We start from the raw sequence: 576716 nt of genomic DNA on the forward strand, positions 1-576716 counted from the left end.
ACAATGGAAATATTTTTTTTCTCATAATTCTGGAGGCTAGAAGTCCAAAATTGTCCAAAAGTGTCAGCAGGGCTGGTCCCGTCTGGGCCTGCAAGGGAAGGGTCTGGTCCAGGCCTCTCTCCTTGGCTTGTAGACGGCCATCTTCTCCCTGTCTTCACTTCGTCTTCCCTCTATGTATGTCTGTTTCTGTGTGTAAATTTCCCCTATTTATAAAGATACCAGTCTCATTGGATTAGAGCCTACTTTAATAACCTCATTTTAACTTGATTATCTCTACAAAGACCCTTTCTTCAAATAAGGTCATGTTCAAGTACTGGAGGTTAGGACTTCAACACATGCATTGGGGGAGGGAGACACAATTCAACCCGTAACAGGTGTAGACGCCCCTTGAGGAAACCAATAGGGGATAGTGCAGTACCCTGGTGCTAATCACAGCAGAGAACTCTTTCCACTCTAGCATGGAAGATAAATTTTAAACAATACAGAGCTTAAACCATAGGAGAAGATGATACAAAGGTCTTGCATTTTGGGATGGTAGCCAAACATTCAGGGGTTATGTATGAGGCATTGAGGAATTAACTACCTTCAGAGTTCTAAATGGAGGTCAGATGAAAGTTATTTTTAAACCCCAGATCTCCCAGCCACACTAGCAATCAACAGTCTTTGGTTAGGGCTCCGTGCAGAATGCGTGTAAAAATCTTTTATGAAGCCTCCCAAAACACCCTTTCCCATGGAGTGCCAGAACACTCAGTCTCCTTTGACGGGACCTGAACAGGGCCGAGATCATTTCTTTGGGGTCTGCCATTGTGAGATTTCCTATGTAACTTCTGCAATGTCATAGTAGGATCTCTTTCTATATTGCCTAACAGATGTAAAGTTTTAACTTCAATATAAAGGTTACCGCATAAATTCCATATACTTTTGTAAGCTCTATGACATGGTAAATAAAGTAAAAAAACAGCATCTACACATATGCTATAAAGGTCTCCTATCAGTTTTCATCAGCAGACGAAGAGTTACATACCAAGCATGTGCAAACATGTAATAGTAGAGCTTTCCAACTCAAAAAAATACTAAGCTTTTTCTCAAACTAACAATGATTATATTCCTCAGAGGGCTATGAATATGGAGAGTTTGAAGGTTTTATGTCCAACTATTCTTAAAGTTATTTGAGGGCAGAAAAAGGTCACCAGGATTTTTTTTTTTAATCATTTTATAGAAAAACAGCTGAACTGATTTACTCTAACATCCTCCAGCTATGAAATGGGAAGAAATCTGTTCCACAAAAACCTGAGCAGCATGCTATCCCTTCAGAAAGAGAGCAAGATTTTCGTGTTGGAATGCTTTCTCAGAGGTGCTCATCGGCTGTTATTTGCCAAAGCTGCTTGTCACTCTTTTAAGAATATGACTTCTCATGACAAATGAGATTGATTAAGAAACTAATTTTTTTCTGAAATTTGGGTTCTACCAGTTAAGAGAGAAAACATAAACTCAAAACACCATGACAGGCTGGGCACAGTGGCTCACACTTGTAATCAAAGAGCTTCATGCAATTGCATTATTTATTCGAGCCAATACCAGAACTCCTTCAATGTATGTGAACGTTTTTCTCATATATTTCTGGTATTTTCCACCTTGAATTTTTTTTTAATTTTGGTAAAATACACATAACATTTTCCATTTTAACCATTTGAAACTGTTCCCCCTTGAATTTTATTGGCAAATAATTCAAGGACATCATTCCAATTTTGCCCCTGAAACGTACAAAATATTCAATAACATATTGAGTATTTATCTATATCAATATGTAGATTTCCCCTACAGCCAATGGAAATCTGCATATTGTCCAAGAAGTTCATCACTTAGAATAAACAAATATACCATATTTCAGAACCGTCTCATTTGTGAGGATACTGTAGCAATACACAACCAAACTTACAAAGGCTTATGCACTTTAGAAGGCAGCCACTACTCAAAGCCAAGGTAAATATTTTGGTGAAAAGTGAAAGACTCATTTAAAAATGTGTGAGAATGGTTTGAACTTTAATTGGATATTGAAACAGTCTTTCAGTTTCTTTATTTAAATTTTACTTCTAGTTTATGTATACAGGTAGGCTGGTAGAAATAGTAAATGTAATAATTAGGTCTTTTTTTTTTTTTTTTTGGAGACAGGGCCATACTTTGTCACCTTGGCTAGAGTGTCATGGGGCCATCAGAGCTTACTGCAACTTCAAACTCCTGGGCTAAAGTGATCCTCCTGCCTCAGCCTCCCAAGTAGCTGGGACTACAGGCACACACCAATACACTCAGCTAATTTTTATATTTTTTTGTAGAAATGGGGTCCTGCAATGTTGCCCAGGCTGGTCTCAAACTCCTGGCCTCAAAGGATCCTCCCACCTCAGCCTCCCAAAGTGCTGAGATTACAGGCATGGGCCACCTCACCTGGCTGATACCATATATTTAAATTTAGATGACTCAAATACCATCTCATGTATGGTAGGACACCTGGAATCCCCCTCCAAGATCTCTGTTAATTCTAGAGAAAAATGTCTTTCTCCTCATTTTCTTGTTCCAATGTCCTGCTTCTGCTGAATTCCCAATCCCTCTCACATGTCATCCCGGGTGGCTTTTTCTGTCTCTAAAATCTTCTTTTCAAAGCATCACATCCTCTGACCCTTCCCTCTTATTCTTACTTTTCAAGCTTACTAACTCTAGTTCCCCTACTCTGGCTATTTTGACCCCAGGAGGATCATTAATCCATTGGCCTGACCTTTGTCACTTTCCATTACTCTACTCAGTTCTCACTTTCCTCCTTATCCCTCTTAAATTCTATGATCCAGCCCTACTCCCCAGCAAACACTCTTAAGCCCTTGGCCCCTCTCTTTCTTCTTTTAAACCCCAACCCTGGTCAGACACCTGCGTACATATCCCATGACTGCACAGGAGCACCTTCCACGATCACAGAAAGTCACACAACCATGCTGATTGTTGTCACATCAAATTGATGACCACATATCCCAAACAGGGACTCATCACTGTCAGATAACCCTACTATCCAATCATCTAATCTCCCAAAACCACTTAAGTATTCCTTTTTTTTTTTTCTTTTTTTTTTTTTTTTTTTTTTTTGAGACAGAGTCTCACTTTCTTGCCCGGGCTACAGTGAGTGCCGTGGCATCAGCCTAGCTCACAGCAACCTCAGACTCCTGGGCTTAAGCGATCCTACTGCCTCAGCCTCCCGAGTAGCTGGGACTACAGGCATGAGCCACCATGCCCGGCTAATTTTTTTTTTTTTTTGTATATATATTTTTAGTTGGCCAGATAATTTCTTTCTATTTTTAGTAGAGACGGGGTCTCACTCTTGCTCAGGCTGGTCTCGAACTCCTGACCTCGAGCGATCCACCCGCCTCGGCCTCCCAGAGCTAGGATTACAGGCGTGAGCCACCGCGCCCGGCCTTTTTTTTTTTTTTTTTTTTTTTTTTTTTTTCTTAATAGAGACAGGGTCTTGCTCTGTTGTCCAGGCTGGATTGCGCTGCAGTGTCAAATCCTGGGACTACAGGTGTGCACCATCACACCCAGCTAATTTTTGTTGTTGTTGTTGTTGTTGTTGTTTTGAGACAGAGTCTCGCTGTGTTGCCCGGGCTAGAGTGAGTGCCGTGGCATCAGCCTAGCTCACAGCAACCTCAAACTCCTGGGCTTAAGCTGATCCTACTGCCTCAGCCTCCCAAGTAGCTGGGACTACAGGCATGTGCCACCATGCCCGGCTAATTTTTTTTTATATATATATTTTTAGTTGGCCAGATAATTTCTTTCTATTTTTAGTAGAGATGGGGTCTCACTCTTGCTCAGGCTGGTCTCGAACTCCTGACCTCAAGCGATCCACCCGCCTCGGCCTCCCAGAGTGCTAGGATTACAGGTGTGAGCCACCGCACCTGGCCCAGCTAATTTTTTTGTAGAGACAGGGTCTCGCTATGTTGCCCAGGCTGGTCTCCAACTCCTGGCTTCAAGCAATCCTTCCACCTTGGCCTCCCAAAGTGCTGAGATTCCAGACATGAGCCACCACACCCAGCCGATTTCAACTTAAATAACATATTGTAGCAGATTAAAACCAGAAGCCAATATGAGAATCCAGTGTCTTCTATTAGGCCAGGAACTAAAGAAATTTGCAAAAATGTAAAACAATACCATTCTTCTCTTTTGTTTTGGAAAATATAGTTATTTTCATAAAATATATGTTATTTGTGTTAACATGTACAGAGTTTGTTATTGTTATTTTAAAATAAATTAATGAATATATATTTTTAAAAGTTTTGCTATTTTAATTTCTAATTTAGTAAATATAGAGAAATACAACCCAGAAAATAAAAGCTCAATAATCTTTAATAGTAAAAAAGGATCCAGAGATTTAAAAATTTGAGAACTGTCAGTTTCACTGAACAGAGAAAGTCACTGTAGAATGTATCTGCTTCTTTTGGCTGGGTGCAGGGGGTCACTCCTATAATCCTAGCACTCCGGGAGGCTGAGGCAGGAGGATCACTTAGCTGAAGACCAGCCTGAGCAAAAGCAAGACCCTGTCTACTAAAAATAGAAACATTAGCAGGACATGGTGGTGTGTGCCTGTAGTCCCGACTACTTGAGAGGCAGGAGGATCGCTTGAGCCCAGAAGTTTGAGGCTGCAGTCAGCTATGATGACGCCATGGCACTGGGCAACAGAGCAAGACTCTGTCTCAAAAAAAAAAAAAAAAAAAACGAATGTAGAATATATCTGTTGTTTTGTTCAGGAAAAATCAATGAGTGCCCTTTCTTAGTTATGCAAATATATGATGAACAGGCACCTACTGCTCTGGGAGAAAGGGCAAGAGAACCTTCTGTGACCTTACAAAGTCTGTCCCTCAAAGCTTGGCATACAGAGGTGGTCACCGGGAGCAAATCTGCCTGGGGACCAAGAAGCATCCTGGGAAGAAAGCAATGAAACCCTGGCCCCTTCTTTTTGAGATTCAATGTCCTTGCAACCACTCTGAAGGCTTAAGAACTGTTGGGAACAAAGGACATCAAAAGGCTTCAAAGGGGAGCACTCACCAGGAGACAGAGAAGAATTCTGCACAGGTGACCCAGGGCCTAGAAGGCCAAAGAGGAGGAATAGCTCCGACAGAGTGTGAAATTGAGGATGGCAAACTTCTCTGGATCCAGCTACTTTGTCCCAGCGGTTCAGTCTTGGGAACAATGAATGAACATGAATGTGAACTACAAGAGCTGTTCTTTGGGAGCCCGCGCGTGGGTGTCTGCAGAGATCTGGACTAGCAGGAAGATCATTGCAGGCCTGGGCTACAGCGCTCTTCAGCAGTGACAACCACAGGGCTATGACCTAAGCAGCAGCAGCCCTAACCCAGAGCCCACTGAGGAACCGATTCAATTCTCCAGCTTTTTCTCTGCCTGGCGTTTGCAAGCAGAACTTATCCCTTTGGATTGAAGAAGCCCTTGCTATTCTGGGAAAACCAAGGGGAGATGGACAGCTTGAAAAGAGAGATTCTGGACTTCACGCAAATGTGAGGCCTTAATTAATTAATAGAAAGGATTATGGCTCACGGCTGTAATCTCAGCACTTTGAGAGGCCAAGGTGGGAGGATGGCTTGAGGCCAGAAGTTCGAGACCAGCCTGGGCAGCATAGCAAAACTCCCATCTACAAAAAATAAAAATAAAAAAATTAGCTGGGTGAGAGGCAGGAGGATCTCTTGAACCGAGGTGTTCAAGGTCACAGTGAGCTATGATTACACCACAGCACTCTCGCCTGGATGGTAGAACCAAATCCTGTCTCTAAAAAAAAAAAAGAAGAAGAAGAAGAAGAAGAAGAAGAAGAAAGGATCAAAGAATGTCTGTATAGCAAGCTGGCAAACCAGTGACAGTAGGGTGGGATGCTGTGTTAGGCAATAGTGAACAAGATACAGTCGTGACCTCAAAGAACTTACAGCTGCCAGAAAGAAAAAAAAAATAGGCATTCATGTTATCTAGCGATCAATTCTATATTAGGAATAAGTACAGAGGGCCATGGGAACAGATAGAGAGGTATCCAACTAAGTCTAAGGGGATATAGGAGCAGATTCCCAAACTACATTAATCAGGATATTTATTACTAGCTGGTAAAACAACCCTAAATATCAATGATTTAACCCAATAAATATTTATATTTTTGTTCAGCTCCAGCAGATTTCCTGCTCCTCTTCTCCAAAGATGTCTCGGAGAACCAGGCTGCTTCCACCTTTCGCACACACCAGCCTACAGCTTCAAAGCGACCTTAGGAGGAAAAAAAAAAGGGAGCAAGGGAGGGATTAGAAAAAACTTTAAAACTACCGTACTATCATCCAACTGGCATATGATATGGAGTGGGATGGGGGGACAGGGAAGGGGATGGTGGGAAAGTCGCATCAGATACTTAAGAACTTGGGCCTGGAAGTCACATACACAACTTTCATTTACATTCTGTTGCCAGACTAGCCACCTGGCCCCAGTGAGATGCAAGAGAGTTGGGTAATGTAGGTGTTCTGGGTCCCAGGAAGAAAATGAAATGGTTTAATGAACACACATAGCATTTTCTCTGTCACACAGAAGCAGCAATTTCTAAGTTAAAGGATGAGGGAGTGAGTGGAGAAGGGGAGGGTGAAACATCAGAGCATTTTGAATAGAGAGCTCTGCACGGGAAAAGCCCCAGAGGGAGGCAGCCATGGTGTTTTGCACCTGTAGACCCAGCTCCTTGGGAGGCTGAGGTAGGAGGATAGCTTGAGCCCAGGAGTTTGAGGTTGCAGTGAGCTATGATGACACCACTGCACTCTAGCCTGGGTGACAGAGTGAGACTCTGTCTCAAAAAAAAAAAAAAAAGTATTTTATAAAGAATGGTTTTAAGGAGAAATATGATACACTTGTGGAACAGCCAAGTGAAGCCAGAAGGTACTGAAAACACTGAGCTTAAAGAAAGATTATAACTGGAGATGAAAGATGTGTTAGTAGTCAATATGGGGACGATGCTTGAGACTGTAGCTGTGGGTCACCCAGGGAGGGCGTGAGGGGCAAGAACAGAAGCAGCGATGTGCTGTTAAGTGTTTAACAATCAGCTCTCCAGCAAAAGGTGGCCAGATAGATCTGTAGCATCTGCTGATGTCTGTGGTGTAAATACTCCCACCGTGGTCAATTTCAAGCTACCAACCTGTCATCAGTGAGCACAGAGTTGTGAAGACATGCACCCAATTCGTTCTTGTGAGCTGCTGCGAGCTGGCTCTGGCACACCACGGACTAGAAAAGAGCCCTGCATACAATTCTAACATAAATATTTACAGGATGGACAGAACCAAAGAAATCCCAAAGAAGAAACCATCCCAGAAACTTCGGAAAGAAAGGATGTAAAGGAGGAAATGGTCAAACTCACCCCCGCACCAAATAAATCAAATAAGATAAAAACCAAATCCTGTCCATCGGATTTAGCATCCAAAAAGTCATTAGTATCCTCAATAAGATCAAATTTAACAGAATGGCAGGAATACAACACAGATGACAAGGGGCCTAAAAGTTAGTGGGAAATCAGATGTTGGAAACCACAAGAGCAAATAATTCTCAGACACCCAGAGTAGTCAGGCTGAAATATATTTTCCATCAGAAAATAGACTTGGCTCAATCATTTAAAACCATACTAGCACCATCCTGCCCTCATCTCCATCCCACTTCCCACACACACATAAATGCCTGGATTTTGGTACTTCTCTCCCTCTCACAATGGACCTCAAACAACAGTGGTACCATTTCCCCAGGAGGCGTGGGAAAATACATGGGGTGTGTGCTGGACTGTGCAATTGTCCACTCGGTTAATAAACTACAATTCCCAGGATCCCTTTCCTTGTCTGTTCCAAGTTAGAATTGACCATGGCCAGGCCTGGTGGCTCACGCCTGTAATCCTAACACTCTGGGAGGCCGAGACGGGCGGATCGTTTGAGCTCAGGAGTTCGAAACCAGCCTGAGCAAGAGCGAGACCCCATCTCTACTAAAAATGGAAAGAAATTATATGGACAGCTAAAAGTATATATAGAAAAATTAGCCGGGCATGGTGGCACATGCCTGTAGTCCCAGCTACTCGGGAGGCTGAGGCAGGAGGATTGCTTGAGCCCAGGAGTTTGAGGTTGCTGTGAGCTAGGCTGATGCCATGGCACTCTAGCCCGGGGAACAGAGTGAGACTCTGTCTCAAAAAAAAAAAAAAAAAAAAAGTTAGAATTGACCAAAAGAGGAACCTCAATGAAATGGGGAAGGCAGAAGTGAAGCAGCAGCCCTTACCCACAGGGGATCACCAGTCAGATAAGGTGGGGACTCAGGCACTTGGCAGGCCCCAACCATGCAGCTGCTGGTCAGTCTCTCACATGCTGCGCTCAGCCTATCTTCCCAGCCTTTGGCCCCACGACCAGCCGCAGCCCTGGGCAAATCGCCGCTGTGTGGATGCAGACCCACAGAGGTGACAGGTTCCCAGACACCTGTCGGGAAGTTCTCCTGCTGGGTGGCACTGCAGGGCCTGAAGGGGGATCTGGTCTCTCCGATTTCTCTGCAGCTCCACCTGCTATTTCAGAGTGGATGATGACTCTTCTTTGGATCCTTCGACTTCCCTCCCAGACCCGCACTTCTCACGTCTCTACAATGCTCTGCTCTCCTGACTGGTGCAATTATTGGTATACCGGGAGTGAAGAGTAGACAGAACAAAACCTAAAATATGTGGCTTTGGTTTGGGGAGTGGGTAATGGGTAGAGGCTGAACAAAGAAGCATGGAGATTGTTAGCAAAGGCTGGAAATATAGTTAACAAAGTATTAGCAGAGGTTGGAAAAGTGGGGAAAAGGGGCTACCAAACTGGAAATGGTGATTTGTGTTATACAGCAGTGAAACAATTGGTAAAACTGTCACCTGGGGTAACTTGGAAGCTAGAAAATGTACCTAATAGACCAGATGCAGTGGCTCACACCTGTAATCCTAGCACTTTGGGAGGCTGAGGCTGGAGGATTGCTTGAGGCCAGGAGTTTGAGACCAGCCTGAGCAAGAGTGAGACCCCGTCTCTACTAAAAATAGGAAAAATTAGCTGGGCATGGTGGTACGTGTTTGTAGTCCCAGCTACTTGGGAGGCTGAGGCAAGAGAATCGCTTAAGCCTGGGAGGTCAAAGTTGCAGGGAGCTATGATCATGCCATTGCACTCCAGTCTGGGCAACAAAGCAAGATCCTGTCTCTAATAAATAAATAAAATGGTTTAAAAAAAAAAAAGAAAGAAAGAAAGAAAGAATTTTGATTTCTAAAGCATGAAGACAAGCAATATTCAAATAAACAAAGCTATTCTCAAATTACGAGATTGCTATAAAAATCTACAAATGTTTATTCTTTCCCCTACACATACACACATGAGGGATCATTGCTCCCTCACCACCGGCTATTCAATGTCTAGTCTTTTTTAACAGAAACTTTCTTTCCTCATTCTAGTTAGCTTGGGCAGTATGTTCTTCAGCATCGTAGCTTGGCAATTACTTAAGTTTCCTACTTGCTTTGGCCACTTGCCACCTAGAATATTAAGTCCCCTGGGACATGCTGTCAAAGGCAACACTCCTGAAACTGCCTATTGCATTTTTTTTTTTTTTCCACGCTTGTTGGGAAGAGCAAGACTCCCACAGGGCAAAGCAATCTCCTTTGAATCAAGCAGGGGAAAAAAACTGGTAAGAGCTGGACTCTGACATGCAGCTTCTGGTAAAGTCTACAGAACTACTTTTAAGTGGCCGGGTGGGCATTAACTTTTAATGGGGCTTTTTGATGTTGTTGTTACTCAGTGATTTTTGGAGCCAACATATTTTGTAAGAGCTAAAAAAATACCGAAATTTATTCTGAGGAATATTTCTCAATTTTTTGTTTAATCAGCAAAAGAAATGCAAACTGCCTCTTTCATCTACTTTTAACCATTTGTAAAAGAATTTGAACAGGCTAAGTTCAAGTTCCAAATAACAAAAATTGTTGAAGATAGCATTTATTTTTACATGTCTTGAAAATATCAGTCTCTGGGTTTTGTTCCCCTGTATATGTGATAAATAAAAAACAGAAAACAAAAAGAAAAAAAAGAAAATATGGGTATCTGCCATTGTAGGACAAAAGAAGTTAAAAATCTGGTGGCAACAAGATGAATACAGGATAAGAAAAGAATTAACTAAAGTAAGCTAGCTTTCTGAGTTATCCATAAGTACTTCTACATTTGAATCACTATCCATGCCAAAACATTACCTCTGAGATTTTATCATTACTGTATTTGGTACTATTAGCTAATAACAGTTGTTCACAAGGAAATAAAAGAAAACACAGAGAAGGAAAAATTGATGCCAAAATAGTAAATTGATAAATTTCCTGCTCAAAAAGAAAAGAGAAAATACATTTCTATGATAAATTAAGGAGAATTTAAGTTTATTTTAATTTTTCTATTGTCTAATATTCTACTTCTCATTAGTAATTTTTAAATTCCTAAAATGTGCAGTCAACCATTTCATGAAAACTGTTAAGTATTTTCAAATTAGGAACATGCCAGGGTTTCCATCAATTTATTTTATTTAATATATCAAAGATCATTATGTTTATGTACATAAAGCTACATGTGTATTATGAATCCAATTTATCTGAAACATCCTATATTTAATAAATGATGAACTTTTGGATGACATGTATATTTTTCCCATTCCTCTTAATATATTGGACATAACTGCTCATCCAAGTAAAGTTTATTTTCCTTTTTTGTGGTTGTTGTTTAGATTTTTATTTCTATAGTTAAACACGACTTTTACTCTTTTAAATAGCATAACTGTCTGATAGTATCATTTCTTCCAGGGGTTTCCCCCAGAGCACTATAAATCTGCAATGAGAAAGAAGGATAGGCAAGAGAGTGAGAAAAATGTTCAGGAAAGAATCCTGGCTAAGATTGCACACAATTGAATATTTCACATTTTAAATTATTCTTATCATGTTATCTCATTAGGTTTTCACTCGCTCTGATGACCTTAATTAGACTTGTTCCAGATTTACGAGAACTGTAAAATTATGAAACTTTCATTAAAAAAAAAAAATTAAAACCCCCTGGATGGGTTTTCCAAAGCACGTCCAGCACTACTTAAGACTTTATTATTTCAGCTAGTTGGACATATCATATCTACAGCTCTAGCCAGGGCTGTAAGAGTTCTGTGCCTGATGCCTAATGGAACCAATTTTCACTCTGGCAGAACAAATTCAAGTTCTAATACTAACTTGAATTCCAGTTTCCTTTGGATGCCAGGAATCAGACCCTTTTAGAGGAAATTGTATCAGCGCCTCTGCCTATTAAAGGATATTCTATTTATTTCATCTAAATAACTAGCATAAACAATTGGCGAAAGTCAAATCTGAAACAGAAAACAAACATTTTTTAATTACTGACTATGCTTTATTCTCTTTTTTAGCCTTCTTTCCCTCCTCTTCGGGGCCTCAATTTCCTACAAACTTCACCTATCACAACTGTGGACCGCTGACCTCCTTTAAACAGGAACAAATGCTTCGGTGCATTAACTCACCTACACTAACAATCATATTACAGTCACGGGCCATTAACTGTCACTCACATTTTTATTACCCTGCATCTGATGAACATTGATGCACTTGAGTGTCCTCCTCTACCCTGGAAAAAATAATAATAATTTAGATAGAATTCTAAAAGTTAGCAGGTTTTGTCAATAGCTTCATTGTTCCTTGTGTCCATTCATCACATCTTGCCTGCTATTGAAATCCTTCCTTGCTTTCTAACATTATTAAAGTCAGTCATTATTAAAGTCATCTCAAAAAGAGATACTTCTGCAACTTCTAGGATATTGTCAACCAAGAATCATATTTTCAATACTTCAAATTCTATCGTATTTTCAAGCTTCTGAAACAAATATAATATTCTCACATATTTTCTAAGATGGAATTTCATGTAGACAGCGATGTGCTAGGAAAGATGATGCTTACCTAATGATTTTGGCATTGCCCTTTGATAACGATGACACTCTTAGAAAACCAGCATTGGTTTTCCTATTATCAGAACAAATAAGAGTGCGTGTTCTGAAGTCCTAGATGTCTTACATTTGAGAGAGAAAAATTACCGGAAAGAAAAACTTAATAGTTATATTTGTAGTCACCTAGTTTCACTAATATATCTTTGGGGAAGACATTTTTTATAGCAATCACACATTATTTTATAAGACCATTTAAGGGGTTCTTGTTTTAGTTTTTACTTTTCACAAAAAAAAATCAGATTTAATTAAAGCTTCATGAAAAGGTCAAAAACACACAAATAATTCCACATTTCCTAATTTTCCAATCCATCCTTCAGCAGGCATTACTTAAGTAATTTGAACCAGATAGTTTAAGTTGGTGGTACAGCTAAGTGAATAAGCCTCTCTCTGTGAAATGTATGGACTGTTTCATCATTTTTCAATTAATATGAAATAGTTTTGCCAAAATATGATTGCAAGTGGGAAGCCACCATCCAGAACATTTGGAACAGCAGTGGCTCATTTTTCATTATTTTGTTGATGTTTTGATATTTAAAAAATACTGTTTACATAGTTGATTAATATCATTTTCCATTTCATCACAAAGAAGTAAATTCAGAGCAAAGATGATCATTTTATTAGTCTATCAAAGATCCTTGATAGAGTGCACACACAATAAAGAACAAAAGTAGGTCCTCAACAGTGTTTGCAACTTCAATGAAAACCTAAAACGTGGGCCTGGATTTACAGATCAGGCATTATAGGCTGATTAAGAAAAAAATCCGTGTGTGATGTTTATGCTGTGTGTGTTCACATGTGGAAAGGAAAGAAACCCAGAAAGAAAGGGAGCTGGGGCACAACTGCATAAAGAAAGTTATCTGTCTTAGGAGATTTATTACTGAGAAGTGGAGAGAGAACTCAAGTCTCTTCTCTCTGGTGACAATACTAGAATAAAAAAATTAGTCATCATGTGTAATTTACTATAGAATCTCTTGTCTTAGAAATAGACCAGAGAGAATACAAACCCTGCTGCATGTGTATATACACATCCAGATGTATACACACATTTTCTCTTGTGAAATTTATATCTCAAATCTCTTTAAATCAAAGTGAGTTGAGCTTGAAACAGGGGCTGGGTAAGAAAGAACCTCAAAACTCTGCTCAACCCAGCAAATGCTTTAGAAGTGAAAAATTAGTAGAATCTCTCAATTGCATAAACACACTGCCTCTCTACATTTTGATTTTGAAAGAAAGTGCTCAGGCTTTCAAAGAACCAAAAAGGAAAGCCTTCTCCATCTTTCTTTCCCTCCTTTCCTCTGCATGCATAGTTTCATCACTCAAATTTTTTCTAGGTTTTCTTTTTTAAATAAATGTTTTTCTCCTTCTTTTGCCTGCCTTCCTCCCTTCTACTTCCACGACCACAAGTTTGACTAAAAATGATTTTACACTTAAGACCTTTAATATATCACCATAGGAAGGAGACACCCGGTACTCAGTCCACCTGACTCGAGCGTTCCCCGTCCCCACTTCTCCGGGCTCCCTGGTTCCCCCAAGGGCCTGAGCACCCTTAGCAGGGCGCGCGGTTAAGTTGAGAGTTGGCCTGCAATTTCTGCTTTTCCCTGGGGAAAACTGTGAGCTTAGAAATGCGTCTGCAAGTGTTTCTTCTGGTGGGCCTGGAGGTCCCTCGACCCCCCAGACTAGCGACCCAAACTCTTACCCTTCCCGCCCTGTGTTCTGGGAGAATCTGGATCTGCCAACAACTCCGCGCGCCCCGACACTCAAGCGCCCACATCTACCCTTCAGCCCGAGCGAGAAAGCGCCGGATGGGGGTTGCATGGGGCACGTGGCCTCGGCGTGACCCGTGGAGAGGAGGGACGCCAGTGGAGAGCGACGCACGGAGAAACTGAGGCAAGAGCGTGACGAGAAGGACACAGTCCAAGCTGCCCCAGAACCCCATCCTTCCCCAGCGAGCGGTCGTGAGCGCGGATTGGTCTTTCTGTACCAGCAAGCGGGCTTTTCATTGAGAAGGAGGAACCTAGGGAAAGAAAGTCTGCTCGCGCGTTTGTTTTGGTTTTTCGTCTGTTTGCTTGCCAATTTAAAAGTGGCCGCCTAGGCGACAGGCCTGCGGTTTTCACAGTGTAAAACGGATTAGTGGAAAAGCTCCTGCCCCTCTCGACTTTCGCTTGCGGTTTGCAACCCCCGGGGCGGGTATGACCCCGAGGCACCTGCCCGAGCGAGCTTCCCTCGCTGCGGCCCGAGCGGCGGACTCGGGTTCCCCGAGGCGGGGCCCACCCGGTGGACCACTCAGCCCCGGGCCTGGCAGGGTGGGGCTAGGTCGCGCGCCCGCGGGGATGGAGGTTCCCACGGTGCCGGGATGCCGCGCGCCCCGGCCCGCAGCCCGCTTGCCTTCCCCGCGCCCACGCCCCTGGGTCCCGCGTGTGCGGGACCTCTGGGCCACCCGGGGTCCCCCCTCTCCTGGACGCGGAGAAGAAAAGAGCAAAGGAAGGGAATGTACTGCCGATGGCACCGCAGCCTGAGTTGGCTTGTTCGTGTCCTGCTCAGTGATCGTAGGTTTTCCCCATGAAGCTGGAGTTCGCTGAGGACACTTAGTTCCAAGAGACAATCAGTTCACACGCACATACCATTTACTTAAGAAAAATGTTAGAAAGAAAAAAACTGCTCTTGGATCCTCTCCATGTTCTTGGTTTCACTAAATACACAAAGCGTCCGGGCGAGAGTGGGTTGAGGCCCGGGCGCTCGAGGTTCCCCCGCGGGTCCGCCGCCCCTCCCCGGCCTGCAGCACCGCATCTGCCCCGAGTCTGCGGGCTGTGAGCGCTGAAGGAGATTCCCGGGCCCGCCAGTCTCACCTCGAACCCTTGCATCCGAAAGACACATGAATTTCGACCCTAAGCAACCCTTTCCTGCTGGCCTTCTGGTTTTTATAAACCAAAATAAAAGCTTGTTTTCGGGTTAAAGAAACGCCCTCCGGTCTTTCCGCCCGGACGCGGGACTTATGCATCGTCTGATACCCGCAGGGAATTATCAGTCTTGATTGTCGAAGTCGCTAGCGGGGCATCCGCAGACGACGTCTTGCAGGTGGTGGGGCCGAGGGGTCCAGGAAATAGCCGCAGGGATCAGCGGACTCTGGCCGCTCGGGGCAGCAGCCCGGCCGCTTCGGGAGGGAGACTCGCGGCGCCGGGAGCGAGGGCTGCGGGCCGCGGACATGGACTCCGCGGGCCGCGCGCGGGTTGGGGACCCGGCGGGTTCCACCTTAAGAGTCGGGTCTGCCCGGCGGCTGCGGAGGCGCCCGGCACCTGCAGGGGGCGCTGCTGCCCCGCGGTTCCGCCCGCGCCGCCGAGCGCCGCGGCCCTGCCAGCTCCCGGGGCTCGGTCCCCGGAGGGGGTGGGGACGCTGGGGGAGGAAGGGAACGGAGTGCAGCCGTTAGGTAAGGAACCCGAGCCCTCCCGGATTTGGAAGCGGCCTCAGTGAGGCGTTTGCAGGAGGGAGCTTTCCATCATTCGGCCGCGGGAGGAAATGCGGGGAGGCGCCCTCCCTACCCCGACCGCCTGCCTTCCTGCCTCCCTCCACGTCCGCTCCCCGACCCCGGCCGCGCTTCCCAGACCCTTTGTTCTCGAGGTTGGCAGCTACTGGGTGGGGGTTCCCCGGGGAAGAGGTCCCCCGCGCCACTTGGAGGGGAAGGAACTCTCGTCTCGCCCCCTCCCGCCCTCCCCACGGCGTCCCCTGCCCCACAGCCCCTGCACAGCGTCCTCGAGCTTCCTTTCCCAGTCGTTGTCCCGAGCTCCGCTCCCGAGCCGGCACGGTCTGCACGCCGCCTCCTTCCTCGTCTCGCCATCTCTGAGGCCTCCGGGAAGAGGGCGGGAGAGGCAGGCGTGAGCGGGAGGAGAGACCGCGTCGCCTTCCCAGCACGGAGTATCCCCAGGGACCCTTTTAGGCCCCGACCCCCGGGACCCGCTGCAGAGGAAGGGCTTTCCCGGCGCCGCCGCGAGTCGCTACGGGCCGCCCCAGCGGGGAGGCCGCCGGACGCGCGTCCTCCCCGGGCCCTCGGGCGCACGGCCCGGCCAGCGAGGCGAGGCGCGGCCTCTCGCCGTCGGGACCCGAGACCCCCAGTTGGAGAGAAGAGGGCACCGGAGTTCGCGCCCTGGGGAGGCTAATTGCAAACGAACGCCCCCTTCTTCCCCCACCGTACCCTCTGCGGCGCCACCCGCGTCGCCTCTCCGCCGCGAGTGACCCCGATGGCTCCCGCGATTGTGTCTTCTTGAGTACAGTTTCAATGGTGTTCAGCTTAGTTTCTTACTCGGGTGAAGGCGTCGCGGAGTAAAGCGAGTGGACGAAGATGCGGGGGGAGGAGGGAGACGGCGCAGGGAGATGGGAGACGTGGCCCAGGCGGTTGCACCGCGAGGGGCCGCCCGGAGTCCGGAGCCGGAGCCGGAGGTCGCCACGCAGGTCCCGCTCTGGCCCCAGCCGCGGCGGTCCCCCGGCTGAGCCCTCCGCGTCCTCAGGACTGTGGACGCGCCCCCGCACAGTGCCCCTCACACACCCCGCACCCTTGCAAGCTAGCGCCCGTGGAGGGGGCTCCGCACGAGCCGGGTCACAAACTAGGCGCCCCCCCCCCGGGAGAAGCGGACGCTCCAGGCTGGCGGGAGCCCCCTCCGGCCTCTCGGCGTGACCCCGGTCGTCACTGGCTCGGCTAGAGCTGCGCTCGCAGTTCTCCCGGCAGCGGGTTCCCCAGGACACACCCCGTCCCCACCCCCGAGAGCTGGCGGCCAGCTCGGGATGCCAGGCGGCCGGGCGGGCGCCCTGCCAAATTCCGCGTTCCTCTCCAGGAGACCGGGAGTTGCGTCCCAGGCTCGGGAAAGCCCGTAGTTCGGGCTTGGGACTCGCTTGCAAAGCCCCCCGAGGCGCCAGGGACGCCTCTGCAGGTTGAATTCCTGCTCCGTATCACTTCAATTTTAATTAATCTTTTAAAACACCGCTGTCACGTCGCTTGCAGAAAATTAATCAAACTTGAATCCTTGTTGCATAGCAAGAATTTCGATCCGAGTCTTTTAAAAAGGACTTGACTTTGCAAAGTCACGTCTTTTACAGTTCCCTCATTCCCCCTTTAGCAAGGGAAATATTGCGAAAGTCAAGACATGTTTGTTTGGTTCTTACCGTCTTCAGAATGAAACTTTGCTTATTTTTGATCTTTATTTTCCTGTCTTTGAACAAAAAAATAACGAGATAAATTGCCTATCTCTGTTAATTCAAAATATAATTACTTTGAATGATCTTTGTTTAAGAGCACAGATAAACTAAGATAATCTTAATTTTAATGTGACACGGCCCCTGTTTTACCTTGTGAATAATTAGAATAAAGCAGTCATTAATTAATACCAACATATCTCCATAGAAGATGGTATCTGGTCGCGCTGAGACACTGAAACATCAGTTGTATTAGTAATTGATAGTGTATAATTGAACATGAAGATAGTCGTCTATTTTTAACCTCAAAGCTCAGAGTTTATTTGGTGATTACTGAGCTCCTAATAATTAATTTTTGTTCCCTCTTCCTGCATAAATAATTCTTATGACTCCAAGTTCTCCATGCAACACAGAGGCTACTGATTAAAATCTACCCCTCAAAATATAAGATTATGAAGCTATATTGTGCAGCAACTTTCTTTTCCATTATTTGTAACATGTTTGGTGTATTTTTATATCTTCCTGTTACATTTCCTTTGCTGTAATTTGCCTACAAAAAATATGAGAATATAACTATAATATCTTTTACCACAGCTTTGTCTTTCTGTGATCTATTGGTTCCATTTAACATAGAATGCTTAAGACTCCCAGTTTTTCAAGTTTCTAAAATTTGAGGATGAGTTCCACCGAAGAATCAAAAATTTGTGTATAGTGAAGTTGCCATAGATCATATTCCCAACCTAACAGCCCACATTATCTCACACTTTTCTGTTGTTAAAAATAGATTTTTCTCAAACACATTCCCTGTTTCCAACATGAGTTGAAGATCAGCTCTCACAATTTCCTGGGTTAAATTTCCATGCTAACACAACTTTTGACATTAAAAAGCAAATTCCCTTCCCCAGTAATAGGGAAGTCTTCCAAATAGTAATGAAAATTTAGACTCTAGCTTTAAGGTATCTAATTATTTCTTAGCATGAATTATTTTTTGGCATCAAAGGGATCTTCACTTTTTAACCAGTGGAGGGGGGTTATGATATTTTTCTCATACATACAACTAAAAAAAAAAAAAAAAAGCTCCCTACTTGTTCCTCCAGTAAGGTGTCTCCGCAAATCACTATGAAATGTTTTATACCACACAAATATTTTTGGTACTTACCCTACCAAACCCATGCATTTTACTTGTCAGTGCTATTGCTGAAGTGTTGAAAAGTATACTGGCTTTCCACTTCTGTTTCCCTCTTAGTACAATTAAAACTTTAGGTCAATATATAATGGAGTAATTCTCTTCTCTTGGATTTTATATTTTCCCACTATAATTTAGACTGAAATGGGATTAAAACAGGATCTAGAGTTCTAATCTTGGTTGATGTTTTGGTGTATTCACCGTAATGAGTCCTATTCCCTGGGGTCATGAAGCTCCCAAATGTCAATCAAGCAAACTGATTCAGAAATGCCATTGTTCGAGTCCCACGTCACTCGCCTTCCTCTCATTTTATTTAACAATACCGGAGTTCTCTGATCAGTCATTCGGAATATGAGGCATTATCTGGGGAAAATTCACAAAGTGTCTTGATCTTTCTTTGGGAGATACTGTTAAGGGGTTTCCAAAAAGCAAGAAAGTGCTTGTTTATATTTCTGTCTTTGGACCGCACTATGGACCGAAAGAACCAATGAATACCGCTTGAAAGAAAATCATACCGTAAATCCGTCAAAAATTAATTCGTCCAGTTGAATGTTACATTTCTATTTTCGTGTTGGAAGCAACCTGATTTGTCACCGGAGAAGTATGACTGGGTCTGGATCCAGTTGACATGCCCCCACTTTCAACCCCGTCTATTTTAACCATTTAATAATACTGATGTGTTTAGTCTACACTAGTTAACTAAGAATTTATCTGGGAGCTAGGAAGAGCCAACCTTTGCCCCGGGAGCTCTACCCAGCCGGCTCAGATACGTCCGGGACCCTCTGCAACTCGAGTTTCCCAGTCACAACCCTGGGTCAGCCATGCCTCTGTCCCAGCTCCCAGACAATTCCCAAAGCCGAAGGCGTCAAGCGTGTTACTCGCTCTGAACAGCCCAAATTAATAATCAACTTCACTCATGGAGGCTTTGAGCCTTCATCCTCCGTCCCCTGTAGCCTCCCAGTGCAGAGCCCGGCTCCTGCGAGGACTTCCTTGGAGGGAGGCAGGCGCGCAGGGACGGATTTCATGGGGAAATATGTTGCTGGCGTCTTTCACCTGGAGGGCTGTGAGCAAGGACGCACGACCCAGCCCTCCTGTTCTGGGTTCTCCCATCCGGATGCATCCCAGATCGCGATAGCGGCTCAGGCTCTGGATGCTCGGGTTTGCAGCACACAGCTCCAAACGCACGACCCCGCGCGCCTCCGCGCACACTTAGAGCCGAAGTGACAAGGGAAGGCGGCGGAGGTGGGGACAGGGGGTGGAGCCGCTCTCTGGTGGGGCATGATCAATCATTTTAAAGTAAAGGGTTCAAAAGTTCCAAGTTCCCCTTCGGAGGGGAGAAGCAGAGCTTCCCGCGGCCTGCTTTTCTCTGCTATCCGCGGGTTCCCAACAGCCGCGCCACCACCGGGGATCTCGGCTGCCGATGGCAGGAGCCACTCCCTGGCAACACGCTCTCCGGCCCGCGCAGGCAGGCGCGGTTTACGCAGCTTCCAGGGGGCAGTTTGGCTTCCCGAGGAGAACCGGACTCCCTTGGCACAAACGTGCTCCCAGCCCGCACCGCCCAGGGCGCGCGCTTTTCCCTTTCTCAGCAAGCGGGAAAGGCCTGGCAGCCGGGCAGGCGGCGCGGGGCCTCGGCGGAAATCCGAGCTCCCTACGACCTGTTCTGCAAGCAGGGGCGGGGGGGAGCCCCAGTGAGCTGCCCGGAGGCGGACCATGCAAATTCCTGAGAAAAACCCCTCTGGAGAACGCCAAACCCTTCCAAAAGACGTGGCTCTGCCCCTCCCCCGTCTGTGGCCTTCCTCCTGTCCCCTCCGCCTCACCCAGCACAGCCCTTACCTGGGACCTGGCCAAGGGCCTAACCCTCCCTCTGCTTCCACAGCCCCGGCTTTTAAGCTGCATCTCCTCCTCCCTGACCTTTCTGAGGCCTGGGCTAGGGTAGCCAGGGTGCTGCAGAGGAAATGAAATTGTTCTGGAGATTACAGTGAGGCTTTTGGCCAAAAGAGTACCCCCCCCCCCTTTTCTCATGCTTCCATGTAAAGTGCAAACTTGTATCTCCCTCCACAAGAATAGACAAATTTTCTCGCTTATTTGCAGTTTTGCAAAGTTCTACACACAGATTAGTGAACCTTAAGCGCCCTTGCCCAGACCCAACATTGTAGAGCTTTGTCAGGGTCCCTGGGCAGTGAGCGTAATGACAGGTGAATCCAGCAGCCCCAGGGGGAGACCGACCTAACCCCAAGACTTAAAATAGGCCAGGGGCCCAAAGGCGCCCCACACAGCTTCCAGCAACAGGTACCCTACACCAGGGCAGGCCTTCAGGATCCCAGAGCTTAGGCCCTGGTGGCAGAAACTGTCCTTCAGTGACCTGGGACAGAGAGGCCCTACCCACATGTCTTCCCCCCAGGAGATTCCTTCTCTCCAAATGACCCCACAGTCACACAAGAACAGGAATCTCTGCAGTCTGTACCACCTGCCCAGACACAGCCAGGCCTTGTTCCAGCTCCAGCAGGCCCTCCCAGTGCAAGTCCAGTGGTGCTTTCAATCTACTTGTTCTTCTGACATGATTTAAAATAAGGAGGAGAAGGAGGAAGAAAAAGAGAAGAAGAGAAGAGGAGGAGGAGGAGGAAGAAGAAAGCAAGGAGATATGGAACAAAAGACGGTCAAAGGTGATCAGAGCAAGATGGAACAATTCCTTTCTTACCCAAATTGCCCCTAACTCCATCTTTCCCACACTCAAGAAGAGAGAACCAATAACTAGCTTCTCAGAGTAACTTTTTCAAGTAATATTTTACTCCTGCACTTGACTGGACCCAACCCACCTCTCTCCCCAACCTGAAGAGAGGAAGGAGCTATGTAGCTCTGGGGAGATAAACCGCTTTATAGGGCATAATAGCTTCTCTGTAGCCAATCAGCACTCCACAGAAAGCCTGGGAGATTCAAGCTACAGGAATCTAAGTGCTCTGTTGCAAAACCAATCTCAGCCTTAACCTAGCCCAAATTAGATTCAGAAGAAATGGGGAGGCTCAGAGTTCCTTCTCTTGCCTGGACCGTTCCCTAGTAAGGAGACCCTCATGGAGAAATATGGCTAATCCTTAGGACCATACTTGGAGTGAAAGCCAGCCATCACTGTGATGAGACTACAAGACCTAGAAGATGACAGTAGAGAGGAGAGGAGAGGAGATATATATTTAAAGAGATAGAGATACATGTGTGTTTCCTTTTGCCCAACTCTACAATTGTAGCCTGACTCAGACCTTCTGAGTCCGCCCTCACTCACCCACCTGGGTAAAATAGAAATCAGCCTCTGGGTTATCAGAGACAGTCGTGGGGGGTGTAGGGGGCAGTTCTCCAACCTCAGGCTAGCGTGTAACGGAGGATACAATGGGTAAGAAAATATCTAGTAGAGGGGAAGAGGGCCCTGAGCAGCAGCCACAGGCCACAGTCACTCTGAGGAACTCATCCTCATTAAAGAAATCCTTTGTATGATGCTGCATTTCGTTCCCAGATTTGTAGCAGCCACGCTGAAGGAGGAGGCAGCTGCACCAGCTGCTGCTGCTGCTGCTGCTGCTGCATGCAGCCATCCAGCAGTGTGTCCCTAGCAGCAGACTTGGTGTCCCCAGTGTGAAGAGCCCAGGCTTTGCCCATTAGGCTGTGACTGAAAACAATCCCCCCCCCCCATTCCAAGAAGCCTCCACAGCGACTACCCCAAATCCCTAAACAGATTCCTGGACTGAGAGAACACAGTTCATAGCATGGATGTCTAAGAGCTGGAGGTGATAGAAAAACAGAATAGAAAAATCCTACCCAATTCTGAACTCACTAATAAAATCATGTGTGGTAGTGGGTATTTGTGCCAGTATGGATGACAGTTTCATACTTTTGTCCCCAGAATGACATTTCAAAAATATGTCTCCCCTGCATGGCACCAAAGGCTTTTTTTTATGTCCTGCTATTGTGACTCAACCTTCTGTAAACCATATTGTGCATTTTCCCCTGGATTTCAATGAAAGAAGAATTGTGCAAAAGCAACTTCTTTGTCCCAGAGCTGAAACAAAGACTAATACACAGGAAAGGAGCAGCCTCTCCAAAATGTACTCTTCTCTGATTTGGAAGGAAAGCTCCTGGAGTGACCAGCCCATAATTGTGGTTGATATTTAATCCCCCTTGGTACAAAGGCTCATCTTTTCACTAAGCAGAAGCACCATTGAGATATGACTAACCTTTAGGGCTATATCCCAAACTGGGAGTCCGGGGCTTACACTTGGATTGCCCAGGCCTCTTCTAACCTGAACAAAAAGGATCTGAAGAAAATCACATTTTTTCCTCTCGCAACAAAGCATTCCTAATCACTTCAGCTTGTTGGTGAATTTTTATTCCCGTGTCCACTTGGGGTATTGAAATCGATCGCTGCAATATTTAATATATTACACTCCTAGGGTCATTGCTCTCCTAAGACCAAATTCTCTCCCTCATGCCCTCAACTCAGCCTGGCTTGTACACTCCCACTCCCATCTGTCTGGGCCCTCTGTTTATCTGTCCACATAACGCCTTTAATTCTCAGCCCAGCCGGGGCAACTTCACCGTTTATTCTGTTTTCTTCTAGTATGGAAAGTACTGAAAGCTCTAGGCAGCAGTGCACTTAAAAGCGAAAATGAGGAGCTCAGTAGATTGGAGAAAATTAACCAGCCACAAACAACCTCATTAAAGAACTGCCTACCAAGAGTTAAGAATTAATAGCAAAATGGATGGGAAAAAAAACCCTTCAGTGAAGAGACCTTAAACCTCTTTCCCTGGAAGGTACATAATTTACAAGCCCAACCTAACATTCAGTTTTATTTCCCTTTCCTAGTGACCTGTCCCATAACCTTGTAATCCACTGTGGGACATTTTCTCCTTGGTCCCTTTCTTCTTGTTACACATCCATAGGTTTGCAAGTCCGAATACTTTCTGATATTTTTGGTTCAAAAATGCACTTAAATTGTTTGGAGCCTTTTAATTTAGAAAGACACTTTAAGAGACTCCTGGAATACCCTTTGGGAATTGTTAGATGATTTGAAGAGTGCCCTTAAAAGAATCGTGTTTGGATAGGAGGGGGGTTGGGAAAATCATGCAGAAAGAAGCATGAAAAAACAGGGTGAGGACATTTTGTAGATTGAGGGTTCTGATGGCGCTGTGGTTTATCTTGCACATGAAGTTCAAATTTAAGTAAAGCCCATGTATATGGGCTGTAAGTTGCTTTTCTCATGTTTTATTGGGCAGTGTATTCTATATTGGCATTTTATATGCATAATCTCATTTCAATGCAGAGCTGCATACTAAATCCTGGAGCAAGCAGATGAGAATGCTGTATGGATATTACACTCAATTTCATTGGCTTCAATGAGACTTTGCACATTGCGATTTCCATTGTAATGGCTTATCTTTGGCTAGAATTTTACACATTGACGTGCTATTCCTTTGGCCAGGATCCTGAATGAAGAAACCTTGTCAATGGAACAGCCATAATGATCCCATTCACATTATAGCAGGTAACTGGGATCAATGATCCCAACAGTATTTACAAAAGATTTCCTGCTTTTCTTTCTCTTGATAACAATTTTCTGCACTTTTTTTTCTTGAAGGAGACCACATTTAAAATCAATCTTGGAGTATATTCTAAGTATTGGTTCAAAACAGGAAGAGATAGGGAATTCACCATCAGGATCTTTCCAATTCATCTAGAAATCCTTCTGTTTTGTCAGGATATTATATGTAGCCCTCATGTGTGGTAGGATCCGATCCTATTCAGATAAACAGCTAGAGATTGACAGAAAGGACAAGATTTTAGAAACTCTGTTAACTCTCTAAGTCTACAAAATAAGTTATATTTCTCTTCCATTTAAGTTCTACAAAATAAGTTGTTTTCCTCCTATTTAATAGTAATCTTAAATTACAAACATAGACTAAATTGTATAAGATACTATGAAATGTTGACATGTTAGGGAAAGCAGATGTTTCAGAGGTAGTTTCTCTGAAGATGGCAGGAGTGTATAACTAATTTCCCTAATTTATTTTTAAATTTATAGTACATAAAAATGGAAAAGGATAAAAACACAAGGATTAAAATATTTTTTATTATTTTCTTAAAGTCATATGAGCAGCAAAACAATTGAACAATTCGAGTGTTAACCAAGGTCTTCCACTTTAAAATCTTCCTTATTTAGGGGGGAAAAAATTACTACCTCTGTTCTTAAAATCAGATAAGAAACATTCTGGTAGTAGCGATGTATACTCTTTTAATTCTCAATCATATATGTTTAAGGTTTAAAAAGTCTTTATTATTAACAGAAAAAATAAAAATCAGCTTTCTGAAGACCAATTTGCCATATGATGTATAACACTTGGAACAAAATTAAAAGCATCTCTTTACATTTGCATCTGGCAATGTACTCCATGTTAGAACCATAGCCATGTGTTTATGGAGTGGAGCTCTCCTGGTCTTGAAATACATGCTGTTTTTTATAGCCTAACCAGAATAGCTCAGCACATGCAGAACAAGAGGCTGGAAAGCCCTGGCCCCTCACCCAGCAAGGAAGCTCAAGAGCACTGAGTTGCGGCTCCCAGACTGCCTCTCTCAGCATTGGTTTAAGTCCGGATCTTACCCCCTCTCCACCACTGGAGAAAATATTACTGAATATTGGTACTTCCCCATGTAGCCTTCACCTGGGTGTAAGGGTTGGGTAGGGGGAAAGGAAGAACGGGAAAGGCTGAGAAAGTGAGGAAGAGAAAAAAAGAAGATACGGAAAAGGGAAGAAAGGCAAATAAACCTGTTCACGGCAATTCCCACTATATATCATGCTGGTTTTATTTTGAATGCATATAATAACTAAGTATCTGAAAGCTTAACCATCCACTGGTCTGCATATTTGGACCCAATGCAGAGGAAGAAAACCAATCTCGGAAATTTGCACCACTGACAATCACGGTATTCATTTGAAGGGAGGGAAAAAGAGAAACAGAGAGAGAGAGATATGAGAGAGTGACTACAAAATGTACCTTTATTCCTTAGTGATCCAAGAATCTAGGCCCTTTCAGAGACTGACACCCCTGCCTACTGACCAAGTTGTAGCCTTAAGATCTCTCATATATATGTGTCATATATAACTTTCACAGGAGGAGAGGAAGGACTGCTGCCTTAGCTTAGTGCACTGGGTTTCCTTTCTACTGCTCATCACTTATCATAAGTATTGTGTTTTTCCTAGAGCTAACTTAAGCCGATCCTAAAAAGGGCAAGCACTAACAATGGAAATTATATTTCAACCTCCTGGTGCCCTACATGTGATTTTCCAATAGCCCAGTCTCCAGGAAAATTCTGAGTTTGTTTGTTTGTTTGTGTGTTTTTGTTTTGTTTTGGTTTTTGGTGGCTTGGAGAGGAGGGCAAGCAGCCACTCAGATGCTTCCCCTTCTGTTTCCCTCCCTTCCTTCCATGCATGTGGGCTGGAGAGGGCCTTTGCAGACCTATAAGCAGTTGCTCTCTGCAAGACTGGCCATAGTTCAGGATCTAAGTCTACTCACTACTAAGCCTTTTCCATCCAGAAAGAGTCAAACATAAACATATTGATGGCACTGATAAGATGAATAACTGGATCTTACTGATTCCAGCTACAATCTAGGCTGGATGCTACTCTCTCTCCACCTTTTTCTGTCTTGTTCCAGTTATCTAACCTGCAGGAAGATACAGGCAGCAGGAGCTAAGGAACTGGGGATACCCTAGCATCCAAGATACTTGGGTTCTTTCCCCTATATTCTTTTCAGATTACACACACACATCTGCAGGCAGCAGGCTCTCCTAATTCTCTTTCAGAACACCCCCCCCACCACCACCACACACACCTCTTTGGCCTTAAACGTCCCTTGCAACTAGGGGACAACCACTGCCCTTCCCCCCAGTTAGGCACCAGTCACCCTGCAGCCATGGCCAGCCACAAAAGAATAGAGAGCTCGCTGTGCTGCAACCCAAGCAGCTCAGCTCTGGGCGGAGAAGTCGTGGGAGCCAAGTAGTGGCACGGGAGAGGGCTGCCTCCTGACCAGTAAAGCATTTATTGAGTTGGGCAAACGTTTTCAGAGCACCCAGTGTGGCACTACGAGGTGCTGCTGCTAGGTTCGAGGAAAATAAAGTAGAATGGCAGTCAGTAATGCAAATGTGAGAGAAGACCCTCACGGAAGCCACTGATAAGGGTTTAGCACCACACGTTTTGGGGTCGTGTTTTTCCAAGCAAACCAAGAGTGAACTTTAGGGAAAGCCAAATACACAGGATGAAAACATCCTGTTTTGAGAGGCAGGAACAGTAGAAGCATGGCTATCTGAGAGTGCGTTCATCAGTCAGGAAAGGGGCTGGGGAGCCCAAGGCTTGAATTTGGTGAATTCATGCAATTTGGAGCATTTCGACTTAGTATTGATCCCTAAACTCAATTTTGAAAACAGCCTCCATCGCAGAAAGTGTGGGTTGTGTTATCCCAGTATTTGCACGCATCGATTGGGCTAAAATAAAATGCATCATACTCTCCGCAAAGAAGGAAGAGGCAGGGACAGTCACAAGAGGAATAGCAGAAAGTGCATAGTTAATATGGGTTGTACGCGAATCCGCGAAACAAGTGCTTTAAACCCAGGGGAATTTCACGTAATAGCTAATTTGGTGAGAGCGAGAGTGCGCAGAGGGCCATCTTGGAAGGGAAGGAAGATAGCTGAATATAGGTTTTTCCGACTGGAATTAACATTTCCATGTGATTTGCATTAGCTAATGTCCAAACCCTCACATGCCGCCCACCTAACCCAGGTTTTCTTCCGCCAGTGAAGGCTCAAGAAGGAATTCTCTTCCCCCCAGCTGCTCTGCCAGAGCTCAGAGACGGCTGCTGCTTTTCCCCCTACCCACGGGGTCCTAAGGCCCGGAAAAGGCCGCGGGGCCGAGCCGGGGAGGCGCTCTCCGCCCGCCCTCGCCCGGCCTGCGGGACCCCACCGGGTCCTCTCCTCAAAGTTAATCCAGGGAACCCAGCGCTGCCTGGCTTTGCCCATACCCTTCCCGGGTCTCAACTGGCTGGAAACGCAAGTGGAGGAGATGGGAAAAGGAGATAGGAATATCTTATCTTAGACTAAAGAAGAAATTCTTTTCCTTGTTAAACAAACAAAACCCAAAACCCTTCCTCTTCTTTCTCCTGTCTTCTGAGTCCATTTCAGGTTTCTAATGGAGAGCGACATAGTGTGTGTGTGTGTGTGTGTGTGTGTGTGTGTGTGTGTGTGTGTGTGTGTGCAGGAGAGAGGGAGAGAAAGAGGGAGAGGAAGGGGGGTGGAGGAGAGAGAGAAGAGAGAAGAAAGGAGAGAGAGGGAGAGAAGGAGAGAGGGAGAGGGGGAGAGAGAAAGATCGCTTTAAACAAAAGGCAAGAGGCCCAGGCAGGGGCCTGGAGCTCTCCCCGAAGCCTGCTCCGCCTGCAGCTCCTCCAGTCCCCCGGACCGCCAGGCACTTTCGGGGGTTCCGCAGGCCTGGCCGGACCGGCCCGAGCCCGCGCTCCCAGCCCCTGGAGACAAAGCCCCCGATCCAACCCCACCGCAGCGCGGTTCGAGCCGGCGCCCGGGGCCTGCGGTCGAGGCGCGACCCCCTGAGGCCTGTGACCGGAGAGGGGAGCCCGGGCCCGCTCCGCCTTCCCGCGGCCCTCTCCGCCGGGTTCCCCCAGCGCTCTCAACCAGCTGCTCTGGGGGGCCTACGAGTTCAAAACACGCCTTCTCATTAATTAAACCCTGGAAGGCCCGGCTACTTTCCTCCCGAGCCGGGCGGCATCGCTAGAGGGTCCTCGCGGCGTCCGGGCCAGCGTCGCTTCCGCGCGGGGCCCAGAGGCCGAGCGGCCATTTACTGCCCTGTGATTGCGCCGAGGACCAGGTTAGCTCATAAAGCCTTTCACACTCAACAATGGGGATTTTCTCAACAATTAACAAGAAACAACATAATAAAGCCATTTACAAAGACCTTGCTATTTACTATAAATTAGGCACTCTTTAAGAGACCAGTGCGTAATTTCACACACTTTACAACTGGGGCTGCATTTTAAACACCCGGGAAAACAAGCTTGTTGCACTTTCCTGTGACCTGGCTGCGGCGCACCTCTGTTTCCCCTCTTCCCCAGTAGCAGCTTTGTTTGCCTTGCTGCACTCCAGCCTCCCAACCGAGGGTGGTTTTCCAGGTCACTGTCTCACGTTTCCCGTTTCCAGGCCATCATTCCACTTGCAGCTGCACTGAGAGGTTCCAAGGGACGGGGATCACGGCGCCAAAGCAAGTAAGCCGTGCGCCATCACGTCCTGCCACTTTGGGAGTCCCCCTGGGCCTGCCTGTGTCCCCGCGCCCTCCCCACAGCCCTGGTCTCTGGTCTTGGACCCCTTCCCGGGGGGCGATCGCGGCTTCGCTGGCCCAGTTGCGAAGCCCCATCCCGTTGCCACTCGCGTCCCGCACGCGCGTTTTGGAGGCCTCGGCCGGCCCTCCGCCCCGTGCAAAGAGCTGGGCCCCATTTGCCAGGGGAGGAGAAGTGAGGCCTGGGCGAGAAGGTGAGAAACGGCGAGGCGGCGTGTGCGTGTGCCAGGGTGGGCGATGACTTCTGGACGCACAAAAGGAGCGCCCAGTGCGGGGAGGCGTTCCAGTCCCCGAAGGCCGCCCCTGAGATGGGGCCGAGGCGGGCCACGCGCCCCGCCGCCCTCTGCGCCCCGCAGGCCAGGCTGCCGGGCCAGAGGAGCCGGGGTGCGGGGTCCCTCCGCCCGGGGGAGCGAGACCGTCACCCATTCAGAGCAGAGCAAGATCTGAGCGGGAAAACAAAAGTCACAAAGAAATTTGTTTGCCACCATGCAAAATGGCGGCACTTAGACATCTTTCTGGTGGTGGTGGTGGACCTGGCCAGAGAGCCCCGAGCTGCCCCGGGCCAGCGCGGTCCCCAGAGCTCGGTGGCCGGGGGCAAGCGGGGGGAAGGGGACCCCGAAACTCCCTCGGCCCCCCGGCCAGCCCTTCGCCCGCAGTCCTGCGCCCGTTCAGCCGGGCCCGGCCATCCCTCCCAGTCCGCCAGGCCCGAAGCCCGCGCCAGCAGCCCCCGGCCACTGACCCCTGTTTACAAACACAGCCCGGGGGCGGGGTGGGGCCGGCCGGAGCGCGGGCTGGCGGGGCGGGGGCTGGCCGCGCGCTCTGGAGGACGCCACCAGCAGAGAGGAGCGAGGAGTTGGTGCGAGAGAGCGGGCCCGGCAGCTGGAAAGGACTGAACGCCTTGTTTTTGAAACTGTCAATTCCCTCAACGCCTATTGTGAGGGCTTCATGCAAAACATCTCAGGCCTTTTAAAGTAGGAGCTTGTGAGGCCGCCACAGTTTGAAAAGGAGCGAGAGAGGAGCGGGGGCCTAGGGCATGGGCAAAGAATGATAGCTGGGCCCCCCTTCCTTTTTTTTTAAGCAAAAGAGGGCCTGCCAAACAGGTAAAATGCAGCCCTCCCCCACCTTCTAGATCTGCCCTAAAGATCTGCCCTATGTCCCCACCCCCCAGGCTGGTCTGCAAAATGCCCTTTGGCCTGGGGAGCAAACCAAAACCAAAGCTAGCATTAAAAATAGTTCTTCCTTCTAGGGAAGGGGGAAATCCTAGGGATGACTGGGGTGACCGGATAGACTCTCCAAGGTGGATGCCCTGTTCCTCCTTGCCAATTTCCTGAGGTTAGTTGATGGGGAGCCTCCCCCCCACCCCTGTTTGGCTCTGCGAACTCTTTTTTCACATCCTTCTCAGCAGGAAGTTATTTTCAAGGTGAAGCAAAACTCACTACATTTTCTTTCTTTTGTAGATGCTAATACTTTATTTTTTTAAAATTATTATTATTTTTTTACCATGAAGGATTTTTGTTTTTTGTTTTCTTTGAAAGAAAGAATGCTTTTGAGGCATTAGTTTCTACCTCTCTTCCTGCATGCAAACAAAACTATCACTCTCATATCAGCAGAAACTCCCAGTTCTTGATGATTAGAACTTTGAGGAATTTCTAGTCCATTGAAAGTCACCCAGACACGGATAAGATAAAAATCCACACACCAGCCCATCTAGTTTGTGTTATTGCTGTTTAGTGGTGGCTCCTTGTTGTTGATTTTCAAATAAACAACCATTATTGAGATTACTCCACTGTAATCAAATAAGCCGGTAGAAAAGAACACCCACTTTAAAAAGTAAATAGTTGAGAAAGAGCAAGCTGCATTTTCCATAAAGGCAGATAACCTGACTGTGGAAGACAGAGCACACACATCTCTTAAAAAAATAATTAAATCTTCATTTCACTGTCTTATCAGGAAATAACTTTTATAGGAGACCAGAAATAAGTTTGTCTTCCAAAAAAGTTAGAGAAAGAGACTTTTCCTGTATTTTTCTCATGTCTGTGAATGTTGAGCTTTAAATAAAATACAGCAATCAGTGACCCTGGAGCCATATAGTGCTTTTTTTTTTTTTTTTTTTTTAAATTCTATTCCCTGAAAACATTTAAATGTAAAAATGCAATCTATCAATGGAGGTAACTTTTGTTTTTCTCTCAATAAGGCTTAATTTTTTGAACAAACGGGACATTTATAGCAGCTTTAAGAATCTAGATATTGTCATTAATCATAAAACAACCAAAATAAAATAAGCTGTACTGAGAATAATTCCCACAGCAGAATGGGAAAACCACTAAGGGGCTACCAGAAATTGAAAGAATACCTTGTATTTGCAAGTTACTGCATACTATTTGGTACACTTTCCTGACAGAAGCCCCAACTCAGGTTTTGCTGTGGTTGGCTTGTAGTAGTACTGTGGGGTGAAATTTGTGTTGACTATTTAATTTCTTTCCTTTTGATAGTATCACTCTGGAATGCCTCGGCCTCCATGCTGCTCATTCTCCAGCTCCTATAAACTGAAACTATTGATTCTCTGAAGGCTGCAGACCAAGTGTCAAAGCTGGAGGCCATTATTTTATGTCAGAAATTCCATAGGGTATACTTGTTTTAAATTGTGCTTATTCCATCTTATGGTCCTCCCACATCCAAGATCTGTAGACTTCAAATATATTCTCAATTTATATTTTAGGAACAATGAGTCCATAGCCAACAAGAAAAGAACTAGTGTAAATGCAGTAGTCACCGTACTTTGAACTTTCTTAACTTAGCAGTAATTAGAGAGTAGAAACTACAGACTTTCAGTGTGTGTGTCACACTTTTTACAGACTGATTTTTCAGGACAACTTACTGCACCTAAATTCTGTATTGTCTTCCAAAGAGGAAAGAACTCAGACTATGAAGCCAATTGTACAAACTTTAACTGTAACATTGACTGGCCTTTGGAATTATATACAAACAAGAATTCAAGGATAACACCCCCAAAATTTTTGCTCTGACCATATCTACCATTCCAATAAAAAAGGATCCAATGAACCTACATCTGGCAACATTCAAGAAGGAAAGGAAGGGAGGCAGTTCAAAGCATCTGTTTACTCCATCCAAATGTATTTGGATGCAGGTATTTTCAGCCTCTGTCCTTTACAATAAGAGGAAAACCACAGAGCATATTCAGCAATTAGGGGCTGAAACCATCCAGATCTATCAGAAACATTTATAGACAAAAGGAAAATTTCAAAGGGAGTAGGAATTAAAAGGTTAAAAAAAAAAAAAGACTGAATTTCCATGAGAAATAGTGACTTAAATTCACACAGTAAACATTTCATTGGTGTTTTGTTTTGCTTTGTGATTTATGATCTATAGATTCAACTTCTGAGATTTAGGATAGCAAGGACCTGAGATATATAATTTGTCAGACTAAGGGAGGTGGACCAAAAATTATTAGATTCAATGTTCATTAAAATAACAACTGATCTCTGCTTCATTTTCTTAAGTCTGAAACTTCTTGTACTTGATTTGTAACAAATTTGTAAAGTTTTGTTGTTATTTAGGAAGAAATCCACCAGTGTTTAGCACAGAACCTGACTGGCCTCATCACATAGTGTTACAACAAAACACTACACCCAATAAATGCAGTTCTTTCAAGCAAAAACATTACAAGTGAAAATGTCAACAAAACCATTCAATTCTGTTAACCGTTCTTCAATCTGGAATAAGTAGAAATGTATGGAACCAGGAATTTTTAACAGTGTTTTTAATTGAAAATAAAGCTAAAGCATGCTTTTCAACAGTGCAAATTTCCATAATTTTGATTTACTGCTTCCATCATCACAACACAGTACACCAGCATGGCCCTTACCAAGGGCTAGACCCTAGCATTTGCATGTTGAACTATTTTGATTTTAAGTGCAAATATAGATAGTCACCTCTGATTGTCACTTGCAGTAGAAACTCTCCTGCTCTATACACAGGATGGTCTGAAAACAGAAGTTTAGAGAGATGCAGAAAAAGTATAAGGTAATAAAAATCCAAGTGCCTGAGTTCTGGTACCAAAAAGCCCTGAAATAACTGTTATTTTTCATCGAGGGTATTTTAACTCTGACCCCTCATTTTCTTTTTCTTGGTTGTAATTACTGCTTTGTCACTATGAAGAGTTAGACCATAAAATATCCTGCTCTTAAGAGAGATATTTTAATTGTTTTGTGAGTTTGAAGAGTCATGTTCAGACCACAAGATAAGCAGGACAATAATAAGAGTCGCCTTCTTTAAAACCTTTGGGTGAGAACACAAAAAGGACTTTTCCAATTGCAAGCAGTGGCTTTAAAAGTAAAATCACACCCTTTACAAAAAAAAAAAATACAATTCCATATTTATTTTACTCAGTATATATGAGGCAGCTTTTACCAGCATTCAATCAGGACTCACACCTCAATCTTTCTGCTCAAAAAATAAAAATAAAAAAGTTAAGTGCAACTACTCTTGAAAAGAAAACGAGGGGAGTCAAAAGAAAAAGATACCCCACAAACAGGAGCTCCAGAAAATAACATTTTGGGCTCAAGGAAACTTCTTGCTACCTCACTGTGTAACTATGTAACCTAACAAACTTTCACTGAATTAACAGTTACACTTTCAGGTCTGAAATCTAGTGCATAAACTTAATGGCTCATTGTAATATTTATTATTCAACCTTTTGACATTTATTTGTAGCAGTTGAATTGAGGTACCGGGTGCATTATTAGCATTGAAAACAGTAAAGTGTTCCAGCTCTACCGTAATAACTGAGTTTTACTTGAGTCTTTAGCCTGAAGTAGTCTGTGGAATGTAAACCAACCCTTCTCCCACCCCGCCCCCACCCTACTCCAAAAAAAAAAAAAAAAACCCGCAATGAAAAAAAAGTAATCCGATTTCTGTCTTCAAAATGCGATAAACCAGGACTCCAAAGGGGGTGTAACACATTAATGGACTTGTACAAACCATCCTGTGCAGTTTACAACAAAAGGAAGGTAATATGGTTCAAAAAATATCTTCCAAAACATTTTTATGAATTAAATTTCCTGAATTTGTGACTAGGTGGAAGAGGTATTGCAGAACCGCCCAGCTGCCATTTCCATATAGGATGGGCCTTGTGAGGAGGTTGGAAATCCTTAGTGGTGTTTAAGGAATACGCCGGCCACAAATCCCCATCTTTCCCAATAATGAGTGATGGTGGACAAGGAAAATTTGCCATGAAATTAAATGGCCTTTTCACTGCTGATGCTACATTGCTGGCTACCTTTTTGCGTCTGTTTATAACTGTAAAATCATCCAGTGTTCCTTCATGTGTCTCAGTTTTACCTGTAGGACGAGGGCTTCTAGCTGATTTCAAATTTGGTTTGACTGGAGGTGTCTGAAGGACAGGTCGCTTTCCCAGTACTAGTGTCCGGTAATTTTTTCTCACCCTGGCACCAAATTTATATTCCCCATCCTCAGGTTTTGGAGAACCTAAAGTGCATGAAAGGCCCTGACTCTGAGCCAGTGGATTTAAGGAAGGAGCTTCTTTTTCAGGGCATGCAAAACCTTCCTTGGCTGTGGTTAACAAGGCGTCCTCCTCTTTACTTTCAGTCACACTGTAAAACTCACCCTTTGTATCATTGCACTCGCACTTTAGCTTATTTGTAATAAGGTCAGGTTCATATTCTTCATTAGCACTACTGTCTTCTACTTTGATTTTAATATTGTGCAGAAATGACAACGTCTTATCGCCCGCGTCTGTGCAGGGATTCTCGGCTTTAGTTGCTGGTGCTGCTGCATCCACTTCAGGATCAGTTTGTGAAGAGGGCAAATCCGTAGCAAATTCAGGACAATGAAGGATTTTGGACTCTTTTTCTGGATTTGCTGCAGCTCCTGAAGAATCATTATTTAAGAACCTAGCAGCTATTGTGTTGTTATCTGCACAGTGTGCAGTAGGAGTTGCTTGTAGGCATTTCCTAGCCTCTCGGAGTATTCTTTGTTGTGGAAAGGCATTGTTTGTCTTTGGGCTAGGTGAAGAGGCCCCCTCTGCCAGGCAGTTAATTGTCAGGTCAGTTCTCTTTAGAGTACTGGAAATTTCAGAGTGTGGGAATGTAATCTCCGATACCCTATCGTTCCTTATCTCAGTGAAACAACTCCCCAGGCTGGCCGGGCAGTACACCGGAGACGCTTTGGGGGCCCAGCTCTGCAGATTCCACTCCTCCGGCGACTCCGCTTTGACACTGCTCTTGAGGTCGGGAAGTCTGCCGGCATCCTCGAAAGCAGCGGGTTTGGTTGCAGCGGCGGCGGAGGCCAGATGGTACAAGAAGTTGGCCTGCGCCTGCACGCTGGGAGGCTTGCAGAAGCTGGTGCGCCTGAAACGGATGCTCTGCACTGACACTTGGCTGGAGCCGGAGCTGGAGTCCGACTCCGTGGACGAGTCCTCCTCCTCCGAGCTGACTTCACTGGAATCCGAGGCCCCGCTGCCCCCCTCCTCCTCCTCCTCCTCTTCCTCCTCCTCCTCCTCCTCTCCCTCCTCCTCCTCTTCCTCCGAGGACACGGAGTTGCTGGAGCTGGACAAACTGGAGCCAAAATCCGAGTCGTTGGCGGCATGGTCCGAGTAGGAGCTGGACTCGGAGTCGCTGCTGCAACTCTCGGGAAAGCTGCCCAGATGGGGCTGCGGCCGGTGGTGGTGAGGGGGGTGGTGACTCGGCGGCGGCTGCTGGGCCCGGTGGTGGTGGTGGTGGTGGTGGTGGTGGTGGTGGTGATGGTGGGGAGGCGGGCAGAAGCCGTTGACCAGATGAAACCTCTCCAGGCAAGTGGCTCCGGCGGCCGCCGCCGCCGCCGCCGCTGCCGCCGCCGCCGCCGCCGCCTTGGCTTTGTAGGACCTGGGCAGCAGCAGCAGGCGGCGGGCGCCGGCGTGGGGCGCGAGCAGGCAGTCCTTGGCGGGCCCGCGCTTGCGCTTGCAGCGGTAGCTCAGGCTCACCGGGCCTCCGGCGCCCGCCGCCGCCTTGGGCTGGGGCCCGGCCGCCGACGCTTGGTAGTAGGCGGCGGCTGCGGCGGCGGCGGCGGCGGCGGCAGCGGCGGCGGCGGCGGCGGCGGCGGCCGGGTGCTTGCTGCACAGCAGGCTCCGAAAATAAGCGGGGTCCGAGTGGAAAGCGACGTAGTTTCCCTGGAGCGGGGCAGTTTCATAGTTTAGAGGGGGTTTGCAAGGCGAGCGCACGATTTCCGGGTAGTGCGAGCCCGGGTATTTGCTAAAAATCTGAGGTAGATGGGCGGCGGGGCGCGCGGCGGCAGCGCCCGGGCGCGGGGACTGCGCGCTGATTGGCAGGGGCCGCGCGGCTCCGCTCAGGCCCCGCCAAAGTTGGTGCTTGTCCTTCCAAAATCCCGGGCGGGGGCTGGCGGCGGCGGCGCGCTCTGGCGGCGGCGCCTTTGTGGCCAGGGCCCGGCCGACCCTCCTGCGCTTGGTCTTGAGGACGCGCTCGGTCTTGCAGGAGGTGTAGAGCGCTTCCACGTCTTCCCGAGAGATGAGCGTGCATTTGGCGGCGTGGAAGGCGATGCTGTTGATTGCCTTGAGTTTCCGCAACTCCTCCAGATCGCAGTGGTGCTTTTTCACTTTCAGATGATCCATGCGCTTGTGCACGGTGGTCCTCGGGATGTTTTTCAGCAGATCCGTGAAGACTTGGGAGAGGGCAAACATTTGCTTTCCTTTAATGATGAGGTAGCCGAGCCTCACGCCATCCACCTCTTCAAAACCTGACTTCAGGTCTCCCATCTCGGGCACTAAATGATCCCCACCATTTGCAGTAAATATATACGTGACGCATACATACACATGTATGTATGTTAATCCTCCGCCAGATGCTGCGTGTGTCTCAAGGCATCCTGCTAATAAAATAACAAAGACTGTTATTCCCGGCGAAGGGAGTGCCAAACTCTAGGCGAAATTATTGGGGGGGGAAAAACCCCATGAAATTACACTGACTTGATTCTTGCTTTTTTTTTGGTTTTCGTTTTTTTAAAAAAGAGGGAAAAAACCATCCGGTTTCTGATCTGCCAGTGTGGTGGTCTGAGTCCCCGATGCAGATCAGTACCTGGGCCCCTCTATTCCTTCCTTCTCCATTGGAGCACTATGATAATGGAATGTGAAGGCAGAAAGAGGAAAGAAATGCAGCTGCTATTCCCGCCGCTGCTTTAGCTACAAATAAAATGACAGAGTGAAGTGAGCTCGTCCGGAGACACCTTCATCAATTAATTCCCCTAAAGCCCGCGCTGATTGGACACTCCTGACAGGTGATGCAATAAAAATTGATATTCCACCCCTTCCCCCCAAAATCTCCCACTAATTAGCATACCCTTATACTGCCACCTCCCCTCCCAAAGTAAATAATACAGTCGGTATATAAATCTTTCCATTAAACTATCGGAGCTCAGAAACAGCCTGACTCACAGACTTCATCAGAAGCAGTGCGTGTACGCTTCAAAAAAAAAAAAAAAAAAAACCGCACCATATATTCGCCTTTAAAGAAATATTGCCTATTTTTTCTTTATTTGCATTTTACCGATACAGCTATTATAATTTCAAAGAAAAGCATTTAAAAAACATTATCAAGCCAAAATAGATACACCCCACCCCCTTTCCTTTTGAAAATGGAGCTTAAGCGAAAATGTGGAGAATAGCCTGGTATTTCCCTTATAGGAGTGGGGAAGGAGACCGGCTGGGAGCTCCAAAGTTAAACCCGCGCGGTGAACCACCCCAGTACAGACTTACGTTTGGAATTTCTCTGGATTTTCCTTTTTTCCTTTTCTTTTATTTTCTTTTTTCCTGAAATGCCTTTTTACAACCAGAAACAAAGTTATTTGACCAAGGAAGCAGTTCAAGGCTCCAGCTCCGACACACTGTAACAATTCAACTGGATTTCGGTTCTTTGCTGGGGGGTGGGCTGGGGAGGAGGTAGTTTCACGTCAGAGTCATAACAAAGCATAGATAAGCCAGAAATGTGTACACTTTTCACAATTAACCGGGCTGGATTGGAGGCGGGATCGTCCTAGAGTCCCCAGCACAGCCTTTGCCAGGGTCCTGTTCACGACAGGTCAGAATTCCAGGGAGCAGATTGCTTCCTTCTGCAGCAAAGAAAAGAAAATGTCAAACGCCCAAGGTGCTTCCAGAGGTTTTACGTAATAAGGATGAAAAGAAAGTACTGATGTACAATGCAGGCCATTTCAGTGGTCTATGATGCTTTGGTTGGTAGTTTAGGTGAATCTTCTACAACTCCCAGTTTTTCCATGAAAGCCAAGCATCTGCTATAACAAAATCACTTTGGATGAATAGCAGTGTGGTTTAACCTCTTCTTAGTCAAATTAAGGCATATTTTGGTGTCGTTTTCAAGAATATCCAAAATATTGCCAAATGAGAGCAAGGGTCTTCCCAGTTGCATTACCACGATCCCAAGGCGGTTTGTTGGCTGCGTTGCAAAATTCGGCAAAATCTTCTTAACTGCTCTATGTTTGCAACTACAACATAAATGCAACCCAGGCATTTATATGTTTCCTTGTTCCTCCAAAAATAGACACATCCGCATGATTAAAAGAATAAACGGATATTTCTGAGCCTGCAAAAAAATTGTACAATAATTTCTTTCTTCACATTCAAAAGTTCCAGCTTCCTCTGCTCTGGTCTGGCTAGCACGAGCAGGTATGGCTCAAAATAGAAAAAAAAAAAAAAGAGATAAAAACAGAGGAATCAGACACACAAAAAGGTAGTTTGCTTGACAAGATGAAATCTCGGTCACGGTTCCCCACCCCCACCCTCATCTCCTTTGTAATTTCCCAGGAATTTTGAAGAGAATTGGGAATTTCAAGAAGTGCATCCGGAAATTAAGGAAGTCTATTTAAGAGAGTCTGTAACTCAGGAGGTTGGGATTTGAAAAGTCAGCCCTGGACTACTGTTGCACTCAGCACAGATGTAATCACCGCTCTTCAACTTAATCAATGTGTGTACAAACCGCGATGTCTAGTTCTTGCCTTTGAAATCTAAGGCTAGCATTTCCATCCAAGAAATCAGAGCTACAGCAAATTACATTTTTGTCCCTTGAATGAGGGAAGGATCATTGAATGGATCTCGTGATATTTCAGGCTTTAAACGTAACCGAGAAGCAGCAATGAACAATGCCTCGTCACAGCTAATACCATCCACCGAGTTGGCTTTCTTTTGCATCTGGATCTATCACACCGCGTTTTTCTCTTTCACTTTCACAGGAGGCAAAATGCACAAGGTTTAAGCAGAAAGCGAAGTTTCCAGGAAAAGCAGATGCTGATGTTTGTTTTTTAAAGTAGAATGACCAGAGTCTTTCTATTGCCAGCGACAATAATGTCGTTTTAAAATTCCTCCTGATGCACTTATATAGTACTGCCAGACTTTTCCCTCCCACCCCACCCCCGCCCATTCCCCTCCCCCAGCTTTAAGATTTAGACCGAAGAGTCAGCCAAGAAATAGTAAACTCAGAAAAAGCCTTTGAGAAGACAGTACAAAAGGTTGGCTAGAGCGTCCTTTTTTTTTTCTCCAGGTAGTTTTAGATGTTCTCCATTCCTGTTAAGATTTACACACACACACACACACACACACACACACACACACACACACACACACTCCTAGTCCTCCTGAACATAGCAACATGATTTAGTAAGCATTTCAAAATTTACCTTCTTTTCCTCTCTCTTCCTTTCTTTCCACCTTTAAAATACAGGCATGATGGGTGGTTTTGAAAACTAGTAGCATAGTAAGTATTTTTTAAAACTAAAAGTATAATCTGTTGGGTCAAACAGAAAGATAAAGGCCAGGGGATTTGGGAAATGTGTCTGTATGTACTATTTATGCGAGTATCTCTCTATGTGGACTCAGACACCTTTACACTTATACATTTTTAATACTCTCATTACACATCTTTCTTCTTGTCTAATACCTTCTTTTGTTCCTTTAACTTCCCCATCGTTGTGTGTGTGTGTTAAAGCTCAAGAACTCTCGCTCTAGTGTGCACACGAGCGCACACACACACACACACAGAATGTGACAGACAGCTTTCTTACGGCCATCAGCACACATTGCATATCCGGGGTCTTCTCCAGGCACATTGGGGGTCGATCCCGATAAAAAGATCTAGGAGAGGCCCCTGAGCGCTCACACATGAAAGGCAGGGGACTTTAAGATGGATTTGCATGCACACCGGGGATTTCGATCAATAGCTACCAACATTTATGGCTTAGATTATTAATGCGAAAGCCGGCCAAAAGAATGGGGATGAAAAATTAAAGGTGTCTGTTATCAATTATGCTTAAAGTTATGCAATAATTTACTTACTTTGCCTGGATGTGCAGATCCAGATGTATAAAGTACTATTCTTCAAAAGCCAGGGAGTTTCTTTGATAAATTTGTTGACCATGTCAGCTGCCTCTATAAAGATGAACCCAATTCAGATGATGGACTGTATTCAAATTCTTTTTTAAGAAAAGATATATCAACTTCTATGTTTCTCAAATGCATGTACAAATGTGGATGGATACACCCAAATTAACATTTATGTATATATCCTTCTGTCTCAGTCCAGGGAATTATTGTGAATTTAGGCATATATATGATATGCATTGAGTTTGTTAATTAAATGTGATTATTTACTCAGTGAGGGATGCATAATCTATACACTATCCTAGAAAGTATTTTAGCTTTGAAAACCAAGCTGTTTGCTAAAGGAAAATCCTCAGTAACAAATACAGATTGAAATATATTCTTAATGTCCACTTACTTCTGCATTTATTGTAAAAAATCAGCACTTTCAGTTTTTAAAGTAATGGGCTATGAAGATATGAACATATTTGTCTTTACTTATTCCATATGAATGTGCTAGATTTACCTTCAGATGCTCTATTTTGATTTATTTTCACTGTATTTTATGTTTAAATACCATTGCAATTCAGTCTGACCTCTTTCCTCTGGAGCGAAGTAATGCACAAGGCATTTACAGTCTTTTAAATGGTTAGCTGGGAAATGCAATAGCAATTTGCAGGAGTAGTTTATTAATGGGGAAAGTTCTTTTGAAAACCTGGAGGAAAACCTAAGAGTACTTTTGCATTTCTACACTACAACTGTCATATAATTAAAGTATTGAAGAGCGTTAAAATAATCCTTTTCCTTCCAAGCTCTCACCCATACATACATAATTTAAATGAGGATCACCCTGCCTCCTCCCCCCCCAACTCTTCACCATATACATTTGTTTTAGTGATTGCTGGGCACATTTTGTTCAAAGTGAATTCAGACAGAAAAGAGTAAGGAACATCACAAAGACCTCAACAATGTAAGTTACTGGTTAAAAGAATAAAAGAATCCCCTTGCACTGTTAACTAAAAGTAACTATAATACTTATAACATAAAGTCTAAAATAATAATAAAATCTCATAAGGCTGAATTAGTTGATGATAGGGAACAATAAAATCTCAATATTTCTTTAGCTAAGTTTATCTGATATCACACCTCCTGTATTTTTGGGGAGGGGAAAATGGGAATAGAGGAGGCGAAAATGGCTAAATTGAGAAACAACTTAAATTATAACTTAGTATATTTTCCTTAATTTTTTTCTTTTTGTCTCATCCAAACAAATCAGAGCAAATCTCCAAAAGAGTCCATCCTTCTGTTCTTAGGCATTTAAAAATCCTGTCTTTTAACAGAAATTTGGGACACAGAGTATATGCCATGTTGTCTACTGACCCATAATCAAAATGCAGTGACCTTCTACCCTTTTTTTGCCCCCTGACCCATCTTGAATTCAATGCTGCCTTTATAAATTTGCAAATCCTTGGAGGTAAAGGGGGTTTTGTGAGGCTTTGTTCTGAAAAAGCCCTAAGAGTATGCTTTCTAAATTAGACAAAAGTAAAGCAACAAACCCTAGTGGATGAGATTTTATACAGGTGAGCAGTAGGCAACTCTCCGGATAACACATATTGCAAGCTAAAAAGCAGTTCTAAACATAGGAGACAAGGAGGTTATGGATTGCATCAAATTAGAGTGTGGTACAAATCACTTTCATGATGTAAGAAATGGTTAGGCCACAATCTTCCTGCTCTTCTCATCTCAAGGGCTGTGGGGGACCCTAGTGACCAAAGAAGGAATGGGGGAGAGGGAGGGAGGGAAAGAAAGAAAGGAGTGAGACTTGATCTGGATCTGCAGGCACATTCCCTTATCTTTCCTGCTATCAGCCAGTTTAAAGGACACCATAATTATGACGGTGATAAAACAATGCCTGCTTATGTGTGCTGAATAAATAAAGAATGTTTACAGCTCAAGAATCTTTTAATTCCAATTAAATGCTATCAAAGAAAAGCCACTTTTCCTACTGCAACCGCCTTTCCCCCCAATTATCTTGTTTTGTTGCAATATTTTCCTATGAGACACAAGGGCCTTTCACAATTGACCCTGAATGTAGAAGAAAAAAAAATCAGAGAAAGTAGAGTTCAACCTCCATGTATTAAGTAATATACAAATATCAAGAACCACAATTTATTTGGGTTGCCCAAGTTTTTGTTTATTTTACACGGGGGCCAAATGTGTAGAAACTGAAGTGATGACACTAAGTGCTGCGGCCTACCTATGGGTTACTGCAGCCATACTGAAATCCTGAGCATCCACGAGGGGAGAGAGGAAAGACATTACACACGAGGAGCCTGATGGTCTCTGGAAAGGGAATCCTCTGGTTCTGTTCCCCTGGCTTCAGCCCAAATCCTTCTAGGAGCACTGGAGCCAATCACTGTCTTCTACTGCTGCAGCTACTGGGAACACACAAAAAAGCGGGAGATCAAAAAAAAAAATCACAAGTTCGAATTTATGGATACACAAGTATCATTTCATATTCATGACATCAGCAAATCACATCATAATCACATTTAAACAAGGTCTGGGCACTAATGCCCATTGGGCTGGGCACCAAACACTGACAGTATCACACACTAACCAGAAAATTCGCTTTTTTAATTTTGGAATCATGGAGCGAAAATTAAGTCTTTTAACTTTGAAAAGCTTACTTTTCACTTCTGAGGCCAATTTTTACACTAATAAATTTCAAGGAAACGCCTCTTTCTAAGTCGTTCCACAACATTTTAATTCAAACGTCTATTTCCTTCCTTTCTCAGTTGTACTAGTGTTTTGTTTGTGTTTTTAAAAACACATGGCACTACAAACGTTATGGAAAACGCACTCATTCCGTTAAATGCCGATGCAAACCTGCCTTTTACTCCATCTGTCTAAGCAGCGCATTGCTAAGTATAAACGTAAAAAAAAAAATACTTTCCTCGAAGAAATACCTAATATTTCTTGGCAAATACTATTTGGCGATGTGGTGCAAAAATACAATGGTAAAAAATTTCAAGGTATTTGTAAGTTTTCTGGAGAGTTGCAGGCCCCTTTCCTTTTGAAAGTTTAGAGCTCCAATACCCTCAATTCTACTGGCAGAATTAGGGTGGACTTAGAGGGTCCTAAACGTGACCGATTCACTAAGGCGGGGGGCTACAGCTTGCAGCAACGTGCTCGGCAACTTAATCCTACGCTAAAAGAGGGCAGAGAGCGAAAAAGAATGGAATACAAACTCTCCCGACATTCGTAGTTACTTTCAAGGTGGATTGTGTATTTTAAGGCTGATGGGAACGTCTCGTTTTTGGAGCAAAAAGAAGAGAAGGTAAGTGTTTGTCCTTGTATCCACCAGTTCGTAGAGAAACAATGAAAGAACAAAGGGAACCACTTCTTCTGAACATTTTCTGTATCTCCCTCTGTTTCAAGCCAAAAAGCTTGCCAGGGGATTCGCTTTACTCTACCTTAAGTAGTGGTTGCTAGGCTTGTTGAACTAAGGAATGAGAAAAAAGTTGAGAGGCAGTGTAAATATAGACTAAATAATAATAAGAGAGGCTTGCTGTGGCGAATCTCCACCGCGCCAGTGGAAGCAACTTGCAGCAGAAGTTGTGCTAAATGCATAGAGGCAAAGCCCAGGAAATAACCTTTGCATGCCAGATTTCGAACTCAGTCACGTAAATTTCCTTTCTTGCTGTTTGAAGGAGTTTTTGCACCCAAAATGTGTAGGTAGTGTCTGTGGGAAGAGAGCAGTGTACTTCTTAGGTAGAAAAAATGATCCCTATTGCTATCTGGAAGATAATTTTTAAAAAGGAAAGGAGATTGAAGTGTTGATGCTACTGTTTGCTAATAGAAGAAATGGCAGCGGTGGCCGGGAGAGGACAGGGATTCGTATTTGAATGTATTTGCTTTGGGGTACGCTGGTTAGGGGCAAGTCTGCCTTTGTGGGTCTGTGTGGCTGAATCAGTGACCGAGTGCCGTCGGCATTATATAAATGGATCGGTGTGTGGGGGAGCCCCCAAAATCGTCGAGCACGTGAAACGCGGTTTTTTACTGCCCTCCAAGCGGCGACCGAGCCCCCCCTCCACCCCACCCCACCTCAAAATCCGTATATTACCTGCCCTGTTACAGTGACACATGTTTATGTTTATAGTCCTGGTTTGTAGTAGTGTCAAGAGCCGCAGCGAGAGAGAGAGGGGGAGGAGAGAGGAGAGGGAGGAGTAAATGCAACCACCCCCACTTGTTGTTAAAGTAAATTTACTGCGTTATTGCTGGCCCTGTACGGGGGGCTGGGATGCGAGTTGAGAGAAAGGCTTGAGTTGGGATGTGTGGTGATGGTGAAAGGGGGGTGGGGTTAGGAGATCGGCGATGGAGCTGCTCTCCCCAGCAGCCCGGGAAAAGCAGCTCGGTCAATAGCGGAGCATGCTGGCGCGGTCGAAAACAAAAAGGTTCCTCCTGCTCGCTGCGTTCACGTGGGGGGCTCTGCGCGCGGGGCTCCAGGGCCCTGACCTCTGACCCCGGCTCCTCTCCGCGCTCTCCCGGTGCCGCGCGGCCACTTTTTACCCAGGATCCTCTGCGCGGGCCGCGCTCGTGCCGAGCTCGAGTCCTTCCTAATCCTCCATTCCCCGCTTTCCATCCCCTCCCCCCCCCGCCGCCAGCCCCGGGGGAGGATTCTCCGGCGGGGAACCCCCGCCCCGCCCCCACCCCGAGAGCCCGGGCGGAGGCGGCCGCGGCCCGGCCGGGCGGGGCGCCGAGTGCAGAGCCGGGCCTCCCCTGCCGCGCCGGGCCTGCGGGGGAAGGGAGCGCGGGGGAGCAGAGGGGAGGGGACCCGGCCTCCTTGCGGCCTGGCCCGGCCGCCCGGCCGCGGCCCGGACCTGTTGACTGCTATTGGTCCGCCTTGTCCCGCGCCCTCTCTCTGCCCGCGGCAGCCCCAGCCCTTCCGCGCAATCGTGGGGAGGAAATGGGGATGGCCAGTCTCCTCCCCGCCTCCCTCCAACTTTCTTTTTTTCCTTGGGGGGGGGGGGGATGAGAAAGCCCAGTCAACTCCACCGCTGCCTCTTCCTTCCTCCGAAAGTATCGTCATGCGCCGACCCACCGCCTTCCCAGCCCCCACTACTTAAACCTCTTCCCCTCCTCGGACCGGCTCCCCGGCTCGGAGCCCGCGGGCCCTGGGCGCCCCCACCGCGCGTCCCCCGCCCGGCCCGGCGGCGTCCCCAGCGAATTGTGTTGCTTTTCTGCCCTGGAAGCTCCCTCGTCCACGGTCCACTTTTTTCCCCGTCCCAGGAGGCGTAAGATAAAACCTCTGATTTGCTGCGTGCTGCCGGACACATTCTCTGCCCTCCCGTCAGAAGGCATTCGATGGAGAGTTTAAAATAACAGTATTTAAAGGAGAAAATAAAAAGAGAGGGGATAGTTGTTTTGTCGGTTTTAGACGACATACTTGTGTTAAAAAATTTTTTTTAAATGTGCGATTGTCTTTAGGGTTAAAGGTGTTCTTGGATTTGCTGTATTTCTTTCTAGATTTGGGGTTTCCTGAGGAATCTTTTCTAGAGGGAAACAGCAAATCAACGTTACGATGGAATCGAGACTTCTCGGCCACTTTGGAAAAGAAAAGGGGAAACTGAAAATACGTTCAGAAAATAGTAGGAAGGCGGCCTCAGCGAAAGCAGGAGTGGCGCGAGGAAGCGCTGGGGGTCGGAGTCGGGCAAGGAAGGCCGGCCGGACCCGGGAGGGCAGCAGGCGCGCGGGCGGCGGGGAGAGCGCGGGCCGGGCCCGGGAGGAAGGCGCGGCGGCCGGGCGAGAGCGACGACGCGGCCGGGGAGGGCCCGGGGGGCGGGGGCTGGGCGCGCGGCCGGCGCGGCGGAGAAAGCGGGACCCGGCGCCTCGCGCCCGGCCGCCCCCATTGTTCGGCCCGGGCGCTGCAGCTCCGCGAGCGCGTTGTGGTTGAGGGAGGGGTCCTGCGGCCCGACCGACCCCAGCCGGTGCCACCTCAGACTCCGGAGTTCGGGCCGGGTCGGGTCGGCGCTGCAAGTTTTATGATCTGACTGGGCCAGCAAGGGGTTCCCAACTAAAGACCTCGTAGGAAGCAGTCTTTACAACGTGCCGCGAAATTGAAGGAAGCTGGGCGAGCCTGCAGCTCACACATTAAAGGAAATGGGAAAGCAGTATATATATGTCTATAAAGTGATCGCTAGACAAGAGACAAACGTGGGCAATTTTTATTCTGCATCTGGAAAGTTAGAGCAGATTATATGACCTTTGCAATCTCTCTAAACGTATGGATTCGAAAATGAAGGTCAGAATTCAAGAGTTCGGAAAAGCACGTTTCGCTGTCCCTATTTGTTATTACTCAGCTCTTCTTTGTACACAAGAAGTCTAGTTTCCAAAGGAAGGGCTGAGCTAGCCCTAACACAAACGGGCTTGCTCTCTTACCGTGAAATGCATTTCAGAATAACTGAATTTCAAAAGGGAAAAACGTTTCGTTTGCTTTTAAACCACGTCTTGGAAACAAATAATTGCAGCCCACCGCCGAAACTCTGCCTGTTTTCCTTTGTGAGGCATGTGGGAAAAAAATATTTCTGGCAAACGTCACAGTTTTAAAAAATGAAGATTTCCAACAAGTGCTTTCGAGTCTTGTAGACAAGACCAAAGTCATCGTGCGTGAAAGCTCATGAAGAAATAATTTCAATCCTGTGCTCCAAACCTTAGTAGGGCAAGAGAGTAATTTCAACTTAGATTTATAATAGACTTTGCGGAAATTCCTTCTAAAATACTCATTACTAGACTGTGTATTATTCAGCACTGTTTCCCTAGGTGGATTTTAAAAAACCAATTAGAATTGATCTCTAATGGAATATTATATTTACACGTCATCATGAAAACATCATTTGACAAGAGTTTTGAATTACAAGAAAGAAGTTAACAGATGATGTTCATAAATAGCATCTGTTTGAAAAGACCCCTTAAGAGTCAGTTAAAGGTAGTGATGGTTGTTATTTTGCATTTGAAATGCTATAGATGTTTGCATTTTAACGCTTTCATTTTGCCGGTCTTCTTTCTGAACTTGCATTTCCTCATGGAAATCATTCAGTCATTTGGAGGTATAGGGAGAAATTCTTATGTAAGAAATCATTTGAGGCATAACTATGGAAAGGTTGGAACAGAAAAAAAAAATCGGTGTTGAAAATTAAGTATTTTCAATCTATTCATTCGTTCCACACTCATCCTCCCACAGTTCCCACCCATCAATTTACATTTTTTATTTATAAATCTTTGGATATTTAGAATAGCGTTACAAGTTCATCTCTTGGTAGTTGACAGTAAGTAGAAGGTGAATCTTTTTACATCTCTTACTATTTCGAGTATCTTTTGTTTCATTTAAACTAAAAAATCTGTTAGAAGTCATGATATACTTGTGAGAAAAACAACAAATGGGCGGAAAAAAGGGCATGAATGGGGGTGGGGATGGAGAGGGATGTGTAGCATTCCTGGTTAGTCTTTGTGATACCTTTCTTGAATTTTATGTGATATTTTCCACTTCTGCTTGCACCAGCGATCATTGCTTTTTTAATTGGGGTGAAGTGCCACCAAATAAAAATTACCTACATTCTGGCTCTCAAGCTCCACAGTAAAGTAAGACTGACAAAAAAGTGATCTGAGGTTTGTGTGTTTAATTCGCCAGGAATGTTAAGCTTCATAAGATTCACCCTATGGGGTCATGTTGGTCCTTGGCACCGTTACTGTACAATTGCAAGAGGTAAATATACACATTATACATTTGAAGAATCTACGATATGTTAGTTTATTAATTGAAGGAATAAAAAAATGAATTTGTCAACCTCATTCTTTCTGGGACACAATGCACTTAATTAACATATTCTTGGGCTTGTTCTGGATTTGGTAAGCAGTGGCCCCTTTTGGAGAGGAAAACATTTAAATCTTTAAAAGTGACCACCTTCCATCCTAATAGTATTTAGCAATTCAGTCTAATTTCTTCTTCATTTTTTTTCAGTTCAAGATATGTTGCATTTCTTTCAAGCTTCTCTTCCATTTCAAAAACTGATTTTCCTCTTTTCCATGTCCAGAATCTTTTCACTTAGAAAGTCTTATTGTATCTTATAAACAGACCCCTAAATATGTCACCTTAATTACACTTTAATTATAACAGACATGCAAATTTTCAGTGTCAGTGAAAAATGGGAACATGGACCTTACACTACTACTCCTACACTATATTGATGATATCCAAAAAGGGAAAGTATGACACCTTTAGGTATTGTTGCATGATGGAAAAAAACTGTCGAACTCTGAAATGTTATGAGGTTTATGTAACACCTGGAAGATATAAAGGCATCTTAGAGGTAGTATTTTTCTATTGGTAATTACATGGTGTTTTAGCCCCAAAATGTAAATACAGCCAATTAATATCTCAGTTTTATAGCAAAAGGAATAGCTATGAAGCAAAACACAAGATTCACCAAACCAAACCCTTTAAATATTAGACCTTGATTCTTAAAAAGATTTTTAATTTAATTTAGTATATACTCAATTTAAATATCAGAATTACCTAACTCAACTTTCAAAAAATTAAGTATATCTAAGAATATTAATTATGATTGATTCTTAGAGCTTGTTTTGTAATAAAATGATGACTTTTGCATGAAAAGGTGGTTAACATTTGAGGGCTATTCAAATATAGACAATTCTAAACTGCCTGATAAATAAAAACTCTTCACCTATATTAATTTCAACAATTAAAAATCTTTAAAGAAACCAATATATCTGAAAATTCTCTTAATCATTGGTTAGAAATTTTAGTCCAAGTATACTTAAAAAATAAAGTCTTGCTTTACTCTGAAGAATAAAGTTCTGACTGCAATTAGCTTTTATACACCAACATAGTACATTAAACAAACATTTACTGTGGACCTACTACGTGTAAGACACTTGCTAGGTGCTATGGTGAGTAAAACAAATCACCTAGTAAGATTAACATGTTTTATTAAATGGAATTTTGCAAAAGTCATTAACAGAATCTCAATTTAAAACATAATTGAAAAGAATACCTTTATATGAAATTTTGAATAGTACTCCATGATAGAGCTGCCATGTGTGGGTTTGCATCTACAAAGACATAATACTCACTTATGGTGAGATAAATAACAAAACTAGTTTCAGAAATATCTCAGTATCTTAATCATACTAGCATAAATATATGGCCCATAATAAACTTTTCACATAAAAGGTTAAATCTAGGGTACCAAATGAGCAAAACAAAATTTTATTGTGAGATTCCTTTATTTAACAGAGGGTATATCTGAAAGTCTGTTCAGATCATAAGAAATTGCCTTTTTGAGTTTTCCAACTAATTTATTTAGAAAGAAGATTATAGTTTCCAATGAAGTTTAATAGATGTATGAATTCTAATTGCTTGTGTAAAAAACTTAGTATTAGAGCCAATATAGAATTTTAAACACTTAAAGCAAGTCAGGAATCTGAGTTAAGGAAAGAGTATCTAGTTTTAGCACTATAGAAATATACCTCATATATATATATAAATTGGTCTCAATTTCTATAACTCATTATAGAAATGTACCTCAACATTGTCGAGGGTATAACAGACTAAATATAATATGCACAAATGGAAGGCAAATAAAACTTTAATTTAAAAAGGAGATAAATATGAGCAGTACTAACCTATGAACCAAATGTGGTTTTAAATATTTCTTTCATAGTATCTACTTATGTAAATGATTACGGAAAAGCAAATACAACAATTTGGTGCCTAGCTTAAGGAATAAAGAAAATTATAAAAAGATTTATTACTCATAGAGCAAAAATACATTTTCCCATTATTGTAGGGTTAGAGGTTACATCAGAAAATACTTTACTTGAGTTTTTTGTGGTTTGCCTCAGATGATTAGTTTAGAGAGATGAGACAGTACTGAGTTAGCTGCTGTTATGTGAAGAATATTAGAGACAACAGGCTTTGTTTTATTCTACAGATACTAGACATACTTTTTCAAAGGATACTTTGAGAATATGGAATCAGATTCAAAGGATAGCATTAAGATTGAAATTGTCCTTTTCTATGAAGTTATTCTGTAAATCCTTTGGTAATTTTTTTTTTTTACATTACCGTGTATTGTTAAAAACTTACTTGAACTTTAACAATTCTGGTAATTTAATTGTAAGTTTTATCCATTCCTAGGTATGAGAATTAGCATATTCAGCCAATTGTCATATGTATAACTCTATATGTATGTCACAAAGGACAAATACAACTTTCTCACTCGTATATTCCCTATAACCAAAATAGTCTGGGGCACACAGTAAATATTCAATAAATATTTACTAAACGAATTATTAACATATGTTTGAATTCTTTTATGCTGTCTGCTATTCTTCCTTTTCACTTAATATTTTATAGAAATATACTAAATATACTTAAGATGTATATGAAAAAGTTTGGTATCTGGTACATGAGTTAGAATGAAAATGAGCTATTTATACCCATTATGTTTTTTTCCTATAATTTTTCATACTCAACATATATGTTAAAAATCAGTTTTAGATAATCTGAATTATATTTTATCAACATTTATGCCTACATCTTTAACAAAATTTCTGCTTCAGATACTATTACTTATTTATAGGCCTGTTATGAAGTAATGTATTTTCCCTAATTTTTTAAATTTCAAAAACTTCTTAGAAATGATAAATTGTTTTTTGTTTTTTGGAAATAGCTAGGTCAAGTGTTTACTTATATTTCTTTTAAGTATTACAGAATAGGGTAAGCTACCTATCCTTTACATATAAATTAATTCCATCACAAGAACTAAGCTCTAATGCATTAAAAATAAAACAAATGTATTTTTAAATACTTTAGTGCATTATGGCTTGGCTGCAGTGTTTGGGAAGTTTCACATTGATTTTAACTCAAAATTGCCTTACAGTAGGACTATAAGTAGAAATTAGATATTGAACTGGTATCTTTTGTATAAGGGTAAAGTTAAAATATATAGTTAAGGTACACAAAACAGTATAATTTTGTTTGAAGGCCATTTTAGTTTGACAAATTTCAAAGACATTTTAAGAACATAATTTGTCCAGAAATTTATTGTTGCCATATCCCAAAAAAGAATTTATATTTCATAAGTTTATAATCTGATAGTTACCTTTTCTAAATGCCCTATGAGAATTCTCATTTTTGTGTTTTTAGTGTACATTTTCTCCCTATTTTATGCTTTAGCAGATTTCCATTACTGCATATATCTCAATTAGCTTTTAAAACATTTGAATATATTTGCTATATATGCTTGCATTATATCTATTATCATTCTTAGATTGCTAGCAATTACTTTGAATAGAAAAATCAGCCATGCTACCATTTTTTTTCTTTATGAAAACATCTGGAAAGCTTTTAAAGCTTAAACTACTATATTATCTTTCAGTGACTGACTAGAAGACCTTGGGTTCCTTCATCCTTCAGCATTGTAAAAGTGCATTTTCCACATCATCACATCATATTGCTAATTCCTGGTAAACAACCATTTTGTACCTGCAAGGTATTAACCAACAGCCATGAATTCGCCTTGTAACAGTGCTTGTCATTTAAACCACCTATGCATAATTCCCATTTCAAGCAAAATTTATAATTGGACATTTTTTGCTTAAAATTAATATCGGGTTTACATGCATGCATAAGGGTTAGGGCGACAGTGGAAGATTTTACAGCTCAAAACTGCTCAGCATCCAGCTAATTAATCTATTCAGTTAGGCCTAATCCGTTTTCTATTTGTATGTGAGGTGGGAGCTCTCATCTTTCTGCCACTTTTAAATGACCTCACATTTCCAAGAGTAAATTTGGAGAAAAGAGCCAGTTCAGAGAACTGAAACTGGACTCCCGTCTCATGATGTTAATTATCTTTTGGTGATTACAAGAGCTGGGGTTCCTTCATCCCTTTAATGTAGTACCACTGCATCTTTCAGATCATCACATTATATTGCTAATTCCTGATAAACAACCATTTGTACTCCTACACAGCAAGCAGAGGGTAGACTTGTTCCCTCTATAACCCTAACGCAGGCTTTTGACCTTCAGTCTGGGATGCATTTTCGTTAGTCACTGGGGCCAATGTAGTGCACAAATGGGCGGCAGATCTGGTAGCACTTCCATCGGTGAACTTTGGGAAGAGTCCAGGATGTGAATTTAATGGGTAGAGAGGCTGCGGCAGCACTAGGAAGTTAGCGCGGCCAACTGCAGGAAGCCATGCTTCATTACACCCTTCATGGGAGCTGGCACACTCGCCCAGCCCTTGTTACCCACGGGCGGGCTCTAGAGGACAAGGCCTCCAGGTAGGATCCTGGGGCAGGGCGATGCCCCTAGGGAGTCTCCTCCCGCCACTACGACAAATCCCCCTCCTGGCAGTAGGTGCCCGCCTCCCCCACCACTGAGGCCTCTTTCCGAGGCGCCGACGCAGCCCGCGCGGCCAGCGCCGCAGAGGACGGCCCCAACGTCCCCGCCCCCGCGTGCGCGCCCCCGCGTCCTCCCGTTGGCTCGTTCCGGCCTCGGCGCGCTCCCCTGGCCCCCACCCCGGCACACCTCGGCGGCGGCGAGCGGCACGGGGGCGGGGAAAGGGCCCGGGAGGTAGGCTGGGGAGGCCGGCCGGACGCGGCGGCGCGCACGCAGGCCTCGCCTCTCCGGGGCCTCCTCCCTCACGCCGGCCGCAGGGCGCGCACGCCGAGTGACGCTCGGAGGAGGAAGCGCAGCCCCAGTCCCCTCCCTCGCTGCCCCCAGCCCAGCGGGAGCCCCCCCCCCAGTGCGCCTGTGCGGAGGCCTACTTGATTATGTGTGCCCTCTCCGGCCGCCCGCGTTAGCGGCCGGGTGGAGGTGGGGAGGGAAGACGACGAGGAGGCGGAGGCGGAGGCGGAGGCGGAGGCGGCGGTGGAGGGGAGGTGGGGGGAGTCAGCAAGGACATGGCTCCTGACTCCTGTGCGGAACGTGAGTGACTGAGCGGCAAAGCCCGAGTGAGCGAGCGGCGGGCGGGGCGGGGTACGGGGCGCCGGGCGGGAGCTGGGCGCTGGGGCTGTGCGGGGGGAGCACTAATTGGCTTGCATGTGTTTTTTAATGGTCCCCCCAACTCCCTCTTAGATGGTCTCTAGCGACCGGCCCGTGTCACTGGAGGACGAGGTCTCCCATAGTATGAAGGAGATGATTGGAGGCTGTTGCGTTTGCTCAGACGAGAGAGGCTGGGCCGAGAACCCGCTGGTTTATTGCGACGGGCACGGCTGCAGCGTCGCGGTGCATCAAGGTAAACACCCAACCGCCCGCCGGGCCGAACCGGCCTGCGCCCAACCGTCACCGCTTCCCCCACCTTGGCAGCAACTGCCAGCCCCCGCCCCTCCCCCGCCCCACCCCCGCCCCGTGCCGCGGCCGCGGGAGGGACTCGGAGGGTCCGCCGCGGGGCGAAGGGGGTGTGGGCCGTGCATGTGGGAGAAAGTGCGTGTGGCCCGGCTTGTCATGTGATTCTTCTCTCCCTCTCTCAAGTGTCATTTGGCCGTCGCCTGCGCCCGGGGCCGGGGTCTGGAGGCTACCCGAGGCGGCGCGGTGCGGGGCCGCGGTCTGCGCTCCAGGGTCGGGTAGGGGTGGCCGAGCGCGCGCCCCTCTTGGGGTCCCGGTGGGTGTGGGTGTGGGAGCGTGAGGACCCCTCCCCCTCCTCTGCCTGCTCCTGTCTGCCGCAGTGTGTCTGGAGACTTCCTGTGGCATGGAGACAGGCTCTGGAACGCGACTCTGCGCTGGGGAGGGGCGCGGAGGCAAGCGGGGGCCGCCTGGCCTCTTTAGGCTAGGGAGGGAAGGCGGGCTCTGCTGCACCCCGAGCTTTCTGGCGGAGACCCTGCTGCCGCCGCCGCCGTTGGGGAGCTTCCTGCGGAGAAGACAGCGGAGGTCAGTCGTGCTGATGCTGGAGTGTCTGGGCTGAGCTGCCCCAGGCTGGTGGAGAAGGCTGTTGCTTGCTGCGTCAGGCCACCTCCCCAGCCTAGGCGACCGAAGAGAAGAGGAGGTGGTGGTACCCCCAAGTGACTTGGGGATCCTCTTAGTTTATTTGTGGGTATTTCCACTGGGTGAGTGTTTTGGCTGTACAGAAGGGCCGAGGACGCTAGTGAGATACTTTTATGGCCATTGAAGTTTCTGACTTTTTCCATTTCATGTGGTAAGGCGTTGAGGCCGAAACTATCGAGATCATTTTTGGTGGCTCCCTGTTTATTTGCCATCCCGTGTCCCTTCCCATTTTTGAATCTGGCATTGAGTGATGCAGATGTTGTTTAGTAGTGTGTTGGAAGGGACGCTACCAAAGGACAGAGAGGAAAATCTCAACATAAGGTGCCAAAGTACATTATTAGAAGAATGCACTGTCAGAACGGGGAAGGGAGACCTGGATGCAGTGGTGGTGGTTCTGAGATAGGGAATTAACCTCAGAATGGGGTTATTCCCAGAGTCTTTTAAAGAAGGGCAAAGTTGCATACTTTCCTTTTTTAAGGAGTGAAAACAGTGGTGTGTCAAAGTTAGATACTAGGTCATGGAACTAATATATTTCTATTACAGTGTTCCTTGACATTTTTGGGAGTGTTTCTTAGGAATTGAATGATAAATTGTCAGATTTTGATAGGTAATCTCCCAGTATAGAAAATGTTCATTTAAATCTTTAATTTTGGCTGGGTGTGGTGGCTCATGCCTGTGTTCCCAACACTTTGGCAGGTTGGGAGGCTGAGGTGAAAGGATTGCTTGAGGCCAGGAGTTTGAGACCAGCCTGGGCAATGTAGTCAGACCCCATCTCTACAAAAAATAAGAAAAATTAGCTGGGTGTGATGGCACACACCTGTAGTCCCAGTTACTTCTGAGGTTGAGGCAGGAGGATTGCTTGAGTCCAGGATTTTGAGATTGCAGATGATTGAGCCACTGCGTGCCTAGGCAGTTGCCTTTCTAGAAGTAAATCTGAATAAAATATAAGTTTTTGGTAGATAGAACAGTTTTACTCAGATGTATTTACAAGTGTTTAAAAGGGATTAGAAGTTCAGCTTTTGGAGTTTTAAAAAAGTTTTGCTGATTTTATGTTAAGTGCGTCCCAATATTTAGGATATTTCAAGTTTCCACTGAGCTTGCAAGAATTTAAATTTGGATATTAGTGGTTTTACATTTTTAGGAAATTTTCAATTTTGAGCTAATTAAATATTAATATTAAAACCAAATTTTAGAAGCCAGGTGAAGTGGTTCACACCTGTAATCCCAGCTACTCAGAAAGCTGAGGTAGGAGGATTGCTTTAGGCCAGGAATTTGAAACCAGCCTGGGCAACGTAGCAAGACCCTGTCTGTTAAAAGAAAAGGAAAAAAATTAGCTGGGCATGGTGGTGTGTGCCTGTAGTCCCAGCTACTTGGGAGGTTGAGGCAGGAGGATCAGTTGCATCCAGGAGTTCGAGGTTGCAGTGAGCTATGATGATACCACTGCACTCTATCCTGGGTGACGGAGCAAGACCCCTTCAATCAATCAATCAGTAAACACACAAACCAATTTTTAAACAACTAGGCTGTGTATATATGTGTTATATACTCAGATCAATTGTTGGAAGCATTGGTATTATATATTCAGGAATGTGGATTTTTCGGTTTTTACAACAGCTTTGTTGAGATATAATTCACATACCATGCAAGTCATCCATTTAAAGGGTACAATTCAATGATTTTTAGTATGTTTACAGAGTTGTGCAACCATTACCACAATCAATTTTTAGATCCTTTTCATCACCCCAGCAAGAACCATTAGCAGTCACTCCCCATTTCTTCCCAACTCTCCCAGCCCTAGACAATCACTAATCTACTTTCTGTCTCTGTGGATTTGCATATTCTGGACATTTTATATAAATGGAAGCATTTCACTTTTAACATTATGTTTTGTTTTCTGTTGCACGGTATGTATCTGTTGCTCCTTTTGAAGGATGATTTGGAAATATTTTTATTAAACTTACCTAAAATGTTTGCTACTTAAATTGTGGGGTATGGGAGTGAATGAATGAATTTCTGAGTTATTCTGTGAAAAAAATCTTTATATGTTAAATTTTACATAATATTCTTCCTGTCATAAGAGGAAAAAATAATTAAAATTTCTAACATGAAATTTATCTAGCTGAAATAGCACAGAAGAGTTGCATTTCAAATTTTTACTTTGTAATTAAATAGGCTATATATGTGGTAAATGGGATATTAAATATTTAATTGTCTGTAAGGCAGATAATTTACTTGAATAGTTTGAGAGACAGTTTAATAGGGCTCTGTGAAGGGTATTTGATTTTCCATAATTCTTCTAATCTTAACATTTTAAAACATTTTATTTCCCAACAGCTTGCTATGGCATTGTTCAAGTACCCACTGGACCATGGTTTTGCAGGAAATGTGAATCTCAGGAGAGAGCAGCCAGAGTGGTAAGGACTGTTTATTGAAAACATTAAACTACTTTAGTGAGTAGCTTAGGATGCTGCACTCACGTTGCATTTGGAAAGGTTGTCAGTCTTTTGTTGAAATACTGTAACTTAAGGAATTTGGGCCAAATACTAACTTGGAGTTTTAAACAGATTTTGTAAAATCTGAAAAACAAATTGAGTCAAGTAACTATATGTTGATGGATACTTTGAACACATAAAGACATAAAGTCATATTTGGGCTTTATTAACTGTAGTTACAAAATCAAGAAAGCCTGAAGTGGTTTAAGGTTACATTGGCTCATTATAGTTAAAATATGGCAGTAGACACATAAGGCAGTTATGTTGATGATTCTGCTAGGTTTTGTTCAATGGAAAAAAAACAAGAATTTAAGCAACTGTCATATTCTTTTTACTACACATACATGTGTATAGTTTAACTTTGAATACTGACTATTTTCAGACAGTCCCTTTGGCAAACAACAGAAAATTCTTCCTTTTTTACTTGGTTGGCTACCTTCTTTCTGAACTTTTGTAAATCTCCTGTAAGAATGAGGGAGGTGTGTTTATTCTTTGCAGCCAAAAGCATTTTTTCCAGTTGAACTTCTGGATACTCATCAGAGAGGCATAGGTTTAATCTTCATTAGTTATACTACAGTATTAGTATTTGCTTTCTTTTGGTGTTGATTATGGAATTTGACAGAAGGCAGAAAACAAACATTTCAACTATTTTACTTGGGCATATAGCTAAAGCAGAACCTTTTGATCAGTAAAATTATGACCGAGTAGCCTATATGTATCATGAGTCTCAGAGCAATATTTTTATAGTTCTGTCAATATGTTTTGATTGTGAGAATGTACTGTAGCAGAATTACAGCTCTTCTAGCATTAGCATAATGGGATATAGCAAATGGAGGATGGAATCAGTCATAAAAATTTTAGGATTTGATGAAATATGTATAGATCTACTCTTTGACTTCTTTCTCCTTGTGGCTTGTTATGGTTTGGGGTGCATAGGTCACCAAGCAAAGGAATCTGTGGTGTAATTTATTAGTAATAATCATTGACAATGAGATGAGGCTGTTCTAGGGGGTGTTACAGTAGATTGAAGGCCAAAAAACATAAGAAAATAGGAATGTGGGTATCAAGACAGAGAAGATAAAGAGATGAATGGAGAGTGGTGGAATGCCAGCATCATTTACCTAAAATGCCACTTGCTGGCTGTTTTTATTCCTTTATTTTCTCAAAGGATACGGTCAAGGTGTCAAGGTGAATAAGGTAGTTATCTTAAAAGGTATATTAGGGGGCATGTTTTATTTCAACTTCATTTGGTGGGATGTGGGCACCAATAAAGGTTTTAAAGCAGAGGCAGACCAGGTTAGGTGGCTCATACCTATAATCCCAGTGCTTTGGGAGACCTAGGCGGGAGGATTGCTTGAGGCCATGAGTTTGGGACCAGCCTGGATAACATAGTGAGACCCTGTCTCTACCAAAAAAAAAAGAAGCTGGTCATGGTGACATGAGCCTGTAGTCCCAGCCACTCAGGAGACTGAGGCAGGAGGATCACTTGAACCCAGGAGTTTGAGCTGCAGTGAGCTATGATTGTGCCACTGCACTCCAGCCAGTGGCAGAGCAAGACTTGTCTCTAAAAGGAAAAGAAAAGGGGGAAAAAAGAGACACAACCTTATCTAAATTCCTATAGTGTATAATTATAAAAGGTAGGGACCTTTGTAAGAAACAAATCTCATTCTAAGCTTATATAAGCAAAGAAAGAATGTTTTATTATAAGGATACAAGAGCCAAGAACTTTAACATTGAAATGTATCTCTGACCCAGAAAAGGAATTGAATTAGTCTTATTTCTGCTTTTGACTGCATGCCTGCTTTATTTCTTTCTGCAGATTTTGTCTGCTACTTATGCCAACAATCAATAGCCAACTTTTTGAGTGTTTACTATGTGCCAGATACTGTGCTAAATGTTTTATATCAGTTTTCTTATTTAATTATCCTATCAAATGTGCGAGGTAGATACCCTGTTATTCTCATTTTATAGATTGGGACACCACAGTTTTTTTTCTTTTCTTTTTTTCTTCTTTTTATACTTTCTCTTTTTTCCTTTTCTTTTTTTAAGTTTCTTTTTGTATTCTTATTCTTCCCATAGTGATTCTACTGCAAGGGACACCATAGTTTTAAGGGAACTACATAACTAGTTGGCATCTGGGCTGGGATTAAGCTTTCAACCATCATGTTATATATTGCCTCCTCTGGTGAAAGATGATCATACTTCAGCTCCTGCTATTTTCTTTCTTTCTTCTTTTTCTTATTTTTTTGTTTTGGAGACAAAGTCTTGCTCTGTCACCCAGGCTGGAGTACAGTGGCTTGATCATAACTCACTGCAGCTTTGAACTGCTGGGCTCAAGCCATCTTCCTGTCTTAGCCTCCTAAGTAGCTAGAACTACAGGCATGTTGGCTGATTTTTAATTTTTTTATAGAGACAGAGTCTCACTAGGTTGCCCAAGCTGGTCTCGCACTCCTGACCTGAAGTGACCCTCCCACCTCAGCCCTCCCAAAGTGCTGGGATTATAGGTGTGAGCTGCTGCTCCTGACCAGCTCCTGGTATTTTCTATTTTCTGTCTCAAGAGTCTAAATCTCAGATTGAATATTACCTTTTCTGGGAAAAAAATCTCTGATTTGGCTTAGATGAGGTACCTAGCTCTGGACCATTTTGCCGTGGTGAGACAATAGGGTCATGTTGCTCAGACACAATCAGGAATATCTCTGTGGATTGGGGATAGCTCACTTCTTCTCAGGGAAGGGGGATTGTGAGCTGGCAGTACCTTGACAGATACTGAACAGTAAAGATCCAGAAGAATGAGGAGCATTTTCAGAAAAGTAGATTGATAGTATATGGAAGGCAGGGCGCGGTGGCTCAAACCCTAGCACTCTGGGAGGTTGAGGCAGGAGGATCGCTTGAGGTTAGGAGTTCAAGAACAGCCTAAGCAAAAATGAGACCCTGTCTCTACTCATAATAGAAATATTAGCCGGGCGTCTTGGTGTGCGTGTGTAGTCTCAGCTACTTAGGAGGCTGAGGCAGGAGGATCGCTTGAGCCCAGGAGTTTGAGGTTGCTGTGAGCTAGGCTGATGGCATGGTACTCTAGCCAGGGCAACAGAGCTCTGTCTCAAAAAAAAAAAAAAAAATTTACATTGTTAAGATACTGCTGTTTTAGGTCTAAGTGAAGGACTATTCCTTTCCTTCAGGAGATGAGCTGTGTCTTTTTCCTACTGCTCAGCCTCTTTTTAATGCAGTTCTTCCTGGCTTCTTACATCGTCAGGGAGAAACTGCTGGGTGGAATTTAAACCAAAGGTTTAGGAATTGATCTAAGGTTGCATTATATTTTAATTTTTGCTTAATGAAGATGTGTGTATAAATAAATGAGTATATATCTGTAAAACCATATAAATTATATACATGTATATTTATATATAATTCTACTGATCAGCATATTAATATACATTCAATTATCATAAATGGTTCTGAACAGTATAAGACATATAATAAATATCTGTGCATTTCTACCCAGAATGAACAAATGTCAGTTCTTGATATTTGCTTCAAATCTCACCCCCCCTCCCTTTTTTTTTGGAGACAGAGTCTGGCTCTGTTGCCCGGGCTAGAGTACGGTGGCGTCAGCCTAGCTCACAGCAACCTCAAACTCGTGGGCTCAAGCAATCCTGCTGCCTTAGCCTCCCAGGTAGCTGGGACTACAGGCATGTGCCACCATGCCTGGCTAATTTTTTGTATATATTTTTAGTTGTCCGGCTAATTTCTTTCTATTTTTTAGTAGAGACAGGGTCTTGCTCTTTTCAGGCTGGTCTGGAACTCCTGACCTCGAGTGATCCTCCCGCCTCGGCCTGCCAGAGTGCTAGGATTACAGGCTTCCTTTTTGCTTAAAAGGAATAATAAATTAAAAAAAATTAAGTTGTAGTACTTCTTATCCTCTCCCCAGTCTTTTAGTCTTTTATTGTCTGTTGGGCCCATCTGTGTTTTAATACTTACACCATGTCCATAAACTTACACATATCCATAAACACCATATATTATTATATTGTTTTATAGGAATGGTGTCATACCATATGTTATTCTACAACTTGTGATATGGGTATATCAATGCATTGTTTTTATCTGAGTTTTAGTGTTCTTTCACAGAATGTATGACAGTTTACTTAATTCCCATATTGATTGTCATTTAAGTTTCTAATTTTTCACAATCTCAAATAGTGCTGTAAGGAACATTCTTGTAAATATAGTGAGGCTTTTTAAAAAAAAGTTCGTCTTAGAATCTGTGTTAATAGGCATATTTAATTTGATTATAGTAATGACAGATACATTTGGGCCTACTAATAAAATCTTTTTTTTTTTTTTTTTGAGACAGAGTCTCACTTTGTTGCCCGGGCTAGAGTGAGTGCCGTAGCATCAGCCTAGCTCACAGCAACCTCAAACTCCTGGGCTTAATCGATCCTACTGCCTCAGCCTCCCGGGTAGCTGGGACTACAGGCATGCGCCACCATGCCTGGCTAGTGTTTTCTATATATATTTTAGTTGGCCAGATAATTTCTTTCTATTTTTAGTAGAGACGGGGTCTCGCTCTTGCTCAGGCTGGTCTCGAACTCCTGACCTTGAGCGATCCACCCGCCTCGGCCTCCCAGAGTGCTAGGATTACAGGCATGAACCACCGCGCCCGGCCAATAAAATCTTATTTTCTGTTAATCTGTTTACCTTTCTTATTTTCCTTCTCTTTTTTTCCTTTGGTTGGAGTGATTGAGTTTTCTTTATTTCTTTAATCCTCTGCTGATTTAGAGGTTATATGCTCTATTTCTTTTAGTGAGTGAATGCCTTTAAAATTTTAATGTGCATTCTTTATGTTTTTCTATGTGTCTAAAATTAATATCTATACTCCTTCTGAACAAAGCCAAGGCTTAGCCTTGCTTCATTTTGTACTCTTTCCCTTGCAAAATCTATGTTATTGTTATCTTTATTAATTCTACTTATTTTTAATCTCCTAAATTAATTATTGTGGTTCTTTTTTTAAATAGTCATTTATTAGTTAGACTTAACATTACTAATGTTTTTGCTCCACCCAGCTTTTTGTTTCCTTTATTGCCTTATAGGTTTATTTTCCTTCTTTTTGAAGGTTTTTTTTTAAATTCATGGTCTATAGTTAGTCAATAAGTAAGAAAGCTAGTCTTTTTATGCCTAAGAATTTCATTAGTTTGCTCTCTTATATACTAGTCTGAATTCTAGGATAATAGCTATTTTCGTGTAACTAAAGATTTTGTTCTAGTTTGTCTTCTGGTATTTATTGGTGGTAATAGGCAATCTGTTGGCATTTTGTTTAATCTGTTTGAAACTTGGTCTGCCTTTTTATTCTGAGGACTCATTGTCCTTCTAATTTGGAATTTTTTTTTGCTGTATCTCCTCAAATACTGTGAACTTCTCATTAAATTTTGTTTTCCTAGAACTGTTACTTAAGTGTAGGATTTTCATTCTGTTTTCATGTCTTCTAATTTGTCTTTAATATTTTCTATCTTATCTCTGTATTATGGATAATCTCTTCAGATTTATGCTTATTGTTAATTCAGTGAATTTTTCAGAGTAAACCGTATCTAGAATTTCTTTCTTTTTTCCTTCCTTCCTCTCTTCCTCTCTCCCTTCCTCTCTTTCTCCCTCCCTTCCCTTCCTCCTTTTCCTTTCCCTTTCCTTCTTTTTATTTTTTTTAGAGATAGGGTCTTGCTTTGTCACCCTGGCTGGAGTGCAGTGGTGCGATCATAGCTCGCTTAAGCCTCGAACTCCTAGGCTCAAGCGATCCTGCCTCACTCAGCCTCCTGAGTAGCTAGGAGGGCAGGCACACGCTACCATGCCTGGCTAATTTTAATTTTTTTTTTTCCCTGGTAGAGATGAGGTCTCACTGTGTTGCCCAGGCTGCTCTTAAACTCCTGGCCTTAAGTGATCCTCTTGCCTCTGCCTCCCAAAGTGCTGGGGTTATAGGCATGAGCCACTGTGCCCAGCTGGTTTTTATTTTTTTATTTGCCTCTTCTTTTTTCATGGTGTCTTGCTATTATTGTCCTAAGGATTATATTCCTTCCTTTATTTGAAGATTTAAAATATTTTAAAGGGCCTCAGATTTTGGAATTCTTTCATTTTTGTTTGATAAATCTGGAGGTAGATATTTTCATCTGCTTTGTAATTTTTGACTGCAAAGTAATCTTTAGGAGTTGTCTTCCTTGAGATTTCTTTTCCTGTACCATGAGTTGTGAAGATGTCACTGGGGGCAGTTTTTGGATTTGCTCTCTGTCAGTTAAGAATTATGTTTGGCTGCCAGTAACAAACACCAGATTATGTTGGTTTCTACAAATTAGGAGGTTATTCTTTCACTTAAAATGAGTTCAGAAAGGCATTTTAAAGCTTTTTGACAGCTGTGTGATATCATTAGGAAGTATGCTTTTTCTGTCTTCCTACTATACAATCCGTAGCACATGGTTTTTATTTTTAGGGTTATCCCATGATCACAGCATAGCAGCTGGAACTTCAGTCCTTGTGACTGCAGAAAGAAGTTCCAGGCAGGAAGAAGGGGGGAAATGTGCTTCTCCTCCCAGCTGAGTTGTACTCTTAATTTCTGCTGGAAGCCCCCCTCAGCAATTTATGCTTTATTTCACTGGCTCCTAACTGTTAGGGAGGCTGCAAAATGTGATCTTAAAGTTGGGCCCATTGATAAACTAAATCAAATCAGAGTTCTGTTAGTAGGGTACAAGGAGAAAATGGATTTGGGATTGGTAACCAGCAGAGTCTGTCATAGTTTGTCATTGCTCCAGACCACTTTTTAAGTTTGTTTCTTGGCTTGGATACCTGTACCTTTTGGATAATGAATTTTGGGCCCCAGACCTCCTCTCAGCATAGGTTTGAATTTCCTAGGATGACTACTCATATCCAGAGCAGGCATCTCACTTTTGTGTAGCTTCTCTAGTCTTTGTGGTCCAGGCCATGCTTTTCTAGATTCCTCTTCCATGATGGAATTAATAGCTCTTGTCCTTATGCAGGGAACTCAATTAGAACTGTTCTGCACATCTTTTTTTTTTTGTTTTTTTTTTGAGACAGAGTCTTGCTCTGTTGCCCAGGCTAAAGTGCTATGGCTTCAGCCTAGCTCACAGCAACCTTAAACTCCTGGACTCAAGTGATCCTCCTGCTTCAGTCTGCTGAGTAGCTGGGACTATAGGCAAGCACCACCACACCCGGCTAATTTTTTCTATTTTTAGTTGTCTGGCTAAGTTCTTTTTATTTTCAGTAGAGATGGGGTCTCACTGTTGCTCAGGGTGGTCTTGAACTCCTGGCCTCGAGCAATCCTCCTGCCTCGGCCTCCCAGAGTGCCAGGATTACAGGCGTGCCAAAACATCCAGACTTTTTCTGCACGTCTTGAGTCTATGTTGCTGTCATTGTCAGCTCTACTCTGTAAGGCTGCAGTCCGCAAGCCTCGGGCCCCGGCCTGGTGTTGGTCTGTGGCCTGTTAGGAAATGGGCTGAACATCACCACCTGAGCTCTGCAAACCCCTGCCCAAGCCTTGGAAAAATTGTCGGTGAAAACCAGACACTGCTTTAAGGCATATGTTGAATCTGATAGCTTCATTGGCTGCCTCAGCTTCAACTAATGTTAATTCTTTTAGCTTTAAGCTTTAAAGTTCTTTTTTATTTCTATGCCCTGGAGATTTACCTTTAGTCACATAATTAAAAATTCTTTTCAGATTTATTTGATTTCTAATTGCAAGAAACCAAGGTGTGGTGTCTCAGTTTGCACTTTTTAAAAAAATAGTGCATGTAACCTTTTTTAATTTCTGTACAAGCCTTTTAGCCTGTATACTTTAAACAGAATGCCTTCAAAGTTAAACATGTGCTAACTTTTTTTTCCCTTACTGCTGATTGATGTCATCTTTTTTTTATAAATTTTTTTTTTTTTTTTTTTTTTTTGAGACAGTCTCACTCTGTCACCTGGGCTAGAGTGCCATGGTGTCAGCCTAGCTAGCAGCAAAGTTAAACTCCTGGGCTCAAGCCATCCTCCTGCCTCAGCCTCCCCAGTAGCTGGGACTACAGGCAAGTGCCACCACACCTGGCTAATTTTTTCTATTTTTGGTATAGATGGAGTCTCGCTCTTGCTCAAGCTGGTCTCTAACTCCTGACCTGCAGGGATCCTCCTGCGTTGGCCTCCCGAAGTGCTAGGATTATAGGCATGAGCCACCACACCCATCCTGTTCGTATAACTTTGAAAGAGGTGATTTTCAAAAGTTAACAGATTTGGTACTTGCCACCATAGACAAATTACAAATAGCCAGTTTTCTTTGCTTTCCTCTTGAATTCCTTTTCCTTTGAATATGAGAGAAGCCTAGGAAAAGGGCACACATGAAGTGCTTAATACTTTGTATTCTTTTCTAACTTGCCTACATAACTAGTAAGAGAAATGAAAACAGAGGTACATTGATACATTGCCCACCATATGGTATCTGTTTATTCCATTTTTTAAAAAATTAAAAGAAATTTTAATTATTAATTTTTAAAGACAGGATTTCACTCTGCCACCCAGGCTGGAGTGCCACTAGAGGCATGATCATAGCTCACTATAACCTCGAACTCTTGGGCTCAAGTGACCTTCCTGTCTCAGCTTCCCAATAACTGGGACTACAGGCTTATTTTTAAATTTTTTGTTGAGAGAGAGTGTTGCTGTGTTGCCTAGGGTGGTCTCAGATTCCTGGCCTCAAGTGATACTCCTGCCTTGGCTGGGGTCTGAAGTCTTAAGACAGTGATTGATTTATTCTTTTTTAATTAAAAAAATTTTCTTTTTTTACAGATAGGGTCTTGCTCTGTCACTCCAATGCAGTGGTGTGATCATAGCTCACTACAGCCTCGAACTCCTGGACTCTAGTAATCCTTCCGTCTCAGCCTCCAGAGTAGCTGGGACTATAGGCATGAACCACTACATGCAGCTTGTTTATTCCATTTTGTGTTTAGATTTAATTTTTATGTTTATCAAAAGGATAATCTCACAGAAAGTCAAGTAGTACCAAAAGCTAATCTTACAACCCCCCCCCCCAGCAGTACTTTGCCGCATGACTCCTGGATGCTCATCCTATCCCCCACAGGCAACCCATGGGCTTATTCCTTCTGATATTTACTTCTGTATTTTGAAAAGGAACGTCTTAGCAGCTGTCCTTGATATGAGTTTTAGATATTGGCTTCCAGTATATCACCCGTTTTGGTTAAATCAGTAGTGTTAAAGAGTAACATTTATATTATTATGACTATTTAAATATTCTTCTTTTTTTTTTTAACCTCCACCCCACCTCAATATTGTTATTTTCTGAGTCAAGAGTATACAGTTCTGTGATGGCTTGTGTTAATTTTTCTTTTTTTTCTTTTCCCCCTGGGATTAATAATTGTTTTGTATTTTCATTTTCCTTGTCTTTTTAATCTAAGGCTAAATCTTTATATACCCTCTCATTGCTTTCTCGTCTAAGCTTCCTTGTGGTTAACTTACCAGGTAGTTTTATAGATTCAGTTTTCCTTTCTTTCTGTCTTCTCCTTTCCTTTTTCTTTTCCTCTTTCCTTTCTCTCCTCTTTTCCCCTTTTCTTGGTCCTTTTCCACTCCTACTCTTTCTTTCTTCCTCCTTCCTTCCCTTTTTCTCCCTCCTCTTTCTCTCCTACCTCCTCCCCTTCTCTCTTCCTCTTCTTCTTTCTTCTCTTTTCTTTTTTCCCTCCTCTTCCAGCTTTCCCTCATCTTCTCCTCCTCTCCTTTTTAAAGGGGGACCTTCTTCTGGGTACATCTACGTGCTCCCACCTGGGCTTTTACTCTTTAGGCTTTGGGTACCAACCTGGGACTCTTCCCTTCACCATCATCTTGGAATTCTCTTATTTGGAGTCCCTGTTTTCCTAACCTCCTACTCCCCGATTTCTTCATATTATTGGTTCATTTTCTTGTTTTAGTGGGCACATCTTCTAGCAACTTCATAGGAAAAGGTGCATGAGAAATAAAATTTATTTATTTATTTTTTGAGACAGAGTCTCACTCTGTTGCCCAGGCTAGAATGGCATGGCGTCAGCCCAGCTCACAGCAACCTCAAACTTTTGGGCTCAAGCAATCCTCCTGCCTCAGCCTCCCGAGTAGCTGGGACTACAGGCATGTGCCACCATGCCTGGCTAATTTTTTCTATATATTTTTAGCTGTCCAGATCATTTCTTTCTATTTTTTAGTAGAGACAGGATCTGGCTCTTGCTCAGGCTGGTCTCAAACTCCTGACCTCGAGTGATCCTCCCGCCTCAGCAGCCCAGAGTGCTAGGATTACAGGTATGAGCCACTGCGCCTGGCCAGAGAAATAAATTTTTTAAGGTTTTGCATGTTTGATGGAATTTATAGCTTTACTATATTTATTGATAGTTTGCATAAATATATTAATAGAGTTTTTGGTTGGAAATCATTTTCCTTCATAATTTTGAAGATAGTTCTCTGCTACCTTTTAGCTTTCAATGTTATTATTAGGAAGTCCAGTACAGTTCTAATTTTTAATCTTTTGTATGTGATGATTTCCTCTGGATTTAGTATTTTTTTTCACTATCCAGATTATTTCTGATACTTTTCACGATGGTATGCTTTCTCTCAGTCATACTGGCACACAGTGGCCCTTTTACTTCGGTAACTCTTGTTAGGGAACATGAGTTCAGGTCAGGGAAAATGTTTTTGAATTATTTCTGATAATTTCTTCAGTTCTGTTTTCATTGTTTGCTTTTTCTATATTTTTTTTATTTGGATTTTGGAGCTTCTGAACTGATCCTCTGATTTTTTTTTTATGTTTCATGTTTAAGTTATATATCTCCTTTTGTTCTACTTCCTCACTTTATCTTCCAACCATTCTCTTAAATTTTTAAATTCTATTATACTTTTTAATTTCTGAGGGCTTTTTTATGCTCTCTGGATGTTCTTTATTTTTTATCTTCTGTTCTTGTTTCTTGAATGTAGTATCTTCTCTTATCTCTCTGAGAATATTAATTGGAGGTGTTTATTTTGTTTCAGTTTTCTGAAGTTTTCGTCTGCTCCTGGGGCTCTTCCTTTGTACTGTTTGTTTTGGCCTCTCTTTCTTGTTACAGATTTTTCTTAAAAATCTGGTGACTCTTAGCCATTGATCAAATTTAAGACAGTTTCCTGATGAGTTGATTGGAAGCTCTGTGTGTGGGCAGACTGTTGGCTGATTGACTTCGTTACAGGTGATCTGGCTGTGTTCTCATTGTATTCATAGAGAAATCCTCCAGTCGTCTGTTTGGGGTTGATAGACCTGGCTACCAATATTCTTTGAGCCAGATGTGTGCTAGAATTTCAGTATTTAAGGCCGGGCGCAGTGGCTCACGCCTGTAATCCTAGCACTGTGCAAGGCCGAGGCTGGAGGATCACTTGAGGTCAGGAGTTCAAAAATAGCCTGAGCAAGAGGGAGACCCTGTCTCTACTGAAAATAGAAAAATCAGCTGGGCATTGTGGCATGCACCTGTAATCCCAGCTACTTGGAAGGCTTGAGGCAGGAGAATTGCTTTAGCCCAGGAGTTTGAGGTTGCTGTGAACTAGGCTGATGCCATGGCACTCTAGCCCAGGTGCCAGAGCAAGACTCTATCTCAAAAAAAAAAAAAAAAAAAAAAAAAGGAATTTATATAGAATTATACTTTCACTTAATTTTTTTTTTAGAATGCTGCCTCTTTCCTGAGCTCTTCCTGTTGTCCCGAGATGTAGATTTCCTCTCATTTACCCTTTCTAGAAAATTAACCTTTCCAGTTTTCCAGGGTTAGGGGAAAGACAGTTATGTGGTAGTATGTAGTGGAGAAGGAGATTGTTCTGATAGCTTTTCAGATCATATCCAATCCCTACTGGTTTTCACCTCACCTGAAAACACCCCTCCCACATACATAGGCCATCACTGTCCATGTGCATTCACCACTCCTCAGTGCCTGGTACGTAATGTTTCTCCAATTCCTGGTGCTGTGTGGTGTAAGATGCATTGCTTTTGGGCTTGTCTTACTGCAGCAACTTCTGGTCTATTTAGTCTTTTACCATTTGTTTTATGTCTTCTACCTTCCAAATTTTATAGCTGTTGTTTTCCTTTATGTTCTTTTTTGTATTTGTGGCTTTATGCCATTTTATCTCACTGTTTTCATTTGGTGTTTCAGGAAGGAGGAGAGGAAGTAGTTTTTAAGTGGAATTAGCAACCTTTGTTTCTGATGTGGTCTTTTCCCATTTATTTCCTCCAGGATCTTGTTTTATCAAGTACCAGTGACATCTTCTATCTTCCATCTGTCCTTTTTACTTGATTTTTCCCTCTTAGCTCACAAACATTTTTGATGCTTCCCATGGATTCTAGTTAAAATTTACATTTTCGTCCTTTTGTATTTCGCCTTTTATTGGCAAATTTCCTGGAAGAATAAAACCATAGGTGGTATCTCTCCACTTCTTCAACTACCTACTGTATTCTAATTTCTTAGTTGTGATTAATGATTGAGAAGTAACTTAGTTGTCATTATAAGTAATAACATATGAAATCTGTATTTGCTATAACATTCTCATCATGGACACTGTCCGTTTTGTCTTTCAGTGACCCTTGCATAAAGAGCCATGTAATAGAAGTTTTTTTAATAATACAGCGTCAGGAAAATTATCTCCCTTGAGGATCTGGTATATTTCGTCCTTTTTGATATATCTGTGAAATACATTCCGTTTATTTTTTTTCCTGGCTCCTGCAGCCCAGAACCAAACCTCGTCTTTAGTTACATCAGCTAAATTAATCTGGTTATTAGTATATTTGTTTCCTCCTCCTCCTTCCATGGGGTTTAGGACTTCACTTCTTATCTCTGTTTCTCTGCGTGTTGATTTCATTCTCTTACACTACAGACTCTCTACTTCATGAGGCTGGAACCATGACTGCTGGCAGCTCTTGTTTCCAGCCCCTTCTACCAGAAGAAGGGGCTCTCTTGAAGAATCCTGGGAAGGACTCTGATTGGCCTGTCTTGGATCATGTACCCAACATCTCTGTGGCTGGAGTGGGGAGGGTACTATGAATGGCAACCCTCACTAGAACTACATAGTTGGAGTCAGGGGTAAGAGCAGTTTCCCTAATGTGGGGGGGTGGGTGCTGTTTGCAAAAGAAGTGGGGATGCTTATGAAACACAAATAAGAGATAACCTGTCATACTGGCTTTTAATGTTCATTTTTCTATTTTTTCCTGTTATCATACAAGTTCTTCATTGTAGGCTTCCTCAAATCCTTTTGTGAACATTGTAGGTATAAGAACATAAAATATAAACTGCTATTCATTCACCCGTCAAACTAATACATTTGCTCTTTACAGGCGTGAGCCACAGCACCCAGCCTACATTTGGCTCTTAAGTCCACTACTCTGTTAATTTTGCTGTTAATGTCAAAGGCCCAAATTTATATGTATATATGTATATATATATTTTTTTGTTAACGTTTTGATCCTACTAGATACTGATCATGCCATCTCTCTTGCAACTCTCTTCTCATGGCTTCTGGCAATGTGCTTTCTTTCATGTCTTTCAGTACTGCCTTTTGGATTCCATTTTTGTATTACTTTCTTAATTTTTTAACATTTAAGTTACATGATTGCTTTTCTTGCCTGTGTTTATCTGGTTACCTCACCCTGGGGGAAATTATGCATGCTTATGATGCCTCTGGGCATCAGTATCACCTGAACAATTTTTTCCAGCCTTCAGATCCATATTTCCAATTGCCTTCTGGATATCTCTACTTAGGTATCCTAGGCGTCTTAGATTTAATTTCTTTTTTTTGAGACAGAGTCTCACTTTGTTGCCCAAGCTAGAGTGAGTGCCGTGGCGTCAGCCCAGCTCACAGCAACCTCAAACTCCTGGGCTTAAGCGATCCTACTGCCTCAGCCTCCCGAGTAGCTGGGACTACAGGCATGCGCCACCATTCCCGGCTGATTTTTTTCTGTATATCTTTTTAGTTGTCCAGATAATTTTTATTTCTATTTTTAGTAGAGACGGGGTGTCGCTCAGGCTGGTCTCGAACTCCTGACCTGGAGCTATCCACCCGCCTCGGCCTCCCAGAGGGCTAGGATTACAGGCGTGAGCCACTGTGCCTGACCTAGATTTAGTTTCTTTACCTCTGTAGTCACTGTCATAATCTAAGCCCTCATTTTTTGTCTAGATTATAGCAATAGCTTCAATTATATATTTAAATTTTTATAATGTGATGTATTGGCGTGGTTCAAAAAATATAAAAAGATATGCGGTGAAAATTCTCCCTAAACATTCCTCTTATTTGCCCAGTTTTGCTTTCCAACTCCCAGTTGTTATTAATTAGTTTATTTCTCTAGTTTCTTTATGTATGTATAAGCATATACAAAGTCTTGTTTTTCTTTTCTACAAAAAGGTAGCATATTACACATACTTACCTCCTTTTCTTTTTACTACTGTCCTTTTCAGTATAGCCTCCCTCTTCTTCAAGTCTCCTGCAAAGCAAATATGATTGCCATTTCTGTCCTTAAAATAGCAATTGTTTCATAGAGTGTGTAACTGATGGTACAGGGAAAGTTTTTTTCTGCTCCACATTATGTTCACTCAGAGTATTTTGTTTTTCAGACTTACACATTTAATTTCTGCACAGAGTATGGCTGGGTAAAAAACACAACAATAACAACAACAAACCTAGTTCTATAGTTTTACAGTCAGGTCAACAATTTATCGCTCTAGAACCAAGTAGAAATTACAGCTGCCCTATCCTGATGTAAACTGTTCTTTTTCTATCTTGTCCTTACCCCTTCTATGCTCCCTTTCCCTATTTCATCCTCTGTATTAGCTACCACCTGACAGATAACCCCATAAGATTACTTTCTTGGGGTGGGGCATGGGGATGGGGGAAGATTACTTTGTTAATGCTGTTCTCAAAACTTTCAGTGGTTTTCTGTTCTCTAACTTCAGTCCCAAAGCCTCAGGTTAGTATTTGTTGTCCCTTGTTTTAAAAAAATTTTTTTTGCTCTGATTTCAGTAGTAGTGCAAGCATATTCATTTTTGGATAATTGGGGAAAGGAAGATAAATAGAAAGAAAAAATAAATCCATAATCCATGATCTTACCCAGAGACATCCAGGCACTACAGCAGTAATGTTACGATCATGGGCTTTGGAGTCAGATGAACTAGATATATGACTGGGCAAATTTCTATCTAAGCCTCAGTTTTTTCATCTGTAAAATAGCATAGAGCTCTTACTGTGTGCCCAGGTACTGTTAGGTGCTTACGTAGAGGAATATATTATTTCTCCCTCTTGACAGGACAATAAGATATAGACTATTCTTATCTATTTTTTTTTTTTAAATGATGAGGAAATGTGAGGCATAGAGAGATCTAGTAGTTTGCCTAGGGTCATGAAAAAAGTGGATGAGCCAGATTTTGAACCATGGACACTCCAGAGTTGGTGGTGTTATCTGCTATGCTGTAGTTCAGATTATAGTTTAAGCAAATAACCAGAAGTATTAATAATATGTATGTGTGAATATCTTCATCTTGTTACTTTAGAATAGGAGAAAAATAACATCAGTGTGATGAGATTAAGAAGTTATATCATCAGGCTGGGCGCGGTGGCTCAAGCCTGTAATCTTAGCACTTGGGAGGCCAAGGTGGGAGGATTGTTTGAGCTCAGGAGTTTGAGACCCAGCCTGAGCAAGAGTGAGACCCCGTCTCTACTAAAAATAGAAAGAAACTATATGGATAGCTAAAAATATATATATAGAAAAAATTAGCTGGGCATGGTGGCACATGCCTGCAGTCCCAGCTACTTGGGAGGCTGAGGCAGGAGGATCGCTTAAGCCCAGGAGTTTGAGGTTGCTGTGAGCTAGGCTGACACCACAGCACTCACTCTAGGCCGGGCAACAGAGTGAGACTCTGTCTCAAAAAAAAAAAAAAAAAAAAAAAAGTTATATCATCAGTTATAAGGGCACTATTCCTTCATGGTTGGATCTTCTCTGAGGGTTAGTTTATTAGTTTCTGCCATTGTATGTATGTATACATGTTTAAACCCCCTAGTTCCTGCTTTATTCCCTTTACTTTTTTTTTTTGAGACAGAGTCTTGCTTTATTGCCCAGGCTAGAGTGAGTGCCGTGGCATCAGCCTAGCTCACAGCAACCTCAAACTCCTGGGCTTAAGCGATCCTACTGCCTCAGCCTCCCAAGTAGCTGGGACTACAGGCATGTGCCACCATGCCCAGCTAATTTTTTCTATATATATTTTTAGTTGGCCAGATAATTTCTTTGTATTTTTGGTAGAGATGGGGTCTCGCTCTTGCTCAGGCTGGTCTTGAACTCCTGACCTGGAGGGATCCACCCGCCTCGGCCTCCCAGAGTGCTAGGATTACAGGCGTGAGCCACCACGCCCAGCCTATTCCCTTTACTTTTAAAGTTAGGATGAAGAAATTTAGATGGGCTATGTCTTTGTTCATGAAAGTTTTCTTTACTTTAGACTTTCCAGAGGTTTTTGTTTGTTTGTTTGTTTGTTTTTTTGAGACAGAGTCTGGGTCTGTTGCCCAGGCTAGAGTGCTGTGGCTTCAGCCTAGCTCACAGCAACCTCAAACTCCTGGGCTCAAGCAATCCTTCTGCCTCAGCCTGCCGAGTAGCTGGAACTACAGGCATGTGCCACCATGCCTGGCTAATTTTTTCTATATATTTTTAGTTGTCCAGCTAATTTCTTTGTATTTTTAGTAGAGACGGGGTCTCACTCTTGCTCAGGCTGATCTCGAACTCCTGAGCTCAAATAATCTGCCTGCCTGTGCCTCCCAGAGTGCTAGGATTACAGGTGTGAGGCACCGCGCCCGGCCTGTGCTGTGTGTTAATTTAGCTATTTATATATGTGTGGATTTGTTTCTGGACTTTGTGTTCTTTTGGTTTATTTGTATTATTGTGTGAGAACCACAGTTTTAAAATTACTCTAGCTTTATAACAACTCTGGATATCACATATCAGATAGAATTGGTCTTTCCATCTTGTGTTTGTTCTTTAAGTATCTTTCCTATTAGCTCTTTGCACTTTATAAATATTTAGAATCATACCATTCCACAAAAAAATCTTGTTTGTGTTTTGTTTGGCTTTGTATTGATTCTGTAAATCAATTTGGGAAGAATGGACATCTTTATAGTTTTGCATGTTCCAATCCATGAACATAGTAATCTAAGTTGTCTTTATTCATTGTGATAAAATATACATAATATATAATTTACCATCTTATCCATTTTTAGGTATACAATTCAGTGGCATTAAGTACATTCCACAGTGTTGTATAACTATCACCAGTATCTATTTCCAGAACTTTTTTCATCCCAAACAGAAACTCTGTACTCATTAAGCACCACTCCCCATTACACCCTCTCCCTCGCCCCTGGTAACTTCTATTTTCTTTGAAGTTGCCTATTTTAGATACCTCATATAAGTGGAATCTTACAGTATTATAGGTCTTTTTGTATCTAGCTTATTTCATTTGCGTAATATTTTCAAGTTTCATCCATGTTGTAGCATGTATCAGAATTTCTTCATCATAGCTGAATGATAATCCATTGTACATGTATACCACATTTTGTTTATCCATTCATCTGTTTTTGGAAATTTGAGTTGTTTCCATCTTTTGGCTGTTGTGAATAATACTGCTATGAAAATTGGTATAGTAGCATCTGTTTGAGTCTCTGTTTTCAGTTTTTCTTTGGATACATACAAGGAGTGAAATTGCTGGATCGTATGGTAATTCTGTGTTCACATTTTTGAGGAAATGCCAGAATGTTTTCCACAGAGACTACCATTTTACTTTTTTTCCCCACATCTTCACCAACTCTCATTTTTTTTTTTAATTTTAAAAATTATAGCCGTGGTGATGGTATAAAGTGGTATTTCATCGTTTTGATTGCATTTCCTTAATGATTAGTGATAACTGAGCATCTTTTTGTTTACTTGTTGGCCATTTGTGTGTTTTCTTTGGAGAATGCGTATTCAAGACCTTTGCCCGTTTTGTAATTGGTTTTTTGGTTTCTGAACTAAGGGAGTTCTTTATTTGGTTCTGGATACTAGACCTGATATTGTTCTGGATACTAGACTCTTTTAAGATATATGATTTGTAAGTATTTTCTCCCATTCTGTGGGTTGTCTTTTCACTCTGTTGGAATACAAAAGTTTTTAATTCTCATGAAGTCCAATTTATTTTTGTTTTTTATTGCCTGTGCTTTTGGTGTCATATCAAAGAAATCATTGCCAAATTCAATGCAGTGAAGATTTTCTCCTTTGGGTTATTTTGTTTGTTTTGTTTTTTGAGACAGGGTCTCACTCTGTGGCCTGAACAATGGTGTCATCAGAGCACACTGCAGCCTCATACTCCTGGGCTGGGCTCAAGTGATCTCCTGCTTTAGCCTCCCAAGTAGCTGGGACTACAGGTGGGAGCTACCATGCCCAGCTGATTTTTCCATTTTTTGTAGAGACAGGGGGGTCTCACTTTGTTGCTCAGGCTGGTTTGGAACTCCTGGCCTCAAGTGATCCTGCCACCTGAGCCTCCCAAAGTGCTGGGATTACAGGCCTGAGCCACCACACCCAGCCTCCCCTATGTTCTCTTGTAAGTGTTTTAAAGTTTTAGCTCTTGTGTTTAGGCCTTTGATCCATTTTGAGTTACTTTTTGTGTATGGTATAAAGTTAAGTGTCCAACTTTGTTCTTTTGCATGTGGATATCCAGTTTTTCAGCATCGTTTGTTGAAAAAGACGGTCCTTTCCCGTCAAATGGTCTTGGCAACTTTGTCGAAAAATCATTTCACCGTATAAGCAAGGGTTTATTTCTGGGTGCTTTATTCTCTTCCATTGCTGCCTTTATGCCAGTACCACACTATTTTGACTACTGTAGCTTTGTAGTATAGTAAATTTAGAAATCAGGAAGTGTGAGTTCTCCAGATTTATTCTTTTTCAAGATATTTGTAGTCCCTTGAGATTCCAAATGAATTTTAGATTGTATTTTTTATATTTCTGCAAAAATCATTCCTGGGAGTTTGTAAGGGATTTCATTGAATCTGTAGATCTCTTTGGGTAGTACTGACATCTGTCTAACAACAATAAGTTGTTAAAAACAATCCAAGAAAATGAACTCTCTTTCCATTTTTTTTTATGTCTTTAATATCTTTCACCATGTTTTGTAGTTTTCAGTGTACAGATCTTGCACTTCTTTGGTTAAATTTATTGCTTAGTGCTTCATTCTTTATGATATTGTAAATGGAATTGTTTTCCATTTTCCTTTTGGGGCTTTTCATTATAGGTGTAGAGAAATACAACTGATTTTTTCGTATTGCTTTTATGTCCTGCAGCTTTGCTGAATTCATTTATTAGCTATAAGAATTTTTTTGTGGATTCTTTTAGAGTTTTCTAGGTATAATATATCTCTGTTCACCTGAGAGCAGAGATAATTTTACTTCTTTCTTTCCAATTTGGATGCATTATTTTTCTTTTGCTTGCCTAATTGGTCTGGCTAGAACTTCTTGTCTTGTTCCTAATCTTTGTGGAAAAGATTTTAGTCTGTCACTATGAAGTATGTTTGCAGCAGGTTTTTCCACATACAGTCTTTATCACGTCTGAGAAGGTCTTTGTTTCTCTGTGACTTTTGAAGAGTAATTTCACTGGATACATGATTGTAGGTTGAAGAGTAATTTCACTGGATACATGATTGTAGGTTGGTGGCTTTTTTCTTTCAGCATTTTATACGTATTCACTCTGCTTCCTATTTGCATTGTTTTTGATGAGAAATCCAGTGTAATTCTTAATTCTTGTTCTTCTCTATAGGTTAGGCGTTTTTCTCTGACTTCTTTCAAGATTTTGTCTGTCTTTCGTTTTTTGCAGTTTAAATATGACATGCCTATGTGTAAATTTTTTTGATTTTTATCGTTGGTGTTCTTTGAGCTTTCTGGATCTGTGGTTTGCTGTTTGTTATGAATTTTGGTAAATTCTCAGCCATTATTACTTCAAAAATTCTTTCTTTGTTCTCCTTTAGTTCTTGGATATTCCACAGTTCTTAGATATTCTGTTCCTCTTTTTTTCATTTGTTTTCCCTCTTTGCATTTCAGTTTTGGAAGTTTTGACATATCTTCAGAGGCACTGGTTTTTGCTCAGCTGTGTCCAGTCTCCTGCGCATCGAAGGCATTCTTCATTTCTGTTATAGTTTTTGATTTCTAGCATCTCCTTTTAATTCTTTCTTAGAGTTTCCATCTCTGTATTTATATTAGCTATGTTCTTGCATGATGTCTAATATTTCCATTAGAGTCCTTAAATGTTAACCATAGTTATTTTAATCTCCTAATGAATCCAGATCTGTATCATATCTTACTTTGGTGCTGATCCTTGCTATGTCTTTTCAGACTATGCTGGTTTTATTTTATTATTTTTTGCCTTAGAGCATACTTTGTAATTTTTTGTTGAAAGTTGGACGTGATGTATGTGGTAATAGGGCCAGAGGTAATCAGGCTTTTAATGTGGGGTTTTATGTTAATTTGCCTAGCAACTACTTATACTATTTGCTGTAGCTGTAGTTATAAGAAGCTTCCGTTTTCTGTAGTTTCCTTACTTTTCTTTCTGTTGTCTTTGGGTTTCCCTAAGAACTCTTTAGAGTCTGTGTGTTAGTTCTCTAAACTGTAATCGATACTGAAGTACCGTTGATGGGACGGTAAGGTGTTGGGAAGGGGAAGTGTTTTCAATCTTATGATTAAGTCTCAGTTCTTTTAGTGGGTGTAAATTCCTTAGCTATGACCTTCAGAAGTATTTCTTAGCTTCCCCCCTCTTCCTTTTATTTCCCTTGAGGGCAGGACTTTGTTATGGAGAACATTCTGGACTTATTTCAGAATGTTACTTTTACCACTGCACTTATTTAAAAATGTCCCCCTCATCCCCCAAGTGAAGGGGGTATTTGATAATCTGATAGGGTGCTCCTGGAAGTTAAAACCAATGAAAATTTGGAGAATCTCTAAGATTGGGTTCCCAGGAGTTTTTAATTCTTAAATTAATCCACATTTAACCTCTAGCAGTTCATTTTTTTTGCGCGTCAGTATCCAGTTTCCCAGCATCATTTATTGAATGGTCTTGGTATCTTTGTCAGATCATTTGACCGTATAAGCAATTATTTATTTCTGGGCGTTCTGTTCTCTTCATTGCTCTGTGTCTGTCATTATGCCAGTACCATACTGTTTTTTGTGGGTTTTTTTGTTTTGTTTTTGGCAGACAGGGTGTTGCTATGTTGCTCAGTCTGGCCTTGAACTCCTAGCCTCATGGGATCCTCCCACCTCAACCTCTCTAGTAGCTGGATGCATGCCATTGTGTCTGGCTTACTGTAACTTGGTTGTATGTTTTAAAATCAGGAAGTATGAGTTCTCCAAATTTATTTGGTTATTTGGGGTCCCTTGAGATTCCAAATGAGTTTTAGAATGGATTTTTCTGTTTCTCCATAAATTTTGTTGTGATTTTGATAGAGATTACATTGATTCTGTAGATTGCTTTGGGGTAGTATTGACGTCTTAACAACATTGTCTTCCAATTCATGAACACCGGATGTCTTTACATTTATTAATTCCCTCTTTAATTTCTTTAAGCAGGGCTTTATAGTTTTTAATGTACTAATCTTTTGGCTCTTTGGAATGGTTTATTGCTAAGTATTTTTTTATGCTATTGTAAATGGAATTATTTTCTCAATTTCCTTTTTGGGTTCATTTACCATCTTTAATTAATCCTTTTATTTTGAATCAACTGTAGAGTCACATGCACATTTAAGAAATAACATACACTTTGGGAGGGCAAGGCTGGAGGATCTCTTGGGGCCAGGAGTTCCAGAGGAGAACCTGTCTTCAAAAAAAAAAAAAAAAAAAATTAGCCAGCAGGTACCAGTGAGGCTAAGGTGGAAGGATTGCTTGAGACCAGGAGTTTGAGGCTGTAGTGAGCTATGATCTGCCACTGCAGTCCAGCCTGGGCAGCAGAGCAAGAACTTGTCTCTTTTGAAAAAAACAAAACAAAGAGAAATAATATAGAGTGATCTTTCGTACCCTTTACCCAGTTTCCCCTAATAGTAATGTCTTAAAGAACTATAGCACAGTATCACAACCAGGATATTGATACTGATGCAGTTAACATACAGAATAATTTCATCACCATGGTGATTATGTTGTTGTTTTTTCTTTTTTGGCTTTACATAATAGTGGTTTATTTCTTTTGTTTTTTCCTGTGAAGTCCAAACAAGTGTACCTATTTAAATGTGAGAAAAGAAAATAGCGAAAAAAAAATAGTGTTTTAATGAAAAAATTGACCTAGGAAAGAGAAGACCTACAGGTTGTAACCCATGCTTTGTCACTTAGCTTTCTGACCTTGAATAAATCCTCATCTGGGTGTCATTTTCTGTGTCAGTAAAACAAGGGGATTAAACTACGTGGTTCCTTCACTCTCCGAACATCCAAATGTATGTATGTGATTTCTGTTAGAAAAAAAATTCTTAGGGGGAAATTCTCATATTATGTGGTATATCGTGAGTGTGGTAGTTTCATATGCTGCCTCCTTTACATGCAGAACACATTTATCCTTCTCTGGGCCAGAGAATTCTCTCACGCAAATTCACTGCCTTTTTATTGAGATCTTATTTCTTCATACAGGTCCCAGTTCCTTGTCTAGAATCTTTTCATTTCATTCTGTAATACTCCCTTGAGCATTTCTTGTAGGGCAAGTCTAGTAGTAACAAACTACCTCAGCTTTTATCTGGGAATGTCTTAATTTCTTTCTCACTATTGAATTATAGTGTGCTGAATTCTTGTTTGCAGTTTTTTCCTTTTGCATTTCAAATATATTGGTCCATTGCCTTGTGGCCTTCAAAGTTTCTGATGAGAAGTTTGATGGAAATCTTATTGAGGGTCCCTTGTATGTGATGAGTTGCTTCTCTCTTGCTGCTTTCCAATATTCATTCTCTCTTTGTTGTTTGAAAGTTTGATGTGTGAAAGTTTGATGTGTAAAAGTTTGATGTCTCTTGGTGTGTGTATGCCTTGAGTTCATCCTACTTGGAGTTTGTTTAGCTTCTTGGATGTTTATATTAATGTCTTTCACCAAATTAGGGAAGTTTTCAGCGATTATATCTTCAAATATCCTCTCTGTCCCTTTATCTCTTCTCCTTAAAGGACTCCCACCATACACATGTTGGTCCATTTGATTGTGTTCCACAGGTGCTTTAGGCATTGTTCACTTTTCTTCAGTCTTTTTTGTTTTCCTCAGACTCAGCGATTTCTGATAATTTCTGTTGTCTTATCTCCAGATTTGCTGATTCTTCTGCTTGCTGAAGTCTGCCTTCTGATGCCTTCAGTGAATTTTCCATTTCAGTTCTTATACTTACCAGCTGTAAGATTTTTTTGTTTTGTGTTTTGGTTTTCTGTCTCTTACTGATGATGTTTCCATATTGTTCATACATTGTTTTCTTGACTTCATCTACATCTTCCTTAAGTTCTTTGAACATCTTTAAGACAGTTGTTTGAAAATCTTTGTTTAGTACATCTGCTGTCAGGTCTTTTTCAGGGACAGTTTCTGCTGATTTTTTCTCTTTAATGGGCCACCCTTGGAGTTCAGTCCCTCCCCCACTTCCCCCTTGCTGTCTAAAAAAAAAAAAAATGGACCATCCTTTCCTGGTGTTTTGTTTACTTTAAGATTTAAAAAAATTTATGTTTTTCATTGATATATTGTGGTTTGCTTTGTGATTTTTTTGATGAAAACTGGAGATTTGAATCTAATGAGGTATATCTTTGGAAATCAGATTCTTCCCCTTCTCTAGGATTTGCTGTTCTTTTGTTATTGATTATTTTAGGTTGTCTCTGTGGCAAGGATCAGTCTAAAATATAACCTTAAGGTCTTCTGAGGTCTTTTCTGAGCCTGTGCCTTTCCCTGGGCATGTGCAGTCACTTTCTAATTTTCCCTGTATGTGCAGTTGTGTTTGAATGTCCTAGTATTTAATATCAGGCTCCCAAAAGTGGAAAAAATAAAGGACTCCCTTTATTTTCCTCTTTTTTCCCTTGAAAAAGGGGTTGCAAGTTCTTTAAATCATTTGAAAGTCCCGTCTGCAGGAGGGGGAGGGGCTTGCAGCAATGGTAGAAGGTATAACATCAGTGGCTGCCTGCCTCATTGTTTGCACCTCTGTGATCAGAAGTAGCAGTCAGAGCATAGATCATTGATATTTGGAGGACAGAGTTCTTTTTGACCGCCCCTGGTCCTGGCAAGCTGTGTGCAGGTTGCTAAAGGAGCATGTGCATAGTGACCTGCCCTGGGGGCCTGGTGGCAGGGTATGGGTATCTGCTGCTGGCCTAAGGAGCTGAAATGGATGGAAAGTTACTGTCCAGTTATTCCTCTGGAAATTGCAAACATTCAGTAGACTTTGGAGTTCCAAGAGTTACAACCCGATTCTGCCAGTGCAATTGTTGTCTAGGTGGGGAGACTGATTCCTGGTGCTTGTTACTCTGACATCTTCCCAGAATCCTCCCCTCAGGTGGAGAGGCCTTTTGTAGCCATAACTACTTCCCTCCTGGCCCCAGGCATAATCATAACCGCTAATGTATTCTTCATTTGAGTAATTTTGTTCTTTCAAAGATATTATATAAATGGGTCATAGATCATGTAGCTTTCTGGGATTGAGTTTTTTATACTCAGCATAATTCTCTGGAGATTCATCCAGGTTGTTGATTAATATTCTTTGGTATGGTTATACTGCAGTTTGTTTAATCATTTATCTGCTGAAAGTTGTCTCAGTTATTTCCAACTATAGGATATTACGAGTAAAGCTGTTAGAAACATTAATTTATACACGTTTTTGTGTGAATATAAGTCTACATTTCTCTGGAATAAATGTCCACTTGTTTAATTCCTGAATTGTATGGTGGCTTTATATTTAGTTTAAGAAATTTCCAGAGTAATTGTACCATTTAGATTTCTAACAGTAATCTGTGAGTAATCCAGTTTTTCTGCATCCTTGCCAGCATGTGTTGTCAGTATTTTTTTCATGTAGTAATTTTGATAGGTGTGTAGTGATGATAGCTCATTGTGGTTTTTATTTTTGTATTTACTTAATAGCTAGTGATGTTGACCACCTTTTCAGGTGCTTATTTTGTATCTTTATACGCTCTTGTAGAGTTTGACAGTTCTTTATGTATTGTGAGTATTTGTTCAGATATGTGATTTGTTCTTATTTTCTTCGAGGCCAAAGCTTGTGCTTTTATCTCCTTTTTTTTTGGGACAGGGTCTTGCTCTGTCACCCAGGCTAGAGTGCAGTGGTGTCATCTCAGCTCACTGCAACCTCAAACTCCTGGGCTCAAGTGATCCTGCTGCCTCAGCCTCTTGAGTACCTGGGACTACAGGCATGCGCCACTATGCCCAGCTAATTTTTCTATTTTTTGTAGAGACGTGGTCTCGCTATGTTGCTCAGGCTAGTCTTGCATTCTAGGCCTCAAGTGATCCTCCCACTTCGGCCTCCTAAAGTGCTAGGATTACAAGGAGACACCCACTGTGCCTGGCCCATTTTTTATCATGGGCTTGTTTTGCAAGACAAAATTTATTAATTTTGAGGAAGTCAAGTTTATAAATGTTTCCTTTTATGAATCATGCTTCTGGTGTCAAGTCTAATAACTTTTCACCTAACCCTAGATCCTGAAGATTTTTCTCTTAGAGTTTTTGTTTTTTTAATTTTTAAAATTAAAAAAAAATTGTTGAAGCACTGATTATACAGAGCAATCTTTTAGAGTTCTCATAGTTTTCTGCTTTATATTTAAATCTGCAGTACATTTTGAGTTAATTTTTGTATAAGGTATGAGACTGAGGTCAGGGTTCATTTTTTTGTTTTTTGTTTTTGTTTTTTGCCTGTGGATACCCACATGCTGCAGTACCATTATTTGAAGTCTCATCTTTCCTCCATTGAATTACTGTTGAACCTTACAAAAAATTATTTATTTATTCATTTATTTTATTTCGGACATGGGGTCTCCCTATGTTGCTGAGGCTGGTCTCAAACTCTTGCCTTCAAGGGATCTTCCTGCCTTGGCCTTCTAAAGTGCTGGAATTACAGGTGTGAGCCACTGTGCCCACCTTACTCTTGTACCTTTGTCCAAAATCAGCAAGGTATATTTTTTTGGGTTTATTTTTGGGTTTTCTGTTCTGTTCCATTGATCTGTATATCTATTCCTCTGGCAATACCACACTGTTCTGATTATTGTAGCTTATATAATAACTCTTGACATCAAATAGACTGATTTCATCCCACTTTACTCTTTTTCAAAATTGTTTTAGCTATTGAGTGAGTCCCTTTGATTTTTTTTAAAAAAGAAAATACATACACATATATTAGAATAACCTCATGTATATATCCAGAAATCTTGCGGGGACGTCGATAGGAGCACCATTAAACCTGAATATCAGTTTGGGGAGAATTGACATCTTTTCCATGTTGAGTCTTCTAATCTTATGGATATGCTGTGCCTTTCCATTTGTATAGATATTCTTTGAATTTTTTTGGTCATTGTTTTGTAGTTTTCAGAATATAAGTCCAACACATGTTTCTTTTAGATTCATATCTGTAGTATTTAGTTTTTAAGATATAAAGTATTTAATTTCTGGGGCACAGTCATGCATAATATTATATTTAATTTTGGTGTTCACGTGTTCACTGGTAGTATATGGAAATACAGCTGATTTTTGTATTTGTCTTGCATCTGTAATCTTGCTGAATTTACTTACTAGTCTCAACAGTTTTGTTGTAGATTTCTTGGGATTTTCTATGTAGATAAGTGTCCATCTATAAATAGGGTTATTTTTATTCCTTCCTTCCCAAGCTGTTTGCCTTTTATTCTTGTCTAATTGTTCTGGTGAGAAATTCCAGCTCTGTGTTGATGAAAAGTGGTGAGAGAAGACATACTTATCTTGTTTCTGGCCTTAGTGGGGGAAAAGTATTCATTCAGTAATGTTAACTACTAAGTATGTTGTTAGTTGTAGTTTTTTGGTAGATGCTCTATAGATAGATGCTCTGTATTAAGTTGAGCAAGTTTTACTTCTATTCCTAATTTCTTAGCCTTTTAATCATGAATGGGTGTTGAATTTTAAGTGTTTTTTCTGCACCCTCTGAATATGATAGATTACGTTCATTTTATTTTGTATATTTAACCAGCCTTGGAGTAATCTTCATGTGATCATGGCATATAATTCTTTTTATATGTTATGGGATTCTGTTTATTTATATTTTGTTAAGGATCTTTTTTTTTTTTTTGAGACAGTCTCTCGCTCTGTTGCCCGGGTTAGAGTGAGTGCCATGGCGTCAGCCTAGCTCACAGTAACCTCAAACTCCTGGGCTTAAGTGATCCTTCTGCCTCAGCCTCCCGAGTAGCTGGGACTACAAGCATGCGCCACCATGCCTGGCTAATTTTTTTCTATATATATATATATATTTTTTAGTTGGCCAGATAATTTCTTTCTATTTTTAGTAGAGACGGGGGTCTCACTCTTGCTCAGGCTGGTCTTGAACTCCTGACCTCGAGCGATCCACCCACCTCGGCCTCCCAGAGTGCTAGGATTACAGGCATGAGCCACCACACCCAGCCTGTTAAGGATCTTTATGTCTCTATTCATGAGGGATATTAGTGTCTAGTTTTCTTTTTTCATACTCTGGTGATAGTATTAGGGTAATACTAGCTTCTTAAAATGAGTTAAAAAATGCTCCTTTCTTTTCTATATTCCAGAAGAGATTACCTAGAATTGGTGTTAATTCTTTAAACATTTGGTATACTTTTTCAGTGACACCATCTGGGCCTTTGGTGTTTTTTTTTTTTTGAAGGTTTAAAATTACATATTTAAACTTTAAAATAGTTATAGACCTATTCAAATGATCATTTTCATAATCAGTGAGTTGGACTAGTTTGTATTTGAGGAGGGGGATTCTTTTTGTCTAAACTGAAATTTATGTGTGGAGAGTTGCTTGTACTGTTATGTTACTATCCTTTTAATGTCTGCACTGGTATCTCTTCATTTCTGATTACTGACAGTATGTCTTCCATCTTTTTTCTTTGTCAGTGTTACTAGAGGTTTATCAATTTTTATTGATCTTTTCAAAGAACCAGCTTTTTTGTTTATTTTTCTCTACTTTTTATTATTTTAGTTTCATTCATTTCTACTCTTATTTTTTTTTCTTCTTTGTGCTTGCTTTCGATTTGTTTTACTCTTTATACAGTTTTCTGGTTACACTGATTTGAGGTATTTCCACTTTTCTATGCATTTACTGTTATTAATTTCCCTCTGAGTATTGCGTTAGCTATGTTCCACAAATATTGGTGGGCTGTATTTTTATTTTCATTCAGCTTAATATGAGACTTCTTTGATTCATGGATTATATATATATATATATATGTATGTTGTTTAGTAGCCATATATTCAGGGATTTTTCTCTTAACTTTCTGCTGTTGATTTCTAGCTTGATTCCATTTTCATGAGAAAACCCGTTATGTATGGTATCAACTCTTAAATTTGTTGAGGTTTGTTTTGTAGCCCCACATGTGGTCTGGCTTTGTATGTGTTTTGTGGGCATTTGAAAAGAATATGTGTTCTGCTTTTGGTGAATGGAGTATCCATAGATTCAGTTGGTTCATGATGTTGAATTCTATATTCTTGCTGATTATTTGTGTAGTTTTTGTAATTATTGAGAGAGGAATGTTGACATCTCTGCGTGTAACAGTGGATTTATGCATTTCTCCATTCAGTTGTACCAGTTTTTATTCTACATATTTTTTTAGCTTTGTTTTTTGGTGTATATATGTTTAGAATTATTATGTGTCCTTGAAAGATTGACCTTTTGTTGTTAAATAATATCCTTCTCAGTCTCTAGTAGTTATCTGTACTACACCCGTGAATTCCTGGGCTCAAGCAATCTTCCCTTGAGTACTCCTCCTGAGTAGCTGGGATTACAGGTGCATACCACCATGCCTGGCTATTAAAAAAAAAAAAAAGTCTTTTTTTTTTTTTTTTGGTAGAGACATGGTCTTGCTACATTGCCTGGGCTGGTCTCCACAGGGTTTTAGGCTAGTCTTAAACTACTGGCCTCAAGTGATCCTTCTTCCTTGAGTTGGCCAAAGTGCTGAAATTACAGGTATGAGCCACAGTCCCCTGCCTGTCTGTCTTTTTTTCATTTGGATTAAGATCATCCCAATTCTTGATACCACAATTTTCTTTTTTTAGGAGACAGGGTCTTGCTCTGTTGCCCAGGTTAGAGTGCTGTGGTGTGATCATAGCTCACTATAACCTTGAACTCCTGCGCTAAAGCGATCTTCCCACCTCAGCCTCCCGAGTAGCTGGGACTACAGGCACACACCACCACACCCAGCTAATTTTTTTTTAATTTTTTTGTAGAGACAGTCTTGTTATGTTGCCGAGGCTAGTCTTGAACTCCTGGGCTCAAGCAGTCCTCCTGCCTTGGCCTCCCAAGGTGCTGGGATTATAGGCTTGAGCCAGCATGTCCAACCAAAATTGATTTTTGATTGAAACCTGGACAGTTTTGTATTGTTCTGGGACTCTGCATCTTTATTTAAACCTGTTATAGCCAGTGTGCTGTCATACTTGTGTGACATGGGAAGGGTGAGGGTGGCACTTCGTCAAGCCAGGTAGGGGATGAAATTCAGATTCCCTACTCTGCATCTGTTGACATTTGAGCAGCTCCCTGTTACTTCTGAGCAGAATTGGGAGTTATGGCTCCCCACCTGATTTCCACCGTGGATGTGGCCTCATTTACTGCTGTGTGTAGGTGAAAATTGTGACTCTCTCCTAGGTCTTCTCTGCCATCACTCTGGTGGGGACAGCGAGATAGTGGTCGAAGTCTTGGCTTCCCCTGTTTCCTCCAGACACAGTGGGATGGGTCCTTATTACCAGCCAGTGGGGATGAAAGTTCTGGTTCCCTGCTTAACCTCCTCTGACACTGCCCTGGTGGGATTCCTGTGATGTCTCATGAAGGTGGATGTCTAAGTTCCCCACTTGGTTGTTGGAGGAATGGTGGTGAGTGGGGCTAGTATTTCTATGGTATTATGCTGGAGTAGACCAGTTACTGTCTTAAAGTTTTCTTTCTAGCTAATATGCCCCTTTACTAGTCCTTTGACTACAGAGAGAAGGCTTTTGTTAGGGCTTTTTTTTCTGGTCTGTGCCCATTGGTACCTCTTGGGTTGCTGACTTTTTCCATTCTAAGAGTAGGATATATTACGTATTAAGAATACTCAGGGAACTCCCTGCCGTATTGTTACTTTTTCCTATGGTCCCTAGCATATTTACCTTCTCTCCACCTTTCAGAGTGTCTGTTTCATTTATAATGTTCATGGTTTTTCATTGCACTTAGTAGGAGGATTGGCCCAGAAGTGTTAAGTCCAGCCTTTGGTTTTATTGAGTTTGCCCTATTGTTTTTCTGTTTTCTATTGCATTGATTTCTGCTCTGATCTTTATTATTTGTTTCCTTTGTTCTTCTAGTTTCTTAAGGTGTAAGGTTAAGTTACTGATTTGAGTTTCTTTTTTAATATAGACATTTAGCTCTATAAATTTCCCTGTCAATTATTGCTTTAACTGCCTTAAAAATACTTGCCATTTTTTTTGTCATTTTTGACCAATTGGTTACTTAAAAGTGTGTTTAGATTCCAAATATTGGGATTTCCCATTATTTTCTTTTTTTTCTGTCACTGATTTCTTTTTTTTTTTTTTTTTTTTATGTTTTTTGAGACAGAGTCTCACTCTGTTGCCCGGGCTAGAGTGCCATGGTGTCAGCCTAGCTCACAGCAACCTCAAACTCCTGAGCTCAAGTGATCCTACTGCCTCAGCCTCCCGAGTAGCTGGGATTACAGGCATGTGCCACCATGCCCGGCTAATTTTATATGTATATATTTTTAGTTGTCCATATGATTTCTTTCTATTTTTAGTGGTGTAGGGGTCTCAGACACTCTTGCTCAGGCTGGTCTCGAACTCCTGAGCTCAAACGATCTGCCTGCCTCAGCCTTCTGGAGTGCTAGGATTACAGGTGTGAGCCACCACACCCGGCCACTGTCACTAATTTCTAAATGATTATTTATTTATTTATTATTTTGAGGCAAAGTCTCATTCTGTCGCCCTGGGTAGAGTGCAGTGGCATCATTATAGCTCATGCAATCTCAAATTCCTGGGCTCAAGTGATCCTCCTGCCTTAGCCTCTCGAGTAGCTGGGACTACAGGCATGCACCACCATGCCCACCTAATTTTTCTATTTTTTTTGTAGAGATGGGGTCTCGCTCTTGCTCAGGCTGGTCTTGAACACCTGAGCTCAAGTGATCCTCCTGCCTCGGCCTCCTGGAGTGCTAGGATTACAGGTGTGAGCCAGCGCGCCGGCCTGATTTCTAAATTAATTTCACTGTGGTTGGAAAAAATTCTTTGTAGGACTTGAAATCTTTTAAATTTACCAAGAGTTGTTTTATGGCCTGAATATGATCTATCTTGGTGAATGTTCCATGGGCACTTGAACAGGTAGAATGTGTGTTCTGCTAGTTTGTGTAGAGTGTTCTATAAATGTCACTTAGGCCAATTTGGTTGATGGCATTGTTCAAGGCATCTGTATCTTTACTGATTTTCTGTCTGCTGGTTCAGTCATTACTGAGAGAGGTTTGCTTGAAACTTTGAAATAAAATTGTAGATTTTTTCATTTCTTCTTGTAATTCTGTCCTTTTTGCTTTATTTTGAAGCTCCGTTATTAGGAAAATAAATGTTTAGGATTTTTGTATCTTCATAATGCATTAAACCCTTTATCTGTGTAAAGTGATCTTTTTTCCTGATAATATTTTAGTTTTTGTCTACTTTATATAAGAGTAATATAACTATTTCAACTTTCTTTTTATTTTGTAGTATTTCTTTGGTTACTTTAAAGATTTTTTTTTATTTCTGGTTTTAGTTTGATCCTAATTTCTTCTAGTTTGGTTTACACATTTCTAGTGGTTGATGTTTATTAAAGGAGTGCCTTATATATGCTTATAATTTTTATCAAATGTAAGAAATTGTTGACCATTATTTCTTCACATTTTTCCTTCTGTATTATCTTCTCCTTTAAGTTGCCTCAGAGCTAATGCTTTTTTATAAAGCTTATGCTTTGTTCACATTTTGAAAGTTTTTTTCCTATTTCATTTAAGTTAGTGATTTTTACATGGTGTCATGTGCTGTAAATCTCATGCAGTGTATTTTCCATCCTTTTTTTCTTAAAAAAAAAAAAAAAAAAAAGAGACAGGGTCTTGCTTTATTGCCCAGGCTGGAGTGCAATGGCATGATCATAGCTTACTGAGTTTACTGTAACCTATAATGCCTGGTATCAAGTCATCCTCCTGCCTTAGTCTCCTGAGTAGCTAGGACTTAGAGGTGCATGCCACCATCCCTGGCTAATTTTTTAGTTTTTCTGCAGAGACAAAGTCTCTGCAAAAAAAGAGAGAGAGTGGTTTGCATCTGAAACCAACCAGCTTTGTTTGCCAAGGCTGGTCTAGAACTCCTGGTTTCAAGTGATTCTCCTGCCTTAGTGTCCCACAGTGCAAGGATTAGAGGCTTGAGCCGCTGTGGCTGGTCTGTTTTTCATAGACCTTGTAATTGTCATCTCCAGAAGTTTAAATTTTAAAAATATATTTTATATTTTTACTTAACACATTTGTTTCTTCTAGCTTTCTGAGGAAATGAAATGTAGTCATTTAAGGCACTTGTCTACTAATTCTATTATCGGTGTCATTTAGGATTGATTTGATTGGTTTTTATTTCATTATTGAGTATAATTTCCTGTTTTTGTGTAAGTCTTGCAAATTTTGATTGTCTTTTAGTCCATGTGAATTTTACCTTATTCTCTATTTTTGTATGCTTAAAAATATTTGTGGATTTTGTTCTGTGACATGGTTAAGTTGCCGAGAAACAGTTTGTTCTTTTTGAGTCTTGCTTTTTTTTTTTGTTTGTTTTGGATGGACCAGAGTTGTGTTTTGTCTGGGGTTTTTTTTTTTTCTTCTGAAGCATTTCTTTTCTTAGTACTCTGATGTGATATGAATTATTAGGTTTTCCTTTCTGGCTTTTGGGAATAGGTACTATTCACATCTTTGTGTATGTTCTGGACACTGTTACCTCTAATTCTTTTGGTGGTAACCAAGGCTCTCTAGCCTTTGGGTAGGTCCCTTACATGTAAGTGCTGATTTGTTATTCAACTGAAAATTCTAGGGTGAGCCTTTGTAGATCTCTTCATTTCTCTCTCTCTCTCCAGCTCTCTACTCAGTGTTGGTCTCCTTTGTGAGCTCTAGCCACCTTGGCTTCCTTGGACTCCCAGCTCCGTTTCCTCAACTTGGGGAGACCACAGGCTCTGCCTGAGTTCTTCCTCCTGTTCCACGGCCTGGAAACTCTCTCAAGGCAGTAAGCTGGGCACATGAATGGCTCATGTCATTTGTTGCTTGTCTCCCAGGGATCACTGTGTTTTGTTAATTGTTGTCCAATATCTTCAGTGCTCTTGTTTCATTCATTTTGTTAGGTTTTTATTATTTCATGCAAGAAGAAGGAAGTGATGTCATTGTGCTTTTAATTTGCATTTTTATGATGACTGGTGATACTGAGCATGTTTTAATTTATGTGTTGACCATTCATGTGTTTTCGCTTTTGAAGAGTTTGTTCATACATTTAGCACTTTACCTTCTTTCTCTCTTTTTTGTTTGTTTTTGTTTGTCTATAATAATTTTGAGTTGCAGGAGATTTTATATGTCCTAGATACTGGTCGTTTGTTAGATAAATGTTTTGTAAATACTTCCCCCAAATCTATACAATTTACCTATGTTTTTCTTTACTGTAGCTTTTGTTGAGCCGAACTATTTAAATCTGATGAAGTCTAATTTATCAGTGTTTTCTTTTATAGTTATTGCTTACTCTGAGCTAAGACACTTTTGCCTAACCCTGAAGTCATGAAGGTAATTTCCTTTATTTCCTCTAAAAGTTTTTAGTTTTGCTAATTTAAATTTAGGTCTGTGATGCATCTGAAATTATTTATTGTAGGTTTTATTTTTTGCATATGGATATCCAACTGTTTTTGCATCATTTGTTGAAAAGACTCTCCTTTCCTCACACTGGATTGCTTTGGTGGAACTTCATAGGGCTGCATAAGTGGGCTCTCTTTCAGAAATTTTATTCAGTTCCAATGATATATTTGCCTACTCCTGTATCATTGTCACACTATTTTTATTATTTGTAACTTTGTAATAAGTCTTGAAATCAGAATTGCAAGTCCTATATCCTTTTTCTTCTTTTTCAAGATTCCTTTGCATATTCTAAGTCCTCCTCATTTCCATATAAATTTTAATATTGGCATTTCCATTTTTTCCAAAAAGGCTGATAGGATTATGATTACAATTTCTTTGAATCTATAGATCAATTTGAGGAGAACTGACATCTTAACAGTGTTGAATCTTTCGAACCATTAGCATAGTATATCTCTTCATTTATTTGGGTCATTTTTGTTTTGTCTGAGCAGTATTTTGTAGTTTTCATTCTTTGGTTTTTACATGTCTTCTGTTTTAAAAATTAGTTTTTAAAAATTCCATTTTTGATGTTATTTATTTTGAAATATTTTGGTTTTGAGCTCTTTGGTATAAAAATTCAATTTCTGGTCTCGTGCGGTGGCTCTCGCCTGTAACCTCAACACTTTGGGAGGCTGAGGTGGGAAGATCTCTTGAGGCCAGGAGTTCAAGACCAGACTGGGCAACATAAGAGATCCCAACTCTACAGAAAAAAAAAAAATTTAACCAGGTATGGTGGCACACACGATTGGGGTGGCTGAGACAAGACAGGAGGATTTCTTTAGTCCAGGAATTTGAGGCTTGTTGTGAACTATGATTATGCCAGTGCACCCCAGCCTGGGAAGCAGAGTGAGATCCTGTCTCTATAAATTAAAAAAAATAAATAAAAATCAATTTCTAATTATTTGCTCTTAGTATATGGAAATAGAATTGATTTTTGTATATTGACCTGTTTCTTACAACCTTACTTTAGTTACATTAATTCTACTAGTTTTTTGGGTAGGTTACTTAGATTTGTCTATTAAGTGATTAAGTCATAAAACAGTTTTACCTCTTCTTTTCCAAGTGTGTTCATTTTCATTTCTTTTTTTTTTTTTTTTTCTAAGACTAATGCGGTAGTGAGGAGGGGGGAAGTAGTAGAACAAGGAGTTCAATCAGTAACTGACCTTGAACAATCGAGTGAGATAACTCACTACCTTCCGACCAGCCCGTTTTCTTTTCTTACGGAATGGACTTAATCTTGTTCCTGTTTTTTGTGGAGAGCATTCAGCATTTTACCATTAATTATAAGTCAGTTGTAGTGTAGGCTTTTTATTAACCTTTATCAGGCTGTTTTCACATATAGGTTTTATTATTATTTAGGTATGGCAAGGCCAACTGGTCAGAGCACAACTGCCATTGAAAAGAAAGTTTGTTATATTCATAGATTTCCAAGAAAATGGGGGCATGCTGTGCCACAGGGGACCACATGGGGAAGGACTGTGGTGAGTTAGGAGGGTGAGTGAGTGAAGGGAAACTGTGGCCAAGAGCTTTTACTGTGATTTCTGAGAAGGAATGGGTGAGGACGGTAAAGGCATATTAGGATGGTCTAGTTTGAATAATTTCAAGGGCTCTGGGGCCTAGGTACTATCTTTAGTTGTTTGGTACTTGGCCCTGGAGTGATTAAGGCAGGGAAATTTAGTGGCCCAGCTTGTAAGATAGATAAAGGAGATTGTTTGGGGGTGTGGGCTCTGGGATTCTCCTTGGTTTGCACATGAAAGGTAAGCCAAGCAGGCTAGTTGTTGGCTGTCTCTGGGAATTAGCTAGTCATGGGAGGGGGCAGTCTATCTATCCTGGGTCAGCAAGGCCCCCAAGATGTCAAAGCATCAGAAATACAGAAAAAACCCCTCTGATTAATACAGTTTGAGTAATATCTAGTCCTAGTTTTCTGTGAATTTATACCATGAATGCATATTGAGGCTTGTCAAATGCTTTTTCTGTATTTGTTGAGATAATGATATATTTAAAAGAATTAATATGGTAAATTTCATTGTTTTATTTTCAAATGTTACGCTTATCTTATATTCATGGGATAAACCCCACTTGGTTCATGGTATGTTATCCTTTTTATGTATTACTGGATTTGAATTTCTAATATTATATAGTTTTGCATCTGTCTACATTAGGGATGTTATACTTCTTTTTGTTGCTTTTTGTCAGGTGCTGATATTATTGGTATATTCATTGGTATTATTCATGCTGAACTTAGAAAATGACTAGGGAAGTATTGTCTACTATTTTCTGGAAATGTTGGTATGAGATTGATGCTGTTTCTTTCTTAGTGTTTGAAGGAATTTACCAGCAAAGAAACACAGAATCTAGAGTTTTCTTTCTGGGGATGATTTTGATAATGAATTCAACGCTTCAGATTTTCTGTTTCGTTTTGTCCATTTTGATAAACTTTATTTTTTAAAGGAATTTTTTCATTTCATCTAAGCTTTTGAATTGGTTACCATGAAATTAATAATAATCTGTGCCCTCCTAATATCTTTGGGTTTTGCAGTGATGATTCCTCTTTTATTCCTGATGTTGGTAATTTGTTTTCTTCCTCCTTTTAAAAAAAATCAATTTTCCTTGCAGTTTATCAGTTTTATCTTTTCAAAGAACCAGCTTTGAGTTAACAATTTTCTGTTTTCTATTTTATTTTTTTCTGCTCTTAAAAATTTTTTTTTAATGTGTGTCATCCATGTGCAGGGGCCATGGTAATCTCCGTATCATTTCAATTTTAGGTGTGTATTGCTGAGTGCAGCACTTGCTCTTATCTTTACTATTTCGTTTTTTCTACTTTGGTTTATTTTACTCTTTTATGGGTTCTTTAGGTGGAACCCTAGGTCATTAATTCTATATCTTTCTTATTTTGTAACGTGGTCAGGGAATATACTCTGTGTGATTTCCATTGCTTTAAATTTGTTGTGTCCTGTTTTGTGGCCCAGTATGTGGTCTTTCATGGTGAATGTACTAAGTTCATCTGAAAAAAATGTGTATAGTGGTTTTAGTATTGCTCAGATTATCTGTGTTCTTTATTGATTTTACTTTTGGGTCTAGTTTTGTCAATTACAGAGATAGGGATGTTAAAATATCTTACTCTGGTACATCGTTTATCCCAATCCTTGTGACAATTTTTGCTTCGTGTATTTTGAAACTTTGTTATTAGGTGATAGAGTTATGATTACTATAACTTCATTATTTGATTTATCATCATGAAATACCACTCTATCTTCACTGTATAACCACTCAACATTTCATGCTTCTGTTTTTATCCATTTACTCCCATTTGTGTCTTATGGACATAATATAGTGGGGTTTTACTTATAAATCTGTGCTGACACACTTTTTTAGTATGTCTCTTAACATTTAATATAATTATGTGGTTAAGTTGTGGTGTACCATTTTATCAAATTTTGTCTCTTTTTCATCTTTTTTTTCTTTTTAATATATTTTAGAATTACTTTAATATAGATTCACATACTGTATTGTTCAGTGATTTAAAATGTACAGTTCAGTAGTTTTTAGTAAAATACTCAGAGAATTATGCAACCTCCACAGTCAGTTTTAGAACATTTTTATCAACTCAGAAAGCAGCTCTGGCCATTAACAATCACTCCTTATTACCTTACTTCCCCAGCCCTTGGCAGACACTAATTTGTTTTCTGTCTCTATAGATTTGCCTATTTTAGATGTTTCATATAATTGGAATCATACAACATGTGGTATTTTGTGACTGGCTTTTTTTCTTTAGCATAATGTTTTTAAACATTTATTGTTGTAGCAGTTATTAGAAATTCATTTCTTTTTATTGTCAAGTAACAGTCCATTGTATGGATATACCACATTTTATTTCATACATTAGTTGATGGACATTTAGACTGTATCTACTTTTGGGCTGTTATGAAGAATATTGTTATAAACATTCATGTACAAATTCATAGACAGTTGTTTTCAGTTCTCTTGGTTATGGGATTTTTGAGTCATGTGGTAATTGTTTAACCTTTTGAATAACTGCTAAAGAGGCTGTACCATTTTTTTATTATCACCAGCAGTATATGCAGATTTTAATTTCTCCGCATCTTTTGTTATTGTTTGGCTTTTGATTTTAACCATCTTACTATGCATGAAGTGGTATTTTACAGTGGTGTTGATTTGTGATGTTAAACAAACGACTTTAATGACTAATGATATCAGTCACCTTTTTTGTACTTACTGGTCATTTGTAGAAATGTCTATTCAATTATATCTTTATTTATATATATATAATAATATAATTATGTAATATATATTATATATGGTTGAGCTCTTTATATATTCTGGATACAAGTCCCTTATCAGATACGTGACTTGTAAATATTTCTTCCATTCTGTGAATTACCTTTTTACTTTTGTGATGATAGTTTGCAGCAAAAAAGTTGTTAAGTTTGATAAATTACAATTTGTCTGTTTTTTTTCTTTTGTTGCCTCTGCTTTTGGTGTGGTGCCTAAGAAACACCATTGTTCTACCAAGTTGTGAAGATTTACTCCTATTTTTTTTCCTAAAAGTTTTATAATTTTAGCTCTTACATTTAGATCTATGACCCATTTTGAGTTAATTATTTTGTATGTTATCAGGAAGGGGTCCAGCTTAATTCTGGTGCACATTCCTCTAGCAATTTAAATATATTTCCTTACCCATTTCAGTCTGTTTATATAGTATACCACTTACGGTTAATGTTGCACCACTACCTGTAATGTGTACAAAGCTTGAAATCACTGAGGTTCTTTTATATCACCTCTATTTGCTGTCAGTTATATTATTGTCATTTATTAATATTTATATATATTCTGAACCCTAGAAGACAATATTATTATTTTGGCTTTCCATAATTATGTGTAATATTAAGAACTTTAGTGCTAAAGGTCTTTTAAAAATTTACCCAGATATTTACCATTTGTGGCACTCTGCTTTCTGACAGTTTGAGTTTTCTAGTATCATTTCCCTTAATTCTGAAGAATTTCTTTAGTTTTTCTTGCAATATATTGTCTGCTGGCAATGAATTGTGTTTATTTTCTTTTATCTGAAAAATACCTATTTCACCTTCATATTTAGAGGAAATTTTAGTTGGATATAGAATTCTGTGTTGACAGTGCTTTGAAAATGACATAGCACATACAGGGGAACAGTGACTAGATAAATGGCAGATTTCTCATCATAAAATATGGAAGCCAAATGAAAGTGGATACTGTTCTACTTTCATTTGGCTTCCATATTTTATGATGAGAAATCTTCCATTTATCTAGTCACTGTTCCCCTGTATGTGCTGTGTCATTTTCTTTTGGCTGCTTCAGGGCTTAACTCTATGTTTGCTTTTTTGTAAGCCTTTTTTTGCTGCTTGGGGTTTGCTGAGCTGCTTGAATTAGTAAATTTATCTTTCTTCAAATTGAGAAAAATTTCAGCCATTATTTCTTTAAAATTTTCTTTTCTGTGTCATCCTCTCTTTCCTCTTTTCTAGGCCTTCAGTTTTTCATATGAGACACTTTGGTCTTTGTTATTGTAGGTCCCTGAAGCTCTGTTCATTTTTTCCACTCTGTTTTCTCTCTCTCTCTGTTTTTTTTTTTCCCCCAGATTAGGTATTATCTATTGATGTAGCCTCAAGTTTATTGATTCTTTTGTTATCTCTATTCCGTTGTTAAGGCTGTCCAGTGAATTTTTCACTTCACTTATTGTATTTTTCAGTTTTTAGAATTTTCATTTATTAATAGTTCTTTTTTATAGTTTCTTTACTTATGTTGAGATTTCCTATTTCATTTATTATAGGGACATTTTCTGTGACTTCATACAACTTATTAAATCTGTTTCAAAACCCTTTTCTGCTAATTCCAATATCTGGGTCATCTTGGAGTTGAACTTCATTGTCTTTTATCTTGAGAATGATTAACATTTTTCTGGCTTTGCATAGGTCACATAACTTAGATTGTCTCCTAGACATTATGAATATTATTTGTGGAAAGCCTGGATCCTGTTATATTCCTTTGAAGAAACTGGAGTTTTTTTTAAATCAAGAAGTTGATTTGGTTGGATTAAAACTTCCTATAATGTGTTTTGAGCAACTGTTTAAGTCTTGACTTTTTCCCTTGGCTGGGCTGCTAGCCTGGCCTGTGCATGTGTGTTCCAAATCAGTGAAAGATGTGGGCCGATTTTGTACATAAAAATTTTGAAAAATTTGGAGCTTTCCCCTCTTGTTCTCTCTTCAGGATTCAGATCTTACTTTCAAGAGGCTAAGGTTGCTCTGAACTTTATCTTCTGATTCTTCAGGTATTAAAACTGCAGGAGCCACTATGGGCTGACTGGCTTGTTATCAAGCCAAAAGTCCTAAAAAATGGGAAACTCTTCCTATGCGAGTCCTTTCCAAGTTCTGACTTTGCACCAGAATCTGGGTGCTTTTGGTCACTTTCCATTGGCTTCAAGTAGCTGTTATTTGTATTTTGTGCAGAATTTATAATTGTTATCTGTATTAAGGGTTTGTCTCATAAGCTTACTGTTTTGGAAGTGAAAGTTCATTTTATCATGGATTTAGAAATATTATATTGCAGTTATTTTTATTAACCTTAAATGATTTCATCTTTGGCTAGTAGGAGCCTTTCTAGATTGGCCCATAAGGCCTTCTAACATGACTCTAGTAGTCTTTCATAACTTCCTTGCTATCTGTGTTTCAGACCTGAGCTAGACCTAAAATCACTCACTTTTTAGAAGTCTCATTCCTTTAGGAAATGCTATTTGGAGACCACAGCCTGACACTAGGGGTGTTCATTTCTTTCTTTCTTTCTTTTTGTTTTTTGAGACAGAGTCTCGCTCTGTTGCCCGGGCTAGAGTGCCATGGTGTCAGCCTAGCTCACAGCAACCTGAAACTCCTGGGCTCAAGCAATCCTTCTACCTCAGCCTCCTGAGTAGCTGGGACTATAGGCATCTGCCACCATGCCCGGCTAATTTTTTCTATATATTTTTCATTGTCCAGGTAATTTCTTTCTATTTTTAGTAGAGACGGGGTCTCACTCTTGCTCAGGCTAGTCTTAAACTCCTGACCTCAAGCAATCCTCCCGCCTCAGCCTCCCAGAGTGTTTGGATTACAGGCGTGAGCTACCACGCCTGACCAAGGGTGTTCATTTCTACTGTGGTAGTCGTGAGTCTTTCTAAAACAAGAAAAAAATAGGTTACTTTAAGTTTATTTTTATCTTTTGCTTAAAAAAGGAAGAAATGATAATGGTAAATGTTTTATCATACTGGGAAAGACACTTTCTTTACACATTCAGACAGAATATTTCTCCCACCATATGTGTGGGTTTTTTCTCACTCTGACCAATTTTTGGATACCAGCTGTGTGTCTTACAATTCATTTCAGTTCTGACATGATCTACCTGGAATTTGCATCAGATCTCACAAGTTAAAGGGCTCTGTTCCACAAGACTATGTCTGCTTCAGATGTCAATCGCAAGTCCAGACTTCCTGTTACTTCAGGCCTACTGACTGTAAGCTAGAGATTTCCACGACCCCTTTTGGGTCTGATAATTTGCTGGAATGGCTCACAGAACTCAGGGGAACACTTTACTTATGTTTACCAGTTCATTATAAAGGAAATTATAAAAGATAAGAATGGAGAGCCCTCTCAAGAGGTACATAGGGAAAGGTCGGAAAGGGTCTTGAGCATAGGAGCTTCTGTGTGTGCAGAGTTGGGGGTCCTCTGGCTATATGGATGCATTCACCAGCTCAAGCTCATCAAGGTTGGGCGTGGTGGCTCAGGCCTGTAATCCTAGCACTCTGGGAGGCCGAGGCCAGAGGATTGCTGGAGCTCAGGAGTTGAAGACCAGCCTGAGCAAAAGCGCAACCCCGTCTCTACTAAAAATAGAAAAAATTAGCCAGGTGTGGTGGCACATGCCTGTAGTCCTAGCTACTGGGGAGGCTGAGGCAGGAGGATCGCCTGAACCCAGGAGTTTGAGGTTGCAGTGAGCTACGATGACGCCACTGCACTCTAGCCCTGGTGACAGAGTGTGACTCTGTCTTAAAAAAAAAAAAAAAAAACTCATCAAATCTCATTGTCTTTCTCTTCCCCAATTGCTAAACAAGTACTCTTATACCTAATCATCACAAAGATTAATCTGTCTTTGATTGTAGTCTTAATATTAGATTTAGTTATATAGGCGGTCCCCAATTTACAGTTTTTCGACTTAAAGATGGTGTGGAAGTGGTAAGCATTCGGTAGAAATCGTACTTAGAGTACCCATACAACCATCCTGTTTTTCACTTTCCATACCATTTTCAGTACAATAGCTTTGTGTTACATGGTTTTGCCCAACTATAGGCTAATGTAAATGTTCTTAGCATGTTTAAGGTAGGCTGGGCTAAGCTACAGTGTTTGGTAGATTAGGTGTATTAACTCATTTTTGGCTCAGGATATTTTCAACTTTTGATAGCTTTACTGGGCCATGTTCCCATTTGTAAATGGAGGAGCATCTATACACATGTCCACAATTGTTTCTTTCCCACAGGTGAAATCATGTAACTAATAGTGTTTCCCTCTGTGAGGGAGGTTGCCTTGTAATTTAGAACCAAATCATTGTCTGTGTTTCATCAAGTGTGCTTGTGTTTTTGTTCCTTTGGCATCCCTCCATTATGTATTTTTTGAGTTACCATGTCTGGAGACTATTGTAGATGTTAGAGAGCTACAACCATGAAATGGAGCTTATAATATAGCAGAGGAAATAAACTTAAATGCATAAGTAATTACTTGTAATTGTGACATATGCCAAGGAGGAAAGTGTAGATAATTCATAACATGGAACCTAATCTAATCTGGAGATTCAGAGACACCACCTCTGACTTTAAGTAAGGACATGAGGGATAAGTAGAAGTTATCCAACTGTGAAAGAGGGTCCTGTGAGGGATAATACTCCATTTAGAATGAAAACAACACATTTAAAGGCTCTGAAGCAGGAATGAGCTTTGGAGCATTTGCAGAACTGAAAGAAGAAAAGGCAGTGTTGCCCAGAGAGTGAAATGATGAGGGAGGAGGGAAGCTTGTGGAGGTAAATAGGGAGTAGATCATGTAGGAAAACCAGTGAAGGGTTTTAAGAGGTCAGTGGTATATTTGAATTTGCATTTTTGAAGTTAACTATGTTGTGAAAGGTTCACTGTACAGATTGGTCAAAAGTGAATATTGGGAGACTACAGTAGTCTCTCCCCAACCCCTATCTGAAGTTTTGCTTTCCTCAGTTTCTGTTAACCCATAGTCAACCTCGGTCTGAGAATAGGCGAGTACAGTACGATGAGATATAGTCATGCATTGCTTAATGATGGGATTACATTCTGAGAATGCATTGTTAGGCAATTTCATCATTGTGTGAACATCATAGAGTGTACTTAGACAAACGTAGATGGTGTCACCTTGTACACACTTGGGCTATGTGTAATAGCCTATTGCTCCTAGGCTACAAGCATGTACAGCATGTTACTGTACTGAATACTGTAGGCAATTGGAACATAATACTAAGTATTTGTTTTTCTAAACATATCTAAACATAGAAAAGTTACAGTAAAAATATGGTATGAAAGATAAAAAATACATTTTTTATTATGAAAGATAAAACCTGTATAGGGCACTTACAATAAATGAAACTTGCAGGACTACAAATTGCTCTGGGTGAGTCAGTGAGTGAGTTGTGAGTGAATGTTGGGCCTAGGACATTCCTGTGTGCTTCTGTAAACTTTACAAATATTGTACACTTAGGTTATACCAAATTTATAAAAAAATAAAATAATTCCACCACAACTTTAAATGGCTACACTATCACTAGGTGATAGGAATTTTTCAGCTCCATTATAATCTTTTTTTCTCCTTCCTTCCTTCCTTCCTTCCCTCCCTCCCTCCCTCCCTCCCTCCCTCTTCTTTTTTTTTTTTTTTTTTAGACAGAGTCTTACTCTGTTGCCCGGGCTAGAGTGCTGTGGCGTCAGCCTAGCTCACAACAACCTCAAACTCCTGGGCTCAAGTGATCCTCCTGTCTCAGCCTCCCGAGTAGCTGGGACTACAGGCATGTGCCACGATGCCCGGCTAATATTTTCTATATATTTTTAGTTGTCCGGCTAATTTCTTTCTATTTTTAGTAGAGATGGGATCTCACTCTTGCTCAGGCTGGCCTTGAACTCCTGACCTTGAGAGATCCTCCTGCCTCAGCACTCCCAGAGTGCTAGGATTACAGGCGTGAGCCACCACCCCTGGCTTCCATTATAATCTTACGGAGCACTGTTGTATACATGATTTGACATTATACGGTTCATGAATATATTTTGAGAGCGAGCGAGCAAGAGAGAGAAAGAGACAGACAGAGACCACATGCACATAACTTTTGTGTATGTATGAATGAACAGATGAATGACACGATTTCACTCTGGTGCCCAGGCTCGACTGGAGTGGTGTAATCATAGCTCATGGTAGCCTCGAACTCCTGGGTTCAAGCAGTCCTTCTGCCTCAACCTTCCTAAGTAGCTAGGACTACAGGTGTGTGCCATCATTCCTGACTAATTAAAATTTTTTTCATAGAGAAAAAACTTTTTTTTTTGCTTGGTTGCCTAGGCTGGTCTCAAACTCCTGGCCTCAAATGATCCTCCCACCTCAGCCTCCCAAAGTGTTCAGATTACAGGCATGAGCCACTGCGCCCGGCCCTTCTCATAACTTTTCTTACAGTAAATTGTTACAGTTGTTCTATTTTGTTAGTTGTTGTTAATCTTTTATTGTGCCTAATTTAGAAATTAAACTTTATTATAGGTATTTATGTATAGGAAAAAACAGTATGAAGGGTTTGGTACTCTCGGAGGTATCTACTGGGGGTGTTGGAATTTACTCCTGTAGATAAAGAATGTACCCCTACTGTATTTAGGAAGCCACTGAAGTGGTCCTGATGAAAGAAATGATACAGGCTTGCAGTAGGGTAATAGAAGTAGAGGTGGAGAGAGGTAGGTCAGAGCCCACCAGTCTTTAGGAGGAGAAAGGGAAAAAATGGTTATTGATAAAATGTGACATTAGGGAGTAGAATGTGAAGTGATCAGAGATTATGTATGTTAGGCATCTTGCATGAACAATGTGTGGTTGAAAATGTCATTACAAAGATAGGGAAAACTGCACTAAATTTATAAAAAAAAAAGCAATTCCACTATAATGTTAAGATGGCTACTTATGAGCAGGTTTTGTCATAAATCGTTGATAAAGTGTCTGTGTAGCTTAGGAAGTTTTATATCTGGATCTGAGGACAGATCTGAATAGGAGATAAAGTTTGAGAGTCACTGGCATATTTTTGTAATTTTGTTGGTAGTGGAAGTTTTAGATAGTGAATGAAATGGCCTAGAGTTTCACACAAAATAAGAAGGCATCTTAGGCTGCAGCCCTGAGGAACCGTAATATTTAAAGGTTGCATAAGGTGATCTAAAGGTGCTGCTGCCAAAGAGGTATGAGGAGAATCAGGAAAGTGAAGTACTGGAAGACAAGAAACATAGGCTCTTATGGCTTATGTTTTCTATGTAATATTTCATCTTAATTTCCTATACTACATTTTCCTTTGTAATTCATATTACTATATTGTTTGCTGTAAAACCTTTTGGGATTAAGGTAGGGTATAAATACTGAATATTCAAGTGTGACCTTCAGGAACATGTTCTTCATAGTAAGATGCAGTTGAAACTTAACTCTGTTTAAAAAGAAATGGTAGTACTGGCTCTGCATCTATTTTTGGTTTTTATTCTAGGAGTGGAAAGGATAGGGAGCCACAATAACTTTTGAATACCATTGTGTGTGAATGATAGGGATAGCTAGAATAATTAGACTAGTTCCTTCCTTTCATAAGGGAAGTCAGCACATGTGAGAATCATGCCTTGCCACTTAAATGAAAATTCTAGAGTTTGGCTCTAATTAGGAAAAACCAGATTTACTTGCCTGCAATAATCCTAGCTGATCTTAGACTGAAAAAGTAAAGAGATAACAGGCAAATGTTAAAAGCCTTGACCCAGTCCTGTGCTGAGGGGACCTTTTTGTTTTTGTTAATGTTAAGACTTAAAAAAAATTGTGGCAGAAGTTTAAAAATTAAAATATATTTCAAGAAAAGTTGTTTATCTCGTGTTGAGGAAGATCACTTGTCATTGAGAACAATTATTTTGTGAGGGATGTTCTGAAATATTCTTAGGGGCAACCAGTACAAATGCTGCTCCCACATTTTCAATAGTTTTGAAGTTTCAAGGAAGATGTTGTTTTTGGTAATCTGATGAAAAATCTCTTTATTTCCTTTTTCTTTTTTTTTTTTATAGAGATGTGAACTTTGTCCCCATAAGGATGGAGCTTTAAAAAGAACAGATAATGGGGGTAAGTGCAGAGATTTTTGAAAAAATTTTTATTGAAAACTGGGTGGTGGAATATTTTAAAATATTTTATATTTACACAAAATTTTATACAGGATGATCTACATAATTTATAAATCTTGATTTTTAAATGGAGATAATTTCTTAGAAACTATTTTTGAAAAATAAGCCATTTTTTGTTGTTAGAGATAAAATTTGTTTTAGGCTTTTTTTTCCCCCTCCTTTGTATATTTCTAGACAGAAATGTTTCTGGTGAATGTTAATTTTAACACCGCAAGGATCTTTGTTACTTCAATATAAAGAAATACTGATTTCTGTCCTAAACTTTGGTATGTTTTCCTAAGGACCCTTATGTATTGCTCATTTTCATCCTCACTTTTGGTTATCTTCTTCAGAGAAATCACATTTATTTACAGCCCAGTACTGTTCTTGAATATGTAGACATGAATTTATTACAGTGTGTCATACTGTGAAAATTAAGTAACTGATGAGGAAACTCAGAAAAGTAGAAGTATAGAATAGAGTTATGGCATGAGTAAATAAAAGGGAAAAATACAAGGCCCGGGCACAGTGGCTCACGCCTGTAATCGTAGCACTCTGGGAAGCCAAGACAGGAGGATTGCTTGAGCTCAGGAGTTCGAGACCAGCCTGACCAAGAGCAAGACCCCATCTATACTAAAAATAGAAATACTAGCCAGGTGTCGTGGTACATGCCTGTAGTCCCAGCTATGTGGGAGGCTGAGGCAGGAGGATTGCTTGAGCCCAAGAGTCTGAATTTGCAGTGAGCTGTGTTGACACCACTGCGCTCTACCCGGGGTTCTACCAATGTCTCAAAAAAAAGGAGAGGGGGGGAATACAGTGTATTTTTGAACAGCTATATATTTTTAAAAATTTAATGTTTAGACTATGTTATACAGTCACATTTTCCAAATTTAAAAAGAACTTTAAAAACCTTGGCCTGTTACTTCTGTTTCCCATCTGCCCAGTTTCTCAACAAGTTTCCTACCACCAGTGTAACTGCTGTTATTACTTTCTTGCATATCCTTCCAGATTTCTTTTGCATATACTGATATGAACAAATCTTTACTCTTCCCATTTTTATACAAATCGGTTAATATTATATGTACTCTTCTGCATCTTAATGTTTCTCACTGAAGAATGTATCTTTTCATTATCAGTATAGAGGTTTTTTTCCCATATATCATGTAAACAATCACTTTTTTTTTTTTAACAATCACTTGTTGGTAGACTTTCTAATCTACTTTTGTGACTAATGCTTATATGCAGGTATGTCTGTAGGATTATTAATTCTCAGAAGTAGAAATGTTGGGTCAAAGGGATTTTGCAATTAATTCTGATAGATGTTCGCAGATTATTCTCCCTGAAGTTGTATATGTTCCCAGCAGCAATGAATGAGAAAGCTATTTTTCATACCTTTTGTAATCTAATAGGTGAAAGTTGGTATCTTAGCAATAATTTTGCATTTCTCTTATTAGTGAAGTTGAGCCTCTGTTTATATTTTCAAGAGCAGTTTTTTCCCCTCTTCTTTTTTTTTTTTTTTTTTTTTGAGACAGAGTCTCGCTGTGTTGCCCCAGCTAGAGTGAGTGCCATGGCGTCAGCCTAGCTCACAGCAACCTCAAACTCCTGGGCTTAAGTGATCCTGCTGCCTCAGCCTCCCCAGTAGCTGGGACTACAGGCATGCACCACCATGCCCGGCTAATTTTTTCTATATATATATTTTAGTTGACCAGATAATTTCTTTCTATTTTTAGTAGAGACGGGGGTCTCGCTCTTGCTCAGGCTGGTCTCAAACTCCTGACCTCAAGCGATCCACCCTCCTCGGCCTCCCAGAGTGCTAGGATTATAGGCGTGAGCCACCGCGCCCGGCCTTCCCCTTTCTTCTTTGGTCTGTTGGTCTGTACATACGCTTTTTTGATTTGGTTGATCTTTTTCTTTTTCATTTGTTGGCGCTTTCATAGGAGACTTTTATATATTATACTTTTTTGATATGAGCTGGACTATTTTTTTGCCCATCTTTCCTTATGGGGCTTTTTACAGTGAGAGAGTTTTTGATTTTTATTAATCTTATCTTTCATGACCTCTGTATTTTCAATCACTAATTAGAAAGACTTTCCCAATTCCAAAGTTATAACAGAATTCTTACGTTTTCCTCTAGTATTGTAGAGGAGTTGGTAGCTGATTGAATTAAAAAATATTTATTGATTGTCTGTTAAGTGCTAGATATTGCTCCAGGTACTTGGGACACATCACTTTCCTCTGGAGCTCACAGTCTAGCATTTTTTTTTTTTTTTTTTTTTTTTTACCACTTAATCTGCAATTCTGTCTGTGATCCTGGGCAAGTTACCACACTTCCTTGCACCTCTGTCCTCAGCTGCCCAATGGGGGAATAAGCAGGCACAGTTTAGATGTGGATAACATGCCAAGTATATTGTAGATGCCATACAGGACATCCACCCCCAACCCTCTACCCAGACAGTGGATAGGGCTGGAAGTTGATTTTGAATAATAAAGTGCAATGGGGAGAGGGCAGAGGGATTGGAGGCACGTTGTCTAGGGTGTTGTAGTGGTAGTGAGGAGGGTGCTGGGGAGCTGCACCAGGGCCTGGACTGGCTATGCAAACTTATTGCTGCTGCTTCTTGGTGATTGCTTTGTTGGCAGGGTCATTGGCCTTTTCTGTAGCAGTCAGTGCCATCTTGTTTGCCACCTTCTCCTTGGCTTCATTGGCTGTCTCAGATAAGTGTTTTTGAAAGGGCCTCACCTTGCAGCTTGGTCAACATGTAAACAAAACCTGTCATAGTCTTGGTCACGCTGCTTTTGAACTGAGTGAGACCAAATCCCTGGACAGCTCTGGAGATGCCAAATTATCTAGAGGAGACCCTGACATTCCAGTGGATTTTGGTCAAGCTGTAGCTATTATCATCTGAGTTCACACATTGTTCCTTCACTACCATTGGCAGGGTGGTGATGTTCCAGGTGAAGGTGGTCATGATCTGATTCTGTGGGTCCACAGTAGAGTCCTCTGGGATATACACTGAGTGAGCAGCATTGGCGAGAAACAGTCATTCAGCCCAGCATGGCATCATGTTGGTCTTGGTAAGGAGTCACCAGGAGAGTGGCTTCTCTTCAGGGTTTACCTCCTGGTGTACTATGTCTTCCTTCAAGACATGTTTGCTGTAGGGATTTGGGTACCGCTGCACGAAGGCAGGAACCCATGGTTCTAGGAACTCCAAAGCATGCTCTGGCCCAGGAAATACTTCATCATCTCTGCAAGGGCAGACTCAGTGCCTATACAGTATTAGGGGTGTGGATTCTGGGCAGCAGACAGGTACCTCAGTTACCACCTCCTCCTCTGCAGTTTAGCCTTTGATGCATTTGGAATGTATCCATGGAAGATAGTGGGGAGGTATGGATCCAACTTTTATTTTTCCTAGATGCTCATATGCTGCTGTTTGTCCCACCACCATTTATTGAACAGTTCATCTATTGTCACTGATTTGAAATGCCATCTTTGTTATAGCCTAAATCTGATGTGTATTTAAAAAAAATTCAGACTAGATTGTGCTCCAAAATTGATTTTTAAGTTATTTTGGAACCTAAAATGCAATTTCCTATAAAAAGGTTAATTATAGTTCCAGGTTAATTCACAAAACCCCACAATGTACCTGAGGTACGGTATTCATGATACCATTCTTTAATATCTAATACTCATTTATCATGCTTGAAAATATATTCCAAGTTTTAGGCTATTTTTCTTTTCCTGGCAATCAGGATTAGGAGTTTCTCAATTCAAGTATTATTTTTTTTCAATCTTATCTGCTATATAGGTCTCAGTCATTAAAGGTAAGTAAGTGTTTTAACATATCATGGTTTGTGAAAAGTAGGATATTATTGGTAAAGGGAGAAGTAAATAATAAAGATACAGGTATATTGGGACATTAAAATGGTACAAAATTGAACTGTGAGATGTGAGTGGTGAGCCTTCTGAGAGGTGAGGCTGATACTATTGGCAAGTTTTTCTTCTGTCTGCCTTTCTTTCCCCCCTTTTCTCTCCTTTTTCTTTTTTCCTTTTCTTTCCTTTTTTGTTTCCTTCTTTTTTTTCCTCGTACTCATTGTGGTGAGTCATTGAACTCTGGGAATAACGTGAAATTTCCATTTTAGAAAAATCACTCTGACAGCGTAGTGGTGACTAGATTGGAAGAGTGTGAGACCAGATCAACTATAAAAAAGACAGGTGGAGCTGGATCTTTAGTGCATTTTACTTAGAAATGCACTGTTTAACGATGGGGATACATCCTTAGAAATGCGTCTTTGAGCAGTTGCATCATCATATGAACATCATGGAGTGTGCTTGCGTAAACCTAGATGGTATGGCCTACTACACACCTAGGCTGTATGGTACAGCCTATTGCTCCTAGGGTGCAAACCTGTATGGCAGGTTACTATACTGAATACTGTAGGCAACTGTAGCACAATGTTATTTGTGTTTCTAAACATACCCAAACATAGAAAAGGTACAATAAAAATACGGTGTTATAATCTTGTGGGACCACTGTTGTATATGCAGTTTGTTGTTGACTGAAATGTAGTTATGCATTGCATGACTGTACTTGACATCAGCTATGTGGCCTGGGGGATGCGAAGAGTTGTAGAGAAAGAAATAATTTTTAAATTATAGAAACAATTCAATCTGTCATTTTACTCACTGAACATATGCTCTAGGCAAACCTATATAGAAATTCCTTGTGCATGATTTTAAGATTTATCTGATTGTTACTGATAAAAATATATATTATTGAGGGGGCCAGGCAAGATGTGATTATGGTTTACTTACAGTTACATTCAATAAGAAATTCAAAAATGAATTGGAAGCCATTCATAGACACTATCTGACAGAAAACTAAGAATCTTAAAACCCAACAGGGTTGTATATTGTATGCAAAACCATGTACGGTATAATGTACTTTCTCTGTTGGAATTTAAGAAATTTTTCAGTGATACTTGTGATTATGCTCATTTTTCGCTTTTTACTCTGACTTTAACTTAATCCCCTCAAAGGTAAGAAGACTGTTTTATTGCAGTAAGTCTGGGGTAGAGATGATGAAGGACTGGTTGAAGACAGAGGTAGGAGGGATAAAAATAAATTAGGGAATGAACATCAGAGATAATAAGATGGTAAAATTTTACAGGTGTATTTTTAAAACTTGTTTTTATTATGGAATAATTTTAAGCATATGTAAAAATAGAATGACCTGATAAATATATGCCATCACCTATTGTTAACAATATTAAAGTCATGGCCTGTCATTTTCCATACTATACCCTTTCCTACCCAATTCTGATTATTTTGAAACAAATCACAGAAATCATACTGTTTCATTTGGAAATATTTCTGTATCTCTAACATTTTTAGAATTCACAATTATCTAAAAAAATGGCAAGAATTGAAAAAAAAAATCATCAGTCCTTGTTCAAATTTCCCTGATTGTCCCCCGCATACTTTCTTTTATAATTGAGTGATTCAGGAACCAAATAAGGTCCTTAAGTTGGATCCAAATAAGGTGCATATGTTGCAATTGCTTGATGTATCTCTTGACCTCTTTTAAATATATTGGTTCTTTTCCTTTTCTTTTTTTCCCCCTTGGTCAATTTACTTGTTGAAAATTTGCGTCATTTGCCCTGAAGAGTTTCCCACAGTCTGAATTTTGTTGCTTGCCTCTTAGATGTATTTTATTTTACATGTTTCTTTGTTACGTGTATTTTTTGTATGTTGGTTGTTATCCATATCTAGAAGCTTGATCAGGTTCAGTTTTTTGGAGAGGTGGGCAAGAGTATTTCACAGATAGTGTTGTGTGCTTCCTTCAGCAGGCATATGGTGGTCGGTTAATTATTTTTGTATGTGTGATGTTAGCAGCTGTTGATAATTAGTATCTAAAGCTATTATTTTACTAAATAGAGGTAGAACAAATGGTGATATTTTATCATTACTTCATGTATTAGTTGGGTAAAGAAAATCTTTTCCTTATCAACTATTTTGTTACTCTGAAGTGCAGTTTGTGAAGAAAGGACAGGATAAATATTCTTATAAATGGAAGTGATAGTCATATAACATCAACTAAATGTTAAAGTATACAGTTCAGTAGCACTTATTGCTTTCACAGTGTTGTATAGCTACTACCCCTGTGTCAAGTACCAAAGTGTCTTCATCGTCCTCAAAGAAAACCCCTTATCTTTTAAGCAGTCACTCTGTTTCATTCTGTCCCCATAGGTCCTGGAAACCACCAGTCTGTTGTTCATCTCTATGAACTACCTATATTCTAGATTCTTCATATAAATGTAATCATACAGTATGTAACCTTTTGAGTCTGGCTTCTTTCACTTAATGTACTGTTTTTGAGGCTCATTCATTCATGTTGTGGTTCATATCAGTTCTTCAGCCCTTTTATGGCTGGATAATATTCTATTGTATGTGGTTAATCCTTTGATTCTTTGAAGGACATTTGTGTTGTTTCTACTGTTTGGCTGTTGTGAATCGTGTTTCTGTGAATATTTAGGTTTTTATTTGAATACCTGTTTTAAATTTTTCTGGGTATACAGTTTGAGTACCCCTTATCCGAAATGCTTGGGACCAAAAGTGCTGATTTTAGATTTGTTTTTTGGATTTTGGAATATTTGCATCATACTTAATAGTTGAATATCCCTAATCAGAAAATCTGAAACCTGAAGTGCTTCAGTGAGCATTTCCTTTGAGCATCCTGTTGATACTCAAAAAGTTATAGAATTTGGAACACTTAAGATTTGAATTTTTGGATTAGGGATTACTTAGCCTGTATACCTAACTTTGGTGTTACTGGGCCATGTGGTGATTCTGTGTTTTAACTTTTTGAGAAACCACCAAATTGTTTTCTATAGGAGCTGAACCATTTTACATTCCCAACAGTAATGTGTGAGGGTTCCAATTTTTTCTCATCCTTGTCAGCACTTTTTATTTTCTGAATTTTTATTTCCTGTGGACCTCGTGTAACTGGATGTTTTACTTTTTCATTTAAAAATTTTTTTTGCACTCTGGGAGGCCGAGGCGGATGGATTGTTTGAGCTGAGGAGTTTGAGACCAGCCTGAGCAAGAGCGAGACCCCGTCTCTACTAAAAATAGAAAGAAATTATATGGACAGCTAAAGATGTATATAGAAAGATTAGCTGGGCATGGTGGCGCATGCCTGTAGTCCTAGCTACTCGGGAGGCTGAGGCAGTTGGATCACCTGAGCCCAGGAGTTTGAGGTTGCTGTGAGCTAGGCTGACGCAATGGCACTCAATCTAGCCCGGGCAACAGAGTGAGACTCTGTCTAAAAAAAAAAAAAACAAACCCTGTTTTTTAAAAAAGAGATTGAGTATTGCTATGTTGCCCAGGCCTCGCCTTGAACTCATGGGCTCAAGGGACCAACCCTCCTGCCTCAGCCTCCTCCCTAGTAGCTGGGACTGTTTTCTGATTATTCTTATTGTGGCCATCCTAATGGATAGGAAGTGGTACCTCATTGTGTTTTTTGTTAAATTTATTTAAATACTCCTTCTCTGTCTCTGTCTTTTTTAGAGATGGAGTTTTGCTATGTTGCCCAGGCTGGAGTGTGGTGGCTATTCACAGGCATGATCATAGCGCCTTGCAGCCTCGAATTCCTGGCCTCAATTGAGCCTCCTGCCTCAGTCTCCCAAGTAGCTGGGATTACGGGCATGTGCCACTGCACCTGGCTTTCTTTGTGGTTTTGATTTGCATTTCCCTAATAATGAATGATATTGAACATCTTTTCATGTGCTTTTTGGCTATTTGTGTATATAATTTGGAAAAATGTCCATTCAAATCCTTTGTCCATTTTGGATTGGGTTGCTTTTGTTGAACTGTAAAAGTTCTTTATGAGAGTTTTTTATGTATTCTGGATACTAGAGCCCATCAGGTAGGATTTGCAAATATTTTCTCCCATTCTGTAGGCTGTCCTTTAATTTTCTGGATAATGTTCTTTGACTCAGTAGTTTTAATCAGTTGCATTTCTATACACTACCAGTGAACAATTCAAAAAGGAAATTAAGAAAACAGTTCTATTTACAGTAGCATCAAAAAAAAAAAGCAAAATACTTATAAGTAAACCTAATCTAGGGAGGTAAGACTTGTAGATTGAAAACTAAAATATTGCTGAAATAAATGGGCTGGGCACGGTGGCTCACGCCTGTAATTCTAGCCCTCTGGGAGGCCGAGGTGGGTGGATCGCTGGAGGTCAGGAGTTCGAGACCAGCCTGAGCGAGACCCCGTCTCTACTAAAAATAGAAATAAAAATTATCTGGACAACTAAAAATATATATATAGAAAAAATTAGCCGGGCATGGTGGCGCATACCTGTAGTCCCAGCTACTCAGAAGGCTGAGGCAGTAGGATCGCTTATGCCCAGGAGTCTGAGGTTGCTGTGAGCTAGGCTGACACCACGGCACTCACTCTAGCCCCGGCAACAAAGTGAGACTCTGTCTCAAAAAAAAAAAAAAAAAAAAAGACATAAATAAATGAAAAAATTTGCTGTGTTTATGGGTTGGAAGACTAAATATTGTTGAGATGTTTATACTACTCAAAGTAGTCTACAGATTGAATGCAATCCCTATCAAAATCCCTATGTCCTTTTTTTGAGAAATAGGAAAATTCATCCTAAAATTCATGTGAAATCTCAGGGGACCCCAAGTAGCCAAAACAATTTTTTTTTTTTTTTTTTGAGACAAGAGTCTCACTCTTGCCTGGACTAGCGTGCCGTGGCATCTGCCTAGCTCACAGCAACCTCAAACTCCTGGGCTCAAGCAATCCTTCTGCCTCAGCCTCCCAGAGTGCTAGGATTACAGGTGTGAACCACTGCATCTGGCCTCCTGTTAGTTTTACTCTTTCTTTATTCTCATATTTTAGATTTGTCTCTTGTTAATAGCACATAGTTGCCTTTATGGAAGTATTTAGTCCATTTGTATTTATTGTTTGTATATGAGAGAGTATATATGTGTGAATTTGGATTTAAACTTTCCTCTTCTATGTTTTTCATTCATTCCATTCTACTCCCTCTATTAGCTTAATAAAACTTAATGTGTGTTTTTACCTTCTTTCTGAACCCTATGAAACTCTTCAGGACGTTGTGAATTCATTTATCCACCTACTGACATAAATTTTATGGTTGTCATGTACTTTCATTCTCTGTTTCTTTTAAAAATTGTGATGGTTTTGTGAAGTGTTTGTGTCAGGGCTGGCCATTAAAATGGAGAAGGTTATGTAAAATTGATGATTATTTTAACATATATTTGTTAGAATTTATCAGTGAAACTTTCTGGTGTTAGGCAGAAGCTTTTCTGGTAAGATTTCTGATACAAGAAATTTATTTTTTGAAATATTATAGGGATATTTCTATTATCTCAATTTTGGTGAGCTCTATTTTACTTAAGAAATTTGACTACTGTGTGTAAGTTTTGAAATAATGTTGTTACAGCATTTTATTATCCTCTTAATGTTGGTAGGATTGGTAGTAGTAACCCCACTGTTATTCCTGATGGTGGTGATTTTTGTTGTGTTTTTATTTTTTTCCCTCTTGACCAGTTCTAACTAGAATTTGTTAGTTTTGTTGACCTTTTCAAAGAAACAGCTTTTTTTGGACTTTGGTGTTTTTTTTGGAGACAGAATCTAGCTGTGTTGCACCAGGTAGAGTGTAGTGGTGTCATCATAGCTCACTGCAACCTCAAACTCCTAGGCTCCAACAATCCTCTTGCCTTAGCCTCTCAAGTAGCTGGGACTACAGGTGTGCACCACTGTACCTGGCTAATTTTTCTATTTTTAGTAGAGATGGGTTCTTGCTCTTGTTCAGCCTGGTTGTGAACTCCTGACCTCAAACATTTCTAAGGCCACCTTGGCCTCCCAGAGTGCTAAGGTTAGAGATGTGAGCCACTGCACCTGGCCAGGGTTTTGTTAATATTTTATGTTATCTGCCTGTTTTCTGTTTTGTTGATTTCTGCCCTTTATTATTTACTTCCTTCTTCTATACTTTGTATATGTTTTCCTCTTCTTTTCTAATTTCAGAAGTTAGAGTTTTAGGTCTTTTATTTTAGATTATATTTTTTAATAAAAATTTTAAAGGTTTAAGTTTCTAAGTACTGCTTTTTACTGCATCCCACAAGTTTTGATATGTTGTGTGTTTTGTTATTCAGTTCAGAATATTTTCTAATTTCCTTTGTGACTTTCTCTTTGACAGATAAATTATTTAGGAGCATATTATTTATTTTCTAAATATTTGAGGTTTTCCTCGATACCTAAGTTTTTTGACTACTAATTTAATTTCATTGTGGTCAGTGAATAAATATACTCTAGATGATTTTGGTTTTTAAAATTCACTGAGACTTATTTTTGGGCCTAGCACAGGGGTGGGGAACCTGCAGCCTTAAGGCCACATGTGGTTTTCCAGGTTTTGACTGAATCCACATTTTACAGAACAACTCCTTTGATTCTTATTAGTACATTTCTGTTCCTCTTTTATATTCTTGTTTGATTTAAAAAATGAATATATTTAAAATACCAAAGAATAAAATAAATTTCAACGAAATAATTCTCCCAGATTGACTGGCACAATTAGAACACTAGTAAGCTGTAAGGGCTAAATTGACATCTGCTACGCTCATGATTTAGTTCTAACTTCCCCCGCCTGACTGGCACCACTACCGCATGAGGCTGGTTGGCGAGAGGTTGTGAGGGTCAAGTACTCCAGTCTGTTATCAACTTTTGACAATGGGTTTTATGTTTGAAGTGGAATTTGCAAATAGTTGCACAGCTCGACAGTATTTTTTAATTCTGTCTGCTTCACATCCCATGATGTCAAAGAAGACCAAGAGAACACTGAAGGAAGAAAACAGATTTTTTAATGACAGTTGGGAATTTCAATATTGTCTCTGGTAAAGATAAGATGATTTGCTTGCTTTGTGATACTGCAATATCAACATTAAAGAAATTCAATGCTTATCTGCATTATAATACCCAGAACCACATATATTTTAAATTGGAGGGAGAGGCACGAGGTTTTATTGCAGAAATTAAAAGATGAAAAGCAGAAGCAAAGACAATTCTTTCAAGCACCAATAAGACCTGGAAATATGCCACTGGAGCAACTTACAAAGTATCTTATATACTTGGGGGGGGGGAAGGGAAGCCATTCAGTGATGTAAATCTCTGTAAGCCATACAGTGATGTAGAGATTGTGAAAGAATGCATTGCCGAAATTGTAGGCTGCTTAGACCCTGATGATGTTTCAAAGTACAAACAACTGCCTCTTTGAAGGAGAACCATAACTGATCAGCAGCATGAATTAGCTTTCAACTTAAAAGAAAAAGTTTACCAAATACTTCTAAAGGAAAATACATATGTTTCAATAGCTTTGGTTGAATCAACTGATAGTACTGACTCAGCGCAGGTTTTATACTTCATTCAGGTCATAGCAGATTTTCTTTGCTACGAAGAGTTACTCCCTTTGGTCACTCTTGGGATTGGAACACAGGGAATAGATATCTTGGACAGCTTTCAAGATAAATGTTGCGAAGTTGGACTGAATTTCGTAAATTTAGTGAGTGCATGTACAGACGGCGCACCTTCCATGACAGGAAAACATGAAGGGTTTATTGCAGAGATGAAACCTTATTAACAGATCCAGATGCTCTCATTTCTTGTCATTGTATCTTGCGTCAGGAAGTCTCTGTGCTAAAGTACTATTTTAAGTGACATTTTGCATCAAGTTATAAGTATTATTAACATATATTTGTGCAAATGCAACACAGCATCCTCAGTTTTGAACAATGAGGTGTTCATTAAGATTCTATAGGAATACAGCATTTTCTGTGTGATATGTTAAATCAGCACGACTTGAATATTTCTTTGCAAGGTAAAACTAAGTCTATATATGACGTGGCAAAAATAAGCATTTTGAAAAAAGCTGTGGTTTTTCAAAGCACTTCTTCAAAAGGAAATTTTGGACATTTTCCCCAATTAGGAAAGGTCATTGATGAGCAGGTTGACATATGCAAATCATGTATAGATTATGGAGCTGTTAATTGGAGAATGCAACAAAAGCTTCACTGACTTTGAGAATCATGGCATCACACTCAAATTAGCATTTCTGCCACACCAAGTTGATATCACTGAGGAACCTAAAGAACTACAGATGGAATTGATTGACCTCTTAGTAGATGACATTTTAAAATCATTGATGCTAAGAAAGATCCAGTTTTACTATGGAAAAATGCAGTAGGATACCCACACCTTTGGCAACATGCCTGAAAAATGTTTTCTTGTTTTTCAACCACTTACTGCTGCAAATCTACATTCTCCTACCTAACCTAGATCAAGATGCCAGTAAGGTCACAAATGACTGATACCCAACTGAAACTGCGGATCTCCATTCTGCAACCAAATATTCAAATGCTTTCCAACAAAAAGCAGACACAACAATGTCATTAAAGGTTAGTTAACTTTAAAATGAACAAATATTTTTCATTTTTTGAAATTATTAAGTACATAATACTTAGACTTTTACAAAATAATGTACATTTTAAGTGTATCTAATTGAAGTTTCTTGAATGTGGCCTTATTTGATTACAGTTAAATCAGTGCGGCCTTCCATCATGAAAAGGTTCCTCACCCTTGGCCTAGCACATTGTCTTGGTGAATGTACCATGTGCACTTGAAAAGGAATGTGATTCTGCAGTTGGATATAGTGTTCTCAAGTGTCATTTAGATTAGAATGGTTGATATCATTGAGCTCTTTTATGTGTTTACTAATTTTTTGTCTAGTTTATCTATCAGTTGCTTACAGTTGTGTTTTAAAAACCTGTTATGATTGGAGCATTATTGTTTTTCCCCTTAATTCTATCAAGTTTTGCTCCATGTGTTTCATTCTTTAATAATTAGGTACAGACACTTTTCTAGTAGTGTTTTTACTGAACTTTCTCTTTATGAAATGTCCTTTTTTCATCCATGGGAGTATTCTGCCTTGTAGTGTATATCAGATATTAAAATAGTTACTCAAACCTTCATATTCTTAAAGTTAGCGTGGTATATTTTTTTCTATCCATTTGCTTTATTTGCTTTAACTATATCAGAGTCTTTGTATGTGTTTAACGTATGTATCTTATAGGCAGCATATATATTAAGGTCGTTTTAGCTCTGTCCTTTAATTGTTGTATATAAATCATTAACGTTCATACTTAAAGGTTGGATTGAGATCTATTTTAAAGTTTTTTGTTCTTTTCTTCAAAGAAAATTAAAATGGAATTATTAAAATTGACATACAATAAACTGCATACTTTTAAAGTGTACATTGCGATAAGGTTCTGACTAAATAAAATATGTCCCATGAAATCATCATCCTCACAGCCAAGATAATAAACATGTATCCATCACTCTGAAAACTTTTCTTAGAGCCTTTGTCCTCTGCACCACCCCCTTTCCCCCATCTTCTCCCAGGTAACCACTTTCTATCATTATAGATTAGTTTACATTTTCTAGTGTTTTATATAAATGTAATTCATGTGTGTATGTATGTGTGCATACACTCATTTATAATACACGTACACTATTTTTGCCTGGCTTATTTTAATCACTGCAAATATTTTGAGATTAATTCTTGTATGAATCGATAGTTCATTTCTTTTCATTGCTCAGTATTACATTTTGTGTAGATATAACAGTGCATCCATTTTTATATTTATAATTAGATTATTTTTAGGTTTTTGACTGTTAAATCTACTATTAACATTTGAGTGCATGCCTTTTATGATCATAGTCGTTCATTTGTCTTGGGTAAATACCCAGTAGTGGAATGGCTAATGTATTAAATGTAAGGATAAATGCACGTTTAATTACTTAACCAAACTATTTTCTAAAGTGGTTGTAACATTTTTACATTTCCCCAGTAGCATGTGAGAGTTTCAGTTATTCAACATCCTCTCTACACTTAATATGGTCAGTCTCTTTAGTTTTAACCATTCTAATAGGTGTGTGGTGGTATCTATTTGTGGTTTTAATTTGCATTTTCTTAATGGTTAATACTTTTGAACACCTTTTATTGTATGTATTTGCTATCCATATATCTTCTTTGATTATTTATTTATTTAAATCTTTTGCCCATTTAAGAAATTGAGGTGCTTGTTTTCTTGTGGGTTTTTTTTGGTTTTTTGTTTGTTTTTGAGATACAGCCTTGCTCTGTCTTCTGGGCTAGAGAGCAGTGGCATCATCATCATAGCTCACTGCAACCTCAAACTCCTGGGCTGAAGTGATCCTCCTGTCTCAGCCTTCCAAGTAGCTGGGATTACAGGCATGCACCACCACGCCCCGGCTAATTTTTCTATTTTTAGTAGAGACAGGATCTTATTCTTGGTCAGGCTGCTCTTGAACTCCTTGCCTGAAATGGTCCTCTTGCCTCTGTCTGCCTCCCAAATTGCTAGGATTACAGGTGTGAGCCATCACTGTTTTCTTGTTTTTTAAAAAACATAACAGCTTTATTCATACCTCTTACAATTGACCCGTTCAAAGCATACAATTTAATGGCTTTTAGTAAATTCTGAGAGTTGTGCCACCATTATAACAATCAATTTTAGAACATTTCTGTCATGCAGAAGATTCTCTGTAACCATTAGCAGTCAGTTCGTTTTCCCCTCAACGCCCCTGCTTTAGGCAACCATCTACTTTATATCTTTGTGGATTTGCCTATTGTGAATATGTCATATAAGTGGAATCATATATGGACTTGTGGGACTGGTTTCTTTCACTTAGCGTACTATTCTCCAGATTTATCCATGTTCTTTCTTTTAATTGCCAAATAATAAATCCAGTATATGGATATACCACATTTAAATTTGTCCATTCTACAGTTGATTGAGTTGTTTCAGGTTTTGGGTTACTATAAATAAAAGTGCTGTGAACATTTTTGTACAAGTTTTTGTGTGGAAATATTTTCATTTCTCTTGATTTTATTACTAGGAGTATAATTCCTGGGTCATGTGGTTACTCTCTCTTAATCTGTTGAGTAACTGTCAGTCTGTACCATTGTACATTCCCACCAGTAGTATATTAGGTTCCCAATTTTTCTGTATCCCTGTCAGCACTTTGTATTGTTTGCCTTTTGCTTTGCATTTGGGTTGTTGTGAAATGGTATTTCATTTTCTTTTTGATATGCATTTCCTTAATGACTGATGATGCTGAGCATCTTTTCGTGTGCTCATTAACCATTTAAATATCTTCATGCTGACAGTCTGTGCCTTTTAATTGGTGTGTTTAGATCATTTATATTTATTGTGATTAATGATAAAGTTAGTTTTAAATCTACAATCTAGCTATTTTTTATTTGTCCTATTTGTTTTTTGTTTTCTTTTTTCTTTTTTGTGATTTTTATGATTCTGTTTTCTTATCTATGTTGTGTTATTAGCTGTATGTTTTGTTGTGTTAGGGTAGTCATTTCTTTAAGGTCTAAAGTATATATCTTTTCCTTATTAGAGTGGTAGATCACTTTATGCGTAGTATAAGATCTTTAATATACTTCCATTTCTCTTTTTTTGGCCTTTATGCAATTGTTGTCATGCACTTATCTATTAATATATTATAAATTCCACAATGAATTTTCATTATTTTTGTTTAAGTAATTGTTTACTGTTTAATGTGGATCCTTTTTATATCTTCCTTAACTTTTTGAACATAAGGAATTAAGTTACAATAACTGCTTTAATGTCTTTTTTAATTTTTTTGACCAATTCTAGCGTTTATACCAGTTGTGCATTAATTTGATTATTCTGATAGGTTTAATTGGTTTATAGTGTTGTTCAAGTTTTCTGTTTCCTTATTTATATATCTGAATGTTCTAACTATAATTTAAAGTGGGGTGTTAAAATCTCTAGTTATTATTATAGAACTATCTATTTCTTCCTTTAGTTCTGTCAGTCGTATATTTTGGGGTCTGTTGTTTGGTCTGTATGTGTTTATAATTTTTCCATCTCCTTGAATAAATGACTTGTCAATATATATTGTCCTTTGTTTCTTGTTACAATTTTGACTTTTTGACTTAAGGTCTATTTAGTGTGATATTTGTATAGATATCATAGCTCTCTTTTCGTTACTTTTTGTATGGAATATCTTTTTCCATCCTTTCACTTTCAACTTATTTGTGCTTATGAATATAAAATAAATCTTTCGTAGGCAGCATAGTTGGAATAGTTTTTTTAATCCATTCAGTTAAACTCTATCTGTTGATTGGATACTTTAATCCATTTCCATTTAAAGTTCTTTGTGATAAAGAACAGTTTATGTCATTTTACTAACTTTTTCCTATGTGTCTTTTGCCCTTTTTGTTCTGGAATTTCTCTATTACTGCCTTCTTTTTCTTTGTTTTATTTTTGTATTGTGCCCTTTTATTCCTTGCTGTCTTTTGTGTGTATCTTTCAGATTTTTTTTTGTTGCTGTTTTCATGGGTATACAGCCAACATCCTTAATTTGGTAATAAGGTTGTTTGATACCAGTTTATCTTTAATAGCTGACAAAAATCTTTCCTTCTATACAGCTATACCCCTTAAGGGTTTTTGCTCAAAATTTGTGTTTTTATACATCCCTATATATTGTGTGCCCATTAACATAGATCTATAGTAATTGTTTTTGTCTTTTAAATCATGTAGGAAATAAAAAGGAGAAGTATAAATTAGAAATGTCATAATACTGGCTTTTATTTTTACCTATATAGTTATCTTTGCTGGAGTTATTTTTTTGTATGACTTTGAGTTATTGTCTAGTGTCATTCTTATTACTACTTCTTGTGGGGAAGGTCTACCTGCAACAAACTCCCTCAGATTGTGTTTATATGGGAATGTCTTACTTTCTCTGTATTTGAAGGATAGTCTTGTTGGATATAGAGTTCTTGGATAATAGGTTTCTTTTGTTCAGAACTTTAAAAATTCCATCTCATTGCCTAATGATCTGCATGTATTTTGATGAGAAATATGTTGTTACTCTTTTTTTCTCTGTATGATTCCATTTATTTACATTTCTAGAAAATACAAAGTATTCCACAGTGACAGAGAGTAGGTCAGTGGTTGTCTGGAGCAGAGTGGGAGGGAGGAGAATAAGGGAGTGTTTACAAAGGGGCACTAGCATATACATATGTCAAAATTGACCAAGTTGGTAAATTTTATGTATATTTAAATACAATAAAACAAGAAAATTATTATATTGCACACTTTAAATATATGCAGTTTCTTTTATGCCAATTATACCTTAATAAAGCCATTTTAAAAGTGTTTTTAAATAAAATAATGCTATGTTGTTACTCTTATTGAGTATTCCTTATATGTGACAAATAGCCTCTCTTTTAATGTTTTCAAGATTTTCTCTTTTCCCTTAGCTTTTAACATTGGTGATTATGTCAGTGTAGATCCTTTTGTATTACTTTCTTGGTGTTGGTTGAGCCTCTTTTTTTAGTGACTGCCTAGCAGCTTTTTGTAAAGTGCGTGTTTGTCATATGTCTGAATTCTCTGTATCTCTTGTTTTGTCTTCAGTTTGTGTTTTGACAAAGATTTCCTTGGACACCAGGTGCCAAATAGTGATTGAAAATGAGAATTAAAAAGGAAAAAAACCCTCTCCCAGTGTTTGCAGATATTCTGTGTGCTGGGCATTCCTTCAGTGGTCAACCAGTTAGTTTATAACTCTGCCTTAGCTTTTTCTTCCCTGCTTACACTGTACATAGAGACCAACCATAGATTAAAGTTTAGGGTCTGTAGCGTCAGTTCTTTTCTGAAGACGTGTCCTGCAATGCACATGCCGGTGGCTCTCTACATCTCCCAGCACACTCAGGTCCTTTTAAATGTGCCAAATTCTCCCCAGTTTTTTCCGCCAGACTGTTGCCATTCTGTTATGTGTCTTAACCAGTAATCTTTTGCTCCAGGTGTTTGTGGGTTGTTTGTCTGGGCTTACAGTGATTTTGAGGGGACTTTTCTATCCTGAGTTCTTCACAAGAAGGAAGAAAGACAAGCACATAGATAGCATCAGTCCTTCAGTAGCCACTTTGGAACAGAGAAACACAATTCTTTGCAAACTCTGCTCTCCTCCTTCTAAAATCAGGAACCAGGGCTCCACACTGGAACCTAGGGCAGGCATGGGTCAAAGGAAAGTAAAAATGCCCAAAGATTTTGCACCATTTTTAGGTTGTCTTTTCCTTGACTCAGTCTTTGCTTGGTTGCAGTAACCTTTTTTCTTTTTATTTCAAAATTTTATGGGGTACAAATATTTAGTTTACATGTATTGCCTTTGCACTGCCCAAGTTGGAGCTACAAGTGTGCCCATCCCCCAGACAGTGCGCACTGCACCCACTGGATGTGTATTTACCCATCACCTCCCCCCCACTGCCCACCTGCCTGACACTGGGTGAATGTTACTACCACATGTGCACATAAGTGTTGATCAGTTAGTACCAGTTTGATAGTGAGTACATGTGGTGCTTGTTTCTCCATTCTTGTGATAATTCACTTAGAAGAATGGGCTCTAGCACCAGCCAAGATAATATAAGAGGTGTTAGTTCACCATTTTCTTTTGTGGTATACATATACCACATTTTATTAATCCACTCATCAATTCATGGGCACTTGAGTTGTTTCCACATCTTTGCTATTGTGAGTTGTGCTTCTGTAAACATTCAGGTACAAATGTCTTTGTTATAGAGTGAATTTTTTTCCTTTGGGTAGATGCCCAGTAGTGGGGTTGCTGGATAAAATGGTGGGTGTACTTTTAGTTCTTCGAGGTATCTCTGTATTACTTTCCATAGAGGTTGTACTAGTTTGCAGTCCCACTAGCAGTGTATGAATGCTCCTATCTCTCCACATCCATGCCAATATTTGTTGTTTTGGAACTTTTTGATAAAAACCATTCTCACTGGGGTTAAGTGATATCTCACTGTGGTTTTAATTTGCATTTCTCTGATGATTAGAGATGTTAAACATGTGTTCATGTTTCCCAAAGTTCTGATAAAATTGACAATCCTGCTCGATTTTTTTTTTTTTTTTATGTTTCTGTGATGGGATCTGCCCCTGTAAACTGCCTGCTCCACCATTTTTGCTGTTGTAAATCTAGATATTTTTGCATTCCCATAAATCTTCTTGAATTTTGTTCTGAAAAACAGTTAAGTTCTTTGGAAACAGTTTGATCCTTTCAAGTCCTGCTCTTATGACTTGTCAGGTGGGTCTGGAACAGTGTGTGTTCTAGGGGTAATTATTCCCCATTACCAAGGCAGGACCTTCCCGAGTATTTTACCCCGTGAATTATGGGTTTTTCCAGTCTGGCTTGTGGAAACAGGCACTGTTTTTGGCTCTTTGGCTGCTGGTCACTGTTCCTTTTGAGTGGATCTTTCCCCAGTCTCACTTTATTTTCTTATACATGCACTGATCAATACTCTGCTGAATACACAAATGGTACCTTCTGCATATCTCTAGGATTCTCTTTCTGTGAAGAGCTTTTATTTTCAATACTCTTCTCCTGCCAATTTTTGCTGCCTTGGTTTCACCAGAGTCTTAGCTCCAACTCCCAGATTCTGGGAGTTTTCCTGTGCTGTTGCCAGAAAAAATCTCAAGACAATAAGCTGGGGCAAACCTAGGGCTCACCTCATTTATTTCTTGTCTTTTTAGGCTTGTCGTCCTTTGTTACCTGACATCCAGTGTCTTGTAAATCATTGTCTCAAGTATTTTGTTCATGGAATGTATGAATTGTTCCATGCAGAAGACTAAATAAATTTGGTCCTTGTTATTCCGCTTTGGACAGAAGTGGAAGTCTCCTACTATTCCTTCTTAACCTTGATTTTTCCCCTTGTTGTTCCTCTGTTCCCTCTTCCTCCTTTGGATCGAGTATTTTTTATTACTGCATTTTAATCATTTCAGTAACGTAACTTAGTATTGAATTTAAATTTAATTATTTGCATTAAATTGTCTTTTGGGGCTATATCTCTTTTTGTATTTACAAATGTTTATATTTATGTATGTAGTGGTTCTAGGGATTATAATTTTCATACCAGTAAGTTCAGTCACACAAAATGTATAAAAAGATCATAAAGGTATCTTCTGTTCTTTCCCCAATCTTTATTATAAATGTGTTAGAGCTACATACATCACAAACTCTACCAGACAATGTTTTGATTTTTAATGTAAGCAGTCATATGTATTTTAAATGATAGAGGGCATTATTGTTGTTTTATATGTTCAATATCCACTACAAGTACCTGCATGTTTACCAGTCTGTATTTTTTTCTTCAATTTAGAACTTCCTTCTTGGATCATTTTTGCTAATTATCTGAAGAAAATAGTTTGGTGTTCCCTTTAAACTTTTAAAAAATCTTCAAAAGATACTTTCTGGCTTTATTTATTTATCCAGTTGTTTGTTTGATGAACTTGCCTTTTGATTTTTTTTAAGATTTTATTTTTTTCCTTTAGTTTTCCATAGTTTTACTAATGTGCCTTGGTGTTTATTTTTATTAACCCCTTTGATTTATAGTTGTTCTTTAGTCAATGGCTTGCTGTCTTTCTTTTCTTCTGGAAAGTTTTTAGGTATTATTTCAAATACTGCTTTTGTGCTATTTCTCTCTCATATTTCTCTAAGACTTTGATATATGTTAGTCCTGCCTATTGTATTTTTCATATCTCCTGCTCCCTTTTTTGTATTTTATATTTTTGTGTCATGTGCTAACGTTCTGGATATTTTCTTCTGACTTAGTTTGTTACCCACTAATTCTCTTTTTTTTTTTTTTTTTTTGAGACAGAGTCTCACTTTGTTGCCCTGGCTAGAGTGAGTGCCGTGGCATCAGCCTAGCTCACAGCAACCTCAGACTCCTGGGCTTAAGCGATCCTACTGCCTCAGCCTCCCGAGTAGCTGGGACTACAGGCATGAGCCACCATGCCCGGCTAATTTTTTTGTATATATATTTTTAGTTGGCCAGATAATTTCTTTCTATTTTTAGTAGAGACGGGGTCTCACTCTTGCTCAGGCTGGTCTCGAACTCCTGACCTCGAGCGATCCACCCGCCTCGGCCTCCCAGAGCTAGGATTACAGGCGTGAGCCACCGCGCCCGGCTCACTAATTCTCTTTTTATCCATGTCTAAACCATTGTTAATCTCACCCATCAATTTCTTAATTTGTATGTTTTTACGCCTGGCATTTTTATTTATTATTACAGTTTCCAGTTCTTTGCAGCAATTTAAAATTTTTCCTTATGTGTATTATATTTGATCATAATAAGCGTACTTATTTTACAGGCTGTATTTGATAACTCCAAAATACTGATGTTTTGATTTTCTTGTTTCTGCTGGTTTTAATTTACGTTGTCTGGTCTCTCATGTGTTTGATACTTTTATTGTGCTGGATATTATAGTTAACAAATTGTATAAATTATTTGTAGCCAGGATGATATTGTTTTCCTCCAGAGAGGATGTATATTTGCATCTGTTTGGTGCCTTGAGGTGCTTGTAATTTAGGACTACCGTAGTTAAATTTTAGAGTTTGAGATGATGAAAGCCCAGGTATGATCTCTTTGAGGGCCTACATACATTCAGTTAATTCTTACTCCCGGCTTGTAGCCCTTCATCATCGCAACTTAAAAAGAGTGAGTGAGGGGTTTACTAACTTTCCTTCTCCCTTGGTTGATTGTGGATGTACATCGCTGTACTATTAGCCTCTTGAGTTTGACAGAAGGCACCTTTCATCCTTACAGCTGTCTTCTCTGAAATAGGCAAATGTTCCTTGACCTGAAAGTGGCCAAAAGCTAAACCCAGGACTTCCATCTTTTTCCAGTTTTAGCTCAGTAATTCTTCACGATCACATCAGCTATTTAATACCTTTAGTCCCATTTTAAAAATTAAAGGAAACATTAGTATTTAATATCAATTGTTAAAATATTTAAAATTAAAATAGTAAGATAATGAATTTTAATATTCATATTCAAAATACTAATTTTTTGATACAAAATTAAAACTTCAGTATTGACATTTACAATCTTAAGTATTAAACATTTTGTAACTATTTTTATAGTGGTTCTCAGAAGTAGGGTTGATCTGAATATTTAGTCTGCCCTTATAAGAAATGTCAGTTCCAGCATCCAAATTTATAAATGTTTCCCTTTATTTATATTACTGTGATTAATAACTGGAGAAATGATTAAGAATGCTTTGTCAGTAGTGGTTTGACTATTCTCATGCAATGGAAGTAAGTAATGAGAATTTGTTAATGTCTTTGTTGTACATTTACTTAAATAGGAATTTAAGGGATCTCTTTAGGGAGCTAATGACTTTATTTTTGATAAAAATGACATTATTTTTATTTATTTATTTTTAGGCTGGGCTCATGTGGTTTGTGCCCTATATATTCCAGAGGTACAGTTTGCCAATGTTTCTACAATGGAACCAATTGTTTTACAGTCTGTCCCACATGATCGTTATAATAAGGTACAGTGGAAATTATTTTATTACTGTTTGACTATAATTTTTTCTGTTTTAAAATTGAGAGATGGCTGGTTGCAGTGGCTAAAGTCTGCGATCCCAGCACTTTGGGAGGCAGAGGTGGGAGGATTGCTTGAGGCCAGGAATTCAAGACCAGCCTGGGTAATGGTGAGACCCCATTTCTATAAAAAATTAGATAAATCAGCCTGGTGTAGTGGTATGTGCCTTTAGTCCCAGCTACATGGGAGGCTGAAGCAGGAGGATTGCTTGAATCCAGGAGTTTGGGGCTGCTGTGAAGCTACAATGATGCCACTGCACTCCATCCAGCCTTGAGTGACAGAGTGAGACTCTGTCTCAAAAAAAAACCTGGGAGGTGGAAAGAATTTTTTTCTATTTTAAAACTAAGTGTCCATTAGAAAATTTAAATTATATATCTCCATCAAATTTTAGAGAGATTTGGAAAAAATAGGATTACTATGTTAGACTGTAGTTATTAAAATATATGCTACTAAGGTTATAGGAGTACAAAACAAACAAAATTTTGTTACTTTTTATACGTTTGTTACCTTTTATAAATCTAGGTATTTAGTATTTTAACATTTACAGACTGTTTTAATCCTTATAGATTTATCTTTTAAGAACTATGACCTTGGCCAGGCCCTGTGGCTCACACCTGTAATCCTAGCACTCTGGGAGGCCGAGGCAGGAGTATCGCTTGAGCTCAGGAGTTCGAGACCAGCCTGAGCAAGAGCGAGACCCTGTCTCCACTGAAAAGATAGAAAGAAATTAGCCAAACAACTAAAAATAGCAAAAATTAGCTGGGCACAGTGGTGTGTACCTGTAGTCCCAGCTACCCGGGAGGCTGAGGCAGGAGGATTGCTTGAGCCCAGGAGTTTGAGGTTGCTGTGAGCTAGGCTGACACCATGGCACTCTAGCCAGGGCAAGAGAGTGAGACTCTGTCTTAAAAAAACAAACCAAAACAAAACTATGACCTTTATTACTCTTTCAAGTATCAAGGGTCTGTTAATTTGAATTAATCATTATTTTGTGTAGCATTCATTATAATATATGTTCTTTCTTTAAAAAAATCTTATATCAGAGTATTACTTATCTCTCCCCAAAATTATTTATACCCCAAAATATGACTTTTATTGTTAGCCTTTAAAAAAACCTTTAATGTTTGCTCCTTTTTTCTGTATTTCTTTTGCTTTAGTATATGTATATTATTTTTTCATTCTCTTCTGCATTTTAGAAGGTTTTTCCATTAACCAGTATGCCTTTAAGTATATTTTGCCTTTTAATTGAAGGTACATGTTCCCTCTGTGTAAGAAATTATAGTTTTGAGATTTTAAATATTTTTGTATTAAAAAAACTTTATTATGTAATTTTTTTTAAAGGTTTGAAAATACAGAGAGATGTAAATAGAAAGATACCAGACAAAAATCATCCTAGTCTTTCTGCAGAAGAATGGGGGGAAAAATCATCCTCAATCTTCCCATTCATTGTCTTGTAGATTTTTTCTCTGCATTTTTGCTTATAATATGTTCTTACAAAAATTTGGATCATTTTGCCTATATCTTTGTCTGTTTTTGAAACTTATTAACCCTAAACATCTTTTTGTGTCAATAAACTATATTTGTGCTATATTTTTAGTGGATACTTAGTCTGGTATACAGATTATTGTGGGATTCAATAAACTGCAAATTTAATTAAGCAGCTGCTTATTATTGAAGGGCCTCGTTTGGTGTGGGGCATGTATTATACACAAATAGAATATCCGTCTAAAAGGGTGTGAACATTTTGGAATCTTCAATAAATATGTTGTTTGAAATTGTCCTCTAGAATGCAGTTGCCGATTTATAGTACATTAACAATATGTGAGGTTGCTTATAACCTTCTATCATGTTAAGTGCACTGTGTGTTACCATTAAAAACATCTTTGCTATTGTTTTTAGTGGAAAATATTAATACTGTTTGAGTTTCTTTTGAGTACTGGTAAGGTTAAATATTTGAAATTTTTTTTTTTTGGAAGATTATGTTTGTTAGTGGACTTTGCATGTCTGTTCATTTTAATATTGTAATTTTTTTACAAAGTGTTTTATATTAGAAGATGGTATTCTTTTGTCTTATATATATGCAATGTATGTTTTTGCCCATAATTTAACATTTGTTTTTAATTTTTATTATATCTTTGGTTTTTGTTTTTGGAATTGTAGCAGGTAAATGTTTTCTAATAGAGAAGTTTAAAATTTTTATGTAATTTACACAACTACCTTTTATTGTTTCTGCCTTTGATGCCATGCAAAGAAAATCTTTCTCAATTGACCTCATAGAGATAGAGAATAGAATGATAGATACCAGAGGCTGTGAAGAGAGTATGGGTGGGAGAGGGAAGTAAAGAGAGAGGTTGGTAAGTGGGTACAAATATATAGTTACATAAAATAAATAAGCCCTAACATTCTCTAGCAGAGTTGGGTGACTATAGTTAGCAACAATGTATTGCATATAGGACTTGAAATGTTACCAGCACATAGAAATGATAAATACTCAAGGTGTCCTATACCTCAGATACACTGACTTCATCATTACACATCTGTGCAAGTAAGAAATAACACATGTACCCCATAAATATGTAAGATACTTTATGTTAATGAAAAAACATGTATAAAAGAAAATCTTTCCCTACATTAACGTATACATTTTTTTTAGTACTTTGAAAGTTCATTTTTTAAAAAACTTATTTTTGCTTTTAATTTCAAAAGAATTTCAAACTTAATAACAGGTTATAGGAATAGTACAAAGAGCTCTTTCTGCCCCTAAACCATTTGACAGCAGTTTACCAATATAATACCCTGTCACCCCTGAATACTTTAGTATTTGCTATAAGGAAAGACATTCTCCTATATATCTATAATGTGCCATCACAATCAGGAAATTAATAGCGATGCATTATTACTGTCTGATCCATTGACCTCATTTGTATTTTCTCAGGTTTCCTAAAAATGTTTTTTTAATTTTAATTTTAATTTTTATTTTTTTTTGAGACAGAGTCTTACTCTGTTGCCCGGGGTAGAGTGCTGTGGCGTCAGCCTAGCTCACAGCAACCTCAAACTCCTAGGCTTAAGCGATCCTCTTGCCTCAGCCTCCCGAGTAGCTGGGACTACAGGCATGTGCCACCGTGCCTGGCTCATTTTTTCTATATATATTTTTAGCTGTCCATATAATTTCTTTCTATTTTTAGTAGAGATGGGGTCTCGCTCTTGCCCAGTCTGGTCTCGAACTCCTGAGTTTGAACAATCAGCCTGCCTCAGCCTCCCAGAGTGCTAGGATTACAGGCATGAGCCACCGCTCCCGGCCTAAAGATGTTCTTTATAGCAAAAAGATCCCAAATTGCATTTTATCTCTTTGCTTTTTTAAAATCTCAAATAGCAACTCAGTCTTTCCCTGACTTTCATAACTTTGATACTTATGAACATTACAGGCCAGTTATTTTGTACAGAGAATGGCCTCTCATTTGGATTTGTCTGATGTTGCCTCATGACTAAATGCTGATTATGTATTTTTGGCACAAATAGCTCAGAAGTGATCCTGTATTCTTCTCATTGCACCCTATCTGGTGGTACATTGTTTCAGTTTTTCCCATTACTGGTGATGTTACCTTGATTACTTGGTTAAGGTGGTGTCTGTCAGGTGTCTCCACTGTGAGGCTAATCTTTTTTCTCTTTATAATCAATAAGCATTTTATGGCGAAATACTTTGTATGTAAATAGCTTGTTCCTTGGCCTTTTACTCACTAATTTAGATGTTTCTTGGCTAAATTTATTACTATGATTGATAGCAAATGGTGGTTTTCTAAATTCCATCATTTTTTTAGTTGACATTCTGCTGCAAGGAAAAGCTTTCTCCACTCTATTTATATTAGTATGGGCTTATGCATGACTATTTTATTTTATGGGTCATACTCCATTACTGGTAGTTATTTTGATGTTTGATTGTCTCAGGTTTGGCTGGTGGCACCTCTTCAAGTTGGCTTCTGTGTCTTTTGACATATTTCTGTCATTCTGTGAGCATTTCCTTACTTTTTACACAACAGTATATTCCAGGCTCATCTTGTATCATTCCTGCTCTAGCTCTGTAATCAAAATTTCTCCAAGGATGTCTGATTCCATTTAGGTGAGAATATTTAGAAACCAAAGTGGGTACTAGGCATGCTCATTGTTATTGAGATGTTGCTAGCATACTTACGAAAAAAAGTATGAATATACATACAGAGATATGTATTTACACACATTCACATCTGTAACGTTTCTTTATTTATCTTATATGTAGGAAACTGTTTTGTCACAGTGATACTTTTTTTGAGAAGGAGTCTCACTCTGTTGCCCGGGCTAGAGCGCCATGGCATCAGCCTAGCTCATAGCAACCTCAAACTCCTGAGCTCAAGCAATCCTCCTGTCTCAGCCTCCCGAGTAGCTGGGACTACAGGCATGCACCACCACGCCCAGCCCACTTTTGATTCATTATATGGATATACATGCACATACACACATCTATATATGTATTACTGTATCCATCTATATATATCAAAGTCCATAAACTCAGAGTGACTTCTCAAAATCTAATCCAAAAAGTTCATTTTAACTTTTTATTTCCGTATTTTTGATTCTCATCTGACTCCCGTTATCTTCAGTAATTTACTTATATTTGATCAGTCAGTTGTATTGACAGTCAATTGTATTGTATTGACAAATCTTCTGTTGCTGCCACCACCTAATGCAGATGCCATCCTAACCTGGTTTAGACTCCACACCCCACTCTGGGTTGCGCCTGCTTCCCTACATGGCAGTCCTTTTCACCCTTGTTGGGATTTGATACCCAACTTCAGTTCACCCCTGTATATTCTTCTCTACATCATCTTGAGCTGATATCCCCTCCCCCTACCTCTGCTCCCACCCCCTTATGGCAGCCAGCCCTATTCAGCCTCTGAGACATGTTTGAACTGCCCCCTTCTCCCTCCCATAGATACTTAGATTGCTTGATCCCACCTCATGACTTTAAGTAGTCAAGGAGGAAGGGACAAAATGTGGAAGGAAGAATGAATTATTTAGATATACATATTTTATCCATGTAGTATTAATTTTAGAATATGGCAAGGTGTTTGTGTTTTTCCCTCCAACCTGTTTGGTCAGCTTTTTAACACGATTGCTGAATATCTAGATTTTCCACAGTGATTTGAAATACTGTTTGAATCATTACTAAAAATTCTTGGCTATACTTGAGTATGTTTCTGGGCTGTTTTTCCATTCCATTGATATGTTTGTCTCTTTTTATCCTAGTACAACACTATTTTAAATTATGTCTTTATATACATTTTGGTACATGGCAGAACAAATAGTGTCGTGTATTTATTTTTTCCAGATGAACATTAGGACTAACAATGCAGTTACAGTGAAATACTGTTTTAGGGAGAGAAATATCTTTTTATAATATTCTAGAAACATGATGTATTTCTCTAATCATGAAATTTATTTTTTCTTTCATTCTTGCTATTACTTTCCTTTTTATAGTTTTTCTTTTTTCTTTTCTTTCTTTCTTTCTTCCTTTCTTCCTTCCCTTCCCTTCCCTTCCCTTCCCTTCCCTTCCCTTCCCTTCCCTTCCCTTCCCTTCCCTTCCCTTCCCTTCCCTTCCCTTCCCTTCCCTTCCCCCTTTCCCCTTTCCTTTCCTTTCCTTTCCTTTCCTTTCCTTTCCTTTCCTTTCCTTTCCTTTCCTTTCCTTTCCCCTTTCCCCTTTCCCCTTTCCCCTTTCCCCTTTCCCCTTTCCCCTTTCCCCTTTCCCCTTTCCCCCTCCCCTCCCCTCCCCTCCCCTCCCCTCCCCTTCCCTTCCCTTCCCTTCCCTTCCCTTCCCTTCCCTTTCCTTTCCCCTTTCCTTTCCTTTCCCCTTCCCTTTCCCCTTCCCTTTCCCTTTCCTTTCCCTTCCCTTTCCCTTTCTTTTTTTTTTTTTTTTGAGACGGTGTCTTGCTCTATTACCCGGGCTAGAGTGCCGTGGCATCAGCCTTGCTCACAGCAACCTTAAACTCCTGGGCCCAAGCAATCCTCCTGCCTCAGCCTCCTGAATAGCTGGGACTGTAGGCACATGCCACCATGCTCAGCTAATTTTTTCCCCCCTAATTTTAGTCGTCCCACTAATTTTTTTCTATTTTTAGTAGAGACGGGGGTCTTGCTTTTGCTCGGTCTGGTCTCGAACTCCTGACCTCAAGGGATTCTCCTGCCTCAGCCTCCCAGAGTGCTAGGATTACAGGCGTGAGCCACCATGCCAGGCCTATAGTTTTTTTAAATACACGATGGTTATATATGTTTTTTGGATTTTTCTTGGTGATTTGTTATGGTTAATGTTAGAATATATCACTTTAAAAAGTTAATAGTATTATTCTGTTCCTATATATTCAACATGTCTAATAAGGTGCATGTAATCCTGAAATGACAGAAATGATTGGAAAATGGATTGTTGAGTTTCAGAAGATATCGATCTTTAAAGGGTAAATTTAGAGGTGTTTATTTACTGGGCCCTTACCATGGACCTCTTTTGTATCAAACATTGTGTTATACACCAGGAATTCAAGGATTTATAAAGTAGAGGGTTTTTCCTCCACATGGGACTCTCAGTTAGAAAGACAAGTAAATAAATAATTATTATGTCCAGAAATAATATATAATAATAATAAGTCTGAATGGAGTGTTATAGGGTGTTATGCGAACATAATGAAAGGAGGGATTATTCTTGTGTAAGAAGTTGATGAAGGCATACAAAGAGCTTCTACAGCTTTGTAGAATAACTAGGAATTTGACTGGTGGAGAAAAGGATCAAATAATAATTCCAGACAAAAAAATAATGTTAAGTACGAATAGGAGGTGCTAAGGGGAGGTGGTAGGCATGGTCAGAGAATAGGAAGTAATCCTGTGTGGCTAGAACATTGTGGGATTTAGAAAAAAATACAAGGATAGGAAAGGAAATTTAGTATCTGTATAGTGTATCTAAATTGCAGAGAATTTGCTGTATCAACCTACATGTTGTTAAAAATACGATGGCCACTTTTTGTACCATTTATCTTCAGATTCTTGTTTTTATTTTTTGACTGTTCATATTTTCCTGTTACATGTATTAATTCTTTGTTTTACTGACATACATTTTGTTAATGAACATAACGTGTGGCATGTTACCTTTAAATTACCTTTTAATAACTTTTTGGAAATGTGAAGATTGGGGGGCAAAGAAGAGATTTGTGAACTTTCTTGGGATAGAAGCTTATGTTCTTCAGAGTGAAGGAAACATTCATTTTAGAAAGCTGTAATTATGTATTATTATATATATAATTTATATATATAAAGTCTTTATTAGATGGCCCTGAGGGAAAGAGTTATTTATAAGTATAGGAAGGATGATGTGGACGAGACAAAGAAAGTAACCAAAAACATGATGTCATTGAATTATAAAAGCTTATGCTAGTGGAAATCTTTGGAAGTCTTTGTTCAATCTCCCCTCGTGTTTTTCACAAAAGAGTGGTGGATAGCTATTAAATTTTTATCAATATATTTAGAATATTTAGTTTGAAAGAACTAAATATTCTCTCTGGGTTTTAGGATTCCTTTTAGTATCATTTTAAAAATCAGGTTTCAGGTATACTGGAGTTAAACATTTCACCTGTCCACCCATTCACCCATCATTTATGGCATACTCTAGTGTATATGGTAGGATAGATATGCATAAATCAATGACTGTTAAACAGTGTAGTAGTGCAGGGATTCTAGAAGTACAGAGAAATTTCACTTAACCTAGTCTAACAGGACTGAAGAAAGAGGGAAAGGGTGTTTTAGAAAAGATTGCAGCTTTTCTGAATTTTAAAACAGTAAGAGGCCTCCGGTTGCTGGCTGTAAGGGGAGGAGAAAGGAAGGAGCACATGAGTGGCTGTTAATTTTACAGACTGAAGGAGCAAAAGCTTTGAAGTGGGAAATAGCAAGGGAGGGTGGGAATTGGGGGATGGAGGTAGGGAGAAGGGAAATATTGCTAGGACCTTGAATGTGATATTTGGAATGCTGAGAGAGGCCTCCTGTATTCTCTTGCCCCAGCCTCCTGAGTAGCTGGGACTATAGTGCATCCCACCATGCCTGGCTAATTTTTCTATTTTTTTGTAGAAACAGGGTCTCACTCTTGCTCAGGCTGGTATTGAATTCCTAGCATCAAACAATCCTCCCTGTTTGGCCTCCCAAATGGCTAGGATTACAGGTGTGAGCCGCTGCGCCTGGCCTAGATTGGTTTTGTTTTAATTTGGGATTTTACTCTTTACAGGTATAAAATGGTTTTTTTAATACTATTCATTGTGAATGTTTGTTTTTCAACAGAGGAATTAAAATCATTTATTCAGCTAGATACTAGTTTTTTTCCAGAATGTGTCCTTGTAAGTGTTGTATGGTGTTATTTGGTGCTCCAGTACAGAGTGAATGGAACCATGTGATTCTATTGAAGTTGGCGAGGTTATACCTCATTACTGTTTAGAAATGGGTTTCTTTTTTGACGTGTATCACCTGATTACATGTAGTTAGACATTGCTTTCTGTATACTCGACTTCCAGTCAGCTAATTTTATTCATTATGCTCTTAACACTCATAGATTACTGTTTATGTAATTCATCCTTTCATCACATGACCAGCTGGTGATTTGTACCTGTGAAAAGTTGGTACTGTTAGTTATTTTTACATGTTAAGTGAAAGAAGTTAACCAGAGTTTTTGCGGGTGTCCATTGGCTTTATATACCTCTTTGGGCATTTCTCACCTACTTGAAGTATCTTCCTCCTCAGCCCAAAGATGTCAGGTTGGTGGGGCTGAATGTTGGTGGGGCTAAATGACAGCCCACAAGTGATTCCACATGGATAGCTGTAATAACCTAAACCTTGTTTACTCACATAGGACTGCCCTTTGTCTCTTATGTCCCAACTCCCTGTATCAAACCCTCTTAGATATAATTATTTCCAGAAGAGAGGAAAGATAAACCTTTTTTACACCCTTGCCACAGGAATTGGTTGAAATTGATTAGATTTGAAGAAAAAGATGTGGACCCTGTCTTCTGTGCCTGGGAAGAGTCTTCCTGTCTTGTAGGGTTTTGAGATAATGCCTTTGTGAATTTTTCACTAGGACTATTAGCATGTTGTTGTTTGTGTTTTCCTGTTTGTATTGTTTGCAGAAATTAGGCTATTGTAAAAAAACCAGAATTTTTATTTATAAGTAAAGTATGTTACACAGCAAATCTGATTTTTTCTTTCCTCTCCTCTCCTCTCCTCTCCTCTCCTCTCCTCTCCTCTCCTCTCCTCTCCTCTCCTCTCCTCTCCTCTCCTCTCCTCTCCTCTCCCCTCCCCTCCCCTCCCCTCCCCTCCCCTCCCCTCCCCTCCCCTCCCCTCCCCTCCTCTCCCCTCTCCTCTCTTTTCGAGACAGTCTCACTCTGTTGCCCCGGGCTAGAGTGCCATGGCGTCAGCCTAACTCATACCAACCTCAAACTCCTGGGCTCAAGTGATCCTTCTGCTTCAGCCTCCTGAGTAGCTGGGACTACAGGCATGTGCCACCATGCCTGGCTAATTTTTTTCTATATATATTTTTAGCTGTCCAGCTCATTTCTTTCTGTTTTTAGTAGAGACGGGGTCTCACTCTTGCTCGGGCTGGTCTCGAACTCCTGATCTCGAGCGATCCTCCTGCCGTGGCCTCCCGGAGTGCTAGGATTACAGGCGTGAGCCACCGCACCTGGCCTGATCTTCATTTCTGAACGTAATTAATGAAGTTCAGATTCATGTTAAGCACTTGTATTATTTTTGTTTCTGTTTTTCTACCCTAAGACTTGCTACATTTGTGATGAACAAGGAAGAGAAAGCAAAGCAGCCACTGGTGCATGCATGACATGTAATAAACATGGATGTCGACAGGCTTTCCATGTAACATGGTAAGTATGTTTCCACTGTTGTATAGAACTGAAATTGGTGAATACCTTGCATAACAATTATAGTTAAAGACTTAGGTATTCAAACATTAATTATAGTAAATTTTGTTGGGCTAGTTTTTATATGCACATTTACTTATTGGTAGTAAAGATAATTCTAATAACTGAGTGTATTTACTAGAGTGAATTTGCAATAAGTGGATCGTGGTTCTAGTGTGTTACTCTGAGGAGTTCAGTTTCATCTTACTTAAAATATTGTCATTGATTACTTACCTTTGATTTGTTATTAGGATTAAATGAACTCATATAGGTAAACTATTAGTGCCATGTCTGAAATATTAGTAAGGATTCAATGAATGATAGTGCTTCTTTACTTTCTGTGTCTCAAGGGAAAAATATATAATGCAACCACCGTCAATCTCAATGTTACAGTGACTACTCAAAAATGTACTTAAGATATTTTTTCAGTGTAAAATTTTGAGGGCAAACATTATTCAGAACAAGATATTCTGCATAATAGATAACAGTTACAAATAAAAGTTTGGGAACAATCCACAGTTATTAATTTTAAGAATCAGTCTACTCAGGCCTGTAATCCTAGCACTGTGAGGGGCCGAAGCAGGAGGATCATCGCTTGAGGCCAGGAGTTTGAGGTTGAATTGAGGTATGCTTACACCACTGCACTTATCTTGTGCGACAGACCAAGACCCTGTCTCAAAAACAAAGAAACAAAGAAACAAAGAAACAAACAAAACCAGGAAAGGAAAAAGAATTTGTCTGTGCTTAGCTGCCATTGTAGGCACATGCTCATTTCCTGAGCTTTTAGTGTCTGAATATATAAAGTCCATTTTATGCTCTCTTGGGGAATGGAAAAAGATTTTTGACTTTCATAAATTCTCTTAATTACTGTACCTAATTTTCCAAAGATGAAAGTGCCTTTTTGGGTATGAGATCTATAGACTCATACCATGATTTTGGAATCTATGAAAGGTCAAATGCACAAGATGATGATTATAAACTTTAGTATTTTGTATTTTTAACACACTGACTGCCACACTAGAAAAAAAACTTTTTTCCTTGGGACCACTGTGTTTTATTACAAAAATAGAATAAAAGCTTCAAAAACAAGACAATCCTTTCTAATTTAATGAAAAACTTGTTATTTTTTTTTATTGTTTTCTATGTGTGTGTTATATGCAACTTGAAAAATAGTTCACACAGCTCCTAAGGTACAGATGCGTGAGTTATACTCCAGACTCAAAACTATCCTGAGTTAATAAATACAACTCATGTGGAAGATAATGTGTTAAAAAATGTAAATATGATAACTTTAGGCTTCAATTCCATTTCTTTCATTGTTTTTGACTGAAAAGCACAACTTACGTTTATCTTGACTATTGTGCTATGATTTTAAAGCATTTAGAGTTGCAAAATTTGTCCTAGGTGAATGAATTTTTCCTTGTTAAGATTATGTAATCTGCATCCATAAGCTCAATACCATCACATGTCATTTCAGCCCTTTAGAGTCATGGCCTTTCCATTTGTACCTGTGACACAGATCAAAAAAGTAAAGTAAAACAAAGTGTTAGTAATGGGCAGGAAAGAATTTCTCTTGAAGGAGCTTAATGTCTATTTGGTGACATAAATAATGCACCTATCTTCATCTTCAGTAGAGATATGTGAAGAATTTATTTTAAGCCGTAAATATGACTTTAAAAAATGATCAGTTGTAGGTTAGGGTGAAATGTACTTGGTCACAGCTAGAGCAGAGCTTTTTATTTTCCTGTTTTTTCTTAGGAAATATATTTTCTTACAAGCTGTTCATACTGGGAAGTAAATTTTGTTTAGATATGCAGGTACTGTGGTTTGAGTTTTTATTGTTATACTTGGCTTTTATTTTCAGTGCTCAGTTAGCTGGACTACTTTGTGAAGAAGAAGGTAATGGCGCAGATAACGTCCAATACTGTGGCTACTGTAAATACCATTTTAGTAAGCTGGTAAGAATTTGTCTTTACAACTAAAATGAAGATTAGCTTTGACAATACAGTGACACTGTTATATAAAAAAGGGCACATAAGAATTCCTTTCCCCTAGGTTTTTGCTTGAGATGAAGTTTTCGAGCTTGTTTTTTATTGGGATTGAAAAGGACTTAGTAAATTTTGCCTTGCAGGGGTTCAATTGTAAAGGTGAATATTCTAAAATATTCTTATTTAGAATATATGTTAATAGTTGATAGTAAACGTTGGTATATGTTTAGTGGGAAAAGTTAATTTGTAAAGAACTGTTTATATTTTAACATTATTTTCACTTAATTCTGTTTTTGGCACATGATTATATACTTTGTGATTCTTTATCACTTGTTACTCATCTTTCTGCTTCATAACTATTGTACCTTTTATTTGTTTCTTTTCTTTTCTTTTCTTTTCTTTTCTTTTCTTTTCTTTTCTTTTCTTTTCTTTTCTTTTCTTCTCTCTCTCTCTTTTTTTTTTAATGGGAAGTAGTAAAGCTCTTAAATAAGGCTATTTTATAACTAAAAGACCTTCAGAAAAATATATTTAGGTACAGCTTGGGGAATTTTTTAGATTTTGTCAATCTTTGCTGTCACACAGTAGCATGGATTATTGAGTTAGTAACATTTGATCGACTTACATGTTTGTGCCCATGTTCTTTTAAAGAATCAATATTTCTTTAATGTCCCACGTGCCTATTTCTCGTACACATTCATAACACTGAAGGTTTAAGGCTTCTTTGTCTTTTATTGTCTAATTTTTTAATTAGTACCTTTCCCTTGTGAATGGGGCTATTTCTTTCTTTATTTTTAAAATAAATAGTATTATGAGGGGCCCCTGTCTTATGAAATGAGATGCTCATACCTCCAGTATTCTGGTTTATGCATATGAAATACTTAAGAGTATATATCTACCTCATTTGATGCTTATAGCTTTGATTTATTTTAATGGCTAACACAGAATATCAAACTGTTTAGAAGAAATTTTGAGATTGTAAAATTGAACATTTTCTTCCTAGATGTAAAAAGTATACTGGAATCTTCATTTTCTAAGCTAAAGATGATATAGATAAAATATAAAGATAATGAAATGGATTTTTGAAGTTTGTGCAAGTAGAAATTTCTTATTGTTAATTATTGACATTATGTTATCCCATTTACCAGTTGGAGAGACAAAGCCTATTTAATAATGTATTAAGATTGTATAAACTCTACATTTGCATGGAATTTGAACATCTTTTATAGTCGTTTTATCTAGTTTAAACCAATTAGTTATAATACCACCAACTTTTAAACACCCTGAATAACTATCACCTTCATACTTAATTATGCAATGGTGTAAGTATTTTTAAACAGAAGCGTGTAATGTTTTTAGTAGTGCTTTGAAAAAATGCATGGGTCTAACACTGACATTTTCTTTAATTTTTTTCTTAATGAACTGCTGCAGAGATAAATTTTTAGAAAACTGTATGCCTTAATATAATCTTAAATTATAAGATTAAAAGACCTCTTGCTTTCCCTAGTGGCTAAAAGTAACTCTTCAAATATTTGCTTTTCTTTTCTTCTAGTCTTGGCATCCTTCTTTTATTAATATGGCATTTCTCTTTTGGTTGAAACTTTTTTTTTTAAAGCAGACATTGAAAGTATATAGTAGCTTATTTGAAAATAGATAATCTTTTCACACATTTTAATATACAAAAATATGGCATTAATGTTAAATTTAGGGTTAGATTTCCCTTCATAATGCAAAGGATAACATACGATGGTGTCTAAACTGGATTATATAGAGTGAAATAGTGAGACTTCTAAAAATTTCAGTAGACATTTAAAAATACTTCACTTGAATTGGTTTAAGCCTAACAAAAAGATTCTTTTAAAAAATTTTATATACATATACATGTATGTATATATATTTTCTTTTTTAGAAAAAGAGCAAACGGGGATCTAATAGGTCATATGATCAAAGTTTAAGTGATTCTTCTTCTCACTCTCAGGATAAACATCATGAGAAAGAGAAAAAAGTAAGTGGATTTGTTGTTGCTAAATTTGTAGCACATCTACTTAATAGATTTTTTTTTTTGCCTTTTTAGATAAAATTAAGTTCTTGATAGCTAAATGGAGACATTGAAATACAGAAAACTTCTGACTAATTAAGAGTATTAAGTCAAAGAGTAGATTTAAAATAATGCCATATTTGTGAATATGGTTTTACCCATTGCAAGTGAAAATTTAAAATATAACTTGATTGCAAGCATGAGAGATATTTCTTGCATGTATTATTGTGGTCATCTTGTGAAATCTTCAGGTGATTTCAGAAATAATAGTTTGTTGCTATATATCATTAACTGATAACTTCACTAGTAATTATCTCATCAGCTTTTCTCCTTTATAATAGAACAATTTTGGAGTTCTATATATACATATTAATACTTGGCTGGTTTTTCTTTTTCAGTGGTGCTAATGGTTTATTATTTTTTTGTAATGGCCAAATGTCATACCATTTGTTTGAGAACTTCTTGTCTTTTAATTAAAACACTAAAAGCTTGCCTAAATGCTAATCTGTCTTCCTCTGACTTGCCTGTTTTCTGCTTACATTTTGACTTACTTTAAAAGAAGTAATTAATTTTTAGTAACCTAAAAAGTCAATCTGTAGACTCATTCACCCTTAACTTGTAATTCTTTTTTTTTTTTTTTTTTTTTTGAGACAGAGTCTCACTTTGTTGCCCGGGCTAGAGTGAGTGCCGTGGCGTCAGCCTAGCTCATAGCAGCCTCAAACTCGTGGGCTTAAGCGATCCTACTGCCTCAGCCTCCCCAGTAGCTGGGACTACAGGCATGCGCCACCATGCCCGGCTAATTTTTTTTCTATATATATTTTTAGTTGTCCAGATAATTTTTATTTCTATGTTTAGTAGAGACGGGGTCTCGCTCAGGCTGGTCTCGAACTCCTGACTTTGAGCGATCCACCTGCCTCGGCCTCCCAGAGGGCTAGGATTACAGGTGTGAGCCACCGCGCCCGGCCTTAACTTGTAATTCTTAACGAACATACTGCCAGTGTAGTAAAAGGGACTACTATCAATTCTTTTTGAGGAAATGAGGATACAAAGGACGTCTTTAAATAGAAATGAATATTATGCTTATACAGTTGTTATAAACTATTTTGAAAATATTTTTGCAAATTGTATTTAAAAATTAGATTGCATGACATTTTCACATCTGTAAATATGATTTGGGAAATGATAATGTATAGTTATTAGAAAATATTTTGCTTTGAATTTGTGCCTTTATTTAAGGTAAACATTTTAAAAACTTAAGTATTTAGTTTTGAGCTTAAATTTCCTATTGTGAGTGAAATAATAACTATAACTTTACACTCAACTTTAGGGCAGTTAGGTTTATATATATATTTTTAGGTTTTAGGCAGCAAGTGTACATATCAATCTTGATTTCTTTATGAGATGGTTTTGTGATAAGGGATAATAATAGGGGTCTATCTTTTATTGTTTAGATTGCTGATTTAAAAAACAGCAGGGATGGTTTAATTAGCAACCCTTCTTATTTTAATAAGAAGCACCATAAAATTTTATTTAAGCTTCTTAAACATGAATTAAGGATTCTTGGTTTGGCTTACTATAAATTGTGAAGAGGGAAGTCTCCCCATCAGTGGTCTTCTGTTCTGCCATTTCATTAACATTATCTTGTTTAAAGAAGTATTCACTATGTAATTATATTTATTTTAATAATATAATAGCTTAAAATATATAGTGCTTGACAAAAAGATAATTGCCTGATTCCATTGTTCTTTCTCAATGGGAAGGGAGGAGTCTACAGAGAAAATCAAGGAAAGTAGGTTGAGTAATAGAAGGATAAATGTACGTACTTTACATTTAGTGCTAAGAAAGTTGTTGAGGAGGAGGAGTTTCAATGTAGTGGTGGGGACAGAAGCCAATTCTAGTTGGTAGATAAATAAAGTGGGTATAAGGAAGTATAGATAGTGAGAGTAGTTAACGCTTAAGAATTTCAGATATGAAGAGAATACTATGTCTTCCTTTGTTTTGGTGGTGAAGGAAGAAAAGAAGCATGTAGGTGAATAACTAGGTCACCTGGATAATGGAGCAAAGAAAGTAGGCATGGGTAGAATCCTTTGGGAGATATTTCTAGGCAGATTGGGTAGAAGAATAAGGAGGCAAGTAGGTTATTGGCAAAAGTGTTTTAAAATAATGGATCTTGAGATTGAGGTTGGCTAATTCTCCAGGGGACACTGGTTTCTTTTGGTAGGGATAGCATTTCTACTTGAGTGGATTACTGTCCTAGAATGGACCCCTGGACGGTTAGTTTGAGAGGTTGTATCAGTCTTTACTGTGGTCTCCTTGCACTTACTTGGTGTTGACAGTGCAGAACTCATCCTGGTTTCTGGTGCTGTTCTTAATTGGGCTCTCAGTGCTTTCCCGTAGTTACTGTTGACTATTTGGGGTTTTCTTGTTACTTATTCTTCACAAATGCTGTTACCATGAAGGTTTTGTAGCTCTTTGTTCTGCACCTGCTTGTATTTTGGGGTGCATGGCAGTACTTTAACATTTGGTTATATTGTGCTATTCCACAGGTTTTTGGTTTTGCTATCTAGTTGCTTTGTTTTTATGTGATTCAGAAAGATTGAGAAAAATGTTGCTGCCACCATATTCTGTCTTGGGGTTTTCTCTTCTGTTGTATCTTTTTTATTGTCTGTGTATATAAACACTATTCCTTTTTATATGTTAATTTTACATCTTACTACCTTACTTTATTGAGGCAGTTTTATCACTGATTCATTTTATCATTGATTCCTTAAAGTTTTAAAGCAGGAATTTAACCTCAAATAGTAATTTCAGACAGAAGTTAAAAGCAGTTTTAAAAGACTTTACTGTTTTACTGAATCTTTTGTGTCATCATAGCTTTAAAGCAAATGATCTTTTGTGTTTCATTTTAAAAATAGTAAATAGCAGAAACAAACTAATTTCAAACTTGTAGTTGTGGTTTTTCAATTAAATGAAGGAGTGGATGAAGAAAAGGCATATAATGTACAGGTAGAATAAAAACATACCTCATATTATTGCATTTAGTGTCACTGTGCTTCCCAGATACTGGTTTTTTTTTTTTTTTTTTTTTTTTTTACAAATTGAAAGTTTATAGCAACCCCATGTTGAGCAAGTCTGTCTATAGCTTTTTTCCAACAGCATGTTATGATTTTGTGTCACATTTTAGTAATTTTCCCAATATTTCAAACTTTTTCATTAGTATCTGTTATGGTGATCTGTGATCAGTGATCTTTGATGTTACTATTGTACTTTGGAGCACCATGAGCCATACTCCTCATGTAAGATGGTGAACTTAATTGGTAAATATTGTGTGTGTTCTGACTGCTCCAGTGCCAGTTATTTTACTGTCTCTTTCTCTCACTCTCTTTTTTTACATTGCTCTGCTTGCTTCGCTTATTCTTCATCAAATAATGGCTCTCTTTAGTCTTCATTTTACTCTTTTCTTACTTCCTTCTAAACCCAAATCCATCACTTACCTACTTTTGCCTTTCTCAGGAAGCTAGACTTCTTTTTGACTTGGATGACTCACACTGTATGTCTGGCTTTGGATATCTTTTACGTGGTTTTCTTCTATTTCAGTTAACTTTTATACTATTAGTTGTCTTTACATATGTACCTATCTTACTGACAGGCTTATATTGTGTCTTGAAGCTGATCCCTATATTTTTATGCTTTACTTTTTTTCCATAATGCCCAGTATGGTTTGTTGAACATAGTCAAACCATGTGAAATGCTTAATTTTTTTTAAACCCTGAGTTTCAAGTGTGGGGTAATAGAATAAAAGTAGTATTGTTGACAACTTTTGAGTAATTTTTGTTGCATTGATTATAATGTGGTAGTTGTATATACCTTTATAGGCAATAGGAATATGAAACTGCAGCAGTAGATATTAATATGGAGTAAGAGGTATTGCTGAAGTGATGAAAAGTGATCATTTCTGATGAGATATTGAGAAGGGGGAGGGTAAGGACTTTTATCCATGAAAGAGGAAAAAGCTTTGTTATTAAATTTTGAACTGGCTGGGCATGGTGGCTCACAAGGCCTGTAATCCCTGCACTTTGGGAGGCTGAGACAGGAGGATTATTTGAGGCCAGGAGTTTGAGACCAGCCTGGGCAACACAGCAAGACTCTGCCTCTACAAGTAAAAATCAAAGCTAGCTGGGCATGGTGGTGTGAACCTGTAGTCCTAGCTACTCAGGAGGCTGAGGTGAGAGGATCGTTTGAGGTTACAGTGAGCTATGATGGTGTCACTGCACTCCAGCCTGGATGACAGAGTGTCTCTAAAAATGAATGAATGAATGTTTAACTGGATATACTTGTTATCAGGCAGAAAGAAGTTACAGTGAATGTTACATCTATTATTAGCTCTTTTGTGCATTTCTGTACTTTGTTTCCTTGCCTTTTCAGTCTCTAGAGGCCACCCATATTTCTTGCTTTGTGGTCCCCTTCTTCCTTCTATTCAAGCTAGAAATGCTGCATCTCTCTGACCATTCCATAGTCATATCTCCCTGACTCTCTTCTTCTGCCTCCCTCTTTCACTTTTAAGGACCCTTGTCAATTTGGGATAATCTCCTCATCTCAAGGTCCTTAATTATATTTGCAGAGTTCCTTTTGCCATGCGAAGTAACATATTTACAAATTCTGGGGATTAAGATGTGGACATCTTTGGATGCCATTATTCTGCCTACCACGGAAGCGTTGTTTGGTGATGTGAGAACATCTTGAGTTCTACATACTGGCGCAATGGAGATGTGTAGTTTTGCATTAGCAGAGCAGGTGCTGAGGTTGAATAGCTCCTTCAATCCAGTGGCACCATCAGGTTTCAGCTCGGTTGTACCATCAGTGAGCCAGATCTAGCATTTAGGGGAAATTCTGTGAATTGAGGTCTACATCGAGCCAACAGCTTTGCATCAGATGGTGGAGCAGCAGTAGCTACCATCTGTTAATGTGAAGCTGAGATGCTGTGGGGGCCAGACCAGTTGTGTTTTTGAACATGCCACTTCCATTTGACAAGTCAAGTCTGACTTAACATTAGGTATCTTAGGCTGGGGAGTCACAGGCCTCCATGGGTGTGGCATTCCGTTTCAACTAGAGCCCAGTAGCAAGCTAATAGCTGCTTTTCAAAAAGGAGAGGACTTTCTTTTGCCAGAAACTTGTGGCTTATAAGCATAATGAGGACCGCGGGGCCCTAAAGTAGACAGTGTTTTACAGCTTGCTGCACAGCTTTCCACACAACCTGTTGGTTTGGGCTCCTCTCAAAGGATGTGTATTTACAGGATAGCCAGTTTAAAGGACTACTAAGTACAATGTCAAGGTCAACCACATAGAGCCCCTAACACCTAAAGAGTTCAGTAAGGTGATCAGCTTCCTTTTTTAGATGGTGGGAGTCTGAGGAGACTGCAGTTTTTACTTGACTGCCAGAGGAATATGGCCTTGTGAATCTGTTCCTGTACTTCCCAGAAACTTGTTGAACAGGTCTTCAAATTTTATTGGAGTTCTTTAACTCTGCTAGCAGAAGTGATAACGTCACTTTAGAATATTGAGACAGAGGCTTCTAGTTTACCAACCAATTGGTGAAAGCTTTAGAAGTCGGGATAGAGGGACTTGCACTAAATCCTGGCATACCTAATTTGTGGCAAGTGGCAAGGGGGAGTTTAGGTCCTTCTGGGGAAGTACTTCAAACATATTTTGGAGGATGGCTGGGCATGGTGGCTCATTCCTGTAATCCCAGGACTTTGGGACGCCAAGGCTGTAGGATAGTTTGAGGCCAGGAGTTCGAGACTAAACTGGGCAACATAGTGAGACCCCCATCTCCACCAAAAAATTTAAAAATTAACCAGGCATGGTGGTGCAAGAAGATTGCTTGAGCCCAGGAGTTCAAGGTTGCAGTGAGCTATGATCTTGTCACTGTACTCCAGCCTGTGCAACAGACCCTGTCTCAACCCCCAAAACAACCCGCACATATGTTGAAGGCCTTACCACACGTATGCAAACTGATCTTGATGCTTGGGTGTGAGTGGGATGGCAAAGAGGCATTAGAAATGTTGAAGACAACCTACTGAGTACCAACAGTCTGTGTAATGGATTCAGTCTGTAACAGCGGAGGCTGCCTGTAAGAGCAGTAACTAAATGCAGTCACATAAGCCTGCAGCTCCTGTAAGCCTTTTTTCACTGGCTTTGCAGAGCTTTTGTGTTGAGTTCTCTTCCTACCCATGCTACCTTTCAGTCCTTTATCAAAGCTGTAGCTTTCCTTTGTCCTCCTGGAATTCTATACTGTTTCTGTTGGACTACCTGAAGAGAGACGTGGTTAGGGTAATGATTATATGTCCCACTAGTACTTCTGTACATGCTACTCTTCTTGGTTGGGAGAATACCATTTTGTACTTACGGGGTGGGTAAAGATGAGCATATAACACAGGGGATGGCAGACTTTTTCTGTAAAGGACCAAACAGTAAATATTTAGGGCCCACACCTATATTTTGCAGATCACATAACAGTCTCTGTCACACATTCTTCTTCCCTTTTTTGAGCAAAGAATACTTTAAAAAATGTACAAATTATTCTTAGCTTGGGTGCCATAGTTTGCTGACTCCTGATATATCAGTTCCTGTTATATCTTCAGATGTACAAGCAATAATGAAAGTGCAGTGAATTCCCCAAGGCCTTTTACCTACAAAGTCAGGTCCCTCCATCCCTGTCTGTCCCCCTCTCCTCCCTGTGAATCCTACCCATTGAATCCTGGTGCTTTTTTCTTGCATAGGTCCAGGTAGGGTAGCAGTCTGTGTGCTTGTATCCAACAGAGCCATTAAAATTTGTGTCTTCTCCTCTCTTCAAATTCCTTAGCATACTTGAATGGATTCATGTGGCCGTTGTCATCTGCATCTCTATCATTTATCTTTTTGAAGCAACTGAGGTCACCTAGAGAAAAAGTTAAATAGGCAGGAAAACAAAAAGATAAGATTGTTTCTCTTCAGATTTGGGAGTTTTGGTTATATTCTCACAATTTTAAGAAATTAGAGGCAGGTCTAAGAAACAGCCTAGGGCAGCTTCTACTCTTTTCTACAATCTTCTGTTTTACTCCTTGCTTGCCAGTTTTTGTTTAATGCAAAATATTAGCTGTAACTCTCATTTTGGTTGCTGTTTGGTTCATTTGGTTTATTGTTTTCACTGATTTTTGTTTATTTTTTACATTAGTAAAATTTGTGATATAATTTCAATTCACCTTTTTAAGCATTTGTAAGATCTGTATTTTACTTGAAATTGGTTTGGTTTATATTTGTAATGATATTTCATGTTATTTGAATAATAAGCACTCTTACCAGAAATTCACTCAATTCCAACATCAAGAATTGAGTCATCTTGGCTGGGCGCGATGGTTCACGCCTGTAATCCTAGCACTCTGGGAGGCCGAGTCAGGTGGATTGTTTGAGGTCAGGAGTTCGAGACCAGCCTGAGCAAGAGCGAGACCCCATCTCTACTAAAAATAGAAAGAAATTAGCTGGACAAAAATATATAGAAAAAATTAGCCGGGCATGGTGGCACATGCCTGTAGTCCGAGCTACTCGGGAGGCTGAGGCAGTAGGATCGCTTGAGCCCAGGAGTTTGAGATTGCTGTGAGCTAGGCTGATGCCACGGCACTCTAGCCAGGGCAACAGAGTGAGACTCTGCCTCAAAAAAAAAAAAACAAAAAAACAGAATTGAGTCATCTTAATGTACCTCATATATTCTTTTTCTTTCTTATATTAGGGCTAATTATTAATTTCTAATATTGGGCTTCCTGGTGAACTCTTCTTGGCAATTGGTGACAATGAAATCCTTTCCTGTATGTTAGCAAACCTTTGTTAATAATTTACTTGAGAGTTTTTATGAGAGGTAACCCCAAGCTCAATATTGCATTCTTTCTACAGTGCCTTTTTTAGTTTGCCCCAAACATTTCTGTCAGTGGTTCACTGATTACGTATGTACTCTTCAGAACTCTGAATTACTCTGGGCCTGAAGAAGGACTACAGGTTTGCGCCAGCATGCCTGACTACCTGTTCTATTTTGAATCCTGAAAACATTGGACCTCTCCCTTGGTGGTTTGTCTTGCTCTAAAGTTAGGTTGAAAACTCTTGTATAATTCTCCTTAGCTTCTTTACATGGAAAATACTTGGCTTACTCTGGAATCTGGAAGTAAGCCTGCTTTAAAATTTAGGTTCATTACAGAGATGTACTTCAGTTAAGGCCCCATATGGCCTTATTCTCCACTTAGCCTCTCTGTCAGGAGAGTGTGGAATGATTTTTCACATGGTGGCTGGGATCCAGGGTGATAGATAGAGATGGAGGCCGTGAAGACTTCTTAAAGCTCTCAGTTCCTGAACTTGTACACCATCACTTCTGCCACATCCTGTTGATTACATAAAGCAAGTCACAAGGCTAACCCAGGTTCAAGGAAGTAGAGAAGAAGAGATCTTATGATGGGAGGAATAGTGATATCCCCTGGCAAAGAACGGAGGCATGTTTCCTTGGGAGTCATTATAATATTGCCCACTTTAAAATAATTTTAGGATAGAAAAGTTTCCTGAAAAGTATTACTGTGTTAATTTACATATTATGTTGCTAAAGTATTAACATTGCAGTCAGAAAATATGTACTTAGGACTTAAATGTAAAAAGTGGCAATATTTGGGGCATTTTAGTAAAACATGTTTTCTTAATTTTTATGTATTTTATTCTGCTAGTGTGTTATCTCTTTTAGAGCAGGGACAGTGATATTAGTCTTTCATGCCTTGAAGAGATTAAGTTCTCTGAATGGTTAAATTTAAGCACTAGGAGAAAGAAAGAAAAATTCAACTAATTCATTAAATAGTAGTAAATTTCACACTCAATACTGTTTCTTAACCCACTTATTCAAACAATTGAGAACATTTTGGTTAAAATTCTTTGACATTAAATAAAGTTGGGCTCCCAAAATGTAGTTAATTTTTTATTTACTCAAATTCCTTTTAATATTCAGCTTGTCAGTTTTAGCACTTCACAGACAGAACACTCCAACTTTATCTAAATTTTTTTTTTAGGGGGATAACTAATTCATACACTTTCTGAGCAAACCTAGAAAAGAGTTTTTTGCCTGGGTTTCTGGGCCATAGAATTCAGTGCATGGTAGTGGAAAAATCTGACACTGTTTAGATGTAAAGTGCTATGTAAACTTTAAAATGCTACTTATATGAGCAGAGCCTGTGCTGGGGGGAAAACGTGCTACTTATAAAATGTCCACAAAAGAATTTGGTGTTTTCAACAAGAAAATGTGTGTATTTTGCTAATTATTAATATAGTAAATAATTATAGACTTCAGTTTATTGTTGTGATTTTAGATTGATGAAGGATAAGGGAGCTGAAGCCATTTAAAGTAACACTATCATCAGAGGAAGTAATTTTTAAAGTTTCTTTTTCTCAGAAATATTTGTTAATTTTTTTAATTACTAAATAGTTATAAGAGAATATTATGTACATATGGGCTATAATTTAAATTTGTATTTGATTTTACTTCTATTCATTTTTAGAAATATAAAGAAAAGGACAAACACAAACAAAAACACAAGAAACAACCAGAACCATCACCTACATTGGTTCCATCGTTGACTGTTACTACAGAAAAAGTAAGTTTTAAGTATCATGTTTTGTTTTATGTAAAACTAGTTATGTGCTGAATTTTACCTGTAAGAAGTATTTTCATTCTTAGGGTCCTGATTTTCTCTAACTTTTCCCACCTCTCCAACCATACATCAAGCACTCAGGATTCCCACTTCTTAGTTCTTTTTCCTACCATCCGTTTATTCTGTGCTTGTCTCCAAAGACAGTTAAGTATCAGTAACATCATTGGCATCATTGAGATTAAGAATTTGGGCTGTGGGTTGGACTTTATTCACCAGTGATTTTGAATTCTGGATTCACCCCTTACTGATTGAGCTTTTAGGTTAATTAACCTCCTTGAAACTCAATTTCATCGTTTGTAAAGTCGGGGGAAAATTAGTGAAATTGAATGAGATAATGCATGTAAAGCAATTAGAATGCCATCTGGTTCATAGTATTACTTAGTAAATGTTAAGTATTATTAGGATTGTTGTCTTGTGGTTGATATGAAAACAAATGGAAGCAAAGGGTGGGTGCTGGGACAGAGTAAGCAAGTGGGGAGCACAGCAGGAGTGCGGCCAGGGGGAGGCCAGCCACACAAGGTTGTGTACGCCAGTCTGAGGACTTTGTCTTTTAGTTTGAGTGAAAAGTGAACTTTTGGAGGGTTTTGAACTGAAACGTAACATAGTTTGACTTAAGTTTTAAAAGGACCTCTGGCTGCTTTGTTGTGAATAGATTGTAGCCTGTCAGAATGGAAGCAGGGAGACCATTAGGAAGTTGCTGCAGTAGTACAGAGAAAGATGGTGGTAGCAGTGGAGGTGATAAAAGGTGATGAGATTATGAATACATGTAAAAGTAGAGCTTATGTGACTTTTTTTTTTTTTTAAATATGGGGACTTTAGTTTTGTGCACACTGATCTGAACTCAAGCAAGCCTCCCTAGTAGCTGGGACTACAGGCCTGTACCACCGTGACAGGCCCATGTGACTTTTTAAACATAAGTTAGATGATCTAACTTGTACATAAGAAAGAGAGGATCTGAAGATTCCGAAGGTTTGGGTTCAGATAACTTAAAGGAATGGAGTTGCTATTAACAAAAATAGGAAAGACTCTGAACATAGTAGGTCGAGGGAAAAGTGAGGAATTCAATTTTGAGTATGGTGTTTGTTTTCTGTTGCTTCAGAAACAAATTACCACAAATTTAGCGGGTTTTTTTTTTTTTTTTAGACAAAGTCTCACTTTGTTGCCCCGGCTAGAGTGCCGTGGTGTCAGCCTAGCTCACAGCAACCTCAAACTCCTGGGCTCAAGCGATCCTTCTGTCTCAGCCTCCCGAGTAGCTGGGACTACAGGCATGCACCACCATGCCCAGCTAATTTTTTCTATATATATTTTTAGCTGTCCATATAATTTCTATTCTTAGTAGAGACGGGGTCTCGCTCTTGCTCAGGCTGGAAATTTAGCAGGTTGAAACAATATAAACTTATCAGTCACTGTTCCACAGGCCAGAAGTGTGAGTGGACTCAGCTGTTTCTTCTACTCTGGGTCTCTCAAGGCCAAAATCAAGGTGTTGGATGGCCTGGGTTCTTACCTGAAACAATCTGCTTCTAAGCTCATTCAGGTTATTAGCAGAGTTTGGGTCTTGTGGATGTAGGACTGAGGTGCCCATTTCCTTGCTGCCTGTCAGCTAGGGGCTTGCCCTTAGCTCCTAGAGCCTTTCTCAGGTCCTTATGCTCTCTATCACGTGATCCCCTCCCTCTCAAAGCTAGCAGTGGCATATTAAATTCTTCTCACACTGGAAATTTCATTGTTGCATCTGTTTTGCTTTTAATCAGAGAAAGTAGCTTTCGTTTAACGTTTCTTGTGATTAGATTGGGTCTGCCTCCCCCCCAAAAAATCTGTGATAATTTCATTTTAATTACATCTACAGAGTCCCTTTTACTGTGTAATATAACATATTCACAGGTTTCAGAGACTGTGGACATCTTTGGTGGGAAGGTGCTAGTCTGTCTACCACAGATACGTTAGGGTTGAGATATCTATTAGATATCCAAGTAGAAATGTTGATTAGCTGGTTGAATTGAATACATAGTCTGATAATTCAGGAAAGTGGTCCAGACTTTGGATATAAATTTGGGAGTTGTATGCATATGGAGTTATTTAAAGCCATGAGACTATAGAGATCGCCTAAGGAGGAGTGAATACAGGTAGAAAAGGGAAGAAAAGTCTGGAAGAAGAGGTGCAACCAGCAAAGGAGACTGAAAAGAAGAGGCCAGATTGTAGAAGAAAACCAACAGAATGTGGTGCGCTGGAAGCCAAGTTAAAGAAGAAGTAAGTGAAATGTGTCATAATGTAAGGACTAGCCTTGGATTTAGTCATTAGTGACCTTGATGAACAGTTTTAATGTCCTGGTTGAAGCAAAAGGCTGATTGAAGTGGTTTTAAGAGAAAATGGGAGGAGAAAAGTCAGACAGTATAAATGATTGTTTTGAGGAAGTTTGTTATAAAGAGGAGCAGAGAAATGGGTGATAACTGGTCAGGGAAGTGGAGATGATAAAGGATATTTTTTAAATGGGAGAAATAATAGCATGTTATTGTGCCTAGTAGGAATGACCCACTAGAGAGGGGAAAATAATAATATAGAAGACAGGAAAATTACTAGAGTGATATCTAGAGTGATTACTAGAGGGATGGGACCTATTGCTACATAGAAAAGTTAGCTTTAGTAATAGGAGAGAAGGCAAAAAAAAGAGGGGGGGAAGTATACAGGTATACACAAAGCATATATAAATGTGGGGGGATTTTGGGGAAAATCTCTTGTGATAAATTTAGATTTTTTCAGTGAAGTAAGAAATAATGCTATTAGTTGTGATGATGAGAGCAGTGTTAGAGATTTGAGCAAAAAAAGGAGATATGAAGTAGTTAACTATAATATTGGGAAAGAAAATTTACTAAGGAAATTGGTATGACTGCTGAGGAGCCACAAGTTTCCACTTGAGGTTCATGGTCAAGAATTTAAAGTGAGACAAGTTTGTATAGCTTTTTATTTTTCTCCATTCTTGTCCATCTGTATAAGTGTGAGCATAGAGTAGGATTTGATCAAGTTATTATTTTACCATATAAGTACATTGACTGTGTTGAGGGTTGAATGCAAGGGGAGTTATTACAATGATGGATCATGATATTTAAGCTCAGTAGATAGGGAAGTGAGGACAATAAGAGGATGAAGGATAGTAAATAATGGTTAATGGTTCCTGCTGAAATTAAAGGATTGTTGGAGTAGTAGAGAGTGAATTGGAAATATGAGGTGGTGGTCAGAGAGTAGGGTGTATGAGATGGAGATTATTGAGGGGTTGGAATTATTTATTACAGTAATATCAGAATTTGGGATATGATCGGGGTGTGAGGGGTTAATATAGGGTAGAAGACAAGATTATTGGAAGAGAGGGTGTCAAGGAAGTGTAAGATGGGAGGTTTTAAAGATTGTCTAGATGTATATTGCAGCCTCTTCAGAAGTAAGATGGGGATAGTATTAGAGAGAGGGACAGTAGTATTAGGTCCTAAGGCAGTGGTTGGCAAACATTTTCTGCCTAGGGCTGGATACTAAGTATTTTAGGTTTTGTGGGCCTTACTGACTCTAATATTCAGCTCTGTGCTCTTGTAGCACGGAACAGACATAGACAATTTGTAAACAAACAGATGTAGCTGTGTTCCAGCAGAACTTTATTTATGGACTCTGAACTTTAAATTTTATATAATTTTCACATATGATGAAATAGTCTTCTTTGGTTTTTTCCAACCATTTGAAAATATAGGCCAGGTGCAGTGGTTTATGTGTGTAATCCCTGCACTTTGGGAGGCCAAGGTGGGAGGAGTTTGAAAGCAGCCTGGGCAACATTATGAGACCCCTATCTCTACAAGAAATAAAAGAAAAAATTAGCTGAGTTTGGTTGGGTTCACCTATAATATTAAATACTCAGGAGGCTGAGGTGGGAGGATCGCTTGAGCCCAGGAATTCGAGGCTGTAGTGAGCTATGATCACATCCCTGCACTCCAGCCTGGGTGACAGAGTGAGACCCTGTTTCAAAAAATATATATATAAAAATCGGCTGGGCGTGGTGGCTCACGCCTGTAATCCCAGCACTCTGGGAGGCAGAGGCGGGAGGATCACTCTAGATCAGGAGTTCAAGACCAGCCTGAGCAAGAGTGAGACCCTGTCTCTGCTAAAAATAGAAAGAAATTAGCTGGACAACTAAAAATATATAGAAAAAATTAGCCAGCCATGCTGGTGCATGCCTGTAGTCCCAGCTACTCGGGAGCTTGAGGCAAAAGGATTGCCTGAGCCCAGGAGTTTGAGGTTGCTATGAGCTAGGCTGACACCATGGCACTCTAGCCCAGGCAACAGAGCTAGGCTCTGTCTCAAAAAAAATTTTGAAGGAAATACACACACATAGATGATAATTTTATAACAACAAAGGTATTCAGTAGTCTACTGTATCATGAATGTATGGAACCTTTTGTTAAGCTTTATTGAGGTATAATTGATAATAAATTGCATATATTTAAAGTAGAAAAATTGATAAATTTTGACATACGTACCCACTAGTGAAACTGTCACCACAATTACAGGCAAGAGTTTCCTTGTGACTCCTTTTAATCTTCATTCTCTCTGTCTTCCTGTCCCCACCACTGTCGAGGCAGCTACTGTGTGCTTTCTGTCACTTTAAATTAGTTTGTATTTTCCAGAATGTTAAATAGTGGTAACCATACAGTATGTACTTTTTTTGGTCTGCTTTCTTTCACTTAACATAATTATTTTGAGATTTATCTATGTTGTGTGTTTCAATAGTTCATTCATTTTTATTGCTGACTAGTCTGTGCATGGATTTACTATAATTTGTTTATCCGTTCTCCAGTTGATGGACATTCAGGTTGTTTCTTGTTGGATATATGCTTTCATTTCTTTTGCATAAATACCAAGGTGCAGAATAGCTGAGCCACATGGTAGGTATGACTCACCATGGTAGATGTATGCTTAATTTTTAAAAACACCGCTAAACTACTTTGCAAAGCAGTTGTGCCATTTTAACATTTCCACCATCAGTGCAGAAGAGTTCCTATTCGTCAGCATTGTCTGCAAGACTTGGTATGCTCAGTCTTTTTAATTTTAGCCATTCTAGTGGATATGTTAGTGGTATCTTCATTGTGGTTTTAATTAGCTTTGCCTTAATGGCTAATTATATTGGACATCTTTCTATGTACATATTTGCCATTTGTTTATTTTTGGTGAAATTTCTATTCAGATTTTCCCACCACCTGACCTCTTTTCATTGGCTTGGTTGTTTCCTTGTTAGGGACTTTTGTGAGACTTTATATATTGTGGATGCAAGTCCTTTATCAGATTATTTGTAGTTATTCTTCCACTGTGTAGCTTGTCTTTTCATTCTTTGATACACATTTTTTTTTTTTTTTGAAGAAGCAGATGTTCTTCATTTTATGAAATTCATTTTATCAGGCCAGGAGTGGTGGCTCAAGCCTTTTCCTCATCTTAGTGAGAAAGCTTTGAGTTTCTCACCATTAAGTATGATATTAGCTATATGCTTTTTATAGATGTCCTTGTCAAATTGAAGAAGTTCCCCTCTGTTCCTAGTTTGCTAAAAATTTTTATCATGAATGGGTGTTGATTTTTGTCAGATGCTTTTTTTTTTTTGCATCTATTGCTATAATCATATGATTTTTCTTCTTTAGCCTGTTGGTATGATGGACATTAATTGATTTTTGAATGTTGAACCAGCCTTGCATACATACCTGTGATAAATTTCACTCGGTCATACTATATGATTCTTTTAATATGTTATTGGATTTGATTTGCTAATATTTTGTTGAGGATTTTTACATCTATATTCATGAGAGAGATTGGCCTGTTTTCTTTAATATTTTTGTCTGATTTTGGTATTAGGGTAATGGCTGACTTCATAGAATGAGTTAGGGAGATTCTATTTTCTGGAAAGATTGTAGAGAATTGATGTAATTTTTGAAATGTTTGATAGAATTCACCAATCATTTCATTTTGGGCCGGGTACTTTTTGTGTTAGAAGGTTACTAATAATTTGTACAATTTGTTTAATAGACACAGGCCTTTTCGATTGTTTCTTTTTGTGTGAATTTTGGCAGGTTGTTTCTTTCAAGGAATTGGTCCATTTCATCTAGGTTATCAAATTTGGGGCATAGAGTTGTTGATAGTATTTCTTTATTATCCTTTTAATGTCTTTGACATCTGTAGTGATGTTTCCTCTTTCATTTCTGATATTAGTAATTTAAATATTCTCTCTTCTTTTTCTTAGCCTGGCTAGAGAGTTACCTATTTTATTGATCTTTTCAAAGAACCAGCTTTTGATTTTGTTAATTTTTCTCTGTAGATTTCCTGTTCTCAGTTTCAATGATTTCTGCCCTAATTTTTATTTCTTTTCTTCTGCTTATTTTGGGTTTAATTGACTCTTCTTTTTCTACTTTTCTAAAGATTATTGAACTTAGATCTTTCATCTTTCCTAATTTACACATACATAAATTTCTCTTTAAGCACTGCTTTTCCTGAATCCCACAAATTTTTATGAGTTGTGCTTTTATTTTCATTTAGTTGAAAATATTTTAAAATTTCTCTTTAGATTTTTTCTTTAATGTGTTATTTAGAAGTGTGTTGTTTAATCTCCACATATTTTGGGATTTTTCTGGCTATCTTTCTGTTACTGATTTCTAGTTTAATTGCATTGTCATCTGAGAAAGCAAGGCATTGTATGATTTCTGTTCTTTTAAATTTGTTAAGGTATGTTTTATGGCCCAGAACATGGTCTATCTTGATGAATGGTTCATGTGAGCTTGAGAAGAATGTATAATCTGCTGTTGTTGGATGTAGTAGTCTGTAGATGTCAGTTATATCTAGTTGATTGATGATGCTGTTCAACTATGTCCGTAACTGATTTTCTGTATGCTGGATCTGTTCCTTTCTGATAGAGCAGTATAAAGGCTCCCGCTATCACAGTGGATTCATTGGTTTCTCCTTGCAATTCTGTCAGTTTTTGCCTTACATATTTTGATGCTCTGTTGTTAGTTGCATTCATATTAAAGATTATTACATTTTTTTGAAGTACTGACACCTTTATCATTATGTAATGTCCCTCTTTATCCTTGATAAATTTATTTGTTCTCAAGTCTTTTCTGTTCATAATTGATATAACAACCTCTGCATTTTTTTTTTTTTGGATTCGTGTTAGTGTGGTATATTTTCTTTCTCCATCCATTTCCTTTATATGTGTCTTCAAAGTAGGTTTCTTATAGACAACATAGAGTTGGTGCTTGGTTTTTGATCCACTCTCACAGTCTTTGTCTTTTAATTGGTGTATTTAGACCATTGACATTTAAGATCATTAGTGATATAACTGGGTTAATATCTACCATATTTGTTACTGTTTTTTATTAGTTGCTCTTCTTTTTGTTCTTGTTTTTATCATCCAAACTTTACAAGTAATCCAAATCCTCTTTCAAATAACACTACACTGGTTCATGGGTAGTGCAGTCCTTGTTAATAACAGATGCTCCTAATTCTTCCCTTCTATGAGTTGTATCATTGCTGTCATTCATTTCACCCATATATAAGCATATATGCGGACTTTGTTACTATCATTAGTTTGAACAAACTATGTTACCTGTTAGAACAATTAAGAATAAAAAACATAAAAGTTTTAATTTTACCTTCACTTATTTGCTGATGTTCTTCTTTCCTTTATGTAGGTCCAAATTTCTGACATACTTTCCTTCTCTCTGAAGAACTTTTTAAAACCATGTTGCAAGGCAGGTCTGTTGTCAGTAGATTTTTCCTCAATTCTTATTCATCTGAGAAAATCTCTATTTCTTCTTGACATTTGAAAGATAATTTAGTAGGGTACAGAATTCTAGGTTGTTTTCTTTTTTCTTTTAAGGCAATTTAATGTTTCTTTTTTCTTTTAAGGCAATTTAATGTTTCATTTCATTCTCTTGATTGCATGATTTCTGAAGAGAAGTTGGTATAATTCTCATCCCCCTTTTTACAGGTGTTTTTCCTTCAAGATTTTTTTCTCTTTGATTTTCTTCAGCTTGAATATATTGAATATGACATGCCTGGGTATGGAAGTGTAGCTTTCTTTTTTTTCCTTGGCATTTATCCTGCTTGGCATCCTCTGAGCTTCCTTAATATCTAGTTTAGTTTCTGCCATTAATTTGGGGAAATTGTTAGTCATTGCTTCAGAGATTGTTTCTTTTCCTTTCTCTCCTTCTTGTATTTCCATCACAACTGTGTTAACGCTTTTTGTAATTGTCCAGTGTTCATGAATATTTTATTCCTTTTAATTTTTAGTCTTTTTTTCTCTTTGCTTTTCAATTTTGGAAATTTCTGATGTCATATCCTCCAGCTCAGAGATTTTTTCCTCAGCTGTGTCCAGTGTAATGATCCCATGAAAGACATTCTTCATTTCTATTTTAATGTTTTTGATCGCTAGTATTTCTTTTTGATTTGCTTTCATTATACATCTGTTCTTGTATCCATCTGTCCACTTTTCCCATTAGGTCACTTATCATATTAATCACAGTTGAAAAAATTCTTGGTCTGATAATTCCAACATTTCTTCCATATCTGACTCTAGTTCTGATGAATTTTCAGTTTTTTCAAACTATATTTTTTACCCTTTAGTATGCCTTTTAATTTTTTGTTGAGAGTTGGGCATTGTGTCCTGCTGACAGGAACTCTGGTAGTGATGTAGTAGTGATGCGTGGGGGAACAGGAAGCATTCTATACTTCTGTAAGTAGCTCTCAGTCCTGAGATGAGCCTGTTCCCCTGGACTGTGCACTTTACAAGTGCTTCTTAATTTTTTCCTCCCTTAAGTGGGATCAGATGGCTAGAGTGGCTTGAAGTTGTACATGTCCCTTTCCCAGGTCAGTCTGGTTCCGATAAAACTTCAGCAGATTGGTTAAATAGTTTCTCCTGAGGGCAGGCCTTGTTAAGAAAAACAAAAATCTCTGGCTATTTCAAAAGGGTTCCTTTCTCCTCCTATTGTGGGAAGTACTGTGGGAGATCTTTCTCAGAATTCCCTGTGAGCATCTGCTAGAGCTCCTGGAGGTAAAACTCACAAAGGGATGAGTCCTTCAGCCCCAGCCCCCTCGCTACTGGATCACTTGGAGTTTTTCTCTCTCAGGCTTGTTCACACTGAGATGCCAGCAATCCATCAGTTATAGTTCAGGTTCTCTTTCTCCGATTCTGGTTTCTGTAGGGGTTTCTCATGAATTGTTGCTCAGGTATGTTGTGATTCTATCCACCTGTTTATCTTACCAATTTTGGGGATACCAGTTTGCCCTATGACCTAACTTCTCTGACTGATCTAAGAAGAGTTGGTGATTTTTCAGTTTGTTTAGCTTTTTTCTTGTTTTAGGACAGAGGAAAGACATCTGAGCTCCTTATGTGTCCAACTAGAAACCAGAGTCCTAATATAGGCATTTAATGGTATAAACTTCCCTCTAAGTACTGCTTTACAAATTTTGATATGTTGCGTTTTCATTTTATTTAGTTTAAAAATGCATTATGGTTTTCCTTTTGATTTCTTCTTTGATGCCTGGGTTACTTAAAAGTGTGTTATTTAGTTTTGAAATATTTGGGGATTTTTCATGTATCATCTTGTTATTAATTTTTAATTTAATGTTTTCATATATATCATTCCTTTTCAACTTATTGGTACGTTTTATGATACAAAACATGGATTATCTTGTTAAATGTTCTGTGTGCTTTTCAAAAGAATGTGTATTCATTTGTGATTGTGTGGAGTTTTCCTGTAAATGTCAGTTAGGCCAAGTTGTTTATATTAAGTTTTCTGTATCCTTACTTATTTATTGTCTGTTCAGTCAGTTACTGTGAGGGATGGATGTGTATCTCTTTCTCCCCTCATTCTATCAATTTTTTTTTCCATGTGTTTGGAAGGTCTATTGGGTACAAAACCATTTAGGATTTTGGTATCTTTTTGATGAACAAACCACTTTATTCTGTTAATATTCTTTGTTTTGAAATCTACTATCTGATATTAATATAGTGAAGTCAGCTTTCTTTTGATTCATTTTAGCTTGATATTTCTTTTCCCATACTTGTAGTCTCTTTGTGTCTTTATATTTAAAATGGATTTCTTTAAGGCAGCATATAGTTGGGTCTTGAGTTTATTAATTCATTGTTGCAGTCTTTGCGTTTTAGTATTATACCACTTCACATATACTATAAGAACTTTACAGCTAGATATGTCCATTGCTACCTTTTTGGTTTTTTGGTGCTATTTTTGTCACTTTAAAAATATATATGTTCTGAATGTCACAATTCATTGTGATGACTTTTGCAGTAAATCATCAACTATGAATAATGAAAAATTCTTTCTTACATATTGTTTTGCTGTATTTATACAGTAGTGTCCCTCTTATCTGAGTTTTAACTTTCTGTGGTTTCAGTTACGTATAGTCAACTAAGGTCTGAGAATATTAAATGAAAAATTCTAGAAAAAAACAATTCGTAAGTATTAAATTGCACACCATTCTGAGTGGCAGGATGAAGTCTTGCACCATCCTGCTTCTTCCCTTGCTGGATGCACATCATCCCTTTGTCTGGCGTATCCACACCACATACACTACCCGCCCCCTTACCGTATAGGAAAAACATAGTGTGTACAGCATCCATTACTATCCATGGTTTCAGGCATCCACTGGGAGTCTTGGAATTTACCCTTTGTGGATAAGAGGGGAATTACTGTACTATATTTACCACTAGTAATGAACATTCTAGTGCTCTCTATCCCTTTTTTTGGTCTACATTTCATTTGTTGTTTTCCTTCTGCCTAAAAGACATCTTTTAGCATTTATTGTAGTGTTGGTCTATAGGTTGTTAGTTCTTTTAGCATTTACATCCAAAAAAGTATGTATTTTGCATTTGTTTTGGAAAGAAATTTTGGCTATGGAATTCCAGATTGACAGTTTTGTTTCTTTTAGTACTCTTCTGTTTTCTAGATTGCATTGTGTCCAGGGAAAAATTTGTTTTCATCTTTATCTTTCTTTTTTTTTAAGCATATAAGACATCCTTTTAAAAAAATCTGGTTTCTTTTAATATTTTATCTTTATCATTGATTTTTTAGTGATAAGCAATTTGATAATGAACTATGTTCATGTAGTTTTCTTCATAGTTCTTGTGCTTGAGGTTACTTCAGCTTCTTAGATCTGTAGGTTTATTGCTTTCATCAGTTTTATAATTTTTCCTAATATTCAATTTTATGATTTATTTTTTGTCCTCCTGTTTTCCTTTAGGTATTCTAATTACATGTAACTTAGGCTGCTTAAAGTTGTTCTACAGCTCACTGATCTTTTTGTTTGACCGGCACTTTTTCTGTGATTCATGTTGGGTATTTTCTATGCTGTATTCCAGGATTGGCCTAATGCAAAATTTGTGGCTTTTATGAGACACTTGAATAGTACATAATTTTATTTTAAAATTTTAGCAAACATGCTATGTTTACTTGTGATTGAAGGCATAGCTCTTGGTTGTTCCTCTTCTTTCTGCCTCCTCACCAATGTAGGTAAAAGAATCTTATAGCGTAGTCTGAGGCAAGCATACCTTTTCCAAAAAAATTATAATTGCTTTTTTTGGGTTACTTATTATAGAGTCATTATTTAATTCCAAATTTAGTTTAAAATTTTTGTTTTAAGTAGGAAATGATTTTTGTTCCCAATTAATGCTGTTGAGTAGGTATGTTGGTGTTGTATCTTATCTGAGGATTAATAGTTGTAGTTGGCTAGGAAACAAAAATCACACATATTCTAAATTACCTTTTTAAAAAATTCATTACGTTGCCTGTAAATCACAATATAGAGCACAGTATTTATGTACTACTTTAGAGACTTTCAATACAGCCAAATACCCAGTTTTATCTCTAGTGGAAAAGAACAAAAAGACCATATATTCTTCAGTTGAGTACTAAATGAAGTAGTTTGCATTTTATGGTCCAATTTGCATGAAAAATAAGTATTTTTAAACACTAAAATTACACTTAGAGCAGTGAGATGCTTATACTGTGAGAGGCATTTAGGATGTAAAACTAACTGAGGAAACAGCGGATTTTGTGAATTTAGTGCTTGGCTTACTCATGTGCCTCTTCTCAGCCTTCTGCCAGCTCCTCTGCTCTCCTGTTTCCTCCCTCTCCTCCTTGGTTTTGAGTGATAGCATGTTTATAATGGAACTGCCCAGTGCCATATTGTCTCAACAGCACATTACGGAACAAATCCCCTCCCCAGAACAAGTACTTTTAAATTCACTTTCAAACTCAGTGTTAAGGTAGAGATCCATCTGTCCTTGAATGAGCCCGCATAGCCTTTTGGGGGTGGCCATTATATATAATTTTTTAAAACTGTTACCTTCAGCTAAAATTTATTTTTTTATATTGAGAAATCTGATATCTTTTTAAACTTAAGTGTGGAAATTTTAAAAATACTCAGTTATGGTTTTCTTAGTATGATTTTTGTCAATGAAATTTGATCGTTTCATTCATTGCTTTCTTTGTAATACTGTTTCTTCCAAATGTCATGTTTTCATTGGTTTTATAGGCAGATTTATACTTTAGGGGGGGTGAGCAAGGACATTCCATTAAGTAAATGGGAAAATTGACCATCCCTAATCATGTGAAAGCAAATAGCATATTTCCATTTGTAGCACTCCACCCAGTTTTCTCTCCATCCTTTATTTGATACATGAACAAAATACATGAGTGAAGAACACCACTGTGTTTTCTTAGATGACTTTTAAACTTCACTAGGTCATACAAGGATCAGATGTGAGAGGAATGGAGAACCTCAGGATCAACTCAAGTAATTGGAAAAAAATATTTGAGAAATGAGGTGGGGTGGTTTCCAAATTGACCTGCCCAGCATGGAAAAGGTTCATGTTTCTAAAGTAAGCCATGAAGTTTCATCAGCTTAAATGTGATTGGTTTGTTAAATGGGTTTTATTTTTTCTTTTAAACTTACTTTGAAACTTTTGTTCTTGTTTGTGGATTGTAGTTTGTTAGAATAGTGATGATTTTGTTTTTATGAAATAACGTTTCTTGTATTTGATGAAAATCTGTTGTTGGCAATGAGATGACAGGGCTGGGGGTGGCATCTGGGGACACGTAGCAGAAAAGTAGTGTTTGGTTTTCAAAACATTTTGTCGTCTTCTCTTATTCCCTTTGGAACATTGGTTTTGCTGAAACCACCAGCCATTTTGGAGCTTGATTTTATTGTCACTTTCTCATTTTTTAAATTTATCTGATTGTATTGAGTGGTGGCTATATGTGGAAAATTTCACTTCTGCATATTTTCAGATTTTTTTCATTTTTACATCAGATTTTAGATAGATGCATTACAAAATTATTCACTTATTTATTCAACAAAAATGTAGTGCCAGTTATGTTCCAGGTACTTAGTCAGCTTTATGCTGTAGGTGCCTCAGATACTTTAGTGAATTTAACAGCAACATCAAAAATCTCTGCCCCTGTGGACCTTATAAACCTTTAATAATGTACATCTAGTATAATAGACTTTTATAGTCATTTAATTTGCCATTATTTGGGTATAGCTTGTATAAAAAATGATTACTAAAAACCAGAAACTATTTAAACAAATCTGAATTTTATTCTTTTTCCTAACATAATCTAGATCAAAGGAGTGATTGAGAATCTATTTTAGAGAGAGTAATAAAAATCTTAACTTTACAATATTATATAACTTTTGCCTCCATGTAATACTTGGCAAAAATGCTTTCTTTTTCAAAGGCTTTAATCTTTCTGTTTTTTGAAAAGGAGCCTTCACTTGAATTCTTTAAAAGTTCTTGCTATGTCCTATGCTAGAGTCTTATAATCTCAGCAATAGTCAGTCCTCTGTCATGGTTTTGTAGCATCATCCTTCTCTGTAATTGTTGCCTTCCTGTGTTGAACACTAAAGCTTATTTTAATTTCATGTGTAGGACGTAGTATGTTCTTGGTGAAAATGATGTTGCTGGAGAAATAAATACCTTCACTATTACTGTGTGTCACTTAATAAATATGACTAATACATACTTTCACTAATTGCTGTGATTTGATCACAAAACAGCCATCTTATAAAGCTGGAGTCCCCAAGCCCTGGGCTGCAGACCTTTACCATGGCCTGTTAGCAACCTGACCACCCCCAACAGCAGGAGGCACAGCAGGAGGCGAGCCAGCGAAGCTTCCAAGCTTCCTCTGTATTCACAGCCACTCCCCATCGCTTGTGTCACCATATGAGCTCCGCTTCCTATCAGATCATGTTAGATCAGCAGCTGCACTAAATTCTCATAGGAGTGCAAACCCTACTGTAAACTGCATATGCCAGGTATCTAGGTTGCATCCTCCTTGTGAGAATCTAATGCCTGATGATCTGAGGTGGAGCTGAGGCGGTGATGCTAGTGCTGGGGAGCAGCTGCAAATACAGATTATCATTACCAGAGAGGTTTGACTGCACAATAAATGTAATGCCTTGAGTCATCCTGAAACCATCCCCTCCCTCCCTGTCCATGGAAAAATTGTCTTCCATGAAACCAGTCCCTGGTGCCAAATAGGTTAGGGACTGCTGCTATAAAGTATCTGTACTTATTTTTTTTTTTTTTTTTTAAAGAAAAGTAGTTATAATAGACTTTGTTTTTATATGATTTTCTTAGGTGGACTAATATTTTTAGAGCTCAGACTTTCATATGTTTATTTTACAAATCCATTTATTGTTATTACTGCCATGTTTTCTGTAGCCAAAATGTAATCAGTTTTTTTTTCCTTTTACTTTTTTGAATCAAAATGTTAGACTTATACAAGCACTAGCAACAACTCTATATCTGGATCATTGAAGCGTTTGGAAGATACTACAGCACGATTTACAAATGCAAATTTCCAGGAAGTCTCTGCACACACCTCTAGTGGAAAAGATGTTTCAGAGACTAGAGGGTCAGAGGGCAAAGGGAAGAAATCTTCAGCTCACAGCTCAGGTCAAAGGGGAAGAAAGCCTGGTGGTGGAAGAAATCCAGGAACGACCGTGTCAGCAGCTAGCCCCTTTCCACAAGGTATCAGTTATGACGTTTTAGTTAAAATTCTTGTTCATATGATGGTAAGTAGTAGTTACGCTTTGTAAAAGAATTTATTTTTTACTTATAAGTAATAGATTTTTCTAGATTATTATATGATTAATGCTGTAGTAAGATTACTTCAAAGACTAGTGTTTCCTGTTAAAATGTTTCTGGGACTTTTGCTTTCCTTTTATGTTATGATTTGTGCTTCCAAAGTTGAACTGTATTTTTTTTTTAAATAGATATGGAATAAAGCGTAAGATTGGGGAGAAAAACAATAAAAGCTGGAGTTTTTCTTTCCATTCCATAGAATAGTCATTCTTTTCTATAAATTTTTTTTATTTACTTTTCCTAGTTAAATATTTAAAACAGTTAAGGTTTACAGTTTTAGTAGGTAAACAAATTCTGAGCAATTTTTAGGGGATCTAAATAGGTCTTAGTTAATAATAGTTGTTGATTAATAATGCATTTATTATAAAGCTTGAAGTTTAAAGTAGAATTTTGGCTGTTATATTTATGTGATGCCCACTTAAATTTGAGTTTCAAATAAACAACAAAGAATATTTTGGTATAAGTATGTCTCCTATATTATGTGAGATATACTGAAAAATAATTTAACTGAAATTCAAAATTAATTGGGCATGCTATGTTTTATACGGCAGCTCTATTTTATGGAGAACAAAATAACTCAGCTAAACTTTAGACTACATTAACCTTGTGTTCTAGGTTTGTACTTTGTGTAATTTTTAAAATGAACGTAAATATTTTGAGAAATAGAAATGTTAATTAAAGCTTTTGGAGGAAAATATATTAGTAAAATATATAATAAATGCCCCCCGCAACTCTTAAACCTAGAAGTAAATGAGAAAAGAAAATTCTCCTTTACCCCCCCTTTCAAGCTTCTGCTAATAATGAAACTTATATCCAAAATTTAGCAAGATAAAATTTGAATATGTAGAGAGATTGCTTAGTCTGCTGACCTTTCATGAAAAAGTATATTTATATATTTTATACAAGTAGTTATTTTGGGCTTGAAGATTTTCAAGTCCCAGGAGTGTGTGTGTGTGTGTGTGTGTGCATGTGTGCGCGCGCCTCATATAGCAAAAGCTTAGACGAGTAGAAAAGATTAAAATGCCAGATTTACTGCTTTACTTTACTAAAATTTATATTTGTTGTTATTTTTATACTACTTTGGAAAACAAAGTAAGTAGTAAAACCTTAATTAACCTTTAATGTAACCTCATTCACATTTTGAATGTGATATTAGCAGAATTCAGTCAACACTTCTATAAATAAGACCTGATTTTCCACTATTAAAATTACATTTTTGAGTTTTTAATCTATTGGTGAATTACTAATCAATTTAGAAAGAAAATATCCTATTTTCTTGAACTTTATACCATTGAAGACTTTTTTATCCTCCATTAATACATGTTAGAGAATGCGTTATTTTTTCATGTTTGAGGTAATCTACAAAAAGTTTTAAAAATTGAAGTTTAAAGATAGGGTATTTAAGATAATTGGTTGTATTTTTTCATAGCAAGAAGTATGTGAATTTTAGAAAATTTACATTTAAAGTATTGCATATATCAAATATTTAAAAGAATTTGCTTGCTGTAGTGAGCTTTTAATATCAGCTGTAAAAACAAAAAAGTGTAAAAGAAAGCAGATGGTGACAGATCAGAATGGATAATAAAGAACTTCTAATAGCTGCTAATTATGTGGCAAATTGTAATTATCTTTAAATGATTGATACAATGTAAATGACTTCTTAATATGTATGTCTTTCTGAATAGACATAGCCTGAAAATGCCTACATAGATAGAAAGAATTTTGTAAAATTAATAGAACAGAGGCACTCTTGAAAGACTTAAGTTTTAGAACAATTGATGTGGTTTTTTTTTAATAAGCTGTTTCAGAAGAGGTTAAAATTCAAAAATCAAAACCTTGAGACTTTAGTTAAAAAGAAATTGTTTCTTGTGTGTGAGGAAAAAAGTCTTTGTAATATCTAGGTGGATTTATGTGTAGTTAACTTGTGAATATGCAATAAAATTTAATGCTTAGCCTGAAATTTCCTTTCCACTCCAATAAAACAGTATATTTTGAGTTTTTGTTTCCAGAAACTTAAGTTAAAATATGATGTAGTTTAGTTTTATGAGCACAAGTGAGTCTAAAGGCTTGCTACTTCACTTGGCACATGTGAAGAGGTTTGAAAAAATGGGATAGTGGGCCAAACTGTGTTTTCATCCCAGGCCATATTAATTTTCTACAAGGCAACTAAGAACTTTGAGGTTCTTATACCTCTTTAGGATAAGGTGGGCTACCAATGTTCTTCAAAGAGCAGGGAGAGAATAGCCATTGTGGCTAGTTTTTTTTCTTCATGCAGCTCCATGGAAAGCGGACTGCGAGAATGTAAGGTATAGATTAGATTCAGTCTGACCATTCTGTGATCAAATCTGTGTTTTGTTGGGGGTGGATTCAGCTGAACAACAGCTAAATAATAGCAATCACTGATATGTCTTAGAGTTAAAACTTAGAACTCAGAACCTAAAAAAACATCTTTTGGTTCTTCCTGTATATTGGGAACATTTATAATCATATCTTTAATGTTTAAAAAAGAATTAGTTCCCCAGACATTCAGAGTTGAATTGTAGTCTTGTTAGGTCTCCTTCAGAGACTGTCAAAAGGAGGTTGCTGGTCTTTAGTTCTGCCTCAAGCATACAGGAGGTGTTTGGGGGAGAACTGAGAAATGCTGCTATGGTAAAAGGTAGGTTAAATAAAGCATATCTTGTATCTTAGTAATAGCTTGCAATTCAAGAGTAAATGTTTGATACTACTTATAAAATGACAAGTGGTTTTAAAGATAATTTTAGAGGTAAACTTGATTTCAGTAATAACCCTTTTCAAGTCTAGCTTTGTTATATAGTGATGTCCTAAGTTTTGTAGTTAATTTTTTTTTTTTTACCCTTTCTTCTCTTTGATGATTGTATCACTTCTACTGCTTATGGGAACTTTTGCATCCACTTTTTTCTTTTCCTACCCCATTTTTTTACTACAGGCAGTTTTTCAGGAACTCCAGGCAGTGTAAAATCATCTTCTGGAAGTTCAGTGCAGTCTCCCCAGGATTTCTTGAGCTTTACAGACTCAGATCTGCGTAATGACAGTTACACTCACTCCCAACAGTCATCATCAACCAAAGATGTACATAAAGGAGAGTCTGGAAGCCAGGAAGGGGGGGTAAATAGTTTTAGTTCCTTAATTGGTCTCCCTTCGACCTCAGCTGTTATTTCACAGCCTAAAAGCTTTGAAAATTCACCTGGAGATTTGGGTAATTCCAGCCTTCCTGCAGCAGGATATAAGCGGGCTCAAACTTCTGGCATAGAAGAAGAAACTGTAAAGGAAAAGAAAAGGAAAGGAAATAAACAAAGTAAGCATGGGCCTGGTAGACCCAAAGGAAACAAAAGTCAAGAGAATGTTTCTCATCTCTCAGTTTCTTCTGCTTCACCAACATCATCTGTAGCATCAGCTGCAGGAAGTGTAACAAGCTCTAGTCTTCAGAAATCTCCTACCTTGCTCAGGAATGGAAGTTTACAAAGTCTTAGTGTTGGCTCATCTCCAGTTGGTTCAGGTAGGGATTTGCCTATTGTTTTTCTCCCTTACTCCTACCACCACCCTTCTTCCTCTAACCCCCTAAGCTTTAAACTATTGTTACGATAATATTTTGCGTTACTAAGTGACAATTAAAGTGACATTTCTCAACTTTTTCATTTCATAATGAAAAAAATAAAAATGTCTTATAATTTAAGAAAGACAATTTGGTGTTTGGGAAAGATGTTTGGCACTAATCTTTAACTGAATGTAAGCTCAGAAGTCTTATTGGTCATGGATTACTTATAAAACAACTAGAATTCATTTCCTATTTTTGTTTTTTTTGTTTCACATGTATAGTATTTTTTAAACCAACCCACTCATATTTAAGATGTGCGAACTTTTGCACAATGATTTTGGTTGGTGTAGGTTTTGTTTTGTTTTGTTTTTTGAGCTCCTTTCTCTAAACTTCGTTTTTAGTCTTCCTTTTCTAAACAATTCCTCATACAAGAATATTATTTGAATTACTCTATCTGGAATATTTCTCAACTAGTGATAAATGATTTAAATTTATGGAATTTAGGAATCATGTTTTATTTCAAGAGATACCTGAAATGATTTAATTTTGTTCTCAAGTATGTTTAATGATTTTACCATTACTTTGTGTGTGTGTGTGTGTGTGTGTGTGTGTGTTTTTCTTTTGGAAATAAGGTCTCATTATATTAGCCAGGCTAGAGTACAGTGGTGTCATCATAGCTCACTGCAGCCTCCCAACTCCTGGGCTCGAGCAATCCTCCTGCACCAGCCTCCCGATTAGCTGAACCTACGGGTGTGTACCCCACTCCTGGCTAATTTTTTAACTTTTTGTTGAGCTGGGGTCTCGCTGTTGCCCAGGCTGGTCTTGAACTCCTAGATTCAAGCGATCCCCTCCCACTTTGGCCTTCCAAGGTGCTAGGATTATAGGTGTGAACCACCCTGCCTGGCCATCATTACTTTTATTGTAGTACACATAAATTGATAATATGTTGTTATTTATACCATTGGAGTGCTTGTGTAACCTGCAATTTGTATTATGAATATTATTTTCAATTTTTAAAAAGTTCTTGGAAACGCATGTTTTTAGACAGACTTTTAAGTTTTGATATTAACTTAAATGTCAGCATTTATCTCTTAAAATTGCATTTTGAATTTTAGAGAAATAGTTTTTCAATAAATGTTGATTGTAAACCTCACCTCTCTTTGGGTTTTAGATTTTTGATGTTTGAAATAATGAGATTTTAGCTAAGACAAACTATTGTGGATTGATTGATTGATTGATTGTATCAGTTCTAATAGTTACTGGGAAGGGTAGGTAGGAAATGGTATGGAAAAATAGTAAATACAATTTAATGAATACTGTTCATGTATATTTTATAAATATAGAATTTTGGATTTTTTTGTAGTTGTGCATATACAGTATTAATTTTAGTAAACAAACATAAGGCTATTCCAAGAGAGAAGAGAGCATATATAAGAGTCAGAGGTGAGATATGGTAACTATAACTACCTTTTGTTATGTGCTAGGTTCTGTTAAGTGCTTCATGTTTATTATCTCATTTAACAACAGATATATATATATATATATATATATATATATATATATATATATGAAGTAATGCCACCATTTTACAGCTGATAAAAACTGAGGCTTTGAAAGGCAAAACAAGTTGCCCAAGATCACATAGCCAGGAATTCTCTTTTGTATTTCTGTTAGCTAGCTTAAGTGCCTGTGATGGACCTATTTACTAGACTTTTTTGAGAAATGAGTGGAATCTAGAAGGATTAGATCATTCTAGAGGATTTATCTTAGCATTATTGACATTTTGGATGGGATGATTCTTTGTGTACAGTGCTGCCCTGTGTTGTAGGATGTTTACCAGAATCCCTAGCCCCTGCCCACCAGATGCCAACAGCACCTCATCATCACTCACTAGCCCTCACACAGTGATAATCATAAACGTTTCCAGACGTTGTTAAAATTGTTAAATGTGTCCAGGGGGCCAAAATTGCCTTTGGTTGAGAACTACTCTTTTAGAATGGGAAAAAATATATAAATTGCAATGAGAAAGAAGTTCATTAAAAAGATTTAAATAGGCCGGGTGCAGTGGCTCACGCCTGTAATCCTAGCACTCTGGGAGGCCGAGGTGGGAGGATCGCTCAAGGTCAGGAGTTCGAGACCAACCTGAGCAAAAGTGAGACAGCCCCCCCCCCCCCCCCCCCCGTCTCTACTAAAAATAGAAAGAAATGACCTGGACAGCTACAAATATATATAGAAAAAAATTAGCTGGGCATGGTGGCACATGCCTGTAGTCCCAGCTACTTGGGAGGCTGAGGCAGGAGGATTGCTTGAGCCCAGGAGTTTGAGGTTGCTGTGAGCTGGGGTGACGCCACAGCACTCCAGCCTGGGCAGCAGAGCAAGACTGTCTCAAAAAAGAAAAAAAAAAGATTTGAATGTATTTTACATTTGAATATATGTTTTTATTTATATGTTTCCTTTGAGATCAGAAGGGCATTGCAGTTAGCTTTAATCCCTTGTTACTCAGAAAAAATTGAGTTCCTAATCATTTTTAGCAAGAGGCATAGTAATCAGATGAGTACCTTACTGAGAAGATTAAGCCTAAGTTTGGTTTTGTGGAGAGAGATCTTGACTGATTTCCTATAGTTTTGAAGCACAGTCTGAGGATTTCTGGATTTCAGAAATGACATTTGAATATATTGATTTGAAAATATTTTGAAAATATTGATTTCCTTTAATGGCAGGTTGATAATGTAGTAATGGAGAAGGTGAGCTTTATAAGTACCTGCTGGTCATGATGCTTCACATCTTTGAATTAATGAAATTAAAATATTGATTTACTGCCCTGCATGGTGGCTCATGCCTGTAATCCCAGCACTCTGGGAGGCCAAGGTGGGAGAATCGCTTGAGCTCAGGAGTTTGAGACCAGTCTGAGCAAGAGTGAGACCCCATCTCTATTTCTTTTAAAAAAAAAATTAATTAAATAAAATATTGGTTCACATTCTTGAAAAAAATTTCTTACCTGTTACAGTTTAGGGGAGATTTTAAGTATAGGAAATAGTGTTCCTTGCAGGATGCCTAATTCCAGAGCGTGGTGTTTATGGTACGTTTATGGTGGAAAAAATTGGATTTTTATCTCTTTTTACCTTGCCATTAGATAAACATAGTAATTTAGGGGGAAATTACCATAAATATTATTTCACAAAAATAAATGACTTAACAAATTTAACTTGCCAAGAATTTTTTTAAATTATGTTAAAAATCACTCTGAAGATTATATGTGTCTTGTTAAAGCTGTAATTATGGAATAACATTCCTCAAAAGTTTTGAGATAATCTTTAATTTTATACATCTTAATAAGTTTTATGACTAGGTCAGAGCATTTTCTAATTGATAAACTTAATAGTAAAAAGTTCATCCTTATCTAGAAGAGTCTTGGCTAAATGCCCTGAATATTTAGAATTAGGCCTTCTTAGCCATAGAAAGTTAAGAATTGCTGACTGTTGATGAACACTAAGTATGTGCCATACATACATGGTGTTAAGTACTTTTTCGCATTAAGTGTTATCACTCATTATATGAAACCAGAAACAGAGAATTCTCAAACCTCCTCTTAGCTGATGGAGGTATATGTTTTGCTTGGAGCTCAAAGCTATTCAGTTATAAAATGCAACAGTTGTTTGCTGATGAGGGTGTAAAGCATACACTAGGATAATGTTAGTCATACTTTAAGCAAAGGGATCCATGAGCAACTTTGAATTAGTAACTTTCAACAATAGCATTTCCTACTGGTATGAAAAAGTTAATTTTTCCTCTGGACTAATTTTAAATTGAGAAATCATTTAGTAATTGTAAAAGCAAGAAACTTGCCCCTATAGAAGTAAGTAAGAAGGAGAAAATGTATGCAGTTGTTCCTTGATATCCATGGGGGTTGGTTCCAGGACCTCCCTTAAAAGTCTGGGATGCTCAAGTCCCTGATATAAAATGGCATAGTATTTGCATATAACCTGTGCTCATCTTCCATATACTTTAAATCATCTCTAAATTACTTATGATATCTAACACAATGTAAATGCTATGTAAATAGTTGCTTTTCATGTGGTATTACATGCCACTGTAGGATAAGTATTATTAAGTTAGAAAAGACCATGGAGAGATTAGGTTGTACTTTAAAATAGGCAGAAAAAGAGGGCCAATAATATTACGAGAAAAGAAAGTGAAGGTGTATTTGGGGTATAAGCCTAATAGCAACAAGAAGCTTGTGTTTGTGGCATAGGGCAAGTAATGTTGACCGAGTGGGATGGGTTCATGGAGAGTTGGATGCCAGGCTAAAGAAATCAGACTAATAGGCTAATAGTCTTTCTCTTAGAATAACCATTCTGACTTAATTCTATCAATTTACCATTATTAAAGAATTAATTGGTGTAATGGCTCACATCTGTAATCCTAGCACTTTGGGAGGCTGAGGAGAGAGGATCACACGAGGTCAGGAGTTCAAGACCAGCCACAAAAAAATTTAAAAATTAGCCAGGCATGGTGGGGTATGTTTGTAGTCCCAGCTACTTGGAGGGCTGAGGCAGGAGGATTGCTTGAGCCCAGGAGTTTGAGGTTGCAGTAAGCTATGGTGACAACCATGAATGGAAAAGAAAAAAAAAAAATACTGCCTCATTTAGTTGACAGTAATGGCAATATTTTATATTTGAGTATACTTAACAGTGTCTAAAGTTTTTGTTTACTATCTCATTTGATCCTTGAGACAGCCTTGTGAAATAGGAAGACAGCTGCCATTGTTAGTATTTCTCCTATTTTACCACAACTAGGACAGAGCAGCAGTAAAATCAGGTTCTAATGATGTGATTCTCTCTTGAAATTGTTAGTGAAAAGCATCAGTTTTAAGAATAATCAAAATGTTCTTATGACATGTTAAAATTGTAGCATAGTGTATTTATTCCAGGAGCCCTAGATGAAATCACGCTAGAAACCCAGAAAACACCTGTAACCTGCTTGTCTGATCAAGCATTTGGATTGTAAAATTTTTATGAAGTACATCCTGATAAATGACTTATTGTTTTACATTGACTTACACAAAATGGAAAATTAATGTATTGTTTTAAGTGATTGCTAAGGTTTGTTAGTTTGGGGCTTATAGATTATGTTATGCTTTTGATTGAATTCTTTTCTGTGTATATTCTTTTGGGATCTGAATTTAGGTACTAGGCCTTTTAAGAAATATCGAAAATTCATGGTGTTTGGAAGAGTTGACATGCCATGCCTGTCCTTTCCTCTTTACTATTATTTTCACCACATTATAAGAACTTACTATTATTAAAGTGAAAGTTGATGGTGTATATATGTGTATATGTATATTTTTTACAAAAATCAACATTATTTTCTCTGAGAAAAATCAGGTATTTGTTAAAAGACAAGGGGTTGGTGCTATAGCCTTAACTTCCTTTCTAGAGGCATACTATGTCACTTCAAAGTACAGGTAGAGTGTCCTTTATTTGAAATGGTTGGGATCAGAAGTGTTTTGGATTTGACGTTTTTTTGGATTTTGGAATATTTGCATTATATATATTTATCTGTTAAGTACCCCTATTTCAAAAATCCAAAATATCCCAATGAGCATTTCCTTTGAGCATCATGTGAGCTCTCACAAAGTTTTGAATTTTGGAGCATTTTGGATTTCAGATTTTCAGATTCGGGCTACTCAACCTGTACATAATTCATCATTAAAAAAAAAAATCTGGCTGGGCATGGTGGCTCACGCCTGTAATCCTAGCACTCTGGGAGGCTGAGGCGGGAGGATCGCTCCAGGTCAGGAGTTCGAGACCAGCCTGAGCAAGAGCGAGACCCCGTCTCTACTAAAAATAGAAAAAAATGATTTGGACAGCTAAAAATATATAGAAAAAATTAGCCGGTCATGGTGGCACATGCCTGTAGTCCCAGCTACTTGGAAGGCTGAGGCAGAAGGATTGCTTGAGCCCAGGAGTTTGAGGTTGCTGTGAGCGAGGCTGACGCCATGGCACTCTAGCCTGGGCAACTGAGCGAGACTCTGTCTCAAAAAAAAAAAAAAAAATCTTAGTCTCTAGTTTTTTAATACAATGCTTCCATATCTTCCTGAGAAGTTACTTGAAATCCATTTTCGTGCTGTGATTCTTTATTGGTGGTGATAAAAGCTACAAGAGGATATTTTGGAAAGGCACTCCTTTGGGTGAGATAGCTTTCATAGAGATAGGTTATTAATATGAATAGATCACTTCAAGAGAAGATTTTGGCCTCTACTGAAATACGAAGGTTATGAAATTTTAGGTTGAGCCCCTGTAACTATCAAAGAGTTCTTAGTAGACATATCCTTATTTATATCTTATCTGTGAAAGCTGGTAAAATGAAACTGAGAAATCTTTTCCTGATAAACTATTTTCATTAGGAATAGACAGTGATTCTGTAAACAAATAAGGGAATCATAAAGATGTGAATAACTAGTCCATTAAACTCTAAGCAGTGCAGTTACTAATAAGGTATTGTAAACCATGCAGTTAGTGAGCATAATTCAAATTTATCTTAATGACTCAGGATCGTGATTTTATATATATTGATTATATTGGTCATAAATGAAAATTGTATAGAATATTATATACTGCAGTGACGAGGATATACTTTGTAATTAGCCTTCTTGGAAAATACCCTGACTTTTGTTTTGGTCTTTGATGATTGAAGTATTTGCTGCCCGTGTCAGTGTCATGGCAGTCTTTGTGCAAAAGTGCTAGATCAAAGGCCAGAATAGCCATATTCCAGTTTTTTCCCCACTGAAAAAAATCCTTGTGCTTTTATGAGTATCCTTGATTATTTTCAGCACCATTCCAAGCAACTACCATTTCTCTGTAATATGCTATGTTAGTCTCTTCAGTGGCCTCCACCTCCCCTTTCAAATCTTACTTGTATTAGATTTGTAATGAGGCATTAAGGTGGAAAATCCCCGGTATGTCTCATTTTCAAGTGTTATCTGACTTACACCAAAGACTACATTGTATCTAGATGATTCTTCTGAAGTGGACTAAATGTTTGGATTTTTTTGAACAGCATCAAATGTAAAGTGTTTTATTTTGTTTTGTTTTTTAACATTAACAGCGCTTGCAAGTGAGTGCTGGCTTGCTCTACCTTGCTTTTGTCTTTTTTCTTAGCTCAGGTTACTCAAGGTAGGGCCATGATTGGACTAGACTTTTGAGGTACATACATGGGTGGATGTATGAGTGGGTGATGGTTTCCTGGGATGCCCTGTTGTGCATGTGGTTGTTGGTGGCCATGTTTTTGGTTAAATAATATTCAGAGAATTCCAGGTATCCTTCTTCTTAAAAACTTTGTTTCCAGGATTAGTGAACCAAGTCCTCTGAGTCATACATAGCTTGGTCCTGGTTTTATCAATTATTTTTCCCTTAGAATGTCATATAGAAATTTATTTCTCATATTCTGATGAGCTTTTGCTTTTAGCAATGTTTTATTGCCTTAGGTCACCCTCTGCTTGTTCTCCTCATTTGGGTGGAATAAAAGAGTAAGAGTGATGTCTCATTCATTATTCTTCTTAAAAATGTAAGGTACAAGAAAGTGACCTGAGTGTAGTTTAATCAGTTTTATACTGTTATATAAGTCATAGTAGATTTATGCTCATAGATAAACTAAATAATTATCATGCTTAAATTGTAATTTCTAATTGACCACAATATTCAAGTGGTTTTGATAAACTCTTCTCATCTAATGAATTATCTAAAGCACATTAGTGTATCACATAGCTAACCACACTACCTTTTATTAATGGAGCCATTTATTCTCAGACACTTGTTATGCAGATTCATTTGTGAGCCGTTACGTCTTTTCCTGATACTTTGTGCACACACACATACATTTCACACTGTCCCGTTAAGATTTGTGAGAATTCCATTATGTTTGATCCTCCTACCCCTCACATCCCAATTGTAAGCTTATAATTTTTATTCCTGCAGTTCTGGTTGGCCTACTGAACTAGATTCCTAGGTGAATTTTCCCATTTTTTTGGCCCATTTCTTTTATAACCCTTGAGTCACTGGCAACTTCTTTGCTGATTTTCTTTTTCTTCCCTCCCAACAGAAATTTCCATGCAGTATCGGCATGATGGAGCTTGTCCAACAACTAGTAAGTTGTCAAACTAGGTTGGTAACCCAAGCTTTGTGACTTCTACTCTAGTATATTATGCTGCCTCTGAACCTCTACATTTTAATTTTCCAAAATACAAATTCTTAACTGAATGGATTTCTTTCTTCTACAAAGGTATCTTAACATACTGCTTTGTCTTGTGTTCAGCATCTGTATTATAGTCAAATTTGGGCAAATTTTAATTATTTTTGGCCTTTTATTATGGTTCTTCTATTGCAGAATTGTGACTCCTGCTCCTTGATGAAATAATATTTTTGGTATTTTGTTTTCCAGTAGTGTTAATATAAATTTTCAATATTTGTGTATTCGCATTAGATAGCTTTCTTGCTTAGACCTCTACATACACTGAGACTTTCTTATACTGAAGTCTAGGAAATGAGAATGTTTGATAGAGTTAAATGATGAGGTTTTTTTCTTTATAATAAATATTGTTGAATATGCCCTAAGGTAAATTTACCTATATAGAATTGCATTCTATGGAGACTCACTTTTAGCAAGATATTATTACATGGTTAGACTGCTAAATGTCTTTTGAAAAGTGAGATATATATATATATATATATATGTATATATATATATATGTTTATTACTAAGGAAATTATTGTCATTATGACAGTATATCTAACATACTATCTAAATTTAGTAGGTAATATGTTGACAAATGGTATACAATATTTAGAAATTTATACCATGTAAAAACTGAACCAAGCTTGCGGTTTTAATGATTCAAACAATGGTACACAGTAGACTTAGTGAAATTTTATTATGCTAATTCAGTCTATGCCAATGTATTTCTTTTGTGTGTTTGAGAATGATCTTAACCTGAAGTCCTTTTTTCCTTACTTAAAAGCGTTCTCAGAGTTGCTGAATGCAATACACAATGGTAAGTTTTATTAGAATCTTCTCTAGTGGTTCATTTATCACAGAGGTTGCCTTTTATAGAGAATTCTGAGTGAAAGCTAGTATTCTATTGATTAGATAAGATAAAATCAAGCACTGCAGTGAGTGATCCTTCAGCATTTTAGTGAAAAATTTTTGTAGATTGCCTGCGGGAGGATAATAGGTCAATATAGTTCATCAGTTTGGCTTTTATTGTCTCTTTGTGAGGCAAAATGATAATGGTAGTGTTTTAAGTTTCTGAAAGTTTTTATTTTTGCAAATAGTTTTTTTAGCTCTTTTGAGCTCTCTCTTGCCTGTGCTGTTAGTAATTGGTACCTACACCAGGAATTTAGTGCTTCTAACAACTTGGAATGTGAATTTTATTTTTTTATGATTTTGGTTTATTAATGTATAGAATACTTTTATTGTCTTAACCTCTGTATTGCATATAGTGAATAAATGGAAGATAGCCTTTTTAATTATATCTAGTTTGTTGGGTTGGATTCTGAAATCAGCATATAAGGCAAATGCTGTCATTTTTCACATTTACAGTGTAGCTATAATGAAGATCATTCTTGCAAAAATATTAAAGGGTTTCTTTAATTTCCTCAAGAACCTTCCTTCATGCTTTGATGTACAGAAACTCCTTTTTAGTCTAGTGTTATCTTTGTTGATTTTCTTTTTCAGGTGTTAACTGATCGAGTTCATTTGTTTGTGACTATTTATATAGGATTCTGAGTTTTCCAATATATTTTTCATTAACTTTATGAAATCTTATATATTTTGCTAATGTAATTTAATTTGTAGTCAGTTTGCATTGTATTTGGATTTTATTGTCAAATGTATACAATATTGACAGCCAGCAAGAGACTGATGGCATAATGAGCAGGCATGGACACTCCTGTTGCTTTGAGGGTGGGGATGGTCAGGGTGGGAAGCTCATTTTATAAGTAATCATTTTATTAATGAGTATATTTATAACTCTTGCTTCCCTGTGGAAGCTGTATCTGCAGGGGCTAGATAATGAATAGTCTTCATAACAAGGAATTCTTGAACATTAGGTATCTAGAGCAGGGATTTATTCTTTAGAATAAACCTAAGATGTTACCATTCTTTGGAAGAGAAGTATAAAAGCTGAAGAAGTTTAACATCCCTTTTAGTTTACAGAGGTAAATTTAGAATTACTCTTCAATTCTTGGAATATTAGAATTTGGAGGCATCCTGTTCATTTAGAAAAGTGTACTTGGGGTAAAAAGAAAGTAGACATCATGGGGAGCAATTGTGAATGAACTGCTGTGTAAATCCTTTGAAGCCATCATTAATAAAGTACTGTTGTATTAATTGGATAGGACAGTTGTCATATGTTACTCATAAATATGCGTTTTCTTTGAAATTTTTTGTTTTACAGTATTGTGTTTGAGAGAGAATTCTATATTAGTATAATCAGATGCTTTTTGTTTTCTCAGTCACATAGAGAAGAGAAATTAAGTAATGGAATTATATTTTTAATTGCAAAGAGACAAATGTAGGATTGACATCTAGTGAATGATTTTTGTTCTTTGGGCAATTAAGGGAGAGTTTCTTGGACTTAGTTGGAAAAATCTATATTATGGTGTTTTGGTTTTTTTTTCCCCAAGTGTTAGCTTTTTAAAAAAATTTGGTAAAATACACATAACATGTACTCTTTAAGTAATATTCAGTATATTCACATTGCTGTACAGCCAGTCTCCAGAATTTTTTCATGGTGCAAAATCGAAACTTTGTAGCCATTAAACAACTCCCCATTTCCCCCTCCTGCCACCTCTAATACAGTGTTGATTGGAATTGATGAGAGCACACATCCTTGTCTTTTTTATCCTATGGAGGAAGCTTTTGATTTTTCACTATTAAGTATAATGTTAGCTGTGCGTTTTTCATAGATGGCATTTATCAGGTTGAGGACATTTAATTTTGTACTCAATCTCTTGTTTTAGGTCTATTCAGACTTTCTGTTTTTTCTTGGGTCAGTTTGGTAGTTATGTTTATCCGAATTTACCCATTTTATCTGTACTATCTGGTTAGTTGGCATACAATTGTTCATAGTATTATCTTTTTTATTTTGATGAGGTTGTTAGTAATGGCCCCCTTTCATTCATGATTTTAGTAATGTGTGTCATCTTTCCTCTTTTCTTCATCATTCTAGCTGCTGTTTTGTCATTTTTGTTGATTTTTCGAAGAACCAACTTTTGATTTGTTCATTTTCTACATTTTCCTGTTCTCTATTTATCTCTAATGTTTATTATTTCCTTCATTCTACTTGCTTTGGGTTTAGTTTGCTCTTCCCTTTTCTAGTTTCTTAAAGTAGAAAGGTTACTGGTTAGAGATTTTTTTTTCTTGAAAGTAGGCCTTTGTAGCTATTCATTTCTTTGTGAGATTATGTCAGTACCTTTTTTGATTTCTTTGACTAGTCCTTAATTGTCTCTCCTCCTCATCCTGTATTTTCTCTTCATCTGACACATACTCCCTTGGAAAATATCTTATACATGCCTGTAGCTTCAACTATTACCTATATTCATTAGCTTCCCAAATCTGTGCCTCCAATTAAGACTTTTCTCCCGAGTTCTAGACTCACATTTCCAAAACCTAATAAACTTCAGTTCTTATATTCCACTCTGAGCCTGCTTTTCCTCTTCTGTTCCTTTTCTCTGTATGGTGCTCAGCCACCTAAACCAGAGTTATGCTAGCAACTTAACTTAAACTGTCCTCTCTCATTTTCTTGGTCATTGTTTTTTTTTTAAGGTTTTCCCTCTTATTCATTAGTTTAACTTTTCCTTTCCACTGTCTCTGCTTGGTTAAGTCCTACATTGTCATCTTTGTTCTGTTATCCAATCCATTCTCTAGGTGCTCCCAGAATTGATGCTCTGTCTAAAATGCAAATCAGACCATGCCACACTGTCTTACTTAAAGAATTTTCTGATACTTAAGGGATAAAAGTCATACTCCCTGGCCTAGTATATGGGGTTTTTCATTATCTGGTCCTTAACACTCTCTAGTCTCAGCTCTTCTTTTCCCCAACTTTATGTTGTTTCAGTATAAGCTGCTTGTAAGTTTCCTGATGCATACTACATTATTCTCTCCAAAATCTGTGATTTAGACCTTGTTTGTATCTCTTGGTGTGGACTTCCAACTTTATCTAGTAAAAGTAGTTGTTAAAACTAAACACAGTTTTATTTCCTGCAGTTTTTTTTTTTTTGGCTCTTTGATAAGACTTATTAACTCATTCTCTTTTTTAAAAAATACTTTTACATTCTCATACATGGTGTTCTAATACTTTCTCCAATCTGTCTCTACTGTTCCTCTAGATAATTGGTTTTATTTCTCTGATCTGTATCTTAGTCATTTATCTCACATTGGTGAAACTTAAAAATCTCTTCCCTTAGTTGAAACTCTGGATTGTCTTCGTTTACTTTCTAGCATCTGATATATTTCAAAATGTTTTATATAGAATTTTATAAAATTAAAAATTATTTATTCCCTGAAACTTGTTCTGAAAAAATTAATAAAAGTATAAGGACCAGGGAAATTTTATATATTAATAGTCATAGACATTGAGTTTTAAGCATATGTCTTGATTTGTTGTTTCTTGGAGAGGATCTTAGGACTTAATGGTGGTTGTTTTTTGGGGTGTGTTTGAAATATTCTGTAAACTTTTGAAACTGGTGTTTTTAGGTAAGGAATTAAGAATAACTTTGATGCAAAGAAAAGTATGTTTAGGAAAATACCTCACCAATCTCAAAAAACAAATTAGGCCCAGTAGGATAAATTTTATATGGTCAGAGAAATTCAAGAAACTTAACAAGTGAAGAAATAATATTAAAATTATTGTCCCAATAAAGGAAAAAGAAAACAAAAGTTAGGAGAGATATATAATATAAATTTTAGAAACTTTTAAGGCAGTTTGGAAAGGCAAAGTAGTCATTTAAGTATCTTAAAGGACGATATGTGGACGATTAACTTTAAATAGATGCCCATGAACTGAAGTGCTTTTTATTTCATAATACTTGGTTATGTGGTGGTACATTGGAACTAGGCAGCTTGACTAAGAATTTAGATTTCATGATCTTAATAAACTGTAAGTTTAACTTCTCTGTTTCACTTAGTAGATATGTTTTAAATACAATAATGATGAAACAAGTAATATGTATGGAAAGATTATAGTTTAGTTTTATAGTTCAGTTGAAAACTAGCATATCATTCTGGTTTTCATCTTTATGCTTCAGTGATGATTTTGCTGTAGTGCTTTCTAGGTTATTTATAGGATTTTCTTTCTCACTAAACTATAAACTCATTTAAGGCAGAAGTTGGGTTTGTTCATCTTTATTTTGTCAGTATTTAGGTCATTATCTAATAGGCTTTCCATAAATGTTAAATGAATGAGTTGCTGTCATTTACTACATAATCCTTGAGTACGTTTCATATATTTTTGGTAGTATGTTCATTTTTGGGGGGGGAGTTAAAATGTGCATCAGTCTTATTTATTTCAGTGTATTAACTTGGTTCTTTGCTCCAGTAATAGAATTATTTCATTTATTTGTCTTGGCCTTTCTTTTAATATAAATTTAAAATAGTGGATTAAAGTAGCTAAAGAGCTTAGATCTATTTTCACAGCATTGTATTGCTAATTGATTTCTGTGTCCCATTTATTCTGCTTTTAAATTCCCTTTAATTATGACACGGTTTGTCATGACTATGCTCACTAAACAAATCTTATTTGATGGAGGAGGTAAAGTCATGTTAACCAATTATTTTTATATATCTGCTATGGGACGAGGATAAGTGTGAATGCTAGTTGATATTAGAGGTGATCCTATTCTCCCTCAAGAATAGGATCCTACTCAGGTTTTTCAGACTAGTTTGTAGGAAACTGGATCTTTGTTCTTCACGTGTCCCTTTTTCATTCCAGAGAAGCATTAGTGGGTAGGAATCCAAGAAGAGAGATGAATAATCCTTAGGCATATGTAACTGTTCCACAGTCTATATCACTCAAGATTCACTGTGTGTAATAAGCTATTACTGATGGGAGGACTTGTCACTGTCAACAGTGTGCAGATTGAGAATCATTGATCTAGATCATTTTAGATCTAATTTCTTTTTATTTATTTATTTTTTGTAATTTCTTTTTAATCACAACAGACTTTAAAAAAAAAACTTGGTTAGTTGCTATATTCTTTATGTTTATACGGTAAATTGATACATCCCAGGATATAACAAATGCTATTGGGTTTGTTCTAATATACACAAACTGTAAATCACTTGATAAGAGATAATTAGGGGAAAAAGGGGAACTAGGCCTTAGACATAGTAATAAAAGGTTGCAGAGCACATTAGTATAGGGTTGGAATGACACTCTAAAGAAAGGCACTTGAAGGAAAGTAAACCCAGACCTCAGAATTGCCATCTTGAATCAGAAAAATGTTAAGGATCTAAGATGAGTTTGAGGGAGATAGAACACATGATGAAATGGCATGAAGTTATGGGCAGGGTTATGATTAAACCTGTATAGGAAAGAATTTAATACTACACAGCCTTGATAATAAGTAGTATAAGACATTTACTACAGGTAAAACAATAAGTCTTTTTCCATTTCCAAACATCCAAGCTACTTTGTTGTTATTGGTTCCTGGAAGATAGACTTCAAAGACTTAAGAAATAAACACAGTAAAACATCACCATTTGGTTAGTAAGTCAGGCACCGGGGAGAAAAAGTAATTTTCAGTATTTATGTTAAATGCTATAAAGCAAAATGAATTTATGAATGTCTCATTGAAACTGCAGGAGAGGCGAACTTAAAAAAAGTTCCTACTAAGTGAGGAAAGTAGTATAAATGGGAATGAATTGTATAAGAATTACTTTTAAATTAATTAAGCAGTAATACCATTAATAATCTCTTTAGAGTGCTGTTAATGACTTTATAAATTTACATAGATTTTTTAGAGGGGGATTGTAACCCTATTCCCCCCCCCCCCCCGTAATGTCTTAAGTTTCTCAACTAGTCTATCTTTTAAGAACTGGTGATTAAAAATCCAAAATTAAAACATATCTTTTCTTTAGACAGAGATGACTGTTCTGCACTAACAAAGCAGGAACTTAAATTCATAGGTATGTACCAAATTCAGGCATGGTTCTAAATGTGATAGTGTTAAATTAATCCTGATGTAGCTTGGAAACCTTCCCATATAAAGCAACATTAGGGATCCGTAGTCACAAAAAATGATGCCTGTAAGGAATTATCCATAATCTTGGATGTTAGGTGGTACAAACTTTTATCATGTTCTTATTGTTGTACTTGTTTGGATTTGTCATATCGCTTAAGACATAGTAGATGGATTTTAGAATTCCCAATACTGTTTACTTATAAGGGTCTAGCTGCCTAGGTCTTTGATTTTTAAGACCACTTGCTATAGCTGTATTCCTTCTCTCTCACTAAGAGAAGGAAGAATTTGATACCGTATTTCATGATTTATAATAATTCTCTAATTCTTTATATTTCTAAAATACTCGGGGTCAGTTGAGAGTGAGCGCGTGTATTCCGAACTAGAAAATGGAATCCATTACTCTTACCCAGTTAATGTATACATCTATATCCTTTTCCTTCCCCTAAAACCTTAGTTTTCACATAGTGATAAAATTAATCTTACACACTATGAGTACCTTCAATATGGAACTTTCCTTCTCAAGACTATCTTAGCTTTTTATCGTTTGACAAGTATATATTAAGGTCTTCTATATGTAAGATTCTGGTTAGTTGTTTTGGGGAAATAAGTATATACTACAAGTGGACCCTGCCTTTGAGAACACACAATCTAAAAGAAAGAAGTATGTATATAAATAACAGTTTCAAGGGATATACTTATAACTTCTTTAATGGCGAATATGAGTTCAAGATCAAAATTACTTTCAAATGAAGGAATGAGATGTCCAGAAAATGTAACATTTAACCTGATACTGAAATAACATGTAACATTTAGTTATTTGGAGATGGGATCAGAGTTAGACTCCCAATCTCAGTTTTAAAATTAGCACAAGCACTGGCACTGATGTGAGAATACACAGGCTGTATAAAGAGATAGTAATATTGATATTTGATATGAAAAATGACAGTGTTAGCTATTAGGCCAAGGAGTCAAAAGTAGTTGGTATTTGAGTTGGGAAAAAGGTGATAAAACCTGTTTTTTATGAAGGTTCATCTGGTAGCATATAAGAAGACTGAAAACAGCTAATGTTGGAACAGAGAAACTAAATAGGTTTTTGTTACAGTCTAGCCAAATATATTGAGGGCTTGAGTGAGGATCTTGTAAGTCAGACTAATGAGGCATATATTATCCAAGAAGAACTGGTAGTAAATGAATTGAATGACAGCAGCTGAGGAGGCAGGGTATTCATTTATCAACCAGGTATTTAGATAGAGATGTTCGGCATGTAAAGAAATAGAGCTTGGGTATGAAAGAGAATTGGAACCAGTCCATATAGGCTAATAACCAAAATTCGGAGACTGGTCATGGCTGAGAAGCGTTGATAGAGAAGACAGAGAAAGAGGTTGGATCAGGGAAGTCTTAATAGGTGGAAAGAAAGACTCGAGATTAAGGATTAAGATTCAAGAGGAAGGATATTTCATGGACCAAGAATCTGGAGCAGATGGGAAGAGATCAAGTGAACAAGTAGAAAAATTCAACTTGAAGGAAGGGAATAGCTGTGGAAACATTGTGTTTAAAAACAACAATAACAACAACAAAAAAACAACTAAAAACAAATTTGGTAGGCACGGTGGCTCACACCTGTAATCCTAGTATTTTGGGAGGCCGAGGTGGGAGCATTGCTTGAGGCCAGGAGTTTGAGACCAGCCTGGGCAATACAGCAAGACCCCATCTCTACAAAAAAATAAAAAAAAATTTAAAAATTAGCTGGGTGTGGTGGCCTGGGAGGCTGAGGTGGGATAATGTCGTGAGCCCCCCCAGAGTTTGAGGTTACAGTGAGCTAGGATTGGGCCACTAAATGTCAGCCTGCACAACAGAGTGAGACCCTGTCTCTTTAAAACCAAACCAAACCAAAAAAAACTTAGTTTATAAAAACTTCATAATTTTTACTTAATGAATGTTTAAATTAGTAGAAATTTTAAAAACTGATTTCCCCCCAAAAAGAACTGATTGTTTCCTTCAGGTATGTGTAGCAACTTGAATGTGTTTACAAAGGCATTGTCCTTTTAGTAAACACCATTGTATTTATCCTTCAGAAAAGTGCCTTAATGATTAAATAAGTAATAATGGTAGTTAAATATGTAAAGATTATGCTTCTAAGCTACACTTACATTCTTTTGCAATTCTCAGTGTCTCCAGGAAGTTCTCTCTCTTCTCTCCTCTCCTCTTGTACTCTGTAAAACCTGTATTCCTGAGTTAGAGTGTTTGTGCCTGTCTCTTACCCTAGTCTCTCCCTACTCCTTACTAAATCAACCACCAAGTGCTACCTTCTAAATATTTTTTTTGTAATTAATTCAGTTGAAGCTGTCTAGACATACTTTTATATCTAATTTCTTGTTTTCAAAATCTACCCTTTCTTCCTTGTGGCTACTGTGTTGGTTCAGATCCTTATCATCTTTTTCACAGATAATAGCCTCCTTTTGTTTTGTCAGTATATCTATACCTAGAGTTGATCAAGAGGGCTGATGCAAGCCAATGTCTGAGAAACGAAGGTCAGGGAGAATGTCATTTAATCACTTGTGGTAAAAACATATCTGTCAAGAATGCCAAATGTTGCTTGTCTTATTCTTCCTTACATTGATCTTCTTGGGAAAACAAATTAAAATTGAAAAGTGCTTGCCTAGGGAATCTGATGTCAGAATAAAGACAGATCATGTTTACCACATTAAGTGCTATGTGAGTTGTATTTAACTCATCCTAGTTTTGAGCCCAGGGCCTCATGAAACATACATAACTCACAAGTCTCTTCACCTTGGGAGCTGCAAGAACTATTTTTCAAGTTGCATATAACTCATGCACAGAAAACAATAAAAAATAAATTTTTAATTAAATAGAAAGGATCGTTTTGTTTTTGAAGTTTTTATGCTATTTTAGTAATAAAACACCATGACCCCAAGGGAAAAAAAGTTTTTTATCTAGTGTGGCAGGCAATGTGTTAAAGATTGTCACCATCTTGATGACATTCTTTTTCTTTGTATAATGCAGTGATTGTTTTGCAGCTTCTTTTCATATTAACTTTTAGTCCTGCATTTGCATAAACAATGTCCCAATCATCTTGATTAAACCTGGAGTCATAGACCATGTCCTGTGGTAGGCTGTTTCCATAGATAGCTGATATTACTTGTTCGATACTCATAGGGTCATTTTATTTCAGGATCTCTGAAAGTAAATATTTATGTATGTTCCCATTTCTAACAAAATAGTATATTTATGTAATAACAGCTAGATATTTGGAATTATGCTTCTGATACTTTTTTCCATCATGCATGTAATATTAGGAGCAACTAACATTTTCATTTTAAAGGTATATTAGAAACCTCATGTTAATAGTTATTTCCGACTTAGGAAACCAAAAAACTTTAATTCATGTTGGCACTCATAGAAAATCTGATTTCCACCCAGATCAGTCCTGAAGGAGCTATAGAGAGAAAACAAATCAGTGTAATAAACAAAATAGAAGACCTGAAGGAAGTTAATAGTGATTTGAAACAAAATATTAAAAAGAAACAAGTAGAAATTTTAGATATGGAAAACTATAGTAGTCAAAGAATATAATAAATGTAATACATAACACAGGGGTTACAGCCAAGGAACAAAATAATTAATTGGTAAATCAGATAAAATCCCCTAGAAATAAGGAATGGACCAGATATGTCTGTGTGTGTGTGTGTATGTGTATATACATAAAAGAAGTAATGCAGAGAATAAATCTAGGTAACAGGAGCCCTAGAAAGGGAAATAAATAAAAATGGAGACGAAGAAATAATTCAAAGAAATCATAGAAGTAAAGTTTCTTTAAAAATATGGCCCATAGTGTGGCAAAGAAAAAAAAGATTGAGGAAAAATCCTCATTAGACACTATGTAGGGAAATTTAAAAATATTAAAGATAAGGAGAGAATTCTACAACTTGGACTTTTAGAATATTAATATCTCTGTTGAGGAGAGAGATCTAAAAATACTTAATAGAAGAAATGACTTCTGTCCTAAGGAACTGTACAAAGTAGACTTACAGAGATATTTATCATAACAAAAAAGTACTGGGAATTAAAAATTATACTCATATTTCTTGTAGCATCTCCTAGATTTGATTAAGTGATGTGTAGGAAGTTTTTCTAGTTCCTTATTTAGGAACTTAGGAGTGTATCTGTGTTGTAGTTCCCAGACACCAAACTCAGAACACCAAATTATAAGTACATTATGAATGCAATTATTAACATGCACGTGGCAAAGGACTGTAAACTTTTCTTTTCTTTTCTTTTCTTTTTTTTTTGAGACAGAGTTCTCTGTTGCCCCGCTAGAGTGCTGTGGACTGTAAACTTCTTATTGCATGGTTCCTGCTTTCCTTTTGCTCAGGTTCTAGTTCAAAGAGTCAGAAATAATTAGGAATAATTATGGAATAAAGTGTTAGACAAAATTATCATAGTAGTTACTAAAATTAATGGTTCAAGAGTAGTGTTTTTTCTTTTCTCCATTTTCTAACATTGAATGTGATCATTACTTTTTATTTAAAACAGAAAAATATTTACAAAAATGGCAAATTATTTTAACAGCTGCTATATCTAGTAAGGTTATGTTCTTCATTTTACTTGGCACATTTTTTCCTCTACTAAATCTCTCTTTTAATTAAACTAAAGAAACAGAAGAAAAAATTATGGTGTAACATGTACATTTCATGATGCTTCTTATTTAGGCTTATGATTGATAATTAATTTAAATGTGTCTTATCTCTTATTAGTTGAAGTACTCGCCTTCATTAACTTGACAGTTCATATTTTATACTTCATTTGATCTAAGTTTTTCTAGAAGAAAAAACCACACCAAATACATATTCATATCATTATAGATTCATGATAACAATTGTAGTTGATACTTAAATTGCTTTGCAATGCTAATACACCTCTCTAGGAAACTTTTACTTTTTGCCATAACTGTTTGTTTGTTTGTTTGTTTGTTTATTTATTTATTTATTTATGAGATAGCATCTCTCTCTGTCACCCCAGCTAGAGTGCTATGGCGTCATCTTAGCTCACAGCAACCTCAAACTCATGGGCTCCAGGGATCCTCCTGCCTCAGCCTCCTGAGTAGCTGGGACTGCAGGCACGCACTGCCACACCTGGCTAATTTTTCTAGGATATATATTTTTGACCTCCCGTTGCCCACACCCAAGATATCAGATGTCTTTCCCAGAAAAAAACACTTACTCATCTTCTTAGAACCCTGTTCGGCAAACCTCCTTGATTTGTATCCAGCCCCCTTCCTTCCATTCAGTCTTGCTTGCTGCCAAAGGCTAGTCCTTACATGTGCTCTTGATTTCATCCTTTTCTACCTTTTTAGAGACTTTGTCATTGTAGTTTCCTCCCCCTCTCTTTTCACTGTCTCTCTTTTCTTTTTCTTGTTTACCTAATCATGCTCTAATTGAAGATAGCCAAAACCCCTCAAACTTTCTTTTAATCCTGCATTTCTATTTGTTTGTCTACCCCTCAGATTGTTCTACTACCACTCACTCATGTAAGATCTTTTCTTTGTTTTTGTTATGTATCTGTGTGTAACTTAATTCTTCTTGAGACTTGTGTTTCCTGGTTGAGAGAATTCATGCCTTTCATCAATTCTGGACACAGACTTAGCCATTATATTTCAAATATTGCTTCTTCCCATTCTTTCCATTCCGTCTTCTAGGATTTTTATTAGACATATTTAGACTTCAGTTCTGCTTTTTCTGTCCTTTTCCTTTATCATTTCCATTTCTTTCTCTCTCTGTTCTATATCTGAGTAATTCATTTAGATGTTTTTTCTTCATTAATTATCTCTTTAGGTCTGTTTATTGTTTCACCTGACTATTAAATAAAAAATTTCAATGAACTTTTTTTAATTTTAGAAATTCTTTGTGGTTCCTTTTCAAATGCACTTAGTTTGGTTTTCTTTTTCATTTTTTTTTTCCTAAAAACATATGTAGTTCTTTCCCCACATCTAAAACTATTTTTTTTAAACGTCTCAAACTCATGGAAAAATTGCAAGTGCAGTAGAGAGAACTTCATATTTTTCTAATCCATTTGAGAGTGAGTTGCAGATGTATATCTCATGAGCGCTGAATACTTAAGTATTTCCTACAAACAAGGATATGCTCCCACAAAATCACAATACAGCTACTGAGAACCAGAAATTAATGTTGCTATACTACTACTATCTGGTCTTCAAATGCTATTCAAGTTTTGAGAATTGTCTCAATAGTTTTGGAGATCCCAGGCTAGTTATTTTGGATTTTATTTATTTTTGCATTAGATTCATTAGGTTATTTTTAGGCTAGTTTTTTCATCAGGTTATGTTTTTTTGGGCAGGAATATCATAGAAATGATCTTTCCATTGCATGTTATCAGTGGCCCATAATCAGGCTTTTCCAATATAAAGGTTTTCTTTTTCCCTTTATAATTAGTAGTTATTTTGTGGAATAAATAGATTGTATAAATATCCTATTCCTCATCAATCTTTCAGTTTATATCAGTTTAATTTTATGAATTCATAGGGCTAATAATCTATTACTCATGATTGACTGTGGTGCTCAAATTGTTGACAGTTTATTCAGTGGGAGCCCCTTTGAGCTGGCTCCCTGTTCTTTTGACCTGTCCCTGTTATTCTTTGAATGCTTCTTCCTTCCTGGCACTGCAAATGTGTTCATTTTCTATTGCTGCCATAACAAATTACCACAGATTTAGCACCTTAAAACCACACAGGTTCATTAGCTTTCATTTATCATATTTATTAATAGGTTAGAAGTCTAGGTTGGGTTGGCTGGCTGTTTTGCTTAGAATCTCACAAGGCTGAAATCCAGGTGTTGGCCAGCTGGGCTCTTATCAGGAGGCTCTGGGAAGAAACCACTTGCAAGCTCCTGCAGGTTGTTAGCAGAATCCTATTCCTTCCTTGCACTTGTAGGACTGAGGTCGCCATTACTAGCTGTCCTCTAGGGTGAGAGGTGCCCGTAGTTCCTAGGGGCTTTTTTTTAGGACCTTGCAAATAGCCTTACATCTCAGAGCCAGCAAAGGTGAGAATCCTTCTGGCCCTTATAGCCTCTCTGTCTTCCCCACCTCTCTCTTCCTGTCTTCTGCCACATAATCTCCTGACTCATCCGCCTTCCTCTTCTGTCTTGAAAAGCTCATCTGATTGCATTAGGCCCACCTGGATAACCTGGGGTAGTCTACCTATTTCAAAGCCAGCTGACCAGTAACCTGAATTTAGTCTGCAAAGTCTCTTCACAGCAGTACCTACATTAGTGTTTCATTCACTAACCAAGGGATAGGGCAGGGAGGGGAGTGTCTTAAGAATTCTGCCTACAACAGCAAGATATTCCAGCTTCCTCTTTTTTATATAGAATCTTGTTCCTTTCTCATATTTTTTAATTCCTCCTCTTGGTTCTTAATCATTTAAAATATTTATCTCAGTCTTTATTTGTCATTTCTGTTTTCTACAGTTCTAAATATTTGTGCCTGCTAATTTGTCATCTTGAGGATTGTTTGCTTAAATGGTTTCGAATTTTGGATTGTGAACTCATGTTTTAGCCTGGGTTGATGATATATCCTTTCAGAGAGGTTTTGTGTTTGCTTCACTACCTGACCCTTTTTTAATGCTTGGGATTTACCAGACCAGGCATATAGTGTAAATTCAAACCCAGAACCTATTTGAAGGCAAGGCTGTGGCTATTAAATTCTTAGAGCAGACTTTTTTACTCCGTGTTCAGAGCATGGACCAAATTGGATCAGCTTCCTTGTTTTCTCCCTATGCTGTGGTTTTGTGTGTGGGATTGGTGTTTTTTATTTTTTTATTTTTGGATGGTCTGCTCTTCCACTGAAGGAGGATGGTTTGCTCTTCCATTATAAGTCTCAGCTACATAAATAAGGTCCCATCAGTTTCAGCCTTTCATCCCTTAAGAGGCCCAAGGTCTCATCTTTTTTCCTTTTAGGCATTAAAACCAAAGTTTTGAGACAGGCTGACTTCTCTAAGGTAGCCTGTTCAAGCTTCAAGTTTTTAAGTTTCCTCTTCCTTTTTGACCTGTAGAGATTTCCCTCACTTTCTTGTGGTCTCAGGTGTTCATTTTTTAGTAATTAGGAGGGTTTTAAGGGCGTCTAGTCTGCCTCATTGCCAGAAACAGAAATTCTCCCATTCGTTGATTTTTAAGATAGCTTCTTACTGGCTTCCGCAACTACCGCTCCACTCAGGTCAGGAATGGCTTTCACATTGCCAAGTCAATGGGTGTTTTCCAGTTTTCATCTTAGATGATCTCTTAGATTTATTTTTATTGAGGAATTCCTGTTGGAAACACCTTCTTTTTTAATATTTCTAAAATTTTTATTTTATAATATTATGCTTAGCTTTTGTTTTATAGTCGTCCTACTCTTTTGACCTATTTCTTTTTAGTCTTCATGTGGCTTCTTCTTATCCTAATTTAGTGTTGAAACTCCTTAAGCCTCTATTTTTCTCTATCATTCTCACCAGATTTTAGCTACTTAAAATCTTTTGTATGAAATGTTGCAATAGCTGTTTAAGTGATCTCCCCGATTCCTCTCTTCTTTTGTCTTTCAGGGCATTGTCCACACTGCAGCCAAAGTGGTCTTATAAAAACATAATTCTGATCATGACACTCTCCCGGTTACAACTCTTTATTATGGCTTTCCATTAGGGTGGAATTATATAGTACTTGATGGCCTGTAAGGCTCCACATGAGCTGGCTTCTAGCTTCATCTTTGAGCATCTTATTTCTTTGCTTATTCTGCAATACTGGCTTTATCAGTGTCAGGGTTCATTTTGTATAAGTCACAGAAGTGAATTCTGTCCACTTTAAGCAAAAGAATTTATTGGATGTGTATAGTTATTTTAAAGAATTAAAGGGGCCGGGCGCGGTGGCTCACGCCTGTAATCCTAGCACTCTGGGAGGCCGAGGCGGGTGGATCGCTCGAGGTCAGGAGTTCGAGACCAGCCTGAGCAAGAGTGAGACCCTGTCTCTACTAAAAAAAAAAATAGAAAGTAATTATCTGGCCAACTAAAATATATACAGAAAAAATTAGCCGGGCATGGTGGCGCATGCTTGTAGTCCCAGCTACTCGGGAGGCTAAGGCAGTAGGATCGCTTAAGCCCAGGAGTTTGAGGTTGCTGTGAGCTAGGCTGATGCCATGGCACTCACTCTAGCCAGGGCAACAAAGTGACACTCTGTCTCAAAAAAAAAAAAAAAAAAAGAATTAAAGGGAAAACCCCGTTTCTTACCTCTGGAAGGACAGCAATAGGTATAGTTTTAAGAGTTAGGTAAACAAGAATTGATCAGTAGGCTCCTAATATTATTGCCATTAGACTAACTTAGACCATTTTCTTCCCTTTTGAGTATGCGTTTTAAGATTTAAGTTCCCATGAAAGACAGTTTGTTTGTCTGTCTTGACTTGGGTCACATGTGCCCCCTAGGCCAAGAGTGTGTGAAATGTGGGAGGCATGCTTCCCTGATAGAAAATAGGATGCTATTGGAAAAGAACTTGGAAGGAATTTTGGGTAAATAAAAACAGAAATAGTCCCTAAGGACTTCCTTTTAGCTGATATGTCACTTCTTCAAAGAGGCCAGCCCTGGACTGTTAACCTCAGTGAAGTTGTCCCTTATATTCTGTCATAGCACATTCTGTTAATACTTTTTCATCATAGCACTCATGTTTGCATTATTATTTATTTAATGGCTGTCTCCTTCACCTTACTTTAAGCATCACGAATACATGTCATCTGTTTTATTTTTTGTAGTATTTTCAGCATCTCTTATATTTTGTCTGGGCATAAAAAGCACGTACATTTTGTAGAATATTGTAAAATGAAGTTAACTTTGCAATATGCAATTGATTTAATAAAAATGATATTAAGACATCTAAAAAGGTTTGATAATGAAATAGGAAAATATATAAAATATAAAAAGATTAAATTCTATAATTAGTATATTAGTATATAGGCAGCTGTGTAGAACAAAACAAAACCATAAACTAAAAAGTTTGAAAACTAACCAAGATATCACCAGCGTGTTTTTTTTCCCCTACTTTTCCATGTATTTCAAATTTTTAATAGTGAGTATGGGCCAAGTGTGGTGGTTCACTCTCGTAAGCCTAGCACACTGGGAGCCTTAGGCAGGAGGATTGCTTGAGGCCAGGAGTTCAAGACCAGCCTGAGCAAGAGCAAGACCCTGTCTCTACAAAAAATAGAAAAACTAGACAAGCACAGTAGTGTGCCTGTAGTCTCAGCTACTTGGGAGGCTGAGGCAGGAGGATTGCTTGAACCCAGGAGTTTGAAGTTGCAGAGTGCAATGATGATGCCACTGCACACTATCCTGGGCAACACAGTGAGACCCTGTCTCAAAAAAAAAAAAAAGTATAATTTTTATAGGTAATGTCCAAAGAAGCAATACATAATGAGTAAAATTGTTTGTCTTTATGTAAAAATAGAGCAACCTAAGAAATAGCTAATGCTGGCCTAAAGAGATTTAGGAACACCTATATTCTATCAAGATGGCCAAGAGTCTCAGAAGAGAGAGTTCTAACTTAAAAAATTTTATTTTACCCTCTCTGAGTAATGAATGAATTAATAAAGACATATTCCACAGTCTAGAAAGGGAAAACCAAAGATAAAGAATTTGTCAGTGTTCATTAGTTGCCAAAGGGAAAGGGCATTAAGGCAAATTGACTGTGGAAGCTTTTTCTGTTATTGTATACATCATCCCATTTAATTCTTCTAACTCTTAATAGATATTTTACATTTAAGAATATGGCTACTGTTTATCAAATGTTTACTGTGTGGTAGACAGTATGCTGATGTTAGTATATGGTTTCCATACGTCAGCCCTGTGAAACCATCAGTACCATCCTCACTTTATAGATGAAGGTACATGAGGTTCAGTAAAGTTATTTGCACAAGGGGGCAGGATTTGGACTTTTAACTCCTTTGATACCATATTAACCTCTAGAAAAGAACATTCACTCTCTTGGGATGTGGGTTAGGGATACCTTATTAAGGCTTAATTATTTACTTGGTTAAATATTCCTCAAGACGATCCTATTCATTTACTCTGGTTCTTTTGCTGAATAAGCAACTGGATGGGTGCTGATCTGACCTCATAGGCAGTTGGAAAGTGGGAAGTAGGAACTCAAGTTGGTGAACACTGATATTTCTGTCACTGGACCAGCATACTTCTGTGTTATATCAATTTTGTGTGATTGCATAGGTCACACTAATAAAATCTTAAGTCTAAACAATGTTCCCCTGGCTTCTTCCCATACCATACTATTCTTCCTGAGATGACCAGCCGTCTCCATGTTTTCAAATCCAATGGGCATTTTCAGTCTGTATCTTAACTAGACTTCTCAGCTGCATTGGATGCCATTTCTTTCTTCTGCCTCTCTTTTCTTGGCTTCAGTGACACTGTAGTCATGGTTTTCTTGTAACCACTGGTGTCAATTTTCTGTAGGAATTCTTCCGCAAACTATCCTTGAGATGTTGGAGGGCCTCAAGACTTAGTCCTAGGATAGCTTTTAATAAAACTTTCATTCTTCTTGTTCCAGTTTTTACCACCTCATTAAATGACACTTTTAATCACTAGTCGGAAACCCGTGACTCATTCATAATACTTTTCTCTACCCTACCTACTAAATCTAATTTATCATCAAGTATAGGTGATTCTAACTTCTAGGTGTACTTCAGATACATCTTTCTCTATGTTCAGTACCACTACCACCTTAGTCCATAGGTACAGGATTTTTCTTCTAAATTGTGGAACAGACTCTTAAAAGATCTGTTTCCACTCATCCCCCTTTAAATCCATTTGTTATATAGCTGTTGAAGAGGTAATCTTTTAAAAAAGTTAAGTCATGCTGTTTGCCTTTGGTGTCTTCCTATTGATTTTAGCATAAATTCTGAACACCTCTACATGGCTTACAAGGTCTTGCTACTTTTCCTCTCTCCACCCTGTCCTACCACTCTCTCCACTGTGCTTTGACTGCACTATCTACATTTTCTCCCTTGAGTATTCCAAGGTCTTTTGAACAAGCTTTTCTGCCTTACTCCTTGACCAGTTAACACCTATCTAACATTTAGACGTTGGCTTAAATATTCCTCCAGGCAGGTTTTTCTTGCTTCCTAATTTTTACTTTTAGGGTACCTTCTTCTCTTCCATCATAATATATGTTGGCATTTATATTCATGTATTTGTTTTAATGTTTGCCCTCCTAATTAAATTTGAAATTCCTGGAGAACAGAGACCTTGTCTGTCTTGTTCCTTTCTTTAATCCCTGCTCCTAGTGCAGTAGCTACTGAATATTTGCTTGATAGATGAATGAATAAAGGAATGAATCAGTATGTCACTACCAACCCTCATGTCATTCTACATCTTTGTTTCTAGTCTCTATCCTGAACAGATGAATTTCAGGATATTTTTGTAGTATTTGTGCATTACAGGATTGAGGGGTTTTGTTGTCTTCGTCGTTGTTGTTGTTTTGAGACAGGGTTTTGCCCTGTTGCCTGAACTAGAATACCATGGTGTCATCATCGCTCACTGTGGCCTCAAACTCCTGGGCTCAAGTGAACCTCTTGAATAGCTGATACCATAGGCATGCACCACCACAATCAGCTAATTAAAAAAAAAATTTTTTTTTAAAGATGAGGTCTTGCTATGTTGTCTAGCCTGGTCTCAAACTTCTGGCCTCAAGCACTCCTCCCACCTTGGCCTCCCAAAGTGTTAGGATTATACGCGTGAGCCACCACATCCAGCCAGTTCTATTTAATTCAAGGAATGTCACCTTGATTTGGGTTAAAATAGCATATGACTTGTGAAAGATGGAAATAGAGTGACATTAAATAGAAAGCAGGTACAGAACAATTTCAGGAGGATGCTGTACCAGTCATACCTGAGATGTAAAGGAATGGAAGGAAATCAGTCATTCTCATTTTCAGTGAAAGCTTTAGAATTTTAAGCTTCTTGCGTTTATAGAAAAGGAAATTTTTGATTTGTTGTATTTTCTAGCAGTAACTGAGTTTCAAAATGTGATCACTGAATTGCATGTTTAGCTATGTAATTTCCCATAGTTTCAAGATTGAAGGTCCTCAATCACGATAGTTTTACTTCTCAATGTGATACTTTCATGATATATTACTGCATACGGTGATGGCAGTTGTGGCTTTCATTCCAAAATAGTTAGAGCTACCATTTATTGAAACTTAGTGTATGGTTGCCATTGCTAGAACCTTTATATGGATATTCTCAAATTCTCACAAAAAGCCTTTAAAGTAGTTATTATCTTTGTTTTATAAAAAAGGACAATATGGAGGCTCAGAGGGTTAAGTAATTTGGTTAAGATCATATAGTTGGGAGAGCCAGGATTTGAACCCAATATTGTCTTTAGTCAAAAGCTTATGCTTTTTCAATTTCAGTATGCTGCCTCCAGCTAACTCTTGTCTTTTAGTTTTAGAAGTTGGAGATTCCATGTATAGTATGCTTTTCACCACCAAAATAACTAGGTAACCAGCATTTTATCTAACATACTTTGAAGAAACTGAGTTCAAGTACTTTTCTGTAGCTTCTCCACCTGAATCTTCCTCTAAACCTAAATGGTGCTTTATTTCATGTGTATTTCTTATGGTACCTATCATTTCTTTCCTGTATCGTAGTAGCTTATGAATATTTATTACCTCTGCTATAACTTCTAAGTTCTTTGAAGGCAGAATTCTTTTCTATTTTTCGCTGTCTTCAGTACCTTTTTTATAGTTGAGACTCAGTAAGTATTTGTTGAATTATCTATGGAGTAAACAACTTTTAAAAGTATATGTATTTTTTTCTGCTATGTTTCTGTTATTTGTAATAAAAGGTTTATAAATATTCATTTCATTAACATGCTGTCTCTTTTCTGTCCTTCTCAGCTAAACTATCTTGTCAAGATTTATTGCTACATGTAGTGACTCCTTTTTCTGGTCTTATCCTAAATAACCAATAGAATCATTTGGCCTTTTCCTTTGAAATTCAGTGGTTTCTAAGATTATCGCTCTCAGTTTTCTGAGTTTGTCCTTTGTGGTCTCTTTTTATTTGTCTACCCTTGAATAGTAATGTTCCCTAGGGTTCTGACTTTGGTCCTCTTCTCTTGATCATGCTGAGAACTTTCCCTGGGTAATCTCATTTTTGTTCCTTGGCTTTGACCAGTATTCATAACAAGAGTTGTAAATCAGATACTTCTAGGGGCTGAGTGGAGAGGTGAGTGGACTCTGGTGGATCAAAGTCCCTGTGCCCCCTACAAAGCTCTAGCCAGAATTTTGCTATTTCCTATTTCAGAATATAGTGTCCAGTGTTGATAGATCTTTAGTTTTTTCAAGAGAAATTAGACATCTAGACTTTTTTTTTTTTTTTTTAAGAGATGTTATCCAGGCCAGGGGTATGGTGATGTTATCATGGTTCACCGTGGCCTCCAGCTCCTGGGCTCAAGCGACCCTCCTGCCCCAGCCTCCCAAGTAGCTGGGACTACAGGCGCGCACCACCATGCCCAGCTATTTTTTTGGGAAACTTTTGGTGTGGAGATAGGGTCTTGCTATGTTGCCTGGGCTGGTCTCAAACTCCTGACCTCAAGCCATCCTTCTGCCTTGGCCTCTCAAAGTGTTGGGATGAGCCACTGGCCTGGCCTGAAATCTAGACTTTTTAATGTGAAATTTTCACATTTCTAAATATGAGTAACTAGTTAAATTTTTCAACCATGGTGTAGGCCAACAGAAAGTCTTTCTAGTTTGCAAGTTTACTTAAATTCACTGTGCTTCTGGCTCCTAATCTGTGTCTCCAGACCCGATTTTCAGCTGAGTTGGTGAAAATCCCATTGTGTTCCAGACTGCATGGGCACTCTGTGTCCCACAAGCTTCTCGAAGATGGTGGTTGTTACCCTGAACCTCTAATCTGGATTAGGAAGTGGTTTCAGGTAGAGAATTAGATGGCTGTGACTTTGAATCCTGATTCCACCACCTCCTAGGTCACCTCACAAATTATTTTATTTCTTTAAGCTTCTGTTTACTTATGTAAAAAGGAAGTGATGTTTACCTTTTGGAAGTTTTTGTGTTGGCCATTTCTGGCCCTCAGTCTCTGCTCCTGTTTTGGTGAATGGTGTCACCACTTCCACTTCCTGGTGCTTAAGAGGTGGTTGGTCACGACTCTCCTCATTTTTATTTTTCAGGGCTAATTAGTTACCAAGTCCTGTGAACTTTGCCTGTGTTGTTACCTTAGTTTAATCCTAGTTTTTGCTCACCACTATTATTGCAGCAGCTCTTAATGACTTTCAGCCTACTGTCAGTGATTTGTGTTTTGCTTAAATACCAATGAGATCATCCCAAGCTTCTGTTTAAAAATTTGCAGTGGTTCTTCGTTGTCTAAACTTCTAACTTTTAATGTTCTTGATCTGGTCCCTGCTTGCTTTTTGCCTCATTTCTTGCTTAAACTATATAGATGGTACTTATAAATCCTGAGAATTTACTTCCCATTATGTTTGTTCTGCAAACTGTTGCCACCTCTGCAGTGCCTTTAAAAATTAGCTTTAAAGGTACCGTCTTCTCTAGTAAGTTTTTAAACTCCCACCCTTCCTCACTCTGGGCCTGATACCTCTTCTTCTGCACTCATAGCCCCCTGAAGATGTCTCTATCATAGCACCCCCCACACAGCCTTTTGGAATGTCTTTTTTGCACTGAGCTTCTTGAAGGCGGAGACCACATATCTTGAATGGCTTTGTATCTCCAGGGCTTAGAATAATATCAGGCAAACAGTGAGTTTTTAGATGTTTGCAGAATGAATGCATTTGCTGAATGAGTAAATCTTTTTTTCTGGAGAAATTATAGATATAAAAAGAATCTAGGAGCCTTAATTATAGTTGTAAGTCCTTTTAATATGTCCCAATTGTTTTATTTCCCTTGTTTGAATAAGATTGTAGGTGCTTTTATTTATTATGAATCAATAATATTTATGTTCTTTAGAACAAAGTAAATTGTATAATGATTTAAATTACTAATAATTGTTGCTTTCTAGGGCTATAGTTTCTATTTTTACTGTAGCCCTTTTAGGTTTATTCTTTCCTGCCTTCCTCCTGTTACAGTGCCTAGTTCTCAGGATCTGATTCCCTCCCACCCTGCCAAGAGCCCTGGTTTATAGCAAGGTTTCTCAGCCTCCACACTGTTGACACGATAGGCCAGATGTTTCTTGGTTGTGCAGGACTGTCCTGTGCACTGTACATGTTGAGCAGCATCCCTGGCCTCTACCCACTGGGTGCCAGTGGCACACCCCAGGTTTGACAACTAAAAATGTCTCCAGAGGCTGATTTTTCCCTGTGGGGCAAAATCACCCTTAGTTGAGAACTACTAGTTTGATCCTGATCCCCTCCTTCTCTGTGAGCTCTTTATTATCATGAGCATGATTTCCCATTTTTAAAAAGCAATCAAAACACTTAAAAAAATTAACTCCTTGTTTCCTGTTAGGCTCATTTTCTCTCCCTTTCCTGTTCCATCTTCTTTTCTAGAATGACTAGCTTCACTTCCTCATTTCCCCCTTTTCTTTCTGGCTTTTATCCCCGTGGTGAAACCGAAACTGTTTTCATCAAGTCTCTGGCCACTGTCTTTTACTTCCTGTGTTCCCTGGAGTGCCACCACCTTGTAGTCCTGAGTCGCGTCTTAATCCTCCCACCACCCCTGCACAGTCAGTCCGAAAGGCTTGTTTGTTCTAGTTCCTGAATCTCTCTAGAATCCACCTACATTATTTATTCCTACAGCTGTGTCATCAGCTTTATTGGTCTCAGAATTTCAAGTCTAGTCGTGTTTCACTGTACTTTCTACACTGTAGCCTCTCTAGGACAAATTTGGTTCCCATTTCACACCTAAATTATGATTTCTGGGGCCTTAGCATTTGCATTTTGGAAGGCCTACCAGGAGACTTTTATGCAACTCCAATTGCTTCATTCTCCTATTTAAGAAATGTTTCATTGCTCTTAGGAACTCCTAAACCACTTTGTCTATTTTTTTTGGTGAAGCTCTTTTTTGGTGAAGCTATGGTCCCTGCCTATTAACAAAGGCATTTTTGATTTAGGTTCTTTTAGACAGTATTTTATGAAAAGTCAGTCTTTATTCATTTAGTTTACTACTCCATTTTTTAAAAACACCAACAGTAAAATTTATAATTGGGGGAGGGAACAGGAGGAAATTTGAGTATTCTAACTTGTCAATTAATATTGTGTCTGTGACAAATTTGCTAAGTTACAAATATTTAAATAAAATTTCTTTTCTTGCAGGTATTTATAACAGCAATGATGTAGCAGTGTCATTTCCAAATGTAGTGTCTGGCTCAGGATCTAGCACTCCTGTCTCCAGTTCCCATGTACCTCAGCAGTCTTCTGGGCATTTGCAGCAAGTGGGAGCTCTGTCCCCCTCAGCCACAGCATCTGCAGCCCCTGCTGTTGCCACAACTCAGGTAACACAGTGTGCTGTGCCCTGACATGGAGTAGACGGGTTTCTCTCTCTCTCTCTCTCTCTCTTTTTTTTTAAGTGAGTTTGGTCAGAGGAAAAATACAGGAAATAGGCCTTCCTATAGGAATTTATGAAATAACCTCAATTTGTATTCACATGTTAGTGGAAATATTAATACTAGACATTTTTATGTAATATTCATCAGAGGGGACAGATGAGTATGTGGGCACCAACTGATTCTTTTCAATTTCTGGGTTTCTAGTTTTATCCTAATAATGTAAAATAGTAATTTCAAGGGGAGTTTTTATTCTTCCTTTAAGAAACTAGGACTCACAAAGTATGAACTGGTTTTGGACTCTTGTGATTTTTATAATTCCTTTATAAGTTTTTAAATCACACAAATAATACATGAAAATCTGCTGTCTAAAATTTTTAAAAACCAGTTTAGGAGAATGTAGGATAAACAGTGGAAGATCCCTTCATGTATACTATGTGATTGTCATCCTGGTGGGAGAGAACAAATATTCATAAATATTATAAATAGTGGTGAATATGTAGGTTAACCCCTTTTGCCTCACTTTAGATCTGTAGTTTGATGGGTGACCTAGTCTATAGAATGTTTTAAAAGCAAGAGTCAAATAAGAAAAGTCATAATCTTGAGTTTCATAAACAGGACAGTACATGGGTAAAGTTTGTACACACACACACACACATTCCCTTCCACCACACCCCTTCCCCAGTGGTAATAATTTCCAAAGCATATATTTCTTATTTATTTGGAATTCTTTATAGTTTTTTTTTTTTTTTTTTTTGAGACAGAGTCTCACTCTGTTGCCCGGGCTAGAGTGAGTGCCGTGGCATCAGCCTAGCTCACAGCAACCTCAAACTCCTGGGCTTAAGCGATCCTACTGCCTCAGCCTCCTGAGTAGCTGGGACTACAGGCATGCGCCACCATGCCCGGCTAATTTTTTCTATATATAGTTTTAGTTGTCCAGATAATTTTTTTTTTTATTTCTATTTTTAGTAGAGACAGGATCTCGCTCAGGCTGGTCTCGAACTCCCGACCTCGAGCGATCCACCCGCCTCGGCCTCCCAGAGGGCTAGGATTACAGGTGTGAGCCACCGGACTCAGCCAGTTTTATTTTCATTTGTCCAAAGTTCTTGTAGTCTTTTAATGTTTGAGAAAATTGTGACAGTGACAAATGTCTAATTACAAATAAGGACTTAAGTAGTTACTTGTAAGTTGCTGTAAACTTGAGCTTTATGAATGTGTATAATTTCTATTATATGGGCCTTCAGAATATATATATGGTTTTTCAGTATTTTCTGTAATCTGTACATCAGAACACAGTATCGTGTTGTTTTTGATGTGTATGTGTGAATGGTGCAGTGCAAGGCAGTCATTGTTATAATTATTAGAATGAACAACAGACAGTTCACAGAAAAATCAATGGTATGATTAGTAGCGTGGTCTCTGAAGATGAAAGTTAACTAGTGAACCTCTCAATCTGCGTAAAGAGAGTTTGACTACTTTGGGATTGTCATTTCACTAGAAAAGTAAGGTAGCCCATGAAAACAGGAGTTTGGTGTTGGAGAGGGTGAAAGATTAAATGAAAGAATGGCTCTTATAAATAGTTTTATCTCTTTTAATTAAGTGTAGCCATATGCTGTTGATAACTATATCCTTGGACAAAGTCTCACATGAAAACGTGCATTTTTCTTTTCTGTCTTTATAAAAGTCTGTTTTAATTACTCTCTGGTTAATTCCTTGCTGAATTAAGCAAAAATCTCATTTCTTCTCCTTCATTATATTTGAGGGTTAGGGAGTTGGCATTAGGCAGGTGGATGGGGGAAGTGGTGGTGAAGAGAAATTTATAGCTAGAGGGAAAATTCCACTTAACATGTGACTCAACTGAAGAACAAAGAAATCATAGTTGTAAGTAATCCAGGATTCAGTCCAATTAAAATCTTTACTGTGTATCCCCTCTCCACGTTTCAGTAAGACGGGTCTCTTCCAAATGCAGTCATCCCGTTAGAGTCCGGCACTGCGTGCTGCGACACCTGCATCTGTGTTTCTGTCCAGCAGTCAGTGCTTTCTGCCTTCGAGCTGAAGCGCATATAGCTGGCTTATCTGGGGCTGCGGTAGCAACCATCAGTCTCCAGGCAACTGAGGCACGTTGACCTCTCAGTTGAACTGAGTGCAGAACTACTTCAATTTAGCTGCCTGAGACAATAGTAATGGTATCGAGTGTGAAGAATATGAAATTTTCTAGGCAATGTGCAAAGGAAGGATATAAAAATATTTAGATGGAATTGATAGGACTCTTAAAATTGGGATGTACTTGGCGATTGAATCTTTGTTTCAAAATGGCAAAGTTTTTTTCGGTTTAACTCTCATATAGGCCCTGTCTGTTTTCAAACTATACAATTCATTGTGTTTAGTCTCACATCTTAGCCTTTCATTTAGGGTTGCTCTTTAAGGAGTTGATTTAAAATGAAGAGAGTGATGCAATAAGTGGATAAATGAAAATCACCAATATTTAAAATGTAATTCTAGAAGTCTTAATTATTTAAAAAAAACCTATCACACTAGCAAGCAAACACTTTAAAAATACTGATAGAGAATAGAAATATTTAACTTGAATAATGTTTTCTCCTTCCTCTCACCCCTCCTCCCCTCAATTTAATGAAGGTAGTAATTTTTAGTGACTGGATGGATTGGTGCCAACAGGATAAAAATCCAGAGGTCACTTTTGTTCTTTTTCACCTTGATTTTAAGTAAGATAAACAGACCTCTACTTTGGTTTATTTGCTGTCTTAAGAATTGTCCCTGGAAAGTGGTCAGGGAGGAAAGATAAGAAGAGTTAACAGTAATTAAAAACTGAGAATAACTTGATTTTTGCTTTTAATGGGGGGAAAAGGAGACACTTATAAAAATTATGAGGAAGTGGGGAAATCTGAGGCTTAGCACAAATTTGGGGAGAAAAACCCTTTACAAAACTGTTTGTTAAACCAATTTTATATTTTTAATTGTTAAATCTTTTTGTTTTATTTGATATAGTTGTTTTTAGAGTAATTGTTCTTTCACAACTTTTTGATAGAAAACCTACTTTACTGCATACTAGTATAGCAGTAATAAAGTTACTGCATACTAGTAAAGCAATAATATAGTTACAACTGTAGTTCCTTAACATTACTGGAAGATTGAACTCCTGTCCTTGTGATTGTTAATGATGTGCTCTGCCCTTGTTGGATCAGGAATAGAGGTATAAATTAGTTTCTGTAGGAGTGCCATTAATTTTTCATTTTGCCTTTCAAATCTCACTGTTTTCCACTTCTACATTCATTCTCTTCTGTCTTTGGGAGAATGCTAGTGCTTTTGTTTGAAGGATGATTTTCTTTAATAGAAGAATTTAAGACTGAATATCATGAACAGTAGTTGCATTCTGTTATATCCTGCATTCTGAGTTTTGCTTTTAGATACAGTCTTCATGTAGATAATTGTGGTTCCTTGTCCAATTACCCCATGTTACTGTTATAAGAAATGGTACAGGCTTAAACATCATTTAAGGTTAAATAAACTTCCAAGGTTTATCTACATGATATTTAGTAAATGCAGATATTTCAGTATTTTTAAGGTACAATTTAGTGATTAGAGTTGTGCAGATTTCTGTGGCACTTTTACTTCAATCAGCTTTGAATATTTTGTTTAGCAGTATTATAACATGTGCGTGTTACGGGGGTGGAGTGGGGTGGGGGCTGTCTTAGACATAGTCTGGTTTCTTTTCACATGATTTCTAATAAGGACATTTTAATTCTATTTGAGAAAATGGTTCAGTTTCCCAGGCCCATTGAACTGACTTTGGGGGGGATTTATACTTGATTAGTCAAAATGGAAGTTTGTGTTTTTTAGGAATTATTTTATATAGACAAATCTTTTCTTCTTTTTTGTCTTTTGAAGTATCACAAGACAGAATGAAAGTTTTATCACTTATAGATAATTTCATGATGACTTATAATTTTAAAGAAGTTACCTTTCTGAACAAAATAAGTTTTTATAACTTTTATAATATCTCTTGCTATTGGATGATGAAAAGGTTAAGTCACAGCACAGGGTCCCATGTGGTAAGCAGTAGAACTAACTTAGGAATCAAGATAGCCTGACTCCTTAGCCTGCTCCTTAATTAGTAATTATTACTATAAAAACGAATTTCTAATTATAATTTCGTACCTCTTATGCTAAGAGGTAGCTCTTTGGAAAACATTTTTAGGAATTTTACTGTGTCTGTTTGTGTGATGCAGTGCAAAACAGCAGAAATTTGAGTCAAAAGTCCTGAGTTCTAGGAGCTCTGCTACTCACTAGGGTGATCTTGGACAGGTCTTTTTTTTTTTTTTTTTTTTTTTTTTGAGACAGAGTCTCGCTCTGTTGCCCGGGCTAGAGTGAGTGCCGTGGCGTCAGCCTAGCTCACAGCAACCTCAAACTCCTGGGCTCAAGCGATCCTACTGCCTCAGCCTCCCGAGTACCTGGGACTACAGGACTACAGGCATGTGCCACCATGCCAGGCTAATTTTTTTGTATATATATATTTTTAGTTGTCCATATAATTTCTTTCTATTTTTAGTAGAGACGGGTCTCACTCTTGCTCAGGCTGGTCTCGAACTCCTGACCTCGAGCGATCCACCCGCCTCGGCCTCCCAGAGTGCTAGGATTACAGGCGTGAGCCACCGTGCCCGGCCTTGGACAGGTCTTTTAATTTTTATGAGCCTCAGTTTTTTCATATGTAACATGGGAATATTTTAAGTACCTATTTTACCTGCTATATAGGTATGTTACAAAGTTCAGATGCAGACCATAAAGTACTTTAGAATTAATGGTTATTAATTTCAACTGTTACAGAAACAACTTGATTACTAGTGAGAAAGGAAATTGTACAGAAATACTTTCTTTATTAAAAATAGTATTAACATTTTCTGTTAAAACTCTTAATTCCTTGCTAAAGCAGATATAGGAATTTTAGCCATATCTGGTTCAGCTACGGTCTTTTCCAGTTCTAAAATTATTTCAATTATTTCTAGTTCTAAAATTATTTCAATCTCCACCTTTGTCCTAGAGACTTTATTTTCCCCCCAAAAGTAAAAGGTGTATTGATTAGATATTAATCAATGGAAAAACCTGCTTAGAATTCATTGGTTAATCTGTATAGTCCTGTTGTCCAATCATGAGTGTTCAGTGATGGTTTAACTACACTTTAATCCCTCCTACTACTTTATGGAAACTCAATTGTGGGGCATTTCAGCATTAACCTAAACAGTGGTTTTGAATACGTTAAGCTCCTAACAATTAGGGAGCGGTTTGGGGCATTGAATAATGTGGAATGATGCAATTGAACCTGACAGCTTCAACAGTCAGCCTGCTCATGGGACCTGAAAGTTGTTCACACTTGGTTTCATCTCTTATCACACGCTGAGTATTAAAGTCTTACTGGGTGTAGCTGACACAGAAATGGGGTCTGCAATCGGAATATGTTTCATAGTAAACATAAAGTTTGAATTGAGCTGGAGAATATATGAAACTTTGCATTGTTCTGCAATCCCCATCTAATGTTCATTCATATTTTTCCTGGAAACTTCTCTGGTCAAACATACTGTGTTTGCATATTCAAAAATATATAAATTATATCTGAAAACATCTAAATGCTTACATTTGCATTATTGCTATGCTATTATAAAATATATAGATTACATAGATTAAAATGTCACTGCATATTGAGGCATTTATACCATCTAATTTTTCTTAGAGAAACATTTTATTTTTTGAAATATAGCCACATTATTCAGAATATAATTGGTAAATTATATTTTCTCATGAAGTTAATGGAAAAATAGAAAATACAATAGCTTATGAGAATGAATTTTAAAATTACAAAGCTAAAATGTGAGTGCTTACCGTGTGCTGAGTGTTCTTTTAACCCCTTTACATATATTAACTCAATTAATTCTCAACAATATTCTCATGAGGTAGATGCTGTTATTGTCCCCATTTATAGATGGAAATTGTGAACAGAGAGGTTTAGTGACTTGCCCTAAGGTGAGACAGCTTGGCTTGTGGTAGATACGGTGACAATAAGAGGTTTTTTTCTCCTAAAAATACATATGAATCAAGAATTTTAAAGAATAAATACTCAATTTAATGAGTCTGACAAGATTTTGGAAGAATGCATTTTTAAATCGTGTCAGGGCTAGAAAGCTTAAAGAAGAAACTACTACATTTTAGAGCTTGTTTGAATCATTTAACTTTAAGGTTTATTGACAGGTTAATTGTGCATTTAAAAAAAATGCTTGCTATAACCTGTTCTTGTACGATTGAAGTATGAAGCTTCAATCCACCTCTAGATGATACGTTGCTATGATACTTCGAAAGGTGTTTTCATAGGTGCTATTTTTCAAACCTAAGTTTTCTTCATTTTTCTGCCTTTTTCAACATTTAAGGAGGAAAACAATCTACCAAAACAAAACCCACTTTCAAGTCTTATGTCAATATTGAGTAAACTTAGCCTGACTTTTTTCCCTATGCAGCTAACTCCTTTAGAATAAACCAAGTGCCTAGAAATTTGATAGAGTTACTACTTTACAACTAAGCTCTTTTTAAAAACATCTCTGTGGTCATAAGCAGACATTTGAAATGTAAGCGGTGAACTGCTAATAACAGGAGATATTTTAAGCTGAAGTATAATTTTAATCTTGTTAATATTTTAATATAGTATGTCAGTCTAGTTAGGAAATACTAAGTTTCTTTAATTTGTTTTGATTTTGAATACTGCCTTGGTAGAGACTTGCATTGTTTGGGTAGATGTTTAATATATTAACTTATTCTAAATTTGTTAAGGATATTCTTTAACTTGGACACCTAAACATATTTTGTTTAAAAGTGACTTAGATTTACCTTGTTAATTATTCAATGTATTCTCAATCTTCTGGTCTTTGGGTTCATCTTGTAAAATAGTGATACGTCTCTTAATGAGGTTTTACTAGAGTATTGGAATAAATGTTATATAGTATCTTGAGTGGAAATGGTTCCTATTATTAATCTTGGGTGAGAGAAGAAACCCTTTTTAAGATAGCATATATTGCAAATTAAAGGAGAAGTTTATTATGGCAATAGTAACTTCTTATTTTGAAATAATTTTAAATGTGTAGAAAAGATGTAAGAGCGGTACAGAAAGTTACATATTTGTGAATATCCTTCACTCAGCCTCCCCTGGTGTTGACAACTCATATTCTTATAGCGCCAGTAGATCCAAGGGGAATGTCTGTCCACAGTAGTCATTTTCCTTACCTGGGCAGGTTAAGATTGAAATGTCAAAAGATAGGAACTTCCCTCCAAAAAGGATTTCTAGTCTTTTATACCAGATCTGCCAACTTGTGGTACATTAGTAATTTGCTTTCAATGTGCTTTTGAAAGTCTGTGTCCAAAGTGTGCTGTAGAAAAGTATATGTATGTTAATGCTTCCTTTAGTCCTGCTCCAGATTACTTTTATATAAAAGCTTTCAGGGTCCTTATGCTTCGGCTAACATGGACTTCCTTCCATCCCCCTGCATCTTAGTGCTTTCACTTGTTAATGGCAACAAAGGTTTTTGAGTCTATGAAATGCCAGACACTGTGTGCTCTCTTTCAGTGTCATTTTTCTTTTTCTAGCTCTCCTACTTCTCCATCTTTTCTACTAAGGTGTGGCATCTTTTCACTAAAAATGGAGTTTCTTGGCCTGGAAGCACCAACAGAAAGGTTCATCAGGTGTTCCCAGCGTTATTTCAGAGTATTGGCTGAGCAGTGACAGTCACTCATGGAGTCTTCAGTACTTTAAAATGATGTTCATGATTTGAGTTTTCCAGCAGAAATTAATGTAGACTGGTTTAGATGCTTTAACATATCAAAATAACTCTATCTGGCAAAATTAATAACTTTATTTTTCTTTTGAAAGTCTCTGGTTTAGAAAAATGTAATAATTTTTTTTTTAACAAAGAAAAGCAACTGTCAGGTATTTTTTAGCCATCCAGTTTAGGAAATTGGTCATTTAGGATAGTATTCCCATTTTAGGTTAAAATATATACTTTTATGACTATGGTTGTTAGCAGATCAATCATTACATTATATTGCTTTCTATTATATTTTGGTCTTAATATGTACATAGTGGTTCTAATGGATTATAGGAAAACTAAGATAATTTGGAGACTGGACCACTCTGAAATTTGAAGCTAGTAAGGATAAATGTAAAGCCTTTGGCAGAAGGGACCCTTCCCAAAAAGGAGTATATTCTGGTAAGAGTTGGATCTTTTGATTCTTATCAAGAGACTAAGGCAATTCATGAGACGGATAATTAGAACGAAGAAGGTATTCCAACTGATATAATATGATGATTTAGTCAACATATAGCACAGATGACTGCATGAACAAGGAGTCAAAAGGTGAAGAATGTTTCCCCGCTTTGCACATGCTAAGGCATTTAGTGGTACCTATTCTTTGAGGACCAGCATTCTGTCCTGTGCTCTCTCTCCTAATCATATTTGTCTCTCCCTTTCTTGCTGTCAGCTGTTACTTTTTTGCTGCCAGCAAACTGTTTCAAGATACTACTTTTTCTTCCTCCTTCTAATTAATTTTCCACTTCTAATCTGTTACAAGCTTGGTGTATCTTTCTAAAATAGTGTCTAGAGTAAGTAAATTGGCTCTAAGAAAGGACTTTATAGTACAAACTTATAGACTTCATATGCATATTTTTAATGAAAGGAAAAATGAAACCCAGAAATTGACAGATTTAATTTACACATTAAAGCGTGAACTATAAAATATACCCTTTAAAACAACTCAAAGCAAGGACAGGATTCTACATCATGGAGACTGTTTCTGTGAATTGTAAAAGTACATTTTTCATGCTTAATAAATTGGCTAAAGGCCAAGATAATAGTGTCAAGATATGAGTCCATCCAGAAACAGTTTATTCTCGGCAATATTTTGCCTATTACTACTGTGGCGTTGTAGTCTCTTGTGTGCAGTTATACATGTCAGAATGTCCCCCATCTTTTGTTTGGCTGTTACTCAGCTTCTTTATGTTAGAAGTGCTTCAATTCTTTGGAGGTATTTTTAAGAGTTTTTTTCTGAAATAACTATGCAGTGATTTCATTTTATAAAAGCTTCAGTTTGATTTCATTCATGAAAAAGAATAAATCTACTTAAAAATTTGTGGTTCTGTTAAATCTGAAAATTATTTCAGGCTAGTAATAGCCCTCTGTACAGGAGTAACAGTATTTTGGGTACATGAGATTTGCTTCCAAAATGCCACATTTTAAGGTTATAATATTCTTGGAAAGTGGGAGAGAATATGCACATCAAAGAAGGCATTTTTATTACATTGGATTACGCAATACTTTGGCCAGCCTCCTTAGCTTCATCTGTTTAAGGGTTCATTTTCGCTTGTTTGGCACAGGTCCCAGTAGAGGCCTTCAGAATTGTGGTTAGCAACATGAATGAATTACAAACTTTGGGCGAGCTCTTCAGTTAGTAGATCTGGCTTGCTGCCAAAAAGACAGTGCCTTATATGGGGTCAGGGCAAAGCTGTGATTCGTTGAGCCCTGCATTGTATAGAAAACATACTTGTGATGCCTGTTTGCTTTCTTTTAAAATAAAAACAAAACAAAACAGAAAAAGCAGCAGGCTTCCAAGTCTATCAAAATAGGAAGTAACAAAATAGTGTGCAGGTTTTACTAATGACAGAGTTAAGCAGTGGAAATATGGCTCTGCGTAGTTAAAATACTAGAAATAGAAGTTGGACCTTTTGACCTCCTTAGCCAGCTTGTGATGTAAGGGACTGAAGCATTTGTTAAACATCTGTTGTCTACCTGCCTTTACTTTATTAAATGGTTTAATAAGATTAAATAATTAGTTGTATGTCCACATGGTTACCATGCCAATGGGTTTGGGTGTCGACTAGATACTTTGAAAATTAAAAGCAGGAATAGTTAACTTTGAATGTGCCGATCTTTTTTTTTAATTTGTAGTTATGTGACTTGCAAAACTTTATGTATTAGAATAGTAAAACAAGAATGAAAATTGCTTTTCATAAAGGCAGGGATTTTTGCTTATATACTTAGACTGGAGAATACACTTACTAGGTCTATTAGGAAGGAAAACATGAAGATATTTCCAAATATAATATTGATTTATCATTGTAATTTCTTTCATTTAGGCAAATACCCTATCTGGATCTTCTCTTAGTCAGGCACCATCTCATATGTATGGCAATAGATTAAATCCAAATTCATCAGTGGCAGCTCTTATAGCTCAGTCTGAAAGCAATCAAACAGGTAAGTTTTCAAGAATTATTAAACTGTAAAATTCTGCTCTGCCCCAATATAGTTTTCCCCCCTTTGGCTTATTTCATTTGAAAAAGTCTTATGAGTGTAGTTAAAATAGTTTTTGCTTTTTTTTTTTTTAACCAAAAGAATCTCACTTGGAAAATGTTAAGTATTTGAGGTGATGGACACGTTAACTAGCTTGATTTTAATCATTTCGCATTATATTCATAAATCATAACATGAATTTGTACCCCATAAATTTATATAATTATAAATTGTCAATTTACAAGAAAAGAAGATTCACAGTTGGAAGTAAATAGGATGCTGTGCTGCAAAATAGTGATGTGCTTTTTTTACTGTCTGAAATGTAAATGTTTAAGCAGAGCCATCAGCAGGCAGGAATGCGACAATGTCTCCTGTGACTTTTGTGATTGATGTGTTCAGTTCTCAGTTCTATGCAATGAAAGTAACATAACACTGGGCTTTTCTGTGAATAGCCTAAACCTTTATTTGCATAATTCATGAAATTGCATTACACAAACTTGGTTAAAAAAAATCCTGTTAGAGAATTTCTACAGTGTTTAGTAATCCTGTGAATTTTTACCAGTTGACATTTTGTAGCATTTGCCTCTTGTACTGTTTTAATGAGCCACTGGATTTGCTTTGTTTCATTCCATCCTTAAGGATTTGTTGACATGTCCAAGTAGTCATGCCTGTTTGGGGGAAGGGAATGGGTTTAGCAGTTCACCAAGAATGGATCAGTCTGTCTTTACCCTTCAAGGGTCAGAGGTTACCTGACTCAGAATAAGGGGAGGACAACCTTGAAAGAGGCCAGATAGGGTGATTTTATAAGGAACTAACTGCAGGGGAAATACAAGTTACTTTTCAAGCTGGAATTTACCTAAGGAATATTTACCTAAGGAATACTTTGTAGATTTAAATTTTTTCTTTTCAAATACAGAATTCTGTATTCCTACTTGTTTTTGTCAATTTGGAAAATCAGTGTTACATGTAGTTTTATTCTTGATGTGAGGCTCCATCTAACAATATAATTTTAGTCTTGGTGTGTGGCTCTATATAAATGTATTTTATGACTTGTCTTGGGATGCAAAGTGTTAAAAAATACAAAGCATAAGGATTTGCTGTGATAAGCATACAGATTAGCTGTCCACAGCTGTGATTCATTACTTTAACCGTAGAAATTAAAAGTGGCTGAGGGGAGGGTACTGCAAATGCAAACCATGCTTCTGTGCTGTAAAATTGAAAGGAATGAAAGAATAGAACATAATCCAGGGCCGTCTACACCCACAAAAAACATGTAGGGACAACGCCTTACATGCCACAGTTCAGCAATTCTAAACTAGCGACATGCTAGATCTTCTACTTTCATAGTAACAGCAAAGATAGTGGTAAAGGTTTAATGTATGTTTTAGGAAAAATCAGAACAAGAGTTTAAAACCTCTTATCTAGTGAGAGTCACTTTATCAGCTCTGAAATATTTACACTGCAGATCAAGATCTTGGAGACAATAGCCGTAGCCTAGTTGGCAGAGGAAGCTCACCCCGAGGAAGTCTCTCACCACGGTAAGCACTATTTACACTGCAAAGTATAGGCAAAGGAAACATTTTGAGATTTGGAAACTTTATTATCTCCTATCAGTAGAGTATACATTTGTGAAGCTATGAAAGCATTCTATAGATAAGAAGCCTGTATAGACAATCAAGAAAAATGATTCTAAATCTGAATATTAATTTAAACACATGATTAGATTTCTAAGCTAAAATGAATACCTTTTCATAGGTTTGCAATCACTTTGAACTCTCTTATTTTTGTAATTTGTATATTTAGCTGCTGGTACTACTAATGTGTTAATTTGAGCAATTATTTTTTTTATCATAAAATAGTCTTACGGTCCCTTAAAGCTGCAGACCCAAGACTTTCAACTTTGGGTTTCAATTGTAGGCAACGCACTTACTCTCTAGTTCCTAATTCAGTAACGAACCCCTCGGAGTCAGATCTTGAAATCCCGCTAGATCTTAAATTGTTTGAATCAGAGTATAATAAATGTATTACATGCTTGGTGAAATTATCTTAAATATGGTACCTGATAGCATTCAGGTACCATTTATTGAAATTAATTTATTAACAAATTTGGGGTTATGAAACTGTATTCCTTCTGTTCTAAATGGGGAGAATGATGGTATGAAATATGGTATCAGTTTATAGAAGAGAATGTAACTTTAGTGATGACTATCTTTTCATTAATTTTATTTTACCTTTTCAACTTCTGTACCTTACTGTAGTTTGTTTTCTCTGTGCTCTCTAATTTTGTAAACTTTGCCTCAAGCATGGAGTTAGGCTGAAATGCAGAGCAGGAGGAAAAGCCCATTTTGCGGTCTTTTTTTCAAGTATGGGAGAAATGCTGTTAAAAATTAAAATTTTTATGTGACAGCAAATCATGAATATCAGCATCAGCTGTGTTGCTGATACATTTGGGGAATGTCTGTTAAGGAACATCTTCTTTATTATTATGGAGATTGGAAAACAGAAAAACTGGAGGTTACTGGACTAATAGGGTACATTTAGTAGTTCCTTTTTCCTATGTAATTCCTGTGTGTACTAAAAGTACTGTATTGTTTTTCATTATTGAATCCTGCAGAAAATTAAATATTCCTTCTTTTGAGACCAGGAATTGAAGTATATACAATGATAAAATTATCTGACTAGTCTGTGATTTTATGTTGTGATTACTTCTATAATGTTTTCTTTTTCTTTTCTAAGAAGAAAGTTAATGGATTTTTCCTTACATGTTTAGTAGAGGAAGGATTTCTTTGTCTCCCTTTTAAATTTAAAATATCACACAGGGTACCCAGAAATTATTCAAAATTCCTTAGTGCTATTTTGCTTAGTATTGGTTTTTTGTTTTTTTTATTAGGTCTTAACACAATAAATGGTACTAAATTATTTTTAGCATGTATTTCCAACTTTATATTACCCTTTAAAAATCAGCCTGAAACGTAATAGCCTAAATTATCCTGGCATAACGTACTATTTGCAAAAGGATGGCCAAGTGTATGTAGCACATGATGTCTACATGTGGATTAAAAAACTCCATTTGTATAGCTTCTTATGTAAAGAAATTTTTGTTCAGAAAATTGCAGCAGTGGCAAGAATACCAGTGGGTCATTAGAAGACCTGAGTTGCAGCCCTGGCCCTGTCATTCACCTGAAGTGTGTTTTTGGACACATCACTAAAGGCCATCTTGTTTCCTCATTTGGAAATGGAGCCAATAAATCAGCTTTGATTTCTTACGAGGTTGTTGTGAAGATCATGAGATAATTATGTACAAACACTTTGAAAACTCCAAAGTCCTTTACTAATGTATTATGTTAACGTGAAGGATGCAGACCGGAAATGGCCACATTTACTAATTTAAAACAAAAAGTTGGATGAGAGAACATGATGTGTTCTTCACACAAATACTATTTGTTTTGGAAAGGTTAATTGAGTGATTATTATTTGAGGTACAGATGTAAGACATTTTAGAAATATATAAGGAGGTTGAGTAAAATTTGCTTTGATCTTAGTGTTCTTTAATACTAAAAATACTTGAAAATAAGTAATTTTGAATTTATAACAAACTGCTTCAAAATTGTTAAAAAATTTCTTTTTACTGATATTTGAGATTTTGTTGGCTGTAAAGTCAAATGCCTTTCATAGTATTGTAAACTGGACAGTGTTCTGATGTCGTATATGTTAAGGCAGAATGGTGGGACTCTTTTCTAATTATTTTAAAGTCTTTCTAACTTGTCTATCTCCCTTTTGTCTTATAAAGACATACTAAGTTCTTTTATAGCCTATTTCAGAGATTATTGGTGGTGTGTTTATATTTTCTAGTGGTTTTTAATTATCTATTATAGCAAGCTATTCCCTTGATTCTATAATTTGAGGAGGAAGGATGATAATTACTCAATTTTAGGGTAGATTATGGTTTTGTAAACCCAGGAACCTGATACCTCTGGCCTAGGCAGCCTGGTGTTAGAAAACTTGTGCAGGAAAAAGAGGTCAGTGTAAACTAAGAAACTTTAATTCATTCTCCTTAAAAGCATTCCCCTTCTTTTTAACTTGAGTATTAATGATTTCAACAGATCCCCTGTAAGCAGCTTACAGATTCGTTATGATCAACCAGGCAACAGCAGTTTGGAAAATCTGCCTCCAGTAGCAGCCAGCATAGAACAGCTTTTGGAGAGGCAGTGGAGTGAAGGACAGCAGTTTTTACTAGAACAGGGTACTCCTAGTGACAGTAAGTATCCATTTCCTTATCTTTAAATAATGGTGGATGGATGGATGGGGATAGGTGGGTGGATGGATGAACAGGTAGGCAGCTGGATGGAGAAGTCACTTTTCATCCAGAATAGTGATGACATTTTGGTATACGTTTTATATAATATGGTGAGAAAGTGTAATGTAGGGGTTTCATAGATTTTATAGTGTAGTGTTAACTGCTTGGACCTAAATCCCGTCTTTGCCTGTTACTGACAGTGTGATCTTGGGCAAGTTTCTTAAAGTTCTTTAGTCTCCCATTAGAATGGGGAGTAATAACGTACCTGTATCATAGGATTGTTGCAACGATTAAATGAAAAGTAAAGAACAGTGCCTGTCTCTCATAAAGTGCAGCTAGTAGGTGGTTATTGTTTACAATTATTATAATATGGGCACTTTGTTTCTCCATTGTACTTTGTTCTTATCAATTTACTGAAATACATGAGCTTTACCTTCCCTTAGCTTAATTGTTTGAAGAAAACTTGCTTACCTCAAAAGATTTAAAAAAATGCATATAGTCAAGCATGGCCAGCTAGCTTCTTAATTCTACCATTTGGAGGAGGAATAATAATTACTAAGTTATATATGTTTATCCTATTTATTAAATTATATGGTATATATTATGTGTGCATATATGTTTAGTATCTTTAGATTTTAAGTATTAGGGCCATGGGTGAAAATTCCCAAAAAAGTGGAGTTACAACAGGTGGTAGTTACCTGGAAAAGTGGCCTTAAGGAGATACGTTTTTAGGGGAATATAAGTCGTTTTCATCATTTTGGGATATAAACTTTTCCTACTGTATTTCATTAAAACATTTTGCCTATTGTTAGTGAGCCATGTGCCGTAAATTGGTATTTTTATGAATGGTGCCCTGACAAAAAATGCTAATTGTGAGGAAATTTATGCCGGGATAATCCTTTAGACATGATAGCTGGAGGACAGGTTTAGCTTAGTCTTATTGGGCACACTAAGATTTCTTTGTTGGATCTTGGAAAGGAGGGATAAAAGTTAAATGCTTGGGAAATGACCATGTGTGTCTGTGCCAGTAGAGTTGTGTCTTTTGAAGGGCCTGAGGTCATGTTAAACAAATACAACTTTTTAGTACGTAGAATTTTCACAGTGTCCGTCACTGTGGCCTAACAGCAGCCCTGTGTTGTCAGTTGGGAGGCACGAGTCTCGGAAGGAATTGAAGCGGTAAAGTCGGCCTGTTCGCAGACCGCCGTAGAGAGGCTGGGTGCACACACAGCGCCCCCTGCTGGGGGCCTGCAGAGCAGCACGGTGAGCAGCTGGACCTGGAGGCTTCCTGCCAGCTGTCTGGTGGCCATGCTTAGTGTAAACCGGGCAACAGATAAGAACGTGTGCTGCTTGGTGTGGTAAAGGCTGTTTGTGCAACCCTTTCCCATTGTGAATATGGCTTTAACGAGAGATCATAGCAGGCGCTTGAATTTCTAATTAGGCTTTTGTTTTGATGAACATAAAATGTCATTTTTTTTTGAGAATGGAAATTACCTGAACCTGGTGTATGTTTTTTTGGATGTATCAACAAAGTTTCCAGAAGGCACATCTAGGAACAATCTCTCTTATGCTTATAAAAGTACAAATATAAAGAAGACATTAATATCTGTATATAAATTTAGGAATAAAACCTAATTATTGAGAAATATTTTATAGAATTTCTACTTTTCTATTTTAACTTATTTCTAAGGTTACTGACACTGTGTCTGTAAAATACTTAGTCCTGTGTGTGGAATTGTCTTTATTAAAAACCATCCAAATGTTTGCTAGTTTTAGGAATGCTGAAGTCATTACACCAACTTCAAGTTGAAAACCGAAGATTAGAGGAACAAATTAAAAACTTGACTGCTAAAAAGGAACGTCTTCAGTTATTGAATGCACAGCTTTCAGTGCCTTTTCCAACAATAACAACAAATCCCAGTCCGTCTCATCAAATACATGCATTTTCTGCACAGACTGGTAAGTACGAAAATATTTATGTTGTATCGGATAGATTGTCATTGTCATTTGCATAGTGAGTAATAATTGGTCACCGGTTATATGAAGATGTAGAAAAGGAATGACAGCTTAGTTTTGAAGGGCATAAAGAATCCTGTTAAGTGATGAACATGAATTTGTTCTAACTTCTTTAGTATGTAACTTAATGGTAAAATTTATTTAAGTGAGTAATGCTCTTGTTATTGATTTAAAGCTATGGTATTTACTAGAGATATAGATTTTTTTCTATTTAAACTGGTCTTAGGAATAGCAAGACTTAAGTGGTTTTGATACAGCTTCAGCATATGCTTTTAAATAAACTTTTAATTACACATAATGTAATTAACAAGGTAAATAGGTTTCTGTCTGTCTTTCATACCTCTAGCTCCTACCACTGATTCCTTGAATAGCAGTAAGAGCCCTCATATAGGAAACAGCTTTTTACCTGATAATTCTCTTCCTGTATTAAATCAGGTAATTTTTGTGTATTTTCATTTGTGTTTTGGTGAATAATATATTACCTTAAATGATTTAAAAATTATTGTCAAAAATTTTTTGCTGTGTTCTTTACAACTTAAGTGTCTATTCCTTCTTACGTTAGGACTTAACCTCCAGTGGACAAAGCACCAGCAGTTCCTCGGCTCTTTCTACTCCACCTCCCTCTGGGCAGAGTCCGGCTCAACAGGGCTCAGGAGTTGGTGGAGTTCAGCAGGTCAACGGTGTGACCGTGGGGGCACTGGCTAGTGGAATGCAGACAGTAACATCCACCATTCCTGCCGTGTCTGCAGTGAGTGGAATAATTGGAGCTTTGCCAGGTAACCAACTGGCAATTAATGGCATTGTGGGAGCTTTAAATGGGGTTATGCAGACCCCTGTCACAATATCCCAGAACCCTACCCCTCTCACGCACACGCCTGTGCCACCTAACGCGACACATCCAATGCCAGCTACACTGACTAACAGGTAAGAAACTTACTTAAATGTATTTTAGGTTTTTTTAGTGCAACATAGTACCAGTGTTGTCTGTGCTTTAGGTAGAGTACATTTACAAGGAACACATTAAAAACCCCTAAGAAAAAATCTACCCCAAATTTTAAAGTAAGTACATTATACCCAGACTATATTTTTGAAACTTAATTCAGAGTAAAACAAAAGTAAGTTGCTTTTAGTAAGAGAACATTAAGTACATTCTGTGCTAAAGATTTCAGTCTTGATCTGTGATGTCTATTTTTAAATGTTGATTTCTCTTATTTCCTTGTATATTTGCATTCATCTATCATAAATTCTGAAGAAAGGTAATAGTGTAGTGGGGGTCACATATGAGTATTGGTTTCTATTAGCCGGGCGTGATGGTGCATGCCTGTAGTCCCAGCTACTTGGGAGGCTGAGGCAGGAGGATCACTTGAACCCAGGAGTTTGCAGTGAGCTGTCTGTCTATCACTACTGCACTCTAGCCCGGGTGACAGAGTGAGACCCCTGTCTCCCCAGGGGAAAAAAAAGTTGGCTTCCTAAAATTCAACTATGTAATTTTTAAACTTTCTAATCAAAGATTTTGATATAGGATAAAGGTCAAATATTTATCTTAATTTCTAGGAAGTGGGACTCACTGGCTTCATTGTACTGGAATTTTGTTTCAATGTTCAAAAATTAAAGCACTAAAGCCATGTTGTTATTAAACATATGGTTGGGGAATAAATAATTTTCAGTGGTTTTGCAGTGGGTCCTATTTCCTCTGGCTCTCTTTTCATTGGTTCTTAATTTTACCTTTGGGACCATTAAAAAAGGTTAGGTCAAATCAATTAGCATGTTTGAATTCATTCTTTGTTTTAAATATGTGTTTACTTAGTGTCAGTTAAATTATCCTTGAATAATTAAAAATAAATTATTAACTGTGCTGTTAGAAACACATGCAGATTTCCATTCCATAAAATAAGTTAGTGCCTGTTTAATAATAAAAAGGAACACATTTCTTGACAATGTGAATTCTTGCTTAGCTGTATACATGAATATATAAAGAGAAATAATTTGTACATAATTATTTTCAACAAGTGTTAGGATTAAAATCTTGACTTGTTAATTTATTAAACATCAAAATGAAAAGTTGTCTTTCATTTTATATATTTTTTAAAAAAACATATGTAGTAGAAAGTAAGACTTTTAAATCATTTTTCAGTGCCTCAGGACTAGGATTACTTTCTGACCAACAAAGACAAATACTTATTCATCAACAACAATTTCAGCAGTTGTTAAATTCTCAACAGCTCACACCAGTAAGTTCTTCCTTTTGATAATATTTAATTTTTATTAGGAGCAAGTGTTCTATAGTAGATATTCAACATGAGTATAGATTATTCCTTTGTGAACTAACAGTATTGAATGCATAATCCAGAGTTTTCCTTGCCATGTGGTATGGTCTGTGATACCTGCAGTGACATCACACTGATCCATTAACTTACACGTTAGAACATGTGTCACGACACTGGTGTAGGCTCTGGTGATAGTGTGGTAAGTCACAGTCTCTGTTTTCACTGAGCTTCATTGTGAATGGGGAGATACGAGACATAACACGTGCATTTTGGTAGTGATGAATGCGCAGAAGAAAGAGAACAGGGTAGCGGGTAGGGCCGGGGACATCAGGGCCATTTTATTAAGGTTATTAAGTTTGAAATGTTCAGTTTCTTTAAGTACTAAGTTTGACAGTTGGTATCTCTTACATTTCACTTTGACACTTTTTACCTTTATTGTGAAGGTACATTCTCAGTCTTTCAGACACACCTTTTGGCTTGTGATTATCTTTCAAATTTTTTTTAGAGCAGTTCTTGTGAAATCGTGGATCAGTCAAAAATTCATGTTATTTTCGAGTATGAGTTCCATCGTGGAACCAGTGCAGCACAGGTAGCTCGAAATATTAACTAATGTTTGGGAAGGACGCAGCTAATGAACGCATAGTACCTGGAGGGTTTGAGAAGTTCCATTCTGGTGATTTTAATCTTGAAAATGAGTCATGTGGGTGACCTGCGACCGTGGTGGATAATCATGAGCTGAAAGCTGTAGTGGAAGCGAATCCATCTCAACCCACACATGAATTAGCAAGATTTGACATTATGATTCCAACAAATTTAGACCATTTGAAACAAATAGGCAAGGTAAAGAAGCTGGATAGATGGGGTCTGCGTAAATTAAATGAGCATCAGAAGAGACATCATCTCAAAGCTTGCCTTTCTTTGCTGTCACAACATAAAGGTGAACCATTTCTCCACCGTATTGTTGCACGTGATGAAAAATGGATTCTTTTTGACAATCGCAAGTGTTCAGCACAATGGTTGAATAAAGATGAAATATCAAAACACATTCCAAAACCGACTATTCATCCAAAAAAAGCAAATAATGTCTTTTTGGTGTCCAGCACTGGTATTACCTACTACAGCTTCATGAACCTGGTGAATCGATGACAGTGGATGTCTGCTGCCACCAGTTGGACAAAATGATGCCTATGCTTGCGATTGAGCAGCCAAGACTGGTCAGTAGAGATAGGCCCATCTTCTTACAAGACAATGCTCAACCCCATGTCACACAAACGATGCTGCTCAAACTGCAGAAGCTGGACTTGGAAACTCTGTCATCCACCATATTCACCAAACCTTGCACCAACTGACTACCACTTCTTACCAGTTCTCCAGTTCTCCGCAAGCTGTGGGAAACACCTTTGGAGATTTCATCGCCGCTGCTGCATAAACAAGCTACCCTTAAGATGGCAAAACTGTTGATAGTTTAGGCGCATAGTTTAGGCGCATATTTTGCTTCATTGTACTGCTTCTTGTTTGAGATATAATAAATTACACTTTCAATTTGAAATCAGACATTTCATATTTAATGACCTTAATGCATAGGATTGTCCTACCTCTTTGAGGGGTGACTTTGGGGCACAGACAGGAGTGAAAGTTGAAGGAGTGTGCCACCACGCCCTGCCAGTTTTTCCATTTTAGTAGAGACGGTGGGTGGGGAGGTGTCTTGCTTGGGCTGATCTCACACTCCTGGCCTCAAGCAGTCCTTCCACAGTGCTAGGATTACAGGTGTGAGCCCCTGAGCCCGGACTCATTGGTGACTTTAAAAAAAAAAAAAAATCCTTTCTACTAGGGAAATTTTCAAGTGTACCGATCATTCTATCACGTGGTGATAATAATTATCCAAATTTGTTTATCTTGTGTTTTCTTCTCCCCACTTTTTTTCAGGATTGTTTTAAGAATTGGAGGGTTTTGAACAGCATAGTAATGTAACTATTTACATTGTAAAGGATTAGTTTAGCTGCTGCAAGGAGAACAGTCTGTGTGTTGGGAGGGAGGTGGGAGCAAAGGTAGAGACCACGAGGAGTGGTCTGTATGAGAAACCCTGCCTGAAATCGTGGTGTATTTTGAAGATACAACCAACAAAATTCGTTTGTGCGATGTATAAGAAAAGAATCCTGAACAATTGGATGTTGACTTTTACTGAGATTTGGAAGAACTGGGTAAAACCAGCTTTGAGAGAAAATAGGAGTTCAATTATGGGCATACTCAACTGGAATCATTGGTTGAGATGTCACAGTGGAAGGCAGCCTGGGCCATCAGGTACCAGCACTCTGCAGTCCCAGGAAAGGACAGCTAGAGACCAAAGCCTGGGGTCAGCGCGGCGCAGGGGATGCTGAGAGTCAGGAGATGTGCTGTGATCTCCTAGGGAGTGAGGACTGAGCCCTGGCTGCCCTGAGAAGGGAGAGTGAGCCAGTCCAGGACATGGAGGAAAAGTTGCCAGTGAGTTAAGAGGAGCAGGGAGACAGTGGTGTCTTGGGCCAGGTGAAGAAAATGTTTCCAGAAAGGGAGGAGTCAACTGTAAAATGCTCCTGGTAGGATAAGCAGGGATTGAGGGTGGGAGTTGGTTATCTGGAGCCTTTTGTCAAGGCAGTTTTGGTGCCCTAGAAAGTAACCACTTCATTAAATGGTTGAAAAGAAAATGGGATGAGGAGACATAAAGATGGACTCCAGGCAGCTCAAGATAGTGTATGGCAAAAAGCAGAGAAATGGGGGTGGGGCACAGTGGCTCACAACTGTACTCCTAGCACTCTGGGAAGCCAAGGCAGGAGGATCGCTGGAGCTCAGGAGTTCGAGACCAGCCAGATCAAGAGTGAGACCCCGTCTCTACTAAAAATAGAAAAATTAGCCGGGCATGGTGGCGCATGCCTGTAGTCCCAGCTACTCGGGAGGCTGAGGCAGGAGGATCGCTTAAGCCCAGGAGTTTGAGGTTGCTGTGAGCTAGGCTGACGCCACGGCACTCACTCTAGCCCGGGCAACAGAGCGAGACTGTCTCAAAAAAAAAAAAAAAAAAAAGCAGCAAAAGACAGACATGGCACGAGGGGGTAGTTTCTATTCATCTTGAATCTGACAGCATGTGTGCAGGAGGGAAGACAGTTTGCAGCAGAGGAGAAAGAGGACAGCCGCATCTCACTGCAGCAGCGGGGCTAGAGCAGCTGCGTGGAGAGGGCAGGAGGGGGTGTGGGTCGAGTGAGGAGGTGTGAAGTGTAGATACCTCCGAGAAGGGGAGCGTGGACCATGCAGATGTGGCAGTGTGGGGCTCTGGTGCATGGTGGCCCTGTCCCTTTGCTCCAGGCCCACTCCCTTGCACACTCGATTTAGTTGGGCCACTTGAACACATTAACACAGGGGTCAGTCTTTGTAATTTTTTTCTAAGACATATTTATGTGCTTTCTTTAGTAAAAAAATATATTGAAAATATTTATTTTGAATCTGGGTCATTTTCATTATCACTGTTCTTACAGTGGCATACAGATACATTATATATAAATTCTTAATGCTTACACTAAAATGTGATCTTTTTTATCTCTTGCTTCATCTTAACATGAAGTACTGAAACTCAGTCGAGGTGTCTTCTTGTTAATCAGGATTTTACTCTAATAATAATAGTATGTGGAGATATCACATTTCTAGAACATGGTTGATATTAAGGAATTTTTAGCCCAAATTATTGCTCAGAAACCATGAGAACGCGAGAGGCCGCAGCTCTTTTTCCTTTGTCAGCCATGGTTGGGGAAGGCAGTTTGTTCACTCACGGGCACTGAACTCTGGAGGCAGGAATTTTATCACAAGGCAAAGGTGCAGCTTCCACCTTAACTCTCTTGCTGGACTCTCCTTTCCCCCTCGTCACTCTCCTTATTCTTAGCTTGCTGTCGCCTCCTGGGTGGCCTTCGTATTGCTAAATCAAGTGGTCAGTTCTCTGCCTTACCTGACCCGGCAGCAGCATGCGACAGAGCTAATCCCATCTCCTCCTCCTCCTCGGACCACCTTGTCCCCTCGGCTTCCAGGACACCACATGATCTGGGTTTTCTTCTTACCTGACTGGTCATTTCTCGGTAGCTGCCTTTCCGGGGCCCCCTCTTCTTGGCCTCTCAACTCAGAAGGCCCCAGAACGTGGTGATCTCACTCGCTTATCTGTTAACGTCACCGGTGTGCTGAGATACAGTCTTCAGCCCAGGCCTTGCTCTGGAACTTCAGACTCCTGTATCCACCCGCTCACTGAGTATCTTCACGCGCATATCTTAAAAGACATTTCAGACATAACGTGTCCAAAGGGGAACTGATGTGCCTCAAACCGGCCGCACCCCCAGCTTCCTCACCTCAGCTGCCAGCAACTCCATCCTTCCAGCTGCTCAAGCCAAAAACCTTGCACAGCCCTTTCTCTGACACCCACATTGACAACATCAAGAAGCCCTCAGGTTCGGGAGCCCTGCATGCCTCTCCTGCCTCCCCTTGCTACTCCGTGCCTGCCGCCGCCGGCCCCCCCCCCCCCCCCCCCCCCGCCTTGCTGGTCCTGGATCATGTGTACCTGCTCCCGTGGAGGCCCCTGGCACTGGCTGTTCCGTCTGCCTGGAAATCCTTCATCTCCAGGTCTTTGTCCAGGTGCTAACTCCTCAATGAGACCTGCCCTGACCACTGTCTTTAAAATTACAACCTTACCCCGCTCCCCCCATTTCCCTTTGCTCTTAGCAATAATCACATCCTAACATTTTTATTTTTCTTCCCCTGCCCTGATATGTCTCATGCATCTAAAACAGTGCCTGGTACATAGTAAACACTCAGGAAGTATATAAACATGTTGAATGGAATACGTTTCCTGTGAAGAGTAGTCCATAACTACATCAAGAAAGCACCCTTACTCTTAGGCATGAGTGAGAACATTAAAGTTGTTTTAAGTCTGGACAGGATTATGGGGAGGGTTTGACCCACACAAAGCAGTGAAAACGAGATAACTTGTGGCTTATTGAAGTTGCCGTGCCCCTTGGTCACAGCGGGTAACCTGTTGTGCACAGAGGTCTCTTACAGTTTTGTGTCCTGTTTTGAAAATAAGCTGTTCACTGATAGACATTTTATAGTAGATGGTCATTATCTAGTGCCGCATATTTTTCTAGGTGACACACTTGTTTTCTCTCTAGTAACATGCATGCGACTTACATTGCAATATCTAACACTAAAGGAAAGAAACCAGATGAGGCAGGCGTTCCTGACGGCTGCTCCGACCCGGGAACTCACTGTTCCCTGTGTTTCGCCCCAGGAGCAGCACCAGGCCTTCCTGTACCAGCTGATGCAGCAGCACCACCAGCAGCACCACCAGCCCGAGCTGCAGCAGCTGCAGCTGCCCGGCCCAGCGCAGATCCCCATCAACAACCTGCTTGCAGGCACCGCGCCACCGCTCCACACGGCCCCCAACCCCTTCCTCCCCATCCACGCCGACGGCGCCACTCAGAAGGTAACAGTAAGTGGGTTTGCTTTACTGTGTCTCCTGACGTCAGTCAGAGATCCTGCTCCAGCCTTTTTTAAAATTTACTATTCCCCTGATCATTTCTTCTTAAAACGTGTTGTTTCATCAGCAGCTGGATATTATAGAAACCCAGGACCTAAGCCAGTATATCTATCTCCCCTGAGTACGTCAGGTTGCATTTGCACATAAGGTTTTGAAGGTTGTTTTATAATTCAGCAGTTGTCAAAATGAAAATGTTTCAGTTAGCAAGTCAACCAGGACAGTCCAATCCAAAGACTAACGGGTGTTTTCTGAGAAGCTTTAATTAATTTGTTTAGGTATAGAACCAATCTATATAATTTAGGAATATTTCTACTATTTTGCTCCAACGGGCTTTTAAAAGTGATTATATTTATAATAACGTTAATATATACATTTTAGCACAAGCAATCCAATTATTCTACCAGTTAACTGTTTTAAAGAAATCACAATCACATTAGTAATGAAATTCAAATTTTAAATTCTTTAATTTCATGTAAATGATAGCATTTATCCTTTCAATGTACAAAGATAAATTAAACAGATTATACTACGCATATAACAGCACACATTTTAAGGCTGTTTCTATTAATTCTCCCCTTTAATTAGGTCTGCTTTACTGGAATATAAATGTTTTCCCTAATTTGCAGTGCAGGGCAGAGCCCTCTGAGAGGGAGGCTGTGGGGCTGTAGAGTGGAGCCCGGACGCCAGGAGCAGGAAGGAGGGAGAGACGAGGGGGGACTCGGTCAGCCACAGTGTTCAGAGTCACAGTGTTTCTGATTTCCCATTACTGTGAGAGCTTTGTTTGTCATGCTGTTTGTCTTCAGAAACTTTAGTTTGTATTTAGTTATGAGAATTCAAATGGTAGGATTGTTTTTCATGAACTCGTCAATGCTTTTGGTTTGCAATCTTGCTTTGCTGACTTCCTGATTGTAAATATCGTCTTTATCACAAGCCTCGCCAGTGTTTTGCTGAGATGGGAAATTTCAGTGATTCTGTATTCATTTAGAAATTTTTCCTACTGGTTTTTCCCCCCTTTCTTTTACAAGTTTTTTTCTTGTGTTATAGGTTGGTGCAAAAGTAAATGCGGTTTTAGCATGGTTGAAATTTGCTGTTGATACTGGAATACATTCTTACAAATGTGGTCATGTTATACATCATTTTAATGCTCATTTCTCGCTTTATGTGTTTTTGCTAATGACTTATTACTTGCTGTTTATTTTATATTTATTTTAGACTATGGAAATGATGTTAGACAAAAAGCAAATTCGAGCAATTTTCTTATTCGAGTTCAAAATGGGTCACAAAGCAGCGGAGACAACTCGCAACATCAACAATGCATTTGGCCCAGGAACTGCTAAGGAACGTACAGTGCAGTGGTGGTTCAAGAAGTTTTGCAAAGGAGACGAGAGCCTTGAAGATGAGGAGCGCAGCAGCCGGCCATCGGAAGTTGACAACGACCAATTGAGATCTGTCATGGAAGCTGATCCTCTTACAACTACACAAGAAGGTGCCGAAGAACTCAAAGTCGGCCATTCCACGGTCATTCAGCATTTGAAGCACATTGGAAAGGTGAAAAAGCTCGATAAGTGGGTGCCTCACGAGCTGACCGAAAATCAAAGAAATCGTCGTTTTGAAGTGTCCTCTTCTCTTCTTGTACGAAACAACAACGAACCATTTCTTGACCGGATTGTGACGTGCGACGAGAAGTGGATTTTGTATCACAACCGGCAACAAGCAGCTCAGTGGTTGGACCGAGAAGCAGCTCCAAAGCACTTCCCAAAGCCAGACTTAAACCAGGAAAAGGTCATGGTCACTGTTTGGTGGTCTGCAGCTGGACTGATCCACTACAGCTTTCTGAATCCCAGTGAAAGCATTGCATCTGAGAAGTATGCCCAGCAAATCGATGAGATGCACCAAAAACTGCAGCGTCTGCAGCCGGCGTTGCTCAGCAGAAAGGGCCCAATTCTTCTCCACGACAACACCCGACCGCAGGTCACACAACCAACGCTTCAGAAGTTGAACGAATTGGGCTATGAAGTTTTGCCTCATCCGCCACATTCACCTGACCTCTCGCCAACCTGCTACCACTTCTTCAAGCATCTCGACAACTTTTTGCAGGGAAAACGCTTCCACAACCAGCAGGATGCAGAAAATGCTTTCCAAGAGTTCATCGAATCCCGAAGCACAGACTTTTACGCTATAGGAATAAACAAACTTATTTCTTGTTGGCAAAAATGTGTTGATTGTAATGGTTCCTATTTTGATTAATAAAGATATGTTTGAGCCTAGTTATAATGATTTAAAATTCATGGTCCGAAGCCGCGATTACTTTTGCACCAACCTAATAAAAAGTAAATTAATTAATTCTGAGTTACATAATACAGAATGTATTTAATGGAAAAACCACAATAAATATAGAGTGCTAATTAGCTAGTAGAAGAAAACAGGGCTGGGAGGTAGTATTTGCCCAAGTACCCTGCCGTGTGCCAAGGCCACCTTGTTAAAACAGTGGCATACTTGATTTCAGTCTTTAACACAGTAAGTGGTAACCTCATTTTTAATAGATTGGTAAAAGGAAACAAAGATGTTTAAACTTAAAGGACAAATAGCAAATGTGGGAGCAAGAACTCACAACTTTCTTAGTCCATAAAAAATTCATTTTCTACAATACCATGTTACTGCTTCTATGGCAAAATTGATTTTCGAGGATTAATTACACTTTCATTCCTGAGGCGTTTCTGTCCTGGAGATGAGCCCCCTGCTACTCTTGTTTTTGGATACTGCAGAATTTAATGTTTTAAAAGTGTTTACTAGTAAATTCATGTCTATATAATGCTGGAAAGTACCCTTGCCAATTTTCAGAAAAAAAAAATAACCGTATATAACACATTTCATCTCAGTTACAATTTCAATTAAGAGGATATTACCTCAAGTGTTGGTCATAACGCAATTTACCTAATGCATCTGATTTGTTTGTTTTAACTGCAGAGACTTAGTGATAAAACTGGGCCTGTAGCTCAAGAGAAAAGTTGACACTTGAGAAACATCTAGAAATTGCCTATCCTGCTGTTCTAGCACTTCGTCTGGCTGCTGTCGCAGTCCTTTCACTACAACTATGAAGAAATGCAACAAGAAACTCACTGCACAACAAAGGATTAATTGCCACAAGGACATTCTTGTAAGGCTTTAATTTTCTTGTTGCTTTGTTGCACTGAAATGGAATTCCCGTATCCCCCACCCTTCACCCTAAATTTTTCTTTTTTGAACTTGGAAAGAAAATTTAGTAACTAACTCTTGTCAATGGAATAATTTACATGCAATGAGTTTATCAGCCCAAGAAAAATTCAATATAGTTGGTACACAACTAGTTTTGTCATAAATTGGAGATAGGAATAGCAAAACTAAAAACTTGTTCCATTCATAAGCTACTTGATTTTATTGTACAAGTTGGAAGATGAAATACGATCTTTTGGTTACAGTATGCTTGCTCTGTGAGTCATATCTTAAAACCAAACTTCAAGGAACTGTCCAATTTCTTTTGGAGTTTTATTGATTCAATATTGCAAATATATAGGTCAGCAACTGGGACTTGGCAATCTCTGTTAAAAAAATTTGCTTTCTAATGGGATGTGGCCAATTTTGGTAATCAAGTTAGGATGGTAATATCTGCTTCTGCTAAAGGTAATTTTCTTTTGATAATTGCTTTTTCTTCAGTGTTAAGACTTCCTATTTTAAAGAAACCTTGAGTTAAGTGAGTTCTAAGGCTGCTGGGGGAACCAGATCAATTCAAAGCGAAAGAGGGGCCACTCTGGAAACTGCGGGTAGGGTTTGGCCTTGTTCAAGTGCCTGTTCGTACCTCCATTGTGTCGAGACGGCTCTAGACAGCAGAGCTCGCACAGTCAGTCCTTTGTGAGCAGCAGGAATCGTCCCACGCGCTGGCAGCCTTCCCCATGCTTCCGCCTTTATTCAAAACTTTCTGTGCCACTGTAGATAGCTCAGGCAAAACTGTTACCTGGGTATTTGTCCACTAATGAGTCACAAGAAAAGGAGTGGATTTGGCGAGAAAATACATTTGTTTCATTTAAACAGCTTCTCATTACTGACCATTAAGACAAAACAAAAAACCTACCACTACAGTTCCTGGAGCAGGTGAGACCCTGTCACAGCCCTTCCACTTTGGGGAGCCACACTCTTGATGTGACAACATGGCAGAGAATATATTAAACGATTGGGGGATGTGATCATTGAACTGTTTTAAATGTGTGAATTATTAGTGGAAAAGACCCAGCTGTAATTAGACCTCCACTGTGTACTTAGCTGGAAGAACATGTTAATCCTGCAATATGTCTCTTGGTTAAACATTGCACAGTTCTTACCTCATTTCTGTAAATAAGGTTTTGTGAATCTGTTTTGTATTGTGAAAAATTCATAAGATAACATTGATATTTTGATTTGTAATATTTCTAATTGGTAGATTTAATTGAAAAGTAAAATTAATTTATTTTTATATGTTCAGGGGAATTTTAAAGAAAGTCAAATCTTTTGTAGATAATTTAAAAAACGTCAGTGTGGTTTATTTTACCTATTTAACCCACTGGTGGCTATTCTGTAACAATTTGTATAAATGGTAAATTTTGAATGTGTTGTTATTTTACCTAGATGTAAAATTCCACATGTATTAAAATGTACAAAGTTTTTGTTAATAAAATTTAATAATGTTTATAACTCTGTGCCCTTCTTGTTTGGAGAGGCTGAAGGTCCTGAAGACCACGGGGACCACCCCTGGGCAGTTCGTTCCGGAGTCTCAGGATGCGCGTTGTGTTTGGAACCTTCGAAGTTAGGCAGCTTTTCTCACAAGTCAACTCTGTGTCGTGTCCGAGCAAGCCGGCCTTGTGCTCGGAGACCTCAGGCACCGGCACCAGTAGGTGAGCGAAGGCAAGTCCCGCGAGCGCTGCTGTGGTGGCCACAGGGAAACAGCCTCGGTGGAGACGAAAGGAAGGTGGATTCCAGTTGGGATCATCACAGCTCCTCGATAAACAGAATTCCTCCCCGGTGAAGACACAGTTCCTCTCGTTTATGGGTTCGCGCTAACGAGAGGGATTGCAGGGTGGAGAAATCCAAATCCATTTGGTGTTTCTTGAGTCTTGGGAAGCTTTGGAATGGCCCGTGGTGCTTTTCAAAAACCTAAACACTCGGGCTTTACCTCAGACTTAATTGAATCAGGACATGCTGATCTGTGTAATTTGCTTCAAGTAATTAAGAGTTGAGTGGACAAGAAAAACTGGTTCTAGGCTCTTAGCTTTATTAAGGAGTGAAGTTTAGGTTCCTGGAGAGACATTTTTATACACAAGTGAAAAATAATTATCTGACTCTAGAAAATCTCGTCTCTCCCAAAGCTAAGGATTATCATTCCTCTAACATGACAGGTGACTCCTCCATTAACTCCTGCCTCAAATTTTAAACTCTCCAAGTGATTTCTTAACAGGGTATCCTTTATCTTGGCTGCTTGGGCAGCGTCCTGGTGCCTGTGGGCCGGGTGCCTTCTGCCCTGGGGGCATCCTGTGGAGCAGCTGCCTGGGGACCGGCCCTGGCCCCGGATGGAGGCAGCAGGGCTGGGTGCTGTCTGGACAGCCACCCTCGAGTCCTGGGGTGTGTGATCGTGTTGTGGGCCAAGAAAAAACCGCCACCAAGTCAGAAGAGGAGAGGGCTGATCCCTGGGACCCCGGGGACAGTTCCCCTCCCACAATGAGCAGGAGAGTTAGGTACCTTATGGCAAAATGTAATGTTGCTTTTATACATGGGTGGTGTACTTTTGACTAGAAATTTCAGTGATACCATTCATCTTCGTTTTACTTTTGAAAATGAAACATGGACAACACCATCTTTTTGTAGAAATTAAAGTAGGCTTTTCAAGATGTAATAGCTGTGAACATCTATAAACATCTGGAAATCATTTAAAAAAATTTTACTCTTAAAAGTTCATGTCAACCGTTAACGTCCTCACCCAGTTACTTGCAACAAAAGAAATGTCTCCTTCAAACTAATAGCTGAATTAGTATTATGCCCCACAAATACAAAACAATAACCACTGAACGCATACAATTCTATGAACACAGCAAGTACCATGGAATCAGAGTCTCCTTGGACCGCAGCTCTTCCTTACGGGGCACCTCCCCCATCGTGAATCCGTGAGGGTCGTGTGTCCCTTCCAGCTGTCCCCACACTCCCCATTGCCGCCTCTCGAATCTTGCTAGCTGCACCCGGGGCTGGGGTTGCACAGTCACAGGCCTCGGGACAGACACTGCATCTGCATCGGCTTCCCGGGCGTGGACATCCGGTCCCACCTCAGGGTCCTTTTAACACTGTCAGGTGTGAGTAGTAACCTGGTTTTTACATCACAAAAGTCACTGTGAGCACTTTTCCAAAAATTTGAAGGTAGAAAGAGGAAGCTTCCCATCATTCTCATCACCCTGCCGGCAGTTTTTGTTAGAATAAATGCATATATAACTCGTAAATATTTTCTCTTACGCACTTTTCCTGTCTAGTTGAATAGATAGTATACACATAAATGTGGCCTGCGTTTGTCACTTCAGTAAAAAGTGACATGAAAGACTTTAGAAATTAAATTTTATGTTTGCTATAAATTACTGATTTTCCTGGTTTCTCACCAGCGGACACGGCAGGAGCACTGTAAGCGTTGTTCCCTTTCCTTTTAGGGGAGGGGTCTCTGGGGGCTCGGGGAGAGGAGGCAGCGTGGAAAGGGGCAGGGTTGGGGAGGACGAGCGCTTGCGGGGTCAACACAGGCTGAGAAAAGGAGGCCGGAAAAGTGCTGCAGGTTTGACGGAAGAGGTTGCTGGTGCCGCAGGGAGTGCGGGTGTTGCCGCGGGTCGCAGAGCATCAGGGCAGCGCGATGCTGGGGAGAGGGGGGCAGGGGGAGGAGGAGGAGGTCAGAAGACAGACGCATCAGTTTCTAGATCCGGGCTCCATAGACAGGAGCCCACATAACCCACACGAGTGTATTGTCTCTGCACTGGCGGCAACTTTGCTAGATAAACTCTCAAAAATCCACAAGCAACTTCAAGGAGCCCGAGTTCAATATCAAGTTTTGTTCTCAACTCTTGACACTGATTTCGTCCAGGTGGAACCAGTTCTGAGCCTTTGGTTGGTTTGCGAGAATTGCAGCCCCACGCCCCCTGCCGGGCGGGAGAGCCGGGCAGGTTGTCCCCGAATCCCCCACCCCCGGCTGACGGTCGCTCAGGGGACTGTGAGCTGGGCGCCCCGTGGCGCACCGGATGTGCCTCCTGTAATCCGCACACAGCTCGGGAGGGACGTGTCGTCTTCCCACCTTACAGAGGAGGAGGTGGAGGCTCGGAGGGCGAGCACTCCCACGGCTGCTGAAGCGCGAACTGGTGCAATTAAGAACAGGAATTTTCTGAGGCCAGTAAGGCAGGACATGCCGGCGACAACCTAGAACCCCTCCTCCTCCGCGTTCACTCACAGTGACGGCACTGACTCATCTGCAGCGGAGTGTGGCTCAACCCACCTGCCCAGCAACAGTCCCAGCACGTCCCCAGCCCCCCAGTGCCGCCCAGCAGAACCCGGCCTCAAACAGCCTCTGTCCTCCGACGGCTCTGCCTGTCCCAGGCGCAGTTGGAGCCGAGATGCCCTCGGCTCTGTGTCAGCGCCCAGTCGCCGCCCACGCGGCCACTCCCCTGCCTCCCCGGGGGATGCGAGCGCGCCAGGGTCTCCACCCGCTGCCATCGAGGCCCTGACGGCCAGAGGGGCGGGGATGGGACTGGGGAGAAGCAGGTGAAACCCTGGTGGAACCGGGCACTCGGCTGGTTTGGAGAATCAGAGGAGATACATGGAGAGGACAGGTAAGTTGCGGTCCCCCAGGGATAGTCCCCCCTCAGGGCAGGCCGGAAGCAGCAGGGCACGTTTCCACCACGTGGAGCCCTTAGGGAAGGGAATGAGCCCGCGGTGGCCCTGGTCTGCCGAGGCCACCGTTCTCACTTCTGCACTCCGTGGAGGGACTCACTGGCCAGGGGACCCAGAGTCAGGTTTCCAAGCCTCTGCTCAGCTATTTCGGACACTAGAGACGAGCCCTGTGACTGTCCCCGGACAGAGTGGAGGACTGTGCTTGTGCTGAGGGCAGGGGCTCTGGGACCCGGAAGGCGACCCTCAGACGAAGGCAGGCGCAGTCACCAGGGCAGGGGAAGCGTAGGGAAGAGGAAGGAGGCTGAAGACCCGACTTTGGGGAAAACAAGATTTAAAAAGCAAAAGGTGAAACGTCTGGAAAGGAATGTGAGGAGGAGCCGGGGAGCTCCAGGTTGACCGACGCCCACCGCCTCCCCCAGAGGACGGAGGCTGCGACACATGCTGGCTGGCAGCGGGATCGCAGGGGGGTGCCGAGCCTCCGGGACACAGTACGAGACGCTTGGTGACGTGAGCAGGAGCAGTTTGGGCGGCGGGGCAGAGGCATAGGAGTCGGGTGACAAGCGCTATGGGCAGCAGGTGCCAAGTCACCTGGGCTGGCGGGGTCTAACGTTCCCCAACATCGGCCCGTGTACAAAGCCAGCGCCAGTCTCATGACAACAGAAATTTACTTCTCACAGGTCCGGAAGCTGCACATCTGAGGTCAGGGTGCCCACGTCGTGGTTGGGGAGCACCCTGTTCCAGGTGGCAGATGGCTGACCTCTCACTGTGTCTTCTCATGGCGGGAAGAGGGCATTCGAGCTCTGGCCGCCCACAAGGGCGCCAGTCCCCTCCTGCGGGCTCATGCCCCAGGCCCGATCGCCTCCCAAAGGGCCCATCTCCTGGTGCCGCCACCTTGGAGGTTGGAATTTCAACACATGAATTTGGGCTGGAGAGGGACACATTTGGTCCACCGCAACTGACCTTGTGGTTTGCAGCCGTAAACTCACAACATTTTAATTTTTGAAGTACCTTCTGAAGTTTAGAATTAAAGCAAGAAATTCACTTTTTTGCTGATCAAGTTTGTTTTCCCTGAAATTCTAATTGAGGCATCTGGTGTTTTGCACTTGGCTCACCCGGCAGACAGATTAATCGGGAGGTTTTGCATCTTGGCATCGCTGCCATCCGTGTCACAATGGCCTCTCTGGTTCTCCTGGTCTCCCAGGGCGAGCGCAGACAGGTGCCTTCTGCAGCTAAACTGTCCACACATAGAAATCTCTGAGCAAAATAAGCTGCCTTTTTCTTGCAAACTCTTGGCCTGCTGTGGAGCTTCCCGGCTGACCAGCAGAACGGCCTGTAGGCGGCACCCACTGTGCAGGGACGTGCCACCCCGAACCCACAAAACCAGAGCCTCTGGAGTGCGACCTCAGGGGTCTGCCGTGCAGCCGGGACTGAAGCACCCAGTCTTTGAGGGGTCCCCACCCAGCCAGCACCCCCTGCGCCCGTGAGGCTGCTCTGGCGTCCCTGAGCTGCCTGCCTCACCAGGAGGCCCAGTGAGGTGCCAAGAGCCCTTCTCCCGGCTGTGGCCTAGGCAGCTTTGCAGTTCACCCCACTGTGACACCTTGACATTTCAGTCACAGGCGTGGGATGTAAGGGAGGCTCTGCTGGGCCCAGGTCTCCCAGCTGTGGGCTGAGATGATCAGAGCAGGCAAGACCTGGGACCCCCTAACCCTTCCTGCCCTGCCAGCCTCATGGCTCTGCAGCTGCTTCCGACTTGTGACCTGCCCTTCCTCTTTGTCAGACCGGTCTCTCTCCGTCACTGCGGCCCTTACTTGGTTTGACTTTTGGGATCAAAGTCCAACCCCAGACCGGGATGAAGATGCCTCCAGCCTCAGGGCTGCACCGACACCAGAGGCCAGGCAGGAGGGAAGGGCACAGGTGGCTGCCAGGCCACCAAGCTGGGCAAGGACAGGGCAGGCTCGTGTCCCCAGAGCCCCAGAGAGGGGCGGGGCTGGAACCGTCTCCCCACGCTCCAGCCCAGCCCCCTTCCCTCCGTCTGATGTGGGGATAGTGGGGTGCACGGCTTCATCTCAGAGCCAGTGGCAGTCCCAGCCTCTGGCAGCTGGTTGGAACCACGTGGACAGGCCCCAGGTCGACGCGGGTTCAGATCCTGGTACCTCCCATCCTGCCCCAGGACAATCCTCCCTCCCATTCAGTGGCGACAGCCCCAGGCAAGTGTCCACATCCAATTTTTAAATTACAGTTTTCACATAATTGTGGCCAAAGAAAAAATTTCCAGCAGAGATTTCTTAAGCCACGCCTGAGGGCAGGTGGCCCAGGGGACCCACACAGACATACACCTGCCGTCGCACCGCGGTGACACTCTGGGATGGATCGCAACCAGGTTAACTCAGTATAAACAAGCAGATACCTTATCTGCAATTTTATGAAATATTTCTGAGTAATGACAAAAGCATTGACAGTGTCCATTTTCCCTCATGACTTAGGCCACAGAAAACAGAAGAGCGACTCCACCGCAGCCACCCAAATCCTGCCAGTCTCATCTTGTGACACTAGGATTCCACCTGGAACCGAGTTCACCCAAGACAACCCAGAGACACTGCCCGGGGCCCTTCACGGGCTGGGTTTGGGGCTGCTCCTTGCCAAGTCGCGAAGGCAAGAGGCAAGCGGTCACCCTGCTAGACAACAAGCCCAGTGGCCCTTCTGCCAGGTCCCTGCCTCAGTCCCTAAGGGTGAGGGCACTTCTCAGAAACCCTGTTGAATCTGGCCCTGAATGTCCCACAGCTGGCGCAGGTGGCAGCCAAAGGCGTTGGCGGCGCCACACCTGGGGCAGGTGGGAGCTGGGGGCTGCCCTGGCCCTTAGGCCTCCACACAGCTCCCAGCCCCAGGACTTGCCCCCAGTGTCCCCGGGAGCCGGACTGCCTGTCGCCACACTCTTCCCCCGACCAGGGTAACAGAATCGCAGCCACAGCACCATCATTGCGCTCCCTGGAGAATAAAGCCCCAGGCTGGAGGCCACAGCAGTCGACTCAGACCGGAGCCTGGGTCGTCGCTGCGCCGTGGGGCCACTCCCGAGCTGCAAGGGCAGCGTCCAGCCGGGAGAACAGTGGGCTCCGTCGCACAAACGACCCCAAACCAAGTCCCAACGTTTAGATGCCGCCCAGTGCAGCCCCTGCTGCCTTCGCAGTCCGCAAAGGACTTTCGGGGCCTCTGCCCATCCTGGAATCCGCCCTGCAAAGGCCGGGGCCCCACAGAGGGGAGGGCGACTCAGGGGCGACCTGCCTGGCTGCCCCCGGGCCTGGCCACCCCCGGAGCGACCCCTGCCTGGCAGGGCACCCCGCGTGCCTGCAGACTCGGGAGGGAGGTTGCAAAGGGAGACCTGAGGCAGAGGCAATTCATTTTCAGCCCAATATCTGGAAACTGGATTTGTTTTTGGACCATCAATTGGGACAGCAGCAGCGGGGGCGGGGGGGGGGGGGGTTAAAATTTAAGATACCAAAATCCTTTTTTAACCAAACGACTAACCTTGAGCAGAGGCAGTCACCGCAGCCACGCAGGTCTCGTGCCGAAGCCTCGCCCACCCTGCCTGGGCCTGCAGAGCCAACTATCAGCCCTACGAAGGCTGAGCCCACCTGGGCACCCTCGGGGCAGCGCCAGGCTCAGCTGTGTCCCGGGGTCTCCGCCTCCCCACGGGCAGGAGGGCGTGTCTAGGCGTCCCCAGCAAAGCGGACAAAGCTGAAGGGAATCTCTTCCCCGGCCTGGCTGGGGGAATTCAGACCCTGATCCGCAGGCTTCTGGGCTCTGCCGCCTTTAGCAGCGCCCCACACACCTGGTGGCCATAAAGCAGGGCCCACACCCGGACATCGGGGACAATGGCCTCCCCTTGTGCACAAGGCAGCATCATTTTTAAACTGTGCATTCAAATGTTAGGAGAAGACCTAACTGCTGAGATGAACAACAACAGACACCCTGGACAGCTGGGGGCATGGCCTATTCACATGTTTAAAGAGCTTCGGTTCTCTACTTCCAAAGGGGTTTGGGGGATGGGATTGGTGCATAATCAAGAAAAAGTCCTGCAGTAAGAGGTTTTTTTGAAGGTATCCCAAACCATTTACAGTGGAAAGTTTATTGGGATTTTATTCTAAAGTTGGGAAGGGAGCTTGGAAATGCTCCAGGACAAGAGCGAGCCGCAGGCAGCGCGGCCGCATGTGGCTCCAATGATGGCGAGAGGCCCACGTCGTCCCCACAGCAGATTTCACAGAAGAATCAGATGATTTGCTGAACATCTAAGCCACCTGGTCTACGGCCGAAACCCTCCTGCCCCTTCCCCCACCCAGGTGTCCACACAGCGCGTCTGGCCCCCCAGGCCCCGGGGACCAGGGGAGGAAGGAGCCTGATCCCGGCCCTGCCACCACGGGAGACTGGCAGCAGGGAGGCGACTGTCAGAAACACGACACTGATAGTTTGGACAAGCCAGGCCGCACGTTAACAACTTCACACAGATGATCTCATTTTTCATCTTAACAACCTATGCAGCAGCCTCTGTTAATTCTCTATTTTTCCAGATGAGGAGTTGAGACAAAATAGAACAGCACACCGGGCACCTGGTGTCGCACACCTGGGCGGTAGCAGGAGTCCTGTGTCCCTCACCCCCAGCCAGCCCCGGCCCCCGCAGATGGACGCAGCGTGCACAGCCCCGTGGGGGCGTCCACGAGCAGAGGCCCTGGACTCCGGCCCCGCCAGGCTCAGGCCGGTGACTGGAGGGAGCCTGGGAGAGTCCCTCCCGCCTGGGACATCCCAGGTCCGCATTCAGTCAGGGCTCATGTTAACAAGGACAAAAACATTTGACACGGCAGTCAGTGCCCACAGCCAACCTCTACTCTCCCTCAAATAAAAAGGGGAGAGTTCTGGAAAGAAAAGGGAAGAAAAGAGTTACTGGGCTGGTTGTCGTTAGCAAGGCCCTGAGCATAGCAGCCCAGGGCAGGCACCTGCAGAGCTGGGGGTGACACGGGCGGGGTCCCCCCAGGGGACCTGGAGGGCAGCGGGTGTGGCTTTGGTTACCACCCGTGATCACTGCCTCCCCCTGGAGACTCCCTCGCTTTCCCACCAGGCCTGGGGTGGCTGCTGTCACCTGCCTCTGAGCTGGGTGCTGTTCTGGAGCCCACACAAGTCCCTCCGCCCTGGCCGGCCCCTGGTCCTGCTTCAGCCCAGCCCCTCAGCTCCCGGAGTCCCCAGGAGAGGGGACGCCTTGGGGAACAGCTCCTTCCTGGAGGCAGAGACAGGCAGTAGCAAACCAGGCTGGAGCCTCATCTGTAGGTACGATGAGGACACGGGCAGGTCAAGGGTTCCATCGCTGGTTGCATTTCCTACCTGAAAGCCCAGAAGCTTGTGATGGGATTCTGGGGGTGTGTGACAGAGAAATCCGGTTCAAGGTGCACAGGTAAAATGGGTGACTTAATGGCAGGATGCTCAGAGTGTCACAGGCTGCACAGCAGACAGGACTGAAGCTGGGCTCAGAGACAGGACGACCAGGACAGTCTCTCTCCTTGACCCTCTCAGGAGACCAGTTTTATTCTCGGTGCTTCCCGACCCACATGGCCAGCAGCGAATGCAGTCACCACCTCTTGGCCCCACCAGTCCCAAGATAGAAGTTCTGGGGAAGAAGCCACTGCCCTGGTGCCGTCCTGGGACTGGCTCAGCTTCAAGTGTTTTTAGGGAGAGGGTGGCGAGCACTGCTGCGGCCACATGACAGTGCCAGCCCGTCCCCTCTCCCCTCCCGGCCAGGCAGGTGACAGAGCTGCTACTCTGTGACTCAGGCAGTCCAGTGACCACCAGGAGACCAGCGACATGTTGGCCGGTGCAGGTTGAGCATCCTTCATCTGAAAATCCCAAGTCCAAGATGCTCCATGATCCCAAACTTTTTGAGTTGCCAACATGACACCACAAGTGGAAAATTCCACACCTGGCACCTTTGCTTTCTGATGGTTCAATGTACATAAACTTTGTTTCATGCACAAAATTATAAACAATATTGTATTAAATTACCTTCTTGCTATAAGGTGTATATGAAACCTAATGAATTTCATGGTTAGACTTAGGTTCCCTCCCCAAGATACCTCATTAAGTATATGCAAATATTCCCAAATCAGAAAAAAATCCAAAATCTGAAACATTTCTGGTCTCAGGCACTTCAGATAAGGGGTATTCAACCTGTAAATCTGCTGTTTTTTCAGTTTACAACTGCTGGTGTAGGAAGCAGGGAGCTTGGCCTACACTCAGGGAGCTGCCGTCAGCTCCCGCCTTTGTCATCGGAGGGCTGGGGGCTCACCTGGGCCCACGTCCCCCTCCGTGGAAGGAAGTTCACACTGCAGAGTGGTGACCTCTGCGACCCAAACCTTCCTCCCAGAAACTAACCTCATTTCAGTCTTCAGAGGAAAATGACATCTTTACAGATACTTTGTCAAATCACTTCCCTTAAATGTGCTCTGGTTATCTTCACGTTTTTCAAGTTTAAGCTGTACGTATCCAACTATTTCCAAGCCCTGAGAAAACAACAGAAGATTGAAAAAGGGATGCTTAGCTGATGGGGACAGTTCAGACACAACATGAAAGACTTCAGCAGGAATAGTACAAAATAGTGATCTTTAACTCAGGCATTAAAAACGAGGCCCCAATTTCATCAGTTCCTATCTGTATGTTCTCTGGAAATTCTATCAGTTGGGAATGTATTTCTACCAAGCAGCCCAAACTTAGAGTTTATTACCGTATGTCCTTGTTCATTTAGAGTTTTTTCCCCTAAATACATTTAACCAATTAACACGATCTCGCATTGCTCCCAGCTGGCTCCACACCAAGCTGGGGTTCTTCTCCCTAAGGAGCTTCATCCTGCTACTCAGCCTCCGATGATGACACTAACTGCTGTGTTCTCTGGTCATGGATTTTAGAGAAACACATTAGGTTTGAATTCTTCCACATCCATTTGCTTATGTTTCCCTCAAAAACACACAGTGGCCCGATGGCTCAAAAGCACTCTTTGTTCCCCAGAAAGTGAGCTCTGCAGTGATGACAGATGATATGTGAGACACCCAGAACCCTTTTCCCCCAACACAGCATGTGTTCAAACAACATAGCACAACATTTATTATTTATTCTTTCTACTAAGGCACATGACGTATAGAAATACTGAGGTACAAAATGCAAATTTCTGCATAAGATTTTTAAAATACTCATTTTGGAAAATGAAGGTGAACATCATCTTCCAGAATATTCAGCTCTTGGCTTGTTTTTTCTTTTGGACCAGTTCAACCAGCAACTTGTACCTCGCGATACAGTCTTCCTGTGGGAAGAGAAAAAGAGAGGTGAGAACAGTTACTTCCCCAAGCTGGAGTCTGTGGTATCCTGCCAGCGGCCTGGGTGTTGGCTTGGGCCCAGTGCTAATGAAGAGGGCTCGTGTCTACTCCCTTCACCCAGAACCTCCTAGAATTTCTGGGGCGAGTCCAGCCAGGCAGGAGGCAGGCCTGGCTAGACAGGGGCTGGGAGGCCTGCTGCAGCCCAGGTGCTAGTCCTGGGGTCGAGGGCAGCTGTTTGAGGGGCACATCATCATTCATGATGATCCTGACTTTCAACTTGCGGATCATGTTAGCATCTCACTATTTCTCACCACGTGCCACTTCAGAGAAACCAAAAACCTGCGGCCCGGCAGCCGCAGTTCTTCTCACCTGGGCCTGCCTTTCCCTAGGGCTGCCAGGACCCTCCTGCCGTGGCCAGTGCCGCGAGCAGCCCTGCCCTGTCCCGCACAGCCGCCTCCCTCGTTCCCTTGTGTCCCCACAATCTACGGGACCACTAGCTTCGGGTCTCGGCTGCCTGGAGCTGTCACACGTGGGCTGGGACTCAGGCTGAAGCCGAGATAGGTGGTGGTAGTGGGGCCTCCTTATTCTCATGCTGATCACAAGGTACCTTCCAGAATCCATTCTGTTTCTATTTGAAAAATACTAGCTCTGTGGTAGCCTAAGCCTTTGCTAACTTAGCTCCCGAGCAAGCTGACTTCTGCCATCCGAGTTGTCATCCTAGGGCGGATGACTTTACCAGCTGCCTTGGTTAGGATAGGGATGTTCACTCTCTTCCTAGGACCTCGGTAGTGTCAGGAGCATCTTCTAAAAGTGCCTTTTGTGCCTTTCCAAAGATCCACGTGCCTAAGGTCTATGAAAATACTTTGCCATCCTAGCGGCACAGTGCACGAAACCGGATGTGGCGAGACCTGCACTCAACCCTCGGAGGTCTGAGCGCAGAGCAGCAGGCTCCTGAGGCTCCGCAGGCACAGGCAGGAGCAGCGGCAGCCGGCCCTGGGCCTGCGGCAGTCATGGCCCAACAGGGGCACCTGCAGGCTGACAGCATCCGGCTGAAAATGGAAAGGCTTCCGACCCCCAAGGCCATGACTTTCCCAGTGTTCTGTCCTCAGGAATCCACAGCTCCAGCTCCTTCCCTTTCAGCCAATGTCCATTCGCCACCCATGCAAATGCCTGTGTCCTGACAGATGCTAGAGAAATTCAGGGAAAATAATTACTTCTGGCAAAGCAGTCAGAGAGGCTGGGAGAGTCTGTGCTTCCCAAACAGATCAACTGCTAATGGTTTATTTTTCTCCCCAGGAACTCTCAACTTTCATCATTTTAGAGCAGGTGATAGATAACTAGACCTGTACACTCAGGGACATGCATGGCCACGAGCTAGATTTTCCAACACAGAATTTCAATTAAAAAAAATAAGAATGTAAATGAGCAGCAGCGTGCCCAGAGGCTCCGGCGTGATAGGCACAGAAGGCAGGAGAGATTGGTTCTTTTGATTCTCACGGTTCCGGGTGCCTCAGACTACGAACGCAGCCACGAGGAAAGCAGCCCCGAGAGACGGTTTGTGTCAGGAAAGCCCCGAGTTGAAAAGATCACACCCTGAAGCTCTACAGCTCCCAACTGCCGGATCACAAGGCGAAGGGGCTGCCTGCGGTGGGGGTGGCTCTCCACAGGGTACACCCATCTTTCCTATTCTGTTGTTTTCTTTTTTTTTTTAAGAGACAAGGTCTCCCTCTGTCACCCAGGCTAGAGTACAGTGGCCTGATCACGGCTCACAGCAGCCTCTAACTCCTAGGCTTAAGTGATCTTCCCGCCTCAGCCTCTCAAGTCATTGGCACTACAGGTGTTAGCCACCACGCCCAGCTAATTTTTAAATTTTTTGTAGAGACAGGGGTCTTGCTATGATGCCCAGGCTGGTCTTGAACTCCTGGCCTCAAGCGATGCTCCCACCCCTACCTCCCAAAGTGCTGGGATTGCAGCAGATACTAAGAGCTATAAGCAGGGACAAAAGTCAATTATAAATGGCCAAGGTTACAGAAGGTTAGCAGAATCCTAAATGTCATCCTTACACTTGACCCCACACAAAAATACTGCCCGGGAGCCCCTGGGCAACTGGGTGCTAACCCTGAGTCCCAATTCGTTCACCTGCAGAACTGAGGGGGATCTGAACATCGCCTTCCCAGGCTGGCCCCCTGCTTGCAGACTTGTCACAAAGCTAGAGGACCCTGTGATGTTATGGCACCCTTCTTAGCCTGGACAAAAGGAGCTTCCACCCCCTGGGGAGCCAGCTGCCTTCCACAGGAGGAGGAGGAGGCTGAGTCCAGCAGCTTCCTCACACTGCGCCCTGAGCCAGACCCATTCTCAAGAAGGTTGGCAGATGGCTGTCTGTGCCCTGGATAATGACTACACTTAGAGCCTTGACCTCATTTACACACATTGATCAACTGAGTGCATGGAATCACGTGCTCTACGGGGAAATGCACTGCAGGGGACCCGGGAGAAGCGATTGCGAAGACACTGCGGGAAAGATGACAGCAGCTGCGGCGCTTCAGTGGGACTCCGAGCCCTTCCTTCCCCTTCACCCACCTTGCTCTTAGACGGGACATATTTGGCTATTTTGTCCCAGCGGTCAGAGGATCCCTTTGGGTACTGCTGCAACGCCAGCTCCAGGAGCTTCTGTTGGCTCTGAGTCCACGGCTCCTCGGCAGCGCGAGTCCTCCCTCTCTCCCGGCTGTCCTCGTCGCTGGACCCGCTGTGCTCCGCGGCTCCGAAGTCCTGCTGCCGCCTCCCCCGGCACCGCTCCTCGGGCTCCGCCTTCGCCCCCGCCTCCCGCGGCCGGGCCGCCTTCCGCCTGCGAGGGCGGCTTTCTGGGGCCACCGCCTCGGGCTCCGAGCCTGCGTCCTGCTCCTCCAGCGCGGCCTCTGCCTCTTCTCGCTGGGTGATGATGCCGTCTGGCAGGGCCGGGGCCATCCTCATGGGCCGGGCGTTCTGAACTGTGGATCTGAGTTCCGAGAGCCTGACCATGCCTAGGTAACAGGGCCGCGCAGAGAGGGCGGGGTGAATTCAGGTGACAGCGACCACGGCAGCTGCCTGGCACATCAGGCAGTGTGCTAGGCATGGTTTAATTTCATTTCACACTACTTTAGAAAGGTATCATTACCCTAATTTTAAAAATGACGAAAAGGGGTCTCAGAAAGCAGGAGACGTGGGATTTCAAACTAGTTCGGTCTGATCCCAAATCTCTGTCCTTTTCACTACTTTGAGGACAACAGGGATACACAGATTCAAGTTGTGGCCAAAGACGCAACCGTCTCTTTGGTCAAGTCTTATACTGAGCCACTGCCTCCGGCAGGTAGGTGTATGAGCAAATTATACCAGTAGCTACAATCAAGTTTTAAACATGGAAAGGAAAATTTCATTAAAAAGTTTTAACCTTTTAATAGGACAGAATAGCTGACCAAGTGTTGAAATTCTCAATGCATTGGGAGTTACAAATCAGGAGAATGAAAGGACAAAGGACACAGGCAACTCACGAAAGAAGAAATACAACTAACTACAGCTGGTGAATAGCAGAAAACGGACACAAGGGCCCATCACCTTCAGCGAGTGCCCCGGGGCCAAGGCTGGAAAGTGTGAGGGTACCTGGTCCTGGCAAAGGCGCAGAGAGACGACGCGTGCGTACACGGGCAGTGGGGCAGACACCGGCCAGCCCAGGGCTGTCCAGTATAACGTCCTACGATACTACTAACCACTGGCATACCACCGAGGAATTAGGTTTTTTTTTTTTTTGAGACAGAGTCTTGCTCTGTTGCCCGGGCTAGAGTGCCGTGGCGTCAGCCTAGCTCACAGCAACCTCAGACTCCTGGGCTCAAGTGATCCTCCTGCCTCAGCCTCCCAAAGTAGCTGGGACTACAGACATGCACCACCATGCCCAGCTAATTTTTTCTATATATTTTTAGTTGTCCAGCTAATTTCTTTCTATTTTTAGTAGAGATGGGGTCTTGCTCTTGCTAAGGCTGGTCTCGAACTTCTGACCTCGAGCGATCCTCCCGCCTCGGCCTCCCAGAGTGCTAGGATTACAGGAGTGAGCCACCACACCTGGCCAGGAATTAAGTTTTTAACTGTATTTAATTTTAATTCATTTGAAATTTAATTTTAATCTAAATGGCCACACGTGGCTATTAGCACAGTTCTAGCTTTTCTGGGGGACAATCTGTCAGATGTAGGTGAACCTTAAAAATATATTTACTTGTGACTTTATAATTTTACTTAGAGGAAATAATTATAGATGTTATATGAAAATTTAGCTACAGAGGTGGTATTTTATTTATTTCACTTGTTGAAGTGGTTTCCTCTTTTCTTTTTTCCTAGTTTTACTTAAAAAAATCCTTTGCATAATATAAAATTTAAACAGTACAAAAGAGAATACAGTGAACAATCTCTCTCCCCAGTCCCCTTCCTCAGAGGCAGTAGTGAATCAGTGTGAGCGGGTGGGTGTGCGAGTGTTCAGAGACACAATGAGTCAAGTACATACGACAGAGCTGTATTTGCCTCCCCTTTCTTATGTTAGTGGCAGCATCCTCTCTGGGGCCTGTTCTGAATTCGCCCACATAGAGTCACACTGCTTTTAGAGACTGTGTAATAATCCACTGAATGGCTATGTCATGACTTGTTTAAATAGCTCCTGGTCCCAGACTTACGCTGTTACAAACAGGCAGCATTCCACACTCATGACCTCCATACTTTTTAGATTATGCAGCCCATCCATAAAACATTTTTGTACACACAACTCTAATATATGCATATTTACTTATTCACAAATTATATCCGTGTACCACCCTAATGCATTAATTATAAAATACATGTGAAAAATAAAATCAAGTTAAAAATGAAAAATAATACTCTAAAAAATCAAGTGAATCAAAACATTTTCATGAAAATATTAATATTCAAAACAATGAGATTGAAAAATTGTTTAATATTAGGTAAAATACTAAATTAAAGAGCTAGCTCCAAATTCAGTTTATTCTGGCATCTGATTTTTAATGCCACATAGTTGAAAAGACAACTCACAAAGCTACCTACATCCAAATGTAGCATACTGTTGGCTGCACTCACTAAACTCTGACATTTATTTTACAATACAAATTATAAAAAAAGTTCATAAAAATCTTTCCCAAACCAATCAATTGTTCTTACAAACTAAATGGAAACTGTTACGCTTTTATATTTTTAACAGATTAGTTCAGTTTCTTTGAAAGATTTACAGGTTAAAATTATATCTTCAACATTTTTTAATCTGTAGAAATAAGAGTTTTTAGAAGTCACATTGTTTTGGCCACAGAATAATACATAGTAAAGGAAATACTTCTAAGTATCTATTTTCAAAATGTTCCTTCTACAGCATAAATATCTTTCAAAACGATTACTTTCACATTCATTGTTAAAAACACTATTTTGCAGAAACATTTTAATATCTGCCAGCAAATTCAGAACTTTTTTTGGTGAAAGAAAAATGTGAAATTGACCATCTTTTAAAAATTCCTTTTGTCTTTTTTTTTTTTTTTTCTGTGAGACAGGGTCTGGCTCTGCCGCCCCAGGTAGAGTGCAGTGGCATCACTGTAGCTCGTCGCAACCTCAAACTCCTGGGCTCAAACAATCCTCCTGCCTCAGCCTCCCAAGTAGCTGGGACTATAGGCCCAGGCCACTGTGCCTGGTTACTTTTTCTATTTTTTTGTAGAGATGGGGTCTTGCTATTGCCCAGGATGGCTTTTTATTTTTTAAATTATCATTATTTAAAAAAATGAGATGGGGTCTCACTATGTTGCACAGGCTGGTCTCAAACTCCTGGGTTCAAGCGAAAAGCCTCAGCCTCCCGAGTAGATGGGATTACAGGTGTGCACCACCACACTTGGCTCCGAAATTGATGATCTTTAAATTCAACAAATTTTTAAAGTACTGTGTCAACATAGTAAGAAGCCTCTGTGTGATATATAATATTCCCATCCCTGCCCTCCATCTTATTAAAAAGTGTCACCGTGATTCTACAGTTATCTGTAAATCCACTTGGCCGAGTATTTTGTTACAATTATGTTCAAAGTGAAAGATGAGTGATGAGGCCACCACCACCTTGTCAGCACTGTGGAATTCCCACTTTTCCCTTAGGAAACATCTGTGCCACAGGTAACGTGTACCCTCTGATAATGGACACAGTGAGGGTGCTGGCATAGTCTGGATATTAACTATGAGAAAGCTTAATTCTGTTCTCACAAAATGTTTTAAGATACAAGTAAAAATCAGTAGAAATTCTAATAAGTGTTCCTACATTCCAAAGGCTAATCTTGTGTACCCCCACTTTTCAGACCACTACTTCATAACAATAAAAAAATGGAAAGAACCAAAATGTCCAACAGTAGCGATCTGTTAAATAAACGATGTCATTTGTATCATGGACTACTATGTAGCCATCGTGATGATGATACAGGCATACGAGTATATGGAGAAAAAAATATAAAACTGTATTGTAGTATGGTCCCATTCTTATTAAAACATTATATGCACATGTGTGTATCAGAAAAAGTCTGGAGAAATCTCTCTCTCAAAATAACAACTATGGGTAGCTTAAAATGTGATTTTTATTTTCTTCTCTTGTTTACTGGTATTTTCTTGAGTTTCTCTTCATAAACATTTCTTTCCATGTTCACTATAGCACCTCTCATAAGAAAGGGCCAAATACTTGAATTTGACTGTGTTGTTTTCTGTAGCAGAAGGTCATTTCCACCTTGTCCATTAGCCTATTAAGCCAGCTATATTTTCCTAAACTTTCCCATTGCAAAGTCTTTGAAAGGCATCCACGATCTTAAGAAACAATTTTAGAATTTCCAATAGTATTTCAGAAGCACAGTTTTCGGGCTTTAATGGATCACAACACCTCTTCGAGACTCTTCGTTAATATCAGAGGAAATATTTTTATTTCAAAGTTCTTTGGATCTTTAAAGGATATTGAAAAACAAAAAGTGAAACCCAGAGTTCAATGAATATATTTGTGCCAAAGACCTAGTGGTACTTTTAGAGAGCGGCAGGATATTAGGATGTGGCCAAATATCACAATGGTTTTCCTTTTTCCCTTTCTATCTGTGAGCCACTGAGCCTGCGTCTGCTAGAAGCTGCTTCTGGTGCCACTGACAGTAATGGGCATGTGCCTTCACCCAGCCAGGTGACACCTCTGAGAGACCCTAAACTTCAACTCCTCATTTCCTTTTGTCTCCACCAAACTTTTTACTCTCTCAATCAATGGTCCAGGAAGATCTGTGTCAGTGTGTTACTCTGAGCCACACTGCCTTTTCAATAATACATTTTTGGAGAATGTCTTGGAGGCAGGCTTCTCTCACGCAATATCCCATTGCCCATCTCTGCCTCCATGCCCAGACAAATAACTTTACTAGTAAAAAAAAGAAATCTGGAAATGTCCTCTTTCCTAAAGCCTGGAGAACTCCAAGTTGAATTCCTTCTGGGATGACTTCTTTTAAAAATAGCACTTATTAAATTTTTTTGTTTAAAAAATGTTTTTAAATTTTTATTTTTTAGAGACAGGTCTTACTATATTATATTGGCTGGTCTCAAACTCCTGGGCTCAAGCGATCCTCCTGCCTCAGCCTCCCGAGTAGCTGGGGCTACAGGTGCCTGGCTGGGATGACTTTTTGAGATCTCTGGGTTTGCTAATCCCTGGCTTGTTCAAGTATATTACTCTCCCTGGCACCTGTATTTGAGTTAGCCTGGAAGATTTAGGAGGCATTTTCTTACTTCCTGGTTCTAAGCAAAGAGTATGGAGACTCTTACAAAATTCCAGTTAATCTTGGAGGAAACAGATTTTGAGAAACATAAATTCTCAGGAAAGCTGTTGTCTATCTCGAAGCGGAGCTCTAAGGCCAGGAGCGGTGGCTCATGCCTGTAATCCTAGCACTCTGGGAGGCCGAGGTGGGTGGATCGCTCGAGGTCATGAGTTCGAGACCAGCCTGAGCGAGACCCCGTCTCTACTAAAAATAGAAAGAAATTAACTGGCCAACTAAAAATATATAGAGAAAAAAAATTAGCCGGGCATGGTGGCGCATGCCTGTTGTCCCAGCTACTTGGGAGGCTGAGGCAGTAGGATCGCTTGAGCCCAAGAGTGTGAGGTTGCTGTGAGCTAGGCTGACGCCATGGCACTCACTCTAGCCAGGGCAACAAAGTGACACTCTGTCTCAAAAAAAAAAAAAAAAGGGGAGCTCTGTGCGGTGGTGGGGTGTGGGTGGTGTGGGGAACCCCTGCGCACATCGTGCCTCTGTGTGGTGTGCAGACCAGCTTTCTCCTGTGTTCCCCTTCTCCACACATACTGAAGAAGAAGATTTCTACAACTCTTATTAAATACATTGTAGCACCAACTGTACGTGCAGGGCTGGACTGGCTTGTTGGTGCCAGTAATTCAACCCCTTTTAGAGAGATGATCAATAGAGTTCACTTGGGCAAAATTCCCACACCCTTGTATCTAAAGAAGTTAACATAAAAAGGGATTTATTTGGAAGAAACCACTGTAGATTAAAGAGATAAAGTGGGTGCTAACTCACCTGGGGAGCAGGTAACTGAATCCTTCAGTTGCTTGGCTTTGGTTGTCACCTGTTTCAAAATATAAAAGCAAATTTTTACTTTCCATATACCTATTGTAGGTTGAGTGCCCTATTTCGTGTAAGGTCTATGTGAATGGACATAGTTCATTGAATCTTAGGCCTGAAAGACCTCAGTCTTCAGTCCAATCCATTAATGTAACCAACAAGGAAACTGAGGCCCGGAGAGATTAAATGGCTTGCTCCAAAATACCCATCTACTCAGCAGCAGAGACAGAACAACAACTCGGATCCCCTAAGTACTTCTAGTTCAACACAGGTCCATTATACTAGGTTGCCTTTGAAAATATACTAGCTTCAAAATCACTGTACAAACAGGTCCTTTATGTTAAAGTTAGAATTTCTAGAAATTGAATCTGCTTCTTCGCTGGAGAAGATTATACTAGTAAGTATTATAATCAGTGGGGAAAATGGCATTTTATGCTAATGATGTTACAGTATAAATGTCTTTCTTTTCTTTGTATCCTAGAAAGAAACCCTAAGAGCACCTCAGATTGACACTAGGGAAAGAATCTTTCAGTACAGTGGGGCAGCTGGACCCAAGAACCATGAGATACATTTACATATACAAATGTCGATCCACAGAAATAAGTAATTTTATTTGGTGATAATTCTTTTTTCTTTATATAAATAGTATCATATTGTATTGTCCCATTCTATAGCTTGCTTTTTTTCATTTAACGATATCTTACAGATGTATATGTAGGTTTCCTTTTTAAAAATAAAGTTTACAGAGTATAATGTACAGACTTTGAACCATTTCTGAACTAATGATGAGGTTTTGATTTTAAAATGGGAATTTCCAGCCGGGCGCGGTGGCTCACGCCTGTAATCCTAGCATTCTGGGAAGCCAAGGCGGGTGGATCGTTTGAGCTCAGGAGTTCAAGACCAGCCTGAGCAAGAGTGAGACCCCATCTCTACTAAAAATAGAAAGAAATTAGCCAGACAACTAAAAATATATAGAAAAAATTAGCTGGGCCTGGTGGCGCATGCCTGTAGTCCCAGCTACTCAGGAGGCTGAGGCAGGAGGATCACTTGAGCCCAGGAGTTCGAGGTGGCTGTGAGCTAGGCTGATGCCACAACACTCTAGCCTGGGCAACAGAGCAAGACTCTGTCTCAAAAAAAAAAAAAAAAAAAAAAAAACCACAAAACAAACAAACAAACAAAAAAAAAAAAAACGGGAATTTCCATCAATCCAGTTACCTTCCATCCCTACCCAACATTACTGTTAATGTTCTTTTCTTGATATCGATGAAAATTGCATTGTTGTTTTATATTTATTTAATTGTTTTATGCATTTCTCTGTATTTATATTTTACAATAAAGGAGGAGAAAAGGTAATAAAAGAATATTAACAACTTTATGCCAATTTATTTCAAGATTTAGATTAAAGGGACATATTCCTAGAAAATCTAATGTTCTAAACTCAGAAAGAAATACACTTCTTCAGGGAGTTGACATCAGTAAGATGACTGACTAGAGCTCTCTAGCACTTGTCCCTTCCACAAAGACAACCAAAACAACAAATATATAGCTACATTTGAATGAAAATAACTAAAGAAGAGCACTGGAGTCTGTTAAAGGAGTAACAAACGCTGGTGAGCATGGACATTCAGGATAGCCACATACAGAATGGAAGGAGATGCCGGGTCACCAACCCATCCCGCAGCCGGGATCATCCAGGAACCAGGAGGAACTCCTTCCTGTGGTGCAAAGGTAGGCAAGAAGATCCCAGCAGCCCCCACCAACACCTTGGACACCTGCAATTCTCACTGCTGGGGTCCTGTGCCAGCAGCTGTTACACTCTTTGCTGAGGGGCCAAGTAGGTGGAACTGCTCCACCTACCGCTCTCCCAGCCCCCTTGGGCAGGAGATTTCAGACACCTAACAGTCCTAGCCACTGGGGTCCCCTGCAGTCTTCACAGGCATTAAGACTAGCTGAGGGAGCTGCCCAAAGGCCACACAGCTGTGCTCCACACAGAGAAGGGGCCCAACTCTGCCCAGTGGCCTGACATCCCCAAGCTGAGCTGTGAGTACCTTCTCCTGTGGCCCATAGGGCCAAGCAGTGGCAGAACTGCTTCACCTTCCCCTCCCCCGGCCCGCTCAGGCTGGAGCCGAAGCTGTACACTCTGTCCTGGAGAAAAGGTGCACTGGCAGGACAGCTCCATTTCCCTCTGTCAGCCACAGCTGTGCTCTCCCCCTAGGGGCCTGAGCGGGAACTGCGTGCTGCCTCCTATGGAAACAGTGCTTTGGCACAGCCCTGCATCCCAGGGAAACAGTGCATGGCCTGCCCAGAACAGTCGCGCTCCCTGGGCCTGACCTAAAGCAGCACATGCCCCCTGGGGAATTGGTGCCTTGGCCAAGCTGAACAGCTGTGCAGCCTGGGGCTGAGCTGTCGTACTAACCTGTGTTCCAGGGAAACAGAGCAGCGGCTGAGCTGAGACACCTCATCCTGCAGATCAAACAATTGTAGTACCCTGCTTCCCTGGAGCTGGACTATCCCCCTAGACTCTAGGGAGTGTAGTCATTGCTGTGCTGCTCCCTCCCCTGAGTGCCCAAAAGACAGCCATGCTTGGCCATTCTGGGGTACTTGCTGCCGCTGTATTTGGCCTCACAGAGTCTGGGATACTGCTGAGCCCCACCATCCCAGGGTGAGTCACCACTGCATAGTGCTCATACCTAGGGATCTAAGTTGCCACTGAGCCCTATTTGTTCAGGCTCTACAGACATATCCTAACCCCCAGGCTCAAGCCTCCAGAATATCCCTCTTCCCTGGAGTAGGGCCAAGGCTGTGCCCTGCCCTCCAGGGGTAGAATCACCGCTACAACCTGACCCTCTGGATCTGAGCTGCTAGGGGATGGCTCAGAGTCACAGATCCTGGTGCTGGGGGCAACCTACATCCAATCCTGCCATGGAGAGCAAACCTGTACCCTAAGACCCAGGTGCCGTAATAAGTTTGTGAGACCCTGAGCCTAGGACTCCAGGTCCACAGCTTCTCTGAGCACCTGCACCTGGAAGCCAGCTACCCTAGCAGCTGCTTGTGGGCCATGTCAGACCTGCTACTCAGAGGGATCCCCTCAGCTGAGTTTTCCCATTGTGGGGAAAATAAAAATAGACAGACCCCCAAACCCTGTGCCAGTGAGGACATTAACAACCTGTACTGCTGCTGCCACAACCACAAATTTCTACAACCTAGGCCACGTAGGTGCTCACAGTTGTTCCTGATGTTGAATGTGGCGGAAGAAGCTGGACAGAGAGTATACCAATGCACCTACCTGGAAACAAAGTTACCATACCCTTCCCAGCTGGCACACTAAGACTTAACTACAGGTGAAAGTGTTTCTCCATGAAATCCACCCTAGAAAGTTTGGAAGAGGCCATTGTTCCACCAGATACACAGACGTCAATGGAGGGACACAAGAAACATGAAAAAGCAAGGAATACTGGCCAGGCATGGTGGCTTATGCGTGTAATCCTAGCACTTTGGGAGGATGAGGTGGGAGGATGGCTTGAGGCTAGGAGTTTGAGACTAGCTTGAGCAAGAATGAGACCCCATCTCTACAAAAAATAGAAAAATTAGCCAGGTGTGGTGGTACACATCTACAGTCCCAGTTACTTGGGAGGCTGAGGCAGGAGGATTGCTTGATCCCAGGAGTTTGAGGTTGCTGTGAGCTTTGATGACACCACTGTACTCTAGCCAGGGTGACAGAGGAAGATCCTTACAAGAAAAAAAAATCAACAAATTTATGATAAAGGAATTAAAAAATAATGATCTTAAGGAAACTGAGATACAAGAAAATACAGATAGAAAATCAACAAAACCAGGAAAACAATTCATTATATGAATAAGAAATTCAACAAAGAGGTAGATACCATGACAAAGAATCAAACAGAAATCCTGCAGTTGAAGAATTCAATGAATGAAATAAAAGATCCAGGAAAGAGTTTCAACAGCAGACTTGATCAAGTAGAAGAAAAAAATCTCTGACCTTGAAGGCAGCTCATTTGAAATTCCCTAGTTAGAGGGAAAAAAAGAAGTAAGAATGAAAAAGAGTGAAGAAAGCTTACAAGACTTATGGGACACCATTAAGTGAACAAATTTTCATATTATGGGAGTTCCGGAAGCAGAAGAGATGGAAAAAGGCAGAGCAAATCTAATTAATGAAACAATAGGTGAAAACTTCTTAAGTCTGGGGAGAGATATGGACACCTGGATACAAGAAGCTCAAAGCTCTCCAAAAATGTTCTCCCAGAGGCACATTATAGTCAGCTTGTTAAAAGTCAAAGGCAAAGAGAAAATTCTAAAAATAGCAAGAGAAAAGTGTCAAGTGATATGTAAAGGAATCCCCATTAGATTAACAGCTGGTTTTTCAATAGAAACCTTGCAGGCTAGGAGAGAAGTGGTTAACATATTTGAAGAAATGAAAGAAAAAAAATTTCTACTCAAGAATATGACACCCAGCAAAGCTATCCTTCAGAAATGAGGGAGAAATAAAGCCTTACCCAGATAAGCAAAAACTAAGGGCATTCATCACCACTAGACTGATATTACAAGAAATGCTCAAGGGAGTCCCGCATCTGGAAGCAACAAGATGATAATCACCATCATGAATACATGCAGAAGTATAAAACTCACTGATGGAGCAAATACACAAAACAGAAAGAAAAAAGCATCAAACCTGATCACTACAGCACCAATCCACAATGAAAAACAATAAGAGAGGAAGAAAGAAACAAAGGATATATGAAATAAGAAAACAACAAAATGAAAGAAGTAGTCCTTACCTATCACTAATAACCCTGAATGTAAAGATTGATTTCCTCACTTAAAAGATACAAACTGGCTGAATAGATAAAAAAAAAAAGAAACTCACCTTACCTGTAAAAACACATATAGACTGAAAGTGAAGAAAGGGGAAAAGATACTCCATGTAAATGGAAAATAAAATTGAGTAGGAGAGCTATACGTAGATAAAATAGACTTTATGTAAAAAAAAACTATAAAAGAGACTAAAAAGGTCATTATATAATGATAAAGGTATCAATTCAGCAAGAGGATATAACAATTCTAAATATATATGTACCCAACATCATAGCACCCAAATATATAAAACAAATATTATTAGATCTAAAGGAAGAGATAGACTGCAATACAATAATAGTTGGGACTTTAACACCTTACAAACAGCACTGGACAGATCATCTAGACAGAAGATCAACAAAGAAACATCACATTGGAACTGCACCTTAGATCAAATGGACCTAACAGACATTTAAAGAACATTTCATCCAACAGGTACAGAATATACACTCTTCTCATCAAGACATGGAACATTCTCCAGGATGTACAACATGTTAGGCCACAAAACAAATTTCAACAAATGTAAAAGAGTAGAAATCATATCAGGTATCTTTTCTGACCACAATGGAATAAAATTAGAAATCAGTAACAACAGGAACTTTCAAAACTGTAAAAATATATGGAAATTAAACATCATGGGCCTGTATGACCAGTGGGTCAATGAAGAAATCAAAAAGAAAATTTAAAAATTTCTTGAAAAAAATGCAACAGAAACACAAAATACCAAAACCTATGGGACACATCAAAATCAGTAGTAATAGGGGAGTTTATAGCAATAAATACCTGTATCAACAAGGAGAAAGATTTCAAGTAAATAATCAATGATTCAGAAACTAGAAAAGAAAAAATAAACCAAACCCAAAATTAGTGGAAGGAAAGAAATAATAAAGATCAGAGTGGAAATAAACACAATTGAGACTAAAAAAACAATAACAAAAGATCAACAAAACAAGAAGCTGAGTTTTGGAAAAGATAAACAAAATTGACATTAGCCAGACCATCCAAGAGAAAAAAGACCGAAATACATAAAATCAGAAAAGAGAAAAGAGATATTATAACTGATATCACAGAAATAAAAAGTATCAGAGATACTTAGATATTAGAGGTATTATGAACAAATATATGCTGACAAATTGGAAAGCCTAGAGGAAGTGGATAAATTCCTGGACACATATAACCTCTCAAGATTGAATCAAGAAGAAACAAAAACACCTGAACAGACAAATGACAGGTGATGAGATTGAATTAGTAATAAAAAGTCTCCCACCAAAAAAAAGCCCAGGACCTAATGTCTTCACTGCTGAATTCTACCAAAAATTTAAAGAACTAATACCACTTCTTCTCAAATTGTTCCAGAAAATTGAAAAGGAAGGAATTCTTCCAAACTCATTCTATGAGGTGGGCCTTATTCTGATACCAAAACTAGGCAAGAACAAAAAAAAAAAAAAAAGAGAAAGAAAGAAAACTATAGGCCAACATCCCTGAAGAACACAGATGTAAAAATCCTCAACAACATACTAGCAAACTTAATCTAGCAGCACATTATAAAGATCATTTATCACGATCAAGTCCAATTTATGCCAGGGATGCAAAGATGGTTCAACTTATACAAATCAATAAACATGATATATCACATAAACAGAATGAACAAAACCCAAATGATCATGTTAATAGACAAAGAAAAAGAATTTTATAAAATTCAACATTCCTTCATGATAAAAACCCTCAATAAACTAGGAATAGGAAGAGTGTATCTCAACACAATAAAAGCCATACATGACAAACCCACAGCTAACATTACATTGAATGGGGAAAAGCTGAAAACTATTCCCCCAACAACTACAACAAGACAAAGATACCCATTCTCACCACTCTTATTCAACATAGTCCTTAGAAACCCTTGCTAGAGCAATTAGGCAAGAGAAAGAAATAAAGAGCATCCAAATTAAAAAGGAGGAAGTCAGACTGGACTTGGTGGCTCATGCCTGTAATACCAGCACTTTGGAGGTGAAGGGGGGAGGATTCCTCGAGGCCAGGAGTTTGAGACCAGCCTGGGCAACATAGCAGGACCCTGTCTCTACAAAAAAAATGCTGGTTATGGTGGCATGCATATATAGTCCCAGCTACTCAGGAGGCAGGAGGATAGCTTGAGCCCAGGTAGAAATGAGCTATGATTATACCACTGCACTCTAGCTCCAGCAACAGGGAAACCCTGTCTCAAAAAAAAAAAAGAAGTCAAATTGTATTTGTTTGCAAACATGATCTTATATGCGGAAACCCCTCAATGTTTCACCAGAAACCTCTTAGAACTAATGAATAAATTCAATAAAGTTGCAGGATACAAAATTAACATACAAAAATCAGTAGCATTTTTATATGCCAACAACAAACTAGCAGAAAAAGAAATCAAGACAGTAATTCCATTTACAATAGCTACCAAAAAACAAAAATACCTAGGAATAAATTTAACCAAGGAGTTGAAATATCTCTACAAGGAAAACTATAAAACAATGATGGAAGAAATTGAAGAGGTCACAAAAAAATGGAAAGTCGTCTCATGTTATGGATTGAAGCATTAATATTGTCAAAATGATCATACTACCAAAAGTGATCCAAAGATACAATGTAATCCCAATCAAAATATCAATGATATTCTTCAAAGAAATAGAAAAAAATCCTAAAATTCATATGGAATCACAGAAGACTTCAAATAGCCAAAGCAATCTTGAGCAAAAAGAACAAAGCTGGAGGCATCACACTACCTGACTTCAAAATATACAACAAAGCAATAGTAATCAAAATAGCATGGTACTGGACTAAAAACAGATAGAAAGACTAACTGAACAGAAGATAGAACCCAGAAATAGAAACCCAGTCACCTTTAAGGGGCCTAGAGGTAGAGTTTTGGCCTAGATTCTCCCAGAAATTGCCATCATGGGCTCATGCTTAGTCATCCCCGAAGCAGCCACCACATACACCCACAAATTCACTAAAGGGGGCAAGGAAAAAAGGGTGGCCCATTATTCACATCAGTGGAGTTTGATGGGAAGAGGTACATCTCTGGAGTTAATCATTACTATGTGGGTTTGGAGAACATTGATTAAGGATGTGTTTTCCTGACTGATGAAAATATAACTCAGTTATAGTTATTTACCCCTGCTAGAAGGTTACGCAGAGTATTTATGGCATGTAGTGTGATATATAATCCTTAATAAAAATACAATGAAAAAGAAAAAAAAAGAGAACCCAGAAATAAACCCATGATTTATAGCCAACTGATTTTCAACAAAAGAAAGCACTAAAAACATGTATTGAGGAAAAGACAGTCTTTTTGATAAATGGTGCTGGAAAACTGGATGTCCATATATAGAAAAATGAAACCAATCCCTTATCTCTCACCATATACAAAAAAATCAAATCAAAATAAATTAAAAACTTCAATGTAAGACCTCAAACTATGAAACGACTAGAAGAAACCGTTGGAGAAACACTTCAGGACATTGGTCTGGGCAAATAATTTTTGGGTAAGACCTCAAAAGCACAGGCAACAAAGCAAAAACAGATTACTGGGATTATATCAACTAAAAAGTTTCTGTATAGCAAATAAGACAATCAACAGAGTAGAGACAACCTATAGAGAGTGAGAAAAAATTTGCATCCATCTGACATGGGATTAATAATCAGAATACATAAGGAACTCAAACAACTCAGTAGAAAAAAACCAAATAACCCAATTAAAAAATGGGTGAATGATCTGAATAGACATTTCTCAAGAGAAGACATACAAATGGCCAACAGGTATATGAAAAAATGTTCAACATCAGCAGTCATCTAGGAAATGGGCATCAAAACTACAATGAGATATCATCCTGCCCCAATTTAAAGGGTTATTATAAAAAAGTGGTAACAAGGACACATAGAAAGGGGGAACACTAGTACACTGTTGGTGGGAATGTAAATTAGTACAGCTATTATGGAAAACATATGGAGGTTTATCAAAAAACTAAAAATAAATCTACCACATGCTCTAGCAATCCCACTGCTGGGTGTATACCAGATGAAAGGAAATCAGTATGTTAAAGAGATATCTGCATGCCTATGTATATTACAGCACTAGTTACGAACACCAGAACATGAAATCAACTTTAGTGCCCATCAGTGAAGGAATGAATAAAGAAAATGTGGTCTATACACACAACAGAATACTATTCAGCCATAAAAAGAATGAAATTCTGTAATTTGCAGCAATATGGATGGAGCTGGAGGTCATTATGTTAACTGACATAAGCCAGGCACAGAAAGACAAATATTGCATGTCTTACTCATAAATGAGAGCTAAAAAAGTTGATCTCCTGGAGGTAGAAAGTAGAATGGTGGATACCAGAGGCTGGGAAGTGGTGGGGAAAGGGGGAGGTGATAAAGAGAGGCTGGTTAATGGGTACAAAAATACAGCTAGAAAGAAAGAGTAAGTTCTAATGTTCAATGGCACAGCAGGGTGACTACAGTTAACAATAATTTATTGTGTATTTCAAAACAGCTAAAAGAAAAGATTTGAAATGTTCTCGACACAAAGAAATGATAAATGTTTGGGGTGATGGATATCCTAATTACTCTGATTTAATCATTACACATTGTTTGCTTGTACCAAAATATCACATGTACCCCATAAATATACTATACATCAACATAAAATGTATATAAAAAACAAACAAAAAGAACTAAAAACACAAATAGTTTGCCAACCATTAAAGAAATGAAATCTGTGATCAATAAACCTCCCTCAGAGGAAATACCAGACACTGTTTTACAGTTGAATTCTAGCAAATATTCAAGAAACCAATCTCACCCAAACACTTTCAGAGAACAACCCCTGACTTCAATAAAATAGATAAATTCTGAGAAATTATTCAAATTTAATCAAGAAATAGAAAGTCTGAGCAGATTCATAATAGGTTAAAAATGAATGAATTAATAATTAAAAATCATCCCATCTAGAAAAGCCAAGGCCCAGATGCCCGGATGGCTTCATGGGTGAATTCTATCAAATATTTAGAAAAGGTATAACGGCAGTCCTTCACAAACTTTCAGAAAATAGAGGAGGAACACTTCTCACTCATTCTATGAGGCTAACATAACCTGATACTAAAACCAAAGACATCACAAGAAAACTATAGACCATTCACCCTCACGAACACAGAAACAAAAATCTGTAATAAAATATTAGCTAACCAAATCCAACACCATATAAAAAATTATAAAACATGATCAAGTGGGAATCTAAGGTTGGTTTAACATCTGAAGATCAGTTAATACATGTCATATTAAACAAAGGACAAAAGTCACATGATCAACTCTGAATAGATTAAGAAAAAGCATGTGACACAAATGCAATGTCTATTCATGACAAAAAGAAATAAAAGGGAAGTTCCTGAGATAAAAGGCATCTATGAAAAACCCACACCCAATATCACACCTAACGGTGAAACACTGAATACCTTCCCCCTGTGATCAGGTACAAGGCAAAGATACCTGCACTCACCACTTCTATACTGTATTGTGCTAGATGTTTTAGTCAGTGCAACAAGACAATAGATGAATAAATAAATGAACTGCTGGTATTCAAACTGGAAAGTAGGAAGTAAGACTGTTTTTATCCATAGAATTATTAAACTATTAACATTTAATAAATCCACAGGATCCACGACCAATATATAAAATCCACTGTACATCTACATACCAGCAACAGACAATCCAAAAGGAAAATTAAGAAAGCAATTCCTTCCTTCAAAATAACCACTAAAAGATTAAGTTTAACAAAAGAAGTACCAGACTTGCATATTGAAAACAACAAACATTGCACATGGAAATTTAAAAAGTTCTAAATAAATGGGGAGACATGCCATGTTCACGGATATGAACACTCAAAACTGTTAAGATGGTAATTCTCTCCACATTGATCTACAGATTCAATGCAGTTGGAAATCAACTCAAAGTAGATCTCAGGCCTAATGTAATATCTGAAACTATAAAACTTCTAGAAGAAAACATAGGAGAAATACTCTGTGACCTTTGATTAGGCAATTAGTTCTTGCAGTGCTGCCATCATAGCTCACTGTAGCCACGAACTCCTGAACTCAAGCAATCCTCCTGTCTCAGCCTCCCAAGTAGCTGGGACAACAGGTACACGCTAATGCTCCTGGCTAATTTTTTTATTTTTTACTCTTTTTGTAGAGATGGGGTCTTGCTATGTTGCCTGGGCTGGCCTCAAATGATCCTCCTGCCTTGGCCTCCCCACAGTGTTGGGATTAAAGGCATGAGCCGCCATGCCTGGCCCTCAATTAGTTCTTAGATATAATACTAAAAAGCATAATTTATAAATGAAAAAAACTGATAAAGTAGACTTTATTAAAAGGAAAACTTTATACTTCATAAGACACCATTAACAAAATGAAAAGACAAACCACAGAGTGAGAGAACACATTTGCAAATCATGTATCTGATGAAAGACTTGAGTCTGTAATATACAAGTTGAGTATCCCGTATCCAAAATGCTTGGGACAAGAAGTGTTTTGGATTCAGAATTTTTTTTGGATTTTGGGATATTTACATTATATTTACCAGCTGAGCATCCCAAATCTGAAATCTGAAATCCAAAATGTTCTATTGAGCATTTCCTTTGAGTGTCATGTTGGTGTTCAAAAAATTTAGAAATTTGGAGCATTGTGAACTTCAGATTTTTGGATTTGGAATGTTCAACCCATATATAAAGAATTCTAATGACTCAATAATTATAAGACAAACCATCAAATTAAAATATGGGCAAAAAGTTGAATAGCTATTTCACCAAATAAGACATAGGAGTGGCTAAAAAGCACCGCATAGATACTTAATGCCCTTACTTATTAGGGGAGTTCATGTTAAGACACAGTGAGATAGCATAACACTCCTATCAGAATGGTTAAAACAAGCAAGACAGTGGGCATGGTGGCTCATACCTGTTAGTCCCAGCTACTCAGGAGGCTGAGGTGGGGGATTGCTTGAGCCCAAGAGTTCAAGGCCAGCCTGGGAAACATAGCGAGAACTTTGTCTCTAAAAAAATAAAATTAGCCAGGTGCAGTGGTGCACGTCTATAGTCCCAGATGTGAGGGAGGCTGAGGCAGGAGGATCACTTGAGTGACCAGCATGGGTGATATAGCAAGACCTCTTTCAAACAACAATAACAACAACAAACTAGAAAAAAAACAAATGTTGGTGGGGACATAGAGAAACCGCAACTCTCATGTATCATTGGTAAGAATGTAAAATGGTACAGCCACTTGAAAAATAATTTGGCAGTTTCTTAAAAAGTTAAACATAAATTTATTATATGACCTAACAATTCCATTTCCAGGAATCTACCCAAGAGAAATGAAAACGTACATCCAAACAAAGATTTAAATGCTAATGTTCATGGCAGCATTATCCTAACAGCCCCTAATTGGAAATAATCCAAAAGGCCAACTGGTAGAGAATGGATAAACAAAATGTGGTATTGTACCATTGAACAACATGAAGAAATGAACTGTTGATACACACTACAACATGGGTGAGCTTCAAACACCTTATGCCACGTGAAAGAAGCCAAATGCAAAACATTAAATTCTATATGATTCCATTTATGTTATATGTAATTTCCAGATCCACAGTTGCCTAGGAGAATGGGAGTGGGTAATGACTGCTACTGGGGTTGAGGAAACGTTTTGGGTGATGCAAATGTCTAAAACTGGGTTGTAGTGATTGTGTAACTCCACAAATTTACTAAAAATCATTGAATTGTACACTTACAACGGGCAGATTTTGTTATATAAATTTTACTTCAATAAACGTTTTTATTGTGATAAGAATAAATGACATGAGATCTACTCTTTTAATTTTTTTTTCTTTCTTGAGTCTCACTCTGTCACCTGGGCTAGGGTGCTGTGGTATCAGCCTAGCTCACAGCAACCTCAGACTCCTGGGCTCAAGTGATCCTCCTGCCTCAGCCTGCTGAGTAGCTGGGATGACAGGCACGCACTACCATGCCCAGCTAATTTTTCTACTTTCAGTAGAGAGAGGGTCTCACTCTTGCTGAGGCTGGTCTCGAACTCCTGACCTCAAGCAATCCTCCCACCTTGGCCTCCCAGAGTGCTAGGATTACAGGCATGAGCCACTGCACCCAGCCAACTCTTTAAAATTTTTAAATGTACTGTTAACTATAAGCACATTGTTGTAGAGGAGATCTCTAGAACTTGTTCATCTTGTATAACCAAAACTTTATATCCATCCCCCTCCTTTCAGCCCCTGGCAACCACCATTCTATTTTTTGCTTTTGTGAGCTTGGCTATTTTAGATATTTCATAAAATTGGAATTATGTGGTATTTGTCTTTATATGACTGGCTTATTTCACTTAGCACAACATTCTCAAGGTTCATCCATGATGTCTCATATGGCAGGGTTTCCTTCTTTTTTATGAATGAACATTTTATTGCATGTATATATCATATTTTCTTTATCCATTCATCCACGATGGACATTTCAGTTGTTTCCATGTCTTGGCTACTGTGAACAATACTGCAATGAACATGAGAGTACAGACACCTCTTTGGGATCCTGATTTCACTTCTTTTGGATATATATCCAGAAGTAGAATTGACAGATCATACGAAATTTCCATTTTTAATTTTTAGAGGAAACTTCATATGATTTTCCATAACAACTGCACCATATTCCCACCAACAATGTACAAGGATTCCGATTTCTCTAAATCATCACCTACACTGGTTTTTGTGTGTGTGTTATTTTTATAATGGCTCATTGTGGTTTTGATCTGTAATTCACTAATAATTAGTGATGTTGAGCATCTTTTCGTATACTCATTGGCCATTTCCATGTCTTCTTTGGTGAAATGTCTATTCAAGTCCTTTGCCCATTTTTAAATCAGGTTGTTTTTTTTTTTTTTTTTTTTGCTCTTGAGTTATAAGAGTTCCTTATTTATTTTTGGTATAAACACCTTATCAGATATATGGTTTGCAAATATTTTCTTCTAATCCTTGGTGTGACTACTCTTCACTCTTTTAATTTTTTCCCTTGCTGTGCAAACGCCTTTTAGTTTGATATATTCCCACTTCTCTATTTTTGCTTTTGTTGCTTGTGCTTTTGGTGACATAATCCAAGAAATCACTGTGAAGTCCAATGTCATGAAGCTCTTCCCCTATGTTTTCTTCTAGGCATTTTCTGGTTCCAGGACTTACATCTAAGTCTTTAATTCATTAAAAAAAAATTTTGTGTACGGTGTAAGAGAAGGGTCCAATTTCACTGTTTTGCATGTGAATATCCAGTTTTCCAAGCACCATTTGTTGAAGAGACTATCCTTACCCCATGCGCATTTTTAGCACCCTTTTCAAAGGTTAGTTGACTGTAAATGTGTGGGTTTATTTCCATTCTGTTCCATTGGTCTACATATCTGTCTTTATGTCAGTACCATAGGATTTAAATTACATCAGCTTTGTAAAATACTTTGAAATCAGGAAATGTGATTCCTCTAGCTTTGTTCTTCTTTCCCAAATTGTTTTGGATATTCAGGGTCCTTTGTAATTCCATATCTATTTTAGGATTGGTTTTTTTAATTTCTGTAAATCAATAAATATTTTAAATAAAAAAATTTAAAAAGAACGAGTGCTATGGGTTGAATGTATATTCCAAAGTTCATGTGTTGGAAATCTAATCTCCAAAGAAACAATGTTGAGAGGTGGGACCTTTGAGAGCCGATTAGGTCACGAGGGCTCTGTCCTCATGAATGGATTAATGCTGTTATTACAAGAGCCGGTCAGTTATCATGGGAGTGGGTTCCTGATAAAAGAATGAGTTTGGCCCCCTTCCCTTCCCTGTCCCTTGTGCATGCTCTCTTGCCCATGTTCCACCATGGGATGATGCAGCAAGAAGGCCCTCACCAGAAGCAGGCTGCTTGACCTTGGACTTCCCAGCCTCCAGAACTGTAAATAAATCTCTGTTGTTTATAAATTAGGTATTCTGTTGCAGCAGCACAAAGCAAACAAAGACAATGAGGTAGGCCTATATATATGGATAGAAAACATTTTCTAAGGTAAAATGTTTTGTTTATTCAAATATCTAAAAATAGTTTTTTAAATAAGGTAATGCATGTATACATCTTTAAAAAGAAAAAGCAGCACATAAGAGCTTATGACACAAATTACCTCACACCCACAAGCAATCATTTCTGTTTATGGTTCTTCCCAAGGTTACAGAATCACAACTATACCCAGCTAAACAGCATGTCTTTTGTATATCATATCCTGAATCCAACTTCTTTTTTTTTTTTATTTCAGCATATTATGGGGGTACAAAAGTTTAGGTTATGTATATTGCCCATGCCCCACTCCAACTTCTTTCTTACCTATACCAATAACCTCTGGTCCAAGCTACCATTGTCTTTTGTATGGACAACTGAATAGCCTCCTACCTGGTCGGTCTTCCTCCTTATACACTTTCCCTGCCAGTTTCTTCTCCATAAAGCAGTCAGAATGATTCTTTTATATACTGCATTCCCTTGTTCAAAATCTTCCAATGCTTTCCCCTCTCATTCAGGGTAAAATCCAAAATCTTTACCTTGGCCAAAAAGGCCCATATGGTCTGGTCTTCCACTAACTCTTGGTCTCATCTTCTGTAATCCCCTCCTACTCATCCCCTTTTAGCCACAGAAACCTCTCTGCAGGACCTTGCACATCCCAAGCATGCTCTTGCCTTAAAGCTTTGCTGCATGCTGTTTCCCCTCCCTGGAATGCTCATCCTCAGACAACCCTTCTCCCTCCCTTGCTATGTCTCTCTGCTCACATGCTACCTCTCAGCCAGGGCCTTCCTCAGAACTCTGTTTTAAATTGCAACTCCCGTCAATCTCTATCCTCTTAGCCTGCTTTATTTTTCTTCATGTTACTTGTCACTATCTATGACTCTTCTTTTTTTCCATGCACTCAAGTTCTTTTTATTCTGTTTCTCCACAGTTCCTTAGGGCAACTGTCTTTGCTTACATGATTGCAGCTTAGTTGCAGGCAAATTAGTATTCCAGCACAGTGGAAGGGAAAAATAAATAAGATCTCCTATGAACACACATTACTTCAATTATGTTTCTCTGAAAAGAAATTAGTAATATAGCCCTCTTAGAGCTTGAGAGGCTTGGGAATGCAGTGCTGTTGGGCACATGTGTGCCTGACTATAAATCTATTACTAGAGAAGAAGAAGAGAACATATTTTGGTGAACTAGATGCCATAGTCTTCTATGATTTGTAGATTTTAAAAACTGAAAAACTATCTTGAAAATATATAAAATGTTTAAAATATGAAAAGCTATCATGTAATATATTACATAATTATGACCTTGTAAATATTACTCATTTTTGTGATCTATGCTGTGATCACATTTCTTACACCACTCAAAGAAGAATGGTCTCAGTATCAAATTCTTTTGCTCTATCACTATACTTTTTAGTATACTTAAAGTTGGACTATGCTTTTTTTGTGCGGTTTTCTGTTCTTTGTGGAGTTTCTAGTTGTCTTTTTTTGTTTATATACATTTTTCCAAGTCCTCAGCCACACTATCTATGAAGCCTCCCTTCCTCCCAGGGTCCCTGTCATGCAGTTCTTAGGTTTCCTACTCCAACTTGGACTTACTGTTCTCTTGACCTGACAGGTGGCTGGGGAGTGCTGTGATTTTTGTTTATTGGGTCCATATGTTGTCCACTTCTTTGATTTATTCCTCTTGTTGCTGGAGTAGAACTTCAGGAAAATTTCTAAGAAAGAGCGCCAGTTCTCATCTCATGTATTTACCACACTTGGTCTGTTCTAGATTCAGAACCATTTCTCCTCAGAACTGTGAAGGCACTGTTCCCTTGTCTCGCAGAATCTAGTGTTGCTGAGTGATCTCACGTCATTCCAATTTGCCTAATTTTGGAGGTGTCTTCTCCATATAAGGTTTAAAGAGCTATGTATTCTCAGTGTTCACACATTTTCCCAGTACCTTTTCCATGTATTTACTTGACTTTGGAAGGCTCTTACAAAGTCATCTCAGGTATCCCCATAGCACAGAAAACTTTATTGTATTATTTAATGAACACTGATCTTGCCTGTGTCTTCTCTGTCTCTCACACTGGAACTCCTAATCAGATTTGGACTTTCTGGACTGATTCCCTGTGCTGCCTATCTCTTCTATAATACCTTAAAATTATTTATCTTTTTATTTTGCTCTCTAGCAGACTTTTCTAATGACAACTTTGAACTATTCTACTTCATTTATTTGGATACTTATTTTTGCTCTATTCTTTCTTCATAGCATCCTATTCTTTGCTTTATGAATTCAAAATTTCCTTGACAATCTAGATGCTAGAAGGCTGGTATAATAAACTAATCTTAGAAGGCTGGAATGAACTCATACTAGAAGGCTACCATAACTCTACCTAAAGATAATCAATTAATAAAACACCAAAAATCTCGTAATATTCTCATTTATGTATGCAAGAATCCTAAGTAAATTATTAACAAATCATATTACTAAAAGAATAATTTTATATGACTAAGTAATGCAAAGAAAGGACTTTGATAATATATTCATCCTCAGGAGGTCATATGAGAAAAATTATATGATCATTTCAAAAGATGCTAAAAAACCATTGTTAAAATTTCACATCTATTCCTGAAGACAATTGTAATAAACTAGAATTGAAAAAATAAAATTGAAGGAAACTATATATAAAATAATATATATCTCATATCAACGAGTAATATTAAAATTCATGGCCAAATATTAAGTTTCCTTAGTAGAACGAAGAACAAAGAAAAAAGTCCACACTAATCACTATCACTACAATATAAAATTTCTCTGCAATGGCTAGCGCATGAAATCATATAAGATAACCAAATAAGACATACAGAAAATGACAAAGTATTATTTGCAGAAGATACAACTGCACTACCTTAAAATCCTAATCAATTAACACAAACTCTATTTGAAATCAGACCAATAATTAAGGAGGCAAGTTACAATAATCAGTACTATAACACTTTTCACTTGATGGGCAATAGTGAAATAATACTCAGTGTTTAAGACAGTATGAGGGGCCGGGCGCGGTGGCTCATGCCTGTAATCCTAGCACTCTGGGAGGCCGAGGCCGGTGGATCGCTCGAGGTCAGGAGTTCGAGACCAGCCTGAGCAAGAGTGAGACCCTGTCTCTATTAAAAATAGAAAGAAATTATCTGGCCAACTAAAAATAATATATAGAAAAAATTAGCCGGGCATGGTGGCGCATGCCTGTAGTCCCAGCTACTCGGGAGGCTGAGGCAGTAGGATCGCTTAAGCCCAGGAGTTTGAGGTTGCTGTGAGCTAGGCTGACATCACGGCACTCACTCTAGCCCGGGCAACAGAGTGAGACTTTGTCTCAAAAAAAAAAAAAAAAAAAAAGACAGTATGAGGAAGTGACCTCTCTCAGACACTATTAGTGGGATTGTGTATTATTATAACCTCTTTGCAGGTCATCAAACATTCATATTCTGGAACTATGCAGCTTATAAGAATACAAATTCCACTTTTAGGAATATAAGCTAAAAAAATAGATATGAGTGAAAAGATGAACTTAACAAAAAGTATGTTCATCTCAATAAAATAGCAAAGAAAGAAGTCATTTAAATGTCAGTGAGTAGGCTACTGCTTAAGTATATCATGGCAACATGGACTATCATGCAACTCTTCAGAAAAATGATGTGCATCTTATTTATTGCCATGAAAAGATGCTCATGTTCCATAACAAAGTGAAAGGACTGGAAACAGATTAATATTGTTAAAAGTATACTTGTTCATATGCCTATATAGGAAGACTAAAGTTTAGAATGATATATAACAAAATGTTTATAGAGATCATTTTTTATTATGATTGATTGGTAAACATTTTATCTGAGTGTATTTTTTAAAGTTTCTTTTTCGCTATGAAACAGAGTTCTATCAAAAAATGTCTAATGATAAAAATCTCTAGACAAATTTAAAGTGTTTTGCATTCAGCAATAAAGCAGAATTAAGTAGTGGTAAAAACATATTGGGTAAGGAATCAAAATAACTCGTCTTGTCCCAGTTCTACTAATAGTTGTGTCACCTTTAACAAATATTTTAGGAGCAGTGCACTCTAGCTGTAAAATAAGAATAAATAATGGTTGCCTATCTACCTCACAATGTTGTTGTGAAGATCAAATAAAGTGATATTTAAATGTTTTGAAAGGTGTGAAAAACTACAAAATGTATGATGGAGTAATCAATATTATCACGAAAGCAGTTAAAAATAAAAATGTTTCATCTCTTAACTGCTTTGTGCAATGTTATTCTCATGTAGTGAATATAGTTTATAATCATGTTTTCTGTGTGATTCTGCTCAATGTTGAGACAGAAATAGTGACATGTGATGCAAATCTATAAGCCTCTGGCCTAGAAATCCTATAATATATAGCAAAACTCTAACCAGGACAATGGAGAGATTAAGCAATTAATTATGTAGCTTTAACCGATGGACACAAAATGTCCTACCATCTCAAAATAACACTGCTTTCTCTCCTTCAGGTAGGCAATCTGGATGCCTGAAATTCTTAAACCAGTCACTCATATCCTTGGGGTAAGAACTTGAAGGCTCCTATTAAAATACAAGTAAGTGTGTGTATATGATATTTGGTAATACAATAAATTATTATCTATTAGTATCATGTTAAAATTGGTTATTAGGTAAGCTAGTGACTCATCTAGCAAGGAGAAAGGGATAAAGTACCCATTCCATTCTAAAATTTAAAAATCTTTACAGGTTGTGAGGTTGAGAAAGTAAGGGAAGAAGGAGGGAAGAAGGAGGGAAGGAGGAGGAGTACGAGATCAGGCTCAGACCAAGAGGACTGCTATAGCAGGAAGCTGGTAAGGGTGCAAAACCAAAAGGACAATCCTTGTCACCTTTACAATTTTGTATAGGGGTAGTCTGATTGTAAAGTCATACCAATATATTTACCAAAATAATACTGTACATTTATTTCACTGATAAATCATAAAGCATATTTTTGACTGAAGATAGGGTTTTTGAAACTGCCATAACAAGAAGATATAAATTCCCCCAATAGGAATCTTCTTGCTAGTTGAAGCTTAATAAAAGATAAAATTGGGGATTTTATCATCTTCACTCCTCTTCTTTACTCACATAATGGGCTGCTTATCTAACTACACACCTCTTACCTCCCACTATGACACTGAGCTAATTAAAAAAGTTTGCTTAAATCTAGCCACCTGCCTTTTGTTTTGCTGCCTACCTGGGCTTTTTCCAAGCAGGCAGAAAATCTCCAGTCACTCTGTTATCACAACCAGAATGCAAGAGATTAGTGACCACAGTGAGAAGAGAATCAGTTTACATCCTTTCAGGCAAGAGAATAGTATTACTTCACAAGCAAGAAATCTGACCTTAATTTAGAAAACCTGCAGTTAATAATCACCTATAAGTTGGTTTTACATGCCAGACAGTTTTTGTTTCCTCTGTTGTTTTTACAATTTGGGTGTCCTTTGTGGTTACCGAAATTATTTGCTGAAAGGCATATATCAACATTTAAAATATTTAATCCATAATAAAGTAGGTCTTACAGTTTAGGTATATCTAAGTTAAAATATACTCTGCATCAATTTATCCAGAGTAGAATTCAGCAATCTAACTCTGCTAATTATGACAACTAATACACTTAATTCCTTTTTTAATTGAGGAATAAAATAATTTTTTCCTGTAATCTGCCAACCCAAATAAAGACTCATATAGATCCCACCACTGGTACTCACCTCTCTCCCCAAAAGGTCAATTGTTTCTTGAAGGAAAAGAACTAAGCCTGAAGCTACAAATTTAGCAAGGAAACCTGGTCAAAGAAGAGCTGTGCAGAGCAGGGGCGAACTGAACTGGTCGGGTGATCAGGTCAGAATGCAGAGGTTCTGATGACACCCAACTGAACCCAGCTTCTTTTTCATAATCAAATACTTAATGAAAACAAATCTAATTAACACCATAAGCCAAAAAGAAGTACAAGTGATCTTTTAAAGTGTGGTTAACTTTCACTTAACATTCTGCTAAAGAAACTGTACTAGCTGAACCCATCCCTTTCAGCTGCTTCGATGTGATTCAGAAGTCATCCCTGTGTGTTAGTTACTAAATGAGTTAGCTGAGTCTCCAGACACCTGTTCTCCTTTAGAGAGTGTGATGTACTGTGTGTGTGTGTGGCTACTGAAATGAACTGTATAGTCCAGATATGAAGATGATGCTCACAGAACAAAAAGGCAGTGAGTCCATATTGACATAGAAGAAAAGTTAAAATGCCATATTTTTTGTGCCACAAAAGTTTAGGTAAATAAATATTTATTTAAAAGGTACTTTTGGTATTGTGAAAACAGAATATGTGGCAACAAAACAAAACAACAAAAACAACAAACCTCAAAAAGTCAGATTTGCCACTTCCATGGTAAAAGGAGAAAATATCTATTACAGACATGGAATCAGTCTCCCCTGCGTTAAGTTTAGGGGGAAAAAATTGAAACATATGGGATGAATTTGCAAAGTTTAAAAAGATGCCTTTGACTGCATCAAGGCTACTCCTGTCAATTAAGGATATTTTAGATCTACAAGGCTCTGTTGGTTATATCATGTATATTCTTAGCATTTTTAAACTTTTACCTTTCTCCTCTTAAAAATATACATAAAAATTTAACCAGATTTCAATGGCAACAAATTAATTTAAAATTTTGCTCTATTCGATTTCCTATCTGCCTTTAGCATTAACTGTAGAGCCTCACAGAAATATTACTTAAAAAGTTAAAAGTGGTGCTGTTGTCAAAGGAGACACTAAATTAGTGTACTATTTTACTTTTTCATTAAGCAATTGAACTAAAAGTTTTGGGCGCTTTTAAACCAAAATGTATAACTTTTAAAAAATTATTTTAGTAATTTTTGATAATCACTATTATATTAATAGCAGCTGTATAATCAGAGGGTCATAGTACTTAAAATATCAATAATCATGGAATGTCTTTAATTTGATCAGATATTTACTGATAAGTCATTATTAAATTATCTTTTAAAAACAACCTTAAAGCAAGATAATAAAATGCACCATCCCAGTAAGAGTCTTAGCAGAAAAGGTATCCTTATGGTTCTTCTCCAGTCACTCAAGATGATTGGTCTCCTCATGAAACATAGCATAAGTAAATAAGTAAAAATTTGGTACAAGACACTATAGCTATTTTCCCCCATGATGGGACTTTAACTCTGAAGTGAAAAGAATGCAAAATATCCTATAAAAATTCAAATTGTAGTCTTTTAAACGTGATTTTAAAAGAATTACACAGTAGAAACAATATTCATATATATAATTTAAAATTCTCAAACCAGGTCCCATGCAAAAAAGAAAAAAATTTCAAAAAATAAGAAACCAAAACTTGACAGTATAGGTTGAATACCCCTAATCTAAAAGTCCAAAATGCTCTAAAATCTGAAATTTTTGAGTGCCAACATGCCTGATTAGGGCTACTCAACTGGTAATATTTTTTGTAAATTTGTTTTTAAATTAAAAAAGTGGAAGTTTATTACATAAAGTTACTTACGGCATTTATAACAAGTTTTTATTTTTGGTAGCTGTGTTTAGTAACCATTTTGCAGGTTTTATTTTAATTGTCATCATCAAAAACGACCTAAAGGTATACTAACAGAATTGAAGGAGAAATTCAAATCTTTGCTTTCAGTAACTGCTTAAGTGTTTTTAGACCTATAGGATTTATTTAAAGTAAATTTAATAAAGAATATTTACTATCCTTTATGAAAATATGAATTTGATAACTGATAAAAATAAGGATTTTTCTCAATTTCAATTAAACAGTTACTGAGTACTTAGTAAATGTCAGGCACTGTGCTAGGTGCTTTTAAAAAGACTCTCTGCTCTAAATTTCCTCAATAAAAGCATCAAAATATTAAGTCCAAACCTTTCCAGGTAAATATTTTGTCTTTCAAATGTTAGATATGGCCATTCATAACACACACACACACACACACACACACACACACACACACTCACACAGAGTTTCTTCTGATTAAACACCTTGTCAGAATGGATGATGGGTATCATCCTTGAAAGAAAAAGGCAAACATACACTTGCATTATGAGAATTTTGCTCCTTTAATTAATCCAGACTACCTGTCTAAATACCAATTGCAATCTGTACTTCAATGATAAAAAGATCCAGCTGAGATAATACGGCTCTAATGCTTATCAGTTTGGGAACTGTTTTTTCCACAGTTCAAGGGGTCACTATAAACACAAAAACCGGGCATTGTTTTTGTGTGATTAGGTTACAGTAGCTTAAGTCTCTAATCACCAGAATTCCTCACCCAGTTGTTAATTGCAGACCTGAGGACTAGCTCACATCTGCTTCCTGCTTATTTCATTAATGGTTCACTTCAAGGTCCTAAAAAGATTGTATCCCTTCTCCAAAGATAATGCTGGACCCATCTATGTCTGCCTTCTACAGTTAGCTTGTTCTGGTTTGTCACTCTCCATACAATGCAAATCTCAGTGAACTCACATCTGTCACAGATCGACCCAACTCGTGGGCAATCTTTTCCCATCGACCTGGGGTGCCTCCTGGGAACTTAACCATACTTCTAGTCAGTTGGCTGAGGTCCTCCTCTGTCCATTCAGGTGCCTGCAAAACATTAAAGAAAATTTAAAAAGATAATTGAAAGAATGCCTGCTAAAACATTTAACAAGCCTGTGAAACAAATTATTGGCAATATGCTTTCTGCAAAAAAACCGTAATACTAAAAGGTACCTAATAGTTTCAATAAAGGTTTGAGTTGCATATTTAACATTAGAATGCAAAGTTCCAACAGACTTTTAAATTTTCCTATGTATAACAACCAAGAAAGTAGAAATATTGCAAAACCAGGCTTTTGAAGACACGAAAAAAAAAAAAGACCATTACATTTTGCATTAAAGTGAGAAACCATTCTCAAAGCCTATGAAATGCATTCTTGGTATGAAATGCAATGCTGCTCACAAATGCCTCAAATAACTTACTACTGAAGGTCTTGAAGTTTTTCTTTTTAAATTATACTTTAAAGAAAGCAAAAAAAATCTTACAAGTATAAATATACTGGTCTAGAATCAGTAACTGAGACAAATACATATTTTTTGTTCATTCTATGTAACAATATTTAACTTCTCAAATGCTAGCATTTTACAAAACTTGGGAAGAGAAATAAAAGTAGAGACTCTTGTGACCAAGACTTAAACAATCAAGTTCACGCTAAACACAATTTCAATTTTGAGAAGGTAAGTGCTTCTAAAAGTTGACCAAATTATTAGGCTGAATAGCAAAACCTTAAAGATTATAAAACTGCATAAGCAAAAATTCTAAAAGCAAACATATTCTTCGCATTTTACTCAGCACTACCAGTGATCAAATCTAAAACTGAGCAAAGCAAAAGAAATTATTATCAAACAGCAAATAACCAAGTTACAATTATTTTACATTACATTTTAGCACTAAACTATCCCCCACCAGAGGTAGTAAACCACTCTGGTATTAAACAAATACTCCAGTAGTCAGCAGAGAGATCGAGGAAGCCTACCTTATTTTCCTTTAATTAAAAAGAAAGAGTGAAAGAAAAAAAAAGAAAGAGAAAGAGAGAGAGAAAGAAGGAAACCTTTGTGACAACTACCTTTTCTAATCACCATTTCCGATAATGAACAGGCACACATCAGGCAGTTTGCATTACAGAACCATCAGCACAGAACAACAGTCAGAGGTGAGTGACCCCAGGGACTATCTCCACAGCTACAGCAAAGCTTCTCCCTGACACTAATCCTCCCTGTCATTCTCCCACTGTGCTCTAACCACACTGACATCCGCCTGCCTCACTGCAAGCTTAACGGGGCCCTTCCTGACTTTTTACTGTCTCCCCCAATCAATGGTTCAAGCGTGCTCTTTTCACCATGTCCAAATGGCAGCTTCACTCATAATCAAAGTGCACTGCCCCTGTTAAAGGGCTTTCCGAAAGGCTCTCCCATTTGCATTCATTTGCAAAGCAAACTACTTTTATTCACTTTGTTCTGCTATCAAGAATGTTCCCTGAAGCAGATAAATTGGCATAAATACAACCTGCCACTTAAGAGTCAGTAAATAATAGCCAATAGTAGGCAGGATTTTATCAATCATTCTATTTTGTATCCACTAAGAGCTGAAAGCCTCAAACATATTCATCAGTACAGCCCCTACAATACATGCATAAATTCACTTATATAAAAAGGCAGCCCACATTGGGTCTGGTTGGAATTTCTTTGATATTTAATGATTATCAGAAATCTAATTCTCCATATCAGATGATTTAAAAATTTACACGGAGGTTTTTTCTTTCTTTCTGCTTCTTTATTTTTACTTTATTTAAGGGAAAAGTATTATTCAAATACTATTTAGAAGAACATAATTGGATTTTCTAGGAAATCATATCTTTACTGCTAAAAGCTGAAGCTTTAATAAGCATACCAACTGGTTTCAGAAATGCAAAAGAATTAAGTTTTAAGTAGAATTTAAATATTAACTTTCAGTACAAAATCATACTATGAAGTTGAAATTGCATAAAAATATACATTAATATATTCAAACCATACAGTATATCAGTGCAATTTCACACTAAATCATCTAATTTCTGCATTCATTTTAAATATTTTTACAGCAAACAAAATTGTTTAAAATGTCAAAAATATAATCAGTTGCACATAATAAGCTAATTCTTTAAAATAATTTATATTTTTAATAGATTAGCTTTCCAATTATGCTACATATATGAACATTGGGTATTAAAAACCAATCTGATTTTATTAATAATTCCTTGCTAATGAGAATGGAATGTAAGGGAAAGATTATAAATAAGATGTTTGGATTCATATCCTGAAAAAATCACCCACCTGTATGACAATCTTTCTTTTTAATTTCATAGTTATTTCATGACTATAATTTTTATTTATATTTTTAAAAAATCAATAATTAGGACCATAATCTGAAATCTGAGAGAACCTTTTTAGCAATTCATTATTCTGTCTCCTACAGCTGTACAGCAAGCTCTCTGGTGAATGTGCAATTCCTCAGCAATAGTTAGTTGTGTCTTTAGAAGGAACAGAGCCTACTGTGATCCAGCTACTACAGCAGCCATGAGGGTGGCCATGGTGTGAATGTATTCTCCCTGTCCTAATCTGGAGCCAACTGTAGCTGTGAAAGTCAAATGAATGCATAAGCACACTGCTTTGCCACTTAAAACCATGTGTGTCCAATATGACTGAAACACTGGGCCAAAAATTCATCTCTACAGTAAAGTAATGGAAGATACCACATGGTGTGGGGACAGCTGTTGTGACTACACAAGCATCCCAATTTTGCATCAGAAAAGCCCACTCTGGGAATAAATCTCCATACTGAATACTAAATAAAAAGTCAGTTTTCAAGTTATTCAATATTTTTATGTAATGACCCCAAAATATATTTACTAAAGAATTGATATGGAAATTTAAAGTATATTCCCAAATAATGTCCCTTTGGAATAGATTTTTGCCATAAAACCTGCTATGTTAAAAGATTTGGTGCCTTTGAAAAGTCTTTGTATTCTTGGGATTTAGGGGTTGGAGTCTGTAGGGCTATATATTTTTAAAGTAATTTATATGAATGCTCCTCTCACAGCTTTGGACTACAAAATGTTAGTTAGAAAATATCATTAATTTATTTGGCACTGAAAAATCATGGCCAAATTAAAAGAAAAATTTTAAATGTACTTATTTATTGTATTTTCACACTTTAATGACAAAAGGTCCATTTTTATGTAATAGATGCTGAACTCCCTAATGAGTAGTATTTCTATTAAAATAACCTATTAATGATCATTGTTTATATAAATGCAGAAGTTAACATTTTGGATTCAACTACTTTTAATAGATTCAGCTCAGCCCACAAATTCTCAGAAATTTTACCCAAGGAAATAATATTCTTACATAGCATCACCCACTTAAAAGATCACACCTAATAATGTGGATGGTATAGCTAATAATCTAATTATCTATTACCCTCTAACTTTACATTCTGTATACAGAATTCTGTTTTAGTTAGTGCATTTAGTTTAGTTAGTGCATTTAGTTTTCAGCTACACAATATTCCTTTCCAACTTAAAAATTGAGGAGTTAAGTGCCCATGACAAATACATATGTAAACAAATGGTATGTTAAAAAACAACAAAATTAAAAACAAATGACCTCAAATGTTTTTCACTCTTAGGATGAGAAATTCTTCTTTGAGGCCTTTCTTCCTGACTTGCAGATGGCTGTCTTTTGGCTATGTCCTCATGTGGCTTTTCCTCTGTGTAAGTGTATATGGTGTGGGGGGGTGTCTCTTGTCTCTTGCTCTTCTTAAGAATATTAATCCTATTAGATTAGGGACCTACCCTTATGATTTCATTAATTGAACTTTAATTATCTCCTTAAAGGCACTATCTCTAAATACAGTCGCATTGGGGTTAGGGCTTTAACATATGAATTTGGAGGAACACAATTCAGTCCATAACAAGGAAGACACAAAATAAACAAACAAAAACTGAAACAGAAGTCCACAATTTGGCCTAATTGGTAATCCAAAAATTACTAAAAGTATTTATACAACAAATAGATAAAAGGGTAGAGATTGGCATTTGTGCCTCTATAACCGTGGTTCTGAATTAACATCGGCTGAACTATACCAAATAAGCAAACCTTCATACCTTTAATCAATACTGGGGATCCCACTAAACTTAAGATTTCCTCCGTAATCTTAGGGAAGTTACTGAACATAATACAAAGCACAAACAAGTAAGGTGCACCTCAACCACAGGAATTATTGTCTTGCCTCAATTTTCCTATGGTCATCACACCCATTGTCCTAAAAAAATCCTACAGTGGTCATGGACTCTCTAACTCAGTAAGTAAAGAATTAAAATTAAATTTTTGGCACTTAAATTGCCTTGATAAAATGGACCCCATGGACATATCCCCTCCTCCATTAAAATAGTTAACATAGCCCAATGTAAATTATAACAGGGCCTTTAATGATTGAAACCTATCATGTAAGACCTATTTAGAGAAGGGGTGATTATCCCCACTGCTTGGTCATATAACAGCCCAATTTGGTCTGCTCTTATCCTTGAATGGTGCCTCACAGGGGATTACTTCAACCTTATTGCTGTGGACCTCACTAAGGACCCATATCCAATATAAGTGAAATTACTGACTTAACTGGTAAATATTTTGCTATTAAGATTATTTAACATGTTCTGTTCAGTGCCTATTTCAACAGTCTCTGGATTGCAGTTTGCCTTTGCCTACAAAGGAACTCAATTCATTTGTACCTGGCTACCATGGCGTACCTCAACATGACATACGATCTTTAAGGGCAAAATCTTAACTTTACCCTATTTTCTCCACGAGACAGGTATGATATTACACTGATGACCTCCTCCTCTGAACAGATTAATTTGTCACACTCATTCAGAACATAAAATACAAAGGAGTTCACCTTGGTTAAATTTCTGAAAATTATTTGGTAAACTGAAGGCTGCTCCATTCATGACACTTCAAGAAACAGGTATTGACCCTTTAGGCACCCACAACTTCTTTTAGGCTCTTTTGGGTGCTGGAGGAAACATATTTCTCATTTACAAATTGTACTTAAGCTCATTTATGCAGTTACTTGCAACATGGCTCACCTTCAATGGTGCCCCTTCTAATAAAAGGCTTTAAAATCTGTTCAAATTGGGAAACAGACACTCTTAGTAGTGTCTCCCAGAGACTCCTTCACTACAGAGGCTTTAGCAAACTTCTCTCAGTGTGAGAGGCTTATATGCAAGTAATGAGTTTAAAATGCTAAAGCCACAAATATTTGGACTTTACTAAAATTAAACTTTTGGTCTTTTAAATAAACTATTTAAAAAATGAAAACTAGAGACTAGGCGCAAACACGAGTAGTCTTCAAAAAGTTCATGGAAAATGTGTATTATAAAAAAACTATGCATGGATTTCAAAATTTTTGTGTAACAAAATATACTCATATTAACTTATTATAACATGTATGAACAGGATTGAGTTTAAGGCACTAAGAAGTAAGTTTGAAAAGAACCCTTATCAGAGTAACATGAATTCTGCTAAAATTGAAGCAAGAACAAACATCAAATTTATAATGAAGCTTGGATAGAAGAATACTTGAAATAGTCATTGATGCTTTACAAAAAGTTTACGGGGACGATACCCCAAAGAAATCAGCAGTTCACAAATGGATAACTTGTTTTAAGAAGGGATGAGACAATGTTGAAGATGAAGCCCACAGTGGCAGACTGCCCCTATCAATTTGTGAGGAAAAAATACATATTGTTTATGCCCTAGCAGAAGAGGACCACAGGTTAACAGCAGAAACAATAGCCAACACCACAGACGTTTCAACTGGTTCAACTCACACAATTCTGATTGAAAAATTAAAGTAGAGCAAACTTTCCACTTGTTGGGTGCTAAAACCTTTGCACCCACATCAGATGCAGACAAGAGCAGAACTTGCCATGGAAATTTTAAATAAGTGGGATCAAGATCCTGAAGCATTTCTTTGAAGAACTGTAACAGGAGATGAAACATGGCTTTCCAGTATGATCCTAAGACAAAGCACAATCAAACCAGTGGCTGCTGAGAGGTAGAAGTGGTCTGGTCAAGCAAAAGCAGACTGGTCAAGGGCAAAGGTCATGGCAACAAGTTTTTGGGATGCTCAAGGCATTTCACTTGTGACTTCCTGGAGAGCCCAAGAATGATAATATTTGCTTATTATGAGAGTGTTTTGATAAAATTAACCAAAGCTTTAGCAGAAAAACACTCAAGAAAACTTCACCAGAGAGTTCTCCACCATGACAATGCTCCTGTTCATTCCTCTCATCAAACAAGGGCAATGTATTTATTTTAAAAAATTATTATGGGTACACAAAAGTTGTATACGTTTATAGGGTACATGTGATGTTTTGATACAGGCATACAATGTGAATTAATCAACTTGGGGTATCCATCACCTCAGGCATTTATCATTTCTTTGTGTTATGAACATTCCAATTCTACTCTTAATTATTTTAAAGTATACCCTAACTTACTGTTGATTATAGTCACTTGATTGTGCTATTGAATACTGTCCCTTCTATCTAACTACATTTTTGCACCCATTAACCATCTTCCTGTATCCTACTACTCTCCACTACCCGTCCCAGCCCTGGTAATGATCACTCTACTCTCTGTCTCCATGAAATCAATTGTTTTTAATATTTAGCTCCCACATATGAGTGAGAACTTGTGAGATTTTTCTTGCTGTGCCTGGCTTATTTCACTTAACATAATGTTCTCCAGTTCCATTCATGGTGTTTCAAATGGCAGGATTTCATTCTTTTTTGTGGCTATATATTATTCCATTGTGTATCTATACCACAATTTCTTTATCCATTCATCCAGTGATGGACACTTAGATTGATTCCAAATCTTAGCTATTGTGAATAGTGCTATAATAACATGGGAGTACAGGTTCCTTTTCAATATATTGAATTCCCCTCCTTTGCATATATACCCAGTAGTGGGATTGCTGGGCCACAGGGTAGTTTCATTTTTAGTTTTTTGAGGAACCTCTATACTGTTCTCCATAGCGGTTGCACTAATTTACATTGCCACCAACAGTGTATGAGAGGAATTCCCCTTTCTCCACATCTTTACTGGCATTTGTTATTATTGTCTTTTTGATAAAAGCTATTTTAACTGGGGTGAGATGATATCTCATTGTGGTTTTGATTTGCATTTCTTTGATGACTAATGATGTTGAGCATTTTTTCATATACCTGCTGGTCATCTGTACGTCTTCTTTTGAGAGATGTCTATTCAGATCCTTTGCCCACTTTTAAATTAATTTGATTTTTTCCTATTGAGTTGTTGGAGTTCCTTATATATTCTAGTTATTAATCCCTTGTCAGATGGATAGGTTGCAAATATTTTCTCCCGTTCTGTGGGTTGTCTCTTTACCTTGTTGATTCTTTCCCTGGCTGTGCAGAAGCTTTTTAGCTTGATGTGATCCCATTTGTCCAATTTTGCTTTGGTTACCTGTGCTTTGGGGTTATTACTCAAGAAATCCTTGCCTGACCAATGTCCTGAAGTGTTTCTTTAATATTTTCTCTTAGTAGTTTCACAGTTTCACATGTTAGAGTTTTTAATCCATTTTGATTTTTGTATATGGCATGAGATAAAGGCTGTTTCTTTCTTCTGTATATGGATATCCAGTTTTCCCACCACCGTTTATTGAAGAGACTGTCCTTTCCCCATTGTATGTTGTTGGCACCTTTGTCAAAGATAAGTTCACTATAGATGAATAGATTTATTTCTGGGTTTTCTATTCTGTTCCATTGCTCTATGTGTCTGTTTTTACACCAGTACCATGCTGTTTTGGTTACTACAGCTCTGTAGTATAATTTGAAGTCAGGTAATGTGATTCCTCCAGTTTGGTCCTTTTTGCTTAGCATGGCTTTGGCTATTCTGGGTCTTTTGTGGTCCCATATAAATTTTAGGATTATTTTTTTCTATTTCTGTGAAGAATGTCATTGGTATTTTGATGGGGATGGCACTGAATCCATAGATTGCTTTGGGTGATATGGACATTTTAACAATATTGATTCTTCCAATCCATGAGCATGGAATATCTTTCCATTTTTTGTGTGTCCTCTTCAATTTCTCTCATCAATGTTTTATAGTTTTCATTATGGAGATCTTTCACTTTGTTGGTTAAGTTTATTGAAACAAGGGCAATTTTGCAATAGTTTCAATGGTAAATCATTAGATATCCAACCTTACTGTCTTGATTTGGCTCCTTCTGACTTTTTATTCCCTATCTTAAAAAATCTGTAAAGGGCACCCATTTTTTTTTCAGTTAATGTAAAAAAAACTGCACTGACATAAATTCCCAGGACCCTCAATTCTTCAGGGATGCATTAAATGGCTGATTATCATTGCTTATAAAAGTATCTTTTTTTTTTTTTTTTGAGGCAGAGTTCCGCTCTGTCACCCTGGCTAGAGTGCTGTGGCGTCAGGCTAGCTCACAGCAACCTCAAACTTGGGCTCAAGCAATCCTCCTACCTCAGCCTCCCAAGTAGCTGGGACTACAGGCATGCGCCACCATGCCCGGCTAATTTTTTCTATATATTTTTAGTTGTCCAGCTAATTTCTTTTTATTTTTTAGTAGAGACAGGGTCTCGCTCTTGCTCAGGCTGGTTTCGAACTCCTGAGCTCAAAGGATCCGCCTGCCTCAGCCTCCCAGAGTGCTAGGATTACAGGTGTGAGCTATCGTGCCCAGCCATAAAAGTGTCTTGAACTTGATAGAGCTTATGTTGAAAAATAAAGTTTGTATTTTTTATTTTTACCTATTAATTCCATTTTACACAAACTTTTTGAAGTCCCCTCATTTCATAACACATAACAGAAAAGGGACTTGTATCACAATCTGTTCATCCATTCTCCTATTAATGGATATTTGGGTTGCTGCCAGCTTTTGGTTATTATGTATTGTGAATACAGATACTATGGCAATTTGTGTACAATTCTCTTTGCAGTCACGTTTTAATTTCTTTTCACCTAGGGGTGGAATTGTAAGGTCATAGGGAAAGTATACATCTAACTTTATAAAAAACTACATAAGTTTTTTTCCAAAGAGGTTGTACTGTTTTACACTCTAGCTAGCAATGCATAAGAGTTCTTGTTGTTCCATATCTTTAACAACACTTGATATTGTCAGTTGTTTAATGTTGACCATTCTGGTGGGAATGAGATGTATCTTACTGTGGTGAATAACGTGCATTTCCAAGATGACAAATGATCTTGAATACCTTCACATGTGCTTATTGGCCAACTGAATAATATCTACTTTCATGAAGGATGCATTTATATCTTTTGATCATTTGTTAATTGGGTTGTTTGTCTTGTTATTATTCAGTAGTAAGAGTTCTTTATATTATATTTTGTGGATGTAAGATCTTTGTCAGATATAAGTATTGTGAACATTTCTTTTTATTTTGAAGTAGTTTTAGACTTATAAAAAAGTTATAAAGTCAGCACAGAGTTCCTCTATACTCCTTATTCAGTTAACTATGATGTTACTATCTTACATAGCCATTGTGGTAACAAGCTCCAAGGTCCCCAGTGATTCTTACTTCCTAGTATTTAAAGCCCCCACACAGACTCCTCCCACAGTGGCTAGGGCTGACCTGTGCAACAAATAGGATATTGTGAAAATGACAGAGTGTGTCTTCCAAGGATAAGTTATAAAAGACATAGCTTTTGCCTTGCTCTCTTATTATTTGCATCTGGTGGAAGCCAACCGCCAAATGGTCAAGCTAAATAACAGTACTAAGATTCATCCTGCATAGGCATAACGGTCTATACACTTTCAGACAACATTTTGAGATACACACTCATAATGACTATGAAAGGAGAGGAATTCAGGAGCATAAACCAGGCCAATCATTAGAACAATGGCTGGTGTAATGCTTCTTAAGAAAGAATGGAATCAGATGGCTGTCTTATAGCCCAACTTCTTCTGTAGTCTGTCATGCCAACCTTAAATGTATTTGCAAATGACAGGAAGAGGTCTCAGAGTTTTTGGAAGAAGGATCCTGGTTGCTTTTACCCTTTCAGGGAGATCTCTCAGAGATAGATTATACTCTTGTAGGAAACCAAGGATGAGGCCTTGACTAGTATTCAGGCTCTTATTGCCCCAGATTGAATTTAGAATGCTGATGAAAGTGACCCAATAGAGAATGAAAAACTAACCTAAAGAAATCTTAGTAAATATTTGTGGTCAGCCCTACCACCCTAGAAAACGACCTCATCCCTTATACTGAAACTGAGTGAGAACAGTTTAGTAATGGGAACGCAGGTGCTCGGGATTAAGGTGGACTCACCAAAGAAGGTCACCAATGTGCTAGCTTGAGTCAGCCAGAGGTGCAAACCCTTATGGCCTCAGCTAGAAGGCACTGTGGCTATGGCACTGAGTCAAAGAACTCTCAAGGTTGTAATAGATGGTGTCAGCCATGAGGACCTTGCCATTTGATATTGACCACGGGTGGCTAAAAACATTAAGCCACAAGCCAGTGTTGCACTGCTCAAAACTAAAAATAAATGTTAAGCCTTGTTTAATGGCATGGAGCCACTCTCACTCCCTGACTATCTGAGCTGATCAATGACACCGCCTACCGTGGTGGTGGAAGACATTTAGGTCAGCCTTAACTCTTAGGTCAGCGTTGTTATTGATGATCGAATTAACATAGATGTCCTACGTGTGGGCCAAGGTGAAACCTGCACAATTGCTAATGCATCTTGATATACCTGAGGCCTGGAGAACTGGCACAAATATACTAATATTCTGGTAACTACTATTGCTATCGTAATAAACTGTTCTTCATCTCTGACCCAGGAGTCATGTTTTCTACCAGCATCCATAAAACTGTGGCAGGCTAACTTGTTAGTCCACAAATAGCATGAAACTGATCCTTTATAGTTGTTCACAATATATACCTTTTCATTTTCTTAATGGTGTCTTTTGAAGAGCACAAGCTTATAATTTTCATAAAGTCCAATTTATCAATATTTATTAGTGATTTGAATGTCCTGACTAGGAAATCTTTGCCTACCTTAAGGATGAGGTAGGGGTCAAGGTTTATTTTCTATTACATGGATATCCAATTGTTCCAATACAATTTGTTGAAAAGACTATTATTTTACCCTTTTGAATTGCCTTGACACCACTGTCAAAAATACATTGAGGATGTGTGTGCATCTATTCCAGGACCTTCTTTCTGTTATATTGACTTATTTATCTAAATGTATGCCATATAATTTCCATTATACAGATAAGAAAAATGTGGTAGTGTGCTTTAAAATGCTCATCACAGCATTTTTTCCCACAATGGAGGTATTTTAAATTACAAATAAATGTAAAATCTATTTAAAGCTTTATCCCCACATATAAAATAATGCTATATACTCTATCCATGCAAAAGTCCTAAATCATGACTTGCAGTCTTTTTTATATTTTTTCCCTCATTTTTTATTTTTAGCTACATCTTTCTAGTGCTCTACAAAAGTTATGCCCTGCCTTGCTATTCTTGAAACAATAACATTAGCATCACCTTTAAGGTTAGGAAACCAGCAAAAAGAGATGTAATGATTTTTTTAAGTCTTCCTAGGAAGTGAATAAAAAAGCCAAATTAAAATTCAAAGCTCTTAATAAAAGAAAAAAGTATTCTGAACAAAAATAGAAGAAAAAATAAATAAGAGCCAACTTTTACATGTTATTCAAAAAGATTTGTTTTGAAAACCAGCATTGATAAATTCATGTTAGAAAATATTTGTGGTCATTATTGTTGTTTTGTTTTTTTAATTTATTTTTATTTTTTTAGAGACAGGTCTCACTGTGTCACCCAGGCTGGAGTACAGTGGTGTGATCATGGTTCACTGCAACCCCAAACTCCCAGGCTCAAGTGATTCTCCTGGCTCAGGTTCCCGAGTAGCTGGGAGTATAGGCATGCACCACAATGCCTGGCTAATTTTTAAAGAGATGGGGTCTCACTATGTTGTCCAGGCTGGGCTGGTCTCAAACTCCTGGCCTCACGTGATCCTACCACCTCAGCCTCCCAAAGTGCTAGGATTACAGTTGTGAGTCACTGTTGCCAGTCTTCTGTTGTTTTTTAAATACTGAAAGGTAGAAAAAAGGATTACATTATTATTCACTATCTGAAACCTTGGTTTTACGAAAATGCAGAAGAGTAAAGAAAATCAGTTAGATGCACTACTATTATACTAATTAGGATAAAGTAAAATTACTTTTAAATACTAACATGATGCTAATAGAAAAATTTTAGAACATGATAACTGGCTTTGACGTAAGACCTCATGAAAAAACAATAAAGATTAGTTTTTAAACAGTTTTGGAGGACATGCATCTGTTCACTAGATTGTCAGTTATGCTTCGAAATTCAAGTTTTAGAATGTATTGATTGATTTACCACTGACATAATTTAAAATTACAAAAGCTTAGAATCATGTACATGCAAGGTGGCCTTTACAAGTTATCTATCTAGTTTGATCTCCTAATTCAGGATATGGTCACATTTGATGTATTCAATATTAATTTTTTAAAATTTATTTTTTATTGAGATCTAATTAGCATACCATAAATTCACCCATTTAAAGTATATAACTCAATGCTTTTTAGTATTAATATATTCATACAGTTGTGAAACCACAATTTTGAAACATTTTCATCATCCCAAAAAGACACTTTCTAACCTTTTAGCAGTCACTATCCCCTCATTTGCCCCAACCCCTCAGCCCCAGGCAACCATTAATTTACTGTCTCTATATATTTCCCTATTTTGGGCATTTCATATAAATGGAATCATATAATATGTAGTCTTGTATGAATGGCCTTTTTTACTTAGCATAGTTTTCAAGGCCCATGTGGTAGCATATATCAGTTTTCATTTCTTTTTATTGACGAAAAATATTCCATTGTATGAATACCACATTTTGTCTATCCATTCCCCATCTGATGGATATTTGGGTTGTTTCTACTTTTTGACTATTATGAACAATGTTGCTATAAACATTCACGTGCAAGTTTCTGTGTGGACATACATTTCATTTCTCTTGGGTGTATACCTACGAGTGGAACTGCTGAGCCATATGGTAATTCTATGTTTAATTTTAGAGGAATTGCCAGATTGTATTCCAAAGATACTGTATCATTTTATATTCCCACCAACACTTCATAAGAGTTCCAATTTCTCTATATCCTTGCCAACACTTGTTATTATAGCAATCCTAGTGTGTGTGAAGTGAAATCACATTGTGGTTCTGATTTGCATTACCCTGATGCAAAATATATATTCTAGAAATATATATCTGAAAAGGGTGGTAGCCAGTATACACAAAGAACACTTACTATTGAATAATAAAAAGGAAAATAATCCAATTAAAATATGGGCAAAGAGTCTTAATGGACATTTCTCCAAAAATGATATGCAAATGGCCAACAAGCACTTAAAAGATGCTCAACATAATTAGACATCAGGAAAATGCAAATCAAAACTACAAAGTCTGAATCTTGGGTCTAGGGCAGAGTAAGTAAGATTTTGAGAAATAAGACTCAAGAGATGCAGGGATTAGATCATACCAGGCTTTGCTGGCCTTCTTACAGATGTTTATTGTGCAACTGGCACTAAGTGCTTTACACATATTAAATCATTTAACCCTCACACTAATCTACAACATACTATTACCCCATTTTACAGAGGTGTTGAGAGGTTACATGACTTGCCTAAGATCTCACAAATTTAATCATAAATAATTCCACTATTGGAAAAAAATCTAAGTTCCTATGCATGGCATCTAAAGACTGGGCATCTGGCCCCTGTCTACCTCTCTAGTTTTATTTCATCTTAATCTCAGCCTCATATTCTATACTTCAGATATCTGAAACCACTGGCTGAACATTCAGGTTGTTTCATACCTCTGTTCCCTTTCGAATATTTTCCCTCTGCCTAGATTGCACTACTCTAAATTATCTCTACCCAGTAACTTCTCCTCCTCCAGTAAGAATAAGTTTCCTCTGCAATGCCTTTCTAACTCCTGGACTACTTAAGTAATCCATCTGCTATGGTCCCTCTATACCTTAATGTAGTTTTATTAAGATGATTGCATTAAATTGTGATAGACTCTTTACATAACTGTTTCTGTGTATAGATTATAATCTCCTGAAGTTTTGGGACTGTGCCTCTCACTTATGCATCTTCAATGCCTGGAACATATTATAAAGTCAATGAATTTTTGTTGAATGAATATTTTGGGGAAAAAATAGAAGAACTCACAGGAGAAATAGATGGGAAGCCTACCAGGCCCCTTTGGAGGTAGTAAGATAAATTCTAAATGTATTAATAGATGTGGGTAACTGACACACAAGTGGGACATGATAATAATTACATGCATCCCCAAGGATTAGTGATACTTAAAATGCAGATCTCTTGCTTTAAGTTAGAAGTCTACCAGAGAGATACTTTTCTGTCTCAAGGGACATTTTAATTTTTAGATTTATAGCTCTTAAAATTAAATGTGGCCTCAAGGGAACAACTATTCTGTTTTTAGGCAGAAAATTTTCTGTATTATGCTATTCAGGAAAAACTGAAACCAAAAGAAATTGAAGAGATTTAAAAAAATCAAGATATATTATTGGTAAATAGTATAGTGGAAATTAGAAATCTGTAATATTATTTCCATTATATCCTACTATGGTGCATACAGTATATATCAAAGGTCATATTATTCAACAGAATGGTACTTGATTCTTAGTTTAGCAACTGAAATCGTATATGTACACTGGAATCTAACTACCTTTCTTAAACCATAAAAGCTAACATTCTTTGTAGTCATATTCTCTTAGAACAGTTTCATTTTGATACAGAGACAATTTAGTCCAATGCTCTGTTTTTAAGAAAAAAGACAATGAGACCTACAAAGGTTGATAAAACTTCTTTAAGTTCACTGGCAACCAGTGAAGGAACTAGGGCAAGACCTCAGGTTTCCCAATTTTAGCCCAGTAATCCATTCTCAGATTGTTAAGTTACAAATACAAGCGTTAAGTTGTCACTGACAATGGGCATATATGTCCTGCAATGTCATAAAAAACATGTATCAAGCCAAGTCAAATGGTTGAAGTAGGATACCTTTTAAATGTTTGTACAAAATTAAGGTAGGATTACAATTTTAGACATCAGTGTAGTCATGACAAGGCTTGCAAATTCTACAGATCAAGATAATTGATTTTTATCATGGAAAATAATTTTCTTTCCAGTTTTGTTCTATTATCTGATACCAAAGTTCTAGACACATAATAGGTACACACAAAACACATGTTAAACTGACTGAAAGAATACCACAGTAGTTTCAAGTATTAACCATTAACAAGGGAAGGCCTGTGTAATTTACAGAAAAGGGATAAGAATAAAAACATATCTATAGAAAACACTACAGGAATAATTTATAAATGATAATTTAAAAAATAGACATTATTTAGATCTTATTAATCTCTGCAAGTTCAAAGAGGCTTGAACTCAAATCTACAAACAAAACCTATTAGAGGAACTTTTTGGGTGAAAACCAAAACTTAGATGAATTATGATGTTAAGAGCTGCTTCTTGCTAACAGTAGTAAATTTGCCTGTTTGATCCAGATCTCCTTATGACCAGTAGAATATGTCTATAAGATGGTTCCTAGAATGAGGGAAGTGAATGTCAAAAGCATAAAAACCAGTCTCACACAGGGATCAAATCACAGCATGAAACCTTCAATGAGGCCCATATGTGTGCCACCATTTATTTAACTACATTTTTAGATAGGTTGGTTTAGTTATTTTTCCTAACTTTTGTTCTGACTTTTGCATCACTGATGTGTGTTTTTCTTTTCTTTTTTTTTGAGACAGAGTCTCGCTCTATTGCCTGGGCTAGAGTGCTGTGGCGTCAGCCTAGCTCACAGCAACCTCAAACTCCTGGGCTCAAGCAATCCTCCTGCCTCAGCATCCCAAGTAGCTGGGACTACAGGCATGCACCACCATGCCCGGCTAATTTTTTTCTATATATATTTTTAGCTGTCCAAATCATTTCTTTCTGTTTTCAGTAGAGACGGGGTCTCGCTCTTGCTCAGGCTGGTCTCGAACTCCTGACCTCGAGCGATCCTCCTGCCTCGGCCTCCTAGAGTGCTAGGATTACAGGTGTGAGCCACCGTGCCCGGTCTGTTTTTCTTTACTCTCAAGAAAAAGCTATTCAACCGTCATTATATTTTCTTCCTTATTCATTCTATATCTTAAAATTTCTGCCTTCTGATACGCTTTTTACTTACATATAAATAATGTAAGTCAACAGTTTTTTAAATTTGAACAATAAAAAATAAAGTGCTTTGTTATTCTTTCACGTTTCAATACTTGAGAATAAAAATTGGATGTAATAAATGTATCAAGAGGTAAAAATGTATGGAAAAATTCCTTGATTATCTTAGCATACACTGTGCCTAACACATAGCAGGCCTATAATAATTATGTTGAACTAATGACTGGCTGATTAGTAGAATGAATGACAGGAACAGAAAGATTCTAGGTATTCTGAGAGGGGCAGGACTTTGCCACTAAACAGTTCTTGCAGATAACCATGCAGACTAAATTCACTTGCTTTTCTAAAGGAATAGTAAAGCTTTTATTAAAAAACAGTAGCAGTATTAAGAACAGTTGTCATACCCTACACCAAAAACTAGGCTAGACAAGAAGAGAAGAATGTTTGGGACAGAGGTTTCAGACAGGCTTTGCTCTCATTGCTCGATGCAACTGTATTAGAGTTCCACAAAAGGTATTATAGGTATACAACATGCCGTGAATAACAGAGAGCACAAGTGTCTCAAAATAGGAAAGCTCTGGCATCACAGGATGATGGAAATATCAACACATTTGAACACATGAAATGAAGTTGTAAGTTGAGGACATATATTAAGTCCCTAGGAAATAATATTTAAAAAACGTTAGCCCTGAGTTACTGAACTTTTATGAATAGTCCTATAGAAGGAGGTGGAGGGTGAGGGAAGTCTTACCTTTCTCTTTGCTTCCTACCAGCTCGGGCCACCACCTGTTCCCCTCCAGCTCCCACTTCCCATCTAGTTCATAGGACTGTCACGAACCTGCCCTTCTTTTTTAAAAATTGTGGTAAAATACACATAAAATTTACCATTTTAACTATTTTAAAGTGTACAACTTTAAGTGCACCATTCATGCAGTGGCATTGAGTACTTTTACACTGTCGTGCAAACCATCATCACTATCCATTCCCCAGAACTTTTTCATTATCTTAAACTGAAACCCTGCACCCATTAAACAATTACCCCCATTTCTCCCTGCCCCCAGTCTCTGGGACATTTTAATTTACTTTCTCACTGAAATTTCTCATTCTCCTATCACAGAAGGGTAGTCCTTTGAGAGTAGGCTTTATGCAGGAGGCTCAGTTCCAGCTGCCTATGGACCTAAAGCACAGTTTTTGTCCCAAGTAGGTATTAAAACCCCAGGTACCAAGGCTTATACTCTGTGGTATCAGTTCCTGAAAATACTCTGGTTTTAAGCCATTGTTACTAGTACCAAAACAAAACTATATTTTCCTTTCATTCTCTTATTCTAGGCTTCTTGTTCTTAGTACTCAATCTTATCTTGGCAGGGTAAAGCTCAGTCTGCTATGCTGATAGAAATCGCCCAAGGGAGCCTTCTCAAGGACTGACCTACATTTACTCTTATGTCTATAACATAATATTCACTTTAGCTGCATATAAATATATACACACACACATATAAAATGGGTAGCTATTAATACCATAGTTAACATGTGATTTCTAAGTGCCATGAAGGAATCTAGAATTGACACAGGCTATAAGGACTAGAAAATGATTTGTAGTAGAACAGCCAATGACAGGTAGCAAAGGAAAAAAAAAGGGAAAGGAATAAAATAACATATATAAGGCATATAAACATATAAGCATAAATGTATTCTCACAATCTAGATTTCATAAATGCTGATGTTTTGCCATATTTGTTTTACCTCTCTGCAACATCCCCCTCTCTCATTTCCTGTTTTAAACCACTGTAATCTCCTGGTTCTCCTTACTTTGGGAATATTTCTTCTCTGGTTCCAATCCCTCCATCTGTCTCTTAGCTGTTTTTCTTCTGTGTGCCTCTCTGGTTTTAGCTATCAAATAAATGTATGCCAAGATGCCCATCTCTAATTCTGATCTCTTAAATTCTACATTACCAATTGTCTGCCGAATGTTTCCTGCTGTGTGTCCCACTGGCCTCATAAACTTGGCAAGTCTCACACTGATTATACATCATTCTTTCTCCCAAACCAATACCTCCTAACTGTGCTCCATATTTTTGTTAATGGTATCTGTCTCTTCCAATCACCTCACAGCCACTTTTACTCCTCTCCCGTTATTGTATATCCAATCAGTTGTCTTCTTGAATCTTAAAGATTCAGGAAGATCTGTCCAGTCTCTCCTCTGATCTCTACTTCTGCTGGCTACCTAATCCAGGGATTAGTTATCTCTTACCCAGACTCTTGCAAGACAGTCAAGATCTATGATTTGGGTGTGACCTACTTTTACAAACTTATTTTCCCTTTACCATTTCAAGAATCCTCTGATCCAGCTAAACTAAATTAATCTTGACAATATGTTCTGAACAATCCTGTCTCAAGAGTGTTTTATTCCTCAGTCTCTGTCATGTTTTCTCCACCTCACTTCCAAATCCTTCATAAAATCTTTATTCTTTTCCTAGGTAGAAGTATTCTTGCTATCTGCTAAACTGCATTAGTACTTTAAGACTGTCACAAAGTGCTTATAGCATACCTCAAAATATGCTTATTTAGGTTTCTGTCTGACCTTTTCAACTAGATGACTGAGAAGTAGCAGTTAAGAACATGGATTCTAAAGCCAGTGAAGTGGGTTTGAATCACAGCTATGCGATTTATTAGCTAAGTAATTCCTTGCTTCTTTGTACCTAAGTTGTTTCCTGCATAAAATGAGAAAAATAATAGTGTGTACCAATGGGGTTGCTGTGAGGATTTAATGAGTTAATATACAGAAAGGGCATAGAACAGTGCCAGGCAGCCACTTAATAAATGTTAGCTAATATTAATGACAAAATTGAGTATGTCTTATTTATGATTGTATCACTCACACTATTTTCCACACAATTGGCAACTTTTTTTATTGAAAAAGTTTATAACCAACAAAATAGTAGATAATGAAAAGCATTACACGACCAAATATAAGATTAAGTGGTACAGAAATGGGCTATAAGAATTGAGATAAGGGAAAGATCACTGTAGGATAAGTTTGTGAGAAAATACTTTATGAAAGAGGGGCTGCCTAATGAAATGGTGTTGAAAGCCTAACGTGAGAGAAGCAAGTAAGATGAACTGACAGGATAATAGTCAAGAAAGTATTAGCAGTTATGAGATAATGAGAGACTGGATTAGGATGGTAGCACTAATTTCAAAAGGAGAGATGGAAACAGAGAGAGATAAAGCCTGGAGAAATTGGACTTGTAAAAGAGGAAGAAGTTAAAAATGTAAATTGGGAAGTCCTCAGGATAGAGCTGATGGCAGAAAATGACAACGCAGCCATAAATGAACTGGCGGGAGTAAATAAGGAGGATAAGCCGAGCACGAAGGAGTACAGTTTAAAATTCAACCTCTGCTTTCCTATAATTTAGGATGGTCTCTAATAAGGTTAACAGTCAAATTGTCAAAAACTATTAGTGGATGTTCTGATGAAGGACATATATAAATTTAAGCACTGGGAACACCGAGTAAAATCTGCCCCTCTATTGAGAATATAAATTCCAAGACAGCAGGAGCTGTTATGTTCTCAAACATATTCTCTGTGCTTAGTTCAGTGTCTTGCATATAGTAGTCAATAGACTGAATGAATAAAAAGTAGTGAAAAGAATGCTTGTGGGTGAAAAGACTATCAATTTTGAATACAATAGCTCAGATGGTGTGTAAATATTAAGCAAAGTGTCTAGAATCAGAGGTACAAAGTTCTTGGAAGCATATACTATCTGGAATTGAGAAAAATGTCTCATAAATTGAAATTTAAATTGAAATTAGAGAAAACATGTATCATTATTGGAATAAGCTTAATGTTATTTTCTGTTTTATATATATTAATATTAGTAAAATGATCCAAAAATATTTATTTAGCTGATTCTATAAGCTCAGTGAAGTCCCAGCTTTAAGGTGAAGAACTTAATTTTTTATTCAAATTAAAGATGATGTTAATAATGCTTGCTGTCTTCCAATAATTAAAATTCTAGTTTTAATCAGTATATTTAGACAATTGTCTAATCTCAAAATTCATAAACTATTTTACAATCTTACTGTTATTAGACAGTATTTCATCTGTGCAGGTTTTAGTTATGTGAGGAGATATGAGTATTAAGATTTTTAGGAGTACATTGAGAATAATGACAATCTAAACATTTTAGACAGTGAAATAGTATAGTGAATGTAATTTAAAAAATATTATTCAACTTTGCAGTTTTTGATCTTATTAATCATTTTCCGTTTTTTTTTTTTTTTTTTTTTTTTTTGAGATAGGGTCTGGCTCTGTCACTAAGGCTGGAGTGCGGGGGAAGTATTCCTGCCTCAGCCTCCTGAGTAACCAGGACTACAGGTGCACTCCACCACATCTAACCAATTAAAACATTTTTTTTTTTTTGGTAGAGACAATGTCTCAACATGTTGCTCAGGCTGGTCTCAAACTTCTGAGCTCAAGCAATATTCACTCCTTAGCCTCCCAAAGCACTGGAATTACACGCATAAGCCATCACACCCAGCCTTATTAATCATTCCGAAACATATGTTTCCAAATCAGTTTTATACTTAGTTTTCTAATATATACAGAATACGGTTTTCTCCCTATAGAATAGCTTTTATTTTTATTTAATTTTTTTTAAGACAGAGTCTTGCTCTGTTGCCTGGGCTAGAGTGCCATGGCATCAGCCTAGCTCACAGCAACCTCAACTCTCGGGCTCAAGCGATCCTCCTGCCTCAGCCTCCCAAGTAGCTGGGACTACAGGCGCATACCACCACACCCAGCTAATTCTTTTCTATTTTTAGTACAGATGGGTCTCGCACTCCTGATCTCAAGTGATCCTCCTGCCTCGGCCTCCCAGAGTGCTAGGATTACAGGTGTGAGCCACCATGCCTGGCCAGAATAGCTTTTAAAGATACTATCATTTAAGGAAGAAAATGGCTGTTTAAAAAAATAGATTTTTTAAACTTCTCTATGGAAAGGAGATTATCAGGGTTTGGTAGTTATACTGATATAAATTTAAAGCCTTTCCTAGATGATATACTCTTATGTTTTGGGTTTCTGTTTGTCCCTTCAAGCTGCACTGATCACAAGATGATAAAACGCACATTTGTTTGTCTCATTTGCTATTGCATAGATCCTGACCCTCCATCAAGCAAACTAGAAAAAAATAAGTCATTGCTGTAAACTAAAAATAAAATCTTAAGCCCCTTGCTGACTGAATGGACCGCCTCTTGGCCAAGGGGACCCCAGAAATACCTTAAAACTGAGTTCCCAGCCACGAAGGGAAGGGAGGTTGGACATGTCTCTTTATACTCTCTCCCTTTTGGAGTTTAGACTAATTGCAAACTTGACCAAAGGCCAGGCAAGGCAAAGGTTAAGCCATACCTCAAGCCATCAATTTACTTAACAGATCACTTTGAATACACTGCAGCTTGCTCTATGATTAACAGACATAAAATATTCCTGTCTCCTGATTCTAAGCTTTTAGAAAAAAACTGTATTTCTTTAACCAATTACAAATCTAAGAATTTTTGAACCCACCTATAACCTGTAAGCCCTCGCTTTGAGATGTCCCACCTCTTCATTTCAAACCAATGTTCACCAATGTATTGATTTATGACTTTACCTGCAATTCCTGTCTCCCTAAAATATATAAAACCAAACTACAGCCTGACTGCCTTGGGACCACTTACTCAAGGCTTCTTTGGTATGTCACCCAGGCTGTGGTCACACAATTCAGCTCAGAATAAACCTTTATAAATTATTTTACAGAGTTTGGGTTTTTTTTTCTATTAGCACTATTAAGTGGTTATTAAGTGTTACACTAAAATTCCTGCATATGTCTACATAAATGACATAAAAATTAAGATGACATTTTTTTAAATTGAGCTCTACAACTTAACTAGCAACACTTAGAAGAATAAAATGTTAATTATTTTTTGATTGTAAAATGTTCCAAGGCAATTGAATTCTTTTAACACAGAAAATAATGATAAAACACACTCTGGTAATTTGATTGTAAGACAATCAGGCATGTAGATCAAATACACTACAATTTGAATAGGTAAATAGATATTTTTGTAATATACTTCCCAAAAAGAAGTACACTAAATAAGCCTATATTAAAATTTACTTAACCTGAAAGAAAAAACTTTTGAAAAAGAACTATCTGAGCTTCAGATTTTCTTAATCAGCTCTAGATTGAATTATACTTAATAAGTAGAATATCCATAGTTGAACCAAATCTAGTTTTAAACGCTCTATAATGCAACGGCCATGACCCTATTACAGGCAGTACGGTGTGATGATCAAGAGTAAAAGTACTGGGGTCAGACAGACTCCCCTTTGATTCCAAGTTATATTACTAACTGAATAAACTCAGGCAAAATACATAACTACTCTTAAGTTTCAGTTAACTCATCAGTAAATGGGGAATAACTGTACCTCATATGGTTGATGTGAGGCTTAATTGAGGTAGTTTGTGTACAATGCCTGTCATATAGCAAATAATCAACAAACACTGCCATTATTATTATTATCATCATCTTATCATTGTGAAGTGAGCTACCTGCTACTTTATTGGAACTGCTTTACAATACACTTTTGGGCTCTACAAAATATAATTTAGTATGGCAAATAAATATAAAATATTTAAAGTTTCTTTAATGTGGTTGACTATGTATGCGGATCATCATGAATACAAGTAGCCATTATAATATATATGTATATATAAAAGTACTGATAAACTCACAAGATAATTAGGGTTTTTTAATCTAAAATCTAAGTAAAGGGAAAAACTCAAGAGATGTATGTAGGTGCACTGTAGCTATATTTGCCTTGAGGACATTTACTATACCTGGTAAATTAAGCCTAAGTACTCTGGGTCTTACAGGGCCTGAAATTTTGGGGAAAAGAAATAAACTCCAGAGTCCACGCAAAATGGGAGGTTAGTTAATCCCCTCCACTAAAGCTGGGATTTCTATTAAGGGCTACATCCTTGGTTTAAGGCAAATAAGACGAAAATCTACAACATACCTGCCACTTACATGGAATTGTAAGGGAAGATGTTTTCTAGGTGCTTGGCACCTCAGGGTGATAAAAAGAAGTTTCTGATAAGTTGTAACCATGAGCTGGCCCTCACCAGGATTTATAGCCCAAATTTATATGACTTGTGCAATCCAAAACAGCTCCAAGCCTTGAATTCAGTTTAAAGTGGTACTATAATGGTAGTGTCACCATCACCAGGGGCCTGGAAGCACATTCACCTAAGGCCTCAAAGAGTTCAATAATTTTCTCAGGAAAGATCAACTCATGATAATGATGATGATGATGAACATGATGAAAAAAACACTAGGCACATAAGTGAGAACTAGCAGAAACAACAAATAGGAGGGAAAAAAACCTATAAAATTTAGAATTGTTATACAAAGATTATAAAACAACGATGTTACTATGTTTAATAAAAGACTACCTTGAAAATATTCACTGATATTAAGACATTATAAATATTTACCAAAAAGATCTAACAACATACCAAGTAGAGCCTCTAGCATTTAAAAATTTTTGAATTGACATATAAAACTCAGTGGATAAGTCTAACAACAGATTAGACATAGTTGTAAAGAGAATTAGTGAAATGAAAGATAGGAAATAAAAAGTCATCCAGAATGAGGCTTGATGAGGCAAAGATATGAAAAATGTAACAGAGAAGTTATGAGACATAGGCAACAGAGTAAGAAGTTCTAACAAATATCAGTGCCTCAGAATGAGGCAGAAATGGGATAAGGTAATCATATAAAGAGATGATCACTGAGGTTTCCTACAACTGAAAAAAGCACTAATCCCCTATTTAGAAGCCCAACAAATCCCAAGAAGGGTAAGTAGACATTCATACCTAGATATGTTATGGTAAAAATGAAGAACACCAAAGACAATGAGAAGCTCTTTTAAAAAGCCAGAAGAGAAGAAAGAAGAAAGATTATCCTCAAAGGAGTAACAATTAGACTAACAGTTAATAGTAAAATAAAAGTCATAAGACATTGGAAGAATATCATTGATGTGCTAGGAGATAACTGTCAACCTAGAATTCCCTAGCAAAAATATCTTTTAAGAGTGAAATCAAAGACATATTCACACAAACAAAAACTAGGAGTTTTCCAACTAGTAGTCCTCGATTATAGAAAAGTCTAAAGGATCAACTTCAAGATAAAGAAAAATGATTCCCAACAGAAAATCAGAGAAGACAAAAGAAAGAGAAAGAAAATAGTAAATATAATAATGATGTCTTATAGTATTAAAAAATATATAAGACAGAATTAAAATATATTACAAAAATACATCAAGAAGGAATAAAAACAGTGTTCAAAGGTCTTCATGTTACTCAGGAAAAAACATATTACTCAGGTTAAGTTAATAATGAATACTGCAATTTCTATAGTAACCACTAAAAGAATAGAAACAGAGTATAAACTTATAAAAACAGTCATGTACTGCCTAATGATGTTTCCATCAATGATGGACCATATGTACGACAGTGGTCCCATAAGATTATAACGGAGCTGAAAAATTCCTGTCACTTAGTGATGTACTAGCTGTCACAGTATTTAGCACAGTACATTACTCATGTGTTTGTGGTGATAGTACTCTAAACAAACCTACTGCACTGCCAGTTGTATAAAGTATAGCACATACAATTATGTATAGTATATTTGATAATGATAATAAAAGATCATGTTACTGGTTTATGTATTTACTATATTATACTTCTTATCATCAGAGTGTACTCCTTCTACTTGTAAAAAAAAAAGTTAACTGTAAAATAGTTTTACACAAGTCCTTCAGGAGGTATTCTAGAAGAAGGTATTTTTATCATAAAAGATGATATTTCCATGAATGTTATTGCCCCTGAAGACCTTCCAGTGAGACAAGATGTGGAGTGGAAAATAGTAATATTGGTGATCCTGACCCTGTGTAGGTCTAGGCTAGTGTGTGTGTGTGTGTGTGTGTGTGTGTGTGTGTGTGTGTGTGTGTGTGTGTGTGTGTGTGTGTGTGTGTGTGTGTGTCTTAGTTTTTACTAATAACAAAAATGTTTAAATAAAAAAATTTAAAAATAGAAAAAAGCTTATAGAATAAGGATACAAAAAAAGAAACTATTTTTTGTACAGTGGTACAATGTTTTTGTGTTTTAAGCTTTTATTACAAAAGAGTCAAAAAGTTTAAAAAATTAAAAAGTCTACAAAGTAAAAAAGGTATAGAATAAGGTTAATTTATTACTTAAGAAAAATATTTTTTATAAATTTGGTGTCACCTAAGTGTACATTGTAAAGTCTACAGTAGTATAGAGTAATATCCTATGCCTTCATATTCACTCATCACTCACTCACTGACTTACCCAGAGCAACTTCCAGCCCTGTAAGCTCCATTCATGGTTAAGTGCCCTGTTCAGGTATATCATTTCATATCTTTTATACCATATTTTTACTATACTTTTTCTATATTTGGATGTGTTTCAAGGCACAAATACTATTATATTACAACTGTCTACAGTATTCAGTACAGTAACATGCTGTACAAATTTGTAGACTAGGAGGAACAGGCTATACCCCATATAGCCTAGGTGTACAGAAGGGTATACCATCTAGGTTCGTGTAAGTACACTCTATGATGTTCACACAATGATGAAACTGTCTAAAAATGCATTTTTCAGAACATATCCATGTTGTAAAGTGATTATTAACTATATTAGTGGGGAAAAACTGGAATCAGAAAATATTAATAGTTAAAAAGAAGAGAAGAAAGTAGAGAAAAAGAAGCATGTCAAATTGAATTTATTAGATGTAAATGTAAAAATAAGTAAGCAGCTGAATAAATAGGTCTGAAGTCCAGGGAAGAAGTCCAGTGTAAATTTATAAATTGGGGAGTCATCAGAATAAAAATGGCATTTAAGGCCATGGGATTAGATGAGATCACTCCAGAAATGAGTGCAGACAGAAACGAGGAGCCCAAAGATGAAGGTCTAAGGCACTCCTTATTTACATGTGGGCAAATGAAGATTAATATTTAATGACTATGATTTAAAAAGATACAATGGAGCCATGAACTCAATAATAACACAATAAAAGTATATAAAAAATAGGTGTGGAATATTTACCAAAAATTGATCAAGTAGTAGGCCACAGAAAGAAAACCCTGATAACTTCTAAGACACAAAAACCATGACAGCACTGATTATATCATGATGAAAAAAGGTATTCACAACAAAAGATTATCCAACAATAACAATAAAATTAATCATTTAGAAATTTTATAAAACTGTCCAATAACTCAGAGAAAAAAAATGAAAAGTTAAAGACTATTTAGAAATAAAGATGAACAAATACTATTATAAAGATCTATGTGTACAGCCAACATAGTACTCAGAGGGATATTTATAACCTTAAATACACTTATTAGGAGACAGTGAAATGAAACATTCAACTAAAAAGGGTCAAAGACAGTTAAAAAATAAAAGAAATGAATAAAGGCAGAAATGAAATATAAAACAACAAAAAATGACTTGATCAATCAAGTCATGAGCTGGTTCTTTACCAAGAATGACAAAATAGAGAAACTCAGAAACAAAAGCAAAATTAAAGATGATAAATAGATATAATTACAGACTAAGAGGATATTAAAATATTCTAAAACAAAAATAATATGAATATTTAAAAACAATAAACCACAATTATTCTCCATTATTTCCTAAAATATAAGAGAGGGATAAATAATAGCAGCTCTACAAACACTCTCCCAGACCTTCCTTATCAGCTGTTTCAAAGCACCCAGAGAAGACTCTGTATAGCAAAAAGCAATCTTAAGCAAAAAGAACAAATTAGGAAGTGTCAATTTACCAGACTTCAAGCTATACTACAAGGCTATAGTAACTAAAACAGCATGGTACTGGCACAAGAATAGAGACATAGACCAATGGAACAGAACTGAGAACCCAGATATAAAACCATCCTCATATAGACATCTAATCTTTGACAAAGCAGACAAAAAACATACACAGGGGTAAAGAATCCTTATTCAATAAATGGTGCTGGGAAAACTGGATAGCCACATGTAGAAGACTGAAACAGGATCTGTACCTTTCACCTCTCACAAAAATCAACTCATGGTAGATAACAGACTTAAACCTAAGGCATGAAACTGTAAGAATTTTAGAAGTAAATGTTAGAAAAACTGTTACAGACACTGGCCTAGGCAAAGAATTTATGAAGAAGACCTCGAAGGCAATCACAACAACAACAAAAATAAATAAATGGGACCTGATCAAATTAAAAAGCTTCTGCACAGCCAAGAAAACTACCACGAGAGCAAACAGACAACCTACAGAATGGGAGAAAATATTCGCATGCTACATATCCAATAAAGGGCTGATAACTAGAATCTATTTAGAACCCAGGAAAATCAGCAAGAAAAAAATCAAACAACCCTATCGAAATGTGGGCAAACGACATGAACAGAAACTTGTCAAAAGAAGACAGAATAATGGCCATCAAACATATGAAAAAATGCTCAACATCTCTAATCATCAGGGAAATGCAAATCAAAACCACAATGAGATATCACTTAATTCCAGTGAGAATGGCCTTTATCAGAAAGTCCCAAAACAATAAATGTTGGCATGGATGAAGAGAGACAGGAATATTCATACACTGCTGGTGGGACTGCAAACTAGTACAACCTCTGTGGAAAGCAAAATGGAGGTACCTCAAAGAGCTACAAGTAGAACTACCATTTGATCCAGCAATCCCATTACTGGGCATGTATCCAGAGGAAAAAAAGACATTCTATAAAAAACACACCTGCACTCGAATGTTTATAGCAGCACAATTCACAACTGCAAAGATGTGGAAACAACCCAAGTGCCCATCAATACATGAGTGGATTAATAAAATGTGGTATATGTATACCATGCATTACTACTCAGCCACAAAAAACAATGGTGATCTAGCACCTCTTTTATTACCCTTGGTAGAGCTGAAGCCCATTCTACTGAGTGAAATATCCTAAGAATGGGGGAAAAAAAGCACCACATGTACTCACCATCAAACTGGTATTAACTGATCAACCGTTATGTGCACATATGGTAGTAACAGTCATAGGGTGCTGGTAGTGGGGAGGAGAGGATGGGTATATTCACACCTAACAGGCGCAGCGCATGCTGTCTGAGGGATGGACACGCTTCAAGCTCTGACTTGGGTGGGGCAAAGGCAGTATATGTAACCTAAACATTTGTACCCTCATAATATGCTGAAATAAAAAAAATACCCAAACACAGGTGGAAATGGATATAACAAGAAATTCTAATTCTTAAGCAAAAGATTTGTGTAATGATAGTTTTATGTCAGAGTTTTATCACTGTCAAGCTGAATCTCCTTGTCCACAATTTAGAGTTCTTCTAATTTCTGTATGGAGGTCAGAATTATATACTTACCACAAGCCAAGTTTTAGACTGTTTTACATATATTAACTGATTTAATCCTCAACAACCCTACTATTGTCCCTATTTTACAACACAAAATAATAAAACTACTGTTATCCCCATTTTTATTTCAAAAACTAAAAATTTCCATATTAAAGATGATAAACAACTGGATAATGATCGTTCTTTTGTTTAACTCTGTGTCTTGAGTCCCAGCTAAACTAGAAGAGGTAATAACCAAGAGAATACTGCTTGAAGGTGTCAAGGACAAACCAATAGGAGGCTTCTATGATAAACAGATATAATTCTTTGGCATAATATAATTACCAGAAATAAACATGCACTACTCCTAGATCCCTTCCCCTTTCCTAGTTGTTTGGCTAACTCCTCATTCTCAATGCTCAGTTCAAGCGTCATGCCTCTTCCCTTAAGTGTCCCTTTGCATATATTTATTATTTTACTTTTACTTCCATATTGTGTTACAGGCATTGTTTATTTCTAGACTGTGGACTTCTAGGGAAAGCTTAGCAAAGTAGTCATAAAAATATCACACACTTAGAATTCAGTAACTTTTTAGTAGCCTCAAAATATGAAACATTTTTCCATAATTTCTTTTTTATGATACATAATAATCGTATGTTTTTATGGGGTATACGTGATATTTTGATACATACATATGATGTAGAATGATCAAATCAGGGTAATTAGGCTATCCATCATCCCAAATATCTATCATTTCTTTGTGTTGGGAACATTCCAAATCTTCTCTTCTAGCTATTTTGAAATATACAATAAATTATTAACTAAAGTCACCCTACTGTGCCATTGAATACTAGAAGTTATTCCTTCTACCTGTTTTTGTGTACTCATTAACCAACCTCTTTTCATCTCCCCTTGCCCTCTACCCTTCCCAGTCTCTTGTAACCATTATTCTACTCTCCACCTCTATGAGATCAAGTCTTTTAACTGCCACATATGAGTGAGAACATATGGTATTTGTCTTTCCATACCTGGCTTATTTCAGTTAACATGTCTTCTAGTTCCATCCATGTTGCTAATGACAGAATTTCATTCTTTTTAATGGCTAAATAATATTCTATTGTGTATATATACCACATTTTATTTATTCATTCAGCCACTGACGGACACTTATGTTGATTCCATATCTTGGATGTCATGAATAATATTGCAATAAACATGGGAGTGCACTTCAATATACTGTTCTTTCTTTTGGGTATATACACAGCAGTGAAGCTTCTGGATCATATGGTAGATTTATTTTTAGTTTTTTGATGAATCTACATACTATTTTCCATAATAGCCGTAATAATTTACATTCTCAGCAACAGTGTACTAGTGTTTCTCTTTCTCTGCACACTCGTTACCATTTGTTATTTTTTGTGTTTTTGTGTTTTTTTAATAATAACCATTTAAACTGGCGTGAGATGATATCTCATTGTGGTGTTTTATTTTGTTTTTTGAGATAAGGTCTTGCTCTGTTGCCCAGGCTAGAGTGTAGTGGTGTCATCATAGCTCACTAAAACCTCAAACTCCTGGGCTCAAGTGATCTTCCTGCCTCAGCCTCTCAAATAGATGGGACCGCAGGCGCACGCCACCACACCCAGCTAATTTTTCTATTTTTTGTAGAGATGAGATCTCTCTATATTGCCTAGGCTGGTCTTGAATTCCTGGGCTCAAGCAATCTTCCCACCTCAGTTTCCTAAAGTGCTATGATTACTGGTGTGAGCACCCATGCTGGCCTTAACATGTCTTTTCTTCCAAGAATTCATTGTCTCTACTTTGAGTATCGTCAGGTCATGAGAAAGTAATTTTTCATGGTACTCTATGTTGATAAAGGGTCTTCTGCATGTAATTTTGCTTAACATATAAATTGATCGTAAAAGAGAATAAACTCATCACATTTGAAAATAGCCTGATACATAATATCAATGCATACATTTTATTTAGGTAGAAGAAGTTATTATTTCCCCAATACTAATCATATTGTTGTATCAGAATATCCTTTCTTAAAAGGCTGTCACTGGGGAAACTGCTTTTCTGGTCCATCCACTTGAAACTAATCCAGTATCAAAATAAGTTAGCTCTGCTCAGTTATTCCTTGTGAATATGGCAAGATACGTCCAGGATCTTTAAAATGCTGAAAATAAGATAGTCCTTTGAAAGATAAACACATAAAGGATAAGAACATGTAATGGGTATTGAGTGACTGAGTGAAGCAAATTAGTGGGATCAGTCTAATTCAACAACTCAATTCAATTCAATTACATTTACCCTATAGACACTACAGTGGATACAATGATTAAAAGAGCATGAACTCAACCATCAGGTTGTTTACAGCAGAATAGAGGAGGAATATAAGTGACTAGGTAATGATAATACAAGAATTATATCTCAGTTGCTTCCTAAAAATAGTTATTTATATTATTAAGACTGGATGCAGAAGAAACAATACAAAATAGAAACACTAAATCCTATACTACACAATACAGGGGAAAAAACTTATATTACAAAAGGAGTATCAGATACAAATGTGGATCTTTTTTTAAAAAATTGTTTTCCATAGGTATACTTAGTTATATTTTAAATATTATCAAAATTTTACTTCTGGATAGCATTTAATACACTATGATTTGCTTTTCCATGATTTCCTACTCCTTACAAAAATAAAATCTAATTAATTTAAGTATCTGTTTTATGTAACATAATAATCCTACTAAGACATAAGTGGTTCATTTAGAGATACAGGGAAAAAAAAACAGGAAATAGGATTCAGCTAATCAGTAACGTGATGTCTTACTAGAACAGTAGCATATTAGTTGTTAGGAAGTGGAAATCATTCTAAGATTTCAAAGCAACATAGATGTGATAAGATTCAAGGTAGAAGAGAGCAGGTGGTGTGGGAGCAGTCATTAATTATAAAATGTGCAGGCTTAACAAAAGACCCATTTTTAAGACTTCATTACCAATACTGTCTTGGTTGTTTTTTTTCTTTTTTTCAGAGACAGGGTCTGGATGTGTAGCCCAGGCTGGAGTACAGTGATGTGATTGTAGCTCACTGCAGCCTCATACTCTGGGCTCAAGTAATCCTCCTGCCCCAGCCTCCTGAATAGCTAGCACTACAGGCATATGCCACCATACTCGGCTAATTTTTAGAAATTATTTGTAGAGACAGGATCTGGCTATGTTGCCCAGGCTGGTCTCTAACTCCTGGGCTCAAGGATCCTCCCATTTCAGCCTGTCAAATTGCTGAGATTACAGGTGTGAGTCACTGTGCCTGCGCTGTCTTGGTATTTTTAAAATTGATTGTAAAGTGTTTCCATTGTGTAAAGTTTCTTAGATGAAAAATAAACTTATAACTAAAAGTTAAAGCCAAATAGCCACAAGAGAAATTGTTGTAAAAAATAAAGTTTCTCAGCTATCTGTGAAATGCAGTCTTTGAATAACATTACGAAACTAAAGATCACATTAGAATGAGTCAGTGTAATAAAACATGCTGACAAACATCTACCTTAACCATGATTCCATTAATTCTTTTAGAAAATAATCTGCTTAAGATTAAACTTGGGAGGGCAAAAGGGGGTTGAGAAACTACCTAACGGGTGCAATGTACACTATTCAGCTAATGGGTTACACTAAAAATCTAGACATCATCATTATACAATTCATCCACATAACCCAAAACCACTTGTACCCCTAAATCTGTAAAAATTTAAAAAAATGATAAATCCAATAAAGAAAAAAGGATTAAAAATTTATCAAAGAGCTCTGATGTGTCTGCCACTTTTGCATATGTATTTCATTTAATTCTCATAGTATGCTTTGTTATCTATTCATATATATACTTGAATATATGGATGAATATTATAAATACAAACTGGGATATAAATTATTTGTACATATTTTAAGTCCACGCAAAGGTACAGCTTCTTATTTTGTGCTTCCACTTTAACTTAGTCTGTAAAACTCTTAAGTCAAGATTATGGTCATGCACTTTTCCCACTCAGAGAAAGCTACTATAGTTAACACAAGGAGTTTCCAAGAATTTAACATAGCAAGATATGAAAACCTACAATATTGTTTACTTTTCACTGCTTAAAAGAAATGTGTCCTAGCTCAGAACCATTCAGTGCATTACAGAAGCCATTAGGTTCCATTAGCATACAAAGAAAAAAGGTTGGAAAAGAAAATTGGAATATAAATGGAAGAACTGAAGGAAAAAGCAAACTAATTTTGGGAGTGGAAGAGTTACTAAAACTGGGATGGGGAGCCAGTTTGTGGATTCTTGGGCGCTGTGTGCAGCACCCTGGAGGTAACAACACTTTGAAAGGGAACAAATGCATATTTGGCCACAGAGCAAGCTGGAGAGCAGAGCTGTGGTTATGTTGGTACGAGGGAGGGCAGTTGCCAGTGGGTCTCTTACCATGTCAGAGACTTGAGACACCACACTGGTCTAGCGGGACAAGCAAGTGGACTCACTTCAGAAGGAATCAGAGGGTGTTCTGAGATAATAAGCAAAGCAGCAACCCCAGAAAGAGCAACTTCTTTTTGGAGTGACCATTGGGAAAGGGACTGTGTCCCAAAGAATGACCAATAATGGACTTCTCATAGGCCCTGATAGCGAAGGGCTTGAAATCGGAAATTTGTTTGGAAAAATTAAGAGATTTGACATTTTTTGTACTCTATCATTATTATGCAAGTTCTGCCTCTAATAGAATCTTATGAAATACAGGCACTTAATCAATATTGATAGAAGGTGATTTTAATATATTTAAAATAGTATTTTAATAAAGCAATATAAAATACATAAACAGTGAATAAATATTCCAATTTTCTGAGCTCTCAATTCACTGCCCCTTTTCTGTCATGATGATCAAAATAACCCTGCAGTGTACTTTTAACAGTGAAATATAATAATTCATTCATTAAGGTGTTTTATCTCCTTATCATTCTATAATAGACAGAGACAAGGTTTAGAGAGTTTTCCTTTTTTCTTGAAGCTTTACTTATGTGATAAATATCTTTAATACAAAAAGTCAACTCAGTAAAATATTAATATATGATTTTCTAACAGGCAAATTTCAAATTTATCTTTTGGTCATAGCAGATATTCTAGGTTTAATATTGCCATTGCCAATTATTTTGAAAAGATAAAAACATTACAGATGATGTATGTGACAAAAACAATTTTATTAAAGGCTAGTCTGATGAAAGATGAAAATATAGAGTAGCAAGCTGATATTATCAATGATGAATACAAATAGCTGATTGCTAGGGTAATACATTGAGACCTATCACTAGAGACTTCAGCTGCTACCAAACTAATTACATTAAAAAGCTTTAAAAAAGGAAAACCCTGTTTTTAACAACAAAACAGATCAATGTAGGCTGTTTAGGTAGTTGAAAATCTAGTAACAAAAATGTCTCACCAATACTCCAATGTACTCAGGGCTTCTTTCTTTTGGTTCTGTTGTTAAGACATGGGAAAGATATTCATTTTGATAGGTTTCAAGTCACCTTGCTAGGCAAGTAACAGGAAGGAAAGAGATTAAGTGACTACAGCATAATAGATGACATAATCAGACGGAATAACCTGATGAAAAGCAGGAAACAGGCTGGTACTTATATCCTCTAAATACCTCCTAGACAACCAGCAGTAAAATAACCTACATAACTGTTTACAGTGAATAATCTTAGAGGTAGTTATAGAGACTGGGAGATTGTTGAATCAGACTTACAGTGGGAATTTTATATATTTTCCTGAAGTTAGAGATTATCTAAAGGGTTTATTATTATTATTATTATTAAGGTAAAAAAGCAAAATTTTCCCAAGGAGCAGTGGTGTGCTGGAGCCTACTCATACCAGATCCTGAGAGCCAAGTGTTGTATTTTCAAGAAATGTGCAAACCAGTTAAACGAATCTATCACTAAAAATTAAATTATATAAATTTATAATTAACTAAATTATACTAAAAAGGTAATAATGACTCAAAATTCATCATTTCCTAACTATTTAACTACTTTTTATTATTGTACATGCCATTGAGGATATTTACATCTATTGTATCTGCATGGTGGAAGTGGTATATAATGGTAAGCTACCACCATGCTTCTATTCCCATCTCCACATTCAGTGACTGCATGTTGATAGTTTGAAATTAGCCATGGTGAGAGAAATTACACCACCAAAATTGGCCAATGCTACAAATCAAGGCTTTTTCCCTCCAAAGAATCAGTTAAAAAAATTTAACAACAAACCCATGGGGTATTCTAAAAATTTTTTTCTTCTTCTTTTCTCCCTTTTTTTTTTCCCCTCCTCTCCTCTGAAGGAAGGTATTCTAAAATTTTGATAGAGGGCTGGTTTTAAATAGGTAACACTGTAAGATATTTGAAAAATTACTCCCTGAAAAATTACTGATGACATATGGAAAAATATCTTAAATAGTAGTAGATTATAAATTGGATTAATTCTGGAATACTCCATAATACAAATAAATAACCATTCTTATTTTATAAAGAAGGATATGCCACCCATCTTTAACTGATTGCTATGATTTTGGGGATTTAATTTTGGCATGGGGTCATTCTACTAAAAATTGAAGAGGATTTGGTGTAAGAGTATCAAGAATCACCAAGCATCATTGTTGAATATTTTTCAGGACCATGCTCTTAGTTCTAATATTTTCATATAAGAACAGAAAACTCTTCCAAAACACTACATTTTTATGTATATGGATGAGTGTGAAACTGAGCAAGGAAGACGTTTCTTGGAACTTTAGGGTTTTTCCAAGGTGCCTTACCTTATGGAGGGAGCAAAAGGCTGAATAGATGGGACTATAATCGCCCTCATTTTGGCATTAATCAGAGAAACTTGGCTTTTTCTATCATTCTTTCATATACTAGGATTCTATGTAAAATGTGATTAGAAAAATGTTCCTTTGTTGGAAGGAAGGTAGTGAGGGAGGAAACCAGTATGTTAGAGAATACAGGAATGTGTGCATGCATGTATTTGTACCATTAGTACTTATGAAAGGTATCTGTGTATGTACGTTCTGGGAAGAGCAACTTTAGGTAGAATGGTCTATTCATATCAAAAACATGAATAACAAAAAAATGGTGAATTTCTTGCTGAATTATATGCATTACTATGTGTATGTGTATATATATAAAACCACACACACCTAATTAAAATAATTGGCATTTGAAGCTGTTTAAAATTAAATTTTAAAATTACAGAGTATACAGATAATCTAAGTTTTAAAGGGAACAAGAAAACAATTGTAATTTTGAATCTTCACGTAGCTCTTATATGAGTTTTAAAAATAATTTTATGTGTTGTATTATATCATTTGTAAAACAAGGGAAACACTATCAAAACAGAAACGGAGAACAGACAATTTATAAAGTAAATAAAATGACAAGTCTCTGAGAAAGTAAATTTTTAGATAATAAAATATATTGCTAGTTGGGATAGTGTCTCCTCAAAAATATAACCAAATATCTTTCAAGCTAAACAGTTTTTTAAATTTGAAAAGGAAAAATAAATAAATAAGTGCATTGATTTAAATGACTAGAACTGCATGTACTTGTAAAGACCTTTTTTTTTCCCTAGAGCAAGCAAATCAATCAAACAGTAAAGCAGAGAGTGCAATAATAACTGTAAAACAAGGTTTCATGGAAGATGAAATACTGGCTGCATAGGAGATGTGTGTTCCACAGACTTTGTTTTCTTTGAGGTCTCCCGTCCCAATACTAACCAGGTCCATCTAGCTTAGCTTATGAAATCTGACAAGGGCACAGCCCATGGCAATAAGGATGCAGGACAGTGATTTTATTTCTTATTTTATTCATTGTAGCCCCAGGGAGAGAGATAACGAGAACAGGAAAGAAATCCAGGTCTCCTACATAAAACACTGCAGAACATTACCACTGGGTCACCAGGGAGGAAAAAGAAGAAAATATTTTATTTTAAAAGAGGTTATTTGTTATAATATTTATGGCGGAAAATTATTTGTTTTGGCTTACCCAAGGAAATTAAAATCTTATATTCATTAACCATGAATGTGAATGATTGTTCTCAGAAAATGTTGTTTGATATCTGCTTATTAGATTTAAAATCTTTAACTACATTGTTTCAGAAATTGGAAAAAAAAGGCTATCATCAACTTACAAAATGTCAGGCAATTATAAATTAATCAAAAGTAACTTTAAAAATTTCATCTAATATTCCTCTAATATTCTTATGAGTTTGACATTTTTCATCTTTTACTTATTGTTACAAAGTGCTGTAGGCACTGTCACTGATGAAAGCCCTGGAAAATTCTGGAGAAATTACCTAGGTCTGACCCTTCCAAGAGCTTAAAGTTAAGAAATTCCACGGATCAATTACTGCCTAACTTACTTATATTTGTTGAACAGTGTAAAATTCTTGATATTTGAATGGTTTTGCCCTAAAAATGGCAATTGCATAGGATTCTATTCAATATATTGCACTATCATATTCCACAACACTCTATGTAAAATGGAGAAAATACTCTTACCTAGGGTTCTTGAGAAGGTTAAATAAGTTACTCCATGTACAGCATGTAGGATAGTATTTAGTGCTCAAAAAATGCTCAATGTCACTAATCATCAGAGAAATTCAAATCAAAAGCACAATGAGATATCACCTAATCCCAGTGAGAATGGTTTTTATCAAAAAGTCTCAAAACAGTAGATGCTAGCATGGATGCAGAGAGAAAGGAACACTTATACACTGTTGGTGGGACTACAAACTACTGCAACCTCTATGGAAAATAGTATGGAGATTCCTAAAACAACTAAAAGTAGACCTACTATTTGATCCAGCAATCCCACTACTGGATATTTACCCAAAGGAAAAAAAAGTCATTTTATCAAAAAGACACGTGCACTCAAATGTTTACTGCAGCACAATTCACAATTGCAAAGATGTAGAACCAACTCAAGTGTCCATCAATTCATTAGTGGATTAATAAAATGTGGTATATGTATACCATGGAGTACTATTCCGCCATAAAATTGAATTAACATCTTTTGCAACAATCTGGATGGAATTGGAGACCATTCTCCTTAGTGGAATATCACAAGAATGGAAAAACAAACACCACATGCACTCACTGTTAAATTGGAACTAACTAATCAGCACTCACGTGCACAGATGGAAGTAAAACTCAACGAAAATCAAGCAGGTGGGACGGGAAGGGTGAAATTATACTTAATGAGTACAATGTACACTATCTGGATGATGGGCACACTTGTAACTTTGACTCAAGCAGTACAAAAGCAATCCATGTAACCAAAACAATTGGAACCCCATAATATTCTGAAATTTAAAAAAAAAGAAAAAAGAAAAAATGCTCAGTATCACTAATCATCAGAGAAATGCAAATTAAAACCACAATGACATACCACTTTATCCAGTCAAAATGGCCATTATTAAAAAGTCAAAAACCAATAGATGTTGACATTCGATGTGGTGAAACGGGAACACTTATATGTTATTGGTTGGAATGTAAATTAGCATAACCTCTATGGAAAACAGTATAGAGATTTCTGAAAGAACTAAAAGTAGATCCACCATTTGATCCAGCAATCCCACTACTTGGATTAAATTAAAGTATGAGAAAAACCGGTCACCAAAGTAAGAATATCGATAAACAGATTAAAATTATTAAAAGGAGCAAAACAGCAATTCTGGTGTTGAAAAGTGCAATAACTGAAATAAAAACATTCACCAAAGGAGCTCAACAGCAGATTTGAGCAGGAAAAGAAAGAATCAGTAAACTTGATGAAATCTTGATTAATTATCAGGTCTGAGGGATAGAAAGAGAATGAAGAAAAACGAACAAATCCTAAAGAGACTTGTGGGACATCATCAAGCATACCAACACATGCATAATGGAAGTGCCAGAGGGTGGGGGGAGAAGGGAAGAGAGAGGGGAGACAGGAGAGAGGGGGAAGGAATATTTGAAGAAATAATGGTCAAAACTTCTAAAATCTGCAGCTCAATGAACTCCAAACAGGATAAACTCAAATAGGTCCATATCTAGGTCATAATCAAACTGTCAAAAGCTAAAGGCAAAGAAAGAATCTTGAAAGCCACAAAAGAGAAGCAAATCATAATTTACGAGGGATCCTCAATAAGATTAACAGCTGATTTCTAATTAGAAATGATGGAGGCCAGCAGGTAGTGTGATCATGTAATCAAAGTGGTGAAAGAAAAAATTCTACCTAGAATTATATATCTGCCAAAAACAATTCTTCAAAATGAAAAAGAAATTACGACATTCCCAGAAAAATAAAAAATGAGAGTCCATCACTAACATACCTTTCCTACAACAAATGCTAAAGGGAGTTCTTCAGAATTAGATGAATAAAATTAGACAGTAACTCAACTCCATATGAAAAAATAAACACCACGAAAGGTATCTACACAGGTAAATATAAAGGACAGTACATAGACATTTTTTGTTTGTAATTCCTTTTCTTTCTTTATCTCAATTAAAACACAATTGCATAAAGCAAAAAATTATAAATCCAGGTTGATGAGCAGGCAATATATAAAGATTTAATCTGTGACAATAATAAATAATAGTAACAACAAGTATGCGGGGTGGTGGTGAAACAGAGCTATATAGAGGTAAAATTTTTGTACACTACTGAAACTAAATTTGCATTAATCCTAACTAGATTGCTATAAATTAAGATGTTATACGTCCATACAGACTTGTATGAGAATGTTCATAGCACCTTTATTTATCATAGCCAAAAAGCTGCATCAAACTGTATGTCCATTAGCTGATGAATAAATAGTATGTGATACAGCCATACAATGGAATATTATTCAGCCACAAAAAGAAATGAAGTGCTGTTACATGCTACAATATGAATGAGCCTTGAAGACACTGTGCCAAATTAAAGAAGCCAAATATAAAAGGCCACATATTATATGAAATGTGGGCAAATTTTGAAATGTTCATAATAGGCAAATCCATACACAGAAAATAGGTTAGTGGTTGTCAGTGGAGAGGAGAGCAAAGAATCGGAACTAACTGCTAAACGGTACAAGGTCTTTTTTTGGGGGGTGTGATGAAAATGTTCTTGAATTAGTGGTAATGGTTGCACAATATAGTGAACAGACTAAAAACCAATGAAGTATTAACTTTCAAATGGTGAATTTTATGTCCTATGAAGTATATTTCAATAAAAAAGTTACAAGAAACTATAGCATACATATTTAATAGTGAAATGATAAAAGTTTAATAAAGAATTTCAATCATGAAATAATTTTCATTGCTGAATGCTTTCTTTGAGATTAGGAATGAAACAAGGCTACTTGTTATCACTACTTCTATTCTACCATGTACTGGAGATTCGAAGCAGCACAAACAAGAAAAAATGAATAATATACACAGAAACCATTAAACTTAAAAAAATAAATTTAGCAAGGTTGCTGGATACAAGGTTATTAAACAAAAATCATGTGTAGTTCTATATACTAAATATACTTAGAAAGTGAAATTTAAGACACAAAACCACTTATATTATCAAATGCTCATGAAAAAAATCTAAGAAAAATCCGCAATATGTACACACAAAAAGCTACAACACATTATAGAAAGACACTTTAAAAGATCTAAATGAATGGATTTATTCATGGTTTGTAGAGTCAATACTATTTGCATGTCAGCTCCTCCATAATTGACCTATATATTCATTGTTATCCCAATCAAATATCTTAGATGAATAATTTGTGGAAAACAAAAAGCTACTTTTAAAATTTATACGAAAATATAAAGTGGCAATCTTAAAGAAGGAAAACAAAGTTGGAAAATAACTATGCCAAATATCTATTATAAAGCTAAAATAATTATGACTGTGTGAGACTGGCACAAGGATTGGACAAGTAGATGAACTGCATAAAGCAGAACATCAGGAAACAAACTTATACTGTTACAGGTACTTGGTTTATGATGAAGATGGCGTTTATACAGCTGTAGTCTTTTTATTAATGGGTACTGGGCCAATGGGTTTGCAGACTTCTGAAAAAAAATTAATCTTGATCACTACTTAACACCAAACACAAAAATAAATTCCAGGGGATTTTCAATCTAAATGTTCTCTTTAAGTAGAATATTAAAGCTTCCAGAATGATTTGAAAATACCTTCATGATTTTAAGGTAGAAAAATATTCCTTAAACAGAACACAAAAAACACTAGACAAGGAAAAGGTAAAGATTGATGATTTATAATTAGTAACTTCTTGTCATCAAAGACACCCATGAAGAGAGTAAAAAGGCAAGCCAGAATGGGAGAAAATATGTGCAGAAGACTCATTTCTGAAATACATAAAGAACTCTTTATAAACCAGTATCAAAAAAAAAAAAACAGGCAATACAATTTTTAAAAACACTTGGAAAAACATTTCACATAGGAAGACATCAATGTCCAATAAACATAAGAAAAGGTGATCAATTTTATTCATTGAAGGATATGCAAATTAAACCATAATTAGATATCACTGCATACCTACCAGAATAGTTAAAATATAAAAAACTTGACCAAGTGTTGGCAAGAATGTAGAGTAACTGAAATTTTTATATCCTGTTGCTCAAGTATAAATTGATAAACATTTTTGAAAATGGTTTAGAAGTACAGTTGACCTTTAAGCAATGGTTTAGAAGTACAGTGAGGGGCACCAACCCTCCATGCAGTCAAAAATCCACATATAACTTTTGACTCCCCCAGAACTCAGCTACTAACAGCTTAATGTTGACAGGAAGCCTTACTGATAACATAAACTGTCGATTAACACATTTTGTGTATGTATTATATGCATACTATATTCTTACAATAAAGTAAACTAGAGAAAAGAAAATCATAGGGAAGAGAAAATACATTTACAATACTGTACTGTATTTACATAGTGTGTTAAGATGAATCATCTGTCTGAAATGGTGGGCAACTTCAGCTGCAGACCTCAATCTACTGTATGTATCAAGCAATTCAACTTTTTCTTGTAATGTCATAGAATTTTCTCTGCTTCTTGGGAGCACTTATAGTATCACTGTGTATGGGTCCCATGGTTATTCAAGGTTTATGCTCTTGCACTAAACACGATGAAAAATACACAAGAACTGCGAGAGATCACACTTCACTGTGATATGCAATGTACTGGAGAGAAAACTACTGACACGCGTGATTATCGTCACATGGTATTTTCACTTGAGCTCACTACAATAGCAATAGGAGGTGGTACAAATTATTACAGCAGTACAGTATGCATTACAGTTAATTTTATGGAGTCACGATTTGATACGACATCTTTACATTTCTTTACATTTCTCTCAACTGTGAATGGCACTACTATGGTCTGTAAGAGTTTGTGTGTACCAGTTTTGATAAATTTTAACTTTTAATAACAGATTCATATATTTTAGGGTAGTAAATGATAAAATAGACTAGTATCTACACGTATTTTATGCATTCATGACATACTTTTTTCTTAATTTTTCGCTATTTCTAGGCTTATGGTTTGTGGGTTTTTTCAAATTATTGCAGATCTCCAAAAATTTTTCTAATGTATTTATTGAAAAAAATACATATACAAGTGGACCTGTGAAGCTCAAACCTATGTTGTTCATGGGTCAACTATATTTACTGAAGTTGACCTATGACCTTGCAACTAAATTTCAAAAACAGAAATTTACACATATATGTAGTAAGACACGTAACAAGAGTATTCACAGGAAACTTATTCATTATAGATCCAAACTGGAAATACCCCACTTCTCCAACAAAAATAAATTATGCTATATTTATAAATAAACTTTTATACAGCCATGAAAATAAATAAATTACTGCTATATGCAATCATGGATAAATCTCACAAATATAACATTGAATAGAGGAAATCAGATGCAAAAGAGTACCTATGAAATATTTTCATTTATAAACTTCAAAAAGCAGGTAAAGCTACCTTTGGTATTAGAAGTCAGGACAGGCATCCCCTTTGTAGAGGAAAAGGAAGGTGGTGGCTAGGAGAAAGCACGGGGGAGGATTCTGGACACTGGCAATGTTCTAGTTCTTAATCTTAGCAAAGGAGTTCACTTCGTGATAGTTAACTGAGCATCGATATAAGAGTATCTAGAGATACTGTAGGTTCGGTTCTAGACCACCACAAATAAAGTGAATCACACAAATTTTTTGGTCACTAGTGCATATAAAAGTTGCTATTACACCATAGTGTAGTCTATTAAGGGAACAATAGCATTATGTGTAAAAAATAATGTACACACCTTAATTTCAAAATACTTTATTACTAAAAAAAAGAAAGTGAAAAATCGACTGAGCCTTCCACAAATCTTTTTGCTGGTGGAGGGTCTTGCCTCGATGCTCATGGCTACTGACTGATCAAGGTGGTGGTTGCTGAGGTTGGGGTGAGGTGGAAATTTCTTAACATAAGACAACAATGAAATCTGTGACATCAATTGACTCTTCCTTTCATGAAAGACTTCTCTGTAGCGTGTGGTGCTGTTTGACAGCATTTTATCCACAGTATAACTTCTTCCAAAATTACAGTCAATTCTCTCAAACCCTGCCACTGTTTTATTTTATGGAATATTTTAAATCCTTGGTTGTCAATTCAACAATATTCATGGCATCTTTACCAACAGATGATTCCATCTCAAAAAACCATTTTGTTTGCTCAACTGTTAGAAGCAACTCCTCATCCATTCAAGTTTGATCACAAGACTGCAGCAATTCAGTCACATCTTCAGGCTCCACTTCTAATTCTAGTTCTCTTGCTATTGCCACCACATCTACAGTTACTTCCTCCACTGAAGTCTTGAAGTCCTCAAAGTCATTTATGAGGATTTGATTCAACTTCTTCCAAACTCCTGTTAATGTGGATATTTTGACCTGCTCACCTTCATCAACCACAAATGATCTTCATGGCATCTAAAAGAATGAATCCTTTCCAGAAGGTTATCAATTTACTTTGCCAAGATCCATCAGAGGAATCACTCTTTATGGAAGAAGCTACAGATTATGAAATGTTTCTTAACTATTAATAATAAGACTTGAAAGTTGAAATGACTCCTCAGTCCATGGGATGGAGAAGGGATGTTGTGTTTGCAAGCATGAAAACAACATTAATCTCCTGTACATATCCATCAGAGCTCTTGGGTGACCAGGTAGATTGTCATGAACAGCGACATTGTGAAAGGAATCTTTTTATTCTGAGCACTATACTCAGTAAACCATGCTGTAAACAGATGTGCCATCATCCAGGCTTTGTTGTTTCATTTATCAAGCACAGGCAGAGTACCATTAGCATAATTCTTAAGAGTCCTAGGATTTTTGGAATGGTAAATGAGCACTGGCTTCAATTTTAAGTCAACAGCTACATTAGCCCCTAATGAAAAAGTTAGCCTGTCCTTTGAAGCCAGGCCTTGACTTCTCCTCACTAGCTATGAAAGTCCCAGATGTCATCTTCCAATAGAAAGCTGTTTCATCTATAATGAAAAATGTGTTGTTTAGTGTAGCCACCTTCATCAATTATCTTAGCTAGATCTTGATAACTTGCTGCAGTTTCTCCACCAGCACTTGCTGTTTCACCTCGCACTTTCATGTTATGGAGACAGCTTCTTTCCTTAAACCTCATGAACCAACCTCTGCTGGCTTCCAGCTTTTCTTCTGCCGCTTCCTCACCTCTCTCAGTCTTTATAGAATTGAATAGAGTTAGGGCCTTGCTTTGGATTAGGCTTTGGCATAAGGGAATATTCTGTCTGGTTTAATCTTGTCTCTAGACCACTCAAACTTTCTCCATATCAGCAATAAGGCTGTTTAGCTTTCACATCATTCATGTGTTCACTGGAGTAGCACCTTTTTAATTTCCTTCAAGATCGTTTCCCCTGCATTTGCAACTTGGCTGTTTGGCATAAGAGGCCTAGCTTTCACCCTATCGCAGCTTTCAACATGCTTTCCTCACTAAGTTTAATCATTAAGTTTGAAATATCGTAATAATTATCAAAATGTTACAGAGAGACACAAAGTGAGCACATGCTGTTGAAAAATGGTGCCCAAAGACTTATTCAACCCAGTGTTGCCACAAAACTTCAATTTGTAAAAAACACAGTATTTGTCAAGCGCAATAAAGCAAACCACAATAAAGCAAGGTATGCCTGTATTTTATGTACTTTTATGTATGTGTTTTACTCAAAACAACTTTTAAAAAGTTTATTTACCTGTTTTTTCTGTGTTTTGTTCCTGTTTTCCAGCCAATCATCCATTTGTTCCTCAATTTCTTCTATGGAAGTTCCATGATCATAAGAGTGAATATATGCACTTTCTAAAGGTGTGTATACAGGAAATTCAGGTTTTGGTTTTCTAACTTTCTTCTGTTCTAAAAATGTTTAAAAGAACCAGTTATTGAGATCTGTTGAGAATAAAAAGAATTTAGAAATTTTATTTATTTTATTTATAGACTGTATCTTTAAAGAACACATAAATTTTTAATTTTTTTTAACTGTGCAAGGTACTTTACATGTATCAACTCTAATTTTATTAACAAACTTGTCAGGTGGGTATTATCACCCTACATACTACATAATTCATTGATTCAGTCACCAAATATTTGAATGTCTAATGCAGGTCAAGCATTCTTTTAGCTACTGAGGCTCAGCTATAAAAGAATTAAATAAAGTCCCTATTCTCATGAAGAATAAGGAAGGATACAACTGGTAAAAGGAAATGGAGTAACTGTATGTGGAAAGAGGATGAGGGAACTTCTCTCTTCTATGTATTTATATAGGATGATTAGGGAAGGCCTTTCTGATAAGAAAGATAACATTTGTGCAGAGAACAGATGGAAGTGAAGAAGCAATTCTGTGGTTCTGGGGGGTTGGGAGGAGAAGTAGAGGCATATGGTGCAAAAAGTATAACGGCCCTGAGATGGGAGTTTGCTTAGTGCGTTGAAGGAACTACAGGGAGACTAGTCTGGCTGCAGTGGAGGGCTGGGTTGGAGAGAAACAGAGAGTGGTGGGAGTTGAGATCAGCAGTGGCTACAGCAAGGACTTTGGATTTGACATTTAATCCTACTTTTATCACATAATAGTTACATAATATTGGGCAAATAACTTAACACTTAGAACAGTGTCCATTTTCTCATCGGCAAAAAACAAAAAAAAATTAGCTCTCAATAAATGGTATTATCTTCACCACCCTGTGTATATGTGTATGTTTGCACGTACTACAATGCCAATGTAATAAAAATCAATATGGTATTGGCATAAGAATAGAAAAATTCCTAGCCAAGAACAGAGAATTCGTAAGTACAGATGCTCATCAACTTACAATGGGGTTATGTCCTGATAAACCCATTATAAGTTGATAATATTGTTAAGTTGAAAATGTACTTACTATACCTAACCTACTGAATATCATGGCTTAGCCTAGCCTACCTTAAACGCGATCAGAATGCTTACATTAGCCTACAGTTGGGCAAAATCCCCCAGTAACACAGTACACTGTAGAGTATTAGGGGCTTATCCTCGGGATCACGTGGCTTACTGGGAGCTGCGTAGTGCTGATGCTGCCCAGCATAGCGAGAGAGCGTCTTACCACATATCACTAGCCTGGGAAAAGATTCAAAATTCAAAGCACAGCACTGTTATATTTCTATATTTCAATTCAGTGGGAAAAGGATTTAATAAATGATGCTGGCACAACTGAATATCCATTTGAAAGAAAAGTGGACACAATCTTATGCCATATACAAAAATAAAATCCAGCTGGATAAGAGAGTTGACTTTAAAAGCCAAAACAATGAAAATCTTACAAAAAGAAATCTAAAAAACTACATGTACTATTTAAGTGAAGAGAAAATCTTAACTAACACTGAAACCCAGATGCTACAAAAAGATCAAAGATAAATCAAGAGACAAATAATAGATTTGGAAAGACTATCTTTAATTCAGATGTCAAACAAAAGACTGATATAAAGAGATTTTATAGATTAACAAGAAGATAAGCAACTAATAGAAAAAAGTAGGCAAAGATCATGAATAGGCAATCCACAAATGAAAAAATTCACATGGCCAAGAAACAAGAAGAGATACTCATACCTTGTAAAGGTTAAAGAAATGCAAATTCAAGTAATACCAATATATGATTTTATACCTACCATATGGGTCAAAATTTAAAAATCTAATAAGATATACTGTTGGCAGGAAAAGAGCTATTTCTAAATTGGTGGTGGAAATGTGAATTATTCTATTACAGCCTTTTTGAAAAACAGTCTAAATACATCTATTAAAATATATAACCTTTTCCCTAGCAATTTCCCCAGAAATAAAAGCATTCAATTGTAATTATATGTGTGTATGTAAGTATGTTTGTGTGTATATGACTATTTATTATTTCTTCACAGAGATACAAAACCATTTGCATAGCAAATGTTAATTAATAGGAGAAATGCCTGAATAATTATTAATGATGCATCCACACTGAGGAATATTAAGTTGCCACTGAAGTAGATAGAGCTATAGCAATTGACTAACAGATTTTCATGAGTTTGAGTGACAAAAGAAAGATGCAGAAAAGCATATAGATTTCATATTTGTAAAACAAAATAATGCTCCTCTAAATCCCTATATATGCATGTGTATATGGTCACGTAAATATATTTGAATATGATTATACAGGCATGGAGAAAAATATGGATGAAGGAGAAAGGGAGTGTAGAGATAAATAAAGGAAAAGAGAAGGGATAACAGCAAAAAATAAATTATATATATGAATATATATATTTTTTACCAAATGGGTATAAATATAAAAATAAAATTTAAAAAGACTACACAACATAAATCCAAAAAATCCACATTTCTAAAACTAACAAACCAATAGTTTAGTAAATATTCATTAAATTCTTCGCTACTTTAATATTGCAGGACTAAGGTTGTAGCATCTAACATTTTGTACTTGGCAAAATCTTACATATATGTTTAAAAAAACAGGTGTTTTCAAAACAAAATGGATTTTACAAAACACATTTTACAAAACGCACATAAGTGAACTACAGACTTCTATTTGCTAATCACTCTCATATTTCCTCCAATTTTCTATTATAGCTTCAATAAAACCTATAGAATTAGTACAGACCCAGGTATGATTAATTTTGGAGGTAACAAACACATCATTATTTATACTTCATGCAAGAAAAATAAATCTAAGATATTTTTAGTAGCATGATAAAGTTTTTAGGGAAAGTTCTGAGTTTAATAAAAAATACAGAGTATCTTGATGCTGGGGAAGCAAGTCTTATAAATTTCATATAAGTTTCATAAATCATGAGCTTTAAGTTAAGATAGATTGGTTCCTAATGATAATGAAGCCCGATAAAAGCAAAAAACAAAACCTAACCAACCAACCAACCCCCTTGCAAAACAACAAAACTAAAAATAAATGAACCAAAAAAGCAAAAGTAAAACTTATGATCATTAAGTGTCTAGTAAATGAAGAGAAATGGTTTCCTCTCAGAAGAAAAATTTATTTAGTAAGATTGTCAAAGGAATAAGAAATGAGTCAAATATCATCTTAAGGAAGTCTTTTAGGCTTAATGTCCCTTCTAAACAAAACTGCAAGGAGTTTGGGCCTAGGAAAAAAGGAAACATTCTGGTGTAAGGAACCTATCTTCTCACATACTTAGAAACTTACACTAAACAACTCAAACTTATGAACCAGTTATTTTCGTAAAATACTTTCTGACTCAGTGCAAAAGTACTATGCCAAGACATACTTGCCAAATTGATTTGGGGGTCTTAGGCCATGAACCTGGGCTATGTAGGTCTTGATTAACACTTGTACCTTGATGGTGTTCTGTAGAATAGAGTTTAAATTGAGCAAGGTCACAACATCTTAAACATATTATCCTTCTCTAGCAGGCACAAAGAATTTCTCCTTGGAAAATGTTCAGACATTAGTGTGGCAGGTATTAATAAAACACAAATTGTAACAGAAAAAGGAAGTTGTAATCAGTTTTAAGCACTATACATTAAATAAAGAACTGAAAAATTATTATGTCTGAAAAGTTATCAGGATAGCAAGGAAACTTGCATCAGGTCATAACATAAAAAGTGGTAGAATAAAAGAGAAAATAAGAAATCAGAAAAAATTAGGTTCTACTTCTTTAGCCATTTACCAATACAATACATTAATTTCCTTCATATTACTTCAACATTACTCTGTAAGCCACCATGCGTAAAATGAAGAAAGATTCTTCCTAGGTCCTGAGTTGATAGGAATGTACCTGCAACATTAAAGAGGCACAGAGCTACGTCACAAACTAAGCTCCTAATAAAACCGCCTTCACCTCCACCTGCTTCTCCCAGTTCTGTCCCATTCCTTGGAAGCACTGAGATCCAAAATTTTGGAGTCAACTCTCTCTTCTTTCATATCCCATATGAAATCCAGTAGAAAATCTTACAGTCTTCAATTTCAAAACACATTCTGAATCCCATTCTGAATCCCTACCTCCAGGGTTACCACCCTGATTCAGGCCATCACCATTTCTTCCTGACCAGTAGGTACTGCAGAACTCAAGGAATGTCAGGGGGGTTAGTGTTCTGGGTTCTCTTTGGGCCTCACATATATCCAAGACTTCTTGGTGCTAGAGAAACTAGCAACCCAGATACTCACACATACACACACACACAAAACAATGAATAATGAAAGCCTGCTCTCTCTAGCCAAAGGATCAAGAAAGGGGAGCACAGCAAGATAAAACTTTTAGATAATAACCACTGCACTTTAGGCAAACAAGACAGAAAAAAACTGTAGCCACCAAGTCCCCCACTCCCCAACCCTCCCGCCAATGCCAATAAAGGCTAATGAGGAACCTAGACTTTTGCCATTGTCAGCCTTTGATAAGGCACCCCAACCTCCCCACCAGGGTGATGTGAAAGAGAAGGCTAAGAGGTAATAAGGATCCTCCTCCTGCTGTGGAGTCAGTGGAGACCACATGGGTAGCATGGACTTCCATATCTGCTCAGCAGTAAAAAGGTATCTCTCCCTTTCTCTGATAGAGTGGTTTCAGAGATGCCCAGTGGAGAATCAGGGCTTTCACAACTGCCCAGTGTTAATGAGGCCATCTCCCCAGAATGTTGGCAGAGGCCAAGTGGAGAGCAGTAAAGAGGCATTCCTGCTCCTTCTCCCAGCCAGGGTGTTATCAATGGCGGCCTAATCACAAGCAGGATGACCCTACTCACATGAGGATCCACAACCTCCCTGCCCCTCAGCTGTAAAACAGAACACATAGGAAACCTCACTTGACAGTAACAGGGCAACAACCTCCCTGCTTCCACTGCTATTATAGAACGTTGTCAGAGAAGACCAGGTAAACAGAAAATTTAAATAAGATTCAAAGTCCCATACAAAATACCCCAAATGTCCTAGTTTTCATCAAAAATCACTTGTCATACCAACAACCAAGAATATCTCAATTTGAATGAGAAAAGGTAATCAACAGATGCCAATAACAAGTTGAAAGAGATATTTAAATTATCTGACTGGAATTTTACAGCAGCCATATAATAATAATTTGGTAAGCAGCAACAAACAAACTCAAAACAAATATAAAAAGTTTGAGAAGATATATGAAAGAACCAAATGGAAATGTTAGAACTGAAAAGTACACTAACTGAAATTAAAAACTTAATGGATGAACTCAACAGCAGAAAGGAGCAAATAGAGAAAAGAATCAGTGAATTTGAAGATAGAAAATAGAAATTGCCCAAACTGAAAAATGGAAATAATAGACTTAAAAAAAAAAGAAAGAATGGAGCCATGGGGACATTTGGGACTCTAAATAAAAAAACGTAAACCTATAGATTCAAGATGAGTGAGCCCCAAACAAGATAAACCCAAGGAAATTCATGCTAAGATACATCATAGCCATTAAAAACTAAGGACAAAGAAAAATAACTTAAAAGTAGCAAGAAAGAACTAAGACCTTATCTGTAGGGGAAACAGAATTCAAATGACAGTGGATTTCTCACCAAAACCCACGTAAGATAGAAGGAAGTGGTACAACATCTTTCAAATGCTAAAAGAAAAGAACTGTCAACCCTGAAATAAATGTCCAGCAAAAATGTCTTTCAGGAATGAAAGGGAAACCAAGACATTCTCAGGTGAAGGAAAACTAAGAGAATTTGTCACCAGCAGATCTATCCTACAATAACATCTAAAGTTGTCTAAACAGAAAGGAAATCATAAAAGAAAATATCTTGAACAATCAAGAAAGAAGGAAGAACAGGAGAGAACATAAATATATGGGTAAAGATGATTAATTTTCCTCCTCCTCTTGAGTTTTCTAATTATGTTTGACTGCTAAATCAAAATTATAACATTCAATGTTTATAGAGAAAATATTCAAGACAGTTACATTATAAATGGGTAAGGTAAAGGGATATAAAGGGAGGTAAGTTTTCTATATGTCACTTGAAATGGCAAAATACTAATACCAGTAGACTGTGATACGTTATGTATACATAACACTTATTGCACTCACCAAAAAAGCCATATATACAAAGAGATATAGTATTAATAAAAAACACTATAAAGAAATCTAAATGGAATTCTAAAATTTTGGAAGGCAGAAAGAAGAAAACAGAGAAATGAAAAACAGAGAGCACAAAATAAAAAATAAAATGGCAGACTTAAGCCCTACACAAAAATAATTAAGTTAAATGCAAATGGTCTAAATACACCAATTGAATACAGAGATTGATAGAGTAGATGAAAAATCATGACTAATTTATATGCTATCTACAAAAGAAACTCATTTCAAATATAATAATGAGTCTGTTGAAAGTAAAAGGACTGAGAAAGATACTACCATACAAACATTAATCAAAACAAAACAGGAGTAGCTATATTACTTTCAGATAAAGTAGACTTCTGAGCAAAGAAAATTACCAGGGACAGAGAGGGACATTATATAATGATAAAAAAAAGTCAACACACCAAGAAGACATAGCAATCCTAAATATGTATGCACCAAACAACAGAACTGCAAAACATGTGAAGCAAAAACTGATGGAACTAAAGATGAATTTATAATTAAAAAGACTTCGATACCCCTCTCTCAATAATTAATATAACTAAATAAAAAATCAGCAATGATATAGAATGCAACAATACCATTAACCAACTGGATCTGACATTTATTGAATATTCTACTTAACAACAGCAGAGTGCACAGTCTTATTAAATGCCTATTGAATATATGCCAAGAAGGACTGTATCTCAGGCCATAAAACAGACCTGAACAAATTTAAAGGAATTGAAATCATAGAGTGTGTTCTCTTATAAAAAGAGAATCAAACAACAAATTTTTAACAGAAAGATAATATGAAGATCCCTGAACACTTGGAAACTAAACAGCATACTTTTAAATAATCAAAGGATCAAAAAGGAAGTCTCAAGGAAAAAAATACTGAACAGAATCAAATGAAAATATAATATATCAAAGTATTTGGGATGCAGACAAAACAGTGCTGTGAGGGAAATTTATAGCACTAAATGTCACATAAGAAAAGAAGAGAAGCCTCAAATTAATAATCTAAGCTTCCACATCAAGAAATTTTTAACAGAAAAAGAATGGCTGGGTACAGTGGCCCATGCCTGTAATCCCAGTACTTTGGAAGGCTGAGATGGGAGGACTACTTGAGCCCAGGAGTTTGAGACCAGCCTGGGCAACATGGCGAGACCCTGTCCCTACAAAAAACAAAAAAATTAGCCAGGTGTGTTGTTGTGAACTTGTAGTCCCCCAGCTACCAGGGAGGCTGAGGTGGGAGGATCACTTGAGCCCAGGAGTTTGGGGATGCAGTGAGCTATGATTGTGCCACTGCACTCTGGCCTGAGCCCTGAGCTACAGAGTGAGACTCTTATCTCTTCAAAAAAAAAAAAAAAAAAAAAAACCAGAAAAAGAAGATCAAAACAATCCAAAAGCAAGCAGAAGGATGGAAATGATAAAAATAAGAGCAGAAACCAATGAAACTGAAAACAAAAATAGAGAAAATCAATGCAACAAAGAACTGGTTTTTTGAAAATACCAATAAAATTGACAAACATCTGGCAAAACTAACAAACAAGAAGGAAGACAAAAGTTACCAATATTGGCACTGAAAAAGGGGAAATCACTATAGGACACATAGACATCAAAAGGATGATAAAGTGAATATTAGGAATAACTCTACATACATAGATTTGACAATTTAGATGAAATGGACCAATAGCTCAAAAAACACCAACTATCCCAACTTACTCATGAAGTAGATAAATGAAATATAAAATAGGTATTTGAATAGCCCTATCCTATAACTAGAAAGGAAATTTAATTTGTAATTTTCAAACTCCCAAAAAAGAAAGTCTTTAGTCTGACCAGAGAATTCTGCCAAACATTTCAAGAATTAACAACAGTGCTACACAATCTCTTTCAGAAAAAAGAAGAGTAGAGAACACTTCCCAATTCATTATAGGAAGCTGGTATTACTGATACCAAAGTCATACAAAGACAATACAAAAAGAGAAAACTAATGCTGTATGTGAATGTTTGCGTCTCCTCCAAAATTCATGTTGAAACAATCTCCAAAGACATGGAACCTTTAGAAGGTGATTAGGTCATGAGGGCTCCTCCTTCAATTAAGGCCTTAATAAAAGAGGCTTCACACAGTATCCATAAACCTCCAGAGGATGCAGCAACAAGGCATCATTTTGGAAGCAGAGGCCAGATCCTCATCAGACACCAAACCTGCTGGCACCTTGATCTTGGAATTTCTAGCCTCTAGAACTGTGAGAAATAAATCTCTGTTCTTTATAAATTACCTAGTCTCAGGTATTTTGTAATAGCAGCATAAAATAGACTAAAACAGAAATTGGCATTGAGAAGTGGGGGTGCTGCTATAATAAAATATGTTACATGGAAGTGTGGAAGTGGTTTTGTAATGAAGGACAATCTAGGAGAAAAATATTTGCAAACCACGTATCTGATAGAGGACTCATATCTAGAACACATTTAAAAAAACTCTCAAAACTGAACAGTAAAAAAAATCCAATTAGAAAATAGGCAAAAGATATGAAGATGGATTTCACTGAAGAGGATACACAGATGGCAAAAAAGCACATGAAAAGATGTTCCACCATCACTAGCCACTAGAAACATGTAAATTAAGATCATGATGAGTTATCTCTACACATTATTGAAACAGTTAAAATTAAAAATAGTGACAATGCCACATGCCAGTGTGGATGCAGAGAGATTAGATCTCCTACACATTGCTGGTAGGAATGTAAAGTGAGTGGTACAGGCACTCTGGAAAACAGTTTGGCCATTTCTTAAACCTCTAAACAAAAACTTACAATGTGACTCAGCAATTGCACTTTTGGGCATTTAACCCATATAAATGAAAACTAAGTTCAGACAGAAAGCTGTACATGATTGCTCATAGCAGCCTTATGTGTAATGGTCAAAACCTATAAACAACCCAAATGTCCCACAATTGGTAAATGGTTAAATAACTGTGATACATGCATACCATGGAATATTATTCATTAGTAAAAAGGAATGAACTATTGATATATGGAACAACTTGGCTGGATCTCAAGAGCATTATGTTGAGTGGAAAAGCTAATCTCAAAAGATATATACTATATGATTCTCAAAATCATATTCCCAAAATGACAAAGTTATAGAGATGAAAAATACATTAATAATTGCCAGATATTAGAGATGATGGGGGTATGGGAGAAGGAAGAGAATACGACTAGAAAGGGCTAGTTGTTGACTGGGGTGGTGGTTACATGAATACACATGTGATAAAATGGCACAGAAGTATCAATTGATACTTTGTATCAATGGCAGTATCCTGGTTTTGATGTTATACTATAGTTGCATAAGATGTGATCAATGGGGAAAACTGAGAGAAAGGTACTGTGTACTATCTTTGCAACTTCCTATGAATCTAATTATTTCAAAATAAAATCTTAAATAGAAAAGCAATACATGGTGGTGGTGTCACAATCATGAAAAAAGAAAAAAATCCTGACATTAGGTGAATAGGTACTTGTGGTTTGGGTTAAAATTTCCAGTGACAGCATCATACATGGATTCAAAAGACTGTATCTCATTATATATGGAAATAAAGATGATATAGTCTGGATAGCTATGTTGATAACTCAAAAAGTAATTTTAGTGATGACAAAGACACTCTTGTAAGAAATGCTGTTAAAGAGTTTTAACGAATTACTTTAAGAAGTATGAGAGTGGAAAAGAGCAATACAGTATTTCTAAATTCATCAATTAATTTACCAAATATTTACTGAGCTCCTACCACATACCTGGCCTTCTTCTAGGCTCTGGGGTTACAGCTATAAACAAGATATACAAGAACATATGCCTGCATGGAGCTTAAAAATAAATATATTAATTTATATAAAGTGTAATATTAAATAGGTACTCATTTCTAAATTAACAGGTAAAATTTTAGTTAAAATTTGACTAATCTACAGCCATAAACGTTTATCTACTCAATTGGATAAAAATTTTTTAAAATCATTTCAGTGGGAAAACCAAGAATACATTACATTTATACATACATACTATGATTTGAAATATTAAGGGAATTGTAAGTCTATATTGACCTCTGTGATTTTAAGAATTCATGCTTCCATTATCAGAGCAAAGTACCCAGAATAAAATACTGTTTTCTTTAGATATTCTTTGTCTGCATAAAAGCTCTTTTGGAAATAGGGGTCCTATTAGGTTTTATAATATAATATGGCTCATAAGTTAAGGTACAGAGTTTCTAACAGGTCATGTTTCCAAATACACTGGTGCTAGTGACTGGTTATATGCCTTTTCATGAGTTATCTCAGATACGATTCTCCATCCATGAGCACTGTATATTACCAAAGGCAAATGTTCTAACCTAAATCGGAGCTACTCTTCCCCAGTCTCCTTTTTCCTTTTCCTTACCAACCCCTGAAATCAACTTACAAATGAGCACCAGCATCTTCTTTCTTCATGATCTTAAATTTTCTAGAAAACCACTCTTCTTTTATCTTAAGAAAGGTGAACATTTTCTCATCCTGCCACAATAAGCAGGCATATTCTGCCCTCAACCCACCCCTCACTTTTTTTTTTTTTTTTTTTTGAGACAGAGTCTCACTGTGTTGCCCGGGCTAGAGTGAGTGCCGTGGTGTCATCCTAGCTCACAGCAACCTCAAACTCCTGGGCTTAAGCGATCCTACTGCCTCAGCCTCCCGAGTAGCTGGGACTACAAGCATGCGCCACCATGCCCGGCTAATTTTTTCTATATATAGTTTTAGTTGTCCAGATAATTTATTTCTATTTTTAGTAGAGACGGGGTCTCGCTCAGGCTAGCCTCGAACTCCTGACCTCGAGCGATCCACCCGTCTCGGCCTCCCAGAGTGCTAAGATTACAGGCGTGAGCCACCTCGCCTGGCCCCCTCACTTTCTTAATAACTGCTTCCCCCACTGGGTGTCACCTTGGCACTCCAATTCGGGTCCATCACTGGGGCATGCAACATGGACCACGATATGAGAAGAAAATCATCAGGAAATATTATTTCTGCAGATAAAAAGGAAGCACTTGGCATAGTTTTGATTATTTTATTTTGTTTTAAAATCATATAAGGTCCAGAGAAAAGGTCAAGGGAAATATTAAGTTTTACTTCTATCCTTTCTTCTCCTTTTGTCTATTCAGATTGTGACCTTTACAAACAATTTCTTTATAAAGTAAGTCAAATATTTTTTTCCATTCATGATATGGGCTATCTCAGTATTTAGAATTCAATTGTATTTATTTAGAATAAAATTTATACAATTAGAGACTGTATAAAGATATCATTAAGCCTCAGAAAGCCTAATATTTATAAATATTCAAGTTATTTATCCCTAAACCATAAAATTAATAAGTGCCCAAAATTCCCAAATAGATCTCAACAAATTTTTTGCATGAAGACTTCCCAAAAGGACATTTATTTTAAGGAATTACCCTTTTCACACTTTTGCCTCCACTAAAATACCATTTTAATAAGATCACCACACCCTACTCAAAGTAGTTCTCATGTAGCCCTTGGAGACTATTGCACAGTCTAAGCAGTAAAACAGATAGACATGAGGGGAGATTAGCAATTAGGTCATGAAAAACAGGCAGCATAAAATAGCTATTGCTAATCTACATGAGATGCATTTACTCAATTAAGTAGATGGAAATGTTATTATGAACTCAGTATTCCAATGATGGCCTTTAAAATTAAGAAGGATAGGCACAAATGAAATGCACATTGGGGGATTTGGGGCCTTTATGTATTAATTCTAAAGTATACAATGCAGAACACTGTAATGAAGTTAACAAATTTAATTAAAAGATTCTTTGCATGTAACCATAAGAGATTACATTAAAAAATACCTGACAATTTCTGACATTGTTAATAGTGAATGTGACTGTTCTTTAACATTCTTAATGTTGATACCATCACCTTTTCTAAAGATATCACTGAAATTAAAAAAATGGGAAACAACAATCTATTACTCAGGGCCTGGTATATATATTGTTTTTAATATGCTTTCTGATATTTACTTATTCCATTCTGAGTTTCCGTAACTGATAAGCTAGTGACGAATTTTCAAACATTTTAGAAGACTATTACACATTTTTACTTTTAGATATTTATATATTTTTAAATTTGTGATTTTTATGTAATCTTTTTTATTAGATAATAACAAAATAAGAAGAGAATTATTAAATTGTTTGAGAATTGTTATCAAACTCTGGGCAGAACAAAAATCTTTGACCAGTTTTGGAAAAACAATTACAAACTTCAAAAGGAGCTTTTGCTTGTGTTAAATATTTCATGTTTAACTCCTATAATTATTAACTATATCCTATTAACTCCTATTATTAACTTCTAAGGGGTAGTACCAAATATTTAATCCATTATGAATACTATTAGAGAATTCTAACACATATACCAAAATTATAACAATTAAGTGGTTCATTATAGAAACTACATAAAAATGATAAGCTGTGTCTATGAGAACAACGATATGCAGTGTATTCATTTTACATCTACAGGTAAATTCTGGGTTAGTTTGATATTTTTTTTCTTTTCTTATAAATGTAGTTTTTTTCTTCTTGTTACCATCTGAAGAAGTTTATAAAATGTTTACACACCCATTTTACTAAAAGTAACAATTACATAAAAATTACATTTAGTGTGTCATTTGCCTACCCCGACTTTCTAACACACACGTCAGTCAACCTTAACATGTAATCCTTTAACACCCTAACTCTTTCTTCGTAACAGAATTCTGCTTTAAACAATTATGCAGTTGACCTGAATATTATTTTATATTTGTAATTGCTGAAACTTTTTGAATTAAATTATGTGCTCTTTGAGATTGTGTTCTATATGGATAGACGCTCAATTGATGCTCATTAATATCCATGGAATTACATTAATTCATATATCCATTCATTCGTCCATTTATTAAACATTTAATATGTTCCAGGACTCTGTTCTATGCTATAGACACAAAGATGAAAAAGAAATAGTCTCTGTTCTTAAGCTGCCCAGATACCTGAAGGATTGTGGTGGACAGAAAAATAGCCCCCCAAAATAACCATACCCCAAACCCCCAGAACCTGGGGACATAGCAGTGAACAAAACAGATAAAATCCCTACCCTCATGGAGCTTACATTTCACTGGGGGAAACCAGATGGTACACAAAATAAATAAATAAATTAATGTTAAAGTAGTATTAAATGCTCTGAATAGAGAAACATAAAGAGACAGAGTGTGTAAGTGTGGGAAAGATATAGATAAGGCAAAATTAGACAAAAGAACCAGGACTGAAGAAATTGCCTTCTTTAATAGTATGTTCAACTTTTCCTAAAATCAGCAAGAACTGTCTTTTGTGTTCAATGGAAAATTTCTTTTTAACATACTGATAATTTATTCAAGCTTATTCATGTAATACTGCAAATGAAACAAAGATGTTCAAAACAAAAATCATTGGTATTTTCAGGATTTCCAATTACTATTGTTACAATATACAGAAAGTTGGGTGATTAGTTGGTCAGACTCAATACTAAATATCAATTATAATTACAGTATTGCAGTATTTTAGAATCTTGCAGATTTTGGATGCCCCTGGACTTGAGAAGTTACGTGACCCTCGGCTGACTTTATCCCTCCTTCTGATACTGGACTTTGGGTGGCTCAGTAATACTAATATAGTACTTTCCATTAAGTACAATTGACTATCAGAGAGTAGCAAAGAAAGCATGGAAAACTGAATTAGTGATGAATTTAAAGGAAAAAATCCAAATTTAAATAACTAATTTTACATGATATTGCTATAACACAGTAAAACAATGTTTAAAACTCACTTTGAAGTGTTTCAAGTTCAGTTCTAATAAGTGCATCTTCCTTTTCCTTCAATCTTGTTTCCTTATATTTAGCATAAAACTGCCCAGCATCCTTAAAAAAAAAATAAATCAACATGAAAATCAGTTTGCTTTGACAGTATTTTTCATACAATTCATTTTAAAGCAGTATATTAATTTTACAAGTAGGCTTTTTGTTTGTTTTCAAATTGTATGACAAACAGAAGAAATCAATAAACAATTCTCTACGATTTTTCTTTCCTGGAGAGCAGGTTAGAGCCAGAAACTGCATCAGTATAAATTTAAACTCTTTTCTCTCAGATATAGAAAGGAGGTATCATCTCCCTTTGTATATTTTCTCACTGTTATATCATTCCATGGACAGAAACCAGAAAAACTCAACTGCTAAACTGAATTATTTGCCATGGTAAATTATATTACTGTGACTAATAAAGTACTAGTGCTATTTTCATATCAGTCTCTTAACTCCGATAGATTTTCAAAATTATTACATGAAAACCTGATCACAAAACTTATATGACCATGAAGATAAAAGCAGAAGTTGTCACTCCTCCTTCCATCACCCTTAGAGACCAGTAAAAAACAATTATCGTGGACGGTTGAGGATTGAGGATACATACTGCATACAAATACTTAGGTGTCAAGATACAGTGGCTAAAGTCTCAATGAGTGGCACATAGATAAGACTTTAGCAGGGTACCAAAAAGTAAACAAAAAAAGACTAGGTCTTAAATAATCACAGACATAAAAATAAACAAGTTGATGTTCTAGGCATATGATGATCCAGACAGTGATAAAAAAGCAAAACAGATCTTTTCCCACACTCCTTGACTTTCTTGACTCAAACGTCATATATTCTACAGCAAAACCATTTGTAGCTGCCAGGTCACACTGTGCTTCCATGTCTTTGCATTTGCTTTGCCCTCTAGCTGGAATATTTTGTTCCTTTGCCCATTACAAACGAACTCCTATTCATCCTTGAAAACTCTGTCAAGCACTATCTCCTCTGCAAGTCTTCCTGACCTTCTCCAGCTGGGTAATTCTCTCTGGTATACTACTTCTGAACTTAAACACCCTATGACTGCTTGTATCATGATATATTCTCTCCCAGAAGATGAAAAATTTGACATAGGGATACTTGTATTACCAGAGTGAAGTAGCTGGCATAAAGCAGGCACTCAATAAGTGTTTATTGAACTGAACCAGATTGAAATATATGAAAAAACTTACAAAGCAAGAAATGAAAGGGCTTGATGACTGACTGATGTGGAATAAGAAAAAGAGGAATATCAAGGATAACACAGACTGTAAGATTCCTACAGCAGATAAATCACAGACCCAAATGAGAGGGTTTTGTTTCTGCAGGAAATAAAGGAACAAAATCAATCTTTGATACCACCTTGATTCAGACGTAAATACATGAATACTTAAGCCCTAGAATGAAATTATCTGTTCATCTATGACTGTATCCAAGTTAAAGTTTTCTGCTGGGGTCTTTGTGTCTTGGGGTTATATCACAACTCTTCTAACTTACAAGAATTAGGAAAATAATAAGGTATTCCTAAAATCATTGAATCAGTATAATAAAGATGTATCTCTTATTCTTTCCATCACCACTTTTACGCTCCTACCTCATTTCTACTAGGATTCCCATAAACTCTGGGCCAGCTAAACATTGGTATAATTTGAAGAGCACAGATGGTCATGCACCCAATCTACTCATCCTCCCATGCCCATGTATATTTTAAATGTCTACAGGGTTTGGGGTTGAGGTATTATGGCCCCTTAACATTCCCTATTCCCCTTAAAAAAAACTCAGTCCTGAAGTAGTATTATTTTATATTAAGCCATATAAATTATTTATATCTTGGTGTGAATGAATAAATGAGCTTATTAGCTTCTTTCCACAGAGTAGGTTTTAATAGCAGGGAAGAAGAAAAGGTCAGGAAGGCATTTGGCTCCTTTAGTGGAGTAGAAAATGTGGCACCATGCAAGAAAAGAAGGGCACAGATTACATACTTATGAGAAGGGAAAGGGTTGACATCAATCATTGTAGTATATGGTACAGTGAGATACAATATGGTGATTAAGAGGACAGATTTTGAAGCCAGATTACCTGGATTAAGATCTCAGCTCTGCCATCTTACTAGCTATATGACATTCTGCAAATTACTCCACTTCTCTACGGGTCAGTTTTCTCATCCATAAAATGGGGATAATAAAAGTACCTAACTCATAGGACTATTGTGAAGATTAAATGAGTTAATATTTAAGAAACACTTAGAATGCTCTCTTGTATGTAGCTAGGCCTTATATGTGTTAGCTATTTTTACTATTACTTCATCATTTTGACAAGAATCTTGTTCTCCATCACAAAGCAAGGATTTTTATGCTTCATACTTCACCAAAACTCGCCCTGCCAAATCCTGCATCTTCTAGTTTATGTGACTTCTCTTTATCTGCATCCTTCTCACCTCAACACAAAGATCTTTGGCTGAGTAATAGCAACCTCTTCCTAGTAGTCCTGTCAATTTAGAACATTTCTCTGCTAATGTTTCTTCTTCTTGCTACAGCACATAATTCCACTAAAACTTTCTTTTTGAAATACTGATTTGATACAAAACCACACTTTTCTGAGGACTACAATCAAACCAATCACCTTAACCTACTACACCAAATCCAAGAGTTTTAATACATTCCTTAGTCTCACTCACTGTTTTATCTTCCTTTTGCTCCATTCCTAAGCATTTATGTAAATGTTCCTCATGCTTTCTCTTTTCTTCGTATCTTACTTGTTCTTTGAAATTTAATGCACACTCCAGGAAGCATTATTCCCACAATAAGCCTAGGATCTCAAACAAATCTACCGGACTGTACAATTTTGAACCATCCTTGATTCTAGTTTTGAGTACCACACTTTAAGATGCACTGAAAAACAAGAAGACTTTAAAAGGAAAGTGACTGAATGGTGAGGCAGCTTGAAACTATGTCTTATAAGGGATTGAGACGAGAAGATTAGGGATAACCTGATATCCACCATAGAATATCTTAAGGGTTATTATAGGAAAGAATGGTAATATTACTATATATGGTTTCAGAGATAAAAGACTGATTTTGGATGCATATAAGGGAGAGATTTCTAATGGTTAAAATTACCTGAAAGTGAAATAGATTGACTTTGGAGGAAGTATTCCAGGAGAAACCAGGTGGCTATTCTTTAAGGTACATACTAGAAGGAATTCATGCATTCAAAAGGTGTTGAACAAGATCAATTGTTTTCAACCTTTTATCGCTTCCTTTTGTGTGTGTGTTCTTTATTTTTTTAATTAATTAATTAATTTATTTTTGTTTTTTTGTTTTTTGTTTTTGAGACAGGGTCTCACTGTCGCCTGGGCTAGAGGATAGTGGCGTCATCATACGTTACTGCAACCTCCAACTCCTGCCTCAAGTGATCCTCCTACCTCAGCCTCCAGAATAGCAGGGACTACAGGCGCATGCCACCACACCGGCTAATTTTTCTATTTTTAGTAGATACAGGGCCTTGTTCTTGCTCAAGCTGCTCCTGAACTCCCAGCCTCAAGCGATCCTACTGCCTCTATCTCCCAGAGCGCTAGGATTACAGGCGTGAGCCACTGTGCCTGGCCCCTCCCATTTTTCATGAGGGGCTAATTCAAGTGAATAAAACTGTTGAGTAGAGTAAATAAGCATAAGAACTCATTCCAGAATAAACCCAAGTTTACCTACACAGAAAATTTCAGATTTCTTGTGTATATAAACTCCTTATCTATCCCTGTAGCCCTAGTACACTGCTTGGCACATTATGGAAACTTAATAAATATTTAATGAATAAATGAATGCTTACTTTAATTGATGAGGGCTTTGGACTGCTTGCTCCATAATACTGTATTAAAACTATGGAGTTTACATTCTTCCTAACAGAAAGAGTTCCTATTCTCAAGGAGTTTATAATTCTTATGGATGAAACCATGAGCAAAGTTTTTACTCTAGAAGCAACTCTCTTAATACTTAACAAAATTTCTTGCAGAGCTCAACGCTTGCCTTCATAGACACCAAACAGAGGACTGGTTTTTACATTTAAAACCACAGCTAACTTAAAGAATTTGTGATATGAGTGTTCTTTGTATGCAGCTGTAGAGCATAGACTCCTGCAGGAGAAGCCAGTAAACAGTGATATTTATTTATACTTATTTATTGAACCACTATTAAATGTGTTGTACTTTGTTAAGATATGTGGGGATTACATGATTAGACATAATAGTTGTCCTTAAAGAATACGCAAAAATAACTATAAACATTAACCAAATATGGAATATAGAATACAGGCTCTATGAAAACAGGAATTTTCATCTTTTTTAAAAATTATTTTCAGGGCTTAGAAGCACTGAATAAATATTTGTTGAATGAATTACTGGAAGAGAAAGTGGTGCTCACTCAACATTCTATCTGTTTCCCCACAGATAGACTCAGTTCTCTTAAGATCAGATGGGGTCGTGGGACTAGTACTGGATGGGCTGTGGATGGAAACATCATGCGTCATTTGCAAACCAAAACCATAAAAGCTTGCACAATCCTCCAGGTCTCTCTTGCCTTTGTGAGCAAGGAGGCCACATCTTCCAGGTGGATACAGCTAGACGATGGTCAAGACATCGTTGTTCTGAGTTCCTGAATGGCTAGCTAGGGCGGAATGTTCCCCTTCCTATCACCCAGTGACAGACATGTGGTACAAGCTAGAAAAAATTTTTAAGCCACTGCAATTTCATGATGATGTGTACCTTACCATAATCTATCAGTCTATTGTGATTAATACAAATAGCAAGTGCTATAAAGTTAGCACTGAGAACATACGACGGGAATTTTCAGGTGGCCTGATGAAGAAAGACTTCATAATGATGATGACAATTTAGCTGAGCTGTGAAGACGTAGTATTTCCAAGGTTAGTAAGCTGTGAGATGGAGAATATCCATACATCAACCTTTCTTTTAATGCTCTTGACATAGTTCTTTAAGTGACACCGTGTTGCGCTGGCACTATTTGTTATATTTTGGTTTAGTTTTACTTGTCCATATAAACTTCAAAACACTAAGCAATCCAAGGAAAGCTTAGGAAAGAAGATCATTTATCAAGAAGACTATGAGCAGGGAAATGATGTCTGTCCTAATGGGAATAAGGCGCGGAAAAATTCTGAGGAGAGAGAGCTGGGAAAAAGCTGGAGGATGCTCCAGTTTCTTTCTAATTGTTTGACAGCACGAATCTTCTCTTGTGTTTGAAACTTAAAAATAACCTTCAACACAGGAAAATACCATAAGTACATTTCTGAAAATCTGCCCACAAAGTCAAATGCTCTATATTAAATTTTGTTCTCCCATTGAGTTATACTATAATATCAGAATTATTATACATACAGTATGTAATAAAATTACAATGAAGAATACAGAAAACCTTTAAAATTGTATACTTTGAACAAGAGTCAAAATTTCTGTACAGAACTATAAGACTGAATTCACAAGAGGTAATAAAAATAAAACAGAAAAGCAGAAGCTATGCCTCCCTCTGCCTGAGACAGTAGTATTCAAGGAGATACAAAGCATAAGAACTACTTTTTGCAATTTGCCTGATAGAGACTGTAGAAGCCATCTCTTCAGCCCCAGTGCAAAGCAAGAATCCTTCTACAACTTTTGTAATACAGATGTCCCACTTAGGATAGTTCCACTTAATGATTTTAGACTTAACAATGGCACAAAAGCGATATGCATTCAGTGCTTCAAGTATTGTACTGAAAGTGAAAAACAGAATGGTTGTATGGTACTTCAAGTACTTTGTTGTTATACTTTGAGTACCCATACAACCATTCTGCTTTTCACTTTCAGTACAATATTCAATAAATTACATGAGATGTTCGATACTTCCAGGCACTTTGTGTTAGATGGTCTGTTCTGAGCACATTTAAGGTAGGCTAGGCTAAGCTGGGGTGTTCAAGAGGTTAGGTGTCTTTAATACATCTTTGACTTATGATATTTGCAACTTAACGATGGGTTTATCAGGACATAACTCCATTGTAGGTCAAGGAAAATCTGTAATTACAATCAGCCTGAATATTCTGATAGGGCATTTACAATCAGGGAGGTTATTGCACTCGCTCTAAAGCCCTAGTTATCCAGCTGTGGAGAAAGTTTATTCTCTTCTAGCTTTTATATTTCTTATATATTTTTCTTATACTTTAATATTTATTTTCATCTGCTTTAAGTTTCACTTCTACCATTAACTAGTTGTGTCACTTTGGGGAAACTGCTTCATCAATCTGAGTTTTAAATATTTTTCATCTATAAAATACAGAATCCATGAGACTGTATGTCCCTAACATCCTATCTAACTAACATTTTGTGCTTTTTATCTTTTCTGTATCTACCAATAACCTATAAAACTCTACTCTGTCTTTGGATCTCTGAGTACTTACAGAAGTAAGGAATCTTTGTTTTATGTTGTGAGGTAGTTTGCCTACATCCCTTTATCTTTCTATAACAGTAGAGTTTTAGCTTTATAAAAATTTAAGTGAACTTCTCCAACCCTTTTCATTTTTTTATGTATCTCCTATGTAAAGTATGTTTGTCTGAAAAGTTTTAAAAAAAGTTTTTAGAGTGCTAAAAGTAAGCCGCTGCCTCATCCCTTGGAAGATCTGTTTAAGTAAGAAGGGTAGGCAACTCAGCTTGCTATAAATGCCTCCTAGCCTTTTAGAAGCTTTTTTCCTGCTAATTAGCTGTGAATGTTTTGTTTGTTTGGTTTCTGACAGAGTCCCAGCAAGCAGAAGCAAAGGGGCGAGAAAGGAAGGGCTCTGATTGTAAGGGAGGGTGACCTCCAGGCTTGTCCACAGTTGTAGTCTCCATGGGAGTAGAAGCTTCTTGGGAGGGAGGATGCTTCCATTTATAGATGGTTCTATAAAGTATAGTATTCCTTTTACTCTTAGGCAACGTTTTTTTAAAAGGTAAAAGCCAGAGCAATACAGAGAAGATTCCTCTATTTTCTCAGCCACTGCTCCTAGGCAACCTATAGATCCTGATGGGGGTGGGGATTGGCATGCTGGAAACTTCATACAATAATTTTTATTTTAACTGTGTTCTTGTTAGATCAGCTTGATAGTGTGAAAAGATGGGACTGGGGTTTAACAATGTGAAAAATGCATAACCTTAGGCAATGCACATCTAAATAAGTTTACTACATCAAATAGAAACGTGAATGGTGAATTCCCAGGAAATCAAACAAATAATCAAGCAAATAAATTCTAACTACTTACCTGTTTGATCTCAGAAAATGTAGAGAACTATGACTATGATTTTACCTGGGCAATCTCTTAAAATATTTGGTACTTCTTGATTTTATGAGAAATTGATGGTCTTAACAATCTAAATTATTATGGGAGCAAACATATGAGGTTCCAACACAGATAGTACAAAAAAATAAGTTATAAAAGTTAAATTGAAAATATGCACATAGCATTGATTATATTTCATCAACTGTTTGTTTGCTATTAATACTTTCATGGCTACAAAATATATGATCAATTTAAAAATATCCAAGAAGGGTATTTTGAAAGTTAGAAAAACTTCCTTGGGTTATTGGCTGAATACAACCAACACAGAAGACTGGTTTAGTCAGATTCCAAGAGAATGTGTCTTCCTTTCAAAACTACCATGAAAACAGAAACAGATGTGAAAGTGTCACTGGGGTTATACTTTTAATGTTACAATTAAATTCTTACCTCAAAGGACATCAGCCTTCTCTTGATATAGTCTAGTTCCTTGTTATATTCTAATTCATATTCCACGTTTTCTGCTGATCATGCTATTAATACTTGCTTTTTTAGCTATCTAAAAACATTTTCTCAAGTGCACCCAGCTTCCCTGCATACAGGCACGCATTTCACTGTCCAATGTTCTCTCATCTCTCTAAGCACACACTAGCTTTCCAACTACTGATCAGTTTACAAGCTCTCCTTATTCTTTTTCTTTAGTTTCTCATTTGACTTTTCACTTTTCAGCCTATGTAGTACACAAATTATATGGGGCGTACATTTTACTAAATATAGCAATACCCATGCATCTTTTCCTTGAATAGTGATCCATTTGGAAAATGTGTGATATTAATTTGACACTATCAAATATTTAACATGTATCAAGAATAATAGCTTTCCATCCTTCGGCTTTGTTCTCTTAATCTATCCATTCTTATAATTCTCCCGTATCTTTTACAGAGCAAAGGAAAGGAACAAAATCCAGTACTAGAGGTAACACGGACCTTCTCAAAAAGCAGGGGGGAATTATCAGATACTCTGACCTCTACCCTGCCTGATCACAGAACTACTTCAAGTATTTTCTGCCCATTTCATAGCCATTATCTACTTTATTTCTATTTTGTAGCCATTATCTACTTTATTTCTACCACTCCTAATAATGTACACATATCTTTGACAGATGTGTGTGATGGAAATACTTTGTTGTCTTATCAATTAACTTTATTCTGTCTAAATATTCTTTTTAGACTTGTCATATCAGATTTATCTGTTAGACTATAAATTCCTAAACGGATATCCTCAGAATCTAGAGACCTGGGAAATAGTCTCAGATAATAGTAATAGGCTGCATGATATCCTCTTTCCCCCACCGCCAGGTCTCTTTTAACCTTAACGCAGTATGGCTGCGTAGGAAGTACTGCATCTACAAAATTATCTTTGTGTACTACCTAGTACACAACGTGGGCACTTCACTGTTAAGTGTCTATTCATCCTTCAAGACTCAGTTCAAGTGGCTCCTCTTTTTAGTTTTCTGTGGTCATCCTAAATAGAGATAACCCTACTTCTCTGAACATCTGCAGAACTCATTGTTTATACATGTGAAACTTATATACTGTGTTGTATAATGGTTATTTAAATTCATGTGTATAATCACTACCTGACTACAAGGTCCTACAAGGCATATTCATCGTTATAGCCCCAATAGTGCCTTGTTCTGATATGTGTTTAATATATTTTTATTGAACTATCTGAACTAAAGATATGACCAGAAGAAGCTTTACATATCAAATATGGATATATTTATTCTCATTTATAATTTTTGGGGGGGAAGAAAGAGAGAAGAATTTAGGTAAACTAAGCAGGCAATACAAGTTTTCTTAGGGATCTTAGATGCTAAGCAATAAAAGTGAACTTGAGAGCATAAACTGAGCCAGAATTGCCACTTTTCCCAATGCTACTGGACAACCTTATACATATGTGTGACGTGTAGTAAAGCAATGGGTATTTAGAAGATGAATCAGAAGGGAAGAAATCAGAGGTGAGGAATTGCTGCTCTGACAAGATTTGGGTACAGATTCTGCCAGTGCGAAGGCCACTTGCTGGAAGCCCCTCTGAATCTCCCATTTTTAGCTTGGATCTTACTTCTTATCCAATAGCTATATACCTACATAGAATATTTGCAGTTCAGTTTTAATTAATTTTTCATGAAATTCAAGGGATTCACACCAACAGTAAAACTCTCTTAAATGATATCGGCTTAACCAATTTACTGTACGCTTATAAAAACTGGTTGTGTTAACTCTTGAACATGTTTGTGTTAGTTACAGTTATTCCAATCCATGATTCAATTAAATATTATCTAAAAAAGATGAAATGTGAGTAGAAAATGAGAGTTGTTTCTATGAAAATCAAATTGAGTGCTTTGGAAACCTCCATATGAGAGTTGCCAAAAATGCTGTTCTCATGTCCGACCTGGGATTAAAGAAGAAAAAAAAGCAGTGGCACAAACTTATAGTCCTAGCTGCTCAGGAAGCTGAGGTGGGAGGATCACTTGAGCCCAGGAGTCTGATGCCAGCCTGGGCAACACAGCAAAACCCTGTCTTAATATCTTAATACAATACAATACAATATAATAAAATAAAAATGCTGTTAACTAGATATGAGGAAGCCAATTATGAAAGACTTGGGGAAAACATAAAAATCTATAAAGATTATACAATTATACTGCTTCACAGGAGTCTAGTTTGACTCTTAAAGGAATCAAGACTGGAAATCTGTCTTTAAAGAAATCAAGCTTATAGGTATGGTCTATGCAAGAAAGAGGACAAGAAATTCCCATCAGTGGACTCCTATTTAAAAACAAAACAACAGCCCTATAGCACAAGAGTGATAAATAAATATAAAGTTCATGTTTAAAAAGTTTAAGGCTACATGTATCATTTTTTATGCTTTGGTCTTTAGCAAAGCTCTTTTTTGACCACTGTTCTAATTATTAATCAAGCTTAAGGTTAAAAGGACTTGCTCCAAATTCCACAAATATCTTATTTAAGAAGATCCCAAATTAATATAAAGGTCACAGCAGTCTAATTTTAAAAAAAGCAGATAAAAATCTAATCCTAAAAGCAACTATTCAGTATTGTTTTGCTGATGTCTTTCATAAGCTGTATGTTTATCAATCTAAAATACTTTTACTATTATAATGTGTGTCAGAAAGAGTTTATTACATTGCATTATTTGTTAGTGACCACCAGAAAAACTAATCTTATGTTTTCCAGGCAGAATTAAAATGGCAAATATTTGCTTTAAAGAATGAAAATCATCTTATTTTTCTTCTTGAAATGCTTTTATCAAGAAGAAATAATTAGAAAAAAAAATCCTCAAGTTAGATTTATAAAGGTCTTAAAAACCTAAGGCTTAGCATCTCAAAACTGAAAGGCAACAGGTACTATCATGTAACTAAAAACTTTAAAATTCAAACTGATCAAATGGTTTAAGAAAGCAAAGATTTTAAAGACACTAAAAATTTTTTGTTAAATTCCTTAGTTTTGTACATTTTCTACAAATTTGTGATGAGGCAAAACAATCCCCTAATCTGTTAGGTCTAGCTACCACAGGCAAATAATTTAAAATAATAAATTGTAATCTAAGCCATCATAATATATTGGTTCTAGTTCAAGCAAATTACCCTGCATAACCAAGAATTATATTAATTTTACCAAATCAACTTTATTTCAAATTACTCAGATTAAAATTATAAAGAAGGGTTTAAGATTGACATTTTATGTAATATTCTATTTAGTATAGTCTCATGACTATACTTTTTAACTCATCTATATTCTGGTTTGCCTATTGTACAGATTCTGAAGCTGACAAAAAAATCATCAGACTTAAAAAACATAAGACAATCTGCCCTAAAAATATTTTTCTGTCTCATCTTCTCATAAACATACCAGTATGACAGACTTTCCTTCTCTCACTTTTACAGACATAGCACACAAGCATTGTGGGATTTTTTTTTTCAAATTAACAGTATATAACATGTTAACAACTTAAAAACAAAGCCTTTAAATTACCAAAATACTACAATTTTTCTCTATTAACCATAAACAAAATGAAGATTTTGTAAGCAATAACTATTAAGATGAACTATTTTGATGGAAGAACTTGTATTAATGATTTCTCAAAGGATAGAAAGAAGCACACTAGTAATTTTTGGTTCATTTCCCCTTCAAATATAAAATGTTCATTATGAGGAAAACAGAAAATAAAATGCAGAACTTGGAGTGATTAGCTTCCTTAAACAATCAGGAAAAACAGCTCTGATATATGACTATAAAGTGGATAGAACTGGGTAGAAATTCTCTCTCTAGCTTATTAACACTATTATTTACAATAAAACACTTCTCAAAAATTACAAACTCAAAGAACCGTAAAATTTGTACACCAAAAAGTATTATATTTACTTTCAAATATTTACATGCTGAAAATTTTCTAATTAGATGCAATAATTAAAATTAGCAAAGCAAGAATTTAGTAAAATATGCTTTGCTATGTTAAATGTAAAAAAAGAAATTGTCATATAAAGATGATATATATTCACATTTTATTGTTTAATCAAGACTAAGAAGAAACAGAAATTTTGTTGTCAAGTATAAGACAAAATATCCTAACTCCTCTTAAAGTTGCCAAAATGGAAAGCAGTATTTTTTTTGCACAATTATACAGATGCTCATGTAAAGGCTGTTTTTGTTTTACACTATGTACTTAAATGCTATTAAAATAATGGGTGACAAGCTACTTGAGTCTTACTTTTTACTGGTTACGACTTTAATAATAACAGAGGATTAATTTTTTATTGCTTTTATGTCTATCCTAAAGATGGTATTTTTTTCCCTTTTTCCAGTGTGTTGGAATTCTAAGCTAATCTAAAAGCAACATAAGAGATAATTACAGGAACAGATACCTAAATAATCTTAGAACTATTCTAAATTAGGTTTAACTCAGAATTAGGTTTAACTCAATTCAATTAACATTATGAAGCATCCACTGTACATCAGCATTCAGATAGCAGGCATGAACATAAATTATTTCTGAATAATTAAAAGTGAAAGGATCTAATATTATATAAAAGAGGTACATTTTACCTGGATTAGATGAGGCAATGCTTTTAGTGTAAGGCAAAACCAAATTCCCAGTTTGCATGGAAGTAAATCATGCCATTGTGGTTTCACCAGCAATCTAAAAGCGGAGGAAAAAACCCAAACAACAAATCAGCAAAATACAGAGAAAGCTGGGAGACAAAATATTTTTATAAAGATCATGAATTCTTTTTGGAGTGGCTATTTCAACAAAAAAGTGAAGAATGTATTCAATGAAATATTTATGACAGTTAAACTTAATCTGACTTACTCTAACATGAAACAGAGTAGTTATAACAAATGCAATATATATAGCAAGTAAGAGAATTAGGCTAAGATTTGGGGGAAGGAGGCTCCTAAAGTTATAAAGATAAAGAAGTAAAAGCCCTCTTTCTAACCTGGGCTTTTCATCACTTTTGCAAAATGAAATCTTAAACCTTATGATTACTTCAGCTATAAAAAACTAACCATCGTGAGTGTGTTCCCAAGTGCTGACAACCAGATATGAAGACTGTAGCATAAACAAACCAATACATAAAAATTAATGTCATTTGCAGTTCACTGAAGCATTACTCACTGATGTCATCAGAATAGAAGACAGGCAGAATAGTCTCTGATCTCCATCCCACATTGATCCCAGTTCATGCCCTGCTGTGTGAACTATTTAAACCCTTTATTCCTTTCTATGAATCAATAGAAGAAATGGTGGTATCTTTTTGAGTGTACAGCGTATCACTGCCTCTACATATTGTCACTCCTGAGCTCAGTGATAGATTCTTCTAGTAACACTTTGTTTCTAAAGTTCAGTATAAAAATTTCAAACTACAAGCATTTGAGGGTTTACATTATTTAAATATTTATTAACACTTTATAAAAGAAAAAATCTGTAGAAATTTTGCTTAAGATTAGAATTTGTCTAACAAACTATGACACATTATTAGTCTTTCATAAACCTACTACAGATGTAAATGAGAACATATTGAAATGGATATATACATGAAGTTGAATCATATTAAAGACATTTTAAAACAGTTTTAAATTATAAAATATTTTTATATGCTGCTACCTTTCATTTTTTTCTGAAGCACCAAGTTTTGATACATCCACACTCTTGCCGCCTGTCTTTTTTTTCTTTTCTCTCTTTTTTCTACTAAGCAGTTCATCCTTAATGTGGAAAGAATTATGGTTATAGGTTATCATTAACATGTATTCTTTAAATGTTATCAAGACTCTTCTGTGAAGGGTAAACATTATAGAGGAACATTTATGCAAATATATGTAAGGTCCAACATGATTAAGTAAAATCATCAATCTTTCACAATAACTGTTACCATGGTATCCAGGCCTTAAACACACATGAAGTTCAGCACTGTCAGTCATGTGCATCTCCATAGCAATCAAAGTTTTCTAAGCAGAGAAAGCATTCAACTCACTTTTTCTCATTCATCCAACTTTAATAATGTCACTTCAAAAGGAATGAGTAAACAGATGCTAATTCATGAAGACTGATAAATATGTTGGATTATCTTTAACATATAAATAAAATCCATAGCAGAATAAACTACATAGTAGCATATTAGACCAAGAAAAGTGTAATAATTTTTTAACCAACTGATCTCTAAAGTTATAAAACTATATTCATTTCAAATCTCATTTAGTTAAAACATTTTTAAAGTCGACATTCATTTATAAGGGCCTGTGACACAAAAAATTCCTAAAATAAGTCTTATATAAAAAATATTTCTATTTGAAGGTGATAATTAAGAAAACATGACTTGACTTTCTAATTTTCAGCTAGATATTTGGTTATTCATGAAGTTTTATAACAAATTCAAATTCCACATTTTTAAAAAGAAGGATATTTTCTTCTTATTTCATGGGTTCTTCTTGACTTAGAAATGTGTCAATCACTAAATATTGAGCACAAAACTACTGGAATGAGGAGTACATATAGAAAAACTGAAATTTTCATCAGTTGAAAAATAAATGTCTGACATTCCATGTAACATTAGGGAGGCTAGATCAATTATTACTAATACTTACCAGTTGTTTTTCCAGGTAGATTGACCAAACCACAGCATAATGACCCACTGTGAGAATAATGAACAACAGTAATGCCAGCTCAGCATTGCTCATTTTTCTCACCCGCCTGTAGTAGAATACAGGCTGTCGCCAATCTGGAAGTCCATTGATCAGAATATCATCATACCTAAAATAGCAAATATAACAAGTTTTTCATGGGAGTTTAAAATAAAAACAGAAAACTTTATTTGTATCTATATTTACAAAGAGGAAAGAGAAAAGAATTTCTCCAAAATAGATACTATTTATGTAGAACATCAGTATTACAATGTCTAGCTCTAGTCTACAGCTTTAGTCACTGACAACCTTCAACAAGGTGCACAGTAACATACTGTGCATACCAGATCTAGTGTTTTTATGGCAGCCATAGATGTGACTCCTATTAATAGAATGACATCTCAACTAAAGGAGCTACCTATAGTCTACCTGTCTACTACAGTCTGTAGTAAAGACCCCATCATTGAAGTCAGCAACAAAAGGAAGGATCTCAATAGGAGAAAAATCAAGATAAGAGCTATTTGTTACCATGCATTACATATTAATTGAATCAAATTCAGAATAAATTTTCTATCAGTGCTTTTATTTCTACCCCTATACTATGGTGATCCAAGGTTGAAATATTTACATACATTATCTTATCAAAGCTTTTTAATGGGGTAAAAGCCTATAAAATAAGCACCTTTTAATTTTGTATTGCCACATTACCTTAGAAAATAAAAAACTCAAATTGGAAAAAGATATGGAAACAACCACTGTTTATGTCAGATTTCTCAGTAAAACTATTTGTAAACATTTGTGGCAATATCCTCATTTCTGGCTTTTGCTGGAAGAGAAGAACATTAACAAGTAAAAGCTTTCCTAGTCATGCATTTTAAATCAGCTTACTTGGTACAGGCTAAAAAAGTTACTTTAAAGTAAAATTTCAAGTGAATTTAAAATTATTTCTCAGACAATTATTGAGCAAATATTTTTAAGTTTAAAAATAAGGAGTAACATTTGTGATTGTAAAACTCAAAATGGTCACACACAAACACTGTATGTTCAACACACATAACCTGTTAATCTTAATTGAACACAACTCATTAAATATTCTAATCACACTATTTCCAGAATTAAATCTTCACTGAAAGGCCTAATTTGGTGCAACACATTGACCAAAATATTTTAATTAAAAATATTCTGAGTTAGTCGCAGGCCTAATTACAGGAATAGAAATAGGGCCTATATTGTCAGGCAGGTCAGTAGAACTCAGTAGTAGGTTTTTCTCAAGTAAATTGACCGATCTAGGAATAATAGCACAGCTGCTAAACTGCCAGTCTTGACATGTAAATCAATTTAAATGCAACAACTGCAGTAGCTACTTTGATAGTTATTAAATTGATACCTTGGAGATATGCTAAAAAAAATAAAGCAGAGGATTTATTACAGGCAACTTCTTTTTTCAGTAGAAAAACATTTAGCTATAAATGCCAAATATATTTTATTAGCAAATATAAAACCTGACTTTTAGATCAACTTAGGTTATTAATAATGCTATCAGATCAGAATAACCAATGTTGAAAGCAAAGGACATTAATTAGTAGTAAAAATCATAAAAGGCAAACTGTGTAACATATAAGTCTACAAATTAAAATATGGTAGTGAAGTAGCTGGGCCAGACAAAATTTGGTGTTAAATATTCTTTTTTTGATATTTATAAAAATTCTTGAATATTAACATCAAGATATAATATGACTTAATAGAAAACTAACATTTCTGTCCTCAAAAATTTATATTTAAATCTATCTTGTAAAACCTGCCTAATTTTAAATTAGAAATGGGTAGGTAATGGCATAACACAAAATTACAACATTCAAATGAAGTCCAATGAATGTTAAGCCCTGAATTTATTCTAAACTCATATTCTAGTTCAGATTCGTTGAAAGAAAAAAAGGTGAATATAAAAATCATTGTTTTCAGCAAATCTTTCCATGAAATAACTTCATGTAAAAAGTATGGTTATTAATAAAGAATAACTAAGAAAGTGGAGACAATTCCCTGAGAGCATCCTTAAGTATTAAATTTGGTTTAGATCTGACTAAACTGTATTGAAAGAAAACACAGTTGAGCTCATAGCTAAGAATCTCATATCAAATACTTTATCACCAACATAACTGAAAATGCTATCTATCAATAGGTACTATTTTCTAACCCACATATAAACTGTATTTAGTGCACAACCAAATTCAAGATAGCAAAATCTCATGTACTGAACACATTAAACACAACTAGATATTTCCTGGGCTATGTCTGCCACTCTAAACAACAGTCTCCAAGGATTAAGCTTTAGAATCAATGCTCTATTGATTTTACTATCAATGAACATTATGGCTCACACGACTGGCCATTTTAAGGAAAGATAGCCTCTATTATAGTTCACTTTTTGGAATATATGCTGTTAAAAGATAAATCACTGCTTTCCTGATCCAACACTGAAAAAACAAATACATTTCTTAAAGTACACACAGATACTATTTTCGTAAGTTATTTAAGAAAAAACATTATGTTGACAACACAAAGTTTAAAACACCACTTTATTATGCTTTTTCTATATTTAAACACATAACACTGTTAAAATGCTCTGTAACTGAGACTCAACAAACTATACTTAACTACTTGTTAAAGCCAGATTAAGACTGTAGAAATACAGAAATGTATTATAAAATACACAGAAGATCTCTATGATAAAAATATCACTGATGCAAAAAATCATACGGAACTATAAAGGCACTTTCTTGGAAATCAAAACATTAATTGATCAATTCCACACATCCAACATATGGCCTCCTCTGTGTTTACTTCATTTGATTTTCTTTATGCATGATGAACATAAAATAATGGTTACATAATCATTAGTGAGTTCCATACTATAATCTGCAATTTATCAAACATATTTAGCCTAATATAAACACTGGAAAACAAATTTAAAAATTATTTAATTACCAGCAGAAAAAAATTTATAGGAATTTAAAATGTTAGCACATTTTGAAATATAAAATAGTAATTATGTAACTAAAATAGAGAATTTGTACATTATGAAATGAATATTTAAATAATTCTAGCATTTGCCTAAATTGTGACTTTTCATGATATAGAGCTTGAATTTTTAGCTTAACACAATGATAACATAATTTCCATTTAGGTTACATTTTGAAATTTTGAGTAAAATTTAATGGCACAAAGATCATAAATAGGAAACAAGCCTTAATTAATTGATCTTGCTCTTCTTTAAAAAAATGCCAAAAATTACGGTATATAGAACTTTATTGTATATAATAGGTGTCTTATATTTTTTAATTAGGGAAGTTCTAAAATAGAGTTCTTATTCTTAAGATTAATGTTTATTTTGACTTGAATACATATGTAATGAAGTTTACAATAACCAGATAATGGATTTATAAAATTTAGTGATTATGCCTGAGATAATTATACTTTTAACTGCATTTGTAAATAAAACACGATTTTATTTAGTAAACTTAAAAAGTACCTTCAACTTTTATAAATAAAGTAACATAAAATAGACAAAAAATTTAAAGCTGCACAATTGGGTTAGCAAAATAAGACTGGTTAAAAATTTACAACAGATTTTAGACAACAGTCAATATGTTAACATTACTAAAGCACAATCTAGTGCATATACGTAATGATTGGTACTCATTACTTCAGTTCAGCTAACAAGCAGGGCATGCATATAAAAATGTGTTGAAACATTGCTAGGCTACTGTTCTCCAAAATAAACAAGTTAGCTAAGGAGTTTAGAAAAGGCTGCTATGCTAGGTTTCCTTACACTAACCAGGAAAACCTGTTATAGTCACGCATTGCTTAACGATGGGGATGCGTTCTCAGAAATGTTGTGTTAAGTGATTTCGTCGTTGTGTGAACATCATAGAGCACACAAACTTAGTTGGTACAGCCTATCATACACATATACTGTACTGAATACTGTAGGCAACTGTAACACAATGGTAAGTATTTGTATATCAAAACCTAATTAAACATAGGAAAGGTACAGTAAAAACACAGAATTATAATCTTATGGGACCAGCATCATATATATGGTCCATCATTGACTAATATGTCATTATGAGGCATGTGACTGTATTTTCATGCTATAGTCTATCCCTGTGGGGAGAAAAAGGCTTAAAGGTTTATTCACAATTACACTACTAGGAATGTATCTAAGAGAAAGGAAAATATATGTCTACAAGAAGATTTATATGTGAATGTTTGTAGCAGCATTGCTCATCATAGCCCCAAAGGGGAAACAACTTACATGTCCATCAACTGGTGAATGGATAAATAAAAGTAGTATTAATATATTCACACAATGGAATACTATTCAGCAATTAAAAAGAATGAACTACTGGTCTTTGCTACAATATGGATGAAACTCAAAAACACTATGTTAATACAAGCCAGATGCAAAAGACTACATACGGCATGATCCCACTTATATGAAATGTCCAGAAACACAAATTTATAGACACAAAGTAGATCACTGATTGCCTGGGGCTGGAGATAACAACGGGGATGCCCTGCAAATGCATTGAGAGAATTTTTTGAAGTGATATGTACTAAAATTGGATTATGGTGATGGTTTGCACAATTCTGTAAATTTACTGAAAATCACTGAATTGTATACTTAAAACAGGTGACTTTTTATGGTACACAAATTCTATCTAAATAAGGCTGTTAAAAAATAAAACTTGCCTTTTCTTTTTTTAAAAAAAGGTTATCCAGTTTGTTAATTTATCTATTTCATTGCTATTCCCTTTTCCACCAAAATTTAACGAATGCAACTGATTTCAGTGAAAACATAATTATATGTAAGGGAAATAAACAGGAAATATGTCTGTGACAATTTTCCAAACTGCAAATTCCTAGAAGGTTATGCACTTAAAAGCATTTATTCAATGAATATTTATAATAAATAATTGGGATACCAAAAAGCATTTTTAATGCCAATATGAGACAAGCTTCTTTTAGAAGATAAAGCCGACTGTGCTTTTTTTCTAAAGGAATTATCAACATTAGGTAATTGTCTGCAGAGATGCTTTTCTCCAGTATGTTTAAATACTCATAGGTCACCTGGCCTCAGGTGCAAGCTTTAGAGGAGTGATTCTTAGCTTGATTAGCTAAGACTTTTGCCTCAAGGAAAACCAGTTACCAAAAAGTTACTTATGCCTTAGGGTGTATAAATATTACAGCTGTTTGTGTAACTGTCAAATCCATTTTTTCTACCAACACTCCAAAGTAAATGCAGAGGGAACTAATCCTTAAGAGATGATGTTAGATGATTCCATGTTAATGAAGAAACAATTTATACATAAGAAGTGATTTGTTTTGGAAAGATAGAAATAATTTTGGTAATTGAAAGAAATTGTTACAAAGTTTACTGACTTTTAAGATAACAAACAAAAAGATAAAATCTGAAGCCAAAGATGTTAGAAGACTAAATAAAGCTATCTTTACAGACACATTCTTAACGTGTGAAACAAAACTAGAGGCTCACTGAGAGAAACCTACTAGAAAATATGCACAGAATGACCAACAATTCTTTCAACACACTTCCAGGACTCTTTCAACATTATGGATTATCTCAAACCAGAGGAATGTCTGCTATGGTATCTGGACCAATGCCAGCCCTTGTTATAAAGCAAAGAACACTTTAAGAGCATATACTGAATCCTTGCTTTGCAATTTGACAAACTGAGGTATTCAAGTTAAAGATTTCAGATGAGAACCAAGAGTGGTAGCTAACATTTTAGGATACAGAATAATTCCAGAGAATATATTTGAAGATTCAGAATGTCACATAGCATATTTTGGGCGGTTGTCTTTAAGGGGTATTAGCCCCCATAGAGAAATACAGACAGTGAGGCTATCTTTAGCTTAAATCTGAAATACCTAGGTTATTTTTATTTTAAGGCACTGTTACTGTAGAACAAAATCTTCAAACTTTGGATTGTGGCTCACTAGTGTCTTGTGAAATTAACTCAGAGGACCACAACCAGCATTGTTTAAAAATAAAAAAGCCTAGTTTAGGCTAGCCTAGAATAGAAAATAGTATGTTTCACACACAATAAAAAGTTTTCTGAAACTTTTGTTTCAGTTGTGTGTGTGTGTGTCCTGAGGCATGATGCAAAATGTATTTCTTACTGAAGTCTGACTTAAAAATGTCTGAAACCCACCACAATCATGTCTACATTCCATACATTCTGTAGCAATAGAGGAAAGGGGCCCCTCTGCAATCTCCTCTTAAGTCACTGGCACTATAAACCACTATATAAATATATTACCCCTCTTCTGAAAGGGGCACAAAAAAGTGTTAGAGTGAGGGGCTGCCTCCACTCTGAAGTTTAACCCTAAATGCAGAATCACTGGAGCAGAGGGAAGGAAGCAAAAGAAACAGGATAAAGAAGCAAATATTCTTTTTCCATCCCTTATCTTCTACAGGTTTATACAAGCTTATTTAATTGGATTTATCATTCTGAGAGTGAGGAAACAGCAAGAAAGGGTATTAACTTGACTATCACTAACAGTTAAGTCTCAAACATTTAAGGAAGAGTGGGGAAAAAGACCACCAAGCTCAGATAGGAGCCATTAGGATATATTGAAAAGAATGGACATTTGTTTGAAGTCAAGTGCTATTTGTATTTCCCAGGGCATAAACAGCCATGTTAAAAATCTTATCTAATGAAGCCAGGACTTGCTAACGTTATGACTCATGATCCTGAAGCCTGTAAGTATCAAATCAACCTAGAGAATATTTTCAATAGAAATTAATTCTGCTCCAAACGTATTTTAAAAACATTGCATTTCTTGGAAGGAACAAAAACAAAATACTAACTTACAATAAACAAAATGTTTCATGAGACTTAATTCTTTCCTTTAGAAACTATGGCATGAAACTATAAGATCTTAATTCAAAAGCAGAAATGAACACTCACCTCTGCCTTCGTTCGTCATCCTTTAAAACTTCATAAATGGCCACCAACTAAAATAGAAGCATTACTTTAAAATAAAAATACTCTCAATTATAAGAAATCATGTAGGAAGGTGAAAGCACTATAATGTACATGCAGAAATCCCTCTGTGCCCATATATACAATAAACAGTAAAATCTCAAATATCAGTAACAGTTTATGTTTTTGGTTGCACCTTAAGAGGTTAAAAAATTACGTGATATCAAAATGAATCTTTGTGAAAGATGCAAAAGTAATAGTTACTTTAAAATATGAATTATAAAAGCAAAAGCTGTACTTTAGACAAGAAAATTATGACCCTCTAAGAATTGAGATGCTAATACAAAATGATAAAAACGTATTTTGTAAAAAAGTTGAATTAAAATATATACATATTTTTAAACTACTACCTCATTTTCAAATGGAAACATTCTATATATGTTAATATTTCTGTAATAAACATACTTATTAACACATTTGTCACAAAATATATATTACAGCATATTTCACTTACTTGTCTAAACTGAGTTTCTGCATTTTCATCTTTATTCTTGTCTGGATGTAAAGTTAGTGAAAGCTTACGATATGCTTTTCTGATGTCTGCAGATGAAGCATCCTGGAGGTGGTAGGGGGAGGGGGAAAATACAAAGCAAACTTTGTCAGAAAAAGAAATTCCCAGAACCTTGTTAAGATCTGAGAAGACAGCCAACCAAGTGCAGGACCCCAGGCAATGTAATTTGAGCAATCAGTCTAACAACCAGGCTATGCAACTAGCCTGACCCACATGACTGAACAATTATTCAATCTAATTTGGCTCTCGTCTTAACCTTTCATTGCCATACAGTCATTTAAAGAAGACAGTATTTGGCAAAACTTTTCAAACACTTGCCTTCTTAAAATTAACCAATAAATCTTTTTCAGTAATTAAGAGATCAAAAAGAAACAAATTAAAAATTAATACATCTGTGTGCCTTCAAAGAAGGTCTTTATTTATTTGAGAATCTGAAAGCCAATTTCTGAATCCCAGACTAACCATATGTGGTTTCTTTATTGTTATTTATATTGAATTTATCATCTAGCAACAACCTATGGAATCTCAATTTCACATGCCAAAAAGTACGCCTATTTGAAGGCAGTTAGAATTTCATTTATCCAAAATAATTATGATTAGAAATAGTTATGTATATTGCACTTAACACTTATTTAGTATTTAAAGTGTTTTCAATGTTGTCTGGTTTCCTCAGGCTGGTTTGTAGAAATAAATTTGCCCAACATCTATGTATTAGTAGTACAGTTTAAATATATTTAAAAGGTCATTATGGTTCAGTACTTCAGATTAAGTGGATGTTAAAATTACATTTTATGTAATCCTGTGTGCACAGGTAAAATCACAGAACATCATTCTACATGGTCAGTATAAAATGCATGACAATAACAAAGAGTACACTATCAAGCTGGGGTTTAAAACTTGATGTCTACTGAGTTTAAAAGATATTCCAATAACATTCACATTGGGGCAAATTATAGTAAAATTGGTATTATTCTATTAAATGTTGTCTCTTGTTTGATAGCTGTCTAATTTCTAAAACTACTTTACTAAAATGTTCAAATAACTAAAAAAACAACAAAAAATCTATATACTTGGGACTAAATAGTTGTTAAAGAAACAGAGTTAGAAACAGACAAAGTGAGACTATAATTAATTAGTCTGTCAATTTTTCCTTAATAAACCATTATTTTCATTACCAGTTTTCTGGGGCTTGTTGCTGCAGGCTAGTATGCTACCCTAGGTATGAATATTTTGTGATTTGTGGAGGGCTGAGGAGCTATAAAATTGGCAAAGTAAGTATTGCAGGTATTAATAATATGGTTGCAATTTTCATTCTAATTTGTTTAATGAAATTGACATATTCCCTATATTAAAGGATAGGTAATGTGGTAGAAAAGGATGATTATTTAATGAAAATCTGTGATGAATCCTTTTGTTGAGCAAAGAGATCAAGTGCCAAATGAATAACTATTTTCTAATTGGGATTTTAATTTTAGATTTTATTAAACTGGGACTATGTCATAAAGAAAATTATTCCAAAAGTAGATTTCTTAGAAATTAAGAATGTATGTATTTTCTTCCATTACAAAATTAATACATGCTCATTATGGAACATCTATGACTTCCTTAAAAATAAAAATGACTAATAGTCACCTAAGGCATTTCCCTGCTTCCTTTCTTGTCTTTCTGACACCAGTCCTCCATTTTTCTGCCACAGTGGGTACCCCAAATGCAAATGGAGCCAGATGGTTCTCCTATTTCAAACCTTTCAGCAGCTCCCAAGTGCCTATGTTTTCCAATCTTCTTAGCCTTGTCTCTCATCATCTTGGCTTACCCTCCTGGTCCCCTAGATCATCTTCCTGCATCCCAGCCTTAGGATGCATCTCACTAACTTCATGTTGTTGTTTTTCACCAAGCTACAGATATAGACAGTTGTCTTCTGACCAAGAAACAAGTTTCTTAGGCTACACACAAATAGTGCCTGACTATTACTATTTCCCTCTTGAGGATCCACCCAGTAGAGTTATTTCACCAATAAGCTTTACCCTAAGTGGAGAAAGTGGAAAAACAAAACCATTTTCCTATCTACAAAGACATGCTCTATACAAGTTGTACCTCAAACTAGCTTATACATTTATTTCATTTTAGTTACTCAATAAATCTAACTTATTTTATCTTCATAACAAACCTATGATGTGTGAACAGTTATTATCAGGCCCATTTTACTGAAGAGGTAAATCAGGCAGAGAAAGGTTAAGTAACTTCCTCAAGTTCGTACTGCTGGCACACAGATGAAAACATAATTCAAAGCCGGAAAACGCTGCCTCAGAATCAGAAATCTTTATATTGACTATTTATATTTAGGCTGAGTAACTGCACAAGAAGATACAGCTTGGAGAAGGCAGTGAGAACAGCTGTCACATTCTTGTTGATCTGATAAACTATATGGAACATGTCCACAGAACTGCAATGTGAATAGGTTCCACTGGAGTTTTAAAGGTAAAGACTCTGGTATGTGTTGGCTTCTTTAACACATTTTACATTACATTTCTATTAAAGGCCTGAATGTTAGAACATTCATCTCCCATATTCAGCCAATTAGACCTTTTATCTCTCCGGCTTGTAGAGAAAAATTTTTGATAGCATTATGGGTGAATTGGCCATCTTTAACACTTTTGATATGAGGCCATCTACTGGATTCATTTGCCAGGATTCTTTTTCTTCTAAATGTCATATGGTTCTTTGGCAAGCTAAATATGAATTATCTTAGCACTCGGATGACCTCTATAAAGAGACATATAGTTACTCTTTACAAAAATCAAAAAAACTGAAAGCAATATATTCTCATCAAAACTGAAACAACATGGTAGCATGTCAGTGAAAATAGCAGAGCAGGGAACTAAAAGAGCCTGTCTCTCCACAGAAACAGTGAATAAACTGGCAAAAACTGTCAAGAACCAACTTTATCTGAACTCTGAATACCAGTGAAAATTTACAGCAATCAGGCAAACTCTTAAGAAAAACATAGGCGATTTTCACTAAGGGTCCTGAAGATGCCAATCTGAGTTCTTGATGTGGGTTCCTAATGCCAGAGGGAGCAGAGCTGATCCTGTTCTCAAAGAACTGTAGTTGTTTATTTTGACCTGTCTGTTGGCCCCCTGACACACTGTGTAAAGGGCTTGCCTTTATTTTGCCAAACTCAGAACTCCACCAGGGCAGAGAGAGCATTTGTCGAAAACACTTAAAGGTAAATTTATTAGCAAGTACTGAATGGGGCAAGGGATTGCAATTGAGGCAAACAATGAATACATCAAAAAGCCTGGGAAGTGAGCAAAGACTGGGGAGCGAGCAGCTTTGTGGGTAATAAGGGCTTCGTAAAGCTCCCACATATTCCTTGGAAACTAGAAGGCCATACCTTCTAATTTTCAGAGCACATGCTCAGAAAGACCTGAGAGGGCCCTAAGTTCTCACCTCTGGCTGATCTTCAGGCTCTGCACAAGAAAAAACTGAAGGCTAAGAAAGAGCTGTAAACTGCCCAGAAGGCATGCCCCAATATATACATAGAACCCACTGGGAGATACATTTATACAGTCATGTACCTCATAACAACATTTCCATTATGATGGACCACATATACTACAGTGACCCCACAAGATTATAATGGAGCTGAAAAATTCCTATCACCTAGTGACATCTTAGCCATCCTAATGTCATAGTGCAATGCATTATTCACTTGTCACTTGTTTGTGGCAATACTGCTGTAAACAAACCTACTGTGATGCTAGTCGTATAAAAGTATGGCAAATTCAATTATGTACAGTACATAATACTTGATAATGAACAAATATGTTACTGGTTTATATATTTACTATGCTACAGTATAATTTTTATTATTACTTTAGAGCATATGCCTTCTACGTATTAAAAAAAAAAAAAAAAGCTAACTGTAAAACAGCTTCAGGCAGGCCGTCCAGGAGATACACCAGAAAAGTTATTATTAAAAAAATGACAGTTCCATGTGTGTTATTGACCTTGAAGATCTTCCAGTGGGACACAATATGGAGGTAGAAGGCAGTGAACCCTGACCCTGTGTAGGCATAGGCTAATGTGTGTGTTTGTGTCTTAGTTTTTAATAAAAAAGCTTAAAAGTAAACAAAACAAAACAAATTTAAATAGAAAAAGCTTATAGAATAAGGATATAAAGAAAACATTTTTGTACAGCTATATAATGTGTTTGTGTTTTAAGCTAAGTGTTATTAAGAAAGAGTTAAAAGGTTAAAAAAATTAAAAAGTTTATAAAGTAAAAAAGTTATAATAAACTAAGGTTAATTTATTATGGAACAAAGAAAAAAATTTTTTTAATAAATTTGGTGTAGCCTAGGTGTACAGTGTTTATAAAGTCTACAGTAGTACACAGTAATGTCCTAAGTCTTCACATTCACTCACCACTCACTCACTGACTCACCTAGAGCAACTTCCAGTCCTATAAGCTCCATTCATAGTAGGTGTTCTATAGAGTTGTACCATTTTTTATCTTTTATACTATATTTTTACTGTACCTTTTCTATGTTTAGATACACCAATACTTACCATTGTGCTACAATTGCCTACAGTATTCAGTACAGTAACATGCAGTACAGATTTGCAGCCTAGGAGCAATAGGCTATACCATACAGCCTAGGTGTGGAGGAGGCCATACCATCTAGATTTTTGTAAATACACTCTACAATGTTCACACCATGACAAAATTGCCTAATGATGCATTTCTGAGAACATATGCCCATCATTAAGCGACAAATGATTGTATACTTCTGGTTCCAAATGTTTAAGGAAATCTCTGCTGAATCATTAGCTGATCACTAAGCTAACTGAACTGAGATTCTAGTGGCCAGTAAAGCAAAGAACATACACTTCACAAAAGTGTATATTTCAGAAAAGTCACTAGACAAACAACACCAACCACAAGCAGCAAAAACAAATCCTGGGGAGGTGGAAGAATACAGTTGCCATATTATATATTTAAAATGTCTAGTATTCAATAAAATATTTTGAGGTAGGCAAAGAAACAAGAAAGCATGGTCCACACACAAAGAAAAAGAAATTAATAGAAACTATCCCTCAGAAAGTCCAGATATTGGATTTACTAGACAAAGACTTTAAATCAACTATTTTAAATATACATGCACAAAGAACTAAAGGAAAGTATGAGAATGATGTTTTACCAAATTGAGAATATCAAGAAAAAGACAGAACTTTTAAAAAGGAATCAAATAGCTGGGTGTGGTGGCTCACACCTGTAATCCTAGCACTCTGGGAGGCTGAGGTGGGAGAATTGCTTGAGCTCAGGAGTTTAAGATTAGCCTGAGCAAGAGTGAAACTCTGTCTCTACTAAAAATAGAAAAATTAGCTAGGAGTTGTGGTGTGCACCTGTAGTCCCAGCTACTCAGCAGGCTGAGACAGGAAGATGGCTTGAGTCCGGGAGTTTGAGGTTGTATTGTGCTACAATGACGCCACTGCACTCTACCCATGGCGAGAGCGAGCCTCTGCCTCAAGCGGGGTGGGGTGAGTGGGGGAGGGAGGGGAGAAAAGGAACCAAATAGAAATTCTGAAATTCTGTATTTGAAAAATACAATAACTGAAATGACAATTTCACTAGGTGGGGGCTCAACAGCAGATTTGAGTAGGCAGAAGAAAGAATCAATGAACATGAAGATAGGTCAATTGAGATTACCTGATCTAAGGAACAGAACAAAAAAGGGATGAAGAAAAATGAACAGAGCCTAAGAGAACTGTGAGACATTATTAAGAGTACCAACAAATATACAGTGAGAACACAAGACACAAGACGGAGAAGAAAGAGAAAAAGGGACAGAAAAAATATTTGAAGAAAAAATGATTGAAAACTTCAAAAATGTGATGAAAGACATGAATCTACACATCCTAGAATATTAACAAAACCCAAGTAGTATAAAACCAAGGACATCTGTACTTAAACTGTTGAAAGACAAAGACAAAGGAGAGAGAATTCTGAAAGTTGCAAGAGAGAAGTAACTCATCATGTGCAAGGGATCCCTATTAAAATTAACAGCTAATAGCTCATCAGAAATTATGGAGGCCAGAGGTAGTAGAATAACATACTCAAATGCAAAAAAAAAAAAAACCACCCAAAACCAAAAAACCCCTGTAAACCATGAATTCCGTATCCAACAAAACCATCCCTCAAAAATAAAAGAGAAATTAAGATAGTCTAGTTAAACAAAAAATAATAGTTCACTGCTAGTAGATTTGCTCTGTAAGAAATGCTACAGGGAGTCCTTCAAGCTGAAAGAGAAACAAATACTAGACAGTAACTTAAATCAGCACAAAGCAATAAAGAACACTGGTAAAGATAATGCTATGGTCCTGAATGTTTATGTTCTTTAAAAATCCATGTGCTGAAATCTAATCCCCAACATGATGGTATTAGGAGGTGGGGCATTTGGGAGGTGATTAGGTCAAGAGGCCCTCATAAATGGGATTAGTGCCCTTAAAAAAGAGGTCCGATGGAGCTGCCCTTTTTTGCCCTTCTGCCATGTGAGGACACACAGAAGGCGCCATCTGTGAGGAATGGCCCCTCACCATACAGTAAATTTGCTGGTGCTTTGATCTTGGACTTCCCAGCCTCCAGAAATGTGAGCAATAAGTTTCTGTTGTCTATAAACTACCCAGTATAAGGTATTTTCTTATAGTAGCCCAACAGACTACTATAAAACTCTGCCATCGTAGCGAGAAGCCAGCCACGGGCAATACATAAATAAATGGGTGTGGCAGTGTTCCAATAAAATTTTATTTACAAAAATAGGTAGTGATGGTTTTTGGAACATGGACTATAGTTTGTTGATCCCTGATGGGGTCAATGGATTGCCAATAATCTAAAACTCATTCTATTTATACAGTGTCTCCACACATGTGATATCCACCTTTTTTTTTCATGTCCATCAGGTTGTAGAAAAACACGTGGCTAGTTAACTCCCACGAAAAATCAGAAGACCTTATTTAGGATATGACCAGAGTAAACTCTTCTTAATAAAACTTCCTATTGTCCTAAAACAAAAAACCTTAGGAATATTACAGGGGAAGGTCATACATATGGTTATCAGATTCCATAAGGAAGGAAGACTACAGTCATACAAACTGTATATTTAGTCACATAGTTGAGAAACTTTAAACTGTGGTTGATATCAAGGAACCTTAATTTGTGTAGTGTTACTAACCAAGATCAACTGCCTCAAGGTTATGTGTCAAATAATGGACATTTTGGTCGGTGACAGACCAGACAGATATATGACAGTGGTCCCATAAGATTATAATGGAGCTGCCCTATACAGGTATACTGTTTTTTAATCTTTTATACTGTACTTTTCTATGTTTAGATATGTTTACATACCCAAATATTTAATGTTGTGTTACAACTGCCTACAGTATTCAGTACAATAACATGCTATACACTGTGACAGGCTACACCATTTGGTTTGTGTAAGTACATTCTATGATGTTCGTATGACAAAATCACCTAATGACGTATTTCTCAGAATGTAACCTCATTGTTAATTGAGGAGTAAGTGTAATTTCATGTAATCTTTCTGACTAGGGTTTTGGGTCATTTTAGCATCTGATATTACTTATTAAATGTTTATGCTAAACTCTTCCTAATGATTTTGCTCTTTACTATGACCTCTACATGTAAATTTATCAGTCAATACAGCTTTCTCACCCCATCTCCATCACCTCAAAAAAATCAACAAAAAGCCAAAACCAAACCAAACCAAAGCAAAGGTTATACCTGTACAGAAGTACATTTAGCACTAGAAGAAATAAATAATAGAGACACTTAAAGGAAGTTGTGTTTGGTCAGTGGATAAGGAGGATAAACCAGGAAACATATATTCATCACAATATCTTTAGGACCACAGGATTTTATACCAGGTACATATAAAATAAATTGAAAAAGGAAAATATTTTTAAAATAAATTTTAAAGTAAAAAATAATTTTCCACGGCAAATAAAAATAATAAACATAATTAAGTAGTTTACTTCATGATAAATTTTAGGTCTGGGCCTGGGTGGTTAATATGTTACAAAAGAAACAGGGAGAGGCTTCGGGTTTCTCCATCATAGATCACTGTTAAAGTCAATGGTCTTTGGAGAAATCTATTGAAATTTATGTAAGATTATAGCTTTGAAATTCTTAGCCTTAAGCTATATATAGTAACCAACGATATGTTAAACTGTATCAAATCCTGATTGTTAATCTATATCAAATCCTGGTTATTGATATAGAATATTTATTATTCTTTGAGAGTCAAGGTCAGTAAGAATGATTTCTTGACGAATCAGATAAAAATTTCCAGTGTAGTAAAAGAAGAAGATTTTCTGCCCCTTTATTTTAGGAATGTGGTTTGCCCCCTTATTTTAAACTTGTACTTAAATAAATTTGGGTCAATAACATGTTTATTTCAGTTGGATACACCTCTGCCATCTTCATAAGATTAAAAAGGTAAGCATTCTCTAAAATGTAGATAAAAGACTGAGGCCTCAAGAGACAGCTGCTTTTGATATCTAATTACTGGGGGACTGAGATGGCAGGAACATCAGACCAACTATTCACAAAACAAAATCATCATTTCTATAATCTGGTAACTAGATTAGTTATCTCAGACTGTATCTTGCAACAGATTTATCTTTAAAAGGAGGTCCCTTTAACAAGTTGGTGGCAGTGGGTGGAAGGATGTACAGTTCTATATTAAAGAGATTTAAGAGACAGAAGAACCAAATGTAATATATGGAACTTGCCTGGTCCTTGATTCAAACAAAACCAGGATAAAAAGACATTTTTGAGACAATTAGGAACATCTGAATAAGCACTGTATACTAGATGCTATTAAGGACTTATTAATTATATGGGGTGGGATAATAGCATTCTGGTCAAGAAAATATCTTTATCAAGAGATGCACAGTGAAGCACTCAGGAGTAAACTGTCATAATGTTTGATAGTCATTTTAAAGTACTTCAGGAAAAAAAGGACAATGTAGCAAAATGTTGACAATTATTAAATCTGAGTGTTGGATATATAGGAATTCATTAAAATATTCCCTCTACTGTTATGTATGTTTTAAGTTTTTCATGATAAAAAGCCAAAAAAGAACAGGAGTGAGCAATAAATCATACAATATATAATTAAATATAACAGTATTATGATTGGTAATTTGTGATATATGTGTTTAGCAAGTGTTCTTGAAACAGAAGACATGTGCCATAAGAGACAAACTAGTAATAGCCTAGAATTTTTAAAAAAGAAAAAAAGGAGGTGGAGGGAAGCAAAGAAGGGTAAGTGGTAAAGCAAAAGCTATTATTTGATTTTCATTCATTATTACAGAAATACAGGTTTTATTATCATCTTTAAGGATCAGAAAGTAACCACTGTGCAACAGAAAAGCACATGAAAATTTCCAAATTAAAAGAAATTTTACTAAGCCAACAAAAGCAAGTAAAGGAAAATAACAAAAAAGTATAATAGACAAGAGCGAAAAAACAAAATTGAGCAATTAGTTTCTCAGTAACTATAAACATATACTGAATTCCCTTATTAAAATACACATAACCAACAAATTGAGTTAAAAACAAAACTCAAAAGACTGAAAACAAAGATGAACAAAGAGAGAAGCAAACCAAAACAAAAAAAAAAAAGCAATAGTGTTGATATTAATATCAGCAAATAGGAATTCAAAGTCAAAAGTAAGTAACAGGACAAAGTGTGGTAAGAAGTAATGATAAAAAGTCTAATTCATTGATAAGTTTAAGTAGTCATAAACTATTTTGTTCCAAACACCCAAAATTCACCCACATAACAGCAAAAACTCCTAAATAAAATAACTTAATAAAAACAATCACAGTAGAAGACTTTAATATACCTTTTCCAGAATGACAGATCAAGTAAGCCCAAAATAAGCATAGTTATAAAGAATTTGAATAGTAATTTTTTTAAAAACAAACAACTTTAAGATGCTTATATTTACATAAGTATTAGGTCATTAAATATGAAATGTCTGATTTCAAATCAAAAGTTTATTATATTTCAATAAGCAGTAAAATTAATCAAAGTATGTGCCTAAACTATCAACACAGTTTTGTCATCTTAATGGTAGCTTGTTTGTGCCAGCAGTGAAGAAGCCTGGAGAGCAAGTGGCGATGAAATTGCAAAAAGCATTTTCCACAGCTTGCTTAGAATTGAATATTTTTCCTTGCCAGAAGTGGCCCAAAGCCTGGAAGAAGTGGTGGTCAGTTGGTGCAAGGTCTGGTGAATAAGGTGGATGACAGGGAATTTCCAAGCCCAGCTTCTACAGTTTGAGCAGTGTTGTTTGTGCAACATGTGGTCCACCCTGGTCTTGCAAGAGGATTGCCCTGTCTCAATTGACCAATCTCGGCTGCTTAATCACAAGCATCCTCATCAATTTGTCCAAATGGTTGCAGTAGACATCCACTGTCATTGATTGACCAGGTTTCGTGAAGCTGTAGTGGATAATACCAGCACTGGACCACCAAACAGACACCATTAGCTTTTTTTGATGAACATTCAGTTTTTAACTGTGTTTTGGCACTTCCTCTTTATCCAGCCATTGTGCTGAACGCTTGTGATTGACAAAAAGAAGCCATTTTTCATCACACATCACAATACGGTGTAAAAATGGTTCGCCTTTATGTCGTGATAGCAAAGAAAGGCAAGCTTCGGGACAATTTCTCCTCTGACGCTCATTTTCATGTAGAAGCCATCTATCCAGCTTCTTTACCTTGCTGATTTGTTTCAAATTGTCCAATATTGTTGGAATAGTAATGTCAAACCTTGCTGCTAATTCACATGTAGGTTGAGATGAATTTGCTTCCACTACAGCTTTCAGTTCATCATTATCCACCTTGGTCTCAGGTCGCCCACATGGCTCACTTTCAAGATTAAAATCCCCAGAACAGAACTGCTCAAACCATCCATGCACTTTGCGTTCATCAGCCACATCCTTCCCAAACATTTCATTGATATTTCAAGATGTCTGTGCTGCATTAGTTCCATGAAGGAATTCATATTTGAAAATAACATGAATTTTTGACTTATCCATGGTTTCACAAAAATTGCTCTAAAAAAAATTTAAAGATAATCACAAGCCAGAATGTGCATTTGAAAGACGCAGGATGTACCTTCACAAGAAAAACAAAACAGTAAGTGTCAAAGTGAAATGTCAGAGATAGCAAGTGTCAAACTTAGTACTGAAGGAAATCGGGTATTTCTTACTTAATAACCTAATACAAGTACGCAAATATATACATTACCAGCAGATTATACCAGACCTATATTCAGGGCTCATTAAAAAAAATGAGTAATAAATTTGGTCACAAAGGAAGCCTTAATTCTAAAACAGAGATATTTTACAACCTATATTTTAAAACAATAAATCAGTATCAGTGACCAAATGATAAAAAAACCTCAGCAACTTCTAAATTTTTAAAACACAGAAATAAAAGTTTAAATTACAAATTGCCTAGAAATCAGTGAAAAGGAAAATGTTTCACATCAAAATCTTTGAGAGCTAAAGTTCTACTTAGAGGAAAATGTATGTAGCTTTAAGTGCTATTTACTAAACAAGACAAACTCAAAATGAATGAATAAGAATAAAATACACCAAAAGAAGGAATGCTGAAATTAACAAAAAAAGAAAAAAGCTAGTTCTTTTGAAAGATACACAAAATAAATAATTCCCTCACAAGTACGATTAAAATAAATACAGCAGACAGTGTCTCACTAATTACTTAAACCTCAGTTTCTATATCTGGAAAATGGTCACATATCTGCTTTTCCTTCCTTTCCTCCGCTTCTGCATACTGTACCTTCTCATAGCAGGGCCACATGATCTCATCTGAAAGCTCAGCCCAGATAGTTCTAAATGTGTTAACAGAAAACATTTAAAATCTGTCATTCACCTAATATAGTTGTGCATTTATTTCCCTTTCAGAGACAGATTGGTCCCTAATCCCAGAGCTCTAGTTTCCTTTACAAGGCTTTTTTTCTGCTGCGTTTCCTGCCAGGTTATCTAATTCTTGGCAGTCTCCTTCCCAAAGTCAAGAGCCCTGGCCCTAAATGTCAGCCCATGTGCTGACATGTCCCCAGTGCCCACAGCTGGATCTCTTAAACTCTTCACTGACTGCTATTGCTCAACTGGTTAGTCTGATTTCCCACTGGTGTGTTTCTCTCCTACACAGTCAGGAAAGTGAGAAAGATGGCTGCAGTGATGCAAATGTTTGTTTCAAATACACGCCACAACAATAAAAAATGGATAGGCACCCATGTCTGTAAAGGGAAAAAGCAAATGCAGCAGAATCATGGCCTCCATCTGATTTCTACCTTTTAAAACTTATAAAAGTACATCTTACTAGCCAAAGTTACATTAAATCCAGAATACCTGCTGCAAGTGAATCTGGGAAACACAATGATTAGCTTGTGGCACTGCAGTACAGCAAAGCGTACCAGCATGTACACACACAATGTTGAAACCAGTCCACTGTTTTTACCAGACTATTTGTTTTTTCATATTATCCACCAATTTTCACGAACAAATTCTTACAGCATGTAAAAAGACTGATAAATTTGCAAAATAAAAGTGCAAACCAGAAGTGCAATGGCATGACATTGAAGACTTTTCTTTAGATCTCTGAGATTAACTTACATTTTTAGGGCACGTGTTTAGCTCCATATAAATAGAAATGTAATATTCCACTACATTTTTACTTTCTCTTCAAAGATCGTCAGGGTAAATTTCTAAACTATTCATAGCCTGGTTTGTAAATCCCTTGAAAACAGAGACCAATTCAATTTATGTTTTTTTTAAGTTCCCACTAGAAAGCATAAATTATGAATCTTGGGGAGCTCCCCAAATTTGCTCCTTCCCTAGTCTTTCTCTTCTAGGTAAATGGTACCTCTTTACTTAACAGCGTAGGCCAAAAATCTAACAGTAAATCTCAATTATTTTCTTTCCTCTGGCTCCTTATATAATTCATCAGCCATCCAAGTGCTTCCACAATCCTACTCAGAGCCACCTATTCGTGCCCCTCTATGGGACTCTGTTCTAAGTATACCCTGCTTCAAATGTCACGGCTTCTGCAATAAAGTGGATATTTATTCCACCTTCCTTCTGGTCCAGCACTGTATAAAAAGAACTTTGTACAACGATGAAAATGTTCTGGATCTGCACTGTTTAACATTGTAGCCACTAGCTACATGTGGCTACTTAGCACTTGAGCTGTGAGTAGCATGACTAAAGAATTAAGTTTTAACTTCTATTTTATTTCTATTAATTTAGATTTAAATAGCCACATGTAGCTAGTGGCTACTATATTAGATAATGCATTTCTAGAATGCCTTCCCATATTATAGAGGCTAGACAGCAAAAAACTGAAAGTGGTTTAAGGTTTAGCCTATCAGATCCACTCTGACATAGAACACAGAAATGCAGCAAATGACCACATCTGATGGCAAATGAGGCCATGGGCTTTTCTGTGACGGTGTTAGCAAAGGCCCTAGTGTTCAAGCATTAGCTTTATGGGTTGTTGGGTACTTCTTTGAGCGGGGCAGGTATGGTTCTGAAGCTGGCAGCAGTTGTAGTAAGCTGATCACGGTAGCTACCTGATCATAGTGACTTCCTCAGTGGAGCAATCCTACTATGGCACAGGTGAGAGAGACTGGATAAGTCTAGGATAATCACAGGGGAGACAGAATTAAAGTATTGCAGAAGAATGGCAATGATTTTGTCTTGAGTAATCTGCAGGGGAGACAGAATTAAGAGTAAATAATGTTCTTAGTCAAATCACGGCGAACATTTTGAATATATACTATTTTTGTTTGTCAATTATACCTCAATAAAGCTGGGAAATAATTTAAAAATTAAAAAGAAACAGACAAGAGAAAAGCGTTATTAGAACTTCTGTTGATGAATTAGATTGGGGGAAAGTTGGAAATGATAGGTAACTGTGGCTGTCAGATTTACACAAATAAGGATACCGATACCATTCACAGAAGCAGGAAAACACTGGAAGATCATTAGAAAGGCAGAGAAGACCATGAGCTTGCCAAGTAGGAGGTGCCTTTGAAATAGGTAAGTGAAACTGTCAATTAAGCATTTGGATACATATTAATATTTCTGAAACTCAAAGTAGTAGTTTTGACTAGACAGATTTAAAAGCCATTGGTATATGAAAAAAAGTCAAACCATAAGTATGAATGAGATTTCTTAGAGAAAAAAGTGATAATATATAAAGGGCCTAAAAGAGCTGTGAAGAATGTCAGTTATTCAGTAGTAGAGCAAAGTTAAGTTGGCAAAGAAGACAGGAGACAAAACCAGGAAACTAAGTAGATATCAGAAATGTGTGGTTTATTACAAGAATAAAAGTACAGTCCACATTATCAGTGCTAAGGTCAGGTAAAATGAACACTAAAAGATATTTGCTGCATTTGCTATTATGAAGATCATTGGTGACATTGGGAAGAGTCCTTTTGGTGGAGTAACGGGTACAGATGCCAAACCAGAGTTGGGTAAGCAGTGAGTGGGAAGTGAGGAAATGGAAGAGAGATTTTTGAGAAACTTGGTTGCTGAAAGGAAGGAGATATATGGCTCAGAGAAGTTTTCTTTTTAAAGAAACATAACTGTTTCCAATACATGTTTGTTGGGGGGATATATTCAAACCATAGCAGTGCCCCAATTTATTTATGCAATAGTGACTATTTCCTGATTATTATCCTCTAGGAAGGGTTTGATAGTTCTTATCTCTGAAAAAACGAAAATATTTTACTTCAGCATATTTGTCACACTGTCTTGCTGACCCAAATTTTAGTTTACAAATCATTATTTGTAACAATTTATAAGCCAACCTTTGCAGACATCACAGAAGAAAGAAACAAGGCAAATACATAGTCTAATTTCTCAATATCTCTAGTGCCATGATTCAAAGAAATGGGACACAATAAAAATATACTAATCAGTCCTTATTTCCTTACCAACTTGCAGTCTTTAATGTTAAAATAGCTATTAACTATGAACATTTGAACTTCTGCACATTTCCTAATTTTCAAGAATGTCAGAAACCACTGCACAAAATAATTCTAGGAACAAAGTAAATGACAAAATATTGAATCTAAAGAGCACTCAGATGTACTATCACAATGATCTTCAAGTCAGTATTGATGGAATTGATATGGAAAATTTCTAATTCCAGGCAGACTGTGTTTGGGGACCCATAGTATACAGCAGTCCCCCCGCCACCCATGCAGGTTTTGTTTTCTGCGATTTCAGTTACCCACAGTCAACTGGGTCTGAAAAGATGTATTTTGTGAGAGAGAGACCATATTCACATAACTTTTATTATGCTATATTGTTATAATTATTCTATTTTATTATTGTTGTTAATCTCTTATTTGGCCTAATTTATAAATTAAACTTTGTCATAAGGTATGAATGTATATGAACTTTGTCATAAGGTATGAATGTATATGAAAAAAACAGTTTCAGGTAGCCACTGGGGGTCTTGAAATGTTTCCCCTGCAGATAAGGGGGGACTACTATACATTAGGGATCCAGTCAAGATTCCAAAGAAGCTGAGGACAAGTTAAAAGCACGTCATCTTTAAAATGCTTGCTGCTTATCTCACCTTCATTCTTCACTCCCAAATGGAGACTTTTTAGGATAGAGATGTTAGCAAAATGCATTTAATTAATTCAGAAGAATACCTCAACCAAATTATATCTGTCCTAGCAGGAGGTCAGACCTCACCAGTTACATTGGAGGTAATATATTTTTAAGACTTTTGCTCTTCTTCAGTACTTAAAAGTTTTTAAATGTAGATGCATATTTGGGTTAAATGTTTTCTGTCTACTGCGAAACAAACAAACAAAAAACAGAAAAACGTAAGATTCCCAGAAAGGGAAGTGAAATGCCTAACCAGTTTAAGAATGAAGGTTCAGATTTTTTCTTTCATGTTACATATGTATTAGAACCAGGAATAGTTTATTCTGTTGAAATAGAATAGTTTGAAATAGAATAGTTGAAATTCAACAGTTTAATTGTTGAAATAATTTCCGGATATATTTGAGTACAGTTTCTTTTCTATTCTCTACTTTTAAACAATTTGGTAAGTTATTTTAAATCATTTCTAGATGTAAAGGGTTATGTCCTATTCTATTTTGAAGTACCCATGCTTCAATAAGTGATTACTTTCTAATGCCAAAGTAGGTAAACCAGTCCTCTAAATCTTTGGGGTTATTTTTGTAATTGGGAGAGTTAGGGAAAAGTGCAGTTTTGTGGAACATATACATAGCATACTTTTAATCTAGTTGTGTATTTGTATGTTATTTTGTATGAATACCAGTGTTTAAAACTGTGATTTTATTCAAATATGCTTTAGATTTTATTTAAAATGTATTCCAAACTACAAATATTCTTAGTCCAAGTTTCCATGTCATATAGTTTTATCCTGTGGTAGTCTACAAAGGCAAAAATGTACAGTCATCCACAAGAATAATTTTTAACTAAACTTCAGGTTATCAATTTACTTTGCTGAGATCCATCAGAGGAATCACTATCTATGGCACAACAGCCTTACAAAATGTTATCTCTTAAACAATTAAAAAGACTTGAAAGTTGAAATGACTCCCTGATCCATGGGCTACAGAATGGATGTTGTGTTAGCAGGCATGAAAACAACATTCATCTCCTTGTACATCTCTGTCAGAGCTCTTACGTGACTAGGTGTATTGGCAATGGGCAGTAACGTTTTGAAAGAAATCTTTTTTCCTGAGCAGTAGGTCTCAACAGTGGGCTTATAATATCCATGAACCATGCTGTAAACAGATGTGCTGTCATTTGGGCTTTGTTGGTCCATTCATAGAGTACAGGTAGAGTAGATTTAGCATAATTCTTAAGTGCCCTAAGATTTTCAGAATGGTAAATGAGCACTGGCTTCAACTTTAAGTCACTAGCTACATTAGACTCTAACAACAGAATCAGCCTGTCTTTTGAAGCTTTGTACCCAGGCATTGACTTCTCTCTAGCTCTGAAAATCCTGTATTGGCATCTTCTTCCAATAGTGGGCTGTTTTGTCTACACCGAAAATGTGCTGTTTAGTGTAGCCACTTTCATCAATTATCTCAGCTAGATATTCTGGATAACTTGCTGTAGCTTCTCCATCAACAACTGCTGCTTCACTTTGGACTTTCATGTTATGGAGACAGCTTTTTTCCTTGAACTTCGTGAACCAATTTCTGCTAGCTTCCAGCTTTTCTTTTGCAGCTTGCTCACCTTTCTCAGCCTTCATAGAATTGGAGAGAGTTAGGGCTTTGCTTTGGATTGGGCTTCGGCTTAAGGGAATGTTGTGGCTGGTTTGATTTTCTGTTCAGACCACTAAAACTTTCCCTATATCAGCAATAAGGCTGTTTTGCTTTCTTATCATTCATGTGTTCATTTAAGTATCACTTTTAATTTCCTTCAAAATCATTTCCATTGTAGTCAGAACCTGGCTAACTGCCTGGCACAAGAGGTCTAGCTTTTGGCGCATCTCAGCTTTCAACATGTCTTCCTCACTAAGCTCAATCATTTCTAGCTTTTGATTTAAAGTGAGAGATGTGTGACTCTTCCTTTCACTTGAACACTTAGAGGCCATTGTAGGGTTATTAATTGGCCTAATTTCAATACTGTTGTGTGTCTGGGAATAGGGAGGCCTGAGAAGAAGGAGAGAGATGCGGGAATGCCCAGTTGGTGGATCAATCAGAACACGCACAACATTTATTGATTAAATTCACCATTTTATATGGGTGTGGTTCAGGACACCTACAAACAATTACAATGGTAACATTGAAGATCACAGATCATCATAACATATATGATAATAATGAAAAAGTTTGAGACACTGCGAGAATTACCCAAGACAGGAAGTGAGCACATGCTGTTGGGAAAATGCCACCCACAGAGTTGATGGATATAGGATTACCACAAATTTTCAATTTGTAAAAAATGCAATAGCTGCTAAGTGCAATAAAGCAAAGCACAATAAAACGAGGTATACCTGTATATCTAATGGTATATAGAACTATCCAGATACATTTTAAGAATTGACAAACGTATCTGTATTGTTCAAAGTCTGTATTATCAGCAAGAGCTGTTTCAGTGATTACTTTTTGTATATTCAAAGAATGTGTTGACAAATCAACAGATTTTTCTTAAGCCCTATAATAATAACTTCTATAGATTTCCTTATGCTTATTATACTTTCAACATACAGTTTTTTAAAAAAACTGTTAACTAGACTACATTTCAGGAAAATTTATTTAAAAAACTAGTTTAGAAAAAGAAATAAAGGAAGTTTGATGGTCCTTTTCTACTTGGTTAGTTTATTTTTGTCTTATCAACACTGATAAAATTTACTGTTAATGATATTTATAGTATTAATACTGAAAGTGAGTATAACACTCTAAATATAACAGGAAGCATTAGTCAATAAAAATGCTTCAGTTTAGGTTTTGGATCTACTGCTAACAAGATAAAAAAGTAATCTAGAAAAGCTTTCAAAACTAGAGATAATACTACATAATGCCAACATAGTGGTTAAAATTAGCAGAAAACATAATCCAGCAACCTAAATGACTATGAAACAGAGAAGGTTCCCTCCACCAAATTAAAGACAGTTTTAAACTTATATAACTATAGCAAATGACAACACACTTTATTCTTTTTCCCTTAAAAAAGGTTTAACATGTGAAATTAATTTGATATATAAACCATTCCTTCACAGTGCAAGTGCTTCAGAAAAATGGAAAATGTCAGTTTCCCTTTGTCAAAAGAGATTCCTCAAGTCATAATTTAAGTTGAAACTTAACCATAACTATTTTAGATGAATTCATTTCATTAGTGACTACTATTACTAGGTTACCATTTATAGATCTTTTTAGTAGCATAACAGTTCATTGATTTGGAGTTTTCCTACCCTTGAGAGAGCATATCTTTTTAAGTTCACTTCATTACACAACTGAAAGCTAATTTACTGCAATTATATAAGTTTAGAAGGTATTAATAATAAAAGAATATTTTAACACTTAGGCAATGTTTCTGAAATGTGTTCCTTTCTTACTACAGTCTGAAAAACTTAATTAGATAAGGTACAAATAAAGCGACACATGACTTTCTGGGAGGCTGTTACTATTGAGGCAAGTTATGCTGCAATTTTAGCTGACTATATGTGCAGCCTGAAATAAATTTACACCATATTTGCTTAGCTAAAAAGAAAACCAACTGTTGCTAACCTTATTGTTAAATGTAATAATAAAAAGTTACTGGTAGTTACTTTGTTTTAGTGATGTTTTTGTCTCAATAGAGAAGAAGCAAAACATTTTTATTTAAGAAGCTGAAAATGAGTCAAACCACTGCAAAAGAATTTTTTTTCACTTCTCATATGATTTTCTAGTTTCACATTCTCTTTCAACATGAAACAATTATCTTATGTCAATTCCAAACCAAATATTACCGAAGACTTCCCACTTAATATTTTGAGTCCTAAAGAATACGCAGTTTAAAGCAATAGCACACACTGAATGCTTTTGAGACCAAAGTTAACCTAGGTAATGGTATCCTAGTAGAAAGGTAAGAAAACTTACTATTCTTGTTTCAAGTTTTCTTGTTACTCTCAAAGAATAGACACTAAAATCAACAGCATACTGACAACATTGTTTTTCTTCTAATAAAAAATAACAATTTCCTTTCAATATATAGTTATAACAGATTATTTGACTATAAAAGAAAAACATTTCCAATGAAAGTAAGAACATTCGCTACTTAAAGAACACATATACTCTTTAAAAGAACATTTTACATAAAAATTTCCAAAGCTTTTAGTTACTATTTTAAAAACTGAACTGAATTAGAAAAAGCATTTATGTTCTCTTAAGAACTCAAATGTTGAATGATAATAGGCATAGCCGTATAATCGTAGTTAATTATGGTGTAATATTGATTTTAAGTACCTGATTTCTTAATAAAATGTCTTCTACTAACTTGTTAGATATGCCAGCTAATTCCAAATGTATTGAGTAATATCTGTGTTTTCCTGTCTAAAGGCTGCAACACAAGATAACAGAGTGATCGTTTATTTAACAGAGTTAGTTTTCTAGAATTTGCATAAATCCTGAAAATAGAAAGTCTCCCATGTGCAAAGAAATATCTACTAACAAATTTTGAGGAAACAATAACATTTAGTTTGATGAAAAGCAACTACATTTAGATTTCTAAAATCTACATAATATACACACAATGTAAATGTGAAAAAAATCACATTTTTAATTTTAGCAAAAATTACAATCTTCTGTTATAGTTAAGACTATATTTCAGAAACTTAATGTTCCTCCCAACTAGTTTAACATTAAAATGTTCTTATGCCAATTGCCTTACTGATAAAGTAGCAACTAAAGAACTTGATATTGTATAGATTTGTCATTTTTAATTAGAATTCAGTTCAAAAATATAAGTGCATATATATATACACACAAATTATATATATATGTATGTGTAAATATGTAGTTAAGTATCCCACCAGAAACTGAAATACTACGTTCTCTTAAGAACTCAAATGTTGAATAATAGGCTTATCAATTAACAATACAGATGGTGCTGCTTACTTATAAGGCAATTTCAATTTTAAGCACCTGATTTCTTATAAATTAAATGTCTTTTACTAACTTGTTAGATATGCAACTCATTTTAATACTAGATAGAAATATTTGACTCACAGTTTAACATACTTTTATTAACAAATATTAAAATGAAATAGAAATTTAAGATAAATAGCCATTTTTTCAAATTAGATTTGGTGAATCCCAAATTAAAACTGATATAAATTCATTCTTAAATATTATTTTTAAAAAATCCATTCTGGATTCAATATATTATGTAAAATAACATAAAGTAAGCATTTGGAAGGATACAGCAAATGTTCTCCCTTAGAAAGTACTGAAGCTCCATCTAGAGGCTTTTCCCCCTATTACTGTCACTTGCAATATAAGTAATATCACCTAGAAATGTTAATAATATTAAAATGTCAGGGATTTCCTTTGTACCTACCCTTTTGTTATGCATAATGAGTTCTTGCCCTAACCTTCTTAGGGTAGCTCTAGCTCCATCACTGCCATCAAGTGGTAAAAAACTAAAACTGAACTTTAAATAAAAAAAGGAAGAAAGTAAAGACGGGGGAAAAATTATGTATTCTTTACCACTTATACACCCTCTTTTTTTAGTTTAAGAAATAGGTTTGTATATTTAACTTATGCAGTTATTATTTCAAATTATGGAAAAAAATAATGTCGTCATTTGTTCCTAGAAAACAGTAGCGCTGTACATTGCCTCTAAATCTTAAACTTTTTCTGGATATTTTTATATTTGCAAGGTATATAAAAATTTTAAATTAAATCTTTATTTAGTTAAGTCATGTGTTTTAATGTAGTACAGTTCATGAATTGCTTCACTGATAGGAATAGTAGGGAGAACAAGTAATTACTTAATATTAATGAATTTTACAGTATACCACAAGTTATTAAAAGAGGAAATAAAACCAGGATGTGGTTAAAATAAGCATTTTCTATTATCTCTAAAAATAATCTAGAGTTTAATAAATTAGACACTCCCAGGGGACCCTCAGCATGTAGTCATAACAATGCTTTCCCAAAATGTCTTCAACAGCCTATGAATGGAGAAAGATCAGAATAAGGATTTAACACTGAGGAAAGCAAAAGAAAAAAAAAAATGAAGAAACAAATCAGGAATTCAATTCAAATCAAAATTATTTAAAATCTTTCCCTTTTTTATGAAGACATACTTCCTCAACTATGTTATAAGAGTTAGGACTTTCAAAGAAACAAAAACTACAACTACAGAACCTATGAGAAAAGGTCAATGAAATAATGTCTCAATCCAAAGGATACTGCTCTATGAGATGCATCAATATTCAGGACATAATTTTTAGAACAGCTTAAAAAGTAACTTATATACGAAATAATAAGTCTAACAATTATGTTTAGAAACTCCCCCAGAGTATTAATTTATTAATGAGCCATTCTTTTTATTTTCTATATTAATACTTATAATATGAAAATTTCCAAATGCTCTCATTTTATTTATTTGATTAGATTTTAGTTTTTCTTGAGAAACAACAAAACAATAGCCGCCAACATCCCAGGCACAATTCTAAGTGATTCACATGTAGTGGGGCTATGAAATGAAACCAAGCAGTCTGCCTAGGTAGTCCTCACTCTAAACCACTTTTGTATGTCAGGTTTTTTCAACCTTGGCACTACTGACATTTTGAACCAGATAATTCTTTGTTGTGGGGAGTTGTACTGTACATGATAAGATGTTCAGCAGTACCCCTAACCTCTACCACCGGATGCCAATAGCACTCCCCCCCATTCTAATAACCAAAAATGTCTCCAGACATTGTCAAATATCTGGAAGTGTGTTCACCCTGGTTCACAATCACTTACATAAGATAAAAATTTAATCTTTCATAACACTGCAGAAACCAATGATGAATAATTTACCCAAAATTAGTTTTCCCCAATTTTAAATTATTTGCTGCAACGCAGAAATTCTTAAACCTACAGATGATTTACAATACTCTAAGTCTTACTATTAAAGGGATATGTTATATAATTAAAATCATAATATGAAGAACCAACTTCATAACGTAAGTTTACATAGGCAAACATGAACATAATGAAAGAGATACAAGATGTACATAACATAACTTTTATCCAAATTTTTTAAAGTAGTTACTTCTGGCAAATTGGCCTGAGGGACAAAGTAGGAGAATATCAACTTTTTCTTTACATATCTGTGTATTCCATTAATTTTTTTCTGTTTAATTGATTTATTTTTCTAATTAACAGTAAATCACATATCTTTATCATGTACAACATAATGTTTTGAAATATGTATATATTGTGGAATGGCTAAATCAAGCTGATTAGTATATGCATTACCTCACATCATTTTTTGTGGTGGGAGCACAAAATCGACTTATTGTATTAAATTTTTTCTCAAGCAATTATATTGTTTTTTACAAGCCAAATTTTAGGAAAAATGTTTTCTTTTTGACATTAGGATCTCAGTAACACTTATTAAAGTAAGCTATTTCACATATTTCTCCCTGTTGTGTAATATCTTACATGCTAATGTAGAAAATATAACAAATTCATGTGTCTTAGTTTATTTTCTGTTGCTATAACAGAGTATGTACATACTATGTACATGCATTACCTTGATCTTAAAAACTACTTTTAAAAATTTAAAGAAACAAAATTTGAAATTTTTTCATGTCAATATATTGTCACTGTCTTAGTTTGTTTTGTGCTGCTGTAAAAATACCTGAGACAGAGTAATCTATAAAGAACGGAGATTTATTTCTTAATGTTCTAGAGGCTGGGATCCAAGGTCAAGGGGCCTGCATCTGGTGAGGGCCTTCTTGATGCATCATCCCAAGATCGAACACAAGCAAGAGAGCACACATGAAAGAGAAGGGAAGGGGGCTGAACTCATTCTTTTATCAGGAACCCATTCCTGCGATAACTAATCCACTCCTATGACAGTGGCATTAATCCATTCATGAAGGCAGAGCCACCGGGACCTAATTGCCTCTTAAAGGTCCCACTTCTCAACACTGTCGCATTGGGGATTAAGTTTCCAACACATGAACTTTGGGGGATACATTCAAACCATAACATCATGATAAAAATAATTGTGCCTAGACAAAAAATAATAATTACAATAGTTAATCATGGGTTTGAAAGGTAGCAAAGTGAATATAATTAAGAAGACACTAGATGTATCTATTTTCAAGAGTCCTACTTAAAGAGATATATAAAGGTAGGTATACATTTTTCTTTTCAAACAATTATTACTTATTTCTAGAATTCTTTAGCCATATACACTTTGCCAGTCCTCAATTATAGCAAGGTTTCTTCTCCAATTATTTCTGATTATTCAGAAATTCTTTAAAGAAAGCATAGAGTAATAAAGACTTCTCTATTCACTTAATTTTATCATTAATAGTCCAATTGTCATCTTACTTCTTTTCCTCTATTTTCCTACTTGTTTTACCACTATAAACTAACTTGCACATATTATATCGTATCTTCTTCTTTTACTCAGTATATATAAAATTTTCCATTTTGCTTCATAAATTTAATTAATGTTTATAATGTTTATGGTAAAGTAATGTTTATAGTTCCACTGAGTTAATTTAGTTTAATCTACTTAACCATGCATTTTTGATCTTTGCAATGGTTTTGTGCTATGTCAACTTGGCAACTAAATACTTTTCATGTTTACTTTCTTCTCTCTCACCCGTTTTTATTTAGGCCTTAATCTTTTTTTTTCCTTTTTAGTTATTAAATCTCTTTATATTTTACTTTCTATTATTTATACAAGTAATACATGAATAAATAAATACACATTCTTCATTAAAGCCCTATTCCCTTAACAGAAATAATTATGTTTGGTGCATATACTTTTAAACTTTATTTTTTTAAATGCACTTATTACAAAGGAAATAATCAACAGTAAATAGACAACCTACAGAATGGGAGAATATATTTGCAAACTATAAATATACATCCAACAAAGGGCTAATATCCAGAATCTACAAAGAACTCAAACAAATCAGAAGAAAAAAACAAATAATCCCATTAAAAAGTAGGCAAAAGACATGAAGAGAGTCTTTTCAGAAGATATACAAATGACCAATAAACATATGGTCATCAGGGAACATATTCAACATCATTTATCATCAGGGAAATGCAAATTACAACCACAATGAGATACCACCTTACCCCTGTTAGAATGGATATTATTAAAAAAATCAAACAACAGACATTGGCATGGATAGAGGGAAAAAGGAACACTTATACACTGTTGACAGGACTGTAATTTAGTACAACCTCTATGGAAAACAGTATGGAGATTCCTCAAATAACTAAAAGTAGACCTAACATTCAATCCAGCAATCCCACTACTAGGTATCTACCCAAAGGAAAAGAAGTCATTATATCAAAAAGACACCTGTACCTGAATGTTTATCACAGCACAAATCACAATTGCAAAGATATTGAATCAATCTAAGTGCCCTTCAATTCAGGAATGGACGAAGAAAATGTGGTGTGTATGTGTGTATACACACACACCCCCACCATGGAGTACTACTCAGCCATAAATAGGAATGACATAATGTCATTTGCAGCAACTTGGATGGAACTGGAGACAATTATCCTAAGTATCTCAGGAATGGAAAAACAAACACCACATGTCCTCACTAATAAGTGGGAGCTAAATGACGGGCACACATGGTCATAAAGGGGTACAAAGGACACTGGAAACTAAGAAGGAGGTAGGGTGGGAGGAGGTTGAGGGACAAACATTTATCCATCAGGTACAAAGTACACTATTCTGGTGATGGGCACACTAAAAGCCCTGACTTCAGCATTACGCAATTCATCCATGTAATAAGAACACTAGTACCCTCTAATATTTTGAAATAAAAATTATAAAAAATACACTTAATTTCATATATGCGCACACGTAGGAATGTTCCACTTTATATTATACCATCATCATGCAAATTACATTCATTGTATTAAAACAAACTCAAAATTAATGTATGCTTCTGTCCATTCATATATTTCTTTGCTGGGCTTTATAATATTAATAATAACCATTTTCACATAAGATATGCTATCTAACACTAGAGGTTTTACCAAGGACTTTGCTTATTATTAGAAACATATAAATAAGAATACCACTGTGTAAAACATATACTATTTTAACACAAAAAATATATAAGGAGGGACCTAAAACTATACCAAAATTTACCCATATACCTGATTAAATAACTGATTTATCCATATAACTGATTAAAATATTAATCAGAATGATTGAGAAATGAAAATCTTATTTTTTCTTTCTGGTACATGTATATATTTTAAACAGCTTTATTAAAACATGATTTACGTACCATAAAAGTCACCTGTTCTAAGCGTACAGTGATTTTTTTTAGTAAATTAAGGTTGTAATAAGGTTGTACATTACCACAAGTCAGTTTTATAATATTTATATTCACCTGAAAAGATTCCTTGTACCCATCTCAATAGATTTGCCTTCTCTGGACATTTCATATAAATGGAAGGGATGAGGTTTTCTGGTTTATTTAAATACCAGAGTTAGCAAAAAAAAAAAAAAAGTATTTTTTGGCAGAAAGATTTTGCTATTGAAATTCTTTTTTTTTTTTTTTTTTTTTTTTTGAGACAGAGTGTCACTTTGTTGCCCTGGCTAGAGTGAGTGCCGTGGCATCAGCCTAGCTCACAGCAACCTCAAACTCCTGGGCTTAAGCGATCCTACTGCCTCAGCCTCCCGAGTAGCTGGGACTACAGGCATGCGCCACCACGCCCGGCTAATTTTTTCTATATATATTTTTAGTTGGCCAGATAATTTCTTTCTATTTTTAGTAGAGACGGGGTCTCGCTCTTGCTCAGGCTGGTCTCGAACTCCTGACCTTGAGCGATCCACCCTCCTCGGCCTCCCAGAGTGCTAGGATTACAGGCGTGAGCCACCACGCCCGGCCTGAAATTCTTTCTAAACGTTATTAACATGCTTTGCTCATTTAGTAAGGGCAGTATGAATATAACTGAACTCCTTTTCCTTTATTCCTTCCTTTCTCTCCCTTTCTTTTGCCAATTTATACTCTTATAGTACTTAATAATCTTTACTCTCAACAGATCAGTTTCCTAGTACAGTGCATGTGGAAGGTGTAACATGAGGACTGTGCCTTTCTGTTTCAACTCCATTACATATCCTGACAGTTTAACAGGAAAACAAAACAAAACCCCAGAAATCCAACATATGAACATATCATATCCTTGAGGTGTTTTCTTTTCTCCTAAATATGGAATACATTTTTTAAAATATTGATGAGTAATCCATTTAATACAGGTCTTACTAAAATTTAGACTTTTATCTCCAAATGGAATTCTATCTTCAAATGAAAATTCTATCTTCCAAAAATTTTTGGTGTCACTCTTGCCTCCTCTTTCTCTCACAGTCCACATCCAATTCATTAGCAAATCCTGTTGGTTCTACCATCAAAAGTATACTCAGAACCTGAACACTAACACCTCTACCATTACCACAATGGGCCCAGCCACCATCATTTTTTGCCTGTATCATTACAAAACCTAACATAACTCCCAATTTCAGCCCCTGCCTGGCATCTTCCCTTAAGTCTGTTTTCCGCCAGATTAAAACAAAAAACATTCAATCAAAAGCCTCCAAGAGTGTTCTATTTTACTTAGATCAAAAGCATAGTCTTTAGTGGTTATCTTGGGAATTACAATTAACATTTTAAACTTATAACAACCTAGTTTAACTTATAACAACTTAAGTAACCACTAGGAAAATAACTTAAAAAAGATAAAAAGCAAGAAAGAAGAAAAGATGCAAAATGGTACACTACAAAAAGTCAACTAAATACAAAAACAGGCTGTAATGGAACAATTTAAGAATAAAAACACATAAGATAAATAAAACAAACAGCATTAAAGGACACTAACAAGAAAGTGACAACTACAGAGAGGAAAAATATTTGCAAATCATATATCTGGTAAGGAGTTAATATCCAGAATACATAAAGAACTCCTACAACTCAACAACAAAAAGTCAAACAATCTAATTTAAAAATAGGCAAAGGATCTGAATAGATATTTCTCCAAAGATATAAAAATGGCCATTAAGTACATGCAAATATGCTCAACATCATTAGCTATTATACATCAAAACCACAATACATTCCAAATGCTGTGAAATCAAGGAAAAAAAAATATACACTGCTTCACCTGCAGGATGGTAATAATTTTTAAAAAAATGGAAAACAATTGTTTGTAAGGATGTAGAGAAACTGGAACCCTTACAAATTGCTAGAGGGAATGTAAAATAGTGCAACTGTTGTGAAAAACAGTATGATGGTTCCTCCAAAAGTTAAACATTGAATTACCACATGATCCAGCAATTCAATTCCATTTCTAGATATATACCCCAAAGGATTGAAAGCAGAAACTCAAACAGATACTCATATCCCAATGTTCACAGCAGCATTATTCACAGTAGTCAAAAATTAAAACAGCCCAAATGGCCATCAACAGAAAAATAAACAAAATGTAGTATATACATACAATAGATATTCAGCCATAAAAAGGGTTTAAGTTCTTATATATGCTACAATGTAGATGAACCTTGAAAACACTATGCTAAGTGAAATAAGCCAAATAGATACAAAAGGACAAATATTGTACGATTCCATTTTTTTTTTTTTTTTTAGCCACAGGACTGTGCTTGATAGGTGTGATTCCACTTTTATGAAATATCAAGAATAGGCAAATACACAGAAATAGAAAGCAGAGTAGAAGTTAGCAGCAGCTGCAAGGTGGAGGGTTGGGGGAATGGGAAGTTATTGCTTAGTGGGTACAGAGTTTCAGTTTGGGGTGATGAAAATATTTTGGACATTTTGGATAGTGGTGATGTTTGCACAATAATGTGAATATACTTAATACCACTGAAATGTAGACTTAAAAATGGCTAAAATGGCAAATTTTTTGTTATACATATTTTGCCACAATTAGAAAAAAAAAAAGCCAAAGTCCTTACAGTCACATCAAAACCTCCAAAATCCTTAAACTTGCCTATGAAGTCACCAGGACCTGATGTCTCATTATCTCTTTGAACTCATCCCCAACCACTTTTCCTCTGGCTTTTTCTAACACATGGGCCTTCTTGATGTGCCTTGCACACACTGTACACGATCCTGTTTGCAGCCTTTGTGTTTGCAGATCCCTCTGCCTGAAATGGGTTCCCCCTTATTGTCAGGGCTCAAATCCTCCCTCCTTAAGGTCTTTGCTCAAATATCACCCTCTCAGTGAGAACTTTCCTGTCTGTCCTATCTAAAACTGCAATCTCTCCCCCAACACTTCTATCCCTCTGCTGTATTTTTCACAATAGAATTTTAACTATCTGGTTTCATACTAGGTCTGTCCGGAAAGTACCCAGCCATTGTTAATATAACGAGAAATGTCTGCATGACATGGATGTAACCTGGCAGCCAAGGAGAGTGGACAGGGATGCACATGTGTGAACAATGATGCTGTCACTGTACTAGTCAGTGGGGCGCTAGACACCATTGAGTGAACATATGTACTGTGTGGCCGTCATATTCAAAATGACTGAGCGAGTAGAGCAACAAATCTGCGTCAAATTTTGCATTAAGCTTGAATAATCCTCTGCAGAAACTATTCGGATGATTCAGAAGGCTTTCAGGAACGATGCAATGAGTGCGGTGCAAATAAAAGTGTGGCACAAACGCTTCAAAGATTACATTTTAAAAAGTCTAAAGTTAAATATCTTTATCCTCCTCCTGAAAAACATAAGAACCTTAAAAAATATTTGAACTCATCACACCCTTCAAATTTATATACTGCTCTTAACCCACATTTTAGTTTTATCCTATTTACCATGTTCACAAATTAGACATTTTTTTTACACAGCCAATGTTTGCTTAGGATTTACCAATATATTTATTTTTACGTCTACTTACTATTCTATCTTGCATCTCAGACTTTCCATTTGATAGTCATTTTCCCCCTTCCTAAAGTTTAGCCTTTGGTATTTGCTTCAGAAAGATTTTTATTAACTCTGCTTTTGCTGTTTGTCAAGAAAAGTTATTGTGTCCTCTTTCTTGAAAGACAGTTTCAGTTGGTATAGAATCTTAGAATTAAAGGTTATTTTTCTCAGTGCCCTGAAGACAATACACTTTTTTTCCCCTCATTGTTGCTATGGAAAAAACTTTTACATATCTGCCATTCATTTGTAGATGATTTTCTCTTTGGCTGCTTTCATAAATTTCTCTCTTATAATGTTGGAATTGGTGATTTAGTTAGCTTCCTGCAAGTATTGGTATTGTTTGACAATTATAAAAAAAAAAAATCTCAGCCACTATCTCTTTCAATATTGCCTCTTCTTCATTCTATTATAACCTTCTAGAAGTCTAATTACATATATATTTTATCTCTCACATTTTCTGAATCTCAGTCTCTCATGCTTGAATCTCTTTGCCTCTCTGGAGAGAATTCAAGATAATTTTCTCTGATCTCTCTTTCAGTTCATTAACTCTCTCTTCAGCTGAGTTTAACCTGCTGCCTAGTCTATTTTCTGAATCAAAAAAAAAATTTAGTTAAAATAATTTTACACTTACAGAAAAATTGCAAAAATGGTACAGAGTCTCCACATACCCTTACCTCAGCTTTCCCCTAAAGTTAACCATATTATAATTATTGAAACCACGAAATCAAAAATGGTTTCACTCAATAATCAATGCTATTATCAATAGGCCTTATTCAAATTTTGGCAGCTGTCAGGCTAGCATACTTCTTCTGGTCCAAGATCACACACTACATTTAGTTTTCATATCTCTGTAGATACTTCCAATTTGTGACAGTTCCTCAGTCTTTCTTGTTTTTATTGATCTTGACACTTTTAAAGAATACTAGTGAGTTATTTTGTAGAACAGGGGTTCCTAATGTATGGTGAGTTGTATAATTATTTCATTATATATTACAATGTAATAATAATAGAAATAAAGTGCACAATAATTTAATGCTCTTGAATCATCCTGAGACCATCCCCTCCACCCCCTTGGTCTGTGGAAAAACTGTCTTCCATGAAAACGGTCTCAGGTGCCAAAACGGTTGGGACTGCTGTTGTAGCATGTCCCAGAGTTTGAGTCTGCCTGATGTTTTCTCATGATTAAATTGAGGTTATGCTTTGGGTGACTGGGAGGGTGCGCAAGATTACCACATAAGTGATACTGAACTCTGTGCATCATTAAATGACGTTGATATGTGTTCTTACTCACTTGGTTAAAGTGCTATTTGCCAAGTTTCTTCCCTACAATTATTTTTCCCTATATAATTAATAAATATTTTGTCAGAATATACTTTCTAAACATACTTTTACCAACTAATTTGAGCAACTATTGATAATTCTAGTCCGTAACATACATTACTATGGTATTTACCCAGTGGTAATTTTCTACTTTCATCATTCCTTCTACATTTGTTAACTGGGATGCTACTGTTAAGAAAAGCTGTGCCGGGCCGGGCGCGGTGGCTCACGCCTGTAATCCTAGCTCTGGGAGGCCGAGGCGGGTGGATCGCTCGAGGTCAGGAGTTCGAGACCAGCCTGAGTGAGACCCCGTCTCTACTAAAAATAGAAAGAAATTATCTGGCCAACTAAAAATATATATAGCAAAAAAAATTAGCCGGGCATGGTGGCACATGCCTGTAGTCCCAGCTACTCGGGAGGCTGAGGCAGTAGGATCGCTTAAGCCCAGGAGTGTGAGGTTGCTGTGAGCTAGGCTGACGCCACGGCACTCACTCTAGCCCGGGCAACAAAGTGACACTCTGTCTCAAAAAAAAAAAAAAAAAGAAAAGCTGTGCCTTCTCCTGCATTTATTTGTTTATTCAATTACTTATTGATATTTGATTCATGGATATTTATTTTATTGTACAAGTTAAAATCCCTTACTACCAGTACTTAATCTGTTGTTTAACTTGTCCCAGATTTGGCCATTGACAGATCCTACAAATTGGCTCCTGAGTTCTTTTGACATGTCCCACCTTTCTTTTGGTAATAGTATCTCTCAAATGTTTTTATAGTCTCATTAAAATACAATTTACACACAAGTCACCCATTTTAAGTATACAATTCAATGATTTTTAATAAATGTATCCAGTTGTGCAACTTTTGCCACGATCCAGTTTTAAACTATTTCCATTCCTTCAAAAGTTCCACGTCCATCTGCAGACAATCCCTGTTCCAACACCAAACCTAAGGGAAGCACTGATCTACTTTCTGAAATTTCTAGAAATTTCATATCAGTGGAATTGTACAATATGTAGTCTTATCTGTTTAGCTTCTTTTACTTAGCATAACATTTTTGAGGTTTGTCCATGTTGTTACATGTATCAGGTTTTTTTTTTTAATTGCTGAGCAGTATTCCAGCCTTACCATATTTTAAGCCCTTCCTGACTTTCATTGTACGACAGTGTCCCAGGTTCATACAGCGCTTTCCCTTTCCCAGCCCTGGAATCAACCATTTCTCCAGGTAACACTATTTACTTATTGAGTTTTTATTTCCATTCCCTTGTTCGTATCTAGAAGAACTAACGGGTCCTTTTTCAAATCTGTTTGACTGTTTCTTCAAGGGTATTACTTAGGATACAGGCTAAGCCCCTATAACAAAGAGATCCTAAAAGGGCAGTGGATTAAAGAAGATAGAAGAATGTCTCATTCTCATGTAACAGTCTAGAAATAAGCAGTGCAGAACTGGAGATGCAGCTCAACATGTACTTCAATCTCCATGTCCAAATTCTGCTGATAAAAGTTTTTATCAACTATCAGTACATAAGGACAAACAGAGAGGGGAGACTATACAGGCATTCCTTCTTAGGCAAAAGACAAAAGTGTCCCAACATGACTTCTGTTCATAATCCATTGCCAAAACTTCATCAGAGGCCACATCAACCTTCAAGGGAACTTAGTAAATGTAGTTTCCAGCTTGACAGCCATATATTTATACAACTTAAAATAGTTTGTTACCTTCTAAAATAATAGAAAGATTAAAAAATAATTTAGTGTCAAGTTTCCAAAATAACCCATCACATATACATACCGTCCTTTATTGATAAATTCATAATATTTGAATAGTTTTATATTACACCAATAAAGTGTAATTAGGAAAAAATTCCAGAATTTTCACTCAGCTATTTGTTACATAAATTTATCAGTACCTTTTCCTCTCTACAAGTTATTACGTTTTTCAAAACAAAAGGATAAAGAAGTAAAAGAATATACAAGGAGCTCAATAAAAGTATATTACCATAAAAACTAAGATAAAGTATAAGCTAACATTTATTAAGCAGTATATTTTACACATATAATGTCACTGAAACCTTATAACCACTTTATAAGGTCAGGGCTGCTTATCTCATAGATGAGAAAACTAAGGTTTAGAGGGCTTAAGTTACTTATCCAAGGTGATAAAATTAGTAAGTATTACAGCAACCCAACTCTGAGCTCTTTAGCCACTATGCTTTAAAATGAAATGAACATTTTCCTCACACTTTAAATTCTCTAAATTCAGGATGCATCTTAAAATTGTTGGCATATCATAATCGCTGTTGTAGCAATACTAAGTGACAATAACAAGGCAGCTGTCATGGCCTGTGCATGCACAAAACTTACATAATTTGAGGTGAAAGAAAATCCTAGAGATAATACCAGAATACTCTTTCAACTCCTAAAAACCAAACAATTTTGAAGAGAGGGTGAGGATAGGGGACATAGATATATTTAGCAACATTTCCAAAATGGGTATCAAAAGTAGATTAAGTTGACTTAATTGCAAAGCTAGGTTAAGAATTCAGCACCAATGGTTCTTGATTCTTTTTAAAAATACGGTATAGAGAGAAAGACTCCATGTAGGAAAAGTGAACATCAGTGACCGAATCAAAAAGCGATTCAAAGGAGTTGGATTCTGAATGTAAGAATGTTAGCAATATTCAACCAATTTATTTCACATATATTTTCATTTTCAGGTATGCACAAAAGTTATAAATAATAAAATCTATGTATTGTTAATTCTGATAGTTTTTTTGAGAAATATAAAAATTCTTAAGGGTAAAAAGCTTTGGCAGTATGTTTTTCTTTTAAGTAGTACATAAAATAATGGTGCAACATGCTACAATAGCAGAAACAGTGTTCACTATATAATTCACTATAAGACAGCTTGTTATTGAGCTTCAGATATGATATCAATGAAATCATGTTCCCCCCCCAAGCCCCATTTTTTGACCAGGAGCTTATGCAGTATGTAGGATAAAAATCTGATTAACTCATCACAATATTGGCGCTTTCCCAATTTTTTCAGATTCATAAAGTATAATGCTTTTATGTTGAGTTTCCAATTTACTCAGTTCCTGATTTTCTTTACATCTTAATCTATACATAATTTGTAAGGCTGAGGGTAACAACTGAAAATATTTTGGGCATTTAAGTTACTTTCTTAAATTGTCATTATTACCATGAAGATTTTTAACAGCTTCATTTATTCCTGTTAGCATTTCTTAATACTCAGCACTTTTTTTGTTCCTAAGTTTTCTTGATTGAGAAAATTTATTACAAACACAAAGTTTAAAATAATGTAATTCAAAGCTATATTAACATAATTTTGTACTATCAAATAAAAGTAGAATGAATTCCATGAATTAGGTAAATTCTCTTGTGGCCCTCCAAATTTTATCATTCTGAAAGCTAAATTATCTAACAAATTAATACTCTCATTTTCCTCTTTTACTAAGTTGCTTAAAGAGGTCTGTATAAAAAAAAATAATTCCATGTTTCTTAATATGTATTACAACATAAGATTTTTTTTTAAAGGGAAAAATTTAAAAATATCACTGGAACCACAAAACAAATAGAAGCAGGAAATTCTCAGTTACAAGATAGGCTAATAAACATTTTTAAATAAAGGATCTGAAATTTATCAAGAGAGGAGAAAGTACTTGCAATCCTGTTCAAATATTTGTTCCTGCCCTTCCATAATGAATGTTTTCCTTTGTAGATCTTGACAAACTACCTCCTATGTCGGCATCTCTATCTAAAGTTGACAGACCAAAGATTTATTTTTAAACATGGACCACAATGGAATATGGAGGTGATTTGATTTCTGCTGTGCTATTCCCACAAAAAATAATTTCTGAAATTATTTTCTCAGGCATAGTTACTATGTTCACTGATTATAGTAGAAAGAAAAGATATAATTATCAGCCAAAGAGTTTGGAATCTTACCCTAAATATTTTTAGAGATTTTTTTTTCTCCAGTCATACTGTATTTTTCTATATTTCCAATCTCTCACATACATTTTATGCCATATTAAAGTTTTGAAACATAGCTTCTAAAGTTTTTCCTCCAACTTTATTGAGGTATAGTTGCCAATTAAAAATTGTATTTATTTAAGTAGTACAACTTCATGATTTGATATATGTATACATTGTGAAATATTCACCACAATCAAGTTCATTAACATATCCATCAGTTTACATGGTTACCTTTTTCTTTTCTTTAGTTTCTAAACTTTTATTCCATACTAAATAGGATAAGTATTTTAGTTTATCCTGATATGACCTGGGGCAAAGATATATATATATATGTATATATATAAAATACCTATCTAATCATACATGTGGCATAATGCCTTTGAATTTATAATTTATTTAGAAATATTTAGAAAACCAATGACTACTAGTAAATATTTCCATTTAAACATTAGATTTGGCTCACCAACAATTCGATAGTAACTATGAGTGAAAAAAATAATTATCTGGATATCTTTTATTTATGTCAAGTAATAAACTGTTTATATTAACAACATATTTCACCTTTAGAAGCTAAAATCATTTCAAAGAGTCATATCTTGTCCTTCTCTTTGCTATATGTTTATAAAGATCAACTTAAGAGAAGTTTTTAAGTTCTCTGAGAAATCAAAAGGACATTTGAAAACAGAATTTGGAGAATCTTTTAATAAGAAATAATAGCCTAGAAGAATATACAAAACACAACAGAAACAATTTTTTAGGCACCTTCTTTTGAGAAATGTAAGATATGCTATACTTTAAAAAAATACTTTGTCCATACTGATTTCTGCTCATGTCAAAAAATCTTCTATAATTTATTTTGAAAAAATACTGAAATAAGAGGTTGACATCATAATTCAAATGACTTCTATTAAACTTGTCATTAAAACTGAAAAGTAAGTAGAACAAATATAAATTTATGGTATAAAAGATATCTTAATCATTTTTCTAAACTTTAGAATTTTAGCTCGATCTGGATGGTAATATAACTAGATAGAATAGAGTGTATTAAGAGAAAACAAGAAAATGTGACTAAATATCTCATGTAAATAGGAGATGTCAAATTTAAAAAATTGCAATTCTCAGAAAAATTTTAAGCCTACACTTTCTCTACCCATTTTCCTTTATCTTCTTTATTTTATATATAACTGAATAAAATTAAGAACTGTATTCTGCTGTATTGGTTCACTGATACAGAGTGTGACTTAGTCTTTGTTTTGCTTTCAAGGAGACTTTTGTAAAATATAACATAAATAAATTACTAGAAGAATGAAATTAAAAAACAAAGACATATAAAATATAACTCCAAACTTTATTATTAGATCAAATCAGCATAAAATTACTGTCAGATTGCTATAAAAATTTCTAAATACTTACTCTCAATTTCTGTATTTATCTCATTGTAAACAAGTAACATTTTGCAAACTAGCACCAATCCACAAACTATATTTTGAGTAGTACTGCTCCAGATAGTGACCAAGAAAGAACAATCCACAAAAAATATTAATTAGGAATTAGTGGTTAAAACTTTATTCAAGTGTTAATATTCTATAAGTTTTCTGTTCAAGAGTATTATTTAAATCTAAAAAGAGGCACTAATACAGCTTTTTTCTTAAAATTAAGAAGCAGCTTTATCACATTTGAAGACAAGTACAGAGTCTGAATGATGTTGGAGCATGCATCTAATTTCAGTGAGAAAAAAACTGGGCCTTGAAAATAAAAGAAACTCTACAAATTAAATTAACTAATCTGCCTGTTTTCCTTCAAGAATAACACTGGCTGTTAAATAAGAACTACAAATAATTTCTACTTATCCAGTATAAAATATTGCTTGTTCTAAATGCATGGACAAGGCTGTGGTCAGCATAAAATGGACTGATGATCACCCACTAGTTTTAATCCAGAACTACTTTTGTCCTAACTGCTACTGGGGAATAGTTCCTGATAAATTTCATGTGCTACACCAAGAAACTGGAACAGGGTAATTTCAGGCTGACAACAGAAAAACAGAACCAGAGGACCTAAATACTATGATATATTCCAGTAAACAGTCTTTGCTTCCAAAGAATAGAAAGCTGAAAGGTCCTTCAAAATATGACACCATTTTTCAAATCAACTTCCCACTTTGTTTACAACTTTATAGACCACATAGTTAACTGAAGTGAAGTGATATTAAAACTGGCAATTTATGGAATAAGCCTTAAGGAAGTAGTAAGTCCAGAAATGAAATTAGTAAATACATGTTTATACGTACATTACCTAAATAACAGGGCTACCTGTTATTGCATGTGTATTCTGGTTTATTAACTCTGTAAAAATCAAAATTCCCATAACCAAAGAAGAAATCTTGTTGCTTCCAATACTTGAGCTGTCATAATTAAAGGAGTAGTCTTTCCTACGTGACTCCCTAAGGCAAATGTAGCACCAATGAATCAAACTGACAGGTATCAGGTTAAGTTTCAATAATTAGCACTAACAATGAAAATGACTGTCTAGGAAGAAGATGACTATATTTTGGTTACCAGAGAAAATCAAGCAAAAGCTAGATAGCCAACAACAATTGAACCAAAATTATCTTCTAATGTATTCAATATTAAGATTCTATCATTGTATAGCTGTCTTAACAAAGGGAAACAATATTTCCTAGCACTTGGCTAGAACCCATCTTCTCTTCTACGACATATGAAATGGGCATGATAGAATTTTGCTGAAATGAATCTAAACCCATATACTGAGGGACATCAGTATTCCTTAATTATGCTATTGTACCTAAGATTACTCATGTTGGGTAGAAGAATTGTGTTTCAAAACAAATATGAGACAAACTTGAATGTAATACAATGTGACATGGTTAACAAATATTTTTAGTAATTACTAAGGTCATATAATTTAATACTCACTACTTTAAAAAAATTGTTAGAAAAGATCTTGGAGATGAAGGTTTCTCTAGCTTGAAATATGATTTTTAAGAATAGTATTATAACTTACCAACCAGATAGGTCTTAACACTTTTCTTTTTAGTAAAAAGGAAGTTATGCTCAACCTCACTAGTTAAGATGAAAATTAAAATAAGACAGAATTTTTCACCCTCAAGAATATAAAAAATGGGTGAGGTTACTCATGCAGTAAAGGCTGGTTAAAGAGGACTTTAGTTAAATATGTTTTAATTTTTAAAGAGTTATTTAAATGTTACTTGAAAAAGATTATTTGAAACCATTGCAGCAGGTTTGAGATATGAATTGGCAAATTGGGAGTAGAGGGTGAGAAGAAATGAGGTATTTATGAGTAGAACCGGCTATATATATCCAAACGCTTGAATCAATGAATAAGAGATAAAAAAGCTGGAAAAAAAAAAGAGAAAGAGACCAAAATCGTAAAGACTAAGGAAAAATTAGGGAGGTACGTAGCAACAGCTGGGAAAAAAACCATGAAGTGGGCTGAAAAGCAAGGAAGAAAAGGCCTAACAACTGGTAAACTGATCCATTTCTCATTGGTGGTTCAACTGTATAAATAAAAGGGTGGCAGCTTAGTGGGAAAGTACTTAGCAACTCTGTTTACACAGACAACAGAAAGTGCCACTAGAGTGGCAAATTGAACTGTGCAAGGCCAATTAACCCTTTCACCTTAGTGTTTTATACTAGCTATCTTACTTACTGTGCCTCTGTTAGATCTATACTGATATGTGTTAGGACCAAATGCAATTATAAATCATTGTTACGTGTATTGATGAATTCTGCAAATTCCATGAAGCACATCCGTTTTATTTAGTGTTCTGAATACCTTCTTTGCTACTCTCATCTGGTTTTAATTAAGAAACACTTTCAAAGGAAGAGAGATTATCCAGAAACTCAAACTACACATGTCCTTTATTAAACTATGAATTGATCAATACTCAACTTCTTTGGCCCAAAGGTTTTTTAAAAATTTAGATTCACCTCAAATTTCTTCTAGATAAATTAGAGGAAAGTTAGGGAAAGTGTAACAGTTAGATGGGCAAAAATGTAATAGAGCAATCCTAAAATGCACTGCAGAGGTCTGTAAATCAGCTGCTACATAAGCAGTTATATCTATAATTACAATTTATTACTTATAAGGGAAACTTTAAATCTTGAAGGGCCACATGTGAGAGTTTTTAAAAAGATAGTAATAGGTTTACTGCTGGAAATTGTATTCAATTTCCTGTTTTCAAATGATAGTCATTTCTTCTTTATATTTGAGAGCAAGGATCACATCCTCTACATATTCTATAAAACCTAGAAAAGTGTCATACACCAACCAAACATGCAAAAATTTGGTAATGATCACATTATGAAATATTGGCATATGTGAAAGGCTTCCATGAGGTAGAGCCAATAATAAAAGTATGTAACTGTTCAATGGTAAACTAAGGCAATCTCCATAAACATTTGTTCATTAATCATCACACTGTCTTTTTCCTACTATCGGCAGGTCCTGAGGGTGCCAACATCATCCTACTATCAGCTGAATTCCATGTCAAATCTTCTCCTAGCCATGTTATTTATCACTAAATCTTAAGAGTAATAATTTTAAAAATGTTAGTCAAATAAATGAGCAAATGGCAACAGATTATTTTGAGGAGGGATTTAAAGAAATATGTACACACTGTATTTCTTAACTCTACAAAGATCAATAGCAGTCTGAAAAACTTATACTTGCATTTTAGCAGCAAGGGATGTTTTTCCGTTCTGGCTTTTCTCAGCTCTTCCTAGCGAGTAACAAAAGGCAAAAGAGCTGGAGAATTGTGCTTTCCTCATGCTACAGAGGCTACATTTAATGACTTCTATGGCCACATTAAAGTCAGTGGAGGAAGAGACAAGCATTGCAGCTTCTGCCTTTCTCTAAGGCTTTTCTTGAATGCAGGCCACCCACTAGGCTTCCCCATTTCTCTTTTCTTCCATAACAACACCAGCACAAACACTGCAAAAGCAACCAATCAAAACAAGCAGCATCAGTAAAGGGGCAATGGGGCCAATGGTAAGTAAAGAAGAAAGGAGCAGTGAGAACTTCCCATCTGCTCCCCTGGATGAGCCAGACCATACTGAGACTTCTTTGCAGGTGGGTAGAGAACATGGTGGACACTCACCCTGCTGGCCTCCTGCTCCCTTGGCATATTCTCACAAGCACAAAAGCAGAATCCTAGAACTTAGTACTTAAATACCAGACAAAATTTAAGACTTTTTCTTAGTGATTTTTAAAAAAGAAACTACCAAACTCAAAAAATGAAAAGAAAAACAAAATGTTAGATAATGCCAAGTAAACATATTTAGCTAAAAGTTATAATAGAATTTAGTCTAATTAATTAATTTACAAAGCTCAGGTTTATTCAAGAATTTATTTCCTTGTTTTATAGATAGCCACATAAACTAAAATTTGCATCAAAATAAAGATTCTGAAGGAGAAACAGAATATGTAATAATTTCCCAAAGTAGTAATTATTAACTAAACCCAGGCAAAGACTTGTGTGGCTTAAAGTAGTATAGATATCTCTTTCTGTTTCTCTTCTGAATACTCTAATTCCTAGAATCAATGTTAGATTTGAGTTTAGAATTGATTCCCAGTGCAGTGGACCAAAATATACACACCCAGGAGCCAAGAGTCAATTACTATGTATTTTTTTCACATTAAATAAAACAAAAACATCTTAATATATCTAATACATATTTAAGAGTCAGGAGGCTTATATGTAGTATGGCCCTACACATGATCATTATATAATTCTAAATCTCCACACACACTCCCCCCTGCCCCTGATAACGAAGGCTCACAATTGGTCTTTTCTCTCTTTTGGAAAGCTGATGTGATTGTCTAATATAAAAATTCTTTGAAAAACCTACAGAAAAATAATTAGAAAAGGAATTTCTTTTCAAAGTTTTAAGGGAAAAGAATCTATGCTCAAGACATTTTTCTACATTCCATATATCAAGCCAACATTTAGATACTTAACTGCAAAAATATTTTTTTAATTTAAAATGAGGATGTCTACTTTCTATATAGGAGCATTTGACTTATTTTGTAATTTAGACAAACTTCAATAGTTTTCTTCCTAAAGATCTTCTACTCTTTAAAACTTCTTCCACCTTTCTTTTTCCTTATTAATTAAATATATATCCAGATAGATTTTTCTTAATTAACTTTTTAAATGGGTAATATAATATTCAAGCTCCCTGGCCACCAGTCACCCAGAAGCATATCTCCATCAAGAGGGAAATTTGAACAGGGAGAGAGAAAGAAACACAATATGCAAATTCTATAAGAATTTCCATTATTTCTTGAAGCAAGATTTTGTAGTACTGATATACTGATCAAGTAATTTATAGAATTCAGAAAGCCTCTCCTTTCAGTAAAGTAGGAAAGTCAATTAGCAAGTGAAAAGATCAGCTCAGAGCCTAGTAAGACAGGGGTCCCCAAGTTCTTAAGCCTGACATGCCTTCCGTAAACACAGGCGATGCTAGGGAACAGCACAAGCAGGCCTAGTATTTGCAGACAGCATGTAGCAGTCCATCAATTCATTATGTTTTGTCTTGCAATGCTACCAAATTATTTCCTGTTTGCAAAGGGCAGGAATCATATACTACTTTCAAAGATTCCACAAAACCTAACACAGTGCTGGGGACTAACAGAATAGATGACGGAACAGAATAAGGCACAGGAAAAAGAGGCAAAGAATTTAAAAGACTGTGGAAATATACACAAAACTACTACTCAAAAGAGCCTCTACAAGACCCAGGGATCCAATGGCTAAAATACTTTTTAAAAACTATATCATGAAGTCACCATTTATTCAAAGACTCTGTAAATTCAACAAGTGAGATGTTTATATAATGTTATCAGAAACATCTGAGGCTATAAAAGTACGTCTATAGGAAATATCAATTTTGGTTAAACACTGTTGCTGAGGTGCACACATACTAGCAGTTACCCAGCTTACTGCAAGTTATTAATAATTACTGCTCTGACGTGTTTTACCTTGCCTTACTTTATACATGATTAGTAAATAGTGGAATGATATTCTTATAATGCAGAAGTTACATAAGTTCAACTTGATATTTTCCCCTAGCACACTCATTTTTTAAAAAATGATCAGCGATAAGCTTTCTTGCAATTAAATCCAAAACCTTAGCAATATATGAAGACCTTAAAAAAAAAAAACAGCTAAAAGTCTATAGAAGTGCCTTTCATTAATATAAGTAATGGTTCAATGGCTTCAAAAACTCCTACAGTTTACACTATGTAAAACTATCTGATAAATCTGTGAGCACAGATGAAGACGCTACATAGCCATTGCCTCCATTTTCACAGTGAGAAGGGCTCTACTTTGAATCATATTTCCCATATTCTTATTCAAATGACCTAAAAAAACCTGTATCTCAAACAAAGAAGCAAGAACACAAGGGTGTAAAGGATTTTAAGAAGTGACTATGATGCTAGATAAAAATGCTGGTGGAGGTTTAATTAGTTTTTTTAAGTAGTGTTGTTTTCATTAGTACTTACAAAGTTCCATAGATTTTGAGGTCTCTACCCCCAACCCTATTTTTCCTATAAGTCCTGCTATTTTTAGAATGTAATTTTGCAGAACATGAACCCATATGTAGTGTTAAAGTGGAAATACCTGTGCTTGGATCTGGTCTACCTGGGTAAAGTAGAAAATAATGGAAAGCAAATTAAAGACAGAATACCAGTAAAGGAGATATCCTTATTTGCTTTTTTCCTTTTTGCAGCATGGCTCTATTTTTTGCTATTCAGTCAGGCTAGGGTTATCGTGGATACAGGGACTATGAATCTTCTTTTCTTACCTAACCTCAGCAAAATTTGTTACAGGCATTCATTCAACCCCTTCGCTGTTTTTGATAATAATCAAATCTTTCTGCTCCTATGACTTTTGCATTTTCCTTATTATGAACCTTATTCAGAGTTTATTTTTGGCTAGTTCCCCAGCTTATCTTTCCAGAATTAAAACAACAGAGTTGTGGGATTAGAAAGTCCTTAGGTTGTCTAGTCTAACTGTACACTAAGTGAGAAGTTCCTTCTAGATCATTAGCTACAAATATCTATTGACCACAGTGCTAAACGTGTGCTAGTAAAGAAATGGCAGTAAACAGAGACACAAAAATCCAGATACTGAACAAACTATATACATATATATATTTCCTAGTTCTGTCCACTGAGAAATACTAGATGCAATAACACTTCAGAAACAACAAGCACACGTAGTGCCCATATTTTGGTTTTTACATACTATTTTCCAACAAAAAGAAAAAGAAATCCTCAGAGAAATAACTGATTCCAGGGCTGGAGCAGTGGAAGTACAAGACGAGTCTAAAACATCTGGTGTCCAAAAATGCTCTGAAAAATAATAGGGATAAATCAAAGGACACAGGAGCCAATGTGAAGACATTCCCAATCACCAAGTGTGATATAATATGAACAAAATAATAATAGCAATGGAGCATAACCCCAAGAATAAAATAAATATTCATGAATCTATATTGATAAAAATAACTGACTAAATACCGAGGGGATATCTCTTCCTTACAGTAGAATTCCAATCAATAAATAAAGAATGGAAGCAGAAAAATCACCATTTGGCAAATATCATGGTAATTATGGTAATAGGCAAGAATCATCAAAGGATGCTAAAATTACTGTGTAAAGTATTAAGAGAAATAGGATATTTGCATGGTCTCAAAGTATTTTCCCACGAGGAAAATCACAAAGAGAAAATAGTAAACTTTACAATGGAGAAAGCTGGCAGACACTTAACCAAGTGATCAAAGATAACATCACTTGTGACGAGATATACTGACATCAAGTGCCTCCTGACACACTGCACTGAAAAGGGCACATCGCTTCCATGGCATTCATGCCCAAACATGCATAAGCTGAACTGAAAACATTAGACATGCCCAAATTGTGGAATATTTTAAAATATAACTGTCCAAAACTCTTTAAAAGTGTCAAATCAAGACCAACAAAGACTGAGGAACTGTCCCAGAGTAGAAGATATTAATGCGATAAGAAAAATAAATGTGTGATTCTGGGCCAGGAAAAGGATGTTACTTACTGGAAAAATCTGAGTAAGATCTGCAGATAAGTTAACAGTATAACAATGTTAATTTCCTGGTTTTGATCAATTTACTAAGGTTATGTAAGACATATGGGAAAGCTAGGTGACAAGCATATGAGAACGCTTTGTAGTATTTTTGCCACTTTTTTGTTAAGTGTGAAATTATTTCAAAATGAAAAATTATAAATAAAAATAGTTTAGGCCGGGCGCAGTGGCTCACGCCTGTAATCTTAGCATTCTGGGAGGCCAAGGCGGGTGGATCGCTCGAGGTCAGGAGTTCGAGACCAGCCTGAGCAAGAGCGAGACCTTGTCTCTACTAAACATAGAAAGAAATTATACGGACAGCTAAAAATATATATAGAAAGATTAGCCGGGCATGGTGGCGCATGCCTGTAGTCCCAGCTACTTGGGAGGCTGAGGCAGTAGGATTGCTTGAGCCCAGGAGTCTGAGGTTGCTGTGAGCAAGGCCGACGCCACAGCACTCTAGCCTGGGTAACAGAGTGAGACTTTGTCTCAAAAAATAAATAAATAAATAAATAAAATAAAATAAAATAAAAATAGTTTAAAAATATACTTCTTAAATCTAATATTTAAAGTCCGTGTTCATATACCCTCTTTGCCTTTCCTTTTCACACTAAATATGTTCTTCTTTGGATAAGATTCCCAGAACCCCCACTATATTTGTAACTTCCCTTAAAAAAACTCAGTTCGTTAATAACCCTCCTTAAAGTATGTTACCAGGAGTGTTTATAATATATTCATATAAATTGCAGTGAATTTCTCCTTTTCTGTGATCAAGTCACTAAACGTTTATTAGTGCAAATTAGAGTTGAATTTTAAAAGCACATGCATAATACTGTTGGCCTGATTCAGCATGTGATCAACTAAAAATTGACTGTTTATCTTTACTAAGATCAAACCAGATCTTCTCATTTTATATTTGTGTAAATGATTTTCTTAAGTAAAATGCAGAATTATATTTTTCCCTGATTATTTCTATCCCCTCAATTTCAACTCATATTTTACACTGGTATGGGGACCAGTTAGATTATTCTGAATCACAATTTTATCACTGTATTGACTACATACCATTTCCAGTATACTATAAATTAATAGTCTACAAAAAAATTTGCCATGCAATTGAGAGTAGTCATATCTGATAGGAAGGGCAGGCAATGAGGAAAATCTTAACTACGGGATTAAATTTGGCCTGGGCCTTTATGAATAAGTATCATTTAATTAAGAAGAAATAATACAAAGTAATGGTTACGATCTTTGAACCTAACAGATAAGCTCCACCAATTATTAGTTTTGTGAGACTGGGCAAGTCTGTAAAATTCAAATTTTCTCACTGATACAATGGTATAAATTCCTAACTAGCTAGGACTGCTTTAGAGATTATATAAGATGACATATATTTAAAAAGCAGTTAGTCTTTTCAGCACATGGTTTTGGGAAAACTGGTTATCTGCATGCAAAAGAATGAAGTTGGATCCTTATCTTGGACAAAGACGCTCTCCTTGACCAAACTCTAGTCAAGCTCCTCTAAACCATCTTCTCAACTAGGCTTTAATCTTTGCAGTTCCATCTCTTTCTTTGCATCACCCAATTTTAGCAAGAATCCTGCTAAATCAAGTTAATCCAGAATTCCTACCCTCATTATCTGATCATCCTCAATGTATCTGACCAAAGTCCTCCTTCCCCACCAGCCCCCAGGTGACAGCTGATCACCTTGGCCTGCCTTTGGCAAAAATCTTGTCATGTTGGTTTCAGCAGAGTCCCCACAAACCCCTGATGTTTCTGCTTAATTTTCCATCCACTGACCTTGTTCCTTGGTTATATAAATCCCAAATTTCCATGTAGTTTTTTGTTTGTTTGTTTGTTTGTTTGTTTTGTTTGTTTGAGACAGAGTCTCACTCTGTTGCCCGGCTAGAGTGAGTGCCGTGGCGTCAGCCTAGCTCACAGCAACCCCAAACTCCTGGGCTTAAGCGATCCTACTGCCTCAGCCTCCCGAGTAGCTGGGACTACAGGCATGCGCCACCATGCCCGGCTAATTTTTTCTATATATATTTTTAGTTGGCCAGATAATTTCTTTCTATTTTTAGTAGAGACAGGGTCTCGCTCTTGCTCAGGCTGGTGTCGAACTCCTGACCTTAAGCGATCCGCCCGCTTCGGCCTCCCAGAGTGCTAGGATTACAGGCGTGAGCCACCACGCCCGGCCCTTCCATGTAGTTTTTAACCCCAACATCCAATAATAAATATAGGGATCCTGCTACTAACCAAAATTTCAGTTTTCATTTTTACTATTTGGAGACTTTTCTAAAAAGTATAAAATCTAATAAAAAGATATATACACCTTAACAAGCCTTTAAGACATTTTACACTAAAGAAATTACATTTTGGCCAGGCACGGTGGCTCACGCCTGTAATCCTAGCACTCTGGGAGGCCGAGGCGGGTGGATTGCTCGAGGTCAGGAGTTCAAGACCAGCCTGAGCAAGAGCGAGATGCCGTCTCTACTAAAAATAGAAAGAAATTAGCTGGCCAACTAAAATATATATAGAAAAAATTAGCCGGGCATGGTGGCACATGCCTGTAGTCCCAGCTACTCGGGAGGCTGAGGCAGTAGGATTGCTTAAGCTCAGGAGTTTGAGGTTGCTGTGAGCTAGGTTGACGCCATGTCACTCACTCTAGCCAGGGCAACAAAGTGACACTCTGTCTCAAAAAAAAAAAAAAAGAAATTACATTTTAATGAATGTCAAAATGAAAAACATAGTAAGACCAACTTTTGATAGCAAAGATGCAACAGTAGAAATAACCTTGTGTTTTCAGTTTACATATTGTTGTATGCGTGTATGCAAGTGTGTGTGTGTACTTGTATGGAAGAGGCCAGTGAAACATTTCAAATGCTCATAATTCACAATTTAAATTCTTTACAGAGTAACCTGTCAAAGAAGACTCTCAACTTAGAAAAACTGAAAATTTCCCATGTCTTATTTTTCTAAGAGCTTTGTTGGGATATAATTTATATAACAAAAGATTCACCCATAGTGAGTGTACAATTCATTTTTAGTAAATTTATAGAGTTGTGCGAACATCACCAAAATCCCACCTTAGAACATTTTTATCACCTTAAAGAGATCTCTCCTGCCGGTTTGCAGTCAATCCCCATTCCCAGACAACCAATACTCTGCTTTACATCTCTGTATATTTGCCTTTTCTGGACATTTCATATAAATTAACATACAACATGTAGTCTTCTTGAGTTTGGTTTTTTTCATTTAGCATAATGTTCTTGGGGTTCATCCATGTTGTGGTTTATCCCAGAAGTTCTTTCTTTTTATGCTAAATACTAAATAGTATGTCATTGCATGGACGTACCACATTTTGTTTATCCATTCATGGGTTGTTAAACATTTGGAATTGTTTCAATTTTTGGCTAATATCATGAATAATGCTGTTATGAACACTCATGTATAAATCTGTGTGGACATACATTTTCACTTCTCTTCTGTGAATACCTAGGAGGAATTGCTGAGACAAATGCCAAGTTTAACTTTTTAATGAAAATACTGCCACACAGTTTTTCAGTGATCGCACCATTTTGCACTACCACTCAATACCTAAGGGTTCCAGTTTCTCCACACCCTCACCAGTGCTTTTTATGGTCTGTCATCCTAGTGGGTGTGATATGTTATCTCCTTATGGCTTTAATTTGCATTTCTTTAATAACTAATACTGTGGAGCACCTTTTCATGTGCTTATTAGCCATTTGTAAACCTTCTTGGGCGAAATGTCTATTCAGATAGTTTTTTAGATTCTTTTTATTAGGTTGAGGAAATTACCTTCTATCCCTAGTTTGTTGAGAGTTTTTATCATGAATGAGTGCTGCATTCTTTCAAATGGTTTTTTCTGTGTCTGGGAAGATCATATAATTTTTGCTCTTTATCTTATTAATATGGTATATTAATTGATTTTCAGATGTTAAACCACCCTTGCACTCCTTGGATAAATCCCATTTGATCATGGTGTTTAATTCATTTTATGTGTTGCTAGATTCAGTTTGCTAACCTTTTGGCTGGAAATATTTACATCTGTATTCATGAGGGTTATTGGTCTGTAGTTTTCTTCCTTGTGACATCTGTGGCGTTGGTATTAGGGTAATACTTCATAGAATGAGTTGGAAAATATTTCCTACTCTTCTATTTTCTGGAAGTTTGTGAAAGATTATAATTATTTCTTCTTTAAATATTCATAGAATTCACCAATGACGCCACCTGGGTGTGAGCTTTTCTTTGTGGGAAGATTTTTAATTACTAATTGAATTTATCTACTTATTAGAGATCTGAATAGATTTCCTATTGAAACAGTTTTGGTAAATGGACTTTGTCCATTTAATCTAAGTTGTCTAATTTGTTGGCAAAATTCTTCATTGTATTCTCTTATAATCCTTTTAATTTCTGTAGGGTTGGCAGTGATACACCTTCTTTCATGCCTTGTAATTTAAAAAAAGATTGGTAATTTATGTCTTCTTTCTCCTTTTTTCCTGATTAGTCTAGCTAACAGTTTATCAATTTTGTTAATGTTTTCAAAGGGCAAACCTTCGGTTTCATTGATTTTTCTATTGCTTTTCTGTTTTATATTTCACTGATTTCTGCTCTAGTCTTTTTATTTCTTTCCTTTTTCTTGCTTGGGGTTTAATTTGCTCTTCCTCCCCCACCTCTCCACTCCTGCCAGTGTCTGAAGGAAAAGCTTAGGTTATCTATTTAAAATCTTTCTTCTTTTCTAATACATGTATTTAAAGCTGATGGTGTGCCATAGGGTCTTTTAGTCTCTGTTTATCTTTCTTCGTTCTTTGTTCTTTCTGTTTTAGAAACTGAATAATTTCTACTGATGTACCTTTAATTTCACTTATTTGTCTGTCATCTCTCAAATCTGCTGCTGATCACATCTAGTGAATGTTTACTCAGTTGTTATATATTTTTAACTCCAGAATTTCCACTTGGTTTTATTTTTACCAGTTCTCTTTACTGATATTTAAGTATGAGTTATGATCATCATACTTTTCCTTAAACATGATTTCCTTTATTTCTTTGAACTTATTTAGAATAGAATCTTTGAAGTTTTTGCCTGCCAAGTACAACATCTGGGCCCATTTAATGAGTTTCTATTGACTGCTTTTTTTCTTGATTATGAGTCACACTTTCTTATTGTGTCATAATGTTTGTTGAAAATTGGACATTTTGATAATATACTAGAACAACCTTCGATTCTGATTCCCCTCCTCCAACACACCCACACAATGGGGGTTGTTCTTGCTGTTTTATTTTTTTAGTTTCTTGCCTGGGATTATTCTACGCTGTCTGTCTTCCCTGCAGTGTACAACCACTAAAATCTGCATTCAGGGTTTTTTTCTCCACTGCTTTTATTTTTAAGCATGACTTTCTAGATATTGCCCCTGTGTTAGGAGAGATTAGTGATGAGCCAATCACCCTGGGCTCAACACCCTGGGCTAGTAAGACTTTTTGCCCAAGAAGTTACACTCAAACACCCTGGGCTAGTAAGACTTTTTGCCAGTAAATCTTATGTATCAGTTGGGAAACACATTCAAAGTTTAGGCACTTTATAAGTCTTCCAAGGCTCCTACTTTCCACTGGATCCTCTTGTGTTTCCTTGAATATGCACAAGGCCTCATCAGCCAGGAATGTATGAATAACTAGGGCTCCTCTCTGTTCCCTGCTGAGTGTGGATACCAGCTAGAATATACACGCAGACTTCCAGATTGCCACAGATATGTTGAATCTTACCAAGGCTCACTATGACTATCTCATTCTCTGGATATCTCTGTCAATTTTCTGGATAGTCTGCTGGGCTACCGATTGCCCCAATTACAATACTGATAACAACCTTAGGCAGGCTATGATCTTGGCCTTTCCCATTTGTTTACCACTGAGATAGCTACTCTTTCCACCTACACCCAGAGGCATGAGATTTCTCACTGCTTCACTTCAAATCAAATCAGCCCCTTTCAGCAGGGAAGCTGTTGGTTCTCACAGCTTGCCTCACCCTGCGTAGAACTACCTCATAGAAAGAGCTGGAAGGAAGGACAGGTAATCCTAGGCTAAAATGCCACAGATTTCCACTTATCTTACCTGCATTTCCCTAATTTTTTTTTAGTCAATTTTTCAATTTGTTATATACTTTTGGTCAATTTTCAGAGCTCAAAAATAATTATTTTTGGAAAAGAGATTCACTAAGCTCCTTATTCCACCATTTCAAAAGTCCTGCCTCCCATCCTGTTTCTCTTTCTCTCTCCCTCCCTCTCTCTTTTTATAGTATCCTTTAAATTGTGGCCTTCAAAAATTTTTGATCATATGACCCATCAGGAAATGTTTTTAAATTTTTATATTTACATTTGAATTTTTTAAATCTATTAACTTATAAGTGATCTATTACTATACTAATATATGCTATATTAGAAAGTGTATATGAAAATATAAAATTTTAAAGGATAAGATAAATATAAGTGAATAAAAATTTTAACATTTTTTTCCTGAATCCAACAATTGCCTTTTACACCCTGGTTTATATGTCCATCCGTGCAATAAATCAGTACTGCCCAAAAGAAATTTCATGTGCGTCACAGGTGTTACTTTACATTTTCTAGTAACCACATATTAAAAAGTAAAAGGAAATAAGTAAAATTAATTTTAAGAATATATTTTATTTAAACAAGTACATCAAAACTATCTTTTCAATATGTAATCAATATCAAAAATTACTGAGATATTTCACACTATGTTTTTCATACTAAGTCTTCAAAATCCAGTGTATAGTTTTTATATCACATTTCAATTCATAAGCTAAATATTTGATAGTTAAAGTGAAATGCAGTCCTATGCAAACAATAAGATTGTGCTTAATGGGAAAATATTTTATATTCTTCAGTTTTTCACATTTAAATTAATTAAAATAAAATGCACGTAAAATTCATGTTCTTAGTCTAACTGGCCACATTTCAAGTATTCTATAGCTGTACGTGGCTACAGTATTGGACAGCATACCTCTAAACTATTAATATAAATACTATGAGGATTTAAAGGGTTATAAATAGCCTATAATGGAGCTGGTTGTTCAGTAGTACCTACAATATTGAATTAAAGAAATTCAGAAGAGTAATACAAAGATTAGAAGCACTGAATACGGTCTCATCTTCAAGACCTATATTGGCTTTCTTGGCCAGGATACTATGGTGGTTGTTTACCAGAACGTAGAATTATATTCACAGCTTATTTTAAGTATATTTACGACCACTTTTATTCAACATAGATCATAAATCTACTTCATTTGACCTAGAGTAATATCTAAAGTTATGATAAAATAGTTTGATTCAATGAATAATTATTAAAAATTACTTGATAATGTTTTTTAAATAACAAAAACAACATATATTTCTGACTTAACCTAAAGGCAAAAATGGGCTTTTTAGTCTAAAATCATTTGTCTTATTTAATTTTCCACTTACAATTACAAATAGATTATAGGCTAAAGGTAACTTAAAAATATCCATACAATTATCTCATAAGCATGAAAACATTTGCTATTAATTTAACCAAATGTGATTTCATTGTACAACACTCTTCTTTCCAAAGTAATTGAATTTACATGGGTATATGTTAATAATATTTACAGAACTCTAAATAAAATATTCACCCCTAAATAAAATTCCACCAATCCCACAGTTCAAGATGTTCTAATTAGCCTATGTTTCTATCTCACCCTTGCAAACATACATATTCCCTACAAAATTATAATCAAATGTGAAAACAACTTGATATTTGGCTTTTTTTCACTGACATTATCTAAGTATTCTTCCACATTGCTATGTAGTTTTCACATATATTGTTATTAATAATTATATATATCACACCAAGAATATGTCATAATTTATGCAAATATACTATTAGAATTTGATTGTTTCCTCCTAGTACTCTGGGAGGCCGCGGTGGGAGGATTGCTTGAGCTCAGGAGTTCGAGACCAGCCTGAGCAAGAGCGAGACTCTGTTTCTACTAAAAATAGAAAGAAATTAGCCAAACAACTAAAAATATATAGAAAAAATTAGCTGGCCATGGTGGCGCATGCCCGTAGTCTCAGCTACCTGGGAGGCTGAGGCAAGAGGATCGTCTGAGCTCAGGAGTTTGAGGTTGCTATGAGCTAGGCTGATGCCACGGCACTCTAGCCCAGGCAAGAGAGTGAGACTCTGTCTCAAAAATAAATAAATAAATAAATAAATAAATAAATAAATAAATAAATAAATAAAAATTAAAATAAAAAAAAGGAATTTGATTGTTTCTAATTCTTTACCATAATTAGTAATGCTATAAAGAGAACTAATGAATTAACAAATATGAAAAGCAGGCTTTGTTATCAGAATTTCTTAACATAATCTAGGTAACTGTGTATATTCTATTCTGTCACAAAAACAAAAGTTAGAAACATGACTGCAGAGGACTGGTGCAAAGAGTAATGCTATCCATGTTAGAAAGGCAACAATGATTGCCTATAAGTGAAAATGTCTTTTAAAAAGATCATTACACCACTGTTCTCTTTCGTGTTATTATCTTTAAAGACTTCCCTTAGATTAACAACTCAATATTAAAGACATATGATAAATTACAAAATAAATGTGCTCCTCAAATTGTGTGTAAACTGACTATATTTAAATCCTATGAATCCAAATGAAAGAGCCCTTTATCTTCTCTTATAAATTCAAATTGTATATTTCTTTCCTGAAAATAAATAATTCAAAGTATTTTCCAAATGTGCTCTCTATAAACTGCTTAAAGCTTCGATTAAGAATCACTCAATTCTATAAAGCTAATATCCATTTAAATCTATGATTTTAGTATTATCCATTAAGTTGACTATTAGAACAGTTTTCGGTAAGGCAAATCCTCACTGACCTATGTTTTATTTTGTGAATCTCTGAAGACCGATTATAAGAGAACCAAATGTTATTAAGGCCCAGAAAGAGAAAGTCTGTTTAAGAGGTTTGTGAGTGGCATATGTTTATAAAGGGTCAACATGAAATTACCTGCACATAATTTAACTTTAGGACCATTAATTTCTTCTAGCTCATGGCTTTTCTGACATGTACCTGGCAAATTTTTCTAACTAGTTTCACGATAGTCCAGGACTCTCCTCTGGGCATCTCCAGAAACAGCGCCATATCTGTCACTCTGAGATAATGGACCCACTTATTACTACATTCAAAACCTTGTGGGATCTGATAATTTTAGAAATATTAGTTGCCTGTTTCACCCCTCAGACTTGGATAAAATCTGGGAATAGTGGCCAAAAAGGGACAGAGACAGAATGGCATACTGTCTCTTTTAATGCCTAAGTAAGAGCCTCTTATATTGCTGTGAATAAAAGACCTGACTATCGTTCTGGAGGATACGTGGTAAAAGGTTCTTAGATAATAAGAAAACTAGCATTAAAAATAAGTATTATAAAATAAATGCAGCTTTTAAAAATGTTTCAGTGTCAAAGTAGCACTCCAAGTATTTGAGAGACTTGCTCCCAAACCTCACTCCAAATAGGTACCAATGCTAAAATTTAAAGAGAAAAAATTATAAAAATATAGCCATGATCAAAAACTAGCTAAGTTATCTCAATAGAAAAAAACAAAACAAATAGAAACTAGTAATAATGAGGCTGTCTCAGGGGGACGGGCGGGACATGGTCAATGTATATAACTGAACTTATGTACCCCCATGATGAGCTGAAATTAAAAAAAAAAAAAAAGTCCACAAATACGGTTTAAACTATAGGCTTATCAGGTTCCATGCCTACAAGTAGGCAGAAGAAACCAGATGTTGGATTCCCATGGAGTAATGAGAACTAAAAGTACTCTACAAAAGCCTAGTCTCAGAGCCAGGTTTGATACTTGAAATCAGGGGTTGCAGTGGTACTCTACCACCTGAGGGGGGAAAAAAATGTAAAAAGTGAGAAGGCCACTGTCGGAGGCTACAGCTTATAAAATATTACGTGTCTGAGATGTTAAGAGGTAATGGTTTTAGCCTCACAGCTTAGACCAGGTCAAGACACCTTCAGGCTTGGTATCTCAATCTGCAATCGCCCCAATACAACCTTCAGGCTTGGTATCTCAATCTGCAATCGCCCCAATACAACCTCAGGAGGGAGCCCTTAGCAGCCTATGTAAGACCTATTTCTTGTCTGGGTGTCTCAGGAAAAGGAGTAAAAGCAACTATAAAGCCACTAGGGAGAGGTAAACGGAGAAGAGAAACTCTCACTCAAGATGAGCCTGAAAATTAAAATTCTACCTACAGAAATATTTTAACTATCAAACAGAAATTACTTACTTCACAGCTTAACCACCTATGTGCGAGTATTTATAACAATCCCAAAATTTAAAATATTTTTATACCACAGTAAGTTTGAAGCAGATATACCACCTGCACAACTGTACACAGTGGTCCTGCTTTAAGAACCTATAATAATTTCTAGGTATATTCTTATGTTAATTCTGTGTTTCATATTATCAAAGATGGCATACACCAAATCATCTTATTTTCCAAACTTTCAAAAATTTCCTGTTGTTGACTTTGATGAGCCCAGGGAATTGTTTATAGTAACCTCAAATCATGCTTAGTACTGTTCCAAGACAACTATGACCATCGTGGCTTGGGTCTTCTTAGGGTGGATTTACCCCATATCTAAAGACAATGAAAACAAGTAGCTCCTCAGCTTGCTTGTATTTTTTTTAATAATCCTATTGTGTGGAGAGAATCAACAAATCATTATTTCCTTTGTGTATATTTTGAGGCATTACAGAAAAATAATTTAAAGGGACTATATACGCAGGGATACTCCAGAAGAAGGTGAATGAAGGTGAAAGTAGACATAAGAATTATGATTTAGGTTTCACATATAAATTTCCACTGAGTACTATTATCCAAAAATTTAGGAGGTTGTTTCATAATCCCTAATTATTGTTAGACATAAACAGGTTAGATGACCATCTGCTGGGAGTGGTACAGCGGAGATTTCTATATGAGGAAATAGATACTGGTGAGGTCTCTTCCAACTTCAAGATTCTATTATTAGTTCTTTAATTTTTGTTTTGTTGTTGTATTTCCCTCAGCACAAAATTTTTAACATTTCAGACCCCAGCGCAATTTCTTTCTTGTACTGGGTCTATTTGAAATAACAGTAGCTAAGTAGGTATAAGAACTATTAACATTAAGATCCACTTCTTTTTCTAGTCTCTTACGAAATTACAAAAGGCAAAGGCAAAAAGATTGGTAATTAATTATTCAGTCCAAAGGAAAGCAGTACTCATCAGGAGCTAAGAGGTGGCAGAGGTAGCTCGGTAAAAAGGATGACTTTGGAATCCCTGAGTGGCATTATAAAGAGTGAATAAACTGGCATACAAATAGAACTGCATCTGGAAATCTTTTAAAAGTCATTTAATTAAAGATGTTGTAATAATTAAAATAGATGACAGCAGAGAATATAGTGAATATTTCATATCTAGCAATACGTGAGATGGATGAGTTTCAGAATAAATAGGGAAAACGGGCAACCTCAAAGTTAAAATTAAAAAGTAGCAACTCATGATTTCTTGGTCAAAGTATCATTAAAGACCCAATGTATTTAGTTAATAAATAACACTTAAAAGCTGGGTGTGGTGGCTAACAGCTGTAATCCCAGCATTTTGGAAGGCTGAGAAGTGGGAGGATTGCCAGAAGCCAGGAGTTCGAATCCAGTCTGGGCAACATAGTGAGACCTGGCTAAGAAAAATTAGCAGGGCATGGTGACACACAGATACAGTCCTCACCACTTGGGAGGCTAAGCCAGAAGGATCGCTTGAACCTAGGAGTTCAAGGTTACAATAAGCTATGATCACGCCACTGCTCTCCAGTCTAGGAAACAGAGTAAGACCCTATCGCTTAAAATAAGTAAATAAACAAATAATACTTAAAGAATTATAAAATATAATACGTGAGTAGGCAAAAGTTAATGACCAAATTGAATTAAACTGATTGCCTGAAACCACCGTTAGTAGACAGGCCTATGCATGGAAGTTCAGACGACCATTGTTCTTACAAGAACAGCATGAACTTTATAGCAATAGCCTTTACAGAACAAAGAAAAGAATGGTCAAAATGTATAGATAACTAGGAAGATGATATATAGCACAACTGGAACAACCTAAAAAACAAAACAACAAAAACTATGCTGGGTTAAAATACAAAAAAAAAAAAAAATATGAAAAACTACAAACTATGTCCCTGATAAAATGGAAATGGTAATCAGTGATTTCATCCAAAAATATTTAGCTATATCTACACAACACAGAAATGTTAATTCTCTAAGGCTGTACTATCCTATATATGCTATTCAATAACCATAAGCCATACTTGAGTACTTGAAAAGTGCTAGTATAACTGAGAAATCAAAATTTTAATTTTAATTAATTTACATTTAAAATTAAAAACTAATAATTTAGTTACTGGAAACTTTTAAGTATGTTTGGAACAATCTGCCTACATACTTGTTAACTATTCATCTTATAATTTATGTCAATACAAATAAAGTATTTTCAATCAAAATTTAGCATCCAAATTGAGGTGTGCTAAAAGTAAAAATGCAAAATACACACCAGATTTTGAAGACTTAGTACAAAAAGCTAGAATGTGAAATATCTCATTAACAATGTTTTGAAAATGTGATTACATGTTAAAATAATATTTTGATATGTTGGGTTAAATAAAATATATTAAAATTAATTTCACGTACTTCTTTTTTACATTTTTAAATGTGGCTTCTAGAAAATTTTAAAGTACATCTGTGGCCTGCATTTTCTCTATCACAAAGTGCTATGCTAAGGGACAAAGGGCCTGAAAAAGTCTGTCATCTGTCAAAAACCTGAAATATCCATCAGTCAAGATTTGTATATAAAATATTATCTCCTAGTGCCCCAAAATATTACTTTAGGCTACCCAGAATTTGCATATTTATACATTCCAAAGTCATTAGTATCCTCCTCATGCAGAGGATGGTCACAGATCATTAAAGTATTCCTTCTGAGTTATTGCAAACTTTGGTAACATTAAATGGCCATTTCGCCATCCAGAGTAAGTCATCAAGTAACCGAAGAATGCTAATTCATCAAAGACTTCTTGACTCCTCTCTGTCTAAATTCCCTCACTCATATGTTAACCAATGCTTTTATGTCTATGAGAGTTACATAAGGATCTTTAGCTTAGAGAAGATTTTGATAAGACTATTTTATAAAACAATTTTATATTTATATATACACATATAAATTTATTTTATATGTACTTTATACAATATATATACTTATAAATTTATAAATACATATTTAGTTTATATATGCACACGTACACTCTCTTACAAATTTTCCCCTAGAAGAAAAGCATCAGAACTTCAAGCCTTAGCAGTGCTTTTCCAACCTCCTTCATACCATGGCACTTCCCAGAAGACTATATTTGTAAGACACTTCCCAGAAGACTATATTTGTAAGACACACTAGAGTAAACTGTTAAGACTACAGAAGGTGGGGGGGGGGGAACATCACTATCTCAGCACACTTGTTAGCAGCACACCAATTAGGAAGCTCAGTCTTATAAGTCCCTGCAAAATACTACAAGAAATCTCTGACCCATATTTTATTTTTACCTGTCTCGTATTTTATTCTTACTTATGCCTACAGTTGTGAAAATACAACCTTTCAACATTTTTAAGGGCAATATCCAAAGAAGGCCACAAGATGGAGATATTACTCCATTACCACTTATATCTGCATTTATGCATTTTTCTCCGTACTTCTCTCTCTGTATTTCCTACTTTCTTACTTAGTGGTATTCTCAGCTAATGCCTCTGTCTCTAATATTTATTCTAGTTCCTCTGCCACTCTGCTTTAACTAGCTTTATTATAGAATTATATAAAAAATACTTTCACAATCCTTGTTTTTAATAGAAGGCAGATAATGGAAATATTTTCTTCTAGCTCAGTATTTTCCCATTTCTCTAAAATTAAGATCATATTTATTTACACATCTTTCTCCTGCAGACAAATTGAAAAAAAAAATTGCTACCTACAAAGTAATAAGAAGTTCAAAATTCATTTACTCCAATACATACTATTACTCTGTAAGGCTATAGATTTACTTCATAGAGATATCACTCAAAACTTCTCCAGAACCCTTCGGAACCCTTCTTTGGGAACAGTCCTCAAGCTAGTTTATGAGCCTTACAGTGAAATTTATGTCCAGATCTCTTCATCAACACAAACTGTATTTGTCCAAGCTTGCTAACTGAATTTAGTCACTAAATTTAGCTCCAATTGACAATTAGTTATAGCCAAAAACCAAATCCAACTTAAAGATTTACTATTAATGAGGCTAGTGTGAAGAACATGCTGCAGGTCTTGAAGGTAACTCAAAGCAAGAAGTTTCAGCAATGTTTTGAAAGACGGCAGCATTGTTGAAAAACTGTGAAGACTTCTACAATAAATACTTTTAAGATCAATCTAATGTATTTTAAGATACATTCTATATGCTCCCAAAGGTATGATACAGAAAGTCACACATTAATTCTGTATAACCACTACAGAACCACACAACATGGCAGTCATTTGAGCTGTATCAAATGTCTAAACTAAAATGATTTATAAACACAAGAAGTCTATTTTCTACCATAGATAAAAGTTCCACCCCAAAATACTGTAAGATATGATATAATGAACTACAAGTAAAATCACAATTTCTAGTCTTCCTACTTAACACATTAACTTTTATCAAGTTGAATCACCAACTATTAATACAAAACACCAAAGTCAGAAAAGAACCTAAATAGCAATCTTTTATGTTAACAAAAAGTGTGGTATCGAAAATAACTGCGAATAAGATTTGCAATTTTTTAAAAAACTCCAAAAGTCAGAGGCTTCTTGGTAGTATATAAATTCAATTGGACATGAGATAGCTTCCTTAACCTGACCTATTTTAATGGTATAAATAAAGTTCTTAAGGATTGGCTAGAAATAAGTTTCTCCTTGGCAGGCATGTCTATGAACCCTAACATTTCTCTATGGTCTATTCAGATTTCCCACTAAATGACAACAATGATCATCTTCTTCCCAGTTGTAACTCATTACTCATTTTGACTACTGCTCACTATACATGCCACAGTAGGATCTCAAGTAGCTTTTTAAATTTTTGAGCCTTCTATAACCAGGAGTTGTATGTATTTTAGAATTTGTTTAAGGAAATTACTCCCTTTTAGAATGCCAGTGTTTGCTCCTGGTGGCATTTTAATACTGTTTCTTTTCCATTTTAATACTGCTACTTATACTATGACATGTCCTCTATTTAATTCTTGATCTTAGACTCTTAGCTTTAACATTAAACAATTCAATTTCTATTAGCTAACTGTGTAGCTGCACAGAGCTTAATGCCCACTGCCTCACTAGCAATAAAACAGGCATCCATCTAATAATGAAGCATATTGTTTTATACACATATTCTCTCTAACCAGAAATGTGGAATGTGGCATGCCCTTGTTTTTGCAATATGCCTGATTACGTATAAGATTCCAGTTACTATATGATGTAATCAGAAATATTTACTGGTTAAGTGAATGAATCCTAACCTTACTTAATTTAGTGTTAAGTAGGATGGGGAAGGAAACATAAATTCTAAATTAAATTTCTAAAAAAGATGTAATGACACTTTTAGACAAAAAAAATCAGTAAGTATATATAATATCTCAAATCTCAAATATTTAGCCCTTCAAATGGAATACTGTGATGTTATATAAAACAAAGTAATCATATTTTTACATTCATTAGTGTCCATCAATCATAATTGTTTTGATGAAAATAAAGGTTTTTGAAAATATGACTGTAGCTTCATTATAAAATGGTCTAGGGTCCTCCTTCCCCCAATCAGAAGTCTCTCTTTTCACTGTACCTCCTTTCCTTTATCTCTACACAACTCTGCAAGAAAGGCTTTGGAATTGTTTTTAATATATGTGGAATTAATTGGTATCATTACTGTCTAAATAGATCCAATAATGCCTGACTTAGAAAAAGATTCCAAAAATCACACAGTAGCAGTTTATGGTATAAGTAGTTCACTAAGAGAAAACTTAACAAAGCTGAGAACAGGCTTAACAGAGATACCACGTATTTTATCACATTACTTGTATGGATGTTACTTATAACTGCTATATAATTCTCCTCTCAGCAATCAAGTCAAATATCTACCATAACCTCTGTTTCATTCTCAATACTCAATAAAATATGATTTTGAAATTCACATTAAACCAATTACTAGGTAAAATGGTGACCTATATAATAAGATTTTAGAATATATCTCTGGCAATAATTGTAACAACAGAAGGCAATTCCACTTTCCCAGTTCAACTTAGTCTATTATCTACGAATAATAAAGGATAAAAAATTCTAAGAGTGTTCTCATAATTAATGTAAAGAAAAAACTCAGAATAGAATAAAACGGAACTCACAACTGAAAGATTTCGTTCCAACAGCTCTAGATTATTCATGGGAAAATTTTCACAATAGACTTGCTTTTTCCCGTAAGATATGCTCAGGCAACCTCCACTAAACTACACTATCACACTACATTAAGCAGTCTGTACATAAGAAAAGTAAACTAATTTTATGACAACCCAATCTGATACAAAGATATGTACAATTAAACAAGTATTTATTCAGCTCTAACTCTATGCATGATATGTCTATATCAGAAATATAAAATACTGGAAGGTTATCTGCCATTTTGTACTTCTCCCTCTCTCCAAATAAAAAAAAATTTGGATTCTACAATAAAAATGGGGAAGATACTATCACATAATATACATTTACAAGGGAACAGACTCAGTAGAGAGACTGAACTAAACTCAACTAACACCACAAGCTCAATGGAGTCCACCACAAGAATCACTGGAGATAACTGATAACATAATACAGATTCACCAATCATCTACGAATGAGATCATCATCTTCATTTCTAAAAAGCACTGCAATGGGGTTTGAGAAGGTCCCATTACTGACTTCTTTGCTTTTTTCCATCCAAAAAACTGAGAGGACACAGGAGTCAGGCAGATAGAGATGAAATATATCTTTATTACTGATAAAGCTATTGAAGAATATGGGCTAGGTAGGGGGGCCAAATGGGCTTGTCAGTAATTTTTGCCCTCTCCTCTCTAGTCTAGACTTCGAGACAGCGTGCTCAAAGAAAAGTCTGGCTAGGGTAATTGCCTTACTGGTCTGGGCAGAGAGGAGTGGAGAAGAGACTGATTACCACTGCTCTTAGCTTACTGACAAGCTCTTTCCAATCAAGCTAAACTGAACAAAGGCAATTAGACTCCAACAAGGTAACTCACAGCTCCACGGACTGATGTAAGAGATGGATCAATTGATCAGCAGTGTTTCTTCAGAGAAGTCCTTCCCCCTGGATGGGGCAAGGATGAGTGGGCAATAATTGTCCCTCCTCTAAAGGGGCTGCTATTCTGTACATTTGAAAACACAGATTGAAAGAGCTTAAAAGGTTTATTAAATTTGATTAAAAAATTACAATCCAAACAGTAAATAAGCGTACATCACTTAATCATAGCTTTTCTTCAGTTAACCAAGTTTCAGCATTCATCTGAATGTAAGGATGAAGTTATTAAAGAAATTAGAAAGAGAATGAAGCACATTTCTAGCTACCTGAATTGGAGTACGTATTGGACTGGCACCATGAAGACAAACTCTGACTTCATCAAAAAGTAAATACTAAAAAATGTAATAGAATTTAGCTTGTCATGATTGCAATTAACAGATTTTTTAAACAAATATGAAGTGTTTATTGTGGGCTAGAATACTATACAAAGTATAAGAAAACTCATGGCCCCAAAAGACAACTAAAAAATACAATTGCCATTAACCCCACAAGAAACATAGGTGTCCAAGTAACAGGAGCTGTTAGACATAAACATTGTGCAGGGACCTAGAATTTAAGTTACTAATAAAAGATCTTTCAATAGCACATTTTTTTTCTTACACTCCTCTCACCTTTCCCCATCTCCTCTGGAAAAATGCAATATCCAAATTGGAATGCCCTGAGAACAATAAAGTAATTCTAAAAATAGAATGAATCACTAATACATCATCTATTTACGCCTCTCTCCTAAAGACTTCTGGAACCCCTTCCTAGACTTCTAGAACCAACTTGAAATCTAAGAATACATGGAAAGAGATTCCTTTCCTGTATTAGAGCTGTAAAAAAAACATATACAAATGTAACTCGTTGAGTAAACACTGTCAAGCATCTACTCCGTCACCCCTTAATCTCTATAACTGGAATAAAAGATGACTTTTAGAACTTGGATCAAGACACCTCCTGGCCTTATGACCTTGGGCAAATTAGTTGCCTCATTTTTAGGATGAATGGTATTTTATTTATTTTCTTCATAGTTAGACATATAGTAGACACTTAAATATTTATTGAGTAAAACAATATAAACATTGTAACTTAAACTGTAACTCCCCTAATGAGTACAAGTTTGACAGGTGACTGGTGGATGAGGAGATAAAGAAGATGCCACCATCAGTTACTACCATCCTGGCTTCTAGTTTAGGATATGTGTATCTCAAAAGAATTTTCTATATTAATTGTCTCTAATTCTTCCCCTTCATTCTCTCCTGAACCCAATCCAACCAGACTGTTGATCTCACTTCACTGAAACAGCTCTTCTGAGGTAGCCAGTCTGTGAAATCCAAAGTCAATTCTCAGAACTCATCTTATTTGAATTATCATCATTTAAGCCAGCTGATCACTTTCTCCTCTTTGAAATACTTTCTTCACTTGGCTTGAAAGAGAGCGCCTTTTCTTAGTTTGCCTCTTACTTCACTGGCTGTTCCTTCTCCATCACCTTGGCTGGTTGCACTTTGAGTAGCCTATCTACTTTATTCCTCACACCTGGCTACTCATCAAGAGATTATTTGGCTCTCGCTTGAAAATTACACATTAAAGACCTTAGGTTGTATTTGTCTCTACCAAATTTCTAGTCCCCTGAAAGTCTTCTAAGAAAGTTAAGGTTCAATGTAAAGAACTTGTTCCGACTGGTTTCTCTTCTTAGACAGAATAAAATTCCTTCTTGGCATTCTTTTCAATATCAACATGGCTAGATAGAGAAACACAGATTAAAACAATTTTCTGGATCCTTCTTTTCAAATTCTACCTTGATGAAGAATCTTCTCGATTATCTGTGCTTCTTTATTTTCTCATCTTTGCCCATATAGTCAAATGCTCTAGTTATTTATACTGCCTAATGAACTCTGCAAATTAAGTTACATGAAATTATAAATGAAAATTCTATGAGAGTTCACATGCAAAGCTAGATTACATAATCTAAATTTTAAACTACTGCTACTAGGTTTCTTGACTCTCTTAAAGGGGCTTAATTTCCCATGAATAGCTAGAAAGTATCTTCAAGATCTTTGGTTATGTATAAGACTCCCTCTAGCTACAGAATTTAATCAATGATGATAAATTCTAAACAATATTCCCAGTATTAAAGTCATTCTTAAAAGTCTTCAGAAGTATAGTTTCACTAATTATTTTTACAAATATTCCATCATCATGTACTTTGAAAATAAAGTTTATTCTTCTCTATGAGCAGGAAGTGGCACCAGGTGACAGATCATAATCATAGTTATTACAAAACTGTTTGCGCATATGTAACTGAAGTGTGAAATGCTTATATTTTATAACTCTTACAAAAATAAAAATTGTTAAACTCATGGTACCATGGCAACCTAGCAATTCTGTATTCAATAATGGAATGAAAATGCAATGTTTGAAAATTAAATTTCAGTATAATTTCAATAGTTCACCCAAATTTGTGATAACCTATGGGGGAAAACATGTGCATTTCATATTTAGTCATGTGAAGTGTGCCTGGAATAACAACTATTGGTAAATATTAATTTTTTTTAACTGGATACCTCTTCAAAGCATTGTATGAAGGGCTCAATCAGATCGTGTGAAATTCTAAATCTTTCACCTTATAATCCTGAATTCAGTGAAGTGTCATCTTCTTGGTACTAGGTTTCAGGTAGAGACAGGATATCTACCCTAATTCAATAACCCTTAAGGGTAGAAATAAAAAGCAACAATTGAATCTTATAAGTTAATGTCTCGAACTAAAAAAAACGTGGGGGGGGAACGAAACGAAAGGAAAAGAAAAGAAAAAGAGAAAAAGACCCTGCGCTACTGGTTGAGCTTCTCTTCCAATAGCACCCAAGTACCTCTACTGCCCCCAAATCTTAACAGCTCCTCCTGTAAGTTCCAGCACCAACTTGGTAGAAGTCCAAATTTCTCCAGATTTCTTAAACTGGGATACAAACCCCTATCTAACACACTAAAAAGATTACCAAGTACAATGTAAGAAAAACTTCTGCAACACAGACGTTGGACAAAATGCATTCCTATCTTCCCAGAAAGAAGAAAGGAAGCAGCTGAGATCTGAGTTAAGTCTAAGTGGGAAGATGACGATTTAGGGTGAGATATGACTGCTCTTTCTCACATTCTGGGGGGCAGGAAAGCTAAAGCATAGGTGTTAAAAAAAAAAAAAGGTCTCTTCCTTCTTCACCCAGCACAGCTAGGGGGCGGGGAGGATCTTTCTCAGAATGCCAGAGCAAAGAGAAGGCAGAACCACCCCAAACTGGTGGCCCCGTCCAGCCTGTCACCGGGACTGAACTTGGTAAGTTGGAGCAGGGGTGAGGAACCGGGGAAGGTGGACAAGTCCTTTAGAGGCTGGGGTGATGAGGAGACCCTGGTGGACCGGGCTGAGGAGGGCAGCCGGAGCCCGCAGCGACCAAGTCCTGCCCTCCGTGCCCGGCTCCCTCGGACCAAACCGGTCAAAGCCCTCCCTCCCCGTCCGCCCGGACCCGCGCATCTCGGCGCTTACCTGCTGCACCCCGAGAAACTGGTAGAAGTTGAGCTGCACCTCCTCCACCAAGTCAAACAACTCCAGGTCTCCGCTCTCCCAGCCGCGCGCCGGCCCCGCGGCCGCCAGCAGCAGCAGCAGCAGCAGCAGCCACAGCGGCGGCGGCGGCGGTGGCGGCGGGAACGGCACGAGCCCCAGCTGGCGGCGCCGAGGAAGCCGCGCCGGCCGGGAGCAAGGAGCCGTCATCGCGCCGGGCTCGGAAAGGTCACCCGCCACGCAGCGCCGTCGGCCGAACCCCGGGACGTGGCGGCCAGCGCGAGCTGTGGGCAACAGTGCCCGTCAGTCAGAGGTGCGGGCAGCCGCTCCGGAGCCACCCGCCAGGCGGCCGGCCCTAGCGGGAGCGCGCAAGAAACCCGCGGCCCGAACGGCGGGTGAGCGGGCGGGGCCGCAGCCGGCTCTACCTTCCGCGGACCCTCGCCCCCAGGCCTACAAACAGCTGGAGAGCCAGCGCCCGGCGCTGGGCTTGTGGAGGGGGAGAGGCTTCCCTTCTCCTCAGCCTATCGCAGGCCACGCTTCCGGTGACATCACGTCTCCTAGCAACCGCGGGGCGGGGGCGGGACCGGAAGTAGGGACGCCGGGAGCCCCAGATCTGGGCCTCCGGGAAATGCCTCGCAGTCGCTCGTGCACACGGAGCAGCTGTACCTACCTACGTTGGCATGAGCGGTTATAGACATGACGCATCTACCTGGAACATCCCGCGTGTAGACATGCCGCTAAATAGCTACCGTCTTGCCCTCCCCCAATATTGAACACTGAAAGCATATTTGAAGGCTGATTTATTGATTGTGGCTTCTGTTCCATACATTTCATTATTCCATCAGCAAAGATAGGGGACATTGAACCAGGCCTGAAAGAGGCAAATCTCGTGAGTAGTGTAGAGTATCTTTTTGAGAGAAGTGAAGCAGAAAAGGCATTTGAGCCAAGGCAAAAAGTATACTTCTAATTATGAATTAAGACTTACAGGCATAATACAATACCATAAAATACCGTGGTAGAATCAATAATGGTGACTCAATCATAGTTTTAGGAGAAATGTCTATGCACCTTAGCTCACCCTCAATTGGGGTTATTTTCTCAATTGAGGTCCATTTTTAAAAGACACTTAGGCTAAAAGCCTTCTTTCTTTTGGAACAATGTCTCAGCTCCTAGTGTTACATTGCTTCTGTTCAGTCTCTCTCTTTTTTTTTTTTTTTTTTTTTTGAGACAGTCTCACTCTGTTGCCCGGGCTAGAGTGCCGTGGCATCAGCCTAGCTCACAGCAACCTCAAACTCCTGGGCTCGAGCAATCCTTGTGCCTCAGCCTCCCGAGTAGCTGGGACTACAGGCATGTACCACCATGCCCGGCTAATTTTCTCTCTCTCTCTCTCTATATATATATGTTTTTAGCTGTCCGTATAGTTTCTTTTCTATTTTTAGTAGAGACGGGGTCTCGCTCTTGCTCAGGCTGGTGTTCAGTCTCTTTTTAATTGTTTTTTCTCCACCCCTATTGTTCTCGTGTGTGAACTTTATTTTCTTTTTTGCCTTCTTGCATTGCTCTTTCCTGACTCCCTACTCTTGTTGAGAAAGTAGAAGGAAGCAAAAAATGGTCTTATAACTCAGAAAGCTAGCCCAATTTTGAAAGTTTGACCGCATGCTTTTCCCATGTTGGATCTGGCAGTTAAATCAATCTCGGTAGGGTAATGATAAAACTTTCTCTCTCGTAGTAAGAATATGCTGTTATGTTTGATAAAGGTTAGAAAAACACTAGGAAACAAATCTTACTGAGGAAATCCTATTATTGTGGAGTTTTAAAAATATTTTTAAATAAAGTCATAAATGAATCCAAGTATATCTTGCTTAAAATAGAAGATATGCCTGAATTAATCATTAATCACATTTTAATCTATCATGAAGCTGACCTTTTAAAGAAACAAGAGCAACAGTATTGGAGTCTGCTAGGGCTGCTATAACAAAATACCTTAGACTGGGTGGTTTAAACAATAGACATTTTATTTCTCACAGTTCAGAAGGCTGAGAAGTCTGAGATCAGGCTGCCAGAATGGTTGGGTTCTGTTGAGAGCCCTCTTCCTAGTTGGCAGATGGCTGCTTTCTTGATGTATTTTTACATGGCTAAGGAAGTGGGGAATAGATGGATGGATGGGCAGATAGATATCTTGTGTTTCTTCTTATAAGGGCACTAATCCCATCATGGGGGCTTCACCCTCATGAGCTCATCAAAACCTAATTATCTCCCAAAGGTCCCACCTCCAAATACCATCACACTGAGGATTAGGTGAAGCAGAATTGGAGTCTATTCAGTACAGTACTTCTCACTGACATAAGGTATTGCTCTTAAAGATTCATCCTGCCTGTTTCCAATGATACTTGTCTACTCTGAGATGATGTTCTTGCTGGTCCAGATCCCTGCAAAGACCACAGTAATATTCATATTTAGATTTCTAGTTTGGCATCTTCACATATTCAGTCATTGCCCCCCAAAAGACAATGCAATTGAATAAATCTTCTTTTGCTGAGCCCTGGACTAAGTGAGCTATTTTCTTCCCTGATGACATTTACTGATTCTGGGCATGGACAGATCAAGCTTGGCCTGGACAGAGCAACTTAACACAGAAAAAGAGAAACCAGTGAAACATTTAACTGTCATGTGAGTTGCATAGTAGAGTGGAAATGTAGAGGAACCTTAAATACATAGCTAGTTTTCCCATAGGACATCTGCTCAGTTCTGGGGTGGCACAGGAGGCTGGGCAGCCGGGCCTGAGAGGCAGAGTAAAATCATGCCATATTTTATCAGTGCATATAAAATTAATTCTACCTAGAAGGAGGAGCCTGCTCAAATATACAGGCATTCTTCCCTCTCAAGACATTTGCAATATTTCTGAAGTTGTGTGAGTGGAAAGCTAAAGACCTAAGTTTAGTTTAAAACCTCTCAAAGACAGAACTAAATCTCCACGTCAGAGGAGATGGAACCTTCCAGGCTCTTAATCAAAAGCCCAGCAGAATTATACATGAAAAACAGAGAGAAACCAGGAGTGGACTGATTCTCACTAAGACTGCAACCCAATCCCAGCCCAGCTCATCCATGATTGAACAGAGGTAATCAGACCCTTGCCTTGTCTTTTATCCTCTCCAGAGGAAAATATCATCTATATTGTCTACAGCATTTTTAATATAAAAGTCTGGCACTGGTAAAAAAAAATTAAGAGACATAAGAACAGGAAAATCTGATCAATAATCAAGAGAAAAGTAGATCATAGAAGACCTACAGGTAAGCCAGATATTAAAGTCCAGATAAGAACATTAAAATAACTATTATAAAATAAAGCAATAGATTATAAAATAGAAGAAAAGGTGGACAAAATGGTTTCAAAGGTACAGAATTTTAACTGAGAATTGGAATTCATAAAAAAGAATAAATGGAAAACCTTGAATTGACAAATATATTCTCCAAAAGCAAGAACACAATGGATGAGTTTAATAGCAGACCAGACACAGCAGAACAGAGGATTAGTGAATTTGGGGACAAGTCAAGAAAAAAATACCCGAACTAAAGCACAGAGAGAAGAACAAATGGAAAGAACAGAACAGAGCTTAAAAGGCATGTGCGCAGTGAATAAATCCGGGATAGGTGTAATTGGAGTCCTAGAAAAAGAGGAGAGAATGAAGGAGAAGCAATATTTGAAGAGAAGATAACCAAGAATTTTATGAAAGTAATGAAAGACATAAACCACAGATGAAAAATTAACTCAAAACAGATCATAGACCTAAATGTAAGAGTTAAAACTATAAAACTCTTTCTTATAAGAAAAAAAGCAGAAGTAAATCTTAGTGACTTTTGCTTAGCTGATAATCCCCTAGACATGACACAAAAGCAAAGCATAAATGACAAAAGAAAAAAATAGATAAACTGAACTATAGAAAATAAAAACTTTTGTGTTGCAAGGAATATTATCAAGAAAGTGAAAAAACAATCGAGAGAATGGGAGAAAATATTTGTAAATCACATACCTGATAAGGGACTTATATCCAGAATATGTAAAGAATTCTCACAACTCAACAACAAAAAGACAAATAACCCCATTTTAAAAAAATGGGCAAAGGATTTGAATAGACATTTCTCCAAAGATATACAAAATGGGCAATAATCACACAAAAAGATGCTCAACATCTTTAGTCATTAGGAAAATGCAAATCAAAACTACAATGAGATGCCACTTCACATATATTAGGATGGCTATAATAAAAAAAAACCCAGACAATAAAAAGTGCTGATGAACATGTGGAGAAATTGGAACCCTCATAAATTACTGGTGGGAATTCAAAATGATATAGCCCCTTTGGAAAACAGTTTGACAGTTCCTCATTATGCCAAGTGAAAGAAGCCAGTCACAAAAAATATCACATATTGTATGATTCCATTTATATGAAATGTCCAGAATAGGCAAACTTATAAAGACAAAAAATAGGTTAGTGGTTGCTTAGGGCTGGGGGAAAGGGGATATTAGACACTAACTGCTAATGGGGTGCAAGATTTCTTTTGGAGGGTATAAAAATGTTCTAAAATTAAATTACTGTGATGGTTGTATAACCCTGTGAATATATTAAAAAACATGGACTTGTACACTTTAAATGAATGAATTGTGTGGTACATCAATTATATCCCATAAGGCTGTTAAAAGATAAAGGACAAAAAAATACAACCACACAGATACAATATGCTCAGCAAACCCCAAGTAAGTTAAACCCAACAAAACAAAACAAACCTAAGTATATCATAGTCAAACTGTAGAAAAGCTTGTAGGATGCAAGAAGGCAGTAACTTCAAAGAGGATTTGTAGCCTTAAATATCTTAAAGAAGCTACACGTTCTCAATGAGCTACACGTTCAACATAAGGAGTTACGTAAATAACCATAGAATAAACCCAAGTGAAAGGTTTAATGAAGACATCTAATTGTTTTCAACATAGTGCTTATGCAAGTGAGCTGGGGGCATATTAACTCATGTATAGTTAAATAATTTTTTTTTAAGTTCATCATTTTGTCAATTCTGGTATTGACAAGATTTAAGGTATAACCATGATAGTGTGAGGCTAAGATGTACTGGAAGAATATGCCTTTGGCAATGAGGAGAGGAGGGAGAATCCAGGGCGTTGGATGGGTCATTCACACAGAGGTTGATGGAAGCAGTTTTGATCTTATTACAAAAGAACTTGTACATCATAATGACCACTGTTTTCTAGGGAAGAATGTGAAAGGGTATGGTAATTTAATAGACCGGAAGGACTCTAAGAGGTTTAAATTAGCCTTATCCCTCCCTTTTGGGAAAGATCAAATTTAACTGTATCAAACAGAATTGAATATAATACTTGCTATAACCAAAATCCAAGCCTCTCTTAAAATCACCATTAGTGGCCTATTCATCCATGATTTAGAAATATCTGGTTCTCATTAAATCCTGAAATGTTCTCATTAGCTCCTATATGGCTGTTTTTCAAATACATGAACTTGAAGTTCCAAGAGATCATTGTTCTTTAATGTAATATTATCTTCATTCAGTAATTTATTTATCCAAACACCATTCACAAACTTATATTGAGTTGACAAAGGTTAGAAAAATATTGTTTTGGTGAAGCATCTCCTCGGAAAATAATCCCTTTTGTACTGCAGTATTGAATTTTAATCATTTGAAGGTCCTCATAAATAAATACAGATGCTCTTCATATTATAAATAATAAATATATTTCTAACATGTTGACACTATGGTTTTCACTTCTCTGAATAATGTACTACTTACTCACAGTGAATAAGAGCACAGATTCTAGAGCCAGATTGAATAAACTTGAATCCTGGCTCTACCACTTACTATCTGGGTGATCTCTGTGGTTCAGTTTCCTTGTTTATAAAATTAGGATAATACTACTACCAAAATCGTAAAGTTGTTGTGGGCATCAAGTGAGATAATTAGTGCCTGGCATATAGTAATTGGTATTTAAATGTTATTATCATTTTATGGGAAGTCTCCACCTATACTGTATTAAGGTTTCCATAAATAAATCTTATTTGTTTTTAAATGTTCAGATATTGTCTTTAAAGGCATTTGTTGTCAACCCTAGGCTGTGACTGCCCACTGCACCAGAAATTTATCCTATCACTTGCCCAGGATGGTGAGAGACAAGACTGTCTTTACAATATAATGACTGGTTGTAAAAGCCAACATAATTTTTTTGTTCTAATTCCATAAAAACATATTGGCCATAACTTTCCTGCTAAATTCAGCTTAAGGTTAAACAATAGATGCTGAATTAAGAGCATGTTACCCAGTTGAACAAAAAAAGAAAAAAATACTCACATTTGACTATTTAGTCACTAAAGACTCACTGGTCGCTGTATTTTCAGACAGTGGGTTTTTCTCTTATACATGGACTTTAATGTGCCACCATAAAATCCATGTTAAAATTTCTTTCTTCTGACATCTTCTGTACTTCGAGGACTATCAATTTTTCAAAGGTTTTTAGTAACTCACTTAAATCACTTTTTTAAATTTGAAAATTAGTTTTTCTGCTTTTTCCTTTAACCAGCCGGGATAGCCTCTCCTACTGACTCATTAATTCGGCTAGAGCATAGCAATCGTTGTATTTTCCTCATTTACAAAGGCTCCAATTAGACTGCAAAAGAAAATTTTAACAGACCTCTTCATCATCTCTTCCTGCAGGCTGAACAGCTTGGTTTTGGCATTCTGCCATTGAGCCCTGATATTGTTTGTGATGCAGAATTGGAACACAAGGGAAAACAGCACAAAGTTGCTGTTCACCTCAATCAACAGGCCCCAGCTAAGGCATTAGTTTATTTATAGAAATTGCATGCCTCATAAATGCCTATTATTAAATTTGCTAAAAGGAGGCAGCATTCTTTACAATACTGAACTAGCAATATGATCAACATAGAAACAAATAGAGACAGATTAAGGAAAACTTAGTTCTAAATGACAAGATATGGGAAATTTAAATTTGCTGTTCTAAGTGGGACTATTGTATCACACCCATTTTAACCCAGCTATACAGCCCAGCTTCATCTCTCTCTACCTCCAATATATAACGCACTATTATTTTTGTTTGTCACAGAAGGGCTTTTAGTGCCAAGACTCCATAATTAAAGTCTTTTAACTTAAAATAAATTAAATAATAACTTCACCACCAGGGGGCAAAAAACATTTTTATAGGCAAAGGATATATTTAACATTCTAAAGGAATTATCTTGTGTGAACATAGTTTTGTTGTTGTTTAGGGAAAAATTGTGTTATTAAAAGAGAAAATTGCACAAGTTACCATTAACCAAATGTCCTTTCCTTTGCTATAGTTTTTAGATCCTTGAAAGGAAAATTTTCCCTTCCCTTTACCCTTTTCTTTCATATATTTATTTGCACATGTGGAAGAAAAATAGAATTGAACTTGCTAAATGCTAATCTAGTCTTTGTCTTTGGTGGCCCTGACATTGCCTTTAGTGTGGGGTATGTTTTGACCAGTGGTTTCCTAAGCACGTATTTTAGCTCTGCTTTTTTGTTAATTTCAGGTGATTAACTCATATACTCAAATGTTTAGCTCCTTCTAAAATCAAGTTCCTTGTCTGTTGCTGTTTTTGGGTTTGTTTGTTTGTTTGAGACAGGGTTTCACTCCATTGCCCAGGCTGGAGTGCAGTGGTACAATCATAGCTCCCTGCAGCCTCAAATTCCTGGGCTCAAGGGACGCTCCTGCCTCAGCCTCCAGAGTAGCTAGAGTTAGGACTACAGGTGCACGCCACCATGCCTGGCTAATTTTTTAATGTTTTGTAAAGACAAGGTCTCCCTATGTTACCCAGGCTGGTTTTGAGCTCCCGGGCTCTAGCGATCCTCTGGCCTCGGTCTCTCAAAGTGCTGAGGTTACAGGCATGAGTCACCATGCCTGGCCCACTGCCTCTTGTTTTGATTAATACTTTGATATTTGTTACTTTTATAACTGTAAAATGATAATAACTGACAAACATATTAAATCACATATTATCTCTTTTGAGAGAGCTTGATGCCACTGAACTTACATGGTAAAGTACAAGAGTTGTGAACAACTAATAGGCAATAAACAAAATGATCAGTACAATAAATTACTGGTAAGAAGCAATGATAAGAATCACTCTGGGGAAAAATTGGGTCCAACATGTGTAAGTCTTCTATTCTGAAGATTTAGGATGTTTGATTATTTCCTGACTTGTAACTTGGTAAAAATTCTAGTAATGGAAGCAAAACTGAGAGTTTTTAAACCAAGGTATCTGTGGTATAGGAAAACAACCACATTTTATTCCTCTTGGCTTGCTTTCTTTCCCTAAGTACCTGCTCGGCTCCTAAGTACCTGCTGAGACCACATATCCCTGAATCAATTATAATGATGCCTCTATTTCAAATTAGTGCTGGGAGAGAATGACGATGCCACAGTGGCCTGGCAAGAACACGACTTCTTCTTTCTCTTTACTGCTCACCCCAAGCTTGGTCATTATTTCCACTGCCAGCCCCCAGCACCGGGGCTGTCACCAGCGGTGCAGAATTGAGTCAGTTACCACTGTGTGCTCACCTAAAGAACATTTTTATCCAGATGAAATCATATTTAAATAAATGCTGACAACAAACATAAGGAAAAAAAGAAGTTGCAAAAAGTCAGTGTTAGGGGTTAAGTGAGAGGCACATTACAGAACATTCTATGACCTACTCCCTGTCACACTAGTGATGGAGGGAAATTTAGAGATAAAGGGTTGTTTTTAAAAAAAAAAAAATATTTTGGAGTGAATTGATAGAATCAGCTCCTGCTTTCTGATTGTGTCCTTAAGCTGTTGCTCAGACACCCACTGCTCAAAGTTTAAGCTTTTCACTCTGATACATTATAGCTTATATTTGGCACCCTAGTGCATCTTTTCAAATCTCCTCTATGTCATGCATAAACTAGCCTCAGCCACGTGGCCATGTCCACCCTGCAGAGGTACTCGGTACAGGACCTTGCCTTAGATCAAATTTTCTGATCGCTTTTTGTGCTGGCAAGTGTTTATCAGTGATATGCTATCTAGCATTTTCCAAAAAATCTAAACATACTCATAGAATTTCAAGAATATTTTAACAATGAGTAACAAAGACGCTCATACTATAGAGAGAGCATGGGAATGGTTGTTTGGAAGTATTTCCATCATTATATTATTTTTTCCCTTCTGCCAAAAATGATATATGTCACTAAATAAAAATGCTCACATCTGAACCTCTAAAAACTTGTTTAAAATCTTCCAAATAAAGACTTTCAGTGGACTTAAAATCCATTTGTTAAAAATGTAAAAACCCCTCGCTTCTCAATTAGTTTGCAAGAACAATTATTTGACATCAGGGAGGATGGAATATTACTAAGCCAAATTTTGGCAAAAACCTTTGCACAATTGCTGAGTGGAACTGAAAATTGAGTCTATGGTTTAGCGGCAGAGCCACCCACACACACTTGTTCCACTGGGATCTTGCCTCTTTGTGAGGAATCTTTCTTTTCTATGACAGCCATTAAAACGAAGCATCTAAATAAACTAAAATTAGAATCAGACTTTCACTTTATCACAAAATCTAAAACCAGATTTACAAATGAACACATCATTTTTATTAATCACTGAATCACTCTCAATAAAAATAGATAGTAACAATCTTCACTTTTTGGGAAAATCTTGGCTTAACAAACTTCATAATGTAATAATTAGAAGGTTGGTTTTAAGGTTAGTTTATTTTTAAAAAGTATTTAATGTTTTTTTCAAAATGTTTACTTTTTCCTTATCTTTAGACTACCACCTCAAAGGAATATATGAAGCACGTTTCTTTATTTAAGTTTTTTTTGTTTTGTTTTGTTTTGTATAGAATAATAGATTGTTTTATTATAAAATACTTAAGACACATAGAACATCCCATGGCTTCCCATCACACTTAGAATGATTCCTTTTCTTTAAAGTTCCACATAACCTGGGCCTCTGCCTACCTGCAACCTCCCACCATCCTTCTCCTTCCGGCACGCGTCTTCCTTTGGAGCACACTTAACTCATCTATTTTGGGGATTTTGCATTCCCTCTGCTTTGATGCTCTCCTGCCAGATCTTTGCATGGCTGGCATCTTCCCTTTGTTCAGGCCTGCACTGCATTTCCATCACCTCAGATAGGCTTCTCTATCACTGTAGGCACCAAGGGAAAGCTTCCCCTTCATCCTCTGAACATTCACTGAAAATCAATTGACAAAATGCAGAGTAATAAGAGAAAAAACATACAAATTTATTAATATGCACTGAGGAGAATTCCAGAGTGATTACCCCACAGGCAATGGGGGGGTATGGGTAGTTACACATCCTTCTTCTTAAGGGAAAGGGAGATGGAGAAGTGTGGATGATTTTAGGGGGTAGTAAATGATTTTTAGGGAAAATCAATGGGCTCAAAGAACATACAATGGCCTGGGACAAAGTCTTTTGGGCCCATAGAGCAGACAATGGTTTGTGACAAAGTCTGTTCAGGTGTGTTGACAGACTTTAGTCTCTCTTCCTGCGATTCCTTTCAGTTAATGAAAAGTCAGGGAAGGGACCAGAGGGGATCGTTTTCTTCTTTGGTGGGTCCAGACTTTAGGCAGATCAGGGAACTTCAGAGAGCAACTTCTTCCTGTGCTTTGGGAGAGACAGAGGTTTGAGAGGCAGGAGAGGTGGATGGGCAGAGAGAGCTTGAGGCTTCCTCTTCAGTTTAGTATGTCAATTGACTATATTTTGGGGTATCAATTTCTGAGCCCTAACATCATCTAACCAAAAAGGGCATCATCACCTTATTAAATTCTCTGCACAGCACTGACCACTCTTGGTTGTGGTCCTTGTTTATGCATCATTTGTTCGTTGTCTGACTCTCTCACTAGAATACAAACTCCATAATAGCAAGGACTTTATCTTGTTCATTTCTCCAAATAGTGCCTAGCCCATATTACGCTTTCAATAAATATTGTTGAATTTAAAAATAAAAACTCCTTTCCTCCTCGAGAGTAATAACAGACTATATATTCTATGTCAAATTCTTAAGATAAAACCATCAGGTAAACTGGAGAATTGTCCATGGTCAAGCCATAGGACTGCATCCAGCTCTCAGAATAAGCCACCACCTCCAGGATAAGGCCCCTGTTTCACCATGTAGAGTCAACTGTAGGACCTTCGTGGTGAAGGGTATGATGAGTTGACCCACATGCTGTATTGATGGAATACATTATTTTGTTATGTGATGAATCTGAGGTAACACTGACTCCACAGAACACTGCTTGTAGTTATGCATTTTTGATTAACATGTTTTAAACTATTTATGACTTTTTAAAAACAAGTTAGATTGTAATGTGGTGCCATAGTGAATACCAAGTCCAGAAGTTCTTTAGTCCCATAAAAATTCTCATTGCCATCTTGAGTAAACACAGCGGAGGGAGATGATTAGTATTTATGTCCCCTTCAGTTGCAGCAGGACATGCCTCAGACAATTCTAATTTTTCTCAAAATTTGTCCTGCAAGTTCTAGGCCATGTCTTCAACATGCAACACTATTTCCAGGAAGACTTAGATATGCAAATGCTATGATAATTTCATACACTCACTAGAAAAGATTTTTAAGCCCAAGCAATTCTTTCATTTATTAATAGTACAGGATTGCATTTCACAGAAACATCATTGTTTCCATTGATATTCCAGAGGAACGCTTGTTAATATTCCAGTTAATGTTATCCTTTATTAGCTTTATCATCACGTATCTTATGGAAGGTCAGAGTTGTGGTTAAGACTTGTTTTATAATGATCTCTCAAGCTATATTCTTTTGACATAGAAAACACTTGGCTTTAAGTACAGGGAAATATTCTCCTTTCCACAAAGAATAAGGCTTGTTCCCATTTTTTTTCTCTCTGAAACTTACAGGCTTCATGGTAGAGATGTCATATTTAGCAAATAAAAATACAGGCTACCTAATTCAATTTGAATGTCAGATAAACAACAAATATTGTGTGGGCCATGCTTACACAAACAAATTATTTGTTGTTTATCTGACATTCAGATATAACCGGATATGTTATCTGGCAATCTTGGTCTGTCTTTATTTTTCCCACTTTTGATAGAGACTTAGGCTGAAATACATTCAGATGGTCTTCTAGGAAGTAGCAATGTCTTCATAACTTTCTTGTTAGTTATCTTTAAATGTTGTCAGCTGTTTTAAAATCAAAGTGGGGAACTTCCACTTCTGCCTGAGATGGAATATCAGGGGTCTGAAACAACTGGAAAAAAAAATCCAGATAAAATAAATGAAATACCAGTTCTCAAGATACTGGAAAGCAGGCAATGAGGGATTCCATTATGTCAAACAATTATAAAGCAAATATTGACTCAGCACTTATCATGTGTAAGGCATTGTATTACAACATGCCACAAACACAAGAGAAGGAAAGAAAAAAAAAAGACAAGCTCTCAGTCCTTGGAGAATTCATAATTTGGTAGGAAAGATAACATGGATATGCATAGAGAGAAGATAAACAGTACAAAGCAGTAGATGGTAAGTGCCAAAGGGTTAATACAGGCAAGAGGAGACCAGAAATAGTCAAGTTAAAGACCTCAAAGGTAAGGAGTATAAGAGAGAGGGTGTTTCACTAAATGCTTTACATTTAGCATTCTGTTTAAGCCTTCCAACACCCCTATGAGGGAGGTATTATTATCACCAGTTTCCAGCTGAAAAAAGAGAATGAGAGGATCTAGGTGACACACCTACTGTGACATAGCTAGAAAGCAGCATATCCATTTCCAAGCAGGTCCTCCTGACCCCAGAGCCTAAGCTTTTAACTACCAGTGCTACCTCTGACATGATGGGAGAGTAGACTTTGACCTCTACTGTTAGACGGAGCTCCAGTTTAAGTAGGAAAGTGAGATAAAAACTACTTTAGAAAACAAATTCTGCACATACTACTCTTGACATTGTGGATACAAATATCATTTGATCACATTGAATTGCAAGGAGATTAAAGATGGAGTCAAAGGTCAGAAACATTGTGAAATCACAACAAACTGAAATAAGCATTGCATGTACAGCAAAGAGAGAATAAGACAGAAAGGGAAAAGTGAAAAATAAGTGCAAGCCTAATGATTCTATTAAAAAAACCCAAAAAACAAAAGAAAAAATTCCTGTTAGAACTAATAAACAAATTCAGCAAAGTTGCAGGCTATAAAACCACCACACAAAGATCAGTTGTGCTTCTATAACCTGACAATGAACAATCTAAAAAAGGAAATTGTCTACTGCAATACCACCCTGAATGCGCCCAATCTCATCTAAAAATTAAGAAAACAATTCTATTTTCAATAGCATCAAAAAAGAATAAAATATTTAAGAGTAAACTTAACCAAGCACATAAAAGACATACACTGAAAAACTACAAAACATTGCTGAAAGAAATTAAAGATGATATTAATAAATGAAAAGACATCCTGATTTCATGGATTGGAGAACTTAACATTGTTAAAGTGTCACTTCTCTCCAAAGTGGTGGTGGGGTACATCACTGTTGCACAGAGCAAGGTCCCACCTTGGTCAGGGGTGTGACTTTTCCTCTGTGTTTCTATCCCTACACACAATGACCAAGTTCCTCACCTTCTGATCAACGACATTAATAAATGTTCAGGAACAGCGAGATGTTCCCAGTGGATGGGAGCTTCCTTCCCACTTGAGGCTAGCTCAGCCCTGAGTCTTGTCTACTCCACTTCCTGGTTCTCTCAACTTTGGGTCTTTCTTGCCCTTCCCATTTCAAGAACTCGACTCTTTCCATGTTTCCTTATTCTTTGTGAACTATTCTCATTAGTCTCTTTCCTTTTATGGGAGCCACAACTTACTCTGCAAGTCTGTGTCAGAATCCTTCTGTCTCATATCTGCAGCAGAGTCTTCCTGAGTCTTTGTTTCTTCTTCATTGTGTGCTAGGGGGAGAGAAAAACAGCCTTCAGGGTTCTAGACAAAGCAAAAGAGGAGAGAAATAAATAGAACAGAAAACACTGAGGAAATCAGAGGTGCACCCCATCTCAGATGGATTTATCCATGAAACTGTCTAAGTCATCAAAAAATGAAGACTGGAGTAGAGGTGAAAAAGAAGAGGGTGAGCCTGGTCATTAGTGATTAAAGTGGAGGGATCAAGACAGGCAGGTGTCAGCAACAGAGAGGTAGCAGCTGGAGAGTCTGATGACGTGAACTTTGAAGGAGAGGGGGAGTGATAAGGCCTGGAGGTGGCATTTGGGGAGCAAGGAGGACCTTTCTCTCCTCCAGGTCCCAGATACCTGAGTCTTGAGAGAAAAGAACAGTCTCTACTTGGGAAGTAAAACGCTGTCGTCAGGAGGCAGAGAGCTTTCCATTCCAGATGGAAAGTCTACAAGGATACTTTGTCACGTTGCCCTTCACATCTTCAACACCTTGTTTCATGCAATGGGTACATGGCATGTGCTCAACACACGTGGTTTGAGTGGAAGGGCAGTTAACTGAATCCCATGCATGCATTTCAACCATGTGCTACCACCCCACCCCTGTTCTGGAAGAAGTGGCAGTCTCTAGCTTCCTGCTCCAGAAAATATGATTGCCGTGGGGAGCAAAGGACCCTTCCGGAGCCCCATATGTGTTCCTGGTGCCTGACAGAGCACTGAGGGCAGCCCTGATTACATCCTTTGCTCACCTCTTAGCTCCCATTGCCACCAGCAGTGACAGAGACGGTTACCCAAGTGTTCTCTGCCCTATTGATTGATGTGACTTCCATTGTTGAGAGTTTCGGGGAATTTTACAGGCCACCAAGTAATAAACCTTTATTCTTCTGCTTTGTTCAAAACCCAACAAGAAATAGATGCTGGAATCAGACTGAAATAAACATATCAGCTTTATTACGGATAAGGCTTAATGAAAGATCACAATCTGAGCTATGGCCATTTATCAGTGTCCCTAACAGGTCACCTTCTCTACCTGATTATGCTGACCCTGGAGAGTTTAGGGAAAGGAAAGCAGGGAGAAGGTCTCCTAATGTCATGTTGCGTCAGAAAGGGGGCCTGGAAAAGACTGGACCACGCATGCTCTGTCCTTTCAAATATAAACCATCCCCCAGGCTTGGGGAGGAGTTAGTGAGGGGACAGTGAAAACCTGGAATGTTCCTCTCCTATTTTTCTTTCTGACCGAGTGGACATTTCTTCCCTTCTTTGGAAATATGAAGAGGAGGATAGAAGGATTCCCCCAACATACACCAACTTTTTAATTCTCCTAATATGCTTAATTGAGTACATGGTCAACCAGGAAAAGGGACCAGCTGCCTCTTGGGAAGACCCGCCCCTGTCTTCATGAAACTGCCTCCCACCCCACCATACCAACTTCAGTTTCCTCATGATCATCCTGAGGTCACTGGTTGAACATTTCAGTTTATCCCCCTGAAAGCTCTGCAATGGTAAGAAGAGTAGCTTTATTAAATTAGTCACGCTTGTACTAATTTGACCTGTCTTCCTACCCCTTTTTATCTTCCCAAACTCTTCTGTTGTGACCTCTGGACCTCATGGTATATCATTGCTAAACTCCCCTGTATTCCTAATATCTGGCCAGTTAAAACATGAGTCATGGTAACCTGTAAAACCAAAACATACTTTTATAGTTTCAATGTGCCCCCTCCAAAATCAATATGTTCTCAATGTGACAGTATTAAGAGATGGAGCCTCTAAAAGGTGATTAGGCCATAAGGGTTTCTCCCTTGTGAATGAGATTAAGGCCCTTATTAAAAAAAGGTTTCACAAAGCATTGGGCTCTCTTGTCCTTCCTCTGTGTCTTCCTCTGTTCCAGAGAATGCAGCCCTCATCAGACAACCAAGTTGCTGGTGCCTTGATCTTGCTTCTCAGCTTCCAGAACTGTGAGCAAAATAATTCCTGTTATTTATAAATTATCTAGTCTGTGGTATTCTGTTATAGAAGCACAAACATACTAAGACACATACCTATCAGCAAAATTTCTGGGTCATTTAATAACTCTAGGCCAGACTCACACCTGTAATCCTAGCACTTTGGGAGGCTGAGGTAGGAGGATTACTTGAGGCCAAGAGTTCGAGACCAGCCCAGACAACACAGCAAGAACCCATCTCTACAAAAAATAAAAATAATTATCCAGGCATGGTGGTGCACACCTGTAGTCCTAGTTGAGGTGGAGGGATTGCTTCAGCCCAGGAGTTCAAGGTTACAGTGAGCTAGGATTGTGCCACTGCACTCCAGCCTGGGTGACAGAGACAGACCCTGTCTCTAAAATAAAAAACAAAACAAAACTCTGTGTTTAAATTTTTAGCATTTAGTATGCAATAGCATTTAGTACGTTCAGAGTCACATAACCATCACCAAAATCAATTTTAGAACATTTTCACCTCCTGAAAAAAAAAACCTATACCATTTAGCTATTATGCCCTATTTTTCCCAACCCAATGCCACAGCCTTAGACGATTGTTAATCTACTTTCAATCTCTATAGATCTGCCTATTCTAGGAATTTCATATGAATGGAATCATACAATATGTGGTCTTTTGTGACTGGCTCTCTCACTTATCATAATGCTTTCAAGGTTCAACTATGTTGTAGTATGTGTCAGTATTGCATTACTTCTTATGGCCAAATAATATTCCATTGTATGAATATATTACTTTTGTCTATGCATTAATGAGTTGATGGAAATTTGGGTTATTTCTGTTTTGGGGATATCATAAATAATAATATTGCTGTGAATATTCTCTCAAATTTTATTTATCTGAGTATGTTTTAATTTCTCCTTCATTTCTGAAGGGTAGTATTTCTGGATGAAGGATTCTTGATTGGCAGTCTTTTCTTTCAGCACTTTGAATATATCCTCCTACTACCTTCTAGCCTCCATGACTTCTGATAAATAATTGGCTGTTAATCTTATAAGGATTCCCTGTACTTGATATGTCTCCTCTCTTACTACTTTCAAGATTGTCTCTGTCTTTGCCTTTAGAACCTTTGGTTATGATGTACCTAAGTGTGTCTCTCTTTCAGTTTATCCTTTTGGAGGTTTGTTGAGATTCTTGGATATGTAGATTAATGTTTTTCATAAAATTTTGGAAGCATAGCCATTATTTTTTTCAGTACTTTTTCCCCATTTTCTTTCTCCTCCTCTGGAATTCTCATTTGTGTATGTTGGCAAGCTTGATGGTGTCTCACAGGTCTTTGAGTTTCTGTTCATTTTTTTTTCTTTCTGTTCCTTGGACTAGATCATCTGAAATAAAATATCTTCAATTTTTCAGATTCTTCTACCAGCTCAAATCTTCTGTTGAGCCCCAGAAGTTAATTTTCATTTCAGTTATTACTTTTCAGCTCCAGATTTTTGAATTGGTACCTTTTTATAATTTCTACATCTTTTTTGATATTCTGCATTTGATGAGACATCATTCTCATACTTTCCTTTAATTTTTTTAGACATGGCTTCCTTGAGTTATTTGACTATATTTAAAGTAGTTGACTTAACATCTTTGTCTAGTTAGTCCACCATCTGAGCTTCCTCAGGGACAATTTCTATTGTCACCTTTTTTCCTGTGTATGGGCCATATTTTCTTATTTCTTTGCATTTCTCATAGTTTTTTTTTTAATTGGGAGTTTTAAATTATATGATGGGACAAATCTGGAAATCAGATTTCCCTTCAATTCCCAGGGTTTGCTGTTGTTGTTACTATTTGTTTTTTAGTGAGTTTCTTCAATTCTCTAAAGTCTGTATTTATAAAAAATGTATAGACACTGATGTCTCTGCTTGGCTGTCTTGATGGGCAGTTAATGAATATACGGAGATTTCCTTAAATGCCTGGAAACAGTAAGCCTGCCAGCCTTTGCTGAGGTGCTTTGTGTGCATATTGGGACATGCCTTGAATGTTCGGTCAGGCAGTTTAAAACTCTGCCTTAACCTTCACTTTCTGCTTGCAAAGAGCCTTCTGGTTAGTCAGAGGTAAGAGTTAAAGGCCTTCTCAGGTATTTCCTGGGCATGCACACAGCCCTAGGCATATGTGTGGCCTCCTAGTTTCCCAGGAAGATGTCAGGGCTTTTCAAAGCTTCCTATCAATATCTCATTTCCCAGATTTTCCTTTTAAGTTTTTTGGTCAGCTTATTGTTTGGCCCAGTTGTTACCACTGCCTTAGGCAGCTGCGATGTTAAACAACTGCCACTGATTGTTTTTTTACAAATAAAATACCCTTTTGGAAAATGCTGCTCGCACCGGACAAGCTCTGAGTCAGGAGAAATAAAGACATATCTTGTGAGTGGGATTTTCCAGGGACTTGCAAGACAGATCACATGACAGTTATAATGGGAATGGCACTTTGGAGGAGCTTCAACATTCTGTCCCCTCCAGTGGCTGCTAGGCTGTTGGTTTTCACCATGATTGCAATTCTCTTTGTTTTCAAGGAGCTGGAGAGAGGAGGATGACAACAGAGTAAGTTAAAATGCTATAAAGCCCACTGTTCTTACCAGGATCCAGCTGTTTTTCTTGAATAAACTCTCAAATTGTTGCAAACCTTTGGTTAATTTCCAGAATTCTGAAAAGTTGACTTTGACAATTTTTGCTAGTGCTCTTACGGCTTTTATGGAGAAATGAATTTTCAGAGATCCTTACTCTGCCATTCCTGAATCACTCTCCAGTTCCTATTATTATTTTTTAACTTTTTTTTTAAAGATAATCATGGGTTGACTTGCAGCTGTAGGAAATAATACAAAGAGATTACATATATTAATACCTTTTACCCAGTTTCTTTCAGTGGTTACAGCTTGCATAACTGGAGTACAATATCCTAACCAGGAAATTCATACTGCTACAATCCACTGACTTTATTCAGATTTTGCCAGCTTTACACGTTTTCATTTGTGTGTTTGTGTGTGTGTGCGCACAAGTGTGTGCAGTTTTATCACTTGTGTCGATTTGTGTGATGATCACCACAGTTTAGTTACATAATGTTCCATCACAAGGATCCTGCATGTTATCATTTCATAGCTACGGTCATGTCACCTCCCCCAAAACCATCACCCCTAAACACCTGGAACCACTGCTCTGTTCTCCATGTCTATAATGTTGTCATCTGGGGCATCATAGAGTACATCGTTCAATGAAATATTTATTTGGTAATAAACAAAGTACTGACACATGCCACAACACAGATGAACCCTGAAAACATGCTAAACAAAAGAAGCCAATCACAAAGGACCACACACTGGATGGTCCTTTTCATTTTTTTTTTTTTTTTGAAATGTCCAGAATAGACAAATCTTTAGAGACAGAAGGTAGATTAGTCATTGACTAGGGCTAGGTGGGATGGGGAGAATACTGCTAAGAGATGTAGGATTTCTTTTTTGGTGTCATAAAAATGTTCCAAGATTGACTGTGGTGGTGGTGGCACAGCTCTGTGAATATACTAAAACCCATTACATTGTACACTTCACATGGGTGAATTATATGGCACGTGAACTATATCTCAATAAAGCTATTTAAGAAAAGAATGTGCTATAAATGGAACCATAGAGTATGCAACCCTCTGAGACTGGTCCTCTCATTTTCAAGCAAAAGTTTAGTCCCAAAGAAAATATCTGTTACCAGTAGTAGATATGCATAACACAATAAAGTTTATATGTAAGACATCATAGTTGAGTATGACAAGAGGTCACTAGGCATGATTGGAAGGAAGGAGAGAATCTGCCCTTGATCTCTGAGGAGTCCAGGTGGTGTTTACTCACACACAAAGCAATTCAGACGGTTCTCTTTTCAAGACTACTCTATGGATGAGATTTCTCAACTCTCTCTGGGACTGGCCCGGAATGAGATGGATGAGAATAAGCTGTTGCGATCCAATTCAGATACAATAAACTTTTATTGGAAGAGAAAGCCAGCAGCAATGGTAGCTACACACCAACACACTGAGGTTCACAGCCTCAGCACCTGCAAGATTCACAGATAAAAACCGTAGTGAGGCCTTTCTGTGTGTGGCACAGAGATTGAACATTCGCCTTTCATACGTGGCTCTTATCTTGTTTTCTGTATTCTTATTTCCCTCCACACCAGATCATTATAAAGCTTTCTACTGGGAGAGCCATGTTTGCAGACCTTACATAATTCTTTTCTGGTAGAAACAGAGTCACTTGTTCAACTATAGAATGCCGTCTCTTGATCAGCGTTGTCAGGATTATTCACCATTGATATTCAGTAGAAGTAAACTTGATTGCAATTAGGGTCTATAGATCAGTGTGTGATATAGTGTCAAAGCTGGAATTTGAGAACTTAAAATTTTCAAAGAGAGCTTATAAAGGCAAGTCCTTTAATAATTTCAAAATAACAAGAACTTGCAATTTCATGAAATACACAGATCGTCTGAACGATATTTAACCCTATAGAGGGGGCGGGTGTCAATGTCATTTGCCATTATTCTGACTCTGGGTTCCAGTCCATTGTGTATTGCACTTTTCCAGTAGAACAAAACTACATGAATACTTAATCCTCAACTGGCTAAACAAACTCTCTCACAGAGGGTTACCTTCTCTGACTTTTAGAGATACTGACTACAGTAGAAATGTTTCACAAATGTGGCATCTCATGAATGTTAGAACAGAGTTCATTCTCTAAACCAGGGCTGGCAAACTTTTTCTGTAAACGGCCGGATAGTAATTATTTTAGGTTTTGTAGACTATATGGTCTCTGTTGAATCTAGTCTATTTTGTCATTGTAGCACAAAAATACCCTCGGACAATATGTAAACAAATAGGTGTGACTGTGTTCCAGCAAAATTTTATTTATGGACACTGAAATTTTGAATTTCATATCATTTTCAACTGTCATGAAATATTTTTGTTTTGATCCTTTTTCCAAAACTTTTTTCTTAGTTCATGGACTGTACAAAAATGGGGCGGGGGGGGGGTGGTCAGATTTTGCCTGTGGGGCTTAGTTTGTCAGACTTGCTCTAACTGATGGAAGAGGAGAAGCATCAAAGGCTCTGTAGCACAGTGGTTTGGAACCTCTGTTTTGGAGTTAGGCAGATACGAGTTTGAATACTGGCTCTGTCACTCATTAACTGGACAAGTTATGTAAGCTGTTTGAACCCCAGTGTCCTCATGTGTAAAAAGGAGGATGGTAATACCTATGCCATAGGATTGTTGTGAAAATTAAATGAAATAATACATGCATGTTTAGCACATACAAGGTCAGAGTGCATGTAGTTAACATTGTAATGTTTTCATTTTTATTTTTTTTTAATTATTATTTTTTTAAGACAGAGTCTCCCTCTGTTGCCCGGGCTGGAGTGCCATGGCATCAGCCTAGCTCACAGCAACCTCAAACTCCTGGGCTCAAGCAATTCTCCTGCCTCAGGCTCCCGAGTAGCTGGGACTACAGGCATGAACCACTATGCCCGACTAATTTTTTCTATATATTTTTAGTTGTCCATATAATTTCTTTCTATTTTTAGTAGAGATGGGATTTCACTCTTGCTTAGGCTGGTCTTGAACTCCTGACCTCAAGTGATCCTCCCGCCTTGGCCTCCCAGAGTGCTAGGATTATAGGCGTGAGCCACTGCACTGGGCCAAAATTGTAATGTTTTTAAATCTAACTCAGATTTCTTCATTCCTCTGCTCAAAACCCTCTGATCAGTCACTCAGAGGAAAATCCCAAGTCCTTACCATATACGCCCTGTGATCGCCGACATTCTTCCCCCTGCTCCCTCAGCCCCAGCCATAATGGTCTTGAATTCATGAAAACAAAACAAAAATCACAGATACGCATCATATTCAAATTGTTGGAAACCAAAGGTATGGAGAAAATCTTGAAGACAGCCAGAGGGGGAAAAATATATATATATATATCATACAGAACAAAGCTAAAAATTAGAGCAGACTTCTAGTCAGAAACTATACAAACAAGAAAAAATAAAGTGACATTACTAAAGTACTGAAAGAAAAAAGAGAATTATCAACCCAGGCTGGGTGTAGTGGCTCATGCCTGTAAGCCTAGCACTTTGGGAGGCTGAGGCAGGAGGATTGCTTGAGTCTAGGAGTTCAAGACCAACCTGGGCAACTTAGCAAGACCCTGTCTCTTGTCTCTAAAAAAAAAAAAAGATTACCAAAACTTGTCAACCCAGAATTTCCTTCATTGATACAATAAATTAGTCAGTAATACCAGTGTGGTAACAAGGTAAGTAAAGTAATATGTTTCAACAGTAAACTGTTCTAGAGTAATCACTTCCTTTTTTATACTTAGTGTTAAATATTTTAAGTATTATGAATTCATGAATTTTCCTGTAAAGCCTGTTTCACATATAATCATTATTTTCTTTGATGTTCCAGTTGTTTACCCCAGCCAATGTTAAACTCTTTAGCTGTCTATTTGGCCCTTTTGACTTAGCCCCATAATATGAAAGTTTTCTTCTTTCTGACCCAATAAGGTATCACAGACTCATGTTGTACCTTCTGTGCCTTAGATACAGAATCAGCCATTTTTTTCAAGTCATTTTCAAGTCACTTTTTTCCTCTGGTTCATTTAATGGAAAACGGTATTAAGTACAAAATTCCAGACCCCAGAGCAGCAGATCCAGTTTGTGTTGAAGGGGTTACATTGTTCCCAAACCATTTCAGTGGACAGAGCTGCAATATATGTATATATTTACTTATTTTTAACTTTTTATTTGGAAAAAAAGTCATATTTGAATAAAGTTGAAAGAATGATACAGTGAATCCTATATACCTTTTTTTCTAAGAACTTACCTATTGTTAACATTTGGCCACAATTGCTTTATGGCTCTCTTATTTTATGTTTACATACAATTGTTAATATTAATATTATCAATATTATTAAGCTGAACTGTGTGAGATGAAGTTACAGAGATCATGAACATTAACCTTTAAATACTTCAGTATATACTTCTTAAGAAGAAACATTCTTTACATTACTACAATATCATTATGAAATCCAGGGAATTTAACAGTGACATAATACTTTCATCTACAGTTAAGCTTCATGTTTAAAATTTTCAAATTGTCCTAACAATATCCTTCATGGTACTTTGTTTTCTAATCCAAAATCTGGATCGGGATTATGCATTGTACTTAGTAATCATGTACTTTGATCTTCTTTAATCTGGAACAATTCCTGAACCTTTCATTGTTTTCATGCCATTGGCATTTCTGAAGAATGCAAGCCAGTTGTTTTGGAGCAGGTTTCTCAGTTTGGGTCTGATTGCTTTCTTGTGATTAGATTCAATAGTACGCATTTTGAGAGGAATTTTATATTAATAATGATGTAACCTTTTGGCGTATCACATCTAAATCAGGTTCCCATTATTGGCAATGTTACGTTGAATCCAGTTCATTCCATTAAGGCTGAGACTGCCAGATTTCTTCACTGCAGTTGCCATGTTTCTCTCTGTAATCAATAATCTCTGAGGAGATACTTTGAGACTGTGTAAAGATCCTGTTCCAATTAAACTACAACCATGGCTTTAGCATCCATTGATGGGTTTTTTTCCTGAGTAAATACATATTATTACGATGGTTGCAAAATGGTGGGTTTTCTGGTTCTATTATTCCTTCTACATTTATTAATTAATTAATATTATTAATATTAATTGACACTCCATTGTAACGAGCTTTCCTTTTCATTCCTGCTGCCCCTCCGCCACCACCTTGCTTGTCTTAGTGTGGATTCAAGAAAGCAATAAGTTCCCCCAACAGCAGGTAGTCCAAGTTAATCTCTCTTGGCCCACGGAATGGTTCAGCAGTCACTGAAAGTCCTTGACTGCCAGAGGTTCTGCATGGACAGTCCTTGGACTTGACACCACATGTAGCAAATCTTTGGGCCTAACAGGTTAGTAAGAGGGCCGTGTATATTTGGAAATAGTCTTCTGTTTTGCTTTGTTTTGGTTTTTATGAATAATTGGCATGGTAAACAATTGCTCACTGCAAGGCTGTTTCCATTCAAATGAATGAACATTTTATGCTATTTTCATTTATTTTCTTCCTAATGTTTTAAAAATGACTCTGCCCTGAATTTGGTTGTTGCTATTCACTATAAAGTAGACATTACCTTGCAATACACACGTAAAATGAGTTTAAGGAAGTCTGAATATACAGGTGGTTCCAAAAGTCTCCATACATGGGAAAAATTAACAAACTCATGTTTTATATTATATTTTATGTTTTTAATATTTTCTATATTTATTCCCATTTTCCCTATGTATGGTGGCTTTTGGGATACCCTGTATTTTGATTTAAGCATGTAGTGGATGCCGTGGTTGAGACTCAGATGTCCTCCCACCCCCTCAACTCCTCACCTCCCAGTTACATCCTCTCTGGGACCCGCCCTCAGCTGAGAAGAGTCACTCTTCCTTCCTTCCCAGAACAGTCTGCAGTCCAGGACTGGACAAGATGGAGCCACGCTGACTAACCCACGTCAGGACATCTCTGAAGGGCCCTTCCTGCTCCACAGCTGCCTATGGGATTGTACCTCATCTCAGCCTCTCCCTCAGCCCAATTTTATTTCCTTGGCTTTTCCACAGGTGTTGAGTCCCAGGTCCTCGACAAATTCTTGTACACAAAACTCCATCCCAGGGAAATTGATCTCAGTCAGCTTTTGAAGCAGCAGCTCTGGAGAAGAGTCCTATTAATATTTTAGTATGTTTTTGTATGTCTGTCACAAATCTATTTTATTTACATGATTACAGGAAGAGATAGTTTTGGGTTGAATTTTTCTGTTTGTTCTGCATCACAATAGAAGAATATTTTTGGAAAATGTGAAAATAAATACAACTCGGAACTCAGTTTAAAAATGGGTTGCCAGTGTAATCTTATATTTAGAAACCAAAAGGTGTTTTTTATGCATTCTTTCTCTTTTTTTAACCTTTAAAAACAGAGCAATAAACATTAGAATAATGATGTGTGAAAGAGACAGACTAAAAGTAAAGTTGTAGAATTGGTGACACTTAGCTAAACTTTGCCACTCTTCAGGTCCAATTATGAAAAATGCTTAAAATGAAATATGTATGTTTAGTTTTTTAAATTCTAAGATTTCACAGTCCTCTATAATTTAACCACAAGGTGAGAAAGTAACTAATGAAATATTGAGTATTAAGAACCTCCCACTTTACATAAATATATTTAATTTCAACACCACATCATGAGGTAAGCGTTATTATCCCAATTTTAAGGACAAGAACATGCTGTCTCAGAGAAGTTAAGTAATTCTTCCAGGTCACCAAAGCAGTAAGTGGTGGAGTCAGAATTCAACTCAGATCTGCCTGGTTTCAGAATTCACGTTCAGGAGCTAACCCCACACTGCGTAGTTTCTGGTTTCTAAACTTAAAAATGGGCTGGACTAGACCAGAGTCTGGTTCTGTCGTGACAATGGGCGAGAGTTATGACTTTGACTCATTTGAGGTAGCTTTCATTTAGGTTTGCCCCAATGGCAAAGTACAGAAGATATTGAGATAAGTGTTCTGGTGTGGACAGAACAGCCAGTACTGCCTCTCTCTCTCTCTCTCTCTCTCTCTCTCTCTATATATATATATATATATATATATATATTTATTTATTTATTTATTTATTTATTTATTTATTTATTTTTTGAGACAGAGTCTCACTCTGTTGCCCGGGCTAGAGTGCCGTGGCATCAGCCTAGCTCACAGCAACCTCTAACTCCTGGGCTCAAACAATCCTCCTGCCTCAGCCTCCTGGGTGGCTGGGACTACAGGCATGCACCACAATGCCCAGCTAATTTTTTCTATATATACTTGGCCCTTGCGCCACCATGCCTGGCTAATTTTTTCTCTTTTTAGTTGTTTGGCTAATTTCTTTCTATTTTTAGTAGAGACGGGGGTCCTACTCTTGCTCAGGCTGGTCTCGAACTCCTGAGCTCAAGCAATCCTCCTGCCTTGGCCTCCCAGAGTGTTAGGATTACAGGCGTGAGCCACCGCACCTGGCCTGCCCATATTTTCTTTTCGGAGACATGCTAGAGGTTTAGAGGGCTAAGCAAGCTATGAGCGAGATGTTTCCCAGGTTGGAGACGCATCAAACCAGCTGTGATAACATTCAGCATACAGAAACAACTTCTACTACTGTTTATGGCAGTTATTCTGCCCACTGAGGAGACCATGTTAATGTTCTGGGCCTTGAAATTCTCTGCCGCTACAGGGAACTGTACCCTCATCTCTCTCAGGGTCTCAGGACATAGAAGTTCCCACGTGTCCACTTGGGCTAGCCTGTCCACAGCCTCCCTTAAGAAGGCAGGACACCTAACCATTTGGCTAAACTGTCACCTCAGTTGCCAGAATTTAAAGAATTCATATGTCAAATGTACTATCTGTAAAAAACACGTGACTTAAATTATATGGAACAATACATTTTGGGACCAGTTTTATTATCTGAAGAGAATTTACTCAAAAAAACTAAAATATATTAATCAGTCACAATGACCCAGTGCTTGAGTGATAAATTCATATAAATTTAAAAGTTTCAAAATGTGAATATAACAATATGTCACCATAGGATTTAAGCTGCAGGGAAAAAATTATGAAGAAGTTTATATTCCTTGGTCTAGAACTTAGTGAAAATGACGGAGAATATCTGAGGCAACTGAGGCCGTAAAAAAAGCAAAGATGTCTTTGTATCCTCTATTCATATATAATTGTAACCTATCTTTAGAGATAGTAAAGCAAAAGCTTAGAACAATTCAGATTGTTTAGCTGGGAGACAAGAAAACAGATGATATTCTGTTCTTTTATTTATTTATTTATTTATTTATTTATTTTTATTTCAGCTCATCATGGGGGTACATAACTTTAGGTCATATACATTGTCCATGTCCCGCCCATCCCCCCGAGTCAGAGTCCCAAGCGCCTCCGTTCTCATTCTCCAGACAGTGCGCCTGGCACTCATCATGTAGTCATACCTCCATCCCCTCCCCCCCCACCTCCCCGGGTCTGCACCTTCAAACATGACCATTCCCCAGAGGGTGTGCAACGCACTCGTCATGTAGGCATACACCCATCCCCTCCCCCCACCCCCCATCCCAGTCTGATATCCAATTGGTATCCTTCCCTGATGTACATTTAGGTGATGATCAGGGAAACCAGTTTTCTGGTGAGTACATGTGATGCTTGTTTTTCCATTCTTTGGATACTTCACTTAGTATAATGGGTTCCAGCTCTCTCCAGGAGAACCAAAGAGATGTCGTATCATCGTTATTTCTTATAGCTGAGTAGTACTCCATGGTATACATATACCACAGTTTACTAATCCATTCGTGGATTGATGGGCACTTGGGTTGTTTCCACATCTTTGCGATTGTGAATTGTGCTGCTATAAACATTCGGGTACAGGTGTCTTTGTTAAAGAATGACTTTTGTTCTTCTGGGTATATGCCCAATAATGGGATTGCTGGATCAAATGGTAGGTCTACCTGAATCTGTATCAGAGGCATTCATATATGCCAATACCATTCAATCAGAGAACCAAATTAAGGACTCAATACCTTTCAAAATAGCAACAAAGAAAATAAAATATCTAGGAATATATTTAACTAAAGAGGTAAAGGACCTCTATAAAAAGAACTATGAAACGCTAAGGAAGGAAATTGCAGAACACGTAAATAAGTGGAAATCCATACCATGCTCATGGATTGGAAGAATTAACATCATTAAAATGTCTATACTACCCAAAGTAATCTATAGATTCAATGCAATTCCTATTAAATTACCAACATCATTTTTCACAGATTTAGAAAAAATAATTATACACTTTGTATGGAATCAGAGAAGACCCCGTATAGCAAAAGCAATCTTAAGCAATAAAAACAAAATGGGAGGTATTGATTTGCCAGACTTCAAACTATACTACAAAGCTGTGGTTCTTAAAACTGCTTGGTATTGGCACAAGGGCAGGGACACAGACCAGTGGAACAGAACAGAAAACCCAAATATAAAACCATCCTCATATAACCATCTAATCTTTGACAAAATAGACAAAAACATACTCTGGGGACAAGAATCCCTATTCAATAAATGGTGCTGGGAAAACTGGATAGCCACATGTAGAAGACTGAAACAGGACCCACAGATTTCACCTCTCACAAAAATCAAATCACGGTGGATAACAGATTTAAACCTTAAATGGGAAACGATTAGAATTCTAGAAGAAAATGTAGGAAAGACTCTTACAGACATTGGTCTAGGCAAAGAATTTATGAAGAAAACCCCTAAGGCAATCGCAGCAACAAAAATAAACGAATGGGACCTGATTAAATTAAAAAGCTTCTGCACAGCCAAAGAAACAGTCACGAAAATAAACAAACAGCCTACAGAATGGGAAAAAATTTTCGCATACTACACATCAGATAAAAGACTGATAACAAGAATCTATTTAGAACTCAAGAAAATCAGCAAGAAAAAATCAAACAATCCTATCAAAAAATGGGCAAAGGACATGAATAGAAATTTTTCAAAAGAAGACATAAGAATGGCCAAAAAACATATCAAAAAATGCTCAACATCCCTAATCATCAGGGAAATGCAAATCAAAACCACAATGAGATACCACTTAACTCCGGTGAGAATGGCCTTTATCAAAAAATCCCAAAACAACACATGTTGGCGTGGATGCGGAGAGACAGGAACACTCATACACTGCTGGTGGGAATGCAAACTAGTGCAACCCCTATGGAAAGCAATATGGAGATACCTTAAACAGATATTCTGTTCTTAATTTGCAGTGTAAGGAAGGATAGAAGAGGATAAGCCCATGTTTTTTCTTTCTGTTGCTCAGTTGGAATTAGGCTTAACCCATATGAAGAGGGACTCACATAGTAAAAAGATGAACAAATATTATTTTTATTCTTAAAAATTATTTTTCATATTATAAAAGTAATGTATATCATGTAAAAAGTTAGGAATATATTGATGAACATGAAAGGAGAATAATGGTTGCTCAGATTCTAATCATCAACACAATTACATTAACATTGTGGTGTATTTCTTTCCTTCCTTCTTTTCTATTTTGATCAGTTAATATGTTCACATGGTCCAACAATTAAAAGCTAAAACAAGCATGTCTCAGTCACCTAGGCATGAAGTTTTGCCACCTAGAAGCAACCAATGTACATTTCTTATGTATCTTTCCAAATCATCGCAGAGCTAGTTTGTGTATATAAAAACAGATACATGTATGTTTCCTTTTTCCAGAAAGCTAGCATACTATACACACTGTTATGCAACTTGTTTTTTCCACTTAGTGTAGATCTTGGAGATCTTTCTTGTTAATCCACAAGGAACTTTCTCATTTCTTTTACTACTGTTTATGACGTAAGTGTATAGCTATCTCATGATTTATCTGAGAAATTTCCTTTTCACGGATATTCATATTTTTAAGAAATCTTTTGCAATTACAAATAATTCAGTAAATTACCCCATTTTTATGGCATTTCTCACCTGCGTGAGAATAACTTTCAGATAAATTCCTAATGTGAAATTACTTGGTTAGAAAAAGTTTAGATTCTGCATTGCCAAATTGCCTTCCAGAAAGATTCAGAACTCTTATTTTATCCATATTTTCTTTTAAAGTTTAATAAAATAAAAAGTGTTTATTAATTTACTTCCAGAGAAAAATGGCAAGATCATGGAACATGTCCCCACTAGCATTTTAATGAATAAGACATAGAAACAGCGCATACACAACCACACACACACACACACACACACACACACACACACAGAGTTATCAAACTGGAGTGGGGCAGAGCTTTTCTCTCTGAACTTTGAAGTGTTATCAGAGACAGAATGTTGTGGAGATCAACAAACAGACACTCAGCTGCTTACTCAGAAACAGTGTTCATGTTTTCTCCATTCACCCATTCAACCAAGGTCTACTGAGTGCCTGCTGTGTGCCAGAATACCAGGCTTGGGATAGATTTTGCAGATACAAGAGTAAGAGAGAAGAAAAAGCAGGGGAAGACGTTGAGACAGAATTTTAGTCTGTGACTAACACGTCCACACTGGAGTTGAGCAGAACTGATGGTGACAGGTGGCCCAGAAGGAAAGACAGAGAAAGTTGCCCCAGAGTGAAAAGCCCACACCCCATGGCAGAATAGTGATGACTCAGTAAAAGCCAAACAGGATGCCGATCACATGGGTTTATTTTTCTCTTGCTGGGAGGAAGGTAGGAGAGGAACTGAGGTATAATGAGGAAGAACTATCCCCAAACATTAAAAAAAAAGTCTTGACAAAATGAATGAAAAAAAGAAAAAAAATTTTAAACTCCTGGAGACATAGGTGGTACATGAAAAGTCCCACGTGAAACCAATCTCTTCTGGTTCAAATAGTGCCTTAGCTTGAACTAGAAGAAAAACCTACATTTTGCCCTTTCTTTTTCCCTTATTTGGCCAGGAGAAAAATTCTGGGATGTGGCTGGTGAATGAAGAGTCGACAGTGAAACAGCTTCTGACAAGTAGCAATGGCTTAGCATCACCTGAATTAGAGGCACGATCAGGAAATAAAGGCTTTCCCCTCCCCAGGCCCCCTACCTCAACAATGAGGAGGTAGAAAGACACCTGAGCAGGAGGAATGAACTCTGGTGCAGTTCTTTAAACACAACCACAGGTGTGAACGTAAAGATAAAATCTACCAAATCCACTAATTGCTACTGTGGCCTGGCCTGGGAACTCCCCATTCAGGCACCAAAAAGGCATGACACAGAATACAGAAATATGGGAGCCCCTGCCATAAATGAGACAAGACCATAAATCTCTCTGTTAAACAAGAAATCTAGTAGAGTTATGGGCATTTGTTCTCTTTATCATGCAGGTGAAAGCAGAAAAAAAAAATGCTAGCAATCCTCTACTGATTGGACAGAACAAGCTTACAAGTATTCACATTGTTTAGGAAAACAGAAGTGTCAAACATGACATTAAGAGAGCATCAGATTGTGGAGTAAGACAACTCCTTAGAATTATAGGGCTCTTTGCAGATTACTTTCAAGGACGTGGCAGTGATTTCCAGAGTCTTTGTTCATATTTTCCTTCCAAGGATAAATTTGTAAGAATAAAGAACAGAACCAGTTGTATAAACATCCACACAAGTCAGAATGCCACACTAAAATGGATTCTTTGAACTTGTTTTATGACACAAGATGCTCATTCTTCTGCGGCTGCAGAGGAGAAAGCACATTTCCTTCTTCTGTCTTTTAGACTCATTCTGTTGATTATGAAGTCTTGCTTTTTAAAGAGCCAACTCGGGAATTTTATTTGTAATTTAAAGCAAAAATCAGGCCTGTGGAGCTCAGTTTTGGGGGAAATGGAGAAAAACATGAACATGATTTTACTGAGTAAGAGTGAAAGAAGCTGAAGCTTATTATAAAGGGAAGATACAAACTGAACCTTGGTAAGGAAGGAGGGAAGGCAAGCAGAATCACCTTTAGCGTGGCTGGAAAACTAGAAGGTGCAGACAGCCAAATTGCTTTTAGACTAAGTAGTCTTTAAGGTAAACTGTGTTACTCAGGACAAACAGGGATAATTTGTAATAATGAAAGGCTCTTTTCAACTGGTAGCTTTAGCAATTTTAAATTTGCATGCACTTAATAATTTAGCCTTAAAATTGACAGAAACAGACACATCTGCACTTATAATGTATTTAATACAACCACTCAGTAATTGACAAAGCAAATGGAAAAACAATTCCTAAGAATATACATGATTTAAACATCATGATTGGACCTAATAAACATACATTGAGGATTGCATGCAACAAGCACATTTACAGAACATTGACCGTATACTGAATCATAAAGCAAGCCTCAACAAATGTCACAGGGTTGAAATAATAATAAGCATAATTTCCTAACATAATACAGTATGTTAGAAATCAACAACAATAAAAAGACACCAAAAAAATCTTCATATGTTTCAAAACCAATTAAACACACATCAATGTATCTCATGGGTCAAAGAGGAAACCATGGTGCAATTAAAAATATGGTTTGAACTGAACAATAATGAGAATACTACCTAGCAAAACTTAGGAGATTTAGCTAAAGCAATACTGAAAGGAAAATTATGATCTTAAAAGAAAATTATGATCTTAGATGTATATATTAGAAAAAGGCTAAAAATTAATAAGCTAAGAATATAATTTAAGCAAATAGAAAAAGAACAACAACAACAACAAAAACAACCCAAAGAAGGTGGAAGGAAGGACATTATAGAAATAAGAACAAAAGCTAATGAAATAGAAAACATATAATATGGAGAATTAATAAAGCCAAAGAGTGATTATTTAAAAAAAAAAAACCTAATGAAATTAACAAACTTTCTAGTGAGATAAATTTTTAAATGAAGAGTGACAGCATAAATAGACAAACAAATATCAGAAAAGAAAAAGAGGATATTACTATAAAAGTTAGAAATATTAAACAAATAATAAAAAGTCATTATGAACTTTATGCCAATGAATTTGAAAATGTAGATAAAATAAACACATTCTAGCAAAGTACAATTTACACAACTGTCTCAAGAAGAGATAGAAAAACAGAATGGTCCTAAAACTTGAATGCTCTTTTAATACAGTTAAAACAAATTGAATTAAGGAAAATTTTGGGCTTACATGGCTTCGCATTGAATTCCAACAGTCCAGGAACAAATAATTCAGATCTATTCTCATATTATGCAAAAACTTTTTCAGAGAATAGAAAAAGAAAACTCTACTCATCTCATTTTGTGAGGTTAGCATAAACTTGATAACAAGAAATATTATAGGCCAGTCTCACTGAAAAATATTCTGAAATTCAGGCCAGGCGCAGTGGCTCACACCTGTAATCCTAGCACTCTGGGAGGCTGAGGTGGGTGGATCACTTGAGCTTAGGAGTTCGAGACCAGCCTGAGCAAGAGTGAGGCCCTTGCTCTCTACTAAAAATACAAAAATTAGCCAGGCATCATGGTGCACACCTGTAGTCCTGGCTACTCAGGATGCTGAGATAGGAGGATCACTTGAGCCCAGGGGTTTGAGGTTGCAGTAAGCTACGATGATACCACTGTACTCTACCCAGGGTGACAGAGGAAGACTGTCACAAACAAACAAACAAACAAAAACTCCTTGAAATACCAGGTATAAAACATGGTTTTCAATCCTTTACAATAATAAAATATTATATTATTTAATTGGCATTCCTATAATTATAATTTATATTGAACACTTTATCATATGCATTTGAGTTTGTATTTATTCTCCATTGACTTTCCTCATCGTGCTCTTCACTTTTTATTTAGTTGTTCTACATGTTCATATTGATTCATAAAAGCTTTTTATATAGGAAAGACATTTAAAAAAGAATATTTTGAGATTCAGTTATTAATGACATGGTGGCTTCTAGCTTTATTGATTCTCTCAGATCCTTCACTTTTGGGGAAGCCAGCTGCCCCGTGAGCAGCCCTATAGAGAGGACTACATGATGAGGAGTTAAGCCTCCTGCCAACCACCATGTTGATGAGCTAGTAAGGGGATCCTCCAGTCTAGCCAAACCTTTAAGTGACTGCAGCATTGGCCAACATCTTGACTGAAACCTTAAGACCTTGAGCTAGTATCCCCCAGCTAAGCCACTCCTAGATTCCTGACCCACATAAGCTGTTATTTAAGCTGTTGCATTTTGAGATAACTTGTTATGGAGCAATAGATAACAAATATATGCAACGAACAACCTGTGTTTATTCCAGGAATAAAAAGCTGATTTGGCATTAGAAAAATCAATTAATGAACCCCACCACATAAAGGAAAAATGTATATGGTCATCTCAATAGATATATGAAAAGTGTTCAATAAAATTCAGTATGCATTGATGATTTTTTAAAAAAATTAGCAAACAAGAATGGAAGAAACTGTTTTTAAAAGCAATGAAAATGAACAAACTAAAGCCTCATGCAACAATCATGGATGAAGAAAAATTGAAAGTAGGTAAAACTATATTGTTTATGGATACATACATAGGTGGCAAAACATAAAGAGAAGCAAAGAATTGGTCATCACATACACTGGACAATGATGCTTACAGAAGTAGGTGGCAGACGTTATGCGTGAAAAGCTCACAGGGAACTTCTAAACTCAAGAAACTGTTCTCTTTCTTGACCTGGCAGTGGATTACACAGCTGTTTGTTTTCTAATCTTTAAATCAAAGGGACTTCTTTAAATTGAGGGGACTTCCAAAAGTTCGTGGAAAAATGGAATTAAAAGATACAAATAAAAAATGTAAACTTTTTTTGCAACATAAGCTGCATCAAGTTCAAGACACTTTTGTAAGCCATAGATATCAGACACTTAGTCCCTCCCTAAACAACTGAGCATCCTGAGAATTTAACCATGTCAACGGAGGCTTTACTATGTTATTAACTGAATAAAAATGGGTGCCCTTTACAGATTTTTTAACATTAGGAAACAAAAAGAAGTTGGAAAGAACCAAATCAGGACCATAAAGTGGATGCCTAATGATTTCCCGTTAAAACTCTTACAAAATTGCCCTTGTTTGACAAGAGGAACGAGTGGGAGCATTATCATGGTGGAGAACTCTCTGGCGAAGCTTTCTTGGGTGTTTTTCTGCTAACATGTTGGCTAATTTTATCAAAACACTCTCATAAAAAGCAAATATTATCATTCTTGGGCCCTCCAGAAAGTCAACAAGTGAAATGCCTTGAGCATCCCAAAAACTTATTGCTGTGACTTTGCTCTGGACCACTCTGCTTTTGCTTGACCAGACCAGGCAGGAAAAGCCAATGTTGCAGATGAATTTTGAAGGCTGTAAGCTGGAAAATTCTCTCTTACTTAGTGGAGGGTTGGTCTTTTTGTTCTATTCAGGTCTTCAACTGATTAGATGAGATCCACCCACATCAGGGAGGGCAATCTGGTTTACTCAAGTTCACTGTTTTAAATGTTAATCTCATCCAAAAACACCTTCACAGAAACACCCAGAATAATGTTTGACCAATTATCTGGGCACTCTATGGCCCAGCCAAATTGACACATAAAATTAACCATCACTGGGGTTAAGGATATATAGGAACAGAAAAATCTTAACATGTAGGAGAATATCTTTATGACCCTAAGGTAGGGAGAGATTTTTAAAATAAGATACAAAAAATACAAACCATAAAGGAAACAGTCGATAAATTTGACTACCTAAATATGTAAAAAAAATTAAAGTTTCTATCTAGCCAATGATTCTATGTTTTAAATAAGAATGAAAAGACACAGAAACATCGCAAACTTGATGTCAGATCTGCTTTTGCAGAGCCCAACATATAAAAGGATACTCTTTATATAAAGTTTTATGAAAAATGACATACTGTATTGTCTACAGTAAATGCTCATAAAGTATAATTCAGGATAGTGGTGTGCGGGTTAGGAGATACACCTTAGGAGGAGTTGTCTTGGAACTTCAAAAGTATCTGTAATACTTTATTTCTTAAGCTAATAGTGGGTGTGGGTATATATTTTAAAAATAAAATATAAATAAATAATTGGGAAAAATTAAACTGTCAGATTAATGATCTCTTGGAAAACAATCAAAGAAAAAAATGAAAGCCATTATTTTATATTTGAACATATGACTATCAGATTTATAAATAAAACATCGGTACTGATAAGCTGAATTTAAAGGCTAGAATAAACTAAATAGTAATTAAATCACAACTGAATATTTCATTCTGGCTCACAGCACTTTTAGACATTAAAAACCCACTGAAAAGGATTTCTCCTCTACAGAAATGAAAAATGCTTTCATTGCTTCTAAAGCATGGAGACCTATAGATGTACTTACTGCGCAGCCATTAAGACGAGCTAAATTAAGAACCAATTTCCGCAAAACAGAAAGATTTATATTTTGTATATTAAACTTTTGAAGTTAGACCTGCATATACATTTTATCAGTCAACAAATACTAAACGCCTGCTCTATGCCAGGCACTATTTTCAGATGATACAGCTAAGCTGCGAGCAAGGAACACAAAGTGCTCTTAAATCATCAGCGTGATTTGTTTTAAGAGTACTGTCTTACATCACTGAAGTATCTAATTGCTAATGTCTGACTCCGACAAAATATTTCTGTTTAAATAGTAAAGCTATTAGTGGCCATACAGTACACTGTGTGTGTGTGTGTGTGGTGGGAAATCTCCTCAAAGATTGCACAGAAAATTAAAGAGTTAATTCCGTTTCTGTCCGATGTTGTAATGGAATTTTTTCTTCCAGACTGTTCGCACATGTCTCTTTCCCTGAATGCACCAAGGATTACAAATTTAGAATCAAATGTTTCTGACCATAAAAGTTAACTATCCAAATCTTTAACCACATTTAAACTTGCACAGGTTCCAGGCAAGGAAAAATTCACAAACAGTAATATATTTGGGGGTAGAAACATAAATTATGAGAAACCACCTAGACACCTTAAAATAGAGCACAGTACTCCCAGTTTTATTAAATTCTTACTATTTCTCCTATCATAGTTACCCAGAAACACTTTCCATTTTAATTTTTTTTGCAGTGTTTTCTTTATTTTTTAAAAAGCTGTAAAACTAAATCAAAGCTAAAATTTGGAATCACTTTAACTTTGAATCATGAGCCAATAAATTTTTTAACTTCGGAGAGTTGAAATGATGTCATAAGAGTTTGAAGTTGACACACATACTTTGATAATTTAATATTCATGGATGGCATGGAAAACTAAACATTTTAGTAAAACAAGTCTTTGAACAGTTTGAGAAGCAAAAACCTAAACTGAGCTTTGTAATTTTTTTCTCTTAATTGTTAAAATAGTTGGATTCATGGCAATAATAATAATTATGCATGTATATATTTTAATCCATATGCTAAATGTACTTATATTTATTTTTTGCTATTTTCATACGCTGTTCATAGAACATATACTTAGTGGGTGCCAATTATGTGCCAGGTACTCTTCTAGTGCCTGGAGTGAGCAAAAACATGTGATTCCTCTCCTCATTTAACTTTTAGTCAAGTAGAGGAGAGAGACATTAATCAAATAATTACCAAACCAATAAAGCAGTGTGACTGAGAAGAGCTAGGAAGGAGAGTCACATAGCACTAACTTAAGAGGGGCATCTGAGCTAATCAAGAAGGAGATCCGGATAGGCTTCTTTGAGGAGGTGGCCCTTAGGTTGAGACCTGGGGGTTCTTGGAGTTAATTAGGAAAAGAGGAGAGGAAGAGGATTCTTGGCAGAAGGTCCTAAATGCATGTCTAGGTCCTGTGGCCTGGGGCCCCATGTGAGGTTCTGGAAGACACACAATGAGCAGGAGCTTCTACAGGCTGAGACCAGTGAGGCAGGTAAGGACCAGATCCTAAGGGCTGCTGTAAGTCACAGTCAAGAGTGTGTCTTTGTCTTGATGGGTGTGCATTTGAGAAACTCCTTCTGCCTCCAATGTGGAGAACAGATGGGAGAGAGACCAGAGCAGGAGAATGTAAGATCACTTGGGAGGCTGCGCCAATAATCTCTGAGTGAGACATGATGATAGAGGTGGTGTTAATAGCAGAGATAAAGACACTTTGGAGTCGGAATTGACAGGACTTTGTGATGGATTGATAATAAGAAATCTGGATTGGGTTTGTGGGCAAAGATGTTAATAATGAAATATAATTAACTATACCAGTGAAAGCATATTAAGTGTAATTAGCACACATAAATCTTCATGGTAGGAGGCTCAATAACTATATTAGATGGCATTACTTCTAATAAGTAAAGTCTAAGTAAAAATGACTTTGGCCTTATAGTATAGTTTGAATTAGTATCATTTATATTAAAGAAAATTTACCTTTAATGCATTGACTTCCTTCATCCTTCTTCTCTAAATGTTTTTCATTTAAGACTAAAATCAATATTATTACATTAATTTTTTTGTCCATGCTAAATTTCAAAAATATCATAAATTTTAGGATTACACTTTCCCATTTAACTGTGCATGGATTTTTACCTTTTTAAATATAAACTCCTGGTTTTACAAACTCCTACTCTAATCCACACTGAATTACTAAATTGTGAAATTACTAAACTCCACTCCAATCACTAAATTAAACATGAAACCCATGAAATGAAGGCTTAAATTTGACCTAAATTTATACTAATATACATAAAACTCTAGAATCTTCGCAACTGGACTTGCCTTTTAAACCCAAAGCAATTTCAAATGCATTTGCAATAGCTCCTGTGTCCTTCACGAATGTAGGCTTTAACATAATGTAATCTGTTCATCCTTTCCTGTTTGGGACTAAGTCAACCTTAATGGAAATTACATGTGTGCCAGTGGAGAGGAAGCTAATTTAATGTGAAAGGCAGCAATTGCAATGGCAGGGCCTTGCAGATTCTGTTCTCTGCCCATTTTCATTAAGGTTGTGTGGCTTTACTTCTCCCTTCATTCTTTCTCTCCCTACTCGCCATCCTGGGAGGGTTGGTTTTTTTTTTTTTTTTAAGTAGGGAAGAGCCACAGAGCATAAAGACCCCTGCACGTGTGCTATAAAGGTGATTGATAACCACAGGAGAGGAAAGTTGGTCTGGTGGAGGTTTTTCCTTCTCTGAGGGACCAATGATCCTCCCCAAAAGATACACGCTGCTCCGCCCAGCCTTCCCGAGGAGAAAACCAAAGCAATCAATTGACTGGGATTGGAAGGGGGGAGAGGAAAAGATAGGAGTAATGACACTGAGGGAACAAAGACAGAAGAGATCACCAAACACCTCTCTGATGTCTCCTCTAAGAACTGAGAGGGAACTTGATGCAAAAAAGGCAAACATCTGTTTTGTGACTTAATTTGGCCTTTGTGTTTTTGTGAACTCTTTATGTAATAATAAGACTTTTCTTCTGGTAAGGAATAGTAGTACCTTCACACTCTTCCAGATGTTACAGGCATAAGCAAAGATCCGTCCTTACTACAGTATTAATGCCATAAATTTTCCAAAGACTTATATTTATAACCTGACACCCCCTTTTATGGTGCCTACGTCAACAGAAGTTTCTATTTTGATACCTTGTTTTAGAATACCTTGTATTGTTATCATCTTTACTAGAGTCATCCTAAAGATTCAATATCCTCGGGATATGGTGATACATGGTTTGTTCTTTAAATCAAATATAATATTTGTTCCAATCTATACTTAGTAACTCAGAGCCTAGCACCGTGGATAGTGCCTGCTATAAAAATACTAAATAATACCACAGTCATTGGATGAAAGCCAGCTGTACAAGTAAACTAGACAGACCATAAAACTCTAGGTACCTGACACACTTGGGACAAGGCAGCCCTCGCTGTTGATTGTGCACAAGTTGCCATGCTTTGTGTCCTCTGATCCTGTCGCCTCAGCCACAATCAATTAGACCCTGGGAATCTGCAAAACAGTGGCCAATAAGGGCTCTTCCTATTGGGCCAGGATTAACCAACCCTGTCAGTTTCTCCCTCACTGAGGACTTGTGTTCAAGATCCCCAGAGAGCAGAAGTGGAGAGGAAGCACTAGAGAGAAGTTGTGTCATGAATTAGTGGAGTCACCTGAATAGAGAGCAATGGAAGTCCACTTGGAGCCTAGATGCCAGAGGTCTTGAACACCAGAAGCTACCACTGGGACAGGGGGACTCCTTATGTCTTGCCCAATGCTCCGATTCCCCAGTGAGCATGGACTGTGCTCACATATCTCTGGGTCTGTCTGCCCTCTCTAGTGTCTTCGTTCCTGCTGCTATAACAAAATACCCCAGACTGGGTAATTTATAAGTAATAGAAATTCACTGCGTACAGTTCCAGGGCTGGAAGGTCCAAGACCAAGTCAGTTGGCAGATTTGAGGTCTGGTGAAGGCCTGTTCCTCTTGTGGCACCTTCTTGCTATGTCCTCACATGGGGGAAGGGCTGCAGAATGCTCCCTTCAACCTCTTTTATAAGGGCACTAACCGTATGTATGAGGGCAGGGAGAATGTTGTGAGGTGGTAATGATGCACCTTACCTTATGAATAAGGTAGTTATTACTATAGATGCTGTAGTGCTACAAGGATAAGCCTATTTGGCAAAGGGCCTTGAAGGTCATACAGTTAAGGTTATATAAAGATTTTGGGAAGAGGAGTGACATAATCAGAGCAGTGTAATCCACTAGTCACATGGTATATTTTTTTCTTATCACTATTAGCGACAGACATTACCATTCTCCTCCTATAAATTGAATCATGCATATGACACATATAGAAACATGGTTTTATTTTATATCATTTCATTTCATTTCTTCCTCCCTCCCTCTCTTCTCTCCCTCTCTTCGTTTTTTCCTTCTTTCTCTCTCTCCCCTTCTCTGTTTCTTTCTTTCCAGATTAAAGATCTCTTTGGTGATATTATACATAATCACCTGCATTCCAGACTTCTAGACACCCTATAGATTGCAGTGATTTTTAATTTCTGTGTTTAAGCATCTTCTTTTTAGCTCTTCATTTTTGAGCTCCTTCCATTTTATTGAGGACACCATTTTATTGGTGTCTGGATTGAATAAGTTCAAATGCTTTTTCTTCTTAACTATTTTCTTTCATCATTACATGAATCTTGCTCAAAGCTTTAACATTCCATATTTCTCTTTAAAGTGCAGCTTTGATTCTCCTTCTCCGTTGTTCTTTTGTTTCTACATCCAAACATCACATTGTGTCATCTATCACAGAACCTATTATGACTTTTCATCATGGGCTTGGCTTAATTCTAATTGTGTCTGTGAACCATGTATCATTCTTTTATAATAAGAAACTTCTCTGCCTTACTGTTTTCTTTTCTTCCTTTTTTTTTTTTACATGTTGTTACTCCAAACTGAAGATTTGCTTATTTGCATAAAGAATCTGCCTTTATTGCTCATTTCTTGTGTTTACTTACTGACTTATTATCTGACTCTTAAGAACAAACTGATTCTAATGGACTCATACTGCTGTTTGCATCCTTGTAGGTGGCCACTAAGAGGATGTGAGATCAAATTTTTCATACAATTATCAAATGAATAGACAAAAGGATATAAAACATCTGGACTTTCGGGTAAGCATTTGTAGCATATGCATTAGAGAAATGGAAATGAATGCCTTTGGTTATTGATACCATGAAATGGATCTTAGATAGGACTGTAAACAATGGATAGTTTAAAATGAAGCAGTATGTGGGTGAACGATCTTGGTTTAGATTAGCAAAGCTGGTAGAGTTTAAGGTCAAACCCAGTTTTGTTTAACATCTTCATAAATAATGTAGAAGACAGATTAAAAAACACCTTTAATTACATGTGTAAGTGACTTCAAGCTGGGAGGTGTTAAACACGATATGGGGAAAAAAACTAGAAGAGGTAAACAAATAAAATGATGAAAGCTTTTTTTTCATTAATCAGGAAAAGCATAAAATGATAGCCTTGCATAAGAACAATTTCAAGTCAAGTTATTAAAAGGAAAAAACATAAGTAAACGAATAACTGTTGAAAGAGGCCATGAAAAGCAATTTGCAACATGGTATAGAAGCTAAAATGGTCATTATCATATAGAGTTCTCTTAGAATGACTCTATAATTTCTCTCATGAGAGACCTAATATGCCACAGAATTGCTAAGGTTTTTATGCCAGTCATAAAATCATATGCACAAATTCATGCAGTTTTGTACTTAATTTTTATTGATTTTAATTTTTAAAAATCAACATATAGAAAGATTGATTTTAGGGGGAGTAACAATTGTGTGAATTTTAAGACATGCATAGATTCACGTAACTGCCACTACTATTCTGGTGACAGAAGAATAGCATCTGCCAAACATTCCCTTTGGTGTCCCTCCTCCTGCCCTGAACCTCTGGCAAACACGTTCTCCGTTACTATAGTTCTGCCTTTTTGATCATGTCATGTAAATGGAATCATACCTAACTTTTTTTTCTCCCTTGAGGTGGATTTTATTTCCTTTACTGTGGTCAAAAACACATCATATAAAATTTACCATCATGACCATTTTGTATAGACCAAATATATAGTACAGTAGTGTTAACTATATGCACACAAATCTCTAGGGCAACAGATCTCTAGAACTTTGGTGTGACAGATCTCTTGAATTTTTTCATCTTGCAAAACTGAAACTCTATATCCATTGAACAACTTCTCCTTCTCTGATCCCCACATTCCTGACAATCATTATTCTAATTTCTAAGAGTTTACCTACTTTAGATACTTTGTATAAGAAGACCCATGTAGCATTTATCTTTTGTGACGGGCTTATTTCACTTAGCATGATGTTCTCAAGGGTTATCCATGTTGTAGCATGTAACAGGATTTCCTTCTTTTTTCAGGATGAATAATACTCCATAGTACGCATACATTAATATTACATTTTCTTTATGTGTTCATCTACTGATGGACATTTAGGTTGCTTCTACCTCTTGGCTATCATGAAGAATGCTGCAAAGAACATGGGAATGCAAATATCTCTTTGAGATTCTGTTTGCAATTCTTTTGGATATATACCCAAAAGTGGAATTGCTGGATCATATGGTAATTCTATTTTTAATTTTTGGGAGAACCTCCATACTGTTTCCACAGCAGCTGAAATCATTTAATATTCCCACCAACACTGCATGAGTTCCAGATTCTCTGTATCCTTGTCAACACTTATTTCCTGTTTTCTTTTTTAAATGACAATGATACTAATGGGTGTAAGGTGATATCTCATTGTGGTTTTGATTTACATTTCCCTAATGGTTAGTGTCTTAGTCTATTTTGTAGTCTATTTGTTACAGCAAAATACCACAGACTGGGTAATTTATGAAGGACAGAAATCTATGCATCACAGCTCTGCAACTTGGGAAGTCTGAGATCAAGATGCTGGAAGTTTCATTGTCTGGTGAGAGTCTGGTCTCTACTTTCAAGATGGCACCTTGAACGCTGTGTCCTTACATGGCAGTATGCAGTAGGACAAACAAGGATGAACTGCCTCCATCAAGCCCTTTTATGAAGGCACCTAATTCCATTCACGAAAGAGGAGCACTCATGACCTAACTACCTATTAAAGGCCCCACGTTAATACCGTCACATTGCAACACCTGAATTTTGGAGTGGACACTCAAACATAGCAATTAGTGCTGTTGGGTGTCTTTTCATATTCTTGTTGGCCACTTGTATATCTTCTTTGGAGAATGTCAATTCACACCTTTTGCCCCTTTGTGAACTGGGTTGTTTGGATTTTTGGTTTGAGTTGCAGGAGTTCTTTATATATTCTAGATATTAACCCTTTATCAGATATATAGTTTATAAATCTTTTTTGCCCTTCCATAGGTTGACTTTTCATGCCATTGACTGTTACTTTCATGCTGTGCAGAAGTTTTTAAGTTTGATGTAGTCCCGTTTGTCTATTTTTGCTTTTGTTGTCTGTGCTTTTGGTGTCATATTCAAGAAATCATTGACAAATCTGATGTCATGAAGCCTTTCCCTGTTTTGTTCCAATAGTTTCACAGTTTCAGGTCTCATCAAATGAATTTAGAAGTGTTCTCAATTTTTTTGAAGAGTAGTTTGAGGATTGTTATTAATACTTCTTTAAAGGTTTGGTAGAATTCTCCAGTGAAGCCATTTGCTCCTGGGCTTTTCTTTGTTGGTGAGGTTTTGATTATTGATTCAATCTCCTTACTAGTTATTGGCCATTTCAGATATTTTTATTTCTTCTCTACTCTTTATTATTTCCATCCTTCTGCTAACTTTGGGTTTAGTTTGTTCTTCTTTTTCTAGTTCTTTGAGATATAAAGTCAGGTTGTTGATTTGAGATCTTTCTTCATTTTTAGTGTAGGTGTTTACTGCTGTAAACTTCCTTCTTACTACTGCTTTTGCTGCATCCCATAAGTTTCAGGATATTGTGGTTTTTTTTTTTTTTTTCATTTGTCTCAAGATATTTTCTAATTTCTCTTGTGATTTCTTCATTGACTCATTGATTGTTAAAGTGTGTGTTGTTTTATATCCATATATTTGTGGATATTCCATTTTGCCTTTGCTATTGATTTCTAGCTTTACTACACTGCAGTTGGAAAAGATTCTTGGTATGATCTCAGTCTTCTTAAGTTTGTTAAGACTTGTTTTGTGGCCTAACATATGATCTTTCCTGTAGAAGAATGTGTATTCTGCTGATGTTGGTTGGAGTGTTCTGTACATGTCTGTTAGTTCCAGTTGGTCTATTGTCAATCAAGTCATCTCTTTCCTTGTTAGTCTTCTATCTGGTTGATATACCTCTTATTGAAAGAAAAGAATTAAAATCTCCTGCTATTATTATTACTATTTCTCCCTTTGGTTCTCTCAGTGTTTGCTTCATATGTTGGTTGTTCTGCTCTTAGGTAAATACATAACTGTTATATCTTCTGGTGAATTTACCCTTTTGTGATTATATAATGTCATTCTTTGTCTCTTCTAACAGTTTTTGCTTTAAAATCTATTTTGTCTAAATATGGCCACCCTGCTCTTTTTTTCCATAGAATATTTGCATAGAATATTTTTTTCCATCCTTTCTTTTTCAGCCTATGTATGTCCTTATATCTAAAGTGAGTCTCTTATAGGCAGCATATAGTTGGATCTTGATTTTTTTTTCCATTTAGCCACTGTATGTCCTTTGATTGGGGAGTTTAATTCATTTACATTCAAAGTCATTACTGATAGGGAAGGACTTACAACTGCCATTTTGTCCACAGTTTTCTGTATGTCCTGTAGTTATTTTGTCCCTATTTTTTTCTCATCCTGCCTTCCTTTGTGTTTTGTTGATTTCTTTTAAGTGGCATGTGTTGACTCCTTTCTCATTTTCTTTTGCACATCTTCTATAGATATTTTCTTTGTAGTTATGCTGGGGATTACATAAAACATAGTTACAACAATCCATTTTAAACTGATGACAACTTAACTTCAATTGCATACAAAACTCTACTTCTTTACCTCTCCTCCCCACTTTATGATATCAGTGTGACAAATCACATCTTTTTATATTTTGTATTGATTAATGTACTTCTATGGTTTGAATGTTTGTCTCTCCAAAACATGTTTGGAATTTAATTTCCATTGTAACCATCTTAAGAGGTGGGACCTTTAAGAGGTGCCTTGTACTATGAGAGCTCCACACTCATGAGTGGGATTCGTGCTGTTATAAAAGGGTAAGTTTGTCCCCTTCTTGCTCCTTCTTGCCCTGTCTCACCCTCTTGCCTTCTGCCACGGACAGCAAGAGGCTATCACCTGATGCTGGCACCTTGATATTAGACTTCCCAGCCTCCAGAACTGTGAGTGAATAAATTTGTTTATTATAAATTACCTAGTCTCAGCAATTCTGTTATAGTAGCACAAAATGGACTAAAGTACATAGTTGTATAGTTGTAGTTATTTTTTATGCTTTTATCTTTTAAATTCTATATCTGAATGGAAAGTGAATTATGTACCACCATTACATCACAGAATTCTGTATTTGTCTATATACTTATCTTTACCAGAGAGCTTTATATTTTCATATACTTTTGTGTTACTGTTAGTATCCTTTCACTTCAACTCTCTAGTAATTTTTGTAAGGCAAGTGTAGTGATAATGAACTTCCTCAGGTTTTGTTTATCCAGTAAGGACTTTATTTCTTCTTCATTTTTGGAGGATTTTTTTTTTTTTTTTTTGCTAGAGACAGTGTTCTTAGATGGTAATTTTCTCTTTCAGCACTTTTTATGTATCATTTCACTCCCTTCTGGCATGTAATGTTGCTGCTGAGAAATCTGATAATCTTCTGGGTCTCCCTTGTTTGTGATGAATTGCTTTTCTCTTGCTGCTTTCAAGATTCTCTTTGTTTTTGACTTTTGATAGTTTGATTATAATGTGTCTCAGTGTGAGCCTCTTTGGGTTTATCCTAGTTAGAGTTCTTTGAGCTTGCTGAATTTGGATGTCCATTTTCTTCCTCCGATTTGGGAAGTTTTTGCTCATTAGTTCTTCAAATAAGCTCTCTGCCCATTCTCTGTCTCTTTTTTCCTTCAGAGAATACCATAATATGTATATTGATCTGCTTAATGGTATTCCATGAATCCCTTAGGCTTTCTTTACTTCTCATCATTTTTTTCCTTTTTTGTTCCTCTGACTCAATAATTTCAAGTGACTTGTCTTTGATAATTCTTTCTTCTGCTTGATCAAGTCTACTGTTGATTACCTGCTAGTGAATTTTTCAATTCAGTTATTGGAATCTTCAGCTCCAAATTTTGTTTAGTTTCTTCCTCCTCCTCCCCCTCCTCCTAATAGCTGTGTAATGGCATCTCATCATCTCATTGTGGTTTTAATTTGAATTTTTCTAATGGCTGATTAAAAAATTTTCATGCCTTATTTGCTGTCCATATATGCTCTTTGGTGCAGTAGGTTTTCAAATCTTTGGTCCATTTTTAAAAAATTGGAATGTTCGTTTACTTGTTATTGTGGTTTGAGAGTTCTTGGTATATCCTAGATTCAAGTTCTTTATTAGATATAAGATTGAAAAATATTTTCTCAGTCTGTAGCTTGTCTTTTCATTCGACAATGGCTTTCACTGACTAGAATTTTTAATTTTGATGAAGTCCAGTTTATTATCTTATATGGATCATTTTTGGTATAACATTTAAGATGTATTTGCCTGGATTATATATTATAAAATTTTTTCTATGATTTGTCTTAAAGTTTTATAGTTTTACTTTTAGATCTATCATCCACTTTGAGGTATTAATATTTGTTTAAGCTGTGAAGTTTAGGTTGATGTTAAATTTGTTTTGCATATAGATGTCCTATTAATTTCAATATCATCCATGGTAAAGACTATACTTTTTCCCATAAAATTACCTTTGTATCTTTGTCAAATAACAATTGGACATCTTTATGTGCATATATTTCTGGACTTTGTTTTGTCCACTAATCTATGTGTTGTAGTGTGATTCCTCTGATAGTATTTTTTTTCAAAATTGTTTCAGCTAATCTAGTTTCTTTTTACCTTTCCATAAAAATTTTAGAATCAGCTTGCTTGTGTCTACAAAAATTACTTCCAGCATTTGGAATTTTGTTAAACCTATAATACTGACATCCCTTCTGTGTTGAGTCTCTCAATCCATGAATACGGTAGGTATCTCAATTTATTTGGATGTTCTTTGATTTCTTTCATTGTCATTTTGTAGTTTTCAGCATATAGATCCTGTACCTCTTTGTCAGATTTATACTTAAGTATTTTCTCTTTTTCTGAGCTCTTGTAAATAATATCTTTAAAAAAATTTAAGTTCTAATTTTTCACATCTTACATTACTATGGTACATTTGTTATGACTAATGAACGAATATTGACACATTATTTTCAATTAATGTCCATATTTATTTGTATTTCATTAACTTTTACCTAATGTCCTTTTTCTGGTCCAGAATCCAATCCAAGTTACTGCATTACATTTAGTTGTCATATCTCCTTAGGCTTTTCTTGGCTATGACAGTTATTCAGACTTTTCTTGTTTCTGATGACTTTGACAGTTTTGAGAAGTACAGATCAGGTATTTTGTAGAATTTCCCTTAATTGGGAATTGATGTTTTCTCATTATTAGACTAGCATGATAGGTTTGGGGAAGAAAGAACACAGAGGTAAAATGCCATTTTTATCACATTATAGCAAGAATACATAATATCAACATGATTTATCAGCATCAATACTGATCTTGATCACATGGCTGAGGTGGTATATGCCAGTTATCTCCATCGTAAAGTTATTCATTTTTCCCCCTTTCCATACTGTACTCTTTGAAAGGAAATCACTATGCATAAGTGGTAGTGAGTTATGCTCCATATCCTTAAGAGCAGAATATCTACATAAAATTTTTAGAATTCTTCTGCATGAGAGCTTTTGTTCTTCTTTCCCATTTTTTTTGTTTATTCAGTCATTTATTTATATCAATATAGACTCACGGCTATTCATTTTATACTTTGGGTTATGATCCAATATTACTTTATTTTCTTGCCCTAATTGTTCCAGGTTTGGCCATTGGGAGCTCTTTTAGTTGGCTCCTGCACCACTTTGACATACTCCCGTAATTGTGTATTTTTTTTTTGAGTACCTCTTTATTTCCTGGTGCTAAAAATGCCCAGGCTCATCATATACATTTCCTGTCCCAGTTGCAAAATCAGCCATTACTATAGGAAGCCCTGGTTCCTCTTATTGGATAATAGCATAATGAACCAAGAATATACCCTAGGTACTAGGTGTGCTTGCTGGTACTAGAGTTTCACTGTTTCTATGCCTTTTCAGCTGATAGGACAAGGAAATATATGTGTGTATAATAACCTGTACATATGCAAATATCTATAAAGTTTTCCATATGTAACATTTTGTATCTGTATTAATTTAAACCTGTGTTCATACTGTCTCCAACTCTAATTCATTATCACATGGATCATTCTAGCTTTTTCCGCTTGCTTATCTATAAACTTCTACTCCAACAGTAGCAAACTGGGTTTGATTTGGTTTTTCTTTGCTCTTTTTTTTTTCTAGTTTCTTAAAGTGGAATTTTATTTTATTATTTTGAGACCTTTCTTTTTTTTAACTAATATAATGCTATCAATGTCCCTCTAAGCACTGCTTTAGCTTCATCCTACAAATCTGAAATGTTGTACTTTCATGGTTTTTTTTTTCAACTAAAAATATTTTGTCATTTCTTGAGAGTTCCTTTTTGATCTCGGAAACCTGTTGTTTAACTTCCAACTGTTCGGACACTTTCTTGTTACCTTTCTGTTATTGATTTCTAGTTTAATATCATTGCCATCAGAAAACAAACTTTTTATAATCTCATCTCAGTTCTTTTTCATTTGTTAAGGTTTGTTTTTATGACCCAGGATATGGTCAATGTTGGTTAATAATCCATGCATGTGTAACTGAAAATAATATGCATTCCAGTTGTTGGGTAGAGAGTTCTATAAATGTCCATTAGATCCAGCTGGCTGATGATATTCAGTTCCCGTATTTAATGCTGATGTTTGGTCTGATGGGTCTGTCATTACGGAGAGGGGTTTGAAGTTTCCAACTATAATTAAAGGTTTGTCTATTGCTTTTTTCAGTTTTTGCTTCACTTATTTTGTAACTCCATTGTTTGGTGCATAAGAACAATGTTTCTTCTAAAAGAACAATGTTCTTTAAGAACAAAGAAAAGAATGAAAATGAAGAATAAGGAATTTTGCTCACTCTCTTTGAGCTCTAGGAATTTCCTTTTTTCATTTTTTATTCCTTAAGCTGGACAACTAGAAGAATTATCTTAGAGCTCACTCTGTGTGCACCAATACCCTCGTATAGGTTTCAGGCTACCTTATATCTAGGCGAAGGGATTCTGCAGGGAGAAAAATGGTAAACCCACTGCTACTTTGGTGTTATTTTGATTTCTGGTCTTCTTCTCCAATCTACCTGCTACTATTTACTTTTCAGAGTTTCTAAATACCTGCATTCGTTTCAGGTTTCGTAGCTGCATTCAGTGAGAGACAAGTGTTCTTACTTCATCTCACCTGGAACCAGCAGCCCACTGATTTGTATTCGCCCGATATAAATTATAGTCTTTTATTAGGAATTTTTCACATTGAAGTGTTATTAGTGCTACCCTTAAGATCCTTCCCCTTTCTTACTTTTCTCCTCCTTCCTTATCTACTCAATATTATTTACCTAAATCACCCACTCAGACATGTGTGGCTGAGGAAGGAAACACCCAGAATCAAAGAGTGAAAGTGAAGGTAAGTGCAGCCAGAGTCTTTAACAGGTTGGTAAAAACACACAGTGTAAATTATAAAGCATGTTTCTCATTGTTAGAGCAACTCAAAGATTTAAAAATTCCATTTTAATAGGAATGACCTTCTCATCATTAGAGGCTCTAAGTAGAAGCTAAATAACCAGCTGGTGTAGGTGACTGCAGGGAATTCAAGCCCTAAGTAGGAGGTCATATTAGTCAAATTTTAAGGTGCCTCCTAGGCCCTCCTAGGATAGAAATTTCTTTAAGAGTTCTTAAAAAGTCGTGGGTGAGAGCAGACAATCATACTCACCTATCAACAAACATTTATTGAGTAGCTAATTTGGTTGGACACTGGGGATACACAAGTGAATATATATATTCTTTCTTTCAAGGAGCTTCTAGTTATGGAGACAGATAAGTAAATAGGCAACTGTGAGTTGGTAACACAAGTGCTATAGTAGAGTGAAGTACAAGGTGTTATGGAGTCCATTGGAGAGTCCCCATATTTAGGAATCAGAGAAATCTTCATGGGAGGTGAACTTCTAAACAGAAGGTCCACTGGGACTCAGCTAAGTAGGAGGGAGGGAGGAGAGGCTTTTCAGAGAGAAAACAACCTGTGCAAAGTTGAGGCAGGAGAGTGTGGTGCATTCCTAGACCTGAAAGCACTATCAGCATGTAGAGTAACATCATCCCTCTCCAGTAGGCTGAAAGCCACCATGTCATTTTTCCCCAATTGTTTGGATGAGTGTTTGCACAGTTGGGAGCAATGGCACATTGTTGAAACATCTTCACAGTAGTCTTAAACATTATGCATTTATTTTAATTTTTATTTCAGCCTTTCTTTGTCATCACTATAAACAAGTTTCTATAAATATCCAACTTAGAATCTTCTGTTAGGGAAGTTCAGTTCATTAATATATTTTTTGTGTTTTTTACTTTTATTCATTTCATCTTATTTAATGTGTTTTTTTTACTTTTATTCATTTCATCTCATTTACTGTTTATTATTTATCATAGTTTCTTTAAATTCCTCCTTTTTCCTCTCTTTACCTTTGCTAGAATTGATCATAGTTTTTAAAAAAATTTTCTAGTAATTCTGGATCTACTATATATTTGTATTTAGTAGCTATTTTTTTTCTTTGAGGCTCTGATGTAAAGTTTTATCTTACTGTTTTTCATAGCCATATTTAAGCCATTATTTCTCTATAAATATGACAAAATAAGATGCTTATGCCTTCCCCCAACTAGAAGATTTTGTTTTCCCATTCCTTTTCTACACTTAGATAAGACTTTAGAACATTTTTATTTCCTCAATCTCCATTTCTAGCTTGATCCCCTTCATCTAAGACTCTATGCCAAACCAATGAGCAAATAAAATGCCTCCCTGGTTTTGCTAAGAAAATTGACAATGTTGGTTTCAGGACATTGTTAAGTTTTCCTTAGTAGGAAACCTCTTCACTTAAGCATTTATTCAACAAATCTATGAGCACCTACTGTATGCCAGTAGGCTTTAGGCACCAGAGATACAGCCATGTATAAGTATGGTAGGGAAGACAGACAAAACATGCTAACAAGTAAACAAAATATGAAGAAAAAAGGCTGATCTGAAGTGGTAGAAAGTGGCAGGGTGAGGGGATGGGTGTGTGAAGAGGACGACACCAGGCTCTGAAAAGACCTCATTGTAAAGGTTCAAGTCTGGGCTGAGACCAGAATTAGAAGAAGCCATGAAGGTAATGGCAGGAAGAGCATTTAGCCTGAGGGAACTGCACATACGAAGGTCAAACTGTATGGGTTTGGTCTTTGAGGTGGGCACGGGCAGTTTTTGAAAGATTTTGGAGTGGTTCAGGTAAAGGATTAGGACTTTTAATCCAAGTGTGATAGGGACTCATCAAAATTTTATTCTTACAGTTTTATTAAGGAAAATTTCAAACATGTACAAAACTAGAGAGAACAGTGTAAAGAATCCTCATATATCCATCAGCTGGGTTCAACAATTACCAACACATGGCCAGTCTTATTTCATTTATTCCTGAACCCATAACCCTGTGAAAAACTGTGAAACTAAGTCAAGATATCATCTCATTCTTGAGTATTTCAGTATGTACTGTTGAAAGGTACATAAAGGTTTTAAAAACAGAATACATCATTATTAACACATCTAAAAACTAATAATATTTCCTTAATATAAGCAAATTATCCAATGTTAAGGGTTCCCTGACTAGCTCATAATTGTTTTTTATAGTTTGTTTAAATAAGGATTCCAGAAGTTTCCATATATCACAATAACTTCATAAGTCTTATAAGTCCCTTTTAATCTGCACACACACACCCTCCCTCTTTTATCTTCTTGCAATTTATTTTTTTGAGAAACTGAATTGCTTGTCCTATAGCACTTTCTACAGTATGGATTTTGCTGGAGCACTCCATCATGTGGATATGCTATAGTGCATGCAACCAGTCCTCCAGACATGAAACCTGGATTGTTCATTAGAGATGTTTAAAGGAAAAAAAGTGATATAATCTGATTTACATTTGAAAAAGATCACTCCGGGTAACACGTAGAAAATGGATCGTGGTGGGCAGAAGAGTGAAAGCAGAAAGACGAGGCCATTGCAAACATCCTGAGGAAATGGTGATTGCTTGAACTAAGGTGGTAGCAATGGAGACAGAGAAAACTGATGAATCCCAGATTGTGATGGCAGTAGAGACCATCGGACTTTTTGATGGGTTGGGTGTGAGAAATAGAGATGAAGAAAAATCAAAGGTGACTACCTAATTTGGGGACTTCCTAAATTAGGTGGACTTCATAATTAGGTGTTATGCATGGACAAGACTAGGGAAAAAGTTTCAATTGTTGTGTTTTCATGTTTATTTTTTTGTGAAGAGAGAGAGAAATCAGGAGTTCTTGGCACATCCAGGTAGAGATGTCAGGTACATCTCTAGGAATATGCATCTGGAGTTTGGTGGAGATGTTAGGAGTTAGGGTGAAAATTTTGGAAATCATTGGCATATAGATGGCATTTAAAGCCATGGGATTGGAGAAGCTTACACAGAGAGTCAATGTGGTGGAAACCAAGAAAGAGGCCTGGGATTGGAGAAGCTTACACAGAGAGTCAATGTGGTGGAAACCAAGAAAGAGGCCCGTATGCTAGCCCTGGTCCACGCTAACGAAGAAGGAGCAGCCCCTGAAGTGAAGAGTGTGGTGTCACAAAATGCAAGAGAAGAAAGTGTTTTAAGAGGAAGGGAACCGTCCACTTGCATGGGTCAAATGCTATGGAGAGGTGGAGTAAGAACAGGCAATAGAAATCACCACTGGCTTTGGTAACAAGGAGGTTTTTAGTGACTTTCCCAGAAGTTTCAGCAGGGGGATGAGAGAATGGGAGGTGAGGAGCAACAGATAGACTAAGGGGACTTGTGCTGTGGAATGGGAGCAGTAGAAGCAGGAAGGTATGTGCTGGGGGAGGTGAGGTCCAAGAACGGTTTCAGACAGGAGATTCTCAAGCATGCTTACAATGCTTTCCTTGCAAGGGGGAGAGCGGTGATGTGGGAAGGAGCGGGTAGCTGTGGTGGGAACCTTCGCTGGATAGTTACGCTGCATTTCCCAGACATCATGGTCACCCGCTTACATTTAACTGGAGATAACACAAGATTCAATGCTCAGTCCTGTTCTTTGTACTTTTTATTTCTTCCCGTCTTGAGATATTCTTGGATTTCAATTGGTTTGCAGTTCTTTCTTGGGTAGTTTCCCCAGAAAGAGAACATGGCTGTATATCTTCCCAAGCTCTTGGTGTGTTGAAAATGCCTCTTCTTTTGCTATCACTTGGCTGTGTGGTGGATTCTTGGATCTCTCACTACTCTCCAAATGTGGTTGTACTGTTTTCTAATTTCCAGTGTTGCAGGTGAGAAGACTGATGCTCGTTTGATTCTCTTTCCCTTATAAAGTAACCCATTCTGTCTGACTAGAAGCTTCTAAGACTTCACCTTTGGGATATAGACATTTCACCAGGATGTGACTATGTGTCTTTTTCATTGTTCTGACCTATAGCTGGGATGTCTATTAATCCAAAGACCCAAGGCCAGAAGGCACCATGGGATCCACTGTCTTCACCCCTGCTCACCCTAAGACAAGCTTCTTCCCAGCTTTTGAGTCCTAACTTTGCAAACAGTGATGTTCTGAACCTGTACCCTCTGCCTCAGAGGTATTCATGTGTTCCTCCAGGCTTTGACAATAGTGGACAGCTGTCTGAGTGACCTTGGAATTAAAACAGAAGGGAGCCAGGAATTTGAGCTCAAAATCCCCTTTAATTTGATTTCATTTGATTTTTAAGTTTGCAACTTTGCCATCATCACCCCAGAGCGTAAGAACAAAACATTGTGTACTATGTTGAATTATACGGCTATAGAACACGATTGTTGGTACTGCTGTCAAATACACGATTAATTCAAGTGTATAATTAGTCGAAGAGTCATAATGAGAGCAAATTATTTTTTTAAATGAATTGAATCCTAAAAACATTTTTTGTTTCAAGTAAGAACTCTGCCATGAAATATCACATGTATTTTAATTGTCCCATTGGGGGATTAAAGAGTATTTATAATCCAGGGTAGGGTTTGTAGTTTAAAGTTACCACATGAGACAACTTGTGTGTTGGTTTCTGAATAATTTTTACTTATATTTAGCTAAGTCCATTCAGAAACTAGAATGGTGGCTTGAAATTGAACAGATCAGGTTTTTGAATTCCAATAGAGAAAACTGCGGCAAAGATTGTGAGTTGCCCATCCTGAACTCTCATTACTTCTGAAAGTTTTAATCATCCTGGTTCAATTAATGTCTCTAAATAAATTATAAGTTAACATAATGTTTGTCAGGCCAAACCCTGATCCAGGCTTGTCTCACTGCGAGCAAACAGTGGCTGCAGGCCAAGCACGCTGCGTGCTCTCCAGCTGAAATACGAGCTGGGCTCCTGGGAGACCAGAGAAGCCTAAACAAACATCTGGGCCCTTCTAGCTGCTTACTATTTTCAGTTTTTATAACAGTCTTCTCTGGATTTCTATAGAAAAACAAAATATACCCTGTGCTTTTACTTAGGAGAGACAAGAAGATCTTCAGATTATAGCTCTAGTTTGGTTTCGACTAGTAACAATGGGCACTTCTCTTCTTAAACAAAGTGTCTGTTGCCTCTGTCGTCTCTTCATTTCCATTATCCCTCTTCTCTTCTTGTGGGGTTTTTCTTTCTGCATTTTGATTTTTCATTAAATTACTAAAGAGTATTTGATTAATATCAATTAATGGCAAATCTGTGAATGGGAAAAACCCATCTGTCACAGTTGGCATGCTTGGATAACCACCAACTGAAAATGATAAACTGACTCACACTCTGCGCTAGACACTGGCCCTCTAGCAGTGACAATCAGCCTGGGGACCGCGGATGTGCTTGCTGCGCTCAGCACACTGTTCTTGTAAAACACGGAAAATGAGCAACATTAAGTGGAATGCACTTTTTCCAGTTGACCTCAGGCCAAAGAGTCTTCAACCCCTGTCATGTTTCTGCTACCTGAATGGCCTCTGAGTCAGCTGAGTTTTGTACCTGATTAGGATTTTCCTGGAGAAAGACCCACAGGAGCGTGTGTCAAGCTGCCTCAAGGAGTTCGGAGGTGCAGCCCAAGACTTGTTCTGCACGTTTAAGGAGCATTTCAGGTGATTCTTCGGGGATAGTCTTGGGCCCCACTGAAGAAACATTACCTGAAAGATTTTCTAGTGGTCTTCACCTGTGTATGTGTATGGCTGAAAAGTCAAATCAAATCAAAATAATTTCCACACTACAATAGAACGATAGAAAGCAAGCTGACAAAGTGGATAAACGAGTAAGATGCATCTCATTAATTCATCAGTTCTCTTCTTGCAAACACACTGAAGTCCTTATAAAGGAAAATAAAAAGTAAACATTTTAAATGAATTTTGTACAGAAAGCAGCAATTAAAATGCCATGTGTACATGATAGGTGTGATGATATTGCCAGATTTGGAAACTCTTTTCTAGCATCCCTAAAAATGACATATTTTTTTTAGTTTAATTTCCTACAAATTCATGTAATGGAAAAAATTTTTAATCATAGAGTTTTTTTTAAAAAAAGAGCAAAATTAGCTCTTTGGCTCTGTGATATTCTGAAATGATCACTCTGTGTTGAATGACAAGTTTTTTTGTTTTGTTTTGTTTTTTTTACAAAAGAAAGAAAGTTCCAAAGCAGTTTTATTACTATGACTTAACTTGAACATTCTGAAAAAAAATTAAATGTCTCAAGAAAAAAACCACAAAATTATCCTAACTTTGTAATAAAGGTAGTAGTTGCTCAAATTAGGTTACCTTCGATCCAATTACTCTAAATAAAATGATTGATTTCTTAGGCTCTCAAAATATGAACTAATTTACCATTAAATCTAAAATAGAAAATGTCTTTGCACTGTAAAGCACACCAATTACTAGCACTATTCTTCTGAAAATTCTGCACAATTTTCTTTAAAATTGGTCTAGATAATCTCTTTAACTTGAAAAAGTAGGCAACATTTCTCTAAGTGGTTTTTCTCACTCCTTTTTTTGAAGCAAATTTTTCCCCCTGATTTCTAAAAGTTGTACGTCTAAGAAAGTCATATAATATAGAAAAGTAGAAAAGGCAAAACATAACTTCCCCATCTAGAAAGAACTTTTAATAACGTATAAAATAATATGAAAGATGACAAAATCATAATATAAATATAAAATATTTATAAAATTTAAAAAAGCTATTTCACAAAATTAAAGAAGTATTTGTGTAAAAAAAAGCACCGATAAACAAAAAAATGCAAATTTCATAGAATAGTGTAAAAGAAAATGTAAAATTTTTCTTTCCCAAGTCAGACTTAATAGGTGGCTCTTTTTCTTCTCTCTTTACAAAAGTTATTTCAGGGGCTAACATTATAACTTTAAATAATAGACTTAGTACTTTAATTATTTTTTTCCTTCTTAGTTTAACTTGCATACAGTCAGTTACACACAAGCCGTAAGTCAGCACAAAGAAATCTGACATATATCTACAACCATGTACCTGCCAACTGCTACCCAAATCAAGTGACAGAACACTCCTAGCTCCTCAGGGACTCCCTCTGCCTCTTTGCAACCAGTACTGTTCCCCTAAAGATAGTCACTTTTCTCACCTTTATCAACACGTGAGTTTCTCACGGGTTTTGCAAGTGTCTAAAGACTGTGTAAATGCAATCATACAGCACGTACTCTTTTCATTCTGGTTTCTTTCAACATTACACATTTGAGATTCATTCATGCTTGGTATATCAGTGATTTATTTTTTCATTTTTGTGTGGCATTCCATTATATGATTATGTCACAATTTATTTACCAGTGATATCATGGATGGACATTTGGGTTGTTTCCAGTTTTTGACTATTCTGAATAACACTGCTATGACCATTCCTGAACACGTCCTTTTGTGGTCATGAGCCCTCGTGTCTCCTGGTTAATGCCATCAGGAGCTGAATTTATCAATCTCTTTTATTTTTTTGTTCTTTATAAGAAATCTTTACCCTAAAGTCATAAAAATACTCTCTGATGTTTTCTTGTACAGCGTTTGTTGTTTTATCCTTCACCTTTGGGTTTAAGATCTATCTTCAATTATTTTGTGTGGACAGTGTGAAGTTAAGGCCAAGATTCTTTTCTTCCTTCCAAGCGTGACTGGAGTATCACCTTTGTCATAGATGAGGCAACCATATGTATATGGGCTTGTTGCTGAGATCTCAGTTGCCTTCCATGTAGCTATCGGATTATGCGTACATCATTACCACACTCTTTTAATCACAATGAATTTATAACTATTGACATCTAGTAGTTAAAGTCTTCCATCTTAGTTCCTTTTCAAGATTGCCTTGGCTTAGATCTTCCATATTTCTATATAAATTTTAGAATCACCTTGTCATTTTCACAATTTACCTATTAGGGTTGTGCTTAGGATTGAATTGAATTTATAAATCAATTTGGGCAGAACTGACATCTTAATCTGATGATATTATCATCACTTCATTTAAAAAATATTATTTAATTTCTCTCATCAATGTTTTGCAGTTTCAGGTTAAAGATCTTGTGATTCTTTTGTTAGCTATGTTCCTCGTTTTTTAATTTTTTGTGCTATTTTAGTGGTATTTCTGAAATTTTATTTTCTACTCTTTTTATCTAAGATATAGAAATAAAACTGATTTTGGTCTAGTGACTCTGGATCCTGTCATCTTGCTAAATTCTCTTATTTAGTCTCATAGTTTGTAGATTCTTTTGGACTGTCTCTGTACATGTCATGTCACCTACAGCATGCCATCTACAAATAATGACAGCTGTATGTCAAGAACTGTGAAGGGTCTGAGATTTTGCCCTACTTGCAAGTCAATAAGGTAGTTCGCCACTGTTTCATGGACGTCAACAGAGACACAAGGTCCTGCACCAAGATGAAAGACTTTATTACTCACAACAAAAGCAGTGTCCAGAGTGTCAGCATGTTTGCATTGGTCCCAAGCCCCCTTTGCAGGGCAATGTAGGTGGCCCTAGATAGATGCCTGCACGCATGGCGGGTTGTGTCACAGGAGAGGAACACTGAGCTTGGGGAACCCTTTGGTTCTGGGAGCCCCAGTAGGCAAGTTGCTGTGGTTAGAGGGCAGCTCTCAGGCCCTTGTTCCGCCAAAGCAGGATGCTCTGGAAGGAGGCAGCAGTGGCGTGTGGCAGGGGTGGGGGTCTCGCTGTCGCAGCTGTTCTAAGGCGACTCCCTTCCTGTTTTCCTGGTTATGTTTCCATTTCTTAAAAAAGTAAATTATTTCTGTGATTCTAATGGAACTTTGGCAGTCAGGAGAAGTAAACAGGAACACTCACTTCTCTATCCTAATTTTTGAAGGATTCGTAAGAAGAGAGGCGCCAAAATCTTCCTGCCCCAGCCCTCCTCCTCCCCACCTTCCCTCTCCCCCCACTCCCATACACTCGCACACAGGCAAACCGCAGGTCAACAAAGACTATTCAAATCCAAGGAAAATAGAATAGCAGTTACTTTCATTATGTTCATTCTTTCACTCTTTTGCGGATGCAAAAAACATTTATCGAATGTCTCCTCGTGTTGAGCATCTCCATAGGTACCAGGAATAGAATGACCTCCTATGTCCCTAACGTCCCGGGAAGCCAAAGAGCAGTAAGAGAGACACAGGCTAAGTGGACAATCAGTGTTCCGTGTTCCTTGCAAAGGGAGACCTGGGCTGGGGGCAGGAATGACGGACTTAGGAGGGTGGCAAGGGCCTGTGGGGAGGGTGCCGAGGGACGGCATTGCCGGGGGATCGTGTGCCAGCTCAGTCACAAAAGCTGAACAAGACTGTGTCACATAGGTAAGGCAGAAGACGCTTTCTGATAGAATAGCACACTCAGAGCAGTCACGAGAAGCAAGGCACATGGGGGAACTTCCGCATCTCCAGAGCTCAAGTGTGTACAAGGGAAGGTGAGGGCAGCAAGGCCTGGAAGGGCCCTGCGAGTCACCCTAAGGAGCTGGCACTTGGCCATTGAGGCCAAGTGTTTCCCAAAGTGTGCAACAGAGATGATTTTACTGAATACATGGGCTTTTTTAAAAAAGTAGTTTTGAGTTTATTTTATGTATGTTAGAAACATGAATCAACACATCAAATCCATGATTTTGCAAATCCATGATTTTGCAAACTTAGGGCAAGGCCAGGAGGTGATGCTGTTGGGATCCGCCTTGGGCAGCTGACCTGCAGGTCAGTGCACAGACAGTCATATATGTCCCACGCCTTCAGCGACCACCGCACTTAGAGAAACGAGAAAAAAGAACACACCAGTAATATTAAGGAGCTTGAACTATGGAAGGAAAAATGAGGGTGGTTTGGGTAATTTCTCTTTCCACTCCTGAATTCACTTTGCCACTTACTGTGTATTTGTTCGGGTTTGAGGGATTTGGGGCTGATCTTGACCTCTTGACAAGAGGCAGTGACACACAACAGGCGTCACTGAGTGGTGCTTACACACAGTGCAGGTGGCAGGAGTCTGTCCCGTGGCCACAGCGTGGGGCCACCACCCAGAAGGGGAGGAGGGCATGGGGACTTTCGGGGGACTTTTGTGTCCAGTATGGCATGGAGTCTTAGGGTCGGAGAGCTCTGAGGGGCACTAACAGCTCAGGATCTTATACCCACGAGGCTCTATCTTATTCATGGCAGCAAACTGGAGTGAAGTTTCACAGAATATGTGAAACAGGCTGGCCCTAAATGGCTAAAAAATGTGCTTGTTTGGGCTATATTTTAAAATAATTGGATGTGTCAAGATTTGAGTTTGGTACCTGTGCGCTTTGAGCTAACACATCTCAGCCTGCAACGAAGAAATAAACAACCCAGGGGCCAAGGCACTGAGGCCATCTCTGGCTCGTGTATGTGACAGTATTTGTCCCGTTGAGTTCCTGAATCCTGCCGTGTGTGAATATGATTTATAGCAATGTATATAAGTAAAAAAAAAAAGAATCACATTCCAACAAAGCAGTTGGGCTCTGCTTTGAAGTTGGATTTCTTTTCATTTAGTAGAATTCAAAATAAACCTAAACGTTTACATTTTAATTGTCTTCTAAACAATTTGCATTTAGTTTAGACTAAAGAGTCAGTCTGGGAGTTAAGAGCACAGATTAGGGGAGAAAGTCCTGAATCCAACATCCAGCATTACAATCTATGCTGGGCAGAATTTATGGTGGGAACACAGGAGTTATTTGTCAATGATTCTTAAAGCCCCTCGCTCACTTAGAGAACAAGGGTTAAAGTGTGGAAGAGAATTTTGTTAGGAGACTATGGGAGAAACTTTGTTGGAGAGCGTGGCTACAGAGCTTTGAGTTCTCACTCTACCTCTTTGTGGCAGGGGTAAAGGGGTTAGCATCTAACCCCAACTAGTGAGGGGCTGGTTTTCATGGAATCCCATGGAGAATTCTGCAGAAGGCAGCTCGTCTCTGCAACACTTCATTACAACACGCTGTCTAATTAGCCTTACACCTAGCTGGTTATTTATCTCAATGACATGTTTTAAGTTTTATTGGCAAACATAAATAGACATGCATATACCACCAAAAAATTTTCTTCTGTTGTCTCCAGTAATAAAATGACAATAATCCTATCTCTACCATTCATTCTGGATTGCCTATATGAACAGATGGCAGGAAAAACATGGTCAAAAGAAATGGAAGCAAGCTACAGCTTAAAATTTACCCCCAACTGTAGACTTTATCCATCTTCCAACAAAGCTAACTAGTAGCAGCAAATTCCTCAAGTAGACTGCAAGATCCTTGAGCTCAAAGGTCTATTGCAAGGACTCAACAACAGGGCTTGTGCCTTGTGCCACTGTTTTGTGCCCAGCACCTAGAAAGGTGTCTGGAACGTAGCAGATAAGTATTTTTCAAAGAATGAATAATGTTTATAAGTTTCCCTTGAAAACTGCACAGCAGTCTCTCCAGAGTATCTTTGGCTCCATTTATACCGCATTATTGGAACCAGAGACAGATGCTGTAGGAACCTGGTGCTGGGATGCTACTCAATACACTGCCCATGGCCCTAATGTGTGGTCTGGGGGCATATTCAGTCTGTCCTTAGTAGTTTTCCTCCCACCAAGGCCCCAAGGTCAACAAGCGGCTCTATTTCGAGCTACCCTGATTCCATTTTAGTGTGACCTTGTACTCTGGCTTCTTCCCAGAACTGTTTTCTTTCTTTCTTTTTTCTCTTGGATTCATGGGATATATTTATTTATTTCACTTTTGCCTTTCTTTTATGCCATGTTAGTGTTTTCTAGTTACAAATCAATTGGAAACCAACCAAATAATAGAACAGTGTTTCTCTTTGTTTTAAGAACTCATCAGTGTAGGAAACTGTGTCTGTTCCTTGTCAAGTTCAGTAGCCTCTGTATTATTTTTTTAATTACCTTTTAATTGACATAAAATTATATATATTTATGGTATACAACATAATAATTTGATATAGCTATACATTGTACAATGGTAAGATCAAGTTAATTAATATATACGTACTATTTTTCTGTAGTGAGAACATTTAAGATCTACTTTCTTAGTAATTTTCAGGTATATAGTACATTGTTATTAACTACAGCAACAGTTATACATAGATCTCCTGAATTTATTCCTCCTGTCTAACTGAAATTTTGTATCCTTTGACCAACATCTTCCTAATCCCCTGCCATCTCCCCTCCAGCCTCTAGTAACCACCATTGTACTCTACTTCTATGAGTCCAGCTTTTTTAGATTCCATGGATAAGTGAGATTATGCAGTATTTGTTTTTTCTGTGCTTGGCCTATGTCACTTAGCTTAATGTCCTCCAGGTTCATCTGTGTTATTGCAAATGACAAGATTTCCTTTTTTAAAAAAGCTGGATAGTATTCCATTGTGTATATACATCACATTTTCTTTATTCATTCATCTGTCAAGGAACACTTAGGTTGATTTTGTCTCTTGACTATTGTGACTAATGCTGCAACCAACATGGCACTGCAGATATCTCTGACTTACTGACTTCATTTCCTTTGGATTATATACCCAGACGTAGGATTGGTGGATCATATGCTAGTTCTATTTTAAATTTTTTGAGGAACTTCCATACTGCTTTCCATAATAGCCATATTAATTTAAATTCCTACCAATGATGTGCAAGGTTTTTCTTTTCTCTATGTCTTCACCAACACTTGTCTCTTGTCTTTTTGATAATGGTCATCTTAACAGGTGTGAGGTGGTATCTCATTGCATTGTGGTTTTAGTTTGCATTTTCCTGATGCTTAGTGATGTTGAGCATTTTTTCACATACCTATTGGCCATTTGTAGTTTTCTTTTGAAAAATGTCTCTTCAGATCCATTGCCCTTTTTTAAATCAGGTTATTTTGTGGGTTTTTTTTTTTTTTTGGTTTGGTTTTTGCTACTGAGTTCCTCATATCATCTGGATATTAATCTTTCATCAGATGTATAGTTCACAAATATTTTCCTCCATTCCATAGGTTGTCTCTTCTCTCAACTCTGTTGACTGTTTCCTTTGCTGTGCATCAGCTTTATAGTTTGAGGCAACCCCATTTGTCTATTTTTGCCTATACTTTTGGGGTTATATCCAAAAAATCTTTTCCTATACCAATGTCAAGAAGTTTTTCTTTTCCTAGGTTTTCTTCTAGTAGTTTTACAGTGTCAGGTTCTATGTTTAAGTCTTTAATGCATTTTGAGTTTAATTTTGTACATGGTGTGAAATAAGTGTCCAATTTCATTCTTCTGCATGTGGATATTCAGTTTTCCCAACACCATTTATTAAAGAGATTGTCCTTTCCCCATTGTGTATTCTTGGCCCCTTCGTCAAAGATCAGTTGACTGTAAATGTATGGATTTATTTCTGGGATATTTATTCTATCCCATAACTGTTTACGTATTTATTTAGTTTTAGTGCTCTTATATCTGCCAAGTGTTTTTTTTCACTCTCAAGTATTTTGTAGTGAACTTTCCTGGGGCAGTGAATTATCTCCAAGAGAACTTTGCTTGTAGAGACTCATCTTATCTTTTATAGTTGTCTTACAATATTTCTTTGTCACCCTTTCTCCTAACCTAGATTCTACAACCATGCCTACACTGATTTCAACATGCAGACTATTAAACAACATTTTCCTCTGTTGAATCGATATAATCAGAAACCTACATTCAAAATGATTTCTCCAGCTCTGCTCAGATGCCCAAATCCACATATATGGTAGGGAAACAGATTAGTTACCCTGTTACTATTACTTTGTTACTATAAAATACCATCATATTTTATGTGCAAGAAAAATGCCAAAAGAAGGCTTCAAGCTTGAAACATCATGAGGAAAGTAATTTGATTATTAAAATACTGCAAGCTTAGAACTCACAGAAATAATTCTATGGGGGTAAAATTTAAAAACAGCCATGTAGATTCTATTATAGAATATAACTAAGTTCTTAATACCAGCTAGCTGCAGTATAGGCAATCTCAGACTTGTACACACCTAATTTAAGACAACAGAGCACCGTGAAACAGTTGCTTGGAAATAACATGGTGATGGGGTGGTCCCTCCCTCTTCAAGGTTTTTGCTTGGAATCTCTTTCCCTTTGTGTGCATGGTGGACAGAGCTGCACTGCCTGGATCCCCCTCGAAGGAAGAAGGAAGAACTGGCTGGCTGGCTGCAGCGAGTGTGGTCAGCAAACAACCTCCTCTCGCAGCCCCTTCATGGCCTGCCTGGACTCCCCACCTCCAGTGACTGAGCGAGTCAGGCCCAATTGTTCAGACCCGATGTGGGACCACTGTCGGGGCCAATGCTTGCTCTAGAGCTCTCCTCCAGTGGCTCACGGCTTTTGCAGGACTGCATCCATTTGTTTGACTTCTTCTTCCACCCGATCCTTCCTCCTCTTCTTTACCTTCACAGATGTTCACCTTAATAAATACCTCACACCTCAAATTGAGTGTCAGTGTCTGCCCTTAGGATATCCCAGTCCCTGACATCCCCACCACAAGCTGAGATAGCTTCTCACTCCTGCATTCCCACATCCCATCCTCCTCCAGTGCTGGTCTTAAGAGCAGAGAGGGACAGCACACTAAGGACAGGGGACACGCACAATGCTGGTTAGGGCCTCATCTCCCTGCCCAGCCCCTGCGTATACATGCCAGGACTAGGATGTGGTATCAATTGAGATGGTGGCCTGTCCCTGTGCTGGGGGACTTCTGGTTGGGGACAGAAAAGGCAACCTGGGAGCTCCTCTGGGTGCACTCTGGGATACTGGGCATGGTTCTTTTCCTTGCTGTTCACTTGGGGCAAAGGCCTGCTCTGAGTATTCCAAATTGGAGCTTTCATGAGGTTGGCACTTCCTTCTCTGGCCCCTGGTCCCCTACCAGGACAGCATCCTGTGTACCCCTGAAGGTCAAGACTCCAAGTCCCCTTCTTCACCCCTCCCATCCCCCCAACCCCTCCCAACACCCCTGAAGATGGAGGAACCGAGCACCTCCTGAGGGCCAGAAGAGGGCACAGACCCCCAACTGTGTGTCTGTTCTGGGTCTCCCCCATCCCTGTCCCCTGTTCCCCTGGGTGGCTTGGACTTCGATGGTTTCTGAAGCCTTCCTCAGAACAGGAATGCCTACTTAATGCGTCTGGGAGAGAGCCAAGGAAATGTTTAAAGTTCTGTCTTATGATAGAGTTGGGAGCCATGGCCAGAAGAGATGCAGACCCTGGAAAATACTGTAGCCCCCTACTCCCTCTGTTCTCAGGAAGTCACATTTGCTGCCACTATCTTTCTGGTCCTCTGATTAATAGTTGCCTATTCATTAGGACATCAACAGCCATAAGTATTTATTTTAAAATATTGAACTTGGCCATGAAAGAACTGGAGAAATGGCATTATTTCCTGTTCAACCAGATTATTTTGCCCATAGATACTCATCTCCTTATTGCAAAGCAAAGAGACTCACCTGTCTTGCATTAACAAAAAGGGCGATTCACTCAATTATACCCTCCGGGAAAGAACAAGGCAAAAGGAAGAAGCAATGGCTAGAAACTACCTGCTGGAGGTTTGCAAGCTACAGGGACCCGACTTGACCCTGAAAGAGGCCAGGTACTGGGAAGGGGAGCACAAGGCTGCTAGTGAAATGCAAAAATCTTTGTTTTTCCATGCTAGCTAATTAAGATATTCTGTTTGAAGTTAGCTTCTGGCTCAGCTCTAGGAGGTCTGCTCTTGCTTCTTGGATCGGTGCCCACACCTTATAGGTTTCCTGCATGGCCTGTCTGACTGCACAACCCTGTACAATGTTTTCAGGAGCTGTCAGGCATGTGCACTAGTGACAGGGACCACTATGCATGTGCAGAAGTGGGCCTAAAACAGCAGTATTTCACAGATTGTAGACAATGTGATTTTTTTCTGAAGACCCTGCACTTAAAGCTTCATCTGTGGAAACTGGGGACTTTCTGTGTAGACACGTTGCAGGTGTCACCTGTTGGGGAACTGGGAGTTGATGAGGTCACTTCTCAGAGCCTTTGTGTGCCCGAGGGAGGACCTTTCTGGTTTAAGTTTAAAGGTGGGCTTGGGAATTAAATGATCAGAGCTGATCTGACCGCAGCCCTGCTCAAAGCCAAACATTCCCCAGGCGTTAGGAAGAGGCGCTGTGAAAGTTGATGAGGATGATGGTTACTGCTTATCCCCAAAGTTCTCTGGACCAAGGTGATCTCTTCTGTGCTTAGGTTACAGAAGTCTGGGTTTTCAACCAGCTACCCACGAGCGTCCAAGCAGATGCAAAGATGCTTTCCAAGATGAGTGCTGGCGAGAATACCACCGAGGCTGTTCACTTTACATAGCAAAAATCAACGTTGCCATTTCCCACCCTGTAAATGACCCACGGCTAACTCTCCAGGTAACCACAAGAACTCCCTGTACCTAGTGTCCTCATCTGTAAAGATAGAGATAATAACAACATTGACCTCATAGGGGAATTGCTGTGAGTTACAGATGAGATAATACATGAAGAATTCTTAGTATTGTGTCTGGCACAGTTGGCTACCTACAGGATTTATTACCCTTGCTTCTGTTATTTAAGCATTTGCAAATGATGGGGGTGTCCAAGTATGTGTCGTCTAAACCCAGATAAAAGCTTGGCTAATGCTATCCATATTTGAGAGGTCCATGTTAACTAATCATGCCTTGGTTTTCCAGTTCTACCTTTATTACCAGATAATGAGAAAGCCACATATTTGGACAAATTATTTTGACTTCCTATATATAATTATTTTCACTCCACCATATTCTACCAATGATTTGAAACCACATATGTATTATGGAATATAAGTTTTTAAGATTCATATCTAGGATAAATATAAACAGAGAGAGAGAGAAAATCCATATATATGTATAATTTTATATATAATATATAATATGTAATCTAAATTATATAATTTATTTAAATTACAAATAAAATCAAATGTAGAAATGAACAGTACACAGAAATGATGGATATAAAGATAAAGCTGGGATGAAAATTGACTTTTAAGTTTCTTGGAAACCAAAGGAAAAAGAGAAATATGATTAGCTGCTGTCTATGTTGTGTGAAAGAAGAAAGCATTCCAGTTCTTTAGTGGGAAAAAAAAACACTCAAGTACATAAAAAGCTTTTCCTGAAACTTGGGTATTAAAAAAATGTTATGCCTCATTTTTCATATGAAATAGTGAAAATTGCTGTGTCTAATGTCCTCACCATGTCTGAACAATGAACTATGTAGTAGCTGGCTCAGTACAAGACTTTTATAACGTCCTTCAATGGATTCCAAGCGAATAAGGCCAGACATGTTGAAGGCGATTGTGGAAACTCAACACAAAGTGTTCTGATTTGAGATCCCCTTTGTGATCTGGCTCAATTGAGGAGAAAACACACTATGAAGAACCAAAGGGGATGGTATGTCCTTCAATCTCTCTGCCATTTTATATAGTTTCTCTCAACCATCTTGACAGAAACCAAAAACACAGAAAGCAGCAAATAATTTGATATTATATTTTTTGGTAAGGGGCTAGACTGGATTAGAGTTGAATGTTTTGAACTTTGTTTTTTATCAGGAATTAGCATTAGATAATATACGGTAAAAGTGTATCTTTTAAAAACTACTTTTAAAGAGGTAGTTTAAAATATCCTTCTATTAGATTCGCATGATATATTTTTCTTAGAACTATGTGCTAGGAAAAAATTGACAACTGGGATGCTTTCAGGTATTAGATAACAAGAGTTTGGTGCCAGAAACTGTGAGGTAAATTTTAGATTTAACATCAGTAGCTCTCCTTCCTCTAGGTTTTCTAGAATAACTATCTTTCTCTTTCCTTATTTAGCTCTTACTCTGTTACCATGGTTTAAAGAGTCCTGTACTATTTGTGTCATTTACTCTAAGCAACCTCAGAACATTTTCTTGAAAGAAGGTAAGAAGATTAAATGCATAATGGGCATTTTATGATACAAAGGGAAAGCATTTAAAACTCATTCACTAAATGTATTAATCATCAATATTGGTTTTGGCTGGAAGGAACACAGAACCCGACAGAACCTTGGCTTAAAGGGTTTGTCTGACACATCAAGAAGTCCAAGGAAAGGCAGACCAGGGCTGATACTGGTGTTTAATGAGATAACCAAGGACTCAGAGCCTTTCAGTCCTTCAGTGCCACCACCTATATGTGTGGCTTTCATGCTCATGGTCAAGGTCGCTGCTAACCCCTCACCACCAATGTGTCATGTACGCACACCAGACAGGAAGAGAGGAAAGAGGTGTAAGGCCACAAGTAACATATCAGCAGAGTCTGTTCCATTGAAAAGCTTTCTCAGAAGCCCCACCCTCACTGCTAACAAGCCCTCCTCACATGTCACTTGTTATTATAGTTCTGGGTCACATAGCCACCCCTCACTGCAAAGGGCTCCAGGAAGGTGAATATTTTAGTTGGAAACACTGGCTTCTTAAACAAACTCATGGTTCTGTTAACAATGAAGAAGGTAAGAGTGGATATAAAGTAGGCATTGAAGCATGTCAGCTGCAAAGAAATGTTTGTAGCATAGTATTAATAGAAAAAATAGAAAGCAAATTGTCTCTTATGAATGACCTCAGCTGTATAAACCAGTAGACATAGGATGAGAAAAATCACCAAAATGCTAAAAGTCATTGTCTATGAGTGGTAGAATTATCAGTGATATTTATTCTCTTATATATATTTTTGTATATCTTCATTTCATTAAGAGAACTATCTGCCAGTTTACAATAAGAATTAATGGCCAACAAAGTTATTTTTATAAAGAACAAAGAATAATGAAAGTACACTGCCCAACCAAGGATTAAAACATATTTTAAAGCTACAATTGAAATGTTGTACTATTACTGGTACAGGAACAGAAACATGGAAAATGCAGCAGATGATAAAATCAGAAATAGATCTACATTTATTTGGGAAGTTAGGATATAATAAAGAAAGTATTTAAATCAGCTGGTGGAAAAAAGAGGTATTATTTCATAAATGGTGTTTGGCCAAATTTGGAAAGAATAAAATCTGAGTTTCTGTTTCACTTTTTATATCAAAACAAATTCCAGATGGAGTTAAGGTTTTTGAGATGTTAAGTTATTTTTAGACATGGGTGCTACATATATATAATAACAATTCTAAGTCTCTAAAAGAGTGCAGTGGAAATTCTCTCTCCATCCCATCCTCCAGCTTCCCTAGGGCATAACCCAGAGGCAGATGCTGTTACCAGTTCTTGGAGTCTCCACTCTCTCCCACTGGACAGCAGCCAGCTGGTTTGGGTGGGAGAGACTCCAGCTCCAAGAGTAGGTAACCTCTGACCTAATACAATTAGCATAAAATAAAGCAATCTTTTCCCACAGTGTTTGATTCAATGGTGGTCAGGTGACCTACATTGGTCTAATGAGAATGATGACTGGAATAAGAGGAAATCTCTCTTCTGGAAGGCTTAGTCCATGGAAGAAGACTAGAACTGCTGTGTCCATTTGGGTACAATGAAGTAAGCCATCCTGGGCATAAAGGCAATACACAGAAGAGGGAAGAACTGAAATAACTTTAAGAAATGGAGCTCAAGACTTAGTCAAATCATACTTGAAGGATGATCTCCTCAGTGACATAAGCCAATAAAGAGGAGGCCTTTCTTAGCATGACACAAAGCCTAGGCTTAATTATTATTAAGCCTCCTGAGTTGCTGGGACTGCAGGTGTGTACCACCATGCCTGCTAATTTTTGTTTTTATTTTTTCGTAGAGATAGGGTCTTGCTGTGTTGTCCAGAGTGGTCTTGAACTCCTGGCCTCAAAGGATCCTCCCACCTGGGCCTTCCAAAGTGCTTGGATTATAGGTGTGAGCCACTGTGCCAGACTTAATTTTTATTATTAAAGTGAAATTCACATAACAGAAAATTAACCATTTTAAAGTGTATATGAGGCAAAGGCATTACATGTAACCAAAATGTTTGTATCCCCATAGTATTCTGAAATTAAAAAATAAAGTGTACAATTAAGTAGCATTTGGTACATTCCCAATGTTGTGCAATGGCTACCTCTATCAAGTTCCAAAAATTTTCATGTCCCAGTAGAGAATCCTGTATCCATTAAGTAGTCTCTCCCCATCAGCAATGTACAAGGATTCCAGTTTCTCTACATCCTTGACAAAACTTATTCTCCGTTTATTAAAATAACCATCCTGGTAGGTGTGAAGAGGTACATCATTGTGGTTTTGAGTCACATTTCCATAATGGCTAATGCTGTTCAGTATCTTTTCCTGTGCTTGTTGGCCATTTGCATATCTTCATTAGAGAAATGTTTACTCAAGTCCTTTGCCCATTTTTTTGGACTGGGTTGTTTGTCTTTTTGTTGTTGCATTGTAAGAGTTATTTACATATTCTGGATACTAGCCCCTTGTCAATGATTTGCAAATATTTTCTACCATTCTGTAGCCTGTTTTATTCACTTTCTTAATAATGTTCTTTAATGCACAAAAGTTTTTAATTTTGACATCCAATTTATCTATTTTACTTTTGTCGCTTGTGCTTTTGATGTGCTATCTCAGATTTCATTGCTAAATCCATGAATATTTACTCCCTATTTCTTCTAAGAGTTGTATGGTTTTATCTTTCACATTTATGTTGGCCATATATACTGCTTTATTTCTGACTCTCAATTCTATTCCACTGGTCTCTCTGTTTATCCTTTTGCCAGTACCACACTGTTTTGATGACTGTACTAATTTTTGAAATTTTTGATTTATTCCTCCAACTTTGTTCTTATTTTTCAATATTCCTCTGGCTATGTGTGGCCCCTTGTAATTCCATATAAATTTGATGATTGGTTTTTCTATTTCTTAAAAAATGGCCATTGGAATTTTGATAAGAACTGTACTGAATGTCTATATTACTTGGGGTAGTGCTGCCATCTTAACAATATCAAGTCTTTCAATCCATGAATATAGTAGGCTTAATTTTTTTAAATTGACATTACTCATAATTCATAAAGAGCTCTTAGACATCTAAGAAAAAAGGTAAATAATTTCATAGAAAAATGGATATGAAGAGACAATACAAAGACAGAGAACAGAGTGAGACCCTGTCTCTAAAAAAGATAGACAAAGTAGGAGAGGCCAAAAAACATGAAAAGATGCTCAACCTCACTAATAATCTTTAACGGAGGCCTCCTTGAAGGTAAAAAGCACTTTTATTCCCAGTACTCCCATAGTGGCTGGCATAACATGGGTGCTAATAAATATTTTTTGATTGAATGAATTGTATGTACTCAGCAATCTGAAAGGACAAGACGTATATATATTTTCCTCTGCACTTTTAACAAATAAGCTACTTGCTTTTTAAACTAACTGATGGTGATAGAATTATAAGCCATTAATTACAATTCAGAACATGAGAATTTAAATTACACAATACTTTGATTTCATAAGTGTTACATTTCAAAACAGGGTTACAAACTCTGCCAGAGGTGCATATTCATAATCAAAGGGAAAATGCTATATAATCTGTCAATCAGCTTTTTTTCTGTACATTAAAGTTTAAAAAATTAAAACCAGTTTAAATGTAAGACATTAATTTCCTCGGTGCTCTTACATGAAATTTAGCAACAATTTGACTTTTAGCTATGACATTTACACACATCAAGTTATATAAACATGGTTTATGTCTAAAGATCTTATATCAGGTTAGATCAGCTAAGTTTCTTAAAAAGTAATATTTAACTAAATAATAATAGCTAAATCATGAATAACACTTTATTATGCCTTCATACCTTCTGCAGTCTACATTTGTTTTTGTTTTTTAAGTAAGAGCTTCTGCCTTGAATCTTCCAAACTTGTATATTCTGAGCTTGTTTGAAACTGTATGACTTTTAAAACAAGAATAAATTTTTTTTCTTGTGAGACAAGACTGAATTTTCAGGTAGAGCCTTTTCTTTAAATAAACAGTTCATGCCAGTTACCAGAAGGCAATAAAATGCTTTTAAATATGTGTACATCATTACAAACATTTAACTTAAATAGTTTTCTTATACATATTTATTAGTTTATTCCAGCATTTATTGAGTACTTACTGTATGCCGTGCATTGGGTTCAGTGGTAGAAGGTATTTTGTTTTACTTCAATGGCAACATTTGACTATAAGGTCTATATTTGCTCAACATGAATATGCAAATAGAGCTGATGAAGTTCTGTCATTCTGGGATATTTGATCCAACACCATTTTGTAAAAGTTAAGATCATCTCATATAATGATGTCACTAGGAAAACTAACTTTTGAACCAGAAAACCTTTAGTAAAATCATAAAGTTTTTAGTGGTATAAATTTTCACATGGAAGAATTTATCCTATTGTAAACATACCACCATAAACATCAAGGAATGACTCCTAGGTTTGTTTTTGATCTTACCATATACAGAGGTATCATTGGCTATTTCTGCTCTTGCATTTTTTTTTTTTTACAGCATAGAGGTCTTAAATATTTTTATGCATTCAAATCTATCTTTTATTTATGATTTGAAATTATAAAAACATTTTTGCAATACTGAGATTATAAAAATAGTTGTCAGTTTTCTTTTAGCACTTTTTAATTTTATTTTTTCAAGTTTACATTTCAGTCCCAACCTGACCTGGGGTTTGTGACATAAAGTGTGATATAGAGCATCCAGCAGCCTGCTTAGCACCTCCACTCCTGTTTCTGATGGGCATTTCAGAGCTGTCTTGGCCAAACTGGAATTCTTTGTGTCTCCTCTCTGCAGATCTACACTTTTTCCAGTCTTCTTGCCCTTAAGAGAAGAGATGGTGCTGCCATTTCCCTAGTTACTCAAGCCAAAAAACCTATCCATCATTGTTCAGTCCTCTCTTTCCCTCACCTGCAACATCCAATCCAACAGTGAGGCCCGTCAATTCTACCTCCAACACCTACCCCAAGTCCACCCATTATTCCCACACTGCTAATGCCACCCAAGCCTAGGCCAGCAGTGTCTCTTCCCTGGACTGCTATAACAGTCCTGTTTGTCACCGTGATCACTGTTCCACTTCCTCCCTCCACCTCTGCCATAATCCATCCTCTCCACAGCAGTTGAGGAGGTTTGAAAAAACACTACACCAAAATTCTATCATTCTCCTGCTTCAATCTCTATTATCACATGATGAAATAAAATCTCTGGGCCGGGCACGGTGGCTCATGCCTGTAATCCTAGCACTCTGGGAGGCCAAGGTGGGAGGATTGCTTGAGGTCGGGAGTTCAAGACCAGCCTGAGCAAGAGCGAGACCCCATCTCTACTAAAAATCGAAAAAATTAGTCTGGCATGGTGGCACATGCCTGTAGTCCCAGGTACTCGGGAGGCTGAGGTGGAAGGATTGCTTCAGCCCAGGAGCTTGAGGTTGCTGTGAGCTAGGCTGATGCCATGGCACTCTAGCCTGGGCAACAGAATGAGACTCTGTCTCAAAAAAAAAAAAAAGAAAGAAAGAAAAAATAGATAGAAAATCTATGATCCCCACCATAGACTTTCAGTCTCCACAGATGCCACTAATAGCCCTCAGACCCCAGACCTTCTTGCTTCCCCCGGCTCCAGCATTCTCCTAATAGCTGCTTTAGGGCCTTCTGCTACTCCTTCTGCCTACAGCTACCTTCCGGCAGATCTCCACATGGCTGGCTGCTTCTTTCCATTCAGGTCTCAGTGAAAATGTCACCTTCTTGGCGAGGCTCTCCCTGACCTACCTGTAAAGTAGCCCCGGTCATTCCGTCCCTCTTTGCTGTTCTATTCCACGACAGCGCTCACCTCTGCCTGACATTTTTTCATTTGTGTATTGTCGGAGTAGAAGCCAAATGAAAAGACTCAATGAAGCGGTGGGACCCCATCAGAGAGCTTTAAATACAGGCTGCTGGGATGGGATTAGCCGGGCAGTCAGCCTGCAGCTCTCAAGGTCAAGGTCAAGCTCTGTGCCTCACAGCTAGTCAGACCGGGCACTTCCCATCAAGGTCTAATTGAGTCTATTAGAAAAGTGCTCAGAAAGAGCCAACTGCTGGCACCCTTGGCGGGGTGACAGACAGGACAGGTAGGGTGAAGCAGACAACACCCGTCGGGGAGGAAGCCCTGCATTTCCTCTGTATTGTTTTTTTTTTTTTTTAAAGCCTTAAACTTAGACTGCAAAAATCTAATAAAATATTCTCTTCTGAATTTCCTGCCTTCCCTTAGCCAGCTCTCAGCCAGAGAAGCGAGTTCTTCTAACCTCTGCGTGTAAGGCCTGCAGGCTGACAGCTGGGTCTCAATATTTACATTCTGTTATCACATCTGGTGAGGAACACCAGGCCTAAGTAGCTAAACTGAATTATTCTGGTTTTATCTCCCGAGTGCGGGGTTCTGAAAAACACACTTCCTCTTTTTGAAAGTACTGGTTTGGTGAAGGCCAATATAATTTTTTTTTCCCTAAAATACCGTAAAGCCTTCTCACCCCACGAGTTAACCCTTCCCTAGATAAACTGGCATTTGCTGATTGTCACAACTTGTTAGAAGCCAACATTAAAACAATCTACCATCTGCAAGGCACATCTCTAACACTTCGGTAAACAATGGGAACAGACGTTAAAGGAACGCTGGCAGGAGTCAGCTGTCAGCAACAGCAACGGGAAGACACGTGTAGGTCCTGTAGGTCCGGAGGTCTATCTGTGACTTAGATTTTGTCAAAAAAAAAAAAAAAAAAAAAAGGGAAGTGCTAAGGGAGACAGACTTTAGGATGGCTGTCTGACCACCCAGGGTGGAGAGACGGTGCTCTAGCTGCTTTCCACAAATCATAGCAAGGTTGCCCGATATGCAATTTCATGGAGAAGAAAAAAAAAACCTCTAAGACTGATACCTTGGCTAGATATTGTCCACACTATCGAATGCCAGATAGTTTAAATGCTTTGCTGTGCTCCAGAGTCATGCTATCCCCTTGATTTCCCTTTTTCTTCTCCCATTCTGATTTTCATAAGATATGCATAGGTGCAGCGCAGCCCAATCCAGATTTATTTATAGTGTCTTCTGTTCTGCATTATATATGGGTTGGTTTACATGGAGACAGCACTTAGCCCTGCTATAGGATTTCTCTCTCTCCCTCACATAATGTCAACATTCAGCGTCTGTTTTACAAACCATGAGGATGGAAGGAAACATCTTTGGCCTTTCAGTTTGGTCTCTTAATTTAGTTCCTTCCCAGGGAGAGGCATCATTTCGTGCATGTTTCCTCCACGTTCGCTTTCTCTCGATCCCATGTTCAAGGTCACCGCAATTGCCCACTAAGATCTCAGTGGAACTTGTTCAGAGGCTAATTCGCAGGGTGTGTGATGCTGTGTCCCCTCACATGCTGGGACAACAGCCAATAAGTGTGTGCGTCTGTTCACGTACCTGTTATCCACAGACTCGCTCACAAAAGGAAGTGACAAAACAAAGCTCTCAAAGTTCCACTTACCTGCACGAAGGCATGAGAGCGACCTGAACACCAGCGCAGAGTTAAGGACAGCGCTCCTCATTTCTAGCTGTAGATTAGGGCCTTTCTTTACCGGCAACCAGGGAGTTTGAACACAGTTCGATATAAACTTTTGCCGAATTTTGTGTTGTGTCAGCAATTAATTTCATTCTGCATCGTAAACCTGGTGTTGTAATGGACATTTTTTGGAGGTCATTTTTGGGTCTTATTTTTTTACAGCCTAGCATCAGATCCCGCCATGAGGAATTCTCGGTCTTGTTCAAGTTGTCGTGGGTAACAACGAAAAGTCCAGATCCTCATGTCCTCGGCCTCCTTAGCAGTTGGGGGCAGGCATGTAGCCTAACCTTGACCACGTGAGCCCCCCAAAGCATGACTCGAGTGCTAGGGATTTAAGGCTAGGGCAGCAGTGGGGGCAGGGCTGTTTTGGACGTGGGGCACAGAGAGGGTGCTTCAGGGTGCCCGTTGGCCCCACAACCTGGATCCTTGGCAGCATTGGGGTTGGTCCCTGCTGTTTCGTACCATTCCTGGTTCCTGCTCCTTTCCCAAAGCTCGATCTCCAGCAGCCCCAGCAGTCAGACGAGCTTTCCACTGTCATTTCAACACTTTCTGAAAATCATCCAGGGTCAGTTTCTGTTGCTCATCACAGGCCAGGAAAATAAAAGAAGATTCTGTGCAGGGCCGTGGTTCCAAGCTGGTGTGCCCCTGGGAGGCGTGTCTTGACATGAACACAAGGTGGGGTCTCAGGGCCCTACCTTCACCCATGAATTCTCTTGATCACCAGCATTGGGCCTCTGTCTTCAAAGGCAGAATTATCACCTCAGTTGATGATCACGTTTTGATAACAGACTAAATCAGAAAAAAAATCGTTAAAATGAAACAACGCAAAACTAAGCACCAATGTTCACAGTTACTCCTCACCTCCCAAAATGGTGAGATCACATTTGCTGGGGTGTTCAAGAGTTGAGTCCTTGATGTTCAAACTACATAATCCCATTTCCCCCGACTTCCTCACCAGTATGGCTTTGGTGGTTTTTAAGTGTACTGTCTCATAAATAACATATATAATATACACATGTATACTTTTTGTCACCTTTTTTTTGGGGACAACTCTGCAAACTGCTTTTCTCAATAGCTGGTTTTAGCTACAGTACAGGTATTTCAAAGCTGTGTCCTAAGCACTTTATATTTATTTAAAAATGTAGTATGTACCACAAAAAGCTGAGAACAAAGGAGTTAAGGTGCTAAGGTGCTCATATACTCAGTACGTGAAGAAGCTGGGGGCCGAACAGGATTTAATTATGGCTGTCGGCTTGCCTGTAGACTCACAAACTGGTTCTGCACCGAACGCGTCTCATACCTGTTTTGTACGTGTGACGAAGGCCTTTTGTAACCAGGCAGGCCCAGATGCTATCATTATGAATTATATCCTTGGGTTCTCTGCAGAGGTGGTGAACAAACACTTGCTTTGTTTGGTGTTCAAGCTCCAGCTTCTCTAAATACGACCTTGATTTTCAGTGGTGTTTTACTCTACTTTCCAGAAGAGTTCTTTGAGTGGGAAATTTATTAAGGTAACAACTTCATCCCCCAGCAAAGTCTCCAGAAAAGATTTCCTGTGAGCTTCTAGGAGTGTTTCTGGTCAGTTTATACCCATGTACAGCTAACAGTCTTGTCACTTCTGTCATGCTCTTTTTTCTTTTGCTTTTTTTTTTTCTGTCTCCTACCCTGGCCTCCTCCCATGGGGCCATGGGGCAGTGTTGTCCCAGCCAGTTCCGTGCCCTTAGGCAGGTCCCCCTGCCCCTCGGTGGGGACATCTCCCCTGCCACGGGAACCACCACTGTCAGGTGGGGCTCAGGCAAAACCAGCTTGCTTTTCCTTTCAGGGTTCTAGATCCTTCACATCTAAAACATTCCATTTGGAATGTCTGAAATTACAACAATAAAGGCTAGATGGAAAAGTTAATTTATATCATCTTGATTAAATTTAAATACGCTATTTATGTTTTTAAAATCTTACTTGGAATTACCCTGCCTCTCAGCAACGAAGTATGACCCTTTCTCTTCCAGAGAATGAATTCAACCCACTTTGAAAAGTCTCTCTTTTTCTCTCTGGCTGTCACTGGATTTTTAAAAAAGCAACACACTTGTACAGAATCTGTTTTGAAGTTTGTGAATGACTATCAATTGGGTGACCAAGGCAAGCAGAGTGGACAATTTATTACGGACATGAGTTCTTCATGGAATAGGCTATTCATGCTTTGCCATCGGATGGAAAACATTTTTTCCTAATATATTCAATTTTTAGCACTTTAACTTTTTTTTCTTCTCTTTTTTAGCACTTATGCCACTTTAGATGAATTATTTGTACAAGTCATTGTTCAGTGTTTGGTTTTTGTTTTTGTTTTTTTTTTAAGACAGAGTCTCACTCTGTTGCCTGGGCTAGAGTGCTGTGGCGTCAGCCTAGCGCACAGCAACCTTGAACTCCTGGGCTCAAGACACCCTCCTGCCTCAGCCTCCCAAGTAGCTGGGACTACAGGCATGTGCCACCATGCCCGGCTAATTTTTTCTATATATTTTTAGCTGTCCAGATCATTTCTTTCTATTTTTAGTAGAGACGGGGTCTCGCTCTTTCTCAGGCTGGTCTCGAACTCCTGACCTTGAGCGATCCACCCGCCTCGGCCTCCCAGAGTGCTAGGATTACAGGCGTGAGCCACTGTGCCCAGCCCTCAATGTTTGTTTGATACATGACTTCTTGCCGTCTCTGCATGTACCAAGTACACCTAGCAACTGCTATTTCTCACCTGCACTATGTCAACAGCCTGCTCTCTGGGGCTCCCTGCCTCTCCTCTTGCCCCTTCCGGTTCATTCTCCGCACAGCCAGAAGGAGCCTGTTAGTACAAAAATGTGATCGTGACACTCCCTTCCTCAAAAGCCTATACAGGCTTTCCTTCCATCACTTTCCCCACACCAAGCCTACAGGGCCCTTCTAGATCGGGTCCCTGGCTCTAATCGTGTAAGAACTGAATTGGTTTTAATGTTTGATCTGGTGTCCAAGAAGGGTGGTGAGCACTCATCTCAGTTCTAGTAGTTTATCTGTAGATTCCCTCTAAATGCCTATGCTTTCAAATCATATCATCTGAGAGTAAGGCCTGTTTTGTTTCTTCTTTTCAAATCTTTGTATCTTTTACTTCTATTTTTTTTTTAACCTTACTGGGTGGGACCTCCAGATTAATATTGAATAGAAACAGCTACAGCTGGCTTTCTTGTCCTGTTCCTAACTTTAAAGGGCATGCTTTAAACATTTCACCATTAAATAGGTTTGCTGCAGGTTTCTGCTAGGCATACTTTACAAGAATAAGGAAGTTTTCTTTTGTTGTATTTTGATGGGAGATTTTTAAAATCATAACTGCATACTGAAGAATAATGAAGTCAGCCTTACTCTACCAGATTTTAATATGTTACAAAGTTGTGATAAAGAGAGTAATGGCAGCACGAGGATGGTAGATAGAACAATGGCAGATTAATAGACAATCTAAAGCTGGATGCAACCATATATATGAATTAGGATGATTTATTCTGGCTTCCTTTGTCTCATTTTGTTATATTTTCCTCTTATCCTAGTAAATTTTCATCTTGATCACTTTATGCCTCTCTTCCCAGGTCAGAAGAACCATATCTTCTTGCCGCCTATTGAACTTCAACTGCCTATTGAAGAAGAAGTTTTCTGGAATTTTCTTTTGGATTCTACAACAGATTATTTTCAGAGATATCTCTGACTCTTTCAAATGGTGTCCATTTTTTTAAAAATTTCTTATTCTAGAAGAAATGTTTCAAAGCTCAGCTGTGCAACTAATGAGATGTAGTGTGTTATTTTTTTCTAAGCTTCAGTTTCATCATCAATAAAGGGACAATAAGAGCTTCTATAGCCTAGGGTTCTTGGAAGGAATAAACGCTCTGCTGTATATAACATGCCCGGCACAGTTCAGCTTTGATAAATACGTCTGGGATTTTTTTTCAGCTTTATTGAGGTATGACTGACAAATAAAATTTGTGTACATTTAAGGTTGTACACTATGATTTGATACATGTATATATTGTGAAATGATTATCATAATCAAGCTAATTAACATATCTATCACTTCACATAGTTACCCTGGTTTTAAGAATACTTAAGATCTACTCTCTTAGCAAATTCCAAGTATACATTATTATTAACGGTAGATACTATATCATACATTAGATCTGTATATTAATAACTTAATCATCGTATAACTGAAAGTTTGTAACCTTCGACCAACATCTCCACATTTTCCCCAACCTCCGGCCCCTGGAAATTACCACTCGATACTCTGTTTCTATGAGTTCAAGTTTTTTAGATTCCATGTGTAAGTGAGATCATGCCGTGATTGGATTCTTGTGTCTGGGCTTGTTTCATTTAGCATCTCTTCCTCCAGGTTCGTCCATGTTGTTGCAAACAGGATTTTTTTTAAGGTTCAATAATATTATATGTTATTCAGTATATAATATATACACCATACACACATATGTATACATACCACACATTTTCTTCATCCACTCTTCCTCTGATGGATGCTCAGGCTGATTCTATATCTTGGCTACTGTGAAAAATGAGTAATTTCATGTCCTTTGGATAAATACCCAGAAGTGGGATTGCTAGATCATATGGTAGGTCTATTTTTAACTTTTTGAGGAAACTGCATGCTATTTTCCATAATGACTATATCAACTCACATTCCCACCAACAGTGCACAAGGATTCCCTGTTCTGTACATTCTCAACGCCTGCCATCTTTTGACTTTTTGATAACAGCCATTCTAACAGGTGTGAGGTGATATCTCACTGTGCTTTTGATTAGCATTTCCCTGATGATTAGTGATGTTGAGCACTTTTTCATGTATCTGTTGGCCATTTATATATCTTCTTTGTAACAATGGGTCTGCAGTAAGAGGGCAGGCTGGGGAGCACAGCATCCCTCCACTTTCCAGATCCTAGCAGGCGTTCACACAGTGCACCTCTGATATGCTTAATTGACACCTTCTACCATGTTGCATAGTTTACTTATCCTCTGAACCACAGCTGTACATGAAAAATTAAAACCCATTCACTGTTACAAGGTTATTCCAATTGCTACGCCATCTATAGAACTTCATTCACTGCAAATGTATTCCTAAAATACAATATGCACAAAGACGTAGGCTTATACCTGAAAAATGTCAGCTGACATGATGATGATGATGATAACAATGATTGATGATGGTGATGGCAATGCTTATTAAGCATTACATTGCAAATATAACAAAGTCCCCTGCTAACTCATAGACATTTGAATCAGTAAACCCTCAATCAAACAGTCACTATACCTAACTGCAGTGCTCTTGGTAGAGAGAAACATTCCTTGCATATGTCAGCTCTTGTATTGGGTTTTTCCATCTTGATTGAGCCATCTGGGAGGCTCAAAGCCTAGAAAGCCTGGATGTACAATGCAACAGCTGAAAGGAAACACTTATCAATAATAGCAACAACAACAAAAAGAATTTCAAAGCATCAGAAAGAGCTTTCAATGATAGTTATGGAAAATTAAAGATACTTGGAATATAGAAAGTACAATTGTTTTTGATCTACTATTATATATAAAATAGTTTAAAGTTATTATACATGCTTAGTAAAGACAAGTTAAAATAAAACAAGGGAAAAGTGTTGAAAGTGACACAGACTTCTGCTAAATATTCAGCCAGCTTACAGAGACATACCTCTTTTTCTTTCCACACATTTTTTAAAGAGGAAGGCTCAGGGTCAGGTAGCCTAGAGGGTAAATTTAGCTCAAGAATATTGGGCAGGCACACACAACAAGCAGGCTGGGATCTCAATCAGCAGGCTAGTTTGCAATGGGCAGAAATGGTCTACGGAAACTAACCCAGCTGTAGCACTGACCCCATTGGGTAGAGTCCAGTGTGTATAACTAACCCCAGGATTTATCTGGGCTTGTGCTTGTATCAAAGATGGTCCATTTCAGCTGGCAGAGAATGACAGCAGAACCATGGTAGTGTCATGGTTGCTAGCGGTATATTTGGTTAAGAGAAATATCTTAGCCAGTTCCTGGGGGACATAATCTCTGGTGAACAGTGGATGGTGAGGGCTAGGCAGAGTACCAGAACCTTGGTCAACTGGCTTGGAATTCATGGAGGCTCAAGTCCTTATACAAATAAGACCAAGAGGAAAGCCTAGTGAATATGGCAAGATTAGGAGACGGCCAGTGTGTGCCCAGCATGCCCATATACTGTATAGGTTTTCTTGTAGAATACTAACTTCATATCTCAGTGGCAGATGGGTAAATCTACTCAATATGGCTGCCTTACTGGGATTAACTAGGGAATTCATTAGAGCTTCCTTAGCCTGTGGATAAAGGTCCTCCTTGCCTACATCTGAGTAGGACTAAACCATCCTGGCTATTATAGACTTTACCTTCCTCAGGGCTGAAAACGTGGGGCAGGACAGGAATCTTCCTCTAATGAAGAACAAGCCGGTACTACAGATAGTCCTAAGGAAAAATCTGGCTGCACAACTGCAGCTCACAGGGTGGTTTATCCAGCTCACTAGACTTGAATGGAGCACCATGTGTTCCATGTCATGGCCATACTCTTTGATATGATCATCAATGACCTGGAAAAGGACACTATGACTTCCCTGCTAATGATCTGGGCATTCCTTTGCTTTCTTGAAGTCAACTTTCTATACAACATGGATTTTATTTGCCTCCTGTTAACCACACCAATATATTACGAATACAAAGAAGATACTATTGTAAAAATGTGTTCCACACAAGTATTTATAAAAACAAAAGATAGGTAATGGAAGAAAGTGAAAGATTTGGTAAGGTCTGGTTCATTGGAATTTCACAAAACAAATACAGGTATGCACTGCTTAACAATGGGGATACCTTCCGAGAAATGTGTTAGGTGACTTCATCGTTGTGTGATCATAGATTGTACTTACGCAAACTTAGATGGCATAGCCTACTACACACCGAGGCTATATGGTATGGCCTACTGCTCCTAGGCTACCAAACTTGTACAGTGTGTTACGGTACCAAATATTATAGGCAATTGTAACTCAACAGTAAGTATTTGTGTATCTAAACATAGAAGAGGTACAGTAAAAATATGGCATTGTAATCTTGCGGTACCACTGTATATGCAGTCCTTTGTTGACCAAACCATTATGCGGCACATGGCTGTGTGCAGAATAATCTTTTTAACTGTCCTGTTTCCCCAATATCAGAATCGTATCTCCCCTTGGGTGATTTCAGGTATAGCCAAAGACAACCTGATGACCTTTCCCCATAAATACTCTGCCTTTTTCTATCTCATGTCTCCCTGACTCAGGCTTGGCCATGCCTCCTTTTCTCTGTCAGCCTTCATTAACGATCACTTCACTCAACATTTCCAGTCAACACTCAGTTTATTCATGAAACTAGTCCTACCTGTATTCTCCTGTATACCATCACTCTTCAACATGTATTTTAGTCAATTTAAATACAAACTGGGGGTATGGGGAAGGGAGAGATAGATTAGAGAAGGTGGAATTTGAATTGATCTAGAACAAGTAAAATTTAATAAGCAGATTTTGGGGAAGGGCATTCCAGTCATCATCACCACCATCACTGTCATCATCACCATCACCATCGCTAACACTTATTGCATGCCTACTATAAGCAAAATGATGTTCTAAGCACTATATATGCCTTATTTAGTTGAATTCTCATGGCAGTGCTAGCTCCATTTTTTTTGATGGATACACTAAGGCAGTGGTTGGTTCCCAACCTTTTTGGCACAAGGGACCAGTTTCATGGAAGACTATTTTCTTCACAGATGGGGGTGAGGGGTGGGGGAAAGGAAGGGGAGGGGAGGTGGAGCTCAGGTGGTGATGCGAGCTATGGGGAGCTGTCGGGAGTGGCTGTAAATACAGAGGAAGCTTTGTTCACTAGCCACCTCTCACCTCCTGCTGTGAGGCCTGGTTCCTAAGTTTCATGGAAGACAATTTTTCCACAGACGGCTGGGGAGTTGGTGGGGGCAGGGGAGCTCAGACAGTAACGAGTTGCCTGGTTCCTAACGAACCGCACCCGAGGATTGGGGACTGCTAAGGCACGGATAAATTAAAAAACTTGTCTAAGATTGCCCAAGTACTAAGCTGGGGAACAAAGTTTGGTACACAGAGGCTGTGCTTATAACCACTTGTACCCTGCAAAGAGCTGATGGAACAGACAACAGCAGAAAGGGGAAACGTGCAGGGTTTGAAGAAAAGCCACAGATTCATAATACCAGACACTAACAAGAGTGTCTAGTTTCTGGAGAGATGAAATCAGGCTAAGTTACGGAAGGCCTTGAATTCTTTCACCAAATTTACTTTTATAGGAGTCATTGTGTGACTAGTAGAGAGCTACCAAGGTTATTTTGTAGATGAATGGTATAAAATCTGGCTTTAAGTAGGTAAGTTTGGTGGCAGTGAGTAGGATCTACAGGTAACTGAAATTCAGCAGAAATCGCCAATTCTTTTCTTTCCTTTACAATGTGTTTATCTAGTGAAGAACTTAGCATCTAGTTTAATTTGACCCAAATGTAGATTTTCGAAACAACATAGCCTATGACACCCCCAACAAACATGAAGAAATAAGAATTTGGTTTTTTATGGGCCAGCAGGTATATAATAGTGACTCTTGCTAAGTTTACAAAATTACTATTGTCCAAATCTCCTTCTTCCATGACACACATCCAGCAGCTCCTCTAATTACTGGATGTGTTTATCACCTGCATCTTTATTAAGTAAAATAAAAAAAAACAGAATGTTTGGTCGGCATAAATCTTTCCCCTTCATTCCAGGCAGGCTGCTATTAGCAGCCAGAGCAATATTGAAAGGGGCTTAGAAAAGAACAATCAAAGATGTGTGAATTATGTGTATGAACTGAGTTTAATTAAATCCCTTTGCTGAGAGGAGTGGAGGAGCTAACAGTTACACTTTTCAGCTGCTCGGATCAAGCTCCCAGTGGAACCCTCTGGAAAATGCAAAGGGCAGAAATTCTGCTCTGGGCAAACCCACTGAAGTTCAAGTCTAAAACAGCTCAGGCCACTTACTGTGCATAGTTTCTAACCCTTGTTTGTGGCATAGCTATGTCAGTAAAACTTGATTGTTGGTGGTTAATTAGCTTAACCCATAAAATTACTGAGTTGTTTAATAAGCCACAGTTTGGTTAATATTAATATTTTGGCAGCAAATCAAAAAGTTTGCCCTATATATATCTATTATCTTGATTTCTCATCTTTCTATTTAAAATAAAACGTATTTTCCCACAAAACTTCCAACTATTCCAAATATGAGATTTATTTCAGAACTCTAAATTCTCTGTTTGCTTTACTCAGAAAGTCACTGTGTTCATTACCTTGGGGGGACATTTTTCAGCGAATGCGACTGAGTGTGTTCATTCCAAGGGCTTATGCTTAGGATCTGGCATTTCCTTGGGAATTATTGACTTTTTGCTACAGCCCTAAAAGCAGACAAAGCATTGTTTTCTATGCCCAAATCACTTGGTTCATGCATTATGGCATAGAAGTGTGGGGTCTCAAGCTCTTGCTTCTGCTTCTTGAGAAGGAGTTTTGTTTTGCCTGCAGGTGCCCCTGTCTACCAGCTCGGGCTAAGATGGGGTGGCCCTCATATGAGGGGCCTGCTGCTTAAGCCTCTCAACTTTCATAAAAAAGGTAGATAAGACATCCACAATTGTTATTATATTATAAATATATCTTGAAGCAGCAGCCATTGCTGTAAAGCCAGAAAGTGGAGTCTTGAACTCAACTTGAACACAAAAAACATTTTTATGTAGATGTTCTTCAAACATAAAGAAAATCTACAATAAACCTAAAGCTAACATACTCAATGGCAAGAAACTAGAAGCTTTCCTGCTAAGATTAGGAACAAGGCAAGAATACCCCCTTTCACCACTCATTTTCAAAATCATATTGGAAGTCCTAGCTAATGCAATGAAACAAGAAAAGGAAATAAAATGTATACAGATTGGTAAGAAAGAAATAAAACTGTCTTTGATAGCAGATGACATGATTATCTACGTTGAAAATCCCAAGGTATGAACAGTTGGAATTTGAAATTAAAAACATAATACCATTTACATTAGCAACAAAAAAGAGAAATACTTATGTATAAATCTATTAATAACATAATATGTACAAGATATATGAGGAAAACCACAAAACTCTGATGCAATAAATCAAAGAAGACCTAAATAAATGAAGAGATATTTGATGCACATGGATAGGAAAACAATATTGTAAACTTCTTTCCAACCTGATCTATAGATTCAATGCAATACCATTCAAAATGCCAACAACTTATTTGGAATATTTCAACAATTTGATTCTAAAGTTTATATGAGGATGAAAAAGACCCAAAATTGCTAACACAATATTGGAGGAGCAGAAGAACAGAGTTGGAGAACTGACACTACCTGACTTTAAGACTTACTATAAAACAACAGTAATCAAGACAGGGTAGTATTGGTGAAAGAATGGACAAGTAGATCAATAGAACAGTATAGAGAACAAAGATATAGATTCAGACAAATAACAGTCAACTAATCTTTAACAGAGGAATAAAGGCAATTCAACGTTGAAAGGATAGTCTGAACATTCACATTAAAAAATATGAATCTAGACACAGACCTTACACTTGTCACAAAAATTAACTCAAAATAAATCACAGACCTAAATGTAAAACACAAAACAAGAAAACTCCTAGATGATAATAAGAGAAAATCTAGATGACCTCGGTTTTAGCAATGACTTTTTAGATACAACACCAAAGGCATGATCCATGAAAGAAAGAATTGATAAGCTGGACTTCATTAAAATTAAAATTTCTGCTCTGTGAAAGACACTGTCAAGAGAATGATAAGAGAAGCCACAGGCTGGAAGAAAATATTTGCAAGAAATACTTAAATATTTGAAGGAAAACTTAGTTTGAAGAGACTATTGGTTAGGAACTTACTGCACATATTACAGGCATTCCTATTAGTGTAAGAAAAATATATGAATTCCTACTATGTCCTCTCCTACTTGATATTATTCCAGAAACCCAGGTAATATGATATTTAAACAAAAATATAAGAATAATAAGTATGCAAAGGTAGGGCTAAAAATATGAATATTTGTAGATGATATTGTTGGCCACCTAGAAAGTTCTAAATAATCAACTGAAAAATAATTTGAACTAAATGTGAAAGTTTAACAAAATATAGGATGAATATACAAAACCCCAAAATAACCAGTGACTATGTAATTAGAAGTAGACCCTATTCAAAATATTAAGAAAAATATTTTTCAAAAATACATGTGGATGAACTTAACAATAAATGCACAAGAGCTATGCAAGGAGAACTGTTATGATTTGAATGTTCCCTCTAAAACTCATGTTGAAATTTAATTGTCAAAGTAACGGTATTGGGAAGTAAGGCCTATAAGAGGTGATTAGGTCACAAAGGCTCTATCCTCATGAATGGATTAATGCCATTATTCAGGGAATGGGTTATTTTGAGAGTGGGCTCCTGACAAAAGGATGCGTTTGGCACAATTTTCTCTGTCTTGTGTGCTCTCTTCTGCCTTCTGCCATGAGATGACTCTTACCAGAAGCCAGCGTCATGTTCTTGGACTTCCTGTACTCCACAACCATGAGCCAAATAAAGTTCTCTGTATAAGTTTCCTTGTCTGTGGTATTCTGTTACAGCAGCAGCAAACAGACTAAGACAGTAACTATAAAACATTCTTGAACAACATAAAGAACATTAGACTACTTGACAAAATAAACCATTTTTCTGTATCAGAAAACTTAAAATGGTAAATATGGTAGTGTTCCCTATTTTCACATGTAAATTCAATGCAATCCCAATCAAAATTCCACTGGAATTTGTAAATTGTTAGATTGATTCTGAAGCTAACTGGAAGAGTACATAGCTGAGAACATTGTGGATAAGTATAATTAGTTATAAAAATAAAAACAGTGTGATAGTGTGAAATTTTTTAAATTAAAAACATTTTAATTATAGTATAAAGGAAGCATTTCAAGTTGGGGAAAAATTATCAATAAATGGAGTTGGAACAATTGGCTACTCACTGCAGAAAAATGGAATTGCCTGAATTAAAAAGTTAGAAGAGAAAAATGATATCATAAATGAATTTGGGAAAGACTTGAATACTCTTTATATGACCTGGGAGGTAGCAAAAGGGAAAAGCCATTTCAGAATAAAGGAAAAGGTAGAAACCATGAATAAAAAGAGTAACAGAATTGATGGCAAATAAATTAAACATACATAGATGCACAGACAACACACTGGAGGAGTTTTTTCTGCATGAAATTAAGGTTGACATTTTTTCTTCTTTGTATTTTTTAGTTTTTTCAATTCTTTCTATAAAAATTATTACTTTTATAGTCAGAAAAATACTACTAAACAAACAAAAAAATTAAAATAAAAGGTTTAACCAAGGAACTTGCCTGAATCTCACCACAGTTGGCCAAGGATCTACCTACAGGCAAATCTCTCACAATTTTTTTTTTTTTTTTTTTTTTTTTTTAAGACAGAGTGTCACTTTGTTGCCCTGGCTAGAGTGAGTGCCGTGGCGTCAGTCTAGCTCACAGCAACCTCAAACTCCTGGGCTTAAGCAATCCTACTGCCTCAGCCTCCCGAGTAGCTGGGACTACAGGCATGCGCCACCATGCCCGGCTAATTTTTTCTATATATATTTTAGTTGGCCAGATAATTTCTTTCTATTTTTAGTAGAGACGGGGTCTCGCTCTTGCTCAGGCTGGTCTTGAACTCCTGACCTCGAGCAATCCTCCCGCCTCAGCCTCCCAGAGTGCTAGGATTACAGGCGTGAGCCACCGTGCCCGGCCATCTCACAATTTTCTTGACAGTGATAATATATTACTTGTGTACATCCTCACTTAAAATTTGTCTCCCCCTCTCATACTCAAATCCACCAGTCTTTCTTATCTGGGATTCAGAAGGAGAATTACTTCCTAATGCCTTAAGACCTTCAATAGAAATGATGAAAAACTACTCTCTTAACCTTGTAGACTGGTGCTAGTTATGTATCATCCTTAGAAAAGTTGAGAATGTGTTATGTAGTTCAGAGGAGAAAACTGTGCTTGAAAAAAGCATAGAGTAAACCCAAAACTCAGGCATAAGAGCAGGAAATAGATGTTTTCCTCTGGGCTTAGCTTAGCACCTGTACTGTGAATGATATATCCTAGATGCTCAATCAGTTGATATCTGCTCAGTGCTCGACTGGATCTTTACCTACTCACTGAGTGTTTCCATTCGAAACCAAGTGAAGCCCAGGAACTTGTACTTTCTACATTCTTACATTTCAGGGACAAAAACATTATGAAGAAGAGTAACAATACTAGGCATTTGGACCCCATAAGCAGTGGATTCAGGTAACTGGAATCCAAGGAGACAATATGTAAATTTGTTATCATGGAAAAAAGAAAAGCCATAATATCTATCAATGCTCAAGTTTTTCAAAACATAGTTATCGTCAAATAGATACTAAATATACCGTGTGGCTGATTTCTAGTCTACATATGGGGAAAAACAATACAAATAGAATGTAGGAGCCATAATTTTGAGCAAATTTCCTTATTTTTTTAGTACTGCATGTTATTAAGTTGATTAGTCAAAGAAAACCCCACAAACACCTAATTACAATTAGGAATTAGGTAAAGTACCTTAGACAAGTTGTTAACATGCTTTATTTTGGTAACATTATTTCTCCTACAAGGCAGAAAAACATTTCAACAAATTATTTACATAAACCATGTTTATTTTACAATGGCCACTAAGAAAAGGGTTTAATAATCTAATATCTTGATTTAGTGCTTCACACACTAACATTATTAGACTTTCCCCTCCCTTTGTTACAAGAACAACTTCCTCATTCATCAGACCTTGATGCCCTTGTTCAAGTCTGTTGTTAAGGATCAATCAGTTCTGCAAGTGTCCAGTATCATGCTGTACATTCTTTTCCATTAAATCCAAAAAGGAAATAGTTATCTGAGGACTAACCTCCTGTCATGTCCAGTGGATGCACCTTTCACTTCTTTGGATATTTTCCGGAACATCTGGGCACACACTGCTCAACAGAATTTTTTTGAGGCCTCACTAATTAGTCTCCACCTTTAACTTTGCATTTCTATACAGTATAGAATTGCAAGAGGGGGGGGGGAGAGAGAGAGAGAGAGAGAGAGAGAGAGACTTCATTCGTAATTCAATACTAGCAGAATAAAACACCCAAGTCTAAATCTATACATATTCTAGATAACACCAGACTGCACACTAGCCACCAACATTTGTAGATCAAAAGAGGGCTCTTTTTACAGTACACAATAAAGTCTTTCTTTTGAAATTACCATTTTTCAAACTACCATTTGCAACAAGGTAGTTATTTAGAAAAAATTCCCTTCCAAACCAAAGCAACTTTACACAGTGATGCCCTTAATTATAACTCCTTTTCGTTTGGTTTTTGAAACCTGAACCAACTGGAATGTGCCCAGCCACGGGACAGCTGAGCCATGAACTAACCGAGAGGGGCGAGGTAGGGAAAACCAACCAACACAAACCGAAACTCAAGCCTGGACAGGAACCACCAGCCTTGCTTGGGATGGTTATCGTCTCTTCAAGATTCAGGTTCGAGCACCTGCTTCATTTCATGGAACACCACTTCTCTGCCACCTAGCCCACGAAGAAACACAACTGGGAGATTACATGAGCAGTTTTCAGCCCAGGTACCGTAGTCAGACACACCTGGATCTGAATCTCAGGTGTTCCACTTACTAGTGGGGTGATCTTAAAAAAACCTCTTACCCTCCCTAAATCTCAGATTCCTCATCTTCAAAATGCTAGATAACTGTATTAGTTCATTTTACGTTGCTATAAGGGGACATCTTAGGCTGTAAATAACATCTTTGTTATTTACAAAGAAAATAAATTCATTTGGCTCACGGTTCTGCAGAGCCTACAACAAGCATCACGCCAGCATCTGCTTCGGGCGAGGGCCTCGGGGAGCTGCCAATCAAGGCGGAAGTGAAGAGGGAGCCGGTGTGTCACAACGTGAGAGTGAGAGCCAGAGAGGGAGGAAGTGGTGCCAGGCTCCTTCAAGCAACCAGCTCTCGCGAGAACTAATAAAGCGCGAGCTCACTCATTATTGCGAGAGGGCACCAAGCCACGCATGAAGGATCCGCCCCGCAACCCACCCAAACACCTCCCACCAGGCTCCACTTTCAACACTCAACAATAACAATACCGACTTTTCTGTGACCAGAGGTGGGGAGTGGCAGGGATGGGAAGAGGCCGATGAAGAGGGGACATTGGGTAAAGGTTATGGTCAAGGTCCTAGCTTTCGTTTCAAGTGGTGGGTTCATAGGTGCTGATTACATCATTAAAAATAAATAAACAAATAAATAAATGGGGGTCATGAGTGAACCAAGGATTAATTCAATTCCGTACACAGAAATTCTAATAACAATAATAATAGTAATAATATTCACTTTGCAGGATTTTCACATTTAAGTAACATAGGTGAAATGTTTGGCACATTCTAACCGCTCAAGAAAGCTGCAATTATGGGAGGTGGGAGGCAGGCAACGGGAGGAGAGAGAACAGAACTTCTTTAAAAAATGCACTGAAGAAATGACAGTGTCTCATAAAGAATAGTCCTTTTCTATTTACTAACCTAAAATTCAGGGAATTGAAATTGCATCTAAATGACTATATGCCTTCTCACAAACTAGATCATTAACAAGTCACTTTAAACCTAGGGAATATCTAATGCCATTTGAACATCTAGGGGTCCAATTTTCCAGCCCAAGAGCATAACAGCTGATCATAAGGGAATAAAACTAGAAATTAAAAATAGAAGGGGAATTGGAAAAATCACAAAAACCAAACAACACACTCTTAAACAATCAATGGGTCAAAGAAGAAATCACAAGGGAACTTAGAAAATACCTTAAACTGAATGAAAACGAAACACAACATACCAAAACTTATGGGATGCAGCAAAAACAATGGTAAGAGAGAATGTGTAGCTATAAACACATACATTAAAAAAGAAGAAAAATCTCAAATCAGTAACCTATTTTTACACCTTAAGGAGCTAGAAAAAGAAGAGCAAACAAAACCCCAAACTAGCAGATAAAAGGAAACAATAATGATTAGGATGGAGATAAGTAGAGAATAGAAAAACAATAGCAAAAATCAACAAAACCAGTAGTTTACTTTCTGAGAAGATCAACCAAATTGACAAATCTTGAGTTAGAATGACTAAGAAAAAAGAGAAAACTCAAATTGCCAAAAAGAAATGAAAGTGGGTATATTACTACCAGTTTTACAGAAATAAAAAGACTTAGAATACAGTGAAAAATTGAACACCAACTAATTGGATAACCTAGATGAAATGGACAAATTTCTAGAAATATACACTTTACCAAAACCGAATCATAAATAGAAAACTTGAACAGATCTATAACTAATAATAAGATTGAATCAGTAATCAAAAACCTCCCAGCAAAGAAAAGCCCTGGACCAGATGGCTTCATGGATAGTCTACCAAACATTTAAAGAATTAACAGCAATCTTTTTCAAACTCTTCCAAAAAACTAAGCCATTACTCTGCTACCAAAGCCAGGCAAACACATTACAAGGAAAGGAGACTACAAACTAATATCCCTGATGAATATTCATGCAAAAATCCTCAACAAAATTATAGCAAACTGGATTTAGCAGCACATTAAAAGGACTATGCACCAAAAGCATATGTTGGATTTATTCCCAAAATGCAAGGATGGTTTTTACATATAAAAAATCAATCAATATAATATGCCACATTAATAGAATGAAGGTAAAAAAAACCCATGTGATCATATCAATTGACTCAGACAAAGCATTTGACAATATTTAACACGCTTTGTGATAAAAACATTAAATAAACTAGGAATAGAAGGAAATTTACTTATGATGATGCAGCCCATTTTTTAATTATGCATTTACATCTATAATTTTTCTTAGCAAGACTTTCACTGTATCCCATAAGTTTTGCTTTGTAATATTTTGTTTTCATTTAGCTAAAGGTATTTTCAAATTTCCTTTGTGATTTCTTCTTTGATCCATTGGTTGTGTAAGAGTATCTTGTTTAGTTTGCACATATTTGTGAATTTTCCAGTTTTCCTTCTGTTATTGATTTCTAGTTTGATTTCATTATTATTGGAAGAGATGCTTTGTATGACTTCAATCTTTTAAAATTTATTAAAACTTGTTTTATGGCCTGACATATGGTCTATCCTGGAGAATGTTCCATGTGCACATGAGAAAAATGTGTATTCTGCTGTTGTCATCTATTTTTAATTTAGTCTCTATTTTTGTGATCATGTTGGATGTTGAACTTTGCCAAATACTTGTTCTGCATTTATTAAAGTGGTCACATATATGATATTTATATTTATAATGTAATATATAAATGTAAAAGACATATAAATTTCCCCTTTGGCCTATTAATAAGTGGTCATATATATTTCCTCTTTGGGGTATTAATAAGGTATAATATATTCATAGCTTTCCTAATATTGACTCATCCTTGCAGTCCAGGAGGAACCCAATTGGTAATGGTATGTTTTTTAAAGTACTGCTGAATCACAATTGCCCTTGCTTTATTGGAATTTTTACATAAATATTGGTAAGTGAGGTTTGCTCTGTCATATCAAGTTTTGATGTCAGTGTTAAACTTTTATAAATGTAACATGAAAGACTTCCTCTTTTGGTGTTTTGAAACATTTTAAATTCTATCCAATTTACCTGTTTCTTAAAAATTTTAAAGAATTAACAGTGAACCCACGTGGGCCTGGGGCTTTTAAGGCAGCTTTTTAACTGCATCCATTCTTACTTATTTAGATATGTCTATCTTTTCTGCTATTCAGTAATTTTGCTTATATTTTCAAATGTATTTTCAGAATCTTTGCATTTCCTTAATGCCAATAGTCATCGCCCCCTTTTCATTTATAATTTTGTGTGTTTGTCTTTTTTTCCTTTTCATTTTATTACTACACTAGCCAGTGGCTTATCTGGTTTTTGTCTGTATTCCTGTCTTCAAAGAACCGGCTTTCCTCTGCAATTCTGTATTTCTTTCTTCTAAGTGTATGATTGCATTTTTTTAAGTTGTAAATCTATTATGTGGCTTTTTGTAATAGATGAACTTAGTCCCATTTATACATATTAATATAAGTTATATAGTTACTACTTTTCTATTTTATCTTAAGTTCTCTATTATCACTATTACTATCATGTGTATCTTTTCTGTACTTGGTTTTATGGGTGTGTGTGTGTGTCTTTGGATAATTGTGGAGGATTGTTATCTGCTTGGGGTGGGGAGGTTCGCAGTCATTATAACTTTATTCACTGTCATTGACTCTCCATATCTTGATTTTATTAAATAGCAACTTCAGACTACATCTCTTGACTGCCAGTTATAGAGGAATATCAAAGAAATGATCACAATAAACCTCCTCCCATTTCCTTCCTTTCTCCCTGCATGCCTGATTTCTATTGTTATACTACCATTTTATACATTGCCCAGGCTTATAACATTTATATTCTATAACCACATTTTCAATAATTGTTTAGTCTTAATTGTACATTTAAATTAATTAAGTCCTTATTACTAGATTTTTTTATTGTGGCTTTTCTCTTTATTCTTAGCCATTTGGTTTTGATTTTTCTTGTTTTTTTCAAAAAGGGCATGTAGTTCCTGGGTTTGTTTATGGTTGAGGCTATCTTTGCCTTTATATTTGAATGTCACCTTGACCGAGAAAAATATTCTTGCATCTCACCTTCTCTTTCTCAGCATTTTGCATTGAATAATTCTTGAGAATAATTCTTAAGAATTGAGACAAGTCTAAGCTATTCTGATTTTTGTCCTGGTAAATAATTAGTATTTGCCTGGATACCTAAATAATTTTGTTTTAATCAACGAAATGCAGACCCACTAGGATATATCTCTGTGTTGCTGCTCCCGTATAATATTTTTTTCCAGGAACAAGATGTTCTAGATTACTTCCTTCATCTAATCAGGAAAAATCTCTTTTTCTGATCCACTTGTTAGTTTCTCTAATTCCAGGACTTTTATTCCGATTAGTCTTTGTCCTCCAAATATCTTATCTTGTCTTTAAATTGCTTTAGCATCTTTGTCTTAAAAAAAAATCTTCAGACACTGTAATTGTCAGGACTTTTCCCTGTATCAGTAATTTGGTTTTAAGATGTATCTGTTCTGTTCTTTGCTGTTTCTAATTTTTTTAATGGCTCTTAAACAGAGTTGTTTTGGCTCTTAATTTGTTTCCTAAACTATGTGTCATGGTTTGCATTCCCCAAAAGCAGACCCAAGAATTTGAGTACAAGTAGTTTATTTGAGAGGCAATTCCAGAAAACACTATTAAGGCAGTGGAAAAGTCAGGCATACAAGGGAAGGAATCCAATAATATTAAACAAGTTACTGCTATGGACAGAAATTGAAAACAATTTTTACAGAGCTAAAACCTACTGGGGAGCTCTTTGAAACATTGTAGAACATGTCTCAGAGCTATGCCAACCAACAGGCAAAGAAGCTGGAGCATTTATCCACTGACTCCTTGTATGTCACTGGTTGTAGGCTGTTTCTTGGGAGCATTCACACTTTGGCACTTGTCACTTGCCGAGAATGTTGATTGAACATACATTTCTGCTTTGATCAATACTTGGGTAATCACAGCTATTGACAGGAACAAGGTATATAGAGAAGAGGGCAAGGTTGAGGGATGTAAGGTGGACCCTGTCTGCAAACTCCCTTTTCATCTTTGTGTGGTTGTTCCACCTCATCTTTTATCTTGCTGATTTTTCTTTTTAATTTCATAGTCCCATTAGATTTCGCTATAGCTATACTATCAAATATGGTACCCACTAGCCACAAGTGACTACTGAGCAATTGAAATGTGACTACTCTTCATTGAGATGTAGTGTCAAATGTAAAAATGTAAGTGTAAAATACACACCAGGTTCAAAGACTTAGTAGAAATAAATGTAAAATATCTCTTTAATAATTTTTATATTGATTATATGTTGAAATAATATTTTGGATACATTGGGTAATTAAAATATATAAAGTTAATTTCATCTGTTTTCTTTTTTTTTTTTTTTTTTTGAGACAGAGTCTCACTTTGTTGCCCAGGCTAGAGTGAGTGCTGTGGCGTCAGCCTAGCTCACAGCAACCTCCAACTCCTGGGCTCAAGCGATCCTACTCTACTGCCTCAGCCTCCCGAGTAGCTGGGACTACAGGCACGTGCCACCATGCCCGGCTCATTTTTTTTCTATATATATTTTTAGTTGGCCAGATAATTTCTTTCTATTTTTAGTAGAGACGGGGTCTTGCTCAGGCTGGTCTCGAACTCCTGACCTCGAGCGATCCACCCGCCTCGGCCTCCCAGAGGGCTAGGATTACAGGCGTGAGCCACCTCGCCCGGCCAATTTCATCTGTTTTTTGAAAAAACAATTTAATGTGGCTACTATAAGATTTTAAATTATGTACATTCTTCAAGAATGGACTTTTCATCTCTATCTTGCATGCTATTTTTTTTTTTTTGCTTGAGGAGGATTTAGTAAGTTTACCCAAATACCATACTATTTTATTATTTCTTTCATTTTACTTATGCTTGTGTATATCTGTCGGGAAATTCTCTTTCTCCTTCTGTAATGTGGGTATATTCTTTCAATGCACAGTGGGCCTGTTAATTATTAAATATGTATTAATTTAATGTTTTATTATTTATACTTATGAAGAAGGAGATTTTTACTTCCCACCAAGATGAATCAACAAGGACCAGATTTACCTGCGCTGGAGATTCTTGGACATCAATCAATTTTCTAATTCTCGGACGCCACCTGGGTGTCTTATGATTCAATTCAATTCTGATACTAACTATTCAAAGTTAGCGTCAAGACTCCCTGGGCCCAAGGGGTCAGTGGCACAAGACTGCCCCACTTCAGATGCCCATCGAGAGTCCCAGGGAACCTGTACTTCTTATTAACCAGCTGTGAACTGAGGGTTCTCAAGACCCCCTCCTTAGGTTCAAGAATTTGCTAGCATGTCTCCCAGAACTCGGGAGAACACTTGTTTTATGTTTACTGGCTTATTATAAAGGTTACCACTCTGGAACAGCCACATGGGAGAGCCCCATAGAGCAAGGTATGTGTATGTGTGGGAGTGGAACTTTCAGGCCACCTTTCCAGCAAGTCAAATGACCTTTGACAAAGATGCAAAGGCACTTGATCAGGTAAAGGGTCGTCTTTTCAGCAAATGGTGCTAGAACAGTTGGCTATCCACGTCATAAAAACAAGCCAAAAACTTTGATCTGTACTTTGCACCTTTATAGAAATGATCTCAAACTGATGCAGATCTATATGTAAAACCTAAAACTCTTTTAAGAATTCTACGAGAACATTATTGTGACCTTGGATTAGGCAGAGACTTCTTAGATATGACACCAAAAGGACAATTCATAAAAGAAAAAAAATGATAAATTGGGCATCACCAAAATTAAGAACTTTTGTTCTCAGAAAGATCTATTAAAAGAATGAAAGGACAATCCACAGGCTGAGGAAATACGTTTGAAAATCATGTATCTAACAACTTGGATCCAGAATATATAAAGAACTTTCAAAACTCAATAATAAGAATCCCATAAAAAATGGAAACAATTTAACCAGACATTTCACCCAAGAAGATTACCCAGTAATACAAAGGAATAAACTATTGACACATGCAACAAACAACATGAATGAATCTCAAAATAATTATGCAAGCAAAAGAAGCCAGACAAAGAGGAGTTATATATTGATAATTCTATTCATATAAAATTCTGGAAAATGCAAAATTAATCTATAGTAATAAAAAGCAGATCAATGATTTCCTGGGAATGGAGGGAGAGATGGAGAGAGGAGAGTAGAGAGAGACAGGAAGAAACTTTTGGAAGTGACAGATAAATTCATTATCTTGATTGTGACAATAGATGCTTGAGTATCTATTTGTAGACTTTATGTACAGTTTATTGTGTGTCATTTATACTTCAAGAAAGCTGTTAAAAACCTTATTAAAGTGAACTATAAATGCATCCATTAGAAATAATGCATGCTTTGTTTAAGAAACAGACGGTCAAGGTAGTTTGTGGTTTAAGAAAAATCATTTCAAATTTCAAAGGTTCTATTTAGGGCATAACATAAACCTAGGTCTTTTTCTTGGACTTAATTATTGGTTTGATCAGATGCTCCCCAAGGTAAAGCCAAGATTCATTAACCTCAGATGGCCAATTTTTGTCTCAGGAAAATATACCCCATCAGGTGGATTTATAAATATTTACAGCTATTATAGAAGACTTTCGATGCTATATACTGAGACATGTACAGAAACGAAGTATATTTGTAAGTCTGAAGACTAGTACACAACTTTCACAATACGTTTTTTAAAAAGCATTTCAGGATGTCAGTAAAGGAAATTAAAAATAAATATGGAGGGCCAGGTGCAGTGGCTCATGCCTGTAGTCCTAGAACACTGGGAGTACATTGGGATCCTCCCGATCGCTTGAACTCAGGAGTGTGAGACCAGCCTGAGCAAGAACGAGACCCTGTCTCTACTAAAAATAGGAAACTGAGCCAGCCATCATGGCATGCATCTGTAATCCCAGCTGAGCCCGGAGGATGGCTTGAGCCCAGGAGTTGGAGGTTACCGTGAGTTATGATGATGCCACGGCACTCTAGCCCGGGCAACAGAGGGAGACTCTGTCTCAAAAAAAAAAAAGAAAGAAAATGAAAAAAAATATGGAGACATGAGATGCTACTTAAAGGCACTTGACATTTTCAACCTGGCAGAAACTTGAGAACCAGATTGAACCTCATTATTGGAATAATAATAATTACAATATAATGTTAAGTAAATTTATCCTTTTTGACTACGACCTTTTTCCTTCTATCTCATACAGGAGCAAATAATCCCAAGGACAGTGTTTCTCAAACCGAGAGTTGAGGATCTTTATGATGCCAGAGGGAGTTTTAAAATAAAGCAAGCAAAGCTAAAGCACTTGTGCCAACTGAGTTGGGTTATAGGCTCAAGATAAATCAGGCTTCTCTATGGCATTCATCATTAATTGGCTAATTTGTTAATGCAACCAACAAATAATTATTGAGCGTCTACTAGGCACTGTACTTGGCCAAGTGCTCTTCAGAATTCTGACCTATAATTAGTAAATTTTCCTCTATTTTTATCATCTTCTCTGAATGATCTTTTTGATTTTTTCACCATAACGGAATCATAGATGTCTCTTAGGGACACCATGTCCTCTGCAGTCCACTCAAATGGAGAACCCACCCAAATGTGCTTCCTCTTCCTTATTGCCACAACCAGCATATTATTTCCTCCCCCTTTTGTAAAACTCTTCTGCCTTCTAGAATCAGCCACCTGCTTATCCCTCCCCTCCTCACAGCAATCATCACTGTCCCCTGGTCACTGTCTCTCATTCATGAAAGACTAAGCGCTTGGCAAAGGCTTTCTTCATCCTAACTCCTGCCATTATCCTGAGTTATTTCAACATACCCTTGGGCGACCCATCAACTAGCCGTCCTATTCCTTAACCACTTCCTGTTCAGTGACTTCTCCTTCACCTCAATAACCCACTGCCAAGACACACCTAGATTAGGAATGGCGTTATACCAAAAACACTAATGCATGCATGCCCCTTTCCAGTGTGACTTTCTGTCTTTTCAGTTCAAGTACCTGGACTGTAATAGTTTTTGTGTTTGCCTCTTTCCTTTCTTCCTTCTTTTTCTTTTATTCTCTTTTCCTCCCTTTTTTCTTTCTCTTTCTCTTTTTTCTTTTTATCTTTTTAACCATTATTCCTCCACTACCTAGCCATCACTTTTCATTTGTATTCACTTTCTCTTGTATTCAGTTTAAAATTAAATATTGTGTTTATGCACTTTGCTAAGCTCTCATAGTCATTTCTAACTTTTCTGTAGGTTCCTTGAGATCTCCATGTATGTCATTGGCCAATAATAACAATTTGTTTACTTTTCAGTTCTTGTGCTCTTAGTTTATTTTTCTTATCTTATTGCTGCATCTAAGACATACAGTAAAATAATGAACAGGTGTGGTGCACTACTGAAATTTCTCTGAAAAATCTAATCCAAATATTTCCTCTCTCTCCATCTCTAAGGCAAACTTCTTTGTCTATACCACTATTATCTTTCACTTGATCAACTAGACTAGCCTCTAAAATGGCCTACTTAATTCTACACTGTTCCTTTTTGATCCTTCTGCACTTAACCACCAGAGTAATCTTTTCAAAACACAATTTATGTTATATCATTGCCTTGTCTTAAACCTTTCACTGGTTTATATTATATTCTCACCTACGATAAAATCCAAAAGCTTTAACAGAGTCTACCTCTTCAAGCCCTTCTTTTTCCACTAGATTTTGACTCATGCTGCCTTGTTCTTTCTTTGTTTTTCTTTTTTTCCCCCGAAAATAACAAAGCTTTCTTGCTTCAGATCCATCTCAGCTATTACTTCTGCCTGGAATGCTTTTTGCCTCATGCTTTGCCCGGAAAACTCCTACTCATCCCTCAGGGCCCAATATTCTCCCAGGGAAGCCCTCTCATGACTACAAAAATTTAGTCAGCTCTCTCTCTCTCTCTCTAAATATTTCATTCAACTCTTCGTTTTCCCTTCAAAGCACTTACTAACTCAAGTAATTGTATGTATTTATTTGTGTGGCTACTTAATATATGTCTCTCCCCTTATGCTAAAAGCTCTGTGCTTAGCCCACCATCCCTAGCCTATGGCACTTTGCCCAGGAAACTGTGCCCTTAATAAATATTTATTGAATGAATAAATGGATGAATGAGGACATAAAGAAGACACAATCCTGGCTCAGAAAATGCACTCCAGTTTCTATGAGTTGTTTTCCTTACCAAGATTAGAAATGGCAATAAGAAATGAGATGGCGCCATCATCCTGACTTCATATTCCTCTGTGAGAAGACTTTGTTAGGTCAGCAAAGGGCTAATATAAGCATTTGTAACAACCCGAAAATCTAGGCTAGTGAAAATGGCAGGAGAAGCAGGAAAGATTAGGACAAGAAATTAAACCCAAGATTTGATTCATTACCAACCAAATCCAGTAGCTAAAATAGCTCAAATCTCCATGGTGGGTTTGGATGGAGACCTAAACAATTTGACATTTATAATCCTTTTCACATGTTTGTTATTTCTCCTTCATTGCTTAATAAAATAATTTGTTTTATACTTGTGTTGCATATGAGTAACTAAGGGAAAGAGCCATGATGTTGCCCAAAAGCAAAACAAGTGGCAGCAAAGTGTTAACTTCCAAGGTGAGAAGCAGCCAAGGTCACTTGAAGGGAGATGTGGAGTCCCACAAGTTTAACTGCAAGTTCAATGGCAAACGTTGGCTCCTTCTGAGGTTCCATCTGCCTTCCAATCTTGGATGATCAGCCATCCCTCCTCGTATTGAAGGACTCCTTCCGCCTGTGCCCTGAGACCATCCTGTCCTCCCCACCTTGAGACCTTTGTGTCACTTTGTACCTTCAGCCTGGCTTTCTCTCTCTCTCTCTCTCTTTCTCTCTCTTTCTCTCTTTCTCAGTTGGAAACATCCCCTTGAGCTATAAATATGCTTGTTTCTCCTCTCCCTTGACTTCATATTACCCTCTGGCTACTACATAATTTATATCTTTCTTTCTCATTAAAGCCTCTCCATTTCCTTACCTCCCACTCACTCCTTCACTCATTGCATTCTGGAAACTTACAGGTAATTCTAGAACTCCCCTCTGGAATTACTTCCTATCTAAAAATCCAAAGAACATTTTCTGGTATTTATCCAGCAATGTGTCAGTAAAATGCTGGACAATGACCTTCTCAGAAGAGGAGCGAGGGAGGCTGAATTTGTAATACATTCCACTTTCATTACGTGGTGCGAATACATTCACCATGGCTGATTTTAGCTACCAATTTGGTGTCAACTGGCTCGCAAAACTTTTGAAATTTTAGCATCGGTCTAGAGAGCCATTCCAAGCCTGCGCCAGCACACCATTGTAACCTTGCTGAAACCCGCTGCTACACAGGAATCTGCTGATCACTCCTTCTGACTTCAATTTCCCATTCTCTGATATTCCGTGACATGACATGCCTTTGAGACTCCTCCTGCCTCTTTGATCATTCCTTGCCTGCTACCTTGCTGGAATCTTCTTTCTCCTCTTGCTTAAAAGTTGAGGTTCCCTGGGGAACCTCCAGTGCCTTTCTTTGTTGGCAAACTTTCCTGGTGACATCAAACATACTTCTATAGCTTCAAATACAGTTATATATCTCTTACACAAGAGCTCACCTTGGATGCCTGAAGAACATCTCTACCTGAAAGTCAGACAGACTCCTCAGACCCAAAATGTCATAATTATTTCCATAATCTGGGTTCCCTACCTCTTTTTAATCTGTAAAGCACTGCTCTTTTATCTCCCAGATAATTCTTAAATACACCTCTCTTTGGAATGGAAAACCAAATACCACATGTTCTCACTTATGAGTGGGAGCCAAGCCGTGGGCACCCAGGGGCATACACAGTGGCACAATGGATTGGACATTGGAGACTCAGAAGCAAGGAAGATGGGGGGGGGGGGGAGTGAAGGGGTAAAAACTACCTATCGGTGCAATGTACACCATTCTGGTGATGGGTACACTGAAAACCCAGACATCACCACTCTACCGTTCAACCAAAAACTACTTGTACCCTGAAATCTATCGAAATGTGAGTTTTTAAAAATTATGCTCAATTGAATAGTATAATAAAATTCTACATCATAGGCTTTAAAAAATTCATCTCTGCTTCTCCATTTCTACCACTCCTGCTGTTTCAGGGAGGTGGGATCGTTTAGAAAGGAATCTATAAGATTCAAAGTTAACAGTGTCCCTCCCCACCAATGCCCTGTGTAAAACTGTATTTCTCAAGATATATATTGTGTTCTAAGGGGGAAAAAAGAGATTCTGTGGTCAAATCATTCTGGGATTCACTGAGTTTGTTTCTACCTTTCAGAACCTTTAGCCTGCTCATGTGCATCATGGGCTACTGAGAGAAATGGGAGTTAAAATACAATTATCTGGGAGCTGAGTTCAATCTCTCTTTCTGGTTGCAGTAGTCTCAAATAAAGTCTTCTTAAAAAAAATAAAAACCTATTACTGCCTCACAGTACATAAGTGGTCTTCAGAACACAGTTCCAAGTGACCCTGGTCTGCAGAAGAGTCAAAAATTTCACAAAATACAAAACCCTCTTTGACTTGGTCTTTACCTGCCACCACTGCGGTGTCAGCTCTTTCCACCCCAACCTTTGATCTTAATGTTGAACTTTTGCATTTTTGTGTTTGCCCTGCAAACCATCTTGTTTGCCTCCGTTCTTTTATTCATGCCCTTCTCTGAGCAGGAATTTCTCTCACCGGCTTTCTTGTGTAGATCACGCCTACTTCAGTTCTCAATTCTGGCACCATTCCTTCCAGAAAGTCCTTTCTGGTTTTCCCAGCCCCCTCCACCTGAGCTGGGTGCCTGTCTCAGGTGCTGGTATCCCGTGTTCATCTCTACCATTGCGCTTGCCGAGTGTGCCTATCAGCATCTGTCTGTGTTTGTTTCTCCCCTGGATTGGGAGCTCCTTGAAGGCAGGGACAATATCGTGCTCATTCTCACCATCTATCATGGTATCTGTCTGGATTAAGCATGTCTTTTTATTCTGATGCTTTGACATCTGGGGCCTCTCTGAACCTGCAGAGACCCCCTCCCAGGGCCAGCTAATTCCTAGAGACCGTAAAGGACTCGCCTGCAAATGCACCTCTTACCTGCAAACTAACCAGTGCAAAACTTGTACCCTCAACCACCTCCTTTACTGGGCTCTTACATTCCAGGCCACTATGTCCCAACCCTAATCACCCCAGGGCCAGGAACCAGCAACTAGAGACAGCCCGTATACCCCAGAGCCTGCTGGAATTATTCCAAACCAGCCAATCCTAAGCCTGCTTACCCTGCCTCATCTGATCTTTCTGTGGAAACCATAATAAAGGCTTTCTTGCCCATGTTTTCCCTTGTGCCCCTGCCTCCTGACTGCTTCCTGGGGAGGTCCCCCTGAGTGACGTGTCATTCCTCCTGTTTCAAGGGAACCGTGAGTATAAACTTCTTCCTTCATGACAGTCATTTCTGTGTCTGTATGTCTTACTATTCCTGATTTAAACAAATCTCAAGTAGCTTTTAAAATATTGTCACGTGATAGATATTCAATAAATGTTTGTTGAATGACTATATTAAGTAACAGATTAGTTCGCTGTTTGCAGGAATATAAAAGCTGCTATCCTGAGTCAGCCTGCTGGCTCGTCTAGCCCTGTACTGAGATAGCCTGGTTAAAAATTCTATCCGGGAGATGGTGGGAGAATTCCCTTCCAGCCCCAAGAGGCCGTGATTTCGGTGTGAGCAGAGAAGCACAGGCACGTTGCTGTGGGCCTTCTGGAAACACCCTCCACTCATTTAAGTGATATGGAAGGAGACTGTGTCCCTCCTTTCTGGTTAAGCTTGGTCACTCAGTCAGTATGAGTTGTATGTTGCAAGTACCAGAAAAACCCTCCCCAGATTGGCTTAAACAATCCTAACACACAGGATAAGCAGGGAGGTGGACTGATGTCCTTTTAACATTAAAAGCAGCTAAAACAGAAAATACTTCCATGCAAATATATAGATGCAATAAGGGAGGAAAAAAAGAAAGTATGAATAAAGGATTCAGGACAAGGGTTACTGTGGGTCAGGGAAGGCCAAAGGGATGAAATGGGGCCATGTGGTTAAAAGTTAGGATATTTGGCAAGGTCCTAATTTCTGTTTTATGTGGTGGGTTTGAGGGTGTTTATTACGTTGTTAAAAACATAATAAATAAATAAGCAAGCACACTTGGCCGGAGGGAGAGCTAGAACTAGAACGGAATGTTCTGATCCTAGTCTAGAGTTCTAGGCAGCTTCTGCAAAAGACAAAAGCTGTTGCCGTGGGGTGGCTGGTCCTGGTCCCGGTCCCATCCCTCCTCCTCTGGAATGCGGAGAAGGCACAGGGAGACTTTGTGACCTTCTGTGCTCAGGTAGGCATGGAGTTAGGGCCTCGTTGTATGCTAGGGGTGGATTCAAGCTGCAGAGTTTTGGGTAAAATAAATATGCATATTCTTCTTGTATTGTTTTTTTTAGAGAACAAATTTAAAGAATAGACATTCCCAAATACAATAGATTGGTGGGATAAAATAAATAAACCAAGAATAACTATCAATTAGTGAGATCCTCCTTTCATTGTTAACTGAGAATTTGCAAATGCTGAATAATTAACTTTGGCATCAATAGTTAACACAATTTAGTAATTGGAGAGCTATCTGGTTAAGAAGCTAAATCTTAGGTCCTATTTCAATGAGTAAAACTCACAACGGATATGTCCAACCTTTCTTTTATTAAATCAATCTCAAATGAATACGATCTTGAAATAACATATTATGTGATATGTGAAGCTTAGGTGTACTAGAAAAAAACAAAAATATTTTAATATTTTCACCCTAACTCTTCATTGATCAGTGTTATTGGGGGATTTGGCTGGAAATGAAGGTTAAAAAGTACATGTGAGTCTAACAGAAACTTTTTTTGTCTTTCAGACCATGTTTAAAATTTTCTCCTAATGATTGGTCAGTATCTAATTAAAGCTGTGATTCCTCAGGCAAAATAAAGTGAGCTCAAAAATTATTTCGTGAATTTGGTCAATACAGAAAGTCAAATTAAATCGCACAAAGAGAAAGAACTCTCAAAAACAGCTGACACTATCTTCCTTCTTTCTCTTCCAGTTTATTTTTGAGGAAAATTTGCTGAATTTCCATTTAACTCTATTGCTGCCTATGTAAGACTTAAAAATAAGTTAGTTAGTATCATGTTGAATTGACAAGATTTTTATTGAACAAAAACACCAAGCACTGTAAAAGTCAGAACACGCTTGTTTCTTTTTAGATCATGGGCAGTTTAACCACAAGGGGACAAAAGCCAGTGTGATGGCTGTGTCCATCCTGCCTCATCAAGTTGTCTCAAATGCTCTAGAAATTACAGATAATCACCCTGCGATCTGCTTCATTCTGGCCCTGTAGACTTGGCTATATGATGCTAATGTCATAGTTGTTCTCTCCTGGTAGAGGACCTTGATGTTCAGGCTGCTTTTGAACCAAGGTGATGTGATCTGTGATTTGGAGGGTGGAGTGTAGTACAGGTGGCGGTATGGAGACGCTAGTGAGGCAGTTATTCTAACATTTTTGTAAATTTATTTGAAGCTTCTTCCCAGAAAAATTTAAAAAAAATTTTTTTTGAAGCCTCCTCCCACAAGAGGTTTTGTTTTTTTATTTTTTTCCTCTCCCCTTCTATGCTTAGAGGCTTTTAAATTAGAACCCATTTACAAACAACACACATACACCCCACAAGGCTAGGCCACCTATATTTATGTGCCTGTTGTAAACCATGAACAAAAAATATTCTTAGTTTTAATTCTATTATATTAAGTGACAATTTCTGCTTGATTCACCAAGTGTTAGGGATTCAGTCCATTTGCTTTCCTTGTGTTTGATGGGAGATTAGATCCCAAAAAAACTATTTAAATTTTCATACTACTAAAATAAATTCCTTATGCTTCTAACTTGTACACATTTTATATGAAATGATTAAAAAATTCACCCCCAATGACCATGCTACAAGTGAACATTTATGTCTACTTCAGCATTTGATACATAAACAATTTATTCATATCTAACACAAATCATAAAATAATAAATTGCTGCAGGTTGTTTGGCAAAGAGCTTTTTTTGGATGAAGAAAACAATATAGATGCTCATTTCATAATTCTAGATATAGCCATCTTTTAACAATGCAAATATGAAAGAACTAAGCAGGTAGATACTGACACTAATAATGCTTTATTACTATATTGTAGTATTTATTTCACAGTTAATTCCTTCAGCATTGCAGCATCCTGCAAAACTAGAACTATTCTAGGCATTTGGGGAGATAAGAAAATGAAACAGAAACCCAAGTTTCAAGGACCATTTTTTCAAAGTAAGGGGAATTAGATATAGACATACGTAATGAATATAAGTAAGCATAAGACAGGGTAGAAGTCACATCATAAGACAGTGACATAAAATGCTGTTCCAGATGGGGGTTGGGGCTTGGGTGCTTAGAAAATCTCAGAGAAGATGAGACAACTAAACTGGTCCTTGCAGGATAATAGGATTTGGGATTTGGAAACAGGAGAGAGGGCTATGCCCAACAAGAGAAGCAATAGACTAGCTGGGAAAATACAGCTGATGGGTAAGGAAATGCAGGTGTTTGGTTTGAGCCAAGGGCAGGATTTATTGAAAAGAGTAGAAGATTTTAAGATTGGAAATGTTGGTTGAGGTCATGTCATGATGGCGTCAAACATCATGCCCTAAAAAGTTTGCACTTGATTCTGAAGCTAGGGGAGACCTTCTGAAGGTTCAGGGCATGGAAGGGAGGCCTGGCATGATCACAGCTGTGTTTCAGGAAGACAAAATGTCAGCACTGTGTAAGACAGAAGGAGGAGGAGGGTACAAATGAGGCGCTGTCAAATTAGGGTGTGGGGGTCATATGTCATAGTAGGGTATTGATGCCCACACTTCACAATGCAGTTGTGCCCTGTCTAAAGTGGTGGTGTGTTCAAAGTAGGTTAAGGGGCAATTTTTTTTGTTGTCTCAATATGCATTGAGCCTAAGAACATTTTATACAAATTATTGCTCTTGAAGATAAAGCATCTTTGTGGAATAACTCTGCTAAAACACAGGACAGGCCGGGCGCGGTGGCTCACGCTTGTAATCCTAGCACTCTGGGAGGCCAAGGCGGGTGGATCGCTCAAGGTCAGGAGTTCGAGACCAGCCTGAGCAAGAGCGAGACCCTGTCTCTACTAAAAATAGAAAGAAATTATCTGGACAACTAAAAATATATGTAGAAAAAATTAGCCAGGCATGGTGGTGCATGCCTGTAGTCCCAGCTACTCGGGAGGCTGAGGCAGTAGGATCACTTAAGCCCACGAGTTTGAGGTTGCTGTGAGCTAGGCTGATGCCATGGCACTCACTCTAGCCCGGGCAACAGAGCGAGACTCTGTCTCAAAACAAAACAAAACAAAACAAAACAAAACAAAACACCACAGGACACCATGGAAAAATCACCTAGGGCAGGGCTGACTGTTTTCCAAGAATCCAGATCACAGCCCTTGCCCCTTCAGAAATTCCCTTGATCCAATGTCACAGTTAAGGTGACATTAGGATTTCTTTTTAAGCTTTACCACTCTGTTCATAAGAGTGGTAGCTAAGAGAAGAAAGCAATCATAGCTAATCCTTTTGTTCAATACCACAGTCAAAGGTAAATGATATTAACCGGATAAGTATTTGATTCTATGTAAGTATTTTTTTTCCAGCTGAAGTCCAAGGTAGTATTAGGCAATGCAGCCTAAGACTTTTAAGAGTACTACCTTCCATATTTGCTATTTTAAAGTCCATTGGATCTGTTGCCTCCAAATAAATCCTTGATATATTCATAGCTAAGAGAGAAAAAGAGACTTTGGGGTATCTGATGTCCCTCACATTGGCAATCTTCATTCACTAAATCATTCACCTTCATCCTTTGTCCTTCATAGCACGCATAATAAAGGAGAGAGAGAAACATTGACCACATAAAGACATACAAGTAAACATAAGTGTACAAATCCCAGTTAAGTGTTCTGAAAGGGTAAGAAGTGGTACCGTGAGAGAGGAGGGGACGGATGGATGAAGGAGATCAGAGAAAGCCTCTCTGCAGAAGCAGTGTTGAAACTGAAGCAGAAGTCAGTGAAGAAAAGAGGGGTAGCATTTCACAGGCAGAGAGACTCTCAAGTCTGGTTAACTGTGATAATTTACAGTGAAATTACATGACCCTTGTATACACCCTATTGGACCTAGAGGTATAACATAAAAATATTATAGATCATCTAACAATATGTGAAAATGTCACTCATTAATTTCAAATAGCAATTTGCAATACTGTGGTTATAAACTATTTGGCTTGGGGCAATATATTTCCATGTCTTAGGAAATTATTCATTCTCATTAAATGCTAATGATCCTTACTGTGAAGATTAGAGCTAATTAACTACTACTTTCACCTACATTAATTTATTAGTTACTCATGATGAATCCAGTAAACGTTTCTGTGTTAGTTGGCCAGAGTACGTTTTATGGACCAGATACCAACACCACTAAGCATGCACATAAACAAATACTTTGCAAAATAAACATTGCCATCATTAGATAATCAAGTTGGAGAACAGATGCACAACAGGACCAAATGTTATGATATATTGAGTAGTCATCCACCTAATATTAGTCTGGTGACGAAGTATATTGTTTCTATAGTTACAGGCGCTGGTGTAATAGGACTGTTCTGGTGAGCAAGGTTACCCCATCACCATTTTAGAATCAAGAGAGGGTAAGTGAAAATGGATCGAGGTCAGTAGCACAGAATTCCCTGACTTAAATACTAAAAGAGATGTAGAACCAGGAAGATATCAAACAAAGAAAGCCAGCAGTGCACCAAAGCGTGAATAGAGGAAAATGTGTCCATTGATGCTACGGAGCAGTGGCTTGCAAAGTGAGGCCCAGATATCGGTACCACTGGCATCGCCTGGGAACTTGTTAGAAATTCACGTTATGGACTCCCCACCTTGGCTACTGAATCAGAATGTAAGACCATGCAATCCGTGTTCTAACCAGACGATTCTGGTGCATGCTGAAGTTTGAGAACTGCTACAGAGAAAACCTCATTGATTTTAAAACGAAACCAGACTCAATAACTAACCTCAATGTTCTTGCAATTTTCTAAGAGTTATTTTCTCTCATTTCCTTCAATTCAGAACAAGTTGAAGCCATGTAATAGCATATAATTTATAGCCACTAACTCAATAACTTAATGATAAATTTTTACTGTTAAACTTTAATAAGTTGAACTCCAATTTTGGAATATCTTCAATGTGTTATAGATTTAAGATTCTGAGGATTAAATAGTGTTTGTGCTATCATAGATATGTTTTTAGTTAGTACAACTTAAATTTCACAGTAAATGAAATATGACTTACTTATCTAAGAATGTATTATATTTTCATTTGAAAACTTTCATATCTCTTAATATTTCTCACATGGTATACACTAAGATTAATATTTGCCTCTTTTTAAGACAGCCTGATATAGAATATATACAATTTTTTTAAAAAATAGAAAATTAAATAATCATTCTTCACATTCCAAAAAAGATCACCTTTGGCTTTAAAATGGACTTTCTTACGTCATTTAAAAATGAATTTATGCATAAAAATTCAGTGTCTATATCATTTTTCTGTTACATATACATCGCTTAAATCAATTGTATTTCAAATGCATCAGTTTAAGTTATAAGCATTCTGTACACATATAACATATCCTACACACATCCCGCCACTGGGCTGGCAGCCCTCTGTAACCTCTCCCCAGTGCATTCTGAATGCCTTCTTCACTGAGCACAGTCTGACTTCCTACAAGAGGATTTTGCCTAATATTTCTTCTGCTCTGTACATTGCATTTTTAGGGGCATCTTAATGCTGTGACCAACTAATTAAATAAACAAAAAAAATTTGTAATTAAACCCAAGTGTGAAAAGTAGAAAGGGCTATCTTTGAGCAGACCTTACTTTGTTGCCAAAGGCAGTTCTATGAGGAAGCATATTGGGCACAGTGTTTTGAGTCACTGAAAATTAATATTATAACCAGCCAACCGTGTAACACATAAATAAGAACTCTCCCCTCCTGGAGGGGAGGAGGTGGGCTCAGAGAGACTGCAGGGCAGCAAGATAACCCTATTAATTCTAGGAGAAGAGAGATAAAATGCAGGAAGAAGAGAGTTGGTATTCCCTATTGTTCCCATTACGAAAGTTTCAAGGATTCCCCAGAAAGAATAGGAGCTATAGCTGCTACTAACATACTTTGTGTAACTATAATGGGGATTACCATCTCCTCCTGGTAAAGACCTGGAGATAAAGCTAGGGAAAATTCTCACTTGGTATGTATGTAATGATATTCTTTTTTCTGTTCTTTTAAATTTGTTAAGGTGTGTTTTATAGCTCAGAATGTGGTCTATGTTGGTGAACGTTCTGTGTGACCTTGATTAGAATGTGTATTCTGCTCTTGTTGGATGAACTAGTTTGTAGATGTCAATTATACCCAGTTGATTGATGGTGCTGAATGCAGCTATGTCCTTACTGATGCTCTGCCTGCTGGATCTGTCCGTTTCTGACAGAGAGTGTTGAAGTCTCCAGCTATAATGATGGATTCATCTCTTTCTCCTTGTAGTTCTATCAGTTTTTGCTTCATGTAGTTTGACACTCCATTGTTAGGTGCATACACATCAAGGATTGTTATGTCTTCTTGCAGAACTGACCCCTCTATCATTACTTAATGCTCCTCTTTACTGATAATAACTTTCCTTACTCTAAAGTCTGCTCTGTCTGAAAGTCATATAGCTACTCCTCCTTTCTTTTAATTAGTGTTAGCATGGTATAGCTTTCTCCACTCCTTTGCTTTTAATCTATATGTGTCTTTATATTTAAAGTCATCTTCTTGCAGACAACCTATGGTTGGGTCTTGTTTTTTTGACCCACTCTGACAATCTCTAATTGCTGTTGTTGACCACTGATGCTCAAAGTGATTATTGGTATAGTTGGATTAATCTCTACCATATTTGTTACTGTTTTCTATTTCTTGCTCTTATTCTTTTTGTCTTCTACTATTTCTCTGGCTTTTGTGGGGTTTTTTTGTTTGTTTGTTTTTTGAGACAGAGTCTTGCTCTGTTGCCTGGGCTAGAGTGAGTGCCGTGGCATCAGCCTAGCTCACAGCAACCTCAAACTCCTGGGCTTGAGCGATCCTACAGCCTCAGCCTCCCGAGCAGCTGGGACTACAGGCATGCGCCACCATGCCCGGCTAGTTTTTTCTGTATATATTTTTAGTTGGCCAGATAATTTGTTTCTATTTTTAGTAGAGACGGGGTCTCACTCTTGCTCAGGCTGGTCTCGAACTCCTGAGCTCCAGCGATCCGCCCGCCTCGGCCTCCCAGAGGGCTAGGATTACAGGCGTGAGCCACCACGCCTGGCCGGCTTTTGTGGTTTTAACTGAGCATTTTATATGATTCCATTTAGTCTTCTTTCTTAGTATGTCAACTATACTTTTTTTTTTTTTTAACTTTTGTTAGTGGTTGCCCTGGAGTTTGCAGTACACATTTACAACAAATCCAAGTCCACTTTCAAACACTGTGTCACTTCACAGGTAGTGTGAGTGCCTTATAAAAACAAAATAATACTGATTCCTCCCTCTTGTCCTTTGTTATCATTATTGTAATCCATTTCACTTAAATATAGCATATCCACAGACATATATATATATATATACATATATATATATATACACACACACACAGTTATGCATCACTTAATGATGAGAATACATTCTGAGAAATGTGTCATTAGGTGATTTTATGATTGGATGAACATCACAAAGCATACTTACACAAACCTAGATGGTATAGCCTACCACAAACCTAGGCTATATGGTATAGACCAATGCTCCTAGGCTACAAACATGTATAGTGGGTTACTATAGGCAATTGTAACACAATGTAGGCAATTATAACACAATGGTAAGATTTGTATATCTAAACATAGAAAAGATACAGTAAAAATACAGTATTATAAACTTATAAGATCACCATCATATATACAATCTGTTATTCACAAATGTCATTATGCAGCACATGACTGTATATATATGTGTGCTTACATATATGCAGAAGATACATACATAAGCATATATAATCAAATACATTATTGCTATTATTTTGAACAAATTGGTATCTGTTAGATCAATTAATAAGATAAATAATAGTTTTTATTTTATTTTACTTTTCTTATTCCTTCTTTGTTGCTCTTTCTTTCTCTGTGTAGATCCAAGTTTCTGATCTATATTATTTTCCTTCTCTCCAAAAAACTTCTTTTAACATTTCATGCAAGGCAGGTCTGTCTATTGGCAACAAATTCCCTCAATTTTGTTTGTCTAAGAAAGTCTTTATTTCTCCTTCACTTTTGAAGGATGACTTCACAGGGTACAGGATTCTAAGTTGGTGGTTATTTTCTCTCACAATTTTAAGTATTTCACTTGCATGGTATCTGAAGAGAAGTCCAATGTAATCTTATCTTTGTTCCTCTATAGGCAAGGTGTTTTCTTCCTCTGCTGTGTTGAAGGGTTTTCTCTTAATCTTTGCTTTTTACAGTTTTAAAATGATATGCCTAGGTGTAATTTTGGGGGGATTTATCCTGCTAAATGTTCTCTTATCTTCCTGAATTTGTGGTTTGGTGACTGAGATTAATTTGGGGAAATTCTCAGTCATTATTATTTTAAAATATTTCTCCTGTTCCTTTCTTTCTTTCTCCTCCTTCTGGTATTCCACTAAGTATATGCTGCACCTTTTGTAGTTGCCCCACAGTTCTTGGATATTCTGTTTTTCTCAGTGGTTGTTCTCTTTGCTTTTCAGTTTTAGAAGTTTCTATGTATATATCCTCAAGCTCAAAAATTCTTTCCTTTGCTGTGTCCACTCTACTAAGAAGCCCATCAAACATTCTTCAATTTCTGTTGTGATTTTTTTTTGTCGCTAGTATTTCTTTTTTGGTCTTTCTTAGGATTTCTATTGCTCTGCTTACATTCCCCATCTGCTCTTGTATGGTGTCTATTTTATCCATTAGAGCCTTTAGCATATTAATCACAGCTGTTTTAAATTCCCTCTTCTGATAATTTCAACATCCCTGCCATGTCTGATTCTGATGCTTGCTTTATCTCTTCAAGCTGTGTTTTTGTCTTTTAATATGCCTTGTAATTTTTTCTTGATCGTCTGACAAGATGTACTAGGTAAAAAGAACTGCTGTAAAGAGGACTTTAGTAATGTGATGCAAGGTATGGGGGAAAGGGAAGCATTCTTTAGTCCTGTGATTTGGTCTCAGTCTTTTAGTCAAGGCTGTACTTTTGGACTGTGAACTTCACAAGTGTTTCTTCCATCCGAGTACTAACCAGGCCTGACCCTGCTTAGCTTCTGAGATCAGACAAGATTGGACGTGTTCAGGGTGGTATGGCTGTAGACCACAAGTGTTTCTTAGTTTATTTTTTCTTCATCCTTTAGTGGGACAGGATGGCTAGAGTGCACTGGAATTGGGTATTTCCCCTTCCCCAGGTCAGTTAGGCTCTGACAAACCTGCAGCAGGTCAGTCTCTGGTTATAGAGTTTCTCCTGAGAGCAAACCTTGTTGAGAAGAACAGAGTACTCTGGCATATTTCAAAATGGTTCCTTTTTCCCTCCCAATGCCCAAAGCATGAGGATGTTTTCCTCTGGTTAGTGAGAACTTGGTGGAGCTCCTAGGGGTAAAATTCACAAAAGCATGGGGGAGGGGGCCCAGGACTGGGTCCCCCTGGAGTTTTTTTTTTTTTATCCTTATGAGAACAATTTAATTAATAATTTATAATTATTTACAGTTACAGTTAATTTTTATACTTAGAGAATATTTTGTCTGGTTTTGTTAAAATCCACAGGTTTTACTTTCTAAAAAATAACTCTATTTATTTCAGATAAATTAGTTATTAGTTAACATATACAATATTAGGTAAAATTTTAAAAATAGTAATTACTAAAATAAAAATAGATTAAATATTTTTGTGTTTTTAATTTTTTCTCTAGTTTTTAATGTTTAAACATTAGTTATTTTATTCTTTTATTTTTTTATTTACTTATTTTTATTTCAGCTCATCATGGGGGTACAAAAACTCAGGTTATATACATTGTCCATGTCCCGCCCATCCCCCTGAATCAGAGCCTCAAGCGTGTCCATTCTCCAGACAGTGCGCCTGGCACTCACCATGTAGTCATACCTCCATCCCCTCCCCCCCCACCTCCCTGGGTCAGCACCTTCAAGCATGACCATTCCCCAGACGATGCGCAACGCACTCATCATGCAGGCATACACCCATCCCCTCCTCCCACCCCCATCTCAGTCTGATATCCAATTGGTATCCTTCCCCGATGTGTATTTAGGTGATGATCAGGGAAACCAGTTTTCTGGTGAGTACATGTGATGCTTGTTTTTCCATTCTTTGGATACTTCACTTAATATAATGGGTTCCAACTCTCTCCAGGAGAACCAAAGAGATGTATCACTGTTATTTCTTATAGCTGAGTAATACTCCATGGTATACATATACCACAGTTTACTAATCCATTCATGGATTTATGGGCATTTGGGTTGTTTCTACATCTTTGCAATTGTGAATTGTGCTGCTATAAACATTCGGGTACAGGTGTCTTTGTTATAGAATGACTTTTGTTCCTTTGGGTAGATGCCCAATAATGGGATTGCTGGATCAAATGGTAGGTCTACTTGAATCTGTTTAAGGTATCTCCATATTGCTTTCCACAGGGGTTACACTAGTTTGCAGTCCCACCAGCAGTGTATGAGTGTTCCTGTCTCTCCGCAGACTTGTTCACACCTGGCCTCCATCAAATTTTCAATTACAGAGCAGGATCTCCTACCCTAACACTGGTTCCTGAGGAGGTATCTTCTCTGTATGTTGTGATTCTCTGTGTCTGCCTGTCTGTTCTCCAGTTTTAAGCACAGCAAATTCCCCTGTGACTTCACTTCTCTTATGCATCTAAGAAGAGTTGTCGAATTTTCAGTTTGTTCAGATTTTTACTTGTCAGGATGGAGTGGTGACTTCCAAGTTCCCCGCACATGGACCCAGAAACCCAGGAATCTCTTTTTTCTATATACACTACTCTAACTAAATTAGGGAATATATCTGCTTAAAGCAAAGGTAATTAAGAATTGCAATGAACTCTGAACTGTGTAGTTTCCTCATTAGATAAATAGGGATACTCCTTTCTATCTTTCACAATGTTGAGACGATTAAGTGATAGTATGGGCATACAGTGAGAGTCCGTATATATGTCATAATGATCAAGATCACCATCAGAAGAATCACATCATCTTTAGCCTTGTGCTCTTTGTTTTATACACAAAACTTGAGAATGTCAGTATTACATAAGTCTTCCAGACTCAAAACTCAACATTCATCCTAAACCTAAATTGCATTTTAATTTCACTTCTACTATAGAGAGAATGAAACTAAGCCAGCAGCTTTAACACAATTCCTCCTCATTCATGACACAGTTTCAGAAATTTCTCCAAATATCTATTATTTTTAAATTCTTGAAAATCAACAACCTGCCATAATTCTTAAAAAACAGATTTTTTTTCCTATTAATTACCAGACAATTTTAGGGCTGAAAGACAATGATCTAGAGCAAACATTCATGGTATAAGGTGTAGATTAGTTAAGAGGCATGCCCAAAGCCACTCTGCAAGTCATGCTGGCACAAGTCTCCAACATTCATGTGTTTTACTGAAAATTCTGAGTACTAAGTCAACTGTTTGATTTAGATTCCAAAAACATAACTGTAGGACATAATAGTCTTTTTTTTTTTTTCACCAATGACCTAGTTTATTCTCCAAAAGAATTTAAAATAATTGTTGTGATGCTTACCTAAGAGAACCATTCCCACACTCACCTTCTAGCATCTAAAACGCCAGCCCTTCTTTTCCTAAAGTAAATTTACATTCAGAGAAAGGGGTTGCATAACAGATTTTTTTTCAGCCTGGAGTTTGATAAGCTTATCAATTTGAGATAAAAATTCAAACTCCAATTTCACAAACTGGCTAGAAAATTCAATGTACCTTCTGCTATTCTTTTTATACATAAACGATAAGAATTCCTTTGATTTACATTGTCTGCCTCAGCAACCAGCTTCCCTTTGCAAAGGAGTCTGTCAGTCCTGTGTCCGGATGCCTCTTTGCATAGACTTCAAAATTTATCCAATCCATAGGAGAAGTATTAAGATCTTTCTCTTTGTTCTCCCTCATTTTAAACCTGTTTACTTGCTTAAATGGAAAATATCAGTGAATCTGTCTAAGTTTAAAAGAAAAGAATAGGTAGGAATAAAACATCTACCATAACTATAACTATTCTATTATTTTCTTCAGTTTCAAGGTTCAAAAATGAATAAGTAAACTCCAGATTTTCTATATTTGTCTCATGTCATCATTTCTTTTTTTAAAAAAGACCACAAAATGTGATAAGTTACTATTTTGGTTTGTAGTATGATAAAGAAAATAGAACCGAGCAGAGTAAAAAAACAAAAAAAGTCAAAGAAACCAGTAAAATCAAGAAAGAACTCAACAAAAGCAACAAAGTCTAAAATTTCCAAAGCAGATTCACTCTGAAATATTTTTTGTAGTTTCACCTTTAATTATATCAAAGTTCAGAACAATATGGGTTTTTTTTTTAAAAGCAGCAGTTTGTTTTAATTATTTCTACACTACGACATGTTTTATGACAACGAAGAGAATAAAACAAGGGCAGGGAAAAAATAACTCCTAAAGCGCTAATTTAAAAATTTCAGTTGTAGTTGAAACTTCAGTTATAGTTATACCTTTCCATTTGGGAATCTCAGTCTATAGAGTCCTCACTACCAACTCTTTTGGCTGTTCTTTCAAACTTATATTACTATATCGCAAAATAACCGCTTTATTCTGCAATTCCTTGAGGGTTTTTTGTTCTTAATAAAAAATTAATTTAAAAAATTACTTGATTTTTTTTTTTTTTTTTTTTTGCTGTTGTTCTTAAGAAGTCTTTTGACTTCTTCCTATGGAAAATGAAGATTTCTTACCCACCAAACAAGCAAACCATTTTTCCTCCTCCTCAACTAGTTATAACATAATGAGTCAACTTTCTAGGATTCATTATTATGGCCATCAATCTGCTCAGTGAAGCCACAGAAGGTTCTATGATACATTTTCCCAGATATTTTCCTTTGCTTGGTTTTCTCTATCTGTCTTGAATTCATCCACACACTCCCCAGAACTAACCTCCAATTTTCTGCAGGGTTGGGGAGGAGTGAGGGAGCCCAAGCTGAAAAGCCTTTCAAATAATTCTTTGACTGTCAGCGGCACTTTGCACTCCCGGCCTCAGAAGTTTCTGCTTCCTACACATTCCTGTGGCTTTCTTGGGTTCTGCAGAGAGATGCGGCTTTCTTTTGGCTGGCTCTCCACTCAGAGTCTTGGGTTTCAAGCTCATTCACACTACTAAATCAGTTATCACTCATTTGCTTTCCCTGTCTTTGTTAGCATCTTTTGTCTGCTGTCATTTCCTCTGCCAGTCTCTTTGTTCTTGTGGGTTTATTCCTTTTTAATCCTTTAATATCCTTTTAGTGCGGTTTAGAGAGGGAACATAAATAAATGCATCTGTTCACTCCACCATGATTAACCGGAAATCTTTGTGCTGATTATTTGTAAAGCATGATTTTCTATGTTTTTTTTTTTAAAAAAAAACATAATCACATCCTTTTCTCTTTTGTCTGCTCAAAGTTGTCTGCAGGTAAGTCTGAGTAACTAATTGGAATGGATTTTTTTTTTAATGGGGACAACACTCAGTCCTAAGCAAAATTGTAAAGCAGATGAAGTTCATGTTCAATGCTTTTAGCCTCCCCATTCTTTTGACATTTTCCCCACTTGATGGCACCCTTCTCCAATATCCATTATCTTCATCTTCTCTTCAGGAAACTAGATGGGGGGAGAGGGGCTAACCCCAACACTTATTCACACTAGAATGTAAATGATTGACATAATTATTAAGTACTTCTCAGGATATGAATACAATGAAAACTCCTCAACTGAAATTAAGGCAAACTGGAATTTCCGAAGATATATTTTGGAAACTCTCTGGGAGCAGGACTGTGATGGGAGGAGTGGAGTAGGAAGAAAATGAGCGAGGAGGGACAGAGAAAATGAAATGGGAAGGGGAAACAGAAAAGATAAGATTGGTGATAACGTCAAATTTCAAGAGATAATTATTTTCCTCCCTAATGCAAATCTCTAAGCAGCCAGGGTAAAAATATTAAAAAAAAAAAAAACCAAAAACACCAAAGTTCTATGTATTTCAGAAACTATAACAAGAGATATGATACTGGGAAGATGTAAATATCATGAAAATTCTTTTGTGTCCTGTGAACAAAATTATAAAATAAAAAGTGTTCCGAAGTCCTTTTATGCTCCTATCTGGTTAATGTTATTAATAGTACGTGGCCTGACTTTTCTGGTTAATGGCATCAGTAGCAAGAACACTCAGGTTTCAGATCAGAGAAATAAATTTTTTTTTTTTTTACTATTCCAGCACCAGTACAAGGAAAAGTACCAGTACACCTTTACCAGAAAGACAGCATTGTTTTCGACATGGCAAGTAAAGAACTAGAAATGATTAGTGAACCTGTCTAGGTACATGATCTGTAAGGCTTTGAGGCCAGCACAAGCAGAGAACCGAAGCAGGATGCTCTCTCTTAAGTAAAAAAAACACTCATGAACCAACCTTAATAAGCTTCTTAAAGTATGTTTAGATATACTTAAAGAGGAGTTTTAATTTGCCCATCTGTAAAATGAAGAGATGGGCTTAGATTCTTGGTTCCCAGTGCAGGTGTGGGAAGCAACACCCCTCTGGCATGAAATTTCCACCAGCCCACAGCACAGCAAGAAGATAAGGGCCGCGTAGCGAGCTCTTCATGAAGCCAAGTGTTCTCAATTTAAACAACTGTCTTTGCTTCTGAGATTGTGTCCCATCTTTTATGAGGCAGTGATGACAATGAACAGTAATTTTCTTTCTTTCCTCCTTCTCCCCTCCCTAATTCTACATCTTTTTGGGGTTGTTCTTACTTAGCAAAATTTAAAAGTTGATGAATTTCTATCGGACACCAACATTTTTAAAATGAAAACACACCTACTGATCAATGATATCTAAAGTCTCTTCCAGTATTGATGTGAATGAATGCAAAAGAGTCCTTCAATTTTTCTTGCACCAAAGAATCTTAACACAGTTCTTTTAAACCTCAGTCTTTCTCTTATATTGTTAAACCTTTATGTTGATCTATGTTTAACTTATGGGGAAAAAAGTAAATCATTTAAAAGGCAACAAGTACTTAGTTGAAGGTCAACACTGGTAGCTGTCCACCTATGTGCTTGGTGATGGCAGATTGGTTGAGAGGAAAGCTACAGGACTCGTCTTAAAAATGATATTACACAATAGACGCACTAGCTCTGCTTAGATTGTGTGTTACAGATTCATGACAATAGCATTAATACATTTCTAAAGATGTTTTTTTTTGTTTTTTTTTTTTTTTTTTTTTTTTGAGACAGAGTCTCACTGTGTTGCCCGGGCTAGAGTGAGTGCCGTGGCGTCAGCCTAGCTCACAGCAACCTCAAACTCCTGGGCTTAAGTGATCCTACTGCCTCAGCCTCCTGAGTAGCTGGGACTACAGGCATGCGCCACCATGCCCGGCTCATTTTTTCTGTATATATTTTAGTTGGCCAGATAATTTCTTTCTATTTTTAGTAGAGACGGGGTCTCGCTCTTGCTCAGGCTGGTCTCGAACTCCTGACCTCGAGCGATCCACCCGCCTCGGCCTCCCAAAGTGCTAGGATTACAGGCGTGAGCCACCGCGCCCGGCCTCTAAAGATGTTTTTATTCATTCTCTGCATTTGATCAAGAAAATGTCAATTATCTATACAAAGAATAAGAACAATCAGTACCTGAAATCACTTCCAATATGCAAGTCTTCAAAATACTGATGCTCACCATGGCTTTGTTAATATTGTGATAGACATATCATGTGGGCATTCCAGCAAGTTCTCCCCGGCTAATGACATCAGACTAATCGCCACAAGGGTTGACAAATCCAATGTCAGAACTTGACAAGAACAGGTGTTTTATAATCTTTAAAGATCATATTTACTCTAAAAGTACTAAGTGAGAATTCAGAGACCTATCTTAGCTCTGTGATTCACTTTGAGATCTGGCCAAATAGCTTCACCTCTTTGTGCACCCAGTTTCCTGGTCCACAAATGGGGAGAATAATATCTCATTAGATCTTCAAGACAGTCTTGTGATGCAGACAGGAAAATCCCTTGAAAAATATAAAGCACTATGAAAATATTTAAAGGTATTCTCAAATTCAATAAATGTCATTTACTGATTTGGGACGTCCAGAACATGTCCTTATTTGGATACAGCATCCAAGCCAAATAGCATAAATTACTGCAAATTTTCATTCATTCATGTAGATCCATTAGCTTTTCCATTTACTTCCAGTTAATTATATCTCTACCAACCCCGTGACCTTTACACAAAAGTCTCTGCTTTCTGAAAATGGCTTCATGTAGCAACTTCTTTATGATGTTTAATGAAGGGCTACGTTACCTATGAAGGCCACTGAAATTTCTTATCTAAATTTTCTATGGAATTTATTATTCTCACTCATTGCTCAATTTACTAGAAGAAACTAATGATTTCAAGATCCAGAAACCAAATAGATCATAGATAGTGATTCATTAGACAGAATCACTACAAAGTCATTAGCAGCTGGACTTAGGGACCTCCACCAGCGGTATTCCCAACACTTCAAGTATGAGAACTCTGTTTAAATGTCCAAATACCTCTGCAACTGAAAAATATATAGTGACAAAAAACGGTAAAATTAGTAATGCTTTTGACTGAATTTGTATTTTCCTAATCATAACAGCATCTGTCTACATTTGAGAATTAGCACACAAACAATGACTGCTGAGCACAGAGAAGGAGGGCAGCTGGGGACAAAGAAGCAGCGTTCCCAGAAGCAAACATGAAAGCGGCAAACCTCTTAAGGCCAAGCCCCCAAAGTTATACAGCATTATTTTGCTGCACTGTATTGACCAAAACAGGCCAAAGGACCAGCCCAAATTGAAAGAAAGGGAAAACAGACTCCACCTCTTGATGGTGGAATGTTGAGGTTATATTGGAAAAAACAAACAAACAACCATGTGGAATGGGAGATACTGCTGTGGTCATCTTTGGAAACATAATCTATCACATATCCTGAAATGAAACTCTTAGATAATATAATCTAACTGCGTAGAAATGAAGATAGCATCCCAACAATCATTTCGCAAACGGGAAGGAAAATAATTCATAAAATATGTCTTTTGATATGTAAATGCTCAGCTATGACTACACTGAAAGGTCTATTAAAATAGCCAGCTCCTTGCATTGAGTTAATGATTGTGTTTTGATTTAAGAAAAGATAATAAGTCATCCCATAAAAGAGATATCCTGAAATGAACAGAAGTACAGGAGGACACTACAACAACAACAAAAAGATGGTGCTAAGATAATAGTGCATCAGATTTATTTCTATATAATTAAAAAAATAATACAGACAGATTACAGAGGAAATACAATAGCCTCTAAAATGATCTGGGCTGTATCTATAAAGCATAAAATCAAAATAATTCCCTAGGTGACTATAGAAAACATATCCATTACTTTAAAATTCTACCACATGTCAAAGCAAATATTTACCACCCAATACTTAAAGACTGGAGACCACATCTTTCAATAGCTAGAGAGAATACTGGATGGAGTTTTAGAAAGAAATAAAGAAGCCGTGTGATAGATGTCAGAGATACATCAGAGCAAGACTGAAAAACAATAGGCAACCATCAGATAAATAATTTTAAGATGTGATTTTCACATCATTAATTTCTTTTTGCACTACAAAAAAATTAAATATGTAGAATGGCAATAATATTAAATATTTTTAAATAACATTTGTTAATAAAATATACTGTGATTTCTGTATGGCAGGTGCTTCTTAATAATATTTGGTTTCTTAGTCTAGTAAGGGGATTCTCAAATCTCCTTAATTACACAACGTGATTTTGATTTTCTTGCTTTGACGTTAACTGCATGGCTGCACTAAAACCCTTCCTTCCCCCGTACACCATGTACACCAAGGCTGGGCTTAGGGTGAGGGAGTGAGCCCCTCGCTTTGGGCACAAAATTTAAGGGCTCCTTAACTTTAAACTCAGTAATCAAGATAAGTAATATTTTAATGCCATCTTTTAAAATATCAAATTAATGCCAAAAACCTATGATGAACCAAAAACCAAAACTTCTAATAAAGACAGAATCTACTGAGAAAGTTTTTCAATAATTCTGACATAATATCTTTATGTCATTTAAGCTCCCCTCTTCATAATGACTTCTTCCTATATGAGGAGCCTTTTTGTGTAGCTTCTTATAAAGCTTTTCGGTATTCCTTCACACTAAAAGTCCACTGATTTACATTTGTACTGAAGTACTCCTGCTGTATTTGTGATAGGGTATTGTTCACTGCATCTTTTGAACTCTAGCAGGACAGGACAATTTTTCATTGTGCAGAACCAAATCAAGCACACCCGCCCCCCTCCAAAAGTGTCCCATATCAAATTATTGTGTCAACCAAAAACCCTATGTGTTTCCAGACTTGCTGGCCAAGTAGGTGCAGCCCAGAGCGAGAACAAATGAAGATGATAACATCAGAAAGTGAGTGAATCAAATGAACATAGGCTATCCGGGTCTTTTGAAAACTGTCTTGGATACACATCTAAGGTTGATTTGAATTTTAATTAAGTCTCACTTAAAGGCTCTCCAGGGTTTTTAAAAATTAAAGAGCTTTTAAGATATAACACTGCATGTCCTGCTTTAGAAACTAGACAATGATGCCAGCTTAAAGCTGAAGCAACCACAATGCCCATCACAATATTCAATTTAAAGCTCTCAGTGGAAGGGATTTAACATTATACTGTTGCTCATTTCTCTTTTTTTTTTTTTTGTCTCACTGCTTAATGCAATTAAAGGTTGTTTGGTTTTATTTAATCATGTTTTTAACTGTTTTGTTCCAAATTTAGGCTTTTTGAGTTTGGTGGTATGTGCATCTCAATGTATACTTTCTTTTGCATTAATTCACAATAATAATACATTTTTTTACTTTCAAAAAGCCCATTTGAAGGGGGAAAAGATGAGATTTATGAGAAGAACTGTCCAAAACCTCCATATATTAAAAAAAAAAATCCTAGCTGGGCATGGTGGCACACGCCTATAATCTCAGCTACTCCAGAGGCTGAGGCAGGAGGATGGCTTGAGCCCAGGAGTTCGAGACTGCAGTGAGGTATGATGATGCCACTGCATGCCAAACTAGATGACAGAGCTAGATGCTGTCTCTAAAAAAATTTTTAAATTTAAATCCTTCATGGAATTTTCTGTGGTTACCAACTCTGAAAGCACATATAAATTGTAGGAGTTTTGTTGTTTTGTGATGTTTAGGTATAAGAAAATCTAGTAAGTATTATATCGTATTAACTGAGAACAATTTAAGATGCATCTGTTTTTCCCTCCACCTTAATGGTGTGTTAATTAATGCTACTTAAAGGTTTATGTATTTGACCATGTCACTTCTTAATCCCATGTCCCTAACATTTAGTTGGTCATACATTTAACTCAACTAGAAGTTTTAATCACGATAGTCTGAGCATTTTTTATTGTGCATAGATATCTTAGGTTACTAATGCTGAAAGTTTTAACTAAAAAGATACCTGTGTTCTTGATTATTTGGTTAATTAAGAATTAGGGCTGGCATTCCCAGTGATGTCACCCACAATGTGGTCAGATCCGTAAAGCCCTTGGTGGGATCCTTTGGGTACTATAGGATTTTGTGAGTTTTCCAAAACTTGTGCCAACCACAAAGATGACAGTCCATTTAATTAACTAATAAATAACTTGAATTGTCCATTTTTCTATTTTTCTACAATATCTGACAGTAGAATTCAAAGACATTAAAGAGTAAAGAGAAATTCCAAATGACTTTTCTCTTGAAATTTCTACTACATGTAGTTTTCAAATGGCCTATAAAAATCTGATCCCTTATCTTACAAAATGCTGTAGCAGTAGGAGACATATACCAAATAACCTTTCCAATATTTCTCATTTGTTTTGTAAATAGAATAAGTCCCTAGTGGGACTTTCTTAACCTAGTTATTGATTTATGGTCTCAAGACTATTTCATTAGGAAGCTTTCCTTCCCCTTTGGCTATCTATTTTTGGTCCAAGAATCTAGGCCAAACACAAAGTTTCTTGAATAATTTCTGGAATAAAGACTGTTGAAAAGGCCGGGCGCGGTGGCTCACGCCTGTAACCCTAGCCCTCTGGGAGGCCGAGGCGGGTGGATCACTTGAGGTCAGGAGTTCAAGACCAGCCTGAGCGAGACCCTGTCTCTACTAAAAAAAAAATAGAAATAAATTATCTAAACAACTAAAAATATATATAGCAAAAAAAATTAGCCGGGCATGGTGGCGCATGCCTGTAGTCCCAGCTACTCGGGAGGCTGAGGCAGGAGGATCGCTTGAGCCCAGGAGTTTGAGGTTGCTGTGAGCTAGGCTGACGCCACGGCACTCACTCCAGCCCGGGCAACAAAGTGAGACTCTGTCTCAAAAAAGAAAAAACAAGACTGTTGAAAAGTCTTTATAAATATACTCTGAGTTTAGAGCATTAAAATTATATGAAAAGCACAACTTAAAATTCAAAGTATGTTATTATGTACACCAATCAAATATATTTTATTTAAAATACAAATACACAGGTCTACAGCCTCCACTCTGCAGTATGGGCACAATTTTGTTCCATCAGAAGCATGAAATTTGATAATTAACAAATTTATCTAGCTGTGGCCCCGATAAATATATTCCTTTGTTTAATCAGTCATCACTAACAAATATTTATTAATTACCTACCATATATCATTCTTTCCCTCAAAAAGTTTAAGATGTAGGGAAAAAAAAAAGGATGATACAAAATTATTGCTAGTTACATATAGTATGATTATTGGTATAGAAATTCTAAAAAGGAAAAGCAGAAAAGTTTTTTCAAAGTGTTTTCTAAGTTCACCATATGACTTCTTTAATTCCTACAGAAATGCAAGATAACATATTAACAATATGTAATAACAGGAAGCATCACCCACAAGAGCAACAAAGTCGTACTTGTGAACAAAAGCCCATTGCCTGTAAAACTAAGGCAGCCCCAGAGCCTGTCATTTGCATGGGCTCCTTCTAAGATTCAGGACTTTTAATTTGTATTTGTAATTTTGCATTCTTTTTCTTTTAAAAAAATCTCCAAAATTGCATAAACTGTAGGCCCCACAAAACCTGATCTGCCCCCTTGGGGAGTAAACAATATGTGATTTGCATAAAATGAGTACGATACTTGGCCCAGCTATTTCAAAATGCTATAACTAGAGAGATATACCAGGTTCCTGGATGACAAAATTTGCTACTATTAAATTGTCAAGTCTCTCCGAGTTAAATTGAGCATTTCACACAAGCACAATAAATATTCCAATAGTATTTAGAAAACTTAATAAACTTTTGGAAAATCTGGGAAACATCTGGAAAAAAATGAGAGTTACTAAGAAATTTTTGAATAAGATGATTAATTAAATGTGAAGTGCTAGGTTGGGGAGAAAATGGCTGTTTTTCTAGATACAAAACATCTTGTAAACCTTCAGTTATTTAAATAATGTGGTACTGGTGAGGAATAGATATGCTGACCAAAACAGACCAAGACATGTAAAAAATTAATAATGGATAAAAGAGGCAAATTTAAGACAGTAGGAGAGGGAGGAGGTGTTAAGAACATGGTAACCTTACAACTGGTTAGATAATTGGCAGTGAAAATCCATTTAGATCTTAATCTCACATCGTTCATTCAAACTACATAAAGTAATGAAATATTTTTAAAGATCAAATTATAGAAAAGTTACAAGAAAACAAATATTCATACTTATCAAATTCTACAGAGAAATATTTTTAAAGCTTAGCAACAATGAAACGATTTAAAAATATTAACAGAACCGGCAATAGAAAAATTAAAAATATTTACACGCCAGAAAAATCCATTACTCAAATTAAAGATAAGCAGTATGTGGCGATGAAGTGCTTTCTGCAAGTGTACAAGGTTAATATTGGCCTTATATAAAGAGCCCATCCAAATCGATAGAAAAAAGCACCAAGACATTGAGAGATTAATACGCAAAAAAGCATGTACAGTCTGGCAGTTACTAAATATATAAACTAAACATGTAACTTGAAAAAAGTGAAAAGAAGAACAAAAACAGCAATGAATTAGGGAATACAGGAAGAAATCATAATATATAAAAGGAATAATAATAAAAAGAAACCCTAGGAGATTTATGCAGTGGATACTACAGCCCCTCACTCAGGCCTCCTTCAAGTCCAAGGTTGTTGCTGGGAGTATTTATTGGTTGCCCATGACTCACAGCTGAATCCACCCTCTGGAATAGTCCTTGGTCAAAGGAACTTGCCTCTCATAAGTTTCTGCTCCTTCGTCAAGGGCAGCCCACATCCAGTGACTGGCTGATGCGGGGACTCAGACATCCAGCCCTCGTGCTTTGATCTGGTGCACCTCTAAAGAGCTATTTCAGCCTCAGTGCTTCTTAGCTCGGTGCCTGGAATCAGCCGCATCACCGTTCAGCTTCTCCCTCTGCCCAAGACTATTACTTCCCTTGCTCCCTCAAGGGAGTTGTTTCTGAGAGCACGCCTCCGTGCAAATCTCAGAGCCTCAGTTCCCAAGGACATCCGACCTGCAGCAGCTGGTGCTAGAAATGGTCCTAGGAAGTGGCTTTGAAATGAGATTGTGGTGCTGGACCACCCACTGGCCAGCAGGCATTGAGGACCTGTCGTTGGTGGTGGATGGAACATAGGTAGCCTCTGGCGTGAGGAAGCAGCAGTTATTAGAACATTCCCAGTGTGAACTGGGGTTGGATACTGGTGAAAGGGGAGGTACTGGCAGGTGTGGTATCTCTGGAGCTTGAGAGAAAGTGGTAATTACAAGGATTATGGAATTGGCTGTTGCTGAGGACAGTGAATGCCCGAGAGAAAGACAATGAAAGGCTGATGTTCATGAATTACCAATTAAGAGTAAGCACAAAAGTGAGACAGCTTCTTTGGCACCATATAAAGAGATTCTCATCTCCCAGGAGTGGACACCAGAAAAGGCCAAAGATCAAGCCCAGGCCTCAATGATAAGAGTAACAGAGCTTCAGAAGAGGTCAAGCTAGGCCAGGCTGCTGCCCAAGGGCTGGGCCCATTGGGAAGAAGTTGATCTCAATGCATGGGATGAGGACATTTTGAATTCCCACATTCTCCCCACACTCTGGGCTTGTAGAAGTGGCCCACTTCACCCTGTCAAAGGCCAGCACTCCCTCCTTGCCCGAAGGTGATGCAGAGTCTGCTGCCTTGCAAGACCACAGGCATTCCCGAGACCTGCCCCTCTCTCCCCTCCCAGCCATCAGAGAAGAAGTACGGTTCAGTCATAGCATGGTCCAACCTGCTGAGGGAGAGAAGAGATTATACCCCCAAAAGGAGCTACAGCACCAAGCTAACATCTACTAGCAGAAACCAAGAGAGGATGTTCGGGACTGATGCTGAGTATGTATAATAAACCTTCCCCCAGCCCTTTCCCCAAAGGGACCTATAGCCATTTACTTGGGTACACTGGAGAAAAAGGAATTTCCAGACATCTCAAGGACTGTTGGACACAGGGTTTGAATTAACATTGACACCCAAGGACTCAAAGTGTCATTATTCCCCCCTCCAGTAGAGTGGGCACCTTCATAAGCCAGGTAATAAACGGAGTCCTGGCCTCATGGATCACCTAGCAGTGCTCAATACATAAATGTGTAATTGGAGTGGACACAGCATGGTAGCCGGCAGAATGACCCATATTGGTTCTTTGGCATGTGGGGCTTGAGCTATCCTAGCAGGAAAGACTGAATGGAGGCTCTAAAAGTACCTGGTCCTGCTCCAGCTTAGCTAGTAAATAAAAAACAATATCACATTGCAAGGAGGATGGCAGAGTTTACCGCACCTTTGAAGATCCGAAGGACACAGTGGAGGTCCTCATCGTACCTTCAGCTAGCCTGACCTTCACAAAAACCAGACGGGTCCCGGAGGATGACAGTGCACTACCACAGTTTCCGTCAGTTAGTGGGCCCAGTCGTACCTGCAGTTGACACGGCCTCAGGTGTACGGTATGTGTTTTGAGGACCTCGAGTTTTGAGTTGTACTGGGCAAGTATTTTGTGGGATGACGCTCTATTGAAATTTGTCTGATGCTTTCATCGTGAATAGCCTGGGATTGTGGATTTTCAGAAGGAAGATCACAGAGGTGAAGTGCTACATCATGTCAAGGTCACACACTGTCAATGTCACTTATCACTGTGGATGTTGACCTGGATCATCAGGATGAGGTAGTGTTTGTCAGGTTTCTCCACGTGAAGTTCCTCTTTCCACACTGAACTCTTGGGAAGGAAGTCACTACAAACAGCACACACTTAATGGGTGGGGAGTTACGCTCCTCTTCCTTGAGACCCCGACTTTCTTCTTAATTAAATACCCTTAAATCTGTTTCTGGGCTCTCAATTGTTTCCATTGGCCTATTTATCTATCCTTGCACCAATACCATGCTGTCTTATGTGATGAAGGGGAACAGATCTCCTCAATATAATTTCTTTTTAAAAACATTTTTAATTGTGGTAAAAATATATAATACGTAACATAAAATTTACCATCTTAGCCATTTTTAAGTGTGCAGTTCAGTAGTGTTAGTACAATCACTTTGTTGTACAACCAATCTCCAGAACTCTTTTGATATTACGAAACTAAAACTCTATATCATTGAACAATAATTCTCCATTCCCCCTCCCCCGGTCCCCGGCAACCATCATTCTACTTTCTGTCTCTAGGAATTTGACCACTCTATGTACCTTATATAAGTAGAATCACATAATATTTGTCTTTTTGTGACTGACATATGTCACTTAGCATGGTGTCCTCAAGATTCATCCACACTGTAGTGTGTGTGAGAATTTCCCTCCTTTTTAAGGCCGAATAACATTCCATTGTATGTATATATCCCATTTTGTTTATCCATTCATCATGTACCCAGTGTCAATAGGCACTTGGGTTGCTTCTACCTTTTGGGTATTGTGAATAATGCTCCTATGAACATGAGTATACAAATATCTCCTCAAGACTCTGCTTTCAGTTCCTTTGAGCATGTGCTCAGAAATGGAATTGCTGGATCATAGGATAATTCTATTTTTAATTTTTTGATGAACTGCCATGCTGTTTTCCATAGTGACTCTACCATTTTTTGCTCCCACCAACAGTGCACAAGGGTTCCAATTTCTCCATATCCTCATCAACATTTGTTACTTTGTTTTGGTTTTGTTTTGTTTTGTTTGCATAGTAACCATCCTAATGTATGTGAGATGGTATCTCATTGTAGGGTGTTTTTTGTTTGTTTATTTATTTGTTTGGTTTTGTTTTGGGTTTTGTTTTTTGAGACAGAGTCTCGCTCTGTAGCCCCAGGTAGGGTGCAGTGTTGTCATCATAGGTCACTGCAACCTCCAATCCCTGGGCTCAAGCAGTCCTCCTGCCTCAGCCTCCTGAGTAGCTGAGACTACAGGCGCACGCCACAACACCCAGCTAATTTTTCTTTTTTGTAGAGATGGGGGTCTTGCTCTTGCTCAGGCTGATCTGAATTCCTGAGCTCAGGCAATCCTCCCGCCTCAGCTTCTAGGATTACAGGCGTGAGCCCCCATGCCCGGCCCTCATTGTAGTTTTGATTTGCATTTCCCTAGCACTAATGATGTTGAGCACCTTTTCATGTGCATACTGGCCATTTGTATACCTTCTTTAGAGAAAGGTCAATTTAAGTCCTTTGCCCATTTTTTAATTGGGTTGATTAGCTTTTTTGTTGTTGAGTTGTAGATGCTCCTTCTATATTCTAGATATTAAATCTTTATGAGATATATGATTTTTAAATATTTTCTCCCATTCTGTGAATTACCTTTTCACTTTGTTGATAGTATCCTCTGATGCACAGAAGTTTTAAATTTTGAAGTAGTTCAATTTATTTATTTATTTATTTTGTTGCCTATGCTTTTGATGTTATATCCAAGAAATCATTGTCAAATCCAATACCATAACTTTTTCCCTGTTTACTATTATTAGTTTTTCAGTTTTAGGTCTTACATTCAGGCCTTTGACTCATTTTGAGATACTTTTCGTATAGGGTATAAAATAATGGTCCAAATTCATTCTTTTGCACGTGGATTTCCAGTTTTCCCATATCATTTGTTGAAAAGGATGCCCTTTCTCTATTGGATGATCTCAGCACCCTTGTTCATAGTCATCTTATTATATATTTGAGGGTTTATTTCTGGGCCCTCTATTCTCTGTCAGTATAATTTGTGATAGTTAATTTTATTGACTTCACTGAACCACAGGGTGCTCAGATATTTGGTTAAACACTTTCTGGGTGTGTCTCTGAGGGTGTTCCTGAATGAAAATAACATTTGAATTGGTAGACTGAGTAAAGGTTTCCCTCGCCAATGTGGGTGGGCCTCATCAATTCAGTTCAGATTCACACTGGAACTAAACCATTGGCTTTCCTGGGTCTTCCGCTTGCCAACTGCAGATCATGGACTTCTCAGCCTTCATAATCACATAAGCAAATTCCTAATAGTAAATATATATTGTCCCTGTTTCTCTGGAGAACCCAGACTAACACATAATTATAAGAGAGAAAAGCAGTATTCAAAATTGTATACAGAGTTTGAGTTCTGGTATTATTTTTATGTTAGAAAAAATGTTAACAAATAATAGTAATATACACTTATTACAGATAATTTGGAAAGAAAAGTATAAAAAAGAAAAAAAATCAGATGATCTCATTTTGATGTATTTCACTCACTATCTCCAGAAAAAGTTAAAAAAAAAAAAAAAAAAAAAAAAGCTAGTCATAGTGGTGTGTGCCTGTAGTCCCAGTTACTGGGGAAGCTGAGGCAAGAGGATCGATCGCTTGGGCCCAGGAATTTAAGGTTGCAGTGAGCTATGATGATGCCACTGCACTCTAGCCCAGCGACAGTGTGAGAAACTGTCTCCAAAAGAAAAAAAAAAAGAAATACTTAAAGATCACCTATATAAGTAATTCAGTCTCATTACAAAATTGACATCACACTGTTTGAGCAGTTTTGTACCAGCTTTTTGTACCTAATGCTACATTTTAACATTATCCAAAGGCATTATTTGGCTGGGCACGGTGGCTCACGCCTGTAATCCTAGCACTCTGGGAGGCCGAGGCGGGTGGATCACTCCAGGTCAGGAGTTCAATACCAGCCTGAGCAAGAGCGAGACCCCATCTCTACTAAAAATAGAAAGAAATTATATGGACAGCTAAAAATATAGAAAAATTAGCCGGGCATGGTGGCGAATGCCTGTAGTCCCAGCTACTCGGGAGGCTGAAGCAGAAGGATTGTTTGAGCCCAGGAGTTTGAGGTTGCTGTGAGCTAGGCTGATGCCACAGCACTCTAGCCTGGGCAACAGAGTGAGACTCTGTCTCAAAAAAAAAAACAACACAAAAAACAAAAACCAAAGGCATTGTTTCTGAAGAACATTATATAAATGTTTTTAGATGTTATTCCAATGTCTAAAGAATATACCATAATTTATTTCACTGTTTCCATTGGTGTTTGATATTTAATCCTGTTTAAACTTTCTCACTATTGTAAATAATGTTGCAATAAACATTGCTGTAGTTAAACTTTTACAGATATTTATTATATAACCTTTGCCATATACATTACTTTAGTAATAACAATGAAGAATTTTGTTTGAAAAAAGAGAGCAAAACTTTGCACTAGATTCTTATACACTGACTTTTCTTGAATGCCTTTCCTCAGTGGTATTTCTGGACTTTCCACAACTTTAAACATAGCTTTTTTTCATACAGCTCTGGATTTCCCTTTATATTTATTTATAGTTTCAAAATGACAGGAAACTATTTGTTTTCCTCCAAAAGAGGACTCTAGATTAAAATTCTTAAGATTTTAGGGTATATTATTTGGGAAACTACTGAGTTCCCTTACACCACCTTTTAATATCAAATTTCATCTCGGTTTTAAATTTTAATCTTTATTTTCAAAAATTAAAATTGAATTCACTTAAATGCCGTAATCATTTCTAAAAGGTTGTTTTAGTTTTATATTTTTTGATGGGTAGGGGTAGGAGCACTTTCTATTTGCTTACAGACAAAAATAAACACTTCAAATAAACAGCAAATTTTTCATATTTTCTGCCTCAATAGCACAAATTTATTCTTACCAAGTTTATCATAGATGGTTAAGTCATAAGTAAGTAGGCATGGAAAACAGATTTCTAATTTCCATTATTTCTTCTAATCTTCACTGTAAGTACTCCTCTGATAGGGTGTTATGAATTGAATGTTTATGTCCCTCCAAAATTCATATGTTAAAGCTCTACTCCCCAGTGTGATGGAATTTGGGGACGGGGCCTTGGGAGGTAACTAGGGTTACATGAGGTCATGAGTGTGAGGCCCTCATGATGGGATTAGTGCCTTTACAATAAGAAATACCAGAGAACTAGACATCCCTGCCCCAGGTGCATGCACAAAGAAGAGGCCATGCAAACGTACAGCAAGATAGCAGCCTCTTACAAGTCAAGAGGAGAGTCAACAGAATGCAACCTATCTTGCTGGCACCTTGATCTTGGACTTCCCAGCCTCCAGAATTGTGAGAAAGAAATGTCTGCTGTTTAAGCCACACAGTCTATGGTGATTTGTTATGGCAGCCTGAGCAGACTAAGACATAGGGTTTAGTAGTAAATTTATTTTTCAGTCCTGACAACTTAAAATTCACATTTTAACCTAATAATCCATATGTTTGTAGTTTGAAAGTTATATTTTGGTGACTGGTAAAAGGACACGAGGGGGGCTTCTGGTATGTTGATATTGTTTTATTCACTGATGTAGGTGTTGGTTACAAAGGTATATTAATTTTGTAAAAATGTATGTGGTTGTATTCTTAATGATTTGTGTACATTTCTATATGAATTTATGCTTACTAAAGTTCCCTTTTAAATTATATTTCAATCAATAAAAATTTTAATAATTTTTATTAAAAATTTAATCTATAAAAATACTGAAACTAGACACTTATCTCTCACCATATACAAAAATCAAATCAAAATGAATTAAAGCCTTGAATCTAAAACCTGAAATTATGAAACTACTAGAAGAAAACTTTGGTCTGGACATAGATTTCTTGTGTAAGACCTCAAAAGTACAGACAACCAAAGCAAAATAGACAATTGGGATTATATCAAGCTAAAAAGTTTCTGTGGAGCAAAAGAAACAATCAACAAAGTGAATAGACAACCCACAGAATGGGAGAAAATATTTGCAAACTCTTCATCGGATAAGGGATTAATAATCAGAATACATAGGGGTTCAAACAACTCAACAGCAAAAAAAAAAAATTTTTTTTAATTTTAAATGGGCAAAAGACCTGAACGAACAGACATTTCTCAAAAGAAGACAAACAAATGTCCAGCCGGTATATGAAAAAATGTTCAGCATCACTAATCACCAGAGAAATGCAAAACAAAACCACAATGCAATATCATCTCAACCCCTGTTAAAATATCTTATATGAAAGAGACTGACAATAACAGATGTAGGTCAGGACGTGGAGAAAGAGGAACCTTCATACACTGTTGTTAATACAACCACTATTGAAAAAAAGACTAAAAATAGAACTTCCATATGATCCAGCAAATCCACTACTGGGTATATATCCAATAGAAAGGAAATCAATTATCAAAAAGATATCTGCACTCCTATGTTTATTGTAGCACTGTTCACAATAGCCAAAATGTGGAATCAGCCTAAGTGCCCATCAATGGATGAATGGATAAAGAAAATATGGTATATATTTTCAGAATATTATTCAGCTATAAAAATGAAGGAAATCCTGTCATTTACAGCAACATGGATGGAAATGGAGGCCATTATGTTAAGTGACATAAGCCAAGTTAAGAAAGACAAATATCACATGTTCATATCATATGTGGGAGCTAAAAAACGTGGATCTCATGAAAATATGGAGTAGATAGGTGGTTACTAGAGGCCAGGGGCTGGGAAGAAGAGGGAAGGAGAGAGGAAGGAAAAAAAAAAGAACAGAAATGTATTTATTACCACTGATCTGTACACTTAACATGATAAAGATGGAAAATTATACATGTATGCTTTATCTCAATAAAAAAAGTTAAAAATAAATAAATAACATAAGATTTAATCATTTAGATTGATTTACAGATATAGTTTATTCTCACCTTATTCCTGTAAATTCAACATTTATTTCCAATGCATAAAATCATAAAATACACTGACACTACCAAAAGAGATCAACCTGAAGCACTTTATATGAAATAGTGCAGTTGACAAAATTAACATTCTTAATTACTCAAGATGTTTCAAGTTCTTAAACTATTTTCTAGTTAAATGTATTATAGCTTATTCTACCACCAATTTTTCCCTGTTCTGGCGCTTGTAGCTATAAGGTGAAGAACATTTTAGGCCTTGTGTCCACAGAAATTCACTGCCTGCAAGTAGCGAACACTCAAAAAATGTTAGCCTTTATTAATATGTTGACCTAGGGAAACATATTTTTTAAAAAGAGTATAAAACTATATATTTGCAGGAATAAGACACATCAATTCTTGTATTTTTCTTCAAAACTGTCTTTCGGCCGGGCGTGGTGGCTCACGCCTGTAATCCTAGCACTCTGGGAGGCCGAGGCGGGTGGATCACTTGAGCTCAGGAGTTCGAGACCAGCCTGAGCAAGAGCGAGACCCCGTCTCTACCAAAAATAGAAAGAAATTATCTGGCCAACTAAAAATATATATAGAAAAAATTAGCCGGGCATGGTGGCGCATGCCTGCAGTCCCAGGTACTCGGGAGGCTGAGGCAGTAGGATCGCTTAAGCCCAGGAGTTTGAGGTTGCTGTGAGCTAGGCTGACGCCACGGCACTCACTCTAGCCCGGGCAACAGAGAGAGACTCTGTCTCAAAAAAAAAAACAAAAAAAAAAAACCTGTCTTTCAAATTTCTGCAATCTATACCCAAGAAAATAATTATTACGATGAAACTATGATTACTTCTCAAAGGCAGTGCATATTTAGAGAATCGAGTCTAACACAAGGTAACTATTTTGAGAAGGCTTTGCATTTTGTGAAATAAAAGGTAATAGATTTATAGAATGTTGAAGCAAAAATATGGTAGCAGCTTCACTTTTAATCTTTCTCACGGTTTTTTTTTAAGTTTAACAATCACACTGTTGTAAAATAGGTTTTCTGCATCGATGGGAGAATTTGTAGCAGCACAAATTCCATTCTCTACAAAATTCTAGCACTTTAGTAAAAAACAGTAAAATATTACATGTAAAAACTCTTACAAGAGTGTCCACGCAAAGGATTTATTTTGGCAAAAATTATTCCCAAATTTATTAACACCAGGAACAATTCATGTTAAGTCGTAGACTGAGTATGTGTTTACACGGACGGGGAACAGACAAAAGAGGGGCTGACGCTTCAACTAAATGAGAATTTTAAAGCAGTTTGCAGCTTGAACTTGACACTCCTAAAATACTTGCATTTAGCGGCCCTATGCGATTTCAGGGGTTCAAAGCAGAAGCCCGGCCGGGGGCGCGCCCTCGCGCGCACGAGCCTCCGGGGACGTCCCGAGCTGGGGCGGCGGGCGCGCGCGGTTAACGGGCACGCGCAGCGTCTGCGCGCCCCCGGCGCTTGTCGCCCCGCCCGCTCGGCGGCCGCGGGAGCCTGGCGAGGTCGAGCCCCGTGCGCCCGTCCCGGGGCACGGCAGGCAGCCCTCACCCGACGCCGGGAGAGGAAGGCGGCTGGAGAAGGGACCCCCCCTCCCCCGCAGCACGGCCGGAAGCCGAAGAGCCACCCGCCAGTGGGCCGCGCGACGTGAAAGTTGCCCGTTTCTCTGCTCCGGTCCTGGGAGAATCCACCCCAGTTTAGCCCAGAGGCCTTAACTCGGCGATTTATGCAAAACTATCGGACAGCAGCTCATAAAACGAGGCTGCGTCCCTGGGTGGGCTCGAACCACCAACCTTTCGGTTAACAGCCGAACGCGCTAACCGATTGCGCCACAGAGACTTCAATGCCACAAATTCTTTCAGCCATAGCCTTTATGAGGAATAATAAAGGCAGTGCATACCTGTTATTTTACTTTCAATTTCCCGATTCATATTACTGGAATCAAAATTTTTCGCTTAACATTTCCAGCCCCCTTAATTCTATTTTCCAGCTTTTCAATACATTGGAAAATGACAAGATCGTGCAGGATTACAGATTACGACGTGTATTAAAATACTGCTGCAGTTCCCACCCCCTCCCCCCGCCCCCGCCCCCGCCCCCCCAACTCCCATTTGGAACGTTTCGTCTCAGAAAAACAACTATTTGATTAGTTTCCTCTTACAAGGAAATAAAAAATTTCATCTTGTGAGTTGAGAAACTTTCCTTTTGTTTCGAAGTAATTTTCCAGTGCTTTGCTCCCTAATCTTCGTGATATACTTGTGCAGCATTTCCCAGGTCATCTGAATTCTGTTATTTATCCTTTATTTTTATTTTCAGGTGTTATTAAATGTGCATATGCAATCCCTATTTGTTTTGTTACTAACCTACAGTACAATTATTTCACACTAATATTTTGTTACTGGAAACAAACATCAGGAAAAAGCCACGGTAACATTTTTCAGTCCCAGTGCGTTGTAGTTTATTGCTGAATGTGTCCTTGATTCTCCCTGGAATGAGCTTATACACCCACGTTTAAGCCATGCCCCTTAAAACATACACTTCACAGGATGATTATAACGCAATTTGAGGAAAGAGAAGTTAAAGAAGAAAAAAGTATGCCTTATGCTAACTCCTGAAAACTTTAGCACAGAAACGCTGCTGGCAAACACGTTACATCGCTGCAAATGCTCTGCAGGAAAAGCGTCCCCTTTGTGTGTTTCCTGATGCCTCCTAAGGTATTCCTCAAACTCCAAACGACCTTTTCTCTCCTCAAAGAATTGCAGGTTTCCACTTGTGAACTTGATATTGAAGTTTTTTAACAGTCACTAAATGGCTCTGTCCAGAATGCCTCGAAAAAGAATCCGTATCATGATTCATAGACGTTGTGTGCGACGTGCCTTAGCCCAGTCGCTGTGAGCTCCCGTCGCGTGATAAGACAACTCAAATTGGCTTTGGGACCAATTAGCAGCCGAGTTCCCTGCAAGCGTTGAGATGTTAAACAGCTGTGAATTCACGCCAAGCTGCACCAGTCCGCTTTCAACAAACTTTTAGAAGGGCACTTCAAAATTCCGAATTTGAAAAAAACAATCTAGGAAACGCTTAGACAGAGCATATAATGATGCTACCTTCATACTTTACATTTTAGGTACCTGTTAATGTGAGCTAAAACTACCAGGCATTGGCTTTTCTTCTCCAAATACCAAAATAAGTGTCCTTTCTGCTATTGTTCTTGTGAGTCTCCAGCTAGAACAGACTGCAACTGCTGTACCTCACCACCCTTCGTTCAATATTTGTTCTCCTGCTTAAAAGACTAGGAACAGTTCCAGCCAAGGAAATATCTTTAGGTGGGATCGCTTTTCCTCACTTCAGTCTTCATAATAACATTTTAGCTTCTTAGAAGAGAGATGATGAGAAACAGCCGATGAGAAAAACTAATTCAGAAAGGAGTATTAACTCATTGTACACTAAAAATTTGTCTGAGGACCGCTGTCGTAAAACTCAGTCTTCAAGGCTGGTTCTGTAGTGTTTCTTTGTTTTTGTTTTTCAACATTTTAAATAAAATAAAAAGCTAATAGTTAATTAGCTTTGCCTTTTTTTTCCTCTCCACTCCAAACTACTTCAAAAGAACATATAAATATTAAAAATATTGAATAGAATCTGAACATTTTACTCCAATGATGTATCTCAAATATGGCTTTTATGCAAAATGCCCACTTATTATACAAAAATAAGAGAACGGTATGTATTGTCATCTAAATCTTTGTAATTATCTCATCTTAGATCTTAATATTTATGATCACTTTTTAAAGCCAAATTAAGCCCACTGGATTAATTTTAGAAACATACATTATCTTTCCTTAAATTTTAAGATAACCCAAGACAAATGATTCCAATAGCTTCATTAGTACTTAGGTCTTTATAATTGCTAAAAGTGAAATGGACTGGGCATTTTGCCCCTTTTTTTGTGTGTCATACACCAATTGAACTGCAAATTTACTTTTCCCAAGAATATGCCCTAACAGTGCGACTGACCTGTGCAGATTAATGGGCCTACGTATTTTATTTTCTTCTTACAGAGGAAAAGAGAGAAACAGAAAAAAGAAAGAACATCTTTGCAAATAACCACTGTGATTTATAGACCTTCCAGATATCATGAATCCAATGCTTGCGGATAACATGCCTCTGGCTTCATCCCAACAGCATAGACGACTCACAGGATTTCCAGTAACACGATTGTGCATGACTTGAATTCTTTTCAGTTACCGTATTTCAGAAGTATGGTGACTGAATTGTTAGCAATGAAAAGTCCAGTTAGAATTTTTCAAAAAATCTAGTGAGTTACAGAAGTCATCTCCATAAATGGAAGATTGTGACACCAGGAAACAAGTTAAAAGAGAATGCTAAGCCAGATGTCACTAAGAGCAAGAGAAGAACTAGGAGACCAATTCTCAAAGCAAGTTTAAGTCACATTTTACAACTCATTTACAGTAAAGGTGAGTTGAACCCTGCCAACCAATCTCATGCTTAAAGCATGTTTCCTGCTCACCAAAAATGTCCTTCTCATACAAAACTGCTGACTAAGTTTAGCAAGCCAATAGCCACATGATGGAAACCAGTTTTCAGAGAGAATATTACTTCTACAGTTGACCTTTAGATTGGATCTACAATTCCATTCAATATTTTCAATATTTATATGTTCTTTTGAAGTAGTTTCAAGTGGAGAGAAAAAAAAGGCAAAGCTAATTAACTATGGAAATAGCCAGTTATTTTATTTAAAATATTAAAAAAAAAAAAAAACTACAGAACCAGCCTTGAAGACTGAGAAACAAGAAAATTGGGAAAGATATAATTAGCATATTTCTTTTTTCATCATTTTTAAAAGTTGTGTCACTAGGAAAATTTCATGAAAGTAGATAATTATCTCCATTGTATTTTTAATTAAACAGACATCATTTAAGAGAAAAGGTAAAGGGAGACAAAAATAATAGACTAATATTCTGCCTAGTGGGTTCAAACAAAAATTATTTAAAATACAATTTTTTTGTCTCTAATCCCGTGAGGTATTATAAAATATAGTTTTTTCTTTGTGAACTTCTCTTTTGTATGTGGAAATCATTTCAAACCACTTTTATGAGTTTACCAAATAATGCAAAGCAAAAATTTTAACCAGTGCTTGTCTCATTGGTAGAAAAGTATTATTCAGAAATAGCACCAGTGATTTGTCCAGACCAAAGGAATCTAGAATCCAGCTGGAAATGGGGGGTGGATAACTTTCTTCAGTACGCTGGGGAAACCTCTCCTGGAAGACCCTACCTCACAGGACGTCTCTTGACCACGCCACTGTCAGTATGGGAGCCGTGGCCTTTTACTTTCCATCATGTCGTCACAGAAGCCATTTGAGACAACGGTTCTTGGCTGTCCCATTGACACAGTGAAAGTGCCCACCTTTCTGAACTCACCTGTTAAAAATTAACATTTAAAAAAGTCACAACAGATACTCCTCTTTTCATTTGCTTCAAAAGAATAGAGAAAGTAAGCAGATTCAGAAGAAAGACTCAATCCCTCAGCTGTGAACTGCCTGAGCCGGGGCCTGGGGTGTCCAAACTGTCAGCTGAGGAACTCAGACACAGGGGAGGAGACCGGTGTGGAATGAGTTCAGCAAGGTGGCAGATGGAAGAGGAAGAACACTAAATATTTCTTGATTTGGAGTCGGTGTTCCTCTATTTCCTCCTCAATATAATTAATAATATTTGCCTTGCCTAACTCATAGGCCTATTGGAAAATGGCACATGAAAAATATTTTTTTCCACTTCTAAAATGGCAGACAAATATGCCACTTAAATTTGTAAAGATTAATAGTTATGTTTAAAAGAAATGAAAGAGAAAAATAGTATCTTAATTCAATCAGCGGGTACAATTTCAATTAAACTTGAGAATCTAAGACTCTGGTCATTAAGGCCAAGATGATTTATTCAGGGAAAGCACCAGGCCCTGTCACATACTTCCTAGTGGCCTCCACGTGTTCCCAGTGAGGGCATAGAGGGCATAATATAAAAGAGAAACTATTGTCCTCCATTTGCACAGTTCCAGTACAATTTCAGGTGGGGGGTACAGACCAATGCCCCAGGAATAGCTTTCTCCTTACAGCGATTTCCCACAGAATGGATAGGAAACTTTGAGTTAAAGTCAACTAAATCAGAAAGAAAATTGGACCTAGTAAAAAGTTGGTACTCAGTGAACCGTTCATTCAATAAATGGTTAGCTGTTGCATCATTACAACTTGGAAGACACATAAACGTTATTTTGGGAATTTATACATACAGGTGTAATCTAGATTTTAAACAAGCTTGATATAAATCCATATTTGAAAAAAATAGCTTTTGTAGTAGTACAAAAATGATTCATCTTAGTACATTGTAAATAGCAAGTGCTCTTGTATCGTTAACGTATGATCCTGCCAGAGGGGTGATTTTTGAATGTGAGAGATAACAGGAATCAAGCCCTTGCCCAGTGCCTGGAGTTTATGGACTGTAGTAAGTTGGTTTCTTTTTCCTGCGGCCCTTTCAGGACATGACCACTCTTCTAGCACCCCAAATTGAAACCCTGGCATCAACTCAGCTTCCTCTTCTTTTATTTCTTACCTGTGGTCGGTCACATAGATTCTACCTTTGCAATATCTCTCAGCTGTGACTTTGTCCCCTCCTTCCCACCAGTCAATATTAATCCAATACATTCCATGTAGCTAGTTCCCTACCACAACCTAAACTCCAATGAACGTGTACCCGAAATAATATAGCATTACATATAGTACATTTAATGAGCATTTACTGTAAGACCCTGTGCTAAATAAATACTATACATGCTTCACATTTCACATTTACCTGTCATCTACTCTGTAAGAGGGGACACTATTGTCATGCCTGTTCTATGGATAAGGAAACGAAGGCTTACTATGGTTTAAAATTTAACTTTAAATCTATTTAAACTTCAAATAACTTGCGCAAGGTACCACCTGCTGTTCCTTGCTCTGTCTTTTGTGCATGACTGTCCCTTGTCTAGCTCGCCTGCTAAAGTCTCGTTCCTCCTTCAGCCTCGTGCAGTGGCCTCGTCTTCTATGAAACCTTTCCTGCCGCCTCCCACTAGCTGTAATCTTTCCTTATTGTAAACCTTCTTGCACTTTTTACTTCTCCAAACCTCACATTATACTATGACCATTTCTGTACTTATTGAATTCCCTCTCCTAATTTGTATACTCCTTGTGGTGAGAAATGTTGTCCATCTTTACACCTCCTGTAGCACTTGATTCAGTCATGCCTAATACATGTGTTGGGTAACTGAAAATAATAAAGAAGATAAATGAACTGTATTAAATGTTTGCTGTAGAAAACCAGTGCAGCTCACAGGTTCCTAATAAGAAGCAGACCAAAAAATTAGTACAGATTGCCAAGGGAGACTTTAAGAATCCCAAGATGGTCAAAGAAAAGACTAATGAGAATCCAAAGAGTTGTTTCTAGAAAAATTTTTTTAAATTTTTAAAGTTTAAAGTACTGCTATTCCTAAAGGTGATTCTGATGTCATTAAGACTACAGTGCTTTTCTAGATTTATTCATTTAACAAACACTCCCTGCAACACTTTGTGTCAGGCACTGTTCCAAGTCCTTTGCAAATAACTGCTCATTCAAATTTTATAACAAACTTGCGAGGTAGGTTTCAGTATTATCATCCTTCTTTTACAAGTAAGGAAACTTAGGAGTTAAGTAACTTAACCAAGATCACACAGCTAGTGACAGGGCAAGGAGTCAAACCCAGGCATCTTCCTCGAGACTATTCTCTCTCTCTCTCTCTCTCTCTCTTTTTTAATTACAGAGTACCATTCATGTACTGTATAGTTAAACACTTTTTAACAATTTGGAAACTTAAAAAAATCTTCCCTTATTTTAAAATGTTTTTATTTTGACATATTTTCAGACTTAAAAGTTGTAAGAATAGGGTTGGGTGTGGTGGCTCCTGCCCATAATCCCAGCACTTTGGGAGGCAGGAGGATCACTTGAGCCCAGGAGTTCTAGATCAGCCTGGGCAACATAGGGAGACCTTGTCTCTACAAAAGAAAAATTAGCCAGGTGCGGTGGTGCCTGTAGTCCCAGCTACTTGGGAGGCTGAGGCAGGAGGATCCCTTGAGCCCAGGCGTTGGAGGTTGCAGTGAGCCATGACGATGCCACTGCACTCTAGCCTGTGAGACAGAGTGAGACCCTGTTTCAAAAAAAGGAGGGTTGTAAGAATACTACAAAGCATTCAACCAAATTCCCCAAATGTTAATATCTTACTTACTACATCTCTATTCTTTTCTCATTCTCTCTCCCAATAGGTAGGGCCTTTTTTCTGATCTGTTTGATGAATGATCTTTTCAATGTGCTGTTGAATTTGGTTTGCCAATATTTATTTTGTTGAAGATTTTGCATCTATGTTCATCAGGGAGATTGGCCTGTAGTTTTCTTTTTTTGTTGTGTCCCTTTCTTGTTTTGGTATCAGGCTAATGATGGCTTCATAGAATGAGTTTGGAGGAATTCCCTCCTCTTCAATTTTTTGAAACAGTTTGAAAAGAATTGGTATTAGTTCTTCTTTAAATGTTTTGTAAAACTTCAGCAGTAAAGTTGTCAGGTCCTGGGCTTTTCTTTATATGGGAGACATTTTATTACTGAGTCAATCTTGTTACTTGTTATTGGTCTGTTCAGGTTTTCTATTTCTTCATGATTCAATTTTGGTAGGTTGTGTGAGTCCAGGAATTTATCCATTTCTTCTAGGTTTTCCAACTTGTTGGTGTATGGTTGTTTATAATAGCCTCTTATGATCCTTTGTATTTCTGTGATATCAGTTGCAATGGTTTCTTTTTCATCTCTAATTTTATTTGAGTCTTCTTTTTTTTTTTTCTTAGTCTAGCTAAAGGTTTGTAAACTTTATCTTTTCAAAAAAACGAAATTTTTGGTTCATTGATCCTTTGTATTTTTTTAGTCTCTACTTATTTCTGATTTGATCTTTATGATTTTTTTCTTTTTACTAATTTTGGGTTAAGTTTGTTCTTGTTTTTCTAATTCCTTGAGCTGAAATACTAGATTGTTTATTTGAGATCTTTCTGTTTATTTGATGTAGGGGTTTATTTCTATGAACTTCCCTCAGAACTGCTTTTGCTGTATCACATACGCTTTAGAATGTTATGTTTCCATTTTCATTTGTCTCAAGACATTTTTTAATTTCCTTTTTAATTTCTTCATTGACCCATTGGTTACTCAGGAGCATATTGTTTAATTTCCAGTATTTGTAGAGTTTTCAAAGTTCTTCCTGTTATTGATATCTAGTTTTATTCCATTGTGCTCAAAAAAAATACTTGATATGGTTTTGATTTTTAGAAATGTATTGAAACTTATCTTTTGGCCTAACAAATGATCTATCCTGGAGAAAGTTCCATGTGCTGTTAAGAAGAATGTGTACTCTGCAGCTGTTGGGTGAAATGTTCTATAAATGTCTGTTAGATCCATTTGGTCTTCGGTGCAGTTTAAGTCTGATGTTTCTTCATTAATTTTTCTGTCTGGATGATCTGCCCCTTGCTGAAAGTGGAGTATCGAAATCCCCTACTATTACTGTATTGCTATCTCTTTCTTCCTTTAGATCTAATAATGTTTGCTTTATATATTCAGGTGCTTTTTTTCTGATCTGTTTGAGAGCAAACTGCAGACATGATATCCCCTAAATATTTCAATGTGTCTCCTAAATTAAGGAATTATTTTGCATAACTACAGTACAATTATTTATCAAAGTCAGGATTTTGACATGGCTTCAACACTATTAGAATTAGGTCCTAATCTACAGAACTTATTCAGAGTTCACCAATTGTTCCCATGAGGTCCATTATTGCAAAAGAAAGACCAAGACCATGAATTGCATTTAATTGTCATGTCTTTTAATCTGCTTTAATCTATAACAATTCCTGAGTCTCTCTTTTTCTCTGTGTCTCTCTTGCTATCATGACTTTGACATATCTGAAGACTACAGGCCAGTTATTTCATAGAATGTGCATAAATGTCAGGCTGTCTCGTGTTCATGATTAGATTCAGACTAGGCTCTTTAGCTCCACTTAACACATTTAGTAAAGTGGACATTGCAAGATCAACCGGAAAGAATGGTAAAACAAAGAAGAATATGGCTAGAATAAGCATAAAGAGATGTGTGATGTTGATCATGAGTTTGGCAGAGGCAGAACTTCTTAGTATTCTTCAATATTATTCATGCAATTCATATTGCATTTTTCATATTTCCAACTATTTAAACAAAAATATTCTTGAAATAATAATTAAAAGTTTTATTTAAAAACCCCCTTCTGTATCTCTCTTTCTCTCTGTCTCTCTGTCTCCCTCTTTTTGTTCCAGTTACATATTCACTAAATAATTCTGATTTGACATTTCATCTCCTGAGAAATACTCATCATAAACGTGAACTACTATTGCACAAAAGTGGTTCTGATTCTTCGGTGAGATGGAGCCTCAATGAATGGACATTGAGTTTTGTGGGTTGAAAACCAAATCCTTTTGTACTTGGTTATGAAGAATCAAGTCCTCCATCCCTGTTAACCACTTGGTGAACTGATAAACTTGAATTTCTGAAACTGCAAAACTAAGATCCACAGAGAACAGCTGGAGTATATCAAGGTTTAGCCAAGTGTGCCTCCCCTGTCCTGGGTTGCATCCCACAAAACAGTTCTTAAGCATGACCACTAAGACTTAGGGAGCAGAGAATTTTCAAACATTTAGCAGTGTCTAAATAATCACGAAGATCAAAAATCCTTTTGAGAGATTATCAATAGAGGGTCATGTAAAATACAAGTGACCTCAACAGAAACACTGTGCCAGGGGCTTCCCTTCAGCAGGACCAGAAAAGAATTGTGACTTGTATATTTAGAAAAAAAAATCTTTCCTTATGAGCTAAAAAAACCAAATACAACTGTCTATGGCAGTTCTAAGAGAACCAACTTTTCCTCTTTATGATAGGTTCACCTTACTGCTGTATTTCCTTCATCTAGAGAAGCTTTTTTAAACTTTTTTAAAAATTAAGAGCATCAGTAACAGAAATACAAACACTATGAATGGAATCAAGAGATTCCATGCCCCTAGAGTCAGGAGATTTTTTATTTCTGAGAATGATTGAATTTAGAGTAGAGGACTTTTAAATCCTTTGTATAAGTCCGCAGGATATAACAAATAAATATTTTTTTGTCTAATAATAATTTGAAGGGTTTTGCTTGAAACTGAAGACTAACTTTTAAATTAGATTAACCTTAGGCATTCTAATGATTGAATGCCTCAATTCGTAATTGACATTTTAAACTATTTCATAGACTACAGAGAGAAAGAGATTGCCAAAACCCAGATCATCAACCTAAGTAGAATTATATAAAATGGCCCTGCAGGTGAACATTTAAATTTGGATTTATGCATACAATTTAGTTATTTTAGATGGGGTTGTTGCAAAGACTTCTTTTTTAAAGAGAAATGAAAGAAAATCCAGAATTACAAGCCTCTTGAATTATCAAATAATTTGGGAATAAAAATTTCTTCTATAAAATTTTTTGATTTCTGGAATTGTAGTTGTGGTCCTGGCATAAGGATGGCCATATGCATCAATGGAATAAGGTTGAGAGTCCCAACACCTCTGGCCAATCTCTTTTCAATAAGGGTCCCAAGAAAATTCAGTAGAGAAAGAACTGTCTTTTTAACAAATGGTGCTAGAACAACTACATATCCACTTGCAAAAGAATGAATTTGGATCCCTAACTCACACCATACACAAAAATTAACTCAAAATGTATCAAAGATCTAAATGTAAGAACTAAAACAATAAAACTCTTAGAAAAAAAACATAGGCCTTAATTTTCATGACCTTGGACTAGGTAATAGTTTCTTAGATGTGACACCAAAAGCACAAGCAACAACAACAACAAAAATAAATTGGACATCATCAAATTTAAAACTTTCATGCTTCAAAAGACTCTAACAAGAAAGTGAAAAGCAACCCACAGAATGGAAAAAAATATTTGCAAATCATGTATCTGATAAGGATCTAACATCCAGAATATGTAAAGAATTCTTATAATGCAACAATAAAAAGAAAAATAATCTGAATTTAAAATGGGCAAAGGATTTGTAGACATTTGTCCAAAGATGATAAACAAATGGCAAATAAACTCATGAAAAAATGCTCAATACCAACAGTCATTAGGGAAATATAAATCAAACTACAATAAGATATCCCTTTGTACTTATGAGGATGGCAATAATCAAAAAATAGACCATAACAGTTGTTGGCCAGGACATGGAGAAACTGGATCCTTTATACAATGCTCATGGGAATGCAAAGTGATGCAGCCACTCTGAAAATAATTTTGGTAGCTCCTGAAAATGTCAAAAATAAAGTCACTACGTGACCCAGCAATTCCACTCATAGAGAATTGAAATCATATGGCCACACGAAAACTCATGCAATGATGTTCATCATCGCAGCATTACTCATAATAGCCAAAAAGTGAAAACAAATCAAATGTCCATCAATTGATATGAATAGGTAAAATGTGATATGTCCAGTTAATGGAACATTATATAGTCATAAAAGATAATGAAGTACTGATACATGCCACAGGATGGATGGATCTTGAAAACTTTATGCTAACTTTTTTTAATGCTAAGAGATGCAGCCAAACACAAAAAGCCACATATTGTATGATTCACTCACATGAAATGTCCAGGAGAAGCAAATATATACAGATAGAAAGCAGAATGGAGAAACTGGAAGAAGGGAAAATAGAAAGTGACCACTGTTGGGTACGAGGTTTCTTTGTGGAGTGATAAAAATGTGCAGGAATAAGACAGTGGTGATGGCCGCACAACTCTGTAAATACATTGAATCATACACTTTAAAAGGGTACATTTTATGGTATGTGAATTACATCTTAATAACCATAAATAAATAAAAGCAGAAAGCATGACTGTGTCTTTGAATCATTTACTACTGTGGAAATGAAGGCCCAGAGAATTAGCTGAATTGCTCAAAGTAAGCTGCAGAACCTGCATTCTGATTTGCAAATACGTGTATTTTGATCTGCTAATCTTCACTGTGACTAGCTGCATCTAACCCGATTCCCATATTGAAACTGTCACCTGGTTTCCAGTTAATTATTGAAGTTTTATGACAAATTTCATGGGAAACGTTTATCTTCTCGCTATGTAAAGCGCAGTTTACCTGGTATTTAAATTTACTCCTATATCATCAGTTTATTTAGGATCAACTTTTAAACCAATGAGGACACATTTACTGAGTACCTACACGTGCCCAGTACTGTGCACATTGCTGGAAACAGAACACAAGCTCAGTAAATCAGAGAACTAGAAATATAGATTGAGAAATCATTGGTCTACAGGTATCAGTTCAAGTTGCTAATTTGATGAAATTGCTCAGGAGGAACAAGCAAAGAGAGAAGAAGACCTAGGATGCAACCTGGCAGTCAGAAACGGCCCTGCTAGTGACAGATACTCATAGGAAGTGCTTGGTGGATGATAGATGCAGGAGAAAGTTACCCCACCTTAAATTAAATCTTATATCCCATCACACTGCATTATTATCACTGTTTTCATGACTGTCTCCTTTGCTATTTCCTGAGCTCCTCAGGTTTCTGCCTTCCTCTACCACTATATATATATATATATATATATATATATATATATATATAAATCCGCAGGGCCCTCCAGATTTTAGATTCCATAGACTTTCTCCACTCCTTACTTTTTCACTGTATTGCACTTGATACTGTTAACCATTAGGTACCTTATTTTTTCTTAAAATGTGGGCATAAAAATGGTGCTTCTCTCCTGGGGTCCCAGAAAGGACAGCTCCTTGAACATAGAGCTGAGCTGGGAGGGTACAGAGCCCTCCCTGCATTGTGTGCTATGGCTTCTTCCCTGCCCCTCCCTGCCGCCTCCACCTTCTCTACTGAAGAACCAATTCCTTGCCCAGCTCTTTGTGATGCTGCCCTTCTGAGGCTCTACCCAGGGAGCCCCACCAAAAAAAAAAAAAAGACCCAGGGGCTCTACTGAACAGAACAATAGCAGGGGAAGAGTCCTGGCTTCACCCAAACACATTGCCTTACACAAGCTTCGTGACACTGCTCCTAGTTCCATCTCCTTTGCCGGATCCTTTCTCTTCATGGAGTATTAGTTGTAATATTTGCCATAGGAATTGGCTTATATGATTAGGGAGGCTAAGAAGTCCCACAGTCTGCACGCGGTGGCCCCAGGTAAGCTAGTGGTGTCGTTGGAAGGCCTGAGAGCCAGAGCTAATGGTATGAATTCCAGTCAGGAGCTGAAGTCCTGGGAGCCAGAAGCACAGAGAATAGAAGATCAATGTCCCAGCTCTATCAGACAGAGAGGGAATTCAATCTTCCTCCCTCTTTTTGTTCCATTCAGGCCCTCAACTGATTGTGTGATGCCTGCCCACACTGGGAGGGCCATCTGCTTTACTGGGTCCCCCAATTCAAATGCTAATCTCTTCTAGAAACACCCAGAAATAATGTTTAACCAGATATCTGGGCATCCTGTGGCTCAGTAAAGTTGGCACATAAAATAAAATTAATCCTCACATATGGGCATGTTTCTTCTCTATTCTACACTCATCCTGAGCAATCTTATTTTTCTCATGTTGCCAACCCCAATCTATATATTCATAATTTATTAATTTATATTTCTTTTTCAGATCTGCTCCTGAGCTCCTATGACATGTATCCATTTTTTCATTATAGACATCTCAAATTCAACATGCCAAAAAATGGAACTCTTTCTCCCAAAGACAAGTTTTTTTCTATCTTCCTACTGTCTTATACCCTTTAACCCAAACCTACAATGTAGGAATCATCCTATCTTTTTCTCTCTCCCAAAACCAATTGATAAGGAAATCCTTCTATCCTTCCAGATCCAATAGCATTCCCATTAGTATGCCTCATTTTATGTCCTCATCACTTCTCTCCCAAATGCTACCATTAACTCATGTTCTCCCTACCTTCCATCATGCCTTTACTCCAATCAACCCTCCAATCCATGAGAACAGTGATCTTTCCAAACTACAAAATTGAATATTTAATTCACCAAATGAAAAAAAAAAAAAAAAATCTTCATCTGTACCATGGTTCTCAAACTGTGTGCCGAGTCACCCTGGGGCACCAGAGTGAACAAATTCACAAATTGCTGTGCGATATTTTAAATTTTTGAGAGAAATGCAGTCCCATCTATCATACACCACACAGATTACCACTATTATGTTGTTTACACTTAACTACTTAATGAGCAGGACTGTAAAATATTTCTTTTGCCCTAGGGCACCACGAAAACACTACAAGTACAATGAACCAAGAAAGTTTAGGAACCAATGAGCTATCAAATATTTTCAAGTCCCTTAGCATGGCATGAACTGGTTGTGACCTGCCTTTCCAGGCTCATTTTGACCCATATGGTGCCTTTCTTTCTCCTTCATCCTACACTACAGCCAGGCAGATAGGCTTGGATCTCCCTGAATATGTCCCTCCTGACATCCTGAGGGGTTAGGCTCTGACATCTAAGAGAGTAGGGACATGGGGTTCCCAGAGTCTCAGTATGAGACCTGGTGCCCTCCATAGAACAGAGGACGAAGTGAGCAAACCAGGAAGGTCACTCCAGAATTCCCATGCCTGGTGCATTCTAGATGAGTTAAATTCTATGTGGATTCTGTATGAGTTGGATTATCTGAAGTTTAAAAAAAAAAACTGGTTGAATATTCCTTGGAATTCCATGTGTATTTTTCAAGCCAAGGGAAGGGAGGAGGCCAGCCCCCTGGTCCCTACCTTGCTTCTCATTTTTTACAGAGGTTTGTATTTTTCACGGGTGGGGAGCAAAGAGCCAACAAACTAGGAAAGTGAGATTGCATTTGCTAATAGCTGTACCTCCCCTTTCCTTCCCTGAAAAGAGGCATCACGCCTGCAACCTAGAAATTGCTGCTTCTTTCTTCATGCTCATTTTGTCTCGTTCATAATTCTGTCATAGCATCTATGACATTCTTTTGCATTGATGTGTTCACCTGTCTCCCCCACTGGACCATAAACTTGTGGAGGGCCAGGACTACACATGATTCATTTCTGTATTGTCTTCACCTAGCAGAGTGACTAATACGTAGTAAGTGATGAGTGCATGTTTGATGAATATGTTCCAAGAAGACTGTGGTTGAGCCCCACAAAATGTTCAAGTAAGTGAGAAAATAAATACTGTTCATTGGATGAAAAAGTTCAAAAGTCACTGATGACATTAGTCAAAGATGTTTCAAGAGAGTGATGGTTTGCAGGGAGATGTAGCTGACAGTGTTGATTGCCTACCCCAAAGCCATCCTCTCACTTCTTCCTTCCTAAACTGAATTCCAGTTTTATTTAGGCATTGAGCAAATTCCCTTTGATATAGAAAGGTGGGCCCAGCCCCTTAGATAAAGGGTGATAATATGTCACAGTTCTAGCTAATGACATGTAAGAGAAAATCCTTTTGTGGAGTATTTTGGAAAAGTTACATTAAACTTTCTGCCTGCCTTCCCACCCTTGATGCCAATATGAAGACATGATGCTTGGCATTATGGCAGCCATTTTGCAACCACGCAGTGAAGGTCAAATGAGTTGCAAAGCTGGTATCACTGAACCCCTGAGAAAACACCAACAACTCTTTATCTACAGACTTCTTGTCACATAAGAAAAATAAATCTCTGTTTTAGCTGGATTTTCTGTTATATTCTAACTGATATAAGAAGAAAGAAAAAGATAAGCCAGTATAGATGATTCTTTTTTTTTTTTTTGAGACAGAGTCTCACTCTGTTGCCCAGCTAGAGTGAGTGCCGTGGCGTCAGCCTAGCTCACAGCAACCTCAAACTCCTGGGCTTAAGCGATCCCACTGCCTCAGCCTCCTAAGTAGCTGGGACTACAGGCATGCGCCACCATGGCTGGCTAATTTTTTCTATATATATTTTTAGTTGGCCAGATAATTTCTTTCTATTTTTTTAGTAGAGATGGGGTCTCGCTCTTGCTCAGGCTGGTCTCAAACTCCTGACCTCGAGCGATCCACCCACCTCGGCCTCCCAGAGTGCTAGGATTACAGGCGTGAGCCACCGCACCTGGCCAGATGATTCTTAATGAACATATTATAAATAGCAGAGCTGGGTAGCTGAAGGATATAGAGTTTGTTCGGTAGTATTGGAAATGAGACAGGAAATGCAAATGCAATGAGGTCACAGGGGCCACTACTGCTAGGGAAGAGACTTAGGCTTTAATTTTGTTGGTAATAGGGAGTCATAGGAGGATTTTAAGTAAAGTTTTGGAACTTTCAGAAGATTATGGCAGAAATTAGAAGGATCTATATGTGCCCAAAGAGTGGTGCATCTCTTTACCTAACTTTCTGACCTTTATTTGGCATAATCATATTGGTATCACCCACCACGTGACTCACTGTGTGCTAACCCCCTCTCACTCAGTTCATACATGAGTAAGCAAAACAATAACCATGTTGCTTCATGATGGTTACTTACCTAAAATAAACATAAGGTCTCAAAGCAAGTGAAATGTTACATCTTTTCAGTGCTCCCATGATACAAATAATCTCTATGGAAGTTATAAGTAAACAAGACTTCTGTTAATAAAACATAGCAATGACAGATATAAACATTGTATGAACTCCTGCCATTCAAACTGAGAAAATGAGATCTCATATATTCTTCCACTATACCAATTCCTGATATTTAGACTGCACAAAAAAATTAAAAACACCTCTTTTGCATGATAGGCTTGAGACTATTAAATGATTTCTCAACAGTGTTTCTGTAATGGTGTGGAAGGTTTTTGTTAGCTCACTTTTTAAAAACTTTTTAAAAATTTTTTCATGATTTCATTAGAGAAAGAAATATGTGCTCTTATACACATATTCATAGTTTCAGATATGTTTTTGCTCTTCTCATTAAATCTACTCAGAAAACACACAAGCTTATGACAAAGACCAAACTAGGGAAATCTCTGCTGTGAATACCATACAACATTTAAACACTGCAGGAAAACCCCTGGGGAATGGTGTTTGCTTTGCCTTCATATATGTGGAACACTGTCTTACAGGATTGTTACTGACTAAGGAAAAGAAATGTGTTATCTGTTTGTTTGCTTTTTGGACTAGGAATTGGTGTTAAGGATTTTTAAATAAATTTAACAAGCTTGTACAATACATGTACAAAGAACAAAAAGTGTTAACATTTTACCACAGTTGCCTCTGATCTTTTTATAAAGAATCGATGCCCCTGGGACTCCTTCCAAACCCCTCCTTCCTTCTTTCCTTCTCTCCAAAAGGAAACCACTTTTTTGAAGTAAATATGTACCCTTCCTGTTAATAGTACTATCCTTTCACTTCATATGTGTCTATCCTTGTCTATATCTTTTACTTATGAAATTCTTTATACATAAATGATTTCTTTCTATATGTTCTTATACATTCTGAATATTAATCCTTTGTCGGGTACATGCCTTGAAACTATCTTGTTAGTTTATCTTTTAATTTTTTATGAGGGTTCCTGCCATATAAAAAGTATTTTAAAAATTTTGATATATAGTCATGTGTTACTTAACGACAGGGATGCATTGTGAGAAATGCGTCCCAATGATTTTGGCATTGTGTGAACATCATAGTGTATTTGCACAAACCTAGACGGCATAGCCTACTACACACCTAGGCTATAGCATATCGCTCCAAGGCTACAAACCTGTACAGCAGGTTACGTACTGAATACTGTAGGCAATTAGATTTGTGTGTCTAAACATATCTAAACATGGAAAAGGTACAGTAAAAAGACAGTATTATAGTCTTATGGGACCAGCATCATATATATAGTCCAGCGTTGACTGAAATATCATTATGCAGCACATGACTATGGTCCAATTTATCATTTCCTCTATGGATTGTGCATTTTAAAGTTTTGTTTAAGAAATCCTTTCCTACCACAAGACCATGAAGAAATTCTTCTATAATTTCTTCCAATATTTTTAAAGTTCTGTTTTTCTTATTTAGGTTTTTAATCTATCTGAAATTTAATTTGTATGTGGGCAAAAGCAGGGATCTAATTTTATTTTTTTCCATATGACTGTTTTTTAAATGAGAGAAAACTAAGAAGGATTAATCATTCTTTATAATCTGTAAACTCCTTAACAACAGACACTATAACTGATACCCACCTCATCAAATACACTGCCTTGATGTGCTTTGAACATTTCTGGTATTCAATATTTATTTTTTGGATAAATAATACTTTTTCCCAGCCCCCGGTGCACAGAGTATATACAACGTTGTCCATCTAAAATAATCTGAGTTGTGCTTAATTTATCCCCTGAGCAGGAAACAACATCTTAATAGGATTAACTTGGCATAAGTACTGAATCGCTCCAATGAAATTGAAAGGTATTAATAACTTTGCACATTTTTAGAAAGCTCATCTGGAAAAATATCTGCCTACTCATCAAGTTTGACTCATCTTACCTGTTTATCTACCAGAGGAAGCACATGAGAAAGAAGTAGGAGCCTGGATTAAAAACACATTTTAACCTATTTTATGAGGCATTTATAAATCAACTATTTGAGTCAGAGAAACATCTATACCAAACTCAATTTGATAAACATATTTTGAGATATAAACAATTTACAGATTTAGGCTCTTAATAAGGCCTAGTTGCATTGGTTTAGTTCTGGCCATGATCTATTTACTTTCTCCTTTCTCTCATAAAGAAATAGTCTAAAATTAAGACATGTTTATAACCTAATTTTATCAAAGGTAATTAATGAAACCCAAGGAAGGTAATTTTTTAAGGAAACATTCTCAGATGCCTTCAAAGAATAGTACCTTCATGCATTTTTAAAAAAGAATCTCCTTACAAAATTTTGCTCTCTTCAAATAATTCCAGAAGCTTTAAGGTCCCATAAGAGATGAACGCCTGTATTTTTTTCTGGAGGATGTGGCTCTAACAGACCATGGTGAGGAGATAAAACTGACCAGAAGACGTCAGAATGCACTGGCAGAGGGGAGTACAATAAGTGAAATACAGTTGGTTAAAAAAACAAATTGGGAAGCAAAATCATTTTATTTTCAAACATTGCATGTAGACTAATATTTTTACCACGACTAAAGAGGCACTCAGGTCAGAAAATGATGTCATTGCTTCCAGCTTTGTATTGAAAGAAGCCCTTCACTAGAAATAGCTTCTGTTAGCTGGTTCTCTAATCAAACCAAGGCAAATCCTACTCAGTCCCCCCAAATGAGTCTCTTCTATTAAGATTCAGTACAATCAGGAAATATCACCGTCTGTTTTAGCTGTAACGTAGCAGCATATTTCTCATTGTTTCACTGAACATCGCTTACAAACCCTGAACTTCGAAATCACAACGCATCTAGAGGCACCAACCCAGAACCCCAATTTGGGGCCGTTACATATTCAAAAGCATAGGTCTCTTTTGAAAGAGCTCATCCTTTCTTACAAAGGCTCAAAAGTCAGCCATGAATGGTAAAAGAAAAAGTAATTTTTTTAAAAAAAGTTTAGCCTTACAAAACATAACTATCTTAGCGCTTGGGAGTTCCCTCTGTTCAAAAGAAAACAAGCAAAAAATGATTAACGTTGCTGTCGTCTTTGCACGCTTCTCTTGAAATCGTCATTGGAAGTCCCCTGGGAAAATGAGAATCAGATTCCACACCTATTCATAATCATGCAATGGCCACGAACCACTGCAAAAGTAAGATTCCAGCTTAAAATATATATATACATATATTCACTTCTACATAAAAGCTGAGCCTCGTCCCGGGCCAGCGACTCTCAGCTGGAGAGAGAGTGCCGCGCCCCCCAGTGCAGCCGGGTGGGCGATGCGAGGCGCAAGGCGAAGTTCAAGGAGATTCCTGGCTTCCAAAATACCTTACTTTACCAAACCAGCTCGGTACTCGGCCTCCCCAACCCTACCACCCTCGCCTGCTCCCCCACGCGCAGAAAAATAAAGCGAGCCGGGCGGGGGAGTGCGCGCCCAGAAAGGAACGGAGGAGAAACGCGCCAGTGACATAAAATGGAGAAAGAGGAACCGGGAGGGGAAAGGAACGAAGGAAAAGCGGGGAAAGGAGGTTATTCCTAAGAACAGCAAAGGGCCGAGGGGTAGAGAATTCTGGAAGGCCAGCAAAGGAGGGTAACGTCAGAGGGCCAGGGGAAAAACTGACGCAGTGAGAGACAGGAGGAAAGGAGAGAGGGACGTTCCGTTCGCCGAGGCTCCATTTTCTGCAGCGCCATATTCGCTCTTCCTTTCGTCGCTTTTTGTTTGGTTTTGTTTGCAGCCGGTGGACAGGAGCCAGCGCATTTCTGCAGCTTCAGCAGCTCGGCTCGGACAGCCGGGGAGGGCCGCAGGGCCTAAGCGGGGGATGAGCGCCCCTGGCCCCGGCCCCGCCTGACCCCTCCCCGGCCCACGCGCCCGCCCACGTGCCCGCCCCCGCGCCCCCCTCGGCCGCCCCGCGCCCGGGGCCCCGCGGCCACCCCCGGGGACGCCGGTGTCGCCCCGGTGCTGATGGGCGCGTGGCGAGAACATGGCTAACTGAGAAGCGTCGAAGAAACCGAAAAGGACGAGCTGGGCCCGTGGGGGAGGAGGAGAGGGCGCTCGCGGGCGAGAGCTGGGGAGGGGGCGCCCCTGGAGGTCACCGGCCACCTCCACCTGCGCGGGCCGCGCCCGGCCTGCCCACCGCCAGGCCTGCCCTGGCTTCCGGGAAAACGTCCAGGGTCCGGGCTCGGCCTGGAGCGCCAGGCGGGTCCCCGGGGAAAGATTCGCGGGCGCCCGTCAGGGAGGCGGCGGGGACCCCGGTCTTCGCCGTTCCCCGCGGCGTTAGGTGCGCGCACGGTGCGGTGGGTGTTCCGACGCTCCTCGGGGTTAAGTTCTGGGGCAAGTGGAGGCGGTTCGTGACACCGAGAGTAAGGTCCTTCCCCACCCCCTCTGCTGGCTGCCGTCGCGTGGTGTCCCGGC

The 576716-nt window shown here is 37.6% G+C and overlaps 4 protein-coding genes, 1 non-coding gene and 2 pseudogenes across 14 annotated transcripts; 2 read left to right on the forward strand and 5 right to left on the reverse strand.

Annotated features, from left to right (window-relative positions):
* Positions 1-33720: 33720 nt before the first annotated feature.
* SKIDA1 (SKI/DACH domain containing 1) lies at positions 33721-37027 on the reverse strand. Its single transcript, XM_045534563.1, has one exon. The coding sequence runs from the start codon at positions 36596-36598 to the stop codon at positions 33875-33877; it is 2724 nt and encodes a 907-aa protein (XP_045390519.1). The 5' UTR covers positions 36599-37027; the 3' UTR covers positions 33721-33874.
* Positions 37028-52484: 15457 nt separating this feature from the next.
* Positions 52485-230234, forward strand: MLLT10 (MLLT10 histone lysine methyltransferase DOT1L cofactor). 10 transcript variants are annotated; one of them, XM_045534591.1, is made up of 24 exons: positions 52485-52570; positions 53367-53526; positions 56607-56686; positions 103212-103266; positions 125674-125783; positions 135656-135759; positions 137660-137753; positions 139690-139785; positions 149379-149474; positions 164340-164595; positions 167657-168226; positions 176366-176410; positions 177282-177314; positions 183401-183448; positions 200845-201023; positions 211258-211375; positions 212877-212949; positions 215515-215669; positions 217476-217664; positions 218068-218156; positions 218284-218645; positions 219856-219952; positions 225282-225476; positions 228498-230234. In XM_045534591.1, the coding sequence occupies exons 2-24, from the start codon at positions 53367-53369 to the stop codon at positions 228540-228542; spliced, it is 3249 nt and encodes a 1082-aa protein (XP_045390547.1). In that variant the 5' UTR covers positions 52485-52570; the 3' UTR covers positions 228543-230234. The 10 variants fall into 10 exon arrangements, with proteins under 10 accessions (XP_045390547.1, XP_045390539.1, XP_045390529.1 ...); XM_045534583.1 differs by lacking the exon at positions 52485-52570 and adding an exon at positions 52859-53216; XM_045534573.1 differs by lacking the exon at positions 52485-52570 and adding an exon at positions 52885-53242.
* Positions 93554-93646, reverse strand: LOC123631232 (annotated as a pseudogene).
* Positions 105904-106545, reverse strand: LOC123625926 (annotated as a pseudogene).
* LOC123625917 (histone-lysine N-methyltransferase SETMAR-like) lies at positions 226420-227797 on the forward strand. The gene has a single exon (XM_045534661.1). It carries the CDS (start codon positions 226746-226748, stop codon positions 227775-227777), a length of 1032 nt encoding a protein of 343 aa, XP_045390617.1. The 5' UTR covers positions 226420-226745; the 3' UTR covers positions 227778-227797.
* Positions 230235-240560: 10326 nt separating the features above from the next.
* DNAJC1 (DnaJ heat shock protein family (Hsp40) member C1) lies at positions 240561-420252 on the reverse strand. The gene is made up of 12 exons (XM_045534683.1): positions 419721-420252; positions 354456-354557; positions 353927-353973; positions 346899-347064; positions 345922-346019; positions 344862-344955; positions 332394-332484; positions 318164-318321; positions 272961-273080; positions 249391-249439; positions 243374-243813; positions 240561-240780 (listed from the first exon to the last, which is right to left on the reverse strand). The coding sequence occupies exons 1-12, from the start codon at positions 419943-419945 to the stop codon at positions 240712-240714; spliced, it is 1659 nt and encodes a 552-aa protein (XP_045390639.1). The 5' UTR covers positions 419946-420252; the 3' UTR covers positions 240561-240711.
* Positions 420253-556387: 136135 nt separating this feature from the next.
* On the reverse strand, positions 556388-556461 carry TRNAN-GUU. Its single transcript has one exon. It is a non-coding gene; the product is annotated as a tRNA-Asn (tRNA).
* Between the last annotated feature and the right edge of the window lie 20255 nt (positions 556462-576716).

This window comes from Lemur catta, chromosome 1 (genome assembly GCF_020740605.2).
Source record: "Lemur catta isolate mLemCat1 chromosome 1, mLemCat1.pri, whole genome shotgun sequence".
Taxonomy (NCBI): Eukaryota; Metazoa; Chordata; class Mammalia; order Primates; family Lemuridae; genus Lemur; species Lemur catta.

Bases quoted from the DNA above. Each gene is read 5' to 3' on its own strand.
- SKIDA1 (XM_045534563.1), bottom strand. From the start codon at position 36,598: ATGGGAGACCTGAAGTCAGGTTTTGAAGAGGTGGATGGCGTGAGGCTC.
- LOC123625917 (XM_045534661.1), top strand. From the start codon at position 226,746: ATGGAAATGATGTTAGACAAAAAGCAAATTCGAGCAATTTTCTTATTC.
- DNAJC1 (XM_045534683.1), bottom strand. From the start codon at position 419,945: ATGACGGCTCCTTGCTCCCGGCCGGCGCGGCTTCCTCGGCGCCGCCAG. The intron at 318,322-332,393 runs GTGAGTTTTAAA...AAACATTTTTAG, and splicing joins TGAACTTGAAACACTTCAAA to AACAGAAGAAAGTTAGAAAA. The intron at 243,814-249,390 runs GTGAGTTAGCAC...CCTGTTACCTAG, and splicing joins TTCAGTTACCTGCTCCCCAG to GCATGGTCAGGCTCTCGGAA.
- MLLT10 (XM_045534591.1), top strand. From the start codon at position 53,367: ATGGTCTCTAGCGACCGGCCCGTGTCACTGGAGGACGAGGTCTCCCAT. The intron at 211,376-212,876 runs GTAAGTTTTCAA...TTTACACTGCAG, and splicing joins GTCTGAAAGCAATCAAACAG to ATCAAGATCTTGGAGACAAT. The intron at 218,157-218,283 runs GTAATTTTTGTG...TTCTTACGTTAG, and splicing joins CTCTTCCTGTATTAAATCAG to GACTTAACCTCCAGTGGACA.